The sequence below is a fragment of the Cydia splendana genome, chromosome 13 (assembly GCF_910591565.1).
Source record: "Cydia splendana chromosome 13, ilCydSple1.2, whole genome shotgun sequence".
Lineage (NCBI taxonomy): Eukaryota > Metazoa > Arthropoda > Insecta > Lepidoptera > Tortricidae > Cydia > Cydia splendana.
In genome coordinates this window covers 6368788-6945503 of record NC_085972.1, presented here as the reverse complement: position 1 = coordinate 6945503, position 576716 = coordinate 6368788, and the positions used below count along the sequence as shown (strand labels likewise).

Here is a 576716-nt window from a genome sequence, read left to right as displayed (position 1 = left end):
TCCAACTCCAAGAACCAGCAAAATAACGGCGAATGTACTGTTTTCAGTGAACGACACTGCCACAAGGCAGAGTGCTGGTCCAATTTGTGCTGTACAAGGAAAAATGCAATAAAATGGAAAAAATATATTCGGCAAGCGGGTGGGGGTACAGTAGGATTGTTAGGTCAATGTGGAGAAAACCATCATAGGGCAAGAACTCTCGTGTTTGTATATGTATGTCGCTCAGACATAGAAATGAAGAGCTTCACTCCTGCTCTACCTCTGTAAGGGGAGTATGTAACAGCTTGCTGTTCGCTTTGAACTCTTGAGTTCAAAGCGACCTAAGAGCTTATATACGATCTTCACCAATTGATCTTAGTTAGTAAGTAGTTAATACCTGATGTAGTGATCTAAAATTCTTTGTGGACCAGCTGACTGTCAATATGAAAATTGCTGCATATTTTGAAAAGGATTATTAATATTTTAGTGTGTTGAAAATTGTAAACCCGAAGGAGAAATATCACAAGGAGCCCTTAAAATTATCTCCTGTCTATTTTCTTGTTTTCAAAATGAGAAAAATAAGTTTTAATCTTAGACGTTCAGACTAATAATAAAATTATTTATGGGTTTATATGGGTTAAACATCTTACAACAACATACCAATACTGTTGGATGCGATCCTTGCTGTCTTTAAAGTGACGATTCCTCTGTTGGTACAATAGTCGGATACTATCCCGTAGACTACAGATAAGATAATACTTGCGATGTAGGGTAAGGAGGACAAAATGCCGCTCTGAAAAATAAATGTCACGGGTTGGTTTATTTAACTAGAGTTAGACCAAGATAACCTTTAATTTCTATGAATATATGACTTCTAAATAACACTCGCACTGCGTGTGCTATCAAGATCGTTGCAGGCTTATCTTGGTCTAACTCTACGATCAATATTAACAATGTGGAATTAATTTAATACATTTAAGTATGTATACGAGCAAAATAATGTGTAAAAATGTTGCAACTCATAAACTACTATACATACGTTTTTAATGTTAAAACCGAGTATGTAGAACATGTAAGTAGGTGTTTGAGTCATGAAAAAGACGAAACAGACTCCAGAAGCTACGTGTGCTGCAAATGTTCCCCAAACGTGCTTAGAAGTTAGAATTTGCTTCCATGGAGTTTTCATCCTCTGAAATAAAACGAGTATCATATAAATGAACAGCAAATTAATAAAAATAGTTTGATTTTATTCTACTGAAAAATATGTATTGACGTATAAAAAAGGACATTAAAATTGTATAATATCCAAAACTAAATACCTGTTTTACACCATCATCAATTCTTCCTAAAATGAAGGTTTTCTCTTCTTCACTTAAATTTTTGTGTTCGGTTGGTGAACTAGCGGCAAATATAGTCAGGAGTATAAAAGCCGCAATACACACGGATCCGAACAACCAAAATGTGGCAGGCCATCCCACCTTACTGGATGATAATGCTCCACTTGATTGGAATGCTATAACTGTGCCTATTGTCGAACCTGAAAGGCAATGACAAAAAAATTATACCGCTGTTAGTACAATTTCAACTAATAAACCATGCAAGGAATGTATTTGGTCAAGGATTTATTTCATAAAGCAAAAAAGTAGGTAATACTAACAAAAACAAATATAGCCTTAAAGTAAAAATTATAAACTAAAATTAAAAACTACATCATTATTTGGTATGCCTGCAGCTGAGATTATTGAAGAGCTAAGCTATGCTTACGTCCAATTTTCATAATATCTAGCAACAAAACAAAAAGAAATCTTGAGAACTTCCAGGTCATCTTATTTAATCATGTCATAATATCTTTTGCACCTGAATATATATAGCTGGCAAATCTGCCTCGTTCACTTGCTGGCGCCCATTTAGACAGTACAGTCTGTATGCTAGGGTACACTCCTGCTTGACTTAGTCCTTGTATCACCCGGCAGGAGCATACTGCTTTCCATCCTCCCTAGCATATTGAAACCGAGCTTATGTTACCTATATAGAATACGACTCTCTTAATATTTATTGTTGTTCAAATATCAATGATCTTCAATATAAAATTAAGGTACCTACTGGTAAACTTCTTATTTTATGTTTTTGTTCCCTTAGTTAAAGTATTTTAAAAAATATTAATAGCAAGTTTTAGGCCGGTAACAACGTTGACAATTAACAAAAAAAAATTATGATTATTATAATTAAACTAAACAAACATAACTATTGCAATGTTACAATAAAAATGTCTTACCCATGCAGCCACTGAGGGAGTGATAAGGGAAACTACTCCGTTAACTAGCATGCATACTTGCAGAGGTATCTTCCCTCCAAAACGTTGGGCAACCATTCCCATAGGAAACATCATCAAAAAGTAACCTAAGAAAAATGAGTCTAAAATCAACTCTTGAATTGATTTTGGCCAATCATAAGTCTGTAAGTAAATAATACAAGTATTTGAATAACAAGCGATCAACTGAATAAAGCGAAGCTGAGTGAAGTGTAAGAACTTTTTTTTTAGTTTTTGTTTTTAGACTTGGTTTTAAATCCAATTTGTATGATGAATAATAGATTTCAGAGTGAATAATAGAAAATACAACAAAATACCTAGTTGAAAGTTTAAAAACATAATTGTACCATATAAACATTCCAAATACTTTCAGATGTTTCATTCTCCTTGCTTAGTTTTGAAATAATTCCATTGACTTCAGATTCCATTGAGTTTCCATTATTGTTTTCTTTTTTTACGTCACTGGCATTAACTGTATTATTGTAGATGCTTTCATTTACGAAACCACTAGAATGACTAATAGTTATATTTACATTACGTGGTGTTTTAGACATGGCAACTACAGTTAGACCTATATGTGCGCGTGCCGAATATGCTACTGTCAAACTGAGCAGTAAGAGTGCAACTTGTACATGTCGAATTCCATAACCATAAGACACAGGTATCTCTGGAATATCTGCAAAAAAGGAAGTTTTATTTTTTACCTAGCGTATAATATGATGTATCCTTTTCCTAAAACCCAAAAAGGTGGTGGATTATAGCAATAGGAAGGGTCTGTCCCTGTGGGGCGAATTTGAATTTCGATCGCTCGATTTCGTCGCAATGCCAATTTTTGAAATACGAGCGATAGAAATTTGGAATCTAATGGTATTGACCACTCGTTTTCAATTCTATTAGTAGAATTTAAATGCCTAGTAGTGGAGATATTATTGAACGAGCGATCGAAATTCAAAAATCGGCCTCCAGTCCTTCGATTGGGTCTTTGTATGTACTTACTATCCTTAATAAGTTCTCTGGTCGGCACCTTTTGATATTCACTTTCCCGTTCACTTTCCTTCATTGTGTCACGTAATATCTAAATAATAACATTAATTTTATGACAATAATCCTGCCTGCTAGCCGCCCTCTATGTAACAAGTTATAATGAGGTGCAAAGATAAAAATATTATTTACATAATATCTGTGTCGTTAGTACAATGTGTTTAGAGTTATCTTATTTAACTTGTAATTAACTTGTTTGTAGTGTACATTAATAACTATAGACTTATTCTGCTTTGGCTTCCGATTATAGATATCACTTTTAGTTACCTACCTATTATAAATACTTCTTCTCAGCATATTTGCGTCCACTGCTGAACATATGCCTCTTTCATGGATTTCCATGTTGTTCTGTATGCGGCGGTTCTATGCCAGGTCGGCCCTGCCGTCTTTCTAATGTCGTCCGACCATCTGGCTCGTGGTTTTCCGTCCCTCCGGCTTCCCAGTCGAGGTCTCCAGAACAGTACTCGCTGGCCCCATCGGTCGTCATCCCTGCGGCAGATATGGCGGCAGATATGCGGCAGATATTATAAATACTTACGTGTTACAAAATGTTTTTGTTTTTACAAGCACATTATTTATCGTCGCTTTTATTAATTGTTAAACGTGGTGTTGTGCTTGCGTGTGGTATAAGTTATAGACCGACAAGAAATTGTAGAAATTAAAAAGTGGCAACATCGTACTGTCGTCCCTTTCAAATCAATCTAAGAAAACGGCACGACACTACGATGTTGCCACTTTTTAATTTCTACAATTTCTTGTCGGTCATTAGGCTTCGCCGTTGTATCCGTTCCATATCCGTTGTGTTTGAGTGGTTTAATAAACCTTTTTTTTTCATTCATTTTTATTTGATTTATGTTTATTGTGTATGTACAAAGATAGACTGACAACTATGGAACACATTTAATTATTTTATAAAATGTTTTTGAGTAGTCTCACTTCTGCTAAAGTGGAGGTGGCGGGATTGGCTTCGACTCCTGGTTGAGAGACTGTGCTGTGCACAATTAACACAAAAGCGGGATGAATGGAAAAACAATGGGTGTATGTTATATTTAAAACATTAAAGATCCATATTTATTAGGTACATTCCATCTGATTTCATTTTTTTTCCATTGACGTTATTTCGATAGATTTTTCGGCTTCAACGTTTTCTTCATCTGAAATAAACATCATTTTTTTTTTTAATTAAAATGACCTCTAATGTGCACAACAATACAAATGCACCGATAAAACATAGTTCAGTATTTGTCCAAAAACATGCAAACCATTAAATAGAAATGTAGTAAGTACTTAAAAAAAACCGGCCAAGTGCGAGTCGAACTCGCAAACGAAGGGTTCCGTACCATTATCTATAAAAACGGTCACCCATCCAAGTACTGACCCCGCCCGACGTTGCTTAACTTCGCTCAAAAATCACGTTTGTTGTATGGGAGCCCCACTTAAATCTTTATTTTATTCTGTTTTTAGTATTTGTTGTTATAGCGGCAACAGAAATACATCATCTGTGAAAATTTCAACTGTCTAGCTATCACGGTTCGTGAGATACAGCCTGGTGACAGACAGACGGACGGACGGACGGACAGCGGAGTCTTAGTAATATGGTCCCGTTTCACCCTTTGGGTACGGAACCCTAAAAACATTCTCACTGTATTTTATTATTCTTAACCACATTTGCTCTGAATATATAACGACATAAATTAAACGCTAGTGATTAGTAGTTTCATCATTTCCTTTTTTTAACAGACACAACAAAATCAAAATGTAATCTTTAAAGTTGCTACAACTCGAGCTAAAACAAAACATTGTAAATAAATAATTGTTGCTGAACCTACCATCGATCTGGTCCCAAGGTTGCTTATCAGCAGACATGAAGAGGACGAAAACTGCATTGCAGACGGATATAAGAGTAGCCATGATAAACAGGACAATGCGCCACTGATGCGGATCATACTGGAACAGAAGATTTGATAAAAAAGTTTCGATAACCACTGAAAAGATTAGGTACATTCTGATTGCGACTGCAGAAGTAGACTACATTTCAGCAAGAAGTCAAGAACTATCATTGATAGAGTTAGACCAAGAAAAGTCTGCAACGATTTTGATATAATACGCAGCGCAAGTGTTATTTATACGTCATAAGTTCATAGTTTGACTTTTAAAATACTATTTCCGCCTTGTCACGAGAAACTTACCACATCGATGACCACATTAGATACAAGAACGGGCAGTAACGTGATGCCAATGGTTGAAAAGGTATTGCCAGTGGCTATCAAAGAACCGCTGTAGTTAGGTGACAGGTCTATGTAGTTAACCTGGAAACATAATATAAATTATATTAAATTTAATATTAGAATTTTGATTTTGCTGATTCCTCAACTATCTGGCGAGTTATTCTCATGTTCAAAGTTAACAATGTCATTTAGGTGACAATTTTTTTGCCAAATTTAATGAAAATTGGTCAAGTAATACGTAAAATATAGCCCTTTACTCGATCGATAAAAGGCAGCTGTTCTTTAACTGCGAATAATGTTTGTCTTTTCACCATCCAAGGAAACTTTATTTTAGTTTAGGAAAAGGACAAGACAGATCACAAAGTATAGCAAAGAAAGAAAATGACAAGAAAGGAATAACATTGGATAAATCTTACCATCCATCCAGAGTGAATGCCTGCAGACAGTCCCACTGCCATGATTAACAGTAACACCGCTAGTCCACTATTGTGTGTGAAAGAAACTGACACCAAACACACTGCTGGACCCCATGCAGCTGCACAAAATAAGAAAAAATAAGGTCAAAATCATCTCTAAATTTGCAATTTTCGGTAATTGTACAAAATCTTATACTTCTTGTACTTTAAGTTTTTTCTTATTTACTCGTAATGCATGTTAATTATAAGATGTAATATTTTGAAAAGATGTGTCCCGCCTAGTTTGTTGCCTGTCCCATATTGGGGTGCCGGTCCCATACCCTCCTCCAATTGTGGAATTTAAATCTTCTCGAGGCAGAGGTGTAGGATTAGAGCCGCCTTTATTAGACGTTCATAAGCGCATTGTAATGTGTCTACTTAAATAATAGAACTATCTTTATCACGAGCAGTAGGAATACATGTCGAAGAAAACATGACGTACCAAGACTGTTGCACACCTTACGCGCATTTTTAGTTGAGAGATAGCCCCTGTTGATGCAGAAGTCGAAGAAGACTCCAAAGCCAATATTAGCGATGGAACTCGCTATGTAAGGCAGTGAGGAAAGAAGTCCACTCTGTTGTAGAAACATAAACGTTAAACACTATACTTAAACATAAGGGATTTTTTGTCAAAAATATAATATTGCGTTCATATTTAGTATAGTACCTTCGACCTACTGGCTTTCAATCTCCATATTAAGCATTACCAAGAGAAGCTAATTATCGCTTGAATAAAGTTAAATATAGGCCATATTCCAACAAAAAAAAAAACAAAAATATAAGACATTGTATGAACATAAAAGAAAAGCTGGCAGGGATTTGAAGAGATATACTTATTCACGATTCTCACTCCAAATGGTGAATAATAAGTGATAGTTTTTTGTATAATTACTTACATCTTTGACATTAAAGCCGAGTATATAATGCATATATGATGGTATTTGAGTAAAAAGAAAGACGAAACAGATCCCGGCCGCAGTGTGAGTAACGAATGTAGACCAGACGGGTATCGATGTGAAGATACGTTTCCAAGGTGCCTTGGCAGCCTAAAACAACAAAGGTCTCATGTTAATATCGGTATCGCGAGTGAATGAAAAATATAGAATGTCATGGACATAAGAAAAAGAAGGCATATATGCTTGTTTGCCAATGTAACGTATCAACTATTTTGAGGGTAAATATATAGTTACGGCCTTATTCAACTTATTTGATCATGGCTGGTATCTATTACAGAGAAGGTCGCAAAGTAATCCTCTGCAATTAAATACTAGATTATAAGTAGGTCTTAATCACCTTTTTCTTTACGCCATCATCAATCTTGCCCAAAATGTAGTTTTTCTCGTCGTCGCTGATAGTCTTGTGAAGATCAGGGCTGGCAGCGCCGAAGACGGTTAACATTAGACAAGTCGCTATACACAAGGCGCCTGTGATCCAGAAGGTACTAGGCCACCCTGCGGCAGTGCTGGCCAATAACCCTGCTATTTGAAAGGCAATCACTGTGCCTAGTAAGGTTCCTAAAAATAATAAGTACCTTTTGTTGAGTTCGTTCCAGGAGTGCATCTTCCAAATACCTACTGTATATCAGACAGCCCACTTTGAGAAAATAAATTATTAAGGAAATAACTAAATGCAAAGTGAAAAATAAATAGTTAAAATCGTATAAATAAATAAATGTATCTTACCAGTGTATACAAAACTGCTAATAGTGGCTTTTTCACTGACAGGGACCCATTTGGCTAGAAGGCAGTGAGCACTTGGGTATAGACCAGCTTGGCTTAATCCTTGGAGGACTCGACAACAGTACACGGCCTTCCAGCCACCCTGAATAAATAATTATTTTTAATACGTTAGCGCTGAGTGATTAGGTACTTTCCAGTAAGTCGTCACTAGTATGTTTTAAAATTTATTTTGGTAAATTTTCCTAATAAAATTATCTTACCCAAACAGCAACGGACGGAGTCGCTAAAGTTACGATTCCATTTATCAGTAGACTTATCTGAAGTGGCAGCTTCCCTCCGAAACGTTGACAGATCATGCCGGTGGGAAACATGGCGATGCAATACCCAACGAAGAAAGCACCCAGGATCAAATCATGTATAGGTTTTGACCAGTCGTACGTCTGGAAGGTGATGTCAAAAGTTGAAACTTTCCTTGAGCGGTCTTAAAACTATTACTTTAAATGTGAATCAAGTCCTTAGAAATTTAAAATATTAATTGGTAATGTTTGTCATCATCATCATCTTCCTCGCGTTGTCCTGGCCTTTTACCACTGCTCATGGGAGCCTGAGGTCCGCTTGACAACTAATCCCCAGAATTGGCGTAGGCACTAGTTTTTACGAAAGCGACTGCCATCTGAACTTCCAACCCAGAGGGTAAACTAGGCTTTATTGGGAATAGTCAGGTTTCCTCACGATGTTTTCCTTCACCGAAAAGCGACTAATTATAATATAGCGAAGCAATTATCAAATCAAATGATATTTCGTACATAAGTTCCGAAAAACTCATTGGTATGAGCCGGGGTTTGAACCCGCGATCTCCGGATTGAAAGTCGCACTCTCTTACCGCTATGCCACCAGCGCTTAATTGGTAATATTATTAATATTGGTAATATTTGTAAGATATTATAGGTACTTACCCGATAAACATTCCATATACTGCCTTCATTGCTACTGTTTAAAACATTTGTTTCATTACCAGCGTTAGTGATATTAAAATCTAAGGCATCAGTTATATTAAGTCCTGTTCCATTTGCTTCCATAACTGTCATATTCAATGTAGAATTTTCATGAGCAATGGCACTGGTCATCGCTACTATGGTGACTCCTAGGTGAGTTCTTGCTATATAACCAACCAACATGCAGATAAAGAGAATTACGGCTTGGACATGACGGACTCCATAGCCATATGAGGGTATATGGGTTTCTTCTGGAAAAAAAAAAAGGCATAGTTATACTTTGCAACACTTCCAGGAATACCAGCATATTGCAGATAATTTAATCAAACTGACCATTTTCACTTATCACATCATTAACTGGCACTTTCTCGTAAACTTGGTTCTTTTCCGTGATAGCCATTTTGAAAAAAAATCGTGTCGCAGTAGATCTTTGTTCACATACGTTGTAATATATTCTACACGAGGAAATAAATCTGAGGCAAAGAATGCCAAGATAGCAAACAGATACGGAAGTTTGCTTGAAAACAAAAATATGATTTTAAATATATTTAAAGATAAAATTTTACTGCAGATACAAAGTATAGTCTGTATCTTTAGGTATTTAAATAAAAGTAAACAAAATCTACCCTCAAATGGTCCCTTAAGCCAGTTGAGGGTACATGAAAACATTACATGATCAAATAATGTAGGTTAAAGTCAGGTCGCTCAATGACATATCCAGGCGGTTTTGTATTTGGTCGGTTAACGCATAAATGTTATAATTACCCAAAAATGTACAAATTGTTTGTTTACTTTTATTTAAATACTAAAAGATACAGACTATAAGTAAGTAATAAGTATATATACTATCAGGTATTGAATAAAAAAGTTATATTAATAACAATAACTATATTTATAGGTACTGAGTTCTGAAAAACTAGTTGCGATGGGTCGAGACGCCGACACAAGCGAGTGTAATTCATCCCAAAGCTGTATTTTCGAGTAATCTTCTCATTTCGGAAGCGTACTCACGATGCCGTACCAGTTGACCGTTCTATAGCCCAAGATGTGCTTGAAATGTAATAAAATAATCACTGTCTAAAAATGATTCAAAATCATTTGGTGGTAATCAAAATAAAAGGTTTTGATCGATATTACCTTAAACATCACGCGTTTATTTTGGTATCAGGTCTAACTGTAGTAACGCTTTGTCAGTCGTGACTGCTTCTCCGGGATCTATAGGTACTAATGGCCGACAATAAGTACGTAGGTATTAAATATCTACAGTTATCCATTTGCCATTAGCGTTAATAGCTTTTTGATATAGTTTAATCATTTGCATCAAGCGATAATACTGTTTTAATATGTTTGCTCGGATTATTCATTTATCGTTAGTTAAGTATGCTTAATATAAATCATGGTATAATAATATACTCCGCCTGGTACTCCATTCCGAGATTCGCGTATGACCTAACTGACACGCGCCTACGTCATCATGCTGTTTACAGGTTCTCAAACTTTGAAATGTGGGAGAATTTTAACCAACGGTGAAAATTATTTTAACGGCATTAATTTTAAGTTATTCATGTAGAAACATAGTAAAATAAAACAAATCTAATGTATTAAATTAAACTTTATTTATCTATACAAGACAAACGTTTAAAAAACTAATTCACAGTTACACATTAATTACCAAGCTTACGACGTGAAAAGTTTGGAAAACACTGCGACTGCTGACACTGAGCGAGAAGGAAATAACAATTAACACGCGTTCGACAAGGATGACGGTCAGGGCATGAAGTTATCTAGATCCGAATTGTCAAATGTGCACAGCGCTATCCTGTGTTGCCAGTAGTATAAACAGAATTACCCGAAAGTCTGAAATTTCTTTCGTGAATCGGAAGATATTGCTAACGAGTAATTAAAAATGACGTGTTATTGTAAAATTTAAGCTAAAATACATATAAATGAAAATTATAAAATTATAAAGAAATATTTTAACTTATTAACCATAGGTATAATGTACCCATGTAACATGTTATGTTGAAATAAAGTGGCAATGTTATTGTGACGTAGGCCCGTGTCACTCTGGGAATGGAAGACCATGTTTTATTAGACCATGATATAAATGTACTGTTTTAGTAATTTGGTATATTACGATCATTGCCGGGTATACGCAATGGATATGGGTAGTCAGTACAGCATAATACCTTATAAATAAAATAAAAAAAATGTTATCTAGATCTTTATACTTATTTAAAATATTTATAAACTGATTCTGGTTGCATGTTTGAGCCGTTTGGGGTGGAGACCCTCGGGCCTTGGGGACCCGGAGCACATTCCATATTTAGGGAGCTAGCGAAGCGTCTCAATGATGCTACGGGTGACCAGAGGGCTGGGTACGTCCTTGCCCAGAGAATTGGCATTGCCATTCAGCGCGGCAATGCCACCAGCCTTTTGGGCACCCTACCATCCGGCGCAGAGCTAGCTCCCATTTTTTATTTGTAAATATCTGTATATAGTTGTTAGAGTTTAATTTTAGTTTTAATTTTAATATTTAGTTTAATTATTTTGTTTTATTCTTAAATTTTTATATAAATAATAAATAAAAACTGAAGCGTTAAATTGTCAGTTTGTTTCCATAAAAAGAATTATTTAAAACAGGTTTAGTTAGTTGTATGCAGTCTGTTTCTCAGTTTACTGTTCTTTAGTTTCCGTTATCTAAATTAAATGTTACTATCATCATTTTGTTTACTATGTGCAAGTTGAAACTACTATAGATTTAGATAATAGGTAAAATATGACTACCAGCAGTAGGAACATTATCACATAATGATATTTCCACGCACTGCTAGGATATGCGGCAATAGATGGTCTAAATCCTTACTAGAAAGTAGCACTTACTCCAAGAACAACTTACATTACACTAAATTTAATTTTAATTAAAGTAGCACTTAGTTGTACACCTGAACCGACAATCCAGCTCATAATGTAAGGTGCTTTTAAGCGACAATAAAAACACGTTTCTTATTTATATTTTAATTAAAAACCTACCATTTTGAACATGGCATGCAAACAAATAAAAATAGAGCCTAATAAATACTTTTGACGAAAATTTTTATGAATATAATCGGTTCAGCCATTTTTTTCCATAAAACTTATTTTATTATTGAAATGACGTAAGTGTATGGTTTTTAGGGCTCCGTACCCAAAGTGTAAAAACGGGACCCTATTACTAAGACTCCACTGTCCGTCTGTCTGTCACCAGGCAGTTAGTATAGGACAGACAGTTGAAATTTTCATAGATGATGTATTTCTGTTGCCGCTATATAACAAGAAATACTAAAAAGTACGGAACCCTCGGTGGGCGAGTCCAACTCGCACTTGTCCGGTTTTTTGTATTGTATGAATGTATGGGACCCTCCATTATGCGTAGCCCGACACGCACATAACGGGATTTTTTAATATAGCGTTAGCAGTCTGAGGAAATAATCCCTACCTGATATCTTATCTTACCTTACCTTTAAACGAGCAATTCTTTTTTAATACAGTTGCTCAAAAAGTGCTACTTTACGTAGCTGTTTAGCGTGCGGAAAGTTGGTTATCTCGAACTAGTGCTTTTTACTTTTCCAATTTTTTTAAATTTATACTTGTTCCAATTCACGACTACTTATTGATGAGTGTTAATATTAGTTTCCTTTAAACGTCGTAATCAGCATAAAAACCTACCGTTAATGTAAGAATACGAAAAATATTACATATTTCATATTTAATTACTCATCATTATAACACGTTTATTTTTTAATATTCAATATTGAAAATTCCGTTCTTAATAAGTTGACTGAATGGAACGGAATAGCTGCCAAACGCCTATAGATATAATATACTTAAAGACGACGTCTAACCGAGCTGTCACTGTTACCACTTTTGTTTAGTGTACGATTAACAATGTTTTTCTTATTTTTTCGCAACTGTATTAAAAAACGTCGTTCGATACACGTGCGGAAATGTCATTACTTCACGAGTACCGAGTCTTGCCACTCGCCTGCGGCTCGTGGCAAGATATCTCGGTACTCGTGAAGTAATGACATACCTTCCGCACTAGCATCGAAATGTACTATTATATTTATATATTATTTCGGAGATCTCGGAAACGGCTCTAAGTTCGATGAAATTTGCTATATGGGGGATTTCGGGGGCGAAAAATCGTCTTATCGTCGTTTAGTTTTTGACGATTGTGATGTCAATTCTTATAATTTGGGCTTAGGCAAAGTTGTACTGTAATTTATTTCATGAAATAAATAATCTAATCTAATCTAATCTAATCTATCTCTGGGAAAACGCGCATTTTTAGTTTTTAACTTTTTATAATGTTCTTCGAGCAAAGCTCGGTCTCCTAGATATTTAAAATTAAAGGATCTCCTTATTTAAGGACCTACTTATTATAATTAAAAGATTTGTACGATGTTTATCAATTTTAATAAATAAAACATAACTATTATATTAAAATGTAAAGAATTATATACATTTTTTTTAGTTAATATTTACACTAATAACAGTTAATATCTACAATAAACAACAGTCGTGCCAAAATCACGTGAGACTTTATACAAATAATGTCGCTGGACAAAACTATGTATAAAACACAATAATGACATAAATAATAACAAGACAAAAAACTTAAAAAAAAATATCATACGTACTAGGTTTGAAAAACATATTCTTAATAATGTATATATAATTATTATTTTAATCTTAAGAATATATTTTTCTGTATGAGTTACCTACCATAAAGTAATTATTTATAATATCATTGTCATCATCAAAAATATGCGTAAATTAGCACTTAGGCATATTTAAAGACTAGGTTAGACACATAACATAATTTACTAGGTACATCAACTAACTAAAAACTAGCATAGCCAAAAGATGATATAGTATAAAGTTGTTGGAATGTTCATATTACTACACTACTAATGGTGCTCCTACGTTATATCGTGTGACAGGGACAACATAATAAAACACTATCAACTCATATCTGTTACTCCATATGTTACTGTTTGCATTTATAATACAAAATACTATATGTATGTACTAGTGAAATACATTACATACATGCATGCACTGGAAGCTGGAAGCTGGAGTATATCAGGAAATTTTATAGTTATTTTATATCTAAATTTACATCCGATCGATGCATGCATTTTCCACCCGGTTAACACATTCAGGGCTAAGAACCCGACAGTCGGGTACACTGTTCGTAGCGACTACGCGCTCCATACGGCGAAAACTTAGTGGCAATGAATGTGTAAACTATCCTCGTCTAAATATGCATGTGAATAGTAAAATTTATGGATTTCTACAATGACTAATGTAAGAAATGAAAATCTTCGTAGGATTATCTTCAGTCCTGAGGTTCTCGTCTAAGCCTTGATGACTGTGTTGTTCTTAATGAGATACATCTCTTTAGAATCGATGCCTTCTGAAAAATCAAACAAGTATGTAAATAAAATATTTTAATACGTATTAAAAAAATAAGAGTTAAAGGGGAAGCTAAATCGTGTAACTTGCATAAATATCAGTTTAATTTGACTATGCCCTAAAAATGGTTTATCACATGGAGTTTATCTGCGCGTAATTAGCTTAGTGACTTTTGTCGGTGTAATATTTATAGCATTTACATTAGGTAATATTCCTTCATTGTTAATCCTTTCTTTTCTGTTCTCATTAGTTTTTTTAATGACAATATTTTTCATATTTAATTCTAATTTGCCTTAGTTCTGAGTGCACCTGATTAGATTTCAAAGACTACGCTTGACTTGTTTGAGTATATACGATATATACTCGCTTAAAATAAAGTAGAATTATGTTATTTTCATACCATTTTCATCGTCGCCATAAAAATTCCACTGCTGAAGATCGGCCTTCGCAAAAATGACGAAGACCATATTTGTCACGACCTGCAGCACCACCATAACGATGAATGTGATCTGCCACTTATGATGATTTGTCTGAAAAATAAAGGTACATATATATAAATTAATTCTACTAAAACCGTCTGTAAACTAGACTGTCAACTAGAACAATTAGACGAAACTTGAGGTATTTAATCAAGATGTAACAACAAGTAGTGATAAATTCATCATCATCATTCGCTTGCCCTCAGATGTAACAACAAGTAGTAATAAATTCATCATCATCATTCGTTTGCCCTTCTCCTATTCACTTGGGGTCGGCGCAGCATGTCGTTTTCTTCCATAACTCTCTCTCTCGCCCGTTCGTTTCATATCATCTCTCACACAGTCCATCCACCTTTTCTTCGGTTTTCCTTTCCTCGTATGTACCTCCCTCGACATTTATTCGTAATACCTTTCTCGTCACATGACTTTCATCCCTCCGCATCACATGCCTGTACCACGCTAGGCGATTTGCCCTTACTTTTTTTGTTATAGGTGCCACTTTCAGGCTTCCTCTTATATACTCATTCCTTACATTACAAGTAGTAATAAATTAAACAGTTATATTGATTTGTGTAAGACAAGTTTTACCACATCATCTCCCACGATGCTGGAAACTAGGAATGGGATAGAGAGGCCTGACAGATTGGCGACCATGTTGCCCAGCCCCATCATTGGACCTGCGAAGTTGGGCGCTAAATCTATCTGGTTAATCTGAAAGCAATAAATAATGAATTTGTAAAATTCTAGGAATGGCATACGGCCCGATTCAAACTTTAAGATACGTCAAATATTACGACTAGATACGATATGAATATCTACGAGAAAGAGAGGCAAGACACGTGTCGAGTATTGTTCTTTTGGCGGTGGTTTGATATAATATATCAAACCACCGATTTATTTGCGTATTTATTTTAGCGGTGGGAACATTAATTGCATGTAAGCAAACGCAAGTACTTAAGTGTAACTTAAGTGTAAGGTTAGCACTGATTGAAGCACGTTATCTTTTCGCGGAATAGCAAAGTAATATTTTGGTTTTAATTAATATGAATTTTCAAAGAGACGCCTGATTCTATCATTATTTGAAACCATTAACATTAAATCCTAGATTAACCCAGTTCTTGCGAAGCTAATGGTAACAGGAAAACAATTGCATTGGCCCATTTGAGTTGGCGTTGCAGAATCGTTATTGTTATGTAAAGTATTTAAATGGTGATGAATACATTTTTAATAAACGTACCTAGTCCCCATTTAGATTTCATCACAATGATAACATAAATGATAGTCTAAGGTTTTAGACTGTCTATTGACTCCTGCTAAACGTTACGTGTTCAAATAATTACTTACCTGACTGATTCCTTACTGAATGAAAAAAGAGACGCATTCCAAGATTTTCGTTCATGAACCCGCCTTTGCTATCTCTATTGTACTCGTATAATTATATTTCTGTCGCGCAGTGACATTGACAGCCATGGGCGGGACATCAAATTCTAACAACTGGAGACCATGATGAGGATGATAAAGCTATCATCCTCATCAAGGTCTATCATTGTTAGAAAATTACAGGTTTCTGCGATAACAAATCCAACTAATTCGCCAACTCTTAAATCTATCTCGTTTTATTTATTACTAATTCACCCAGACTCTCTATGTGCGTCGTGGCAAAATACCTGGACATTACGCCTGGAAGAAATTATTAGACACACTAAGCCAAATATTTCTGTACTTACATGAAACCCGGTATGAACTCCAGAATGCAGCCCCATGCTGATAACCAATAAGGTGACGGCCAACCAAGTCGTATTAACATAGCACGTCCATAACAAAAATATGGAAGACAAGACCATACCTGGAAATAAAACAACCTATTAACCTGAACATGATGTACTAGAGTTAGACCAAGAAAAGACTAACGATTTTGATAGCATATGCAGTGCAAGTTTATTTATAAGTCATAATTTCATAGAAATGGGACTGGGCTGGCCACGTCTATCGTATGCATCCGGCTAGGTGGGCTAACATAGCCACCAAGTGGATGCCGACGAAGAAGCGTGGGCGGGGCAGGCCCAGGCGGAAATGGCGGGACGACTTTGACGCCTTCCTTAACAACTGGCCGGAGGAAGCGCTAAATCGGGAGTCATGGAGAACCAGGGGAGAGGCCTTTGCCCAGCAGTGGGACACACAAATAGTCTAAGAAAAATAAATCATAGAAGCTTGACGTTTAAAATAAAACTTGCACTGCGTGTCCTATCAAAATCGTTGCAGCTTTTCTTGGTCTAACTGTAAAAGAAGGGGTATACTCGAAAGCCGGATTGTAAAAATAAATATTTTGACTTTACTGTCAGGTCAGAGAGGTGTCAGATTAACGGAGATGGCGGGATGACCTGAACAGCTTCCTGAATAACTGGCCGGAGTAAACACCAAGTCGGGAGTCATGGAAATTAAGGGGAGAGGCCTTTGTGCAGCAGTGGGACACTCAAATAGGCTCAAATAGGCTAGGAAACTGTCAGGTGTTAAAAGCCGCACATACCTAACCGCCGACCGCCGTATAGTCAAAATATTTGCAAAGAAAATATAAGTTTTTTTTTTAACTTTTACTCGCTAAATACGTAAATGTTGCCAAGTTTCATGTAAGTAATTCAAGCCTGTGGTTTTAATGTCAGAGCATAAAGGATGATTCATATGATAGACCGGGCCGGGCCCGGACCGAGGCGTCCGTTATGTTATTTTCTATGACGGCTGATCATTTGCTTTCCATAGAAAACGAAGCGCCGGAAGTTCCGCCCCGGCCTCGGCCCGGTCTAGTGTTGAGTTATCCTTAACTTACTGTTTGGGAGCGTATTTTTGGCGGTGGGTTTGTGTGAATCTTAAGAGAATATTATTACTTATTATAGTAAAGTCATTAATGTTAGCTTCGACTAATGTAGGTAAGTAATTTCAAGTATTTTTATGGCTTTTAAATATTGCGATGACACATCAAATATGGGAGTGTAAGTAGGTACCTACACTAGATATATTGTATTTATACAAAAACACGGAATATTACAAAAAGTGTTTGACTACTTTTTTTTAACAGCTAATTTATTATAAGCAGGAATTTGAACATTTTTACTTACCAACTGTATTCGAAAATCTTCTAATATTGATAAGGCTCATATAGTTTCGATTCTTCAAGAAATCTGTGAGGTTTCCGAAGGCTATTGCCATAAAGTACATAGAAATATATGGTAAAGATGACAGCAACCCATTCTGAAACCAATTATAACATTTAAGGTGACAGTCCATTTCCAACGACAGCTGCACTACCATTCATTTTACTATGGAAATTGACAATAACACCAACGCGTTTCGTACTAGTAGTGCAGCTGCGGTCAGAAATGGAATGTTACCCTTAGTTAAAGGATTTAGTTTATAATGTAAATACCCAAATGAGCGTTTTTTTATTTTTTGCCATTTTTATATATTGTAAGCTTTTTTGCCACTTTTGGGTTATTTCTAGTCAGGATCGCGAGCCCTTTTCATCCTTATAGAAGAAAAAAAATGTCCTAAAATTTCCATACATTTTTCAAACTTTAAAAATAACACAAAAGTGGCATAAAAGGTCACAATATATAAAAATGCCAAAAAATAAAAGAAACGCTCAAATAACATATTTAGTTACCAAATTTTAAACGACTAAAAGAAAAAAAAATCTTGTACTTAGTGGATTTTGGTTAGAACTATTTTCGTCATTATTTTATTATTTCTTGATGAGTAAGTCATAATTTTAATCATCAGATCTTTCACAGAACCTAATTATTATTGCAATTTGTAAAGTTTATTTTGAATTATAGGTTACAATATTGCGTTCGTTCATAAGCCAATTAGTGATAAATTTTAATTATTTAAATCATTTGAGAGCAGCTTATGAGAGCAGAATTTAATATAATTTCACAATACGCGCTTACGCGATTTATAAGCCTCTAATAATACGAGTAATAACAGGGCTCATTTAAAAAGTATATTTTCACTTATAATAGAGCATTCAATAAAATTCTTCTTTATCAGAAAGAAAACACAATATTAATTTTAATTAAGTTATGAACGCGTAATCCTGACTGAATATGAAATATCCCAGACGGCGGCAAATATGACGTGTCTGCCGACTTATTAAAAAGTTAACATATACTTACGTTCTTGATGTCAACGCCAAGGACTTTGTTCATATAGAGAGGCAATTGGGTGAGGATGAACAGGTAACCAACAGCTGAACCTGCGTGAGCTGTTATGAGCGCCCATACCGCGGGGCTTGTGAGGATATGCTTCCAAGGAGTTGGCCGCTTCTGGTGAAAGAATTTTTATCAGTGTACTTTTTACCTTATCTCCTTTATTACCTTTTGTGCCTTTTACCTGTACAGCGCAAAACGGCTTTAATTTACCCGAGCCTGAATTATTCTGATGCAGAATATATAAAAAAACTACTATTAAGTAATAGTTTTCACATTTTTTGATTAAGGGAAACTTAGTTGATGAAATAATTTAATTTTAACCTTATTTAAAACTTACAGATTACTAGTTCGCCGGACTGCCTGTCGTTCGGAATTGTCACCTTTTGCGATTAACTGACAGGCTGATATTGTCCGGCGAACTGGTAATCTGTGGGCCCCTTTAGAGTTCGCATCACTTGAGCCACTAAATAATCTCGGCGATAAATTTAACTTAGTATTATTAAAATGGCATTGGCATAATTGTTAAAAGAGCCAACATATTTAGAGAAGACAATGATAGCAGAATGTGCATTAGACCAACGATCTGGTAAAGGTGCCGTCACCTCTCAACGGTATCAAGAGAATCGGGAAATATTAAAAAAATATAAGAGCAATCTTATGCATAGAGCTGTTGATATACAAGCAGCCTTATACGGCTCGGCCACGACATTGAGCGACTTGCGACGGCGGCAGCGATTTGGAGCGAGACACCGATCGGACCTTTCGTTCCCACCTATAGTTGACGCTGCCGTCGTCGCTAGTTGCGTAATGTCCTGGCCGAGCCGTTAACGTTTAAAATGATGTTTATACCTTTGGAACTGCATCAGCAGCACTATCTCCCATGATAAATGCCAGCTCCTCAGTACTGATAGTTGGGTGCTGCTGAGGGCTGGCGGAGCCAAACTGCGCTAGCATGCAGAAGCAAACTAAGGCCAGACCTCCCCAAAGCCAGAAGGAAGATGGCCAGCCAAAGATGGGGCTGCCGCAGAAGAAACCGGACACTTGGAAGGAAATTATAGTCCCGAATTGTGATCCTGGAAAGGCAAGATTTAATTTTAACGTTGGTATATAAAGTGTCATTAACAAGATGCCAAAATTATTTGGTTAAATTAAACAGTCTTTTTTTATTAATAAGACTCCACTGTCCGTCTGTCCGTCGGTTTGTCCGTCTATCTGTCACCAGGTTGCAGGCCGTCTGTATCTCATGAAGTGTGATAGCTAGTCAGTTGAAATTTTCACAGATGATGTATTCTGTTGCCGCTATAACAAAAATATTAAAAAGTACAGAACCCTCGCACTTGTCCGGTTTTTTAGCATTCGGCGACTCTGCCTTGAAGATTAAAGATCGTTAATTAGTCTTTCACCCTACTTATACTGCAAAACGTAATTCAAGACCAAAAAAAGTAAGAAATGTTGCCACTTTTTTACTAGCGCGTCTTGTATTTACGTACAAATAAGTAAATAAAAGTGCTTTTTTAAATAGTAGGAGTAAAATTACTAATGAATAAATTATCTTAGCGTGATTATTTATCAAAAGAAATTTACTATTTTACAAACAAATTATTGCAATGGCAACATTGTCCTACTTTTTTTGGTCTTGAATTACGTTTTGCACTATAGTATTTTGATCCTATTAAAGGTTTTAGCACACTAGGTTAACAAAGTGTTTTGTTTGCATTTTCTATGGCTGTTTAATTTTTAACACTGTGTTTCTATTTATAATAGTCATTTAACAAGTGCTGAAGGCTGTACGGTAAAATTTAATCGTCGTTTACTCAATAGAGCAAAATTAATGCCATACATCTCAGTCCATTAGCGTACTATATCGTATTTAACAATACAAATTACTTACTTATTATGGCCATTAAATTAATATGTATAAAATTTATCGAATACCTAACGGAATTTCCCTCTTGAAGTATGCTTCAAAATCGCCAGTTACGTGATTATTAAGTGAACACCGAATATTGTGCCGATAATTCCGTTAAAACTGTTTCATGTAAATTTTCAAGTTGAAATAATCTGATCTCTACGATACTTATGCCTAGAGTGAAAATTTCTTCGTAATTGAAGTTGCTGTTCGGACCTTACTCTCATTTCATAATGTTTTAATTCAGAGAGTTGTTGAGCGCTCTTCAGTTTGTAGTGAATCCTTTTCACCTGAATTTGGTAGCGTCAAGTGTTTGCAAGTCCTTTACGAAAAATATTTTTGAACCCTACTTTTTTGACATTATGTTTTACAATATTAACAAGCGTACGTTGTCAGGTTAGGTTAAAAAATACGAATCGCAATTTGATCGTTTTCTTTAGCTGTCCCTATCACAGTCACAGTCTCATTATAGCTTAATATGTTGCTTCATTTATTAGGCCATAAAATTGCTGTCAACACGAGTTGCAGGACATTTTGCCCCTTGTTAATTCGCAGTTTTATTAAAAATTATAGTAAACAATGCTTGTACCTGTGTATACGTAGGTACTGAGCCGTCCTCTTTCACTGAGCGGCGCCCATTTGCCTAACATCGCGTGAATGCTGGGATAGAAGGCAGCTTGCGTTGCTCCTTGTAAGAGACGGCATACACACACCCCTATCCATCCTGCCTGGAAAAAGTAAAATAAGTAGGTAGTTGTAAGTAGGTATTGTTTCTTCTTTTTTTGGTAGTTCTAAGTTAATAACATTACCGCCGATGTTTCCTGTCATATCAAAACAGTATAATATAATATCAAGAAAGCGTTTACCTCGCTCAGGGAAACACTAAAACGAATGGCGGCAAATATGTTGACGTCGCCTACTAAAGGGTCAGTTATCTCGTGTGTTGCCATATAGCTACTATAGTGGCATAGGTAAAAAGAATATAAAACAGTCGAAGTCAGTTAGGTATAAAGTCAAATCAAGTCGGTTTAAGTTTTTTTGTTTATGTAATAGTGTGATCGTGAGAAAAGTTGTCAAGTTTTTTAAAGAACTGTACTTACAAAATGGGGAATCCAGGGTGTGATTATGGAGGTGACACCATTCACAGCCAGGCCGACCATGATGGGAATCTTGCCGCCGAACTTCTGGGCCAAGATACCCATTGGCAACATCATTGTTGTGTAACCGACAAAGAATGCGAAGAGAGTCATTTCCTGCTGCTTTTTATTCCAATCGTAAGTCTAATAACAAAACAATATTTCAAGTATTTCAACCCAAACCAAACAAACAGGCTGTATATAATATAATAATTTACCTATTTTATGTTACTCTTTAAAGTTTTTATCTGATAAGCATGATTTTGTGGAATAAAATAACAAAAACGTAAGATTAATACGAAGAGGTACCTGACCCAGTTACCTACCCTATGCAGATATGTGTAAAATAAAAGGCGATGCACAATAAAGCTATCTTTTATATCGAGTACATTATACTCGAAATACGAGTAGATATCCCAATATCAAGCAAAAAAAAAAGACTTAAAACTTTAAAAAAATACCGGTAGATTTACCTGAAAAACACTCCAATTTTTCTCCCTGTCACATCCAACACTCGTTGCATTAAATCCGTTGGTCTCATTCCCACTACTTATATTTTTTATACAGGTATGTTCATGAGAAGTCATGGCAACCATCGCAACACTGAGATGCGACTTGATAGTAAAACCGACGGAGAGGCTGATGAAGAGGATGAGTACTTGCATGTGACGTGCCCCAAAGCCCCGTGGCGCTTCATATTCGGGGGGATCTGCGGAAATATTGATTGGTACCGTATTAGTATTGACAAGGTAAAATACGATAATAAACTCAATACAATAATGATAAATACATAAAATTAAGTGAAAACATTGTTATGGCAGGTGCGTCTTTGCAATAATCCAGTCTTATTGTCCACCCAAAGTTCAATCCATAAACTGTTATATTGTTCACTTTTTCTACAATAGTCCCAATGCCTGCTGCGACCGGTTCACGGGTGTATATTGTTGCGCCTGTGAAGGGGTTCCAGCAGGCGTGACATTCTACATGACATTAAAGCTCTTTAATGGGTTTCTGCGTGTTGGATCTATATCCCCACGCAAGCCTATCAAAAGACCGGGATGTATAGGCCCGTGAAATCGAAGGAGATAAAAATAAATAAAATAATTAATACCGTATTTTTTTTCCGATTTTGGCACATTTTTGTATACACCCTTACTATTAGACATTTTATTCGGCAATGCAGGTAATTTTATTGGTTTTATTCAAGAGAGGTGTTTGACTGTCTGTACCTTTTATCATAGTTACATGTAAAGATAATGTCGTTTAAGCAAACAAAACATAAATCATATCAGCATAAATGAATGGCGGTGACCTGTCAGACAAAACTGAGCGTTATGTAAACTATTTACTCAAGAGCGGAAAAGTTATACAAAATATTGCACAAGATTTAAAAAAATACTGTGGTCGCCGTTTTCTTTTTTATGTTTGTACTCCGGAAGGTAAACTGACTAATTGACATAAAATTAGACCTAAAAACAAATTAAAACTAACAATAATAAATTAAACTAAGAACGAAACAAACTAGATGGCGATACGTTTTGACATTTAACAAATTTAACAGTGAAAAAATAAGGATCCAAGTCAAATGGCATTCTAAAAGTGTTAATCTAAGGGACCATTCATTTGTGTCGAAAGATGGCAAATTCCTCTCGTCTAAATTATCTTTGCTTCTCGTAAAGCAGTCCTTATCACGCTTATCGTGAAAAGTTGGTAGTTATCAAATTTTTTTAGTTTCTCAGAAGTGCTCATGGCCCTAAGTCTGTACACGTGTACATACACGTGTACACACTTAGGGTCATGAGTACGTACCTACACCTAGCCACATAATTTCATGGCCACCTTATGAATTCATTTCATTCATAATGTGTCCCTGCACCTTTGCAGCTCGCTGTACATGAACATTAAATGAGTAGGTAAGGCAAGGCTTTACTTTACATTGTAATTAGCGACCCAAAGCACCAGCTCAATTACATTCTTAACCTAACCTACCATCTCATATACTTACTATACTTACAAGGCAATTAGACGCAGATGTCTCAGAGGTAGATGCAATGTATCTCAGAGGATCTAAGGAGGACCCCTCTGTTATAGCCCCAAGATTAGATAACCTAAAAACTTACCCATTACCATCAGAAGCAAAATATTTACTGTAACCTTAGAAGTGACAATAACAGGATCCTAATTAAGTCTAATTTCCCTAAAGTCCTAATGTGAGTCAGTGTATCCACGTCAAACAGCTTTATTAATAAGTAAGGCCAAGTATCGATCGTAGTGGATTATACAGGTCCTATAATTGTGTCACATAGTAACTCAGATTCTTTATGAGGGCGGAACAGGTCATCAAAACAAACAACAAATTAGAGTTTAAGCGTTTATCAACCGGTATAATTGAATTTTAATTTAATTTTATGTGTTTTTGTATTTTATTGTTGGGTGTTTATTTGTTTAGCCCTAGCCTGACCTACCTAGCATTTAAATTTATACGACGTGAATCTACTGAAACGTTCGTGACCTATTAGCTTGCAGAAAGAACGTTTCCAAGAAAACTCACAAGCTTAGGATATGGAAGAGCGAAGGTTTCTTTTACTTGGACTATAAATTATAAGTTATTATTTGCACTTGCTTGAAAATAGACTAAAACATGGAAATGCATATGCTAATCTCTATTCAATTCAACTAAATTGCAAAGCTAATAAACTGATTTCCATCTGGAGCGATCTTGGTCGAATTGAGGTAGACATGTTCTCGGAATTCGGTGTCCCTGAAAGTTATTGGAAACTACTTAGTTTACCGCTAAAACAATTTAAAGCAAATAATCCTAGCTGAACTACCACCTACTAGAGAGCTTCTAAAATAATTATGCTCTAATGACCTAGATTAAACTAGAATAAAGTCAAATATAATTAAATATATATATAAAGTAATTATTCCATTCAGACTCCAAAATTCTTTTATTACAGTATGATGCACCGATTATAGATGGTTTTTTCCATTCAATAATCATTCAGACTTGCTCTGCTAATCTGACGCACTGTAACTTGGAATATGAACAGAGTTCTGTCACATTATTTCATATCAGTAGGTACCTTTTATTTTAACCAAGGCTTTAGTCCAATTTTATTCATATTTTAAAAGTTACTCAAATTTTCTTGAGCAAAAGCATTTTATTCTCAAAAAATTCAAACTCAAATTTCTTTGAAACATGGCTTTCCCTCTATAAATATATTATGCATATGCGTTTATTTCTCATAAAGGCTGAGGCACTCTAAGCATTGCTCATTTGTTCAAAACTATCATACTGTCAATTATTCTTAGCTCACTGTTCCTTTAAAAACAAACCTATTTTAACCTTTTCGCAAAGCCAGATAAATACTTTGATACTTCTACAAATCTGCTGTTTGTAATCCATATTAACTATGAAAGTATTATAATACTATTTATTTCTAAGCAACTTTTATTTATTTAATTGTAGTAGAAATATCTAAGTTAATTATTATGAAAAGTATTTAAACACTCACAGAAGTTCTCGAGGCTAGACTGAAATTCAGGGCTCCGGATCTAGTAGCCGTCGCTCTGCGACTGAAGCCTCGTTGCTCAGTGGAGAGGCGACTGCCTACTACAGGCAGTTGAGTTCGGAGACTGCCCGCTGGGGGAAGTCTACTCACTGAACTCCGCTGTCCGGAGCCTATTCGAAGGGCTCCTCCGATGGTCCCTCCGTAGGGCTTCGCTGGCGTACTCGGCTCCGCTGTGGGGCTCCGTAGGGCTCACTGGCGTCCTCGGGCTCCGCTGTAGGGCTCCGTAGAGCTTCACTGGCGTCCTGGGCTTCGCTGTAGGACTTCTTGGGCTGCTTTTTCTTCTTTCTTATTGGGAGTTTTTTCCTGGTTCTCCGCTGTAGACTGAATGCCCCTTCTCAGGTTTTGCATTCCCTTTTATACCCTTCAAAATATGGTACTGGTCGTCTTGAACGTTTCGATCGTATTCATCGTCCCCTTTGTCGCCGAAAGTATCATTGTCTCCTTCTAATGTTCCTAATTCGAATTTTCGATACTAGGGTGCATGCAAATTAGAACCTTATTCGTTTTAGTTTGAGGTTCATTTTCCTTTGAATTTATATTATGGAAATTTTCCCTAGGGAAATGTTTTTCATCATTTTTAAGCAAAATACTTGTTTTTAGATGGAATTCAATACAAAATCGGATGTATTTATGCTTTATTTATATATTACAACAGTCTGCTATAGCCATATTTCTTTAGGTACTTTTAAAATTGTGAACAAAATAACCTAACATTTTATTTGTATCTTTCTTTGAATTTCCCAACGTTTTCACTATTAAATATGACTAAAATTATCTTTTAAACATATATTCTAATATTCTATAGTATCATTTAACATGTACATTATCAATTTTCCACGACTTTTCCTATTTGAATTTGTCATATACAATTTTCATCTAGCAAATTATTTACAAGTCTTTCCTCTAAGTTTCCTGATATTTCCACTGTTAATTATGGCTAAAACTATTTCTTAGGCATATGATCCTATTTCTTACAACAATATTTAATGACAATAATCCCAATTTACCACAAGTTTAACATTAAAACTTTTCTTTGTTTATTTCCTTTTCAGTAAGGAAATTGCTCGACTCCTGAAATAAATTACAGCTTTTTCATGCCATAATATATGCAAATCCACTGAAAAAGCTGTCTTTATTAATCTTCACTCTCTTGATCCAACTTTCATACATATCAAGCTTTGTATATATAAATGGTTCTTTAGTTTTAATGTCTTAACTAAACTGTCTACAAAGTAAATACACTTTATAATGTCTTAATGTAACAGTTTTAATTCCCAATTTTAGTTTTTTTTTGTATATAACTCGCTTATGAATAATAACAATATTTGAACAGCGATCCCCTGTTTATCAATTTCTTATGTAATGATTACATATATCATTTCATTTTACATCAAAGTCATATAAATTATTCCTTGAAAATTCTAATTAATTACAAAATCAAGTTTTTTCTTTTTACTAAGCAATTATTTATTTCTCTAAATAAAATCTTATATACAAAACTTACTACCCTTAAGCACAATAGCAACATGTTTTAATTTTACAGTATCATACAAAACAATCTCCAACTGCTCTAAAGGTCATACATATGACATCGACTTGATGTCATTCGTGCCTTAAGTGAAGTCATTTGTTTTCCTAACAAATGGTCTGTACTTTCAGTTCATGTAATACTACTCTATATGCAATTGTGCATCCAATTCTTTAATTAATGATGTTGAAGAACAAGTTTATGATTGTTTTGTTTCCTCAACTAATTCATCCATTCAAAGCCTTCCTTATATGTAATTAATTGCCCATAATTTTAATAAACGATGACAGAGGACATTCGTATCGTTTCAACATCTTTTTACACAGATTTATGCTGTCTTTTCTTTAATTTTTCTTTTATTTTGATTTGAAAGTCAGTGGTTCACGCGTTTACACTATAATCAGTTTTTTTGTGTTGCTAATAGTACAAAAAATCTCAATAAAGCCACATAAAATATAAAAAGTATACACTCGAGTCACATAATAAGCGAGTATTATGGTGCTTATTTTCGCTGTGACGGTTCGTGCTATCTTTACACCCCTATTTAGGCCACATAACATTTGCATGATAAGCGCAAAGTGCCAATTTCTACTTTTATCCTAACTCTGTTTTCGGTCTTTAAACCACACCATTTCATAATATCTCTTCTCATGCATTTGTTTTTCTGTTGATAACTATATACCTTTATACAGTATTAGGAAACATTATAAACATATGATTTCGTTCAGTCGTGCTTTGAAAATACAGCGTGATATGCTAATTAAACAGACGCCCGCAACGTTAGTTTATTCTATGTAATTCTATGTAAATTCTGAGTATCACTGTGAATTTCTATCTTGGTAAAGAGTATAAGGTATGGCAATAATCCAAACGATATTGAATAGAATATTTATTTTTGTTCTGAATTAATGATTGGCTGGTATATAAAATTAATTTAGAAATGCAGTGAGTGCATAGGCAAATAAAAACTGTTGCCTTTTTCGTATTTTCAGATAAAGTATTACTTTTGACATCTTAATGAAGGCAAGCCAAGCAAATGTGTATATAAATATGTGGTATTCAGATTATCTATTGAATTTCGTGTAGGTAAGTTGTCGAGTAACCTTACATTGCATTGCATTGTTACTTAGTTCGGAACTGAAACTGACATTGATTGACTTTCCTTTAGGGATATTCTGACAGATCATACGAATTTCAATTACTAGTGTACTACTTTACTAGGTAGTGGACCCCGCAGTAATTCCTCAGCCAGAAAAAACTTTACAGTATGATAAAGTATCAATAAATAAAAAGTATTGTATAAATTTCCAAAGAATTATAATAATAGGATTTAAGTAAATACTTATTAAAGGATTAAAGTCTCAAATCGTTAATATCTTTTTACGGAAAAATGCTCCGTTTAAACTTTCTTCTCCGGACATATTCATGTAACGTATTGCAACAATATATGAAATATCAAAAAAGAAATACCAATATTAACAAAATATAATTTTTTCGCGTGTCTTGGACCGGAAAATTGCTCAGTCTATTTTTTTCACTGGAATGCCATTTTATTGCCGATTTATACCTATAAATTGAAAATCTAAAAAAGTTACCATGTAACTATACTTTTTTCAGAAATTGCCTTTTTACTCGCTGTGGAAAATTTCTCTATCCATTTTATTTATTGAATTAAGTTCACAGTTTTCTTTCCATTCAACTATAAAAACATCCAAAAAAATAACGAGCGTATTAAAAACTAAGCATATCGGGAGCAGTGTATAGGGAGCGGGGTGTACAAGGGATGATATTTCTTTTGGATATTTTGGATTTAAGTATATACGTGACTACTTAGTATATATTTAAAAAGAAATCAGGCTGAGAAATTTTCCACTCTCAGTTTTTAATAGTTCTAAAATACATAAATGGGTATGCATTTTTTTTTCTTACACACTACGCCAAATTATATTCTAAGATCATATAAGAAGGAAAAAATGACAGAGCAATTTTCCGATGAAAATGAGCGTAAAAAAAATCATAAAAAAATATTCTCATGTTTGACAAAAGTTTTAGATTTTTTTATAGTATCACATACTGATACAAATAACTTATTTGGTAAAATTATTTTGGACGGAGGAATTACTCGGTTCAATATATAAACAGATTTATATTTTAAGAATAAATACCTAACTTAGGAGTGTTTTTTTTTTGGATATTTATAATGTTAGTTTCGGCTCATACTTTACAATAACCAAGCAAACTTTCATCGACTGAGAAATTAATGCATGGGTCTCCATACAACAACTTGCTTCATTTACTACACTATATTTCGCCCCAAGCCATGACCTTACGATATATGGAAAAAATACGTACAGTAAAACTTAGTCTGGGTATCATGATAAAAAACTACATTCAAAACGTTAGTTCCTCGCTAACCAAATTATATAGCGTAGGTATTTACTTTTAAAAATCAGCACTTTGCCTCACATACCGGGCACCTACTTGATAAATTGGGATTAAAGATCGTTTGAGGTATTAAACCTTTTTATAATAGATTTCCGCTACCACAGACATTTAGAACTAAACACACATGGAGCCTTGTTCATATCAAAATTGAGAGTGCGGAAAATTACGTTTTATTTCTACAGTGTGTTTTCGTTATTATTATTGTGTTTGTGTGTTTGTTCGCGGTGAACTCAAAAACTACTGAACGGATTTTTATGCGGTTTTCACCTATCAATAGAGTGATTTTTAAGGAAGGTTTTTAAGTGTATAATTTGTTAACCCGTGCGAAGCCGGGCGGGTCGCTTGTTATTTCTATAGAAAAATATTTACTTCTGAAATTGGTGAGATGAGTAATGTTCAAGAAACCTTGCTGTTTCTACACCCTACCTCTAACCTCATATCTGATTCGATCACACAAAGAATACGAGCATAGCAGACATAAAATCTAACGATGGAGCTACCCGAAGAGAAAAGGACTAAGTAACCACGCTCGCTCACTCAGATGCTGTTTTCTTTGTCAAGACGGTAGGCAGACGTTAAACACCTACATGGCGAATCAATACGTACGTAAGGGGTAATTTTGGATCATTTATTTTTATTACTTTGCGGATAAAGGCGCAATCATATGGGATAACAGTCTTTGTTTATTCTTAGAGCGCTGTCTATGAGGTCGTAACAGGGGTTAAAATATTTCGCTCGTATGTACTTTATTGCTTTTTCATCCCCGAATGATTTCAAAAATACTAAATCTTGAAGTTTGTGGAACTAAAACTAGATTCGAGATGATGTTTTTGGTGTGGGCCTAAAACTATACTATACGTGGGATCAAGCGTAGTGGTTTTTCATCTATCGGAAATGTAAGCTTCATAGAATTCAAATTCTCGCACAAAATCCCATGCGTCTAGATTTAATTCTTTACGACACGTGAGGTTCGGATGTCAACTGCAGTGCATTACTGTTGCAGCGTCGTTATTGCCGCCGCCGCACCTGTCAATTTATTGTAAAAGTGACGCTGGCCGCCGCATTACTGTCGTGATAATGAAGTACATTATGTCACTCTATTTATTTATTAAAGGGTCATAAAATTAAGATTATTTTACGCTTATATTGCCAATGTTTTCTAAATTATTGCAATATTTTGAATATGTAGGTACTTATACCATTCAAAACATAATTGCTCACTCTATACATTGTATACTTACAAAGTGAACCGATCGCATTCGCTAAAGCATTCTAAAAGGCATTTTTCCCGCATTTCCTCTTAAAGGAAGCAACACGGTTGCCCGAAGCATTCCCTTTATTTACATGAAGAAGTAAGTGACATTGAAAGCACTGGTTTATATGACATTTAGGTCTTGAACCGTCGACCAAAATTGTTCGATGCCATTAACAGCGAATGCTTTCATTGCCTCACTGAGGGCTTCATTATTTGCGCTACTAATGGACGGTGGGTGTAGTCGTACCTATATGCTGCCCTCACCCAGTTCCTAAACCAATTTTGGTGGATACTTACTCGTTTAATTTAATTGGAATCTCTGGTTTCGATATAACTTTTTGAAATCGGAGTTCAGTGATTACTGGATTCAAAGAATAGTGCGGCAAAGTTTACATTTTATTTTAATTACAGCCTTAGTTTGCGAAGTCGCTTATCTGAATTTACCTTACTTTCTATTCCGAAAAATATTGAGTCGTAATGGCTTTGATCTCTTCAACATAGCAAAAAGCTCCACTATTCCATGGACATTGTTTATTTTTATTCGACCTCTGTGGGAAAAGTACATCAAAAAACCTTTTATTTATTGTCGGGGCTTCGGACCCCGTGGTAACCTAACATTGATATCGACTGACGACAAACATTTTAATAAATTTTTTTTTTATTTTCGATGATATTTTGTAATAACGATATTATGTTTAATAAAACTTAATTTCGTTATTTTAATAACAAAACTTCCGTGAGGCACCGACACCGACATATTAAATAATAATATATTAAGAACGGGTCACTCACGTAATTAAATCAGTAATTTCGTTATTCAAAAAATGTATTACATAATTAGCCGTATATTTATATTAGACTTAGACTCTTTAAACAGGATATATTTTCCTCTCTGTTTCAATAATTACAAAAAATTTACATAATTGCATTTTTACTCCTTCGTTTCAGTATCTAATTTTAAAAGTTAAACGATTCTGATACCTTTTTGCAATTACCAAACATCCGATTCAATGCAATTTAACCCCTTACCGCATAGCAAGCCATATTTGTTCACCAAAGTTTGATATTTTTTTAAACATATTAAATTTAATTAAATATCGAAACTACAATACCATTTTTAGAAAGCTAGTTTTCGTGAATCGAAACGTGTTTTTTTTATTTCGGTGGGTAGTCAATTTATTGCAATAATGTTGTGGGTAAGTGACAGATGCTCGTTCAGTGCAGTGCGGAGTAAATAGATAAACTTTCCAGCTAAATAACAACGATACAAAGGTAAGTAATGACACCAAAAAAATATAAATACATAGTTTAAACATCCATTAATACAGGTGACATATGGATTTTGCGATATACGTTGTTTTTGTAATAGTTTTGACCTTGTTCTTGTAAAGGCCAAATTTGGCTTCGTATGCATTCGAGTCATGCAACATGTCCTGTCATATTTGGCTTCCTATGCATTAAAGTGTAATTTATGTTTTCAGATATGGATCCTTCGCGGTTTTATAGAACATCTAAATATGTAAATATTATACCTGGCGATGGTGACGTAAGTGACGATGACATTGCCTCTGAATCTGATAATGATTATGAACCGATATCTATGCGAACGAAAAAAAAAGACACGTAATTATACCGGATTCAGATTTTTCTGATGAAGACGATATCCCTTTAAAAAACTTTCAGACCTCATCTACATCTAAAGTTAAGCAACGCAAGTCCATAAAAGAGCAAATTGTCTGGAAAAATGAAAAAATGGAACCGTATGAAGAAAAAAAGTTTGAATTTAAAGGTAGCACTGAGTTACCAGCAATAATAGCAGAATTGGAAACACCAGCCGAAATTTTCAAGTTTTTGTTTACAGATGATCTAATTGACTTAATTGTTAACCAATCGAATCTAAAAGCTCTTCAAGATGATATTAATAAGCCAGCGAACATAACAAATGCTGAATTTAAAAAGTTCGTAGGCATAATCATATTTATGTCGTGTGTAAAGTTACCTGCAACCAGAATGTACTGGGCAATAGTACATTGTGTATTAAGGGCGGGAAATAAGAAATTACGAACGAGTGTCAATTTTAAGCCCGACGCGAAGCGAGGGCTTAAAATGTTCACGAGTTCGGAATTTCTTTACCGCCCGTGGCACACACAATGTTTTTCATCACACTTGTAAGGAAAAAAAGGAGAATTAATAAAAACAAACTTCTGTATAAAACACTTTTCCGCCCTAGGGCGAAAATTTCAATTTCCCGCCCGCAAGCCCTACGTGTAAATAAGTGTTTTTCATCACACTTGCTCGGAAAAGATTTTTTCCGCCCTAGGGCGAAAAATTCAATTTCCCGCCCGCAAGCCCTACGTGTAAATACATCTTTTCCGAGCAAGTGTGATGAAAAATATGTTGGCCAAGCCCAGGTTTACGAGGCCATGACATGTAACAGATTTGAAGCTATCAAAAGGTTCTTACACTTTAACAATAACTGCGACTACATCCGTCTAGGAGCAGATGGTCATGATAAGCTTTTTAAAATCAGGCCTGTTCTTGAACACATTCGCCAACGTTTGTTATTGGTCCCAAAGTAATTCCAAAGTCCAAAGTAATTCATACCCTGCTGATGCACCTGACCTTGGCGTCAGTTCAAATGTGGTTACTCGACTTACCTCAACGGTTCCTCGACATTTCAATTATAAGGTATGTTTTGACAATTGGTTTAACAGTCCAAAACTTCAAGTATATCTATTTAAAAATGGATTGTTGCCTTTGGGTACTGTACGGCTTAACCGTGTGCCAAACTCAAATATGCCTCCTGAAAAAGAGATGAAAAAACGAGGACGTGGAAGCATGGAGGAAAAGACGGCAATCGTGGATGATGTGAAGTTAAGCTTAGTTTCATGGTTTGACAATAAGACAGTGAATATGCTATCGGCGTATGTGGGAAGCGAACCGACAACAAAAAAAGAACGTTATGTTCGAAAGAAAAAGGAATACCAAGACATAACTTCTCCTCAAGCAGTTGATGTTTACAACCAACACATGGGAGGTGTCGACCTATTAGATTCAATGCTTGGATATTACCGAATTCATCTACGATCTCGTCAATGGTACAAACGGATTTTTTTTCATATGGTCGATATGTGTTTGGTTAATGCGTGGTTGTTATGGCGTCGAATCAATGAAGATCAGTATATGGCATTGTTTGATTTCAAACTTGCTGTTGCAGAGCATTTTCTGAAAGTAGGTCAACCTAGTGCAAGAAAAAGAGGCAGACCAGCTGGCATTAACGTAACACCGACATCAAGTCGTCCAGGTACTCCCTCCAGCCTACCTGCGTCTCCTGTTTCGACCAAAAAGTTTCGCAAGACTCCAATGAGATCTCAAGATTTACCCCTCAATGCTGTTAGATGCGATAATATTGACCATTTTCCTATTTGGACGAAAAACACCCGCCTGTTTTGTAAACATTGTGGGAAGTACCGTTCTTTCACAAAGTGCGAGAAATGCTTGGTATATTTATGTTTTAACGATAAACGTAACTGTTTTACCGATTTTCACAAAATATAGTTAACACGATACGATTAAACCTGGCTACATACGAAGCCAAATATGATTAACCAGTGAATTCACTATAATGCATAGGAAGCCATATATGGCGTTGCCTTGTAGTTTCTTTATTAATAAATAAAAAAAATCAAAAACTATGTCAAAGTGTTATATATATCCAATAAAGTTATATTTTGCAGAAAAATATTTTTTTATTCAAACCTTTAATAATTCATGCGGTAAGGGGTTAAAAAATGAGAAAAAAACAGCCATTGTCAAAGTATTTTTTTCCGACAAACTTTGGTTACATTGTAGAGTAAGGAACTTGACTTGATGAGAAGATTGGCCTTTTTACCCTTACCTATCACCCTTAGACATGGTAATTATGTAACTTCGTATAAGATGAATAAAGTCTAAGGAAAAAACGTGCCTCGGAAATCAAGAAAAAGTCATTCTCGGATAGATGGCGCACACACCTTTAGCCTATGCTCGGCTAGATGGCGTGACGACACCGTTTCATATTTAACAATTTTAACACATAGATATCAGTGAATGAACATGGGTCAAAATGATATAAAAATAATAAAATCATTTATATATAAAACCATATACATACATTTTTTTGATAATTTTATACGTTTTCATTTTGAGTTTTAGTCGTGTGTCGATAGATGGCAGTATATTTACTGTGACTACAAAATTTTCTATGACAGGACCCCTCTATACTATCTATTCTCTTTGCTATTACCCAAATCATTTTGTGATCTGTCATTTTCCTAATGCTTCAAAATGCAATGCTTGAAAAAATTTCATTGACAAGAACATTAAAAACATAACCATTTTAAACTGTGGGTTTGTAAATTAACCACATGAACAACGGTAACAATTCTCAATATCATACTTACTACCAGTTAAAAATGTTCGTCTTAGACTGGATTTAATTATACACTCATGGAGAAATTGAGAGGAACGCAATAAAAAGTTTAATTACTAATTTTGAAATTACACCAGTAATTAAACCTTTTTTGCGTTCCTCTAAATTTTTCCTGAGTATATTTGCTTCCTTTTTACGCTGTTTCAAACGAAGGAATGTATTTTCGTCTATTCCCTGTGATTTTTATTTAGATAGCGCTTTTTGTTTCGCAATTATTCCGCTATTCTTTAACAATAAACTGCTAAATTGCAGTACTTAATCGAGTTGTTTCCGCGTGTTGAACGTCGTGATTGTACAAAAGTTCATAAAGCCAACGTTGCGAGCTGTCGACACATAAACTCGTTACATAATCTACACGGTATTTTTCTCGCTGCTGCTCCTTTGCTGATATTTTTTAACAAATCTAAATTGTTCCCGCTTGTAAGAAGGGAACCTTGATTTTCTCTGCGAAGGAGTAAGTAAAACATAGGCAATTTTCAAAGTACGAGTATCATTATGTTACAAAAAAATCCCTAGTCCCACCCAATCTTCCTAACAATATAATATATTGGTTTGGGTTATGGTAGTTATCGATAATAGCATTTTTTTAAGAAGTAGCAATCAAAATATTGCTCTACAACATAACTTAATATGTGCCGTCGGCCGTTCGTAAAATCATGAAATTCCTAAGCCTGAAACGCCGCCATTTCGTGATTTGACCAACAACCACCAGCCATGTCGTTCAACAACAACCTCATCGTTTGGCGATTTACCTTAGGACGTATAGGCATATCCAAAGATATATGTAACTTCGTATAAAATGAATAAAGTCTAAGGAAAACACGTGCCTCGGAAATCAAGAAAAAGTCATTCTCGGATAGATGGCGCACACACCTTTAGCCTATGCTCGGCTAGATGGCATGACGACACCGTTTCATATTTAACAATTTTAACACGTAGATATCAGTGGATGAACATGGGTCAAAATGATATAAAAATAATAAAATCATTTATCCATATATATATACATTTTTTTGATAATTTAATACGTTTTCATTTTGAGTTTTAGTCGTGTGTCGATAGATGGCAGTAAATTTACTGTGACTACAAAACTTACTATGACAGGACCCCTCTATACTATCTATTCTCTTTGGCATATCGAATAAGCGAAAAAAGTATGGTTTCCAAAGCTACAGAAAATGAAAACAATTGATAAGAATTAAGTCAAATATAATTTAGCTAATTAAATTAACATAACTAAAAAAAATCTTATTGGTAACCTTGCAACAAAATTGTTTATTTAAACGACCCTTATCACTTATCACTATCACTACAAACGGCCCGATTCGAATTTCAAGATACGTCAGTTAATAGATCTAGAAACGATATGGATTAGATATGTCTGTGTCAAATGTGACGTTTCTTCAAACAAAAACATCACTTTTGACACTGACACATCAAATCCATATCTTTTCTAGATCTATTAATTGACGTTTCTTAAAGTTCGAATCGGGCAGAAAGTCCCCCGCTGCGTCTGACTGTTTGTATGTTTGTTTGCGATAAACTCAAAAACTACTGAACGGATTATCATGCAGTTTTCACCTATCAATAGAATGATTCTTGAGAAAGGTTTTGTATAATTTTTTAACCCGTGCGAAACTGGGGCGGGTCGCTAGTATTGCACAAGCACGGAATTATGTTGTCAATTATAGTTTAACGCAACTGTCCAACTGTCACCCTTTCTCCCACATGTTGTATTAAGTTTTGCTTTATTTTATATTATTTATGTGTTTTTAATTTAAAATGGTTGCCCTGAAAACCAGCGCCATGGGACATTAGTCATCGGCATTATGCTGAGTAGCATCCAGTTTGGTGTCTTGTATTAGAATAAGATATTTGTATTATAGGTTAAGCTTGTATTCAACACCAAATAAACTATTTCTATTTCATAAGAAATGCACTTATTTTTTTAAACATATTTTTGAGTGATTTCATTATATATTTTTCTTACTACGCCGACATGTTTCACGCAGAAAACAGAGCTAACAAGATCCTCATGCAACTATTTTACGATGTGCCTGGTATGTTGCTAGGAATATCGACAAATACGTTGCTCTCATCGGTGAGCCTTATTACTAAGGCACATCATGATATGCCTGGGTAAATCTTAGGTAAGTATATCATGAAATGGCAATGTTTCAGAATTTCATGATCTGGCGGATTTTACGACAGCGAGTACATTTATATTATGAATGAACAGCAACTAATCACCATTAATTAAAATTAAATTATAAAGTCATACCAAACAGGAATGGAAGTTCTATTTATGCACTTAGTTATTATTAACAATGTGCGCGGAAACGATTTGCCAAACTACTTAAACAATTTAAATGCACAACACTTTACGAAAATTTATTATTTTACCTAACTAATGGCCTCTTGGCATGTCTCCGTACAATTTCTTATGCAATTTAAATTAGATTCATGCGACATTAAGTTGAAATAATATGGTGCATAAATGCAAGGCTTACCGTGAAATTTGTGAAGGTAGGCTTTTAGTAGGTAATATTGTAGCACGTATTTTATTTCTTCCTAGTCGTCCGAATTTAAAAAGTGTGAACGGCCAAACAAAACTAAATGTCTGTAGGTGCTTTTCATTCACAGTTCACCCTTTTATACCTATCAATATCAAGCCGTGTAATAATGATGAACATATAGTTTTAAAAACGGCAGGCCATGTCAAACTTACATTGTGATATCAAAATAATAATACCTAATTATCTAAATGACGTCAGTCGCTCGCGCCAATACATTTACGGCAAGTACGGCCGAAATACACGCGCAATTAACATCATTTAGATTTATAATTAAATTTTCACAACGAAGGTAGAATCGAACTCTAAGATACGTCAGTTAATAGACCTAGAAACGATACCTATGCATTAGATATCTCAGTGTCAAATGTGACGTTTCTTCAAACAAAAACGACACTTTTCACACTGACACATCTAATCCATATCGTTTCTAGAGCTATTAATTGACGTATCTTAAAGTTCGAATCGGGCAGTTAATCGCTTATAAGTAAATTCATGTGAAAATTACTTCCGATATTATGAGCGAGGCACCACACGCGCACTCGCGGTCCTGGAGAAAAAACATTTTAGTTAGTAATTATTAGTAATATAGTAATTATGTGTAAAAATCGTGAAACTTTAAATTAACTCTAAATTCACGTCATTAAAAATATTTTTTGATAATAAGGGTCACCATGAAATGTGCGGCGCGGCGTTCGTGGAGTATAAATATTTCGAAACTCGGTTGAGGGTAAACAGGATTTTATTTTACAATCTTACAAACAAATATATTATTATAGTTACAATTTCTTTAATTTGGTCGTTAGGTACGTTGATTCGTTGATATTTTATTGTTTTATTTTTTAATCATTTATTTACATACAATATATTATTATATACAGTGGTACTACTAAACGAAATTAATAACTAGCTTAAATCTAAAATAGGCCCTTGAGGCATTGTACCAAGGATGCTGGCGGCATTTCCTCGCTGTATCGCAATGCTGATACGTTGTGCGAGGTAGCCGCCAGCTCTTCGGTCACCAGTTACGTCAACTCTACCGAGGCTCTTATATTTGTTACGTTTTAGAATTTCGGCGCTTTCCGCCGCTCCGCCCGCTTTTACAGTAGTCCGTTGGAGGTGGAACGGTGCCAGTGTGTCTACGCAGGTAGCATCCCACACCAACATCCGTCCCAAGCTCCATTGTTTTATTAATTAAATGTACCAATTTTTATTTTCTAACTGCCAGATGACCATACCTATGCTAACTCGGGGCACGAACACTAAGGTAATGGTAAGTAGGTATTAAAGTTTTTTTACCTCAAGAGGCTCGATATTAGACATGCTATTGGACCTGTTTACTACTACTATAAACTTTAATAATAAACATCAATTAGTACCGTGCTCCGAGTTATGCGGGCATGCGGGTGACTTGTGTACCACGTCATGTATAAATACACTAAGTACAGCGCAATAAAAAAAAAACCACCAACCGAAAGGTGACAGTAAGGGTAACATTCCATTTCTGACCGCAGCTGCACTACTAGTATGAACGCGTCGGTGTTATTGACAATTTCCATAGTAAAATGAATGGTGATGCTGCTGTCGTTGGAAATGGACTGTCAGCTTAAGTATCTTTCTCTCAAGGTATCAATATCTAATGCAAATTTCGGGTAACTCAACAGCTGTGAATTAAAGATATACTGCTAACCCTCAAACAGCCTTTTCTGAAAGCGAAAGGGCCTTTGACAAAAGGATTTGGATTACAAAGCAACCCCTTTACTTCCGTTTCAATTTAATACCAATTGCGTTGGTGGAATAAAAACTGAGTAAGTGAAAAGTATTTGCGAAACAGGATACTGAGAATATATACAGGGCTAAAAAATAACTGCATTCCCGTTGCCAGGGATGGTTTTGGGATTATACTGAGCAACTATAACTATGGAACCAACCCCGACGTCGCGAAAGAGTCGTGAGTTACAGCATGGTGACAGACAGACGTCGGACGGACAACGGAGTCTCAGTAATAGAGTCCCGTTTTTTTACACGACTGCCCAAACAAAAAGAGTGTAATGTTTTCAGGGTTCATGTTTGTATGTGAGTTTCTTTATTCCACCATAACTTCTTAATGCCTTAACCGATTTAGATAAATGATATATCATTAGAATCCTTACGTCATCCCGAGTAACATAGGCTATGTGACGTCATAATAAAATCAATATGGCGGACATAATACATAATATTGCGTGTTGTTTAGAAAAAAGAATCTTGCAAACCTATCGAGTGGGGCATCAAAATGAAGAGCTTTGAAAGACGATTTTAAATATATGTGCAACATATGCATTTAAGTCTTGTTTTGGAATAATAAGGATTCACAAAATGTGTTAAGAAAAATAAATCCTTCTAACTTATTTATCAAATGAAAGGGTTTTTACCGCTGGTCATAAAAATATATACAAATCATATGGTATAAGGTAAATATAGGAACTAAACAATGTTCTAAATCGCACTATTGAATTCTAACGTGTGAACTTCTATTTTAGCGATGGGATGCGAATAATTTCTGGCTTATTGGATTCTTATATTTCTTGTAAATAAAATTATTCTTGCCTACTAAACCTACTTAACCCGCTTGCAAAATAATACAGGTTTATACACGTGCGTAGGTACCTACCAACTTCGATCATTTCTTCTTAACTTTAGTAGATACCTACTAATAAACTAATTTTCATAATAGGGGGTAATGTTCTGCCGAATATGCAAGACTGATAAAGAGGTTAGTTACCGAAATTTCGATTTTCTTGTTTTGCGGTAGACCCCAGATTGTGATGGATTGTAGTAGTGGCGCCCCCTACGCAGAGTTTCGCGTAATATTCCCTATTGTAAGAAGTATCTATGTGACAATGTTTATATTATATGTCTCTCCTGTATGTTTAACAACATGTATCTTAGGTCGACTATATACAAGTGTCATTCTGAGTCTAAACACCAAATTAAAGGCCATCTCTCGAATCCTTCGAACCTTCCTCTAAATTACATTTGTCTAAATTCAAAAGCCGAAATGTGAGCTCCGCGTAGAGTCTAAGGGCCAGAGCCCGCGCTTTTCGCAACTTTCCCCTAAGTAATATCTTAATTGTGAAGGCCAAAGGCCGAGCTGCAAGAGTGTTGTGTTCAAACACAGAACAATAGAACAAGTGTCTAAATGCGCAGGCCAAAGTCCGAGCTGGGGTAAGGTCGAAGACCTGGATCGTCTGAGAGGTGGTACGCGCTTACTGCAATTTCCCCTAGTATTGATCTGCAATAAAAGCCGATGGCCCGAATCGTCCGAGAAAGGCGCGTCTTTACTATTCAAACAACAACAACATAACATAACATAGACAATAATACAAGTATCTAAATACGAAGGCCGAAGGCCGAATTTCGCGTAGGGCTGAAAGCCCGAAGCGTCTGAGAGAGGCGTAGGTACCTTTAGTATTTAAACACAGAACAATGCAATGTTACAAGTGTCTAAATGCGAAGCCCGTAGACCGAACTCCGCGTAACGCCGAAGGCCCGGAGCGTCCGACAGGTACGCGTTTTCTACAATTTACCCTATTATCTTGATTGGGAAGGCGCGATTCCACGCGAGGCCGAAAACCGAGCTGCGTGAGGTTAGTACTCGTGGAACTCGGTCAGACGTTTGAAGAAATTGCAGGAAATACTGGACCCCCGCTCTTCCGCCTTACGCGGAGCTCGGTATTCAGCCTACGTATTTTGACGCATGTACAATGGTTCTGCGTTTCACCACTAACGTCCCGCAGCATGGCCTGCAGCTTCGTGTAGAAGCGCGCTTCTCTTGAACGTTTTGAGCGTTCGGCCGGTACGCAGAGCTCGACCCTCAGCCATCTAGTCTGTCGGGGCTACCTACCTATATTCGCCAGTTCATCATTTGTAAGTAGGTAGTAAGTACTATCACTTAAAGATGTTAGCATCGCATAGACTGAATAATGAAATGCAATCTGACGCATATGATTGTTGTTTGATTTGTTGCTAGCAACGTGCTATTTTGCCGAAGGCCATGTGCGTCGTGCTAAAGTCGCGTCGAAGGTAATTGACGGCTCGATTCGGAAAATGAATTAGATTTCTACTAGACTTCAACAAGTTACGATATGGATAATTTAAAGATATTTGTAAGATAGATATGTCAAATTTGACGTTTCCGCGATTCTGGAGGTCCTCTTGAACGATTTCGACAAGATATGACTTAGATATCCAAGTCACATCTAGTCGATATCTAATGTAGATCTGGTTCATCTCTAAATCGTCTCTAGATCTTGTGATTATCTCGAAATCCGAATAGGCCTGTGGTGTAACTTTTTTGTGAGAGTTAAAGTTATGAGCCGTTATTGTGGACCTTCAACCCCTCATGGACATGTTAAAAACTTCTACTTCTTTTTAAGAAGTTTTAAGAAGCTGTAAAAATTTCAAATGTCCCATATCCTGAACACATCCACATACGAGTATTATCCACAGAAAAGACGCCCGTATTCCAAAACGGTGAGCTTAATTAAAAGGTCCCAGGACCAGGAGAACTTTGTGGACAAACTAAATGCCCGGGTAATCTTTATAAATCATAGTTTTAGTTCGTTTTGTCACTAAAATGTGTAAAATAAAATAAATTAACTAAAAAATTAAAAACACGACTGCCGAATTTTAAAGCGAACTGAAAAGCTAAAAATAATGTTGATATGTTAGTTACATAACTTTATTATGAATCTAAATTGGAATGTAAATATACACTCACGGTCATTCACAGTAAATATGTACAAGGGGTTATGCACATTTATGACCGTGACTGTAGGTACGTGTGCATTTAGTTTCGATTGCAGTCGGGGGACCTTTTGAATGAGAAAATGCAGTAGGTATAGAAAATGCAATAACAAGGTCGCCCGACTGTAATTGAAACTAAATGCATACGTACCTACGGTCATAAATGTGCATAACCCCTTGTATTTAGTGTGAATGACCGTGAGTGTACATTTACATTCCAATTTAGATTCATAATAAAGTTATGTAACTAACATATCAACATTATTTTTAGCTTTTCAGTTCGCTTTAAAATTCGGCAGTCGTGTTTTTAATTTTTTAATTAATTTATTTTATTACCATTTGGGTACGGAACCCTAATAAAAGGAAACCATGATTTATATAGCGACATAAATATTAAAATTGAAGTGGAATTATTTTTGTTTCCAGGAAATTTGAGTTTCTCAAACTTTGACGTGTCGTCGGGTAAAAGCTGAATGTGACAAATTATTCATAAATCCGTCAAGTTGCTGCCAGTGCCGTATCTCCATCTTACTCATCAAAACTTGAGAACAAATGTTTCTCCGGTTATAATGGGGTATGATTTTTATAAAAGTTATTTTAGTTAAGAAATTTAAAAACATGTATTCTAGATGAAGATAGATTGTAATTTTTAAAACTTCCGCGTTTTGAACACATTTTAACTCACATTTATAGACTGGTCTAACGCGAAATTTATTCAATTACCTTTATTTACCGACGTTTCGACACAGCTTTCACTGGTCGTGGTCCATTTTGCTGGGACATCAGTTAGCCGCGACCACGACCAGTGAAACCTGTGTCGAAACGTCGGTAAATAAAGGTAATTGAATAAATTTCGCGTTAGACCCGTCTATAAATGTGAGTTAATATGAAGATAGATTATTTTTCAAGTACCCGTAGGTTTAGGTACTTGAAAAATATTACAATATTACAATGCGTTTAAAACTAACGTCAAATAAAGCCACACCGGTTCTAACCCTGTCACTTCTGACCCGTGAAAATTTAATCAGTCCTCAATTGTCGAAACGTTTTATTAATCGTCGTAACATATCATTAGGTAGAGTCAGACCAAGAAAAGTCTGCAACGATTTGGATAGCGTCAAACTTCTATGTAATTATGACGTATTAGTAACACTTGTACACCGTGGGCTATCAAAATCGTTTGCAGACTTTTCTTGGTCAAACTCTAACTAAGACCTACATTTTGTTGCCTTACTTACTAGCTACTGTCCGCGAAATCGTCTGTCTGTCAAAATCTGTCTGTATTATTGAACAATAGGTACTTTAATACTGACCTCCTATTTCTACCCTTTAACAAATGGTTCTCAGAAAGAAATTATAGGTACGTTGTCTTAATCCAAAATATAGGTATTCCTGTATGTCAAATTTCACTAAAACCGGTTTTACAATCTCCTAACGTACCATCACGTTCCGAGATTGTGACGCCATTTAGGGTCCTAGCTAAATTGGTTGTTCCATACTTAGTCTATGGAATGTCCAATTTAGCTAGAATCCTAAATGGCGTAACAATCACGGAGCGTGACTGTACAATATTCATTAATATTAATAGCAGGTTTTAATTTAAATACCAACTGGGACTTGTTAAGTAGTGCAACAATTCCTTAACATAAATGAAAATCATTTCCGAGAAGCATTTCGCGGTTACGTTTAGTAAGTGAGTCTGTAGTTGTTAATACAAAAGCCGTTTGCAAGTTCGCAGTTGAACTCCAAGTTAGGAACTTACAGCGGCTATAAAACCACTCAGTCAACACTGACATAGGTATTCTTTATATACATCTCGTTCGCACTAATATGTCAGTATGAGCGAGATGCATAGAAAGTAAGTTACGTTCACGCTATCGTTTATGTCAGTGCCAAACTAGTTGTAGCCACACTGATCAAAAGGCAGTTAAAGTATTTTTCAAACTGGAAGAGTACGATGATAGATGTCATCTCCATACAATTTATAACCTAAAAATGCCAAATGTCGCAAAATTGTACTGAATTGACTCTATGATCGTACCCTTCCAGTTTGAAAAATACTTTAATAGTCCGGCAGCTTAGCACAAAGTATATTATTATATTAGTAATACGGCTCGGCCACGACATCGAGCGACTTGCGACGGCGGGAGCGATAACCATAGGTTGGAGCGAAAGGTCCGATCGCTGTGTCACGCTCCAACCTATGGTTATCGCTCCCGCCGTCGCAAGTGGCTCGATGTCGTGGCCGAGCCGATACAGTATTTTAAGCCAGCTTGCGAGGTCTACAGCTCACAGAGCCACCAGAGTTAGACCAAGAAAAGTCTGCAGTGATTTTGATAGCCCACGCAGTGCAAGTGTTATTTTAAACATCAAACTTCTATATAATTATGACGTATTAAATAACACTTGCACTGCGCGGGCTATCAAAATCGCTGCAGACTTTTCTTGATCCAACTCTAGTATATTTATTTTAATTTCGCTTGTACCACAAGCTATCGTCCAGGGTTCGCTATTACGGCATTATAACAAATGAGTGGACTGAATTTGCCACTCTACGTAGTTTGAAATTAAGACGAAACAGGAGCTGAGTTTTAAATATTTTAGGTAAATATACCCGTCTCGCTAACGGAAGCGGCACCTAAAAGTAGTGCGATAAGGACAAGGCGAAAAATCCTGCGTAAAAATCTCAAAAATCGAGGTTTCGTACTCCTCTGTTTCCTCCTCCAAAACTTAACCAATCGTAACCAAATTTGGAAATCTAAATGATTATGAAATTATCTGTGTCGGACCGTTTTGCTTTTTTGGCTAATTGATATCAGTTTTGAATGCCACGCCTCTCATTGCGGCATAGTCAATTAGGCCATTTTGGCCATTTTTGAAGGGCTCTAGCGCCTTAAAAAACAAAAATATCAAAAAAAGCAAAACGGTCCGACACAGATATTGACAATATTAACCTGTGTTGAAAAAATCATTGCTCTAGCTTCAAGAACCACGGAGGAAAACGAGGAGTACGTTTGTATGGAGAAATGACCACTCCCGTTGGCTCTTAAGCTCTGTGACTCAGAATACAGGAATATTTAACTAAACCGGTTTTCAATTGTACGATTAAGGAGAGCAAAAAAATATTTAAGCCACTGTTAGTAAGTTGCTCTGTAGTTTTAGTGCAAGTGTTTATTACATAGATTTGTAGTAGGGAGTGCTCCCGGTACCGGTTTTCTATACAAACACAGTACCGGAACCGGGAATTCCTGGTTCTCGCCATACAAACTCAGTACCGGGAGATTTCTCTAATTTGTAGGTGATCTTAGAGTATTGTCGACTTTTTAGTTTAAATAATGTGTAAGGGGTGCCGATCTCGTCGCATAATAATTGATTGTCCTAATGTTATGTTACGCATAAAATTCGTTTCGCATAATTTTTCTCCAGCTGAATCAAAGAGTATTTTTGAAAATATTTTGCATAGGTTGTGTAGAATAGGGTAGGTTAGGTTAGGGTTGTTTTATAATATTTCAGAAATGTTATTAGTTTCAGCACAATAACAATTATGCGAAATGAGTTTTATGCCTAACATTAAATTCGGCCAATCAATTATTATGCGACCCAATATAGACCCATGTGTAAGTACCAGATTCTTGTTAAATACACCAAAATATTTTTTTATAATAATTAGGTTATACGATTTATTTTACATGGCGTGTCGGTTTGTTGTATTTAAAACTAAGTACGCGCTATATATGTTGCAGTCAAAAGTGTGAACTGGTCAAAAGAACTTTTAACCGACAAAAACAAGCAAAACTGCTTTTGACTGAGCATATTGGTCAAAAGTAGTTTTACCTGAAAATCATACCTATTTCTGGCAGCAGTTTCGTTTTTAGGGCGTAGCAAAAAAAAATAACCCTAACCTACCTATCTCTGGGAACAGTTTCGTTTTTTGGGCGTAGCAAAAAAAAATAACCCTAACCTACCTATCTCTGCGAGTACTTTTGACTGATATTAACAGTCACAATTACTATTAGCCAATGATTTTCAGGTAAAACTACATTTGACCAACATGCTCAGTCAAAAGCAGTTTTGCCTGTTTTTGTCGGTTAAAAGTTCTTTTGACCAGTTTACATTTTGGACTGCGACATATATAAGAATCAGGGTGCCTATCCAAGGTGACAATCGCTTGTGCTACGAGCTACGACAACGGAACGCCGTGTGTATCTCTATCGCTCTTCCATATTACTGCGACGGACGAAATACATCCGGCCTAGCCAAGGTGACAATCGCTATCGCTTCGACAATGAAACGCTTTGTATCTCTCTATCACTCTTCCATATTAATGCGACAGTGTCAGTTGCGTTTCGATCGCTACGGAGCGTAAGCGATCGGCATGTTGGCTACGCGGCCAGTTAGGTTCCAATATTTCTTTCATAATGTGCTCTCTTTTCAATTATTCTAAAACATAACGCGACTACTTTTAGCATTATTATCTAAAAAAAAATAACTTAAAAAGAGGCTATTTTCACATCACACTGAGAGAAAAATCATCACCAGGAATTAATAAACAGTTCTGTACTCGGGGAAAAAATGAAGTTTTAGTAGTAATCATGGAAGTTTCACTATTTCTGTAAAATTTATTTATTTCTACAAACAGCTCAGTAATACTAAATCTAATTTCAGCAAACAGACTTTAGTAAATGGAGCATTAAACAAAGTTCAGTATTTGTTACAATCCATTTTTATTACTACTAAAATTCTCCGATTTTTACTAGTAAAGTTTGTGATTTTTGGAAAAAAGCATCTGTGATTTCAAGTTATGATTTTAGTAAATGTCTCACTTACATAGTTTTGTAATATCTAAAAAACGAGTTCGCGGGAATAACATTACCCCATTTAAAATAACAATTCAGTTGTTACTATAGCGACATTACAAAGTTTACTGGTATTTAGTAGATAGACTTGTTGTGTTTATGTTCATTGTTGTACCAATCACTAAACGAGTTTTGTAATACCAACACAGCGAAACGAATGTTAGTGATTTTAGTAAAATTTACTACTTGCTACGTTCATTTGGTTAGAGTTAGTATTGTGTCGGATGTCGGGCGGGCGTGTCTCGTGTCTTCTTTGTTTAAAACATACTTAAGTTAAATAATACATTTAGGATATATTGTGGGCCATGGACATATTAACCCGCGACCTACTGTGTAGTTGGTGTCTACAGGAATATATTGTTCTGCAACTTCGAGCTAGCTGTTGTTATTCTAGTGATAATGACATCATAGGTAAATCTAAACTGTTTGCAATTCCAACCTCCCTAGCACAGGTGCGCCGCGAGAGCATGTTGCGCGCGTAATAAATACTAGTCTCTTTCTGACTGTATGAATAAGAAAGGAATGGGTAGAATATCTCGACAGGCTTTTATAGTGCCTCTTTAGTACAGAGATATACTACCAAACGCTTTTTTATTCATACAGACAGAAATAGAGACGGGTAGCTACCACGCGCGCGACATGCTCTCGCGGCGCCCGTTTGCTAGGGGCGGAGGAATTGCAAACAGTTTAGTTTTTGCCTGTGACGTCATTATCTCTAGAATAACAACAGCTAGCTTGGAATCGCAGTACAGTTTAGTAAAACCTATGACGTTGTCGTCTCCGATATTGCTAAAGCACGCTTAGAATTACAAAACGGTTAGTTTTCACCCATGACGTCATCACCTCCGATATTGCTAAAGCACCTCTCGGAAAAACAAAACCAAATTTCTGAAATTACTCTAGCATACTTCAAATTACAAATATAGAAGTTGTATTTCCTACTAAATGGAAATTGCAAAACTCAATTTGTTCCTATTAGTTGACTCTCCTTGTCCCCGGATTAAGTTTTATTTTTGTAATTCTAAGTGTGTTTTTGTTAGTTTTTTTCTCAGTGCACCTTCAAAATAAAATTGGCTACAGATTTTTGGTTATCTATTCTTTTGTCTGTTAAATTTTAGATAGATCGCATTACCAACATGCATGAAAACATTTATTTCACTCAAACATTTCGTTTTGGTGGAACATCTTTCCCTTAAATTTTTTGGCACAAGGACTTGGGAAACGTGGCCTATTTTCTGCGTCAAAAACCCTCTTACGATATTGTAACGGTTTCGTTTGAAAGCACTGAACTGCAATGCGCAGTGCGTGAGTGGCTTACAAACGACCCAATCTCCAGAATAGGGGGTATTACTGCAATGCTCTGCCGCCAGAGTGCAGCACTACCGCCTATCGTTGTATCTCTTTTTTGTATTAGCTGTGTAAACCGTGTGTAATTTATTTTTCGACTTATTTTATGTTTCTTTCCTTTATGTTTCTTTTTTTTTGTCTGTTACCTTCCGTGATTATTTCTCACTTGATGGTCTCATCGGAAGATCAGCGCTGGAAGTCGCCAGCAATATGCTGAGATGGGGCCATTTCGTGACACTTTACCATTTTTTCGTGACCATTTTGCTGCATTTGTCACCCTCTTTTCACTTTCTCCTCTCATCTACTCAAAGGTTAACTGGAAGAGATCCCTCAAAGGGATAAGTTCGCCTTTGTACTTCTTACTAATTGTATGTTATTTTTAATATGTCTTTTTGTACAATAAAGAGTTTACTACTACTACTACTACTACTACTTTATTTTTCACTATGTTTTTTCTATGTATGTCTATTGTCTGTGTGTTTACGAATAAAAAACTATATTCTATTCTATTCTATTCTATCGTAAACTATAAAGTAACTTATACATACTGGGTCTTGAACTGTTTTTTGACAACTTTTCACAGACAGTAAAATATGAAAAACTTTTGAAAATACTCCTCAACTGTGATGACAGCAAGCAGACGCATAGAAGCAATTTGTTTTAGGTTTGTTTTGGACTCGAGTGCTAAGAGAGCGTCTTTTGAGCGCTATGGAAAATGGAGTAACTGTGCAGTTGCGCCAACGTTTGCGTCCTGCGTCCATTTCTTGAACGGTATTAGACTAATATTAACACATTTTTTAATTTCTACTCTTTTTTGCCAAGCTGTACTGCACTTTGTAATAGTGTTAATTATGTTTTATATTTTCCTATTAGATATAGGCAATAACTATGACTTGTAATTTTTGATGATTAATAAATTGATTATGATTCTCTTTATTTATTTTTCATCTCAAGTTAGGTTATTTATAATATGAATATAAAAGTAAAATATAAAAACACTTACAAAACGATAAAAAATACATTTAAACACATTATAAAAAACCTAACCTAGGGTGCCGCCAGCAGCGGGGCAAGGCCCAAGCTACCGGTGGTCAGGGCCGCAGAGAGAGGAACCGGCGGACTATCCGCACCGTGTCCAAGATCACCGCCTTCTGCATCTGACCCTTGATCCAACCACCTAGCGAGAGTCTCTCAAGATGTTGGTCGAGACTCTTCGCTATTAGACCGTTCACTGAAACGACTATCGGGACAATGATCGTCAAATCAACATCCCACATGGCGGTTATCTCGTGAGCCAAGTCTAGGTACTTACTGGACTTGTCCTTCTCGGCCTTCACGAGATTCTCATCATGGGGGATGGTGATGTCAACGAGCACAGCCCGACGTTGCGATCGATCTATTATCACTATGTCAGGCTTATTGGCTACAATAGTCCTGTCAGTGATAATAGATCGATCCCAATAGAGCGTGGCACGACCATTCTCGAGAACAGGCGCAGGTAAGTACTTGTAGTACGGTACTTCGCGGTCCACAAGGCCATATAGAAGAGCAAGTTGCTGGTGAATAATCCTGGCTACGAGATTATGTCTGTGCAAGTACTCGCCGTTAGCAAGATGAGAACACCCGGAAATGATATGCCCGAGTGACTCTCCGGGACGGCGGCATGCCCGACAAATGTCGACCGTACCGTCCTTCAGGATATATTTCCGATAGTTGTTCGTCATCATCACTTCGTCCGCAATTGCACAGGCAAAACCCTCGGTTTCTCCGAAGAGGTCCCCGAATCGTAACCAGTTCACCGATGCGAGCAGGTCCACGTCGGGTCCCGTGAGGGCCTTGTAGAACCGCCCGTGTAGCACCTTACTCTCCCATGCCGCCCTGCGATCCGCAGTACTTAGTACCACAGGTTTGCGCTAGTTCTCGTTTGCCAAGGAGAGCGGCGTGACGTTCCTGTCTACTGCCACTACATCACGATGCATCCCACACTCGTTGTTAAGGAAATAATTCCTGAGATTGTACACCTCGCGGTTATGGAGATCCTTGGCGTTTAGGAAGCCTCGGCCTCCACACTTCCGTGGGATGTACAATCTCATAACTGACGAGCGTGGGTGTAGCATGCGATGTGCGGTGAGCAGTGACCGGACCCTCCGATCCAGGGCGTCGAGCTCGGTCTGAGTCCACCTTAGTATGCCAAAGGAGTATGTGAGTATGGGCATTACCCAGGCGTTGAAGGCGCGCACTTTATTGCCTCCTGACAAAAGACTGTTAAGGACTTTTGTGAGCCGACTGAAAAAGTGCTCCTTCACCGACCGTCTAATACCCTCGTCCTCAATACCCAACGACTGTGACATACCAAGGTATTTATAGGTTTCTGATTCAGAGATAGATCTGAAAGACATTGTCTCAGAGACTTGTAAATTTGTTGAATTTACAACCCTCCCCCGCTGTACATACATAACCGCACATTTATCGACACCAAACTCCATGTTGATGGCACTACTGAAAACTTCGGTGATTTTCAGTAGTTCCAACAAGTCTTGGCTATTTGGTGCAAATAATTTGAGGTCATCCATGTACAGAAGGTGAGAGATGACTTCACCCTCTCTCCGAAGCCGGCAACCTAGTCCCAAATCCTTCAGCAGGGTGCTGAGGGGATTCAAAGCTAGGCAGAACCACAGGGGACTCAGACTGTCGCCCTGAAAGATTCCTCGCTCAATCCTTATAAATTCCTGCGGGCCAGGGCGGTTATTATTATTCTCTTTATTCATTTCTCATCTTAAGTTAGGTTATTTTATAATATGAATATAAAAGTAAAATATAAAAACACTTACAAAACCATAAAAATTAATATAAACACATTATAAAAAACCTAACCTAGGGTGCCGCCAGCAGCGGGGCAAGGCCCAAGCTACCGGTGGTCAGGGCTGCAGAGAGAGGAACCGGCGGACTATCCGCGCCGTGTCCAAGATCACCGCCTTCTGCATCTGACCCTTGATCCAACCACCTAGCGAGAGTCTCTCAAGATGTTGGTCGAGACTCTTCGCTATTAGACCGTTCACTGAAACGACTATCGGGACAATGATCGTCGAATCAACATCCCACATGGCGGTTATCTCGTGAGCCAAGTCTAGGTACTTACTGGACTTGTCCTTCTCGGCCTTCACGAGATTCTCATCATGGGGGATGGTGATGTCAACGAGCACGGCCCGACGTTGCGATCGATCTATTATCACAATGTCAGGCTTATTGGCTACAATAGTCCTGTCTGTGATGATAGATCGATCCCAATAGAGCGTGGCACGACCATTCTCGAGAACAGGCGCAGGTAAGTACTTGTAGTACGGTACTTCGCGGTCCACAAGGCCATATAGAAGAGCAAGTTGCTGGTGAATAATTCTGGCTACGAGATTATGTCTGTGCAAGTACTCGCCGTTAGCAAGATGAGAACAACCGGAAATGATATGCCTGAGTGACTCTCCGGGACGGCGGCATGCCCGACAGATGTCGACCGTACCGTCCTTCAGGATATATTTCCGATAGTTGTTCGTCATCATCACTTCGTCCGCAATTGCACAGGCAAAACCCTCGGTTTCTCCGAAGAGGTCCCCGAATCGTAACCAGTTCACCGACGCGAGCAGGTCCACATCGGGTCCCGTGAGGGCCTTGTAGAACCGCCCGTGTAGCACCTTACTCTCCCATGCCGCCTTGCGATCCGCAGTACTTAGTACCACAGGTTTGCGCCAGTTCTCGTTTGCCAAGGAGAGCGGCGTGAGGTTCCTGTCTACTGCCACCACATCACGATGCATCCCACACTCGTTGTTAAGGAAATAATTCCTGAGATTGTACACCTCGCGGTTGTGGAGATCCTTGGCGTTTAGGAAGCCTCGGCCTCCACACTTCCGTGGGATGTACAATCTCATAACTGACGAGCGTGGGTGTAGCATGCGATGTGTGGTGAGCAGTGACCGGACCCTCCGATCCAGGGCGTCCAGCTCGGTCTGAGTCCACCTTAGTATGCCAAAGGAGTATGTGAGTAGGGGCATTACCCAGGCGTTGAAGGCGCGCACTTTGTTGCCTCCTGACAAAAGACTGTTAAGGACTTTTGTGAGCCGACTGAAAAAGCGCTCCTTCACCGACCGTCTAATACCCTCGTCCTCAATACCCAACGACTGTGACATGCCAAGGTATTTATAGGTTTCTGATTCAGAGATAGATCTGAAAGACATTGTCTCAGAGAGTTGTAAATTTGTTGAATTTACAACCCTCCCCCGCTGTACATGCATAACCGCACATTTATCGACACCAAACTCCATGTTGATGGCACTACTGAAACCTTCGGTGGTTTTCAGTAGCTCCGACAAGTCTTGGCTATTTGGTGCAAATAATTTGAGGTCATCCATGTACAGAAGGTGAGAAATGATTTCACCCTCTCTCCGAAGCCGGCAACCTAGTCCCAAATCCTTCAGCAGGGTACTGAGGGGATTGAGAGCTAGGCAGAACCATAGGGGACTCAGACTGTCACCCTGAAATATTCCTCGCTCAATCCTTATGAAATCCTGCGGGTCAGGGGGGTCATCCCCGCCTCCTGGTTGACGAAGGACTGTGGTCCACTGCCTCATACACGCGCTTAGGAAGGCTCTCAAAGCTGCATCAACTTTATACAACTCTAAGACCCTCCCCAACCATGAATGAGGCACCGAATCATAGGCCTTCTTGTAGTCAATCCAAGCGGCTGAGAGGGCCCCCTTGTTCCGCCGGATTTGTTGGCAGATGGTCATGTCTATGAGGAGGAGCTCTTTAGTACCACGGGACCCAACCCTACATCCATTTTGAGCGGAAGCCAGAATATTGTTTGCGACAATGTGCGCGTTGATTTTTGCTCGCAAAATGGATGTAAGGAGCTTGTAGAGTGTAGGCAAGCATGTGATGGGTCTGTAGTTTTTCGCTTCCGTGGTACTACCGGACTTATAGAGCAGGTAGGTGACACCAGTTGTTAAGGAAGGTGGGAGAGAACCAAGCTCGAGGGCTTGTTGGAATTGTGCTGCCAAGCGCGAGTGCGAGCATCGGAACCACTTTAGCCAGAAGTTGTGCAATCCATCCGGTCCAGGACTTTTCCAATTCTGGGCCGTGCGGATGGCACAACTGACGTCATCCGGGCTGATGGTGACTGCCCCCATAGGTTCGATGAACTCGCACTCACGCTCGACAACACTCATCCAACCCCCCTCGGTATGTCCAACAGGCATCGACCAGATGCTACGCCAGAAGTCAGTCATGGCAGTAGCATCCGGCGGCTGCGTGTCGGGCGTACGAAGGTTGGTTTCCTCCCACTTTCGGTACACCTTCCTTTGGTCACTTTGAAAAAGGCGATTCTGCTGGAATCGATCCACACGCTCTCTGTAACGGCGAATACGGTTTGCCCATGCATAGACTTTCTGCTTTAGAAAGTCGATGCGCTCTGTGACATTGGCCATGTAGTCGCGGGGCCTGATATCCGTCCCCGCGAACGCCTGATTCACAAAGCGCATTACTCGGGGGCGATTGTTGCCCCCCCTGAAGCAGATTAGCTTTGCGATGAGAGTCCTAAACGAGCTGATACGTCGCTCGATCCGCGCTTGCCATGCAGGGACACCTGCGACGGTCCTAGGTGCACGTTCAGCGTCCGGGAACTTGACGCGAGCAACACGGCACGCCGCGATGGCTCCGCAGTACAAGATCGAGTGCGTATCATCTAAATCTTTACTAGTCCGTAAATGTGGCTCTAGTAAAGCGTTTAGGGCTCCCATTAGCGCTAGATTGCGTCTATTCATAGGCAGACGTGGTAATCGTGGCCTAGAGTTAGTTGTGGCGCGATATTGCGTAATCACCTCTTCCAAAGTCCTCCTCAGTTGCTCATTAGCAGTTGTACTCACATTCTGACTCACGAAGTCCCCCTCGTCGGTACAGAAATCAACCCGTGGCGCCCCCGGTGCCAGGTCGGGTGCGGGCACCGGATCCGGCGACGTGGCGGGCAGATCCCGCACCGAGATGGAGTCCGCGCGAGCAGAGAGAGCCTCCTGGCGAAGCCGATCAAGTGTCGCGTCATCCAAGCGCTTTAGCCGCTGAATAACGCGCACCTGATCCGATAATCGCTGCTCCGACACGGTGATGGTGGGTTCAAGAGTCTGAAACAGAGGCAGTATTCTCGAACGGTAGGCGGACAGCTGTGTTCCCCCCTCTGTAGCCCCATAATAGGCGCGCATGACATTCTCGTTCATGTCTCGAGTCCATCTCATGCGTCGCACTATACCACCGGTAGCGGGAGCCGTGGGCGGGGCAGGATGTCCCGCAGGCCCCAAGCGTGCCGGCAGCGGTGGCCGTCCTCGTCGCGCAGGTGGTCGTGGCGGCGGCGGCGGCGGCCCGCTCTCGTCACTGGACCCGTCTGTGTCAGGCGCCGTTGCGAACTCGTCGCCTGACGACGATGTGGACGAGGAAGTGGACGAGGCGGGCGGGGGTGGTGGGCGTGCGCTTGTCGTTACCGCTTTAGCTCGACTCCTTGTAATCATTTCTAATTTCGTTCGTGGTTTTGCCGGTGGTGTATGACAAATGTCAACATGGTATTAATGCGACTGCAACCCATGGTCGCGGTATTTATAGTCAATTATATCAATTGTCCGCATGATTCACTACTAACTGGGTTCACACATGAGTAAATTATCAGTCTTTTAGGGCAAAAACCACATGTAAAAATATATTATATGAAAAGAAAAGTAAAAGGACGTCTGTCAGTGTCAGCGGTTTCTTTTTTTATTATTATTCTCTTTATTCAATTAGGGTCTTAGGTTAGGGTTTTACAATGTGAGTATAAAAGTAAAATATAAAAACACTTACAAAACATAACAAAAATATATAAACACATTATAAAAAACCTAACCTAGGGTGCCGCCGGCAGCGGGGCAGGGTCCAAGCTGCCGGTGGTCAGGGCCGCAGAGTGAGGAATCGACGTACTATACGCGCCGTGTCCAAAATTACCGCCTTCTGCATCTGACCCTTGATCCAACCACCCAGCGAGAGTCTCTCTAGGTGTTGGTCGAGACTCTTCGCTATGAGACCGTTCGCTGACACGACTATAGGAACAATGATCGTCGAGTCAACATCCCACATAGCGGTTATCTCGTGGGCTAAGTCTAGGTACTTGCTGGACTTGTCCTTCTTGGCCTTCACGAGATTCTCATCATGGGGGATGGTGACGTCGACGAGCACGGTCCGGCGCTGCGATCGATCTATCAGCACGATGTCAGGCTTATTGGCTACAATAGTCCTGTCAGTGATGATAGATCGATCCCAATAGAGCGTGGCACGACCATTTTCGAGAACTGGCGCAGGTGAGTACTTGTAGTACGGCACTTCGCGGTCCACAAGGCCGTATAGGAGGGCAAGCTGCTGGTGAATAATTCTGGCTACGAGGTTATGTCTGTGCAAGTACTCGCCGTTAGCAAGATGAGAACAAACGGAGATAATATGCCTGAGTGACTCTCCGGGACGGCGGCATGCCCGACAAATGTCGACCGTACCGTCCTTCAGGATATATTTCCGATAGTTGTTCGTCATCATCACTTCGTCCGCAATTGCACAGGCAAAACCCTCGGTTTCTCCGAAGAGGTCCCCGAATCGTAACCAGTTCACCGACGCGAGCAGGTCCACATCGGGTCCCGTGAGGGCCTTGTAGAACCGCCCGTGTAGCTGCTTATCCTTCCATACCGCCTTGCGGTCCTCGGTGCTTAGTACTACAGGTTTGCGCCAGTTCTCGTTCGCCAAGGAGAGCGGCGTGAGGTTCCTGTCTACTGCCACCACATCACGATGCATCCCACACTCGTTATTAAGGAAATAATTCCTGAGATTGTACACCTCGCGGTTGTGGAGATCCTTGGCGTTTAGGAAGCCTCGGCCTCCACACTTCCGTGGGATGTACAATCTCATAACTGACGAGCGTGGGTGTAGCATGCGATGTGTGGTGAGCAGTGACCGGACCCTCCGATCCAGGGCATCCAGCTCGGTCTGAGTCCACCTTAGTATGCCAAAGGAGTATGTGAGTAGAGGCATTACCCAGGCGTTGAAGGCGCGCACTTTGTTGCCTCCTGACAAAAGACTGTTGAGTACTTTTGTGAGCCGACTGAAAAAGCGCTCCTTCACCGACCGTCTAATACCTTCTTCCTCAATACCCAACGACTGTGACATGCCAAGGTATTTATAGGTTTCTGATTCAGAGATGGATCTGAAAGACATTGTCTCAGAAAGTTGTAAATTTGTTGAATTTACAACTTTCCCCCGCTGTACATGCATAACCGCACATTTATCGACACCAAACTCCATGTTGATGGCATTACTGAAGACTTCGGTAGTTTTCAGTAGCTCCACCAAGTCTTGGCTATTTGGTGCAAATCATTTGAGATCATCCATGTACAGAAGGTGAGAAATGACTTCACCCCCTCTCCGAAGCCGGCAACCTAGTTCTAAATCCTTCAGCAAGGTACTGAGAGGATTCAAAGCTAGGCAGAACCACAGAGGACTCAGACTATCACCCTGAAATATTCCTCGCTCAATCCTTATAAAATCCTGCGGGCCAGGGCTCCCATCCCCGCCTCCTGGTTGACGAAGGACTGTGGTCCATTGCCTCATACACGCGCTTAGAAAGGCTCTTAAAGCTGTATCAACTTTATACAGCTCTAAGACCCTCTCCAGCCATGAGTGAGGCACCGAATCATAGGCCTTCTTGTAGTCAATCCAGGCTGCTGAGAGGGCCCCCCTGTTCCGCCGGATTTGTTGGCAGATGGTCATGTCTATGAGGAGGAGCTCTTTAGTACCACGGGACCCAACCCTACATCCATTTTGAACAGAGGCCAAAATATTGTTTGCGACAATGTGCGCGTTGATTTTTGCTCTCAAAATGGATGTAAGGAGCTTGTAGAGTGTAGGCAAGCATGTGATGGGTCTGAAGTTCTTCGCTTCCGTGGTACTACCGGACTTATAGAGCAGGAAGGTGACACCAGTTGTTAAGGAAGGTGGGGGAGAACCAAGCTCGAGGGCTTGTTGAAATTGTGCTGCCAAGCAGGAGTGTGAGCATCGGAACCATTTTAGCCAGAAGTTGTGCAATCCATCCGGCCCAGGACTTTTCCAGTTCTGGGCCGTGCGAATGGCACAACTTACGTCATCGGGGCTGATGGTGACTGCCCCCATAGGCTCGATGGACTCGCACTCACGCTCGACAACACTCATCCAACTCCCCTCGGTGTGTCCGACAGGCACTGACCAGATGCTACGCCAGAAGTCATTCATGACAGTAGCCTCCGGTGGCTGCGAGTCGGACGCACGAGGGTTGGTTTCCTCCCACTTTCGGTACATCTTCCTTTGGTCACTCTGGAAAAGACGGTTCTGCTGGAATCGGTCCACACGCTCTCTGTAGCGGCGAATACGGTTTGCCCATGCATAGACTTTTTGCTTTAGAAAGTCGATGCGCTCCGTAATGTTGGCCATGTAGTCGCGGGGCCTGATATCCGTCCCCGCGAATGCCTGGTTTACAAAGCGCATTACTCGGGGGCGATTGTTGCCCCCCCTGAAGCAGATCAGCTTTGCGATAAGAGTCCTAAAAGAGCTGATACGTCGCTCGATCCGTATTTGCCATGCGGGGGCACCCCCGGCGGTCCTAGGTGCACGTTCAGAGTCCGGAAACTTGACTCGTGCAACACGGCACGCCGCGATGGCTCCGCAATACATGATCGCGTGCGCATCATCTAAATCTTTACTAGTCCGCAAATATGGCTCTAGTAAAGCGTTTAGGGCTCCCATTAGCGCTAGATTGTGTCTATTCATAGGCAAACGTGGTAATCGTGGCCTAGTATTGGGTGTGGAGCGATACTGCGTAATCGCCTCATCCAAAGTCCTCCTCAGTTGCTCATTGGCTGTACTACTCACACTCTGCGCGAACTCCTCCTCGTCGGCACAGAGATCTACCCGCGGCGCCTCCGGTGCCTGGTCGGGTGCCGGCACCGGATCCGGCGATGTGGCGGGCGGGTCTCGCACCGAGGTGGAAGCTGCGCGAGTAGAGAGAGCCTCCAGGCGAAGCCGATCAAGTGTCGAGTCATCCAACCGCTTTAGCCGCTGGATGACTCGCACCTGATCCGATAGCCGTTGCGCAGTCACGTCGATGGTTGGTTCGAGGGCCTGAAACAGTGGAAGCATTCGGACACGGTACGCGCATAAGTCGGTTCCCCCCTCTGTAGCCCCATAGTAGGCGCGCATGACGTTCTCATTCATTGTTTGAGACCATCGCATGCGACGCACTACACCACCGGCAGCGGGAACCGTGGGCGGAGCATGATGTCCCGCAGGCCCCAAGCGTGCCGGCAGCGGTGGCCGCCCGCGTCGCGCTGGTGGTCGTGGCGGCGGCGGCGGCGGCCCGCACTCGTCGCTCGACTCGCTGGTATCGGGCGCAGTGGCAAATTCATCGCCCGATGACGCTTGTGAGGAGACGGACGAGACGGGCGAGGGTGGTGGGCGTGCGTTAGTTGTGATAGACGCTTGTGAGCGCGTTTTACTCCGTGTGATCATTTCCTTCTGTCATTCGATCATTCTTTGTTGGCTAGCTTTGTACATAGTTACATTTTCGCGGTCATGAATCCCTTTGCGAAGTGTCGCATTAATGTGTAGGTAACTTTTCCACAAAAAAATTCAATAAAAATGTAATAAAAGCCAGTAAAAAACATATTTGATCACATATATTATTATTATTATTATTTGTATGTCTGTTCCATATCTCGGGACCATGGGGTCCCGGACCTTTGGGAGGCGTACGTGGGGCCGAAGCCAACAGCGCAGAGGCCCTTTAAGACACTTTAATCTAAAAGCAAGGGATACACGTGGCGGATACCATCCCCGAACGCACAATGTGATACATCCGGAGATGGTCCCCGCCAGGTGCAAAGACTATTGCAGTGCAGCACTTTTGTGCTGCGATGGAAACTAAGGTCATAGGCTATTTGATTTGAATGTTGGATGGACTGGATATAGGGCTATGGGAGGAGACTAGCGGACACCTGCCGTGACAATCAGTCTCAAAATTGTATAAGACAGGTGGTGACTCGCCAACTCATTGAGTGGGCCCCGCAATGGCCGCACGCACAGTGCGACAACAGGGCAACACTTTAGAGTGGCTGTGAGGTTGTCGAGAGGTGAGTCTGCGGTAGCCAGATCCCGGTAATCCGTTCAGCAGGCCGCCGGCGTTATGACATTTTACACTTCCAACCTGGAGCATAGGTCCCGCTCTTGCGACTCCACTCTGGCCGGCCAATCAAGGCAAGCACAGAGGCGAGGGCCAGATGAAAGTGCCCTCTGGAATAGGGGTCCGCGGTGTCGCCACTCACCGTCAGCTCGCCACAAGCTGCCCCCGCGGGGTTATTATTATTATTATTCTCTTTATTCAATTAGGGTCTTAGGTTAGGGTTTTACAATGTGAGTATAAAAGTAAAATATAAAAACACTTACAAAACATAACAAAAATATATAAACACATTATAAAAAACCTAACCTAGGGTGCCGCCGGCAGCGGGGCAGGGTCCAAGCTGCCGGTGGTCAGGGCCGCAGAGTGAGGAATCGACGTACTATACGCGCCGTGTCCAAAATTACCGCCTTCTGCATCTGACCCTTGATCCAACCACCCAGCGAGAGTCTCTCTAGGTGTTGGTCGAGACTCTTCGCTATGAGACCGTTCGCTGACACGACTATAGGAACAATGATCGTCGAGTCAACATCCCACATAGCGGTTATCTCGTGGGCTAAGTCTAGGTACTTGCTGGACTTGTCCTTCTCGGCCTTCACGAGATTCTCATCATGGGGGATGGTGACGTCGACGAGCACGGTCCGGCGCTGCGATCGATCTATCAGCACGATGTCAGGCTTATTGGCTACAATAGTCCTGTCAGTGATGATAGATCGATCCCAATAGAGCGTGGCACGACCATTTTCGAGAACTGGCGCAGGTGAGTACTTGTAGTACGGCACTTCGCGGTCCACAAGGCCGTATAGGAGGGCAAGCTGCTGGTGAATAATTCTGGCTACGAGGTTATGTCTGTGCAAGTACTCGCCGTTAGCAAGATGAGAACAACCGGAGATAATATGCCTGAGTGACTCTCCGGGACGGCGGCATGCCCGACAAATGTCGACCGTACCGTCCTTCAGGATATATTTCCGATAGTTGTTCGTCATCATCACTTCGTCCGCAATTGCACAGGCAAAACCCTCGGTTTCTCCGAAGAGGTCCCCGAATCGTAACCAGTTCACCGACGCGAGCAGGTCCACATCGGGTCCCGTGAGGGCCTTGTAGAACCGCCCGTGTAGCTGCTTATCCTTCCATACCGCCTTGCGGTCCTCGGTGCTTAGTACTACAGGTTTGCGCCAGTTCTCGTTCGCCAAGGAGAGCGGCGTGAGGCCCTTGTCAGCTGCCACCACATCACGATGCATCCCACACTCGTTGTTGAGGAAATAATTCCTGAGATTGTACAACTCACGGTTGTGGAGATTTTTGGCGTTTAGAAAGCCGCGACCTCCACATTTCCGTGGGATGTACAATCTCATAACAGACGAGCGTGGGTGCAACATACGGTGAGTGGTGAGCAGCTGTCGGACCCTCCGATCCAGGGCATCCAGCTCGGTCTGAGTCCACCTTAGTATGCCAAAGGAGTATGTGAGTAGAGGCATTACCCAGGCGTTGAAGGCGCGCACTTTGTTGCCTCCTGACAAAAGACTGTTGAGTACTTTTGTGAGCCGACTGAAAAAGCGCTCCTTCACCGACCGTCTAATACCTTCTTCCTCAATACCCAACGACTGTGACATGCCAAGGTATTTATAGGTTTCTGATTCAGAGATGGATCTGAAAGACATTGTCTCAGAAAGTTGTAAATTTGTTGAATTTACAACTTTCCCCCGCTGTACATGCATAACCGCACATTTATCGACACCAAACTCCATATTGATGGCATTACTGAAGACTTCGGTAGTTTTCAGTAGCTCCACCAAGTCTTGGCTATTTGGTGCAAATAATTTGAGATCATCCATGTACAGAAGGTGAGAAATGACTTCACCCCCTCTCCGAAGCCGGCAACCTAGTTCTAAATCCTTCAGCAAGGTACTGAGAGGATTCAGAGCTAGGCAGAACCACAGAGGACTCAGACTATCACCCTGAAATATTCCTCGCTCAATCCTTATAAAATCCTGCGGGCCAGGGCTCCCATCCCCGCCTCCTGGTTGACGAAGGACTGTGGTCCATTGCCTCATACACGCGCTTAGAAAGGCTCTTAAAGCTGTATCAACTTTATACAGCTCTAAGACCCTCTCCAGCCATGAGTGAGGCACCGAATCATAGGCCTTCTTGTAGTCAATCCAGGCTGCTGAGAGGGCCCCCCTGTTCCGCCGGATTTGTTGGCAGATGGTCATGTCTATGAGGAGGAGCTCTTTAGTACCACGGGACCCAACCCTACATCCATTTTGAGCAGAGGCCAAAATATTGTTTGCGACAATGTGCGCGTTGATTTTTGCTCTCAAAATGGATGTAAGGAGCTTGTAGAGTGTAGGCAAGCATGTTATTATTATTATTATTATTAGTCCACGAGCTGTCAAATCGTATGGGGACACCATGGCAACACACTAATAATATTGGACTAATAACGTTCGAGAAATGGACCCCATCAGCCGCCATAAGAGTTGGCTTGACGCCTATATAATATAATTGTAAATATACCAATACTTATATGTATTTGTACCCACAAATTAAAAACATGAAAGCTCCAAGCGCGAAGATCAACGTCAGGTTGAAAAATTTATTGAAGCTTGTGAAAACGTTAGGAAAGAATGAGCAGAGTTAATTTAATACTTACTACCAATAAATTGTTATACAGATACGTGCGATTTAATTAAATTTTCTTAGGAAGATCGTAAAAGGGAACTAAGCTGTGTTTTAAAGTTCTTTGATGTTTCTTTTAGGATGCATAAACACTGCTGCAGTGTCACAGTCACATACTGGTGATGTGTCTCGGTAACAGAGTGCAAAATCCAATGCAATAAGAACAAACATTTTGGCTCTGCAGTGTTGACAAATGAAGTATACGGGTGGGTTTCTTTACATGGAAACCTTTTTCAAATGTTTTGATTTATGACATTTGATATTTACATTTTTTTTGCAAAATATACAGTCAGTGCTAATCGACTACAATTTACAATTATCGACGGTCTAAAGTCTCCTAGATACCAATCAGGTTAGAATGTAAAAAAAACCCACAAATTTTGTTTTTTAAATGCAAAATAGCTGGTGGTTCTCAGTTTATTCTTTAAATATACTTTAATACACCTTTTAGTTAATTACGATAAATTACGATTTTAAATTTAATATTATTCAAAAGAAAAAGATGTGTGTAGTGTGTGACCTATATGATTATTTGCTTTTTTAATAACGAGTTACTAGAATTCTTTCGGAAAAGGCGCTTCGTTGTAGACGGCGGTAACTTTACATCATAATAGCCTTACATCATATTTTATTTTAATAAAGAACGAAGATTTAGAGTAAAAAGCAAATTTCTCCAGGATGGTACACATTTTCCAAGATGGCTGCGTTTCCTCGAGGTCCCCAAATGTCAAATAGTGTGGACATGAAAAAGAGATCTTTAATTAACATACATACCAAATATCTCAAATATTCATGACTCTTCTAGAGATTTCGAGGTTAGTCCTAATCTGATTGTGCTATCAAGCGGAGTCGGTCAAACAGAAGGGCGCCGTAAGCCTCTATGAGATTAAATAAACTCGAGAAAATTCGACCCATACCGCCGTGACTCGGGCAGCCGAGTGGTTAACACATCTGCCACGAATGCACAGGACTCACGGCGCGATTCGGGAAATGAATTAGAGATTCACTAGATATGAAATCACATCATCTTCACAAGTCAAAAGCTCATTTAAGAATTTGGTCATTGGAGTGGAAACCGCATCTTGGCCAGGGGGGTGTCACCTCGCAGTTTAGGTACATTTGGCCGGCGCACCTCCCGGGCAGGGCAGGCGTAGGGCAGTGGGCTGCCGCTCGACCGCACGATAGTCGTGTCACGTGGCGCTCGCGCAAAGAAGATTCACGGTTCGTGCGCGGTTATAAGTTTCAATTTTGTTGCAGGCGGCGAGTATAGGTATAATTTTATATCTAAATCTGACTTTTGTGAAGGAGTGAATTTTCTGTACGGTAGTACTATTAGTTATTCTGTGTCTTGGCATACGATAATGCATCATATGGAAAGCCCAGTGATTACTTATTCAGACACAATAAATGATTCATTAAAATGATATAATATTATAGATGAATCAAGTATATTCTCGTTCGCTCTGCTATATCGCCCACATTACTTTAAGCTTGATTTTTGCGTGGTTAACATCCCGCAATCCTTTAAACCCACAATTTAATTAAAACCATCTTCACCAAAAACACTTTAATCCCGGCTCAGCAAAAATCCCGGCGAATCCTTCACCTTGGAAGATATAGGAAATTTTCCGGGGCATTACGTCCCCGGCTTGCGCTGTTTCACTATTTTAGTCTCCATTACAGTAGCGTCAACTGCTATTAAGTTATAAGCGGAAGCGTGTGCTCTAATATTACTACCGTGTAGGACCCAGAGACCAAAAATTACCTACAATGAACTGGAAGAGGAACCAAACCTTTAGGTTTGATTTGATTTGGTTAAAATGGAATCAGCTGCGATACTCACACCATATACACATATATTCCATTTACACATATATATATATTCCATTTTACACTTACACCACTTGAATCAAGGCAGCATATAGGTTATACTTTACAGATATAAGTTTACCTACAACTAGAATTCCTAGAATCCCTAGAATTGTGTCAAATTCTTGTTTCTTTTTTTAATTTTATGGCCTGGATGTTATGCCTTTTAAATCAAATCTCATAGAACAAAACTAGAGACAAGGGAAACCTATGCTAGCGCCATCTACGCAAACCTTTTATAAAGGGTTATAGGCGCCTTAGTACCTATATATACCTAAAAGGTACACTGCTGGATAATTTATCTAAAATTTCGTAAGTTTTGAGTTTAAAAATTACGGGGTAATTTATGGCAGATACTCAAATGGTTAGTAGCTAAATACAAATCTAGAAATCTGAAAATAATAAAAAAAAACCGAATTTATTGAAACCCGTCTTAATCTCGCATCTCAAAATATCGTTCTCTAAAATATTGAGAATTGCAACACAAGTTAAACTAGTAGACCTTTTTTTTTCGCTTCTTTACTTAACGCGTAAAACAATATCAGTTAATTCTTCTACACTCGCGTGCAAAAGTATTGCATCACTTTGCATTTTTTCGTCCGCACCTAATATCTTTGTAATTCTATACCCGATTCTGAAAATTTTGGTATCAACTGAAAGCTTATAATGTAACGCATTAGAAAAATGGTAAATTCAATGAAATTTCGAATCCGAAGACTAAAAAAATCAGAAAACTGAAAGTAGTCGCATAATGCTTCAAAAATAAATCAGGAAACTTATGAATAAAAGTCATTTTTTTAATACAATATCGATTATTATTATTAAATTTAAACTTGGTATTGCCACCCACAGTCCTCCTTTCACAAACCAAGTGGTTTTTCATAGACCTAATTAATGTTTTAATGTGATGATGAGGAATAGCGTCCCACTCCTCCAGCAAGGCTCCCTTCAGCTCCTCAACATTGACCAGGGCAGGATTCCGCTTCCGAACCCACCTTTTTAGGTAGTCCCACACGTGTTCTATGGAGTTAAGGTCCGGGCTCATTGCTGGCCAGTCTATGGTGTCGATGCCCACTTCGAGAAGGTAGGCTGCGGTGGCCCTAGCGGTATGACACGGGACATTATCCCGCATTAGGATGAACCCCTCATCAAAAATACCGACATAAGGAACAACATGTTCCTCCAGGATATCAGTGATGTACTAGGCAGCGGTCAATCCACTGTCACGGCCCCCGCCAGGCACGAAAATCAGCTCTGTCCGCCCGTCGTAGGAAATGCCGCCCCAGAGCATTACGGATCCACCGCCATAGGCGATCCTTTCGGAGATGTAACATTGAGCGAACTGTTCTTCTGGCCTTCTGTAGACTCTTCCTTTTCGGTCACATCCATTCAAGCACATTCTGCACTCTTTCTAGAAGAGAACTGGGGTTCATTGCTCAATGGTCCAGTCTTTGTGATTTTCAGCAAACTCTCTTTAGGCTGTACGGTGTCGCGCCAGCAATCTGGGCCCCGCTACGGGCCTCCTGGGTGTCAAGTTCGCTTTCTTAAGTCTTCTTCTTATTGTCCACTCACTGGCAGTCATTCCTCGTATCTCACGCAGATGCTGCTGGATGGCAATGCTTGTCTGGTGTCGATCTCGGAGAGATGTTGTGACAAAGAAGCGGTCGTCCCTCTCTGATGTACACTTTCTACGGCCGCTTCTTGGTATTGAAGTAAAGGATCTAGTCCCCTGGAACCTTTGGTAAACTCTGCAAACTGCAGATTGGCTTAAATTCAGCTCGGCAGCTACTGAACGTTGGCTACGCCCCGCTTGTAGGGGCTGGACGATTTAGCGGACTTCAGCTTCAGTGGTTTCCATTTTTCCAGGTCTTTTTCAAGGGAAAATACGCGAAAATATGTAACGATCGACTTCTGATAAGTGACTAATAACAACCCCTTCTCAACCCCCCGTTTTATAGGGGTCAAAGGTAGCGCAACTCGTGCGCGTGATAACGTGAAACCGCTCACAAATCGGGAAAATGCCGATAATTTGAAAAATACTGGGCCGGTTTCCATGTTTTTTTACTTTTCGTAAACCTAAAACTTCAAGGAACATGATTACATTAAAACAATTAAGCGAAATTAACCAGTTTACAAATATATTGGGTGCGGACGAAAAAATACAAAGTGATGCAATACTTTTGCACGCGAGTGTAATACTTGGACCACAAGGCTTTTAACGTTAATCGGGTAGGCTGAAGCCATTTGATAAACCTGTATTCAGTCTGCGCAATCTGTAAGCTATTTGTTCATTATGAATATTATAATTAATTCACCTTCCCGCCCTGAGATTGCATACTTAAGCGAAGATTTATTTATATCACCGAGTTCTACTATAAATGGCTTCTCGTTAGTTAGCATAGTGTAGTGTAATGATAATGAGTTCAGTGTAGTTGTGGAGGTTAGTTAGTTAGTCTTGCTAGGCATTTTCTGCAAATAGACATCCACTGTGCCTATTTTGGGTGAAACGAGGTAGCCCTACTTTAACCACTCCAGTTCCTCCAGGAAACCTAGCAAAGTCTTCAGGTTACTAACTGCCTCCTTCAGTGTGCACAGATTCCCTAGGTATTTGCTCCTGTATACTTCTGACTATTTACAGTCTAGGAGAATATGTTTTGTTGTTTCCTCTTCTTCCATGCACGCATTGCACGCTCTGCACATGGGGCTGTCAGTAGCTGTGGAGGTAGTATTTTCCTTAAACCTACTATTATTTATTTTTGCTTCGCTCACTTTTCTTTTACATATTGAAACAATATGGATAACAAACCGGAAAGGAACTAGCAAATACTAAAAATAATGATCACAAAAAGGAGCTCTTACAAAACATAAAGGTCGTTAACTTAAAATCGAGAGTGACGGGACAGTCTTAGAACAGTTTGTAAGGGGCCCACTGATTAACAGTCCGCCGGACGGTATCGGCCTGTCAGTTAGAACAACATTTTGACAGTTCCGAACAACTGACAGGCCGATATCGTCCGGCGGACTGTTAATCAGTGGGCCCCTAAGGTGGCATACTTAATAGCTCTTACAATAATCAACTTATATTGATGAACAAAATCCAAACATGGATGGAGCTATGCTGACATTAAACTATATGATTGAATTTTCAACATTAATGTAGTTAAATTGATGTCTAATAAAATAGAGTGCACAGGAATGGATTAAATCGATAAAGATATCAAGGAGGCACTATATATTAAAGCACTTAAAATGTGAATGACATTCATATTCATACGTTCATCTAAGAACGCCTTAAGACCACTTCACTATCTCAAGGGATACACTTCTCAGTATAGACCCAGTTACACAATGTTACAATGCAATATGAACGCAAGGAATTTGTAATAAGGATGCTTTTGCCTTGATATTAGGAGTGTAGATACGATATTATGAAAGTTGAAATACATATAAAGCTATGGCTTTGCAGTAACTAGTGGATGATAAATACGAAGAGTGCCATCTTGTGTCATTTAAAGTGCTACTTGGATGAAGCCAAATAGGATAAAGGGGTTCCAGATATAACTTCCGTATTATTTAAATTATTAAGTCAAGGATTCTTATACGACTCGCTACAAATTTCGATGACTTTTGTCAAGTTAAGTCTTTGACTCGAAGGTTTTCACATTTTATTTGGTAAGTAGGTACTTATTTAATAATCAGTCGATCACTCTTTTGAACGCCAATAACGCTCTAAAGTCGTCAAAACGCTGTGATGGTATGCTTTCAAGTAAAGTTTAAATTGGCACGCATTTGCCTGTGATTTTGGCGTGTGAGTGACGTTTTGTATATGATATTTATGTGTTCCAAAGGTTAAGTCTACTGTTACAAAAAAAATTACAAACTAAAAGTAGGTAAGTACCTACTATTTAAAAGACTAGTCATTTTCTTAATCCAGAAAGGTACTTATCATATCTCATGATCTTACTCCCAATCCAAGGATCTAACAAATTACGCAACTGGACCGTGACACTACAAACTATTTAGGCAGTATCTTATTCGGTATCTTATTTATGAAATCACAAAAAATATTACAGTTTTGAATGATTCACCGTTAGTTTCACTAGACTTATATCGACCGGACTGCGTCGAAATATCGGGAGCTCGAAAACAATACAAAAGGTAATCACGGTTCATATCCCGGTCGATATAAGTCCAGTGTCGCAAGAAATATTTTATATTTAAACTTAATATTACTAATACATAATTTAAGGTAATTACATAATTAATTCAGCCGCGTCAAATACAAAAATCAAACATTAGTACTCAAGTCTACTACAGTTCCTTTAAGTTGTGAAAAAATCAAACTTCCAAAGTTAACGTAAAAAAAAGATACGGCCGTTTATGCCGCAAATGACGTATATTTCGACGTATACTTCCCGTTGACCTATGAAATTAGGCAAGTAATATCGTCTTACATTGCAAGTTCAGGGAAAAATCTGAAAACAATTAAGTAAAAAATAAGTTAAATTTGTAAGGAACCCTCGGTGGGCGAGTCCGACTCGCACTTATCCGGTTTTTTTAATTGACCGAATACAGCACAAACTTATGCGTATTGCTTTAGTCAATATACTCATTTTATTCACTGTGACCCAGATTTCTAAATAGCCCTGCGAACTTCCACGATGGTCACCGATTAACCCCGAAGCGTCGCACGTGACTAATGTCTAGACCCTGACAAATACTTTCGGAAACTTTACCCGGATTAAGTGCGATTTTTGCCGGCAATGATTTAAATCCATAAATCCAAGAGCTAGATCAGATGAATGATCCGGATTTTTGGGAGCGAATAAAGTTGGGTAATCGAGAGCTTTGGGAAGTTTTGGATCCTCGAGTGCCCTTCAGCGGGCAGCGATAGAACTTTGAAGGACACCGGTATTTAGGTAACGGAACTTGCTTTTATCTCACCGTGTACAGAAGTACCGTAAAATGGGGTGAGTAGGGTCAAAACTGAAATTCAAACCTCGATAACATTTTATTTTTACATATGAAAACTGAATGGTGTATATAATAAGTGTTCCGGACGTTTGTATTTTAGTTTTTATTTTATTTTGGGTAGTTCCATTTCATAACTTTGACGATAAAGAGGAAAACCCACCTCACCCCGTAGTGCCTCGTATTTGGGGTGAGAGGGGTTTTCATACAAAGGTGATTTTGATAGATTGTAGCAGTAGCCTTAAAATCCCTTCTCACCCCCCTCTCAAACCTTCTCTCCCCGTTCATAACCCACCTCTCCCCGCGAAACCTACTCACCCCGTTTTACGGTAGACATTAATCACAGGCTAATTAGTAAAATGAGTAATGCACCGGTTGGTTATATATATTATAGGTATGTAGGTGCCTATATTAATGTTCAAAAGGACTAACAAGGCCAATTTGAACGTGACGTGCACTTGATATCAAACCGATGTTTTTTATTAGAAAAGTAAAGGTACATCACGAATGAAACTATAATTAAAAACTAAACTAAAATTAAAATAAGACTTAATAAATCTAAAATAAAACTATACTAAATCTAAAAAAATCGGAGAAGTGCGAGTCGGACTCGCCCGTCGACGGTTACGTATACTTTTTAGTTTTGATGTTATAGCGGCAACAGAAATACATCATCTGTGAAAATTTCAACTGACAGACAGACATGGACAGACAGACAGACGGACAGAGGAGTCTTAGTAATAGGGTCCCGTTTTTACCCTTTGGGTACGGAACGAAAACGCTGGCAGCATTTCCTCGCTGGATTGTTAAACTAATACCTACTTACGCTGAGCGAGGAAGCTGCCAGCTCTTCGGTCTCCGGTCAACCGATATTTGAACAATATTAGAATCATACTAGTTAGTTGCCATTAGCGCGTTTCAATATAAATTCTTTATTAACTGCATAATAAGGTATCGATTACAAAGGAATTATTCACGAGGCGTGACCACCAAGATGGCGCTCGAACCGGAAATCCCCTCTTCTACTTTTTGTTGGAATGAATCTTACGGCTATGACAAACGAACACGTTTCACCGCCATAAGTCATCGCAGTTCCAAAACCATTCTAGAATATTAATTTCAAAATTTTGATTTAAATCTCACAATCGCGATTTAACTCAAACCAAAAACAAGGATAAATCAGTTCCCGGCATCCTATCACAACTCGTAAATCGAGGAACAAATCCGTTGGTCAAACGCAAAAACGACAACAAATTATGCCCCTAAACTGATGTAAATCATATTAGAACCTATTTGTGCGTTTAATTTTGAATTTACTGTCGTATGAATTAGGTTTGAAGTCATATAGCTTTCTGTGGGAATTAAATGCTCTTATATCTGTGGTAATTTTCATTCACAGCCTCCCTGTACGGTTACCATCAGTTTGTCACTGACATAAACGCCGTCGAGAACGTAATTTACTTTCTATACATCTCGCTCGCACTCGCATATTAGTGCAAACGGGATGTATAGAAAGTAAATTACGTTCTCGACGGCGTTTATGTCAGTGACAAACTGATGGTAACCGTACTGGTGCCAAAGTGATGTTGTTGTTAAATAGAATTATTCCCTTGCGGAGTCAGTGACGAAGTTGTGCCTAAATTGAAATAACTGAAATTACAGCGTTGATTTTATTTATCAAACACGTTGATAGTAAGTATAAAAATAATTCTAAAATGCGTCTTTGTGTTTTAAAAATGGGTAACTCAACGTATATTATTTAATAATAAAGTTGCTGTATGCAGATTGTCCCTTATATTGTATAATTACATTTTTATAACTTGCTCTTGATTTTAGATTCAAGTAATTACTACCCGAAAATATACAAATTATTTGTTTAGGTACTTTTATTTAAATACCTAAAGATACAGAAGATAGTTACTGTGGAACTTAAAACGTCGCATTTCAAGTCGCAAAGTCATGTCCTTGTTTATTTTGCAGTAAATGCCCTTGAGCTATCTTTAGAAGCACATCTGTTGCTTTTGTTTTCTTTCTAATAAAATTAATAAACCAGTCTCATTAACCGACTTCAATTTCATAGAAGGAGGAGGTTCTGTATTCGGTTGTGGCTATTTTTTTTTCTATGTACGTTCACCGATTACTCCGACATCCGTAGTCCTATTTGAGTAATTCTTTTTTTGTTTGAAAGGAGCTACCTCCGAGTTGGTCCCATTTTAATTTGGTTCTGTTCTGATGATGGGATCCATGAGGAATTGAGGGAACTCCTCAATTTTTATAGGCACATGCATGGTGTTTTGGGCGTTTTCTTAAGCAACTCGAGCATTTTCTCCCGAAAACCACCAATTTGAAGTAGACCTGATGATGATAATGATGATGATTTTTTTAAATGTAAGTATGTTCAGCGATTACTCCGGCACCTGTGATCCGATTTGAGTAATTATTTTTTTGTTTGGAAGAAGTTACCTCCAAGATGTTTCCGTATTATTTTTGGTTCTGGTCTGATGATGGAATTCATGAGGAATTGAGGGAACTCCTCAATTTTTAAAGGCACGTGTTAAGTGATTTCGGGGTTTTCTAAAGTAACTCGAGCATTTGCTTCCGAAAACCACCAATTTGATGTACTGCAACTGTAGCCTTACCACGAGTTTGACATTGACATATCCGCTATAACGTCTTATGCATCTAAATGTAACTTTTTATGCATCTCGCTCACACTAAGGTTAGTACGAGCGAGAGGCATAGGAAGTAAGTTACACACATGCTAGCGAATATATCAATGTCAAACTCGTGGTAAGCTGGTAAGGCTACTGATCGGGGGTTAGGATAAGGAGTTAAGGGGTCAGGGATTAAGGGGTCGGGGAATGGCGGTTGAAGGGTTGCTGGTTCAGGATCGAGGGGTTCCTGGATCAGGGGTTGATGTGCTGTGAGGTTGAGTGATCGGGGTATACACCCACTTGCCAGAATTTCATTTGCCATAATTTCATTTGCCATAATAGCCAACAGCCATTATATTGTTTCCCATAATTACATATGCAATACTTATTGTTTACTATATTAGTCACGTGCCAGAAACTTTATTTCCCATAAAATCAATTTCAATAATATCATTTATCATCATCATTGTAAGTCATAATGATCACTAGCCATAATATAATTTTTTTACAGAAACCAAATGCTACTAGAAAAATGGGTTAGGTTAGGTTTGACCTGCGACCCTTACAGAAAAGTAATGCTACTGGAAAAGTGGGTTAGGTTAGGTTTGAACTGCGACCCTTACAGAAAAGAAATGCTACGGGAAAAGTGGGTTAGCTTAGGTTTGAACTGCGACACTTACAGAAAAGGAATGCTATCGGAAAAGTGAGTTAGGTTAGGTTTGAATTGCGACCCTTACAGAAATCAAATGCTACTAGAAAAATGGGTTAGGTTAGGTTTGAACTGCGACCCTTACAGAAAAGAAATACTACTGGAAAAGTGGGTTAGGTGAGGTTAAATATTCTATTAAATAATATTATTACAATTAATAATATGGACAACAACACGTACGGCACTCGTACGTTCTGGAATCTAATAATCGGGTAAACAAAGAGTATGTCACATCATTTTTATGGTAAACAAACAATTCGGACAAATGAAATTCGGGCAAATAAAATTCGGGCATATGAGTATTATTTTATATAATGTTGTGGGTGAAATTTGGCAAGAAGGTAAATTCCTTGAATTGTTTTATATTTTGAAATGTAGTCCTCTGATAAGGGACGGGAAATAACTCAGTCTCAATCCCACACCAGAGTACTATAGACCAGCGGTCGGCAACAAGCGGCCCGCGAACCTCTCGCTTGCGGCCCGCGAGCCTCCCTGGTTATTTTGTATGTAATATTAACAAACGACAGTCTACTAAAGTCACAAATAATACCAAAGTGCGGCCCACGATAACTTCGTTAACTACTATGTGGCCCTTGGCTGCTAAAAGGTTGCCGACCGCTGCTATAGACTGTTCGAGCATTAGTAAGAAATGCTCTTTAAAAAATACGACGGCAAAAAAATGCATTTATATTTACACTAATTACGACTAATTAATGACAAACATGGTACGGAAGGTTTGATCGTGTGTTCTGAGGTGTGTTCTTAGGTCCAGTCGACGTCAATGATATGTTTACACTTTTGCACCTTACTCCTTTGTAATAAGGCGAAAAGTGTAAACATATTTTTAACGTCGACTGTACCTACAGAAAGTACGTTCATTGTCGTCGTGTAAGGCAATCCAACGTAGGTAAATCCTTATCGAATCGCACCAAAGTCATGGTATGCTTCAAAATTTGGCTTGGCACCGACTTCAAACATATCAGTTGGTAACGCATAGACATAAAAAAGGATAATATTTTATTTCATCCTTTTTAAAGTCGGTTTCATTTTTTTTGTAAAAAGTTTTTATTTATTTCTTTTGCTTCATACCATTCTTTGGTAGTGTTCTTTAAAGTGTTATTCTTATTAGTTGGTACATTAAATCAACAAAACTTACAAACAACTGAATTTTTTTTGGAAATAAATTATTAGGATTCATTATTCAAAAAAGAAACAACTAAAAAGTATTAAATAACATTTAGACAACTTTAATATTAATGCGTCATCTAACTTAAGACAATAAATCTAATATTCTTGAGTTTCTGAATATTAAAAGTTTTCGGATAAATCGTCTATAATTGGGATATTTATAATGAGATACAATTAAACACATTCACTGCCAGAGACCCGTTAGGCGGATTCTCTGTGCCTAGGCGCTTTTCGCTACATACGGATTTTCCCGTGTTATCTGCTACGCTCGTAGTGCGTAGCTCGCACTCGCTGGCAGTGAATGTGTTAAAATGGGACGACAGGTCTTAGTTTCATCGTTCGCCCTCTTATATATTATTGGTGTGAGGCGGATAAAATGTGATTTAAATGGTACACCATTTTGTTTTTTATATACGCTACCAAAAAAAGGTAAGACTGATGTATTTAGGCTTGTGTGGTATTACTAGTTTGACTGGTAGCCTTACCACGACCCACAACTGTCTTACCAGTGTCAAACTGACATATTCGCTAACGTCTGCGTAACTTAAGTAACTTAATTTCTATAGGTACATCTCGCTCGCACTATGTTATATGCCAGTACGAGCGAGATGCATAGAAAGTAAGTTACGCAGACGTTAGCGAATATGTCAGTGTCAAACTGGTGGTAGCCGTACTTGAAGCTGACTCGTTCCCTTGCCTAGAAATTACTAATAACCAGTTTCATCCAGTATGGAAATTGAGATTGGCTGCAGCCAATCAGAATGTCAACATTCGTACCGTGCAACCTCTATTCGACGCAAAACAAAGTTATTTGATTACTGTATTTGCTTGGAAACACATTAAAAACAAAGCGAATGACGAGGCCGTCTACCGATGCCGTCTACGAGGCCGGCGCGATCTGTGGTATTTTCGATTACATTTTTAGTTCAGCGGTCTTTTTCACAACGTTCGCTTTTTTATAGGAACGAGACGTGGGAGGGTTTGCGCCGCTCCGTGTAGAGTTAGCATCTACTATAGATATATCTCTCTTCCTGGCTATCCATCCCACATGGTGGCGGGGTCAGCTTTCCTGCTTAACCTTCTCCACTTCGCCCTGTCCACGACATCGTCCTCGGATAACTTGCACTCACTCGTGTCCTTTAGCACTACATCCTTCCATCTTATTCTGGGTCTGCCCCTAGATCTTCGACCTGGGGTGGAAAGTTGAGTTTATAGATAGAGATATACTATATCTACTACAGATATAGCGGATAAAACAACGCAACAAAAGTATCTACCACCCTAGAATACTTTTCCAAATAGTCATTTAGGTACATCTGCAGTTCACATTCACTGTTTTGATGTTTGATTTATTCAGTAAGTTAGGTACAACAAATAAGAAATATTTTAAATAACACTTATAGGTACTTATATAAAAACTACATGTAAAATACCTCCCCAAAGCTACGCGCTTCTGAAATGGTGCCTAGGACGCTGGCGGCGTTGGCCCTTTGCACCGCCAGACTTAATCTAAGTACCTTATTTACATTCATAAGTATCGGTCATACTCCGATTGTTCTATATGTATATAGAGACGTATCGCTTTTTGTTAAATTATTAGATAATTTTGATGTTGACTGTACCAAACGCCGTGGACCAAATTGTTTTCCATCGTATTTTTTCGGAAACGTTCGTATTTATCATTCTTCTTCAGTCAAACTCAGTAGTTTTTGTACCGAGACTTACTGAAATAGCAAGACACGTTCCTACGTTTCCGTGAAAATACGATGGCAAAATTATTATGCACTACCTATATATGTATGTAATCGCTTATTTTTACTTCACTTGTCTGAATTCTAATCAAAATTAAAATGCAATTTAACTTTTTCAACCATTGAGATAAGAAGAATGTTAAGTATGTGTTGCCATACATTATATTGATTACGACTCAAGGGTTACAAAAAAAATCCATGTATGTATATTCAAATTTGATCGAACGTTTTGGTAAAAGAAATATAACTATGTAAATACAAACAGCGGGTCTCAGTAGGGCTTGTATACATTTTTATTCCCTCATACGATCTAGTTAAGCAAAGATCTCTGTTTTCGCATATTTATTATAGATCTGGAGGCCAGAGGACACTGGTTTGACTGAAGCAAGCATTTGCCCGAACTCATTAAGTGACACGAATAAGGGGCTTGTTCTCACCATGAGTCTTTACCCTAATTTCCCAAGAGAACTTTGAGATATACTGTAAATTATAAACTTGGTACGCTCATTATGGCAACTTACTGTAAAAATGTCACATGTTCGTAAAAAGTTGAAGAGCTTTTATGCCCTTTTTATTTTTGACAGTAACGCATCAAGAATTACACAATATTGAGTCTTACTCCTTTGAAATAAGTTTCAAAATTGGGAGTTTTGAGACGAGAGACGTGACTGTACAAAGTTCACGTTGGGTTCCATTTTCAAACTCTGGGTTTTAATTAGAACCTTTTTTGGTGTTAATAATTTATGCGAAACTTGTTAAACTGCGCTCGTCTTTGTTTCAAGTCAAAGTTGTTGAATCATTGTCAGTTTACAAAAGATAATGGTTTAATTTATTTATATTACTTTTTCAGGGAAATTATTAATAACAGTTTTTAGGCCATATATTCTTCACGACAAAATAATGCTGCTGTAATGTTGCAGTTAGTTACAAAATAACAAATGATTACCTAACAGCCCCTACTGTTATCTTTTGAGTGAATTGCACAAAAATTGGACAAAGCTAAGCACCTGTAATTACTCTAAAGTTAATTGATTCCATTGTGTTACGACAGTTAAGCCATTTCTATTTAAGTTAGATGCATGAAAGTGTGTTAGCGTATGCTATAGACTTATATGTGTACGAATTAAGTACAATAACTACAATACAATACAATTTACATAGTTAATTTTCCTAACACAAATGAATGAATTAAGTTAAGACTAATCACAGCTTCTTAACTGCGCTTTATACGTAATTTTTTTTGCAATTCACTCTTTTGCTGCATAATGTTCTATGCTCATGTTTACGGTAAAATACATTTCCTTAGTCTACATCTTCCGATAATAATTTTTCATCTCTTAAAGAAGAATCGGCACACCTGAGCACAAGATTATTCTAAAGTGTTTTTTTCTTGCCTTTTGTCGAGATATTTTATTAGTACAATTCTGAATTCCTCGAAATATAAAGAATAAAAATGTACGTTTAGTTCAGGTAACATGCCTTAGAAATGTCGCGAGCTATCAAAAATATTACATTAAGATACGTAACTCGAGATCGGAATATTTATTATAGTAAACAGTAATCAAACCACATTCCTATTTTTCCGTTAACTCGTATTTGATCATGAGTAAGTTTTTCAATGAGCAAGATTACGAACTAGCTAGGATGACTGCTATAGTTATTGGCCACTACATAGTAATTGGTCACTCTTAACAATAGGACTTCTATTTGCTTGTTTCTTTCTAATTTGTTAGGAGTGGCCAATTACTATGTAGTGGCCAATAACTATAGCAGTCGCCAGTAGCAGTGTAAAATGTTTACCTACACGATACACGCTTGATAGAGATTTGGATTGAAATATACCTACATTCAAATTCTTTTAAATAAAATTGGCCTTGAGATAAAAAAAAATCAAATGTCTGTGTGATATTTAAAATACACTTAATTGAATGGGCGACCGCAAACATTTTCATTTAAGTCTCTTTGCCAACGTTGAGAAAGATTCAAGCAATTAATTTACAAAAGGGGAGGCAGGTGTCACCGTTATTTCATTAAGATTAAAACAAAAGGATTTGTACTTTTGTTTGGTTAAATTATTAAAATGCGGTCACGGAAATTATTTTACCAAAAAAGTTCACCGCACGCACACGGAAGCCAACGACAGTACGCATAGAACACTTTTCATTGCGCAGTGACCAATGCTTTACCAGTATCATGCCTAGTAAAAGCAAGTAATGTAGAGCATAAATATCTAAAGATTATTTTCACTTAAAGACTTTTCGAAGTTTCTTGGCTACCGTTAGCTTTTATAAAACCACCGTTATTTTCTCTTCTTTCGTTACTTTGGTGGTCCTTAACTACCTTTAAGGAAATAAGTACTTAAGAAATTGGCGCTCTGGTAAGCATTGCACGCATTTCCTCATTAATTTTGCAATAGCTATATATAATATCAAACATTCCGTTGTACTTTCATTGTGGAAAAAAAAGTGTTGTTTATTTTTATCTTAAACTGAACTGCTTACTAACTGATCTTTTGAGAGACGTTAATGTTAACCAGTATTGGTATTTATTTTAGCCTGTTCACTACACCTTATAAATCAAAGTCCCCCGCCACGTCTGTCTGTTTGTGTGTTTGTTCACGATAAACTCAAAACTACTGAACAGATTTTCATGCGGTTTTTACCTATCAATAGAGCGATTATTGAGGAAGGTTTAGGTATAGTATAATTAGTTAACCCGTGCAAAGATGGGGCGGGTCGCTAGTATATCTATAAATGTGGTTAAGCAACCGGATGGGGGAATGCAGGATGCAGCGTTACAGTAGCGGGAAATGGGCGATGTAATTGTTAATTCCTTGATAAATTGGTGTTGCTTTCGTTGTCGCATTGCTGGCGAGATTAGAACGTTTAATCTGTCACTTGCATATCCAACGTCTCTCGGTTCCCATTGATGCGACCTTAATAGGACCATAGAGAACACAGCTTAGAAACGGATACACATATAATAAAGGACCTCATTTTATTATTCTAAGAATCATTCTCCACATTTTTTCTGTGTCTATCCTCCAAGGAATTCCCTGCTATATATTTCTCCCATGTTCCGGGGTGGGCGAAGCATTTAGGCATTGACAGATATCTAAGGACGGGCCTTACGGGCAATAAGAATGGGGCCAGTACAGCGCTGACACGCACACGTATTCGAGCCAATCGTGCAGTCTAACGCCACAACGCGATTGGTTGATGAGTTCGCATCACGCGCGCGATTGGTTGCCACTAGTTGCGTTATGCTGCACGATTGGATCAAATTCGTGAGTGACACCGCTGAACTAGTACCATTCTTAGTGCCCGTAAGGCCCGTCCTTAAATATATGTCAATGCATTTACGAGAATAAGTCAGCCGTTTATTTGTAGATGGTATTTATTTTATTGCCTCACTCTGGCCTTTTATATAAATTTGGAGTATTCGGTGTTGTTTTAGGAGACGTAATGCTTTGAAGTTTTATACGAGTATTTATAGTTTTATTTTGAGCGTTTGTATATTTTTATTGGAGCGTTGGCCGTCTTATCACTATCACTATGTATTATAAAACAAAGTCCCCCTCCGCGTCTGTCGGTCTGTATGTTCGCAATAAACTCAAAAACTACAGGACGGATTTTCAAGCGGTTTTACTTATCAATAGAGTGATTCTTAGGGAAGGTTTAGGTGTAGGTATAATTCGTTAAGGTTTTGTGTAACCCGTGCGGGGGCGCGTCTATATGATAAGCTTTTCTTTCTATTGCAGTTCCATACTGAGAAATTAATATAATATATTCAGACGCCGACCGCCGCCGACCCGCTCGCTGGGCGGTTTTCGATACACACAGTTTATCCCGTGTTTAGGCTACGTTCGTAGCGCGTAGCTCGCGCTGGCACTAAATGTGTTAAGTAAAATAATAATATGTGTATATAATAGTTTTAATACCATAACTCAGCTGGGTACTACAAGAAAATCACTTTACCAAGCGCCTGACAAGAGTGGTAGACATTAGGACGATGAAATATTAGGGTGACTTGTACCAGTTCATGTTATGATCTAACTAATATTTTCAACGAATCGTTTTAAATTATGTATTAATTTAGTATTAGTATTTATTAGTATATGTCAGGCACACATAACAAAAACGCCCCTCGATTTTGTGGGACAAAGGTTTTCTAAGTGTCCATACCTACTCTCTCATAGTTTTCTAAGTGTTCGCGCTCTAAAAGTAGGTCGCAATAAATGGCCCCTTTTTCTTTTAGTGTTAATAAGAAAGGGACATTGTGTTCAGTGACAGATTGCCGCGGGGTTCTTTATCATCCTCGACCTTTTCCAATAAAATACCATAAGGCATGTATGAAATGTTTTAATGAAAAAAGATATTGGTATTATGGATAAAGCGAGGAACTTTTTGACCAGAATTCACGAGAGCGAAAAATACAATACTTTTAAATACGATTGGATATGTCTATGACCTATTTACTATATGATACTTTATGTCCCAAGCTTCGTGTAATAATATCCAACCATTTAGGTAACTAACTACGTATTATTTCAACCACAAAAAAAATACCCAGTCATTATATTATGGTTAGGTGGGGTAAATATTAGAAGACACGGGTAAAAATAAGACTAAGGATTCCCACAAATTACCAGTTCACCGGACAATATCAGCCTGTCAGTTAAAAGCAAAAGGTGACAGTTCCGAACAACTGACAGGCTGATATCATCCGGCGAACTGGTAATTAGTGGGCCCCTTTAGTTTTTTACACTCAAAAATTCACAGATCTCGTGCCTCTCACGACCTTCGGGTACATTGAAAATGAATTAAAATAAATCAGTTTTTCACATTTTTATTTCTTAAAAATTCTTAACAATTAAAATTATACGATACTCGAAAAGAAAAATAGTAAAGAAGTAACTACCCCGCATGCGCTCCTAAATGACACAAGAAAAATAGTAAAGAAATGTACATTGCACTATAAGTGTACAAATTATTTTAGATAGTAGATTGTATAGATATAATAAATAAAAAAAAAACAGAGCCACACGGATGAAACAAAACTACCACACGTGGGCTCCTAAATGACACACTTAAACTTAGTTATATTTTTATTCGAAATCACTTTTTTATTTATCGAAAAATCTTTACAATTAAAATTATACTATACTCAAAAAAAGGAAAGAAATATACTATGCACTTAAAGTGTACAAATTATTTGAGTTTATTTAAACAATAGTTATTTGTACATACAACAAGAGATCAAAGTTTGATATTTGTTCGAGTTCTTATTTTGAGTACCGTGCAACCGAAAGATTCTATAGTGTAATTTAGAATCTTGAGCGTAGGAAAGGACTCAAAAGCACACGAGATGTAAATAACTTTGATCTCGTGTTGTACACACAAATTTTCACTTCAGAAGTGAGAACGTAAATATTAGACATCCTGAACCTGAAAAATTTAGGTAATCCTTCTTCATCACACAGTAGAACACGAGATCAAAGTTATTTACATCTCGTGCGCTTTTGAGTCCCTGACTACGCTCAAGATTCTATTGCTTTTGCTTGCACGGGACTCAAAATAACCACTCGAAGAAATATCTAACTTTGCTCTCTTGTTGTACAAATAACTATTTCACATTTTTATTGTGAGTGCAAAATAAGTCACGGACCACGTGACCTAGGTCCCTAGGACGCCACACGGGTTAAATCGAATATCGGTTTTTTTCATTAATGAAAGAAAAGATAGTTGTATTAGAAAGATATATCTTTCAACTACACAACTGTCTTTTCTTTCAATAATCCTGTAAAAATTAAATATGCAGGAATTGTTTATACTGAGTTTTACAGAGTAAAGTAACGCAAGTCTTAGCGTTTGTTTACATTAGGGAATATTTTGTTGTTATAATCGGGCAAGAATTCTTATCACTGGGGTGTCAAGTTGCAGTTATCAATGACTATTGTTGTATTTCGAGGTAACTTTAAGTGCTTCATTCATACCCACTTATAAGGGTAAGGTTAATACTAGGGCGGTGTGAATATGAAAAGTAATAACGCGGGTATTTTTTTTTTTATTTTGCTGAATGAGGTTGAATGTTGAATGTGACTTTAGATTTTAAACAAATTTTATCGGATTATATCGCGTATAGTATTTAGGTTGTCCACGTATGAATTTTGAGCTGTTGCAATTATTATTAGCGCGTTACCGATGCTCGTTTTATGTTGACGCAAATTGCAATGCACGACCACTAACGCATTTTGAGAGTGCATTGGAATCTAAGAATGACTGTCCTTTTTTGAGCGATCTGTCGAAGTGATTCGACGTAGTGTGGTCAAGTGGTTATGGCTTGCACGTTTAGGGGCGCCCGATCTGCGCTTTTTTTCCCTTGTCTGTCCTTTCTCGACGTAGTGTGGTCAAGTGGTTATGGCTTGCACGTGTAGGGGCGCTCGGTCTGCGCTTTTTTTCCCTTGTCTGCCCGACAACAAAAAATTAGTGTTCCTGTGTGTTACACCAACAATGCTGAGTCAAATAAACTTACAACTTAATTACAGAAGCTATCGTAGATTCGTAGATAATTGTTGTTAGTTATCTTTGTTTTCGAACATCACTACATTTTAATACTTCCATCAATTGCGAACGGGAAAGTTCCTTCCTTCTTTTCCAAGGCGAACCCTCTTGACGTCTGACGTCTATCCGAATTTTCTCGACGTATGTACCTATAAACTAAATTGTTTTAGACTCTAGTCCCACTAAACAGATCTCACACAGAATCGAATCACTCTCCAACACCACTAATCACTGATCACCAACACAGTAAACAAATGTTGAAATCACACTTACCTATAACAAACAATGTCAGTAATTATGTGCACTCACGAGCGCACTTAGGGGGAAGCGGGGCAGCTTGGTACACCTTTTTTTGAAATTAATTTTAGGCCCCAAAATGAACTCAAAATACATTATTTTTGTACTTAGTAGATGACAAATTTACTAAGGTATAGAAAGTATATCTTTTCTTGTAAAATTTATGGCCAGTAAAAGAGATATATGTATTTTAACAAAAACTGGGATTTGTTCAATTGTGCCCCACCTGCAGGGCACTTTGATACATTACATGGGACACTTTGATACTTCATTTTGGGGTACTTTGGCACTTGAATCAAAGTGCCCCGTGTTTCATACTGCCCCGCAGAGCACACGTTACAGATCAACTCAGTTAGCTGACCGGTAATGAACTTTTATAACATTATAAAACGTCTATTAAGTGCGGTGCTATTAGAACATACTACAGTTATTAAGCAGGTGCACTAAAACTACAAAGAAAAAGCTTTTAATGAAATCAGTGTCAGTTTTTGACAAAAAGCTACTTGAGTTGTTTTAACTTTTCGTTGTCAATTTTCTTTCTCTTTGTACGTTCGCACTATTTACTAAAAAAAAATGTTTTTAAATTTTCTTTACTTAAAAACTGGCAGGGGCACTTAGATATACTAGAGGGGCACTTTGATATGTTCAAAACTGCCCCAATCTTTATTGTACCACAGTACCCCAAAGGTCAAATAAATTAAAAATAATTTATTAAACATATACTATTAAGTATTACTTTAAAATAATAAGCTAACTTTATTACTGAATAAACGTACTTAGCGCTCATTATGATGTTCATCCGATAAAGTATAAAATTTCGCAACACAACTCGATAAAAAATCATAATTTATTTACTATGCGACTGCGGAAACACGTTTCCACGCACCAAGCGACAACGGCTGGCAGGAGAGATGTGTCGAAGCTGGTACCTCACTCACACATACAAAGCCACGTTTTAGCATTGTAGAAGGTACTATACCTAAGAACTTATGTAAAAAGTAATGAAATAAACGCATTTGTATTTGTATTTGTATTTTAAGGTGAACATAAGTTTTTAGTTAAGGAATTAGTGTGGGTGTTCAAAACTGCCCCTTGTGCCTATCTACCCCGCTTCCCCCTAGATATTAAACCATCTAAATAATTTTGGAAAGAAATAAAAGTTTTGGAAATTAGTAAAAAAAATCACCATTTATATTTATTTCAATAACATATCAAGCTTTGACTATACAATAATCAACAAACTTCAATCATACTACCTACTTGTATACTTGTATAGGTATCCCGCGCCGCGCACGCCTCCTGCGGTATCCTGACATTTCGCTACATAAAGGATAACTAGGATAAGCCACAGCCTAGGCCGTAAGAGATAGCAAGGTTCAGTTTTTTCAAAATGTAGCCTAACTCAATACCCCTAGGGCTTTTTTTATTTTTTCGATATCGCTTTTCTTTTTCGATAAATTGTCGATTAAGTGCGAAACGACACCGACAAATTGGGCCATTTTTCTACATTTTTGAGATTTCCGAAAAGAATTTTTGACTTTTTCAAAATAGTTTTTCACCACATTGTAGCCCTTATTAAGACGAATCTTTTGAGACCTAGACCATTCATGTAGCCCTAAAACTCACGAGACCAGGGCGATGTCTCACTCTGGCTGAAATTGGAGGGCTATACTGATGCGATCGAAAAAACATTTTCAATGTTAAAACTTGTTCTACTTCATTCCTATTCCATTTAAAAAGAAGCTTAGTGTGTAGACTTAGATGTCAGTAGAATTTACCTTACCTCTTACCTATAAGAATTATAAGAAGTGCTTACTTCACCTGTTTAATAATTTCTTATGTCCTGTTTATAAACATATATGTTTATAAACAGGACATCACTCTGAAGTTTGAATAAGTCTACCTGAAATCTTTATGAGGTAAAAATAAACAAAGTAACAAGTGAAACTCTCCAGCCTTCGCCGCAAAGTTATCTTTCATCATCAAAGTACCAACCGGTATTAAAAAACTTCTCAGATATTAACTTGATATAAAAGTACCTAGCAGTTGAGAGAAAAAGCAATTTCAGTGGCCACATAGGTAAAATAACTATTTTAAGTTTGCAAATTATACATAACTTGTACATTGAAATTTTTTAAAATACAACGTATAAGTTTTTCAATGTACAAATAGGTATGTATAATAAACCGAAAAAATACATTATAGGCCAAACAAATTACATCCAAAAAAAGCGTTTAGAGGAATTAATTCCCAACAAACTGGAAATACATGGTTTTAATACCGACGACGACGACAATAGTGGGTAGTGCCTGCCCTGCCCTGCCTATGAAGCCGATGGTCCCGGGTTCGAATCCTGGTAAAGGGCATTTATTTGTATGATGATACAGATGTCTGTTCCTGAGTCATGGTTGTTTTCTATGTATTTAAGTATTTATATACTATATATACATTGTTGTCTGAGTACCCACAACACAAGCCTTCTTGAGCTTACCGTGGGCCTTAGTCAATTTGTGTAAAAATGTCCTATAATATGTATTTATTTAATACCTTTATTTCGGTCCTAAATGCGTTTAATCCGAGTATGCGCAGTCCCTATCAAATGAACATTGCATAATCATTTTTGACGTAATAACGTCTTATAAATCGATGAACACCGGTAGCATGCACGAAAAAGTGTCACGTTGTGGATAGATCTTCATGGTAACGTTGTGGACAAATCTCCATGGTAACGTTAATTACATTCAATTAACTCCTTTGTATTATACAAAATAATGATAATTCAGTAATAATAATTCAATTCAATTCATAAATAAAAGTAAGCAATTTTTCATAAATGTTTTCTTATGACGTTATCACGCAAAATTATCGTCCGTAAACCGACTTTACAGACAACCATATTTATGACATCTTTAATTGCTAAATGCATGACCTACATTATCGATATAATGGCTTCATCTTTATTATAAACATTGCGGTGGCAATGTATTTAGGTAAAATTATAGGTACTTCAGCAACATCAAGGGACAAGGTTAATTAACAGCCATTCAAACGTAATTAACTGTAATTAATCATTTCAATTGAAATTATACTGTTTCCCTTAAAGGTTACATTTTGATCGCGAATGCAACAGAATTGCTGCTGCAGCGTAAACATTACCTACATTCGGATGTCTAATACAACCGCGTTAGTTAGCGTTAAGGATGACTCACGTTAAACCGGGCCATGTCCGGGCCGGAGCTTCCGGAGCTTACTTTTCTATGACATGACAGGCGATCACGTGATGCTTTCCATGGAAAACGATGCGCCGGAAGCTACGGCCGGGACACGGACCGGTCTAACGTGAGTCATCCTTTATGCCGGGGCCACACTAACGGGAAACGCCGTTGATTATCGCGATGATCCCAGAGCAAATCATCCATATAGAAATCTCGTATGATCTTCTGAGCTTCTGGATAGACAGATCATCTTTTACTGTACCTATGCATCAAAGTTTTTATTGCGAGATAAGACGCACAGGATGTTCCGAGCTTCCGAGTCCGAGTGTGGCCGTATGAAAAACGTCCATCATCGCAATAATCAACGGCGTTTCCCGTTAGTGTGGCCCCGGCATTACTGACAACACACAACGTTGACATTAGCCATGACACTGTCAATTTTTTATATATTACAACAGTAAAGTTGCAACAGTCACGCTGCTGCAGTCACCCGAATATAACCTTTGCTGCTGCAACGTTGACGCGGGTGACATCAGTATCAATCTCTTTGATACAATGAGTGACGGATTGAACGTTCTACTCATAATCGTCAGCAAAGCGGCAATAACAGCAATGCAATTTATCGAGGAAATACATCGGCATTGCCTGCGTCAATGCAGTAACGCTGCTGCGGTCGCAATCCGAATGCCCCTTTTACTCTACTACCAAACTGCTATCAAATTATCGTTGCTAATGACGATAATACATATATATATATTACGGGTACGACCTGCCGGCCTAGCCAAGATTACAATCGCTATCGCTTCGACAACGAAAAGCTTTATGTCTATCGCTATCACTCTTCCATATTAGTGCGACAGTGACAGTTGCGTTTCGATCGCTACGGAGCGTAAGCGATTGGCATCTTGACTACGCGGCCTGTTTAATGCTGCGTTTTTGAATATTCCACACTCATTTTTTCATTGGAAATTTAAACTTGAAACATTTTGCTAAAAGATTTTCCAGGATTCGATTCCCAGCTGGATATGTGGGTTTTTTAAAAATCATTATTAGGTAACTGTAGTTTTTTCCGCTAAATCGCGTATTCACGTCTTGTTGTACATATTAGCTTAATGTTAGTATGACCCACGACACAATAAGTTTTTAAAATGATTTATTGTAGTGTTTATTTCGTCTCACTAGTCTCGGCTTGGTACCTCGTTTGGAAACCATCTTTAGACAATATAGAACTAATGAAATGGACGCGATCTCGTAGTTAAATCAGTAAAAGCTCAGCTAAGCCAATACAGCAAGCAAATATCATGCATATTTTAGATGCTAAACTACGAATTCTCACCTGTACCATACTCTATAAACAGGGTAAACAGAGTTATATACGAAAACTTTAACTATAGACGATAAAAATAAAAATTAAAACTTAACATTAAATTAACTAGGCCTAGGGGCGTTTCACCACTTCATAATGGTGACAGGTTTGTGGCAGGTCCCCCAGCGCTCATGATGATTTGTGGCGGGTAGTTTATTTGATTCGAATCTATCAGGCGATCCTTACCGTAATGTATGATTAGGACTGTACCTACCTGTAATGAGGTACTTTACCTAGATAGTGAAATTTTCAAAATTATATGTTTCGCGTTATTAGAATCCACTTTCTGATTAGTTAAGATACAATAAAGATTATGAGTATGAGTAATACGTCGACTTCCTCTAAAGTAGGTAATATTCCATGGTAATATTCAGGCATATCACATCACTAGCTGCAAGCTCATTAGCACCTGAAACAACAAAGTATGAACAGTTTGAACAATGAACGCTTGAACAAGCAGACGAGTAAAACAACAGTGGGCTAGGTGCCAAAACTACTTAACCTTACCAGTTGTCCCGATTTAAACTTGTCTGTAGTGATCCTGCCTTTAACTTTTACTTACAGACTCAGCTTTATAAACGGATTATATTCCGGCCATACACTCGGCAAGTGGTATGGGTAGTAAAGAGGGAAGTATGCAGGGAAGTACGAGTATGGTGGCCGATGACGAGTAACATGGCTTCCCTCGCTATTTACCACGCCTCTCGTCGAGTGTGTGGCCTGGGGTATTATAAAGACTGCAATGTATAATTGGCAAATTTTTGGTTGAAGACTCCAGGTTGAAGACTGGCGAGAAGCGGCATAGGACTGGGATCAGTGGCGGGCAGTCGTATTGGAGGCCAAGTCACACTTTGGGTTTGTGATTTAAGTCCATTGTTACGGAATTGGCCTTTGATTTTAACATCCTGTCCTCCATAATCGCTGGCGCTTATATGCACTGAAAGAAAAGTCAAGTTAATATCCAATCTAGAATAGTCCTTTTTTATGCCAATTCGTGCCATCCAGTGCCCTTACCATATTTGCTACTAAGCGCGAAAACTCGCCCGGAATGCATCGCTCTCTTACTAATATTTTCTTCCGAGCGAGTTGACGTCGTCTCTAGAGGTTGGACTAAGCTAATAATAACTCTGCAAGGCATTTTCTGGGACAAAGCGTGAAGTTGTTACCATAAACATCCAATTTCTATAACAATATTACGTTTTCGACATTCCCGAACTTTCTTCAGTTTAAAGTCAGTGCACAGTTAGCTTAGACAGACTAGCTTTTAGATAGTTATGGTAAAAGTTCTCATCGTAAACGCAGTTGCATCCATAACTGCAACTGAAATTAGCGAGGTGCTTAGCCGATAAAATATGATTGTGGAGACTGCCTAGGAAACTTTCGGTCTGACTCAAATCCCAGTAGGAGTAAATTTTTGGAGTAATTACATATATTTTATGTTTCGGTACCTTCAATGTTATCTAAAGGATGACTCACGCTAGACCGGGCCGGGCGCGGGCCGGAGCTTCCGGCGCTTCGTTTTCTATGGAAAGCACCACGTGATCTCCGATCAGCCGTCATAGATACCTAATGACATGTCGGACGCCTCGGCCCGGGCACGGCCCGGTCTAGCGTGAGACATCCTTTATAGAAAAAGTTTTACTTTCTTGGGATACATTCTATTTAACTACTAGGAGTAGGTACGTTTCTCGTAACATGCATAAAATAAATTGCATCTTCCTAACATTGGAACATATATTACTTTTATGAAATGTAATTAATTTGAGACGAGTTTGATTCACTCGAAACCCCTTAAACCGCGTCAAAAGTGAAATTAAATGATCAGTGTGTAATGTTCACGAAATAAGGTGAGTGGCCGAGGTAAATTTAATTTTCTCCGGATATTACATTTTGCTGAATCCGATACAAGTGACATCATGTTTTGTCGGCGCCGACAATGTCGATTTTCGGCATTGTGTGTCGAATGAGGAAAAACGTTTTTATCAACTATGGTGTAAATCAAAGTCATTCGGGAAAGATGAAAAAAAAATGAAACATATTTCGGAGCTCCTTTGTCAACTTAACGTTGCAAAGGACACAAAATATTTCGTTTTCTTTTACAAAGATGATTTGTGCTAGTTTTTATTATAAGTCTGTTATCTAAGAGAGTCCTTTTAGATTTACTTATGCTTTGTACATAGAAAACACAGTTTCAATTACTCGAGTCGAAATGATAAATAAGTTGTTCGCGACTTCAAAGAAAGGCGAGTTAAATTTTCGAGTCAAAAAATCTTCTACTCTTTCCTAATCAGTACACGATACCTACCAAATATGCCCTTAAACGGATCCCCGCTACACCTTTTATCTTGTACATAACAAATTGTTTCAGAGCAGAACTACATAATGGAAGAAATTAAGCAATTATTAACATTTTACTATATCAAATTAGTAAGTGAATAAGTCAATAATCTGGTTCTGAAAAAAAGAAAAACGTAGCAGTCAGAAAATGTACAACTCTGTGATAAAATTTAAATTTCGAATTAAGTAATTGAAAAATCCTGTACTGTATTTTATTTTATGGGTATACCATCTCTTTCTGATATATGCAGGAAATAATGTTTTTAGCCACGCTGTTAAAAGTTTTCAATGCATTTGGCATGAGAATGTGATTCTCGTAACATAACTCTGAAATAATAGTGCGAAATGCTTTTCATTCATTTTTTTGCAAACCAGCTAAAATGATAGACGACCCTGCGTAAGACAGCTAGACATATTTTTTGTAGTCACGAGTTCAGAGTCACTATTAATAAAATAATAAATCAGAGCTCGTGGTGAGGTCTTGAATCACAGCTGGAATCCCGAACTCGTTTATGATGTGCGCAAGCAAATTCGCTTTTAGGGTCCAGTTTGGTTAGCCTGGCTAAATAACTAGCTAGCCTAGTGTAAATAAATTTGATTGCTGTGCCTCGAACAAAATTGATTAAGATGAATTCATTCATAATCTAGACATGCAATTTTGCAGCTGGGTGTACCTTATTACAGTTACAATAAATATAAAAGCCATTATGCAGAAACAGTATGTCGAAAGTTACGAAGGTTTTTAAGAAACAAAGAAATAAGTAATAAAAAACCGGGCAAGTGCGAGTCGGACTCGCGCACGAAGAGTTCCGTACCATAATGCAAAAAAAAAACGAAAAAAAAGCAAAAAAAAAAACGGTCACCCATCCAAGTACTGACCACTCCCGACGTTGCTTAACTTTGGTAAAAAATCACGTTCGTTGTATGGGAGCCCCATTTAAATCTTTATTTTATTCTGTTTTTAGTATTTGTTGTTATAGCGGCAACAGAAATACATCATCTGTGAAAATTTCAACTGTCTAGCTATCACGGTTCGTGAGATACAGCCTGGTGACAGACGGACGGACGGACGGACGGACAGCGAAGTCTTAGTAATAGGGTCCCGTTTTACCCTTTGGGTACGGAACCCTAAAAATGCTTGTCTTCTTGATGACCTTTAGCCACATACAACCAATGATGAATACATTTGCAAAATAAAAAATTTCATCTATAGTGGACATATATTATTTTAAAGGTACCTATCTGGGCTTGAGGTTAAAAATAGTTCTAATAAGGGAACACTGAACAGCCGGCCTAGCCAAGGTTACAATCGCTGTCGCTGCGACAAAGAAAAGCATTGTCTCTCTATCACTCTTCCATATTAGTGCGACAGTGACAGTTGCGTTTCGATCGCTACGGAGCGTAAGCGATCGGCATCTTGGCTACGTGGCCTGCGCCTACCGGCGCGATTCGGGAAATGAATTAGAGATTCACTAGATATGAAATAGTAAAGATATGTGACGTTCCACGGCAAAAGGTACCTTATGGCGGCTGGCTCTTACGCTATTATTAACGCCGCTCCAATATTCAGCCAGGGCAATGGTACCTTTTTCCGTGGAACGTCACATATCTTTACTATTTCATATCTAGTGAATCTCTAATTAATTTCCCGATGCGCCGGTGTGTCCGTGTCACACAATGTTATATTGTGTTATATAACTGCTACCCTACTGTAATATCATGCTTTCTTCAATATAAATAATATATGCGTACATGAGAGTGAAACGCGTGTATCGCATTTACAAATCTTACATATTTGCTCAGTAGTTTACTTACATACAACAAAGTACTAACACGATTTTGTAAAGTAGCGATTTGGCATATGGCGGTAATCCAGTGCAAGAATTAACTACTTACCTATATAATAAGAATTTAAGAATAATTTTAAAGTTTTTATTTCACCTGATTTATTAAAAATGTTGGCTTTGTGTTCATATAAAAAACACACAACGGCAGGAGACTCGCGTTGATTGAATATTTTAAATTAACAAAAAATCTGTTAATAGGTAAAATATCCTCTTTTAGTTAGCCCATGTTTCGATTAGCATTAAATTAATAATGTTGTTACAGCTATTTTAATTTAACTTTTTAAATATTCATCTTGTAGATCTGTTTATCTTACAAAATATTTTAATAAGTTATGACTCCGCCACCTTAGAGCAAATTTATTTAATTTGAGTTCGTGAGCTAAATTTATCCAACTAGATCTTAATAAAAATATAAAGTAGGTATCTTTAAAAATCACAAGTTTTAGAGTTATTAAAAGCTGTAACACGTTTTCTAGATCCACTATTATTATGATTCATTATAATTTAACGCCGACTGTCGAAAAAGCAATTTAATAACTTCTTATTATTCTTCATACTGACAAAAGGAGAATCATAAACTTTATTAAATCATGACTATAAAAACCTTATTTTTCTCTTTTTAATAATTTTTTACCGAACAAAAGCAAGCTCGAGCTCAAAGGCTGCGACAGATTTCGACGCAATATTATGCTAATAGATTCATTTTAGGCCCCTAAGCATAGCTCACCGCGCATCAACCCTGTGGCGCATAATAGACTAAACCCCAATTATTTTTTAGACAATAAATAAATACTTACTGAAGTGTATGTATTTATGTACTGCCTAAAACACAAACTACAACGTTACTGAAATGCCAACAGAAAAACTCCTAACAATGTACACGAAAATCACATATTTCACAACAAAACTTTTTACACCGCTTACACACCAACGCAACGGAAGCTTGCGCCCAAAATTTGCGGGCTGTTAAACAAAAAAATACGCAGAACCCGCACATAAATCTGTGAATTAATTCCCTTTTAAACGTCGGTTAAGAAGGACCGTGGCCGCGATTCTATGAGGGCCCAAGGGCTATAATACCCGTAATATAATATATGGGCAGCCACGTGCCCAGAATGGGCTAGAAAACGCGTCTGGCAAATGCTGAGTACGAAATTGTTTGAAGCTGTGAACAGAACTATGTAGGTACGTGTTATTGGATAGGGGCTTTATGTATTGCGTTGATTTAGTTTTGGAGAGCTGCTTATTGCAGGCTAATAATCGCATGGTGGTAACGCGATGCCATATTTTTTGTTGTGACGTGTGGCAGACATTAATTACTGGCACAATATTAATTGAGTGCATTACATTCCGCTGGAGATGGTGCTTATAACAGTGCCCGAAATACCGGAAAGTTAATTACTCTTACTATGATTATCCGATTAAGTATACCTAATTAAATCTTAACTGAATTTGCGAATATATTTCGAAGGATGCTCGTATTGCTCGTGGTCGTCAAAGTATTTGTAATACCCAAAGGGCTCTCAAACAGACCCACTATATTACGGAGAGACACCCACCCAATGGAATGCCAATTAACGTATATGACGTGGTTAGGGAACGAAGGTGGATATGTACCTTATTTATTTGATGTGTAAGGAAACAAATAATAAACTTATAACATAACCATCAATATGACTCGAAAAAGTGACACAAGATGAACTAGATCTTATGAAATAAGCAACTAGAAAATGGCGGCAACAAACCGGCCAAGTGCGAGTCGGACTCGCGCACGAAGGGTTTCGTACCATTACGCAAATCCGTGAAAATTTCAACTGCTAGACAGATGAAATTTTCACGGATTTGCGTAATGGTACGGAACTATCACGGGAGATACAGCCTGGTGACAGACAGACCGATGGACAGTGGAGTCTTGATTTGTACCCTTTGGGTACGGAACCCTAACGCGGTACGCGTACGCGTTGGGTACGCGTATTGATACTGCCATAAAAATAAAAGAATAATGATACTTGAACATTTTTTATTCTTTTAGTTACATATTCGATATGCAAAATTCACTCTTATTGTATCCATGGCTAGGCCGTTAAGAATCGCTTCAGAAACTTGCTCATTCGTGAGAAATATTCAAAACTGGTAAACATTATGTTTCGAGAAATAACTCACCGTTTGATATAACTACTTATAAGCCGGGGCTTTATACCTAAATAGAGCCGGGGTATAATCCATATCCCTTGCCGCTTGGCTTTCTTTTAAGTTCTATTTTTAAACTTCGGTATCATAACTGTTAAAGTCAACTTGTTATAATTGTATTTATTCTGCAGCCAAGCTCGCTATGTACATACAAAGTAGTCTTTATTGTTTACTAGTTCAACTTCTGTTTTGTACGAAAATATAAATATAGTAACTACTTTTCCTGGAACGTATAAGCACACATTGTGCTTTTATAAATTTTGCGAAAGACTGCGTTACTTTTTATTACTAACATATTTCGTGCATAACACAACATGCTGCGTTTATTAGATAAGAAACGACGTATATAAGCAAAATTATATCGTACCTACATAAATAAATACTTAAATATAGTTTTTGAGACTATGATTAGGATTAGGTCACATCATTTTTAATATTATAGCTATCTAGTAGATGGTTTTACTTTTGGAAGTTTAATAATTCTAGTTTTTAAAGTTTTTAGCCAATCGACAAAAAGGCCCTCCGTAGAATATTTGTCCCATAACTTATTTTCACAAGTCGCAAAAATTCTTTACCCTTACTTTCCTACTCATCCCCGCGGCCGTATCTCATAAAAATATTACCGGCCACCAAACAATTTTGTCAGCCCCGATAAGGCAGGTTTTCTCCCGCCAAAAAAACCACTGAAATTATGCAAATACCCTCGTTCAAGTTTACAACTGGCGTCACAGGCCTCTTTTGACCGAAATTATCGTGTGAGATAATGAACTTTTTTTTCTTTATCGTGTTACGCTGCTTTAGGTTGCATAAGATTTTAATTATAGCTTGTTTAATGTGGAAGGCGGTGTTGAAAACGATTTTTTTTTTTTTTGAGAAGTTCAACAGCGTTTACATTAAATAATATATAAAAAACATGAGAACTTATAGCATAGCCAATAACAGAACTTCCTGGAATTTATACATAATAAAAAATCATCTGTGGGTAGACTTGGAACTTGTGCTGTACAAGAATTGTAAATATAACTTAATTTGTAAGTCTTTAAGGTACAAGGAAAAAGAGAAAAATTTAATAATAACTGTAAACTGGAAAAAAAAACCTAAAATAGTAGGTATAGCTCTAATTTTGCGTAAACAATAAATAAAAAATAGTAAAATAAAAATACATACAGTACCTACATAAACGAGCGAATCTATTAGTTTGTATGCATTTATTGGAAATTATGTGTTCGTGTGTGTGTGTGTGTGTGTGTGTGTGTGTGTGTGTGTGTGTGTGTGTGTGTGTGTGTGTGTGTGTGTGTGTGTGTGTGTGTATGTGTGTAAGTGGGTGTGATAGTGCGTGACTACCAGGATTTAATACAATCCTCGTCGTGGTCGATTGTGTGCCACTCATTAATTCCATCGGGATTCATAAAGCCTGATAAATAAGTGAACAAGTATTTAACATTTGAATAGTACTTTTGTGACTGGTACATAATGAAAGGTATTAAAATATGAGTGTGGGATCACACGAGTGTATGCCTAATTATATACAATTACATTCACTGCTTTATCTACACACTATTATTAAGCTCTGATGAATTATTCGTTCATCGTTGTTCTATGGCAGATATCTGGTAGCGTCTCAAAATATCGCTCGCTTATTTAATTATAAACTGATCACAAACACACGAAAGTGGTGCGATAGCACAGAATAACTAATAGTACTACCGTACAGAAAATTCACTCCCTCACAAAAGTAGATTTAGGTATAAAATTATACCTATACTCGCCGCCTGCAACAAAATTGAAACTTATAACCGCGCACGAACGGTGAATCTTCATTGCGCGAGCGCCACGTGACACGACTATCGTGCGGTCGAGCGGCAGCCCACTGCCATACGCCTGCCCTGCCCGGGAGGGCGCCGGCCAAATGTACCTAAACTGCGTAGTGACACCCCCCTGGCGATAGTTAGTTTCTAAACAAGAAAAGAAAAATTGTGCGACAAGATTAAACTGAACGTCAAATGGCGGTAAATGAAAACTAACTTTTTTCACGCATGTCACGCAACCGTAGTTTTTTTTATACAGACGGCCTGATTCGAACTTTAAGATACGGCAAAAGTTTGCTAAAGATCGGATATGTCAACGTCAAAAGTGACGCTTCTTCAAACCTAAACGTCACTTTTGACACTGACATATCCGATCCATATCGTATCTTTAGCAAATTTTATGACGTATTATCTTAGTTTGAATCAGGACGAGAGAGAGTCGGGCTCAACTGCCTTATCGTTCAATATCAAGTAAAAGGCGAGATTTGTCAAAATTGTTTGCAGTTCTTTTCCAATAGATAGATAGATAACCATTTATTAGCTTGCCACAATACACACATTGACAGAAAAAACAGAAACAATAACAATATCAAACTAAAACTAAAATCAGGAACAAGATGTATCAATAAATGTGCTGTGTACGTTGCAGCAAAACAAAAGGGTTCTGGCTCAGTAATACGCTCCACTCTTTCGGATGAAGCACTGATAATTCTGCTAGAACCCAGATCACGGACAGATTATCGATGTAAAAATAATAATAATATAGGTGGTTGGATCAAGGGTCAGATGCAGAAGGCGGTGATCTTGGACACGGCGCGGATAGTCCGCCGGTTCCTCTCTCTGCAGCCCTGACCACCGGTAGCTTGGGCCTTGCCCCGCTGCTGGCGGCACCCTAGGTTAGGTTTTTTATAATGTGTTTATATGTATTTTTTATCGTTTTGTAAGTGTTTTTATATTTTACTTTTATATTCATATTATAAAAACCCTAACTTAAGGCGAAAAATAAATAGAATTATAATAATAATATAAAAATACAAAAATATTTAGTATCTTGCCTATAAATCGTCATATTGACGGATACCTATTTAAATACAGGTCAAATCCAATTCATTTGTTAGAGATGTTCTAAATTTGAATCTCATTATAAAATAGGATTCGATGTAACATAATTATGTAATAACATTTTGCAGGTAACATAATTATTTTTTGTTCTAATTCTAATAAAACAGGCTATTTTTATGCTAACCGTAATCTACTGTATTTGATCGCATCATAGCGGGCTTATTGCATGTTTGTAGGTAGATAAAAATGTTAATCAGAAGAAATAAAACCATGAAAATAAATGTAATTAATTATATTCATACTTTTACGTGGTAACCTCAATTAATATACGCCCGCAAACCGCAAACGTCAAATTACCAAATCATGTGGGTGTTCAGACGAGTCCGCACGAAGCGCCATTTTGGAATTTCATATGGATGATTATTGTTATGATTTCATCCTTAAGACGAAAGTGGAGGACTCGCGCCTAATCGCCTTTTCATACACACGTAGTCCTCATTTTCCTGTCTTTGAAATATATATATTTTGATACAATATTATGTTGTATAAGATATTAACCACAGCTATTCCTAGGGGCGTTTGATTTTATTCGAATTTTTAATTATTACAAAAGTTAGGAGCATATTGAAAATTGTATGAATATGGTTCAAAAAATGTAAAAAAGTCAAATGTAGGGGCATAGCTATGGTTAATATACATCAAATTATGTAAAAATACATTCCAAAATGTCAATATCCAGAGAGGGAAATGGGGACTACGTTTGTATAGAGAAGCGGCCTTCCCCTTTGCAGCAGCATTACTGTAGCGACACAGACAAAACATCCTCCAGACTTAGCATAGTCGCACTACTCCCTCTGCCACGCATACGGTAATTTTACTCCATGTTCGAGTCGAAAGTGTTTTTGTGTGACGTCCGTGTCTTTGAACGGACCAATCACGGCACGGGACTTCGCTCACCTCGTCCCGCGCACCCCCGCATTTTTGGCATCATCGGTTGCATGAAATAATTGCTCTAAACTCGGTCTAGAGGATTCCTAGTCTCTGTGTTGCGACATTACTGCTGCGGTCTTGACCCGGCCACTGTATCTGTCAATTTGCCTGTTAAAATGAGTGACGCTTGCCGCCCGCTGCCTTGATTATGAGTATGAGGTTCAATCCGTCACACATATGCCTATCCTGTGCCATAAACTTGTGTTTTGTACAATAAAGAGTTTATACATACATACATACACACATATTATCAAGGGAATTGACACCTATAGCGGCGGCATCAACGCAACAAATCGTAATGGTAACATTCCATTTCTAACCGCAGCTGCATTACTGTCAATCTTACTATGGAAATTGACAATGACAGCGACGCGTTCAGTACCGGTAGTGCAGCTGCGGTTAGAAATGGAATGTTACCATAATGTCGCAACAGTAATGCAGCTGCGCTGTTGACACTCGAATATCACCTTTATACAACATTTTTTTAGCTTTGGATGACGTCTGGTACAAGCTTTTATCGCTGACTGTACTTTTCTTTCCACAGGCAACTAATACTTATCGAGATAATTCTAAAAACCTTAAATGTTTTTTTTTTTAATTTTGTTACTCATAAATATAAATCATTAAATTAACGGTACAATAAGAATTACAAATACAATTGGTTGCCCGGTACCCTGTCGGGCACCGTTTTCCTAATTAACTGATTTTCTTCCAAATAAAAATCAAATTACCATTTTTTATTAAAGTCAAGCAATTGAGAAAGTCTTTAATAACGTCTCAAATAAGTATCTACATTTACGAGAGCATTAAGTGTTGAAAGTATCTACGTTAAAGTATAAATAAGATTTTTTTATCGTTTCAAGAATATTCAAATAGTTTTTACAATTTGCTGCAGCGCCCGGCCCTCTAGGGTCCTATAACGTTAAAATTAACGGAAACTAGAGCCAGTGAGGCTAATACTAACAATGGGTTCATTTAAGGTTTACTAACATTTACAGCATGACCGATCATCATAATAGCAAAATTAAAACCATACTTTACAAATTTTAGAATTAGATTACCGCTCGTAATCCTGCCCGTAGTGTGAACTAAAATAGAGGAAAAGAGACGAAGATGACCGAGAATAAATTATTTCAACCAAATAAAAGAAAAGGTTCAGGTCGTGTCGTACCAGAAGGTTAAGGAGTTGGCAGTGGACCGGACGAGCTGGAGATTGCTCCGCCGATAAGAGCACAGCTCTTAAATATAAAGAAGAGAAGAAGAAGTATGAACTATACATGCAAATATATGGAGTTTGGAAGTTTGGGTTATGCAAGATGTTTCTCGCTTTTTCAACTCTACTTTGTTAAGTGTAAACGACTTCCGTCCAAAGTTTGTATGCTTTATTTATTACTCGCTATTAAGCTACGCTCGTACTGCCATCTTACGGCAAAACAGCGTATCTAGATAGGGCATATGTAATAAGATACGCTGTTTTGCCGTAACAGTGCAGCCGTAGCGCTACGCTCGTAGCATGTAGCATTATAGTGTGCACGAAGCCCTAACGTCCCGATTCAAACTTTAAGATATGTCAAATATTACGTCTAGATACGATATGGATTGGATATGTCAGTGTCAAATGTGACGTTTCTTCAAACAAAAACGTTACTTTTGTCACTGACATGTCTAATCCGTATCGTATCTAGCCGTAATATTTGACGTATCTTAATGTTCGAATCGGGCAGTCAGGTTTTTTCTTTAGCTGTCCATCAAACGAATATAATATATCAACAGAATTATAAATAAAAAATTAAGAATTCACACCATTCTGTACTTCAGACCGCATTTAACAATATTAAGTTGTTATAGCGGCAACAGAAATACATCATCTGTGAAAATTTCAACTTTCTCTATCACGGATAATGAGATGTATAGGCTGTAGCCTGATGACAGCCAGACAGGCTGACAGACGGACAGTGGAGTCATAGTGATAGGGTCCCGTTATTACCCTTTGGGTACGGAACCCAAAAATGTATCGGTAAATTGAAAGCAACTTTTTGACGGCTCGTACAAAGTCCATTCCGCCTCAAACAAGTCAAACGCAGCGTGTTTGGTCTCTTCTCCCGCGGAACACATCTTGACATTTGACACGTACCTACAAACTGTGGTATAAATTACACTTCGATAACAAAAAAGTAGTTCAGAATGTTTTAACAATGTCGATTTTTCTCTAGAGACCCTTAAGCCAGTAAAGCTAGGCTTTACATCGGCACGGTGCCCTATTACATGCTACCCATCAGTAGCTCCGCGTTCCTCGGGCAGACAGGCCGCGTCGCTCGCCCTCGGGAACATCGCGACTTACACCAGTTCTCGCCCTTCGAGTTTCCCTACGCGTGTGTTTTGTTTTTTTTTGTGATTCGATTGACGGTTAGTGTTGGGGTTATGTTTATTTGGCGCAATTAAAAAAGGTACGTGGGTTTTGGTATTTTTTTAATTATTTATTTTTTTAATAACGGATGTTTGGTGAATTGGTTCTTAGGTTAGCCTTAGTCTAAATGACAAATACATTTAATGTTGGCAATTTTTATTTACGTTTATACACTTATTTATAGGTTTTTATTACATTGAACGAATTCCAAGACTACATACACTACACTTATTATATATTAGATAGACATTTAATATACATATATAGATAACATATTAATGTTTATAGTGTGTATAAGTATTATATATAAGTAAGAAAATATATTATACAAAAAATATAATATACTAAAGTTTTACTTGTCATTTATAAAAGATGCTTTAATAGAAACATTATCCACATAAAATATACCTACCTATAATTAATTTAGGGTAACAGAAACTTTTGAATTAATATAGGTATGTTGTATTCCATTTATTTCTAAAAAAAACCTGCTAGCTGTCGCGCCTATCGTATGTAAATGCGTAATCCAACAAAATGAAAAAAGTTTTTTTTTTGTTAATTATCCATTAAGCATGATAATGTAATTCTTAATTTTTATTAAAATCAATGTAAATTTTTTTAAATAATATTTTAACACAAGTTATTTTTGTGAAAAAGATAGTACTACTCTTTCACCAAACCATTTAATATTAACGCAAAGTAACTATTCTGATTTCGTTTCTACTTACACCAAAAATAATAGGTACTTTCACTGTCTGTCGATCTCTCGGGTACTGAGTTGACTTTGAACACCATTGGAATATAAAACCTAAATCTAACAACTAAAACTATATATAAAATATATCTCCAAAGCTACCCGCTTCTGGAATGGAACCTAGAATGCTGGCTGCGTTGCCCCTTTGAAGCGCCATTGGAATATTAATTATCTGACATAGTCATCTATGGCTTTTTGGGAGTTTTGAGCTTTTTGGTTTCATGTTGATGGTTCCCTCTTTATTAAAAACGTCGATCCACACATTTGCCATTTCTTTAACCTTTTAACCGCCGTAGACTGATATATAAGACATACGAAATCGAGCTCATTTCACCGCGGTCTGACAAATAAGACAAAACTTCGTGTGCCGTCGGCAGCGGCACGAGCACGCTTGATGAAAAATTTTATGGCGGTTAAAAGGTTAATAAGTATAAAAAACATTGAACAGAACAAACATTTGAAAGAAAAGGTAAAACCCGCGCGGTGGCCATGTCTTGCGTCGCAAGTTTCGTGTGGCGTGCCATATCTTTTGTTTCCTTCTAATTTCCTGGCTTTTCGGGAAACCCTCTCTTAACGGGAAAATATGTTTTTTTGTGAATACTGCAATATGATTTCTACACATCGCTTTACGTTAAGCGATTATCCCGAATGCGGAAATCCGAAGAGATTGCTATTGGGGAAAGTAAACAGCTAAATCGAAAGAGAACCGGAAATTTTGTCGAGATGAGTAGTAGATTAAATACAAATATTATAGTAAACAGATTGATAAAAAGCACATTGGAACTAACCCGTTTATATATAGTATATACTTACACTACTTTGGTACCATAGTCTGTAAAAAATACTTGTAATTAAACCTTACAAGTATTTTTTACAGACTATGGTATCAACTAATAAAACGATAAATGATCTGAAAAGTCTGATAACTGATGGGGTTATAGTGAAAAAAAAGGATCAATATTGTCCGTCAATAAATAATAGAAAGTAATTTAGAGCACTACTTAGGGCCTCTTGCTGGTTCCAGAGTTAGCCAACTAATTCGGCCAATTAACCGTTTAAATACAGAGTTAAACTGTACCTTATAAACGGTTACCTCCGAGTTAGTTGGCTAAAACTGAAACGCATAAGTGGCCCTTAGCTTAATAACAAACAAGTGAGACCCTCGCCCCGGCAGCTTCCTCGCGCAGACTCACTATCGCGATACAGCGCGGGAATTCTGCCTGCGTGATGGGCACCTTGTTGAGAGTCCAAGGGTTGGAGGGTAGTTTTTAGTCATTTTTATTTTTTTTAATTAGGTATAGTTATATTTTTTTTATAGTTATATTTAGTAGTTTTAATTATTTAATGTAATTGTCTTTTTATGTTTATTTGAAATACAATTCCTTTACAATAAGCAAGTGCCTAATTGTTATATTTTGCGATATAAATGACAGGCATTTATATTGTTAACAGATCTACTCCAAAGTTAAATTTATATCATTACTGTTTAATATTTATATTCAAATTATAATATTTTAATAATGAAAATCGACGTTTGAGATAGACCGTTTCATGAATAATTTAATTGAATCTTCACTTGATTTTCTCTCCTCTGCTCAGAAATTATAAATCGACGTTAAAAAACATTATTAAGCGGACAAAGTAATTAAAATTCTGTTTAGTTTTTTGGTGTTATTAAAACATGGAAGTGCTGAAAGTTAAGTTATACTTTGAATTTGAATATTATTTTTCATATTTTCTGTTAATTACCTGTTACCTTGATGTTGTGGAGGGGAGAAGGCTATGGGACCAAACCTGGTTTAATGCTTTTGATAGCAGAAGGTGTCGCAGAAAGCAAACCGGGACTGGAACCACAGGTGCCATGAGCTTTCTCTGCCAAAAATGTGGGAGGTCGTGCCGTTCACGCATCCGCCTCCACAGTCACCAAACCCGTTGTCTAAAGCAATGCATAAATCGTCTGCAATAGACGGAAAGGCCTGTGATGATGATGATTACCTGGCAGTAAAACTATCTAAAAACCGGACAAGTGCGAGTCGGACTCGCCCTCCGAGGGTTCCGTACTTTTTAGTATTTGTTGTTATAGCGGAAACAGAAATACATCATCTGTGAAAATTTCAACTGCCTAGCTATCACGGTTCGTGAGATACAGCCTGGTGACAGACGGACAGACCGACGGACGGACGGACGGACGGACAGCGGAGTCTTAGTAATAGGGTCCCGTTTTTACCCATTATAGGTGCGGAACCCTAAAAAGGACAAGTCATATGTTAAAATCCGGAAATAGATAACAGAATTTTATACCAATTGTGGAAGGTATGTTGTACCATAAATATTCATGAAAGTAACGTAATATATTCAGAAATGCCAACCGAAACTTGGCCAGCAACGCCAGTAGAAGTTCGTAATGCTAGTTACCCTCGGAGTATTCATTTTAATTTCGCATATGCATCGCGTTTTTACTAACGAATATTTTTTTAGGATTGTAGACAAAAATGTTTGATAAAATGGCTGATTTGGGATATTAAAGATTCTATTATAGGTAACCAAACGGAGCGAGCACCAATAAATTATCAGTTGTTATATTAACTACGCCCACGGAAAATTCACAAAATAAGGATACCTTAAATAAAACGAGAGTTAATAATCCAGTTTAGATTCACCATGAAGACATGATTTTTCTGAAGTAAAAGCCATCAAAATAATAAATACATTTATCTTTTTAAGTAAGTACTATATTGTAATGTAATATCGCGTTCTTGACAGTTAAAAAACAGGTGCTTTATGAATTTATTTTGAGATTACCTATAACCTCCTAGAATACCCTGGAATTCCTGGAGAACCTTTTCATTAACTTTTAGAGAATAAATCTCAATTTTTCAGTGATGCTCAGAACGGCAAAAAAAAACATAAATTTTAAATGGTAGGTAGGTATTTTGACTCCATTTTTTATCACGAAGCGATGGCAGACAAGCGTATCAGGGACGGTCGGTCGATGGTTAATGAGACCTAAACACGAAATCAATTCTATCATACATACATGTTGATATGTAAATGATATTAACTCACATTAATAGACGAGTCTATCGCGAATTTATTTTATTACCTACCGACCCTGCGTATAATTTACCGACGCGACGTTTCGACACAGGTTTCACTTATAGTGGTCGCGGCTAACAAGAATTTCCGTCTATAAATGTAAGTTAATATGTGTTCAAAACGCAAAAGCTTTATGGCTTCTCTACACGATGGCCCAACCTATTGGACCAATATGTTGGGCCAACATGTAGAGGGGGTAGTGGTGTCGGTTGGCTTATAGCGCGCGGGATGGCGATGGGTTGCCCGGGGACCGGGGTGTCGGTTTTTCGGCCGCACAAAGGCATTGGGCAAGCGATGGCGATACGCATCTACACGTGGCCCAATCCACAGTGCGTACCTACTCGAACGCGGTCGAGTGCGGACGTTTGTGCTTAGTATCAATTTACGTTTTTTTTTTAATTAAAATGACGAGTACGTGGCCTCGTTATGGAAGTTATGAAGGAATAGGAAATTTACGCAGACAGTACATTTACAATTTAAACAAATAAATATAACAATACATACTTATATTTAAATAAATAAATATTAAATACATATCTAACTATATATAGTAAGTACCTACATTGGATAATTTGCACAGCTATGTTGGTAAGCTAGTAACAAAATTAAATAAAAATTATAATATGCTCTAAAATAATTTAAGTAAATTATAAGGTAACATGAAATGAGTGCCTGCTATGGCTCCTCTTCACGTTGGGCCAACGCCAACGCCAACGAGGGACGCATTTATGCGTTAGAGGGAGCAAGTGATATTGCTATCTCATTCTACCACATGGCTGCGTCCCTCGTTGGCGTTGGAGTTGGCCCAACGTGAAGAGGAGCCTTTAGCACTTTCGCGGCCTCACACCTCGGCCGAACTGTGCGGGCAGCTGGTGCCGCCGCAGATTTTGCCGCGGCCAAGAAGCTGGAGAAATATGCGAACCTGGCCGGAAATTATTATTTTGTGCCCCTTGCGTTTGAGACTACCGGGTGCTTGGGGTCGGAGGCTATTGCCTTTATTAGGGAAGTGGGACGTCGAATGAGGGAGAGGGGATCTGACGCCCGCGCGGGTTCGTACCTGGTGCAAAGGTTTTCCATCGCCATTCAAAGCGGTAACGCGGCTAGTGTGATGGGTACCTTTGCGCCAGGGACAACTCGGGGAGGACTGTTTGACTAGGCTTAAGCTAGTCTTAAGTTGTTGTTGATTTTTTTTATTTATATTTTTGTATTGACGTTTATTGAATAAATAAATATACATGAAATTAAAAAAGATATTTAATTAATTTAATTATTTAAAAAAATCTAACATTCATTTATTTTCGGGAAGTAGGTATCATCAAATAACTCTTGCAGCTTCTACGACATTTTTTTGAATTACTTAATAATAATAATGTTACGTGGCGTATCATAGATAAATTGCTGCAACGGCTAATGCTTCCAAGTCCATCATGGAAACCGGTTAGATCATAACTGAATGTCGCCATCGTGTGGATGCGTTCCAACCACCACAAGGTCATCTCGCTGGCGCAGCGCTGGGCCATCGTGTAGAGGAGCCATTAAATATTATAAATGATATTATCTAGTTATCAATCACCCGGTGCGAATCGGCCGCGCCAATAGATCGATGATCAAGTAGGTACCAGCGAAATGCGCTACCCGGTTGATTAAACATTTTAATTTCAAAATGATGTCATTTTGTTATCTAAAGCACGTGCATACTCACTCGTTTTTGTACACGTAGATACAGTCGACGTCAAAGATATGTTTACACTTTTGCACCTTACTCCTTTGTAATAAGGCGAAAAGCGTAAACATATCTTTGACGTCGACTGTACCTATTAGCACGAGCGAGACGCACGGCTAAATGAGTGTTCGGTATTAAAACCTTCTGCAATATAGTTTATTGTTTTTCTAGATTTAAACATTGACATGTAAAATAATGTGACATTTATATTTAGATTTGTACCAAAATCATGTATTTAATATAAATAATAAACAACCAGTGAGAAATATGAGTTTAATTAAATATACATACACGGTGTAACATGAGGAAACCGAATAATTTTAACAGCGTATTCCCGATCATATATAAAGACAAAAATGTGCTATAAACTTTTTTTAAATTCGCCTAGTTTCAGAGTAAAAACCAACTAAAAAAATCAAGTTTTTATTGTTACATAGTGCACTACGCCTTTTTGATGGCGATGTTGCTACTATGGGACGTAATCTAAATATCCTTATTGATAGATGTCAAAAAGTGACAAGTAACACTTTGCAAAAACTAAGTTTTACAAAAAAAAAGTTAAAGTCCATTTTAACTGACATGTTTACCAATAACATTTACTTTTTAAGTACTAAATACATTCAAAAAAATTAAAAAAACCAAACAAAAAAAATTTTTTTTTCGGCGAAAGTGACCTAATCTCATATTACATTTTCTCCTTCTTTTGACCTCAGAAATGCGTGGTTAAATTCTTTCGCATTCCTCGTGAACACCATGTATACATAATCCACTTCATTTTTGGTCCTTCGAGCCGGATGAGTAAAAGACAACATAATTTATTGGCATCAAAATCTAATTTCAAATTGCCTTTCAGAGCTCGACTGTGCCAGGATGCGTGACGGAGAAAAACTTCACGTCAGAAGTTTCTTACAAAATATCTTGACCAATATAAGGCTGGGTCGCCAGCCTAAATAATCGAATACGTGGGACCCATAAAATAACAACTTGTTATACTCGAAAGCTTCTTTGTCAAGTCATTTTATTAGAAAAAAATAAGCGCTTTTATTAGGACTTAGTTACTGAATTGTTTATTTATTTATTTTGTTAGTTGATGACTTTAAATTGATTACTAGTTTCCAGCAATAGGTCATTTGTGATTGGCAGTTTATATAAGATTCCATAAGTACCTAAACTAATAAAATAAATAAAGCTTTTATTTACCTTGCCCCGTTAGTATGTATGTAATTGTATACCTACCTTTGTTTTGGTTTGTTACAATGTGGGTCAAATCGTGGAAGCTAAATATGACCCAATTCCCGATATGTAAGTCGAGTGACAATGCAATATTATGATATCATCGAGCTGATCTGATGATGTAGACAGGAGATGGCCATAGGAACTCTGTGATGAAACAACGCAACCTAATTGTGATTGGAATTGGAATTGAAAGAATTTTCTCGATGAGTATTAGTTGCCTGTGGTAAAAAAGTACAGTTAGCGATAAAAACTTGTACCAAAAATTATAAATAATTTGACAATACAAACTTGCCTATATCTTTGTTGCATTTCCGTAAGTGTCAGCAGCATAATATATTTCATCCACTTTTATCCGCATTGCAAGTAATCCGCAAAAGTGAAGTAACTTTGTAAGCCACTGCCTGGTACAAGGGCCCCGCGGGACCCCTAAACCGTACTGTCTTCGCAAAAAATATTTTTCCCAGTTTCTTTATCTTCACCGTTTTGAGAGTTCTTATCTCATGAAGTTGCGTACAGTGATTTTATTTTTGTTGTGAGACTTGTGTTAAAGTTGTATATGTATGTACATACCAAATAAACCCAAATAACAAATTATATCATTTTGTAACTACTGTTTATCTATGTAGATAAACAGTAGTTACAACAGTATCTATGTAGATAAACAGTAGTTACAAAATTATATCATTTGTCACTAGTAGTTTTTGAAGTGAAAACTTCTTTAGCGGCGCTGTGCACTTTTTGTGATGGGGAAAAAATGCTAAACTCGCGACGGGTCACGTGACCGACAGATTCGACAGATTAAAAATTCGTAAGACGGACCCGTGACCTGATCGAAAAACTGTTACAATGTCATTGAGTTTTCACTTCTGCCGGCACTCCCGGAGTGCAACCCTTTGTTTTTTTTTATTAAAGATGAGTTTCAAACAAGTATAAAATCGGTTTGTCGTTTGAATTTATTACATCTTTCTTTATACCATAAAATAACTATCGTGTTGAGCAACTGACCAGATAGGCGCTTGACAAAAAAAATGTTGATAAACTGCCTGCCAACCTACAATTGTTTATAACTTTATAAAAAGATTTTATGAGTCCGTCTTTGTTACTTTTTATTTTATGTACCTATAACATTAACATAACTATTCATAAGCTATTTTATATCTCAGTACAGTTTAATTACCGATACGAAAGGCGTAAGGACTAAAGTCTTCTTATCTTAGTTGATCGTTTGAAACTTTTAGGCAAGCGCGTATTAAATATGTACGACCGACGTCAGGACTGGCTGTCAGAAGTACACTTACCCAACCGTAGTATTCCATGAACATGTCGAAACAAATACTTACCAAATTATGTATTCACAAACTAAACTATACCGTATTACGCTACGTCTTACGTAGGCGAACAACGCGCGAACGCGGCGCGGCGCGGCGCGGCGAAAGCGGCCGCCGCCGCGCCGCGCCGCGCCGCGCCGCCTGACATTCGCGTGCAAATCGCGCCGCACCGCGTTCGCAACGAGATCGCTTACGTAGGACACTTCTATGGGCATCAAAGGATTGATTTCGCCGCGCCGCGCCGCGCCGCGTTCGCGCGTTGTTCGCCTACGTAAGACGTAGCGTTACGTATACCGCCACGGCTCGTGAATTACGAAGTAGGAATACGTGTCTCCCCAAACTAATAGCAGATCACTAGATGTCGAAGGCTTAAACTCAAAGTAGATTGTTCTGAACTTGCGCTTACAAGCGCAGGGCAGTATCGTAGTGTAAGATGCTAGGTTTAGTTGGGGCAACAACACCCGTTCAGAACTTTGTGTTGGGGTGGCGGCAAACCGAACGCGGTAACGACTTATTGCAACTTGGTTGAATTTGATCATAACATCTTTGTAAGCTTCCTTGATGTCAGAGAACAAGTTTATGGTTTGGAGTTTTAATTATTTTTGTTGTTTCCGACTTTCAATTCGGGAGCCCGATTTTTGGTTTAAGTTTCTTGTTCTGAAACTGTTATTGATTTGATCTGTCAGGTGGTAATTAAATAGTGCCATTTCTGCCAGCCTAGCCAAGGTGACAATCGCTATCGATACGACAACGAAACGCTTTCTGTATGTCTATCACTCTGCCATATTAGTGCAACAGTGACAGTTGCGTTTCGATCGCTACGGAGCGTAAATGATTGGCATGTTGGCTACGCGCCCTGGTCTAGAATGAATCGGGCTCCAGAGGTCGCGGGTTGAAATCTTGCCTCGTACCAATGAGTTTTTCGCAACTTGTGTACGGAATTGCATTTGATATTTCCTAGCTACTTTCCTTTTCAGTAATACGTATATAGTTTGAATTTTATTATGATGAATATGATTATATTAGTAGATAACAAAAACTAAAACCAACATAATTTAAATCCATCATGTGTTTGTTTGATTCCAATATGGAATGTTGTGAATTTAATCTTTATTATTAAATGGCATTCACATTTCAATAGCTGCTCAATAAACGATTACTCATTCACGAAGTAATTAAGTACGGAGTACTATTAAATTTACTTTAGGGTTAACGTCCACATGCAGTATTCTGAAAGGTCAGACTGCAATGAACATTAATTCGTACCCTTTAGTACGCTCAATAGAAGTTTGACAGACACTGAGTGGCATTGGAACTAATTGGTGCGCGCGAAATGCACAATATTGCTTACGGGTAGTAAAAATCTTCGTTAGTTTCCAAATATTTTATTACACAAAAACTGTTTCTAATAAAAAATAAATTAGTGACTGGGCAAAATTTTTACCTTTCTTCTATCACAGCACCGGTTGCTTTCGGCAGAGTATGCCGCCGCCCCCTAATTTCCTCCCGCAACACTTCGGCTGTCGAATAAACAGGCCTCACTGCCAAGGATTTCTCAAGAATTTTCAGCAATATGTACATAATTATGGCAAAGTGTGCCCTCTTACTGCTTGCCAAACGTTTGTTTGCTACCATCATGCTGTACCCACTTATAAAATAAACTAATTGCCAGTTATTGGGTTTGAATTGAGGAATGTTTTAAAAAAACAATAGGTACACGTCTATGTGACATGTTGAACTCAACGAAAGTGCCCTCGCCCCAATTGGACACGATCCAGGGTCAAGTTCGTTGCTCCACCATAGCCTCCCAAGGGACTGGTTTGTCACGTAACTCTCGTAATGTTCCATGAACTTTAAACAGCGTGCTTTGACAATACCTACAACATAATTGAGTTCGAAATTTAATAGATTCCAATGTTTTTTTTTTTTTTTTTCACCGGTTTGTACTTTTTTTGTACTATAATATAAGAAACTAGCGTGGACGTTCCACGTTCATTGTTTCTTTTTTATTTTTCTTAGTCACAGTTGGTGCTGTTAAATGAATAATATACGTAAATACATAAAAACAATGAAAATGAGGCACGTTTTATATACATTTTTTTTAATCTTTGAAAAACCTCAACAGTCATAATATTTATACAGGTTGATTGCGGTAGACAATGCAAACGCACGGACGAATAAGTGTGCAATGGCATTTAAATAATTTAAATATTTCATTGTTTTCGTGCAATTGATTGCACAATGTACTTCAATTGCTGCAATTTCCAATGATTGTATATCCTGCAAACATAATTTAACGAAACATAAACAAATTTTATTCAGCCTTCCTACATATTCATTATTCATTGCACTTGTTTTAATTGTAAACAGGTTTAAATTTAATGGCGACCATTAAGTGTTTTTGATTTATATTAATAATACAATGGAAAGCGTTGAAAACGGAATATTTTGAATTATAAACTGAAATTTGCGCTAATGAAATAGTGATATAGTCAAAAGTTATTGTCTGAATTTAATTTTCGATACAAGCCATATGTTATCATTATCATTTAATTTACTTTTCTGGTATTATTCACCAACAACTCATCGAGACGATTTCAATGAGCCTAAACTTAATAAGATTTGATATGTTGTTAAGATAAGTACCTACCTGTACAGTTTCCATGAAGACATGGAAACAAATTTTAATCTTATAATAATCAAGCAATGCCTTTGGCCTTTAATTCATTTTAATGGTTGTAACTGTCAGGCCTATGAGAGCAGTCAATATTGGAAGCGTAGCCAAGGTGACAATTGTTATTGGTTTACGCCAATCAAAAATCACATGGCTCGTTGATTTTTCGATTGGCGTTGGCGATTGACGATTGTCACCTAGACTGACCACTGATTAGGAGACTTATTACCGCTTGGCATTTACCTACCACCACATCTCTTCCACCAAACTTCTTTAAACTGTCTAGTTAACTTGAACCAGACAACTTACAGAAGCTGGTCGAAGAAAAAGTAAATGATTTCAATTATTTATGGTTGTAGATATGTATAAGTAGTGTGTCTATAAATACCTACCTAATCGTAATATCAATACAATAATTATGATTTTGCACCGCCTACAACTTATCTGCTTTGCCCAAGGGTTGTCTGGTAGATAATGCTTATGCTTAATTTCGTCGTTTTAACGATATATTTTCTTTTGTTCAGTAAAGTTAAAATAAACAATTAAATGCTAAATAACTAAAGCATTGCGGTAAGTATCTTTCGTAATCGGTAGACCACCTACCCAATGCATTTTTCTGATGATAATTATCTTTGAAAACAAGTGGAGTATTATGAATCCACGGGTCTATTTAAAGAGGTAACATCAAAGTCGAGTACAAAATGTATTGTAAACAGAAGGACTGACAACTCCCCCAGGCATGTGCTAAAAGTTCGCAGGGCCCTTCCATGCCGTGCCTGTTGCCGAAAACTTTGGAACGAAAAAACTTTTGCAACAGAATTTTCTTTGTAAAAAAGTTGTTTGACAAGTTATCTTGTATGAAATGTGAAATAAGTAGGTACCTAGGTATATTACTGTTAAACACGTTGAGTAGGCAAATATTACGAAAATATCGGCCCACGTGTTAACTGTAACAAACTCTTTTGAATTTTGTCTTTTTTAACATTTTATGTATTACCAAGACTGAAGGACGCCTTCACTCTCTCAGGAAAAGTTCTTGCTTAACATATCAGTTTATTTGTTATGTTTAAATTGTATAGGATAAATATGTACTATGTTTTATTAACTCGATTAATTGACATTTTAATAAGAGGTAATAAGATTTTGATGTCTATTTTTGTTAATTAATAATAATTGTGGTGGAGAAGTGGAGAAGACTGAGCAGGAAAGCGGACCCTGGCGCTAGGCCGGGAAAACGCTAGGTTGAAGAAGAAGAATTATTATTATTATTGATTTAAACTTTCACGATTATTAAACATTATCAAACTACACAACGGGACTTAATCGCGTATTTAAGTTCTAAGATTTACCTCCGACGTTTCGAGGACGGCGTTGTCCCCGTGGTCTCCCAGAAGACTGGCTCAAGTTGACATCAACATCTTCTAGCCGCGCGAGTTTTTCGAACTACCCGCACTTGGTCTTGTTTATCAGTTTGAACGTTTTGCGCACTAGGGATGTCACTCTGTCGACACACAACAAAATTGCAATGTTTTTTTATTTCAATGGCCTCCCGCACTTTTCTACTGTAGAAATGGCGATCCGTGGAAAGGATTTTAGGGTTATGCAGTTAAAAGGGGTAACGGATAAAGTTGGCACAGTACTTGGAAAGTACTCTATAAAGACGGTGTACACTCCTTTATCCAAAGTTTGCAGTTGTGGTAGTTCCTATATCGGAGAAACTAAGCGCACCATAGCAGAAAGAGTTAAGGAACATATCGCAGCTGTCAAAAATTATAATAGTCAGGTGAACAAGTCTGCCGTGGCTGAGCTTTTGCTGGAGTCAGGACCAAACCACTGGATTGAGCTGCATAACCCTAAAATCCTTTCCACGGATCGCCATGTCTACAGTAGAAAAGTGCGGGAAGCCATTGAAATCAAAAAACATTGCAATTTTAATCGGGACGAGGGTTTTAAGATCTCATCCACATGGAATCCAGTCATTAGTAAATGTAAGCGGAAACGAATATCGACAGTCGATAAATCGCATATCGTTAGTGTTGTGTGTCGACAGAGTAACATCCCTAGTGCGCAAAACGTTCTAACTGATAAACAAGACCAAGTGCGGGTAGTTCGAAAAACTCGCGCGGCTAGAAGATGTTGATGTCAACTTGAGCCAGTCTTCTCCGAGACCACGGGGACAACGCCGTCCTCGAAACGTCGGAGGTAAATCTTAGAACTTAAATACGCGATTAAGTCCCGTTGTGTAGTTTGATAATTATTATAATTTTTCCTAACAAGTACCAATACAATGCTTCTAGTAGCTAAATACGGCCTCGTTTCTGTAACGTGCGCGAACCAAAAACGGTAGATTATAAGATTACTAAGTTTAATTATATTCAAGTGATTTGAATTAAAAAAAAACCGGTATTGTAATGTTTACTCTCTCATTTTCTCCCTCTCACTATCCATCTCTCTGTCTATAACTTGGTCCGCAATTGCACAGGTACAACCCTATAGGTAATATAAATGAAAAACTCCACATTGTCTTCTTTAGGTTATGATCCATACAACATTTATATGCTTGTTTATATGCATATTTTTATAGCCCAAACCAAGCGGATAAAAATATATCTAATGCTTTTGACAAAGATAAACAACTGTCGAAACATCGAACAAACACGAACTGAAACCATAAAACACTAAGTCGTAAATTGTCTCTAGAAACAACTAAATTGATCACCAACAGCCATAAATTTGGATTCTAAATACCGAGGTGTATCGATTTATCACTCGATATTTCAGTGAGACCCGCTTGGTGAAATTAGCATTCTCGACTGAACCTACAGAGGTCACTTATCAATAGATACGACAAATAAGATGACTCGTGCTGACCAGATTGATTGGCGTTTAGATGCTAATGGGGTGCGAGAATTCTAAATATATTGAAATTTTTTCAAAGAGCTTCATCAATTATTAATAAATATTTACGAATAGGACTAGAGTAGCAAACGTTCAGGCGACGGTAATCAGGTGGGCCTTAATACGTATTAAGTACAGCGAGCTGCAAATGTGCATACATCACGAGGATTTTGAATTTTATCTCAACTTAATGTAACAAAACCGGCCAAGTGCGAGTCGGACTCGCGCACGAAGGGATCCGTACCATTACGTAAAAAACGGCAAAAAAAAAATCACGTTTGTTGTATGGCAGCCCCACTTAAATATTTATTTTATTCTGCTTTTATTATTTTTTATTTTACTTTATTAGGTACACTAAACGGGTGTGTAATGTTTAATATAATTATAAAAAAACTATCATACATTTGTTATAACGCCATTTGTTATATAATTGTATGTTATAATGTAATTTTTATTATACGTTTCCTTTATTATATAGTGATTTCATCTAAACTGACATTGATATAATGCATAAATGTAATATAATTTTCAAATAGTATATAGACATGTTTTATAATGACATTTGTTATATTATATTTTTGTATAACGTAATACTTCATACAATTATATCAAGTATAAATACATTTATCGTATAATATTTTTTGTCATATTTCATTTACTGATAACGTAAAGTTTAACATACTTTTTATAACTAGTACGCAGGCCTACTGCTTTTGCTAGCTATTTTATTCTCGGAGGTCGCAGTTCTAACCTAACCTAACCTATTTTTTCACGGTTTTCGTTCTGCGGGGGCCGCAGTTCAAACCTAACCTAAACCACTTTTTGATAGAATATTTTATTCTACGGAGGGTCAAAGTTCTAATCTAACCTAAACCTCCTTTTTTAGGTAGTTATTCGTTTGTGCGGAGCCGCAGTTCCAACCTAACCTAACCCATTTATGTCATGCAACTATTATGCTACATAAATAATTATGTGATGTAACTTGTTATAACAAATAATATGCTTTAGAGTATGTAATAATTATGGCAATGTATATTAGACGAAGTGTAAATATACCTTATGACCATTATACCAATGATAACATTATGTATACTGTTAATTAGGTATTACGGTAGTATGCCATTTATTACGTTATTCAAAATAACGATATATCAAACTATAATATATGAAAAGTAATTATAACAAATGTAATGCACCCACACTAAACAGACATCGTACAATATCATGGGTAAGTAATACATTTGCACATTATGGCTTAAATCTAGCACGAGATCCAAAACAAGTGTACACAGCATATTTTACAATTGATAGTGAATTGATTGTTTTAGGTACCTAGTATTTGTTGCTATCGCGGCAACAGAACAGTATCACGGTCTGGTGACAGACAGACGGACAAACAGACGGACAGACGACTCTTAGTAATAGGGTCCCGTTTTTACCCTTCGGGTACGGAACCCTAAAAAGCATCAAATTTAATATAAATACTGTCAGTAAAAGTGTGCACTTAACTTTCAGCCCCTTTTGAATTCATTTTCATTATTTAGCAGGCAATTTACTACAATGACACATATTGTGTGAATATTTCAAATGGCTACCTATTAGACTTTAAAAACTGGAGTCGTTTAAAGGTCGGTCATACAGACGCACTATACGGGCTTAATAATACTAAAACAACTACAGTAAACGATATCGATTATATTATTATAGAGAAAATTGATAGACAAGTTATTTTGTCTCAACCTTTGTATTTTAAAGGCCCTATTACCACAAAACAAGTCCCTATTACAACGTAGGGCAAACCTTGACTTATCGGTGATACTTGGTAATTCGGTGATACTCCGTTATAATCTTACACAGTTCTCACCATGAGGAAATGCGAGCTATAAAATCATTGGCAGCTGTCAGTTTTGATGCTTGCAATTGGGTTGGCAGCGATTTAATTGCTTACATTTCAGCATTGTAAGCTCTGCGAAAGATAACAACCCATTATCACCGAATTACCAAGTATCACCGATAAGGCAAGGTTTGCCCTACCTACGAGTACATCGGTACAGATAATTATTATGTTCCACAATTATTGTCGAATTATTGTCGACATTGTTGTTGACGACCGGTCTGGCCTAGTGGATAGTGACCCTGTCTGCTAAGCCGATGGTCCTGGGTTCGAATCCCAGTAAGGGCATTTATTTGTGTGATGAACACTAATATTTGTTCCTGAGTCATGGTTGTTTTCTATGTATATAAGTATGTATTTATCTATACAAGTATGTATATCGTCGCCTAGTACCCATAGTACAAGCTTTGCTTAGTTTGGGGCTAGGTTTGATCTGTGTAAGATGTCCCCTAATATTTATTTATTTATTTATTTATTTATTTTTTTATTTATTTATTTATTTATTTATTTATTTATTTATTTATTTATTTATTTATTTATTTATTTATTTATTGTTTTCCATCGTATTTTCTAGGAAACGTTCGTATTTGTCATGCTACTTCATCCAACTTCAGTACTTTTTTTTTATTTATTGTTCAGAACACATACAGTCATATATAAAAATATAGATATAACTTACAAAAATATATAAAAACAAACCTCATATTGTAATGTTCATAATGTAAACATGTAAACATCAAAAGATACAAAAGCGTTTTGTGAAGAGAAAATAAGTAAAACATAACTGATACCTAATACTACTACTAATTATGGTGATAATTTATTTTATCAACAGCAGTTTGGATCTCGTATGTTCTTTTAAAGCTGCAAGAGAGTGCGTAAATGTACCGAGTATTAAATGAATGTTTATGTACCGAGACTGACTGAAATAGCAAGACACGTTCGTACGTTTCCGTGAAAATACGAAAGAAAATAATTATGCAATAAGGCCGTTCCATAAGTCATGAAAATAAGATAGGGTAGGTACTAATATTTTTTTTAGAAGGTCGATTTTTGTTTTTTTTTTCTTTACTAGAAGAATTAAACTTATTTACTAGAAGAATTTAGAAAAAGTGGCTGGTTTTGATTGATATGTGTAACTTGCTAAGTAACGGTCCCATCGGGGTTGGCAATCATGAAGTTCCAAACAGCTGGATGGATTAAGATGATAATTTGTGTGTGTTAGCGACGGTTCCTGAATGACTCACCATTCATGATCCACCATTTTACAGAAGTGCTTAAAATTGGAGTCAATTATAATGTGTTTCCCAGAGACAGATTTTCTTTTAAAAGTAAATATAAAATTCGAATCTCTGAGGTATTAATGAACGGACCAAACTTAAACGCTAATAAGCGAACGAGCCCTTTTATGAAGTTCTTCTTCAAATACGGGCCACGCACATGTAACGTACTTTAACACAAACATTTGTTTACAGAGCTCAACAAACTCGACAAACCACCGGAAACAAACATACAGAAGTTCTTTAATTGGCGGCGTCACTTCGAGAAGGCCGGGAAAAAAATTCTAAAAAGGCTCAATTTCCCGTTTCCGTAAAGTTGTGGATTTTCAATCGACTTTTAAAAGAGGAAGTCCTGAATTGTATGTTTTCTTTTGATCACCCATTTTAGGATAAATAGGATGCCTATAATTATCGCATTTACTTGTCGGTGTAGGGTGTCATAAAATTTAATCGCTAAGTGAAAAACAAACGTTTATAATTTTTTTGATAGCCCGGCCTACGCAAACTGACAAAGACCAGGCCGCATAGCCAACGTGCCAATCGTTAACGCTCTGTAGCGTATCGTAGTCATCTCTCTCTATCACTTTTCCACACTAATGCGACAGTGACTGCGTTTCGTTCGCTACGGAGCGATAACGATTGCACTTTGGTTACGCACTCAGGCCGGTTAGAATGAAAGTCATTCGTTCATATGATTTGCCATTTGCTTCGTTTAAAACTTTAAAGCGGTTACAGTGACATCGTTAAAATGTACTTAACATGGCAAACTTGCATAAAGGGGCCCACTGATTAACAGTCCGCCGGACGGTATCGGCCTGTCAGTTGTTCGGAACTGTCAACATTTTGTTCTAACTGACAGGCCGATACCGTCCGGCGGACTGTTAATCAATGGGCCCCTTAATGCAGCCATCGCGCCTACCGGTAGGTGATAAGAAAAAATACTTTTTTTTTCCTTTTCATCTGTGATTTTTTTTTTCATTTTGCTGCCGCTACGTGATTATTGTTGCACCCTTTTTGCATTTAAATAAGTTACTACGCGAGCAGTAGGTACATATTTGCTTTTCATCGATATCAAAAGTTTCCACGAACCACTAGCAAAAACCGGCCAAGTGCGAGTCCGGCCTGCGCATGAAGGGTTCCGTACCATTACGCAAAAAACGCAAACGTTACACTATTTTTGCAGTCTTTAAAGTTTTATTCGACTGTTCGTTGTACATTGATCGACACACTGATTGACACATGTATCGCAGGAAAATTGATTGTCAATGACGATAGGAATCCGACGCCCAATGCCGCTCTCCGCAGTACTGTGGCATTGTATCGACAATACAAATTATCAAAGACATTGACATTTCGAGCGGCAATATGTCAAGTAGTCATTTGCGTGGTCCTGTACGGATAATAATATGATGGTCGTTTCTACGTGACAGCATGACAAAACGGTGTCCGTCACTTTCTATCCCGCGGTGTTAAAAATTTCTGTGACAGTTATTTTATCACGTGGATAAAACCATCCATAATACGCCGGCAGCAATACATCAAGCAGCGATAAATTTGCGTGGAGTGTTGCGCTGTAGGTACATGTGTGTCAAATGTTTCACGGGCTTTAAGAATCAGTACCTACTGAAATTGAGTCAGTTGCATTTAGGCACGAAGTCTGTATATAGGTTTGGATTTATATTCAACTAGCGACCCGCCCGCCCCGACAGGCCGACACGGGTTAGCAAATTATACACCTAAACCTTTCTCAAGAATCACTCTATTGATACGTGAAAACCGCATGAAAATCCGTTCAGTAGTTTTTGAGTTTATCGCGAACAAACATACAAACACACAAACAGACAGACGCGGCGGGGGACTTTGTTTTATATGGTGTAGTAAATCAAATACACCACACTTGCACTGATCTCACCTAGACTTAAGCAAGCATACACCCCTGAGATTCGAACGGGAGCAGGGACACAAATTGTAACCGATAGCTATGAAAATAAACCAACTCTGATTCTGATTCTGTTGTGAGGATCATCATTCTTCTCCGATACACCCACACCTCAGAAACCAAGTAGCCAGAGACCGTCCCATGGGCCCCGATAACTGAGATCGATGTTCCGATTCATCTTGATCAGGACAGTTGTATTCCCAGTTTTATTCCTCTGTATGTCTTTTTTATTTCCGTAGATTGCGAGGATTTATTTATATCGTTCGACTATTCTTTTTCAATGGGGCTTGAAATCTAGGTCTTGATTTAATGCATATAATTGGCAAACAGTGAAAAAAAATCCGATATTGGACTTTATTCATTGGACTATATACAAAAAGTACTGAGGTTGACTGAAGCAGCATGGCAAATACGAACGTTTCCGAGAAAATACGATGGAAAACAATTATGCATTACATCTGTAACGCCGCCAGGTTTCACTTACAGGGTCGGTGCCGCAGGCCGACTTGTTGGACGGGAAGTTCTTTTGTATTTGGATTTTTTGTAAATAGATATAGTTATTTATTTTTATATTCTTCTTGTTTCTTCACATTTTATAAACTACTATTCATTTATTTATATTTCATTATGCAATTACATAGTTTTAAACCTATATGGAAATTTATGTTTTCTGAAACGAATTCATTTTATTCAAAGAGTTATACAGGGTGGAAAGGCACGACGATCCTTCCCGGAAGTATTAGGTCGTTTAAGTGATACAGAGACTATTGGTAATGGTAAGAATCGTTAATTGAGTAAAAAATAAAAATTGCAAAAATACTACTTTTTAACTGTGGTGATAACCCTATAGCATGTGCACATGACGGCTAGATTAAGGATCTCCGTCGGGAAAGCTCGGGACTTTACACTTTTTTCCGATCGTTGACAGTATCGCAATGATGTATGAATGACGCATAAATGTCAAATAAATCAAATGCATGCAAAAATATTACAAACAATTTTATTACTTTCTTAGATAATTACTTTTTTCCAATATTTAATACTATCTTCTTTTCACATACGGTGTTCAAATGTACCTCCGTGTATTACAACGCCGCCGCAGCCCGTACCCGAGTATGTCGATGCACATGCGATATAGTGTATGCTCTTCGTCATTTATCCTCCGCAGAAAGCACCAATTAGCCTTTGTCTCATTTCGTCCGCAGTTTCACATTCCGTTTGGTTTGGTACACCATATCTTTTACACAGCCCCACAAATTTAAATAGCCACGAGCATCTAACATTTTTATTTGAAGAATATGACATTCAATAAGTATAGTTCAATGAAAATTTAATTTCAAACATCAGACGTCTTGTCTATTTCCTACCACGCAAGAAGGTTTGTTAGTTTGGTATTGAAGAAGTATTTATTCTTGATTTATTCTTAGTATTTAATTTTTGCAAGTTCATTTGGTGCAACTAACACAACCTACTTGTTATTTTTAATTATTTTAGATAGTTTCCAATTATTCGAAAATAATTTTGTGAAACGTGTTAAGAAACTAAAACCTTTTTATCAGTCAAGGAAACCAGAGATATTTATAAGACGATTGCGTACTTTTGAGTGGTTGTCAATGTCACCATTTGAACTGTCGTTGTAAACAATGTTGTGGTTAGTATTATTAATATTAAGGAATAACATAACTATTTCATTCAAGTATTGAACAAGTGGAACCACTAAGAAAGCGAAAATCCTGCAATGATTCTTACCGTGCTGTAAGCAGACCTAAAAATGGTTAGATGGCAACAAATTAGCATAATTTCCTGTCGAATACTGATTGTTTACAAGTAAGTTCATTGACCCTGTCACCTGTTAGGGTTAGAACAAAGTAGTTTTTTGCGTGGATGTTTAAAAGGTCATAATTTAGAAACGGTTGCCCATATTAACATAGTTTCTATGGAGAAAATATAGAGCTTAGGCTAAACTATCTCCCATTTCCGGAAAGGATCGTCGTGCCTTTCCACCCTGTATAGTGTAAAAATTGCTAACTAATTATCTTAACAATGCACTGAACTGAAACGTTTCAAGTAGGGCAGGCCGCAGGCATGTCAAGATTGCTGAAAATATGTTTATGTTAATGATATATAATTAAAATGTAAGTCGAGGTGACGGTTTACCAGGCGGTAATTGTAGGCTTTGAAACATTAAATAGTTTAGCTGAAGTTTGAATAACTAAACTAATATGATTTAATGTTCTTCTTGTCGTCTTAAACAAAACGCGGTTTTTCGTCTTGAAAATAAATTAATAATTAGGGTAGAAAAGGGCTAAAGAGAGAGAGAGAGGATAACTTTAGTTTGAATTATACGAGAATACAATCCAGTCCAATTCTATTGGTTCTTAAAACACATCCCTCGCACATCTTTGGTGGAAAGTGGAAACGCAGACTTCACCTTCAGAGAAAATTTACGACCATGACAATGGAAATGTTTATTATAGATAGTGTGTAAAATCTGTTTCGACTTCACGTCATCAATCTTTAAAGCCACAGTCATATCTCAGGCCAGACCATCATTCTTTTTTATCGTCTGCCACATTCGACAACGTTTTACCGCCCAATCAAGGAATATTCTACCTTAAAACTTTGCATTTTAAGGCGTTTAGTTCGCATAACCGTGAATACTGGATTGAAATTACCTTCGTACTTGGTACCGACATCATGAAGTGTAATGGCAGATTGTGTTTTACCATATCTAGTCTGATCGCAAAGAGAATTCTGACTAACGACTTAGGACATAGGGTTGAAAAACGTTTGTATAGCGCCAGGTTTTGGCCGTGAAACGGTGCTATAAAGCGTGAACGTGTTTTATTCTTAACCATATAAATATAGGATACGTACCATATTCGTGGCTTTTCATAATAATCTCTGCTCTGCTTTTTTTATTTTGTTACACGAGAGGTAAATTTTTGATAGAATATTTTAAATATTCATATATTCAGGGTTGGGCAGTATTTCAATTACATGTATTTGAAATACGTATTTGAAATACATTTTAGTATTTTGTACTTGTATTTCAAATACTACCTGGAAAAGTATTTTGTATTTGGTATTTCAAATATTGCACTCACATGTATTTTGTATTTTGTATTTCAAATACTTTAACCTTCAAAATACATTTCTACAAAATACATTTTTTTATTAAATTCTATGATCCTAAAATGAAACGTTTTTTTAAATATAATGCACGACTTGTACGAGGGCAAATATGTAGGTACAATGCGCGAGCTATTCTGCGCGGAACTTTTCGTCAACAGCCAGGGGATAGGGTCATTGCAGTAGTTTCCGTCCATGCTCTAGTTTTCGACCACTTGATAGATTGGCAAATAATATATTTCATTTTTAATTTACTATTTGCGAAATATAATTTTTATATGTAGACAGATAGGTATATTGTTTAGCTAAGGGTTGAAATCAGTCCAAATATGTGCAGCAATGTAGGTTTATATTCAAATTTCGTCAAGTGGACGAAAACTAGAGCAGGGGGCCGATTTTTGAATTTCGACCACTCGATTTCGTGTATTTCGTTCAATAATATCTCCAGTACCCGGCATTTAAATTCTAGTAATAGAATAACGAGTGGTCAATACCACTCGATTCCCAATTCTATAGCTCGTATTTCAAAAATTAGCATTTCGCTGTTTTCCACCGACTTTCGAGTGACGAAATCGAGCGCCCGAATTTCAAAAATCGGCCCCCTGGACTAAACAAGCGCAATGACCGTATAAGTTTTTAGGAAAGGATATTCGTTAAAACAACTAAATGATTAAACAAAAAAAAATTAAAAGTATTTTGTATTTGAAATACATTATTTAAAAAAATTAAAAGTATTTTGTATTTTGTATTTCAAATACCAGTCACCAAAGTAGTTTGTATTTGGTATTTCAAATACTTTTAAAAATGTATTTTGTAATTTGTATTTGAAATACGTGGAAGCCAGTATTTTGCCCAACCCTGCATATATTATGGTAGGGAGCCCTAGTGGAGATTTTATTGTAGTTTATTGAGCGTGTCAGATTAAGATATGAGTGATATCTTGCTAGTCGTGGGGTCTACGATAACCACTTTTAGTCGTATATGTTGACAACGTCCATCATAGGTCGCACACACATACACACAAATACACAATTATTTCCATGAGATTGTTTTTTATCATGAAATAAATGTATTTAAAAAATAATAATGACTATTTTATCTGTTACAGGCACATACTGCAATAAATATTTAGCACCAGTAACAGTAGCGGATCGTCAACTAAGATAAGGTGTTCATTTATTTTAAATTAAACTTAATTACATATAACAGAAGACTAAAAAATCACAGTAAGTACTAGATATTCTAAATCTTTTATGTGAAGTTGTACCTACATCAAAAAACTTCGATTTGCCTCCTGTCACACTTACGTACGAATTTACAAGTGCGACTGAGAGGCAATACGTCTAACGTGGTTCGCGGTAGGCCCTTAGATCATTGGTTTTACATTATTGAGATAATATGTAGGTAACTTATTGAACGACATCCTAAAAATTGCACTATGAAGAACCATATTTCTCTCTGTCTAATCCTAGAATGGATTAAAGGCAAAATTATGATTATCAAGTTCTATGGATGCCTTGGCTACCTGCCTCTTATACCTTTAAACAAGCAATTCTTACTACATATTTATATATACATAGGTATATTTCGGGGATCTCGGAAACGGCTCTAACGATTTCTATGAAATTTGCTATATGGGGATCTTCGGGGGCTTCAAATCGATCTAGCTAGGTCTTATTTCTGGGAAAACGTGCGTTTTGAAGTTTTTATGATGTATTCCTAGCAAAGCTCGGTCTCCCAGATGTTATCTATTTATTTGAACATTTGTGATCAAAGGGCTTAAAGGAGTTTGAGCCTTTGAGATGTTGTTATATTGGTCTCAGTTTAGGGTGTTTATTTGAATGTATAAACAGTCAATTTAGTGAACAATTGGGTCCTTCCCATAAAGGTCGTCGTTGATTACAAAACGGGACACTTGGGGATAGACAAATTAATTATTAACTCGATTCTCTGAAAACTCAGTCATGCGGATTCACAGGTAGATAAACTAAACAACAACTAAGATCATGAAAGTACATCTATAATTCAAATGTAGGCTAAATGTTAGATCTGAGGGTTCAAAGACTTAAGAGGCTAAGAGAGAAGGAATTGTGTTTTCTAATAAATTATTTTAATGCATCTTTCGGGTAGATTTACCTTAGAGCATTTAGTAAATGAAGACACCTTGGCTGTCGTTTTCTTACAAAACAGTCTGCCGATTTTTGCGGGGGAGGGGCACGTCAAATGAATGTCTATTTCTACATGACTTGTACGTAACGTACAAATAGCCATGTCAGATAATCGTCAGTCCATACAAAAGTTTGCACAAATTATGCAAGGTTTTCGGCAGAGGGGTAAGCTAAGTAGTTATAAAATGCTGTAAGAGATTTACAGGTTGTTTGTATGATAATACTCTTTCATATAGCGCTGCCCTCTGCATTCATACTCTGGACTACCGGAAGAACTCCTTCATCTCACAACCCATGCAGCCGCATGGCTGAACACACTGAATGTTGACATCTGACTTAATAATATGTTTTGTTGTAATTTTAATTGTTAATTTATTGCCTATATTATGTACTTGTGCCATACGACTAAATAAATATAGGCAAACAAGTATGTTTTACTCAAAGTTTAACTACAGTTCAATCAAACGCGTAGATTAAATGGAGTCAAAGGAAGCTGTATAAAGTCAATGTGGCTAATTCCGTCGTAGGGACTATTCCGCCCCTAACGTTTTTCTCGAACAACGAACATCATTGATAATTTTGTCGACGAAGCAGCGATTGCTTTTAATTTCAGCAATCAAAAGCAAATGGTTTTTTTTTCTACGATTGAAAATCAAAGAAATATACGCTCGTGGACGGAATAGACTCTATGACGGAATTAGCCTCATTGACCTTACGCGGTCGTTTACACTTACAACATGCAATTAAGGATGACTCACGTTAGAACGGGCCGTGTTCGGGCCGGGGCTTCCGTGGCTTATTTGTCTATGATATGACAGGTGATCACGTGATGCTTTCCATAGAAAACGATGCGCCGGAAGCTCCGGCCCGGCCACGGCCCGGTCTAACGCGAGTCATCCTTTAGCCTCTATGGCTCTGTGAATACATCTAGCCCGCAAACGATGTAGATTACTTAGTGCGTTATTGGCCATATTATAGTGATTCATGAGTCTCAAGCGAGCCACGAAATTGCACCGCTAGTGTTAGAGATAATCGGGTGCGAAACGAGATTCAAAAGCCACTGTAGCTTGGATCCCGCTGGATAATAAAATAAAACCGGCCAAAAGCGAGTCGGACTCGCGTTCCAAGGGTTCCATACATTACCCAAATTTTAACAATGTATTTTTATATGTAAAACGCGAATGAATTGCCTTTAAAAAACCCGTAGGGGTCGGATCAAAAACAAAGTAATTAGTCCCACTCACGCTTGACTGCACATTTTTAATATGTTTTCCTATTATCTATAGGCATCTATAGGTAAATAACTATTTTGTATATATTTTTTTTTTTCAAAATTTTAGACCCATAAGTTTCGGACATAAAGGGGCGGATGGTAATTTTTTGGCTGTTTTCTTAAATAACTTATAAACCATTTATTTTAAAATTACAAAAATATATATATTTGATATTCTCAAAATGAGATCTTTCATTCGATATGTGACACGATATATAGTTTAAAAACCATTATTTCTTAATTTTCTCATTTACTCCCCAAAAGTGGCCTCCGTGTTTAAAATTCATTTGTTTACGTAAGATGTCCGTTTTTGGGTCACGAATTTACATATGTGTACCAAATTTTAATTTAATTGGTCCAGTAGTTTTGGAGAAAATGGGCTGTGTTAGACGGACAGACAGACAGACAGACGCACGAGTGATCCTATAAGGGTTCCGTTTTTTTCCTTTTGAGGTACGGAACCCTAAAAAAGACTGCATCATGCTTATAAAATATCATAACTACTTACATTACACACCATTATTTTGAAACAAAGATCCTTCATGTACGTTTCGTGCATGAGAAATAACTCTTTTGTATTTATGGTTTAAATGGAAATATAACGTTTTTATGGTTATTTATTTATTAGTATGGCAAAAATACAATCGTTCATATGAAATATAGTTAACAAGTAGGTATATAGGTAGCAATACGTCCAATGGCTGGATCCAATGGGTGACATTGTTGTCTTGGGTGAACAAGTCCACCCTGGTATTTGGTGAGTGCTGGGCATTCGCGGATAATATGGTCCACGCTCTGGTGACGTTTGACGTGTAGCTTCTCTGTCGCACTTGTAAATTCGTACGTAAATGTGACAGGGAGGCAACACGTCGAACGTGGTTCGCGGTAGACCTCTGCACCGAAGCTCCGCATTCGCATGCTGACGATTCTCTCGAGCCACATCTGTATAGAAACTCTCGACTTACCCAAACCGGTTCGTAGTCGATTTAACTGGCACCAACTTCGTCTTTTATGCTAGGACAGTGACAAACAAGCTTACGTCCGCATCCTGTAGACACTTCGAAGTAGAACAGACGTTTACAGATATATAGGTACTTACAAGAATAAAAAAGATGGCCCCTCACCGCCAATTTTTTTTTAATGCATGCATTTACAATGCATTTTTAGGAACAAAAACTCTACTCTAGTTACCGAGTAATATAACTAAGATTCATAATTTAAGGTAACATTGATTACTTACAAACACACTAGTTCACACTCCTCTTTCTTTCCTAATTCCTATTCTTATGTTTAATATATTTATATTTTTTCATGACCCCCGCGATACAGGCCATGCCTAGTGCGGGGTTCACTGTAACGTGCTTGTTAAACTTTTACTGTCAATAAAAATATTGTTATTGTTACTGACGAAGATGAGACAGTGGTTATAAGCAAGGAAAAATAGGTATGACTGACAGACGGAAAAATAATACCGTACAAAAACCCGCAGCCTATTTGTATCTTTGTTTTAAAAAACGTAAAATAATGGATCTCTAATTACTTTTTTATATTTAAAACTGGAAGGTTAAAAAGTATGGAACAATAATTGTTAGCAATCAGCGCGTATTGTTCGGATCACGGCAGGCATGCTATCGTTTTTTAGCGTTCCCTTGGAATCGCGAAACGTTGAAAATAAATGATGTTAAAAAATAATTATTGATGAATTTAGTATTGCTCGCCGGAGTTCTAGAGTAATTGCTTTCTCTTCCGCTATTTGGTATAGATCACATTGCACTTAAAACCGATGGTTGCTCGGGAAGAAATGTTGGGAGAAAATGCCCAACAAGTTTAACCGACCTCATCAAGATTACACGGAAGATATAGTTCTGGACAGTCGATTTGGAGCTACAATTTAAGAGTATTATCGGATAATTTGAGCCTTGATCAATGTTTTATATTTTCTAAAACACAACCCTAGTCTCTTCGTTTAATCTGTTCTTGACCAATTTTTCCAATTCTGCACGGATTTACATAATGCCATGGCGAGCATGGAATAAATTTTGTTCCGAAAATTGAACGTTCCATGGGCACAGTCAGGATTAAACTCGAAGATTCCGCGTGGATAAAGTTGGATGAACATTATTATGTTGTTTTCTTTGCTCCTCACTTTTTAGCTGATAACGTATCTTAGATGAGATGAGACCTTACGATTTCTTTTTATTTTTAGGGTTTCTGTACTCGACATTACAGATGGAAACCAGTTACTAAGCTTTCCCTTCCCGTCCTTTCGCCTATATATTAGCTAGCTGTAGGTAGGTATGTCATAAACTGTATCTTATCCAGATCAATCTCATAACCTGTTATTACAATAAGAAATAACCTCCAATTCCTTGAAATGCTAGTTAGTAAGTTAATTTCTTGGTACAAAAAATAATACTTTTATGTGTAATCACAGAACGTTTTTAATGTTCTTAGATTCTTTAGCTCAAAAATCAACTCGCCCAACCTTAGCCAGCGGTTAAAATGATACCCGAAGACAGAAGGGTTACCTCAGTTACGTGGGCCGTGTGTTTGCAATTCATGCACAATCATTACAACCAATTCATTCGAAAAAGACGTATTTCCCTACTAACGCTAGGCTTTTACAGCCTTCTTCACTTCATTCTACACACCCTTGGTTTTTATTCTTAATGCTTCCCAAACTCGTAAAAACGAACCAGTATAAGGTGCTATACAGTGTGGATATAATTATTACTCTTTTCAGGGTCTCAATTCAACTGGTTATCTTAAAGCGATAGCTCTGGAAGAGTTCTGAATGGCTTCTGTCGTTACAGTGATATCAGATTAGCTGTTTTACCGTGAGTTATAAAGAGTATTTTTACTGGGTAAAAAATCTATAAACATCCTGATGAATACATTTTAGAAATAAAATATCTATACGGTTATTAACTCACATTAAAAATACTTCTGGCATATTTACAAATACTCAGTTCGAAATAAATTTTGTAACGATAAATAAATGCCTACTTAAACACTGTATCTGTGGTCGCATTTACATCTGTGAACAGAATTTCAACAAGGGCATTGATGCCCAAGCTGAAACATTAATTATAAACGAAAGTATTTATGCTCTCACGCGGGCAATCATTCGGTTAATAATTAAAACTATCTGTAAACATTAACAAATACTTAAGTATTAACTATTAAACATGTCGTTAATTTTAACTTCACAAGCTACTCTGGCAAACTTATACCAGAGAAGAATATTTTGTGGCGTAACGCAAGGGCATGTTTGCCGTTCAGCCCTTTATACGTACCTATTTGGCCTATTTGGATTTCGAGATAATCACAAGATCTTGAGACGATTTAGAGATCAACTAGATCTACATTAGATATCGACTAGATGTAACTTGGATATCTAAGTCATAACTTGTCGAAATCGTTCAAGAGGACCTCCAGAATCGCAGAAACGTCAAATTTGACATATCTATCTTACAAATATCTTTAAATTATCCGTATCGTAACTTGTTGAAGTCTAGTAGAAATCTAATTCATTTTCCGAATCGAGCCGAAAATGATGATAAACACAATGGATAAGAGCCCACTGTGTGTCAGCACCTTTACTGAAGCAATTACAGGGAATTACGTAGCATTATATAAATAAAGAAAGTTAAGATTAATGATTAGGCTTTTTCTTTCGGATTAGATTCTTTCAGGACGGGTTACAGCGAAAATAATTGGCTTTTCGAAACACACTTATACCTGATTGTGAGAATTTCAATTATGTATTGGAAATCAGTGGATACAAAGGGAAAGTGATATGAAAAGGTTAGTAGGTATAATACATTTTCCAGCTTCTATTGCCCGTTCGGCGTTTAACGTGATAAGTAGGCTACAATATTTTAGCGCTTAAAAGGATTAATTCTCTCTACTAAGACGTTTTTAGCTCCCTCAGTTTAAGCCTTAAGAACTGAGCTAGAGTGAATCGATTTTGTAATATGTACTTAAATATAATGCGTTTAATAAAATACATTGTTACCTATAGTTACTAATATGTATTATATTGTGTGAATAGCATAAACGCATATAATTAATTCATGTTTTATTGCATAAGACACATTTATTGTTATAGCCTGTCAGATTGCTAAGACCATGTGCGCCATACATTCACTGTGGCGTACTTGATCTTAGAAAAACGGACAAACTATACACACTGTTTATCAGTAGACTTCCAAACTTAGCTATAATAAAGTTTAGTTTGAATCAAATATTTTAGCTGTTCTGTGATTGGACACGTGTGAGTCAAATCACAAAATCGCGTAAACAATCTGATTCATATTTTTTTTTCAAACTTACTACTACCACTAGGTACTTACTTACTTTTGATTGATGTGTCACGTATTAACTTGAATTTTCAGAGGTTTTCATTCATATTAATGTACATATATTACGTTTTCAAACGCGCGAATATTCATTGTCAAGTTAAAACAAAGCTCAAGTATTCCAATCACGTTCTGTAATGTTCACACGCTAGAAACAAGTTTTTCAATTACAATCCCATTGACGAAGACAACAATGCCATTGTATAAGTAGGTACATGTCTCATCCCGTGGCGCATCTGCGAAGTTTCCCAATTTCCAATATGGATCGAACTTAATCTGTGACAGCCAGGCGCTCCGCATCTGCGGTTCATGAAATTAAGATGTTTTAAAAATTGTCTTTTGTTTGGACCTATATTATTATTTTCATAAAATCGAGGAAACGAAACGGATAGTATTGCTAAAGTTGTGAAAGTTTAAACTTGTTTTTCACGTTTCGGGGAAGGCCACCCGCCTCCTTACTTACCAAGTTGACAGGTCGTTATTAAAAATTTCGATTCAGCAATGAAAGTGAAATATTTTTTTAACAGAACTAAATTCGTAAAATACAGATTAGTCTAGATCAAAAATAGTTTTCGTTGTATTGATAAATCATTATCATTTAAGGACTACCATACCTATTACCTTCGATGTACGTACCTACCATAAATTTGCGATGATCAGTCGTGTGATTTGTACACAGAAATCCTGTCGAAGCTTTCATGTTAGGTTTTTTATTCTATATTCTGCAGTCGCCAGCCAGACATAGCGAATGAAAATGCTTAGATCTAGAAATTGTGGGCCATCCTTTGGGAACGTTACGAATTTCTTCGAATTTTGAAGTCGTCGCTACTTCATTTTGTAGGTATAAATATTTTGTTAAATTTCCAGTTTGGACGATACAATTATTTAGACATACGAGAAAATAGTTGTCCTGTTTTAAGATAATTGCCATTTTATTCACAGCATAGAACTACTTAAATAAGATTGATGTACCGTAACTAATCTAAAATTCCGAAGTCAAACACTAGTTTTCTTTATAGTTTAGGTCGAAAGGTTGGCGACACCTGTGTTCGGCTATTGTTTGTGAAAGTTATTAAAGGTCTTTGAGCAAAGTGGTTTATGTTTGCAGAGATCGTAAACAATTGAGAAATATTTTGACGATAAATAAAATAAGTAAGTACTCGAGACGTCTCAAAATTTAGATGGCGTTCATGCGTAAGTAGGGCTTGTTTATCGAACTATTTCAATATTAATCGTTTATTTTAACTGTGGAATAGATCATTTCTTTGTTCTTGTTCGTTGTAGGTATTACCATTATAAAACTACGAGTAACTTTTATTCAGTTTTTATACTGTAATCGAACTAGTATAAGTTTTTTTATTATATAGCAGTTTATTTCACGTTTTAATAAATAATATAGCGGATATCACGCGATTGCGAAGCGACATCTAACTTTGTTTGTACGTCTTGTTTCACCAAATGAAGTTTTTTTTTATTAGCAGAACAACTCATAATACCTAACAATTTTCCTTAAGAGGTAAATACTTATACAGCTACTGACAAAAGGTACTTTTTTTATACAGCTTCCATGTCGGGAGAAAACGTTTTCCACTAACTAAATCTTAACTTAACATATCACTTTGATTTTGATATCGATCGCTTCAGCATAATAATTAAATTCTAGATTTATAGGTTACGCTTTTAAAAAAACATATTTTTTTTGTATTGGAGTTTTTGAAAAAAGGAAAACCTATAAACCTAGTTTTTCATTGTATCAATAACATAAAAAAAATCATGGAGAATGCAAAATATTTAGAAGTGAAAAAACGTGTTCTCTGTTTGTATGGATGATCACGTGCTATATAGGTATTTCCCTCTTAAGTAAAATGTTTCAGATTTTTCCCTAAAACTCGGTACGAATGTATTTAGACACATAAAAGCCAATTACTTTAGGTACCTACCTACTTTTTTATTTCGCCTTAATGTTGATAGAGGTTAAGATCAAAATAGAGGATAAGCCATCAAATCCGTCCTATGTAAATATGTACATTATGATTTTCTTTTGTGCAAAAAATATAAACCACGTTTAATAATCGGATTGAACGTCACAACCTTAAAAATCTGCCAAGTGCGAGTAGGACTCGCGCACGATGGGCTCCGTACCATTACGCAAAAAACGGCAAAATCACGCTTGTTGTATGGGGGCCCCACTTAAATATTTATTTTATTCCGTTTTTAATATTTGTTGTTATAGCGGCTACAGAAATACATCATCTGTGAAAATTTCAACTGTCTAGCTGCCATGGTTCATGAGATACAGCCTGGTGACAGACAGACAAACGGACAATGGAGTCCCAATGGAGTAATAGGGTACCGATTTTACCTTTTGGGTACGGAACCCTAATAAAAACAGGTTTCTTAATATAATGAAACCAACGAAGCAAAATCGCAACATTACGAGATTGAGAAAAAATGGCTATATTGTTGATTGTCAATATTGGCATAGCGGATACTGTTTCATGTTTGCTTGTCATAGACTATATATACACAGATTCCGCATTAAAAAGAGAAGAATCCTTGCGTCATTTACAGGTAAGTCTCAGTTGTATTCTACACTATTTTGTAACAACTACCCACAACGGACCCTATAAGTACATAAATAAAGAACATTTCTAGAGGGATCCTAGAAACGATTTGTTAAGTTGATTTCTGTAATTTACCTGCGGTTGCGCTCAAATAATTATGTAATGGCTCCTGTACACTATGGCCCAGCACTGGACCAGCGAGATGGCCATGCGATGGTTATGGCTCCTCTACACGATGGTCCAGCACTGGACCAGGGAGAGCACCATGCGATGGTTGAGAGCAAGCACTATGGAATGGGCCATGTGTAGATGGTACGCACCATCACTGGCCCACTACCTTTGATGTAGGGACGAAAGTCCGACACCGTGGTCATCCCGCCGCTCCAGAAGCCATCCAACACCACTACCCTCTCTTCACGCTGTGTGGGCCAGTATGATGGCCCAACGTGTGGACGAGCCGTGTTAAATTACCGTATTTCTTGTGGTTGGTGAGTGATCTGTTGTATTTGTACAACGTTATAGTATGCCTGCGGTTTTCGTGCTTCGTTTAGTAATCAGACCGAAAGCGAGTGCAATAATACGACTAAAGCCTGCGATGATAAAAGACCTATCTTTTATCATAAACGGCTTAGGTTTTTTTATAGTAGTAAGCTCTTTATTGTACACAAACGCACAATAAAAGTAACTTACAACTTCTTCAGTTTCCGGCTTCCTCATAGTCTTACACTATTGACCTTTTTTTTTTTTTTTTTTTTTTTAACATAGAAATCTGAGTGGGCCGGAAAGATCCGGCCCTATTTCTCATTACCCTAAAGGCAAAAGTTTTTATAGCTAGTACAACCTAATACTAACTATTTATACAATACAATAACCTAACACTAAGCTAATACCTAACTTACACTTTTGACCAAGTGGCCAAGGCTTCGAGCAACACCGGCTTCCGACACATCGGAAGGGAGGGGCCCAAGCGATATCTCACCGTACAAATCTTTCTGCCATTTTTCGCGGGGGGAAAGGTGCACACAGTCGCACTTCTCACACACTTACATACAAAATCCAATCTGTAATGACGACACAAATACATAGAAAATGACACACGTCAAAGACAAATCTTGCAAACCTCGATCTCTTTTTGTGTACGGACGAGTGACAAGTGTCACAACACGCACACTAACACATTTTCGTTGAAGTATGTTATTGTATTCTGAGAGATGAGAAGTCGGATTTGTCGCTCGACCGATCCGCAATTTGTACTGAGCGAGCAAAATCGATAAATCCAACAATTACATGAGACTAAAATATAATAATTGTGTTTGAATGTAATTAAACGTATGATATGTAAAAAAAAATATTACATGTGAAATGTAACACTTTCTTTTTGTAAATTTGATGTCCCCGACCTCTTTTTATAACAAAAAACCGAGCAAACAGGCATTTTTGTGCAGCAGTGTTCACGCGCGCGTCTGGACTCGGTCTAGTGAAAAATCCAAGTGCAACTAGTTTTATTACCCGCGCTAGATTAGATTGACGCGCTAATCTTGTACCTCGGCAGAGGGGAAATAGTGCGAATGCCGCCTCCCTTCCGTGTTGCTCGAAGGGCCAAGGCCATTATGTTGTAAATAGCTTGACTTGAATTATACGGCGACTATACAGGGTGGCTAAAAAATAACTGCATTCCCGTTGCCATGGATGTTTTGGCATTATACTGTGCAACTTTTACTATGGGACCAAACCCGAAATCGCGAAAAAATATTTTGGCTGTTTCATACATTTTGGCTGGTCCATTTTTTTTGGGCGGGTAAATTTTTTTTTTTCGCGATTTGGGGCAGGCCCCATAGTAAAAGTTGATCAGTATAATCCCAAAACCTCCCTGGCAACAGGAATGCAGGGTTTTTTAGCCACCGTGTATAACCCACACTCTTCGTAGATATTTGAAATGATAGCGGCCGTCACTTAATACCCTGAGGCCCTACGGCTGTTTGATTATTACGGCTAATAATATACCCTAACGAATAATACAAACATGGGACCTTCCATGCGTCCCTGGTCCTAATGAACACAAGGTTAATATTAGGTAGGTATATCTCTTGTAATAAGGATAAAAATACTTTTTACATGGTTAACAATAATAGCTACTGTTATCCCGTACGGGAAAAACATATTATTGTCTCAAGTTCAAGGCAATTACTTACAACTTACTGGTGTTTTTCTCCCTTTGAAGCAAGAAAAATTAATTCGAAATACGAAATAAATAAATAAAACCGTTTTGGGGCTACATATATTTCATTTCTCCAACCCGCGTAAAAATATTGTCATTACGTTTGTAATAGTAGGAGATTAATGTTCTTCGCAAATATATGACCATCATATAGGGACTTTGATTTTTCAGTAGAAATTATGCCACATGAAATAGCAAACGTATATTTATATGTACATGATTATTCCTTATTGGTCTGGTTTGGCTTTTACGTTTTGCCCTCACCAATCCAATATTGGTTTTTTGAAAGAAATATTCTGATATAAGCATCTGACTGGGCTATTACGAATAATACATCAAACGTCAGCCCCAAATATATTTCTTCGTCTAACGTCAATTACGTTTGAAACGCTTTGTGCCGAAAAGACGTATACTCCTATACAAAAAGTGCCACATCAATCTTTTTAAAAGTTATTATGGAAAAATACGTTACGATTATATCGGCGGTTGATGGTTTCTTTGACTTGAGGGATCGGAAGGAAATTAGTTAGGTAACAAGATTTTGTCAATTGCCTGAGAAGCGCTTTCCGACTACCCATTTTCCGGTTTTATGACCATTACGTCGTACACGTGTGGATACACTAGATATACTATTTGTAACACTCTACATATACGTGACACGCGCTTATTCCAACTTATAAGTACATAAAACCCCGTTTTATCCTGATGTAATTGTCGCTGAACACAAAGGGGGATAAATTCTGGAAGTGTATTCTATGTACGTACATTGTACAGTCAGCAATAATATTTCCTTTTCTCTGCAGCTGATTGTACTTATATCCCAAAAGATTTTGATCCCCTGAAAATGCCTTGTACCAAAAATAAACCCGCAGAACTCTATAAATAACTATTCGATAGAAAACAAAACACACTCAACATACAGACTTACCGAAGCTTCGATTTTATTTGCACAAACGACAGACGACACACGACAGTGACATATCAGTACCTACTAGTGTAAATTTCATTCGATAGCGTTACGTGACGTACAGTACGTTTGCGTTAAGTTAGGTGTCATTTTGTATGGGATTTTGAGTTTCCAAAACGTCCCACTTTGCGCGCTGTTCAAAATTCCATCCAAAAATAGACATACCGCAAACGCCAACGCTCGTCATGCTATCGAATGAAATTTACACAAGGGGTTCTGTTCGTTTATATTAACACTGCTTTCCAAGCAAGTGTTCTCGTTTTTATTAGGAAAATGTTGGAGGCTCTCTGTAAATAGGTTGCACTGTTATTGTTAATTTTGCCATCCGGATTACGCACTTACTTTCTAGAACGACTCGAAATTTGTACAATAATCCGTTATATCGAAGATTCAAAATATTTACAACAATTTTCAGAACGGATTGTCTTCGCATACAATTTAGGAGTCCACTTGTAAATATTACGCTTCAAACATAATCGAATAAAAGTATTGCCTGCCGATTTAAGTCTTTTTTAGATTTTGTTTTTTCAAACAGAGCCAAGTTCTTCAAATCGAAGTTAAGACCTGAGATCCCAGTAACACTCGAATGCTAGCGGAATAAGGCGCGTTGCACGAGAACAAAATCCTGTCGTTATCATCCACCCTCGTATAAATCAATTGCACGCACACATCGATTGGAGCGTTCCATGCTGCGCGACAATTTGCAAAACAAATGAGTGTACATAAATAAAAAGCTCTTATATATTCCTTTCTTACTTGAGTTTTTGCGTGAATGTTTCTTTCAGAAAAAGATACTAAAACGTACTGACATATTAGAGCGAGCGAGATGTTAGAGAGTAAATTACGTAGACGTTAGCGTATATGTCAGTCACTGTCAGTCCCTCATGGTAAGGGTATTTGTCGCAACTAAAACTTTTACGTTTCCAATTCATAAATGAAGTGCATGAGCCGTGGCAAAATGCCAGGACAACGCAAGGAAGATGATGAAATGAAGTAAATACAGAGTCGTTATAAAAAAAATCACAGATTTCGTGCCTCACACGACTATCGAATTGGAAATTTGAAATGAATCTACGGACATTGGAAATGAATCTACGGAATTCGAAAAAATATTGTCGCTGAGCGACGAGAAAGTCTGGATAAGGAAAAAGTTACAAAATAAAACTACAACGTTGAATGATAATTATTTTATTCTTAGATTAACACAAGTATCCTGGACATAACGCATGTGAACAAACAAATTGCAAAATTTCCACACGCGTATCGAAGTTTGAATAATTGTCGCCGTGGCGCATAAGTATAGGTACATATTTCATTTTTCGATTAATAAGCATGCAGGATATATTAATGTTCAAAGTACAAGAAAATTATTACACGGCAAATCCGTAGTCAACTCGAGAGAAGTGGTAGCCACATCGCCGTTATCGTCACTCGAGTCTTGATCGGCAGCGGCCCATTTGCTGCAAGATATGAAATTTTCTTGACAGCAGTTTGACGCGACGAGAGATGACCATAACAGCGTTTGTCTATGTTGCACCAAACCTGAGTTCCAATAGGTACTACCAGGGTTCAGCATCAGCTTTCTTGGGTAACGCTCTACCATGTGATCATCATGACGAATCGGATGTCCAAAACAGCGCGTGCCTACGTTGCACCAAACCTGAGTTCCGCTAGGTACAACCAGGGTTCAGCATCAGCTCTATCTTGGGTACTACTCTCCTAAGTGCTCATCAAGACGAGTCGGATGACCAAAACAGCGTGTGCCTATGTTGCAACAAACCTGAGTTCCTTTAGGTACAGCCAGGGTTCAGCATCAGCTCTATCTTGGGTACTACTCACCTAAGTGCTCATCGAGACGAGTCCGATGACCAAAACAGCGTGTGCTTATGTTGTATTAAACCCGAGCTCCACTAGGTACTGCCAGGGATCAGCATATCTGCTAGCAGCCGCCAGCAACATGCTGAGGTGAGACCATTTCGTGGCACTTTTTCTTTTTTATGTTTCTGTATAAGTTTTTATTTTGTGTTTGTGCTCACGAATAAAATTATTTCTATTTCTATTTCTATATCTACCTCTACCTCTACCTCTACCTCTACCTCTACCTCTACCTCTACCTTTACCTTTACCTCTACATCTACCTCTACCTCTACCTCTACCTCTACCTCTACCTCTACCTCTACCTTTACCTTTACCTCTACATCTACCTCTACCTCTACCTCTACCTCTACCTCTACCTCTACCTCTACCTCTACCTCTACCTTTACCTCTACCTCTACCTCTACCTCTACCTCTACCTCTACCTCTACCTCTACCTCTACCTCTACCTCTACCTCTACCTCTACCTCTACCTCTACCTCTACCTCTACCTCTACCTCTACCTCTACCTCTACCTCTACCTCTACCTCTACCTCTACCTCTACCTCTACCTCTACCTCTACCTCTACCTCTACCTCTACCTCTACCTCTACCTCTACCTCTACCTCTACCTCTACCTCTACCTCTAACTCTACCTCTATTTCTACCTCTACCTCTATCTCTATTTCTATTTCCACCACCACAAGAATGCATAGATTGTCGAATAGTGCGTTCTGACTTTTTGACTATTTTAAGGTTAGGCTACAGGGCAAACCCTTAACCCGATCGTCTTTGTTTTAGGCTCAAATTGTAGCTGACTAAATTGTCCAGAGCCATTTTTCTCAAATTTTTGATATCATTCTTCGTTTTCAAATTATCGAGCACCAAAATCAAAAATTCGGAAAAAATTGAATTTTATTTTCACTATTTCGACCATAACTTTTTTCGTTTTTGACTTTCTCGAATAATTATTTTTGCACCTTACAGCTCTCGTGATTGTACGTCTTTTGAGCCTATTTTTTTATATCATATCTTCACAACTTTCCGAGATATAAGGGGATCGCACTTTTTCGTGAAATCGGACCCTATACTGGAGCGAACGAAAAGACATTTCCAATGTCAAAAATGCATTTCGTACCCGTGGGGCTTAAAGCATTTAGTAACTGGAGATGTCAGCGCTGTCATTTTCTTTACGAAACAGTCTTTTGCGGGGTAGTGGACGTCAAAATGTACCTATTGCTATTTCTAGATGATTTGTACGTAACGTACAAATAGCCATGTCAGTCCATACAAAAGTTTGCACAATTATGCAAGTTTTTCAGCAGAGGGGTAAGATCTTAATGGCCACTCCAGTTAGCTCGAAGCCTTGGGGTAACAATTCTTGCAACCTTTAATACTATAACCACCGTGATATGTCTCTATGTCTGTAAGTGTAAGTCAGTTAAAATTTTCATAAAGTGTCGTATTTTTTTATAGAGGCCGCTGAAATAAAATCCGTTTAGGGTTTTATGCATTTGCTGTTTCCTTAGTACGGTTCAGTAAAAAAAACTGCATTAAGTTAGACCAAGATAAGTCTTCAGCGGTTTTGATAGCCCACGCAGTGCAAGTGTTATTTTAAACGTCAAATTTCTATCAAATTTTGATGTACCTACCTATAAATAACATTTGCACTGAGTGGGCTATCAAATCGCTGCAGACTTTTCTAGGCCTGACTCTATCAACAAATGGTAAAAGTGAAGCCTAAATGATTATGACTCCACCACACAAATACGATTGTGTTGTTATTGTTGTGAAACCGTCACAATATCACCCGACTCGCACTTGGCAGCTTCTTTCACAAATCCATCAGCACTAGTAAAAAAATATAAGGAAATTTAATAAAAAAAGTAACTTTCTTATAAAAATGAGGAAAAAATTTCTAACGCTAAGTAAACAGAAATGAGTTTTTACCCTTTCGGTCGGTAAAAAGGGTTGTTATAAAAAGTTTATTTATGTAATAACACGCGAGGGTGCGGGGTGGCAGAGAAGAAATAATTAGGAGTTTGCTTTGATGAAAATTAACACAAAGCTAACCTTTACAGGTAAACAAACCTTCAATACCTACGCGTCTGTGAGATTTAAAGTCGGTCAAAGACTTTTACTGGATGAACTTTGTAACACGAATATAAAATAAAAACCCTTTTAGTTTTTATTAAAAACGAGAATATGTTAACCCAAAAAAGGTGTTTTTTTTTCAAAGTGTCAAGTCTTTTCACTAATCTATGGTTGCTCGAAATCATAAGACTAGACGAAGGTTAAATGTCACGAAACCAACACGACTACTTGAGTCGCTTAACTTCAAACTCGGGTAAATCCATCTGTCAGATTATGCGATTTCGGTATTAATGGTATTAAGAAAAGGTAATATTTAGGGTAGGTATTTGCTGAGAGCTTCGAGCAACACGGAAGGGAGACGGCATTCGCACTATTTCCCCTCTGCCGAGGTACAAGATTAGCGCGTCAATCTAATCTAGCGCGGGTAATAAAACTAGTTGCACTTGGATTTTTCACTAGACCGAGTCCAGACGCGCGCGTGAACACTGCTGCACAAAAATGCCTGTTTGCTCGGTTTTTTGTTATAAAAAGAGGTCGGGGACATCAAATTTACAAAAAGAAAGTGTTACATTTCACATGTAATATTTTTTTTTACATATCATACGTTTAATTACATTCAAACACAATTATTATATTTTAGTCTCATGTAATTGTTGGATTTATCGATTTTGCTCGCTCAGTACAAATTGCGGATCGGTCGAGCGACAAATCCGACTTCTCATCTCTCAGAATACAATAACATACTTCAACGAAAATGTGTTAGTGTGCGTGTTGTGACACTTGTCACTCGTCCGTACACAAAAAGAGATCGAGGTTTGCAAGATTTGTCTTTGACGTGTGTCATTTTCTATGTATTTGTGTCGTCATTACAGATTGGATTTTGTATGTAAGTGTGTGAGAAGTGCGACTGTGTGCACCTTTCCCCCCGCGAAAAATGGCAGAAAGATTTGTACGGTGAGATATCGCTTGGGCCCCTCCCTTCCGATGTGTCGGAAGCCGGTGTTGCTCGAAGGCTGAGAGGGTCGAATTTTTTTACCCGAGTTTGAAGTTAAGCGACACACTTCAACACACGAATATAAAAACATTTGCATAAGTAACTATTTTCGGATGTAGTTCTACGCATGTGTTTTCGCGCATATGTACCAATTTAAGTTCGTACATTAGAGATATTCCAGTATATTTAGACGTTGAATTACAAATAGGTTGTGGAGATTTCCCCAGGATATTCCCCATGCTACTATCCTAAAATTTCGCCATGTAAGGTGGACTGTGTTTAAAATTGTATAACTCATAACGACTACAACGATCACACCAGTGATATAAATCATTAATTATGTAGAATTACGTCTTTTTTTAGCACTGTACTACGTTAAAAATTGAAATCCAAAAGCAAATGATTAGATGAAAAATACGGAAGTTGATTTTGGTCACTGTTTAAGCATCTAACGTATAATCTCTCTTGACGTAGCTGATACAAAGTCCGATCCCTCTAAAACTCTTCTCAGTAATAATAAAGACCGAGGCAGGTTCCAAAAAAAATTATCTCTCCTTGTTCTGTTCAGACTTTTTCTGCAATGCACTGCATAGCGCCGGTGAGGCGTGTTGAATGCTCAAATGAGCTAATAATATAAGACGTGCGCGTTTCGATATGAATCCCAAGCTTGCGGTTATTACGTAATAGGACTGAATCATGTATTTAGATAACAGCTTCGTATTATTAGATTGTCCCATTAAGGATGACTCACGCTATACCGGGCCGTGCCCGCGCCGAGGCGTCCGACATGTCATTTTCTATGACGACTGATCAGTGGTCACGTGGTGCTTTCCATAGAAAACGAAGCTCCGGAAGCTCCGGCTCGGCCCCGGCCCGGTCTAGCGTGAGTCATCCTTTAACCGACAGGTAGAAATCGTCCGGCGAACTGGTAATCAGTGGGCCCCTTAACGCACGCTCTTATGAGAACCATTGATTACCGTTAGTCCATTTACCCCTTTCTTCTCTATCGAGACATTCGAGGCAATAATCTCAAGTAAACCAGTGTATGTGATTCGAATATCGTATCAGTTGTCATTGATTTCAAGGTTTTAATTACCTGGTCGGTCGGCAGTCGGCACTCCCATCACTTCTGCAACTGGCGTGGATCCAACTTCAAACGACCAGCACGGGCTTCAATGAAAGCTTACAATGGAAACGGTTAGAGATGTGACGTTGCCAATATTTAGGGAAAATTCCGGAAAATATGTTGTGTTAACGGAAACGGAACCATTTAGGAACACGATATTTGAATATTTTAGCTACACGATATCTCAATTGGGTACTGCTACATAGAGTTTTCACTAAAAGTAGATAAGATCTACCAATTATAGGTACTAGTACTCTTTGGCATGAGATTGATAAAATGAGAATAAAATTTTCCCATAATATAACTGACGTGTGTCAAATTTCAAACTCCCTTGACTTACAACTGACGTTACTCAGTTAAATTTAATAAGTAATGTAGATAATTTAAAATTTTAAACAATACCTATTACTCATCCAATCGGTGTCAAAGCTTAATATCATTTTATAATATCTATACAGGTGATTGGACAATACCAGAAAAAAAAATAAGTAGAGTTTTGAGGCTTATCGATTGCGTATTTACTTTGACAGACTTGCAATGAAAACATGGTAGCATGATAACTTGAATGGATATAGCTTGTGAACTTGATAGCTCACATCGTAGAACCGACTGCCGTTCGGTCAAAATTGTACAGTCTTATCACTGTACATGCATTTTGGGCTTTAGTTAGTTGCACGTACATGTCGTACATGTCAGACGTGATTATAATCCGCATTAGAGTCGCATTGTTCTTCACGTCTTGTCGAACAGCAACTCTAACGGCGGAAGCAAGATAATCAGCAATATAAAACTACCATGCAGACAAGAGAGCGATATAGACGCATCTAGATTCTTGAGAACGAGGGTCACCTTATTAACTTGTACTTTCATTTACAATATACCTATATCTTTACTGCAACTGCTGTTTACCGTGCTGCTCACCACCAGACCACCTGAAGCTACTAATGTAACGGCTAACTGGCTGCTACAAGAATAAATAATACCCAAAGTTCCCGTCAATGCCACATCACTATTCTGATGCTTTTGTGCCACAATGCCGAAAAATATCCAAACTTCAAATCCGTATTCATTTGTCTACGGAAATGCATCTGGGTTTTTCACGACGTAAATAATGAAAAGTGGAGAAGACATGCATGCCTAGCAAAACAGAAACTGTATTTTTTTTATTTGTACTGCAAATTACTTTTTACTTGGGAACATTTTAAAATGTGTTAATGATTTGATATTGTTCACCCGCGCTTATCAAACGTGGCACTGCAAGTCATGCCGTGTATGATACGAACTATTTATCAAAACTTTATGATTTAAAATGGAAATGAAAATTAAACCATTGCAAGACTTGTTTATCTCGAGGGGCTCATACATTTGGACACATCTCGAGATTAAAATCATTTTCTAAAAAACCGGCCAAGTGCGAGTCGGGAGGGTTCCGTACAAACTTGATTTATTTTTTTGTTATAGCGGCAACAGAAATACATCATCTGTGAAAATTTCAACTGTCTAGCTATCACGGTTCATGAGATACAGCGTGGTGATAGACGGACAGTGGAGTCTTAGTAATCCCATTTTTACCCTTTGGGAAAGTGTCAAAAATGTATAAACTCAGTAAAAATATCAAATTATAAAAAGCATTTTCAAAAAAGAAGCAAGCGGAGAAACCGCAGAAATTCGAGAAGCATTTTTCTCACAGTAGTTTTACTGAGTGCAATATATCTGGATTCTGTCATGCTATGCCGTCCGGTTCAACACCAGTAGAGTGCAATGTGTATTTTATTCACTTTTTTTCAAACATACCTACCCGACGTCTTTCGGTATGTTTGAAATGAGAAATTGAAACACAATTTCCTTTTTTATTTCAGATATAAAAAATATACACCTTATTTTAGGGTTCCGTACCCAAAGGGTAAAAACAGGACCTTATTACTAAGACTCCACTGTCCGTCTGTCCATCTGTCTGTCTGTCTGTCCCCAGGCTGTATTTCATGAACCGTGATAGCTAGACAGTTGAAATTTTCACAGATGATGTATTTCAGTTGCAGCTATAACAACAAATACTAAAAAGTACGGAATCCTCGGTGGATGACTCCGACTCGCACTTGTCCGGTTTTTTTTTGTTATTATTTATGCGTAGCTAAGTACGAATATAGTAATAATAGTTAGGTAATATAAGTCATTGAAAATATTGAAGTCTAAAATTTATTACAAACCTACTTATATGCCGTAATTTCCGCACAACAGTTTTACACCGTTTTCATATGTATACTGTTTTATTTTATTTAAAGTAATTCATATTTGTAGATATAATTTAGACCCCATAGGTAAGATAGGTTTAGGTGTGTGTTTATTGAGATTTTACATTTCTGAATAAAGATTATTACCTACTGACAAAAAAAAGGAATTCACCATCTAAACGTACTTTTAGGTACTAACTAAACTTATTCTAAATAATAACGTCCGGCGAGTCGGCATCAGAAAATTAATCTTTGCGTTGCCCCAATTAAGTAAGTTCATGAAATATTTGCAGATGTGTTTTTAATGGGTCGCATCTTTAGTGTCTGCATGTTCAAATGTTCAGTTCTGGTCTTGATTTAATTATATCAGTAGGCAAAGACAAAGCTTACTTAACAGTACGCTCAGCACAGCAGCGCCGCGACAGTATCTCGCCCGCTTGAGAGACTGCCGGTTTTTTTCATCATCATCATCAGATTCTTCAGACGATTCTTCCTCGCGTTATCCCGGCATTTTGCCACGGCTCACGAGAGCCTGGGGTCCGCTTGACAACTAATTCCCAGAATTGACGTAGGCACTAGCTTTTACGAAAGCGACTGCCATCTGACCTTCCAACCCAGAGGATAAACTAGGCCTTATTGAGATTAGTCCGATTTCCTCACGATGCTTTCCTTCACCGAAATGCGACTGGTAAATATCAAATGATATTTCGTACAAAAGTTCCGAAAAACTCATTGGTACGAGCCGGGGTTTGAAACCGCGACCTCCGGATTGAAAGTCGAAAGCTCTTATCGCTAGGCCACCAGCCCATTTTTAATTATATTAATTAGAGAAAAGGAGATGGCGGGACGACTTGGACGCATTCTACCCCAAACGGTGGGAAAATGCCGATGACAGGGTCGAGTGGAGAAAACGAGGGGAGGCCTTTGCCCAGCAGTGGGACACCAAAATAGGCTAAGAAAAACAAAATTAGAGAGGAACAGTGGGCCTAGCCAAGATGATACGGCCCGCTACGAACTTTAAGATACGTCAATTAATAGACCGAGAAACGATATGGATTATCTAATCCAATGTCAGTGTCAAATGTGACGTTTCTTCAATCAAAAACGTCATTTTTGACACTGACACATCTAATCCATATCGTTTCTAGATCTATTAAGTGACGTATCTTAAAGTTCGAATCGGGCAGATATAGCGGGGATATATTTCGTTGTCGTAGCGCAAACGATTATCATCTTGGCTAGTTCCCCTGATGGTCTATCTTGCAGCCGAGATACACAAGCTAATTCAAACGTACACTGATATCAGAATGACAAACAACTGATGTTATTCAAATATCGTGCATTTCGCTTGTACTTGTCCGTACATGTATTGGCACGGGCGAGACGCACGATAACTAAATAATAATATATGATTCATTCATTCATTAGAATGAATTCAGTCAGACAGTCAGGCCTTACATTAGTAAGGCCTGACTGTCGCGGCGCTCCTTTGCTAAGCCCTTTGAATCACCTGAATAACGCGACCATACATTTTAACATCTTTGGTAGGCGATAGCAACAAAAAATTTCGAAATGGGAATCTACAGAATACATTTTAATGAGCTACCTATTCATTAATGACTCAATAAGGACAACTGCAAATAATTTTCATGTTTTTTTGTTGCAAAAATTAAATCTTATTTCTGTCAATGCTTCTCAGTTTTACCTTAAACATAGTGTTCACGGTTCGGCATGTTTCTTTTCTAGAGTGAGAAAGTAATACAGGTTGATAAATCACCTGTCCCGTTTTAGCCAATTGCCTGCCTCCAACTTATTCGAGACTTTACGTAGGACCGTGACAACGCACGTTATTTTCAGTAAAAGGGCCGTGTGAATATTGTGATGTCAAAAAAGCCAGGGGTTATGTGGCACGCAGAGCCCACACTCGCCTTTCTTTCGTATATAATGCGTCAGATAACGAGAGGCTGACAAATGCGATACCACAGCTTTGTAAACAGATAAACCAAATCCCTTTCATTTTTGACGGCTTAAACTTTTTAATGCTAGAGGCAAAATTAATTATTTACTTGCACTTGAAACTTTCATCTGGCTGATCTTACATTTGGGCTTCACTGCAAATGTTTTTTTTTTTAGTTTTTATGTCTGTCTATTTTGTTTGAAACGCCTGGTACAATAATTTTATTAGAACGACATTGTTGGCGTATTAAGTAGAACGAAAACAGTTTGCATAGAATTACCAGGTATCTGTAAAATAACCTAAAATTACATTTATAATAATTTTATACATAGAAGGTGGATCAAATAAAATCGAAGAGTCTTTTTATTTGCACTTTTTATATATCTATATTAATACAAGCGTCCTGGGAACGATGCTCCAGGCAACTTTAGGTTTTTAATGTTTTTGCTTGTCATCTTGTAAATTTACTTTTGTACGTAATAAAATGCTTATTTATAATAAGAACTCCATACAGTCAAGTTCTTTCTCTTGTTGTTAAGTCACCCCCTACACTACACTTTACAAACTAAATTGCCGTGTCTGTTTCTACGCAACTGTGCCCCATTCCTCTTGATATGCGTAAGTTGCTGGCGAGAGAGACGTGGTAAGCCATTTTTTACGTTTTTCGCATCAAGCCCTTTAACGATAAGGATGATTGAGAATTCGCGCCTTTTTATATTTGCATATATTGGTGTTGCGTGTCTCGGAAGCGATAAAAAGTTAATTTACATAATGATTAAATAATAATATTTTTACGAATTTCGCAATGGATTTATCGTTTTTTGTAAAATTGCATGTATGACAAAACTAAGACGGTAATGACGTTTAAGGTGAGAGTTTTTGTTTTTCTATAAAAATATTTATATTGGTAAACTTCTGTATCTACTTGGTATATTATAAGTTACGCTCGTTGCCGCATTAAGGATGACTCACGCTATACCGGGCCGTGCCCGGGCCGAGGCGTGCGACACGTCATTTTCTATGACTGCTGATCGGTGATCACGTGGTGCTTTCCATAGAAAACGAAGCGCTGGAAGTTCCGCCCCGGTCTAGCGTGAAGCATCCTTTACTAGTACGATTAGAATTTTCAATCCATCACTCATTTAACTCGTTTTATCAAGGAAATTTCACTAACATTGCCCAAGTCTACGTCGTAGCAGTAATGCCGCAACAGTAAAGCAGTTGCAGTCACAGTTATAATCAAATGTATCATTAAGTTGCCATCCGTATATTACCTTAAAATCACCATACCCACATTCAAAAGTTTAATTAAAATGTAAAATAAACTCGTCAGGGACCGTTGAACAGGTCTTAAAATAACTTAATTAAGTTCAAGTGCATTTTTATTCACAACTAGGTAACTGAAGACTGTTTAAGTAAGTGTAGTTCTTTCAAAGGTCGATAAAATAAAAGAACTGGATAAAGTCACGGAGAAAAGAAAAATGTCGTTTCTTGAGAGAGAGCACTTAATTTCCTTGAGCAAAGTCTGTGCTTTAAACATAAAATTCTGAACGGGAGTAGATTTTTACGAAGAAAGTCTGCTATAAATGTTACCCCATTTGGATAGCTACAAAATAATAGCTAAAGGCTAAATTATGTCCTCAGACCAAGATCAGAGCTGAAGAGACACTAAGAAAACACGTCCGTTTATCGTAAGATTTTATTAGAAATATGCCTGTATGAAGTACGTATTAGGTTACTTCACAGAGCCTTGAAAGATGAAGGCTGTTTTCAAAACATTCTCTCATAATCCGTATTTCGCAGTTACCTCCTTTTGTTGTTCGAGTTTTCATTTTACGTGAGACAAAAGGGTGTATCATTACGAGACTACTAACAATGGAAAGCATCTTAACGAGCTTTAGCTGCTTATTAGCCCGAAAATCTGAGCGACGATCGAAAACGTATGACTTTACATAACCACTTTGTTCCAAAACCCCAAATCTGGAACTTAGGGAACAATAGAACATGTATCATATGCTTTTAAATTTAAAGTTGAACTTCGCTTGTTGTGGAGCAAATAAGAGGATAATATATTTCCAAACATCATCATTGATAAGTCGATTACACAAAAAGCATTTACGTTTTACGTTTTACATATTACATATTTTACGTTTTGGTCTCAGAATTATATGTTTTGTTCCCTATTAAGCTAATGAACAGAGAATGATGGGAAATAAGCTCATAATAACGTTACATAGATGTAAGATGTTTTGTAAAGTGATATTTTGTTGATGCCTTCGTTTGACATTTACAAACGACTTTGATGTTTGAATACTAAAATACTAATAAGTATTTATTAGGTTTGTATTTAGGGCATGACTTAATTATGCTAATTGTTGGCGGCATACAGTGAGCTTAGGTAAATCTGTACTGTATTTTATTATAAAATAACAATGAGACTAAATTGGATCTTAAATTTTGATTATATCTTATCTAAATAATGTCATTTTGTTATTATTATTTCCGCAAGCGAGCAGGCCAATTCGAACGTACACTGATTGATATTAGAATGGTATCTAAATAATGTCATTCGGTATCATGCGTTTCGCGATAACTTCATTCAGATATTATTCTGATGTCAGTATACCTACGTTCGAATTGGCCTGGAGGACGGACCGCGACTGATCCGAAATACTAGTAATAACTACCATGTCCCCTTGCATAACGCCTCCATTTCTTTGAAGCCACGGAAATAATTGCCTATTTCCCTCCTTGAGTGCGCCTACTGCTAACTAATTTGATAGAACTTTCCGTACCTCCGGGAAAAAACTTCCCTAACGAAGTTAGCCCTTGATATACAGTTTAGCCGGCAAGTTTTCCGAAGAATTAATTATTTAATTAAAGAACTTGTACTTGCCACTCTTGCTAGTTTTTGTACGCAACGGTACACTCTCTAATAACAAAATTGTTTAAATAACTGCTCCCAGATGGCAGAAATTGTGCTGAATAGTTTGCAAAAGTTTGCTGATTAGGTTAGGTTAGGTTAGGTACTTATTAAATGATTTATTGCTAGTAGTTTCATTTACATCATACTTATACTTCATCATCATCATCATCATCACGTATACAAAGATTAAATAAAACGTAACTATCTTAGTCGACTGCGCTTTAGAATAGAGAAAAAATACATAGATAGCTCACTCCATACATCAGTTTTAGTACCAAAACGACTATTATTTTCGTAGTCGACATCTAGCATCGAGTAGCGGAATTATCAGATCTGCTGCAACTTCTGCTGCTGACTGTACACAGTTGGCACCCAATAAGTAATATCTTGTTCTGTTTATCGCTGACACGTCAACCTCGCCTGACCCACGGACCCCCACTTTGTCTAGAAGTCGGAGCTTTATTGCCCCCTCTATACATTCGCTTGATTAAATTTGTTTGGGTCGAAACTAACTGGGGAAAATTGTGGAGATGCTTGGGTACTTTGGTCTATGTTCTCTAAATACTAGTGGCTATGTGGTCTGTAGACCTCGCAAGCACAACTTAAAACTGAATAAATGTATAACTAAATGTAAATGTGAAAATTTCCAAAACTGAATCTACAAAAAAAACTATTTGATCATCGAACCTGCTCACAAAATTTCACGAAAATTTGTTGAGATTTGCGACCTGTAGAGGAGAATATCCGGACATACAAAAAGCATTTTTGCCCAAGCTAAAACATAGACCTTCGCTAACGCTAGGTCAAAAATTATGTTTTGCTGGCTTATTTTTTTTCATCTTTTTACACAGATTTTACGGCGCATTATATTTGAGATTGAAGAACTTGGAGCCATGACATTATATCTGTCATCTTCTCTTTTCCATCCCGTTGGTCACGTTTTTTTTTTACATTTTTTACACAGATTTTACGGCGCATTATATTTGAGATTGAAGAACTTGGAGCCATGACAAATCTGTCATCTTCTCTTTTCCATCCCCTTGGTTACGTTTTTTTTTACATATTTTTACACAGATTTTACGGCGCATTATATTTGAGATTGAAGAACTTGGAGCCATGACATTATATCTGTCATCTTCTCTTTTCCATCCCCTTGGTCATGTTAGACTCGCCTCGCAACCTTCATCGACTAATAGCTCTAATACCTCGATAAAACAACTCGAAAGAAAATCTTAATTGAACTTGTAAAATTAGTTCAAGAGGATCTTGCGGCTATTTTGATAGATTTTAGGCCTCAGATTTCAGGTATTTTAGATTAAATTTTCTGAACTTTTACGTCATTGTGTAACCATTTCATTAGGTAGAGGTTTGTTACTATTTATTTAGTTCAAAACTGAAACTAGTGATATTTTCTACGTGTATTTAGGACATGATTAATGATTAAGTACGTTAAAGTTCACTCAATAATGGAAGTGAAAGTGAAAGTCTTTATTCTTCAATTTAGGCATTTTACAATGCATATGCACTTATGAGTATTAAAAACTACCACCGGTTCTAACCCTACACCGCATCCCTGAGAGAAGTTACCGGTGCTAGAAACTCTGCAGACTCGGCCGCATTTATTCAAAAAAATATTTAAGTACATCAAATATTCGAAACACAAATTGAAAATACGAAATCTGCCTATTAATAAATAATTAAATTGACCTACCCTTAATACGGAGATTATTTGATTAAACACTTTTGAGGAAATGTTGTAGGAAGTTAAGAAGTTGGTTAATTGATTCTAAAATTGTTTAATTATGATGGATGGTTTAGGATTTTGTGGAAAATGCTACAATTTTTGGTCGCGTGCAGACCTTTGTTCAGTGACGGAGTAAAATAAAGATTAACTGTGAACTTTGTAAGTTAATTTAAGTAACTTTTTACAGGTTTTTTACAGTCACCAGTCGACAGTCTCTGGCTTTTGTAGAAATAAGTTAAAAGAAACATAAAAATTTCAATTATCTTGACGAATCGAGTTTTTGTGACAGTAATGTACCCGATTCCCACCGACCGGCTGGAGTCGGACCGCGCCGGAATTTTCAATGTGCCTATACATTATGTATGGCAGAAGCGATGGAGTCCATCCGGAGCCGGTCGCGTCCGCGAAGAGCCGACCGGCTTGCGGCCGTACAAGATGAAATGCGCGCCGGCTCCTCCCGTTTGGTGGGAATCGTAGTTAATAGCACAAAGTTTTAGAATAGGTAGTTAAGTAGGTAAATAGGGAGTCGAATGAAAAACATTTAAGATATTCTTGAATATTTTCCTTAAAAATTTAAATACGTTCAAAAATTTAAATTCTTCGCATTTCCTATCGAAGAAAAATTTTATCCGCGTCCCACATATTTCTCACGCCATCAATTCTCAATTCCTCTTAAAATTTAAATTAATTCCGTGGTGTCACCGGAGAGCAAGTCAGGAGTTTCGGTAAAATGGCGAGACTTAATACGTTTTAGATTTAAAGCGATCAAGCGAGTACTTAACGTCACGGACATCATCACTTCAACTTCAATTTACATCAACTTGTTAGAATTCTATGGGCTGGCTCTATTACAGCGATATTACGGTGGTGTAAGACCTATCGATTGCAATCCCAGCTTTCATCCTCCGCGGATGCCAATCAGACGAGCAATATTAAGGATGCTCGGAATGCATTTCATTGGAATGGCTTCAATAAAACTGAGCTTTTTGCGGCGCGGAGTGGGCAAATTGTAAGAGCTGTGGGCAGTTGAGAGCCGGTGCTGACGCGGAGTTTTTTTAGATATGCAAGGCTGCAAAATCTTTGTTTTTAGCCAGTGCCAAGTTATCGTAGACATGAACGTTGAAAAATTGAATACCTGGACTTAACAAAGTTTTTTTTGTTGGTACGAAATGACAAATAACTGAAACAGAAGTTAAAATACTCCTACTGTATAATAATATGAAGACTGTAGAGTTGAAAAAAAGCCTACGCATTATTCCATAAAACTTCCTATAACAAAACCATACCCTATAACAAAATATTCATCAAATTGAAAGACTAAGAGATAAATTTAGAAACCCCGCTTTTCGAGGCTCAATAATAATGCCGGTCACGAATGCCATCCTTAAAAAACGAAATTCTTTTAAAAACAGCAGTAAAAATTACGACCCTCATAACGATTCTCCTCAAGACACAAAAACCTTATTTCGTGGATAAAGAAAACTAAATAACCCATTTCTACTCGTTGCTAACGAGTCTTGAAGCATTCGCTTAGATTTATTTATTAGTACAGATTACTGGAATGTGGCAACGTACGCAATTTCGGGCGAAAACCTTCGTAATCCAGTATTATTTACGTAAGCATTAGCGAGGTTGATCGTTGTGTACCAGTTTTTGGGTACCGTAAAATCAGGTAACTATCAAACATCAAACATCAATGGTCCAGTTTCGTAGATTCTTAACGAGCCTTTATGATTTGTACTCGTTACATTTATTTTGAAGCTTAGATACACTAATGCTCTTTCTATATTATATACTCAACATAATTTGTAAAATACTTATATATTATTTACCGGAACTTGAATTTGGACCATAGTTGTAAGTTGTGGACAAAAGTTACCTGATTTTACGGTACTTTGGTTCGGTTAACGCAGTTTTAGTTTAGGTATTTTACATATAAATGTTGAGTGAAATGTTGCAAGATATGGCTTGTACCTAAAATTCGGTGGCTACAAAATAACTGCATTTGAGTAACTTTACAATCAAATGGGACCAACCATGAAATCGCAAAAAAAAGTTTGGCTCCCATAGAAAATAACCAGCCAAAATGTATGAAACAGCCAAATTTTTTTTCGTGAATTCGAGGTTGGTCCCATAGTAAAAGTTGCTCAGTATAATCCCAAAACCTTCCTGGCAACGGGAATACAGTTATTTTTAGCCATCCTGTATATAAGTTTTTTGAGGTTTGCTCAGAAGACTATTTTAATTTAGTACCTACCTACATTCAATTGTTTTCTTCACAATCAAACCAGATTAACCCTTAAATGCATGATTTTTTCTTTTTGCCCGAAATTAATATAGGGTATGTATTACGTAATTGTTTGCGGATTGTGGGAAAAATGGTAAAAAAATTATAACATCGATTTTTACTGCGAAATCGATGTTAGAAGTTGAATAGGCTAAAGCATACTTATGTAAATACTTATGTAATTTTCAGTAATAGATATATGAATTTTTTTACTACCATTAGAAAGGTACCTACACTATTTGTCATATACCTATTATAAAGTTTTTAAATATAAAATAATTACAAACCCCGAAAACATCGCTCAAAATCACATACTAAAAATCATCAACTTCTGGATTTTTCCAAGTTTTCCAACTTTTCGTCTTAAAACGTATGTAATTTTTATAAATTAAAAATACTGCGTAAATTTAACCCTTAAATGCATGATTTAAAAAAAAAACAATAATAAAAAGTAATAAATGTCATTTTGGATACCTGCATAGTTGCATACCTAACTATTGAGCCACGGGCCATCAAAATATACGATGTAGATCTACATCATCATGCATAAGGAAAACTTAGCCCAAATACTGTTCTGAATCCGTGAATAAAATGAATGAATTCCCAAAATCGTTATTACTTGAATAATATTGGTGTAAAATACCGTATTACTCAAGTTACGTAAATTGTGTAACGTTGACAAATGGGGGATTTTGTCTAACGGCTCAATCTTTCACCCCGTGCGGTGATGTATGCGGCCAATCTGGCCCATTTCAATCTATATAGATTGAAATGGCCACCTAGCCTTGGGCGGTATTGAGAATGGAAAATGAAAAACAAATATATGTAATTTCAATTCAACATTTAAAAAATAACTCTATTGAGTTTATATTTTTTATACCAAGTCAGTGGCAAACAGGCATGCGGCCCGCATGATGGCAAGCGATCACCGTAGACTATGGATACCTGCTATTAATAGCTGAATATTTGAAAGCTGTTAATATTTATTGAGATAATTGTATTTCTAATACTCAACAATTTGTGTAAGAATTTAAGAATTGGGACTTGCTATACTTACCAAATGTATGCTTTAGAACACACATTATCTACTTCAAAGATAAATTGGCACGTGCGAGAATGAGGCGCCTTAGTGCGGTGCGGTGCCGAATAACATCCCTTTCACGCAAATTGTCGCGAATAAAAGCTGCGCCTTAAAATACATAAGTTATAGGTATTTGATTGTTTTAACCTCGTATGTAAGACTCAATATATGTACATTACAATGTACACCCAAATGCAATTAAGTAGTTAGAACCCTTCATAAACTAAATAAATTTGCATCTCTTTGTTTCATAACTTTCTCAAACAAACCAAACTCATTCCAATTTACTATACAACAAGGTATATACATTAATAAGTTTTTGGCAAAAATTTCATTTGCTTTTATCGCTGACTGTACTTTTCTTACGACAGACAACTAATACTCATCGAGACAATTCTAAAAACCCCTAACACAATTTGATTGCGTTGTTTCATCACAGAGTTCCTATGGCCACCTCCTGTCTCCATCATCAGATCAGCTCGATGTACCATTGCATTGTCATCCGATTTATACATGGATGCAAAATTTCAGCTCAATCGGAAACCGGGAAGTGGTTCAAATTTAACTTGCAAGATTCCAATTACATAGTTACATACAGGTCGACCTAATAAAAGCTTGCTCCTGTCTCCACCACCAGATCAGCTCGATGGTACCATAATATTGCATTGTCATCCGATTTATACATGGATGCAAAATTTCAGCTCAATCGGAAACCGGGAAATGGATCAAATTTAACATGCAAGATTCCATTACATAGTTACAATAGAGGTCGACCTAATAAAAGCATGTTAAAAATTGGAATTTTTATGTTAATTACATATGAGCTTTTACAAGAGCATGCCATATTAGTTAATTATTTCAAGTGGTGACAATGGTCTAAAGACCAAGGCCACATGCACAACCACCATGCACGTCTTAAAAAATAGAAATCCATTAATTACAGGCAAGTTTTCATAATATGCATAAAGGTGACATTCGGATATCAATGACAGCTGCTTTACTGTTGCGACACTACTGTAATCTGTCAATTTCCTTGATAAAATGAGTGACGGTTACCGCCATATTACTGCCGTAATTATGACGTTCAATCCGTCACTCATTTTATTAAGGAAATAGCCGCACTGCCCGATTCAAACTTTAAGATACATCAAATATTACTTCTAGATACGATATGGATTAGATTTGTCAGTATGATAAGTGACGTTTTTGTTTGAAGAAACGTCACTATTGACACTGACATAATTATCTAATTCATATCGTATATAGACGTATCTTAAAGTTCGAATCCGGCCAGCAGTATCAACACCGCCGCAGGTAATGTCGCAACAGTAATATAGCTTCAGATAAAAAGTATGACAAATAAATATATGACAACAATCAATAATATCATGAGTTCTTTTGATCAAAGCTGATACCTATAAACAATATTCCTCTCAAAATGTAATGCTTATCTTAGATTTAATCACGAAATAGTCGTAATATTTTATCTTTATGCCGTTTAGTACAGCTTTTATGTCTACCGTTCTCCATTTCTCCCTCAATTGCTCAAGGGTTAACTGGAAGAGATCCCTAAAAGGGATAAGTGCGCCTTTGTACTAATGATGTTCTTTCATGTTTTATGTTTCTTTTTGTAAAATAAAGTATTTTACTACTACTACTACTACTACTAAAATTCAATAACGACATACATCAATTAAATTGCTGCTTTTTAAATATTTATCTAATGCGTCATTGGATATACTTAATGTTTCATTAATCAGAAATATAAATACGATTATAGATAATCCGCGGCGCATTAGGCTTTATTGGGTGAACGCAAATATAGATCAGCTAATATAAGCTTCGTCACATACCAACCACCGATAAGCTGGTATTTGCAAATTTGGGTGTTAAGTATACAAATTAAGTTAAGTATTTTAGTCCTGCTTTTTTCCCTAACTACTTAATTTGAAAAATATAGTTCCATTTAGAAGAATACGGTTTGCACGTAGCTTATGTCAGAAATTATCAATTTATTTAAACTGGCAGACAATAAAAACTTATTGTATAAAAGGCGAACTCAATTCCACAAGGCATTCTGTACCAGTCAATCAAAGGGCAAAGCAGAAAAGATTGTACTTACATAAGCTATGTCCATGCCAATTTCATGGTTTCCTCCGGATGGGACTGTACTTGGAGCTAAGAAGTCGTTCTATGAAATAATACTGCCGCCGAGTCACTAGCCTATCGTTTTATCGGACCATACATCTTGGAGAGTGTGCACACTGCAAAAGAATAAAATTTCGCGATTTATTCCCCCTGCTCCGTTCCATCACCGGACGTCCACGCGAGAGGAGCGAATGCATTCTTGCGTTGTCGACATACCATTTATTCGCACGAATCGATTGCCTCATCATTATTCATGCAGACTTCTAAGGATAAAATTTGCTTCGTTGTTAGTAATTCTTGTAAATAAAATTTTTGGTGTCTTTAAAGCGAGAGTGAATAAGTAACTGTAGTTGGTTAAGTTTTAATGTGAATTAACTTTAAACGTTGTTAGATATTTTTAACCGCGTCTCTTTCATGGGCATTTCTTGGCAACGGACGTCTAAGGTTATGACAGTAGGTATTTCATAGATGATACAGCCAGCTGACGATTTTTTTAATTCACAGTCACATATAAACTATCATCTGACAAAGTTTAAATCAGGATGCGAAGAATAAATGTAAGTATTTATTTATTTTACGCGTTTGGGTGGCTGCTGTTCCTCAACCTACCATCGGAGCGGCAGCTGATGTTCACAAAGGTTCTTAATGCCCTTAATCAATTACGAGTTTATCCGGAATGCGACGGCCGATGTGCGCCTGGCCCGCGGTCTACAAATAATCATAACGTTGTCAAGGAAATTTTGATACCTAGCACGATTAAGAATGTCACCATACAACGCCATCTGATTTGCAATATTATAAACTAAGGCCTGAGTTACACTTGTAAGTTTTACTTACGTAAGTAGGGACACGGCTATACTACAGAATGAGAGATGAATATCGTTATCTCATTCTAACAAATAGCTTTGTCCCTACTTACGTAAGTAAAACTTACAAGTGTAACTCAGGCCTAAGTGTAAGCGCCATCATTCTTGTAATGCACGGCAGTGCACGGTTTAATGCAGCCGGCCCGATTCGAACTTTAAAATACGTCTTATCTAATCCATATCGTATCTAGACGTAATATTTAACGTATCTTAAAGCTCGAATCGGACCGAGTGTATAATATTCTTATGAGTCACTCTGTTAAATTATTCGCGGTTGTTTAAAGGCTTCGGCTTATAGAGCTCTCAAATAACATTGTGCTCATATTTCAACTACTCATTATATTTAATCATTTTATCAAAACCTATAAGCTCGGGACCATTAAACTTAATAGGCACTATCTTAAGCGCTGGACTAACAGCAGGACGTTAACGCAACATTATTATTGCAATTAACGGTTATGACGTCATGGTAAGTTGCTATAGGTTTATATTGCTGGGTCTGGGTAAATTTGTATAATTACCCTTCTGGCTATAGTCGATAAGCATTTGCTTGTGGGTTAGTATGTTAGTTTCGAGCTTTATTATGTATAATATTGTCCAGGCAAAGTTCTGCGCTGTGTATACTGTCCCACCCACGCATAGGAGCCACAACAGCCATTGAAAAACAAGTTTGCATTTGAAATTAGTTGAGCTTGAATATGGTAAAAAATGTATTAAGTTTTCCAATCGATTAAGAATAAGTAAACAACTTCGTATTACAACTGGGGAGCTGAAAGGAATCTTGGAACAGGCATCTTTAGGAATTTCGTACATTAGACATTTTGATTTTCGATGTTCTGTCTTCAGGAATTTTGTACTTCTAAAATCAAATATCCTAAAATTATGCTACATAACCATTTTTAAACAGTACATCCAAGAGGCATACTTACTGATTTAGATTTTATTTAACTTAAATACGTATCAACCCTACCAAGTTTACTATTCTCATTGCATCCTTCTAACAAATCATGGGTGTATTGATCAGCGGCGCGGCCTCCAAAATACTTACCGTCTAGGAAACTCGTTAAATCGTTAGTGCATGGCATTCATGTTTTTGAATGAATGACAGCCATAGAAACATTTTAAAACCTTTCATGCGAGCTTAATCCAAATATCTGAAAATATTCGCCGCATCATCAGATTCACTAACGATGTCTCTTCAAGCACAGGGTCATAGTACTTACTGAATACAGTAACCTATCTCATAAATTCTCGCTAGCTATTAAAATCACGGGCGAAACAACTACTCGGCTTTCGGTATTTAACAACAACGCTCCAGGCGATTAGTTCGATGAGGGCGCCAGCTGGATTTATGTACCTACCTTCGAACGGTAAGCGAAGCCAGCGTCAGTGTAAAACAAACTGGCGCGAAGCGTTTTATAACGTTCAGGCATAGACTACGAAAAGAGCGAAGTGCACATCGGTGCAATATTATACTCGTGAAAAGTTCGCTACGGTCAGCGTTACTGAGAGGCATAGGTATGTACAATCGGGGACATTCGCGGTGAACCACCTTAAGGGCAAAAATCGTTTAAACGTCTAGCAGACGGTCAGGCGATATCATAAAAGTGATGACCAATAGCATGGCACTTAAAAATGTGGGTGTTGAAAAAAAACCGGGCAAGTGCGAGTCGGACTCGCGCACGAAGGGTTCCGTACCATAATGAAAAAAAAAACGGAAACAAAATGCAAAAAAAAAACGGTGACCCATCCAAGTACTGACCACGCCCGACGTTGCTTAACTTTGGTTAAAAATCACGTTTGTTGTATGGGAGCCCCATTTAAATCTTTATTTTATTCTGTTTTTAGTATTTGTTGTTATAGCGGCAACAGAAATACATGATCTGTGAAAATTTCAACTGTCTAGCTATCACGGTTCGTGAGATACAGCCTGGTGACAGACAGGCGGACGGACGGACGGACAGCGAAGTTTTTGTAATAGGGTCCCGTTTTACCTTTTGGGTACGGAACCCTAAAAAGGTTAAAACAAGTTAAGTTTATTGCCGTCCATTAGCTTTGTGACGGCCGGCATTGTACTGTTATCATTAGTAATACGGCTCATGTTGATCTCTTAATTATATATCTATTTCTATTTTACATAGTAAGAAAATTATGTATGTACTATCTAACATGATAAAAATAGCTTCACTGTTTGACGAAAGGAGATGTCACGTGACCGCTTCTCCATAAAAACGTAGCCCCATTTTCCTCTCTGAAAGGTAAATGATCAGACGAATTGCCCGATGGTAAGCGATAACCGTCGGCTGTCCATAATTTTAATATCCAGGAAGGTAAATGAGGACTATGTTTGTATGGAGAAGCGCACGTCAGTGTCAGTATCACGCTGTCACGTAGACAACCAATCACTTTTTTACCCTTTGATGATGGAGTACTTAATATAAGTTCACTCTGGCAGTGTGATCATTAGCGACCAAAATGTGTTTGCGGTAACAACTTTAATTGATTACATTTCATGCTGCTTTCCTGTTGTTAATTACTGTTGAAAAATTACCCGGTTCTCACGGAGTCGAGAACAGGACAGTTGTAACAGCATAGTTAATAAAATAAATTATAAAGCCTTATATTTCTTACAAATAATAATTACACACATTTAACTAAACTTATTTCTACAAAATAGTCCTACATTCTAACATTGCTTTAAAATTTAATATCTAAATAATAATTGTAAGAAATCCTCGCTACTCGAAGGTGAAGGCCTCCTCTAGTGATTTACAAGCGTCTCTATTACTAGCTGTTTGCATCCATTGATCACCAGCTAGTCTCACTATTTCGTCAGTCCATCGCGCTTTGGGTCTGCCTTGTTTTGTTTTAACAGCATAGTTATAATCACTTAACAACTTGCTGCATTGCCGCGCTATATTAACACCATTTTCAATTCGAAGTACTTGATAAATAGAGCAATGTTGATAGTTAGCTTGTTATCGAGCGGAACCATGTCTCACTCCAAGTTTTTGCTAACCTACTCGTAAGCCCGAAGTCCTAAGCCGAAAGTTTTCAATTGTCAACTGATGCAACACATCAGTTAATTTATATGTATTCTTAAGTCATATTCAGTACTAAACTTTCTATATAATTTTAGTACCTAAGTTACCTAAGTATAAGAATAGACGTTCAGACGTTGTGATAGCTCCTATTATGTCTGTCGTTGCAAGCAAGTGTGAAGTCAAACCAATAAATTTCATCGACGCCGAGCCCAATGCACTTTACCCGCACCACACAATTAAGGTTAACGTACACATATAGGTACCACTATACAGATGTAGTGCATAATTGTTTTCCATCGTATTTTCTCGGAAACGTTCGTACTTGTCATGCTAGTTCAGTCATTTTCAGTGCTTTTTGTACCGAGACTGACTGAAATAGCAAAACACGTTCGTAAGTTTCAGTGAAAAGATGATGGAAAATAATTATGAACTACATCTGCAACTACACGCGGGGTGTGTTTCAACCCTTAGCCAAATTTGGCGAGGCGAATATATATGCTATACATATAAACCTACTAAAGTACTACGTATTTTATAAGCCGTCATCAATCAGGCTTTAAACCAACGCGAGCTCGTACCGTTTCTTTCATTTGTTTTAAAAACATGGTAGTACTGTAAACCTACACAGCAGTACGGGGCTCAAAAGATTGCTATCTGCTTTAGGCTTACATGTAGACTCAAATCTACATAATCTACAAACAATTTTCATTTTGGACTCACAAAATACTGAAATCACAACTCCCTGCACGCCTGAAGAAAACAGTGATGGATTCAGCTTTTATCTCAAAGCTAGACCTTCAATTAATCAACCAAAAATTAAATACAAACCACCCAAAGGAGAGAAGCTCTTGAGGCATCAGATGCTACCCTATATATCTACACGGAAAAAGTCATTCACATTGCGTATTGGTTGATTTACAAGAGCTGGCATATAGAGCTGTATTCGTACTGAACTGTAAAAAGTATCGTAATAAATCCGTTCTAGCTTTTGTGCAGTATAATAAAAGCCGAAACAAAGCGTATTACTTTCGGATTCTTGTAATGCCCAACATAAAACGAAGTCGCTTTTTTACTGTTCTCTCCGACTGTTTTAGGAGCTTGTGCACTATTTGCGCTATCAGCCGCCAAGTTAACATGCAAGCTTTAACCTTTAAGTTAAGCTTCTGCAGTGCACCCTGTTAGACGTGGCAGTGGCACCTATATGTACTACACCTAAAGCCAATTTCGGCGACACTGTTCAGAAAATTGGAATGGAAAGGCAATTTACAGCTAGCTTTCAGAACTGCTTGAATTCAGCCTTTCGGGGATATCTTTCTAAACCTAAAATAGGCAGGAGGTTTATTCTATTTGTAATAACTGGTTATGAATTTCTGGATGTTTTTCTGATCTTACAATCTAGCAGCTGTCATCAGTGATAGGTCTGGTTAAACCTCTACTGAAGACCGAAGGCGGAATACGCCATTTTTCGGACTTCTATTTAAGATTGAATTTATTAAATAGCAAAATTTAGAGCGATTTGCCGTATTTTCGATTCGATGTTCTATTAATATTGTACTTTATTTTTTAAGTAATGTCATTAAATGAATATCAATACCAAAAATCGATATCCAATACCTACCACCAATCTTCCTCGGCATATTTCACCCTAACTACAATCAAACTATTACGCAAGAAATGACGACACCGCAAACAAGTATATCACGCAAATCTTTGACACTTCAGATGTTTCAAACCTCAGGACAACTACTTAATTGATTACAATTGCCAAGTTTCCAACTTGAACACTATTTCCATCATTACGTAAAGACGAGCACGCTTTCAAACCTTTTTGGCAAGATCCCTGATATCACAGAGTTATTACAAAACCCAAGATCAAAATATACTGGTTTATTAAAACTATAGGCTTGTAGTCCGATCGTCACTACGATTAATCATGACTACGAATTCGTTAGCGTTATTAGATTTATAATTGTTTTTGCAACTCTAATTTGTATTAACATGCGACGCGATGTTGACGAGTTTGGGAGCAAGGCTGTGAAATACTGCTAAGAGCGATAACAATTCCTTATAAAGTGTAACAACTGTTATTTATTACCAATTACTTATAACAAACGCAACATTGAAATAATAAGTATAGTAACCTACGTGTTGACAAATCTAATCCAAATGGTGCTGTGAATGCCACCGCAATAGGATAGACAATAGGTCGTCACAATTCGAATTTTAATTCGTTTGTGTTAAGCGTTCCGACTGAACATCTAGCGTCCTTCACCAAGGAGGAGTTTTCGCCGAAAGGTGGCAAGTTTCGGCGGTTCCGCGGCCGGCTCCCTGACACTGCGGGGTTGCGTAATGTATTGCAACCATAATATGATTTTTAGTGTTTAGTTTAAAAATATATTCATATAATATGTATGCTTTAAGTATTTATGTATAGGCCACTAGTTGCCTGAAATAAAGATTTTCATTAATTCATTCAATGCAACGGTGCTGAACGTCGAACAATAAATTCTGGTCTTATGTTTAACGAATCGAAAAGCAATACAATCAAAGGTATTGGAACCGGATACCTTACATATTCAATGATGCAGTTCCTTTCGAAAGAATTTATTGCATGGACAGAAAATGCAGCGAAGTATCCGCGAGGTACCGAGGATGTACTCGTATGTTCTCAAGTAACATCGTATATTATTAGATTATTACAGTTGCCTACTATTATGCATGTATGTATAAACTCTTTATAGTACAAAACACAAAACACAAATTTATGGCACAGGATAGTCAGTACAAAGGTGAACTTATCCCTTATTAAGAATTAGAGTTAGTCGTAGTCGTTATATAGCGATGGAAGAACCAGAAATAAAGAATATTTAATGTTTAGGTCTATTAGGTCAAATGACTCCTCTTTTAAACATCGAAATTATTTTTCAACAAAATAATAATTAAACGCCAAGGATCTCCATAACCGCGAGGTGTACAATCTCAGGAATTATTTCCTTAACAACGAGTGTGGGATGCATCGTGATGTAGTGGCAGTAGACAGGAACCTCACGTCGCTCTCCTTGGCAAACGAGAACTGGCGCAAACCTGTGGTACTAAGTACTGCGGATCGCAAGGCGGCATAGGAGAGTAAGGTGCTACACGGGCGGTTCTACAAGGCCCTCACGGGACCCGATGTGGACCTGCTCGCGTCGGTGAACTGGTTACGATTCGGGGACCTCTTCGGAGAAACCGAGGGTTTTGCCTGTGCAATTGCGGACGAAGTGATGATGACGAACAACTATCGGAAATATATCCTGAAGGACGGTACGGTCGACATTTGTCGAGCATGCCGCCGTCCCGGAGAGTCACTCAGGCATATCATTTCCGGGTGTTCTCATCTTACTAACGGCGAGTACTTGCACAGACATAATCTCGTAGCCAGGATTATTCACCAGCAACTTGCTCTTCTGTATGGCCTTGTGGACCGCGAAGTACCGTACTACAAGTACTTACCTGCGCCTGTTCTCGAGAATGGTCGTGCCACGCTCTATTGGGATCGATCTATCATCACTGACAGGACTATTGTAGCCAATAAGCCTGACATAGTGATAATAGATCGATCGCAACGTCGGGCTATGCTCGTTGACATCACCATCCCCCATGGTGAGAATCTCGTGAAGGCCGAGAAGGACAAGTCCAGTAAGTACCTAGACTTGGCTCACGAGATAACCGCCATGTGGGATGTTGATTTGACGATCATTGTCCCGATAGTCGTTTCAGTGAACGGTCTAATAGCGAAGAGTCTCGACCAACATCTTGAGAGACTCTCGCTAGGTGGTTGGATCAAGGGTCAGATGCAGAAGGCGGTGATCTTGGACACGGCGCGGATAGTCCGCCGGTTCCTCTCTCTGCGGCCCTGACCACCGGTAGCTTGGGCCTTGTGCCCCGCTGCTGGCGGCACCCTAGGTTAGGTTTTTTATAATGTGTTTATATGTATTTTTTATCGTTTTGTAAGTGTTTTTATATTTTACTTTTATATTCATATTATAAATAACCTAACTTGAGATGAAAAATAAATAAAGAAAATTATTAATTAAATTTGTGTTCATGACAGGCCAATGTCACTTTTCTAATTAAGTATTGTGTGTGTAAAGTATCAAAGCTTGCCGCTTTCGATAAATGCGGGGTGAAATTAAATCGTGATTGAATTATAATACCGTTTAATGCGCAATTTATTACACACTTGAAACTACGGTGTTTATTCAAAACTTTTTACTAAAGAAATGCATTTAATTGTTTTATGCACTCAGAACGGCATAATCATTCTTCTAAGCTATGAAAATAAATGCAAGGACCCACCACACACAAAATAAAGAAATAGCGACACGCTATGTACCTAAGTGCTTTTTAATAGTTTACACCAATAATTATATGCACCTACTCGTATACAAAATACAAATAAAATAAGTACCGTAAAATAGGCGCAAAACTGACATTCAAATTTCGATAACATTTTATTTTTGAAGTGTAAACTTTGTTAGCGGCGCTGTGCACTACTTGTGATGGGTAAAAAATGTTAAACTCGCGACAGCGTAAGACGTAAGACGCTTCGTAAGACGGACACGTGACCTGATCGAAAAACTGTTACAATGTCATTGAGTTTTCACTACTGCCGGCACTCCCGAAGTGCAACCCGTTGTTTTTTACATACATGCAAACTGAATGTTGCAGTCAAAAGTGTGAACTGGTCAAAAGAACTTTTAACCGACAAAAACAGGCAAAACTGCTTTTGACTGAGCATGTTGGTCAAAAGTAGTTTTACCTGAAAATCATACCTATTTCTGGCAGCAGTTTCGTTTTTAGGGCGTAGCAAAAAAAAATAACCCTACCCTACCTATCTCTAGGAACGGTTTCGTTTTTTGGGCGTAGCAAAAAAAAATAACCCTAACCTACCTATCTCTGGGAACAGTTTTGACTGATAGTAACAGTCACAATTACTATTAACCAATGATTTTCAGGTAAAACTACTTTTGACCAACATGCTCAGTCAAAAGCAGTTTTGCCTGTTTTTGTCGGTTAAAAGTTCTTTTGACCAGTTCACACTTTTGACTGCGACATATATATAATAAGTTCCGGACGTTTGTATTTTAGTTTTTATTTTATTTTGGGTAGTTCCATTTCATAACTTTGACGATAAACAGGAAAACCCACCTAACCCCGTAGTCCCTCGTATTTGGGGTGAGTTGGGTTTTCATACAAAGGTGATTTTGGAAGATTGTTGGATCGATTATTTTTTATTATGAGTATTACTATAGCTCCATTTTAAATTGGAATACATTATTTTTGTAGCAGTAGCCTTAAAAACCCATCTCACCCCCCTTTCAACCCTTCTCTCCGCATTCATAACCCAACTCTCCCCGCGAAACCTACTCACCCCATTTTACGGTAAGTAATAAGTAGGTAAGTTTTCATTTAAGTATCACAAACAAAGCGGCATATCAACGCAAAATTGTGCCTAATGACAATATTTATCATCCTGTATAAACAAAAACACATCAACTCAATTAATTTAATAAGTCCATCAAATTCATCACCAAAGTTTGAAATGAAATTTCGAACGCCCCCAAATTCGCTTCCATTCTTCGGCCTCCGACTTTCCTTCTGTATTATTAAAGTCTTTGAATGTTTGATCATGTCACTTTACACTTTGCCGTATTTTTGAAAGGCTATGGCTGTCGACGCGGGTCTCTAAACACTTAATTAAGTGGTGCGATGTGCACACAATAGAGCATTGTGCTAACTCAAGCCACGTTCAACGAAACACGACAACGAGAATGCACAACAATTGGACAGAAATATGTAATTTGTTTTATGAAAATTTTAACTGTGTACCGCATACGAAAAGAGTTCGTACATTTAGAGCCAAAGGGCTCCACATGAAGGTGCGTGATTTGAAGCCAGGTGACATACAGAACACAGAACTTTCTTCTTCTTTATCGTTATACTCTTTGCAGAGTGTCGTGGTCAACTGCTGACTTCAGTCACAGATGCTTGCCGTACGATTTTTCGCCGCTCACACACACAACTCACATAACTTTACGCTTTCAAAAATTAAAAAAATAATAGTGTTCGCTGAGCGCAACGAGCCAAAAGGGTCAGAACACCTGTGTTCATAAATAACACTTATGTTGGAGTGTCGCTGACTTGCAACGCGTTCAGTGCATATTAGCTTTTTTAGGATTCTGCAGCCAAAATGGCAGAAACTGAACACCAACTTATAGTTCGGTTGTGTCCGTCTGTCCGTACGTCCGTCCGTCCGTCCATCGACCAGTGTGTTAAGTTTATCTTTTATCTCAAAAACTTTGAAGAATATTTGACTGAAATTTGAAGTTACAATTGGAACTAAAAATTAAAAAAGTAAACAGTAAGTACTTAGATCAACTACTACGTACAACTTGTGACAGAGAACTCATTAAAGATATTTAGGTAAAATAAGGAGGTACTAAAAAAGTTTTTTGATGAAGTCACTTTTTACTCCTATTATTAATAACGTTGAACATGATCGGTTGTCCCATTAAATCGGTTTTATTTTTTAAACATCTTCTCTAATAACTTGGCTGACAGAAATAAAACTGATTTTTAAGTTTATTTAGTATTTTTACTAACATTTAAACTCACATTAATAAAATCTCTAGGTATGATCAGTTTAAATTTGTATTAACTATATTTTCTTGTTTCAGGTAATAACATGATACTTTCAAACAATAACATGTACCTACACCAGCGGGCTCAGCACGGTTCCATTTTTATCGACTATCACTATGCGCGTCCCTTTCGCACTTACATACTTGTTAGAACGTGACAGGCATGGTGACAAGGGATAAAAACGCGACCGTGCTAAGCCGCCAGGAACTAGAATAACAAAAGAATGAGTGAGTGAGTTTATCATCCTTAGGTAAGTTTTAACTGGGTTAGCGGGAGGACTGGGCGTAACTATATTTTCATTAAAATCCCCAGTTACGAGCCGAGTGTCAGACCAATTCGAATGTACACTGACTCAGAATGATATTTGAATCATATTATTTAGGTACCGTGCATTTTACTCTTACTTGTCCGTACATGTATTGACGCGAGCGAACAGGCGAATGATAATAAAATGACATCGTTTAGATATAAAAATAATAATCCAAAAAAAAAGGAGTATAAAAATGAAATGAAAACTTACATTATCAGAACGGAATCCTCCACTCCATGTTACAAAACATTTCTGGGAATTAGTGGCAATGGCAACTATTGCAAATGTTAACTCGGAACAACATACATTAGGGAAATAATATTCTCTCAATGCTCGTTGGTATTCAATTTACAATTATCGCTTTGAATTTGTAGCGCTTTAATTTAATACCTTTGATAGTAGGTATTTTATTTGCTTGTTAAACTTATTAACATCAACATCAAGAGTCCATTACCTACTCAAACAGTAATTATGTTATGTCATTAAAGGAATAATGTTATAGTACACTGTGCAACGTGGGGCGTAAGTGGAATATTGTACGAGATATAGGTAGATATTACCTATAAATTATTATTATATATATAGATATTATAGGCTGGAGTGAATTAAAGATTCGAGTAACTAAGAATATATTGTGTGTAACTCCGGGGGGAGTTACACACAATGTTTTTCATCACACTTGCGAAGAAAAAAAAAATTAAGCGGAGTCATTCTTAAATACGGTGACAATTCAAACAAGTAGGCATCGTAGGCACAGACCCATCGACATTCAGCCACAATTGAAAATTGTGTAAAAATATTGTAAACGGGTATTAAATTAATGAAATTAAATATTATTAAGCATAAACAAAAATATTAAATAGTAAACGTCGGTATTTTAAAAATAAAACTCTTTTTTCCGTGACTTTAAACAAAGTATTTTACTTATAACCTAAACCTACATGGTTCGTATGAATTAGTGACATAATTTAAAAAAAGCTATAACTGCCTAGGGAGTTAAAGCTTTTTTTCACAATCCATAACTCCCGCGGGAACAGTATACGCCTTTATCCTTCAGTACACCTGCATGAAATAAGGTATTTTTCGAGCAAGTGTGATGAAAAATAAGATTTTTATTTAAATTAGGTATTCTCTTTGACGCCAAAGTATAGATTATATTTGTATTTATATAGGTACGTTTTCGTTCCAATCAACCTTTACAAATTATGATTAAGGTTGCATTCCATTTACTATAGCATTACAGTGCAGCATCACAGCACTGCAATGCTATCGTAATTAGGATGAACCCTTTCTTTCACTCTAATTCGCTCTGCCGCAATTATGGTTTAACTAGACAGTGGCAATAAAGAGACTGCATTAAATTTGCTACTCTCGCGTTAGGTTAGGTTAGTTTATTTTAGTCATTCCTGATTACCTAAACCCACTTTAAATAGTGTTATACATATGACTACATAAACTGAGACCCAAATCTGTTGATTCGTAGTGTTATATGACTAGACTGAGACCCAAAGCAGTCAATGTGTCAGTTTATGTATCTGTACTCGGAGAAAACTAATAGTTCTCTGGAGATTTACGACTAACGATTTGTAGTTTCGGACTTCGAAGGACAACCTTGTCGCACTTGGCATATCCGTATCCGCGTATGTGCGTTGGAACATTTATTCGATTGTGTACTTTATTTCCAACTAATAATGTTCAATTTCGTGTTATTTTTCTAATGTTTATAGTGAGAAAGAATTTCAACGTTTGTAACTCGTGTTATGACTCGATGACAGGAACATATTATTATTAATTCTGAAACCAGCGTTAGGAGGGTTATTATTACATTTGACCGTGCGCCATCGCCATAAGAAGATAGTAAACGTAAAAGCTTGGCATCATGTGGTGAAGGAAGGTAGTTTTAACCCGTCGAACGCCCACCATACAATCAATTAAAACAAAGTAAATTTTTGTAAATGAATATAACGTTAAAATTTAAAATAGGTACCTACAGGTTAAATATTATTTTAGTCCCAGCCGTTTAGTAAAATAATTTGATATTTGAGATAAACTACTCTCATTTGTTTCGCTTTAATGTTTCGCTGTAAGCTTTTTCGGTAAAAAAAAACCTTTGGTCATGTTAGACTCGCTTCAAAAGCCCTCGCAACCTTCATCGACTAATAGCTCTAATACCTCGATAAAACAAGAAAACTCGAAAGAAAATCTTAATTGAACTTGTAAAATTAGTTCAAGAGGATCTTGCGGCTATTTTGATAGATTTTAGGCCTCAGATTTCAGGTATTTTAGATTCAATTTTCTGAACTTTTACGTCATTGTGTAACCATTTCATTAGGTAGAGGTTTGTTACTATTTATTTAGTTCAGAACTGAAACTAGTGATATTTTCTACGTGTATTTAGGAAATGATTAATGATTAAGTACGTAAAGTTCACTCAATAATGGAAGTGAAAGTGAAAGTCTTTATTCTTTAATTTAGGCATTTTACAATGCATATGCACTTATGAGTATTAAAAACTACCACCGGTTCTAACCCTACACCGCATCCCTGAGAGAAGTTACCGGTGCTAGAAACTCTGCAGACTCGGCCGCATAATATTCGAAACACAAATTGAAAATACGAAATCTGCCCATTAATAAATAATTAAATTGACCTACCCTTAATAAGGAGATTATTTGATTAAACACTTTTGAGGAAATGTTGTAAGAAGTTAAGAAGTTGGTTAATTGATTCTAAAATTGTTTAATTATGATGGATGGTTTAGGATTTTGTGGAAAATGCTACAATTTTTGGTCGCGTGCAGACCTTTGTTCAGTGACGGAGTAAAATAAAGATTAACTGTGAACTTTGTAAGTTAATTTAAATAACTTTTTATTGTTTTTTACAATCACCAGTCGACAGTCTCTGGCTTTTGTAGAAATAAGTTAAAAGAAACATAAAAATTTCAATTATCTTGACGAATCGAGTTTTCGTGACAGTAATGTACCCGATTCCCACCGACCGGCTGGAGTCGGACCGCGCCGGAATTTTCAATGTGCCTATACATTATGTATGGCAGAAGCGATGGAGTCCATCCGGAGCCGGTCGCGTCCGCGAAGAGCCGACCGGCTTGCGGCCGTAAGTACAAGATGAAATGCGCGCCGGCTCCGGTACCGGCACCGGTTTGGTGGGAATCGTACTTAATAGCACAAAGTTTTAGAATAGGTAAGTTAAGTACGTAAATAGGGAGTCTAGTGAAAAACATTTAAGATATTCTTGAAAATTTTCCTTAAAAAATTAAATACGTTCGAAAATTTAAATTCTTCGCATTTCCTATCGAAGTAAAATTTTATCCGCGTTCACATATTTCTCACGCCATCAATTCTCAATTCCTCTTAAAATTTAAATTAATTCCGTGGTGTCACCGGAGAGCGTGTCAGGAATTTCGGTAAAATGGCGAGACTTAATACGTTTTAGATTTAAAGCGATCAAGCGAGTACTTAACGTCACGGACATCATCACTTCAACTTCAATTTACATCAACTTGTTAGAATTCTATGGGCTGGCTCTATTACAGCGATATTACGGTGGTGTAAGAGCTATCGATTGCAATCCCAGCTTTCATCCTCCGCGGATGCCAATCAGACGAGCAATATTAAGGATGCTCGGAATGCATTTCATTGGAATGGCTTCAATAAAACTGAGCTTTTTGCGGCGCGGAGTGGGCAAATTGTAAGAGCTGTGGGCAGTTGAGAGCCGGTGCTGACGCGGAGTTTTTTTAGATATGCAAGGCTGCAAAATCTTTGTTTTTAGCCAGTGCCAAGTTATCGTAGACATGAACGTTGAAAAATTGAATACCTGGACTTAACAAAGTTTTTTTTGTTGGTACGAAATGACAAATAACTGAAACAGAAGTTAAAATACTCCTACTGTATAATAATATGAAGACTGTAGAGTTGAAAAAAAAGCCTACGCATTATTCCATAAAACTTCCTATAACAAAACCATACCTTATAACAAAATATTCATCAAATTGAAAGACTAAGAGATAAATTTAGAAACCCCGCTTTTCGAGGCTCAATAATAATGCCGGTCACGAATGCCATCCTTAAAAAACGAAATTCTTTTAAAAACAGCAGCAAAAATTTCGACCCTCATAACGATTCTCCTCAAAACACAAAAACCTTATTTCGTGGATAAAGAAAACTAAATAACCCATTTCTACTCGTTGCTAACGAGTCTTGAAGCATTCGCTTAGATTTATTTATTAGTACAGATTACTGGAATGAGGCAACGTACGCAATTTCGGGCGAAAACCTTCGTAATCCAGTATTATTTACGTAAGCATTAGCGAGGTTGATCGTTGTGTACCAGTTTTTGGGTACCGTAAAATCAGCTAGGTAACTATCAAACATCAAACATCAATGGTCCAGTTTTTAACGTAGATTCTTAACGAGCCTTTATGATTTGTACTCGTTACATTTATTTTGAAGCTTAGATACACTAATGCTCTTTCTATATTATATACTCAACATAATTTGTAAAATACTTATATATTATTTACCGGAACTTGAATTTGGACCATAGTTGTAAGTTGTGGACAAAAGTTACCTGATTTTACGGTACTTTGGTTCGGTTAACGCAGTTTTAGTTTAGGTATTTTACATATAAATGTTGAGTGAAATGTTGCAAGATATGGCTTGTACCTAAAATTCGGTGGCTACAAAATAACTGCATTTGAGTAACTTTACAATCAAATGGGACCAACCATGAAATCGCAAAAAAAAGTTTGGCTCCCATAGAAAATAACCAGCCAAAATGTATGAAACAGCCAAATTTTTTTTCGTGAATTCGAGGTTGGTCCCATAGTAAAAGTTGCTCAGTATAATCCCAAAACCTTCCTGGCAACGGGAATACAGTTATTTTTTAGCCATTCTGTATATAAGTTTTTTGAGGTTTGCTCAGAAGACTATTTTAATTTAGTACCTACCTACATTCAATTGTTTTCTTCACAATCAAACCAGATTAACCTTTAAATGCATGATTTTTTCTTTTTGCCCGAAATTAATATAGGGTATGTATTACGTAATTGTTTGCGGATTGTGGGAAAAATGGTAAAAAAATTATAACATCGATTTTTACTGCGAAATCGGTGTTAGAAGTTGAATAGGCTAAAGCATACTTATGTAAATACTTATGTAATTTTCAGTAATAGATATATGATTTTTTTTACTACCATTAGAAAGGTACCTACACTATTTGTCATATGCCTATTATAAAGTTTTTAAATATAAAATAATTACAAACCCCGAAAACATCGCTCAAAATCACATACTAAAAATCATCAACTTCTGGATTTTTCCAAGTTTTCCAACTTTTCGTCTTAAAACGTATGTAATTTTATAAATTAAAAATACTGCGTAAATTTAACCCTTAAATGCATGATTTAAAAAAAAAACAATAATAAAAAGTAATAAATGTCATTTTGGATACCTGCATAGTTGCATACCTAACTATTGAGCCACGGGCCATCAAAATATACGATGTAGATCTACATCATCATGCATAAGGAAAACTTAGCCCAAATACTGTTCTGAATCCGTGAATAAAATGAATGAATTCCCAAAATCGTTATTACTTGAATAATATTGGTGTAAAATACCGTATTACTCAAGTTACGTAAATTGTGTAACGTTGACAAATGGGGGATTTTGTCTAACGGCTCAATCTTTCACCCCGTGCGGTGATGTATGCGGCCAATCTGGCCCATTTCAATCTATATAGATTGAAATGGCCACCTAGCCTTGGGCGGTATTGAGAATGGAAAATGAAAAACAAATATATGTAATTTCAATTCAACATTTAAAAAATAACTCTATTGAGTTTATATTTTTTATACCAAGTCAGTGACAAACAGGCATGCGGCCCGCATGATGGCAAGCGATCACCGTAGACTATGGATACCTGCTATTAATAGCTGAATATTTGAAAGCTGTTAATATTTATTGAGATAATTGTATTTCTAATACTCAACAATTTGTGTAAGAATTTAAGAATTGGGACTTGCTATACTTACCAAATGTATGCTTTAGAACACACATTATCTACTTCAAAGATAAATTGGCACGTGCGAGAATGAGGCGCCTTAGTGCGGTGCGGTGCCGAATAACATCCCTTTCACGCAAATTGTCGCGAATAAAAGCTGCGCCTTAAAATACATAAGTTATAGGTATTTGATTGTTTTAACCTCGTATGTAAGACTCAATATATGTACATTACAATGTACACCCCAATGCAATTAAGTAGTTAGAACCCTTCATAAACTAAATAAATTTGCATCTCTTTGTTTCATAACTTTCTCAAACAAACCAAACTCATTCCAATTTACTATACAACAAGGTATATACATTAATAAGTTTTTGGCAAAAATTTCATTTGCTTTTATCGCTGACTGTACTTTTCTTACGACAGACAACTAATACTCATCGAGACAATTCTAAAAACCCCTAACACAATTTGATTGCGTTGTTTCATCACAGAGTTCCTATGGCCACCTCCTGTCTCCATCATCAGATCAGCTCGATGTACCATTGCATTGTCCTCCGATTTATACATGGATGCAAAATTTCAGCTCAATCGGAAACCGGGAAGTGGTTCAAATTTAACTTGCAAGATTCCAATTACATAGTTACATACAGGTCGACCTAATAAAAGCTTGCTCCTGTCTCCACCACCAGATCAGCTCGATGGTACCATAATATTGCATTGTCATCCGATTTATACATGGATGCAAAATTTCAGCTCAATCGGAAACCGGGAAATGGATCAAATTTAACATGCAAGATTCCATTACATAGTTACAATAGAGGTCGACCTAATAAAAGCATGTTAAAAATTGGAATTTTTATGTTAATTACATATGAGCTTTTACAAGAGCATGCCATATTAGTTAATTATTTCAAGTGGTGACAATGGTCTAAAGACCAAGGCCACATGCACAACCACCATGCACGTCTTAAAAAATAGAAATCCATTAATTACAGGCAAGTTTTCATAATATGCATAAAGGTGACATTCGGATATCAATGACAGCTGCTTTACTGTTGCGACACCACTGTAATCTGTCAATTTCCTTGATAAAATGAGTGACGTTTACTGCCGTGATTATGACGTTCAATCCGTCACTCATTTTATTAAGGAAATAGCCGCACTGCCCGATTCAAACTTTAAGATACATCAAATATTACTTCTAGATACGATATGGATTAGATTTGTCAGTATGATAAGTGACGTTTTTGTTTGAAGAAACGTCACTATTGACACTGACATAATTATCTCATTCATATCGTATATAGACGTATCTTAAAGTTCGAATCCGGCCAGCAGTATCAACACCGCCGCAGGTAATGTCGCAACAGTAATAATTATAGCTTCAGATAAAAAGTATGAAAACAACCAATAATATCATGAGTTCTTTTGATCAAAGCTGATACCTATAAACAATATTCCTCTCAAAATTTAATGTTTATCTTAGATTTAATCACGAAATATTTTATCTTTATGCCGTTTAGTACAGCTTTTATGTCTACCGTTCTCCATTTCTCCCTCAATTGCTCAAGGGTTAACTGGAAGAGATCCCTAAAAGGGATAAGTGCGCCTTTGTACTAATGATGTTCTTTCATGTTTTATGTTTCTTTTTGTAAAATAAAGTATTTTACTACTACTACTACTACTACTAAAATTCAATAACGACATACATCAATTAAATTGCTGCTTTTTAAATATTTATCTAATGCGTCATTGGATATACTTAATGTTTCATTAATCAGAAATATAAATACGATTATAGATAATCCGCGACGCATTAGGCTTTATTGGGTGAACGCAAATATAGATCAGCTAATATAAGCTTCGTCACATACCAACCACCGATAAGCTGGTATTTGCAAATTTGGGTGTTAAGTATACAAATTAAGTTAAGTATTTTAGTCCTGCTTTTTTCCCTAACTACTTAATTTGAAAAATATAGTTCCATTTAGAAGAATACGGTTTGCACGTAGCTTATGTCAGAAATTATTAATTTATTTAAACTTTATGGCAGACAATAAAAACTTATTGTATAAAAGGGAACTCAATTCCACAAGGCATTCTGTACCAGTCAATCAAAGGGCAAACCAGAAAAGATTGTACTTACATAAGCTACGTCCATGCCAATTTCATGGTTTCCTCCGGATGGGACTGTACTTTGAGCTAAGAAGTCGTTCTATGAAATAATACTGCCGTCGAGTCACTAGCCTGTCGTTTTATCGGACCATACATCTTGGAGAGTGTGCACACTGCACAAGAATAAAATTTCACGATTTATTCCCCCTGCTCCGTTCCATCACCGGACGTCCACGCGAGAGGAGCGAATGCATTCTTGCGTTGTCGACATACCATTTATTCGCACGAATCGATTGCCTCATCATTATTCATGCAGACTTCTAAGGATAAAATTTGCTTCGTTGTTAGTAATTCTTGTAAATAAAATTTTTGGTGTCTTTAAAGCGAGAGTGAATAAGTAACTGTAGTTGGTTAAGTTTTAATGTGAATTAACTTTAAACGTTGTTAGATATTTTAAACCGCGTCTCTTTCATGGGCATTTCTTGGCAACGGACGTCTAAGGTTATGACAGTAGGTATTTCATAGATGATACAGCCAGCTGACGATTTTTTTAATTCACAGTCACATATAAACTATCATCTGACAAAGTTTAAATCAGGATGCGAAGAATAAATGTAAGTATTTATTTATTTTACGCGTTTGGGTGGCTGCTGTTCCTCAACCTACCATCGGAGCGGCAGCTGATGTTCACGAAGGTTCATCGCCCTTAATCAATTACGAGTGTATCTGGGATGCGATGGCCGATGTGCACCTGGCCCGCGGTCTGCAAATAATCATAACGCTTTCAAGGAAATTTTGATAGAGTCTGTGCGGAAAGAGAAGAGTCGTGGAATGTATTAGGCCCCATACATTCCACGACTCTTCTCTTTCCGCACAGCCTCTACCTAGGACGATTAAGAATGTAACCGTACAACGCCATCTGATTTGCAATATTATAAACTTACTTAATAATATACTGTGCAAGCGCCATCATTCTTGTAATAGGCAGTGCACGGTTTAATGCAGCCGGCCCGATTCAAACTTTAAATACGTCTTATCTAATCCATATCGTATCTAGACGTAATATTTAACGTACCTATCTTAAAGCTCGAATCGGACCGAGTGTGTAAAATTCTTATGAGTCACTCTGTTAAATTATTCGCGGTTGTTTAAAGGCTTCGGCTTATAGAGCTCTCAAATAACAATGTGCTCATATTTCAACTACTCATTATATTTAATCATTTTATCAAAACCTATAAGCTCGGGACCATTAAACTTAATAGGCACTATCTTAAGCGCTGGACTAACAGCAGGACGTTAACGCAACATTATTATTGCAATTAACGGTTATGACGTCATGGTAAGTTGCTATAGGTTTATATTGCTGGGTCTGGGTAAATTTGTATAATTACCCTTCTGGCTATAGTCGATAAGCATTTGCTTGTGGGTTAGTATGTTAGTTTCGAGCTTTATTATGTACTAGCTGTTGCCCGCGACTTCGTCCGCGTGGACTACTTTTCCGCGTTACTTTTCTTGCATTCTAATAATATGCTCTTATACAACGATTCAAGTCCCGCACTTAAAAAAATGTTTGACGTTCATACAAACTTTCATCCCCTTTTTCACCACCTTAAGGGATGAATTTAGACAAACGCTGAAATTAGTTATCTTCTCTTTTAATGAAATAAGTTTATACGAAATTAAATATTCCTAGCTTAAAATAAAACTTGACCCAATACAAATTTTCAACCCCCTTTTAACCCTTTTAAGGAATGAATTTTTAAAAACCCTGAAATTACTTTTTTTGTATTCTAATAATATGCCCTTATACAAAGATTGAAGTTCCGCACTCACAAAATATTTGATCTCCATACAAACTTTCAACCCCTTTCTCACGACCTTGGGGGATGAATTTTAATAAATGCTTAAATTCGTTTTCTTGTTTTTTAATTTAATACCTTTTTGCATAGTTTCAAGTTCCTAGCTTAAAATTAAATTTGCATCCCAAGACGAACTTTTATCCCCTTTTTAACCCCCTTAGGGGTTGAATTTCCAAAAACCTTGCAATTACTTTTTTCGTAATCGGCTATTATGCCTTTCTAAGAAGTTTCAAAGCATTTGTAATGGATTCAAACTTTAAACCCCCTTTTAACCCTTTTAGGCGATACATTTTACAAAACGCTGAAATTACTTTTCTTGCCTTCTAATAATATCCCCAAATACAAAGATTCAAGTCCCGCGTTCGAAAAAATGTTTGAAATCCATACAAACTTTCAACCCCCTTTTCACCACCTTAGGGGATGAATTTTCAAAAACGCTGGAATTAGTTTTCTTGTATTTTAATTTAATACCTTATTGCAAAGTTTCAAGTTCCTAGCTTAAAATAAAATTTGCACCCCAAGACGAACTTTCATCCCATTTGTAACCCCCCTTAGGGGTTGAATTTCCAAAAACGTTGCAATTACTTTTTTTTGTAATCGGCTGTTATGCCTTTCTAAGAAGTTTCAAAGCATTTGTAATGGATTCAAACTTTCAACCCCTTTTTATCCCTGTTAGAGGATGAATTTTACAAAACGCTGAAATTACTTTTCTTGTCTTCTAATAATATCCCCAAATACAAAGATTCAAGTCCCGCGCTCGAAAAAATGTTTGATATCCATACAAACTTTCAACCCCTTTTTCACCACCTTAGGGGATGAATTTTCAAAAACGCTGAAATTAGTTTTCTTATATTTTAATTTAATACCTTTTTACAAAGTTTCAAGTTCCTAGCTTAAAATAAAATTTGCACCCTATGTCGAAATTTCATCCCCTTTTTAACCCCCTTAGGGGTTAAATTTTCAAAAACCTGGCAATTACTTTTTTTTGTAATCGGCTATTATGCCTTTCTAAGAAGTTTCAAAGCATTTGTAATGGATTCAAACTTTCAACCCCTTTTTAACCCTGTTAGGGGATGAATTTTACAAAACGCTGTTATTACTTTTCTTGTCTTCTAATAATATCCCCAAATACAAAGATTCAAGTCCCGCGCTCGAAATAATTTTTGATATCCATACAAACTTTCAACCCCTTTTTCACCACCTTAAGGGATGAATTTTCAAAAACGCTGAAATTAGTTTTCGTGTATTTTAATAATATATCTTTTTACGAAGTTTCAAATTCCTAGCTTAAAATAAAACTTGAACCCCATACAAACTTTCATCCCCTTTTTAACCCCCTTAGGGGTTGAATTTCTCAAAATCGCTTCTTATCTCTTGTACACTTTATAAATGTAATCTGGTGTGAAAATTTCAACTTTCTATCTTTTGTAGTTTCGGCTCTGCGTTGATGAATCAGTCAGTCAGTCAGTCAGTCAGTCAGGACACTTGCATTTATATATATAGAAGATAATATTGTCCAGGCAAAGTTCTGCGCTGTGTATACTGTCCCACCCACGCATAGGAGCCACAACAGCCATTGAAAAACAAGTTTGCATTTGAAATTAGTTGAGCTTGAATATGGTAAAAAATGTATTAAGTTTTCCAATCGATTAAGAATAAGTAAACAACTTCGTATTACAACTGGGGAGCTGAAAGGAATCTTGGAACAGGCATCTTTAGGAATTTCGTACATTAGACATTTTGATTTTCGATGTTCTGTCTTCAGGAATTTTGTACTTCTTAAATCAAATATCCTAAAATTATGCTACATAACCATTTTTAAACAGTACTATCCAAGAGGCATACTTACTGATTTAGATTTTATTTAACTTAAATACCTATCAACCCTACCAAGTTTACTATTCTCATTGCATCCTTCTAACAAATCATGGGTGTATTGATCAGCGGCGCGGCCTCCAAAATACTTACCGTCTAGGAAACTCGTTAAATCGTTAGTGCATGGCATTCATGTTTTTGAATGAATGACAGCCATAGAAACATTTTAAAACCTTTCATGCGAGCTTAATCCAAATATCTGAAAATATTCGCCGCATCATCAGATTCACTAACGATGTCTCTTCAAGCACAGGGTCATAGTACTTACTGAATACAGTAACCTATCTCGTAAATTCTCGCTAGATATTAAAATCACGGGCGAAACAACTACTCGGCTTTCGGTATTTAACAACAACGCTCCAGGCGATTAGTTCGATGAGGGCGCCAGCTGGATTTTTGTACCTACCTACGAACGGTAAGCGAAGCCAGCGTCAGTGTAAAACAAAATCGCTCGAAGCGTTTTATAATGTTCAGGCATAGACTACGAAAAGAGCGAAGTGCACATCGGTGCAATATTATACTCGTGAAAAGTTCGCTCCGGTCAGCGTTACTGAGAGGCATAGGTACAATGGGGTCATTCGTGGTGAACTACCTTAAGGGCAAAAATCGTTTAAACGTCTAGCACACGGTCAGACGATATCATAAAAGTGATGACCAATAGCATGGCACTTAAAAATGTGGGTGTTGAAAAAAAAAAGGTTAAAACAGGTTAAGTTTATTGCCGTCCATTATCTTTGTGACGGCCGGCATTGTACTGTTATCATTAGTAATACGGCTCATGTCGATCTCTTAATTTATATATCTACATATTTCTATTTTACATAGTATGAAAATTATGTATGTACTAGAGTCGGACCAAGAATAGTCTGCAGCGGATTTGATAGCCCACGCAGTGCTAGTGTCATTTATACGTAATAATTTCATAGAAGTTTGACGTTTAAAATAATACTTCCACTGCGTAGGCTATCAAATCCGCTGCAGACTATTCTTGGTCTGACTCTATCTAACATGATAAAAATAGCTTCACTGTTTGACGAAAGGAGACTCTGAAAGGTAAATGAACAGACGAATTGCCTGATGGTAAGCCATAACCGTCGGCTTTCCATAATGAACGGCTTTTATCCAGGGAGGTAAATGAGGACTATGTTTGTATATAGAAGATCACGTCAGTGTCATTATCACGCTGTCACGTGGACAACCAATCACTTTTTTTTCCTTTGATGATGGAGTACTTAATATAAGTTCACTCTGGGAGTGTGATCATTAGCGACCAAAATGTCTTTGCGGTACCAACTTTAATTGATTACATTTCATGCTGCTTTCCTGTTGTTAATTACTGTTGAAAAATGACCCGGTTTTCATAGATTGAGTCGAGAGTAGGAATGTTGTAACAGCATAGTTAATAAAATAAATTATAAAGTCTTATATTTCTTACAAAAAATAATTACACACATTTAACTAAACTTATTTCTACAAAATAGTCCTACATTCTAACATTGCTCTAAAATTTAATATCTAAATAATAATTGTAAGAACTCCTCGCTACTCGAAGGTGAAGGCCTCCTGTAGTGATTTACAAGCGTCTCTATTACTAGCTGTTTGCATCCATTGATCACCAGCTAGTCTCACTATTTCGTCAGTCCATCGCGCTTTGGGTTTGCCTTGTTTTGTTTTAACAGCATAGTTATAATCACTTAACAACTTGCTGCATTGCCGCGCTATATTAACACCATTTTCAATTCGAAGTACCTACTTGATAAATAGAGCAATGTTGATAGTTAGCTTGTTATTGAGCGGAACCATGTCTCACTCCTCCAAGTTTTTGCTAACCTACTCGTAAGCCCGAAGTCCTAAGCCGAAAGTTTTCAATTGTCAACTGATGCAACACATCAGTTAATTTATATGTATTCTTAAGTCATATTCAGTACTAAACTTTCTATATAATTTTAGTACCTAAGTTACCTAAGTATTAGAATAGACGTTCAGACGTTGTGATAGCTCCTATTATGTCTGTCGTTGCAAGCAAGTGTGAAGTCAAACCAATAAATTTCATCGACGCCGAGCCCAATGCACTTTACCCGCACCACACAATTAAGGTTAACGTACACATATAGGTACCACTATACAGATGTAGTGCATAATTGTTTTCCATCGTATTTTCTCGGAAACGTTCATACTTGTCATGCTAGTTCAGTCATTTTCAGTGCTTTTTGTACCGAGACTGACTGAAATAGCAAAACACGTTCGTAAGTTTTAGTGAAAAGATGATGGAAAATAATTATGCACTACATCTGCAACTACACGCGGGGTGTGTTTCAACCCTTAGCCAAATTTGGCGAGGCGAATATATATGCTATACATATAAGCCTACTAAAGTACTACGTATTTTATAAGCCGTCATCAATCAGGCTTTAAACCAACGCGAGCTCGTACCGTTTCTTTCATTTGTTTTAAAAACATGGTAGTACTGTAAACCTATACAGCAGTACGGGGCTCAAAAGATTGCTATCTGCTTTAGGCTTACATGTAGACTCAAATCTACATAATCTACAAACAATTTTCATTTTGGACTCACAAAATACTGAAATCACAACTCCCTGCACGCCTGAAGAAAACAGTGATGGATTCAGCTTTTATCTCAAAGCTAGACCTTCAATTAATCAACCAAAAATTAAATACAAACCACCCAAAGGAGAGAAGCTCTTGAGGCATCAGATGCTACCCTATATATCTACACGGAAAAAGTCATTCACATTGCGTATTGGTTGATTTACAAGAGCTGGCATATAGAGCTGTATTCGTACTGAACTGTAAAAAGTATCGTAATAAATCCGTTCTAGCTTTTGTGCAGTATAATAAAAGCCGAAACAAAGCGTATTACTTTCGGATTCTTGTAATGCCCAACATAAAACGAAGTCGCTTTTTTACTGTTCTCTCCGACTGTTTTAGGAGCTTGTGCACTATTTGCGCTATCAGCCGCCAAGTTAACATGCAAGCTTTAACCTTTAAGTTAAGCTTCTGCAGTGCACCCTGTTAGACGTGGCAGTGGCACCTATATGTACTACACCTAAAGCCAATTTCGGCGACACTGTTCAGAAAATTGGAATGGAAAGGCAATTTACAGCTAGCTTTCAGAACTGCTTGAATTCAGCCTTTCGGGGATATCTTTCTAAACCTAAAATAGGCAGGAGGTTTATTCTATTTGTAATAACTGGTTATGAATTTCTGGATGTTTTTCTGATCTTACAATCTAGCAGCTGTCATCAGTGATAGGTCTGGTTAAACCTCTACTGAAGACCGAAGGCGGAATACGCCATTTTTCGGACTTCTATTTAAGATTGAATTTATTAAATAGCAAAATTCAGAGCGATTTGCCGTATTTTCGATTCGATGTTCTATTAATATTGTACTTTATTTTTTAAGTAATGTCATTAAATGAATATCAATACCAAAAATCGATATCCAATACCTACCACCAATCTTCCTCGGCATATTTCACCCTAACTACAATCAAACTATTACGCAAGAAATGACGACACCGCAAACAAGTATATCACGCAAATCTTTGACACTTCAGATGTTTCAAACCTCAGGACAACTACTTAATTGATTACAATTGCCAAGTTTCCAACTTGAACACTATTTCCATCATTACGTAAAGACGAGCACGCTTTCAAACCTTTTTGGCAAGATCCCTGATATCACAGAGTTATTACAAATCCCAAGATCAAAATATACTGGTTTATTAAAACTATAGGCTTGTAGTCCGATCGTCACTACGATTAATCATGACTACGAATTCGTTAGCGTTATTATTAGATTTATAATTGTTTTTGCAACTCTAATTTGTATTAACATGCGACGCGATGTTGACGAGTTTGGGAGCAAGGCTGTGAAATACTGCTAAGAGCGATAACAATTCCTTATAAAGTGTAACAACTGTTATTTATTACCAATTACTTATAACAAACGCAACATTGAAATAATAAGTATAGTAACCTACGTGTTGACAAATCTAATCCAAATGGTGCTGTGAATGCCACCGCAATAGGATAGACAATAGGTCGTCACAATTCGAATTTTAATTCGTTTGTGTTAAGCGTTCCGACTGAACATCTAGCGTCTTCACCAAGGAGGAGTTTTGGCCGAAGGGTGTCAAGTTTCGGCGGTGCCGCGGCCGGCTCCCTGACACTGCGGGGTTGCGTAATGTATTGCAACCATAATATGATTTTTAGTGTTTAGTTTAAAAATATATTCATATAATATGTATGCTTTAAGTATTTATGTATAGGCCACTAGTTGCCTGAAATAAAGATTTTCATTCATTCATTCAATGCAACGGTGCTGAACGTCGAACAATAAATTCTGGTCTTATGTTTAACGAATCGAAAAGCAATACAATCAAAGGTATTGGAACCGGATACCTTACATATTCAATGATGCAGTTCCTTTCGAAAGAATTTATTGCATGGACAGAAAATGCAGCGAAGTATCCGCGAGGTACCGAGGATGTACTCGTATGTTCTCAAGTAACATCGTATATTATTAGATTATTACAGTTGCCTACTATTATGCATGTATGTATAAACTCTTTATAGTACAAAACACAAAACACAAATTTATGGCACAGGATAGTCAGTACAAAGGTGAACTTATCCCTTATTAAGAATGAGAGTTAGTCGTAGTCGTTATATAGTGATGGAAGAACCAGAAATAAAGAATATTTAATGTTTAGGTCTATTAGGTCAAATGACTCCTCTTTTAAACATCGAAATTTAATTTTCAACAAAATAATAATTAAACGCCAAGGATCTCCATAACCGCGAGGTGTACAATCTCAGGAATTATTTCCTTAACAACGAGTGTGGGATGCATCGTGATGTAGTGGCAGTAGACAGGAACCTCACGTCGCTCTCCTTGGCAAACGAGAACTGGCGCAAACCTGTGGTACTAAGTACTGCGGATCGCAAGGCGGCATGGGAGAGTAAGGTGCTACACGGGCGGTTCTACAAGGCCCTCACGGGACCCGATGTGGACCTGCTCGCGTCGGTGAACTGGTTACGATTCGGGGACCTCTTCGGAGAAACCGAGGGTTTTGCCTGTGCAATTGCGGACGAAGTGATGATGACGAACAACTATCGGAAATATATCCTGAAGGACGGTACGGTCGACATTTGTCGGGCATGCCGCCGTCCCGGAGAGTCACTCAGGCATATCATTTCCGGGTGTTCTCATCTTACTAACGGCGAGTACTTGCACAGACATAATCTCGTAGCCAGGATTATTCACCAGCAACTTGCTCTTCTATATGGCCTTGTGGACCGCGAAGTACCGTACTACAAGTACTTACCTGCGCCTGTTCTCGAGAATGGTCGTGCCACGCTCTATTGGGATCGATCTATCATCACTGACAGGACTATTGTAGCCAATAAGCCTGACATAGTGATAATAGATCGATCGCAACGTCGGGCTATGCTCGTTGACATCACCATCCCCCATGGTGAGAATCTCGTGAAGGCCGAGAAGGACAAGTCCAGTAAGTACCTAGACTTGGCTCACGAGATAACCGCCATGTGGGATGTTGATTTGACGATCATTGTCCCGATAGTCGTTTCAGTAAACGGTCTAATAGCGAAGAGTCTCGACCAACATCTTGAGAGACTCTCGCTAGGTGGTTGGATCAAGGGTCAGATGCAGAAGGCGGTGATCTTGGACACGGCGCGGATAGTCCGCCGGTTCCTCTCTCTGCGGCCCTGACCACCGGTAGCTTGGGCCTTGTGCCCCGCTGCTGGCGGCACCCTAGGTTAGGTTTTTTATAATGTGTTTATATGTATTTTTTATCGTTTTGTAAGTGTTTTTATATTTTACTTTTATATTCATATTATAAATAACCTAACTTGAGATGAAAAATAAATAAAGAAAATTATTAATTAAATTTGTGTTCATGACAGGCCAATGTCACTTTTCTAATTAAGTATTGTGTGTGTAAAGTATCAAAGCTTGCCGCTTTCGATAAATGCGGGGTGAAATTAAATCGTGATTGAATTATAATACCGTTTAATGCGCAATTTATTACACACTTGAAACTACGGTGTTTATTCAAAACTTTTTACTAAAGAAATGCATTTAATTGTTTTATGCACTCAGAACGGCATAATCATTCTTCTAAGCTATGAAAATAAATGCAAGGACCCACCACACACAAAATAAAGAAATAGCGACACGCTATGTACCTAAGTGCTTTTTAATAGTTTACACCAATAATTATATGCACCTACTCGTATGTGTACAAATAAAATAAGTACCGTAAAATAGGCGCAAAACTGACATTCAAATTTCGATAACATTTTATTTTTGAAGTGTAAACTTTGTTAGCGGCGCTGTGCACTACTTGTGATGGGTAAAAAATGTTAAACTCGCGACAGCGTAAGACGTAAGACGCTTCGTAAGACGGACACGTGACCTGATCGAAAAACTGTTACAATGTCATTGAGTTTTCACTACTGCCGGCACTCCCGAAGTGCAACCCGTTGTTTTTTACATACATGCAAACTGAATGTTGCAGTCAAAAGTGTGAACTGGTCAAAAGAACTTTTAACCGACAAAAACAGGCAAAACTGCTTTTGACTGAGCATGTTGGTCAAAAGTAGTTTTACCTGAAAATCATACCTATTTCTGGCAGCAGTTTCGTTTTTAGGGCGTAGCAAAAAAAAATAACCCTAACCTACCTATCTCTAGGAACAGTTTCGTTTTTTGGGCGTAGCAAAAAAAAATAACCCTAACCTACCTATCTCTGGGAACAGTTTTGACTGATAATAACAGTCACAATTACTATTAACCAATGATTTTCAGGTAAAACTACTTTTGACCAACATGCTCAGTCAAAAGCAGTTTTGCCTGTTTTTGTCGGTTAAAAATTCTTTTGACCAGTTCACACTTTTGACTGCGACATATATATAATAAGTTCCGGACGTTTGTATTTTAGTTTTTATTTTATTTTGGGTAGTTCCATTTCATAACTTTGACGATAAACAGGAAAACCCACCTAACCCCGTAGTCCCTCGTATTTGGGGTGAGTTGGGTTTTCATACAAAGGTGATTTTGGAAGATTGTTGGATCGATTATTTTTTATTATGAGTATTACTATAGCTCCATTTTAAATTGGAATACATTATTTTTGTAGCAGTAGCCTTAAAAACCCATCTCACCCCCCTTTCAACCCTTCTCTCCGCATTCATAACCCAACTCTCCCCGCGAAACCTACTCACCCCATTTTACGGTAAGTAATAAGTAGGTAAGTTTTCATTTAAGTATCACAAACAAAGCGGCATATCAACGCAAAATTGTGCCTAATGACAATATTTATCATCCTGTATAAACAAAAACACATCAACTCAATTAATTTAATAAGTCCATCAAATTCATCACCAAAGTTTGAAATGAAATTTCGAACGCCCCCAAATTCGCTTCCATTCTTCGGCCTCCGACTTTCCTTCTGTATTATTAAAGTCTTTGAATGTTTGATTATGTCACTTTACACTTTGCCGTATTTTTGAAAGGCTATGGCTGTCGACGCGGGTCTCTAAACACTTAATTAAGTGGTGCGATGTGCACACAATAGAGCATTGTGCTAACTCAAGCCACGTTCAACGAAACACGACAACGAGAATGCACAACAATTGGACAGAAATATGTAATTTGTTTTATGAAAATTTTAACTGTGTACCGCATACGAAAAGAGTTCGTACATTTAGAGCCAAAGGGCTCCACATGAAGGTGCGTGATTTGAAGCCAGGTGACATACAGAACACAGAACTTTCTTCTTCTTTATCGTTATACTCTTTGCAGAGTGTCGTGGTCAACTGCTGACTTCGGTCACAGATGCTTGCCGTACGATTTTTCGCCGCTCACACACACAACTCACATAACTTTACGCTTTCAAAAATTAAAAAAATAATAGTGTTCGCTGAGCGCAACGAGCCAAAAGGGTCAGAACACCTGTGTTCATAAATAACACTTATGTTGGAGTGTCGCTGACTTGCAACGCGTTCAGTGCATATTAGCTTTTTTAGGATTCTGCAGCCAAAATGGCAGAAACTGAACACCAACTTATAGTTCGGTTGTGTCCGTCTGTCCGTACGTCCGTCCGTCCGTCCATCGACCAGTGTGTTAAGTTTATCTTTTATCTCAAAAACTTTGAAGAATATTTGACTGAAATTTGAAGTTACAATTGGAACTAAAAATTAAAAAAGTAAACAGTAAGTACTTAGATATCAACTTGTGACAGAGAACTCATTAAAGATATTTAGGTAAAATAAGGAGGTAATAAAAAAGTTTTTTGATGAAGTCACTTTTTACTCCTATTATTAATAACGTTGAACATGATCGGTTGTCCCATTAAATCGGTTTTATTTTTTAAACATCTTCTCTAATAACTTGGCTGACAGATATAAAAATGATTTTTAAGTTTATTTAGTATTTTTACTAACATTTAAACTCACATTAATAAAATCTCTAGGTATGATCAGTTTAAATTTGTATTAACTATATTTTCTTGTTTCAGGTAATAACATGATACTTTCAAACAATAACATGAATAACAAAAGAATGAGTGAGTGAGTTTATCATCCTTAGGTAAGTTTTAACTGGGTTAGCGGGAGGACTGGGCGTAACTATATTTTCATTAAAATCCCCAGTTACGAGCCGAGTGTCAGACCAATTCGAATGTACACTGACTCAGAATGATATTTGAATCATATTATTTAGGTACCGTGCATTTTACTCGTACTTGTCCGTACATGTATTGACGCGAGCGAACAGGCGAATGATAATAAAATGACATCGTTTAGATATAAAAATAATAATTCAAAAAAAAGTCGTATAAAAATTAAATGAAAACTATATTAAATTATCAGAACAGAATCGTCCACTCCATGTTACAAAACATTTCTGGGAATTAGTGGCAATGGCAACTATTGCAAATGTTAACTCGGAACAACATACATTAGGGAAATAATATTCCCTCAATGCTCGTTGGTATTCAATTTACAATTATCGCTTTGAATTTGTAGGGCTTTAATTTAATACCTTTGATAGTAGGTATTTTATTTGTTTGTTAAACTTATTAACATCAACATCATGAGTCCATTACCTACGCAAACAATAATTATGTTACATCATTAAAGGAATAATGTTATAGTACATTGTGCAACGTGGGGCGTAAGTGGAATATTGTACGAGATATAGGTAGATATTACCTATATATTATTATTATATATATATAGATATTATAGGCTGGAGTGAATTAAAGATTCGAGTAACTAAGAATATATTGTGTGTAACTCCGGGGGGAGTTACACACAATGTTTTTCATCACACTTGCGAAGAAAAAAAAAATTAAGCGGAGTCATTCTTAAATACTGTGACAATTCAAACATGTAGGCATCGAAGGCACAGACCCATCGACATTCAGCCACATTTGTAAATTGTGTAAAAATATTTTAAACGGGTATTAAATTAATGAAATTAAATATTTTTAAGCATAAACAAAAATATTAAATAATAAACTTCGGTTTTTTAAGAATAAAACTCATTTTTCCTTGACTTTAAACAAAGTATTTTACTTATATAACCTACATGGTTCGTATGAATTAGTGACATAATTAAAAAAAAGCTATAACTGCCTAGGGAGTTAAAGCTTTTTTTCACAATCCATAACTCCCGCGGGAACAGTATACGCCTTTATCCTTCAGTACACCTGCATGAAATAAGGTATTTTTCGAGCAAGTGTGATGAAAAATAAGATTTTTATTTAAATTAGGTATTCTCTTTGACGCCAAAGTATAGATTAAGGTCAATGAGGCGAAGTCCGGCATACTTTATTTTTTTTTGACTTTGGAGTGATCTAGTCAGTGTTGGCCGAAAGTTAATGCGAATTGAAAAAGTTGGCCATTAACCATTGTAAATTGAACCTTAAACCGTAACGGACGATTACAGTTTACGATTCAATTTATAATGGTTAATGGCCAGCATTTTCAATTTGCATTAACTTTCGGCCAACACTGGATCTAGTTCCGTTAATTATTCACCTATGTTACTGATTGTAATCGCATACGATGAAGAATTTAATAATTAATAGTTTAGCCTTAGTGACAGATCATTTCAAGCACAATTTAAGCAAAAACAATGGCATTTTTTAAAATTCGGCGAGTAGACGGACTTCCCGTGCAGTTTAAGGGAAGTCCGTCTAGGTATGATATCAGCCAATCTATGGGTGCGTATATGTTCGTAGTCAAATTCCTAAAAAGAACGGATCAAGACAATGAAAAGTGTATTTTAAACTTGTTAATATACGGTTCAGATTCGAAATAAACACCATTTTTCTAAAACAAAGGCAAGTCCGGCACATACTACCAAAATGGGGTGGTAAACCTTTTTTGGCAAATAATTACACATAATTATTTTTTTGATTTCCGAAATAAAAGATCAACAGTAATTTTAAAATGAATATAAATCGTTTCTTTTAATTTACTGAGATCAAAATTTAATAAAGTAACATCATGCGCAAAGTCAGGAGGATTTTTTGATACCTTATCAAATCGTTATAATATTAAAGTCGCAAAAACAGTTGGTAATCTCTGATTTAACGAAAGTCCGGCATATGACGGACTTGCCTTGAACATAATAGACGGACTTTCCAACTTAGTCAAATTTTAATATGATAAATTGTGGAACGTATAATTACAAAACTAAGCTAATTTCTGATATTTTAAAAATAGAATAAAGACAACTGGTTCTTATGCTACCTACGTAGTTACTTTCTGATGCACAATCTTTTCAAAAACTATTTTTAACAATTTTTTTTCGAACGGCTGTCGCACTATGACTTCGAGTTCAAAACACGAAATGACTTGTTGAGGCGGATTGGTCTGAAGTTGGTTGTCACAGCGCCATCTGTTTTACAGTGACGGAACTAGCGCGAAAAACTGGTTAATCGACTGGACTCCAAAGTCGCATACGCCTTCAAATTCAAAAGTTATAACGTGTTGACGGACTTGCCTTGTAGACGGACTTGCCCACAGTGACCTTATATTTGTATTTATATTTTTATTTATACGTTTTCGTTCCAATCAACCTTTACAAATTATGATTAAGGTTGCATTCCGTTTACTATATATAGCATTACAGTGCAGCATCACAGCACTGCAATGCTATCGTAATTAGGATGAAACCTTTCTTTCACTCTAATTCGCTCTGCCGCAATTATGGTTTAACTAGACAGTGGCAATAAAGAGACTGCATTAAATTAAATTTGCTACTCTCGCGTTAGGTTAGGTTAGTTTATTTTAGTCATTCCTGATTACCTAAACCCACTTTAAATAATAACACTTTAATTAATATAAATATGTACATTGGATGCAAATAAAGATCTTTAAATAGTGTTATATATATGACTACATAAACTGAGACCCAAATCTGTTGATTCGTAGTGTTATATGACTAGACTGAGACCCAAAGCAGTCAATGTGTCAGTTTATGTATCTGTACTCGGAGAAAACTAATAGTTCTCTGGAGATTTACGACTAACGATTTGTAGTTTCGGACTTCGAAGGACAACCTTGTCGCACTTGGCATATCCGTATCCGCGTATGTGCGTTGGAACATTTATTCGATTGTGTACTTTATTTCCAACTAATAATGTTCAATTTCGTGTTATTTTTCTAATGTTTATAGTGAGAAAGAATTTCAACGTTTGTAACTCGTGTTATGACTCGATGACAGGAATATATTATTATTAATTCTGAAACCAGCGTTAGGAGGGTTATTATTACATTTGACCGTGCGCCATCGCCATAAGAAGATAGTAAACGTAAAAGCTTGGCATCATGTGGTGAAGGAAGGTAGTTTTAACCCGTCGAACGCCCACCATACAATCAATTAAAACAAAGTAAATATTTGTAAATGAATATAACGTTAAAATTTAAAATAGGTACAGGTTAAATATTATTTTAGTACCAACCGTTTAGTAAAATAATTTAATATTTGAGATAAACTACTCTCATTTGTTTCGCTTTAATGTTTCGCTGTAAGCTTTTTCGGTAAAAAAAAAGAACGCTTGTTATATTAACTATACATTTATTATAGTTATAAGACGTTTCTTTTAACTATTTCTTACTTTCCAAATATGCTGTTCCATTGTTCTATATAAGAATATAAATTTTCACTATCAGATTGCAAATAGGCACAGAAAGAATACAATGATATGAATGTCATTACTTACCACAATCTGTTTGCATAAAAATACTAGGTACTTTTAGATCTTGAACCAACTAAAGACGAAAAGTGAACTTTAAAAGTCGAGAGAAACAAGAATAACAAAGTAAAATCCACAATGAAACCGGTCTCGATTCCACTTAAGATAAACGTTGTTACAGAATTTAAATTAAACTAGGTGAGAGAACAAGTTAAATCCACAATTCAGGCTTAAACTTGTGTGATGTGAATGAGCAAAAGCTTTTATTCGTGAATCTGACTTACCGAGTGTTAATGGATCCAGTTGGGGGAGGCCTACGCTGGAAAGCAAGACAATCTTGACTCCGATGTCTGACAGCGAAAATATAGTATTAGTTTTATTTTTTAAGTTAAGAGAGAAATAATGTTTCTATTATATTTTGTGAAGCTAGTTGATAAGATTGTTAAATAAAGGCTTATTGAATTGAATTGAATGGATCCAGTGATATGTGACGACGTGACCTTTAACAATTTTCTATTATCAGAGAGCGCAACTAAAGTGGTAAGTATTTTTGTTTCTGTATTCAAATCGTTCGGCAAGGTTAAAACAACAGCGGCAATTTCACAAATAAACAAGATGTTAAGTAAGTTGTTAGGTTTTTGTTAAACCTTTTTCATTAATCTTTTAATACTTAATTTAGTTTAACGTTAAGAGGTGAGCGTGAAGTGAGTGAAGATGTGAAGGATGTAGTGCTAAAAGATATGACTGAGTGCAAAATATCCGAAAACGACGTTGAGGATAGGGCGAAGTGGAAGCGAGAGACGCGGTAAGCTGACCCCATCACTATCTGGAATATATAGCTTGGAAGAGAGAGAGTTAAGAGGTGAGCGTGAAACTGCATTGATCAGGCTTAGTTTTTCTACTACCCCACTCACATATCTGCCCCAGCGCAATGGCCATTAGGTTTTACGAGCAATATGTCCAACTATTGCCACTTAAATCTGCCAACTCCGTGAGTTGTGTCAACGACTTAGCTAACATTGCCAAAACGTTAAACATTTTGATTCACGGAACTTTTACTTTTGAATGAAGGAATAATTTAATTTTCCTCTTTTAAAAAATATTTTAAACTACTACGGACAATTTCGAAATTAAACTTTCCAGGGGCCTTATCCTGACAGATTTAAAACACATTTTAGTAATATAATCTTGGATAACTAATTTGTATGGCAACAATTCGAACCACGATGGCCGCCGAGGAAAAAAAACCCTCGGATTGGTATTGATACTCTTGTGTAAATTACAACAAAGAATTTAAAACTATTTCAGTTGAAACTTCGCATCCTTTGAAATGTAAATCCTTAAAACAACCGATATGCAATCTTGATTGCACTTCAAACTACGATGCAAAATAATACGAGAAAAATTCCTTGCACAATTTGCTTTAAAATAGGGGTTTCTTTTGAAGATACGCCGGAAAATATAGCTTACAATGTTCTCGACTACAAAGATAAAGAACAATTTCTGTACCACCTAACCTTTGACCTGAGAACATTAGAGGAGAAAGTAAATAAATAAATATTAAGAGCCAATCTTGGACAACCCACCCACCCGTGACCCATTCCCTCAGTACGTTCAATAAGATTTAGTATCCCAGCGGTAGTATCGTGCGAGTATCAAGCCAGAGATCGTGGGTTTGGACCTCAAATAATTCGAGAATTGGGTACAAAATTCTTTGAATAATTAGTAGTGACTCTCCCAGCGACACATTAAATTATTTATATCTCTGGACACTTACTCTGAATTCTTATACAATTGTAGTCATCTACCATTCTGCATCCGCCCTGTAAGACAAACAAGCAGTTCAAATTAATAGTTTATTTACCAGAAAGAATACATATGGTTTACTTAACCTATGACCGCCACACTAGGCTTGGCCTGTCTCGTGGAGCCAGTTTAAACAATTCCAATTTTCAATAGCTTAAATATCTTCCTACGCTGAAGTTTTGGATTTGTACTAAGTGATACATATAGCTTAAAGTATTAAATAAAAATAAAAAGGCTTAATCTATACAAGAGAAAAAAGAACATAGTTTAGGTCTAGTAAAAATTTACACCTATGCTTATTATTACCATATTACTAATTGTAGACGGCAGGTGTGCGTGTGTTGTGTGTAAGGTGGTGTTTGTGTGTTTAAGTGTGTGTTGTAAGACAATAATTATCTAGAACATTAACATTGATATCCTTGTCGCAATGCAGCACGGCAGTGTTGCCGCAATTGGAATATAGCTCTAAAAGTTACGTAAGTCCCGGGCTCTAATCAATCATACAACGTCGTTGTCCCAACGTTGATTGATTCATCGATTTGTCATCAATTTCGACATCTCCCGCAATATTGGATTTTTAATGATTAGAAATCCTTAATTTGATGATTTTTTTGTGTTATTTTTTAGTGTTTTTAATAATTCAACGATTTGCCTACCGGTAGAATCCTCTACTTTCTTCATCTTTTTAACTCTGGAATGTGTAACACTTTTTTAAATAATAATTGTTTAGTGGGTCGTTTCTCAAAAAGTTGGCACCGCCAGGTTAAAATTTATGTTTTTCAATAATTTTGCATTTTCGCATTTTTTTTTATTGGGATCGTTAAAAGGCAACTTAAACTATTAGAAAATGTGGAAGGGAAGTTATTCCTTCAATTAGTTTAGAAGATATAGGCGTTTGAAATTCAGGTGAATGATATCAAGGACAGGTGAAAGATATTTTGTCTCCAGGTTATCGATAGTAGAAGCAGGTTATCGAGAAATAAGTACAAATTCCAATGAAAATATTGACAGGTTATCGAGAGGCGTCATTAACCTGTGTCCGTTGCCATTAACCTGGTTTCTTGTCATCATTCACCTGAAATGAGTGTCATCCACCTGTCCACCACATCATTTTCAATGCCTTCTAAATATGTGTCATTAATATAATCGAAAAATGTGTCATTTTCTATAAAAAGGGACCTTATTGTCCACTACGATGATTAAAATTTTGGATTCTGACCCACCTCACCTTCGATTCGATTCCCAATTTAACAACAAGTTCCTGTGAATAAGTAAACATTACCTAGTGAAACTCAGGTTTGGTGCAACATACGCACATGCAGTTATGGTCATCCAACTCGTCTTGGTGAGCACTTGGGAGAGCAGAACTCAAGTTAGAGCTGATGCTGGACCATCGCAGTACCTAGTGGAACTCTGGTTTGTTGCAACATAGGCACACGCTGTTTTGGTCATCCAACACGTCTTGATGATCACTTGGAAGAGCAGTACCCAAGATAGAGCTGATGCTGAATCCTCGCAGTACCTAGTGGAACTCAGGTTTGGGGCAACACAGACACACGCTGTTTTGGTCATCCAACACGTCTTGATGAGCACTTAGAAGAGCAGTACCCAAGATAGAGCTGATGCTGAACCCTCGCAGTACCTACTGGAACTCAGGTTTGATGCAACATAGACACACGCTGTTTTGGTTATTCGACACGTCTTGATGAGTTAAACTTTCACGATTATTAAACATTATCAAACTGCACAACGGGACTTAATCGCGTATTTAAGTTTTAAGATTTACCTCCGACGTTTCGAGGACGGCGTTGTCCCCGTGGTCTCGGAGAAGACTGGCTCAAGTTGACATCAACATCTTCTAGCCGCGCGAGTTTTTCGAACTACCCGCACTTGGTCTTGTTTATCAGTTTGAACGTTTTGCGCACTAGGGATGTCACTCTGTCGACACACAACACTAACGATATTCGATTTATCGACTGTCGATATTCGTTTCCGCTTACATTTACTAATGACTGGATTCCATGTGGATGAGATCTTAAAACCCTCGTCCCGATTAAAATTGCAATGTTTTTTGATTTCAATGGCTTCCCGCACTTTTCTACTGTAGAAATGGCGATCCGTGGAGAGGATTTTAGGGTTATGCAGCTCAATCCAGTGGTTTGGTCCTGACTCCAGCAAATGCTCAGCCACCGCAGACTTGTTGACCTGACGATTTTTGACAGCTGCGATATGTTCCTTAACTCTTTCTGCTATGGTGCGCTTAGTTTCTCCGATATAGGAACTACCACAACTGCAATCTATTTTATAAACGCCAGGTGACTGGAACGGAATAACGTCCTTCGGTGACCTTAGGCTCCCTGCTACTTTGGATAAAGGTGTGTACACCGTCTTTATAGAGTACTTTCCAAGTACTGTGCCAACTTTATCCGTTACCCCTTTTACATACGGCAAAAATGCCGGCTGTCTGGAGACATCAGGACGTTTCCGCGTTGCCTTTCGTCTACAACGGGAACAAGGAACGGGTACAAGGTAAAAAAGTGGCAACCCAGACGAAAGGCAACGCGGAAACGTCCTGATGTCTCCAGACAGCCGGCATTTTTGCCGTATGTAAAAGGGGTAACGGATAAAGTTGGCACAGTACTTGGAAAGTACTCTATAAAGACGGTGTACACACCTTTATCCAAAGTAGCAGGGAGCCTAAGGTCACCGAAGGACGTTATTCCGTTCCAGTCACCTGGCGTTTATAAAATAGATTGCAGTTGTGGTAGTTCCTATATCGGAGAAACTAAGCGCACCATAGCAGAAAGAGTTAAGGAACATATCGCAGCTGTCAAAAATCGTCAGGTCAACAAGTCTGCGGTGGCTGAGCATTTGCTGGAGTCAGGACCAAACCACTGGATTGAGCTGCATAACCCTAAAATCCTCTCCACGGATCGCCATTTCTACAGTAGAAAAGTGCGGGAAGCCATTGAAATCAAAAAACATTGCAATTTTAATCGGGACGAGGGTTTTAAGATCTCATCCACATGGAATCCAGTCATTAGTAAATGTAAGCGGAAACGAATATCGACAGTCGATAAATCGAATATCGTTAGTGTTGTGTGTCGACAGAGTGACATCCCTAGTGCGCAAAACGTTCAAACTGATAAACAAGACCAAGTGCGGGTAGTTCGAAAAACTCGCGCGGCTAGAAGATGTTGATGTCAACTTGAGCCAGTCTTCTCCGAGACCACGGGGACAACGCCGTCCTCGAAACGTCGGAGGTAAATCTTAAAACTTAAATACGCGATTAAGTCCCGTTGTGCAGTTTGATAATGTCTTGATGAGTACTTGGAAAAGTGGTACCCAAGATAGAGCTGATGCTGAACCCTCGCAGTACCTAGTGGAACTCAGGTTTGGTGCAACATAGTCACACGCTGTTTTGGTCATTCGACACGTCTTGATGAGCACTTGGGAGAGCAGTACCCAAGATAGAGCTGATGATGAACCCTCGCAGTACTTACTGGAACTCAGGTTTGATGCAACATAGACACATGCTGTTTTGGTCATTCGACACGTCTTGATGAGCACTTGGGCGAGCAGTACCCAAGATAGAGGTGATGCTGAACCCTCGCAGTACCTACTGGAACTCAGGTTTGATGCAACATAGACACACGCTGTTTTGGTCATTCGAATCTTTAATAGAAAAAAAAAACGATTTCTCAACCGAACCGGGTCAAGGTCTCGGTCCGGGTCCGAGTCCGGGTCCGAGTCCCGAGTCCGGGTCCGGGTCCAACACCAGGTCCAGGATCAGGTCCAGATCTAGGTCCTGGTCCAAGTCCAGGTCCGGGTTCAGGTTCAGATAAGAGCCGGGATCCAGGTCCAGGTCCGACTCCGGGTTTGAGTCTAGGTCCGGGTCCGAGTCACAGTCCGGGTCCGAGTCCGGGCCCGAGTCTGGGTCCGGGTTGGGACCCGGAAGTGTCAAGGCTGGGGCCTTAGTCCCAATCCAAGTAGAAATCTAAATCGCCAAACGTGTACTATGCGTCGTTGAAGAGTTCTGTTCTGATCATCATCAGCAGTTCCACTCCAGCAAATGTCACTTTTGTGAATGTATACGCTTGATTTGTAAATAAAAACACAAAAATCACTATATGTATGCCTTTAAGATTTGAGGAGTTCCCTCGATTCTTCATGGATCCCATCATCAGAACTGGGTTTTGACAAAAACGGGACCAATTTGTACGCATATACATACAATCAAAAAAAGAATTTTCAAAATCGGTCAGGTCAACAAACGTTAAGCATTGAGGTTTCAGATTATCATCATCATTCGCTTGCCCTTGCCCCATTCATTTGGGGTCGACGCAGCATGTCTTTTTCTTTTCATCCATATCTCTCTCTCTCGCCCGTCATCTCATCACACAATAAACAAAATGAGCATGTTTTCACCTTTTTACGAAACATTTTAATAAATGTCTAAAACTAAAAACCCTCATAAGGTACCTTTTCCCGTGGGACGTCACAAATCTACTTACGACATTAGTGTAACAATTTTTTTTTTTTCATAAAATAACCCAGGGAGGTAAATGGGGTCTACGTTTGTATGCAGAAACAGTTGTCCACTAACGACTTAATAAACATAATCACTGGTTGAGTATATGTAACGTGGATTTTAAATAGTTATCGTTCACCTGTCATATGGCAGGTGAATGACGCTTCATTCACCTGCCAGTGCATCATTCACCTGACTTTTTTGGACAGGTTAACGAGACTTAAGACAAAAGTACACAAATTTGAATAATATGCAGTTTTAGCCAGGTGGACGATATGCAGGTGATGGGGAAAATGGCAGTTATATCGTGAATACACAAAATGTATTAGCTTGATGAACTCCATACTTAGGAATATAAAATTAAACTATTGATTACGTTACATATCTTAATAGTAATGCGATAGGTTACACAATTAGCAAGATATCGACACCAGGATTAAGAGTACTTACCCATTACAAACTCCAATTTCCGATACTTTGTCGTTTGTGTTTTATTTGCGAAGCACAATAACCACGTCTTCGTCCTACCAGGTGATAGCTGATGAGTCACGGCTTCGGCTCGTGCCGAGTGAGACGGGATAGGTGCGGTGGGGGTTATACAATCGTGGTGAACGTGACGCGCCAGGTGAATGTTAAGAATTGCCTTGGACAAACTTTGAAGCCGAATAACTTAAAATATAAGTATAATATAGTTATGCGATAGTAATACTTTAAAAGTTAAGGATATATGTTAATAAAATACGGTAATGACGTTAAATTAATTTAATAATTTGTGTGGTTTTCATAGCTCGGAACATCAGTACCTCTCGTTGGGACACGGCAGGTTAACGGATAAACGTAGTTACAATAAATTTTTTTTGTAATCAATTTTTATTAAATCTTTTTTAAAGTATTAGGCCTCTGTGTAAAAAGTCTCTCTAAATATGTGTTAAAATTTTATATATAAAAATTATACATAATGAAAAAAAAGTTCTAACATAAACCTATTTACAGGTGGCGGTGCCAACTTTTTGAGAAATTACCAGTGCTGTGTTTCATTTACGAGTATTCTATCAAAATACCTAATAAACAGATTTGTCTCGGTTGACCAAGCCAGGTCCCCCAAAATTATGTTCAATAATAACAAAATCTTTAAAGATTAATCGGGTGTAGGCTTCCGAATTTATCTTATCCCCACTCCTGCAACTCTTACAGTAGGTACCTATAGGTACCTATGAATAAATAATTTCTCAAAAATGAGGCTGTTTGTCAACAAATTCTTCAAAATAACATAAATGTTTCCTAGTGACCTTTTTGATAAACAAAAAATATTCCCGAAAATAATCGTTCTGAGAGCAGATACAAATCAGCAACATTTATGTTCCCGCCTTTTTAACGTTGCAAAAACGAAGAAAAAATGTAGTAACATAAATCATAACAAAAACTTTTCATGAATGTTACATACCTACTCCTTGCTTTTCATTGAGACCGCTACATCAGAATGAACACGCGGCAATCTGTTTTACGATTAATATACCCCGCCCACTGCCACTTAAGTCTGCCAACTCTCAGATATAAATGTGAACTAATTGTTTTCTCTAGTCTGTTCTTATTGTTCTAATTCGATCTCGTAGTCAAATTTAAAGTAAAACACCCTTTTTTAGCTCAAGTGAAGAAAAATGTTTTTAGTAGAAAAAACTCCCGAGTAAGTAAGGAGGCACAAAACGGATCTAAATGTGTCAGACATATCTTAATATTGATTTATATTTATATAGCATGTATATCTATTTTACACTTCCAAAACACATGTGCTTGCACAGTATATAAGCCAAATTATTCTTTGCTCTGCTAAAGAGCAACAACCTAGTAACTAAATAAGTACGTAAGCCTCTTGTCCTTAATTAAAAAGAGCACTCACATTGCAAGAAAACAAAAGAATATTACGGACTTATTTAATAACGAAATGTACAGGGAAAAAAATTTTTTTTAGACCTTTCGCTTTTTTTGAGTATTTTCCTTGTGTTGGTGTGGTGAAAAATTTTGTGTTTCACTCGGTGGCAAAATTTGTTTAACCCTCGTGCCTTGAAGTCGCAACGCACAAGATTCCATTTTTCGACGAACCAGTCGCTACGCTCGCGGTGCAATTTTGGAATCTTTCGCTTGCTGGGGGATCAATATTAGCACGCCCTGCAGCTCAAACAGATTGATGGATGGTGACATATTTCGTTGTTAGATTTATCTGACTCGTGTCTAACACTGGGCGAGTCCAATTACGTTGAGCGGTCGAGATACCTACCTATAGGAATCAATTTCAAAAATTTAATTAAAAATTGCGCGAGTATAAGGATTATGTTCGTCGGGAAAAGATGGCCCTAATGAGTGATTAATGGCGGAATTACTGATTGAATTATGAAAAATGGCTCAATTTATCATCCTGCCAAATGTTTATATACATACTGTTATTATTTATTATACTGTTTATTTCGGCTTGCAGTAATCTAACGTTTGGGAAACCTTTGATTGTGTTCAGCAATGTCTTTCGGCAAATATGATAACCATGATAATAAGACGCGAGTTGGCACAGTGGCTGTTAACAGCCACTGGGTAGAAAGTGACAACTCGACACCCGTGAGCCGCTCAAACCGGTGTTACCCTTGAGCCATCCTAGATGTCGCTTTTTGTTGGGGCCCATCTTGTGAGGGCGAGTCACCGTCTGCCGGAAATAAAATTGCATACCGTTTTATTAGGCAGGCGTCCGGTTTTTTTACCTCATAGCTCAATACATGGTCCATCGCTTTCACCCAATAACCTGGTTCATTTTAGATTCCATCAACTCTCAATAGTCCTTGCACCCTGCCGGGTACTGCCTCTGCGTGCGTCCCATGACACGGGCAAGGGCAGCATCCGCTCGGTGTACCCCTTACATTTCATTAAAGTGTCAAAAGGGACTCTAGGTGTTGGCTTCGGCTCCGCGCACGCCTACCAAAGGTCCGGAACACCATTGTTCCGTGATGGGAAATACATAATTATAAATATAATAATAATGAAATCACCAGAGACTCTCGCTGGGTAAGATCAGGGTTTAGATGCAGAAGGCGGTAATTTTGGACACTGCGCGTATAGTAAATACGTCGGATCCTCACTCTATGGCCCTGACCACCGGCAGCTTAGGCCCTGCCTCGCTGCTGGCGGCACCCTAGGTTAGGTGTATTATGATGTGTTTATATATTTTACTTTTATATTCATATTATAAATGACCTAGTCTAAGAAGAAAAATAAGCAAAGAGATTAAATCTTACGATATATTGACCGAACATCAAATTAATATTCCTTGGACTAAATTACATGATTTTGATCTCAGAAGTCCCAATGGGGCTCAAATTTAATGTCAATAAATTCGATAACTGACCCTCAGGGATATTAATCACTGTTCTGCGAATACACCGAACCTTAAGTGACTAGGCTTATATAACATTGGTTCAAATTCAAAGCTAATGTAAATAGTATAAGCCACAGACATTTATCTGATTAGATATCGCAGGGCATTTGTTGAAACCCAAAAGATCAAAGCGAAATATATAAAAACGTCACACAAAATCATATGGACATATTTAAAAAAATCGCTATGGTTTCGAATTTCATAATATCAATTAAATTGTTTTTACGAACGATAAGCAGCTACATTATAGATATAAAAAATGACTCTTTCTTCATTAAGCTTTAGTTAATCAAAAATATTATTTGACTTGATGAATATACACAAAATATGTGGTGTGTAAACCGCATGATCATTGGTAGTTAAGGTGCAGTGGATTCAGTCGCAGAGCTTTTTTATTAATTGTAGCGCTTGTTTAGATCATAATACGGTTACCAAAAAATATTAATAGCAATCTTGAGGCCTTTCTCTAGTAATTTAATTGATTCGAAACCTGAATAAAACAATTTTCCCGGATAGAATTTTTTTTTCTTACTATTTTTGCACAAAAGCTATTTTTTATCGAACTCATCGATTAATTTATTTGTTAAAACCAACTAAAAATAACAATTCAGTAACAATAATATCCGCGATCTCAGGACAACATGGCCATCCGCTCTGTGCCTAGATAGCTGCGTTCGGACAAGGACCTGAATTCTCCGTGCCTTAAGCGATTTTCAGCTACCTATTTAAAGTCTGACCAGGCGGCTTAGCACGGTCGCGTTTTTATCCCTTGTCACCATGCCTGTCACGTTCTAACAAGTATGTAAGTGCGAAAGGGACGCGCATAGTGATAGTCGATAAAAATGGAACCGTGCTGAGCCCGCAGGAATATATCACACTAATAGATCACGCGTCATATTGCGGAATTTCACTGGAACTAATTTTTCCATACCATACTGAACTGTCATCCTATACATGAGAATAACAGCACCCTCTTGACAATGATCATTTACTGGTCAGGCTAGCTTATTAGATAGGTAGTGTGTTTACTATTTCTACACTTTGCTTGTCTACGAAGACTGTGTCTATGGTATAAGCTGATTACAGAGGCAAAGATCACTGGCTGGAAACGGGCCTTAGATAAAGGCGGAAACTTGAAATAGTTCGAGAACTTACGATAAAGGGTCGGTTGGGTGGAATTTGACTTGACTTAAATTAATTAGACGACAATAAATATTCGATTGTAAGAATTAGTTTTCCAAACACTCCAAACAGTTAATGTACGAATTTACCCATATACTTACCTTATTACCACCAATGAATTCCGGTTGGGTCTTACCAGTGGGGCGACACTCCTCCTTTCGGGCATCTCGGCTCCGTTCGGCTCAGCATTGCTCCGAGCAATTATAAGGGTTGGCGCAACTTGACGTCTTTTTGCGTGAACGAACACAGATAAGATAATGACTTGAATTTTGACAACCCTAAAAAGCCGAAAGGGATAGTGCATTACATTAGAAAGGGACAGCATGATTCGTCTCTGAATCGCTGTCAAACTTCGGTTTTGTAGGAAGTGTCCTTTCTGTACTGGTAGTACTATTATTTATTCTGTGGCCTTACAACGAGCCGCCACGCTATCGCTTTGAGCATTCAACGCCCCCACCCACCTAATTACCTAGCTTAGTTGGGATTAGTTTTATTTGCGTCATATTCAATTAACCGCCATACAAAACAGCGTTCCTTGAAAATTTCCAATTATAGTGGTGTTCCACACCACTTCCAATACGGAAAGTTTACCCAATTGATCGCTAGATGGCGCTAGCGTCGAGATAGATCGCGCAAGCGTTAATCTTTCACAGTTTCTTGGCATGGATTAGACATTAGTATGCAAACCGTTCGCTAGATGGCGGTGGCGTCGAAATAGAACGCGCAAGCGTTTGTCTTATATGTAGAATTAGTTAAGTTCTAAGTTTGATTTTATAGATTCTATACCTAGGTGATACGGTTTATATTACCTATATGCGAAGTATCAGCTATTTATTCTGTGTACTTTCTGTATAGAGATACTCGGAAACTGATTGTGATTACTAAGTATTTAAAACCAGTGATTAACTCCGTGCTGAGGATGTTTGCTCCTGCTTACTCTTGTGGGTCTACACTTTTACACTGACTGTTACTTTTTTTGTGCACTCTTACCAAAGGGGCTATCACGAAAACCGAAATTCGCAATTGCAGGGATCTTTCTCTTTTACTCCAATGAAGGCGTAATTAGAGTGACAGAGAAAGATGCCCGCAGTTTGCGAACTTCGATTTTCGCGGTTATACTATACCTCAAGTCTGTAAAAATCCGATTTGAAAATAAACTACGTGTCGTCAAGTACTGTATTTCGCTGATTGGAACGCCCCATCGATCCCGCCACTTGCACCATCCCAATAACCCCGGGTTAATCGATAAAACCTGGAATTACCAGTACAATGGGGTAGTGCGGTCGAAATATGTAGGAGATGGCGCCAGCATAGCTTGCCCTGTCAATCCCTATAAATGTGTCAAATTTTTGTTTTTTTAATGGAAATTTATGCCCTGGATGCCAGCCCTTTAAGCCAAATCAAAAAGAGGCAAGCTATGATGGCGCCGTCTATGCAAGCCTTTGACAGTTGCCAACCCCATTCGACACTGGATTAACGGTTTAACCGGTTAAGGGTTAACGGTTTAACCGGTTAACTCCGGGTTAGTGGGATGGTGCATGTAGCGCTTAGTGTATTATACAGCTAGATGGTGATTTCTGAGGACAGAACACGCAAGAAACGAATCCCATACTTGCTTAATAGTTTGCCAAAAACTGTTATCTTGAAGTAACACTATTTAGTATTGAAGTATTTAAATTGAAATGATAAATAATTTAAAATGAGACTTCGAACTTCAGAGACAAACTGTATACAGTAGAGTGTAGTTACATACATACAATTTACGGGGCAATGTAATAATCAAAAGTTTGTAATAATGTAGGTACATACAAATAAAAATGTCTGACTTACTTAAGTACTTTATGAAGCTAAATGAAATAAGGCATGAGACCCCGAAATGTATATAAATATTAAATGATATTTTGTATTCGCTTTTATCATAAATCTTTATAAATATGTTATTACACAAACTATGAAATATATGTAAATGTGACTTTGAAGTAAGTAAGACTAGCGCGATATAATTTCATTGTTTTTACCTTAACCTTTTGGACGCCAATGACCGATATATCCGCACCGCAGGTCCAACGCCAAAGACAGATTAATCGGTCACAGACCACGGAGCAACATAGAGCTACGTGCATATGCATAAAGTTAAATTTCAGTTTTGACACTTCGGTGACGTGGCGTCTGAGTGACAGCTTTTGTGTTTGACACGGCGCCGAAAAGGTTAAATTCCGACGTATCAGCTGAGTTTTGTGTAATTAAATATGTGTACAAAACGCGAGAGTTTAAAGTGTTATAAGTAAAACTAGTACTAAATGGAACTTTAGCTTTGTGTAGATTTTAAATGTGCTGAATTTATAATATAATGGGAATCAACTGCGAAACAATACCCTTTCACACAGAAAACAGGCACGAAAAACAAAGTTGCCTTTTATTTAAGTATCTCCTCCTTCAGAATCTTGAAGTAGGTTAACAAAGTCGCCTTAAAGGCTTGGCTTAGTTGCTAACCTTTGTGAATTTGAACCCTGGCTAGTATGAGTTAATATCTCTATAACATTCCATTTCTGACCGCAGCTGTACTACTAGTACGAACGCGTCGGTGTTATTGTCAATTTCCATAGTAAAATGAATGGTAGTGCTGGTGTCGTTGGAAATGGACTGTCACCTTAAGGGTAACATTCCATTTCTGACCACAGCTGCACTACTAATACGAATTGCGTCGGTGTTATTGTCAATTTCCATAGTAAAATGAATGGTAGTGCTGCTGTCGTTGGAAATGGACTGTCACCTTAAGGGTAACATTCCATTTCTGACCACAGCTGCACTACTAATACGAATTGAGTCGGTGTTATTGTCAATTTCCATAGTAAAATGAATGGTAGTGCTGCTGTCGTTGGAAATGGACTGTCACCTTAAGGGTAACATTCCATTTCTGACCACAGCTGCACTACTAATACGAATTGCGTCGGTGTTATTGTCAATTTCCATAGTAAAATGAATGGTAGTGCTGTTGTCGTTGGAAATGGACTGTCACCTTTAAAATGGGTTCAAGGTCCGCTCGGCTGTCAACATACATTTTGTGGTTGACCATGCATACATAATGTAAGTACGATTAATGACACTTGTCTGAACTTTTTAATTACTACACGCAGGTCGAGAAAGTCAGGACGTGCCACGGGTAGTAAAAAATGTCATGCGATAGTATGCGGCCATGAGAAATGACCCAATTATAGAAATTGAGGACACGCAAGTTGCAGGGGACTTTTTATTGACTGACCTTAGAAATAAATCTTACTTTGTTAAATTGATGACCACTATGTCCAATTTACACTAGATAAAACTACGGTGAGGTTTGAATCTCGCTAAGGGAACATTTTTATTTGTGTAGGGGAAAGGTGGCGCAAAGCATCTAACTTAAGACCTAACTTGATAGTAAAAGAACAATTTATTTGTCAGGACATTTATCACCGCCGTATCTGGTACCTAAACCTAACAACGCCGCAGCATTTTGTTATTTATGTTGAATGTAGCCTATTTTTTCCAGTGATGAACGATGTCGCTGACACTGTAAAATGTGATTAATTGAAATATACCCGGGCGTCGCAAATGTCACAAAATATTTGCTGAAGCTTAGGGGTCGGTCTCACTGGCGGCGCGTATCGATAAAGTCGGCAAGAAAATGAGGGAAAATGGAAAATTACTACCTCTAATAAATTATTCACAGATACAACGCTCGCTTCAAGGCCGCAACAGTAATTTCACAAATTCACAACAGTAATGCAGCCACAGTTGCCATCCGAACGTCACCTTAATAATGTAGGTCTTACCATTACCAGTCACGAAGTGCATAAAGTGCTTGGCTTTGAAACGAACGGACTTTGCAAGATTGATTATTCTCCAAGTGCATGCAGTTGAAAGTTGAATTTTAATTAATAGCTCTTGGACAATAAGAATAAACTCGTAAGTGCCGGAAAAGTTTGTAATTGTTGGCTTAGTTATAGAAACGTGACGGTGGCCGTAATTAGCTCTTTTATCGTTCGCAAACACGCATCAGTCTATGCTTAGGCGCTTAGGTGCTTACTTTTTCTATAGAATTTGTAATGCACAACCGACATTGGCTGACCATCGGGAGTAGACATCCCAGCATCATGGACGCCAAACTACGAGACTAGACTAAAACAAATAGAGTTTTATTTTGTTGTCACACATCATTTAAAAATAAATACATAAATGAACATGAATACAATGTCGTCATGTGACAAAAGGAACCACATGGAGTAGCATTTAGGAGAGAACAAAGTAGAATAAAGATAATTAAAAAAAAAAAATACTTGATATTTTACTAAAATGAGAAATTACTCAGTATACAGTACATGACAATCGAAAAAATGCACGGGTTCTATGTTTTTATCGAACTGAAATTTGAACATTGTCATAGTGACATTAAGTCGAATTTCAACTATCTTGAAAATGTAACATAGAACCCTGTAATATTGGGCCAGCGATATTATATTTCTAATTGGAAATTAAGTAAACTGTCACAGGAGTTTATCAGACCTTGTTATTATTATTATGAGCCTATATTGTCCCACTGCTGGGCAAAGACCTCCCTCTTATTTCTCCACGTATCCCTATCGTCTGAAGTCTCCCACCAGTCTCGGTCAAAGGCGTCAAGCTCGTCCCGCCATCTCCAACGAGGTCTGCCGTGACGCTTGTAGCGCCTAAAAAGTCTAAAAACCTAATCGACGAAAATAATCTTTAACGTTTACTTGAATACGCACCGCAGGTAAATACCGTTTCTTTTGCTCGCGAAATGCGAGCAAATCTGCCCAAAGCTGGTTTTGTTCACGGATGATTTCCATCGCCATGTCTGCGCGCTTCGATGAACACGGATTTTGAAATAATTTTATATACATACATACTTGTTTTATAATATATTATAATGCCGTTATATATTTACGATCATTCGTTCTGCGAAGCCGATGTATTACTAAGGGCCATTCATATTTGTGTTAAGGAGGATCATTAAATTATTCAGCTTGAATTTCAGTTGAAGACAGAAGAAGATAGTGTTAAAAGAGTTGAAGCATATGTAGATGATATGAACACCTCACTTGCTCAGCTATTCCTGCTGCCGATTCTATTCGACTACATATCTGTGTATGCTGTTTGATTTGATATCTAATAAACAACTTTTATACTATAAGTGTTCTCTTAGGAAAGATTCGCGGTCAAAACTAGTTTAGTATAATCTCGGTCAACATTGTGCTTTAAGGTTCATTTCCCATCCTAAACTTTTGTAATAAACGAGAGATTTCTTTAGGTTCCTGATGATATAGCTATCGGCGCCGTCACTACCGATCGTTCCGCAATTTGTCCAATATGAAATGAAGCGTTTAGCTCTCAGCCCAGAAATAAAAGAAGACGAAATGCGAGTTGAATTCACACATTAAGGGTTTTCGCACCGGCGTACACGATAATCTCTCGGCACGTTACAAAAAACGAAGATTTTACAGCGCGTGTAGGTATATAGAAATGCATAGGTATATGGTTTTTCGACTAAATAGTGTTTAGTTTTAAATTTATAAAATACTTATGTATGTGAGTCTGTAAGGTATTTGTAATATGGGCCTTGTTGCCTGATTTAAATTTCTAAATAAATAAATATGTACTCAGTACATTTTACCTACTGTGAAAAATCTCAACGAGTAGGTGGGTAGGTCAACAATCAGTGCCTTAGTAATATCATAGTAATACCTCACATAAGATGAAATGGGACTGGGCTGGCCTTGCCGCATACACCCACAGGGGTGGGCAAAAATAGCCACGGTGTGGGTACCACAAGATGGGCGAGGATGTTGCAGGCCCAGGCGGAGATGGCGGGATGACCTGGACGCATATCTTAACGGCTGGCCGGATATTGCTCAAAACCGAGACGAGCCTTAGCCCAGCAGTGGGACACCATAATTATAGACTAGTAATAATAAAATAATATAATATACCATCGTTTATTTAGTTTCAACGCTACGGTGGAACCCACGAAATAACCTAGTTAATTATTAATCATTCCATTTTCTTTTCTCGTGGACGCGTTAAAATTAGTCTCCCATATCCTGAACTGTCGGAAGCCGGAGAGACAACACAGTACCCATAGAATTTTATGACCCGTGAACGCTGTTCGCCCACTCAGCTTATGTTCGAAATAGATGGATTTTTTCCTTTCAACTAAGCAGTACAACATTTATTAATTGGATTACTTTTATCCTGTTACTCTTATTATGGTAAAGGTTTTTCGTAGGTATATTTATTAATAATGTTGTAGTTACAAACTTTTTTATTTTATGTTCTAATACCTGCTTATTTTCCTCAAGCATGCTCAGACTTGGCCGCGTCCTATTGGTGTATGCTTAAATTTAATAGTTAAATCACTTTGTTTTACCTATCGAATAATGTTATTATTTCACTACTAACCTTAGAAGTAAAATAATCTTATGAAAATCCTGGGACTATAATAATAAGGCGAAGAAGACGACTTAGGTTCTAAGACGTGATTTAACCTAAATTATTCGGTATGTTTTAATTAGTTACTGTTATTGAGTAAACCTTTTCATTAATTATAGGTACATTTAGATTTATTCATGTTAATAAATTAACTTTTAATAATAAATTACCTATATTTTAATTACAACATTTATGTTAAGATTTTTTTTATTTAAAAAGAGGCAGAGGTAGTGTCTTTCTGTCAGGAGAAATAATAACATAATAAGCTTAAGAGAACGGGAGGGCGATTAGAACTTTAAATTAATACAAAAATATTACTGTGCAAATCCCCGAGAACTTTATACTTAATCTTGTTTTAAGGGCAGGGTAAGTAAAATTCCCGTTTGTTGAACTTACATGGACTAGCTTATTTAGTAGCCTAAATAGCCTAGTAGATGAATAATACTAGTAGTAGTAGTATTATTCATCAAAATCCGTTGCATTCGCTGAATTGGCGCAAACACAACACTTAGGGACTTATAACAAAATCTTTTGCTCAAATTTGTTAGTAGACTACAGTAACGATTATTATTTTAGCTGTACATAATAATATTATGTGATATAGGTACGCGGGTACGTTCTTCTTAAGGGTAACATTCCATTTCTGACCGCAGCTGCACTTCTGGTACTGAACGCGTCGCTGTTACTGTCAATTTCCATAGTAAAATTGACAGTAGTGCAGCTGCGGTTGGAAATGGACTGTCACAGTCTTTCTTTATTTAATGACGTTTGCTAGGTTTTGGCGTCAGACAGCCGGGTGAAAAAGTTAGAGCCAACCTTTTTTGTGTCGCATAATAGACAGAAAGGATCGAGGAATCGGGAACGCCTACTTCGTTTTTTCTTCCAAAAACGGTGAGAGTTTTGTCGAACTGTCCTTTACTGCCTAGAATGATTTCTTTACTGGGACATCTGGCACGCCTAATGGAAGGTGATTTGTGCTTTTATTGCGATTTTATTGGTGCTAGATTTTTTTTGGAGTAGGCAGCGTGATTCAAAAAATAGGACATTATGGATAGCATGAAAATAGCACTGATAACAGTGATAACTTGACGGTAAGGCGTGCGCCTTCCATACTGGAGGTCGTGGGTTCGGACCATGTCTTGTAATGATAAGTTAATCGGCACTTAAATAATAAACTTACTGATGAATTCTTGGACAGATGCTACTTTAGCTTTAGTTTGAAAGAAACATATTTTGCAACATACTATTTTTTATGCTCATTCACTTATAATATATTATGACCTACTTCGAGTTGTCTTTGCAAGCGTTTCATATTAAGTTGCGTGCGAGCATCAGATAACAAAGCTCGTATTTATAAAACACAGTCAGCAGAAAAAATATTAGCTACACGAATAAAGTTTTTAATTAAAACTGCGTTTTATTCCGTCTGTTAGTCACGTTTCATAGAATGAAAAGGCAAAGTTTATGGTGGAGCCAATCATTAACATCGTCATCATTTTTAATAGCCAATTTCTATATTTGGGGCTAATGACTTATTATTTTTAATAGGCAATAATAATAATAAATAATAATAGATAATAGCCATCCGGGTATTTGGGTCTAACAACACATGAATCAAATTTTAGAGCTACAAGCTTCTATAGGCTACGGTGACTGGTATCCAACAGGCGTTAATGCTTATCATCCGTTCGCTAGTTTCCAACTATCAGGTTATACCTAGTTAAATAAATAACTCTTCTTCTTCTTTTTATGGTGCCGTCTCCTGCCGGAGGTTGGCTATCATTAGGACTATTTTGATTTTTGACGCTACAGCTCGAAACAGCGATCTTGTGCTCATCTTGAACCAGCACCTGAGCTTTTTGAGCCACGAGGTACGTCTTCTTCCACGTTTTCGTTTGGATTTTCTCCTGTATTTTCAGCTGGAGGAGGTGGTATTTGTCATTTCGTAATACATGACCTAAGTACTGCAGTTTCCGAATCTTTATAGTATTTAAAATGTCTCTATAAATAACTATCTTACAAGATTAAAAGCCAGACTACTAGCAAAAGCCAGTTGTAAATTCCTCAAAGCAATTTGTTCGTAAGTTAATAATGTAAAGAAACAAAGAACATTAAATTCAGTTAGTAGAATGGAGTGGTGCATTGTTTCAACATTCGCCTGCACTACCTTTGTTTAATGTTAAACCACATACAAATAAACCGAGAGAATGCTCACCAGGCGTGAATAAAAGCGTGTTGAAACGTCTAACTGTCGAAAATCGGACTATAATTCGTTCGTTCTATTTGTTTCTCTATCGCTCGAATATGCAAGATACTTATAGGTAATGATATTTCGATATTTGGTACTCGTCGTAGTCTTCCAACGATATTCGAAGGGTCTACCCTGAGCAGAATTTAAATAGATAGGTACCAGAAGCAAACACGCCACAATGGTTATGAAGTGTTCGATCTAAACATGAGCTTCATGGAATTATATGAGAGCCCTGCTTGCACTTAAGGTGCGTAATGTAAAAGGGGGACGGTCTAACCTGTAGGACGTCGTCGACAATTAAACGCAAATTAGTTATACTTTAATATATTTTTACACAATATTTTAGCTACGTACATACAACACATACTTCATCCGGCCCGGGCCCGCACATCCTTTTCGTCTGACAGCGGCTGCTAGTTCTAAATTCAAAATGAATCTATTGCCAGTCACTGTCCAACGTCAAGGAAGGCTGTACCTAGAGATTCCGCTGCGCACCTAATTAGCGTAACTCGTGGAAGGTTCGCTTTACGAGCGCAATCTAAAACGGTGCATTAGCGTCATATTCTCTAGACCTGGACTTATTTACATTCTCATGCACACATGATGCACAATGCAGTGCACAGTATCCCGCTTCTTCAGCTCGAAAATCGTTTGTGTACTAGGTATATTATATAGTCCTCCATGTCGTGTCCGACAACGGCGACCTTTACAAATTCCTCTGATGAGCACTCGCAAAACCGAACTTAGTTTTAAATGTCCGATCGCACCGTGCACAATACAGCTGCCCTTGGTCGTTATACACTAAAAAAAAAACCTGGTACTGGTAACCAGAATCTGGTTAGCTGTACTATATTGTCTTGTTGTATATGTGACGACAGGACACTTTGTAAACATAACCAGACCATTCTTGTTAAATGTATAAGACTTTTAGTAAACCCAACTAGCCGGTCTGTTAATGGTTACTAAATAATACAGTAACATATACGTTCCTGTCCTGTTGTTATAACAAGGTATTCAGTATATGTAACTGAACGATTTGTGCGGTGTACTGGTTTTATATTGTTCACGTTACCATAACGCACTGTGCTAATGGGGCTTCTAAACGAGCCATATGTTCACTGCAATATGTGGCCGGCAACTATTGGTGTCCTCTTACTCACATGTTAGAGAGGGACACTAATAGTTGCCGGTCACATATTGCAGTGAACATATGGCCCGTTTAGAAGTCCCTTCAGCACAGTGGGTTCTGGTTACGTGAACAATATATAACCAGTACACTGCTCTTCTAGTAAATACAGACAAGTTTTTAAGCACACTTATTTTTTTTTATTTTATTGATCAAATAAGTAGGTAACACAGCATTACAGTAAAACCAAGGCACTGTGACACTACAAATGAAAAAAACATTTTGTCTCCACAAAGAAAACAATAGACACAAAAATGACATACAAATTAAACATTGAATTTGGGCGACGACGTAACAGCGTGGCTCCGTAGCGTCGTCTGACTCGGCGTAGGATTCGGCAGGTTGCCCCGGAACCGCCGAAATACCACACCCTTCGGCCTTCTGTCCGCGCTTGCGATGGTGTCCTGCAGAAACTGAAGTGCACATAGTGACGCGACTGTAGCTGGTGCACCCTCAGCGTGTAGCCAGTCTTCCGGCGGACGTACTCCACCACCTCGTCGGCCGGAGTAATGCAGGCGAGACACGTAGAGCGCCTTACTCGGTGTCGCAACTCGTAGGCCAGAATTAACCGGCTCCGCAGTGCCACACAGAGTTTTACGAGGCGCCCTGCGCGCCTTGCGTTTCCTTTCCACCAGTGTGAATCCCTCCTTATCCACATCAGTGCGGGAGGACTTTTCCTTAATCGGAGCCCGCACATTTCACTGTGTCAGCAACACGCAAACAACACGCACTTATACTATACACTTGTACTAGTTTTTTACAATAAAATTATGGACAGGATCTACGTAAATAAAAACATCGACCGGCCGCAACGTAAGACGCTGGCGTAATGGCTGCTGTTCTGTGACTTGCGCAATTCCTTTCTCCGTCCCCCGCCACCCGCGCATACACCGTGGTGTTGGCACAACTGTTTGATTCGTTCAGAATACAATGCATTATAGTAACCACAACATAATAACTTGTAACGTGTACACTCGTATCTTTATTTTTACATATCAATAGTTAGTGTTACGATGCATATATTAAACGAGACAAACGTTTAATATGTACAACACTTGCATCTTTACATAGTTTAGTTTAGTTTAGTTTAGTTTATTGATCTCTCAATACAATTTTCATAGTTAATGTAAAAGAATACAGAAGCAATTACTTATCGTATAGCGATCGTCAGGATACAAAACAAAGCAAATAATTAAATTACAATTGATATTATAGTTGAAAAGTAGTTATATACAATGGTATATAAATATATCACAAAATATTAGTAATGTCAAAATATTCAAATAGCAAATTATACAATGTCAAAGATAATAAATGATAATAGAAAAATAAAAAACAATTTTAATATAGTACTACAGAGTACCTATCAATAAATATATATATATATTTTTTTTTTATACAATGTCAAGCATGTCAAATGAGAAATAAAAAAAGAATAAAATAATAATTGAAATAAACAACTTAAAAATAAGATAACAAAATAACAATTTACATTAGATACACAATTATAATTGGTCAATTCAATTTGATAAATATTCCTTTACAGAGTATAGGGATTTCTTAAGTAAAAAGATTTTTAGTTTGCGTCTGAACGTCATATCACTTGTCTCATTTTTTATTTCATTTGGTAGGTGCTCATAGAAAGTCGGACCTATCACACGTGGGTTTCTAGCATGCAATGCTGTGCGACGCAGAACAGTCCGAAGTTTTCCCGTGCTCCGGAGGCATTTGCCCACAACTTCCACTCGCTTAAATTGAGACAGCTGTATACGCGTGAACATAATGACCTCAAAGATACATCTTTGAGGTCATTATGTTCACGCGTACACTGCGAATAATGAGTCATAATCTGATGTTCCGCAAACAATGCTTTACAGGACTGCCTCTGTTTTAGCCCGAGTATAGTCCTCAGCGCCCTTTTTTGCATGAGCAACACCCTGTCCGCGTCGGTCGAGTTACCCCACAAGATCACGCCGTATATCATAAGCGAGTGGAAGTATGCATAGTATGCCTGCCTTAGCGCAGCACTTGAAACCAATGGTTTCACCTTGCGCAGTGCAAAGATCGCACCACCCAGTCTACCACACAGCATGTTTATGTGTTGCTTCCAGCTCACGGTGGGATCCAATGTAAATCCTAGAAACCTACACGTATCGGTTGTCGGGATAGGACATTGGATATTCGCGTTAGGGACGCACCTACCCGAGAATAGCATGACGTTCGATTTGTTGACGTTAAGAATCAATCCGTTTGCCGAAAACCATCTGTTAAGCTGGTCGCATACAGTCGTGACCTTGTAATTAAGTTGCTCATAAGTTGGAGCGCTGACAATTACAGTTGTGTCATCGGCAAACAAAATGATTTGGTCGTCTTCGATAACAGATGGCAGGTCATTTATGAATGCGAGAAATAGGGTATTTCCCAGGGCGGAACCTTGAGGGATTCCCACCGTCACGTTGCCAGTCCCTGATCGCATTCTTTTCCCTCCTGCCATCACTTCTACTGTCTGTGTTCGGTTTTCTAAAAAAGATTTTAGGAGATTACCTTGCAACCCATAACATGAAAGCTTTTTAATAAGTAGGTCGTGACTTATGACATCGAAAGCTTTGGACAGGTCACAAAAAATGCCAGCTACTTTGTGCCTGTCATCGATAGCGGTAGTGATGCTATCAATCATGTTATACGCTGCAGTAGTAGTAGACATGTTTTTTCGGTAAGCAAATCGTCTGTCGGTCAGTAAGTCGTTCTCGAAATGTTTCATTAATTGTTGGGATAGGATGGACTCGATGATTTTAGATATGTTGGGTACTATTGAGATCGGTCTATAGCTATCAACGGATGTTTTATCACCTTTACTTTTGTAGACGGGGCACACTCGTGTGCTCTTGAGTATGTCGGGGTAGACGCCTTCCTTTAACATCTCGTTGATGAGGGCAACTAGGGTATCCGAAAGTAATGGCCAAATCGACAGCAGGATGTTGACTGATATGTCGTATATGTCAAGAGTGTTACGATAACGTATATAACGAAACGTATATAACGAACGTATATAACATATATAACGAAATTGTAAGCAGTACTAAATTGCATTTAACTAGAATTAAACAGTGATGTTTAAAAAACAAGTTTTACACGATACAACATTTTTTGTTATTACTACCGGATTTTAGTAGGTATAACTATATTTTTAATTACTATAGGTTCTGGTAGTATTGTAGAAAATTATTTTTTTCGGTGTAAGTGTATGCGTAGGGTCGAGACTTCCGTTGAAGGCGCTTTTGGTCCAGGTGTTCAAGTCGAGCATCTTCCAATATAGCTACACCTTCCCTTGCCTTATTGCGCCATTCCGATCTCTTAACTCGCAAGTTCCTCCCAAAGAGAAGAGTAGAAAAGGTAATCCTTTTCTATACTAAGCAGCTCAGTGTGACTAAAAGAATAAACGTGCCAAGTTTCATCGAGATAAAATTGCAAGGCCTTCAAACAATGCGGCCACTGCAAGCCCTAAGTAATACCCGTTATTGAGGATCTCAAGGTCATAGTATACTGTTGTTAAATCGGGGTATAGTGGGCGGGTAAAGTGCAGATAATTGACCTGTAATTTGCTCGACTATATTTACTTTATTCGCGGATTCTGATTTTACAATTTATTATGATCAATGATAGGTAACTCGTTTCATTTAGGTAGCACTTAAAAGATTAGTTTAATTAATTTCCTTTTTTTAGTGGTTTCTTTTTCTCGACTCGTATAGAAAGAACATTGTCACATCACTAGTCTGTGCCTGCTACCTAAATGCCACGAGTTACCGATGTGTGCTCATCACTAATCTTTTAAGTGCTACCTAAATGCCACGAGTTACCGATGTATAATTATGATACGACCTTGACCACCGTCTTGGTGATTGGTGCGCTTCAAATACACGAGTTACACGATTCTCACGCACTAATCAGCGTGAGTAGTCTCCGAGGTCGTATCAAAACAAGATCTAAACCGTAACAAAGTGTTACGGTTCGCTTTCGGCGGTTTTATATTTTTCATCAATGTAACACTAAAATAAAGTTTTTAGCGTGATTTCTGTTTTAATATCAATTTAGCGCAAACGAATATTCGAAAGTAGATATATATATATATATTATGTAGTAATAAATAGTGTGTAATGTAAAATGACTTAATAAAATGCAATTGTTTTTTGTATGGAAAGCGAATCACGTTAAATGACGATTAACGAAAATTCATAAAAATGATGGGATGATAGGATTAAAACTCGAAACAACTGTGCCAAATTATCGGGAACTTACAAAAACAATAAACATGATGAAACGCCCATTTATAGCAATTATAATAAAAATGACCGTGTTAGTTTGAAATCGTGCACAATATACCTACAGATTTAGCGTTCTATTCATGCCTGATGCCTTTATACGGATAAAGGATGGGAATTGTCCCCGCGGGTATTCAGATGTTTGGGTCACGCGGTGACGGAGTGCATTCCAATTTCCAATGTCCAACCATAGTGTTCAGTCAACGGTAAAAATATGGGTGTAGACAACTTACTCAAAAATATGTCCCATAGTTCTTAATTCACTGACATAAGAGTTATGGGACATATTTTTGAGATGATTTGTAGGTACACCCATATTTTTACCGTTGACTGTTCCAACATTGTGTATGATTTACCTACAAATAACAAAACCTCTCGGCAAATTTGTGCAAATTGATCTGGTTAAAGGCACTTAAGTACATAATACAATCTTAGGGGATAAAAGGTACATAAATAAACTTTACTGCACAACATATGAATAACCTACAATGATTATTGAAAATAAGAAAAAAATCGATGTATTGATAGCGATATAAAAGTAAGGCGCAGAACTATTTAAAAGTAACCTCGTAGAAAGTATGTACTTACAAAATATAATATACCATAACGCGGTTATGGAGCGTATGAGCGTGGCGTATGGAGGTCCAAGGGGGAGGCCTATGTTCAGCAGTGGACGTCTTATGGCTGAGATGATGATGATGATGATGAACGCGGTTATATCATCAAATACTCAAATTTCTCTTTCTTATTCTGAAAAACAGTATAGTTATAGTGTAGGTAATGGGGCATTTCACGTCAAGCGGGCAGCGAAAAAAGGGTAACGATCCGGATTTTGTTTATAACTGGGTTAATTGAACATGTATGTGATCTAAAAAAAATGGCATCTTTACTTTTTTTATTTATTGCTTGGTTACGATTATATACGACTTTAAAAAAAATACAAAATCTGAGTAATGGATTTTTCAAATGTCGTGGATGCAAATCATCAAATGCATTTTAAAATAACTTAATGGTGTTTTATATAGAATAATAATGGTATTTCTTGAAAATGAAAAAAAAAGTTAATTTTTTTTTTTTTTCATATAGTAAACTGGAAGTTTATATTTAAAAAATTTTTTTTTCTAACTTCGCATTTTTTCATTTTTTTATTTTAGTATAAAAATGTAGTTTATAACCTGGAAATGTTATGTAAAAAAAATTATAGTTGTATCTTGAAATTCGTAGAAGACATGTGATCAAAGTATGAAGGTACTGCGCTAGGTTACGCGTCTCTCCGTACGGAAATGTTGCTTAATATGGCAGTCTAAATGGCAAACATAGGCAAACACTGCAATATGTTATAAGTATTTTAATGAAAAACACTTCTTGGTTACTTTTGTGATACGAAAATAAAATGAGAAGCAATATTTTATCTCCATGTACATGCTGACTGTACATAATTAAATAAACAAATCTCTTATTAAATAATTGGTACCAGTAAGTTATCACCTCATATCGACGTTATATGCTAGAAAGAGATAGATAGTGACGCTATGCAAGCGTCATTCGATATTTGAATTTCCGTTACCTCTTAGTGTCACTTAGGCCGCTACCGCGTTGTGTTCTGTTTTCTGCAATTAGTCGTATTATTAGTCGCAATAATATTCAATATTTGAATACTATGAATTATTACGGTGATCGATGTTATAATCCTTTTAAATTAACATCTCACCCGAGAACTAAAATTGTGAGAAAAATTTCTACAAGTTTAGCTGAGAAGTGGGGATTGTCAGCATTTGTTTACGTGTGCACGTCCTGCAGAATACGACTTTCTAAGGAAATATCGCCGGAAAACAATCCCGATATTGTGCAGTCGCAGTCGTCTCAAGGTAGCCAGATATCAACTGATTGTTCACAGCACCAAGAAAGTGATTCATTTGTTCCGGAAGACGAATGTCGTAAAACTGTTTCTACTCAAACAGACATAGCTATAGCAGATGAGGAAATTCTGTGTCAGCTGAAACAGAAATACAATGAGCCGTCTACATCTGCGTCTAAAAAAATGCTAATACTTACTATTGCTCCAAAGTCTTGGAGTGAAAGCAAACTCGCAGAAGAATTTGGGACATCGCGACGACAAGCTAAAAAGGCTAAGGAACTTGTGGATCAATTTGGCGTTTTGGCATCACCCAATTCCCGTAGTGGCCGTAAGCTACCGGTCGAAACAGAAGAGTTAGTCAGAGCATTTTATCTTCGTGAAGATATTAGCAGAGTTATGCCTGGAAAAAAAGATTTTGTATCTGTCAAAACGCACGACGGCAGAACACACTTGCAGAAACAACTTTTGATGTGCAACATTAATGAGTTGTATCAACAGTTTAAAAATGAGTATCCTGACATTAAGGTAGGCTTAACTAAGTTTTACACACTCAGGCCGAAACAGTGTGTCCTTGCTGGCGATTCCGGAACCCACGTTGTGTGTGTGTGTACATATCACCAGAATGTTAAACTTATGCTCAATGGAGGAAATATAGATTCACTTACTGCAGAAACCAACATCCACCTTGCTTGTTATAAAGAGTGCCTGCGAAGAATGATGTGCCCTAACCCTACGTCTAAATGTCACTTGATGACATCTAAATCATCCCCAACCGAACGTTGTAACGATTGTCCTGGATTGGATGCGATTCGGGATCACTTAAAAAATGTTTTTGATGACAATAACATCACAAACGTTCAGTATGAACAATGGATGGGAACGGACCGCTTTTCGATAGTCATCCAAGTGCTTCCCGCAGATGACTTTGTGGATAGCTTTTGTAATGCTTTAGATATCCTAAAACCACTAGCAGGAGATCTAAGGTCCCGTTTTCTAAGGGGACCTTGCATTTTGGAGACAAAGCAAACCGCTTGGAACAGGTGTTCCTGGGGGTGACCTGAGCTGATTAAGCCCGGTTGCCAAGAGGTTCCCCCCAGTAGGTGGGCAGGGGAGGGGGGGTAAAAGTGCCTCCGGCGCGCCTCACTCTAAGCTTTATATCTGCATACATCTCGCAACTATATCAAGTTTGGTATCATTTTCGTATAATTCAAGGATGAAGAATTCATTTCTGTGACTAAATTTTCACTCACCCATACAAAAAAATTGAAAAATTCAAAATTCAAAAAAAAACCTTTAGATTTTTTTTTCGAAAATCCTCTACATAATGTATACTATGAGGATTTGCTCTAGAAAAAAAATACCTGTGAATAGCCCAGTTCTCCTACTATACAGAATAGTAAACTTGTCAAACATTTTTTTTCATAACTCTGTTAAAAAAAAAGTTTTGTGTCGCGCGGCGTATCTGCATTGTAAGAGTGGTATGCAACGTTTAGGATTTTAAGTATGTTTAGATGATTTCTGATAAGTTGTTATTCTTCTGGTGGTAGATTACATTAATAAATTACTTCTGGACGTATACAATATAGTATATATATACAAATATAAATTAAATATATAAATAAAGATGTTGGGAAAACTTTTGCTAATAGAGTTAAGTATTATAAATGTGATAAAATTAACATAGGAGATGTTTGACAAAAAATGCGGGTTAAAATAATATATATATTGATCGTAATTGCCATTACATGCCCATGGGACTGTGCATTTAGGTTTTTTTTAACGTAGTTGCACCTCCCTGCGCATTTTGTTTTGCAGCGGCAACGAATAAGCTCTAAACAAGCAACAGCCGCCGCAGGTAGGCTTGTCCATATGGGCTCCCAATAACCATGTTGTTTGGACCAGCCCCAGTCAGCAGGGCATGGTGGCTGTTGCTGAGGGGCTATAATCTGTCCCCAAACATAGACCAAATCCTACACCGGAACATGCGACACAACTGAAAACCGCCGTGTCGCCGAAATAATTTTCAACCAGGTTGACAAGGTGCAGAAAACCCTAGAGGGAAAGCAAACCGCTCTATGTGCGTTCCTTGATGTAGAAGGTGCTTTCGACAATACACCCACAGAGACCATACTCAATGGTATGAAATCAAAGGGAGTAGACGAAACCACCAGATGGGTACATAGCACTCTCGAACAGAGTAGCCACTCTGACCATCAATACTATATATATAGAGCATGAATTTTATACCACTAAAGAGTGCCTGCAAGGAGGCGTTTTATCCTCACTATTATGGACCCTAGCAGTGGACCAACTTCTTGCAATCATGTCAGGCCAAGACTTTGATACACAAGGATATGCCGACGACCTTGTAGTCATCGTCAAATGCCCTCGCCTCAACACAATATCCAACCTAATGCATGGAGCTCTAAACACAATATTCAAATGGTGTAGAGAAAATGACTTGTCCATTAATCCGATCAAGACTGTAATAGCCATTTAACCATTCACAAGGAAACGGAAGCCCGATAAACTCACAAAACCAAGACTTAATGGACAAATAATACCGTTCTCGGCAGAGGTCAAGTATCTAGGGGTCAGCTTTGACCAAAAGTTAACTTGGAACCCTCACCTGAGAAACATTATACAAAAAGCGAAAATGGCCATGTGGTCATGCTGTCGAATGGCAGGAGCAAGATGGGGCTTAAGATCCAAATTGCTATATGTGGTATACACAGCGGTAGTGAGGCCAATTGTCACCTACGCCTCCGCAGTCTGGTGTAACAAAACCAGCCAAAAGACAGCAATAAACACTCTAAACAGCCTGCAACGCACAGCTTGTTTAACAGTAACAGGCGCCTACTCCTCGACACCGGGAGCGGCCCTAGATGCATTGCTGGACATCATACCACTCCACTTGCAGGTGCAAAAGGAGGCCAAGCAGTGCGTCTACAGAATATGCACGCTAAACAGGCCAAAATGGCGCTCTCAGGCATTAACCAATCTAAAGGCCTGGGTTTTTGCGAATAGAGCCCTTAGCATGCCCACTGATGACACGCACACCGAATGTCATCTCACCAAACTGTACACAGTAGAAATACCTCCTAGAGACAAATGGATCAACAACCAAATGTACGTCGAAGAGGGAAGCCACATCTGGTATACAGATGCTTCCAAGAAAGGCAATGATGTAGGATGTGGGATCTATGGTGAGAGATCTAAGCTCAGAGCTAGCGTCAGCATGGGCACACTGGCCTCAATCTTCCAGGCAGAAGTCGTCGCCATCAACAAATGTGCGGAGATCAACCTGGATAGAAACCTAAGACACCAGCTTATCTACATCAACTCAGACAGCCAGGCTGCTCCGCTGGCACTAGAATCCCTTGAGTCAAACTTAAAACTAGTCCAGAACTGTAAAACAAACCTAAATGCACTGGCTTACTCCAACAAAGTTACACTTAGATGGGTACCAGGGCACTCCGACATTAACGGAAACGAAGAAGCGGACGAACTTGCTAGAAAGGGCGCAGACACACCCCTGATCGGCCCAGAACCCTTCTGTGGAAGCACAAAACGAGATGCATATTCTCTGCTCAGCAAGTTAGAAAAAACGAGAGTAATCGATTGGTGAAAGTTCGTTAAAGGACAAGAACACTCGAAAGCTCTGATCAAAGGGTTCAACAGCAAAACTGCTAAGGAGCTTTTAAGACTCAAAAGGCACAAAACTTGCGCGGTGACCAGAATACTGACTGGACACTGCAAGTTGAACAAACATATGTTTCAAATTGGCAAGAAACAAGATGCGACATGCAAATTCTGTCAGGAGTCAGAGGAGACTGCAATGCACATTCTCTGTTCTTGTGGACTACTAATGTCAAAAAAAAGTACCTACCTAGGGCGACACGTAGTGCAACCCTATGAGGTACAAAACATTACGGCCCAAAGAATCTGGAACTTTCTGGATGCAACGGGTATTAGTAATGAACTTAAAGGGCCGTCACAATAGATCAATGCTGGTCAATGCGACACTCAAAGGCCCACAACACCACAATATAAATAATAATGTCCCGCGGGGGCAGCTTGTGGCGAGCTGACGGTGAGTGACGACACCGCGGACCCCTATTCCAGAGGGCCCTGTCATCTGGCCCTCGCCTCTGTGCTTGCCTTGATTGGCCGGCCAAAATGGAGTCGCAAGAGCGAGACCTATGCTCCAGGTTGGAAGTGTAAAATGTCATAACGCCGGCGGCCTGCTGAACGGATTACCGGGATCTGGCTACCGCAGACTCACTTCTCAACAACCTCACAGCCACTCCAAAGTGTTGCCCTGTTGTCGCACTGTGCGTGCGGCCATTGCGGGGCCCACTCAATGAGTTGGCGAGTCACCACCTGTCATTTAAAATTTTGAGACTGATTGTCACGGCAGGTGTCCGCTAGTCTCTCCCATAGCCCATTATTCAGTCCATCCAACTTTCAAATCTATAGCCCATGACCTTAGTTCCCATCGCAGCACAAAAGTGCTGCACTGCCATAGTCTTTGCACCTGGCGGGGACCATCTCCGGATGTATCACATTGTGCGTTCGGGGATAGTATCCACCACATATATCCCTTGCTTTTAGATTAGCGTGCCTTACAGGGCCTCTGCGCTGTTGGCTTCGTCCCCACGTACGCCTCCCAAAGGTCCGGGACCCCATGGTCCTGAGATATGGAAAAGACATACAAATAATAATGTTAATTTTATCACATTTATAATACTTAACTCTTTTGGCTAAAGTTTTCCGAACATCTTTATTTATATATTTAATTTGTCAGAAATCATCTAAACATACTTAAAAATCCTAAACGCTGCATACCGCTCTTACAATGCAGGTACGCCGCGCGACACAAAACATTTTTTTTAACAGAGTTATAAAAAAAAATGTTTGACAAGTTGACTATTATATATAGTAGGATAACTGGGCTATTCACAGCTATTTTTTTTCTAGAGCAAATCCTTATAGTTTACATTTTTTAGAGGATTTACGAAAAAAAAAATTAAAAGATTTTTTTTGAATTTTGAATTTCTCGAATTTTTTGTATGGGTGAGTGAAAATTTAGTCACAGAAATGAATTCTTCATCCGCGAATTACACGAAAAAGACACCAAACTTGATATAGTTGCGAGATGTATGCAGATATAAAGCTTAGAGTGAGGCGCGCCGGAGGCACATTTACCCCCCCTCCCCTGCTCACCTGCTGGGGGGAACCTCTTGGCAACCGGGCTTAATCAGCTCAGATCACCCCCAGGAACCCCTGTTCCAAGCGGTTTGCTTTGTCTCCAAAATGCAAGGTGGTGGACCTTAGATCTCCTGCTACACATGCATATATCGCTGAACAACAAGCACTCTTTTTTAAACAGCTAAAAGAGACAATATCTGAAGGTGAAATCTTAGTCCAATGCGATTTTGCCGAAAATTACAGTTTCGTTATACAAGATTCCGCACAGTCCTTTCATTGGAATAATGATCAGTCAACGCTGCTAACATCGGTATTTTACTACAAAGACCAGAATAAATTACAACACGGAAGCATTGTAATGATATCCGATGATCTAAAGCACGATACAGCTTCATTTTACGCATTTCAGAAAATATTTCACACACATCTCTCAGAAAAAAATATTGCAGTGACAAAAATTATGTATAGCACCGATGGAGCCTCACAACATTTTAAAAACAGATTTAACTTTGTTAATATACATTGTTATAAAGATGACTTTGGCATTGAAGCAGAAATTCATTTTCATGCAACTTCACATGGAAAGGGGCCTTGCGATGGTCTTGGCGGGAACCTGAAAAGACTAGCAACTCGTGCAAGCCTTCAAATGCCAACAAACAGAGCAATAACTACACCTTTGCGTTTATATGAATGGGCGAGAACATCGTTAAAGGAAACAGCAGTATATTATTGTGCCAAGGAAGATATACAGCAACACAGACTGTTCTTGCAACCACGATTTGAGAGGGCTATCACCATTCCTGGAACGAAAAAATACCACGCTTTTCTACCGACACCTGAGGGTATAACTATAAAACGGACCAGTTTTACCACAGACTCTAAAGTAGTTAAAATAACCAAATAAATAAAAGATTTTATTACATGCTACTCTCTTGTTTTACTTATTCCAAGTGCCCAATGAAAAAACATAAAAAATATAGAAGTATTATACTTAATTTTAATAATATCGTAATAGTAATAGCCGTTTTGCATACTTATAAACCATATGTTACACTTGATATCACCGCACTACGAAACAACTCAGGAAAACGTGCCGTGACTACCGTGCAGCACCATAGTTTTTTGATCAGTTTCTTTTACGAATTTCAAGATACAACTATAATTTTTTTTACATAACATTTCCAGGTTATAAACTACATTTTTATGCTAAAATAAAAAAAATAAAAAAATGCGAAGTTAGAAAAAAAAATTTTTTTTATATATACTTCCAGTTTACTATATGAAAAAAAAATTAAATTTAACTTTTTTTTTCATTTCCAAGAAATAACATTATTATTCTATATAAAACACCATTAAGTTATTTTAAAATGCATTTGATGATTTGCATCCACGACATTTGAAAAATCCATTACTCAGATTTTGTATTTTTTTTAAAGTCGTATATAATCGTAACCAAGCAATAAATAAAAAAAGTAAAGATGCCATTTTTTTTAGATCACATACATGTTCAATTAACCCAGTTATAAACAAAATCCGGATCGTTACCCTTTTTTCGCTGCCCGCTTGACGTGAAATGCCCCTAATGTCATCTTCTGGTAGAAAAAGGTTCCAAAGACCAGTCGTTCCTGTCAGTCCTACCTTATTGGGGCCTTTCAGCGCTGTATTTTCAGCCCCTAAGTTTTTGCCACTAACATACGTATGTAGGTAAATACAATTAAAATAAAGCTTGTCATAAAAGTCGACTCTGATATTAACATTTGAACAATGGAAACGTCTGAGTGAAGTCATAAATTTTAATGAGACCCAGGAAAGTTAGTTGATGGTAATGGTAATGCAATGTGCATGAAACACGCTATGTAACCACTTCATCTGCTCTCAAATAGTTTATAGAAATTGTGAGTATTCAGTTACCTACAATTTTAGTTTAACTAGGTTCCATTCAGTTAACTAACACAATGAAAAAAAAACAGCCGAAAGTACTACGAACCATAAATTACATCGCCTCCCGATTCAATTATCACTATAAGGATTCCGCAAAAGAATAAATCAAAATTTCCCCGGAAAAGTAGCTTTTCGTCCAATAAAGTTCCTTTTATTTTGACTGATTCACTTGTTACAATCATTTCTCAAACCAAAATCGAAGTCAATTTGTAAGGTTATTGTTACCGAGAAAAATTAACGGTGTCAGTTGAGAAAAATGTCTGCCCTCTGCCCGGTGAAATAAGAGCAATATTTTTTGGGAAAAGCTTTTGTCCCTAATCGTATAGAATTATCTTGAAATATTGCACAGAGACATGATTATAATTAAAATACATCTACTCGTATATCCTCAAGGAAAAGCAAAATTATTTTTGGTGACTTAGTCAACTTAGCGTGACAGGCGTCTTAATCGAAAACATGTACATGGACAGAAGCCTTTTCGGAATTCCTACCACAGTTTATTTATAACCCAATGGTCGACTGGTAGACAATGCCCTAAGGCATTAAATCCGCCATTGTACTTTCTTGTGTGCATTAAACGTTAAATAAATAAATAAGAAAAAAACACGGTCGTGCGATGCCGTCATCCAATAAGCCACGATTACTATTTAATTAAAAATAAATTAAAAACATAAAACTACTTACAAACACCCAGAATTTTAGACCACTAAGTAGTCCCTCCTTATAGAAATAGAAATAGAAATAGAAATATTTATTTGCTTAAACATGGTAAATGCGTACAGATGTCAAAAGTAAATTAATTTAGTATCACATGTTTAGCCAAATCTGGCATGCAAACTTAAACAGTATAGGTATTGTGACATCAACCCAATATTTAATTAGCGGGTAGTCAAGACGCTCGGCCATACACCTCAGCATACTGTTGCCACTGCCGCGTATTCTTTTCAGCAGTAAGGCTATTCTGGCAAAACAGTCGTCCGCCCTCGCCTCGGGCAAGCATGCCAGATGCACTGCAGTGCTTCGGCAGCCAGCTTTGCTTCAACCGATTTAATTACAAAGTCTGTATTTAAATTAGTTGAAGCAAATCTATGCATGGATAGCAAACATGTTCCCTACGTTACTGTACCTTTTGTTAATCATTAACCTTGCCCTGAAAGACGTTATTAGTAATACTAAATCGCTCTTTTCATGACCCTATTCTCACGAAATCGTCAAGAAATATGCCTTTTCATCTCCCACTTCTCACAAAAAAAAATATTGTACCGCCAGTACAGACAAGTTATACGTGAGTAGTTACCTGAAAGTTATTAAAAGGCTTCAGGGGGCGTAACATAAAAATATCCAAGAATATGTGTACAATTTTCGACCGTGTTTTGGTGGGGTAAGGTTGAGTGTAAGAATATCCTTAATATGCGAAGATTGAAATGTGGAGTAATTCCATTGTAGGGTGACGTAAATAAAAGTGAATGGTGGAAGCCATTTTGTAGGAATGTAAGCTTATTTAAGTAGTTTTTTGATATCGTTTGTATTGTGGTTTGTATCAAAGCTAAAGGGGTAATGTAAAAAGTAAAATTAAAATAAATAAATAATATCTGGATGACCGAGCTTTGCTCGGAAAACATATAAAAACTCAAAAATGCGCGATTTCCCAGAGATAAGAGTCCTAGCTAGATCGATTTTACGCCCCCGAAAACCCCCATAATAGCAAAGATCGAAATCGTTAGAGCCGTGTCCGAGATTCCCGAAATATATATACATAGATATAAATAAACAAGAATTGCTCGTTTAAATGTATAATTATTTGAGGACAATCGTACACAGATAGACCTAACCCCAAAAGAAGCAAAGCTTGTATTACTAGGGGTACCTAAAATAAAACTATGGGTATGGGTTGGTATGGGTATAGCAAGTTAATATTTCCAAACTCAAATTTACCTTACTCTAAACCTACTTCACCTTCAGGCAAATTATATTAATAAAGTCTGTACTGTTGGCAGTGTTATATAATAACCGTAATAGAAAAAAATCTGACATGGGAAGAAGCATTCCGAATTGGGAATTTCTTTATTCCGGTACTGATTAAGTATGAGAAACTAATACCAAGAGCATATTCATACTCCACATATTTATTATGTACGGCCTACATAGAAAAGCCCTATAAATAGACCTGCTCTTACGTTGTATTAGCCCTTGAAGTCACCCTATTGGCATCTTACAAAGCGACGTATGTCAATGGTATTCCTTTTAGTACCCCATAATATTGACAAGGCTATTTCTAAACATGATCTCAAAGGACTGGTTGCCGTAGAGATTCTATTCATTATTATAGTCATTAGCGCGCCTAACAATACAATAAGTTAGATTGAACTTGATTCATGCTGGCTTTACTTGAGCTTAGTTACTTGAAAATACTAGTTCAAGTAACTAGAAGCGTATACGTTTAAACAAAGCTACAAGCAACAATCTGTTACCTTAGGCCCGATTTATGTGTATAAAGATTAGTTTTTTGATTAGTGTTAAGTGCGAATGAGCCTTAACTCTAGGTAAATCATAGTATCCAAACCAATTTCAGTCATGGCGACTGAACAAAAACCTTGTTAGGGAAAGCGTTACCTATTTGTGAGTTTTCTGGTAAACGTAGGCGTACACTCAGTTGTCAAATGGCGAAGTTACGTTTAAAACCTGTCGTAATAGATCAAGAGGTAGTACCGATGGTAGCTGGCTCTCACTTGTGAGTGCGGCAGACACCGCAGGACGGATGACGTCTGTCGACAGGGAGGTCTAAACTCGATACCGGGCACAAGATTCAAAATTACTACAAACCTATAGTTACTATAATTTTGATGATGCATACTCGTATATCTCGTAGGTACTAATAGCATTTACCAACGGCATCGTTACACCATTTTATTGCATGTCTGTCTAAATATATTCAAAAAAACTACTTTTAACTAGGGAAAACGCGTTTTCATTAAGGATGACATACGTTAGACCGGGCCGTATCCGGGCCGGAGCTTTCGGCGCTTCATTTTCTATGGAAAGCACCACGTGATCACCTGTCATCTGTCATGGAAAAATAAGTGTCGGAAGCTCGAACACAGTCCGGTCGGCCCGGTCTAACGTGAGTCATCCTTTAAAAACGGGTTCTACGATACATGTATAGATTACATAAGTGGACATTTGACTAAGCATAAGTGCTTAATGGCCGGCGAGCTCACTCTTTCTTCCGTGTTAATGGCTATTACTAACATCGAGTAAACACAGCATCAGAAGTTTCACTTGTATAGCGACCTAATTACGATGAGTTACGGGTCTAATTCGAGTGGAACAGTACGAGTTTCGTGGATATGTTATTAAGGTTTGTCAATAACATGCAGCTCTTGTGTCACGTTGTTGTCGGAAATAGGAAACTCTGTTTGACGGGTTGTGTTGGAAACTCGCGCTGTCATAGTTTTACTTTCATACGGAAAAGTTGATGTAGTTAGGTATTCACAATGTTGACTAATTTACGGTAATTTATCATGGTAGATATGTATAGGTATATATCTGTCAGTGAGGGTTTATTCGACTACAAATTTTAGTGAAAGTTACCTATATTCGGATTGCGACTGACTGGGCGACGTCACAGTCAATTTCGCTGATGAATTATATAATTAATTTTTATTAAATTTAAAAGTGGAAAAATTACTGTCTTGGGTGAGACTTAAACTCACGGCCTCTGGATCGATACTCCAGCGCCCTGCCATCTGAGCCACCAAGACCTCATCCATATAGCCAGCAAATCTTTACACAATATTACGGGTCAAGGGGACCCTAGCGACATCTGCCTTAAGAGTGTTACACTTAAGCTACATCGTTAGCAGACGTTTCTGCTTGTTAAAAATTATTTTTTTTATTAAGTCCTACTTTCGTATTTTTATGAACCCACAGTCATAAATTGGGATATCTCTTCCAAAATAACCTAAAGACAAACGGACAAGCAGCCAGACGAACACCTTAAAATTACCTATAAGATTTCTTAGTTGAATACGAAATCCTAACAAAAAATTCTAAATATTAGAAAAGCGGCCCCCAGGGCGTATTACATGGAAGGGGATGTTAATGTAATCGAGCTTATTGGTTTTTACCAACCTATACCAAAAATCTACTGGATATTCAATTAACATGATTCAATATGGAGTAGTATTAAGGGGAAACGCTTAGGCTATTTGTAATACAAACAATGATGAGACTTACCGTCGTTGGCGTCGTTTTAAAAAAGGACTCATTTTGTGATATAAAGTTAAGATTAAATAAATTCTAGAATTCTTAAGTAGCTTTACTTAATATTAATTTAACACTCAGGTGATTCTTAGCTTAGACCGGATTAAAATTTTGTTCGAAAAATAGAACAGTACCTATCGATCCTTCAAAAATGAATTAAAGGTTCACTAATCTTTTTTAAGCAGTAATCCAAAGCTCTGAAAAATCCGCACGTCCCGGCTGGACATTTAATTAATATCTTAATGGGATTTTTTGTGAAGTTTAAGAGAGATAGGTATGATTAAATACGATCGAGATAAAAACTTGAGATGCCTCCGCGTGCTGTTTTTCCCATGTACATTACGCTTAAGTTAAGCTCGGTTTTTACTAAGAAAGTTTGGGTTAAAATGAGGGTTTTGCAACAATTTGTTTTCAAGTGGAGATATGATCTTATATATTATTCAACGCACGTACGCATGCGAAATTAGGGTATAATGGTTTAGATATACACGCAGCGAGAAACTTGCGACACGCATATCGCGCAGAATAAAAAGGATTTAAACGTTGTGCTAAACTTCTTACTCTGCATAATTACCTAGGTTCCCACCTAGGCTACTAGGTACTAGGTTCCTAGGTTAGGTATTACCCACTTCTAATTTTTCTCGTTATGTCGTTGGGGTATATCATTAGCTATTTAATACTAAAATTATACTACTATGGTATTCAGGGTAATGATTTACCTAGATACAGTTGAAATTAATTAAAAATTAGACATGTTTAGGTACATGTTTCTTTTCTACCAAACCAACTTTAACCTAGTGAGTATAATCTGCCCTGAACCACAGAATAAATAATAGTACTAGGTACAGAAGACTCACTCTCTAACAAAGCGCGTCTGTTACGATCAGGACAGATATGTCCGCTAGGTGGCGACAGCGCCACGCGCGCTACGTGGCTAGCCACCAAAATTGGTGTGGAACGGATGTACTTTTAGCTACCTGTAGCAAAGCGACGAAATCGCGGAGTGAGCCACGCCTGCCTGAACGCAATGTCGAAGTCGAAGTTCTAAACTAGCAATATTTTGTTTGACAGTTTGTTCGACAGAAAATTGAATTGGAAAAACCAAAACATACAACAATACATCCAGCTCTTACATTAGAAAACCCGCAGTATTCCGACAGGTCCTAACCGCCTAAACGGTTGTTACGAATGGGGGTCAAACTATAACTGCCCGTCTGAGTTCCGCGTCGAAGTTGGATGTTTACAGAACTGCATAGTTAGCTGGATCACAGTGAATGGTTGGAGAGCTACGAGATTTCATATTATTAGCAGCGCGGAAGAGTTTTGCAGGTTTGCGAAATCTTTACCTACCTATATGTAAATAAAGACCTCTACCTATGTACTCAACGGGATGATTTTTTAAATGATTATGCAGGGAGCTACTAGACCAAGTGACACTATGTGCTTATAATATTAGGTAAATTAAAAACTTTTCTATCTTATTTTTTTTAATATGATAAACAGCATGTGATAATATTTATAAAAATAAATTAAAAAGAAAATAATTGCCTATATCACTATAAGGTACCTATATAGCCCCTGCCAAACCATTTGCTCAGCGTTGCCTATCTCACTGGCATGGTCGCCTTTCTCTCACTATTAATAATTAGATAAACAGCTGTTTCGTGTAAAACCCCCTTTTTTTAAGCCTTGCCTGACTTTTTTATTTGGCAAAGTAAAAAAGTTAGCGATAGGTATTCCTTTTTTTCATCATCGTGCTCACGGTCTTAAATCTGTCTTGAACACAAATTTACGCACACAAGTTTTTTTCCCGGATTTCGCAATTTACTATGTTCCTCAAGAAATCTTCCATCACGTCCAGTGAGCCACGTAGATACGTGGCTGCCTTCATCTCAGTTTACACCGTTTTTACAGGGTATACAAAATAACAAAACAAGTATACATGTATGTACTTAGGTATGCATATTTTGGGCTTAGGGTTATGGGTTATTTAGTCCAAGTAATAAACTGCGTCTTGTGATTCCATTGGTTGGGCGAGTTTATACGAACCAGTTTTATTGATCGTGAGACTAGTAAAAATCACTGGACATGCATAGGATTCCAAAGCATTTACGATGGCTCATTGTCTTGCATACAACATGCGTTTTGTTAAGTACTTGTATAATAAATAATTTATAATTTATAATAATTTTGACGACCGGTCTGGCCTAGTGGATAGTGACCCTGCCTGCGAAGCCGATGGTCCTGGGTTCGAATCCCAGTAAGGGCATTTATTTGTGTGATGAACACTAATATTTGTTCCTGAGTCATGGCTGTTTTCTATGTATATAAGTATGTATTTATCTATATAAGTATGTATATCGTCGCTTAGCACCCATAGTACAAGCTTTGCTTAGTTTGGAGCTAGGTTGATCTGTGTAAGATGTCCCCTAATATTTATTTTATTTATTTAATATTAGCATACTGCAAGCCGCACTACCTACTCTGTTGTTTCCTACTAGACCTTTTAAAGTATTTACTTGTTTTAACAACCTATAAACATAAACATAATTTATTCAAAAACACGTATTTCATGGTTACATTCATATAAAACAAAGGCTTAAAAATAGTGATAGTTTACATGTGCCTGACCTAGGATTCCCTGTGTTTCAGGCGTGAAATATGTTTAGCATCAGGGTACAAACTTGTTAATGTTTGCGAATGTGGAGCCCTGGCACTCAGAGACCCTTCGAAAAGACTCAGAGACATAACCGGGGACCGGAGAGCTGGCAGTTACCACGCTGAACGCATCAGAACTCACGCAGCCAGCATCTTCGGAAGCTTGCCACATGGGCCTTTTGTAGATTTAGTGTAGTTATGATTTTGTATATTTGTATATTATATTGATGGTAGTTTTAAGTTGTTTTTATGTATTTGCGTGTAACTTTATCGTACCTTCTACTAAATTAATATGGCAGACTCAAACATGCGAGTATTCCACAAGTGTAAGAAAACCTAAGAAGTCGCTATTCACTAGCACGCTTTTGCTTCCCATCCTGAAAAATTAGCCTTGCGTCACCAATGTCAACATGTATCTGGGGGCACGGGAGTGCCCCCGCCAAGGCGAGCAAAGCGAAGCGCAAGGGCACTACCTATCTTTTCTCAAAGTGCTTCGGCCAAACCACCAAGCCACATATTTTGACTAAGGTGTAGATTTTGTGAAGTGAGGGCTTGTAGCTTGTAGAGTTAGAAGCTTGTCTCTACAAGAGATCTGATAATTTTTTGACAGTGCGAGCCTTATGGTTTCGTCTAGGCATCATTTTACATGAAAATGTTTTTGGTGGGATTAATTATACTAATTTACGCTCGCTCGGGCAGCAATTGGAATGATGCCCCAGAACCACAGCTAAGTGCGAACCTTTTTATGCAAAGGAGCTCGTAAAACTCCGACAGAACGTATTTTCATGATTGAGGATTGGGGAGGAAAGTTATGGTTGAAAATGTCTAGCCTAGACAAAGTGGGCATAAATATACAAATGAACGTATTTTTCTGCATAAATCGTTTATAATATATTGATGATGGTAGGTATTTATTTTAAAGTTTGAACGCAAATATATCCTTGGGTTAAAGATCAGTAAAAAACTACTAACCTTACCTAATCAAAAAACTAAATGCACAGAAAAAAAAACTAATTGCACAGCAAAACAGCATTTTGCGATTCAAATCAGAATTTTTATGGAGGTTTTTTTGAGAGACGATTAAAAATATCTTCTCCCTCGCGTTATCCCGGCATTTTGCCACGGCTCATGGGAGCCAGGGGTCCGCTTGACAACTAATCCCATGATTTGACGTAGGCACTAGTTTTTACGAAAGCGACCGCCATCTGACCTTCCAACCCAAGAGACGATTAAAAATATTTCGATGTAAAAGTGATGTCATAAATTTTTGATGGGCGATTTTGTGAATAACGATTAAAAATATTTCGATGTACAATAAATTTAGATCATTTTGTACCCGAGTTTTGTACCAATGGTTTTACATATTTATCATTGTATATGGTAGCAGGATGCTAAATGTCTCGCTTTGTTAAGTAATCTCAACGTGTCTGAAGGTCAACCCAAACTCATATTTTTTACAATTTTCAGCTTTTTACCCACAAAAAAGTTTTAATAGCATTTTATGATTAACGGGTGGATTGTGCTAATCCCATTCACTACATAAGTGTACCTATGCGCCAAATTCGTAATAAAGGAAAGGAATTTACGACTGTACACGGTTTTTCTGAGCCCCAGATTACTTTTACACATTAGATGTAGCATAAACTATAATTCGCGCTCCAACGAATCCTAGATAGCTGGTGTTTCTGGCTGGTTCCTTTCGGCCACTTTCTTCTATAGAGATTTTCCTACGGGAGTAATCTTAGAAAATTCATTCCAGTTCCTATTTGTAAACCGACAGAAATTCGGTTCCAAGTAATCTTTACCGACACACCCTAGGAACATACAAAATGTATTGTGTACGTACCTATGCATAGAAAATAACGAAAAGCAATATCATACAGGTTCTATTCCCACATAAAATTTGGCTACATATCCAAGAATGTAAATTTTATTGCAAACGGGACGAAAAGAATCGCTTGCTTCAAACAAGTATACCTACGGTCTCCAGTGACTCATAGTCGTTACACTTTACAGGGGGTTCTTATACTGGTTACTTTGTGTCGAAAGCTCGATAAGTTACGGGGATCTAGTTCGAGCTTTCTGTCTACATGCAAATTTGGATTTGTTCAATCAACAGTTCTGATACTTGGATAGTAAATATATTTTTCTGACCTTATTACTATGAATACTGGGTGGAGCGGAACAACAACAAGGCGAGAGATTTGTAGGCAAATGGGGAATGTTTAGCCTTCTTTACTTTATTTTTTTAACTATGTTAACATTTGAATCTGATTTAAAAATGCAGCATGTTAAAGTTTTGTTACATGTTTTAACCCAACTAAATAAAAAAGTGTAACGCTCTTACGTTAGATGTCGCTAGGGTCCCCTAGACCCATATGGTGGAAAGATTGGCTGGCTATGTGTAACCGGCTAGCTAGAGCGGTAAATGAAAACTAGGTTCTTTATAGTAAACAATGTAATATAAAAATTTGTACTATAAAATAAACTAATTTCTGTCAGTAAGTACTTGAATCTAAAACAATAAAATATCGTCACTGGCCTTAACGTTCTTGAATCCCATTCTTAGTCGAACCGTACGATCAACTTAGGCCGCGGGTGCGGGAATCAGCTTTGGCAACGCAGGCTCAGCGAGGTCCGTGGGTAGAGAAAAGCTTCAGCAGCAAACGTCCAAATAATAAGCAGCAACAGTAATGAGTAGCTCTTCAATTTAAAGGTAGAAGGAACGGCTGCAACAATCGTACGTTCTTAGGCTTGTCGAAACCTAACCCAAGCCTCATTCCGTTACGAGAACCAGTGACGTATATTACGTACAAATAAGACTTGGATTAGGTTTGATTTCAACATACTCGTAAACCTAAACTTAATGTTATATATACAATTATACAAACTTTACCTGCATTAGTGGCAGCCCTAGTATTAAACTTCATCACTAATTATAACCATAGAGTGGCATAAAAATAATAATTACAGAATTGTGCTACGTTCAACAACATTTCCAAAGGAAAAATTTATGAATAAAAAACAAAAGACGGGCGAATCCCTTATATTTTTATTTACAACCGGCCAGTGCGCGCGGTGGCTGTACATGCAGGTTTGCCATGTTACATATGGATGAGGTGGATCAGATGGCAGGGCGCTGGAGTATCGATCCAGAGGCTGTGAGTTCAAGTCTCACCCAAGACAGTATTTTTCTACTTTTAAAATTATTCTAAGCTTAATAGCATCGTTCGCAGACGTTTCTGCTTGTTAAAAATTACATTAAATAAAAAAGTCACATACATATAGGTAACTCAATATTGCTAAGGTATGAATTCTTTGTAGCAACAATATATGTATCTACGTATTATATTTCAGCCTCAGACGCCCACGTCTGAATATAAGCGTGGGATGCCTAAGCTACCGATCGCCGTCAGGTATTTTTTGAATATTTTATTCTAGAGGTATTATAATATTGTACACGCATGTACGCTGGCGGGCAGCCGATGGTGATCGCGCAATCGTTTCGGGCGCCGAGCTTGTGAATATAGGTCGGACAGGTGATATTGGAACATTATTGTACCTAGTTAGGTACCGTAAAATCAGGTAACTTTAGTCCACAATTTACAACTATGGTTTAAATTCAAGTTCCAGTAAAATATGTAGGTATAAGTATTTTTCAAATTATGTTGAGTTATAGAAAGAGCATTAGTGTATCTAATAAGCTCCAAAATAAATGTAACAAGTACAAATCATAAAGGCTCGTTAAGAATCAACGTTAAAAACTGAACCATAATTGTATTTAAGGACTACAGTTAGGTAGGTACCTGATTTTACGGTACATACCCCATCCTCCCTCCCTCCTCCACACACCCTCCCTCCCTCCTCCACACACCCTCCCTCCTACACATACACCCGCAACTCGACTGGACAACATCATTGCGCATCGTGTGACCGCATCTTCAAGACAAAGTTTGGTTTTGCGAGCCACATAAGGGAATTTCATAATCCGGATAAGAATTGTTGATGGAGTCGCCATTGCCGGATATGGCAAGGAAGGAAGATGAGATGATGATGATGTTGCGGTACATATTTTCTGATCGCCAATGAAATTAGATATTACTCGTAGTTGTAAGGATTCAGTAAGAATATGCTACGATCACGAACAAAGCCAGCCGGATCTGGTTAAATCCGTATAATACCGACGATATTGGAATATTTATGAATAGGAAACCTGAAAATGATAGGTAGGTATTGTTACGTGTAAGCAGGCGAGACAACTTGCTTTATTATTCTGAACGCTGGATTTTATTTACGTGGTTATCCGTGATCCATTTATTGGTTAATATCGCCTTGTTTCAACATAAAAAAATAGTTTTAATATGCTCATAGTGATGGAATGCTAATGTTAAACTTAATTGCTTGACCTTAGAAGCCATTCATCATTATAAAGTTATAAAATATTATTGAATCAGCTTTCATATAATACCCCACACAAGTCAATGCACAGTTTGGGCGCGACTGCGGATCGCACTCTTCGTTTCAATTAAGCAGAAGTAATTTTGATGACACAATGAAGCGGATTCTGCTTGTAATACAGGTCATGTATTTGATCTGGATTCGTTATGATCACTCTAATTCATATCAAGGAATTACGCTAAAGTTTCTTCTACGACATAGTGGCGGACATGAAGAAACTACAAGCATTGCATTTTGCCTCTTAAAGTGACAGTCCATTTCCAACGACAGCTGCACTACGATTCATTTTACTATGGAAATTGATAATAACAACGACGCGTTCGGACCAGTAGTGCAGCTGCGGTCAGAATGGAATGTTACCATTACGTAACTCTTAAAAACGGACGGCCTCACATATTTGAGATAAGTAAATATCGCCGGTATCAAGTTTGTTTAAATCTGTCCCTCCGGGAGCGATTAATTTCTCGTCAGCCCAAGCTCTAGAGCTATTGAGATTCAAACTTTCCCAAAACTTGGAGTCCTGCTTCATCCCTTTTTCGTATCATTTGTCGATAAACCGATTGAGCGTTCAAAGGCTTCCTTGTTTGGCCTAATGTTCGCTATACGAGTGCTTTCAATCGTAAATTATGCTCCACAGTTTAATGCGATAGAAACACTTCGTTTCACATTGAAAATAACGCGAGGGAGTAACGTGAAGCGCTAAGGAAAACTGTTTGAATCATTTCAAAGGCTCTTACAGTTACAAATGTTGACAGTCGTGTGAGGAACTTTTTAACCTAGTTCCAAAACGTTCATACAAACATTTTTTTAAGAAGACGTTCAGAAGACTGTATTCTAATATCGCTCTAGACGGTGAACTTTTCAAATTCTAGTAGGTATGTTTTAATAAAATATTACTTACCAATCGCTATTCCGTCCAATAAAACGAGCACATACAAAAATTCCTTTACTGTCCACAGTGTCCACGCCGCTAAGTTATGGAACGAGATTCCGGTGTCCGTGAGGCAATCCCAATCTGTAGCGTCACTCAAGGAAAGCTTAGATACTTATTTAGCTTAGATTGTTGTTTTCCGATAGGTACTTAGATAATTCTGTTTTTCTCGATTAAGTACCTACTTCTTTAATTTCCGTTACTTTTCTGGTTCGAATTCATATCTATTTATTTACCTATATTATATATTGAGTCTTTATTTATTTTTATTTACTTATGTTATATTATATATATGTATACATTCTTGTAAAATTATATTTCTATTTGTGTATATTTGTAGTAATGTGTATTCACAACTTACATTTCAATCATTTTAGTGATTGTGCACTTTTGCTTTTGTTTGTCATTCATCGTTACTTAAATGGAACAGATCCCATACAGGGATAAGTTCGCCTTTGTTGTATTTAATTCACTCTGTAACTGTGTTTCTAGTGTTTTAATTTCTATGTACAATAAAGTATATACATACATACATACATACGTACTTAGGTAATATAAATTCACTCGTAAACCCAATGAATTAGCAGATTAGAATGGGTACCTATTGTAAAGAAACTCTTGACTAGAATCATTTATTACGAACCCAATGTAATGTAACGTAATTAATTAAGTAAAGTTAGGCAAAGATTAAACAAACAACAAAGGCAGGCATGCGTAACGGCCAATTTTAGAACAAAGTTTGCTTATGTATCTGTCAGTACTGGAAGAAAGGGATCAGAGCCGCAGTCCCGATACAGTATTTTACTTAAAATTTATAAAGGTATTCGTAATGAAAAGATCCGCAATACAAGCAGGCTCTTTAACTTTGGAAATTTGTAAGATTCTCTTTACGGTGGTTGCGGGAAGGACGATGAGAGGAGGATATAGTGTTGTGTTCCTGCATGATGATTAAGGTTTCCAGTACTCCAAAGAAGAAAACCTTGTAAGCTTGTTTGCCACGGTAGTGGTAAAAAAGGCTGTTTATGCCGACCGCAAGCCTGAGAACGCAGCAAGAACGAAGCATCGATAGTTCAGTTTATCGATATAGGAACTCCTTACCTATCATTAAATGCGTCACGTTCCGCTTTAAAGCCTTTCATCTTTTGCGGTTACCAAAGGCCGCTGTTAACGTTGCGGTATAGTATCCGACCTAGTATAGAACCCTAAAAATTAATTCCAGTTTGGAACTTCGCAGCTGGAAGTAAATAACTGAACTTACATATTCCGCAACCAAATTGGTCTGTTTTTCTCCACAGTTACCAGCGGACCGAGGAGCCATTTCCACATGCAAAAATTCAAGCACTAAATTAAAGTTTTCCTCTCAGAGTACCTAGTCAGAGTCCTAGAGAAAGAAAAATACAATTTTGACGTACAAGCTCCAAAATAAGCTGATAAAAACGAAGGTTGGTCTACATTTTAAGTAAGTTTTGCAGCGGAGGGTATGGATTTAATAAAGTCGAGCTCAATCCAGATATTCGAGTGGCTTTTAATAAGGCGCCGGTGTCCCGCGCTTTAACTGCTGAGAGCCGAGCTTACCGCGAGCGTCGAAAATGGGAATTTCGTATAAGTATAGGTATGTATTGTATGTAAACAGTTTATTATAGGTACCTATATAATACAGTTTAAGAGACAATTAAATTAAATAATACAATATACAAAGGCGAACTTATACATATAAGGGATCTTGTCCAGTCAACCTTTGAGCAATTGAGAGTAAAAAATAAAATTTCGTTATCTGCTTTTCTATTTACTTACATAGTGTTTTTAGGGTTCCGTACCTCAAAAGGAAAAAACCTTTCTTCAAACAAAAACGTCACTTTTGACACTGACACATCTACTCCATATCGTTTCTAGATCTATTGATTGACGTATCTAAAATTTCGAATCGGGTAGTACAACAACAAACAACAACAACAATACAAAAGGTAATCACGGTTCATATCCCGGTCGTATCTATCTGGTCCATATCATATCTAGTCATACATTTCATTTTAATTCAACCAACTGGCCGCGATTGAAATTCATCTGGATCGCGCAAATTTAATAAGAGGATTAAATTTATTAAGCCGTTTTGTGCTCCCACTAGTTTACCGCGCACTATATTGTCTATTGAGCGGATTGCTTATTGGAATCGAACCAACAATTATGGTTATGCACGCGCTCGCTTACTTATCGCAGTCCAATTGAATGCTCTGCATAATTTCACAATTTTAAGCAATTAGGTAAGTTTAAAAAAACTAACTTTAACTATGCCATTTAGTTATCTTAAACGTACTTAACCATACCCTGAAGTTAACGGAATTCAATAAAAACACGGTGTATATGTAGGTAGATATATTAGTAGTAGGTAAGTATCTCGGAGTAATTAACAATGGAGCCGCCATTAACAGGCGTTCCCCTCTGTCGAAAATAGGCGGCCAATGGTCAACCACATGTCAACCATATGTATGGACTGACGTTTATCTGACATGACGTACCTATACATTTGACGTGCCCCTCCCCCGCAAAAAACGGCAGACTATTTTGTACCGAAAATTTTAGACATGGCGTCTGCGTTGGTTATATCATGTATGTATGTATGTATGTATAAACTCTTTATTGTACAAAACACAAAACACAAATTTATGGCACAGGATAGGCAGTACAAAGGCGAACTTATCCCTTTAAGGGATTTCTTCCAGTTAACCTTTGAGTAGATGAGAATTGAAGAAGAACGGTAGACAAAACGGTAAACAAAGACAAAAAACGGCCCGCGGGCCGCATGCGGCTCGTGAAACTGTCACTTGCGGCCTGCGAGCCTCTCTGGCTATGTAATATTGAGAAACTACAATGTCTGATAAAGCCATAAATATTAACAAAGTGCGGCCCGCGTCAACTTACTCATCGTTAGCTACGCTACTAAAACTACGCAAAAAAAGGTTGCCGACCGCTGCTCTAAGGTAAGTATATTACAGATACCTACATCGTTTGAGTATGGTAGTAAGTATGGCGTCTCCGCCCGTAACAGAACTATGTATTACTTTTCATACCATGATTAGAATATATTAGCATACGTTCCGACTGGTTCTAACCATAACTATGAACCTGGCCTACAAACCTTTTTTTAGTTCCTGAAGCGGCACATGCGGGTTGACCTTACAAATGCAAATGTTAAAACATTAGTGTATTGTATATACTTTAAAGGGAAAAGGCTAAAATATGGACGATAAAACATTTAATATTGCCCAGTATGGAAATAAAGAACGTAGCGCTGGTGGCCTAGCGGTAAGAGCGTGCGACTTTCAATCCAGAGGTCGTTCAAACCCCGACTCGTACGAATGAGTTTTTCGGAACTTATGTACGAAATATCATTTGATAACAGTAAAGTGGCTTTTCGGTGAAGGAAAACATCGTGAGGAAACCGGACTAATCCTAATAAGGCCTAGTTTCCCCTCTGGGTTGAAGGGTCAGATAGCACTCGCTTTTGTAAAAACTAGTGCCTACGTCAATTCTTGGGATTAGTTGTCAAGCGGACCCCAGGCTCCATGAGCCGTGGCAAATTGGCGGGATAAAGGATTACTCACGTTAGACCGGGCCGTGTCCGGGCCGGAGCTTCCCGCGCTTACTGTTCTATGTCATGAAAGGCGACCACGTGATGCCTTCCATAGAAAACGATGCGCCGGAAGCTCAAGCCCGGACACGGCCCGGTTCAACGAGAGTCATCCTTAACGGGAGGAAGAAGGAGTATCGAAATAAGGAACGTCGTTAGCAATGCGACGCTAAGGCGAATTTTATTAACCGCCTGGTAAGCTACTTTCCTTACAGCGCACAGACTGTCTCCCGTAGATTAATCATTTTGAAGCATATACGTAAACTTTCGAGCTCGGTGAAGCTCATAACTTTGCACTTGTAAAGTCGCGCCAACCTCACGCGTTTAACCCTTAAGCGAATTTTATACTAAAATAACCCAAGTTTTTGAAATTTGAAATTAAATTAAATGTTAGAGCTAGAGAAGTAGTGCATAATTGTTTTCCCATCGTATTTTATTTATTTAAACTTTATTGCACATAAAATTATAAGTACAACTGGCAATTTCAAATGGTAATGGATATTTTCTCGGAAACGTTCGTGTTTGCCATGCTACTTCAGTCAACCTCAGTACTTTTTGTACAGAGACTGACTGAAATAGCAAGACACGTACGTACGTGTCCGTCCGTACGATGGAAAATAATTATGCACTACATTTACGGTCCCTGAGAATACACGATTTAGTAAATGGTTTTATTTTAAGATTTTGTTATTTTTGGTACCCTATACTTGTGATTTTCATGTGCTACATCGGATACCCATAATAAAGTGGCTGTGCGCTCTCATACTTTAGCCACGTCATCGTCACGCGTATATTTTTAATTTTCAATCTTCATTTATTTAAGGACCAACTGAGATCATTTTTGTTAGTACTTACGACTTTTAAGTCTCATAAAATATTGTTAGGATTATACTCTATATACTACAATGTCATATAGTATGTATAGTAATAAGCGAGAGTAGTCTTATATGTGCTATCTAGTGCATAAGTGATCTCTTCATTGGCATAACGAAATTGTAACGTTGCCTGAATCGCAATAAGGAATGTGACATGAATATTCAAAAAGGCAACGTGGACACGGCCTCAAGAAAAGTCTGCAATACTGGATTAAACCAAGCTACATTCTATATTGTTCAAACGTATGCATTTGAGGAATCAGCTTGACGCCCACCGCGGGCGCTCAAGCGTTGCACAGACTGTTAAACAATACGGGGCAGTCACTTGCTTTTGGTTTAACCAACAACCATCCTTATCACTTATGCAATAGAGTTCAAAGTAAAAACGACTATTGTGTTTCTGAAATATGATTCCTGTAAAGACTTGGACAGTAAATAAATAGATGTAGGTATAAGTTTAATTTTAAATATTAACGTATATACCTAAATATACAGTGCAGGTATGTGTTCTTTTCAAACTGGCGCGTGGCGTTATTTATTTAACAAATTAAATATATTAAATGATAGAAGACTATGAATAAAAACTAAAGGTATTGTTAATTTACTTTTATCTAGTGTATTTTTATGGAATAAGGCAAATTGAATGGATTATAATCGCTATAGGCTATAGTAATTTGAATTTCATCCCGACGTTTGCAACCCTTTGCAAACGTAGAACCTACACGACTACGAGTATAACGACTATAGCCCAACTCCTCCCACGCATGTGAGGAGTCATGTGCCCACCAGTGAGACGTATATGGGCTGAATTATAAATTAAATTAAATAACATTTATTATCAGGCAACTAAGGCCCATAGATACATACCTTACAAACTAACATACATACAATAGTAAAAATCTTACAAAAATTATTTCGGCGACACGGTGGTTTTATGTTGTGTCGCATGTTCCGGTGTAGGATTTGGCAGATTCCCACGGAACCGCCGAAACACCACACCCTTCGGCCAGAATTCCGCGCTCGCGATGGTTTCCAGCAGCGGCCGCGGCACGCGCACCACGAAAGAGCTGAAGTGCACGTAATGGCGCGATCGCAGCTGGAACACTTTCAGCTCGTAACGGATCTTCTTGCGAACATATTCCACCACGTCGTCAGCCGTGGCGGAAACGTGCAGGCGCGATACATATAGCGCCGTATTCGGCGTGGCAACTCTCAGGCCAGAAGCAACTAGATATTGCTTCTGGCCTGAGAGTTGCCACGCCGAATATAATATAATAATTATATATATAGAATTATATTATTATAGATAAAAGAAAACCCGAAGGTGACTAGTTGACCTTTGTCTTAAATCCCCGCAAATATCAGATAAATAAAGAAGCAATAAATCTCATTTACTGTCATTAGTATTAATGGGAGGGCGCGGAGCGAGGCGGGGCCTAATGAGGTCATTGGAGTCCGGTTACTTCATAAACGGGATTCAATAGTATAAAATTGATAAATTAAAATGTAGTAGCGTGACAAGGGATTATTAAATACAGGATTGCGTTGTCATTAGTGCCTAGGATATTAAAACAAGATTTACCAAGGTAAGGTTACAAGGTGAGTTTGCGCGCTTCACGCAAGCGAAGTCGCGGGCAGACGCTAGTTCATAATATAGGTAAAGGTAGGGTTTGAATCCCGGTAAGGGCGTTTATTTGTGTGATAAGCACAGATATTTGTTCCCGAGTCATGGGTTTTTTTCAATGTAGGTATTTAAGTATTTGTATATTATACAGGCTATCCAAAAAATAAATGCATTCTCGTTACCAGGAAGGTTTTGGGATTATACTGAGCTACTTTTACTATGGGTCTAACCTCGAAATCGCGAAAAAAAGATTTACCCTTCCATAGAAAATGGACCAGACAAGATGTATGAAACAGCCTAATTTTTTTTTCACGTTTTCGGGATTGGTCCCATAGTAAAAGTTGTTCAGTATAATCCCAAAACCTCCCTGGAAACGGGAGAGCACTTATTTTTTGGCCATCCTGTATATATCGTTATCTAAGTACCCACAGAACTTAGGTCACAGCTTAGTCAAATTGTGTAAAAAAAACTTATTTGCGTAAATATAAAATGTAAGCAACAATGACAATGTTAGGATATATCTTGTTTTATCTCCATCTCCTTGGTTCTTTTTTTATAAACAAGGCCACCGCTAGACTTTGTCTGACAAACTAGCAAATCGACCATAAAAAGAGTGTAAAAGCTTGAACTGTGCTAAGCAGCAACAATGTCCGCAGGACATAAAGTTCCGACCCGTCATTTGTAGGACTTGTTATAAAATTACGTCGTAAAAACTTAGAATTAGCAGCAAGTTCATATGATTTTGCGTCTAGTTGCTTTATAACATACGTGTAATTTTACCGTAAAAACCCGTTCCGCCTCGCGTTCCGTTCGCGTTCGTTCGTTAGTTTTCCGTAAGGTCTCAGTGAAAACTAATTTTGACTTGGATTTTTAGTCAAAACTAGTTTTCACTAAGGCACTTTGCGACAGTGGCGGATTAGCCAAGTGACAAAAGTAGCAAATGACACGGGCCCCGTGCACGTACGCATTGTGGCCGTAAAACCCTAAGTTTCACATCGTACAGTTCGTCCGACAAAACAAAATTAAAACAAGGTATGATAGAATTTGCTACAGGCCCCGCGCTGGCTTAATCCGGCACAGCTTTGCAACTAAAGATCCGTCCGTTATTGTTATAAAACAGCCAGTGGTTCGAAAATCGCTTGAATAAAACGGAATATTTTATGTTTACACAGGCTTATTGCATTCATTTACCCGATATCAATGTTGCAATTATTTGAAAATCAGAGTTGGCAATAGTATTATACGGAACTCTAACTTCGCCGTTGTTTCCTAACTTCGCCCAAGTTAAATATTTTAATAATAATTTTACCAGGAATTAGCCATTAAATTTGCAATAAAATGATCTACTTACGTAAAATTAGTATTAAAAATCTAAAATAACTTGTCTTCGTCATCCGTCCCCAACTTTGCCTTTTTTATTATGAAAATTATCATGAATGTTATGATACAATTTATAGAGGAATTATGATTTCATGCCAGTTAAGGCGAAGTTATGTAGGTTCTAAAGGCTAACTTAGTTTTGTATTTTTGCCAACCCTTACTGAAATGAACTGCAACATTGAAAGTGGGGTTTGATTTTCTCGATTGTCACAGTTTCTACTAACTGCTATTGGCACTAAGCCTGAACACACTATTGCTGGCAATTGGGGCTAAAGGTTACAGCTTCTCAAAAAGAGGCAATATTGCCAATCGATTGTAAGAGCTTAGAATAGATTAGCTCTTACTAGATCCAGCATTATTAAATAAATATCTAGATGTCATGATCGAGATCGGTCGTCGAAATCGAACGTGAATTTGATTTTCAATATTGACGGCCTCCTAGCCTCGTCGCCTGTCCCTGCTTAGATGCCTACAAAGCAGGAGGTTCAAGGTCACAAATATTTGTTCCTGAGTTATGGATGTTTTCTAGTTTTTAGTTATTTGTAAAGATAGCTCTATGTACTGAATTGAATTGAATAAAAATATTGTGTTTTCTTATGTATATAAATATTGATATATATTATGTGACTACATATATATTATATTATATCGTCGTCTAGTACCCACAACACAAGCTTTATTGAGCTTGTTATGTGACTAGATCGATTTGTGTAAGATTGTCCCATAATATTGATTATTATTCTTCTATGCATGCATCCAAAAGGGTGGGCCAAAATGGTTACCGAGTGGGACTCACGGAACACCATCGATGGTGCAGGCCGGGGTTCAGGCAGACCGACAAGGAGATGGCGGCACGACTTAGATGCATTTTATCCGGATTGGCTGGACAGCACAAACGTCAGAGTTGAGTGGCGGAAAGGAGGGGAGGCCTTTGCCCAGCAGTGAGACACTAAAATAGACTAATTAAAAAAAAAACTATGTATGCTGTATCTAGTGGTCAGTGGCGACCTGCGATGCGACTGGAATTGCGGCGACGCCAATTGCCTCCACGCCACTTCGCATTTAAAATGCAATCAGGTCTTCCAATTCTCATAGGGATGAGATTTTTCCTGTAAAGCCTTAAAAAGTTAAACACGATTGCACCGAGGAAGTATTTGAAAAAGGCTATGAAAGGAAAAGGTTTGAAATATTTAAGTGTCACCACTCGCAGTGTACTTATACTGAAAAGCAAGAAAAGTAATTTGGAGTCGCAGAGAAAATTACCCCGTTTTGCATAGAAGTTATTGAGCTAATTACTTCTATACAGTTTCAAAAGGCATTAAGCGTCTTGTGTATCGTATCACAATAAGTTTTTTAGTACAAACGTTTGAGTATTAAATTGTAGTTAAAATTAACATAAACGGATCATTCAGGGCTTAAATTCGATAGGTCTTAGACTTATCGGGCACTTACACTCGATTTATATTCAGTGTAAAAATAGGCCATTATTTTCTGGCTATACATGCAGACCATATGGAATAATAACGACTAACCTCTGCACGCGACTCCCACCATTTAGGCTCAGTAAAAAGGTCAATCCTTCCTTACAGACCCCTAAAAAGGTTCTCACCACACCAGCTCGTAAAGTATATACAATGTTGTATTTTATCCACTAGAGAGGCAAAAGTAATATGATGCAAATTTTGAGTTGTTTCCTCATGTTGACTGGTAGAATTGAATTTTCAGTGATGACTCTGAATGATAAATATTTAATAACTTTCATTTCAATTTGAATTGTAATTTTAAAAAGTTAGTATTTCCCTTGCATTCGTGTGGTGTTAAATTATGTGTTACACTCAGGAGCAAAGTTTATTTATCCTCCTGCCTTCAAACCCTCTAAACGCTCCGAATTCCACTTTTCGAGCTACTACTCATCACGCTCGCTGTTCAATTTTTGGAATCTTTTGCTTAGGTAGGTATCAATACTCGTATTAGCAAGAAGGGTTAAACAACAAATTTGCCCTCATGTAAAACAAATAACTACAGTATTTCCATTCAGGTTCTCTCTCTGCACTTGTTAGGGGCAACTGTGTAATGCTACAATTCGCTCTTTTCCTCTGGGACCCTAACGAGCACTGCATATTGGATGCGTCGCGTACAACACAGAGTTAAAGGCTTTGATCTGAAGCGACCATGCAGCGCAAATAAAAACAGAAAAGGTATTGGCCTATTGTGTATTGGCCTATTGTGTGTCGGCACAGAGCGTGCACCGCGAACGTTCGATGTGTTGCCTGTCTGTCGCACTTGTAAATTCGTACGTAATAGTGACAGGGAGGCAACACGTCGAACGTAGTTCGCGGTAGGCCTCCAGTGTAGCCAACATATCGTTACGCTCCGTAGCGAACGAAACGCAACTGTCACTGTCGCACTAATATGGAAGAGTGATAGAGAGAAGAGCGTTTCGTTATCGTAGCGCAAGCGATTGTCACCTTGACTAGGTACTCAGTTCGCATTGCAATACATCGCTTGCTTTGCGTAGGTACTCGTGAATATGGCATGTAACGCAAGCGAAGTACTAAGCAGCGGCGGTAGCACGATCGCATGTTTATTGCTTGTCACCATGCCTGTCACGTTCTAACAAGTATGTAAGTGCGAAAGTGACGGGCATAGTGACAGGCGATAAAAATGGAACCATGCTGCGCCCGCAGAGCAGCTGTAGATGCGCGTAGTAGGTAGGTACTTCGCTCGCAGGCAACTGAACACCAGAATAGATGCGTAGGCGTTCTGCGTTCGATATGCCGTGTGCGATTGAAAAGTTATTAATATTATTATAATAATATTTGTTTAAAAAAATCTAATTTTGATGCGGTCACTATTAATAGGTAGGTAACTAATAAGTAATAATGTATTATATACGATAAATATATGAACTAACTTTGCTCTACCTTACATACATCTCAAAAGTTTTTTACAGTAGAATAAGTTCGTTGCAAGACTGGCATATTTTCACATGTAATGTTTTTGATGATCATAATTCAATCATGCATCAATGTAATCATGATTGTTTGCAATAAAGTGATATTTATTTTATCAATCTGGTCATAGAAAATACACAATAGATATTAATAGTTATGTAAAACGGGAATTATCGCGTATACTTGAGTTTCAAGATTTACTTACGACGTTTCGAGGACGGCGTTGTCCCCGTGGTCTCGGAGAAGACTGGCTGAAGTTGACATCAACATCTTCTAGCCGCGCGAGTTTTTCGAACTACCCGCACTTGGTCTTGTTTATCAACTTGAACATTATGCGCACTATCTAGGTACCCAAGTATACGCGATTAAGTCCCGTTTCACAATTTAATAATGAAAGTGCATTTCTTTGATAAATTATTAATTAAACACGCCTTTAAGTAAGTACCTATGATTGTAATTCAGAGGAAAACGCAGAGAATTTATTTAAATTCAAGAGACAACGTAGGTCTAATCTAACTTTCTGTGTAATGAACATTCTTGAGGAAATATTGGTATTGCAAATTGGATAGGAGGATTGACAAAGGAAATACAAACAATAGCTCAAATCAATTTAATTTTCATTTTCATTTTGCAAGCTACCTACTTAATATTTCAATATTTTCCTGTCTACATCATACGAACCAATCTCTTTGTTTAATATTAAAGGTATTTTGAATAAATCATTTGAGATGTCTCCTATAATGATTTCATCACTGAACAAATTTGGGTGTTAAGGCCCAGGGGGCCGATTTTCGAATTTAGATCACTCGATTTCGTGTTCTTCCTTTAACAATATCTCCACTAAGGTATTTAAATTCTACTAAGAGAATTGAAAACGAGTGGCCAATACTACTACATTCCCAATTTCTATCGCTCGTATTTCGAAAATAGCATTTCGCCGTTTCACACCGATTTTCGAGCGACGAAATCGAGCGCTCGAAATTCAAAAATCGCCCCCCAGTACGTTCGTGTTATTCTCTCAATCTCACTGAGCGTAAGAGTGAGCGAAATAAATATGCGTGGATATCGTGTGTGTTTTTTTGGATTTAAATTTTTCTGTTTTAATAATAAAAAAAAAAAAACCAATCGCTAAGTGGGCACGCCATAAATAAGTACAAAATAATTTAACCTTTTTACCGCCATAGACATATATAAGACATAAAAATTCGGACTCATTTCACCGCGGTCTGATAATAAATATGACCAAATGTTGGTACCGCACACTCGAAGAAAAATTATATAGGGGTTAAAAAAAGTACAGTCATTTAGTCATCTATATGTAGAAAGTTTACCATGTTAGTGCATTTGATAATAAGTGTGATATATAAATACGAAAGCCAAATCACGAAATATCAAGGCGGGATTCCACCAGTGTGCGGCACAAGCATTTTTGTAATGAATATGCTAGTGCCGCACCGTGCCGCACACTGGTGGAATCCCGCCTTAATATAATATTATGTCATTTCATTTTCCGGACCGTAAAAGAGCAGGTTAAAAACAACTAAACAACCGTATAAAACTTTTAGCAATTCAATCGCCGTAAACACAGAATTCCAATCTAGTTGTATGTCCTCATAAAATAGTTCGACTTCAATTGAATAATAAATAGAACTCAATTTCAGTTGTTCACGTAGTTCAATTGAATCATAAATATAAATTCCATTCCAATTGTTTACGTTGATGGCTATCGCTTAGCAATGACCACGGCCTTAATACCGTAAAATGGGGTGAGTGACAGAGTAGGGTTCGCGGGGAGAATTGGGTTATGAATGGGGAGAGAAGGGATGAAAGGCGGGGTGGGATGGGATTTTAAGGCTACTGCTACAAAAATAATGTATTCCAATTTAAAATGGAGCTATAGTAATACTCATAATAAAAAAAAAACGATCCAACAATCTTCCAAAATCACCTTTGTATGAAAACCCAACTCACCCCAAATACGAGTGACTACGAGGTGAGATGAAATAAAAGCAAAATAAAATAAAATAAAAACTAAAATACAAACGTCCGGAACACTTATTATATACACCATTCAGTTTGCATATGTAAAAATAAAATGTTATCGAGGTTTAAATCTCACTTTTGCACCCCATTTTACGGTACCCAAGATTATCAGTTTAGCTTTATTGAAAGCATTATAGCTTTTTCATGGGTAGTTATTTACTCATAAATAAGTTATTTTCGGATCCGCCGCTCTGTATAGTGCCTTTTTTACTGAGCTTAGGGTATCTATGTGGGATTTTCCGAGTATTTATTACATTTTTAAAGCGAGTTTTATAGTGGTAATATTTCTTTTAGTATTTGTGGTTTTAGTTTTCTGAATTTCCCCCGAGGTACCTTTTAGGATAGCCTACGAAATTATATTGTGTTTTTTTTAACGAGCCTATAAAGTGTCCCACTGCTGGGCAAAGCCCCCCTAGGCTTCCAATCTTCCCGATTAGCTGCAGCATCCGTCCAGATGCTGAGAAGTGCGTCCAGGTCGTCCCGCCGTCTCCTTTTAGGCTGACCATGCTTGCATGCATGCATGGATATTATTTTTAGAAAGACAAATGTAGGTACATACGTGTAGGTCGTGCTCCTGGACAGTAGTTTTAAAATTAATATTCTGATCCTTCTTTTTAAATTTTGTTTGTAAAAATGTTTACCCATTATTTATATCTGCAGTATATATTTTTTAATAAATAACTTTTTTTAGATCTTTAAAATCTCTTATTGATTTCATGTTGATATGACATTACATTTCAGTGCATTGCTTTCTCATTTTCATTGCTGCAAGCGTGCTTAATAGACAGGCCTATTCGGATTTCGAGATAATCACAAGATCTTGAGACGATTTAGAGATCAACTAGATCTACATTAGATATCGACTAGATGTGACGTGGATATCTAAGTCATAACTTGTCGAAATCGTTCAAGAGGACCTCCAGAATCGCGGAAACGTCAAATTTGACATATCTATCTTACAAATATATTTAAATTATCCGTATCGTAACTTGTTGAAATCTAGTAGAAATCTAATTCATTTTCCGAATCGAGCCGATAGATTACACATTAAATAGTAATCGTATCGATACCCAAATATCAAATATCTTTATTTTGCATAAAATATGCTACAAAAGATGGACTTGGCAATTAAGAAGCACATGCATACTAATTAAAAGACGCCCACTAAATTATTATTATTCTCTTAATCTGAATGCAGCTTCTCTAGCAATCAATCCAATGCAAATGGTGTCGTAGCCGTGCTGCGTGCTACGCATCTTAACTACGAGTATACTCCTGTGCTACGGTCATTCCGTGGTACAGCTACGTGGCTTCGTCGATGAATATTTATATAAGATTTTTTAGATAGTGCTAATTTTATGGGTTAAGAAAATGACAGTTTCAAGTTTTCAATAAGTAGGTATGATTCAAAAAATTACAAAGGTTTATTTCAACCCTTAGACATCAATAAGTAGATCATACTGAATAACTTTTGGAACTTCGAAATCGGGAAAAATAGAGATGTTTCATACATGAAGAGATGTGGATGAATTATGGGACAACCAATTTCTCTTCATGATTTCGGAGTGACTCTAGTCTGTAACAAAAGTTGTTCAGTATGATTTACTTTTGCTTAGTTCCAATAAGGCGAAGGCTTAAATAAGACGTCCTGTATGTACGATTTGCCTTTTTAAGGAACTTCGGAACAGTGATAGAACTTAATGTCCCAGTTAGCAAACTCGTTCACCTTGTCTTTAGATAATCTCCCTTTTTATAGCCGTGCATAGATTGAAATCCACTTAAGATTGGACCTGACCTGAATCTGAAAAGTGCTTGTCAGACGACATTTTTGTGGTGGACAGGGTTGTCAATAACAAGTTACCTGTTTGTAAAAATTGTAGAAAACAATCAGTCTTCTTTTCTCATTGTATAGCTTGATATTATTACTAGCTTTTGCCTGCGTCTTCGTCTGCGTGGACTTAGTAACAGCAGCTAGAGTTAGAGGCGCCTGGATAAAATCTAATGGCAGTCATTCAATCTGATCATATGCTTCATTGCTTATACTATACAAATTATCAGGGAATTCATAGATTATCTCAATTCCACCCCCCTTTTTAACGTCTTTAGGGATGATTTTCGACATAAGAACTATTATATGTCTTTTCCCGGAACTCAAACGATCTCTATGCCAAATTTCAACTAAATCGGTTCAGCGGTTTAAGCGGGAAAAGGTAACATACAGACAGACATCAGACAGACACACTTTCGCATTAATAATATTAGTATGGATGGATATTATTATGGATTATAATATAGGTAGAAACAGAGCCCATACGTATCTATACAACTCAAAAAGTTAACGATCTGTAGGTAAGTATAAAAATATCTACTTATACTTTACGTTGGACCTAAAACCAATCCCAGTGGCGTACTATGATAAAACGGTGAGGTAAAAAAACACATTTTCTGTTGCCTGTCAAGAATTACACAATTTTCTTGTAGAAAATGGCTGGTAGATTCAAGAAGCATCACCAGACGCTCAATGAAAACTACCCTGTGGGGAGAATCATACATATTTATTGTCTCATCATCATTACGTCATGATGAAACCAATCTAAAACGTAATCGAATGACACTCTGACGTGGACAACCCTGGTCGCCATTTGCATTTAAAACAGATTAAAGAGCCTTCCACGGGGTAATTGAGTTTTTCCCGGCCTAGGCCCTTTGCGGGTCGATGTGCCGATCGCCGGCCTCTGTCATTAGGAGAGGCTTTCAATACGTAAATGCCTCGATTTATGTCTAGAATTAAAGTGATAACGAAAACATTTGCACATTGGATGTAGACATCGCGTGCGCGTTCATTTCAATAATTAGAATTAAATAATTAGTAAATGTAGTACCGTAGAATGGGGTGAGTAGGGATTGCGAGGAGAGTCGGTTTATGAATGGGGAGAGAAGGCATGACACGGGTGAGATGGTTTTTAAAGGCTACTGCTACCTATATAATGTATTCCTATTACAAATGGAGCTATAGTAATATTCATAATAAAAAAATCGATTCAAAAAAGTTTCAAAATCACCTTTTGTATGAAATCCCATCTCACCTACGAGGGACTACGGGGTGAGGAGGAATTTTGTGTTTATCGTTATAGTTATGAAATGGAACTGCCTAATATCATAAAAATACTAAAATACAAACGGCCGGAACATTTATTAATAAAATTAAGTTTGATTAAAATGTAAAAATAAAATGTTATCGAGGTTTGAATGTCAGTTTTGTCCCTACTCACCCCATTTTACGGTATTTTAAGTTTAAATAATTTTCTTATCAGTTAATAAATCTAATAAAGCACTTTAATTGCAGACCGCTTTTTCATTAAACCTAATCTAAAGTTTAAGCACATAAAGACTTAAGTTAATACAATTTCCTCCTCAAACGCGCCATAGCGACACTAATGCGCAAATGCCAAATAAATTATAATTAATGACTCTTCTCAACTCGTGTTTAGAGTTTGACAGTTCCCGATTTCTCTTATTAATGTTAAAACGGGCTGGTAGGGTTTTGGGCACGTACCTAACTAAAGGTAAACTGAACAGTGAAACAACTAAGTAAACCACATGAAGGGTTAAACTTTAGGAACATTTTGAGTAATCGCGTTTTTAAAGTTTGGAACAATGTCAAAATATATAGTCTGTAATACAGACTCTATATCTTTAGGTATTTCAAAAAGAGTAAACAAAATCTACCCTCAAATGGCTTCTTAAGACAGTTGAGGGTAGATGAAAACATTACATGATCAAATAATGTGGGTTAAAGTCAGGTCGTTCAGTGACAGATGCAGGTGGTTTTGTATTTGGTTGGTTAATCAATAAATGTTAAAACTACCCGAAAATTTACAAATTATTTGTTAACTTTTATTTAAGTAAGTACCTAAAGATACAGAGTATAGGTATGTTAATTCCGTGACTAGGCTTTTTTAATAAAAGTTGTGTTAAATATATTATACGGTGGTAACAAAACATATAAGTAATAGTTCAGTGCTCTACATTTTGAGACGATAATCTCATTTTCCCAAAAAAGTGACTAAAGTGTCATTCTATGGAACTTGCTAACTATGTAAACAAAAGTCACTAGTAAATTCATCATTCTTTGACAATTTCAATATAGCGGTTTGTTTACATAGCAAGTTCCATAGAATGACACTTTAGAGTTTTTTTCCGTGTACCCTTCACATGTTGGCAAAGGAATACATCTTATAGCATCGGGTACATTTAGCTACCGCTCAGTTTTCGGGCTGATTTAAGCTTTTCAGTGACTCCCGCTTCTATTTGTAAGTAATCATCACATAGTCATAGGTCACTTTTTAAGGATTTTTTGTTCATCAACATGGAAGGCCAAAAATGAGATGGCGAGACAACCTAGACTCATTTTGTGGCGACTGGCGGGAACATGCACATTTGCACAAAGCTGTGACGAGTGGCGGAAGACAGGAAAGGCCTTTGCCCATCAGTGGGACACAATATACACTATTTAAAAAAAACATGGAAGTTTATTTTTATGAAAGGCAGTAAAATGGTCCTCCGATGTTAAGTTAAGTAAATGAATATCGATAAGACTCCAAGCCACCTAAAGTATTTATAGGCCTTTGTAATTTCACTCGAGTAGTCAAAGGGAGATTATTGTATTGTCGTCTGCTCTTTGAATCTGCGTTGACGACGCCTCTGTCACTCTAGCGCCTGCCACTTGCAGCATTTTGCTACCTATCTCCATAACTTGGGTTTAACGGTTTTATTAAGATTTTTTTTGGTCAAGTTATTGAAATTTTACTCCATTGTACAGAAATGGAGTATTTGGACATAATTTATTGATCTGATATTTGATATCTACACGCCATGAGTTTTGATGACAATACAATTGAATATTCCTATTAAAAATTAAGTTTTAACTATTTTTAAATTAAACGGTTTTATTAAAAATAAATTATTGTATTAAAAACTAAACAAGTTACTGTCCAAAAAATGTTTATCACACACTTTTATTGCTGACTGTACTTCTTCTCATTTGCTTGCATATAAGTACTTCTCGAGACCTTTCTCGAGAGCCTAAACTCGATGTGTTTGTTTCTCCACCGAGGAGTCCCTTTGGTTGCCTTCCGACTGCATCATCAGATCAGCTCCATGTTAGCATATTATTGCATTGTTATCGTAATTACGGTAGTACTCCACATTCTATCCAAATATAGTTAGGTATATACCTACGCAGAAGCGCTGTTGGCCTAGCGGTGAGAGCGTGCGACTTTCAATGCGGAGGTCGCATTAATTCCAATAAGGTCTAGTTTACCCTCTGAGTTAGAAGGTCAGATGGCAATCGCTTTCGTAAAAACTAGAGCCTATGCCAATTCTCGGGATTAAGTGCCAAGCGGACCCCACAGGCTCTCATAAGTCGCGGCAAAATGCCGGGATAACGCGAGGAAGATGATGATGATATACCTACGCAGTAAAATTAAATAAAAGTACATACATACATCACTGGCTCAGTGACCCAAAGAGGATCTTGGCCTCTGACACAAGAGAGCGCCACTCTGCCCTATTCTGCGCCACTTCACGCCAGTTGGGTATTCCGAGGGCGGACAGGTCTTTTTGGGCTTCGTCACTCCAGCGGTATCTGGGACGCCCCGACGGACGTTTTCCGCCCGGGTGCCCCACATACGCTCTTCTCACAGCACGATCCTCCCCCATCCTCTCCAGGTGACCGAGCCAGCGGAGTCGTGTGGCTTTGATCTCGCCAATTATATTGGGCATCGCAACAAGCTCCTCTAGCTCCCTATTTTTCCTTCGCCTCCAAGTCCCAACTTCCTCTCTGATAGGCCCCAGAATCTTCCGCCAGATTTTCCTCTCCGCCACTAAGAGCTTGCTTGCTTTAAATAAAAGTACATAATAAAAATAATTAATTCGGTCCTTTGTGTCATCAGTGCCATCACAATACTCTATTCACCAATCTACGGCTTTGATCAGTCTAAAAAATAAAATCGTGTTAAGCTTGAAAAACCCGCAGACCAGATGCGTACTTGAATTATGAATATTAAAATGTTAAATTAATAAAGTCTAACAGACGTGTCAGACCCAAAAAGGTTTATTAACTAAATAAATTAGTAAAATTTAAATTACTTGCCTTTTGAATAATGGAATACAAGAACCTTAAAACCACTTCATAAATCGGACGACCGAGTTTTAATTGCATGCGTGTGGCCGGATTAACTTTTTTTTTTATGGCGACCCTCTCCGGCTTTGCACAGGTTACACGAAACCTTAACAAAATTATACACCAAAACCTTCCTCAAGAATCATTCTATTGATAAGTGAAAAATGCATGAAAATCCGTTTAGCAGTTTTCGAGTTTATCGCGAACATACATACACATAAACAGACAGACGCGGCGGGAAACTTTGTTTCATAAGGTGTAGTGATCCCTAATTTAACCTGAACAATTTTTTGTTTTTTCTATTTGTTTAAAACATGTGTTTATTTGACTTTAATCTTTTTTCTGACAAATTAAGGTTGACATTAGGATGGCACGACATCAAAATATTGTAATTTGATTTTAAATGGGTTACGAAAGTCTGACAAAGGGTAATTCCAATTAATTCTGGTTTTTCTCGTAATTCTTAGATTACCGGTTGTCGGCGGCTGTTTCGTGCAAATTAGTTTGGGAAATGTTTTCCTTTTCTGTGAACAAGGCTTTCACGGATTTCCTTTTGACATTGGAAATGTCTTTTCGTTCGCTCCAGTATAGGCTCCGATTTCACGAAAAAGTGCGATCCCCTTGTATCTCGGAAAGTTGTGAAGATATGATATTAAAAAATAGGCTCAAAAGACGCATAATCACGAGAGCTGTAAGGTGCAAAAATAATTATTCGAGAAAGTCAAAAACAAAAAAAGTTATGGTCGTAATAGTGAAAATAATATTAATTTTTTTCCGAATTTTTGATTTTGGTGCTCGATAATTTGGAAACGAAGAATGATATCAAAAATTTGAGAAAAACGGCTCTGGACAATTTAGTCAGCTACAATTTGAGCCTAAAACAAAGACGATCGGGTTAAGGGTTTGCCCTGTAGCCTAACCTTTAAATAGTCAAAAAGTCAGAACGACATTTTTCACATCACATTTATGACCATGTTTCGCAGAGTTCGTTATCGGTGTTTGTTGTGAATTATTGATAGGGAGAGGGAGAGGGAGAGGGAGAGGGAGAGGGAGAGGGAGAGGGAGAGGGAGAGGGAGAGGGAGAGGGAGAGGGAGAGGGAGAGGGAGAGGGAGAGGGAGAGGGAGAGGGAGAGGGAGAGGGAGAGGGAGAGGGAGAGGGAGAGGGAGAGGGAGAGGGAGAGGGAGAGGGAGAGGGAGAGGGAGAGGGAGAGGGAGAGGGAGAGGGAGAGGGAGAGGGAGAGGGAGAGGGAGAGGGAGAGGGAGAGGGAGAGGGAGAGGGAGAGGGAGAGGGAGAGGGAGAGGGAGAGGGAGAGGGAGAGGGAGAGGGAGAGGGAGAGGGAGAGGGAGAGGGAGAGGGAGAGGGAGAGGGAGAGGGAGAGGGAGAGGGAGAGGGAGAGGGAGAGGGAGAGGGAGAGGGAGAGGGAGAGGGAGAGGGAGAGGGAGAGGGAGAGGGAGAGGGAGAGGGAGAGGGAGAGGGAGAGGGAGAGGGAGAGGGAGAGGGAGAGGGAGAGGGAGAGGGAGAGGGAGAGGGAGAGGGAGAGGGAGAGGGAGAGGGAGAGGGAGAGGGAGAGGGAGAGGGAGAGGGAGAGGGAGAGGGAGAGGGAGAGGGAGAGGGAGAGGGAGAGGGAGAGGGAGAGGGAGAGGGAGAGGGAGAGGGAGAGGGAGAGGGAGAGGGAGAGGGAGAGGGAGAGGGAGAGGGAGAGGGAGAGGGAGAGGGAGAGGGAGAGGGAGAGGGAGAGGGAGAGGGAGAGGGAGAGGGAGAGGGAGAGGGAGAGGGAGAGGGAGAGGGAGAGGGAGAGGGAGAGGGAGAGGGAGAGGGAGAGGGAGAGGGAGAGGGAGAGGGAGAGGGAGAGGGAGAGGGAGAGGGAGAGGGAGAGGGAGAGGGAGAGGGAGAGGGAGAGGGAGAGGGAGAGGGAGAGGGAGAGGGAGAGGGAGAGGGAGAGGGAGAGGCTGCTAGCAGATAGCTGATGCTGAACCCTGGCAGTACCTAGTGGAACTCGGGTTTAAAACAACATGTTGACTACACGCTGTTTTGGTCATCGGACTCATCTCGATGAGCACTTAGGAGAGTAGTAGTACCCAAGATAGAGCTGATGCTGAACCCTGGCTGTACCTAAAGGAACTCAGGTTTGTTGCAACATAGGCACACGCTGTTTTGGTCATCCGACTCGTCTTGATGAGCACTTAGGAGAGTAGTACCCAAGATAGCTGATGCTGAACCCTGGTAGTACCTATTGGAACTCAGGTTTGGTACAACATAGACAAACGCTGTTATGGTCATCTCTCGTCGCGTCAAACTGCTGTCAAGAAAAATACATATCTTGCAGCAAATGGGCCGCTGCCGATCAAGACTCGAGTGACGATAACGGCGATGTGGCTACCACTTCTCGAGTTGACTACGGATTTGCCGTGTAATAATTTTCTTGTACTTTGAACATTAATATATCCTGCTTATTAATCGAAAAATGAAATATGTACCTATACTTATGCGCCACGGCGACAATTATTCAAACTTCGATCCGCGTGTGGAAATTTTGCAATTTGTTTGTTCACATGCGTTATGTCCAGGATACTTGTGTTAGTCTAAGAATAAAATAATTATCATTCAACGTTGTAGTTTTATTTTGTAACTTTTTCCTTATCCAGACTTTCTCGTCGCTCAGCGACAATATTTTTTCGAATTCCGTAGATTCATTTCCAATGTGCTCGATAGTCGTGTGAGGCACGAAATCTGTGAATTTTTAACCAGATGCTTCCCACCTCATTTACTTTACCGTCAAGATATTCACCATAAATTTCGTAAACGCTTCGGAATGTAAAATTATTTTGAAGACATCGTTTTAAACCTTTATTTATTAAAAAAAAAACAAAAATACAAAAAAGTTATTTTCATATTTAGGTAACATACAAAAAATATAACTATATCCGTCAGAGACCAAACTAGGCTGAGCCTGTATCTTGGCCATCTGATCTGCGAGTGAGAGTGATCAATGAGCAATTTTAAGATAGGTGACTTGATAGTTAAATGTTGAAACTAAAACAAAAACAACCTTACATCTACTCGTGTATAATTTATTTTGTATGACTATGTTACCCATTACGGAACACTTAGGAGGCGTAATATCGCCGGTTGAAAAACCAAACATCGCGAGTTTGTGTCGACCGGGTGACATCCCTAGTGTGCGAAACAATATAGTTGCTAGACAAAACCAATTGCGGGTAGTTCTAAAAACTCGAGTAGCTAGAAGATGTTGATGTCAACTATAGTCAGTCTTTCTCCGAGACAACGACGTCCTTGAAACGTCGGAGGTAAATTTAAAAACTTAATTATACGCGATTTTAGTAAATTATTTATAATGAGTAACGTTGACAATGACGATTTATGTACTTAGGTACATCACATACAAACAGGATGTTACTCAGACAGATATTGTATTTAACTTATTATTGTTTTCCGATATAATTGTCCTCTAACAAAACGCATTAACAGAAATAAAATACTTTATATATAATATATCGGGGGGCACGGCAGTGCCCCCGCCAAGTCGAGCGCGAAGCAAACACTGCCGTACCATCCTTTACTGGAACCATTTCGCCGCATTTTCAGGTCCCTATTTGAGAACCTCTGGATAAGACCAGAACGCAGAAATTTTCGTCATCCAGTAAGCTATAATCACATACTTAAAATCTTAAATTTCAAGTCTGTAGGTCATTTAGTTCCGAAGTTAAGCGAAAGCAAAGTTTCGCATTTATGACACACACTCACTCACTTATGATCATCAGAATAGAACTAGTACTTCCCATAAACTCAGAGAGCTGAAATTTGGTACAGAGTTAGGGTTTAATGGCCACATAAAGGGAAAACCATAAAAACTAGGATAATCAAAGATCTGGAGTACCTGGTGACCCTGATTAGAAAACACAAGAGCCCAACCAAACTATTGGAGATCGACATACCGCCTTTATAAAAAATATTCAAATTGGTGGGCCGCTTCATTTGATGTCAAAAATCGAAGGTCTGAAGTATCTGATGAAGAACCCTCAGCTGGTCTCAGCTGTATTAAGGCTCCGTCAGACATAGGCGTTTTGCTTGGTGCAACATATGTACACACTGTTTTGGTCATCCGACACGCCTTGATGAGCCTTTGGGAAAGTAGTACCCAAGATGGAGCTGATGCTGAACCCTGGCTGTACCTAGTGGAACTCAGGCTTGGTGCAACATATGCACATACTGTTTTGGTCATCCGACACGCCTTGATGAGCCTTTGGTAGAGTAGTACCCAAGATGGAGCTGATGCTGAACCCTGGCTGTACCTAGTGGAACTCAGGTTTGGTGCAACATACGCCCACGCTATTTTGGTTATCCGTCACATCTTGATGAGCACTTGGGAGAGCAGTACCCAAGATAGAGCTGATGCTGAACCCTGGCTGTACCTAGTGGAACTCAGGTTTGGTGCAACATAGGCCCACGCTATTTTGGTCATCCGTTACATCTTGATGAGCACTTGGGAACGCAGTGCCCAAGATAGAGCTGATGCTGAACCCTGGCTGTACCTACTGGAACTCAGGTTTGGTGCAACATAGGCCCACGCTATTTTGGTCATCCGTCACATCTTGATGAGCACTTGGGAGAGCAGTACCTGAAATAGAGCTGATGCTGAACGCTAGCTGTACCTAGTGGAACTCAGGTTTGGTGCAACATAGGCCAACGCTATTTTGGTCATCCGTCACATCTTGATGAGCACTTGGGAGAGCAGTACCCAAGATAGAGCTAATGCTGGACCCTGGCTGTACCTACTGGAACTTAGGTTTGGTGCAACATAGCCCCACGCTATTTTGGTCATCCGTTAGGGGTCATCCATTAATTACGTCACACGAATTTCTAGGTTTTTTTACCCCTCCCCCCCTCCTTGTCACACTTGGTCACATTTGGCAAACCCCTCCCCCCTGGTGTGACGTCACATTTCTTCAACTAAATCGGCAAATATTTATTTAATATTTTATCAAAATATTTTTGACAAAATAAATATTAGTAATTTTATAACCCAAAACTGATTAAGAAATAAAATTAAACGAATAAAAACGATTATCGTTTCAAAACCTTGTTATTTAAATGATAATTAGCGTATAAAATAATTTAAATACATTTTCGGTTACTGATGAAGTTAAAGTGACGTCACAAAGTTTATGACTCCCCCCTCCCCCTTGTCACAACATGTCACATTTTCTTGACCCCCTCCCTCCCCCTAAACGTGTGATGTAATTAATGGATGACCCCTTACATCTTGATGACCGCCTAGTGGAACTCTGCAACAGGCACACGACGACAAGTCGGTTAACCAAAACAAAGTGTGCCTATGTTGCACCAAACCTGAGTTCCACTAGGTACAGCCAGGGTTCAGCATCAGCTCTATCTTGGGTACTGCTCTCCCAAGTGCTCATCAAGATGTGACGGATGACCAAAATAGCGTGGGCTTATGTTGTACCAAACCTGAGTTCCACTAGGTACAGCCAGGGTTCAGCATCAGCTCTGTCTAAGGTACTGCTCTCCCAAGTGCTCATCAAGATGTGACGGATGACCAAAATAGCGTGGGCTTAAGATGCACCAACCCTGAGTTCCACTAGGTACAACCAGGGTTCAGCATCAGCTCAGATCTATGTATACTAAAACCTTTACCAGAATGTAACAAACACTTTTCTGAAAACCGCATCAAAATCGGTTCAGCCAAACGCGAGATAATCGCGAACAAACATACATACGGGTCAAACTGAGAACCTTTATTTTAAGGCGGTTAAAAATACATCAACTTTGACATTTTTGGCAGTAATGCAGTCGGCAGCTATACTGCAGCAGGATTGCAGCATGCACTACTGCCGACTGAATTACTGAGGTAAATATCAAAAATTCGGTCAGCATCATCGTATTTGACATTTGCTGCAGTAATGCAGTCGGCAGTATTGTCGCAATATACTGCTGCAGGCTACAAAACGCTCGTGAAACTATTCAACGTTTGATTACTAAACTATTCAATGATCATGCTTTCCAACGTCCAACGTTCAGTAATCGAGTGACCGCCCGCAACACGCGCTGTGTTGTGTGTGACTGCGGGGGCGTGATCAAAGCGGGTCGCGCGCGCAGCGCGCCGGCGGGCCGCTGCGTCCAAGCGCAGATCGCGAGCGCCACGCGCTCGCGTCACGCTCGCATCGTGCCCCGCTCACGCCGCGCTTTGAAAACGCTCATGTGTAACGGAGCCTTTAGAGATATGGTAATAAAAAAACTACTCCTAAAAAGAAAAAAAATGTGTCAAATAAGAAAATCTAATAAAATAAATCAATATGCCCACGTTTCTACAAAAAGAAGTGAAATCCCACCAAAAACATTCTGTAAAAAACTAGCCAAGTCTCGATGGAACTGCTTGTTTATCTCTAAAAAGTAATGAAATCTATACAAAGTCGTGCCAAGTCTAAGGTTCCTTACTGCGATTTCTTTATTATTATAGTTAATGTTGTGTGACTTGGCCGTTGAAGGGTACACAAGGGTACAAAACCAGGTGCTCCATGACACCAAACATACAGTATAAAAAATTATTTCCAGTACAGACGGACTTCTAATCATCGATAGAAGTCCGTCTGTACGTCTATTTTATGTTAGATCGATGGTCGATTTGACGCTTCAAAAAGAAGTGTTTGTTTCAGGCTCGCCTATACATAAGTATTATTGAAATACGCAGCTTTATCAAGCCTACAATTGACTGGTTATTGAATCAACGTTTTCCAAGTGGCAATTTTCCATCGTCAATGGGTAGCGGTTCTGGCGACAGATTGGTGCAATGGTGTCATGGAGCACCTGGTTTTGTACCCTTGTGTACCCTTCAACGGCCAAGTCACACAACATTAACTATAATAATAAAGAAATCGCAGTAAGGAACCTTAGACTTGGCACGACTTTGTCTAGATTTCATTACTTTTTAGAGATAAACAAGCAGCTCCATCGAGACTTGGCTAGTTTTTTACAGAATGTTTTTGGTGGGATATATAGTACTGTGTTAGTTTCGGTAGTAGCAGTTTTCACGAGCGTAATGAGAAAAGTGAATCGTAAATTTCCATTCATGAAATCAACGTGATGTTATGGTGTTTATATTCGTGTAGATGTTTAGTAAGTAGACCAAATTTATATTGTAGAAATTAGTGATGAAAAAAATACCGATATTATCTACTCATGAGATGAAAAATAATTTGATGTTTAATAAAAATGGTTGCGGCCTCCCCAAAATAAAAAAAACAAAACAAAATAAAAATCTAAACTTTTGCAAACACAACCGTCTACCTTTGTCAATATACTTACTTTATTACCGTCGTTACAGGAAACACACCCAAACAATCCCCCTTAACTGCTTGAATGGGAGGATAGGTACGATTTTAGCCGTTTTCTATTGAAAATGCCCCAAGACGATATTGAAACAAGATTTTGCGATCGGATACTTACATTACTTACAGTGAAACATGAAACCTGCGTGCCAAAGCGTTTAGTTAAATTTGCAGTTTTGCCATCTGGAGTGAATGATAGTGTTTCAGCTCGGTGGTTTTGGCAGTTTTACAAGTGCATGGAAAAGTCCGCAAACGGGCCATTTTTCTTTTATATAGCCAATAAACAGCTTTGTTACTTTTAGTTTATGAGTTCTGATTTAAAAAGCTTTTCATACATATTATTTTTAGGCTTTAGCACATGTATTGTTCGTAGTTCTGTATACGGTAGCCTGTACATTCAAAAAAAAAACCCTCGGTTTTAATTACCACCACTACCTTTTTTTGTAACCTTAGGGAAATAATAATAATAAGCCCGCAGGGCAGCCTTGTGGCGAGCTGTTGGGAAGTAATGACCCCACGGACCCGAGTTGCTCCCGAGAGTCGGTCAGGGTCCCCGTCTCCGGTCTGTCTTCGTCGGTCGGAGTGGACCCCAAGGGGACCCGCGGGACTCTCAACTCTGGCTTACCTTTATTGGCCGTCCAGAGAGAAGTCGTTAGAGCTATTATGCTCCAGGGGTGGAAGTGAAAGATGCATAAGACGCGAGTTGGCGACTTGGCAAAAACGCCCTTTCATTATACCTATTTAATGAAATATTTTCAAAATCAAAATTCAATAACGTTTTATTCTTTACAAAAATTAAACTACATAATATATTAAATTATTGAACAGTAAAAACATTAATAATTCTTATCGCTCAATTAGTAAGCAAAATAAACGATTTTGAACATAGAAATTTCGTAACAAGGCTGACTACTGGTGCCTTTACCCTATTCCCAAACAACTATCTAATTGTTCTGAACAAGGTTCGTTATATATTACTAGCTTCATGTCTCTAAATCTTGTCAATTCACACTGTCAAACGGTTTCGTTGACGAAAATTTATACGGGTTTGTTGCGGTACCCTAAGACCACTCTGCTTACCAAAATGACTCATGTTATCCTCAAGAATTAGTGTAGCTACGCCCTTTTGCCACTGCAGTTTTAACCGCAGGCGTGACGAGGGAATGAAGCGGCTTGGTTATAAATGAAGACATGAGACACAAGTCGGGAAACCACTCCAATTCGTACCTAATATCTACTGACATAAAAGAGCTTTTATATTGTCTGCAAATGCAGATTAGCTAGTACAGTTGAATTTGACAGTTAAATCCTTTTTATTAGAGTTGAATTTAGAAGTTTCGGAATGGTGTTAATATTTGTTTATACTTTATGTCATTTAACGAAGTGGATTCTGGTGAATTTATTTGCTGTCTGTGTGGTAATCCAGATTGGTTGCAGTTTAGTTGTTTAGGACGCAGGAGCCATTGAATATAGGTATTAAGTAATTTAATATGGATGTATTCCAAGTGGTTAATGTACGTATCTGAAGGTGAGTATTCATGTTACGGGTAGAATAGATAGTATCTGTCAATGTTAATTAACTACGTAAAATGTACCTATAACTATAACACTTAACTAAAGAAAGTAAAAAAATAGCCATACATAACGACAAGTAATTTTGATTAGTCTCCATGTCTCCAATAAAAAATAAATTATAAGTGGACCAGGCGGCGTAGCACGGTTGCGTTTTTATCCCTTGTCGCCATGCCTGTCACGTTCTAACAAGTATGTAAGTGCGAAAGGGACGCGCATAGTGATAGTCGATAAAAATGGAACCGTGCTGCGCCCGCAGGTTAATCAAACCATGGTATAATAATATACTCCGCCTGGTACTCCATTCCCGTCTTTTCTAGGTCACCTAACTGACACGGGCTTACGTCATCATGCGACAGCGCTATATGATAATATGCGATAGCGCTATATATAGCGGCCATGTTGTTGTGACGTAGCCCCGTGTCACTCTGGGAATGGAAGACCATGTTTTATTAGACTATGAATCAAACTACCTAGGTAAAGCAAGATTCTATTTGGCCCTGAGTTAGGGCCAGTTATACCATCCATAAATTGATGGACTTATTTAACGTCAGTCAGCAGTGAAATATGAAACTTCCCGTATAAAAATATTTAGCGCACGTGTTAGAATATTGAAATAGAAGACAGTGGACACTGTGGACCCAAAGGTAGACGGTTTGGCGCAACTGACCCTTAGTGCAGCTACAACCAGCCTACATATGGCAATAATGTATGTACGTATTGTACGTAATTTATAGTTAAATAAAATTATTAAAAAAAAATTAACACCACTGTAGGAATTCAAAATTTCATTCACAATACACTAGATTAGGTTCAAACAACGCGGTTTCGTCCGGAGGTTAATTTCATATTCATCTGGCGACAAAAACTGAACAACTCCCAAGTAATTTCACAAGTTTGAATGGTATTATAATCTCTTTGAGAAATTGTTAATAATTTATGGAAAAGGACTCGGGACTGCTAATCGACTGAGCAAAACTTTGCGCGATTGTGTAGATGTTTTTAGCAATGAAATTTAATTCGGTTATAAATAGTCTTTCAAAGTGAAACTTAATAGCAGTCAGAAGTTGTTTTAACGACATTTTAATTGGACTAATTGAGCAGAAAACACTCAACGCGTTTAGACGTTTGGGAATGAGACTTAATATACATTAGGTGAGAAAATATGAAATTCGAATTAAGAAATTAAAGTTTATAATATAAATTAAATCCAATAAGGTATACTTACTCAAATAGATTTGAAGACATTGAGAAATAGTATGACTATTTATTTTCTTTAATGTAGCCTCGACTAATGTCTATCTATTTGTTATCTCCGTAAATATCACTGCAGAATGAACATTAAACGTGTGTCAGTGATTCAGGACGTCGATATTGATTTTTTGACGTTAATTCAGCCACGCAGTCGACAGCAATGTTGTTCAGCAATACAGACTGACATATACCTACGTACAGACTGCATGACTGCATGTATCTATAAACCTCTCGATAAAATACCTTTTTGATGTTTTGTGCAGAAATGCTACAGCAGCATTTACAGCGCTGTTGCATTCCAACCCGAATGTAATATTAATTACTAGCAACCGGCCCCGGCTTCGCACGGGTTAACAAATTATACATCTATACCTTCCTCAAGAATCACTATTGATAGGTGGTAACCGCATGAAAATCCTTTCAGTCGTTTTGGAGTTTATCGCGAACAAACAAACACACAAACAGACAGACGCGGCGGAGGACTTTGTTTTATAAGGTGTAGTGATAAAACCCATGAGACTCGAACATATTAAAATTAATAATTATTGTAGTACATGTGTATGTTCTATTACCAAGACCGTGCATGTGAGGAGGCCTGTGCTAAATTATTAAAATACTGAAACGATTTCCTATCACAATTTTCTCACTCAAAATTTGCTTCTGACATCCTTGGACGGGACGGCGAGAAAATGTGTGTTTCGCATACAGATCATATCCATAACAAATCCAGATCGAATTCATGACCTGTTTTAACATTCAGTATACGCCTCCATGTTACGTAAATTTCAGGCAAGACGACGATGAAAGGCGATTAAGTTATATCCTGAAAAGCCGTCCTCCATTAGAACCTGTACGAAAATGCTTGTCACGTACGGGTATAAAGCCATAAAAACATTCGGAAGAAATTCTACTTTTTTTTTATCACTTAAGAGGAGACTCATGGACATGTGCATACTTCCAATTCTCACCTACGGTGCACAAACTTGGTCTTTGACAGCGTCTCAGAAGTCCAAACTCGGGGTTTGCCAGCGAGCCATGGAGCGCAGCATATTAGGTGTAAAATTAATGGATCGTATCCGGAACACCACGCTGCGCTCCAGAACACAAGTCATCGATGTAACTCGGAAAGCGGCTAAGCTGAAGTGGGACTGAGCTGGCCATGTCTGTCGTATGCCGAGTGAGCTGTGGGCCAAGATTACCACAGAGTGGCACCCCAGCTCAAAACGGGGATTTGGCAGACCACGTCGGCGATGGCGAGATGAGCTAGACTCCTTTTTAAAAGAATGACCGAAGACTGCTCAAAACCGGGAAGAATGTAAAAACCGGGGGGAGGAAGAATGTAAAAACCTTTGCCCAGCAGTGGGACACAACAGGCTCTCAATAATAATAATAATTATTTTTTTCTGAAAAGTTTTGCCGAGTTTATTGTGGAGTACCTAAGTAACATTCGCGCACCTTAAAGTCCTAATATATGTTAAGTTTCTGCCCATTCTTTTAAATTGATTTTAAAAAAGATGTGTGGTTATTTGACACAAAAGCGTACAGTCACCTGCACTAATATGTTTTTTATGTCAGATATTTTTGCGGCATTGGTTGAGTAACATATTATTTCAGGTGAATGTACTGTACCCACTAAAAACGGTTGACAATTTTTTGATTTAGGTAAACAAAAAATATGGTTGTCTGTAAAGTCGGTTTACGGACCATAATTTTGCGTGATAACGTCATAAGAAAACGTGGCCGTAACGTTACCATGGAGATCCGTCCACGACGTTACCATGGAGATAATTATGTCCACAACGTGACACTTTTTCGTGCATGCTGCCGGTGTTCATCGATTTATAAGACGTTATCATGTCAAAAATAATTTACCTCGACTTAAGTACATAATACCTTTAGTTTCCTTTTTTTAGTGGTTTCGTTTTCTCGACTCGTATAGGAAGAACATTGTCACATCACTAGTCTGTTAGAAACTGTCAAGTGCCACGAGTTACCGATGTGTGCTCATCACTAATCTTTTAAGTGCTACCTAAATGCCACGAGTTACCGATGTGTAATCATAACACAATTTGTAGTAGGACTGCTTTAATCGTAAGAGAAAAAACAGTTTAAACTGGTCATTTGTGGTACAATACGGAGAATCATTGAGGTATATAACTAGAGTCGGCATCTCGAACAAATTGTGTCCGCTATGTGTCCGCCATTTTCGGCGTTTGACGTCTGTCACTAAGGTGAAGAATAAGCGTATCTAGGCCAGAGGCGAAACTGTTATGACAACTGCTCATATTCTGCCTACGTACAGGGTTATTTTTAAATGACCTGCAATATTATACGACGTGAATATATAGGTGATACCTAGCAACTTTTCTAATGGGAACAACTACTAAAATGCAAACTTGAATATCATTTACCTTTTTTATAACTTTTATTATATATCGCACGGGTGAAAACGAGGAATCTTTCCTAAAATATTATTTCTATACAATATTCTAAGTACATACTTGTATCACGGACTATATTCAATTTTTTAACGATTCATCACATTTTCTATTTGATTCTCGGCAACAATTTTGCACTTACCACCCTTAATGTAACATAAATATATTACTAGCAAAAAGCAGAGCTTTGTAAGGGCTCGCGGAGTTTTTCTACCGAAACGTACCGGACCGCGACTTTGATCCAATCCGAGCCTTGTTTCATGTTCGATCGAGTGGGTACGTAATAAGTCCGTTAAGAAAGAAATATACTAACCGGACCCCGGTTGCTATCCGGTACGCCTGTCTGTTACAGCTTTTACTTTGTCCATTAAAAGCGTGGCCAGACGACAAAATCAAAATGCCAATATCATCCATCCACACGTATACAATTTCAAAAGCGCTTATTACATCCTATACGGTCGCCCAGTACTTTAATAAGGAAGCCAACTGGCTTTCCTACAGAATGTTGGGTCAGCGAGCTAATGTCCTTGAATTTATTTTTGCGTCCACACCACACATTTGAGCGAAAAACTATCCCGTCTGGACACCTACTGGCGGTAATCACGCTGCTTCACACATAAACACACACACACACACACACACACACACACACACACACACACACACACACACACACACACAGTTCTATTAGGTACAGCCAGGGTTCAGCATCAGCTCTATCTTGGGTACTGCTCTTCTAAGTGCTCATTAAGACGTGCCAGATGACCAAAACAGCGTGTGCCTATGTTGCACCAAACCTGAGTTCCACTAGGTACAGCCAGGGTTCAGCATCAGGTCTATCTTGGGTACTGCTCTCCCAAGTGCTCATCATGACGAGTCGGATGCCCAAAACAGCGTGTGTCTATGTTCCATCAAACCTGAGTTCCACTAGGTACAGCCAAGGTTCAGCATCAGCTCTATCTTGGGTACTGCTCTTCCAAGTGCTCATCAAGACTTGTCGAGTGACTAAAACAGTGTGTGCCTGTGTTGCACCAAACCTGTGTTCCACTAGGTACAGCCAGGGTTCAGCATCAGCTCTATTTTGGGTACTACTTTCCTAAGTACTCATCAAGATGAGTTGCATGACCAAAACAGCGTGTGCCTATGATGTATAAAGCCCGAGCTCCACTAGGTACCTACTGTCAGGGTTCAGCATCAGCTATCTTGGGTACTGGTCTACGCAGTGGTCATCATGACGAGTGGGATATCCAAAACAGCGTGTGTCTATATATGTTGCACCAAACCCGAGCTCCACTATGTACTACCAGAGTTCAGCATCAGCTCTATCTTGGGTACTACTCTCCTAAGTGCTCATCAAGATGAGCCGGATGACCAAAACACAATGTGCCTTTGTTGCACCAAACCTGAGTTCCACTAGGTACTGCCAGGGTTCTGGGTCATTTTGTTGAACTTCACGCCGACGTTGCAATTGTCGTGCAGTCGGCGAGCAGTTCCTATACAAGTTGCAGTCGGGTTGTATCGGCCCTAAGCCCTAAGTCACTAAGTTTGTATTAATAATAATATGCTTATCTTTATGTATAACTTTAGCAGTTCCAAGCAATAGTAACACTAAAACTGTTTCTGGAACTGAAAATACCCGATTTAAGTTTGCTAACACAACATGACTGATTAGTTCATAAGCGTCACAAAACATACGAGTAAATTGACCTCCGCAGTGAATATACAGCAAGATTGATTGTTCTAGTAGGTATTTACAGAAACTTAATTGCTAAATTGGGAATCAAACCAAGCGAAGCGAAGTGGGTCTGAATCCAAAATTTTAATCCACTTTTGTATTCATCGTTGATAATGGCGTAAACGCCATCTGTCAGAAAAACAAATAATTACTTAACATTAGCACGAATGTTAATTTCATCACTTCTCCAACAGATGGCGCTAGTAGTAATACAAAGTGTTATTCCTTTATTTTATTTTTTTAGGTTTATAAAATGATATTTTTATGTTTGATAACACATCTAGACATGAATTTGAATTACTATGTTAAATCTCAAACCTAACAGTGCAGTAGTTTTTCCGTAAAGTGTACCACAAGAATGCATAGATTGTCGAATAGTGATAGGGCTCGCTTCGCTCGCCCTAATAAAATACGTTATTATGACTAAAACATTCAATAAATAACGAGAAAAATATATATTATATATATTTCGTAACTTTTGTGCAATTAACCAACAACGTAATACAACCATTACGTAGGTAGGTACCAATGTGTCACGTCTGAGAAAATTAATCTTTGCGCCGAAGAAAATGGCTTCCAGCCGCGAATGTTCGAAAGTGACGTTTCGTGATAAACTAAATTATCGTAAATCAACAGTTATTCGATTGCTTACCGGTGAAATGTTATTCCATCGCTTTTATTATATTTTCTTGTCCTATTGTTGCAACTTTTCAACATGTACGAAGACATTTATTTAATTTTTTTTTTTTTTTAATTTTCTGTACATCTGTGGCATCTCGTCAGTGGTCGATGACGTACTAAAAGCAGAGAAGTGCATGCACTTCTATGAAGTGCGGAAACATTTTGTTCGAGATGTCGTCTCTAGTTTACATAATACCTCAGTGGTGAAAATTGACTGACGTGACGGCAATTCGAACAATGCTTATAAGATATCACAGCGATACGATACCGATCTGTCAGTATCTGAAACTGAAATCATTGTCAATACAGGTGATGTCAGGGCGTTATCTTTAGCATGTCGAGCACTAGGACGTTTATATATTAGATGAACGATAGGATCTACGATATACGGTTATTGCACCACTATAACTGTCCATTATTCTGGGACGATAATACTAGCAATGCATCACTGCAATTACTGGGCGTATACAGACTGAAAATGTAATGTCAATCAAAGAAAATAGATAGTATAGAGGGGCCCTGTCATAGTAAATTTACTGTCATGTAGTGACAGTAAATTTACTGCCATCTATCGACACACGACTAAAACTCAAAATAAAAACGTATAAAATTATCAAAAAAATGTATACCTATATGGATAAATGATTTTATCATTTTTTTATCATTTTGACCCATGTTCATTCACTGATATCTATGTGTTAAAATTGTTAAATATGAAACGTCACGCCATCTAGCCGAGCTTAGGCCAAAGGTGTGTGCGCCATCTATCCGAGAATGACTTTTTCTTGATATATTAGATTTTTCCTTAGACTTTATTCATCTTATACGAAGTTACATATGTCTTTGTGTCAATACCATGGTATGACCAGACCAAGTGGATGTTCGATTGAGTAGCGCTTTCTATAAAACCATCATAGGGTTCCGTACCTCAAAAGGAAAAAACGGAACCCTTATTAGGATCACTCGTGCGTCTGTCTGTCAGTCTGTCCGACCATTCCCTTCCCCTTTATCTTTGAAACTACTGGGTCTAAATTTTTCAAAAAAATACACATTATAGTTCTTTACCTATAGATGACAGGAAAACCTATTAGAAATGTGCAGTCAAGCGTCAGTCGGACTTAATTACTTAGTTTTTGATACGACCCCTACGGGTTTTTGAAGACATTTAAAAAAATACATTGTTAAAATTTGAGTAGTGTACGGAACCCTTGGAACGCGAGTTCGACTCGCACTTGACCGGTTTTTAAAATACGATATCAATATCAGCTAGCACAACGTGCTGATATTGATATCGAATTTTAGAAATTAAATTCTTAAGAGGCCAATCAAATCACGGGTCTCTATAGGATTAAGAACTGAAAACTGGCAATTAAAAGGCCAATCAATTTGATTTGAATTTAAAAGAGGAAAACATTTCAGAACTAATCAAATTATTGAAGCAGGGGTGCCTGTCGAAAGGAATCTTTTGGAATTACGGAATCGTGCATTTCTTATAGAAAATGTAATAAATTAAAGGAAGCTTTTATTCAAAGACCGTTTACGATGCTCAATCAAATAAAAAAATATATTTTATAAGTACTTAGGTCAGTAATATAAATAAATGAATGCGTAACGGTAAAAATTTTGTGCAAGTATTTAAGAGCCAACGGGAGTGGTAATTTCTCCATACAAACGTACTCCTCATTTTCCTCCGTGGTTTTTGAAGCTAGAACAATGATATATTCAACACAGATTAATATTGTCAATATCTGTGTCGGACCGTTTTGTTTTTTTTGATATTTTTGTTTTTTAAAGCGCTAGAGCCCTTCAAAAATGGCCAAAATGGCCTAATTGACTATGCCGCAATGAGAGGCGTGGCATTCAAAACTGATATCAATTAGCCAAAAAAGCAAAACGGTCCGACACAGATAATTTCATAATCATTTAGATTTCCAAATTTGGTTACGATTGGTTAAGTTTTGGAGGAGGAAACAGAGGAGTACGAAACCTCGATTTTTGAGATTTTTACGCAGGATTTTTCGCCTTGTCCTTATCGCACTACTTTTAGGTGCCGCTTCCGTTAGCGAGACGGGTATATTTACCTAAAATATTTAAAACTCAGCTCCTGTTTCGTCTTAATGTATTTTGTCTCTACTTAAGAGTAGGACATGTTAATTCCTAGAATTTCGTTTTAGACATTTAATTACATAATCTACTATTCATGTTAGAAAACGTAAAAATGTATTAAGTGGAGAGAATAATATACTTGTTATGACCTTCTGTGTTAGCGTGGCTTACTGGCTGCATTCCAAGTTTCAATGTAGCTAGTATTTTCGAAAGGCCGTTAACGGTTTTCATTTTAAATAAAATTGAAATTCTACGTCTACCGCTTAAGTTTTATTTTACAACGACGGTTCAAGATGTAGTACTGACTTGGAAACATTACTTTTCTTATCATTATTTGGAAGATGACAGTAAAAGCGAGGAAGAATTTAATGAAATTTTAATTGTAAGAATGAAATTTTTTGCCGTGTTGGAAACGAGCGCAGATGGTGGTTAAAATTTGATAAAATTACGAGTTAAGTAGTAATAAAAAACTTTTTAAACCATTTTTTAAGTTGAAAAGAGAGATTAATGTACGTTTTGTGGACATAACTGCAATAAACAGGGGCATAGCATTTAAATGTATCTAAAGTAAAGAACAAACTGCCGTATTCGAACTTCAAGATATTCACAAGAGACGACACGTACTAGATCCATTCTAGATACGTTATAGTTTAGATATCAACTAGTACTCTTTTGCAGCGCAATTCGGGCAACCAATGTCACTTTTACGTTAGATAGAGTACGATATATATTAGATGTGAATTGGATCTCTAAGTCATATCCTGTGGAAATCGTTCAACAGTATCTCCAGAATCGCGCAAATGTCAAATTTACAGGTTAGATCTTAAACATATCGTTATCGTATCTTGGTGATGTCTAAAAGATGTCTAATAGATGTCTATTTCAAAATCCGAATCGGCCCCAAAGTGTATTGGCCTTCAGATATATCACAGCGGTCAGGGTGCTTACAAATTAATATATATGAACAATCTCGTATGTATGCAGTTTATGTACGAGTAACTCCAAAATCGGGCACGTTTCAGATTTTCCCTCCCCTCCCCCCATTTCTATCCCATTTTTACAATACATTACGTTATGTAAATATCAGTTAAAATAATAATTACGTAATGCAAACTTTGCTCACAGTATTAGTATAATATTTAAACTGTATATTTATACCAAACGTAATTAATTAATTAATTATACAAGTGAAACTGCGTTATTCCGTATATAGTCTCACTCAATTAAGTAATATGAAATAGCGAGATAATTAAAATGCCAGGGACAATTAAATAATAGCGACTTAAAATCTTTCAAAATCTTTGTTGTAGATAGCTCCACCGCGCGCTATATAGCGATTTCATAGAATCGTATATTTTACTATAACGTGATAACCCCCGTTTTACCCGTTGGAATCCTCCAACAGAACACAAAAAACAGATCAATACCGTTTCAGCCATTTTTGTTTATTTAGGGTACAAAGATCAAAGCATGTAAAGCCAAATTTAAATTTATCATAATATGATCTGAAAAAGCTAAATTAAATAGGGTTTACATGTTAGGTAGAGTTCAAAGCACCCAAAATGCACCAGGTGGTTTCTAACGTTAGGCCATACTTTGCGAGATAATTTAGTTTAGGTTAGGTCAGGCATAACTTTTACATGGGGAGCAATCCCAAAATGAGCTTTATTTGAAGTGGTACTCTATGATTAAAATATTAATAGTCTCTAGTACTTTCTTGTCTCTGACAACATGAAATAGCGAGTTAGTTATGAGTGAGTTATAGCAAAATTACCTGAAATCAAGCTTATTTAACTTGAATATGTGTCCGATTCGAACTTTAAGATACGTCAATTCATAGATCTTAGAAACGATATGGATTAGACGTGTCAGTGTCAAAAGTGACGTTTTTGTTTGAAGAAACGTCACATTTGACACTGACATATCTAATCCATATCGTTTCTATATCTATTAACTGACGTAACTTAAAGTTCGAATCGGGCCGTATGGTAGACTGCCAGGAGAACTAGGTATATTACAGAAGGATAGATTAGATTAGATTAGATTAGATTAATTTATTTCTTATTGAAAATTACATGATATTTAACAATGTCATAAATGTCATAATGTTTCCAAATAACATGAATTCACAAAAAAATCGATAACGCGGAATAGTGTTTACAAATTATTATGTACAAGGATATTTACATGGTATTATGTTACAATACAATATACAATAACTAACAATAACTATACAATAACTAACTTTAGTGAACGAAACGAATAATATGAAACACACGAACGAAAGAACATTATGAATCGAGTTTGTAATAGTTTATTATTCCTTGAAAAATATAGAGTTAGGCCAAGAAAAATCTTCAGCGATTTTGATAGCATACCCAGTGTTAGTGTTATTTCTTACGTTAACACTTGCACTGCGTGTGCTATCAAAATAGTTGCAGACTCATTTTGGTCAAATTCTAGTTTAATGTACAATATTTACCTATATTTAGCCAGGTTAGCCGTGGATTAAGCTTAAAGGATGACTTGCGTTAGAACAGTCTGGGTCAGGCCGAGGCGATTCACACTTAGGTTTTCTATAAAAAGCATAATTATATATAAGCAAATCCCCTCATCAAATGGCTTTTGGCCCTTCTATTTAATTAGCTTCAACCACTTGATAGATGTTAGTAGTTTTAAAAAATAACACCCTCAACTACGCTTTTACGTAATTTTATTTCGATTAGAACCAATTTTAGTAAAGTTATCGCGGAACAAACTATCAAATAAGTTCTTGGCAAAAATTTCATTTTTGGTACAAGCTTTTATCGCCGACTGTACTTTTTTCCACAGGCAACTAATACTCATCGAGACAATTCTAAGAACCCCAAACACAATTAGGTTTCGTTGTTTTATCACAGAGTTCCTATGGCCACCTCCGGTTTCCATCATCAGATCAGCTCGATGACACCATAATATTGCATTGTCACCCGAGTTACATATGTATGCAAAATTTCAGCTCAATCGGAAACCGGGAAGCGGATCAAATTTAACTTGCAAGATTTGATTACACACAGACAACGGTCAGATGAAACTAAATAAAAGCTTGTAAAATAGAATAAAAAACTTTGAAATTCCGGGATGTGTCCCTAGCGAGCCATGTGTTCCAAATTGAATATAAGAACTGGTCCAATAAAAACTTCGCTTCGCTTACAATTCCATAAAATAGATAAAAAACTGAAGTAGAGACAAAATACATTAAGACGAAACAGGAGCTGAGTTTTAAATATTTTAGGTAAATATACCCGTCTCGCTAACGGAAGCGGCACCTAAAAGTAGTGCGATAAGGACAAGGCGAAAAATCCTGCGTAAAAATCTCAAAAATCGAGGTTTCGTACTCCTCTGTTTCCTCCTCCAAAACTTAACCAATCGTAACCAAATTTGGAAATCTAAATGATTATGAAATTATCTGTGTCGGACCGTTTTGCTTTTTTGGCTAATTGATATCAGTTTTGAATGCCACGCCTCTCATTGCGGCATAGTCAATTAGGCCATTTTGGCCATTTTTGAAGGGCTCTAGCGCCTTAAAAAACAAAAATATCAAAAAAAACAAAACGGTCCGACACAGATAATTTCATAATCATTTAGATTTCCAAATTTGGTTACGATTGGTTAAGTTTTAGAGGAGGAAACAGAGGAGTACGAAACCTCGATTTTTGATATTTTTACGCAGGATTTTTCGCCTTGTCCTTATCGCACTACTTTTAGGTGCCGCTTCCGTTAGCGAGACGGGTATATTTACCTAAAATATTTAAAACTCAGCTCCTGTTTCGTCTTAATGTATTTTGTCTCTACTTCAGTTTTTTATCTATTTTATGGAATTGTAAGCGAAGCGAAGTTTTTATTGGACCAGTTCTTATATTCAATTTGGAACACATGGCTCGCTAGGGACACATCCCGGAATTTCAAAGTTTTTTATTCTATTTTACAAGCTTTTATTTAGTTTCATCTGACCGTTGTCTGTGTGTAATCAAATCTTGCAAGTTAAATTTGATCCGCTTCCCGGTTTCCGATTGAGCTGAAATTTTGCATACATATGTAACTCGGGTGACAATGCAATATTATGGTGTCATCGAGCTGATCTGATGATGGAAACCGGAGGTGGCCATAGGAACTCTGTGATAAAACAACGAAACCTAATTGTGTTTGGGGTTCTTAGAATTGTCTCGATGAGTATTAGTTGCCTGTGGAAAAAAGTACAGTCGGCGATAAAAGCTTGTACCAAAAATGAAATTTTTGCCAAGAACTTATTTGATAGTTTGTTCCGCGATAACTTTACTAAAATTGGTTCTAATCGAAATAAAATTACGTAAAAGCGTAGTTGAGGGTGTTATTTTTTAAAACTACTAACATCTATCAAGTGGTTGAAGCTAATTAAATAGAAGGGCCAAAAGCCATTTGATGAGGGGATTTGCTTATATATAATTATGCTTTTTATAGAAAACCTAAGTGTGAATCGCCTCGGCCTGACCCAGACTGTTCTAACGCAAGTCATCCTTTAAGCTTAATCCACGGCTAACCTGGCTAAATATAGGTAAATATTGTACATTAAACTAGAATTTGACCAAAATGAGTCTGCAACTATTTTGATAGCACACGCAGTGCAAGTGTTAACGTAAGAAATAACACTTACACTGGGTATGCTATCAAAATCGCTGAAGACTTTTCTTGGCCTAACTCTATATTTTTCAAGGAATAATAAACTATTACAAACTCGATTCATAATGTTCTTTCGTTCGTGTGTTTCATATTATTCGTTTCGTTCACTAAAGTTAGTTATTGTATAGTTATTGTTAGTTATTGTATATTGTATTGTAACATAATACCATGTAAATATCCTTGTACATAATAATTTGTAAACACTATTCCGCGTTATCGATTTTTTTGTGAATTCATGTTATTTGGAAACATTATGACATTTATGACATTGTTAAATATCATGTAATTTTCAATAAGAAATAAATTAATCTAATCTAATCTAATCTAATCTATCCTTCTGTAATATACCTAGTTCTCCTGGCAGTCTACCATACGGCCCGATTCGAACTTTAAGTTACGTCAGTTAATAGATATAGAAACGATATGGATTAGATATGTCAGTGTCAAATGTGACGTTTCTTCAAACAAAAACGTCACTTTTGACACTGACACGTCTAATCCATATCGTTTCTAAGATCTATGAATTGACGTATCTTAAAGTTCGAATCGGACACATATTCAAGTTAAATAAGCTTGATTTCAGATAATTTTGCTATAACTCACTCATAACTAACTCGCTATTTCATGTTGTCAGAGACAAGAAAGTACTAGAGACTATTAATATTTTAATCATAGAGTACCACTTCAAATAAAGCTCATTTTGGGATTGCTCCCCATGTAAAAGTTATGCCTGACCTAACCTAAACTAAATTATCTCGCAAAGTATGGCCTAACGTTAGAAACCACCTGGTGCATTTTGGGTGCTTTGAACTCTACCTAACATGTAAACCCTATTTAATTTAGCTTTTTCAGATCATATTATGATAAATTTAAATTTGGCTTTACATGCTTTGATCTTTGTACCCTAAATAAACAAAAATGGCTGAAACGGTATTGATCTGTTTTTTGTGTTCTGTTGGAGGATTCCAACGGGTAAAACGGGGGTTATCACGTTATAGTAAAATATACGATTCTATGAAATCGCTATATAGCGCGCGGTGGAGCTATCTACAACAAAGATTTTGAAAGATTTTAAGTCGCTATTATTTAATTGTCCCTGGCATTTTAATTATCTCGCTATTTCATATTACTTAATTGAGTGAGACTATATACGGAATAACGCAGTTTCACTTGTATAATTAATTAATTACGTTTGGTATAAATATACAGTTTAAATATTATACTAATACTGTGAGCAAAGTTTGCATTACGTAATTATTATTTTAACTGATATTTACATAACGTAATGTATTGTAAAAATGGGATAGAAATGGGGGGAGGGGAGGGAAAATCTGAAACGTGCCCGATTTTGGAGTTACTCGTACATAAACTGCATACATACGAGATTGTTCATATATATTAATTTGTAAGCACCCTGACCGCTGTGATATATCTGAAGGCCAATACACTTTGGGGCCGATTCGGATTTTGAAATAGACATCTATTAGACATCTTTTAGACATCACCAAGATACGATAACGATATGTTTAAGATCTAACCTGTAAATTTGACATTTGCGCGATTCTGGAGATACTGTTGAACGATTTCCACAGGATATGACTTAGAGATCCAATTCACATCTAATATATATCGTACTCTATCTAACGTAAAAGTGACATTGGTTGCCCGAATTGCGCTGCAAAAGAGTACTAGTTGATATCTAAACTATAACGTATCTAGAATGGATCTAGTACGTGTCGTCTCTTGTGAATATCTTGAAGTTCGAATACGGCAGTTTGTTCTTTACTTTAGATACATTTAAATGCTATGCTCCTGTTTATTGCAGTTATGTCCACAAAACGTACATTAATCTCTCTTTTCAACTTAAAAAATGGTTTAAAAAGTTTTTTATTACTACTTAACTCGTAATTTTATCAAATTTTAACCACCATCTGCGCTCGTTTCCAACACGGCAAAAAATTTCATTCTTACAATTAAAATTTCATTAAATTCTTCCTCGCTTTTACTGTCATCTTCCAAATAATGATAAGAAAAGTAATGTTTCCAAGTCAGTACTACATCTTGAACCGTCGTTGTAAAATAAAACTTAAGCGGTAGACGTAGAATTTCAATTTTATTTAAAATGAAAACCGTTAACGGCCTTTCGAAAATACTAGCTACATTGAAACTTGGAATGCAGCCAGCAAGCCACGCTAACACAGAAGGTCATAACAAGTATATTATTCTCTCCACTTAATACATTTTTACATTATCTAACATGAATAATAGATTATGTAATTAAATGTCTAAAACTAAATTCTAGGAATTAACATGTCCTAGTCTTATTTAGTACTGTTAGACCGTTGGCAGCGAAGATTTTACTTAAATTTATGGATAATGTTAAATTTGAACGAATAAATTGCATGCTCTAACTTTTCAAATAATTATCCTTAAAAATAGTAGTACTTAAGTTTACTAAAAGCAGATTTATGTTGTTGCTTTGACTGGTGGATTATATACTTAATTACTACGTGTTTTTTCTTCCATTGATTGATACAATGTACCACCACTAAAAATAACACGCTATACCGGGCCGTGCCCGGGCCGAGGCGTCCCACATGTCATTTTCTATGACGGCTGATCGGTGATCACGTGGTGCTTTCCATAGAAAACGAAACTCCGGAAGCTCTGGCCAGGCCCCGGCCCGGTCTGGCGTGTGTCATCCTTTAATTGTACTAATTATATTACCTCCCTAGGTAGGTTATAAGTACGCCCGGCTGTACCTAACTGTGTTTCCTGTGCTCCCTGCCTGTACCGCAATATCTCGGACGCTCAATTTGGTTTCACTCGCGGCCGGTCGACAGTGTCAGCGCTGCGCCGGGTTAACGACATCGCTTCCGCCAGTTCAGCTCCGTATGTACAACTGATCCTTTTGGACATCTCAGGTGCTTTTGACAACGCGTGGTGGCCAATGATTTTGTTGAAGGTAAAGCAAGGTGGAGCCCCACCGAACCTTTACCGCATCTTGGTCAGCTACTTCACGAACCGTAGAGTCAGTCTTTATGTGGGCGATCAGACATGCTCGAAGACTAGCACCATGGGATGTCCACAGGGGTCGGTATTGGGCCCTACGCTATGGAATATCCTCCTGAACGATCTCCTGCTGTTGCCGCGACCCGGAGGAGTGCATTTGATCGCGTATGCTGACGACGTGACGATATTGATAGAGGCGTCTTCTCGCGCGGACATCGAACGCAAGGCCAACGTCATGCTGAAGGAAGTATCCGGGTGGGGGTCACGGAATCGCTTGCGATTCTCGCCCGCGAAGTCCTTGACCATGACGTACAAAGGTAAGTTTAAGCGAGCGCCAGTCATTCGACTGGAAGGCGACTCAATCAAAGGAGCCTCGGAGGTTACGTTGCTCGGTGTCACTCTGGACGAGGCTAGGTCCTACCTGCCGCATGCGAGACTCATAGGGGAAAAGGCCTCCAATTGCTTCGGCAAAATGTCGCGGATTTCCGCCACCAGATGGGGTGTCAAGTACCGATCTCTTCGCGTCCTGTACGCGGGGACATACGTGGCGACGGTCACGTACGCTGCTGCAGTATGGTGCCGATGCTCGTCTAACTTCGTGGTCAAACGAGCGCTGATTAAGACGCAAAGACCGGCACTAATTTTACTTACGAAGGCTTACAGGTCGTGTAGCTCCGCGGCGTTACCTGTGCTGGCGGGGGTTCTACCTGCCGACCTGGAAGTCTGTCGTGCAGGAAGGATCGCTCAGGAGGGAGACCAGCTGGACCCCAGGGAGCACCGGAAACTCAAGTCGACGGTTAGGACGGAGATCGTGGCTCAGTGGCAGGACAGGTGGCAGACCAGCGAAGACGGACGCGAGCTGTACAGCTTCTTCCCAGACGTGGGCGTGAGGCTAAGTTCCGACTGGATAGAACCGGACTACGTGGTTTCCCAGATCCTCACCGGGCACGGCTGCTTCAGGCTGCGCCTACACCAGCTAGGCCAGTGCGAGTCTGCAGAGTGCCCATGCGGTGAGCACAACGAGAGCCGGGATCACGCCCTCTGGGAATGTGTGCTGTACGCGGACGAACGGTCGGAGATGCTGACATCGCTGAAGAGGACAACGGTTGGCCCAGTGTTCCACGAGGAGTTGGTTTCGTGCGAAGAGAACTTCGAAGCGCTGCGCAAGTTTGCGCACTCCTGGCACACCAAGCGAAGACACTTTGAAGAGTGAGGACAGCTGCTCAACGGTGGAGACGACGTCGAGCGCCGTGATTGTCGTCAAGCCCAAATTTGGGGCAGAAGAGATGCTAAGATAGTGGCCTGCCCAATTGCGGGAGAAAGGCCAGGGACATTATCAGATTTGTAGGGAGTCCAGAAGCAACGTGTAGCGGGGCACGGAAAGCCGGACCGTTACACGGCTCCCACGATTCGGTCTGTACGGCGAGAGCCAGGAAAGACCATGAGGAGGTGGTGGGAAATGTACCTAACTGTGTTTTACGCTGCAAGAATAATGTATGCTTTATCAAATATACATATGTATTAAACGGTTCGGTATGTTAGATGATAAAAAAATGTACATAACATTTTTTTTATAGTGGAATAAATTATGGTCAGATTTAAAACTATCAACGCCAGAGTATTTACCTAAATATCTTTCAACTTTACCGCCGACACATTAATGTCACAGGCAGGCCCATAAATTAATATCGACGTACGGTTAGCTGGACCGTGAGGTCAATTCGAACTATATTCCGATGTAAAAGTTTGTTATCTTTAGAGGAACATGGTTGAGTGAGTAAAAGACACCGTTGACTGGTAGACTTAGACTAATTTATTCCATTATTACTAAGCGTTTTATACGTCATTGTTATCTTGACATCACATCTCTAATCTGCGGCGATACATACATTATCTCAACTGGTTCAACGCGTGCTCCAACCTATACTAAGTTATCGACACGCGCTGATTATATTTTGCTGACCGCCATATTATCATTCGCCCGTCCATCTCGCGTACGCCAATACATGTACAAACAAATACGTGCGAAATGCATGCACAAATAATAAGAAAATGATATCATTTTGGTATCAAAATATAAGTTCAAATAGGCCTCCATAAATTGATATCGGCGCACGGTCGGCTGGACCGTATTTTACGCAGATTCGCTCACACCACGCTGCACGGTGCGTCAATATGCACCGTTCACTGAATTGCTGGAAGCTTAGTGTTTTAAGGATGACTCACTTTCGGAGCTTACTTTTCTATGACATGACAGATGATCACGTGATGCTTTCCATAGAAAACGATGCGCCGGAAGCTCCGGCGCGGACACGGCTTGGTCTAACGTGAGTCATCCTTTAATCGGTGCCTGCGAGCTCTCTCTCGCCTATGAGCCCAAATAAACAATTATTTAGCAAATAGACCACAAGGGCACTTTTTTACGTTAAATAAATTGTAAGCTGTAAAAATAACTCATTAATTAAAACCAATATTAAGACACAATTTTAAATATTAAATCAATAAAATATTATAGGTAATTATTTAGAGATGTATACTTCTTACTGTCTCTAAAGCAGGCCACTGACGAGCCTTCCAAATGGATGCCGTTATAATGGATTCATCCAAATGGACGGCATCCTAATATTAAACATTGTACGTTTTTGACATTCACGGACCGATTTTGGATTGCAGCCACGCTATTTGGACTGTTGGAAGGCTCGTCAGTGGCCACCTTTAAAGTAAGTTATTTTAGTAGGTAAGTACTGAAAATTTATAAAATGTTTAATACACTTTCGGCCTGATTCGATCGAACTTTAAGATACGTCAAAAATTTACTAAAGACACGATATGTCAGCGTCAACTTAACTTAATATCATATGTCCCCTAGATGGGGCAGAGGGCATCCACAGTGCTACGCCATCCCGTTCGGTCTTGAGCTACGCGCTTCATTTCGCTCCACGTCCTGCCAATGTCAGCGTCAAAAGTGACGTTTTTGTTTTTGTTTGTCGTATCTTTAGCAAATTTTAGACGTATCTTAAAGTTCGAAACAGGCCGATATCCTACTCCACCAAAATTAAATCTCTAAAAGAAACGAATTAGGTCAAACTCATTTTAAAGAAAGGACAATTCTGTGGACGATACAATAAAAGTTAACGACTCTGTTACATTTTAACGAGTATACCATCTACTGGAAGGGAAAAATTAAGTCAAGTAAGAAAAGTAAAAAAAAATCGTTTTTTAAATTTAACCATAGATCTTAAACTGAATTAGTAGCTTGCTTTTATACTAAACTAGCGACCCGCCCGGGCTTAAACTTAAACCTTCTTCAAGAATCACTATTGAAATCTCTGACTATCTAATCTATTTATCGACTCTATAGGTGAAAACCGCATGAAATTCCGTTCAGTACTTAGTTTTTGAGTTTATCGCGAACGTACAAACACACAAACAGACGGACGCGGCGGGGGACTTTGTTTTATAAGGTGTAGTGATGATTGGCCACAAATCATAATTCTAGAAAAGAGATTGCTAGAGCGGATACCCAAATTCTAGTTACTTAACTAAAAAATAATTAGTCACAAGTATCTGTGTCGTGTGTACTTGTGGCAGGTTAAAGGCATTTAATCATCAAAAATGTAAAATTATATAAAAACAGAATAAGCAACAACAAAAACATGGCGCTAGTGCAGAGTGGAGGTAGACGGGTTAGGTAGGGCTGCACCGTCATTGAGACCGAAGTAATGTTGGATGGTTTTGAATTTGTGCCGTGTCCCACGGATACACATGCTGGTGGCTCGGATTATCGAAATTATATTTTGGATCTTAGCCAGCCCATGACTACACTAAGGGAACTGTCCTAATGGTCAGCGATGGCTTCACCGAGATGTTTAATGAAGGTGGACATTTGCGGAGCGAAGACTCCATCTACGGACGTGTACTTGTGGCTCATTATTTTTTACTTACCTTTGTGATAGGAACTTATAGCTCAAATAAGTTCCCTCTTCAAAGAAATTTATTTTCAATGATATAATATTTCTTTAAATATATTGCCAATGCTTTCGGGGAGCCTCTTAAGAAAATAACAACTTTGTTCGTTATAAGTTATTGCTTTAAAAATTTATAACCGAAACTTTATAACAATTATATTAGGATTTCTCTTGGTAGTAAAACAAAATTTATAGTTATTTTTTCATAGTAGGGTAGGTAACATGCGTTTTATACGAGTACGATTTTTTTTTATATTACAATCACTATTAACGACAGTTTTTTTTTTCAATCCTGACCGATTAATTACCTATTACTGTTTAAATAGTTTACCATTTTACACACAATTTACAAAAACGTCAGATTACTTATGCTGCTGAAAACAGGAGATCACCTGAGCTATGTCTGTCTCTGGCTCTCACGTTAGACCTGGCCGGAGCTTCCGTGTTCCGGCGCATCGTTTTCTATGGAAATCATCACGCGATCTCCTGTCATGTCATAGAAAAGTCAGCTCCGGCCAGCTCCGGCCCGGACACGGCCCGGACACGGCCCGGTCTAACGTGAGTCATCATTTAATATCATACACACATTTCTCGAAAAATTGAAGGCCGCTGCATTCTATTTGTAATGGGATAATATAAGATCAACTATGCAGCTACCAAGTATCCAAAGATTTCTAAAACGCAGCATTGGAAATCCGCCAACACCACTGTCGAACGACGGCAGTGCTCGACCTGTCATTATAAAGATTTTCGGGAAAGACTCATGTTCAATGCAGCCTGCCGATACGGTTGATATTGACTTAAACATACGTATTTATAGGGTTCCGTACCCAAAGGGTAAAAACGGGACTCTATTACTAAGACTCCGCTGTCCGTCCGTCCGTCCGTCTGTCTGTCTGTCACCAGGCTGTAACTCAAGAACCGTGATAGTTGAAATTTTCACAGATTATGTATTTTTTTTTGCCGCTATAACATCAAGTACAAAAAAAATATTTAAGTTGGGCTCCAATACAACAAACGTGATTTTTTTGCCGTTTTCTGCGTAATGGTACGGAACCCTTCGTGCGCGAGTCCGACTCGCACTTAGCCGGTTTTTTAGGACACGCGTGTTCAATCGAGTCGCTTAACTTCAAACTTGGGTAAATCCATTCTGTTAGATAATTCGATATTGCTATTAAGAAAAGGTAATAGGGTAGATATATTTTCTGAGAGGGTCGAATGGATATACCCGAGTTTGAAGTTAAGCGACACGATTGTGACCTAGTATAATTGTAATATTCGGATTTCGAGATAATCGCAAGATCTAGAGACGATTTAGAGATCAACTAGATCTACATTAGATATCGACTAGATGTGACTTGGATAACTAAGTCATAACTTGTCGAAATCGTTCAAGAGGACCTCCAGAATCGCGGAAACGTCAAATTTGACATACCTATCTATCTTACAAATATCTTTAAATTATTCATATCGTAACTTGTTGAAGTCTAGTAGAAATCTAATTCATTATCCGAATCGAGCCGTAATTTCTGTTTACTACGTCGTGATGTGTTGTCGACACTAATGTACTATAGTATCCGGCCGCCGTATCAATTAGCGACCATCGAGCGCACGCGGCTGCCGGCTCGCGCTATAATGGCCGAATAACGTGCGCAAATAGCTGTTTAAAGGCGCCCTAATAAACTTGTTGACGGTCGGAAATGGCTTTTAATTTCGTTATTTAGTTGTTGTTATGAATGATAAAGCAGTTTCGTGACAAAAAATAAATCACAAAAATAAGGTAACCTAAGTACATATTAAAAATTCGATAAAACCATTAAGTACATAAGTAAGTACTTAATTGATAATTAAGTATGTACCTATTGGTATCTTGATATTTTCAAAGTAAACACCGTCTTATTGATCATCATCTTCCTCGCGTTGTCGCGGCATTTTGCCACGGCTCATGGGAGCCTGGGTCCGGTAGGCAACTAATCCCAAGAATTGGCGTAGGCAATAGTTTTTACGAAAGCGACTGCCATCTGACCTTCCAACCCAGAGGGTAAACTAGGCCTTATTGGGATTAGGCCGGTTTACTCACGATGTTTTCCTTCACGGAAAAGCGACCGGTAAATATCAAATGTTATTTCGTACATAAGTCCGAAAAACTCATTGGTACAAGCCGGGGTTTGAACCTGCGACCTCCGGGTTGCAAGCCGCACGCTCTTACCGCGTCTTATTAATATAGTAATGTTATTTAACTTTTTTAATTAGTGTAGGCTTCATATTATTAGGATTGCATTTAAGAGTGTTTAGGTATTTTTAGAATGGACGTTGAAATTGTGTATTAGGTAGAAGTATGTATGTAGCCACAACACCGCAAAAAATTAAGAAATCTGTGCTTTGATCCATCACACAAGTCACACAGCCTGCTCATGTTATAGGTGCCTACACCCATACCCTTTACCTTTATCCCAATAGAAAATACTAGCGCTCAAACCCTTTTCATAACAAGGTGTCAGTTTTCACAGAAATCGTCCCAAAACGTTCAGACACGGCACGAAAAACCCGACGCCCTTCTGACCCCATTTATATGAAAGGGGTACTACGAAAATATTAATACGACCTGTCAGAGTACAGTTGACACCGCATTGTTAGAGCGGGGCTTTGGGCCAGTATATTATTAAACGGGGGAAGAACAAAGGAAAAGCGAAAGATTGTTACTTACTGATGTGTGAACGGATGACGGTTAGTTATGGAATTACTTAGTTAGTTCTTGGTTAGTAATAATTAAGAAATTAATACACATATTGCTGATGTCGATAATTTATTTGAGGGTACAAGCTACCTTTTCTGTAGCTATTACATATTTAAGTATTACCTATACAGCTACGATTTATGTTTTTAAGCTTGTTTTAGTTTTCCCCTGGCGAAAACCTATCTCTCTAACGAAGTAGGTAACCCAATGTTTTTTTTCGAAATTTAATGATTTCTGAGTGAATTCATAGTTAGCCTATAGTTGTAGTTGTTGCATAGCCTGTAGTTGCCGGCGTCCATGGGCTATGGTAACTATACTTACCTCAGGCGAACCGTATGCTTGTTTGCCACCGACGTGGTATCAAACTAAGAATGATAAGTATTAGGTACATGAAACCTACAACAGATGTTTTGCCTATTCAAGAAAGGCATCAGTTATAAGGGTGACGTTACGCTAGAACGGAAAACATCACCAATCACCCATCATAGAAAATGGAGTGTAAAATACCTCTAGTTGTGAACTTGTGAGTCATCCTTTAGTGTTTCTCGTATTAGTGGGTAGAGTTAGACCAAGAAAAGTCTGCAGCGATTCTGACACCCCACATAGTGCAAGTGTTATTTATACGTCATAATTTCATAGTTTCACGTTTAAAATAACACTTGCACTGCGTGTGCTATCAAAATCGCCGCATACTTTTCGTGGTCCAACTCTAAGTAGATTCCCTTTTTAGGGCAGTAGGTACTGCATTTTGCTACTAAATATTAGTACCTAGTAGCAAAATTAGTCCTAAATTCAAATTTCATTCCATTCAAATCAGTTTAGGTTTAATGCAAATTCAACCTGTTTATTGATGCATGACGCTACGCACTAAAGCACGTATTCTATATTCTGTGACACGATTACAACAGAACTAATCTCGGTGCCACATTAATGCATGCCATATTGCCAGAATTATAGTCGACATAATCTTGTTATTAATTTACTGCAGTCAAGTGATATTAGAGATTGATCAGAATTGTGACGTTTTCAGCCAAAATGATTTTGATCTCAATTTAATCTATATGGAAATAGCTCCTTATTGAAGACCGACATTAAGTGCACTTTTGATTGAAAACGGCAAGGCGCGTAAGTTGATCTTGTGTTGAGTAGAATTTTGTCTATATTGCTCTGTGATCAGTGACGGATTAATCCGTCGTTGGCGTTGGACCTACGGATCGGATATATCCGCCGTTGGCGTTGAAAAGGTTAAAGTAGTAGTGTAAAAACATGTTATTCAAGCCACTGCCCGGAAAAGTCGCAATAAACCATGGTTTTTAATATGAATAATTAATTAATACTTACATAACGCAGGCGACTGTACCTACTTACCTAAACGTGACCGTTCGTTGTCGTGCTAGTTAAAATTACATTTGATTTATTATCTTTCAGCTCATGTAGCGTGTTGGGTTTGACAAATCCTCCGTTTTCCTCTACGACAAGTTCATTTAATTACCTTAGGGTCCCCCCCACACATGTCGACGCGGAATCGGCAAAATCCGATAGGAAAAAGCTTTATGTGCGCGCAATAGGAGCGACGCGTCGACGACTTTTTCGCTCTTATTGCGCGGACATAAAGCTTTTTAATAACAAAACTTCCGTGAGACACAGACATATACCTATTTAATACATAAAGCTTTTTCCTATCGGCTTTTGCCGAACGCGCGTCGATATATCTGGGGAGACTCTTATTCTTATTTCACGATTTCCACGTGAGAGCCTCGAGAGATTTTTCTCGATTGAAGTATTTATGGAAGGAACCGTGACAAATTTGAAAGTTAGGTACTTTTAGTAGGGAATGTGACGCTTGACGAATTGGGACAAAAAGCGAAATCGAATGTATATTTTAAATCAATTGAAGCCGTCGTATTGGAATGAGCGCCTTAAATATTTCAAACTGCTTTCATCTGTTTCGTACAAAACAAAAAAGAGTAGATTGTAATTAATATATTCCTTATATCTTACTACTGACAAACGTTAAAATTTTCTGAAAGTTTTTCCTGCATCAAAACATCTAAAATAAAATAAACTCAACTTTAAAAATTAAACTACAATAAATTAAATTACTTTATAAATATAGGTATCTCTAGCTAGGTAATCACCCCAGTGTACATCGCCTGAAGTCTATCCAATCTGGTTAAATTGGGCCTATTTACGTACATAAATGTTAATGATGTTTGCCTATCTACGATAAAATTCCAGGAACCTTCTTACAATACAATATTTGATTCCTTGTTAACTTTGCCTTATCGGAAGAATCCATTGCCTGACTTGGCTTGAGAGTTAAATTTTATCGAACTATAGGTATCAATAAATTATCATGATCAATTTATCCAATCAAACATTCCCTTGTTCCAGATTAAAATGAACACGCTTCGCCAAACATCATGGACCAAGCATTTGATATCGGTGGCATGAGAAAAGCACCATGGTGGGCCACTGGCTGGCTGCCTTCCCGCTCCTGCTGCTCCTACACCACACCGAAATGAGACCGGAGGATGACCACCGCTCGAAGCACCACCATCGCCACAGACACAAATCCGACCAAACCCAGGACTTTGCCATCTTTCCCATCTTCAACGATGACCTGGCATACCAGAGCTTAGTTTTAGAGGAGCGAAAACCTGATTGGATGAATATGTCCAATGACCAAGTTGGAGAAATGAACAAGAAACATCCCCATTGGCCGATAAAAAGAGAGGCTGTCATCGAAGGCGATCTGGTACTAGGGGGTCTGATGATGGTTCATGAAAGATCTGATAACATGACATGTGGGCCAGTGATGCCGCAGGGAGGTATCCAAGCTTTGGAGACGATGTTGTATACCCTGGATTATATCAATGACCTGAAGTTGATCCCTGGTGTGACCTTAGGCACTCATATTTTGGATGACTGCGATAAAGATACGTATGGGCTGGAGATGGCAGTGGATTTTATTAAAGGTAATAAGATACTTTTTTTATTTTATTATATGCAGTCAGTGTCAAACATAATTCTTGTTACTCTGCAGCTGTAAGTAAGACTTATCTTGTCAATATGCGGGTAGAAGTTTGACCGACGAAAGTCTGCAGCGATTTTGATAGCCCACGCAGTGCAAGTGTTATTTTAAACGTCAAACTTCTATTAAATTATGACGTACAAATAACACTTGCGCCGCGTGGGCTATCAAATCGCTGCAAACTTTTTTTGGTCTAACTTTACCTATTTCCAACTTTACGATTGGAGTATAGATCGTATAATATGAGTCAATACATATATCAAACGTGACATCTGTCAAATGCTATTTTAAAACTCCTGACTACCGGCTCGATTCGGAAAATGAATTACATTTCTACTAGACTTCAACAAGTTACGATATTGATAATTTAAAGATATTTGTAAGATAGATATGTCAAATTTGACGATTCCGCGATTCTGGAGGTCCTCTTGAACCATTTCGACAAGTTATGACTTAAGGGGCCCACTGATTACCAGTCCGCCTGCAGTCTCTGGCCTTATCGGGCGGCCTGCCGTCCTAGACCAATAACGTCCACAAACATAAGCGATTATTGCCGGCCGGCAATGGTCTACTGCCACCTCTGCGACTACAGACGAGTCGTCAGTTTCCCACCGTACGGCCGCCCGCCGGCAATAGTCTGATATAATTTTGACAGGTCCCTACAAATTGACAGTTCGCCGGACGATATCAGCCTGTCAGTTGATCGCAAAAGGCCACACATTAACAGTTCTACTTCAGATTTTGGACTGACGGCTATTCGAACTACGGCTCGTCGATTCCGGTCAGCGTCGACAGATATCTGCCGGACAGTCCGTGGCCTGCAGGCCAATTTACACACACATTATCAGATAGCCGGCCGGTGGCCTGTTGGCCGTCATCTGCTGTCAGTCGAGAGCCTTCAGTTTCATGTTTTTCAACTAGTTTAATTTTTTCATCAAAATGGACAGTCGACGTCAAAGATAATGTTTACACTTTTGGACCTTATTCCTTTGTAATAAGGCAAAAAATGTAAACATATTTATGACTACTATAGTGAAACCTGGTTAAAAGGGGATATTACTGCAATGTTCTGCCGCCAGAGTGCAGCACTACCGACTCAGTAAATTCATAGACTAACTTATACATACTGTGCCTTAAACTGTTTTTTGACAAGTTTTCACAGACAATAAAATATGACATTGATGCATCAAGGTGGTTTGTTAACAAGGGCCTACCGGTAAACGCGAAAATCGAAATTTAGTTATCTGCCTCTTTATCGCTCGAATATGCAAGAGTGATAGAGAGATTAGATAACGAAATTTCGATTTTCTTGTTTCGCGGTAGGCCATGTGATTGACGTGACGTGTGATGTGTCAATGTGGTTTGTTTACTGTATGTGCCACAAAGGTGCCACCTACGCACTAGGTTGTTGTCGAATACAATGGCTCGCTTTTCGTATATACTTGCGAATGATTACATCGAGGATGAATGTGTGTGTCACTGAGTTTCATAGGATACTTTCCCAAAACACAAATTACCGTCCCCGCGACGTACTTTTGATGCAGGCTATGCATCTAATCGAGTCCGTTCCCGCCGAAGAAGAATTAATGATATATTAAATATGTAGTAAAAACTACAAGGGTTGCGAAACTATAAGGGTTCCTATAGGGTAGTTGAATACGGAATCCTAAAAACAGGCAAACAACCTCTGTAAAATATAACGATGCGAGCGGAACACTAAATGCCTCGAGCTATCTCGGGCTTGGCCAAATTATTTATTACAAGGTATCAAACAAAAAAATCACTCGGGTAACGGCCAAGTAGACCTAATATTATGTAGAAAAGGTTTAAAAGAGTAGAATGAATATAACAAAAACATAACAGTAAAGTATTTTCATTTCTTTCAATTTGGTATACATAAATAGTACCTAAATAAGAGCCGGTGTAAGTAAAAGTATGTTGAATCCACCGCTTGCAGCTTGTGCCTCCATATCCTTTTTTTGTAATAATTGTCATATATTACGAGAATTTCGGGTAGGTAATATCGCCACGCTACGCTCTGTAACTCCGAACACAGTTTGCTCCAGATATTCTCTTAACTTAAAACGGAATGAATTAATGATGTCATAATTCGGATCCCACTTGTAGCTGAAGAATTTCAAGCGTAGGTCTTATCTCTTGTCTAAGCAGGTACCTCCATACTTGCGCTAGTGTTTCTACCACGTGTCTTTATAGCGGAATCAAATCGCACAATAGCTAGTCTTTTCATTGCTAGCTGCCGTGAACGCCATCGAAGGTATACCTCCCGGCGTTGTCTTGAGAACTATTAAAATTTTAACCAGTGTTGTTATATTGGGACGCTAATTTCCCTATTTGAATCTTTCAATGTTTGCTCCTTTTTTACTCGGTTACTTACTCTTCCAGCAATCAATTATCAAGTCTGTATTTTCAAATATATAAGCCATGCATCACATTTAAAATGAATAGAGAAAAAAATAAGGTTTATGTTATAATTCTCTCTATGACATTTATTTTTGACTGACAGTAAACAACAGTTGCGAGGTAACAACATGATAAATAAAGAAAAGTCTTGACAAACTAGATACTATGCAACCTTCGCATTGTTGTATTCATGCCTTAAAATTAAAATGATGCCTATGAACCAACTATGAACTCTAACTATACTAGAATTAAAGTTGAATTTTACTAACGTACATATCTGTTTTTTTTACTGATTCTATTTCAATTTGACAGAAGCCCTACCGTATTTAAGGTTAATAAGGTCTACTGGCCTTAAAATTGTGTATGAAATTACAAGCAAATATCAGCGTCATAAATTAAGTATTGGATCCGTGATGTTCGAAGACAAAAAGTCGTATGCTTATTTTAGGGACTATGAACTCTTAAGTACTAGGAATAAAGTAGAATTTACTAATGCTGTAACGTGTGTCGATCGCCGGCCGGCTACCTCATGATGTGTGTTAGACTGGACTCGAGGCCACGGACTGTCCGGCGGATATCTGTCGGCGCTGACTGGAATCGTCAGGCGGCCACACACTATCGGTTCGTGTAAGTCGTCAGGCCGAAAACTGACAGAGAACTGTTTAGTGTGTGGCCTTTTGCGGTCAACTGACAGGCTGATATCGTCCGGCGGACTGGTAATCAGTGGGCCCCTTTAGATATCCAAGTCACATCTAGTCTATATCTAATGTAGATCTAGTTGATCTCTAAATCGTCTCTAAATCTTGTGATTATCTCGAAATCCGAATAGGCCTGTACGACGGAAACTAAAAAGTTTCATTCCGTTCGCAATAAAACTCTTTCAAGTTTGCTCACTGTTTGATCGATGTATAAAAGATACAATGCTGGCTGCGTTCCAACCCCTGATTTCGCTTAGCATCGACTGCCGTATTCGAACTTCAAGATATTCACAAGAGACGACACGTACTAGATCCATTCTAGATCCGTTATAGTTTAGATATCAACTAGTTCTCTTTTGCAGCGCAATTCGGGCAACCAATGTCACTTTTACGTTAGATATCTATTAGATGTGAATTGGATCTCTAAGTCATATCCTGAGGAAATCGTTCAAGAGTATCTCCAGAATCGTGCAAATGTCAAATTTGACAGGTTAGATCTTAAACATATCGTTATCGTATCTTGGTGATGTCTAAAAGATATCTAATAGATGTCTATTTCAAAATCCGAATCGGGCCCCGAGCCTTTCTATTTTCAAGTCTCGAAATTTATAGACCTGTTAGACTCTGGCTAACGAAAAATGAGACTAACACTTCGCTGAGCCTATATTTTGAGTTGCATTGTTCCAGTGAACGAGTACTGTTAGTAAACAACAATAGTCTTTAAATTTAATTTGGTAAATCACCAATATTGAAACCGTATAATTTCTGTATGCAGCGTACAGTACCCGGCGATTAATATTTCATAGCGGTCTTTGGAAAGAGAATTGGCTGTTTGTTTTAAGTGTCGTTTAATATTATCTTAATAAATACTGTACTTGTATTAGTTAATGTGACATCACTGTCATGTAATATCTCCCTCTCTCTCTTCAGTCGTTCCCTCTTCCTGAGGATCGTGATCACTAATATATGAATACAAAATCATGTAATATATGAATACAAAATTAGCCGAATCTCTTTCCAAAGACCGATGCTAACCAACATACACACACCACACATCACATACATTACACACACACACGTATACATTACAGACACACATTACACAGTTACATTTACGTTTTAGTAGAAATCCCAATTGATTGTGGAGGTGAAAACTTCCACAATGAAGAATAAAGGCGGCCAATCAAAAGCTAATTTATGCAATGCAATCGACTGATAAATTTCGGCTAGCAAAATATGTCAGTCAAATTACTCGCCTAGCAAAATATGTCAGTCAAATTGCTCGCTTAGCAAAATATGCGCTTCAGTAACAAACGCTTCAGCGGCAGAATGTGTAACACAGCTGCCCGTCACTGTCATGTTGTGTAAATCTACAAGCGCTGGTGCCGCCCGGATGCTAGCGGGCATTTTTAATATCGTGTTGTTTGAAGTACACATTGTGCATAAAACGAGATACAGCCAAAATTGTTTAGTAAAATCAAAAGGGGTGTGTGATTTGAATTTATAATTGAATCCCGTGTTTCACACAATGCCAAAAAATAAATACTATACTGTAAGTATTTAAGTCAAAACATATTTAAACTAGGTACAGTCAAGTGTAAAAATATGGGTGTAGACAACTTATTCAAAAGTAATATTTTGACCACACCAGCTCGGAAAGGCTTACTTTGCACTTCAAAAACTGATAGCAAAGTTGCATTTTATTGACATGTGAGGCAAAGTAATCATATTAAATTTTTTAGTTGTTTTCTTATGTTTGCTGGTAGAATTGACTTTTAAATGATGATTTTGGATGATAAATATTTAATAACATTCATTTAGATTTGATTTGGTTTGATTTTGTTTGATATTTTACATTCAATATTTGCTTCGGGTTGGTGTGGTGAAAAATTTTGTTGCACTCGGGGGCAATTTTGTTTAACCCTCGTGCTTTGAAACCCTCGCAACGCTCAAGATTCCATTTTTCGAACCACTCGCTGCGCTCGTGGTTCAATTTCGGAATCTTTCGCTTGCTCGGGTATCAATATTAGCACGAGCGGTTAAACAACAACTTTGCCCCCTTGTAAAACAAATAACTATTACACATGACTGTACAAAAAAGACAAATATTGATGGGCGCCATATTGTGAAGACACATGCCTAATCATACAGCCCCAATAAAAAAAAAAGATTAAAAAATATTACGATTATTTGCTTAAATTCCATCCGTTGCTGTTCACATGACAATTAATGTATAAAACGCCTAATTAGATATGTTTACTAAATTTCCCGGTAGATGTCGCTTTTTATTTCTAGAACTAGCGAACGGTGGTCAATCGTAAGATACATAAGGTATTTAACTTTGTATAATGAGATAATTTGTTGTGTAGTTTTAGTTCAGCCAGATTAAACATACTTCTGTGTATACGAGTTGATACGAGTAAGTAAACAAGTTAGAGTACAACAAGCCAAAATTATACATGGTCCTTCGAACCGGATAAGGCAGCGGCTTTTTGAGAGTTCAGTGCGGACTACACTTCGTTCCGTGCTTAGCAGGTGGTTCGCTGCTTCAAAGGCCGGGTAGAGTTTCCAGCTAGCTGGGGTTGCTAGCGCCATCTAGCGACGAGTAGTCGAAGCTAAAGAATGTGTTCTACCATACATTTAGTACATTAAATCAGTTACCACTGCCCTGTTACATCTTTTACGAGCAAGTGTAAAAAAAAATCTTTTAGGTTACATAAATATTGTTTTCAACAGGGTCGATAAGCAACATCGATGACGCTGAGTACGCCTGCAACGCTACTGCAGTGAGGAAGGTGATATCCGGCGTGGTCGGAGCGGCGTCCAGCGTCACTTCGGTCCAAGTCGCTAACTTACTCAGGCTGTTCAAGATACCACAGGTTTGTTAAATTCCAACTTAACGCCTCGGCCACGAAACCCACGCTCGACGCTTCCGCTGACCGCCGTACATTTGTTTTATTTAACCAATGCTCGGCGTGAGCTCCGTGGTCCGGTAAGACATTATCAACCAGACGATTGACGACCGTGTGGCATGTGTTAACGTCCGTGCGCAGCGGACGTGTGTTCGTATCGTGCGCGTTGTAATATACAGATCATTATGAGAGACGGCACATCGTTTGCGTGACATGTGCGTGTACGGCAACATTTTAGCGCATACGCACGTGCACGTCTACGCGCACGCAGCCCATGTGCTTTGGCTTTTATCATGCCCCGCAAGCCTAGGTACAATATTCCGAAGAAGAACTGCGAAATGTGACAGATAGGACGTCAAGTGTTGCCATCCGAGAAACGATACGATACGAGAAAAAAAATACAGGCCAATTCGAGCGCACACTTATATCAAAATGACATCTAACTGATGCCTTTCAATTATCCATGCTTTTCGCTCGAACTTGTCCGTACATGTATTGGCGCGAGCGAAACAAGCAATAACTAAATAATATGATTCAAATATCATTCTGATGGCATAGACGTTTGAATTGGCCTGTTAAACTTTCATTCTTTTCTGCCTCTCATATTGTTCGACACTGAGGATAATATGCGCTGGATAGTTTTCCAGCTCTTTCCGAAGTTTCCATAATTGTTATCTTACCAGATAATTTTTATATTAACTTAATTTCTATTCAAGGCACGTGGGAATTAGTTTTTGGGGCAGATATTACATGACCTAATCCGGGCACGTCCATTAAAACTTGTTAAACTAGTTAGGTAATAGGCTATTTTGATGACTAAGCTGACGTTTTCCCCTCTCAACTATTTCCTGCATAAAAATGAAAGTAATATATTATTATGAATAGTTTTATTATAATACACATACATCCACGCTTATAAGTATAGTTAGAGATATACTCGTGTTCTAGATACAGTCAGAAAACATGAGGAAAAGGGTGGCATATTCATCATTCAATCAAAGTTAAAAGCTAAGCATAAAACACAACAAAATTCGTCAGTCACACGTCACGCAGAAAGCACTGCTAACAACGGACGAGTTAGATCTAAAAACTCGTTAGATTTTAGCTATAAAACTAAGGGCCCATAAATGTTTATTTATCACAACGTTTTTACGAACGCGTACCGACGTCAAAAACGGATTTGGCCGAGCGCCAAATTCTATCTCGCTAACGACATCTAAATAACTTAACCCGATCCGGCCAAAAGATGTGCCTAAGATATCATTTTTGAAGTTGAGGGTTTGGCTTGAGTACATAGGATGTTTGGGTATCCTACTAAGTTAAACTAGCGCTACTGTTTAAAGGATGACTCACGCTAGACCGGGCCGAGGCTGAGCCGGAGCTTCCAGCGCTTCGTTTTCTATGGAAAGCACCAAGTGATCACCGATCAGCCGTCATAGAAAATTACGTGTCGGACGCCTCCACCCAGGCCCAGCCCGGTCTAGCGTGAGTCATCCTTAAAAGCGGACTCCGTTTAAAAAATGCTTATACTTTGCGATATTTACAAACAAATATCTATAAATGAATATGTTTGTGTGACGTAAACCAAGATTAGTCCTGACCGAGATGTTATAGTGCTGTTATAATGCAATTTGTAGACAGCGGGGGTTTTATAGCGCACAGCTGTCTGTTGCATATGAAACGGTAAACTACCGGAGACATCTGTTACATACAGTCTGTCTATAACTTTGCACTAGAGATGCGCAAAACGCTTCACCGAGTTGAAAAGATTAATTCATATCTTTCGCTCGCGGTGATATATATCACTCATTTCGCTCACTTCGCTCAGTGGATCTGTAGATTATATTGTTCAAGAGTGAGTGGAGGGAAATGTAGCCATAACTGCGACCAAGATGGCGAATCACGCGATACGATGCCGCCATGTTTTCCCGACACCCCCCAGGAATTCTTCCGAACAGAATATCACCTTTAGTGTCGTACTATAATTATACGTGACAGTGTTGTCAGCATAACAAAAACCATAAAATAGTACTGTCACGTCCTCAAATCCTACGATTATTCACTTTCCGCACAGACTACGTAAGCGAACAACTCGCGAACGCGACGCAGCGCGGCGCGGCGGGCCCAAGGCGTTCGCGTTCGCAACGAGATCGCCCACGTAGGACACTTCTATAGGTATCAATCGCCGCATCGCTTCGCTTCGCGTTCGCGTGTTGTTCGCCTACGTAGTACGCTGCGGAACCGCTACCACAGCCACTAATATTGATGCTGACTGTAGGAGAGCTAGCGAAGTTTTAGAGAGTACCAATGATACGTAACCCTGCTTGTAATATTTATTTTTCACATTAATACGGTATTTCTTTTTCGCCAAGGTATAACCTATCAAACTTCGTAGCCCCATGAGTCCATGTTGACAAAATGAACAATCATGGAGTAAAATACGAATTATCCTGAAGAGAATTACGGACCGTGAAACGTTACCGCAAACGACCGTGGTTCCATTTCAACCAGAACGTAATTAGTAACGTTATAAGCAGCGACGAGTGAATAATATGGACTGACGACTTACATGTATTATTCCCGAGAACACGTCGCGCGAATCACTAGAGACGGTGCAGTAACTATTAGGTTCTCCTGACGATGATACTCAAAGGATCGATTATTCGACTTAACACACCTTGAAATAATTTTAATATGCTCGAGTCTCACTGGTGTATTATAGTGAAAACCACATGCATTGTTCAGGCATTCCATAATTATGTTATTTCGGAAGGATTATATTTACATTGTTAAGATTCGATTCGAATTAATATTCTAGTGCCCGAAAGAAGTTTCCGGCAGATGTGGCATAAATAGTTTTCCTATCTGCTGCGAAAATAAGATAGGTAAACTTGTATTATAAAACGTTAAGTAAAAATAATAAAACCTCACGCAATAACAAAAATAAATAAGACACAACACTATATTAAAAATCCAAACGACGAAAATTATAACTGTATATAACTAAAGTTGAAAACTAGAACTTCGAAAATTAATAGTATTTTTACTCACCTGTCTCTGGGCTATAACCGCGAAAATCGAAGTTCGCAAATTGCGGGCATTTTTCTCTGTCAATCTTATTAAGCCTTCATTGGAGTAAAAGAGAAAGATCCCCGCAATTTGCGAATTTCGGTTTTCGCGGTAGCCCCTCTGGTATCTTAACGCTGTAGGAGTGTTGTAGGTGCCTGTTATATTCCATGTTCGACTTGGGAGTACATGAGTAAATATCGCAGCGGTGAGTAAGTATCGATTGGATCGAATTAATGGCTGACATCGTAAACGTGACTGTTGACAATCGTATTTGAAAATAAATTGAAATCAAATTGAGTTCCTTTATGTTTTCAAGTGTATCGGTAAGAGCTTCGGTTTACACAACGGCGTGGGATCCTACTTGGGTTTCATGGAAACGAGCGGTTTCCAAAGGCTACAAATATAATGACCACCAAAAAATACTTTGGTACCCTAAATAAAAAAATCATGCTTACCAAAAAAAATTACTGAACACCAAAAAAATAAGGCCTAAAAATACAAAAGTACCACCGTTTTAATTACGACTGCCCTTCAAATTGTATTCAAATACCAAATATATTGAATGACCACCAAAAATCATTAATGATCACCAAATCTTGAAGACCAAATTAATGCGATATTTTCACCTAAATAAACCACTATGATTACCAAAAAATGTATACATATTACCAAATAAAGTCAACTGATGCCAAAATTACTAGCCCCTCCCGCTCAACCCCCCGTACCACGTACCACATATCTACCTAACCTAACCTACTTTTCTAGTAGCATTTCGTTATGCTACTAGAAAAGTAAGTTAAACTGCTATGCTATCAGTTAAGTGGGTTAGGTTAGGTTAGCACTGTGACCCTTACAGATACGAAGTGGTACTATAAAAGTAGGTTAGGTTAGGTTTGAACTGCGACCTTTACAGAAACGAAATGCTACTATAAAATTGGGTTAGGTTAGGTTAGAACTGCGATCCTCACAGAACCGAAATGCTACTAGAAAAGTGGGTTAGGTTAGGTTTCAACTGCGACCCATACAGAAACGAAATACTACTAGAAAAGTGGGTTAGGTTAGATTTGAACTGCGACCCATACAGAAACGAAATGCTACTAGAAAAGTGGGTTAGGTTAGGTTTGAACTGCGACCCTTACAGAACCAAACTGCTATCAGAAAAGTGGGTTAGGTTAGGTTTGAATTGCGACCCTTACAGAAACCAAATGCTACTAGAAAAATGGGTTAGGTTAGGTTTGAACTGCGACCCTTACAGAAAAGAAATGCTACTGGAATAGTGGGTTAGGTTAGGTTTCAACTGCGACCCATACAGAAAATAAAAGCTACTAGAAAAGTAGGTTAGGTTAGATTTGAACTGCGGCCCTTACAGAAAAGAAATGCTATCAGAAAAGCGGGTTAGGTTAGGTTTGAATTGCGACCCTTACAGAAACCAAATGCTACTAGAAAAATGGGTTAGGTTAGGTTTGAACTGCGACCCTTACAGAAAAGAAATGCTACTGGAAAAGTGGGTTAGGTTAGGTTTGAACTGCGACTCTTACAGAAAAGATATGCTACTACAAAAGTGGGTTAGGTTAGGTTTGAACTGCGACCCTTACAGAAAGAAATGCTACTAGAAAAGTGGGTTAGGTTAGGTTTTAACTGCGACCCATAAAGTAACGAAATGCTACTAGAAAAGTGGGTTAGGTTAGGTTTGAACTGCGACCCTTGCAGAAAAGAAATGCTACTAGAAAAATGGGTTAGATTAGGTTTGAACAGCGACCCTTACAGAAACGAAATGCTACTAGAAAAGTGGGTTAGGTTAGGTTAGAACTGCGACTGTTACAGAAATAAAATGCTACTAGAAAAAGGTGACGAAGTGGATTAATTAATTTAATAGGATAACGATACTTATATTAAATATTTGCACATTTTTAATTAAAATGTGGTTACAATTTTGTTGGTCATTTACTATTTTTGGGTTTACAATGATTATTTTGGAGTAATTTGCTTTAATAGGATTGCAAGATTTAAAAATTTGGTTATAATTTTACATTAAAATGGAGTTCTAATTTCGGTGGTCATTTACTATTTTTGGGTTTAGAATGATTATTTTTGTGTCATTTTCTTTAATAGGATAGCAAGATTAAAAAATTTGGTTATCATTTCACATTAAAATGGGGTTTGAAATTTAGTAATCATTTACTATTTTTGGGTTAATAATGATTAGTTTGGTGTCATTTCCATTAAAAGGATAGTAAAATGTAATAAAATTGGTAATCATTTCACATTAAAATGGTGTTATAATTTTGGTGATCGTTTATTATTTTAGGGTGGTAAAATATATTTTTTTGGTATTAAATTTTACTAAATCTGGTGATCAGTTAAATAGCAGCCGTTTCCAAATCCCTCACAGAACACTATATCTCAGAATTTACTCTTTTGTTTTTTTTTTACTTAGAATCGTAAACACTTTCGCTCCGGACCCGGACAGTCAAAGATGCCTCAATCGTCAAGTATGAATTTAATTTCATCATTTTTTAATATTTATTTTCTGGATTTCATAATCAACTAACTGAATGTCCGTCTGTACGTTAAGCCGTTAATCAGTTTTCGCAAACATTGCCTAGTTTATGGAGTAAGAGACTAATATGACGGACGAGCATCTACGGAAGCCGAAATTCCTATAAATTTTCCTAGTCGTTAAAAAAAGCTGTTTTGAATTACTGAGGTTATTATTTTTTATTACGTTTAACTTTTAAGGATGACTCACGCTAGACCGGGCCGGGGCCAGGCCGAAGCTTCCGGAGCTTCATTTTCTATGGAAAGCACCCCGTGATCACCGATCAGCCGTCATAGAAAATGACGACATGTCGGACGCCTCGGCCTGGGCACGGCCCGGTCTAGCGTGAGTCATGCTTTATTCGTCATCACGTCTTGTTACTTGAGCCCGTGCCATATATCACCCTGCACGAAGAAATTGCCGCACGACGTGGAAGTTGGCTGTATTTTTATTGATATTGGCCATTAGAACTTTGTTAGAACAAATGTGGCTTAGAGCTGCAGTGACGGATAGCCATGCCTTATGAGAAAACTCGAAGTTCTCTTAAGGCAACATTATGGGAGACGTGGATCGATCGACCGGGCCGGGGCCGAGACGGAGCGTCCGGCGCTTCGTTTTTTATGGAAAGCTCCGCGTTATCACCGATCAGCCATCATAAAAGTGACATGTCGGATGCCTCGGCCCGGGCACGGCTCGGTCTAGCGTGAGTCATCCATAATACGACTCACAGTGCATCTCGCGTGTACCAATAAACGCGAACGATCGTTTTATTTACATATACCAATAACAAATCAAGTGCATGCATTAAAAATCGCAATACCGTTTCTAACGTTTGCAATATTATAACGAAACATAATGCAAAAACTAGATCACCTAATGTGACATGAGTTTGATTGGAAAATACCTATTGTTTTGTTTGAAAAACGGTTTCGAATATCGTTGTAGTTATGTCATTTTTGTTCGTGGTTATTTTCATTGCCCTTCACATGGATTGAAACATTAAACAATATTTTGATTTATTAGCGGGAGTAAAATACGTACTAATGCGTATTAAATTTAATTCGGGTACCAGCTGTGCCCGTGGGTCTAACCGCGTGAAATTCATCCTATTTCACGCAGCTTCCTCATTGGTCATTAATTGGGGTACCAAAATGGAACACGGTTACATATCCTATCGTTGAGCGGCAAGGAAATACATTAAACATATACATATTAGGGTAGATTGGCAACCTTCGGACACGGGGTAGCTTCATACAGTCACTGTTACAGCAGTACTTAAATATTCGGACCATATTCTCAGATGTTTCGCGCTGAAGTAGAGTGTTAAATTATATGTAACTATTGCTCAATGGTAAGTAACTACGATCACATAGGTTTTTCTACATGATGGACACCAGTACAAATCTTTAATTTTATAATGTAATAAAAGTATGTTTTTGTAGACAAAAGGTTTTAACGTTAAATTTATTACATCATGGCCAATCAAAACCATATTGCGAATGCGGAAGCGAAATGTACGCAGAATGTTATAATAACTAATTGAGGAATCTTTAAATATTTTTTGAAAAATCTAAATCGAAAAAGTGTCCTCCGAATGGTGCCTATCTTCCCGTGTTATGTTGTATAACCATGCCCCCTTTTAGCGTTATCAGTTTCGATTCCTGCCCTATCGGAGCTGACATCTTCCCTAAGTAATTACCTGCGTAAGGTGATGTATGGTGCCCTCATCTTAAATTCCAAATGCTTACATAGCGCAGGGGGTCAAAAGTTTATATATATAAATAATAATATAATTCAGCCTATATGTATACGTCCCACTGCTGGGCACAGCCCTCCTCTCCTGCGCGAGAGGCCTTGGGCTATAGTGCCCACGCTAGCCCAATGCGGATTGGGGACTTCACATACCTTCACCTTTGAATTTCTGAACTGAGAAAAATTTATACAATAGTGATTATTGTAATAAGATCAACAAAAAAAAGTGATGCTTTTTATAATATTACCAAAGTATTCTGTTCATTCATTTTAACTTAATCTATTTTGTTTGCTACCGCAAATAAAATACTATTGTAATGAATTGTTGTTTTGCATGTTTGATGGCAGAAAATCGTTATTTCATTACTTAAACATAAAAATGGAAGCTTAAGATTGACGTACGCCTATTACATTATACCCCGAGAATCAGACCTCCGAGCTAGCCAAACGACAATAGAAAACGCATATTGTAGGACGGGGATGTGAGGGCGAAGACGAAAAGCCGACGTTAGGTACTTAGCGCGTGTATTATACAAACTTAGAGCTATTACAATGCTGTTAAGTCTTTACTTGCCGAGCAAGACCTAACTAGGTAGGCGCGAGCTAGGCTAGTAAATTTTACTACGGCACAGACACTAAGATACTTCAGCAGAGGTGAAGGTATATAGCGTGCGGTACCGAAGTCCCTACTTGCATTTCTCAAATAATCCTCGGTCGATGTTGGAGGGTCATGTTTCTACGTCGTACAACCGTTAGCGAGATCTATCTCGATCGCGTCGCCATCTATTGGTAGCCGTGAAATAGCATCGTGCAGCGGCTGCGCTGCACCGCGAGATATGTGCATCGCGATACTAGTAGCGCCATCCGTTGGTGGGTAGTGGTAGTACTGTTACAACTCTCCCCCTATGTCCACGCAGTCGACCCGACAAGTGTGACATTAATTAAATTTAGTGCGCGGTCTACCGCGGGGTCTAGCCACTGCCGCAGTGGCATCTTTCTTGTCAGAAGATGGTTTCCTTGGCCTTCCCCTTTTTCTGATCGGTAGTGACGGCTCGGGAACCGTTGTGTCTTCAGATCGGTATCTAGTTAAGGCTGATGCATGATATACACCAACAGGTATCTTCGAATCCGTGCTTGCGACCTCAAATGAACTAGCACCGTGTCGTCGTACTATAACATACGGTCCATCACGACGTGGGGCAAGTTTAGAGCTAAATCCTTGACTAGATTTACTCAATACGTGAGTAGCGACCAACACCAAATCGCCAGGTTTGTAATCAGGACATGCTTGTCGTTTCTGATCCACATACTCCTTTCTCTTCTCTTCCTTCTCTTCTTGTACTTCTCGAGCTCTGGCTAAGGTATCAGCCATCAAGAGTAAACGGGGGGTCAGCTCTTTGACGAAATTATCATTCCTCACTATCTCTCTGAGATCATGTTGCACGTCATCTGGTGTCCTAAGTTCGCGTCCGAATGTCAGATACGCTGGAGTCTGACCGGTTGAGCATGACGTTGCCGTATTCATTGCGAGCCGAATGCTGGGCAATTTATCTGCCCACGTCGCATGATTGTCCTCTACCAGAATAGCCAACTGTGTCTTTAGGTCTCTGTTCCTTCTTTCGACCGGGTTGGTTTCAGGATGGTTAACCGGCGTGAAACCATGTTGAATGTTAAGACAGTAGGTTAATTGCTGCATAACACTGCTCACGAACTGTGTGCCGTTATCGCTGATGAACCGGCGAGGGGTACCGTATCTCAATATGATCTCTTCAAGCGGTAGCCTGGCACACTCTTCTGCTGTGGCTCGCTCAAGTGCAAATAATTCAACCCAACGCGTGGCCATATCCTCGATTATAAAGATCCAGTTGTGATTGCCAGCAGTTCGGGGTAGGGGTCCGAACAAGTCAAATGCTACTACTTCAAAGCGTTGGTTCTGCGGGTATACACCCACTTGCCAGAATTTCATTTGCCATAATTTCATTTGCCATAATAGTCAACAGCCATTATATTGTTTCCCATAATATACATATGCAATACTTATTGTTTACTATATTAGTCACGTGCCAGAAACATTGTTGTATGTATTTTATATTGAGGTCCTTCATGTGGTCGTCGAAAGTGGACGACATAACAATCAAGTCATCTAGATATACCATGAGCTTGATATGGCTAAGCGATATGCGGAATCGACCCATCATTCGTTGGAACGTGGCCGGAGCGTTGCGTAACCCAAAGGGCATTCTCCGGAAGCGGTACATTCCGAATGGGCACACAAAACTTGTTTTGTCCCGGTGGTCCTCCTTAACACTTATCTGCCAGTATCCGGCGCGGAGATCTATGGTACTCATATAAGGCGTCGGCTTAGCATTATGAAGCAAGTCGTCAATTCTTGGCATAGGGTATGCATCAGGCGTCGTGATCGCGTTGAGCTGACGATAATCCACGCATACCCTTGTGCTTCCGTCTTTTTTGGGTACCAATACTACGGGAGCGGCCCATGGGGATGAGCACGGTTCGATCACCTTCTCTGCTAGCATCTTAGATACTTCCTTTTTGAGGATCTCAGTCTTCATTGGTGATAGACGGTACGGTGGCACAGAAATGGGCTTGTGCACACCGGTCTCGATCACATGTTCGAAGCCTTTTACCGGTTCTCCATTAGGTGTGAAAACGTCTTGATTTCTATCCATTAAGTCACCCAGTACCGTGACATCGATCGATGAGATCGATGTTGATGGAAAAAGTGTGTCAGCAATACCATCTAGGTCACATTCTTCATCGTAGTTCAGAAGGTTAATTCTCGCATCTTCATATAGGGCGTCCAGTATAGGGGAGTGATTCTCAGGATATACAAGATGAGGCCTCTTCTTGGGAGGTGACGGGGCATCTATCCTGACGAGTGGACCGTATGAGCGAGCCGTCGTGTTGCTTTCTTCTGGTAGTGACGGTGACAGAGAAAGGTCAGGGGTTATGGCAGCGACCGCAGTTTTATTGCCATATTCAGCAAAACTTTCTGGGTAGAGCTCGAACACCTGGGTAGGATCATCAAGGAAGTGCCAAGTGCTTTGTGCCAAGCTAATTTCGATTCGAGCATCTTGAATAAATCCCACTCCTAGTAGAGTTTTGTTTCGCCGAGACTCAGGGAAAACCAGGAGAGTCGTAACCACTGTACGGCCATTAATTGTGACTGGCGCTTGGGTGACCAGTATCATCTTAGGCTTGGGATCACCGTCAGCTAACGTCAGCCCGATCCCATATTCTCGGAATGTGAATCCCTTTTTCTTCAGCTCACAGTACAGAGAGTAAGAGGCGACGCTTGATTTGGCGCAGGTGTCCAAAAATACTGTACCAACAATTACAACAGTTACAATATCATAATTATTATTTTTGATCAGATCTGTCACCATGACATATATTTATTTTTCGATTGGCAGTTATCGTCATCTTGGCTAAGGTCCCAGGGTTTGTATGAAAACGGAGACATGATGATGATAATGATGATGATGAGCAGAGAGATGATCTTAATTTCCTTAATTTCGGAAAGTGCACTATTAAGGATGACGTCTCGGCCCGGTTCCGAACCGTTCTATCGTCATTCTTTATACTGGTTTCCCCTCAGTCCGACAGTTGACTGCGATCGAAATGCAATAACGGCAAAGTACTATGTTTGTATTTTGCACCCTTTGAAGTTAAATTACCTACGTATTCATCAATCACTGTTTTGACAAAGTTTAAGTCACGTTTACAAAGTAAAATTAGTTCAGGTGCGACTCTCAAATTATGCGGCCTGAATATTGTAAATATTAAAGTTGTATAAAATAATTTGTAGATGTTGAGATATTCGTTATTCAATTAAAAATCAATGTTTTTAAAAACGACTTAACGGATACGAAACAGGCATTCTGTACTTTTTATCTACTTATTTAATACAATTTTAAGTCAACGAAGTCCTATTAATATTAAACACACCATTATTGTTAAATACTCATTATTATTTAAGTAATACTCATAGTCTCATGTTATACGCTGCTAACCAAACCTTGATGGCATTTAATTACACTGGCTGTCGATGTAATGAATGAATTAATATACATGATCATTTGATCGACGTTACTACTCATTTCTATAACGGCTTAAATGTTTGATGTTACCAACCCATTTTAGTCCTTAATTAGCCGACTTTACGGAAATTTGTGAGCAAATAGATATACGCTAACATTAGGCATCAGATCAGAGTTCAGTAACTATACTGGGACTCCTATTACTATTAAGTAATATATAATTGACATCTTACGCAACCTAACAATACAATACTTACTCTTTATGGCACACCTCACAAAGTTTACAATACATGTACAGAAGCAAACAAAGACAATTGAATAGACGTAACAACAGATGGTCTTATCGCTTAAGAGCGATCTCTTCCGGACATTTAAATAGTTCACTGATATAATTAATAATAATAGTAATCTTGAGAGACTCTCGCTAGGTGGTTGGATCAAGGGTCAGATGCAGAAGGCGGTGATCTTGGACACGGCGCGGATAGTCCGCCGGTTCCTCTCTCTGCGGCCCTGACCACCGGTAGCTTAGGGCCCTGCCCCGCTGCTGGCGGCACCCTAGGTTAGGTTTTTAACATTGAAAATGTTTTTTCGATCGCATCAGTATAGAGCCCTCCAATTTCAGCCAGAGTGAGACAACGCCCTGGTCTTGTGAGTTTTAGGGCTACATGAATGGTCTAGGTCTCAAAAGATTCGTCTTAACAAGGGCTATAATATGGTGTGAAAAATATTTTGAAAAAGTCAAAAACTCTTTTCGGAAATCTCAAAAATATAGAAAAATGACGCATTTTTTCGGTGTCTTTTCGCACTAAATGGACAATTTATCGAAAAAGAAAAGCGATTAAGGTATTGAGTTAGGCTACATTTACAAAAAAAACGGACCTCTCTATCTCTTACGGCCTAGGCTGTGGCTTATCCTTTATGTAGCGAAATGTCAGGATACCGCAGGAGGCGTGCGCGGCGCGGGATACCTATACAAGTATACAAGTAGGTAGTATGATTGAAGTTTGTTGATTATTGTATAGTTAAAGCTTGATATGTTATTGAAATAAATATAAATGGTGATTTGTTTTTATGATTTCCAAAACTTTTATTTCTTTCCAAAATTATTTAGATGGTTTAATATCTAAGTGTGCTCGTGAGTGCAGATAATTACTGACATTGTTTGTTATAGGTAAGTGTGATTTCAACATTTGTTTACTGTGTTGGTGATCTGTGATTAGTGGTGTTGGAGAGTGATTCGATTCTGTGTGAGATCTGTTTAGTGGGACTAGAGTCTAAAACAATTTAGTTTATAGGACATACGTCGAGAAAATTCGGATAGACGTCAGACGTCAAAAGGGTTCGCCTTGGAAAAGAAGGAAGGTACATTCACGTTCGCAATTGATGGAAGCTTCGAGCAACACGGAAGGGAGGCGGCATTCGCACTATTTCCTCTCTGCCTAGGTACAAGATCAACTGTGATCTAGCGCGGATAATAAAACTAATTGCGCTCGGATTTTTCACTAGACCGAGTCCAGACGCGCGCGTGAACACAGCAGCAGAAAAAATGCCTAATTGCTCGGTTTTATGTCGTAAAAAGAGATCGGGGACATCAAATTTACAAAAATAAGGTGTTACAATTCACATGTAATATTTTTTTTACATATCATACGTTTAATTACATTTAAACACAATTTTTATATTTTAGGCTCATCTAATTGTTGGATTTATTGATTTTGCTCGCCCAGTACAAATTGCGGATCGGTCGAGCGACAAATCCGACTTCTCATCTCTCAGCATACAATAAAATTCTTTGACGTAAATGTGTTAGTGTGCGTGTTGTGACACTTGTGACTCGTCCGTACACAAAAAGAGATCGAGGTTTGCAAGATTTGTCTTTGACGTGTGTCATTTTCTATGTATTTGTGTCGTCATTACAGATTGGATTTTGTATGTAAGTGTGTGAGAAGTGTGACTGTATGCACCTTTCCCCCCGCAAAAAATGGCAGAAAGATTTGTACGGTAAGATATCGCTTGGGCCCCTCCCTTCCGATGTGTCGGAAGCCGGTGTTGCTCGAAGGATGGAAGTATTAAAATGTAGTGATGTTCGAAATCAACAATTATCTACGAATCTACGATAGGTTCTGTAATTAAGTTGTAAGTTTACTTTGGCTCAGCATTGTTGGTGTAACACACAGGACCACTGATTTATTGTTGTCGGGCAGGCAAGGGAAAAAAAGCGCAGACCGAGCGCCCCTACACGTGCAAGCCATAACCACTTGATCACACTACGTCGAATCACTTCGAAAGATCGCTCAAAAAAGGACAGTCATTCTAAGATTCCAATGCACTCTTAAAATGCGTTAGTGGTGTGCATTGCAATTTGCGTTAACATAAAACGAGCATCGGTAACGCGCTAATAATAATTGCAACAGCTCAGAATTCATACGTGGACAACCTAAATACTTAGACGCGACATAATCCGGTAAAATTTGTTTCAAATCTAAAGTCATTCAACATTCAACCTTATTCAGCCAAATAAAAAAAAATTACTCGCGTTATTACTTTTCATATTCACACCGCCCACGCCCTTATAAGTGGGTATGAATGAAGCACTTAAAGTTACCTTGAAATACAACAACAGTCATTGATAACTGCAACTTGAAACCCCAGTGATAAGAATTCTTGCCCGACTATAACAATAAAATATTCCCTAATGTAAACAAACGGTAAGACTTGCGATACTTTACTCTGTAAAACTCAGTAGAAACAATTCCTGCATATTTAATTTTTACAGGATTATTGAACGAAAAGATAGTTGTGTAGTTGAAAGATATATCTTTCTAATACAACTATCTTTTCTTTCATTAATGAAAAAAACCGATATTCGATTTAACCCGTGTGGCGTCCTAGGGACCTACGTGGTCCGTAACTTATATTGCACTCACAATAAAAATGTGGAATAGTTATTTGTACAACAAGAGAGCAAAGTTAGATTTTTCTTCGAGTGCTTATTTTGAGTCCCGTGCAAGCAAAAGATTCCATAATAGATTCACGAGCGTAGCGAGTGAACCTATTATAGAATCTTGAGCGTAGTTAGGGACTCAAAAGCGCACGAGATGTAAATGACTTTGATCTCGTGTTCTACTGTGTGATGAAGAAGGATTACCTAAATTTTTCAGGTTCAGGATGTCTAATATTTACGTTCTCACTTCTGAAGTGAAAATTTGTGTGTACAACACGAGATCAAAGTTATTTACATCTCGTGTGCTTTTGAGTCCCTTCCTACACTCAAGATTCTAAATTACACTATAGAATCTTTCGGTTGCACGGGACTCAAAATAAGAACTCGAACAAATATCAAACTTTGATCTCTTATAACACTTTAATCTCTTTGATCTCTTGTTGTACAAATAACTATTGTTTAAACTCAAATAATTTGTACACTTTAAGTGCATAGTATATTTCTTTCCTTTTTTTTGAGTATCGTATAATTTTATTTGTCAAGATTTTTCGATAAATATAAAAGTGATTTCGAATAAAAAGATAACTAAGTTTAAGTGTGTCATTTAGGAGCCCACGTGTCAGTGTTGGCCGAAAGTTAATGCGAATTGAAAATGTTGGCCATTAACCATTATAAATTGAACCTTAAACCTTAACGGACGATTACGGTTTAAGGGTCAATTTATAATGGTTAATGGCTAACATTTTCAATTCGCATTAACTTTCGGCCAACACTGCCACGTGTGGTAGTTTTATTTCATCCGTGTGGCTCTGTTTTTGTGTTTTTTATTATATCTACACAATCTACTATCTAAAATAATTTGTACACTTATAGTGCAACGTATATTTCTTTACTATTTTTCTTGTGTCCTTTAGGAGCGCATGCGGGGTAGTTATTTCTTTACTATTTTTCTTTTCGAGTATCGTATAATTTTAATTGTTAAGAATTTTTAAGAAAAAAAAATTTGAAAAACTGATTTTCTTTCATTCATTTTCAATGTACCCGAAGGTCGTGAGAGGCACGAGATCTGTGAATTTTTATAATGTGTTTGTTTATATGTATTTTTTATTGTTTTTTATGTGTTTTTGTATTTAACTTTTATATTCATGTTATAAAGAACCTAACTTATGAAGAAAAATAAATACAGTAAATAGTAATAACTCCACGGCCGATTCGGCCACGGCGTCTGCTATCAACTCCTTTGTTGTCTCTGGTGTGCTCGCAAGTGGCTGACGTAGCCTATCTTGTTGCTTAAGAGCCAACGGGAGTGGTCATTTCTCCATACAAACGTACTCCTCGTTTTCCTCCGTGGTTTTTGAAGCTAGAGCAATGATTTTTTCAACACAGATTAATATTGTCAATATCTGTGTCAGACCGTTTTGCTTTTTTTGATATTTTTGTTTTTGAAGGCGCTAGAGCCCTTCAAAATGGCCTAATTGACTATGCCGCAATGAGAGGCGTGGCATTCAAAACTGATATCAATTAGCCAAAAAAGCAAAACGGTCCGACACAGATAATTTCATAATCATTTAGATTTCCAAATTTGGTTACGATTGGTTAAGTTTTGGAGGAGAAAACAGAGGAGTACGAAACCTCGATTTTTGAGATTTTTACGCAGGATTTTTCGCCTTGTCCTTATCGCACTACTTTTAGGTGCCGCTTCCGTTAGCGAGACGGGTATATTTACCTAAAATATTTAAAACTCAGCTCCTGTTTCGTCTTAAAGTTCGCGAACATAGCGGGCATGTGAGCACACCATTTGTGTAATAATAATGTATTGCCGCAGGTGGTCTGGCTTTTACTTCGTCGCACTTGGCATCCAGCTCTAAGCGCCGTCGCGATTCAGATTCCTCCCATCCCTCCCATCGCGAGGGTTTCCGCTTGCCCTCCTCAAGCTAGGAATAAAAGATGCGCTTAGCCACACGCTGGTCGTTCATCCGAGAAACGTGACCGCACCACCGAAGCTGACGTCGCATGAGGTATACCTCGATCAAAAAATCAAAATCAAAAATCAAAATTATTTATTCAATCAAGAGTAAATTACAGATAACATTATAGTATTTGGTACCTCTTTTTAAGTAAATTATTACCTGTGTTAAGAGGTACTCGATACCACCCACATTTGCTCTACGCAGCACTTCGGTATTCCGAACACGATCAGACCATCGGATCTTCAGTATCTTGCGTAGGCATCTGAGGTGGAATCGATCCAGCATGCGAATATGGCGGCGATAAACGGTCCACGTTTCAGCGGAGTATAGAAGGTTGGGCAGCACGACTGCCATATAACGGATATTTTAGTATTAATTTTTAATATTATATTTTAGTTGATATAATTATTATACTGTAGAACGAAAGTGTTATTTTAGACAAAATCTTATTTAAATTTGCCGTATTGCTATCCTAGTCGGTAGTGATCCTGCCTACGAAGCAGGGTTCGAATCCTGGTAACGGCATTTATTAATGTGTTTATCACAAATATTTGTTCTTATTTAAGGATATTTTCTATGTATTTATAAATTATATATATCGTTGCCAGAGTCCCACAACACACGCCTTTTTGAGTTTACTGTGGTATTTAGTCAATCTTTGTTAGAATGACCTGTAATATTTATTTATTTATTATTGTTTATTTATTTATATATATATCGTCGTCTATTATTACTCACAACAAAAGCCTAATTGAGTTTACTATGCATCTAGGGCGATTTGTGTAACATTGTCCTAATTTCCATGTGTTTGTTGTTTGACAGGTGTCATTCTTCTCTACCTCCCCTGAGCTGTCGAACAAGGCTCGCTTCGAGTACTTCACACGGACCATACCCTCAGACCTGTTCCAAGTGCGGGCCATGGTGGAGATCGTCAAGAAGCTGAACTGGAGCTACGTGTCCATCATCTATGAAGAGTCCAGCTACGGCATCAAGGTTGGTATTATGTACAATTTTTATTTACAATAAGACTTAACTTCGCTTTTCGGTGAAGGAAAACATCGTGAGGAAACCGGACTAATCCAAATAAGGCCTAGTTTCCCCTCTGGGTTGGACGGTCAGATGGCAGTCGCTTTCGTAAAAACTGGTGCCTACGTCAATTCTTGGGTTTAGCTGTCAAGCGGACCCCAGGTTCCCATGAACCGTGGCAGAATGCCGGGATACGCGAGGAAGAAGAAGACTTAAATTCGTTTATTTCAAGCTACAAGCCTCATAATCACTAAGCGGCACTTGCACCATTCCACTAACCCGCCGGGGTTAACCGCGCGGTTAAACCTGGAGTTACCTTGGTTACCAGTACAATTTGACATTGGGTTAACGGTTTAATCGGTTAACCCAGGGTTAGTGGGATGGTGTAAGTGGAGTATTTAATAATCATTTAAGGGATCATGTACTTATCCATTAAGTACCTACCTAATTATAGGAAATTGAAGAATAATAAGTCGCAGTGGAATATCGAGGAATATATTTGATACATAAAATCAGATGACTGACGGTTGATTGTACAGACATTACAACAACAACGGTTTCATAGCAACCTACCAACACTTCCTCTCAAGCAACCATCCATCATCATGTGAACACTCACAGCATCATCAAGCACTCAAGTCTAAACCTAAACCAGTCACACACCTTTCAAACTTAACGCGGGGCAATGGCTTAGTTAAGACATCGGCCAAGTTATCTTCAGTCGGGATGTACTCCAACTGAATCAACTTCTCATTGACGCAATGACGAACGAAATTGTACCTAATGTCGATATGCTTCGTCCGCCGGTGAGAAACAGGATTGTTCGCCAACGCCATGGCGCTCTGGTTGTCTACAAACAACTTGACGTCCTTAGAGTTCCCCTTTTTGAATACGTGACTCACTAACCTCTGGAGGTATACAGCTTCCTTGGATGCTTCAGACAATGCGACAAATTCTGATTCACTTGAAGAAAGTGACACGCAGCTCTGCTTTCTGCACTCCCAGGATATCATATTCGGTCCAACTTTGAACATGTACCCCGAATAAGACTTTCTGTCTCTAATGTCGCCTCCCCAGTCAGCATCAACGTAACCTGTAATTAAATGATCGTTACGTTCACCTTTTGACTTCTGAAATAGAAGGCCTAAGTCACACGTTCCCTTTATGTAACGTAGAACACGCCTAGCCGCCTTCATGTGTACAGATCGGCAACATGAATTATATTGAGCCAAGAAGCTCACAGCCGCCGAGATATCGGGCCTCGTGTTACAGGCTAGGTAATTCAATGCACCAACCAAAGACTGGTATCGTAATTGTTCTTGACGATTCATCTCCTCACCACCCCCATCTGCCAAAACCTTATGCAGATCCAGTTCTAGCGGAGTTTTCGCTGGTTTGCATTGATCCATACCATGATCCTTTAGAACGGTTTCAATAAACATCCTCTGATGTAGGAAAAACGTACCTTCTTTTCCTCGTTCTAAATTCATGCCTAAACATTGGCGCGCTTGTTCCAAATCCTTAACTTTGAAGAATTTTCGCAACCCATTCAACAATGCCACTTTGCTTTTCATATTTTTAAAAAATATTATGAAATCATCTACATACAAGCATATGAAAATATCATCTTTGAAATATAGACAATTATCATATTCAGAACGTTGAAATGACATTGTTGACAGCAAAACATCATTGACTTTTTCATACCACGAACGACTTGCTTGTTTGAGACCATATATTGCCTTTTTCAATAGACAAACCTTTTTATACTGACCTTCGCTGTCAAATCCTTCCGGTAGTCGCATATAAACTATTTCTTGTAAATCCCCATTCAGAAATGCGGTATTTACATCAAAATGATGTACCTGTAAATCATTTTCTGCAGCCAACGCTAGCAATAACCTTAGAGTTGATCTTCTTACGACGGGTGAAAACGTTTCAAAATAATCCACACCGTATGACTGCGTGAAGCCTTTTGCGACAAGTCTGGCTTTGTATGTCAGGTTTCCATCGGCGTCATACTTGTACTTGTAGACCCACTTGTTTCCCACTACTCTGGCTTCTGACGGTTTATCAACAACCTTCCAAACGTCGTGCTCCTTCATGGACTCCAACTCACGTTCCATTGCTGCTTGCCACTCATGACTGTCAGGTCTCTGTAATGCTTCCTTGTATGACCGGGGCTCTTCCTCTATATTGCAGGTACTATTATAGAAATACAGACCGCTATGTGCACTACGTAACCTATTCCGTAGAGGATACCTAGGTTCTGCCTCATTATGCACATCAGCCACTCTTGGTTCTTCGTTACGATCTTCAATGGTGGGTTCTTGTCTAGAAACTTCATTGAGTACATCGGGCTCAGTTGTACGAGTAGTGTCCGCGCAAGCTTCTACGGGTACATCGACTGCGTCCGAGCTCTCTACCGCATCTTCATAGAACTCTTCTGCCATTGACATATTCGGAACCGTCTTTGAGGAATGACCGATTTCCCATACAACAGCATTGTCTTCATCTTGAACAGTCGTCTGAGACGATAACAACTCTACATTTGAACCAGTTTCTGACGCCTTTAAATCAGAACCTTCAATAAATGTAACGTCTCGACCTGTTATAATCTGTCTAGGATTGCTAAGATCCGCAAAGCGATAACCTTTAGTATCTTCGCAATAGCCGACGAAAATATATTGCTTTGCCTTAGCGTCCCATTTCTTTCTCTTATCCTTCGGAATATGCACATAGGCCGTTGAACCAAATACTCTCAAATGATCCAACTTCTGCACTTTCCCTGTCCACAGTTCTTCCGGAATCTTCCCATTGTTAGCGCTATGAGGCAGTCTATTTTTGACGTATACCGCTGTGTTACAAGCTTCCGTCCAAAACTTCTTATTTAAGCCTTTGTCCATAAGCATGGTCCGTGCCATCTCCGTAATCGAACGCAGGGACCTTTCCGCGACTCCGTTCTGTTCTGCCGTATAGGGAACTGTCAACTGGTGCCTTATTCCCTTGCTGGAAAGAAATGCATTAAAATCTTTATTAACGAATTCGGTACCATTGTCCGTTCTCAGTTGTTTAACTGTCAAACCTGTCTCATTCTCCACATGCGTCACAAAATCCTTAAAGAAGCTTAAAGTTTGCGACTTTTCCTTAAGAAAATAAGCAAACATTTTCCTAGTGAAATCATCCACAATGACAAACATGTAATGAGCACCCCCGTAAGAACGTTCCGACATTGGTCCACACAAATCGGCGTGTAATAAGTCGAGTTTGTCATCAGCTCGTCCTGCTTCACCCTTTGGAAAAGGTAATCTATGTGCCTTACCTCTTATACAAGCGACACAAGGTTCCATTACGCTTTTACCTCCAAGCTCGATCTGTGGAAGCTTCCGTAAATCGCTCAGATTCACGTGCCCAAGCCTCCGATGCCAAAGCGCCAACGAGTCCTCAACTTGAACTGTAGCCAAAGCCCCTTCTACAACAGGAAAACAATCATCCAACTTATAGATACCTGAGACTTCACTAGCAGTCACCACATGTTTACTCGTAATTTGGCCTATCGACTGGTGAATCATCCTACAACCATTATAATCAAATATAACATTCCACCCATTCTTTACCAACTTCGATATCGATAAAAGATTAACTTTCAAGTCGGGTACATAGTAACAATCTTTTACGGGAAACAATACTCCTTTTAGACTTACCATAATGTCACCCTTACCCTCACTTGACATTTTGTCATCATTCGCACATGTCACAACATTCTTATCAGTTATCATAAAGTCTCTAAACCAGTGCTTCTTAAAACTCATGTGGTTCGACGCACCGCTGTCCAGATAAAATGCCGAGGGGCTGAAGGAATCGTGTACCGACAGTGAACAGTGTAAAGCAACTTTCTTCGACTTTGAAGAAACCGTTGATACGCCTTCGCCATCCATTTCCTTTACCAGCTTCGGGCAATCTGACTTCTTATGACCTTTCTTGCCACATCTGAAGCATTTGAGCTTTAATACTGAATGTTGACCTTGTTTCTTTGCTACTAACGCCGAATTCGCATCTGAGGAATCATTCGAAGAACTCTGGCCGGAATCCTCTTGTAACAGCTTCTGACGGACATTTTCAGAGGTAAGCTTCATACCTGAGTGTTCTAATGCCATTCGCAATGGTCTATACTCATCAGGTAGACCTCTCAATAACACTACGGCTATCAGATCGTCATCAAAGCTCTGATTAATCTCTTTCAGCTTTTGAGCGTGGCTCATCACGGATGCAACATATTCATGCATAGACTTGTGATTTTCTAGCTTTTCATCTAAGAGATTATTCATCAAAGATATCCGCCGGTTAATACCTTTATCTTCGAATATAGCTGCCAACGCGTCCCACACCTCCTTAGCGTAAGACAGATTTTGCACATACGGGTACAGATGCGGCTCCAGGTGTAGACATATTAACGTGAAAGCCTCCTGATCCTTTTCTATTTCAGCAGTATCTAGTTGCTTCGGTAGCGTTGACGTGTACTTGAAACATTTTTCGCGAACGAGTAGCATTTTAATTGCGAACTTCCATGACGTATAATCTTCTAATCCGTTTAATTTGGTAACAGAAAATTTTGTAAACTGGGACATGACCTGAAGAATAATAAGTCGCAGTGGAATATCGAGGAATATATTTGATACATAAAATCAGATGACTGACGGTTGATTGTACAGACATTACAACAACAACGGTTTCATAGCAACCTACCAACAGAAATAGAAATGTTTCTGGCATCTCTTCGATTTATTTTCTTTTCACTATAATTTGGACAATAGGTATGTTGTCTTGGGCATAATATTTAGGTACTCAAATTACTGATATTTAATACAGAGTTGAAAGATCGATAGAAGTAATATCATTAAACTCGTTTTGCAGTTTTTTGAAGCTAATCTTATCTACGTTGTTCTCGAAATTTAGTTTTAAGAAAATCGTTTATTGTTTAGGAAAATAATACTCGGCTAATTAAAACTTATATAAATTACTCACTGTACTTAGATCAGACAAAAGCGCAATACAATGGCGCGACGAACAAAACATACAAAAGCTAACTTTTTTAACATTTTGCAAAACAGTAACAACAATATTTTTTAATTTTGTTTGTATACGGTGAAAAATGAGCATTATTTTCTGGGCTTGGACAAACTTCGTTTATGTTAAGGCGTGCTTTTCCCGTACGAGCTAAGCGAACCAGTTTTTTGAATCCATCGGAAATATAAGAGACAATGTTTTAAAATTGTGAAAAAAATATATCTTATACTTAAGGATCTGGCAGATATGTTTTGGATCTCAAAAACATGATTAGATAAACTTTGCTCGATAGAAAAAAATTCTAAAGTTACGCCTTTTATTAACAATAAATCAATCTCAGAGCTACAATACAAACTTTTTTGACTTGTTTTTTACATAAATGTATAGGTAATAAGATAATCTAGATGATTTGGATCACTTTGTCTCGGTAACATCATTAAAATAATTTCTATGTGTCAATACCTACTAAATCCGCAACCGCCATCACTCGCGAACGCACTTACGCCCTCTTCAGTCGCGCGGCAGCGCTTGTAGAGGACGGACCTGCGTCAGTATGTTCCGCGCGGTCACGTGATTTTACCATTTACAAACAATGGGAAACAAAGCATATGAAACGTAAGAAAAAGTCACTAAGTGCTATAAAAACACACTTTCTGATAACAGAAGCATCTAATACTTTACGAGGTGCTTGAAAGCGCCTAGCTTTCCTACATCAACAGTTAAAATATTTCAGTATTTTCACTAGGTTAGCAACCAATTTCAATGTAGGTAAATAATATTATATTCCTAGATAATATAATTGTGAGTATGTAAGTATGATATATTTACAGTATTTCACCTTTACTGATATACCTACGTCCGATCTGCAAAATGATTATATTCCTTCGTGCTCTTTGACTCCTTTGAAAATCAGAAATTATTTATTTGGATTGATACAGTATGGGGATGTTACAATATATGTATAGTGTTACGCTTTTAGTATGAGGGTGCCGAAGGCGCCCGGCTTTAGATCGCATGCAACGCGCCACGCCCGTCAAGCGTGCAAATTCATCATCATAATCATAAATTTAAATAAATATAAAATGTCAAATTGAAATAATTGAAAAAAATTACCCTAATAGGCATATCGCAATACAATTATTTAAGAACTAAATACATATCACTAATTTTAATATTTGACCACGGTCGACATGAATTAAATATAATTGAGAGTTCAAGGTGCCTACAGGCAGTTCATCTTGCGCTTGGTTGTATTAGTCTTGTTCGAGAAACTGAACACGGTGAAAAATAGAGATAATACTCCTAAAAATACGTGTGATACCTCATTAGATTCGTCATAATGCCTAGAAAAATGCATTCGAAGCGTGTAGTAGCACACACAAAAGTTATAAGCAAAAACCGGCCAAGTGCGAGTCGGACTCGCGTTCCAAGGGTTCCGTATATTACACAATTTTTAACAATCAGTGCCGGATTAAGATATTTTGATGCCCTAAGCATTTCTAGGTGCCCCCTCTCCCTAGGGTCATCAAGATTACATTGATTTTTTGGTAAATTGAGAGAAGTTCATTGCCGCATTACAGCTGAGAATGGAAATCAGTCACATCATTTTATCACGAAAATTGACAGTGCCGCAGCAGTAATGTTGCAACAGAGTACCTAATGCTGTTGTAGTCGCCACCCGAATGTCACCTTTATCATAGCGTAGAAAGTAATAGAAACGCGAGTAGGGTTTGCAATATCCGCCCAGTTTTTTAATATTCGGATAATTGAATACTTCAATATTTATTATCCGAATATTCGGATATTTGAATAAATTCGGATAATTTTGGTATTTTATAAAATAAAACAAAATTAGCGTATTTAAAGCTGTGTAATGCATAAAATCAACAAGTCAAGTAACAAACAACCTGAAAAATATTGTCATTGTCATTATCGCACCACGTAATTTGTAATTTTCATAATAAAAATTAACACTGAGAAAATGTTTTAATAATTGGAAATTGGAAACTAGGAAACTTAGCTCAATATAATTACATACTAATAAATCACATACAATTTAGAGATAAAACTAATCAACTTTAAGTATAACAATTGTAAATCAATGTTTGTTTTTTTAACATTCTTGTATAATCTGAGATCGTTATATTCTTTAATAATATCATAAATCACATCATATATCAATATTTACATATAAGATTTGTCCTATAGTTTTTTCTTTTCGCTGTCAAATAATATAAAAAAGTATGCATCTCAGTGTCTTAACTTAACTTAATTAAAAATAAATGAGATTAAGTAACGAGTTTAAACAAAAAATCAACTTTAAAAAAACGAGTGTAAAACTAGATTTATTTCTAGTTTTAAATAAATTTCAATGTTATATTATATTAATGGTAACACACATAATATGTAAGTAGGGTAAATAGCTAGTAACTGGCACTAAAAATAATTATATTTACTTATAGGTACATGGTTTAAATAAATAATCAACTAAATATACAAAATAACGATTGGTTTAGTAACATTAATAACAATACAAATTACACAAGTAATCAATTAAGTATTATTTTTTAATCAGAGATCATAGTTGCATTTTTGGTAGTGATTACATCGATAAAATATAGATTTTACTATCACATTATTTTTGAGCCTGGTAGTGTGATCTGAGAAAACTCAACCGCTTCAACACTTGTCGGTGGTATTGTACGCAGTGAATTGTACGCACGTTCGAGACTATCTGATCTTTGGCCACCACTGTCATATAAGGCCATTTCCACGTTTATTTTAGTGTTTAAATCTAAATCACTTGTTTCTTGAGAACTTGTGGAAGCACCTGCGGACAATGCTCGGTTTATTTCAGCTTGTAGCTGATCCTTTATTGTATAATTCGATGGCATCGTAGTAGAACCTGTACTGGTACCAGGAATAGGCTCAGTTTCGGTATTGTCAGGCTCAGGACTCTGTAATTCTGTAATCTCTTGATGTTGTGTTTGGCGACTGTTTAATTTTATTATAATTTCTTTTACGCGGTCGTTCATCGGGTTTTCAAAAGGATATTCGCCTAAACCTTCTCTGTAAAAATTTGTGGGATTATGTAAGTACTTAAGTGTGCCACTTACGTCTGATAGTCTCCGCTCAGCGATCCTTTCCTTTAGTGCCTTTACTAGTTTCATCGAAAGCTGATTATGATTTTCGGATAGTTTTTGAATCATGAACTTCATTGCAATTTCAGCCGTTAATAAATTAGCATCTCTCTGGCATATTGACTCAACCGTGGTTTTAATCATATTAAGCGAATCTGCAATCTCATTCAGTTGCTGAAACTCGTCTTCAGAAAAAGTTATTTGAGACTTTATATCAATCAGTGATTTAAGTATTGATTGTTTTAATAAGATAAACCTTGTTACCATATCCGCAAGGCTACTCCACCTTGTTTTACAGTCCAGAATCAAATGCACATTCTTTTTTTCATCTTCGGCATTCCTATAAAGAATATCTGATTTCGTCGGAGATTTTTTAAAAAGTTTAACAACGGACCTCACCTTGTTTATAAGAGTTTTATAATTATCAACCAGTTGCATTGGTGATGGCCTTGTTTGCTCAATGCACAGGCCTTCTTCTTCTTCTATTTCTATACTGTATTCACGGTCAAAGTCGCTATCACCTTCTGAATCGTCGATTGTCGTTGAAGCTTCTACGTCAGAGCCGGAATAAGTTTCTGCTACTGGGGTTGCAGTGGTATTTTTTTTGTATAACACGTCGAAAATTGCCAGCTGAATACCGTGTGCCAAACATAGTTGGTGAAAACCAGTAGTACGTCGTCCCAGTGCACACATAACCTTAGCCCCATCAGATATTATGCATACCAGTGTGGGCCGAAAGTTAATTCAAATTGAAAATGCTGGCCATTAACCATTATAAATTGAATCGTAAACTGTAATCGTCCGTTACGGTGTAAGGTTCAATTTATAATGGTTAATGGCCAACATTTTCAATTCGCATTAACTTTCGGCCAACACTGATGCATACTATGTCACTGAGCTGCAAATCGAAATCGTTTAACTGCTTCTCAAGCATATTATACAAGTTTTCAGCAGTTCCTTTGTTTTTGATTTGTAACAATCCAAGGTTTTTGTAACCTTCGGATGGCAGTTTTGGAGAATGTAAGTTCAAGTTCATGTACCTGGTATTTTGTGACGATGAAGTCCACTCATCCAAGCTTACTGAAAAGCTGCTGCCTTCTATCTTCATCTTATTGAGTTGCTGTTTCAAAGCCAGTTTTAATTCGGCACTTTGTGATACTATAATTCGTTTTATAGTGTGGGGCGACTTTGGCAAACTATATCCACTTTTTAAGAAAAGTTTTCTTATAGTAATGGACGTGCAAATAACGTTAAACGAAAGCCCATCCAAAGCTGCTAATTTGGATACGTGTACTTCCATGCAGTCTTCAGTTTTGAAGAAATGGGTTAATTTTGTTTTTTTCTTAGGTGGTTCTGCAGCTTCACTTTCACTTGTTTCGCCTGTGCTGATAGTCCTTTGAGATTGAGACGTGGTCGACGTGGAAGCAGTAGCATTTTCAGAGCTTTTTTTCAGATTAACTCCGTGTAGTTTTAAATGATTATGGAGCGGTGTTGTTGATCGTGAATTTTTCAATATCTTAGCACACATCTTGCACTTTGCTTTGAGTCCATCCACGCTTCTTAAAAAATGTTTCCAAGCTGAGTTATCACTTTCATTAGGAAGTTTATACTCCGTAAACTCGCTGGTTTTATCCATTGTTTTGTTGTATAATATTTATTTTGGCTGTCCATTTAATTCAAGGATGTCGATCTGAAATAAAAACGTTGATTTATTACTTAATTTAATCTAAAAGAAACCGTGTTGTACCTAAGTTGGCTGAGAGAATGTGTATCATACATACATTTAACATGCATTTATTATTTTATTGATTATTTACTTCATTACTTGTATTTACATTGCATAAATTTACGAGAATATTTTAACATTAGCCTACAGATAAATAATGTCTAAAAAATAGCGTAAAATGTTTAATACATTTATTACGATTACGAATATTACAATTATTTCAATTTCGTATCTATGACAAAAGATTTCATTAATCACTTTTTGTTATCAACTCTATACTAATTTATAAAAACAATATAGTTGTACAATTTAAAGTTATCTAGCTTAAAATTGTACTGTTATTTTATTAGTTAAATAAAGCTTTAAAATGCAATCGAAATATAGTCTGGCTAAAATACCTTTGCCCCAGCAATTTTTAAGCTTTTATCTGCGAATCCTTACATGACAATTGACAACGCCGAAGATAGGGCACTAATTAGCCTTGATACCTGTGCATTATCCTTATCCTTACTCTTTCGACGACTCGTGCAAATAAAAAGTTTATTTAAAATTGTAAAACACTGGCAACACTGCCAATGAAATAAAAAATATCCTATTCAATTTGATTACATATCGAAAGAACTTTAGAATGTGCTAAAAATAAAACTACACATTATTTTCAAAAGTTGCTGAGCAAATGATGTTTTCTGTTGCTTAATACTATTAAGTTAATAGCTTTAAAATTATTAATCATGGGGAATAACAATTCTTGCTCGCCTCTGTTACGGGCTCTTGAGATAAGAAAGACGACCAACTATCACGTTTGTATAAATTTAATTAAAAACTAGTGTTATACTGAGTAAGATACAAATTAGCAGATGAAAAACTTAAGTCTAATTATCTTAATCTAAGTTTTGTTAGGCGCCAGGAGGGATTTTCTACGATATCTGGAACCCTGCCTATCCAGTTGCCACCGGCTAGCGACGTAAAATGTACTCGAAATGGTCCTCGATCCAATCGCTATTCGATATCAAATTGTAACCCGGAACTCGAAGGGCATGTCCAGAGGCTAAAACAATTGCACTAATTTAATTCTACTGTAATGCCTATAGTGCTTCATTACAGATTCTGTTTTTAGCTTAATCTTAGCACTTACCCCTTCGCCGTATAAAACACTAACAATTGCAAAAATGTCTAATAATTACACAGGTAAAACACAGGTTTTACATTTCACTTATGCTCGAATTTGCATGTCATTTATACCATTGTAATTTCATCTCCATTTTGGAGGGTAAACTTAACACATGACATCGCCGTCTTTACATCGGTGTGAACACAACCAAGAGATGAGCGGGAATGTCTCTGCGACCCGAGATGGTTGTTATTTTAAACTCATTAATCTAAACTGCAGTATAGAATACTAACTTCAAAACAAATAAATAGAAAAAGATACTACGCGAGCCGGGGATCGAACGCTCGACCTCATGCACGCAAGTCTCGTCGTCGTACCGCTGGTCCAGCGAGTCATTAAGATAACCGCTGAATAATGCCATGGCATTCGACTAGCAATATAGATATACTTAAGCCATTGAAAACTCGACCTTATATCGATTAGTTAAAGTCCAAAGTCCCAAAGCTAATAAATTAACCATTATATATGCCCTCTCCCTCTTTTAAAAAAAAAATTTTTTTTTTTATATCTTTAAATCTTTTGCATGCCACACTCCAATATCTTTGCCATATGCATTATTAAGACGATAAACGTTCTCTGATAATTTTGCTGTAATAACGGCCTTTTCAAATTTAGGAGCTAACTTCGCCTTGAACTTTTTTTGAGCGTTTGACAAAAATTTTGTCCTACGTAATACCACATCTCCCACCTGAAACTCACACTGCCTTCTAGTTTTGTTGTAATATTCTGTACTGCTTTCATGTGCCTTTGTTAAGCGTTCCCGCACCACGGCGAATACCTTGCGCCTGTGTTCTAGTTCATTTATGTAATTCGTTACATCTGGATGTGGCGGCATATTCTCTGCATCTGATTCATTTCCAAAGTCGACCGTGTGTGGGTTAGGAACTGCCGTTTCGCGGCCATAGAATAGGTAAGAGGGTGTATATGTCGTAGTTTCATGCCTAGCCGTCCTAATGGCATTACCAAATTCCTGCAAATGTACATCCCACTCGTTGTGCTTTTTTGCCGTAGTATATGATGCTATCATAGTCCCTATGACTCTATTCACGCGTTCTGTTGGATTCGCTTGGGGATGGTAGTTCGGGGTATACCATATCTTCGAATTATATTTAACCGCCAGATCCTTAAATAAATGAGCAACAAATTGCTTACCATTATCACAGATTAAGGCTTGGGGTGCTCCAAATAACAGAAACTGTTCCTCGAGGATTTCACATATTTTTTCAACCTTTCCGGTTCTCAAAGGGAAAAGTAGTGTAAATTTACTGAACCAACACGTAATAACCAATAGCATCGTGTTACATTTCTTACTTTTTGGAAATGGTCCCATCAGATCTAATGACACTATTTGCCAAGGACCTGTAGCGTCTCTGTGCTGGCCCATTAGACCATAGGGTACCTGTTGAGACACTTTATATTTTGCGCAAGTCTCACAGTTACTTACATATGTTTTAACGTCTTGTAACATATTCGGCCAGAAATATTTCTGTTTAATTTTAAAATATGTTTTACGAACCCCCAGATGACCTGCAGTGGGCTTGTCGTGACATTCGTTAAATACTTCTTTCCGTAAGACTTCCGGTACCACTAATTTCCAAGCACTTGACTTTGGGTACAACTTCAAACTCATCTTCTTAAATAATCGCCCCCCAGACACTTTCCAATCTGATGCTTCCGTATTGTCACTAACCTGTTTCACCTTATCTCTATACCATTGATCTTTATGACGATCTAGTATTTCTATATTATTTATTTCGGAAATTACCTTGGATCTTGATAACGCGTCTGGGACTGTGTGACTTTTACCTGGCTTGTGAATGATGTCGAAACTAAACTGTTGAAGCTTCATCGCCCATCTGGCCAGTCTACCATGAGGGTCCTTCATTTTGTGCAACCACTGCAATGCACTATGATCTGTTATGACCGTAAAATGTGTACCGTCGATATATGGCCTAAATTTGTCGACCGCATACACCACACTCAGCAACTCCCTTTCAGACGTAGAATACCGACATTCTTGGTCCGTAAGTTTCCTGCTCAAATACGCCACTGGTTGCTCCACATCGCCCTCCTTTTGACACAATACCGCTCCTACGCCCGTGTTTGAGGCGTCACACTGTATAATAAATGGTTTAGAATAGTCTGGGCATGTCATTACTGGCGTTGTCGTAAGTAAGGTTTTCAACCTGATAAATGCTGCTTCGGCCTCTTTATTCCAGTCTAGGAGCTTTTTCTTATTGCCTTTTGTTAAGTCGTGAAGTGGCGCTGCTATCGTTGAAAAATCTTGTACAAAGCGCCTGTACCAACTCGCTAGCCCAATAAAACGCTTTAGTTCTCTAAAGGTCTTAGGTCTTTGGAAGTTCAATATTGCCGATACCTTCTCAGGGTCTGTCCTTAACCCATCCTTGTCTATGACATAGCCTAGAAATCGTAAACTAGACCGAGCAAATTGACATTTTTCAACATTAATTGTTAACTTGGCCCTTTGTAAAGTGTTCATAACCTTCCTCAACAGCGTCAAATGTTCCTCAAAATCTGCTGAGCATATCACTATGTCGTCCAAGTAAGACCACACCTTATCTTCATTAGAGCAAAAAAGAATATCCATTAGTCGTTGCTGGGTTTGAGAAGCATTCACCAGGCCAAATGGCATCACTTTGAATTGAAACAGGCCTCTGCCAGCTATCGCAAACGCAGTTTTCTCTTTACTTCCTTCTGACAGGGGTATTTGCCAGAAAGCTGACTTCAAATCAATAGTGCTTAGATATTTCGCATTTCGAAGGCTATCTAGGATATTAGTCACTCGTGGCAGTGGATATGTGTCCCTCTTTGTTACCTTATTTAATTGCCTGCTATCTAAGCACAACCTGTTCTCGCCGTTGGGTTTTTTAACTATAAGTACAGGCGAGCACCATGCACTCACCGAGGGCTCAACTACATCTTTAGAAAGCATGTCATCCAATTCCCTCTCGATTTCTTTTTTTATCACTGGAGAAAAATTGTACTGCTTTTGGTGGATTGGCTTTACCTCCCCTGTATCTATTGTGTGATTTAACATATCCGTTCTTCCAAGATTACCTGTCCCAATTGTTCGTTTCATCTCGTCTATAATATCCGCCAACTGTGCTTGCTGATGTGCTTCTAAGCATTCTCTGGAAATCACCGCACTATTCCTTAGTGTCAAAGAATCTATTGCAGTTTGATCTAACATAAGTTCACTTCTAAACTTTATTGCAATTCCAAATTGAATAAAAAAATCTCTACCTAATATCAGATTTTGTTTCAAAGTTGGCATAACTAAAATCGGGATGACTTTGTATTGGTTATCAAACTTGCATGGAACATGGAATATCTGAGTGATATCGTGATTTTCTCCTCCCGCTGTGGAAGCCTGCACACTGTTAACTTTAACGGGCCTCAATCCTAGGGAACTTAAAATTTCTGCATATGTCCCATTAACTACTGTCCGACTTGCCCCGCAATCTAGCATGCCAATCAACTGCACCTGCATAATATCTACGTATACATACGTCCTATTATCATTTTCCTTGTTGACTAACACCGGACACAGTTCCCTATCTCCCTGCGAAAAAAAATGTCTTATCACCAACAACCATTCCTGCCACTCTGTATCTTTATCATGGGGTAAGTTTACTGGGCAGGTTTTGAAACTTCCCCCGGAGCGTTTCCCTTTGTGCATTTACAATCTTTTGAGGAGATACCAAAACGCCCGCAACGATAACAAAACAAGCGTTGTCTTGGTATAGTGCAATCTCTGAACAAATGTCCAGCCTCACGGCAGTTCCAGCACCTCCTTTGAGCCACCGGTTCCACCTTTGTTTTTGACATATGAATCAGCTCACTGACCTCCGTGGCCCCAGAAGCGACCTGTGGTAGTTTATAAGCCAAGTCTGGTTCAAGCAAGTTTTTAGGTGCCTGAGGTTCCTTAAAATTGTCGCAATGTATCTTGGTTCGCTCTACCATCCGCAACACATTGAATAAATCCATAAGCGAAGAAAAATCATCTCTACAAACCGCTCGCTGGTAGTAGGGTTGAATGTTACGTAGTATTATCATGATTTTTTCTTTTTCCGTGATCTTTGTAGGTAGTCTGTTAAACATATTTTGCATAATTGAAATGTAAATCACCACCGATTCATCCCTACCCTGAGTTCTCGCTTTAATTTCCGTCAGCAACTCCTCTTGATAAAACGGCGGCTGAAATGTGCGTTTGAGAAGGATCACTAACTCCTCCCAACTAGTGGCATACTCCTTGTTGGCCCTATACCATATCAACGCGTCACCCTCAAAGAAATCTATCGCACACCTCCACAAATCCTCATCAGACGCATTTCTTGCTTCCTTAAGTTCACTGACCCGCTCAATAAAGGCGTTTACACTAGAGGTATTGCTCCCTGAAAACTTTATTCCCCATTTTGCGATTGGCACAAGCTTACGTGTGGAAAAGTCTTCATCGAGGGTAGATGTTCGTATGAGTCTATCTCTGCTACTCCCCGCCTTCCCCAACTGAGCTACTCTAATGTCTACACTTCTATTAACCCGTGCCTCCTCTTCCGCCTGTTTAGCTGGGCCTACCTCCTTTGGCTTAGATGTACCTTCTCTTTCGCTGTCTAACTTTACTATAATCTGCCGCCCTACGTCTCCTAATGTCTCCTGCAGCACTTTCTTGTCCTCTTCCGTTAAGTCTTCATTTTCTGACAAATCATCCTGTTCCTCCAACTTACTTACGAGGGAGTATGCTTTTTGTGTTAATTCTGCCTGCCGCGCATTTTCAGCTTCTGAACCAGACGATACGAGACTTAACCTGTTAATGACATGATATAATCTGGACACCAACCTTTTAAATAAATTTCGGTCAGGCTTCCCTACGACTTCTGTTATATAATCGCTCAAAACTGTTAATTTCATAGCACATGTCTGTAATTCGGCGGTTACTTTGTCACTAACCCCTAATACCGTCTTATTACCTGACCCGGAAGCCCCCGACGTATCACCTAACATGAGTTCTTTCAGAAGCTTCTTTAATACCGGTACAGAACTTTTAATGGTAACCCCACGGCACGCAAGTTCAAATTCCAGCTCATCTTTTAGTAAAAAGTTCGGATCCATATTAACTAAATATCTTAAAATTATTTATTTCCACAAACTACAACTCGTCCTTATTGTCTAATCAGGAACCCAAGAAAAAAAAATACCGATAAAAAACAACATAAGCGTTACCGCACTACGAGTTTTACAACACTACGCACTATGCTCTTATAATTTACAATAATATACATATAAACGTTCAATTACTTACAAAGCTATTTTCATGTTAATCTTATTCACATATGTTATTTGCAACCAAAACAAAATATCTAAAAAAAACAACAATAATTAACCTTTTAAGCACTATGATAAGAACACAATATCTAACAATAACGTAACCTCAACCCGTATCTTGTTTTTACGTTGGGCGCTATTTGTTACGGGCTCTTGAGATAAGAAAGACGACCAACTATCACGTTTGTATAAATTTAATTAAAAACTAGTGTTATACTGAGTAAGATACAAATTAGCAGATGAAAAACTTAAGTCTAATTATCTTAATCTAAGTTTTGTTAGGCGCCAGGAGGGATTTTCTACGATATCTGGAACCCTGCCTATCCAGTTGCCACCGGCTAGCGACGTAAAATGTACTCGAAATGGTCCTCGATCCAATCGCTATTCGATATCAAATTGTAACCCGGAACTCGAAGGGCATGTCCAGAGGCTAAAACAATTGCACTAATTTAATTCTACTGTAATGCCTATAGTGCTTCATTACAGATTCTGTTTTTAGCTTAATCTTAGCACTTACCCCTTCGCCGTATAAAACACTAACAATTGCAAAAATGTCTAATAATTACACAGGTAAAACACAGGTTTTACATTTCACTTATGCTCGAATTTGCATGTCATTTATACCATTGTAATTTCATCTCCATTTTGGAGGGTAAACTTAACACATGACATCGCCGTCTTTACATCGGTGTGAACACAACCAAGAGATGAGCGGGAATGTCTCTGCGACCCGAGATGGTTGTTATTTTAAACTCTTTAATCTAAACTGCAGTATAGAATACTAACTTCAAAACAAATAAATAGAAAAAGATACTACGCGAGCCGGGGATCGAACGCTCGACCTCATGCACGCAAGTCTCGTCGTCGTACCGCTGGTCCAGCGAGTCATTAAGATAACCGCTGAATAATGCCATGGCATTCGACTAGCAATATAGATATACTTAAGCCATTGAAAACTCGACCTTATATCGATTAGTTAAAGTCCAAAGTCCCAAAGCTAATAAATTAACCATTATACCTCTTTTGTATTACTCACGAATCCCACGATTAACAGATTAATTTTATAAAACCAATGGACACAAATGTAATAATGACTTTTCGCACATAAATTACATAATAGCTTAAAGTTAGTATAGAAATTTAACCGTACTTACTTTTTTCCTGGTAAGGAGGCATATCTTTCGTCACACAAAAACTCACTTGCAAATCACATTTTTTTAAATACCACCCGTGACGCGACGTGAAACAATAACAGACAAGACAACCTACCTTTGTACGTAATTGATACAGACTGACTGACTGAGCGAATGGGTTCGGTGTCGGCCGGTTCAGACTTTCAGAGTAGGTAGGTAATACCAATAATTATTTTAGTGGCAGGTAGAAAATCCGCCTTATCTGCAAGTGTTTTCGTTGCTCATTTAAATACCTAATAATAGTAACATTAGTAACATAACAATTCGTGTCTGCTAGATTAATAAATAAATAAATATTATAGGACAAGCTTACACAAATCAACCTAGTCCCACAGTAAGCTCAAGAAGGCTTGTGTTGTGGGTACCAGGCGACGATTAAATCAATATATTATGTAATTTATGTATGTGAAAGTTGGTATTCGGGTACTTATTTAATAAAATATAATACTTAATATGGAACATTTGTCTAAACACCTTATTTGGTCAATACAGATGGACATAAAACGCCATTAGTGTTTTTTCTCGTATTTTTTTTGAATTTTTCCTGCTTATAAATGATTTTATTAATGTTTTCAAAATATCCGTTTATTCGGATAATTCGCGGTTTAGTATTCGGATAATTTTGAATATTATTTTCGGCGGATATTCGGATAATTGAATATTCGGATTGCAAACCCTAAACGCGAGCGAAGCGAGCGCGGAAATTTTTCGATATAAAAACGCAATATGATAGACAGTTGTACATTTTTACTTTTAGTATGGAAATCAGTCACATCATTTTATCACGGAAGTTGACAGTACTGCAGCAGTAACGTTGCAACAGAGTAATGTTGCTGCAGTCGCCACCCGAATGTCACCTTTATCATACCTTATAAAGTAATTGAAAACGCGAGCGAAGCGAGCGCGAAAATTTTTCGATATAAAAACGCAATTTTAGTTTTAGTCCCAACCAGGCGCGAATCCAAGATTTCATACAGAGAAGGGATGGGACAGTTTTCTATCAGCCTAGCTTCGCATAGGGCTCGATATTTAAGGGTCTCAGCGAGGTTGTTTTCATGCATAAAATATGCAAGAAAGCAGAGAGCTTGGAATTGAATTGGCGAAGTGTGAGAAAGGCAGTAGGCCCAGCTGCGAAAGAGGAAAGCTTGGATTTGGATCCACGCCCAAGTGTAATTAAGGCAGAAGATCAACTTTGCCGTAAGGCAGAAGGCCTCGCATAAGACCTAACGCCGAACAGCAAAAGAGTGGGTTGAAATCGAATCTATGCATGTAATCACGACTCTTCTACTGCGACCGATTGTTTCCCAAAGAATTACGCGCCATTATTTTTGCAAATTAGCTTTTGGACAGCTAAAAAAATCGTGTGGTAAAAACGATGTGTCTGTCCCTAATTTTAAAATTTGTTCACCTTTTTCAACCTGGCATTTTGGTGCCCTCCCTGAACGTGGTGCCGTAAGCACGTGCTTGTTTTGCTTATTGGTTACAAAGTCTTTATTAATTCAACCATTAAAGTCGACGAGTACAAAAAACTTTAAGCTAGCTCTCAATTTAACATTTTTTTTAAACATTATTTTTAATTTGACCTTACAATTACTCGTAAGTAGGTAAGACCGTTAAATATTTAAAATGATTATCTTATCAGAAAATTATCACCAATTACTCTAAGAAAACTACTACTCTAAGTAATCCGGCACTGTTAACAATGTATTTTTTATGTGAAACGTGAGTGAAATCTCTTTAAAAAATCCGTAGGGGTCGGATTAAAAACTGTAATTAAGTCCGACTCACGCTTGACTGTACATTTCTAATAGGTTTTCCTGTCATCTATAGGTATAGACCTATTTTATGTATTTTTTTCAAAATTTTAGACCTAGTAGTTTCGGAGATAAGGGGGGGGGGAATGGTCATTTTTTGCCTATTTTCTTGAATAACTTCTAAACTGTTGATTCGAAAATTATAAAAAAAAATATTTGAAATCCTTACAATAAGCTCTTTCATTTGATATGTAACATGATATAGTTTGAAAAATTTTTTTTTTCATTTTTTCATTTACCCCCCAAAAGTGGCCCCCATGTTTAAAATTCATTTGTTTACGTTACATGTCCGTATTCGGGTCACAAACTTACATATGTGTACCAAATTTCAACTTGATTGGTCCAGTAGTTCCGGAGAAAATCGGCTGTGACAGACGGACAGACAGACAGACAGACAGACAGACAGACAGACAGACGCACGAGTGATCCTATAAGGGTTCCGTTTTTTCCTTTTGAGGTACGGAACCCTAAAAAAGGGGGAAAAAGTAGAGATCTTTAATTTCCCCAATATCTCAAAAAGTATTCATATTACGGTGCGAGATGGGTGGGGGGTCCTCGACCAAATGTCATAGAGGGCCCCAAGACAAAACAAACTGCATTTAAAAAATTTCAAAATGGCCGACTTTATTTTTTTTTTTTTCAAGTTGGTCCGAGCGCGCTGAGATTTGGCATGGCGAAAGATAGAGGCCTCTAGATTCCTATGAAAAAAAAAAATTTAGGAAAAATTCTAAGATGGCGGAAATAATGGTCATTTTAATTTTGTATGGCAACTTTTAAACGGTGCGAGATGGGTGGGGGGGGGGGGTACTCGACCAAATGTCATAGAGGGCCCCAAGACAAAACAAACTGCATGTAAAAATTTTCAAAATGGCCGACTTTATTCTTTATTTTTTTCAAGTTGGTCCGAGCGCGCTGAGATTTGGCATGGCGAAAGATAGAGGCCTCTAGATTCCTATGAAAAAAAAATTTTTTGGAAAAAATCTAAGATGGCGGAAATAATGGTCATTTTAATTTTGTATGGCAACTTTTAAACGGTGCGAGATGGGTGGGGGGTACTCGACCAAATGTCATAGAGGGCCCCAAGACAAAACAAACTGCATTTAAAAATTTTCAAACAGGCCGACTTTTTTTTTAATTTTTTTCAAGTTGGTCCGAGCGCGCTGAGATTTGACATGCGGCGAGCTTGGGGGCCCAAAATTACCATGTGAAAAAATTTTTTTGGAAAAATACAAAATGGCGGCGGACACGGGCCAAATTCAAATTTCCAAGTAGGTTAGGCGAGCCCGAAGGGCGAGCTTCAGGCTGGGAGGCCGAAGGCCGACCCCGCGGAGGGCCGTCAGGCCCGGAGCTTTATCTCGAATGTCCAAGCATCCTCCCCCCCCAGTAATTTTGGGCGAGGCCGAAGGCCGAGCTGCGGGAATGACGAACAAAGCAAAATCCTATACAAAAAGTGTGTTAAGCGAGCCCGAAGGGCGAGCTTCAGGCAGGGAGGCCAAAGGCCGACCCCAGTGGATGGCCGAAGGCCCGGAGCCTCCACCCCGACTCCCAAAACGCGAGGCCGAAGGCCGAGCTGCGTGAATGCAGTTCCTCCAAACGTCCTACAAAGTCAACTTTTTTGATAAGCGGAGCCGGCGGGCCGAAGGCCCGACGGCGAAGCGTCAAGGCTAGCGAAGGCCGAAGGCCGAGCTCCGCGTTGGGCCGAAGGCCCGAAGCGTCACACGTGAGGAGGAAGTTGGAGCTGAAACACGACCCAATAGGAAAAGTTACGATTTCCCAAGCACGCGAGGCCGAAGGCCGAGCTGCGGGAATGAAGTTCTCGCATGCGGATCTTTTCTTTCTATCAAAAGTACAACTTTATTTATTTCTCCCTTTGGAAAATAAACTACTACACAACAATAACAACAGCAGGAATGGACTGCTACCAACAATGTGGGTTAGGTTAGGTTAGAACTGCGACCCTCACAGGAACAGACTGCTACCAGAAAAGTGGGTTAGGTTAGGTTAGAAATGCGACCCTCACAGAAACGGACTGCTACCAGAAAAGTGGGTTAGGTTAGGTTAGAACTGCGACCCTCACAGGAACGGACTGCTACCAGAAAAGTGGGTTAGGTTAGGTTAGAACTGAGAACCCTACAGAAACGGACTGCTACCAGAAAAGTGGGTTAGGTTAATAGTTACAACAGCACAAACAACAGCAACAACAACACGTCAACAACAGCACCAACAGCAAACAACACGCGTACCGCGGGGCCCTCGGGCCCCGCGCACAGGGCAAAATCTAGTTAATATTATTAAAGAGGAGGATATTTCCAATACAACATTATATACTTGCAGGACTGTATCTCCATTATTTATACTTTTTATTCAACGCTGAACAGTCCTCCACGCCTCATTTTCGGCGTGAAAAAGCGATTACGTAACATTCAATATAATTTTAAAGGTATTAAATATTCATTGAAAATTAAAAAAAAAATTATGGTGTATTTAAAACATGTCAACAAATGTACTACTTGTAGAAATTTATCTTAAAGTTATTTAGGCAATTGTTAATTAACAAAATTTTCTCAAACTTCCTTCTTTATTGAAAACGAAAAATAATTTATAAATAACTATCGTAAAATTTTGTCGCTCTTCTCATATAAATGCTTAATAAGATCACATTATAAAAAATTTAATACGTTTTAAGACGCTATTTTGGGTTTTACACATTATTACGCGATCAAGATCATAAAAAAAAACATTTAGTAAACTTTACTAAATCAGATTATTTGTGAAGGGTGCGGAATACGGGGTGTGATTACAGGGGGTTCAAAATAAGGCGGGTATAAGACATTTTTTTTTAATATTTTGTGTTATTCAGTCAGTTACGTGGTCTTTCACTATCGGCCTCATCTGAGAATTCAAAGTCGCTCAACGAGCTATGGAGAGGGCTATGCTCGGAGTTTCTCTGCGTGATCAAATCAGAAATGAGGAGATCCGTAGACGAACTAAAGTCACCGACATATACTGTGTGCATATTTATTTGCGTTATTTGACATCTGTCACTCACAACAGCAATACAACGTAAAATGTCTCGCACATCGAAATCACAAAGGAAAACAATTGCACTACGAACGTTTACGTTCTACGTCTTTTTTTTAATTTTAGGGCTAGCCGGACACCACCTTTATGAATCGGTAGTCGTCTAAGTAAATCGATATGAATTTTTCATTTTTCTTTTAATAAAAATAAGGAAAAGGTGGATAATCAACTGTAAATATGGATATATTTATCGTCACCTAACAGACAACAAATTTGACACAGAAATAACATAAATAAACTTTAAAATAGATCCCCAGTTAGTTTAGATTTTGACGATGGGTGCGACCTACCCGGTCGGTGTATTAAATGCCTTGCGCGAAAACCATATAATTCTAGCTTTATTTAAATCGCAAATAAAAATTCATTATACGTCACAATTCGATACCTCAGTCTACGTGCCATCCAATCGTAATCGCTTGCTGTGACTATCGATTTGGGTTAGTTACATCTCTATACAGGATGTCCAGTAATTAATGGACAACCTTCTAACCATCGACAGGGCAGCTTAGGCTGGTCCAGAAAATGCACTTATAGGTCTAGTAAAAGTTTCGTGGTTTTCGAGATAATCGCACTTTTGTCTTTTTTACTAGTTAGCACCATACTTCACTTTAAACACCATCTAGGCCATATCTTTATTTGTAGAAATGTAAATAGCATGTGTGATACCATTTTAGAATCAGTATTAGATAAAATATTTTTAAGAAAGTTGGCCACTCTGTTCTCCATACATTTTTTTTTCACCACAAGCGACCAGACTTCTTGAAAATGTTATATATATATATATATGGGCAGGCCACATTGCGCGCAGAGAAGATGGCCGATGGTGTCGAAAAGTGGTCGAGTGGAGACCACGGACTAGCAAGCGCAGCGTAGGACGTCCACCCACAAGATGGACAGACGACCTTGTTAAGGCCGTCGGAAGACGCTGGATGCGGGTCGCTTCCGACCGGAATGGAGGTCCAAGGGGAAGGCCTATGTTCAGCAGTGGACGTCTTATGGCTGAGATGATGATGATGAGTCAGTTACAACTTAATTAAAAAAATATATATATATTCGCTCTTTGAGAAACATAACGTCATTATCCAAAAAATGGGGTTTTTGAGTTAATAACGCCATCTAGCTCGTATGATCGTAACGCACGCAATACGAAGACACCTATCGCCCTAGCTCTATTAGAACCGCCAGAGGGCGCTAATGTCGTTATGGCGAATAGAGGGAATAGGTGCCTGTCTCATAGGAACAATGTCATTAAAGGGAAGTAAATTGTATTTTTTTGCTTAGTGACGGTTTTCTATGAGATTCAATGGTAAGTACGTCAATTTATATAAGAAATAGTGTATCTATACGTACTATGTCACTTTAAACTTATAATATGGTATCAAAATCAAAACTCAATTTAAAGCAATATCGTACTTTTCCCTTTAAGGACACTTGTACTTTTGAATTTAATAGAATATTATAACGTTTTGAAATAAGTAAAGTGACATTATACCTGTAATGACGGTTTTGCTTAAAACTTAAAGCCATAATGCTGACTAAAAATAAAAACGTACTGTTCTTTTACTTTAAGTGACATTGTGATTTTAAGAAGCTGACAGAAGTTTTAGCAGGTCGATCGTCATTATCTGTGTAGTGTCAATATGCTAGCTTAGTTTACCATAGCAACAGTTGGCATGCTTAAGTGAAAAATGTCGTTTTAAGCTTAAAGCCACTACAACTGGTACAGAACGCTTATAACGGTGTGGTGAAGGAATGTCACTCGTTGTTTAATGTCACTGTGTTGTATTTTTTCTATAAGGTTCATAATAGAGTTGTATTATGGGTACCTACTAGACGACTATTTATAATTAGATAGATATAGCCACATTACGAGCCCTATTGATCTAACTGTGGAACTAGGTTGGTATGTGTAAGATTCCCATATTTATTAATTATAATATAACATTATTTATGTGTTGTGTGATACTTTTTCATTCATCAAAATTAGCAAGTTATTTTTGTGATGTCTGTTATGTTCCAATTTTATTTCTGACAAGGTGACACAAAACACACATTAATTATTATTATCACTAGGCAGGTACTTACCTATTAATTACCCATAAAACTATTGTTCTCTTACAGTAGAAAATGTCTCAATGTGTCTTGAATGACAAAAAAGTTTAAAGCTATTTTATTTTAATAAAGTTAATACTACTGTTTTAGTTGAAACTGTTAATAAAGTTAATACTTATGATGATGGAGAATTCGTACCTCCTTCAGAAGAGCTAGTTCTAATAACGTAATGTGTCGCTTGTGAGTTTTTTTTTGTTTTTCCGGGTTGGTTTAATTTTGCTACTGACTGTTTCTAAAGTATTTATAATGTTGTTATTTTGAATTTGAACTTCTGAATATGTATTTGTGGTATCTCTTCTTGTAAGGTGTCAAAATTACTTTCTAAGTTAAACTGATCGTGGTTACAAATAAGAGTGTGTTTCTGTTTAGGTATTTTGCCTATTTATGAATTAATTGCTTACGGTGGATTGAAGTCTTAAACTTTATTTTTGCTCTCACGGGTCTGTGATCGGAACTAAATTTAAACCTATTGATGTACCTAATACCTACATAAATAAATATAATTAAACTTTTGTCAGATGAAAATATTATTATATAAGTAGTCAATTTCGTGTGTGATATTCCGCCAGGCGAAGTCCAGGTCCAGCGACTTTGAAGTTTTTTTGAGAAAGGAGGAATTACTTATCTACGTTCATGTTTCGACCAAAGGCAAATGGAATACACCTAGAACTACGGTCGTTTCTGCTGCCAAGGCCATATGTGGTCCAAGTATGTATGTGTGCTTGATCTGACTTCACCAAGGACAATAGTCCATGTTTTCTGCTTTTCATCAGTAGATTTATTTAGAGGGTCATAATCTCGTAATACTCTTCAATCTTATCATCGCAATGTGTAGATGGGTGGATTTCAGCACAAAAAATTTCACCATACAAAAAATTATTTTTTTTAAATGTTTAATTTAACACGATTCTAGCTGGGTAAAGTAATGGGGGGCTGTATATTGAGGATATGTATGGTATTTATACAATCATTTGTGGCTTATATTTGAAGTTATCGCTTTCGGAAAATAAAAACGCAAGATGGTGATGACAACCATGGTATGGTAATGACTCTTTTATAGACGGTAATGACACTGCATGTACGGTAATGACGATTTGGGAACTAATTTATATATGTATTAAAAACGTATTAATAAAACAAAAACTTTTTTTAATTGTAAGGCTTTAGAACTTTAATAAACATTACAAATAACATGTTTTTGAACATAAGACTAGCTACATAAATTATTTTTAGAAAATTATAAAAAATACATTTTATTCATATAAATAAATATATAACAAGTATTTTTATTGTATAATTTTAAATAATTTATGTTCCGAAATAGGCAATTTATGTATTCATTAATTTTTTTGGGTTTTTTCAATGTTAAATCATAAGAACAATATTGTACTCTTATTATCAGTTTAAACCCGCATCTTCTTTTATCTACTGCATAACTTGGTATTTATGTCATATTATAAAATTACTGGCTTACCAATGAGCTTAATTTTTATGACATATTACTTTTTTTTTATAGTTTGATTCATTGCACAAGTTTGTATTTTTGTTGTTTTATTAATTAACTTTAAAAATAGCTATAATGATTTAAATCCATATATATGTTGTTTAATAGCTAAACATTAATATATAATCAGTGTTTTATAAGTTGCAAAACCCCTACTTGTAATGCATGTCATAAGTTACAAAATGTTAGGTATTGGGTCCGGTGACTACCCAATGGTATAATTATTAATTGCTGTAATTATATACATCAATTAATATAATATTATCAAAAAACATAAAGCCATCACGATAGTGAGCCAGTACCGTAGCCTATGGTCGCTTAAAACTTAATATATGTTGCTTGTTTAAATACTTTGTTTTAACACGACTAACATGCAATTACAGACTCGAAGTTGCACGATTTACATTATTAGATTATAAAAAAAAACATTTGTATGTTCTAAGTTCTAAATGACCTAAATTTTGCCTACTTCAGTCAAAATGTTAATTAAAAACTAAGCATCCTCTAGTGTGAAAGAAATAGTTATATCTTCTTCTACATTTATTCTACATTTATAAGGTAGACATTATATAGTGTTAGAAGACATAGAGAACGTTTTTCAAACATACAGCTTAATTTCATAATGAATTATAGCAAAATAACTAGAAAAGTTTCTGAGAACCGTCATCACCATACACATGAAATCATCACCGGTCGTCATTTTTTCCCGGTGATGATGGGTATGGTGATGACGATTTGAGAGTTTCTTGTTTTTATTTCTAGAATACGAATAATAGTAGTTAATGTCTATGCTACACAATAAACTTCATGTAGTTTGCCATTCATTTTAGTAATTATTTCTAATATATCATTTGTAACTTTTTTAGACCAAAGCATAACGGTGATGATGCTCTGTTGTGACAAACTACGTTTTACAAATTTGTTCGTAATATTTCTCACGATTCAGTGATGTGACTTTATAGTGAAATCATTTTTGGCATTCTATACTAAAGTGAAAAATAGGGCAAGAACCTTTAGCGGTATTTCGTTGTTCATACACTGAGATAAGCTCACATTGACATTACCATGACGGTGTTGACGAATATTCGTGACAAAATTTTAAATATTTTTAAATGTACTTTCTCGGTGAAGGAATTATTGCATATTTTTTCATGTGTTAAACAACAACATGGAAAAGATATAAGTAAAAGAAAAATCGCAATCGTACGATAGGTATGCTATAATTTTCACTGCAAACAAAAAGGTTCAGATTTTTCCGGTCGACGGTGATGATTTTAGACACATAAAACATTTTATATAAAAAAAACTATTAAGTTATTGGAGATGATAATTGAAGGAACATGAAGATAATAGTTCTTAAAAACATATAAAAAAGTTGCAACTCGCACAACCTACTAGTTTTTTTTATAAAGCCCGAACCATAAGTTTTCGCTGGATTTTGAAATCCACCCAGATGTTGATGCGTAGGCTTTGATTGCGGTTAAGGTAGGTATATAGCTTTGGGATTTGGGATATGCTTAACGTCAACAGAGCCACCTTGTCGGAGTAATTTGATAATCCGACAATGTTGTCCTGCCACTTCTTTTTGACGACAAAGCGTGTGGGTATCTTCCGCCGGGTAGTTTCAAAGTAGCGCCAATAACAGAAAAGCTAACGGAAAAACGTCTGAGGTGGTACGGTCATGTACAAAGGCGTCCTGTAGACTACATGGTTAAGGTAGCGCTCGATATTTCAACGACGAAGCGAGGACGTCGAAGACCACCTGCCACCTGGCTGACGACGGTTCAGCGAAACCTGAAAGACCTCAATATAGACGCCGACGTTGCACTCAATCGTGCAGAATGGAGGAAAAGAACAGGGAAGGCCGACCCCAAGTAAATGAGAACAAGGCCTAGCAGGATGATGATGACGTGGGTATCTTCCGCCCGGGGATTCTTAGCACCACTTTTACAGGGTACTTAGCGCCGTAACGAGGAGTCGTACATGTCAAATGAGATTGGGCCATAAGCCCACCATGCTGGTTCAGTGCGGGTTGGTGGATCGCCAGAGGCTTGTTTGGTATTCCACAGGGTGTCCACGAGGCTGGTCTGGGGTCCGTTACATGACATTCGGGCCCCTTACATCGCATCCCGCAATTATTATCCTCCCCTTTGTTTATTTACTTTGGTAATTTTTGATCGTAAAAATATAGCCAAACAAAACAAGCTAAGAATACTCTAGTTTTAAAGAAAAACTAGTCTTATTTGCTAATTTTTTAAGACTGAAAGTCGCTTACTTTAGTAAATATTAATTAACATCCATGTAAAATGATTCTATTTGCGCTTTTTCTTTGAAATAAACGTTAAGTTATATCAAATAACTGGATATAGTGTCACTGTTCCATAAATTGAATCAATATTGCGAAGTCGTCATGTGACATTAAGCAAAACTAAACGGAATAGTGACAATACAATTTTCTTTTAATTGAATTATCTTAGAAATTAAACAAAAAAAACACAGTTTACTCAAATCACTCACAAGATTAGTTTAAAATCTAACAAAATATAGCAAAAAAACTCTTTCTTTTATCTCTTGTACGGCAGTTTTAGACGTTTGAAGATTTAGAAAATTTTAAAGCTCTGTACCCAAAAAACACGTTTTTCGCTTAATGACACTGTGTTTCTCAAGGAGCGATATAATGTACTTAATAAAATGTAGGTACCATCGGTGCGCGAGTTTGACTCGCACTTAATTGAATTATTTTCTTGAAAACATTGTTTCGTTAAAATTGTGTGATCATTAAAATAGGTATAAAGTCGATAGGTATTGTAAACAATAATTTATTAAGTTAGGCAACAAAAGTATTGGAAATTGTGATAATGAGACCCACCAAAAACATTTTCATGTAAAATGTTGCCAAGAAGAAACCATAAGGCTTGCACTGACAAAAAGTTATCAGAAATTTACTTTTAAACTGTATTTTTTTTGTTTTTAGAGCTTATAAATAAGTACTACTGATCAGTAACGACGTTTTAATTTCACGGCAGCGTTATTGAGTTAAAGGAATCTGTAAAGTAAAATTATTGATTAAGGTTAATAACCTTTATAAATAGAACCCTTAATTGACCGTCTCCTTTAAAATTGTTACTTTCCTTTAGGTACTTTAACTCGAACACGCTGCCATGAAATTAAAACGTTCTTTACTGATCAATAATAAGTACACATGTCTATATAAAAATAATAATTCTACATGAAATGATCAGAAATACGTAATGCAAAAAATACATACGTACATATACAATAAAAACTCTAAAACGTGACCATTTCCCGGTCTAGTTAAAATACTGCCATCATAAGATCATTATACTGTGACCCGTCTGCTATGTTTACCGTGCGCGACGCGCGCTCAAGATCTCGGCGAGCGGGTCGCGGGACCCGCGGGCGGGGCTCCACGGTTTGCCGCGCACCTCACCCCCTCAGATTCGTTGATGAGTCGAATCATATCGCCTTAATACCTGTGCTAACTCGGGGCACGAATACTAATTGATGTTTATCGAACGAGCGAGCGAAGCTAACGAAGTTCTTACATTCGACTTGGAACACGCGGCTGGGTAGGGGCACGTCCCGGCATTTCGATGTTTTTAAGCTGAACTATCAGAGGATAGTTTGATACTCAAGAACTTAAGTAAATTTGTTCTAATTTAAATGAAATTGGGTAAACGTGTAGTTGAGGGCATTATATTTTAGTCATTAAATTATGAGCAGGCTCGATCAAGGGGTTATTGAGCTAGAAGAGCTTAGAAGGCTAAAAAGCTAATTAAGAGGGGTCTAGCTATTCTGGTCATCTTTTTGCAAGAAAATGGTCGAGTTTGGTATCAAATGAACGTGCTCGGCTTGCACTTTTATAATAGCGTTTTTAAATTTACCATTTTGAAATAACTAGTAGTTCGCCCCGAACTGAGAACTCGCAGTTAACCAAAAATTATTATAGAGCGATTGACTTTGTTGCACCTACTTAGGTATCGTATAGTGGGTCATAAAATAGTAGAAAATAAATGAGAGCACCACTTTCTACGTAACTGTCACATTTTTGACGTAAAATGCTTACACATGGCAACAATTTAGTATGGACATTTTTGAGTTCCATTTTATTCAATTTCTACTATTTCATGTCGCACTATAGGCTGCAATGGATCAAAAATCGCCTGGATTTATTGCAACGTCTGTGGAGCCCTTGACTGTTAGATTTAAGCAAAGAGTAGTATGTATAATATATAGGACAAAGAGAGCCCTCTCGTGGAACTTTGCATCCATTTTGAAGTGCCATCTGTAATTATTAACCAGAAATATCAACGTCAATATCAGGGGGGGGAGGCATAAATAGCGTCTAAGTATGTTGCGAACGTAAAAACTTTGACTTTAAAGAAAGGCTTCAGGATATTTATTAATATACGAAAACAGATTAGATACTTTTAACTTGACTGTTGATGTAAATAAATTACCTATCATACACGGCTGGAATAACACACAATTACACGCAGCAGGTTGTGAATCTACCCGCCATAATTTTTCTAACTTTTTTGGTAATAAAGTTCTCAGCAACTGTGATGGCGTATAAAAACTTTTGTTTCTTTAACATTGTAAAACTGAAAGTATTTTTATTTATCTGAATTATGTCGTAGTACAGACAATAAATGGGGTGTTTTAATAACAAAACTTCCGTGAGTGACCCGTATTAATATATTTAATAAATGGGGTGTTATAATATTTTGAGTTTTATTTGACAAAGTTATTTTTTGTGACAATCGCCTCCATGGCAACGATGTCCATAAATAATCTGTTCTAACAGATGTTTTTTTGTTTGATCCATGCCTTAGATACAAGATTTTTAAGACGTTCTGACAAATTAAGTGAAGCCATATTAAAAAAAAGTTTAGCGTTAAGTAATATAGATGTCGCTATTTTTTCGAATAAAGTGCTTTATATACGACTGTCCCTCCCCTGGATTTAAGTCATCATAGAAATCATAGAGATTAAAATAAACTGTATCTGTGCTAAGCCGAAATATTTTCTGTCAAATGTCAAATACCTATATTATGTTTATATTATTTTATTTTTATCTTGCTAATTATTTCAAAAAGGTAAATTTAAAAACGATATTACAGTGCAAACCGAGCACTTTCATTTGATACTAAATTCGACCATGTTTTTTGCAAATAAAATGACCAGAATAGCTAGGCCTCTCACAAACAGCTTTTTGGCCTTCTAAGCTCTTCTACCTCAATAATCCCTTAATCGAGCCTGCTCATAATTTAATCACTAAAATATAATGCCCTCAACTACACGTTTACCAAATTTCATTTAAATTAGAACAAATTTACTTAAGTTCTTGAGTATCAAACCATCTTCTGACAGTTCAGCTTAAAAACATCGAAATGCCGGGACGTGCCGCTAGCCAGCCGCGTGATCCAAGTCGAATGTAAGAACTTCGCTTCGCTTCGCTCGCTCGTTCGATTAGCAAGATAAAAATAAACATAATATATATAGGTATTTGACATTTCACAGGAAATATTTCGGCTTACCACAGATATAGTATCAGTTAAGGGCTCCACAGACCTTGTAATATATCTACGCGATTTTTGATCCATTGCCGCCTATAGTGGGACATAAAATAGTAGAAATGAAATAAAATGCATTATATTTTAGTCATTAAATTATGAGCAGGCTCGATCAAGGGGTTATTGAGCCAGAAGAGCTTAGAAGGCTAAAAAGCTATTTGTGAGGGGTCTTGCTATTCTGGTCATCTTTTTGCAAGAAAGTATGGTCGAGTTTGGTATCAAATGAAAGTGCTCGGCTTGCACTTTTATAATATCGTTTTTAAATTTACCATTTTGAAATAATTAGCAAGATAAAAATAAACATAATATAGGTAGGTTTGTGACATTTGACAGGAAATATTTCGGCTTACCACAGATACAGTATCAGTTAAGGGCTCCACAGACCTTGTAATATATCCACGCGATTTTTGATCCATTGCCGGACATAAAATAGTAGAAATAAAATAAAATGAAACTCAAAAAATTCCATACTATAGTCGGTCAAACAAGTTTGTCAGTAGAAAAAGGCGCGATATTCAAATTTTCTATGGGACGATAACCCTATATTTTTAGCCGCTTTTTTCTACTGACGGAAATGGCTTGACAGACTATAAATTGTTGCCATGTGTAAGCATTTTACGTCAAAAATGTGACAGCTACGTAAAAAGTGGCGCCCTCAGTTATTAACCGACTTCCAAATCTCAAAAGGAGGAGATTCGATTGTGATTTTTTTTGTTTGTTACTCCATATCTCCGTCATTACTGGACCGATTTTGAAAATTATTTTTTTGATTGTGTGTTTTGTTGTAGATTGGTTCCGTTTTTGTCAAAACCCAGTTCTGATGATGGGATCCATGAGGAATCGAGGGAACTCCTCAAATCTTAAAGGCATACATATAGTGATTTATGTGTTTTATCAACAAATCAAGCATATACATTCAAAAAAGTGACATTTGATAAAGTGGAACTGCTGATGATGATCAGAACGGAACTCTTCAACGAAGCATAGTTCACGTTTGGCGATTTGTACTCTTCGTTATGTTTGTTAAGCAAGTTAAGTTTTTAAGCCACATTTTTGTCAAGCTCGAGTTCTGATGATGGGATCCACGAGGAATCGAGGGAACTCCTCAAATCTTAAAGGCATGCGTATAGAGATTTTTGTATTTTTATCAGAAAATTAAGCATTTTCATTAAAAACTGTCGCATTTGATGAAGTGGTACTGCTGATGATGATCAGAACGGAACTCTTCAACGACGCATAGTTCACGTTTGGTGATTTGTCCTCTTCGTTATGTTTGTTAAGCTAGTTAAGTTTTTAAGCCACACTTTGTCAAGCTCGAGGTCTGATGATGGTATCCATGATGTGTATTTTATCAGAAAATCAAGAATTTACATTAAAAACTGTCGCATTTGATGAAGTGGAACTGCTGATGATGATCAGAACAGAACTCTTCAATGACTACACGTTTATTGGCGATTCAGAATTTCGATTTTGACGGAGCTGGCCTTGGAGCCAGACCTGACCCGGATCCGGGCTCTTATCTGGACCTGAACCCGGACCTGGACCCGGACTTGGACCCGGACCCGGACTCGGACCTTGACCCGGAAAACCACTGATACCTAAGCTACATAAACCACTATGATTACTTACCATAAAATGTAGATATAAAGTATAATGATGGCATATATACTAGCCCCTCCCGCTCAAACCCCCGTACACCGCACCGCACGCGCCGTTAAGTGGGTTAGGTTAGGTTTGAAATGCGATCCTCACAGAACCGAAAAAAGTGGGTTAGGTTAGGTTAGAACTGCGAGCCTTACAGAAACGAAATGCTACTAGAAAAGTGGTTTTGGTTAGGTTCGAACTGCAATCCTCACAGAACCGAACTGCTATCAGAGAAGTGGGTTCGTGAGGCTAAAACGCGTAGTACAGAAACGAAATGCTACCTACTAGAAAAGTGGGTGGTTTTACCTCCTTTTCTACATAGTGCACCATCTACAATAGTCTTTGACCATGAACAATAATCCTTCACCGGCCTCCATAGAAGTCGGTTTTTTTCTTGAAAATTATTTTCTACTATTTTACGTCGAACTATACGAGTAAGTAGGTGCAACAAAGTCAATCGCTCTAATTTTCACGGTATAATTTTTGGCAAACCGCGAGTTCTCAGTTCGGGGCGAACTACTAGTTATTAAAGTTTATTGACGTATATTTATGCATGTGCTTATTGGAAATCCTGTATTACTGTAAACAGGTTCAATATCATGTCTAATATCGAGCCTCTTACGGTAAACATTTTAATACTTACCACCACTTTAGTGTTCGTGCCCCGAGTTAGCACAGTTATTGCTATGATGTTCATGTAACATAAGGCCAAGTAAATTAAATATCTACATGTAACTTAAATCTAGTTTTTCATGTCTAGGAGCGAAGTGCGTGAAATCAGTCTCGTTAGTTACTACCGAGGATATTATTTTTCATGGTAACTAAATGGTAATAATAAGCATAAATTTATAAAAGTACATGACATAACGAAGTAAATCTTTGTTCAAAGAGTAACATACCCCGGAACTCAAAAATATAATGGTGATCGACTTGGCGAAAATATAAACTACTTATAATGGACTCATAGTGTTGAACAAAGATAACTCTGCAACTCTGCATGTCATTTCCAATGACAAAGTAAAGGTGGCCACTGGCCTTCCAACAGTCCAAATAGCGTGGCTGCAATCCAAAATCGGTCCGTGAATGTCAAAAACGTACAATGTTTAATATTAGGATGCCGTCCATTTGGATGAATCCATTGTAACGGCATCCATTTGGAAGACTCGTCAGTGGCCTGCTTAAGTTGTATATTTGTCCAACTAACTGCCAAATAAGTTTTGTAGTCCATAGCCGCCGCATCGTGTACACAATAGAACTTCTGCAGTAAGTGTTATTTATCATCTGCTCTAAGTGCAATTATGCCTTTTGAACTAAATCCAGCGCTAATTTCTAACACTAACTCATGCTAAACTTGTGTACCTACCTACATAACGTGTCTTTAACTGTACAGCGAGCTTTACCAAGTTAAGCTAGTTTAATGCCGTATCTGTAAATTAAATTCAAGCTCTCAAAGGAAAATAAACTAGTTGTCGACTTAGCTCACGACTATAACATTCTCGTTAACACGCTCAGTAATATAATCCGCACGTTGAAATACTGGGTAATTTTTCTATTCCGTGTGTAATATAAGTAAGGCAATTTCTCTGCTTCCCGTGCATAACGAAGTTACGTATAACATAACGAGGGTTGAGAGAAGACAAATAAATGTTATTTGCTCCAGAACTAAACTTACATTCTCATTCCTGGAGACACTACGCTTGAAATAAAAGATCTTCGAAATATTACCTTTTGTTAACGTTTCAATTCGTTAGTAATTTGATTTATGCTAAGCTCCAGACTCTTAGTCCATGACAGTTCTATGCAACAAGTAGGGCAAAACCATTAGACTCGCTAAATGTAAGTTAAAAATTATGTATTATAACAGAATACGTTTACAGATTTTTTAATATACAAGTACCTATTTATACTAAACATGTAATACTGCGTATAATTATTATGTCAACAAAATTTTAACATGTATCTTATCTTCAACGTGCAGAGTAAGAAACACATAATTATTTCTGATCACGACTTATGAATCACCCTGTATAATAGTCGCTCACAAAATAGCTCATTTATTTATTTAGTTTTTCACACCCATGTTTTAAAGCCAACATTATTTTTAAGCAGTGCTGAACGAGACGGGCCGCTCCGCTATAATCCTGCAATGGTGTTATTAAAACAGCTCTGCGAGTGAATCGCTCCGGCGATCCAGTTTTAAAGTTTGACAAGAGTCACTGGAGCTTAGGCAAAGGGAAACGTACGGTCCTTTTTACACAAGTACCCCAAAAAAAGGGAAGTTTTTTTTTTATTCTACTGCTACTGACAAATCTGAGAATGATGTGAATTAGATTATAGACTTGGATTATTCACCCAACATCATAAACAAGTCTGCAAAAAATCAGAACTACCAGATTTGACGCAAACACTAAATGATAAAATTACTGTATTACTACTTATCTACGAGTATCTATTTCAGGTTACATTTACAAAAAATTTGAAAATTAGGGCGATATACCAACATTATAAACAAACGTACGTCATATAAAAACACGACACCGAATGTGAAGGGTTTTACTTTATTATTGACCATAGCTCGATTCAACTCAAGCAATGAGAATACATAGTCAGAAAGGGTTACTAAAGCCGGCTCAGCCGACACAATCCCCAATTTATATACTTTAGCCCTTAATCGGGCAACACACTTGTAAGCGAATTTTAAAACAGAGGGCCTACCGCGAACCACGTTCGACGTGTTGCCTCTCTGTCGCACTTGTAAATTCGTACTTAAGTGTGACAGGAAGGCAACACGCCGAACGTGGTTCGCGGTAGGCCCTCAGCCTCCGACAACAAAAATGCCATAGCCTGAATTTAAATCACACAGTAAACGGGAAGTCAAATAGCTTCATTCGTCCTCAAAGTCCCACATTCTTTAACTATTTATTAATTAGCATAACTGTGCTAACTCGGGGCACGAAAATTAATTGATGTTTATTATTAAATATTATTGACGCATATTTATGCATTTGCTTATTGGAAATCCTGTATTACTGTAAGTAAACAGGTTTAATATCATGGCTAATATCGAGCCTCTTAAGCTAAAGAACTTTAATGGTAACATTCCATTTCTAACCGCAGCTGCACTACCAGTACTGAACGCGTCGCTGTCATTGTCAATTTCCATAGTAAAATGAACAGTATTGCAGCTGCAGTTGGAAATAAAAAAAAAATCGCCCCAGTAATTTACGTACCTTAGACTATCTACCCTCATATACAACACCAAAAAGTAACAATGTATACGGTAAAAGAGTAATTGAATTTCTACTCCCATATATATTAAACACCTTACCTAAGAATTTACAGTATGATCTCATTAACATTGTTGAAAATCACGGCAAATGTATGCCAATCCTAAAAAAATACTACCTAAGTCTAGACTAATGTATAAAATAGAAGCAGAGATTTTGATATTCATAGATTAATTTAAGTTTACCGAAACACAACTAAGCATGTAATAAATAATAATAGTATTAAGTATTAATTAATAATAGTATTAAGCAAACGCGGATTGGACCGCGCGATCTCGCCAACTATTACATAAACCCTAGAGGTTTCCAATAGTGGCATGCATGTAAAAAATTGTATTAAAATTTAAAGTGAATAAATAAACTTAAAAAAAAAAAAAATGGAATGTCACCTTTATGCTTACCATCACTTTAGTGTTCGTGCCCCGAGTTAGCACAGGTATGCTAATTAGCTGAATTTAAGGACCCGTGGAAAACTAAGACGTTTTTAGGAGACCGAAGAGCTGGCAGCTTCCTCACTTTCAACACTTTCTTGTGTTACGAATTCTTGTAGAAAACTAAATGTAATTAAAATACATAAGTTAAGATACTCGCAACTGAAATTAACTCGTATTTTAATCTATGCTAATTGAGATTAAGTACCAGAAGAATTTGTAATAGGAACTTTGCATAGCCTTATCTGCCTCAGGCAAACTCCTTAGAGCAGCAATTTGTATTACATACTTTTTAGTTTTACTGAAACTTCGTAAATAGCATCATCTCAAGCTAGAAGTTAAAATGGTACAGTTAAGCCAAAGATAATTTGAAATAGAGGAATATTGTCAAAGTAAATTATGTATCAGTAGGTACATTTACTGCCATCTTTCGACACAAATGATTAACACTTTTAGAACGCCATTTGACTATGATCCTTATTTTTTGGCCTTAGCCTATCGTCGAGTAGATGGCGATACTTTTTGACATTTAACAAGTTTAACTCATATCAGTGAAAAAATAAGGATCAAAGTCAAATGGCGTTCTAAAAGTGTCGCAAGATGGCAGTAAATGTACTGACTACATAATTTACTTTGACAATATTCCTCTGGTCTAAATTCTCTTTTAATTACTGTAGAAATACCTACTTTCTTAGCAGTCTTAGCACAATTTAAGGCGACGTTCGGATGGCATCAGCAGCTGGGCCATTTTACGAGTATTTAAAATTGTCCCCTTCACTTTTTTTCAAAATTGGGATTTTTTATGTTATTTCTACTCAGAATCACGAGCTCTTTCTATCCTAATAGGAGAAAAAAGTCTCCCAAGGTTTTTTTCCCATTTCGTTACCATTTTGTCATAGACTTTGTATGGCGGTTTCGGAATGGAAAGATCGAAAAATGTATGGAAATCTTGGGTCACTTTTTTTCTCCTATTAGCTCATGATTCTGAGTAGAAATAACATAAAAAATCCCAATTTGGAAAAAAAAGTGTAGGGGACAACTTTAAATAAAATGGCCCAGCTGCATTTCCCATTACATAATGGGAAGTGGGTCTAATTTAGCTTGCAAGATTTGACCCACGCCCATGGACGCATTTCTACGTGAGCTGGCAAATTCAGATTGTGAGGGTAGACAAAAGTAGATTGTTAACTAAGGGATGAAAGGCACCCACTTCTGTCGAGGTACAAGTTTAATAGTCCGAGGCTGAAATGATGCGTTTCACCCGAGTTAAACACTCTACTTTTCATTTCGAAACGAGGAAAGTAAAATACATGTGCATTTAAATAAACACGGTTAAGTATAAACTTCAGTAGTATTTCTTGAGAGTACTTTCAATTAACAATTTAGGTAAAAATATCGTTATTTATGGAATGGGGAGTTAATTGTCATAATGAAAATTGTACAACAAATCCATTTAAGTACTTAAAACCAAAATCTTAATTGCTAATCGTAAAAAAAAACAAAGAAAAACGTACCTACTTAGAAAATACAGTGCTTGGCTTAAGAGCAAAAACGTATCATTTTCTGCACACTTTTTAGAACAACAAAGACCCACTTTCAGAGCATATTATGAGAAATGAAAATTTGTTATCAACTCGAATTATGCTCATCATATTCCTGCTCAGTCCTGAGACTCGTCCCGAGGCACCACTAAAGCAATTATAATAATTATTCTCGCTGATGTCTAATCTTATCATATTACCATTTGTCATTTTATCGTACGTGAGCGAATATTTTGAATTGAATTTTGTTTATTGAATATACACGTGGGTGGAGATAATCTTACGTTCTAATTACGCCTAAAGACAATAACAATTACTAATTGTCTACCAAAATATGTTGCGCGAAATATCTCAATAAAACCCACGTACGTACGTAGGTTTAGAGGGCCTACCGCGAACCACGTTCGACGTGTTGGCTCTCTGTTGCACTTGTAAATTCGTACGTAAGTGTAACAGGGAGGCAACACGTCGAACGTGGTTCGCGGTAGGCCCTTAGATAATTCGCGCAACATACACGTTTATGTGCGTGTGTATAACACGGACCCCTCATTGATCAACACACTTTTATCATAAATCAAAAGTAACATTATAAGGTTTAAAACATACATAATTAATTAATTACACATTGTTTACCACGAAATGGGCTCGCCTCAGCATAATGCTGACCCGAGAGTCGGCGCTGGTCTTCCGGCGAGTCCATTTTGGTGGGCCACGATCGCAGCTGTACGGCACGGTCTCGTAGAACGGAACGCATCCACTTGCGGCGGCTGCCATCCGGCCCAAGACCCGAACGTTTTCTGTTCTCTTTGACGGCGCAGCAACTAGTATCATTTCTCTCTCCTCGCTCTTTTAAAAATGCCGTTTGTCAAAAAAGGACAACCATACTGTTGACAAGATGGACTTCAAATCAAAGTGTTGCCTTTTTTGGTAGAAACAGGTTGTGTATGTGTGCGTAAAAGCGTATATGTGTGCTCTTTTAGGGATGTGAAAAGTCGATTTTAATCATGTTATATATCGATAAACGCTACAAAGCGGAACGAAATAGCGATTAATTGAAGCTTCATTATCTTCGTTAAACATAAACATAATTGAAATGCTAATGGATAATTAATATATTATAATGTAATAAAATAATTCAATTATTGCGGAACACATATTTTAGTAGGTATTTACGTATTTTAATTAAATATCTGAACTTTCCCTTGGTTCCCTGCTGGGGCGTGACGATAAAATTGTGATCTGATAACCACAATAAAGAATAAAAGCGTTTTTGTTCATTTTAGGTATCGTTAAACCTTTGAAGTAAAATTAAAATTGCAAGAAATGTCGATAGTTTATCGATATGACTTTATCGACATGGCTACAGCAAGGTGGGCCACATTGTTAATCGTACACTAAACAAAAGTGGCAACAGTGACAGCTCGCTGAGGCGTCATCTAAGTATATTATTATATCTATGATCCGGCCTACGGGTATGACAGATAACCTAAAAGGCAATGCCGTACAGGGCTATAACCGCGAAAATCGAAGTTCGCAAATTGCGGGCATCTTTCTCTGTCACTCTTATTACGCCTTCCTTGGAGTAAAAGAGAAAGATCCCCGCAATTTGCGAATTTCGGTTTTCGCGGTAGCCCCTCTGGGTTTAACTACTCGTCTGTGATGACGCCTATCCATTGACCTAATACATCTAGCTTAATATTTTCCGATATGGATCAAAGTTTGTCACATCAATTATGTTTATTGGAACTTGTTCGCGTGAGTGGATGTAATTATGACCATTGTCGGCAAGTGTGACAATGACAGTTAAAAATAACTTATTTTGCCTTGGGGTTTACATACATGCAACAAATACCTTGAAAAGTTTTAATTATCAGTTTTGTAGTATGTTACAATAGTAGATAAGAAAATTATAAATGTTTTCTGATTAATGTCGCCACTTTTAGGAACATTTTAATTCCAACTAGTTAAAGATATATGCATTATTGAAGTAGTTATTAGGAGCAAATTATAAATGATTGTATAAATTAAACTAGTTTCTGAGAAAATCTGCTCATTTACTAGAAACACGAATTGTAGCATAAAGTTGCTAGGCAATTAATAATTATGATTTAGTAATTACATTGTTTTCTAATTAAGAGAAACAATGCGAGTTTAGAACGTTTTGGGCATACTCAGTATAACGACCCTTATCTGTATTGTTTAAACTTAAGCACTAGTTCTGTAAATTCTATAGGTAGGTACACCAAAGTTAAGAATTCAATGCACGTTATTGATCATAAGTTTCAGAAACATAATAACTTGTAATTACTGTACGTCTTTCCCTCTATAGGAAGTTAGCTACAAGTTAAAGTTACCCGTAGAATGTCAAACAAAAGCTCTAGAACTTCGATAATAAGTTAACAAAAAGCCAACAGCTTCCGTATAGAGATTATAAGTTTAATTTGTTGTTCATTTTGTTAAAACAAAGATATTTTATTATAGGCCAATCAAATTAGATCCATAAAAAGTGTTTTTGAGGAATTAATTCTCAACAAACTGAAATTATATTACCTTCATTGGCTTCATTTGGTCCTAAATGCGGGTAATGTGAGGTTTCGCAATCCCAGGTGTGCATAAATTTTGGGAGCATTAGGAGATTTTTTTTCCTTGTATTGCTAAAGCACTCGATGTAAAAATACCAGCAGGGTTTGGTGGATCAGACTCTGGTGAAAAGGCGTTACCAAAAATAAAGAAATAAAAAATGGTGACCATTTTTTACCACTTTGGCTACGAATTCATGTTAAGGTAATTTTCTGATCCTCAGATATCAATTTTCATCATGATTGGAACAAATTTTCCTTCAGACATATCGTTTTCGATTTAAGTACCTCCTTTGGCCTCGATATGGTTTTATGGTTAACTGTAGGCCTAGCCAATGATTGGCGCGACAGTACCTAGGTATCTCGCGGCGAAATAGACTACCCGTGTTGTTTAGGGTTCCGCACCCAAACGGTAAAACGGGACCCTATTACTAAGACTCCGCTGTCCGTCCGTCCGTCCGTCTGTCTCCAGGCTGTATCTCATGATCTGTGATAGCTAGACAGTTGAAATTTTCACAGATGATGTATTTCTGTTGCCGCTATAACAACAACTACTACTTAAAAACAGAATAAAATAAAGATTTAAGTGGGGCTCCCATACAACAAACGTGATTTTTGACCGAAGTTAAGCAACGTCGGGCGGGGTCAGTACTTGGATGGGTGACCGTTTTTATAGATAATGGCACGGAACCCTTCGTGTGCGAGTCCGACTCGCACTTGGCCGGTTTTCTTTTTTTATAACTATGTTAGTTAAAGAGGTACGGGTAGTCTATCTCGCCGCGAGATACTGTCGCGCCAATCATGTGCTAGCCTTAATCATAGTATAACAATGCATTTTATCACGAATCAAATCAAACATTAAATACAGGAGTAAACAAATAAAAGCTGAATCATGTTGTTACTAATTTCATTAATAGTTTTTCCTGCGACACGGTCTGATAGTGACGCTAATTGCTTTCCCTAATGATCGTTTTACATGCCACACGTGGGTCTAACCTTCACTAATGATTTTAGTTTACTTTAAGTACTTGAAAAAAGTAATTATTGAATAGTTTTGAGTATGTATTCATCATCATTCTCTTGCCCTTTTCTCATTCACTTGGGGTCGGCGCAGCATGTCTTTCTCTTCCACACCTCTCTGTCACCCTTCATCTCATCATTCACTTGCGTTCGTTTAATATCATCTCTCACACAGTCCATCCACCTTTTCCTCGGTTTTCCTTTCCTCGTACTTTCCTCCACATTCATTCGTAATACCTTTCTCGTCACATGACTTTCATCCCTCCGCATCACATGCCCGTACCACGCTAGGCGATTTTTGAGTATGTATTCTTATATCTTATTAACAGTAGGAGGCACAACGGGTTATGTGGCAAACTTAAAGACATGCTCTATCCTCCTATTATTCCTCCTAAGCCCCAAGGTCCTACCTGTAGTACCTCTTCAGTACTATTAAATTTAAATCCAATTCAATTGGAACAGAGTCGCCTTTCCTTTGTTTCCTGAAATTTTCCAACGACGCAAAATGAACTCTATTTCCTACACTATAGGATAGGATTCTATTTATATCAATAAAGAATTGAAATTGAAATTGAAATAGGTTCAAATTTCAGTGGCAAATCTTGGATTTTTCATTTGTATGGCTTAGGAGGCTATAGTGGCTCGGCCAACGAAAGAAAAGTCTTCTAGAAATCGATTTTCGCTCATGCCATCTCGGATATGGATGAATATGGTATTGACGCATTCAGTGTAATGCCCTGAATACAAATATATGAGATGGCAAGCGCGAAAGTGGTGGGGGTAGTTGCTGTGACGTCATAAAGTCGGCAGTACAAACTTTTTTTATTTTCTTTTAAACATACCATGTGGGGTACCCAATGAAAGGGCTTTGTGAGTAGATCACAAATAAATAACATACTGTAACATTTTCAATACTTGGTCTAACAAATTATTAGAAAACGTTCAAAAATTTCACAATCCACTGTTGACTTTCAAGTGCTCTAAATTGAAAATGGCTGAATGGATCAGTCCAAAATACATACCAAGTGACTGTGAATATCCTCTATATCATGATAAAAAATAATTAACCAGATATATCAACAAATAAGAAAAGCACATCAAGTTGAAAAAAGTATAATTTTCTGTTACATGAAACTACAACTATTATTAAAACAAACAAAAATCCCGACTGTTGACATATGTTTTGTTGTGGTCTTTTTACTAGCTTTCATTTGATATTTGATACCCATAATTTGTACTGCAGACTTTATGACGCCACAGCAACTACCCCCACCACTTTCGCGCTTGTCATCTCATATATTTGTGTTCAGGGCATTACACTGAATGCATCGATACCCTGTCGATACCATATTCACCCATATCCGAGACGACATGAATGAAACCTAACCTAAAGCCTGAAAATACGGCCCTCTACTATGCTCATTGCTCAGCACTGCAGTTGTCAATAAAAAACCTGAAATATATAATACCTAAATAAATATTATTACACAAATCGACCTAACCCTACAGTAAATTCATAAGGGCTTGTGTTGTGGGTACTATATAGACGACATCTATAATACATAGATACGGATAAATAAATACTTAAATACACAGAAAACATCCATAACTCGGGAACAAATATTTGTGGAATGAATTAATTTTCCTCTTTATTTATTACATGATCGCGAAATCCACGACAACGCATGGTTCCAAGACCTTGCCCGAAAACGCGCAAAGAGGCACAATCCACCTGATGGTGCCGACATGGCTCCCTGCTTCAGCTGCCATAAATGCGGTCGCAAATGCCGGTCCCGCATTGGCTTATACAGCCACGAGAGACGTTGTTCCTCGCTTACAGACGCTGCATAAATCATCTGTCAAGATGTTAAAGGCCTGAATGAATGACATACATAACATAGTATAAACATTAATTTCACTTTAAGAACTAAGAATTCTAAAACTATAAATTACAACTAAAGTGTATTTACTTACTAAACCTAAACTAACCTATAAAACTAATCAAATAACCCCCCCCCCCCCCCCCGGTGCAAAGGTGCCCATCACACTTGCTGCGTTACCGCATTGAACCGCGATGGACAACCTCTGCGCTAGGAACGACCCGGAGCGGGGGTCGAGACCCCTCTGCTGCAGGCGACGCCCCAGCTCCACGAGAAAAGTTTTCGCCACCGCGCACCAACACCCCGATGTCTCCACAGCCAAGGGAACGAACAAGTAGTTCGTTAGCCCGGAGGGACGCCGCCTGCTCAGCGGCTGCACCTGCCGACCTCACAGTGCGGCCAAGGTGCGTGGCGGCAAATGTGCTGACGCAGGTGGCGTCCCACAAAAGGCACTTTCCTTTCTCCCACGGCACCAGAGTCAAACCATCCGGCCTTGCCATCTGACCGACTGAGGCCCGGCAGCTCCAGCACACACGCGACATTGGCTGACACCAGCGCCCTTCGAACAATGTCGTTCAACGCGTGGTGGCGTGGGAACCTCCCCGCGCACCGGCAACAGCTCAAAGCGTGGTGCCCGTTGCTCTCCACCATGGACCCGCAGATGCATAGATGTGGTTGACAAATATCGCAGCCCAGACGAAGAGCAACGGCCACCCGCAACGAGTCATTGTCGAGCAGGGTGCCTAAGTTCGGGGAGGGAAGGGCGTGCAACCAAGCCGCAGATTCTGGCGCCGAAGCCGCGTTCAGTCTTTCTGAACCAGAAGCTTTGCCTAAAAGACAGTCAAACAAACGCTTAATCCCGACCTCGAATTAATTTGTGAATATTTGGGAATTTATGACGAATTTGTATTGAAATTTCTGAACAAAGTCAGCAATTCTTAAGTGTATACAAGTGGTCATACAGCTCCCACTTCCTAACTCAAACATACAATTCAACAAAAAAGCAGCAGAGAGCAAGTCATAAAAGAACTCGCTGCTTTTCTAAACCATTCAAACCACAGAAGGGCCATAAACACTTCTTATGAAATGCATACTTGCATTTGAGAATCATGGCTACTTAAATATACGAGAATCGCCCTAAATACCCATGCTACGTCAGCGTCTTTTTATATCTAGCGGGATTTGAAAGAGTTATTATTTACTCAGAAAGAATTTTTGCCTCGACTGCACGTGAGAATAACGTGTCATTAATATACAACAATCATATAGCGATTATCGCCTAAGAGAGTGTCATACGAGAAATTTGTACCATATAAATAAATAACAGTTTATTTAAAACAAACATGTATGTTAACATAACAACAAACCGGTGTGGCCTGTAACATGAGCAAATAATTAAAACATAATGTACTTCCCAAATGATAAAACTAATGATTAACATCTTTTAAAAATTATGAATATTTTAGACTTCCTGTTTTTCATACTACTTAAATATATTGTCTTCAATGTACGCTAACATCATTGTAATTGACGTTGCTTGTTAAAGTTGACATGCTTTAAACATAACAAAATTCGCAATACTACGCAATTAGAATAAACTTTAAAGTGTACTAATAATCTAAACACAAGTTACTATTTTTAAAAGGTGCTGTACAAATTTTAATGTTGGTCAGTTTGAGGAGTACAACCTACAGTTTTATTTATTGCTCCTGATACTACAGGCCACACTCGGTATAGTGAAGCTAAGTCGAATAAAGGTCTGTTATTAAGAGTTTTATACTGTAGAAACCGTCGCCCCGAGCCAGCCGTAAAGTCGCGTCTATCACCATCGGGCGGAAAAACCCGGCTTCCGGCCCAGGAGAGGATGAAAATTTATGTACGCAACTAAACACCGCGGGTGGCTTAAAAATAAAGGAAAACTCGGCACGTTTTGGCTGCGGATTTATATTTAGTACGCTATGTGTGGAAAATGTTTGTTTTGATTCTGGAGCGCGGTACATTATATAATGCCAAAATCGCTAGTCGTATATCTAGAAAGAGTCAGATAACACAAGTTTAAGGTAAAATGATTTAGTGATATTGAAATTATAGGTGACAATAGGATTAAAAAGATGAATTCGTCGATCTATGAACTCAAAACAAAAACGGGCGTTTTAAATTTGGACGCATATAGATTGACGAATCCAGCAACATAAAAACTAGTAGGTATTCAAAAGGTACTTAAATACAAAAAACAGTACGTAGCGGCCCCCTTTTTTAAATACATATATCGTTAAAGTAAGCTGCCTAAGATAACCCGACCAAACAAGAAGTCGAGATTTATAAATTATACAATTTACACCGTTTGAATCGCACAACATCAGCACAATGCAACCGCAGCACATTGCTATTTCGTATTGAACACCTTAACAAGGTGAATTACACTAGTTTCCTTGTAGTTTACCTCAGCATCAAAAAGTTTAAAATACAGCTATTAGTCTCAAGCTAAAGCTTAGAAACTTTAATCGAGCTGCGAGACCAGCGTTCAACTATTAAATGGCTTGTAGATGGTTTAAAAGCTTTAAGCTTTAGCGGTAGATTTAAATAAACAATGTTTACAGCTATCTTGTAGCAGAGTTTTCTGTGTATTGTTTAATCGAGAAAAAGTGACACTCGGATGGCGACCGTCACAGCGTTACTGCTACAGCGGATTGAACCTTCTACCAGTGTTGTCTGGAATAGATCGCTTTTTAGCAATAAGACCGTCTATTGTTTACCTCTGCCTGTGTTTCTGTTTTTCTTTTGTATCGTTTTCTTATATTGTGTATGTTCTGAGAAGGGTAAGCAGTACGAATAGGATAGTCGTGCTTGTCTACGTGACAGCGTGATAAAACGGTGTCCGTCACTTTCTATCCCGCGGTATTAAAAAGTGACGGTTATTTTATGACGCGGATAAAACCATCCATAATATACGCCGGCAGTGTGGTTAATAAGCAGCGTCCGGTGATAAAACTGTATTTTTGTTACAGGCATTTGAAGAGCTAGAAGCACTGCTGGGAAGAAGTGGAATCTGCATCGCTGTGAAAGAGAAACTGGTGAAAGACTCTGGTGTCGCTGCAGAGACGGTATACGACGGCATCGTTCAGAAGCTGCTTACCAAGCCTAGGGCAAGAGGTGAGACATTCCACGGCATCTTCATTGAGGGTTTTGAGGTATAGAAGCTGGTGGAAACTGGGTTGCACGTTGGTGTAGGTATAGACGTTGTTTGCCAAGCCTATAGACAAGATATAATAGTCCACCACTTCTTTGCTGAAATACTGGCGTATAAAGATAGTTATGCAGTATAGATCAGATGGTATAGAGCAGATAGTTATTCTGATGTAGTACAGTCAAAGAATTTAATTTCGAACCCATTTTGTACCTTGTCAGTGTCAATAGTTGATGTCTCTTGATGTCTCTACGAAATGCGTTGGAAATTAAATTCTTTGACAGTACAAAACACAATACAGAAAACGGTTCTCTTTGGGAGTTTTGCGAATATGTATATCCCTTTAGCGCATTTTGGGAAAAGTTACCATCGTGACAACGACATCTATGACGTAAACCTGTAATTTGGACGCACCCCGCTAACAAACCAACCTAATTCCCACCGATTATCGTAAATTAGCCCAATCGATCAATCTCCGCCGAAACAAGGCCCAAATGTATAAAAACCAGCCAACCAAATGCACAACTCGTGATCGCCAGGCTTCCAATAGATTCAATTTCTGTAACCATTTCAGCGAAAAATTGTCTTCGTCGCGCAGCTGGTATCGCCACAGGCAAGTCAGCCGCAATTTATCTAAAATGCAGTGACCCGGCGCCTCGTGATACACGAGATAAACCTTTATTCGGCAATTTTCTTAAACGGATGTTTGGTTTCGGAACGTGACGCGGCGGCGGCTAGATAAAGCCTGTTCGACGCTATTGACGTCTTAATGAAATTTTCTATAAAGTTAAAGGTTTAAAAATAGTCAGCGGTACGATACCGATCTGTCAGTATCAAAACTGTCAAAAGTGACATTTCATCAACCAAAAAACGTCACTTACAGAAAAATTGACAGATCGGTATCGCCGCTGTGACTTCTTATTATAAGCATCGTTAGAAACTTAGAATCGGCCCGTTAGTTATCGAGCGCCTCGCCCGCGCCAATAGGGGATATTACTGCAATGTTCTGCCGCCAGAGCGCAGCACTACCGACTCTAGTAAATTCATAGACACACTGTAACTTATACATACTGTGCCTTAAACTGTTTTTTGACAAGTTTTCACAGACAATAAAATATGACATTGATGCATCAAGGCGGTTTGTTAACAAGGGCCTACCGGTAAACGCGAAAATCGAAATTTAGATATCTGCCTCTTTATCGCTCGAATATGCAAGAGTGATAGAGAGATTAGATAACGAAAATTCGATTTTCTTGTTTCGCGGTAGGCCATGTGATTGACGTGACGTGTGATGTGTCAATGTGGTTTGTTTACTGTATGTGCCACAAAGGTGCCACCTACGCAGAGCTTTGCCTAATATTCCCTATACATGTACAGAAGAGTACGAGCGAAATGCACAATAACTGAATTACATCAGACAATCGGCCCAATTCGAACTTTAAGATACGTCAGTTAATTGATCTAGAAACGATATGGATTAGATATGTCAGTGTCAAATGTGACGTTTCTTCAAATAAAAACGTCACTTTTGACACTGACACATCTAATCCATATGGATTAAACGATATGACTTCCGGTTCGAGCGCCATCTTGATGGCACGCGGCGAGATTAATTGATTCGTTTTTTGCTCATTAATATTGTTTAAAGTGTAATATCGATAGCCTATTAATATTATACAGTAAACTAATGTGGTAGTGTGCAGTGAATGGAGAATTTATCTTGAAGCACGTTTAACCATCATTTTGGAGTCTACGGCCGGTTGTCCACGTGTTTCTTGTAAAGCCCGCTATCGCTTTACAAGAGCTAAATCACCGTACACTGTCTTGTACTAACCGTACAATTTCAATCGTTTTACCCTGCTACTACGACCTTGACACTGGCGAAATAGCCCCAATGGGCTGAAGCCATAATTTTAAAAGAATGAATGAATTAAACGATATGGATTAGATATGTCAGTGTCAAATGTGACGTTTCTTCAAATAAAAACGTCACTTTTGACACTGACACATCTAATCCATATCGTTTCTAGATCTATTAGTCTACGTAACTTAAAGTTCGTACGTTCGAATTGGCCTGTTAGACTGAATTACAATCACAATTTGAAGTTGGCGAAAATATTAATCGCGCGGATTAACTAGACCTTATTGGGATTAGTCCGGTTTCCTCACGATGTTTTCAATATACCTACGTTATATAATATATACATTATAAATATTATAATAGACTCCTGACACGTGGGACACATTACACGTGTCAATTCAATATCCATTTCGAATAATACTTGTACCAATAAATACGTTCACGTCAATACTGCTACGTTTTCTGAAGAGCCAATATTTTCCTTACGCCGCCTCCTTTTACCGCCGTAAGCAATACCGACTTTCCTACTTTCCTACTTAACTGATTTAATCCGCAGATATATATTGTCTACTATAATTACTTGTTATTTTCGAATTCTGTAGGATATAAGGAGATCCTAGGATATAAGGAGAGACTTCTCCAGTATTATTATATCGTTAAAAACAGTTTGTGGTCTGTAATACGCGCGAACAATATAATTTTAAAGTGTCAATCAGAAAAGAAAAAATAAAAAGAATTTAGAAGTAGCTACTCCTTAATACCTTCAAAAATTATGAGCTCAAAGGTTAGCTCTATCTGATATCTTCATTTTTGCGAGTTAATGAGTACCTATACAATAACTGTTATTAAATAATGAAATACTTTCTTGTGTAGGATGTCAGCAAGGAGACCCACTAGGGCCCGCAATTTTCAGCCTAGCCATCCACCCCGTCATCACTCAGCTCACATCGGACCTAAATCTCTGGTATTTAGACGACGGCACCATCGGTGGCAGTAAGTCATCTGTGTTGGCAGACCTTAAAACTTCAATCGACCGCTTCGCAGAAATCGGTCTTTCAATCAATTTTAATAAGTGTGAAATGTTCATTTCAGAAGCCATTCCGCCCAATACCCGATCCTCTATTATCAACGAGATTAACCAGCTCACACCAAATATTTCCATTTTAACCCGCGAAACCCTCACACTTTTAGGAGCCCCCATTTTAGACGAATCCATCCCGTTATGCATAAATTCCAAAATAGAAAAATTCTTGAAGTGTTCCAACCTTTTTTATGAAATCAACCCACACATGGCCCTCTACATCTTACGACTATGCCTTTTCTCGCCCAAATTTTTGTACATCCTCCGCTGCGCCCCACTTTGGAAATTCCCCATAATTACTGCAAACATCGACCAAATTTTAAAGGACACCGTTAGTAAAATTCTGAACGTAACCTTCACATCCCCCAGTTGGATCCAAGCTACCCTCCCGATCAAATACGGCGGTCTTGGTATCCGTTTGACGGGCAGTTTAGCTCTCCCGGCCTTTTTGTCGTCTGCCTATAGCACGCTCACCCTCATTGGTGGTATATTACGTACCCCTTCAACCGCTAATGTGTCGGTGTCGTGCTTGGCGGACGCTGAATCGGCTTGGAGTGCAGACCATCCCGTCGAACGGGTACCAGAGGAAAAATCTAGCCAAGCAACATGGGACGTCATAAATATAAAATCGCAACACCAACTCCTACTACAAAACTGCCATAACGACTACGAACGGGCGAGGCTATTAGCCGTTTCCGAAAAGGAATCGGGACATTGGCTGCACGCGCTTCCATCGCGAAACCTTGGCTCCACTCTAGATCCTTCAGCCCTACGCATCGCTGTCTGCCTCCGCCTGGGCTTAAAAATATGCGAGCCCCACGCCTGTAGTCGATGCGCTCAAGCTGTTGATGATTTAGGACGGCACGGCTTACACTGCCAAATGAGCGCAGGCCGACTATATAGACACGCCACATTGAACGACCTGATCCGCCGCGCCCTTTGCACCGCCTCTTTACCCGCAACTCTGGAGCCGTCAGGCCTCTCTGCCACAGATGGCAAGAGACCTGACGGCTGCACTCTTGTGCCCTGGAGCCTTGGCCGCCCTTTAGCGTGGGACGCTACCTGCGTCGATACGCTAGCACCGTCCCACGTTGAGGGATCGGCCCGGAAGCCCGGGACTGCCGCGGACCAGGCCCAGACACTAAAGCGCCGCAAATATGCGTTCCTAACGGACACATACGATTTTGCGGCGCTCGCCATTGAAACACTGGGCCCATGGTCGACCGACACCAAACAGTTAATAAAGGAAGTGTCGGTCAGGCTAATAGGCGTCTCGGGCGACCACAGGGCGGGCTCCTTCTTGGCTCAAAGATTAAGTCTGGCGGTTCAAAGGGGCAACGCCGCCAGCATTCTAGGGTCCATTCCAGAAGCGGGTAGCTTGGGAGAGATATTTTATATTTAGTATTTAGTTTTAGTTGTTAGTTTAAGGTTTTGTGTAAGTAAGTATTATTTTAACATTGTTGACATTATATTTTTTAAATAATAAATGAAGTAATAAATATTGTATTTATTATTAAATAAAGAAATAAAATACGATTTAAGACGCCTTTCATTTAGAAAGCAAATACTTTTGTCTAACTCGCACCATAACATAAATGATTCCCCAGTCACAATTTACAACCTGTGTAACAATACCTACATCAGTCAAGCAAGCGGCTAATAAAAATCATCCACTTTTTTGTCAATGTATTTTTATTTTATTTCCTCACATTGTTGGAGAAAAGCTCTAACCTCGGCGGAAACAGGTATTTTCTGGCTTTGATCCTGTCCCTATTATCGCCCTGGCAACTAAGTAACTACCTCGTCAGAAAATCCTGTATTTTCAAACCTTGTCTTGACTTCTCCATAGTACCTAGAGGTAAAAAAAAAACTGATTATTCCGAATCATATTATTGTTCCAATTTCTATTTTGGATCTATTTTATAAAGTTACGAGTTACAATTTTAACTACAAGTCGCAATATTACAAGTTCTATGTTTCACTTTTATCAAACTGAAATTTGAACATTGTCATAGTGAAGACGAATTTAAACTATCTTGAAAATGTTACTTAAGAACTTTGTAATATTGAGCCAGCGGAGTCTTCATAAGTCAAATATCAAACGCATCGATGATGCTAGTAACTTATAGGTACTTTAATAAAATGGTACCGTAAAATGGGGTGAGTAGGTGCAAAACTGACATTCAAACCTCGATAACATCATGGTATAATAATATACTCCGCCTGGTACTCCATTCCCGTCTTTTCTAGGTCACCTAACTGACACGCGCCTACGTCATCATGCGACAGCGCTATATGATAATATGCGATAGCGCTATATATAGCGGCCATGTTGTTGTGACGTAGGCCCGTGTCACTCTGGGAATGGAAGACCATGTTTTATTAGACTATGGATAACATTTTATTTTTACATATGCAAACTAAATGGTGTAGGGGAGAAGGGGGCAGCTATCACTGGAGGCAGCTTAGAACAAATGCGTTTAAAAATGTATTTTTGATGCGATAATGATCCAAATCCATATTTTGGGCTTGCAACATCGACCCACACAACTGTCACCTGGCATATTTGAAGTTTGACAGAACATGAACGAACCAGTAGCTTAGTTTGTTTTCGATGCTACCCGCTAGCGGTATTTGTGCAGATTTGTAAGGTTTCTCAGGCTGTATTTGAAGGAAGTGGTTAGTGGAACTTAATTTATTAGATAGAACAATCTATTATGTTTAGTGACGAAGGATGAATAATCAAAATTTGCAATGTTTCTACAAAATAACGACGTTTATTTTTTTAAGTAGGTGTTGGGGTAGTTATGAAAGATAATTAGGAGGCAGTTTTGATTAGCAGTCTGTTCAAAACTACCCCGGCCATAAGAAATGTTCATATCTGCCCCGATATTGACTAGCATTTAGGTATGTAAATTAAAACCGTAATAATATTTTAGTTATTTTAGTAAATGTTAATAATGCATTTACCTAAATTCCATGAACTAAGTGGTTCAGTACTTATTAGGTACCTACGTTTAGTCATGTTTAATACTCGTATAATATTTATTCGAATTTTGCATTTAAGTACAATATTACAAAATATTAAAATTATATTCTATAAATAATTAAAACATTGCAGTTTATTGATTTATTTGTTAACAGGTAAAAATGGTAAGGAATTATAAAAATAAAGAGAATCACAGAGAACCAAAATATAATAAATACTCATACAATCCACTGTTAAAACATTATTGGGGTAGTTTTGATAAATGGTATGTGCAAAACTGCCTCAAGGGGGTAGCTTTAGTAAGATTTCAATACTTTTCAAAGGTACCCCCACTGAGGCACCTTTGAACACTCAAAAAAACATGAATGTACAAAACTACCCCATCTTTGTTGTAACTGCAAATTATACGAGTAAACTGTTAACACGATTATTTCTAGTGACAAATTGTACCAAGTACAGATAAAAAAAACGCGTATATCTCTAAATTATTGCCATTACAGCCCATTTTTCAAATCTGCCCCATGTAAGTTCAAAGCTACCCACTCTTGGGGCAGTATCGAACATTATTCCTTGAGTTGCAAAAATCTAATTTTTACTATTATCTTTAGCTTTATATATGTGCAAATGCAGTAATTACATAGGTTAATAACGTAAGTTATTGTGTAAAGGGTTAAAATAAAACTGGTTTCAATAGGTAATATTTTGAACTATGACAATTAATGTAAAAAGTGTACCAGGCTTCCCCCTCTCCCCTATATAATATATGTTCCAGACGTTTGTATTTTAGTTTTTATTTTATTTTGGGTAGTTCTATTTCATAACTTTGACGATAAACAGGAAATCCCACCTCACCCCGTAGTCCCTCGTATTTGGGGTGAGTTGGGTTTTCATACGAAGGTGATTTTGGAAGATTGTTGGATCGATATTTTTTATTATGATTATTACTATAGCTCCATTTTAAATTGGAATACATTATTTTTGTAGCAGTAGCCTTAAAATGCCATCTCACCCCATTCAACCCTTCTCTCCCCATTCATAACCCAACTCTCCCCGCGAACCCTACTCACCCCATTTTACGGTACTCCTGAGCACATTTCTAAACTAGAAACCCACTGGGGATATAGGTTAGGTACCTTCCTATTAGGTAAGTAGGTAGCCAGGGGGCTTGGCGTAATTCACATGACGTGGGCAAAAGGGTTATTGCTTTGAGCTGTGTAAGCTTTGGATGTTTGCCCTGTAGTGAATAATCCCGTATTTTGAACGTAGCCCTCGTAGCTTGAAAAGCAGACGGTGTACATAATTGCAGAGCAGTCCGTTTGTAGGGTTCGTAAATGAAGACGTTCCGCTTTGAACAGCAAACAGCATACAAACAAAACTTTACTGTAATTAGAATTAACTATTGTAAATCAGTGGAATAACTCTTAAAAGCAATGAATTCCTGAACATCTTTATAGATAGGTAATCAATTTTTTTTAAGCAAGAACAAGTTTATTTAAACTGAAATAAGGTCATTCGATCACAGTTTTCACAATTAAATATTTTACAATCGGGGACCAAACAATAATTACTGAATTATTTAAGGGTTTTGATAGGCCACTCATAAAGCATTAAAAAAAGTTCAAAATGTAAAAGTGCATCTTAGGAACTTTAGCATTTTCATACAATACACTAATTTTATTCTAACGTTTACCTAACATAAGATCATAAAGATATTTCCATTACGTTGCGATACCCATCTATCGTACATTATGTATAAAAAAACCGGGCAAGTGCGAGTCGGACTCGCGCACGAAGGGTTCCGTACCATAATGAAAAAAAAAACGGAAAAAAATGCAAAAAACAAACGGTCACCCATCCAAGTACTGACCACGCCCGACGTTGCTTAACTTTGGTCAAAAATCACGTTTGTTGTATGGGAGCCCCATTTAAATCTTTATTTTATTCTGTTTTTAGTATTTGTTGTAATAGCGGCAACAGAAATGCATCATCTGTGAAAATTTCAACTGTCTAGCTATCACGGTTCGTGAGATACAGCCTGGTGACAGACAGACGGACGGACGGACGGACAGCGAAGTCTTAGTAATAGGGTCCCGTGTTACCTTTTGGGTACGGAACCCTAAAAAAACATCCTTATAACCATTTAATCATAAAACCAATTTATACATCAATTTATTAAAATATTTAATACCCGCTCTCACCTGCCACACCCTCATTCACCTGCACAAGTCTGATTGGCACTTGACATATTTAATATTTTGCGCGTTATTCATGAAAAATATATTATTTTTTAGAGTTCTCTACCTGAAAACGATAAAACCTTATAGGCTTTTTCAGTCTATCGAGGCACTTTTAAAAGTTTCCTCCATAATTCGATAAAATTAAATATACAATGATGAAGTGCGCAAAGTAATAGTAAATAAAATAATAGTACTAGGTACCTGTACAGAAGGTTCACTCTCTAACAAAACGTGTCTATTACGAGAGATATAAGCGCAAGCGCGAGCTGGCGTCCATTAAACTACTACTGATAGACACCAAAACTGGTGTGGCCGCATGTACTTGTAGCGACGCGACGAAATCGCGGAGTGAGCCACGCCTGGCAGTTTTATGGAGACTGGCTTTTTCTCCTAGAGTTAGACCAAGAAAAGTCTGCAGCGATTTTGATAGCCCACGCAGTGCAAGTGTTATTTTAAACGTCAAACGTCTATGAAATTATGACATATAAATAACACTAGCACTGCGTGGGCTATCAAAATCGGAGCAGACTTTTCTTGGTCTAACTCTATTCATGCTTTAATTTTCTTATTCTCTTCCCAGGTGCCATAATATTCGGTTCGGACCAAGAAGTGGCCGGCGTGATGCGGGCTGTGGAGCGCATCAACGCTACTGGCTCATTCTCCTGGGTGGGCTCCGACGGGTGGAGCGCGCGCTCGCTGGTCTCCGACGGGAACGAGCGCGCGGTGGAAGGCACCATCAGCGTGCAGCCGCAGGCGAACGACGTCAGCGGCTTCAAGGAGTATTTCCTGAGTCTTAATGCGAGGGATAATAGGAGGAATCCGTGGTTTGTAGGTAGGTAACTTCTCATAGCAATCCTAATGTGCCCGTGTTTCATAGAGCTCCATGTCATTATAGCTCCATAGTGTCATAATCTCTAGCTTAAACGAAAATAAAGTGGAAGGCTGGTGGTCCAGACGATCATTGTCAGAGGCTTCAAGGAGTATACTTCCTGAGTCTTAATGCGAGGGGTAATAGGCGTGACGGAGACAGGTGGAATCCGCGGTTTGTAGGTAGGTAACTTTTCAAAAAGGTTCAAATGCGCTCAATTTTCATAAAACTCTCCATCACATCGATTTGATAGTAATCTTAAGCTCGGTCCAAGAAGTCACCAAAGTAATGCGGCTGTTGATTTGCCAAGCTTTCAGCCTGTGTAAATTTTCCTTTCATATAGCGATTCAAACGTGCCCGAGCTTGATAAAGCAAATTTTTGAGGTGTATTGATTTAAAGTAACACGATTTTCACACGCCAAATTTTAAACTGAAACGCAATTTAATCACGTAAACTTACGGTTGCAGCGAATAAATGATTTTGGTTTGTGATTTGGCCTGTCGTTTCGAATTTCGTGGTCACAGGCAAAGTAAATGCACGCGATAAAGTCTCGTTTTAGTTTTGATGGTTGCATAATATTTAGTTCGGGCGAAAAAGCTACCGAAGTATTGCGCTCCGTCTAACGCATCAAGGTAACTCCATCGAATTGTTTACAAAAGCTACTTTTTTATTTCTACGAGAATTGTAACAACAACTTTCCCGAACGAACACTAAACCATAAAGACGGGATTCCAACAGTGTGAGGCACTCTGCGGCACAGGCATTTTTGTACTGAATATGCTTGTGCCGCACAGTGCCGCACACTGGTGGAATCCCACCTTTACAAGCGGAACAGATCAAAATATGGTTGCGATTTCTCAAACAGTCGACTTACTTACAAACCTACCTAGTAAGTTGATTATATCGGGCTTGTAATAACAACAAACTGGGTTCTAGTCTGAAATGACATCAGCAGTTTCAAAGTGTATTTTGTATGTTGAACGCGTGTTTTTTCGGTAAGTTTCATATTAGATTAAACACAAACTCACATAACAATGTTTCCGAAAGTTTGAGGCATTAGTGCCTAATGACTATGAAGGTATATTCGTAAGCTAATTACGTATCTTGTTGTGGATCCAAATTGATACTAATTTTGCAGGCTAATGGAAAAATACGTTCATAAATATACTGACTGAAATCATATGCAAATAGTATAGCTTAGTATTAGTTAGTTTTCAATAATCCGCCTAATCACGGAAGAGCGGTGCCTCCCAACACAGGCAAATAGACACCATCCCTCAAATTATATGCAGGTACCTACAGTTTTTTATGAAATAGGTAAAGAATATTGTATTTTTTTGTATGCATTGTAAAAAAAATATTATTATTATTTCCTTCCCATGAAATTTATTTTTGTCTGATACACGTGGATAAAATGTAAGCGCTAGGTACACCTATATTTAGAGCAAACAAAAAGAAAGTTTTCTGCCCAAGATTATTAGATTTATTAGGTAGTGCGAACTTGCGAAGTGCCAATAATGTCACGATACTCACGATAAAGGTATCCTTTTCTGTGTAATATCATGCATGATTGCACCGTAAAGAGAAGCCTCTTTTACGGCCAATATCCATTAAGCCATATAAGGTAAACGTACTAGTGCTCGACATGCTAATACCCAATAGATGACACCTTGCTGTCACCTCTATTGACAATGACTTAAGTTTCAAGATGACATGTACTGGGACCGCGTCGAGCACCAGTACGTTTACCTTATGGCCATTTTAATAGCCGTTTTAGCACATAAAAACACACAGGTACACATCTAAATGAAACTGTCTTCCGCCTTGTAAAAACAAATAAATAAATAAATAAAATAAATATTAGGGGACATCTTACACAGATCAACCTAGCCCCAAACTAAGCAAAGCTTGTACTATGGGTTATATAAATAGTTCAGTTATGCACTCTGAACCTTGTTGACGTTACTATTAGAAGTTTATTTTTATTATATATTTTCAGAAAATATTTTAATTTGTTTTTATTTCAAGTAGAAACACTACTATATAAATTATAACCTGAAATATAGGTCATATACTAAGAAAAAGTGACCAAGGCCTCCAGAGCCCCAGGCTGGAATAGACCTAGCGTCCTCTGCTATCGCGGCAGGTCTTGATTGGAGCACAGAATAAATAATAGTACTAGGTACAGAAGACTCTCTAACAAAACGCGTCTGTTACGATCAGGACAGACATGGCCGCTAGGTGGCGACAGCGCCACGCGCGACTTATGGCTAGCCACCAAAATTGGTGTGGAACAGATCTTTTACCTGATGAACAGATGTACCTGTAGCAAAGCGACGAAATCGCGGAGTGAGCCACGCCTGACTGGAGGCCTTGGTCACTTTTTCTTAGTACATATATGACATTTATTGCTTGTTGACATTGTTTCAGAATTCTGGGAAGACCACTTCCAATGCCGGTACCCGGGCAGTCCGCGGACGCCGTACAACGTGAAGTACACGAAGCAATGCTCCGGGCTGGAGCGGCTGGCGGTGGACAACACCGAGTTTGAGGGGCAGCTGCAGTTCGTCTCCGATGCTGTCATGGCCTTCGCTTATGCTATCAGGTGAGGGTGAGGATACTAAAGTATCAAAACGGCTGGAAGGCTTTACCGGCCAATAAAAAAAAGTGTTATCTTAAAACCGTAGAATTTACATTTGTGAACATTTGAATTTTTCAGCCAAGCCGTGGAATATCATCAAATAAATGAAATATCATCAAAATTTTGACGAAAAAAATCCTGCCATTTTAAGAAGTATTAAACTTGTAGCTTTAGGTAAGCGAGAGCGTTTAGAAATACTCTTTTATCGAATAAAGGCACGTGAATTTAAAAAGGTATGAAAATTATAAACTGAAATAAATGTCATATACTAAGAAAAACTTTCTTAGTACATATATGACATTTATTTCAGTTTATAATTTATATAGTAGTGTTTCTACTTGAAATAAATACAAATTAAAATATTTTCTGAAAATAATTTAATTTGTTCTAATACTTCTAATAGGTTTGAAAATGGTGAAATGGAGCTTAAACTTTCGTACGTGTGTTAATAAAATCGTGGGATCAAATATCGACCGTGCCATTAAGCAAAAAATGCGAAAAGGTGACTGAAAAATGTACCTAATCATGATCCAAACAGATGAGAAGTTAATAAAGCATGTTAATATTAAGCATATAGTAATCATACATTATATGTGTATATGTGTTCGCGTGGTTTTTGGGTGACTATTATTATTCGACGCAAGGAAGCCGCAATAAAATACAGCATTTTTAACGTGTCTTTCAAAATGTCATTCTGTAATCCGTAAGAGAGCTATAAAACGTCCCACACAACACGAAAGCAATTTAATCAAAGTTAATTTTCAAAGGACCAACGATTCTCTTCTCGATTGAGTGTAAGTACCTAAGTATAATGAATTTGTACGGAAGTGCCCGAGGATCTTGTGAATTGGGTCGTTACATATTTTGTAAACAACCGTGCCCTATTTGCATATGATTTAACGGTACCGCGATAAAGCTGGACGATGTCGCGAATTATAAATCTTATAGATAAGTATCTGACATTTAATGTGAGTATTTTGGGCTCCTTAGATTTAAAGAGGGTCGGCATGGTCGCCCTGGCTGTTAAAGCAATAATTTGTTTTCGAAGTGAAACTTCTCAGCAATTCGATATGTAAATGACAATCGAGAAATTATTTTGATCCGTCACGTTTTTTGGGAACGTTTTGGTAGAAAATAAGGAAATAACATGATTGAGAAAAGTAGAACAAGAGAGGTATATATGTAAGTACCTACATTTTAAGAAGTTTTTCAATTCGCCAATGATGTTTGTGGAGCGATTGTCTAATGCGGCATAAAACGTTCAGCACATAACGTTTTTAAGTCCGCATTGATCGTGTAGTGTTTAATTTCGTCGCGTATTCTCCGCATTAATATTTAGGCACGCGGCGGGACTGCCCACTAACCCGCATAACAAGACTATAGAAATAAACAGAATAACAGCATTTATACGACCTATTCAAAAATAACTAACTGCCCGATTCGAACTTTAAGATACGTTAAGAAATAGATCTAGAAACGATATGGATTAGATGTGTCAGTGTCAAAAGTGACGTTTTTGTTTGAAAAAACGACACAATTGACACTGACATATCTAATCCATATCGTTTCTAGATGTATTAACTGACGTATCTTAAAGTTCGAATCGGGCCGTAACTCTCAATTAGAGAAATGCTTGTTCCTATATCCTCCATGCCATAATAATAACAGAGAGCTGAGCGCTCGTGTAAATACGACACGAAGACGAAAATGGAACGAAAAATCGAAAATTCACTCGACACCGAGGCTGGAGTTGCAGGACGCGTCGACCGCCATACATTGTGGAATATAAATAGCACCAACATCGAGCAAAAATAAGTCAATTAGAGCGTTTTTTTTTCGATACGTTCGGGTTAAACTGCAGTGTGTTTGACCCACCGACTGTGAGCGACGACCGGTGCCAAATGTGTAAAATGCAGTGTTTCTAACCTGCGTTCCTTCATAAGTTGCGAACGAAGAGTAAATTAATAGCGCTTAACAATTTTGAATAGAAACTCTTTAAAGGCAGACACGATTCACGTGATCTTAAATAACCTAACCTTACCCCATACCCGGATGCCTTATTACACGACAGTATGCAAATAAATATAGTACATATTTATTAACTAAGCAAGCTACTAGGCTAGGCATTCAATGAATGATATGATATGATACTTGTATAAGTTGTCAATTTTCTAACGGCATCGGCATAGGCACCTAACACTTGCAGACGTAACTAGACGTTATGTTTATGTAGGCACTTTTATAGTGAGATTTACCAAGCCGTTACTCTGTTACATTTTAATACTCGCATGCTCGCATCCAGCGACCATGCGATGTAATGCATTATTTATCTCTACACGCCGCATACATTCCGGAAAAGAGTATCTGCAACTCTGCTTTATTCTGGTAAATATACCTTGAAATGGGTCAAATTCAGCACCATGGAATTACGAGTATGGTACATGACATCTTCATCTTGTGTCTTGTATTTTCTCATAACGATAAAAATGTAGGTATAGTACTTGTGGTATAAACTAAGACTTAAAATCGTTACCACCGAGATTCGTGGTCTTTTTCAGACCCTACAAATGCATAGTACCAGAGAAAATAAAAAAAGAGTCTCCTAAAAAGTATTGAATAAGCTATCTTTAGAATTGAGGCATATCCTTCATGACCCTTATATTTTTCCTGTATGTATCTTAACTGAATCTTGCTATGTTGACTGAAAATAAAACATTGTTACCATAGATTTGCGGAACATATACGATACTTCAGTAACGGAGGGAGGGTAGTCCCTCTACTTCCAATATAATTAGCTTTAAGGATGACTCACGCTAGATCGGGCCGGGGCCGGCTGCTCGTTTTCTATGGAAAGCACAACGTGATCACCGATCAGCCGTCATGTCGGACGCCTCGGCCCGGGCACGGACCGGTCTAGCGTGAGTCATCCTTTAAACTGAAACTTTGCATTAAGATGGATTTATTTGAAATATACGGTGCACCTACTTACGTTCAACATGAAAAGCACTTTTTATGCAAACGAAGTTTTGAAAAGTTAGTCATATTTAACATACCTAATGCCCAAACCAATAATATTACACGACTGGTTTACTCCAAAGTATATATTCAAAGTGGTTAGAAATATTGCATTAACAAGCTCCAAAAGAAAATAGTATATAATTTTGAGCTAGAAAACTTTATAGTTTATCGAGTTTCATTGTGCATAAATTGGCAAAAGGACAAGTAGAGGTGATTTATTGTCTAATATTATTGAGTTTGAAGAGCTCTTGATTGGAGCTTCGATAAATAACTAACTGCCCGATTCTAACTTTAAGATACGTCAATTAATAGATCTAAAAACGATATAGATTATGTCAGTGTCAAAAGTGACGTTTTTGTTTGAAGAAACGTCACATTTGACACTGACATATCTAATCCATATCGTTTCTAGATCTATTAACTGACGTATCTTAAAGTTAGAATCGGGCCGCAAGACGACTCGACATTAAGGACAATTTAAGGTCTTTCTAAAAATTTAAATGTTGAATAAAATAAATTGACTTAGTAAATTGGTTTGAATCAAGATTGCTTGCCTTGCAAATGATCCAATATCTAAATTGAATCAATGATTGATTGAAGCTTTTTTACCGGTTGCGTTGTATTTTTATTCTCTTTGACCACATTATTTATTTATTATTAACTAGCTTAATATTTTTTTACAACAGTCAGTATCATTTTAGTCTACGCGTATGTAACATACGTAAAACAATTAGAGATTGAGGTATTATACTTTTGGAAGCGAATTGTAGAGATAGATAGATATATTATCTATTTGTAACACTAATCACTAATCTCGCTTCTAAAATTTGATCTAAACAAACAAGCAACAACATTATAGTCAAATAAAAGCTCGTAAAAGCTTTGTGTTTTACAAAAGCAAAAGCTGAAGGGATCTCAAAAGCCTTGGCCTCAGCTGAAAGCGCGTTTTAAAAAGTGCATTTAGCTGACTGAACCAAAGCAACCCACTCGGAGTATAATGATAAGTGTTCTCCACTGCTCCTGCGCCGTAACAACGTAATGACAATGGAAGTAGGAATTTTACAAGCTTTTATTTAGTTTCACTGTGTCCCGTTGTCAAGTTAGTCTGTAATCAAATCTTACAACCTGAATTAGACCCCTGAATTCTTCTTCTTCCTCGCGTTATCCCGGCATTTTGCCACGTCTGATGGGAGCCTGGGGTCCGCTTGACAACTAATCCCATGATTTGACGTAGGCACTAGTTTTTACGAAAGCGACTGCCATCTGACTTTCCAACCCAGAGGGGAAACTAGGTCTTATTGGGATTAGTCCGGTTTCCTCATGTTTTCCTTCACCGAAGAGCGACTGGCAAATATCAAATGATATTTCGTACATAAGTTCCGAAAAACTCATTGGTACGAGCCGGGGTTTGAACCCACGACCTCCGGTTTGAAAGTCGCACGCTCTTACCGCTAGGCGACCAGCGCTCTTCTCATTATTCTATTAAGCTAAAACCTAAAACTTCACATACTTAAGTAAGTTGGGTGACAATGCAACATTATGTTACCATCGAGCTAATTTGATTTTGGAGACCGGAGGTGGATAGGAAATCTATGATAGAACAAATTCAAGTGATTATCTTATCTGTGGTCGTGCACGCAAAGGGACGACAATTTGTGTCAACCCTTATCAATCTTATCAACCTCGGAGCAATGCTGAGCCGAACGGAGCCGAGAATGCCCGAAAGGCGGAGTGTCGCCCCACTGGTACAAGTGCTTGTCAAGCATGTTTGATCGTCTGCGCACCACTTCACACATTACCCTCCATTTTACCCATCAGACACGCTACATTCTTACGTAAATATTTTTGCACTTTGTAAAACGAGTTTTTTTCATCGCATTGTTTCTTTTCTACGGTATGTAATATCACTTTAGGGAAGTGGTTGCGCCTCTCCTCGGGGAACAATTTTTAACGACAGTTGGTTGGAACTTGTAAAGCTGCCGACTTAGAAAAGTTCGATATTGAATTGCAATACCACACATAGGGGTAGCTGGGTACGGTTGTGCTAGTTTGTACATACATCAGTGGCGGTGCGTCCATAAAAGCCGATTCCCACCGGCTTGCCTGTTTTTGAACGTTTGAGCAGAGTTGTAAAGGAAATATGTAAGCCAAATTAGCCCCGGCTTGCCTGGACATGTTTGACGCGCCCCCACTGACATACATACATACATACATACATATAATCACGCCTATTTCCCGCTAGTTTGTGTGTAGTTGAAAGTATAGGTTTTGATTTCCTACGCTACATTTTGGCTGCGTAAGAATTCCGGAATCTAAATTACAGAAAACCGACAGCTTCCCAAAGTTGAGTGATTCGCGAACAACTGCCATGTTCCAAGTTTTTTAGTGTGTTTTATTCTTATTTAAATTCCTTTGAAATCACTCCGACCTTTCCGTGGTTTTCGCAAACGTATTCTGGACGACTATGTAAGAACAAAACAACAACTTATGGCACAATATTATGCAGAAAAAATTGCACAATGCACTCAATTGCAAAAGTATATTTTACTTAAACATCATTGTATGAAAAAAATATTACATGAAAGAACAAGAAGAACTTTTACACTGTAAATATGATAACACCAACCCATACAAAAAATGAATAAACTAAAAGTTTTATACTTACTTTTTACTTTTAAACTAATCACCTAGCGTTTACTTACGCTGCCCGATTTCTAAAGCAATCTAGGTTACAGGTTTAGACGCGCATTCCGCTAATTCCGCTCCTTTCTCTCTGCATCGCCCACATTTTCCACATAGTTTCGTGAATGTGAAGACATGCACAACTGGCCCCAGCTTACCCTACACAACATATTTATATACCTACCGCGGTTGCAGTATGGATCATCGGTTGCAGTATAGATATTTCTTTTATATCTTTCGTCTGTATTGATATGATTGTGCATCATGCAACTAATTTCTAGATACTATTATTTTTTATATACAAAATAGTTCGTTTCATGAATGGCTGATATATTTGTGAGACCTTAAAAAGTCTAATTAATTGTACCTACATCTAAGGTTTTGCCGTAAACTATGTAGGTTTTGTCTATAAATGTCTATTTATCATTAATAAGATAAAATAAGCCATTACCTATTATAAACTAGATAAATACCATAACAACTTCTACTTTCTGACAATAATCTAGGAGAACAACCGTGGCCCAAAGGTTAAATAATATATTTTATAGTACATATATATAGCTACCATGCCGTGATCGGCAACGGCGACCCTAGCTAGTTACGAGCGTGAGCAGTACATATAGTGCTACTTTCTCGCACTGGTGAGGAAAAGATCACTTTCCGTGCGTATGTCGAAAGTTTAAAGGGCATCACTGCAAATGTAAAAATTCCGGGCAGCAGTCGATTTTGACATTTGCGGCAGTGACGCAGTCGGCAGTAATGTCTGGCTGCAATACTCATTTGAACATTTTTTATAAAAATTGCCAAAGATTTTTATTCAAAGCAGTACATCTTTATTGTTTAACCTTTGAGTTGATTAAATTACCGTTCCCAACACTAATACTAAAGAAATGTCAAGACAAGTCTATTAAGATCCCGTTTTACACTTTTAATCTTCGTTGAGGTCCATAATCATAATTGATCTCCGGAATCTTTGAGCCCGTAATCATTTCACGGCCTTTGATAGATAACTGGGTCATTCTACTTTCGACAGTCATTTACCGGCCCTCATTTATAGCCCGCTACTTTTAGAAGCTGATAAAAACAGAGGATCTTTGAGTACTTTGAAGGTTTTCTTGGTACTGGTTTTTAGGGCTCCGTACCCAAAGGGTATAAAAGTACCCTATTAAAGACTCCACTATCCGCCTGTCTGTCACCAGGCTGTATTCCATGAACCGTGATAGCTAGTCAGTTGAATTTGCACAGATGATGTATTTCTGTTGCCGCTATAACAACAAATATTATAAGGTACGGAACCCTCGGTGGGCGAGTCAAACTCTTACTTGTAGGTTTTACATTTTAGATAAAGATCGATTACACCAATAGGCTAGATTACAGGTTTTTGTTAATGGTACGAGTATCAGTCGATCAGGTTTGTTTTGAGGATCATGTCTATAAGCAATATAAGGGATCCATTGAATTAACAATTAAAGCAATAAAAAAGTCAATTACTGTCAAAGTCTGACTTACTTGTACTTGATCGTGACGTCACAATCATGTTGAAGCCCGTCATGAAGTATAGAAAACAAAAATAAACCCCTGAGTTACAACTGTGTACAGTACGTAATTTACTTATTTTCTAGTCGTAAAAATGTTTTCGCTGTTATAAGCTGGCCAAGCCCGACACTTTCAATATTGGAAGGCTTCACGTAGCCACCGAACCGGGAAATGAAAGCGGCGACCGACGTCACAGCGATTGGTATCACATTTATAATCCAAGTATCCGTTCTTTAACGCGCTTTAATGCACTCCAAAACAAGGCAGGTATACTTGTACTCGTATAATTTTGTGTAGGTAAAGGTACACACGTACTTTTTTTATTCAGTTCTTATCAAGCCGCGTTTTCGTTTATTTCACTGAGTAAACATTTTGTTTTGATCAAATGTTTGCTCTTCCCAGTTACGTACATACTATTGGTGCCAGTGCTTCCATTAACAGAACGAACCATCGATTGCTCGCTCAGACCTGGCGGCCTAGCCAAGGTGAAATCGCTTGCGCTTCGCCGTCGAATAGCTTTGTGTCTCTCTATCACTCTTCCATATTACTGTGACAGTGACAGTTGCGTATCGTTGGCATGTTGTCTAGAGCCAGCACCAGAACCAGCCAGCCAGAACTGTTCAACATTCGAATTGTAGCAGCGTTGCTGCGCCGCAATAAGGCTGACACTCTGACAGAATCACGCCGCGTCAGTCAACGTCAATTTCAGTGTAATTAATTTTGTGATTCACGTATCTTCCATAACTAATGTGATTGTAAATTGAAATACTGATTTATTAATCTTCTTCAGGCAAAAACTCACTAATTTTTACGATTTTTTTATGATATTCTTAATTTCTTATATTTCGTGAAACGGAAAACAATCCTTGCAAGAGTCATCCGGCCCGAGATCGCTTCCGATCGCAAGCCGTCCGGCGACAGGATAGATGTAATAAGCCCTTTATTTTTGGAGTTGCTCGGACGGGTATTTATCAGCCTGGTTATTCCGAAATTAAACACTTCAAAGCATGTTGTTTTGACAAGGAATTATTATACAATTTATTTAAACCGAACATAGTCTTTTAGTTCCCCTAATCTCTGTTATTATTTAAATAATTGCATACATGTACCTAACTGGTGCACCAACACGTCGCATAAATCTTCTAAGCCAGTGTCTCGAGGGCTTACAGCAAAAGCTATTTGAGCATTAGGTACAGCCGCGCTTTACGGATCTTACTTAATCATCATCATCATCATCATCATCTCAGCCATAAGACGTCCACTGCTGAACATAGGCCTCCCCCTTGGACCTCCATACGTGCCGGTTGGAAGCGACCCGCATCCAGCGTCTTCCGGCGACCTTAACAAGATCGTCTGTCCATCTTGTGGGTGGACGTCCTACGCTGCGCTTGCTAGTCCGTGGTCTCCACTCGAGCACTTTTCGACCCCATCGGCCATCTTCTCTGCGTGCAATGTGGCCTGCCCATTGCCACTTCAGCTTGCTAATCCGGTGGGCTATGTCGGTGACTTTAGTTCGTCTACGGATCTCCTCATTTCTGATTCGATCACGTAGAGAAACTCCGAGCATAGCCCTCTCCATAGCTCGTTGAGCGACTTTGAGTTTTGAGATGAGGCCGATAGTGAAAGACCACGTTTCGGAGCCGTAAGTCATCACTGGTAACACACATTGATTAAAGACTTTCGTCTTGAGGCACTGAGGTATGTCGGACGAAAAGACATTACGTAGTTTCCCGAACGCTGCCCAACCGAGTTGGATTCGGCGGTTGACCTCTTTCTCGAAGTTGGACCTACCTAATTGGACTACTTGTCCTAGGTAGATGTACGAGTCAACAACTTCGAGTACCGAGTTCCCAACAGAGACTGGGATGGGCACAACATTGGCATTTGACATAAGTTTCGTCTTGTCCATGTTCATTTTCAAGCCCACCCGTTGTGAAACTCGGTTGAGGTCATCGACCATCATGCTGAGTTCCTCCATCGACTTTGCCATGACTACGATATCGTCGGCAAACCGAAGGTGAGTGATGTATTCGCCGTTGATGTTGATGCCAAGTCCTTCCCATTCCAGGAGCTTGAAGGCGTCTTCCATTACGGCAGTAAACAGTTTCGGAGAGATAACGTCTCCCTGCCTTACGCCTCTTCGCAATGGAATCGCCCTCGTGCTCTGCTCCTGTACTCGGACCGACATGGTGGCGTTACTATACAAACACTTCAACACTTCGATGTACCGATAGTCAATATGGCATCGCTGAAGAGACTCAAGCACCGCCCATGTTGCCACCGAATCGAAGGCTTTCTCATAGTCCACAAACGCTAAGCATAATGGCAAGTTATACTCTTCGGTCTTCTGTATAACTTGCCGCAGCGTATGGATGTGGTCTATGGTACTATAGCCTTTTCGGAAACCGGCTTGTTCGGGAGGCTGGAAGTCATCAAGTCTGTGTTCGAGACGGTTCGTGATGACCCTTGAAAACAGCTTATAGACATGGCTCAGAAGCGTGATGGGTCTGTAGTTCTTCAATAGGTTGTTATCACCTTTTTTGAAGAACAGCACCACCTCGCCTCTACTCCATGTTTCAGGCGTTATGCCCTCGGACAAGACGGAATTAAAGAGCTTCTGGAGGACTTTAAGTACCGGTGTTCCACCCGCTCTCAGAAGCTCTGAAGTGATTCCGTCTTTGCCCGGCGCCTTGTTGTTCTTAAGCTGCTTCAGGGCCATCCTAATCTCGTACAGACTGATGTCCGGGAAATCTTCGGTATAATGTCGGGACAGCTTGGCTCTTGGATCTCCTACCAAGCTGTCAACGGGCTTTGCGATCGAAGTGTATAACTGTCCATAGAACCTCTCGATCTCACCTAAAACCTCCGCTTTGCTCGACGCTATGCTGCCATCTTCCCGTTTCAGCTTTGTCAGCTGGCTTTGCCCAATAGACTTGTCCTTTGCGAACACTTTGGAGCCTTGGTTTCGCTCAATAGTCTCTTTAATACGGTTAGTATTAAAGAGACGCAGATCATGTCGCAGGGACTTAGATATACGTCTATTGAGCTGCCTATATGACTCCGCGTCATCGGGAGACTGCAACTGTAGCGAGCGTCGTTCAGCCATGAGGTTCAAGGTTTGCTCGGTCAATTTCTGAGGTCTATCTTTACGGCGGGATCTAAAAAACTTAGACCCTACTGTGTGGACAGTTTCCACTAGCCCGTCGTTGATTTCGTCCACTGAAGCCAAGTTCTCTAGGCAAGCAAAGCGGTTAGAGAGCTCGAGTTGAAAGCTTTCGGGGTTTTGAACATAGGCTCGAGTAGGTCGGAGCGTAGACTTCATCAGGCTGGACCTTTCAAGTTTAATATTGATATTCAGTGTGCCTCTTACGATTCGGTGATCACTACCGGTCTTTACCCTGTTGATCACAGAGACATCACTGAATATCCGTTTCTTGTCGGTCATGATGAAGTCTATCTCGTTTCTCGTGGAACCGTCAGGACTCATCCAGGTCCATTTCCTGTGAGGCGGCTTCTGGAAGAAAGAGTTCATCATGAAGAGTTCCTCTCTCTCCAGAAAGTCGGCCAGCCTCTGACCCCTAGGGTTCCGTTGCCCATACCCAAATTGCCCCACTCTCAACTCATCCCCGCTTCTCTTGCCCAACTTTGCGTTGAAGTCCCCCATAACAACAGTAAAGTAGGTTTTAGAAGTATGTATGGCCCTACTTACGTCCTCATACATAGCTTCTACTTCATCATCGGAGTGTGACGAGGTCGGTGCGTATACCTGAATGACCTTCAGCGAATATCTTTTGGATATTCTGAGTATTAGGTATACCACCCTGCTCGACACACTGTCGATGGTTATTATGTTGTTTACGAGGGACTTGTGAACGAGAAACCCGACACCACCTTGGGACTGTTGGTCGCCCTCCCGGTGGTAGAGCAAGTTACCAGACTTCAGGGTTGTCGTGTCCTCCCCCTCTCTACGGACTTCGCATAACCCTACAATGTCCCAGTGTAACCTGCTCAGTTCCTCTTCCAGCTCGCAGATCTTTTCGTCAGTCCTCATAGTGCGTATGTTGTGTGTTACCAGGTGTTGTGCGTTATCTTACTTAATGCACACTGTTAATTAACTATGTATATGGCTCACTCGTATAAATATAGAAAGAAATACCTAAAGTTATACCGTTGTTACGTTGATACCGATACCGTTGTTCAACGTGTTAACTAGAGTTTAAAAAACTGAATAGACCATTAAACATGAGCACTTCCTATAGACTCAAATATTTGCTAATTGGTACTAGTAACTGATCACAGGGCCATATCACGCTGGTACCTACAGAAAACTTGACTCGCTCGGCAAGCAATTTAGAAATAAATAGGTACAGCTATGTGGTTGTGGCAACCCTTTTTTCAGAAAGTGGAGCGTCGTGAATACGGGATCTTGTATAATGCTCCCTTTCAATTGAGTGTGACGCCGGGGAGGTCGGTCTTTCCATTCAACTTAAAAGACGAGCGCTTTACGTTAAAAAAAAAAATATTTAAAATTTAAACTGTTTATTATAAATAAATTTTTACAATATTTTTTATGTACTTAACCTAATCTACACTATAATAGATTATTAGCTAAGTGAGAGGTTTTCTTTTAGTTACATTATTGACGTTATTATTACTATATTTTAATCTAATTTATATAACATAATGTGTATCTATTTTATATTTACTTTTGACTTAACTACTTTATCAGTTCATGCAGTACTTTTTTAACATTAGTTTCAGCTTATGAGGCTTATCTTCTAGGTTATCTATTATATGTCTAGGAAGACTATTTAGGATGTGTGGCAAATAACTCGACCAGACTCTTTGCCCATAAAAGTTGTTACTACTTGGTATATTGAAATGTTTTTTATTTATCAGTACTCTAAGGTTATTTGGCCTATCATACCTATTCAGACTTCCCAGTTTATGTCTATATTCTAATATTATCGCTAGCTTCACTTTATCATATACATTCATTATTTTACAATGCTGAAATAACTTTTCATAATTATGTTTATATTTATATTTGATTTTTAGCGGTACAATAGATTTAAGGATTCTTACCTGTAGGTTATATATTCTTTGTAGGTGAGTTTTGTGGGTTCTACCATAGATATCCCATAATTTATTACAGAGTCAGCCATAGCCATGTATATTAGGCGGAGTGTATTATACGGCATTTTGTTTTTAAGTATTGTTAGATTACTGAATACGGCTCTTAGTCTCTTACATACATGGTCAATGTGCGGACTCCAGTTAAATTTATTATCTATAATTAATCCAAGGTATGTATGCTGTTCTACTATGTCTAGGGGCTCACAGTTGCAACTCGAACCTGATCCATGCAAACAAGAGTGTTTGTGTGCTATGATTTTGGGTACTATGTCAGTTTTGATGTAGGGTGACCTTATATGTAGTATTTTGGTTTTTTGGTAATTGATGGTTAATCCGTAATCCGTAAGTTGAGATATATGTTGTAATTTTGACAAAAGAAGGTAAAGAAATGTTAGGGCTAGTTAACTATTTAGTATTTTAAAGGCTACTTAATTTGAATAGGTATTATATCGTTGATTGTTAATAATCAATGGCTTGGCTTAAATGTTGTGTTCTGCGTTATCGTATGTACAATAAGCTGTAGAAATAACTGCCCCCCCCCCCCCCCCCCCCCCTACAAACAAGTTTACATTCAGGGGAGGTCAGGTATCTCTGCAACTTACTGCACCAATCAGACAGTAGCGTTAAGCGCCACTCTGGATGGATTAAATATATTATATACCTATCACAAATGCTGTACAGATGTACATAGTGCATAATTGTATACCATAGTATTTGTCATGCTACGTCAGTCAACTTCAGTTTAGTTTATCTGACTGAAATTATGAGGTAGTGCATAATTATTTTCCATCCTATTATAGCAAGACACGGCGTACGTTTCCGTGCAAATATGATGGAAAATAATTATGCACTATCTCTGTAATGATGAGGCTGGTATATCTGACTAAGCAGAGAGCTCGGTGAAATGTAACGTCGGCACCTACAATTCATATCAGTCGGAAACTTGAAAGCTGGCCAGCTAATGTGTGCTTTGTGCAGTAAGGATACTATATTATTTCTCCACAGCTTTGCCTTTGTTATCTGTGACAAAACAATGAATCTGTGTCAAATGAATTACGTATGGTTTTGTTTTAAAGTTATTAACGACGCCTGTTTGTTACATATTACTTTTGTAAAATATTGTGGACGTTTGGACGGCACTTTGGACGAAGCCTGCATTTTGGGTTTGATAAATGATTAAATGAGTTAGCGATTTTAAAGTTAAAGTTATAACAGATTACTTGATCACTTTACGTCGATAAGAGTATGTATATCTAATAGTGTTATTAAGGGCGGGTCGTACCAATCCGCCAAACTAGATATGGTATACATCTGGCAATTCTGGCATCAATAAAACTCAGCCAATCTTCCAAAATAATCGGATATCAGAAAGTATTAGGCTGGGGTCCGGCCGACCGGTAAAAATAAGTCAGTGTATTTGTTTGATCCCATATGAGGATGTTGAAAAATATCGGATTTTAATTATTTTATCTTTTAGGATTTTTTACTTACCTAAATATTGACCTTAAAATAATTATATGCTGTATTTCAAAACGATATAGGTAGGTACTTCTAATTTCCTTGATATCTTTATATCTTGATATCTTTTATTCCTGTTTATGTCTTTTAGTAATTTATATTAATAAATCCACTCTTTATATGGCGTAAACATGCCTCAGGTACATATGAATTTGTAACACCTGCGGAAGAGTCTTTAAGACCAAGTTCGGCCTGGCCAGCCACATTCGGGCCCATAATAGGCGTAGGTAATTGCTGAGGTCGCCGTCATCGAAATCGACGAAGAGGACTATATATGTATGTATATATTAACTCTGTGGTCGGAGATATAAATTCCCAATTGTTTGCCTTTCCATTCCCTTTGGTCTTTGGATATAATGTACATTGAATATGTACACCGACGTTTAGTCGGTCCAGCAGTACTTTCTGGAACTACTTATACCCAAAATCTATAATTTCCAAGACACAAATTGGCCAAGTTCCAACCAAATTCCAACTACAATTACCAACTAACTTGTACTATGTGGAACATTCTATTATAATCACAACGACGTAATTTACAACAATTATTTACTCTCCAGCGCTTTAACTACATATACAATGTAGGCACCATGGTATAATAATATACTCCGCCTGGTACTCTATTCCCGTCTTTTCTAGGTCACCTAACTGACACAAGCCTACGTCATCATGCGACAGCGCTATATGATAATATGCGATAGCGCTATATACCTATAGCGGCCATGTTATTGTGACGTAGGCCTGTGTCACTCTGGGAATAGAAGACCATGTTTTATTAGACCATGGCAGGCACGACTTGTTTGCGACAACGTTAGAACTGTACATTCAAATTAATTATACTAACACTACGTACTGCCGTTGTGGGAAATGACGCGACTGCGAAGGTTTTTCCAAAATAATATTTACCATCAATAAATGTATACTGCCAAACTTACAGAAGTATACTTACATCCAAAAAACTACAAGCGATGGCATATCCAGAAACTTTTTATATATTTTTTGTTTTTTACATGTTTTTTTTTACTTTTATATTCTCCAAAATGATATATAGGATCGAGTGGAGAAAAAGAGTGGAGGCCTTTGTCCAACAGGGGGACACCAAAGTAGGCTAAAGTAAAAAAATAAACTTTTATACTAAATATTGAAAAATGTCTAATTTGAGACCGAAAATAAACAAAGATAATATGTTGTTTAATCAAATCTTACTACATTATAAACAACCTTCACACTCTACCTGGCCGAAGCATAACGCTATCATAACCCTTCATCCAAAATAGGTACAATTTGCTAAGAGGCGAATGGTCTTGAAACGGTCAGGTACCTATTACAAAATCAACAACCTTTTACACATCTAATTGCTTTAAAATACCCTCATTTAAATGATTTACTAATTCAATTTCTAAAACCCCTTTTATCCTTTCATTACGAAAGGACTAAAGTTTCAAGAAGTTTCAATAACACGATCCCTTTTTAATAGCGATGTAGAATTGTAGATCGGGCCCTAGCGAGTAGTAATCCTTGTTGAAGTGGGATTCGAATTTACATTTTATAATTTAAACTATTGTGACCTGAGGGGCGAAGTGCCGCGAATCCGTTTTATTGCTCATGGGATTTTGTTGTTAATTCCTAGATGGGTAATCTCTATAATGGCTTGGCCAATTGTGTGAGATGGTCGCTCTGTCCCTTGTCCCTTGGCTATGGATGTGAGAACTTCCGGGTATAATTCGCGGATATTTAAATGAATGACTGTCCAATTTGTCTGAATTGATAATTCGACTATTTAAGGGCTCGTTGAGGGTTTACCTATATGGTTTTCACTCGCCTCTTGTTAATCACAGGAAAATTATATAAACTATAAGTATACATTATATGCGTGGGTAAACGATATTTTTGCGAGCGAAAGTGTCGAACAAAAATCTATTTTATTTCCACTTTGGCTACGTAGCCCTTAACGAATTCAATTACACCACATGACTTTATTTGATTGCCCGACTAAAGTTCCTTTTTGCTTGTTCCAGAGACATGCACGCCGAAGTGTGCGGCAGACCAGGCCTATGCGAGGCCATGAGGCCTGCCAGCGGTTCGGAACTCTTGCGCTTCCTAAGAAAAGTGGAGTTTACTGGCAAGTATTAAAGGCATTTTAGTATTAAGTAGGCAAATTTTTCAAATTCTTTCCACAAGTCGCTGCCCCTATATTACAGGGTTCTATGTTTCACTTTTCATTCATTCATTCTTTTAAAATTATGGCTTCAGCCCATTGGGGCTATTTCGCCAGTGTCAAGGTCGTAGTAGCAGGGTAAAACGATTGAAATTCTACGGTTAGTACAAGACAGTGTACGGTGATTTAGCTCTTGTAAAGCGATAGCGGGCTTTACAAGAAACACGTGGACAACCGGCCGTTGACTCCAAAATGATGGTTAAACGTGCTTCAAGATAAATTCTCCATTCACTGCACACTACCACATTAGTTTACTGTATAATAGGCTATCGATATTACACTTTAAACAATATTAATGAGCAAAAAACAAAGCAATTGATCCCGACGCGGGCCATCAAGATGGCGCTCGAACCGGAAGACCATGTTTCACTTTTATCGAACTGAAATTTGAACATTGTCATAGTGACATTAAGTCGAATTTCAACTATCTTGAAAATGTTACATAGGGGTCATCCATTAATTACGTCACACGTTTAGGGGGAGGGAGGGCAAGAAAATGTGACATGTTGTGACAAGGGGAAGGGGGGCGTCATAAACTTTGTGACGTCACTTTAACTTCATCAGTAACCGAAAATGTATTTAAATTATTTTATTCACTATACAGTTAAATAACAAGTTTTTGAAACGATAATCGTTTTTCGTTTAATTTTATTTCTTAATCAGTTTTGGGTTATAAAATTACTAATATTTCTTTTGTCAATAATATTTGGCTAAAATATTTAATAAATATTTGCCGATTTCGTTGAAGAAATGTGACGTCACACCAGGGGGGAGGGGTTTGCCAAATGTGACCAAGTGTGACAAGGAGGGGTGGAGGGGTAAAAAAACCTAGAAATTCGTGTGACGTAATTAATGGATGACCCCATAGAACCCTATAATATTGGGGCAGCGAAGTGTAGGTACAAGATGGACCACTATAAGTGTTTCCTGATAAACTTCTCGCGCCTTTCACCAACATGACTATTTGACACCTGAGGGCCTGCCGCGAACCACGTTCGACGTGTTGCCTCCCTATCACACTTACGTACGAATTTACAAGTGCGACAGAGAGACAACACACTGACAATTTCATGTAGGTACAACACTTCTGGGTCGATAGGTAACAAAAGCATATAGCGTAATTTTCTTTACCAGCAATGTACGGTGAACTGTGAATGGTAGACGACAATTGGACGTAGTTTAGGGTAAAGGATCCATCCTCTAAAATTTGTCATTTAAATCAGCGGTTGGCAACTCGCGGCCCGCGGGCCGCATGCGGCCCGCGAACCTCTCACTTGCGGCCCGCGAGCCTCCCTGGCTACTTTGTATGTAATATTGACAAATGAGAATGTCTGATAAAGTCATAAATATTAACAAAGTGCGGCCCGCGTCCACGTCGTTAAGTGCTATGTGGCCCTTGGCTGCTAAAAGGTTGCCGACCGCTGATTTAAATGAATGACTTTTCCGTTTGACAGAAAGTTCAAATTTTACTACCAGATTTTTGTGGATTGGATCTTTTACCCTAAACTACGTCCAATTATCAGCGACGTAAAACAGGGGCCTAGTAAATGTTCAAGATTTGACCCAATGGAATTACGAAATGAACCGTGAACATGATGTGGATTTTTCTAATCTATAAGTTCTCCGTTGGTCTAATTGGCACTTAGAAGATCGATGGATTGATTGTGGTTAATCCAGATTAAAATAAAACCCGCTCGAGAAAAGCCGACTCAATTTAAAAGCTTTTAGGTTTATTTTTTTAATTGTTAAGTTTGCGTTGAATTTTTATAAAAAAATCCAACACAAATGTACCGACCAGGCGAGAGATTTCTATGAAACTATGAATACGAAAAAAAATTGTATCCAAATCGGGGCCTATACATATATAAATGACAAGGGAATCCTCATACTGTTACTCTTGATGTCCCGAGTAAAATAAACTATGTTTGTCTTAAGGGGCCCACTAATTAACAGTCCGCCGGACGGTCTCGGCCTGTCAGTTAGAACTAAATTTTGACAGTTCCGAACAACTGACAGGCCGATATCGTCCGGCGGACTGTTAATCAACGCCACCGTTCCACCGAGACCACCGCCACCGTTCCGTACTTTTTAGTATTTGTTGTTATAGCGGCAACAGAAATACATCATCTGTGAAAATTTTAACTGTACTGTAGCTATCACGGTTCGTGAGACCTAGTGACAGACGGACGGACGGACGGACGGACAGCGGAGTCTTAGTAATAGGGTCCCGTTTTACCCTTTGGGTACGGAACCCTAAAAATGTATGTATGGGACAGACAGACGCTATAGTCTGTATCTTTAGGTATTTAAATAAAAGTAAACAAACAATTCGTAAATTTTCGGGTAGTTATAACATTTATTGATTAACCAACCAAATACAAAATCGTCTGGATCAGTCACTGAACGACCTGACTTTAACCTACATTATTTGATCATGTGATGTTGTTATCTACGCTCAACTGGCTTAAGGAGCCGTTTGAGGGTAAATTTTGTTTACTTTTATTTAAATACCTAAAGATACAGACTATAGAGGTACACCAAGATATGTATTATATGTATAACAGATGTATGTAAGTGCATGTTATTTTAAACGTCAAACATATATGAAATTATGAGGTAAGTATAAACAACACTTGCACTGCGTGTGCTATCAAAATCGTTGGAGACTTATCATCACTTTACCAAAATGTATTCACATTAAATACATATCACTACTTTAGTGAATAATGAAGACGAAATTAAAAACGACTCGTATGTTCGTTTGTATCTTTAGAATGTAAGTTTTCTTTAAAATCTGCAAACCATATTTCTTGGAGTGCCAAAGTGGCTAAGGTTGATCAATGATGAAAGTGATGAAACAACGCATCGAGTTTGGGGTCGTTCTAGTTATGTATCTCCATGAGTCGTCATTATAAATAAGTAGACGACGATAAAAGCTTGCACCCAATTTTTTTTTATACAAAGACATCATTATATTTTACCATCGTTATTTAGTTGTTTGGAATATGTCTTAAATTTAGACTTGTGTGCAGGTCTAAGCGGCGACGAGTTCCGCTTTGACGGCAACGGGGACGGCCCGGCGCGCTACAACATTCTACACTTCAAGCAGGTCTCCAGGGGCAACTACCGCTGGCTCAAGGTCGGAGAGTACCTGGACGGGGAGCTACAGCTGGACCTGGACGGTAAGAGCTGGAGCTACAACATACTCTTCAAGCAGGTCTCCAAGGGCAACTACCGCTGGCTCAAGGTCGAAGAGTACCTGGACGGGGAGCTACAGCTGGACCTGGACGGTAAGAGCTGGAGATACAACATACTCTTCAAGCAGCTCTCCAGGGGCAACTATCGCTGGCTCAAGGTCGGAGAGTACCTGGACGGGGAGCTACAGCTGGACCTGGACGGTAAGAGCTGGAGATACAACATACTCTTCAAGCAGCTCTCCAGGGGCAACTACCGCTGGCTCAAGTTCGGAGACTACCTGGACGGGGAGCTACAGTTGGACCTGGATGGTAAGAGCAGGAGCAACAACATACTCTTCAAGCAGGTCTCCAGGGGCAACTATCGCTGGCTCAAGGTCGGAGAGTACCTGGACGGGGAGCTACAGCTGGACCTGGACGGTAAGAGCTGGCGCTACAACATACTCTTCAAGCAAGTCTCCAGGGGCAACTATCGCTGGCTCAAGGTCGGAGAGTACCTGGACGGGGAGCTACAGCTGGACCTGGACGGTAAGAGCTGGAGCTACAACATACTACACTTCAAGCAAGTCTCCAGGGGCAACTACCGCTGGCTCAAGGTCGGAGAGTACCTGGACGGGGAGCTACAGCTGGACCTGGACGGTAAGAGCTGGAGCTACAACATACTCTTCAAGCAAGTCTCCAGGAGCAACTATCGCTGGCTCAAGGTCGGATAGTACCTGGACGGGGAGCTACAGCTGGACCTGGACGGTAAGAGCTGGAGCTACAACATACTTTTCAAGCAGGTCTTCAGGGGCAACTATCGCTGGGTCAAGGTCGGAGAGTACCTGGACGGGGAGCTACAGCTGGACCTGGACGGTAAGAGCTGGAGCTACAACATACTCTTCAAGCAGGTCTCCAGAGGCAACTGTCGCTTGCTCAAGGTCGGAGAGTATCTGGACGGGGAGCTAAAGCTGGACCTGGATGGTAAGAGCTGGAGCTACAACATACTCTTCAAGCAGATCTCCAGGGGCAACTACCGCTGGCTCAAGGTCGGAGAGTACCTGGACGGAGAGCTAAAGCTGGACCTGGACAGTAAGAGCTGGAGATACAACATTCTCTTCAAGCAGGTCTCCAGGGGCAAAATTATTTTTTTACAAATGTTATTAATGACATAGTTTTTCACTACCAACTCTTATTATGCAGTCGAATTAGGAATCTCCACTTTTCTAAATGACATAGAAAATGCTATTTACGATAATTACCTATGCTTGTTAAAACTCGTACGTACTCATACTGGGTTGTCCATACATTAACCCGTGGACAACGGAGACATATTTAAAGCAAAAAGCGCATCTAAATTGAAAGCATTAGGGTTCAAAATCGAATGTGCTTCTATAAACGCCAAACAATTAAAAAGTAAGACCCCTCTCTCATTAACAACGTTGCATCGTTAAGAAGAAAAATTGCTATCGCTTTTGAACGTCGCGCCGTTACGAGTAAAACAAAAAGTCACATTTCGTTATTTGGAACGGGAAAATGGTAAAATACGCGTGTATTTCTTGCATGTTAATGAAGCCAATTGGACTGTTATTAAAACAGGTTGGACATTATTTTTGGCACTGTACCGTAAAATGGGGTGAGTAGGGACGAAATTGAAGTTCAAACCTGGATAATAGTTTATTTTTATATGTGGCACATTGTTTATATACAAAAAAAGTGTTCCGGATGTATGAATTTTAGTTTGTCAATGATAATTTGTAGTTTCATTTCGTCGGGTGACAAGCAAAAGTCACTAACTAACATCATTGAAATTATTGTACAATAAACCGGGTTACAAGTGTAATAAAGTGCATTGTTACTTTAATATTTTGATAGTACTTAGTCAGTTTTGCTTGTCACACGACGATTTCATAGTTTCAACGATAAACACATAATAGTAGGCAATCCCAGCTCACCTCATAGTTTGGGGTGAGGAGGGATTTCCTACTAAGGTTTTGAAAATTGTTGTATCGACACTCTGGGATTATGAACATTATAATTTAGCTTGCTTTGTTATTAGAATATATAATTTACTTACGTAGCAGTAGCCCATAAAAACCAACTCACCCCTCTGTCATCCCTCCTCACCCCATTCATAAACTGCCCTCGTCATCCCTACTCACCCCATTTTACGATAACTAAAGTTAGGGTTGCCATACGTTAGGATTTCCCTTTTTTGGTCCTTTGTCATTGCGAGGGGATTTTTTTATGATATAGGAGCGAAACGAGCACGAATCGCTTGATGGTAAGCGATTACCGACACCCATGGACACACGCAACACCTTTGAGATCGGATGGGAGTACGCTCTTTTCTTGATGGTTTGAGGACCTTTAAAGGTCCGAAAATACCGCAGGCGTCGACATTTGATTCCACAGCGAGTGTCAAGGTTTTTTAGAAACCTCAACTAACCATTTTAAAGGCTAGCTAAGGTCAGAAGTGGGCAGAGGATAGGGAAGGTTATGCTGTAGTATTGTAAACCAGAGAGAGAGAGCACGAATGGAACAACTGCCTATTGGGCCAATTTTAGGTTCAAAAAACACCTCAAAGTTTTCTTGGCAAAAAAAAGTGTTTCATAAAGTTAAAAGATAAAAAAATCTTCGACAGAGTTGGGAATATGATTCATATGATCGTCTAGGAAAATGTCAAGATATTCCATTTTTAGGGTTCCGTACCAAAAAGGTACAAAAGTAACCCTTATGCACTGCGACTCTGTCCGTCTGTCCGTCCGTCTGTCAAATCGCTAAATATTTCGAGAACTACTGAAGCTATCGATTTGAAATTTGGAATGGTTAAGAATAACGCTAATCCAAACACATTGGAAGTGTATTTTTTTTTCATATGGTAACCCTACCTAGGCTAGTTGTAAGAATTCAATATACATAACAAAATAACTTTTGCGAAAAATGAAATCAAATTAATTATGTTCTATTCTCTTCTACGGTGTACGAATATGGCGGACAGATATACGACGTCACTGAAGATAATTCAAAAGCTTTCCTCTATCCTCTTAATATTTGCTCTACAAATTAAATTGCCGTCCTACTCCTGTTTGCACACACTCTAGAGAATCTAGATTTATCCATGCTCTGCAGAAATGTAGCTCGGGTGCACTAACGTTAACAGAATCTGTAGAAAAGTGTGAACACGTCCTATTCGATAAATGGGAACCAGATAGTACATAATTACCATAGTATAAGGACTGAAAACAGTAATCTAACTACTAATACTTCGGCATAATTCCCGTTCCCGAAATGTCGGACGTAAATGACTGCTCGCCCTTGCTAATTCAAAATAGTTGTGCTTTTGTAGTAAGTATCGTCACATATTGTTGCAGCTCCCTGCGCTATTGAGATCGCGTGATTAACACGGAAGGTTATAGATACTATCCCGTCGAGCTTGGGCTCTTTAGAAATGTTACTGGGCATAGAAAGCCAGCTATAATAGTTATTTGGTTAACAATGGGGCAAAGTTGTTGTGTAACCCCTTGTGCTAACCCAGGCAAGAAGAAGAAAAACCAAGAGCGTAGCACGTGATTCGGAAAGTGGAATCTTTAGCGCTGCGAAAAGGATTTCAAGGCACGACGGTTAAGCTTAATTTGGTACCGAGTGAGACATATTTTATTTTACCACACCCACGCAAGGAAAATACTATCTGCAAAACATGATCCGAATGACGAAATCAAATCCAAATGAACGCTGGTTAATATTTATAATTCATCCCTTAAAAGTCGAATCCATCTTCAAAATATGCTTCATTTTACTTTGCCACTCTAGTGAATAAATAGCAAACTTCCTCATCAGTTTTTGAAAAATAAAGAGATTCTTTAAGAGCTGGTTTGGTGAAAAAGTTTCCTAGAGAAAAAGAACCTATAATTTATTCGACAAAATCTTTATTTTTTGTCTGAAGTTATACTACTCTTTTTATTTCTATTCTGCGATTACTTGCACTGTGTAAAATTGTAAATGGATAGTACGTTCCACTTCATAGAATCGAAGTGGTTCAGGCACAATCTTGGGGAGTAAAAGCCGTATGTTTTTACACTTTCTATTTTATTAGAAAATGGTTTCCTGTATGCTCTAGGTTTCTTTCAGGAACGTGTAAGACAGATAAAGTACCTACTAGAGTTAGACCAAGAAACGTCTGAAAAGATTTTGATAGCATACGCAGTGCAAGTGTTATTTATACGTCATATTTTCATAGAAGTTTGACGTTTAAAATAGCACTTGCACTGCGTGTGCTATCAGTATCGTTGCAGACTTATCTTGGTCTAACTTTATTGTAACACGGTTGCAGCTACAATCTACTCACTGTGGTTTTATTGTCAGTGAATGTTCAGCGTTGTTGCGTCTTTTTAACCGACTTCCATTTCATAGAAGGAGGAGGTTCTGTATTCGGTTGTGGCTGTTTTTTTTTTTTTTATGTATGTTCATCGATTACTCCGAGACCCGTGGGCCGATTTGAGTAATTCTTTTTTTGTTCGTAAGGAGGTACTTCCAAGGTGGTCCCACATTAATCTGGTGCTGATAATGGGATCCATGAGGAATTGAGGGAACTCCTCCATTTTTAAATGCACATGTAGGGTGATTTGGGTGTTTTCTTAAGCAACTCGAGCATTTTCTCTCGAAAACCACCAATTTGATGAAGTGGACCTGATGATGATGATTGTTTTGATGATAATCATGACGATTTCTTAAAATGTACGACGTTCAGTCAGTTACAGTAAACATATCAGTTAGTAACGCATATACTTAAAAACGGATTATATTTTATTTGAAGTCGGTTTTCTTTTTTTTGTAAAAGTTTTCAATACTTTTCTTTCATCATTAATACTCGTTAGATATAGCAAAGAGGTTTTGAAATAGAGAGTTACTGTCATGGTAATTGGATAGTAAGGGGGGCGAATATCACCAAATAACGCGTGGGGTAGATGGGTTTTACCAAATATCACGTAATTTATTTTTAGCAAAAATAGTGTAAATTGCGTCAAAATAATATATTAAATTACAATATGTTTCTAGACTAAAATATGACAAATCTGATACAACCCTTCAAATACTACATGTACCGTAAAATGGGGTGAGTAGGGACAAAACTGACATTCAAATCTCGATAACATTTTATGCAAACTTGATTTTATTAATAAATGTTCCGGCCGTTTGTATTTTAGTTTTTTTATGATTTTAGGTAGTTCCATTTCATAACTTTAACGATAAACACAAAATCCCTCCTCACCCCATAGTCCCTCGTAGTTGGGGTGAGATGGGATTTCATACAAATGGTGATTTTGAAACGTTGTTGAATCGATTTTTTTTATTATAAATATTACTATAGCTCCATTTGTAATAGGAATACATTATTTAGGTAGCAGTAGCCTTTAAAAACCATCTCACCCCCCTGTCAGCCCTTCTCTCCCCATTCGTAACCCGACTCTCCTCGCAATCCCTACTCACCCCATTTTACGGTACCTAAATTGTGTTTTATCAACGCATTTATACTCAACACACAAATTTTGGAACCAAGGCTACTTTCACGACATTTCACCAAAGAAGAAACATCGCACACTATTAATGGACGCCCCCTAAAAAAAGAAATTAATTTAAACTTTTTTTTTCGTTCCAACAGAAATCCAATTCAAGTTGGACTCCCGTCGGCCCCCCGAGTCCGTGTGCAGCGCTGAGTGCGAGCTAGGACAGGCCAAGCAGTACGTAGAGGGAGAGAGCTGCTGCTGGCACTGCTTCAACTGCACGCAGTATGAGGTAAACATTCCGTAACACCATTGTAACATGTCAGAGGCTCCTTCCCATGTTAACATTATATGTGAACATAGTATTGTTCTATTTTTAAGACGGTTAAATTCCAAAATTGTGTCTCACGGTTATTGAATACTTCTCATATCTCAAGTAGGCCATATCGTCTGAAATTCTAGAAACAAAATTTGGAGAGCCTAGTCATTTATAGTCATTGATATAGAATAAGAACTGGATACCCAATCAGCCGCATAAAATGGCCCCGCAAAAGTAACGTTAAAACAGATCACGCGTTACTTTTTCGTTTAGTCTTGTATGGACCGCTCAAATGTGAAGTTGTCAACAATGTCGTAAAATGGTCGTAAAAATATGCAAAAATAACAATGATAAAACAAGGAAAAAGCATGGAATGTATTTCTTTTGGTTAGTTCTTTGGATAGCATTACATAATTTATGTAATCTGGTGGTAATTTCATGGTTTTGAATAAATTATTTTGTTAGTACCAAAGAAGGGATGTGAAGGAACAAAAATCTAATGAGTCGATGTGAGGTCAATATATTTTTATTTTTATATGGAATTCGTAAGATATAATATTATGTTTAAATTCAAGATTTCCAAGAAAACCTATGCGACGTGCAGAGTGGACTGCTATTATAGCAAGAGATAGGGGTGATGCAGTTTTAAACAAGGCAAAACGGCACTTGTGCGTTCGGCCCATTTCCCTGTTTCCGACATATACACGACCAATAAGGGCTTACATCGACTAACTGTAAATGCTAAACCTGTCTGAACACAGTGACAACCACAGGATTTTTTTGATAAAGACCATAACCAATCAGTACCAGTAGCGACCTAAATGTCCCCATGCACTATATTGCAAAGAACGAAAGTGCAAAGAGTATTATGTAGATCTAAAATACACATTTATTTCAAGGAAAATAGTATTTTAAGACGTATACTTACTTATTAAAAAATAAATTTGTTTTATGATAACTTACACGGGTTGTTACCATGAATAAATTTTATTTGAACTCCCGATCAAATTAAATTTGTTTCATTTATTACTTTGGTTTTTCTGTACAGTAATACCTATTAAAATGTACCAAAGGGACTCCATTCGTTCATTATTCTCGTTTGACGTTGTTTGACGTAAATACAATGGTGACGTTACATTTAGTGCCATCGGACTTAAAGTTTTAACAGTGTTGGTACTAATGTTTACAAATTTGACACTTAATGCTTACGACAGTAAGTTCTTTTCTGTACAAAACATTTATCTTGACTCAAAATTTACGTAAGCGTTTTTATCATCAATGCAAATTTGCCGCTAATGTCATTCTGACCCACATTTTGTTGACGTTTTTGTTCCGCTCTGTGTGTCTATTTCTAATATTAAGTCAGTGTTTATAGTAAACCAATACATTAAGATACTTACTCATAACATAATTTGAACTTTATTTCGATGTCATAAAGCTTTATAGTTTAAAAATCTGTTAAAAATCAGTTTGGTTTCTTATGTTTCAAGTGCGTAGACTCGTATTTCGCACGTCATCGTAAAATGGATGAATAATGTTTGTTTTGGTTAAAATATTCTATGCAAAATTGAACCATATTATAAGGAATTAAGAAAGGGCGGGGCTCTACAATATGTGCTCATATATAAAAACAAAGGCGGTTAGAATAAAAAACTGAAGTGTCAATTCCATAGGCGTAGAGAAATAGTTTAGACCACACCCAAAAGTAGGTCAAAATGGACCTTATTTTAATTAGGAAATAAGGTGTAATTAGTGACAGGACTGTACGAAATTATGAAATTCAGTATTGGTTATTAGGAAACCAATGACGTACAAGGAAGTGGGAAATAGCTGGGATTTTGGGATTATGGTAGGGATCGATGGAGTCCCTTACGAGATCATTCTTCGTCGCCTTCCGCAAACCGTCGGACGTCGGTTCTCTAGCTAGGTCTATCTAGGTTACCTATATTGTGTCCTGACCTGGACTTTGCTAGTTTCTCATGATGCTGGTAGAGTTTGGATTGGAGCATAATGTTGTGTAATTTGTTGTGGGGTTTTACTTGAATAATTTTAGAGAAGTACATTTAAATGTGTTAATTTTAGTGGGTTTAATCATTTTAGTGCTGTTTATTGATTTATGGTTCAGACAAGTGCTAGTATTTAATATTGTACTAGTAAAGTTTAAATTATAAATCAATAGACTTATTAATATTGTAAAGTTAGTATTGTTCATAGTGGTTTTGTAATTTTTAGTGAATTTTAATTATTTATTGATTTGTGGTCAGACAAGCGCTAGTGTGTGAGAACATACTAAGTGAAGTTTAAGTTATAAATCAATAGAGTCTTAAAGATTGTAAAGTCTTGAGTTGTTTCCAGTGAAAATTAATTAGTTTGTGATTTAATTGTGTTTAATATATGTAGTGTTTTGGCCTGGTTTATTTTAGTGATATTAAGCACTGAAATGAACTTGGTTGGAATACTCTATATATTAATTTTAATTTAGTTTAGTGAGTTGTTTCGTTCATACTTATGGGTTAGAGAGAACTAGTTCCGATCCAACATAGTGTTGGGGGGTTAGTAAGTTGTGCAGGTAACCTAACGGTGGCAACTACAGCGCAGATTACTAACTTGCGGTGTTTTTGATAATATCAGGTGGGGACCTGACAGTTCCTGCATTTATTAAGACAGGGTTACCCCTTAGGATCTGGAAGATTTGGGTTGTCATCTAGACTTCTTAAAAAAGCCAGATTCTAGACCAATTATCCCGTATCTATATACTTATATATTCACTTTTATATTACCCTTTCCGGCTATATGTCTTCTGTCCCAATCCACTGTGTGGACATATAGCTAGCACACGAGGAATAGGGTCTAGACTAAATCGAGCTTCCTCACTCGTCTTAGTTAGCTATATCATAGAAATTACTCATTGCACATCGAGTAATTACGCGAGTAAATTAAATGTGCATCCCAGGATGCTAGTTTTCAAATATATCGGTAGAATAGTTGGATAGATTAGCTGTTAGGATAGGTTTTTTATTTATCAGGTCTAGGGCTTTTGTAGGATTGATCTAGATTTATAATTTTAATATATCAAAGCCATTAGATATTTACAGTAGGTAGCTAGGTTCCTTTTCGATACATTTATGGCTATTTTACTGTATTTGTTGTTCATTATTATGGGTTTATGGGTTAACTTCAGTTTAGCGTTAGCTAGGATGTAGTGTGGGATTAGGGATTGTTAGGATTTTATTACATATATTTATTTATGACTAATTGACAAACTTGACATATTGACTTATGACATGACTGTATATATTTTGTCCCTTGTAACGCTACTGGTAGAAATATATTGTGGGAAAAACTAAAGTTAATAACCACAATATAATGTAGTATTGTAGAATCAGTTTGCTTACAAAGAAATATTTGTTTTGCCTGTCCCTTAGCAGTTTGTATGACGATTACATTCTGTTTTCTACAGATTATCTGTGATTTTAACACTTGACCTTTAAAAATATAAGGTCATATATTATCATAAAACCTTATTTCAATGAGTGATTTATCCGGGCTCAGATCAAGCCAGATGCACGATCGTAGAATATTATGGTCCGAAAGTGTGATTCAAGTGACTACAGCTAAAGTTTGGATAATATCATTTCATTGTATATTAAAATACGTATACTACAAAATTACAGTATTCTGGAGAATTTGAGTGGATCAAATACAGCTGCTCTACTACCAGTATTTTGTTATGTTAAATTGTCCCTTTGAATGTCCTCTCATTATTGACGAAAAATGTCACAAAATAATGACAGGGTCGAATGATGGAATAGGCCTGTCATTATTAAAAGATGTCCCTTCTGGACCACAATATAGTTCCTTCAGAACTGGGGCGGGGATTCTGACCTGCAACTGGATGATGATCACGGGTGTCGCGGAGGCGGGGCGACATCTATACCCCAAAAACAAAATATTGTGACATTTATTAGTAATTGTACTTTGACCAACTGACTATTACATTTGACAGACTTTACTTACATTTGACATACTTTACTGACAATTTAACTATGACATTCTACAGACTTATTTGATTTTGACATACTTACTATTGACTTATTGATTACATCTTATTACAGACTTAATCTGATTAAGTCAAAGATTACTATAACCTGCAATGATATTTCTTATTACTCTGACATAATTCACGGTTTAATAATTATTTAACTTTATTAGCATAACTCTTTCCTATTATGCGAAAAGGATTTCGGTTACTATTAGCGGTTACGACGAAGGGTCCTACATAAACACTAAACGATCATTTGGCCAATTTACTGATCCAATTCAAGATATTAACTTATTTAATTAGAATTTATTTAGGTTATTTGCATTATTTTATGATAACTAGTAAAGGTAATTACGGATTGCGGTATTTTAAAGGGTTTTTAGGATTTTAGATTTTCTTATTGGAATTTTTAGTATTTTAGGCAAGCCTAGGTCTAGCTAAGTAGGGGTAAGTTAGGGTTATTTGAGGAGAGAGGTGGGAGATGTTACACCACCCCAGAGTGCTTTAAACCTTGGGGCCCGATTCGGATTTTGAAATAGACATCTATTAGATATCTTTTAGACATCACCAAGATACGATAACGATATGTATAAGATCTAACCTGCCAAATTTGTCATTTGCACGATTTTGGAGATAATCTTGAACGATTTCCACAGGATATGACTTAGAGATCCAATTCACATCTAATAGATATCTTACTCTATCTAACGTAAAAGTGACATTGGTTGCCCGAATTGCGCTGCAAAAGAGAACTAGTTGATAAGTATCTAAACTATAACGTATCTAGAATGGATCTAGTACGTGTCGTCTCTTGTGAATATCTTGAAGTTCGAATACGGCAGTTGGTGTCCTTGGTCAGTGGCGTAGCTAGGCGTGGGCGAAGCGGCGCCTAGCCCACGGCCTCACACTCAAGGAGTCAACCCTTTTTAGGGTTCCGTACCCGAAGGGTAAAAACGGGACCCTATTACTAAAACTCCACTGTCCGTCTGTCTGTCTGTCTGTCGGTTTGTCACCAGGCCCATGCTCAGGCTCATGAACCGTGAAAGCTAGACAGTTGAAATTTTCACAGATGATGTATGTCGTATACGGCTATAACAGCAAATACTAAAAAGTACGGAACCCTCGGTGGGCGAGGCGGTGGGTGGGTCAGTTGGGGTAAGACAAACATAGTTTATTTTACTCGGGGCAAGAGTAACAGTATAAGGATTCCCTACAAGTGTTACTCTTGTCCCAGTGTTTCGTCGGTTGAGAATACGTTTGTGTCATATCCATTTTTGGGTAAAATATTTTTGTTTAATAACAATAAATTCCTAAAATAACAAAAAATATGCTATAATAGGGAATATTAGGCAAAGCTCTGCGTAGGTGGCACCTTTGTGGCACATACAGTAAACAAACCACATTGACACATGGCCTACCGCGAAACAAGAAAATCGAAATTTCGTTATCTAATCTCTCTATCACCCTTGCATATTCAAAGAGGCAGATAACTAAATTTCGATTTTCGCGTTTACCGGTAGGCCCTTGTTAACAAACCGCCTTGATGCATCAATGTTATATTTTATTGTCTGTGAAAACTTGTCAAAAAACAGTTTAAGGCACAGTATGTATAAGTTAGTCTATGAATTTACTGAGTCGGTAGTGCTGCACTCTGGCGGCAGAACATTGCAGTAATATCCCCTATTGACATTAATCGGTTTTTGAAAAATATTATTTTTCGAATACGTTGTGGCTTATCCGCATTTTACTATAGGATAATTATGGGTCTCTATTGTTTCCCAAATAGTTTTAAGTCATAATGTATTGTTTGTTCGAATCTTCGTTAGTCATACATAATTGGTTTTTCTCAGAAACGCGTAACTTTTCAGGATTACCATAAAACAAACCTAACCTAACCTAACCTATCTATAGAATAACCTTACGAAAATCCTGAAAAATTAACGGTTTCAGTTTTATGACTAACGATAATATGACAAACAATATATTATGACTTATAACTTTATGGGAAACAAAGGGACCCCGATAATTACACCATATTAACATAAAATTATCACAAAAGTGTGACATATCCAACACTTTTGTGTCATATCATACATTGTACGTTTAACATTTACTCATCAAAAACGGATATGGCAATAAAAAAATGCATGTATTTCATGATTACCACTATATTCAAAATATTTGTATGGTACTATAAATAGTAAACATATGTGCCTAAATGATAAATAAGTTCAATAGGTATTACCTAAATGTAAAACTTTTCGAAAAATATTTTTTTTGCTTCTTTTCGCTCTCGTGTAAACCAATGTAAGTGGCGTATGGCACAAACGTATTCTCACCCGACGGTATGTCTTACCCCAACCTGCAAGCCTATTATAAATCGCTTTATCCACATTTATCCACGTGATAAAACAACTGTCACTTTTTAACTCTGCGGGATAGAAAGAGACGGACACCGTTTTATCACGCTGTCACGTAGACAAATACGACCATCATATCCGTATACTGACCTTACAAACTTCCGCTCGTCTAAGTTAGCAAGTTATTCTATGGTCCCTTAGCGACTTTTTATACGTGCATAGAATATTTCCGCCTTGCTCGTAGTTTACGGTAAATGAAGACTTAACGACCAACACAGCACTACTCCCTGTGGAGGCAAGCTCATTTAACAAGTTGTCTCTAAGTTCTTATAAAAACTTTAAAAAAATACCACGTTCCACTCTCACAATAGTTTTCCATGTTTTTACGGCATGCAATGTTGTTACATATTTGTGTTTAATCTTTGTTTTAATAACTTTAATTTGGGATCGCCATTTGACATATTCAAAATGCCACGCACACAACATCATTGATTCATTATTACTAATATAAGCGATCAAATATAAAACGTACTTCAAAATATAAAACGACCTACCTTTAATAGCGTAACATATATAACACTAAGGCCCACTTGCACCATTCCACTAACCCGGGGTTAACCGGTTGAACATGGAGTTACCATGGTTACCAGTACAATTTGACACTGGGTTGACGGTTAAACCGCTTAACCCCGGGTTAGTGGGATGGTGCAAGTGGGCGTAATAAGCGTTATAAAGTGCTTTACACGACACGACTCACGACTCCTACAAGCTGAGGGCTTTTGGTAGTTTTGGTTGTAACAAATTTAAGTAGTTAAAAAATTCACACATACCTAACCTTTTCTAATTTTCCATCAGATACGTTCACCAGAGGTCGAGACGGCGTGCGTCGTATGCAGTCGAGGCACACTACCCGACCCTACTAGGACGCACTGTATGCCAATACCTGAGGCATATCTGCGGCCCGATTCTGCCTGGGCTATTGGCGCTATGTCGTTCTCTTCTGTTGGCATCTTGGTCACAGCGTACGTATTGTATTCGCGGGGTTATCCTATCTCACCCTTTATGCACACTGCATGATACCCTAAGCATATCTGCGACCTGACTCCGCCTGGGCTATGTTGGAGCTATGTCATCCTCTTTTGTTGATGGTATCTTAGTCAGCGTAAGTACGTAACACACATATAATCACGCCTATTTCCCGGAGGGGTAGGCAGAGACCACGGATTTTCACTTGCTTCGATCCTGACATACCTCTTTCGCTTCCTTCACTTTCATAACATTCATCATACACGCTTACCGGTTTAGGGTGCTCTTAACTTGGCCTTTCTACAGGATTTCCCCGATCTGATCAGTGATCAGAGAAAGACCGCCGAGGTCTACCCCTTCCAACTCCCGTACGTACCCGCTCCAAGGTACATTTCGCAGGTTTGTATGTTATGTTACACACACCACCTGTATGCCTACTTATATACCACATACCAGAAGTATATCTGCGACCATTTTCTTGTGTGCGTCTTGGTAGGTAATTAGGTATACAACATTTAGTTCAAACACCGAAACTAGTTATAACTTGAAATCGCGTCGAATGTCTGAGCTTAAGCGGGGTAAGTTTAGACGTTTGTGGCTAGGCTATGCTGTTCGTATCTCTTTCAAAATTCAGGATGCATTTTGGTGTTGGTCTGTGGGTTATTTAAACTACCAAACAATTCACCTAGGGACTAGGAAAGATGACAATCGTCCATAGTTAGAAAACGACGTGACGTGACTTTTAGTAGCATCTGTCATCCCGATACCTTTATCTATTCACTAGCGACCTGCCCCGGCTTCGCACGGGTTAACAAATTATACACTTAAACCTTCCTCAAGAATCACTCTATTGATAGGTGAAAACCGCAGGAAAATCCGCTCCGTAGTTTTTGAGTTTATCGCGAACATACAAACACACAAACAGACAGACGCGGCGGGGGACTTGGGGGGGAAGGTGTAGTGATTTGGCGTTTGTCGATGTGCGATTGTCATCTGGCTAGGTCCTCAGGCATTCGATCTTTACGGATTGATCTCATTTTTACACGACTGCCCAAACAAAAAGAGTGTAATGTTTTCAGGGTTCATGTTTGTATGTGATTTTCTTTATTCCACCATAACTTCTTAATGCCTTAACCGATTTAGATAAATGATATATCATTAGAATCCTTACGTCATCCCGAGTAACATAGAGTAGTTTGGGATGCCACATGCGTGGACACCCTTGCGCCGTCCCATCTTCAAGGAACATCTAACAGAGCTGGTGCGGCCGCCAACGCGGCTGAACACCTCAAGCGGCGCAAATATGCAGCCATTGATTCTGGCTGCATGTTTGAGCCGTTTGGGGTGGAAACCCTTGGGCCGTGGGGTCCTGGCGCCCACGGCATATTCGCCGAACTGGCGAAGCGCCTCGTGGAGGCGACGGGTGACAAGAAGGCTGGCTCCTACCTTGCGCAACGCATTAGTATTGCCGTCCAGCGCGGCAATGCCGCCAGCCTTCTTGGCACCCTGCCCAAAGGCACGGAACTGGAGCCAGTTTTTTATTTATAGGTTATTTTAGTTTATAGGTTATTTTAGTTGTAGTTGTAGCTTTATGTAGTTTTTAATTTTAGTATATATTTTTTTATTTGTTTATATTACATGTATTTCTTGATATACCTAATTAGTAACATAGGCTATGTGACGTCATAATAAAATCAATATGGCGGACATAATACATAATATTGCGTGTTGTTTAGAAAAAAAAAACTTGCAAACCTATCGAGTGGGGCATCAAAATGAAGAGCTTTGAAAGACGATTTTAAATATATGTGCAACATACGCGTTTAAGTCTTATTTTGGAATAATAAGGATTCACAAAATGTGTTAAGAAAAATAAATCCTTCTAACTTATTTAGTGAGCTATCAAATGAAAGGGTTTTTACCGCTGATCATAAAAATATATACAAATCATATCCCTTCAAGTGGCGGTCAACCCGTGAATGGTCGATGCGAAAACCAGTAAACTGTCATCCACCATTTATTTTTAGCTTTTCAGTTCGCTTTAAAATTCGGCAGTCGTGTTTATAATTTTTTAATTAATTTATTTTTTTCATAGGTAAGTACTCATAACTCGTGCGGCATCTCGCTTACTTACATTTGGTGAGAGCGAGTAAAAGAAGAAAGACAGTTGCAGCAGTCTCTCATAATTGAACCTTCACTTTCAGTTTTGTGTGTGGTGTGTGGGTGCGACACAGCTCGACGCCTGTCGTCCGCGCGAGCGGGAGGGAACTATCTTACGTCCTGCTCGCCGGCATACTGATGTGCTACCTCGTCACCTTCGCGCTGGTCTTCCGTCCCACGGACATCCTGTGCTCCATTCAAAGGTAAACTAGTTGATATTATACCTGATCGACTCTTAAAGTATTATTGCTCCAAACTAGGGGTTTACAAACTACTGCCTGAGGGATGAGTCCTGCTCGCGAGCCCTTACTTTTGCCCCGAGAAAACCCTCCGCGTAAAACTATTTTACACTGAAAGCAAAGTTTTAAGATATATTTAATGGAAACTTGAAAAAACATCAAAGTAATATTGAAGTAATTTTTTTAGAAAAATGCTCGTCTATGGACTACGGAGCCTGTCTCTACTAATATCATAAATGCGAAACTCACTCTGTCTGTCTGTATATCTGTTACCTCTTCACGCTTAATTTGTGGCGCGAGGAAGAACATAGGATAATTTTTATCAACCGTCATCATCATAATCATCATCATTATCCCACGCAGACGAAGTCGCATGCAAAACTTAGTACCTAGGCCTATTAATGGAATATCGGTCATTGATAATAATACGATTTTTACGTCTTACTGATTTTCACCTTAGCAAAAATGTATTTATGAAACAATCTATTACCTAAGCTTAATTACTTAGTTAATCGTTAGATAAATACAAATAGCAGTTTCGATATAACTACCCAATCCGCCATCCCCAATCTCGTTGAACCAAACCAACGCCGCAGTAAAGATACTAAGTCCGCCGGACGGGACAGAAACCACTTTAAACTTTCCCTCGCCATCTTCAAGTTTAAATCGAATTATGAATTGGTTATTTACTTAATTTCTCGTGTAATAAAGTTGGAATAAACATGGGCTTTACTGGGATACTAAGGGACTTTAAAATAAAATGTTCCCCTAGGGTAAAAAGATAGTTTAAGTGTGAAATGTCACCTAACGTACGTACCTAACGTAAAATGTTTAAAAGAAATGGTGTCATACTGTGCATGATTGGAGAAACATGGTCTTAATTTGTTAATTAGGTATTTCATTAAACATAGGTATCAAAAACATAAAAGACGAATATGACATTCAAGTTTTAACGCGCAAAGCGGTAGAAATTTTACAGGTGTCAGTGAATATCAAAAATACTCCAAATATGCTCTTAAATGTCTCATTTCATGATTAGTGCCGTTACTTTATTAGCTTTGGTTTCTAAACTCTTGGTGAGTCTGATAGTCAAGATTACCCACCCAGTAGTTCTAAAAGCAATTCCCGCTACTAATACATACATATGAAGGCATTAGCACGTATGCTTTAGAATGCGAATAGGTAATATGCTAATATACTCCGACTCTGTGCTTGAATACGTAAATAATGTGACATTACAAAAGGAAAACCGGGATTAGCTTAATAAACAGGTTGACTTCATAGTGATAATACAGTTTGACACATATTCAATTTTTAAAATTCCTTGAGTTTCTTTTTCATTATTTGACGCTTAAATACCAGTAGGTATGTATAGCTTGTATACCAGTAGCTGTTTTTTATATGATTACATTTGTTTTCAAGCTTAGATATATCACATACTCAACATTTTTCAAAAATATTGCTTGTGAATAGGTAGGTATATACGAGTATTTCACTACACCTTATAAAACAACACCTCATGACAGTCTAAATTCGACAAATAATAGTTGTATGTTGTGGACCGATATAACGAGCTTACAGTACCGCTTTGTCATATTCAGAAGCCAAAACGATCGAGTTTATTATACGTTTCCTGTCACTGGCATATTGATGAATACACCCTGTATCTCTCCATAATTTTGGCTATACATCTTCGTAATAGAAAAAAGTTATAATGCCTGTCAACCGAATATAACATATTTTAGGCCTTCGGCTATAAATTCACCGCTGTCATGTAAGCAATATATTTTATATGAAAGAAATAATGATATATGAACTAGCTACCCTTTTTAACGCAGCTTAACGAAGTGACAGAACAAGGAAAGTTAACTTCGGTTAACTTAGACTTTCGTAGACTTTCTTTATTGCTACACTATCTAAGTAGGTACTTATATTTATATGGATTAATGACGGCTATAAATACTAGGCAATACAGTAGATAGAGTCTGGCTACTGAAATATTACACAAATGTTTGGCGGGAAATTCAAAAAATCTTGGGCTGGTCACACTTTGTGTAGTAGGAGTTATAGTTTTGATACTAGAAAATATTTTAGATTTTCTGTGCACACGTAAGGTACCTAAGGATATAAGTTAAATATACGTTGACGTGCACTCAAAGTCAACTCACATAATTTCTACCACTATGTAAAGTACAGTCAACGATAAACACATATGTTAACACTTTCTCACCATATACCATTGTAACAAGGCGAAAAATGAAATGTAGTGTAAATAAGACCTAGCTCGATAATACCGTAATATTAATCCATCACCAAAAACAATACATAAGTACTACGTCAAATATCTAAATGCTAAGTATCAAAATATTCATAGAGCACCAACCTCCTAATTTGTTTACATTTGTGTAGGAGTTGTAAACATTGCAGTTTTTTTGTTATACAACGCTACACGTCGACTTCGCACATTGTCGTAATTATTCAAGAGCTTAAATAATAGTTTGCGAACCTCACTCACTATAGACATTATTAATTTTATTTAAAATAAACCCCTTATAAACCGCAAACAATTTGAATGAATGACATAAATTGACAACTGACTTTTAGCTTTTTTTTTAATCATAGACAATTGGTGATACAACAACGAAATATCTGTCAACAATTTTTGGCTAGCCAGACTCTAGTCATCACGATTTTCGATACTTCCAGCCACTAGCCTCTGCCTATGACTTCCTCCGCGTTGAAATCGTGTGAATTATAAATATTAATGAAGTGTTATCATTATCAATTTACCATTATTTATAGGCCAAATGCCAATTCGAGCTTTAGTTATTCGATCTGTTTCCGATACGATGATCTGTCAGTGTCAAAAGGCCAGAGTTGGGCAAAAATTAACTTGAATAAGAATAAGAATAAAAACAGAAATTATATTCTTATTCAAATTGATTTGAATTAGAATAATTCTTACACTAGTTATTTTAGAATAAAATTAAGGTGAATAAATTATGTGACTTTTATTTTAAATGCCGAGTAAAAAACAGAATAATTATTCTAGAAGTGGGACTATTCTAAATAAGGTTTTATTCAATTAAAATGTTATTTAGAATTAAGTTAATTTTTGTAGTACAATTGGTTATATTTTGTAAGTTGATTTTCACCCTTCTATATAAAAGTCGGATTGATTTGATATTTGTTACTTTAGGTATAGTACCCATTGAAAACTTGCGCTATACACTATCTAGTTCTATCATCCGATCAGGGTGCTTAGCCAACATGTCAAACGTTGACGCTCCGTAGTGTTGCGCATAGTCTCTCTCTATCACTCTTACGTATTAGTGCGATAGAAAGACAGAGATAGCGTTTCGTTGTCGTAGCGCAAACGATTGGCATGTTGGCTGTGCACCCAAGGTGCCTAGCCAAGATGACAATTTTCGTTTTTAATTTAATAAACAAAATCTTGGGGTACAATTTAGCTGTTCAGGGGGCCTAGCCAATATGCCAATCGCTTGCGCTCCGACAACGAAGCGCTTTCTGTCTCTATCACTCTTACATATTAGTGCGATAGAGAGACAAAAATAACGTTTTGTTGTCGTGGTGCAAACGTTTGGCATGTTGGTTACGCTCTCAAGGTGCCAAGCCAAGATGCAAATTTTTGTTTTTAATTTAATAACCAAATCATTAGGTAAATTTAGCTGTTCTGGGGGCCTAGCTAACCACCGCATAAGGCATAAGGTCCACCGATAGTGCGTTAGAGAGACAAAGATAGCGTTTCGTTGTCGTAGAGCAAACGATAGACATGTTGGCTATGCACCCAAGGTGCCTAGTCAAGATGACAATTTTTGTTTTTAATTTCATAACCAAATCTTTGGGTACAATTTAGCTATTCTGGGGGCCTAGCCATTATGCCAATCGCTTGCGCTTCAACAACGAAGCGCTTTCTGTCTCTATCACTCTTACATATTAGTGCGATAGAGAGGCAGAGAGAGCTCTTCGTTGTCGGAGCGCAAACGATTGGCATAATGGCTAGGCCCCCAGAATAGCTAAATTGAACACAAAGATTTGGTTATGAAATTAAAAACAAAAATTGTCATCTTGACTAGGCACCTTGGGTGCATAGCCAACATGTCTATCGTTTGCGCTACGACAACGAAACGCTATCTTTGTCTCTCTAACGCACTATCGGTGGACCTTATGCCTTATGCGGTGGATGTACAGTTAACATTGTGGGTGATGGTACTAATTATTAGTACCTATGTCCAAATTAGTGTTAATGAACTGGAGTATATAAGAAATGAATTGTTTCACCATGTTTATTATCAGGAAGAAATTTATATAACAGAGTGATAGAGACAGAAAGCGCTTCGTTGTTGGAGCGCAAGGGATTGGCATGTTGGCTAGGCCTATAGAACAGCTAAATTTACCTAATGATTTGGTTATTAAATTAAAAACAAAAATTGTCATCTTGGCTAGGCACCTTGAGTGCGTAGCCAACATGCCAATGGTTTGCGCTACGACAACGAAACGCTACCTCCGTCTCTCTATCGCACTAATATGTAAGAGTGATAGAGACAAAGCGCTTCGTTGTCGGAGCGCAAACGATTGGTATCTTGGCTAGGCTCCTAGACCAGCTAAATTGAACCTAATGATTTGGTTAGTAAATTAAAAATAATACGGTTACTGAAACTATGCGATATGCGACAGTCAATTTGTAAGATTTTATTCCATAAAATATGTATAAATTAGACAAGAGACTAACTACTATTACACCTACCTAGCTATACGCAGGGCCGGATTAACCCTAAGTCAAAGTAGGCAACTGCCTAGGGGCCCCGTCTCGGCTAGGGGGCCCCGGCGGCTCAGCACGCACCAAATTAAATTTTGTTTCATAGGGTCAAAATTAATGAGTAATTTTTTTTCTTTTAATAATGAGTATGCTTTGTTATTGTTCTTTTTCGATCCATTCTTTAAATTAATGAAATACTGTAATAAAATTGAAGCATTACGTTACAGTTTACGGGGCGTATTCTGCGTACCTGTTGTAAAAGTTGTAATAATAGGGGTTTTCAGGAAAAATGGTTCACTTTTTTTCGAACAACCAACAACTTTTGGGTTATTTCGACTCACGAGGACTATTGATTAGAATCACGAGGACTATTGATTAAAACAAAGAAAAAGAAAGAAGACGAACGTGTCCCCAGTTTTTCATTTTCATAGGAATGCTCGACCTTCAAGGCTCACTTTTTACCTCAATTTACCATTGGTTTGTGTTTTTTTATGTTTTATTTATTATTGGGTGTTCCACATCTCCTCTACTTCAGCTTAGCCTTTGGCCTCGCTGCGCCAAGCTCGGCCTGCGGTCTCGTTTTTTAATACAATGGACATTGGTTCGTGTCTGTGCTCAGCTATTCATCCTGAAGCCTGATGAATCATGGCTTTGACTTCGCATGAAAGCTCGCCTCACTGGGGCACTTCGGACTTTTAGGCCCAGATGAAGATCGATACCCGGCCTTTTAACACGCTTTCACAATTTGCGATATTGTTATCAAAAAATTTCGCGTTCGCTGCGCTCGCGTTTATTTTTGCTTTTTTAGTTGACCCCGTATCATCTACATGTTAGCTTGACTGGTAAATGAATAGAGTTAGACCAAGTCTGCAATGATTTTGGTAGCATACGCAGTGCAAGTGTTATTTATACGTCATAATTTCATAGAAGTTTAATATAACACTTGCACTGCGAGTGCTATCAAAATTGTTGCAGGCTTATCATGGTCTAACTCGAGTAATTTAAGTAATTTTAACATATGGAAATTCTTTATTATTAGGTTGATTCTAATCATGTGGCTCGGCGTATGGTCTTATGGTCGGACAATCGCTTTTCAGCCTCGCAAAATATTAACTATTGAGAAAATCAACTTTGGGGCACTAAGTAGTTGAGCTTAGCCTTTAGCCTCGCTTAAAATTTGCCATTAGAGGTATGATAGAAAGTGACGCTGAAGCTCACATCTTTGGTATTCCACTGGGAATGGCCTTAAGCCTAAAGGGCTCTCCCCACACTTGACGCGACGCGGGATCGGCAAAAACCGATACAATAAAGCTTTATGTCCACGCAATAAGAGCGAAAAAGACATCGTTCGATTTGGATCGGCTCGGCCGACGCTTGAAGATTGAAATTAAAAACGCAAACTTATTTCCCTGTTCTGAATATGCTGTGTGCAGAATTGATTGTATTAGGGGGCCCCGAGCCTCGCACTGCCTAGGGGCCCCGACATGCTTAATCCGGCCCTGACTATACGTAATTAGTATCTATACGGTACCCGGACTACATTTTTATTCGTGGAATATTCTTTCGAATAAAAATCATGATTATATTTATTCGATTAAGACGACGACGAAGAAGATTCTCATTCAATTTTTTCTCATACGAATTATTCCCGACCAAAATTATTTGAATATTTTTGACGGGAATAAAATCGAGATGATTTTATTCCTACGAATTCTTATTCAAATAATGATTTTATTCTTGAATGCCCAACACTGGTAAGGGCCCTTACGCACTTGCGGTTGGCCGCCTAGGCGGTTCGTTTGAGCGGCCAGCCGCCTGACGCGGTTGATATAGCGGCTGGCCGCTATGGCGGCCAGCCGCGATGGAACCGCGATGCTACCGCGTTAAGCGGCTGGACCGCTCGGCATTTTGGGTCCATTAACAAAATGGACGCCGTTGAGGTAGCTTGTGTTATATATTTGTACTACCTAAAAAAACTAAAGAAACATAAAAAAAGATACTGGATTAATCCTTTACTAGAAACACGCAACGAATTTGGCCAGTTCGCAAGCTGTTTTCAAGAAATGAAGAAGCACGAAGATAAATTTATTATCTCTATATCTACATGCTAAATAATATTGTAGTGGACGGATACGACGGCTACAAACTCATCGGCGGCTCGCCGCACCCTGAACCGCCAGTGCGTATAGGCAAGTTGGCGGCCAGCCGCGAAGCGGGCCGCAGCTCTTCATTCAACCGCCGCGGTTGAAATTTTGTGGCGGTTAAGTGCGTACGATCACAAGCGGTTGCATATTAAATTGGAAAAGCGGCTGGCCGCGCGGCCAGCCGCCCCCGCGGTTAACCGCTAGTGCGTAAGGGCCCTAAGGGCTAATATAGACGGCGCGCGAACTCGCATACGATTTTAGTTACATTGAGGACTATTAGTTACATCCAATTTAGCCGAGCAATCAAATATCACAATGTAATGAAACTCGCATGCGAGTTCTCGCACCGTCTAAATGAGCCTTAGGGCTGATTTAGACGGCGCGCGAACTCACATGCTCAAGGGCGAACTGAGCCCTACGAGTAATTCTTGTTTTTTGCTAAACTTCTTAGTTCATTTCCAGGTTCGGCACCGGTTTCTGCTTCACTGTGGTATACGCTGCTCTGCTGACGAAGACGAACCGCATCTCCCGCATCTTCAACGCCAGCAAGCATTCGGCCAAGCGGCCTATCCTCATATCGCCTAGCTCGCAGCTCGCGATATGTACGGGCTTGGTGTCTATACAGGTATGGTGCTCGGGTTTACAAGGCCGTTTAGGACCACCCCACACTAGCATCTTTTGAGCGTCAGCCGTGCGTGCCCGGGAGCGCAGATAGGTATATCGTGGTTATTGAATATTTTTAACAGAAAAAAAGTCATCGATGAGTTAGAATAGTTAGATCATAAATAACATAAACGCATTTTCAGAAGCGATTTTCATGTTAATAGCTTTTCTGCAAAAATTGTACCAGTTTTTAATGGTGCGTTTTATTTAGACCTACGCCTATTCGTGTTTTTTTCGATCAAGCTAAGGTTGTTAAATCAGATTTCAAATCGATGAATTTACTAGAGAATGGCCTCAAGATTGCTATTCATCTTTTTGGCATCAGTATATTGATCTAAAAAGCGCTACGATTTTACAAAAACTCTGCTGGCCGAACCTACATATATGGCCGAACGTACCTTAAATCAAACCTGACATTTGTAACGACTTGTTAATAGCCCATGTCTACTGCAGCGCTGGCAATGCACAAGTGCGATACTTGCCCATAAAACTAGGGAACTGCTATAGAAATAAGCCTCATAAAAGGCTCACTTCTATATAGGACTACTAAAAATTCTCATTCCTTTTTCTTTGTTTGAATTTCATAATTTCATTAACCACCTATTAGATTACTTTTAGTTTTTCTTAACCTTAGCCTACGAACTACGAAGTCGGCTGCCACGTCACAGGCTTAGCCTAGTGTGGGGCCACAGGATACCTAAACAATTTGTAAACAAGGTTCTTTTCAAATAAATATATTCTTATTCTTATTCTTATAAAATACGAGTCACTTTTGAATCCGAGTCACTAGTGAACTTGCACGTAGCGTACGTCGCGAAAAGTGTCCAATATTCTTTCTGGAGTATAAATCGTATTATACGAAGAGGCGAGTGAAACGAATGATGAATGGAAGGTATTACACATTCACACTTTCCTCAAGTATGGAGATAAGAATTTAAAATTTAAAATTTCTCTTGTAACTGAAACTGCTCGATTATACGTTATACGATGTGTTGTTGTATGTATGTGTGTCCCCTTGCTGCAAGATGTTAAAAAGTTAGACCTTTTGTTTGGCTTTCTCAAATTTTAATAGTTCAATTTTTACTTAAAGAGTGCGCTATTCATACTTTTAAGTATACAAATACCAAGACCATTCCACAAAAAAATAAAACCTGAAAATTTGCGAAGGTGGCGCCATCTAGCGCGGTATAAGCTTTGAGTTACCTAGTCGAAGCACCTTAAAAACTTCACGGTCCACTTGTCAAGGAAAGTTCCTATATCACGAATATAATTTTGTGTTACTTTTATTTCCGAAGTTTCGATGCAGGTCAATCAAAACTGATTCGCGAATCGCGATAGACCCGAAAAAAATATGTTTAAATATGTGTTCAAAACGCGAAATTATTAAACTTATTCGCTTTTCCAGGTGCTAATAGTAGTGGTATGGATGATAGTGGCCCCGGCCCGGGCCATGTTCCACTACCCGACCCGAGAAGACAACATGCTGGTGTGCGACTCGTACGTGGACGCGTCGTATATGATCGCGTTCTTCTACCCCATCGTGCTGATCCTCGTCTGCACGGTGTACGCCGTGCTCACGCGCAAGATACCTGAGGCTTTTAATGAGAGCAAGCATATCGGTAAGAATTCTTCGCGAATATACAGGCTGCCTAGCCAAGGTGACGATCGCTTGCGCTTCGCCATCGAATCGCTTTGTGTCTTTCTATCACTCTTCTCTGTGACAGTGACAGTTTCGTTCGCTACGTAGCGTTAGTGATCGGCATGTTGTGTACGGGGCCAGTTACGCTCCGTGATTGTTGAGCCATTTAGGTTTCCAGCTAAATTGGACATGCCATAGCGTAAGTATTGAACAAACAATTTAGCTGGGACTCTATGTGGCTGATTGATTGTGTGTGATTGATTGTGCGCTATTCACACACAGCAACAAGTTGCATATATCACGCACACACATGTTCTTTACTTAGTGTAAAAAAATATATGTCATTAGAATGGAAAGGCAAAACCACCTCCTAAATTTCCCAACTATGGCACAAACCTATAGGTCTGCTGTTAAACAAAATATTGGCCAGGAGATCAGACATCTATTTAGGTACTACCTTTTGGCCAGATTTGACAGACATCTGTTCTTATGGTTATCCATGTATGGAGCCGTCCCTAAATAAATAAATGATTGAAAAAAAATGTATGGGCCAAATGACAATATTTCTCCAAAACCGTTAATTTTCAGTGATTTTCATACTATATTAGGTACATGTAGATAAAATCGGTAGCTTTTAAAAGCCTCTATCAATGGCCTTCGTTTGCATACTGTACAACAATTTTAATGTACCTAAATAATGACTAGCAAACAAAACACGCTTCACGTTGCATGTTGTTGACTGTTTGAACAATATTTACAAATAATTTTCCCACTTTACGTATGGACACAATAATTGTCCAACCAAACCTAGGTACAATTTATGAACAGAATGTTCCCGAGAGTTCTGAATGGGTTTCCCAATTACTCGTATTTCAGCTGACTATTGATTGTTGGTTTCAACATAGACTAAAGAAAAACAAGACGAACAAAATTGAATAATTTATTCTATGTCAGTTTTTGACAGCAGTACCAGATGGCGCTGTACGGCGCAAAACTTATCGTAGTAACTAGATTGGCAAACGCTTTGATAAATTTCCTATGGGAGACGTTGGCGTGCAGCGGCAGTGCAGTTTTTCGTAGGAAATAACTCCACTTTGAAAGTCTTTATATTCCTTTTTCTATGATTCAGCGAAACCTAGGTGGTTAAAATATAACTATTTGTGTCAATTTCACAAATTGGGATGCGAAATATTGATTTAGTCAGCGGTTATTGGAACAACAAAGGCGCGACCGAACATTATTGTTTACTTTTAGTTAAAGCGAAATAATTGGAGCATGTAGGTACCTGCTATAGCGGTCTGTGGTCGAATCAAACAAAGCTACTATTCGTTTACTCTTTATTTTTCATAGAAAGTGGCCCCACCAGACCGTCCAGACCACTAATTATTGGGATAGGTACTCGTTAGTAATAAATAATAAGACAATACTAAGATGAATCTAAATATAGTATTTTTATAGGACATTCTTACACGGAGTGACTAAGTCCCACAGTAAGCTCAAGAAGGCTTGTGTTGTGGGTACTCAGACAACGATAATTATATGTATGTACATAATATATAAATACTTAAATACATAGAAAACAACCATGACTCAGGAACAAATATCTGTGTCATCAGACAATAAATGCCCTTACTGGGATTCGAACCCAGGACCATCGGCTTCACAGCCAGGGTCACTACCCACTAGGCCAGACCGGTCGTCTATAGTATAATAGGCTAAATAATAAGAATATGGTAACTACAGGATTCGCGCCCCCTGCCTACTTACCTAACACGCAAAAACAGATATTGCTATATATGTCGTTTTATGATGTTACAATTTCCATACCCCAATCTTGTCCTCTTAGGCCTCGACTGATTCTAAAAGCTTAAGCTGAGCTTAAGGCGAATGCCTTAAGCTTAAAATTGTTTATTTCTTGCTATTGCCACCGACTCTAGTTTAATCGAGTTAGCTTGTTTTTGTTTTTAGTTTGTTAAGCGCTCTTTGATAAACTAACCGGTCTGATAGGTGACGTTGTAATTTCGTTTACGTAGTATAGTCTAAGCAATAAAGAAATTGGTCCCAGCATTAGTTGCTTAGTGAAATAACTTAAAATACGATAGTGTAAGGCCAAGAAATGTTGCATGATTTGTTGAAAGTATATCATATTTATCTTCGTTCGGAAAATTGCTCGGCAATATTTACTTATTTGACCTGAAATATTAGCGTAGGAAAAGTAGACGTATTTAAAAAAATTTTACTTCTGTTGTTCTCTCTTCAAACCGTATTTTAACATAGTATCATTAAATTTCCATTACGAGTTGCTCAGGAAAAAATATGGAAATTAAATAACTCGCTCTAGACGACATACCTATACTCGTATGTAACATGATGTAGGTAGGCAGGTATTGTAAAGGACCACCTTTACAGTCAAATACTTTGACTTTCACATTACTTTGAACTCGCCCCATCCCAATCAAAGCAAATATCATTTTTTGATTCATTATAGAAGTGGAAACCAATACATAAGCATGTTGTAATAGATTTGTATGAATATAAGCGAAAGTTCAAAGAAAGTTCTCCCGACCTAGGTGGCCTATCCTTACCTCCAAATTAATTTCGGTCACCCAGACATATTATATCGTAAATACAAAGGCTCTACAATAAGTCTCAAAATCAGAATCCTCAGCTCCTCAAGCCTTATTCCCAACAGTCCCAACTCAATCAGACCCCGCATGTCAACACCTCGCATTGTCTCAATCACATCAGTGCGACGACCCACCCCCGTGTCAACAACGCATTGTCCCACACAATGCTGTCGAACAATGGGCACGACTGGGTCGTCGCTTATCGACTTCATTATGCTTTAGAATCTATAGACAGATTAGAGACTAGGCTCTGATAAAGCATTAGGTTTCGACATTTACTTGTCAAAATCATTTTAGTAGGTAAATTCTCGTAATGTTAAACATTATATGACGTTTAATTATTAATAAAACCGGCCAAGTGCGAGTCGGACTCGCGCACGCGCACGTTTGTTGTATGGGAACCCCACTTATACAGGGTGTCCCTAGCCATTGGACAAAGCCGAAATGTACATATGCATTAGGGTATTTAGAACCAGTATACAAAGTATCATAACAATCGGTGTAGCGGTTACGAAGAAATTAACAAATTACGATTTTTTTACTTTGGAGCGTTAGTTGTATGTGTTAGCTAGCTAGCTAGTAGCTCCTGAGCCTTCCTGAGGTAATAAATAGTATGAAACCTTCTTCGACCGTTTTGATTATCTTTTTATTTATGACATTAATAAAATTCTGACTTTTGACAAATGTCATCATTGCCGCACATTTTCATACAAATTGTCAAAAGCACTGCCAATGATTAATACACTTTTTGTTGTCGATTATTGGAAATAACTTTTGTTTGATAATTTATTTTTTTATCTTCTAATTAAAAATATATTACCGTTAGAGCATTTCTGAGAAGTAACCCTACGTGGGATTTCAGGGTTTGTCCAATGGCTAAGGCCATCCTGTATATTTATTTTATTCTGTTTTTAGTACCTATTTGTTAATGTTATAGCGGCAACAAAAATACATTAATATTCGAAATGTGACCGAAACGATTAAGAAAATTTCAACTGTCAAGCTATCACAGTTCATGAGAAAACAGACAGACGGACAGAGGTGTCTTAGTAATAGGGTCCCGGTTTTACCTTCCTGGTACGGAACCCTAAAAAGGTACCCGTTTGTGAAGTACCTTGTACGCACAACATAATATATTACATAGTGAGTATATATGTACATACATAGACAATCAAATAGCTAGTCGAAGCAAAAGCCACGAAGAACAAAGCTATTCAGCTCGCCGGGCGACCCACAGTGTTCGATTTCCCTCAAAAAATTTCCCTATGCTGTTAATTGCATAAATCAATCAAGGAATGCATTTGAAATGCAAGACTAGAACACCAAGAAGTCTATTTCAAATACTTTTTTTTATAAAAAATAAATTATATTTCATGACCTTGACATCGAAAAATTACTAAATAAATTCTACAACAGTATCTGATGAAGAAGTCGCTTTTTAATCAATGTAGTACGATAAAGAAGCCTTTGGCGCATATTTTCTAGTTCTTAGTTTTGGAATTTACCCTCTGCTTACCGAGTTATTCATATAAATACAGATTTTATATTTCATTTTTTTTCTCCTGAAAAACTCAAAAGTGCGACTTGTAACTAGCACTGAAAGATGGCTCTTAACTAGGTCTATCACTGGTAAAAAAATCACGTTCCACTATCGCGGTGTTTGGGAGTTACGTATAAAGGTCAAATTATACTTTTTAGGGTTGTTACTTAAAGGTCAAACAAATATGAAAGGTCGGAGTAATTAAAAAATCTGATTAAATTAAATTAAGGAACAACATAAGAAACTTTATTTATATTTATTTATTTAACCTTTATTGCACAATACAAGAAATTACAAATGGCAGACCTGCCAAAAGGCATTCTCTACCAGTCAACCATTGGGCCACGCAGAAACTTTTAAGTGCAGTGCACTTTGTTAAACAATAAAGTCATTAAATTCAGAAAAGAAAGAAAGAAATTCAGAAGTCAAGTTATAGTTTCTTTTCGCAAGTTGGTCTCAGATTTTATGTATTTTGTGGCTCATACAAATCATTTTCATTTTCGAGAACTAACGTGCAGTCGTCAACATGGGATGGATTTTCATCACCGTCTATTAACGAAGATCCATCATTAGCTAGATCTTCATCATCGACTTCAGCCTCTTGTAAGTTTTCTTCATGAATCGGCTTCAGAAGTTCACGAACTGCTTCTGGTAGACTAATCCTACTGGACGATTTTTGGCGTTGTCTGTAGTGTGCCATAGACACGAACGGATCTGATGATTCTAGTGCACGGTGAAAGAGATCTATCATAGTTTTTCTCCTGTTCATTTTCCGGCAATGGTGTTCCCTATCTGACCGCCAAAATTTATTGCGCGATTCGGCCGCTTGCTCTGAGAGCATACCAACAGGAAGAGAACATGAATCTATGATCTCTTCGCCGTGTACTAGAATTTTGTGTACCGTTACAGTCATCGGATGCCATTTATATGACGACTTCTTCACATACCTTTCCGCGAGCGTACGGCAAAAAGTACCGAACTTTTTTGCATCGATAGGATACTCGCAAGATATGGCGACAAGTATAATATGTAATCCGTCGATTAACCACGCATCAAGACCTAATATCTCAGTAAATATGGCACGATATTTATCGGATAGTGCTGTCCGGGCTGAATTGCCATCATTAGTTGTACCTGAATTAGGTTTTACTACGTCCACCAATAATCCTATCTTTTTTCTTATTTCAGATTGAATAAGTTTTTTTCGTTCTTCAACAATTTGGCCTTCCCTGCTACTCTTCTTGATTCGCCATTTTCGAACTGAAGGGTCGTTTTTATAACTCAGATGTAATAGAAACTCTAAAATTCGAATCCACGCATGAAGTGGATTGATACCGTGTCGCATATTTTCTTTTATAGTTTCTTTTGTGTATGACATTTTCAAATCATTAAACTGACTCGCAGTAAGCTTGCAAAAGGGACATCTTAACTGTGAAAGCGTTCTAGTAATAGCGTTGAGAACTTTGCCATCAATTATACTTAAAGTTAACTCACAAACAAATATGATATGGTGCCCTTCTGAAGTTTCTACAGTAATTGGAGGTAAACTTTTAATTTGCTCTTCTACAGACGCTTTTTCCTCAAGAATAAGATTAGTAGTTTCTTTTCTGTATTGGATGTGGAGAGGCCGACAAAATCTATACGACTGGGGTGTCGGGTTGAGCCAGGCAATAAAATGTTTGTCGATTACCATACGTAAAGGCAGGAAAGTTGTGGCAAAAAGACTACTTTCGTTTTTGGAAATATCTTCGCTTGATCCTGGGAAATGTTGCTTATACAATGATTGGCCTGTGCTTCCGTCGAAACCCCAGGACCCTTCAAATAGGCACGAGACTTCTTGATTGCCTTTCCTATTACAGTATTCGACAAAACTAGCATCACAACTTCGAACAAGTCGTTGAATAGTATGCGCAAGTAAACCATGCAACGAAACTGATGCTTCTATTTCCGACACATATATTTCTTCTGCTGGATAACATGATTTTCTTGCATTTAATAAATCCTGGTAAGGTGGGTAAGCAGGATAACCCCGACTCTTTAAATCTTGTCTCAAAAGTTTATAAGTCTCCACACTCAGTTTTCTGTCTATAATGAAACCTAATGCTTCTTCTGGCGAATAAGGTTTTGTTATCGTAGAAATTTTTTTCAAAACTACAGATGGTTCTTTTGGTGATTTCAGACAAAGTTTTATAACATTTTCTAAATCTTTTGAAGCTTTTGGAGTGATTTTGCTTCCATTGTCTGAAGTAATCGTCGACGCAAAAGATTTTATCACTTTAGCTTGAGGTTCACCTTCCAGGGACTTCATGATCTGTTTTCTAATTTTAAGGTCTTGTTTATAACTTACACTAGGATCATTGGTTGATTTAGAAGATCCCAATGATGACATGCCAGTTGAATTCATGAGCGTTACGTCGGACTGTGTGACGTCCAATGCTGTGGATTCCGGGGGTACTTCAGTACTGCATCCTTCACCGGGTGTATCATTGTTCATGGCAACCGTTTCCAATGGTTGTGAAGTACTGCACATCTCACTGAATGTCGGAAAGCGTGCAGTAACCCTCTTAAATTCGAGCGGTATGTCGTCAATGAATTGTTTGTTCAAGAAAACGCCATGCTTGTCTTTGAACCTCTTTTTGTTCCTGTTGCATTTTTTGTAAAAACTCATGGCTTTCCTAAGAAATGGGTGAACAACTAAGCGTAAAAGTGTATCTTCTTCGCTGGGAGAGAGATCTTTAAGGTCTTGACCCATTTCTCTGAAAAGTACGGTAGTCAAATCTGATGATGATAGGTCGTCAGGTGCTCCGTTTTTTTTTTATTTTTTACTTTCTGCGTAAAAGCACTCAAAAATATGATATCGCGTACAACCTCCTTGCATATTTGCGGTTACTTCCGGAGTTTGAGAAGTACCGGCTGTGGTGCAGTCCACAGCATCGTTAACCACTCGTCTAACAACAAATAATTTTATTTTCAAACGTATCTAACGTAATCGTGCTAACTAATATTGTTGTACTGAATTAATTATTCAATATAATTTCAATACTTGTCACAAGTGACTCGACACCGTCAATGTCAGATATCGGTTGTTTATACTTGTGATAAGTATAAATGAAAGAGGTTTGCACACAATTAAATGTATTCAAACTTAGCCATTTTGATAATGATGGATAAAATTGTTTTTTACGATTAGTCGATTTTTAATTAATCACTAGCACTGGTGCACTTTTGCCCCCGTCAATCCAGTGTTCCTGTATTTTTATTTATGTACCTGGAGTATGTCTAAACAATATACAGTTTTGTAATAGAGGAAAATTTTGAATTAATTCTTACTAAAAATTAAAGGTCAAGTTGAGGGTCAACCCTAACACTGTATTTTTAAATTCGATAACTCTCAAACGCCGCGATAGTGGAACTTGATTTTTTTACCAGTGGTAGACCTAGTTAAGAGCAATCTTTCAGTGCTAGTCACAAGTCGCAATTTTGAATTATTTAGGAGTTAAAAAATGAAATAAAAAATCTCTATTTATATGAATTACTCGGTAACCAGAGGGTAAATTCCAAAACTAAGAACTAGAAAATATGCGCCAAAGGCTTCTTTATCGTACTACATTGATTAAAAAGCGACTTCTTCATCAGATACTTTTGTAGAATTTATTTAGTAATTTTTCGATGTCAAGGTCATGAAATATAATTTATTTTTTATAAAAAAAAGTATTTGAAATAGACTTCTGGGTGTTCTAGTCTTGCATTTCAAATGCATTCCTTGATTGATTTATGCAATTAACAGCATAGGGAAATTTTTTGAGGGAAATCGAACACTGTGACCGTTCTAATTGGGCCCGCATTCTGCGATCAATATTCAACACCAATACAATATCAATTCAATATAAGATCTACGCCGACCGGAATCCCATCCATCGTCTATGATTAATCCGGTTTGACGACCGGTCTGGCCTAGTGGGAAGTGACCCTGCTTGCGAAGCCGATGGGTCTAAGTATATGAGTATGTATTTATCTATATAAGTATGTTTATATCGTCGCCTATAGTACCCATAGTACGTATACAAGCTATGTACGTATACAAACTAATCGAAATATCTCCCATGTTTTACATTATTAACTAGAGTCACACACAACACCTCTTTTTCGCTATCTGGACATATATGGCACTCTAGTTAATAATGTAAAACATGGAAGATATTTCGATTAGTTTAAATTATCCCGCAGTCTAAATTGGCCTCCTGTACCTTTTATAAATATGAATCTTAGTCCCCAAATAGGTATTTATTTATTTGAAACACTTGCACATGCACATGACACACACCACTCATAGCATTCCATTTTTACCGTCACGATACATAAGTCTCTGTAGATTTAAGTAGTGACTACTACGGATGATACAGTTTTAGCAGTTACCTACTCTTCCGTAGGAGCACTACTCACACATTTTACCAGCGCCGACATCTCAAATCACAATAAGAAATTATCGCCATCAACGTAGAATAACGGTTGTCTAGCACAGAACAGAACGTAGAATGAAGCAAGTGATAGAAAAATTCTTCTCACTGATCAGATGACGGGAATTCTCAGTTGTTTAGACTTCAGAGAGACTGAAATTTATAATTTAGTAATCTAACGAATTTTAGCGAATGAAAGTTGCGGCCATTAGATATTTTTTTTCGCCATTATAATAAAAACCATTTCGTTCCAGGGTTCACCATGTACACGACATGCGTGATCTGGCTAGCCTTCGTGCCTCTCTACTTCGGTACCGCGAGCCACGTGCCCCTGCGTGTCACAAGCATGGCTGTCACCATATCGCTTAGTGCCAGTGTCACCCTTGTCTGCCTGTTTTCACCTAAGGTACGACTACAGCACATTACGGTGTACGGCCAGGCCACATTATATTCATTTGCTTATCAAATTTGTCATAAGAATTCTTTCATTCATTGTCATAGACATCCAAGAACAATTTATAATTGTTTATTACAAAGGATTCCCAATAATAATAAGCTCAGCCCTTTTATACGTTCTACCTACTACTCTTGCACGAAATGAATTAGCCTATAGTCCCCAATATTGCATTCGAACTAAATACAGAATTAGCCATAATCAGGGGTCGGAAACCGGTATTTTCTTCATACAAAAATACCGGTATTATTACGTTCTTTTTCGTTCTTTGGTTTATTATTTCATTTTAATTGGACAATCTTATAATACAAAGTCTTTACCCACATACATGATTCAGTCCTACGTAAAGAGCATAAAATAATTCAAAATATTGGTATATTTCGGGGTTTTTTTAAAATACCGGTTCTGAGCCCTGGCCATAATACCCAGAGCTTCATAAAATTGCACATCTTTAATTAATTTTACAACCCGTTTGCTTGTCTGCAACTCTTCGCTGGAGGCACCCGGATCCAATAATAAAGACATTATAGATAGCATAACAGAACAGTTATTTAGCTCTTTTTTTTCAAGCTAGTTCTCCGTCATTATGTCGTTGTAGCCTACACTTTGAGGCTTGAACAACGCATAACACTTGCTAAGATTTAATGACTCACTAACTTGATATTGTGTGTTCCAGTTGTACATAATCCTGATCCGGCCTGAGCGCAACGTGCGCCAGAGCATCATGCCGGTGCGCTACAGCAGAAAACCGGCGCCCGCGCACGCCGTGCCCCGCTCGGCGAGCAAGCGTAAGTGTGACCTCTGTTTTCAGAAATAACGAAGTCGAATTCCAATAACCAACTTCCATGAGACACAGACATATTAAATATATTAAGAACGGATCACGTATTGTGAGTCGAAAAACGCTAGATTAGCCCGCGCCGAGTCATCGGCGGGCGCGGAGGGCTTGCGGCCCGCAGTCTACGCCGGTCCGTTACCGTCAACGCAAGATCCTAATGACACTCTTCGGTACGGAGTGCACATGTCGAGCGTTTTTCGGCTTAAAATACGTGAGTGACCCGTTCTCAATATATTTAACGACGTTGAATGTTTGAAGGACCACAACTGTTACTGAACGCTCAATGATAGGTACTAAACGTTCAGCTACTGAGCGATGAGCAAAAATCCTTCCGTCGCCAATAATCTACCGGCTGCGCCATTTAGTTTTTGATGTTTTAATGAAATTCCGAACGTATCCACCTGTGGATACTGACCAATAATTATTAGACCACGCCCGTTTTACCTTAAGCCAGCAACACGAAATGAACTCGCTGTAAACTTTTTATTAGGTATAATATTTAATAATATATTAGTTATATTACACTCAATACAGGACAACATAGGGTAATTCGTCAATTACTGGCCACTGTTTAATAACTGGCCACCTTATACTAAAAATGAATTCTATTCACCTTTAAACAGAATTGTTAAGTATAAAGTGGCTAGTTACTGCAGGGTGGCCAGCTATTGAAACCTTATACTAAAATGAATTCTGTTTATAGGTGAATAGAATTCATTTTTAGTTTAGGGTGGCCGTTTGGCGATTTACCCTATTATCATTAAAAATACATTTCAAAACAGTGAGGTAAAAAAAGTACCTAAGTATTAATTTTTCACATTGCAGGAGCAATATGTGCCGACAAAGAAACCCAGACGGAACCAGCAGACTTCACCAAGCTAGCCAACGGTCAAACGTGCCAACTAGTAGACAAAGAACAGAAAGAGAAAGAAGATAAAATTAGCAACGTCAAGATAATCAATAACAAGCCAGAGGCATTATAGCAACGAGAATCCACGAAATCATTGAACGAGTACCCTAGAGTAAATAATAACGATGTTTTAAAGAGGAGATCTTGCTCTTGTAAGGGCAGGACACGGAAACCGGTTGTTGTATAAATTGTTTTCTTTACACCTTACAAACTACTTCAGCTAAATTATACATTGTAAACTGAAATACATCGATGTCATATACTAAAGAAAAGCGCAAGCAATCCAGTGCCGGAGGCTGGATTCGAACCGGCGTCTTCACTAACGAACGCCCTGGACAGCTATAGAACCCATCACGGCCCCCGGGCCTTAATTGTAAAATATACTTACATTGTTTAAAGGAAAGTCAGATCATTAACAATCGCATAGGAGATAATTAACAAACTTGTCTCAGATTTTAATTATGATTGATTTTGAGTGTAGCATCAATTCTGAGAGCTTCACCATGATTTCCTCCATTACTTGACCGAGTCTTTTTTATTGATATGTACTTACTTTATTTTTATATACTCAAATATGGCAAGGATTTAGCTGACGCAAAGTCCATGATTAAAAATGAAAACAAAATGTAATTACTGACCACACATGGACCACCTATACCCAATTGTCATAATTATAACAGTGTTGTCGATGCTGATACATATTAGGTAACTTTTAAAGAATTTCGGACCATTCCATCTTATATGTATAATTATTAATTTTAACAGTCTATCTACCTACATAATAGGCAAATTGAGATTTTAAACTAATATTGTCTTTCGATTCCTTAAAAACTTGTTCATTGCAGGGACCGTTACCGGTATAACTAAAAATCAAAATATCTCATAGCTTTCACATTATTTCTTTGATATTATAGAATAGTAGTTAGGTAAGGATAATGATTGATCAGATTAGCTAAATTAAGTGCTAAAATATACATAAACAACTAAGATACCGAAATTGAATACCGGTTAATTTGTATGAAAAATATACCGGTATTCGGACCCTGGTTTATTGACAGAAATTCGACAGGTATGTTGTTATTGAAATACCTACAAAGGTAAAAAAGATGTCACTAAACAAAAAACATGGTCTAGATTTTTTTTAAGATAGTCAATTGGAAGAAAGCAATTTTTATTTTGTTTAATTACTTATTACTTTGCAAAAAATATTTAAAAAATTGTTTTTATGTACGTTTTATTCAAAATCCCTGAAATTATAGGCTCGATTATTAAAATAACAGGCCATTGGTGAGGCCCGCGATCTATATTAACAGTTATCCATATTAAAAGTCGAACCTATACATATAATCACAATACATAAATCGAAAAAATTCAAATGAAGCCTTTCATATAGCTGTGGTTCATCTACGTCAAATTGTATGAAAATCGGGACTAAACTACGTTTGTATTGTATTGCGAAACGGTCGCCCACTTTATTCCTCTTAATCGTGAACGCTAATAAAAAAAATTTAAAAATGTGTGTTGTCTGATTGAGAGTTGTGAACACAAATATAATATTTTATTTTCGCAAAATGTTACAATTTATTTAATCTGTATTTTTCACATAGCTTGGGTACGGTGACAGCTGTCAACTCAATATTTTTTTGCGTTTTAAAGTTAGAAATTGTATGGAGATGACAGCTGACACCGTACCCAAGCTATGTAAAAAATACTATATGTAGTTTGAAACTTATCTATAGATCGACCTATAAATCTATAAGTATTACCAAAAAGAATAAAGTTACATATGTAGTACCTACCATCTTTCCCTTCGTAGTTTAAACTTCGAATCCTTCGAATTTTCGTACGTTTCTTATCCCTACTACATTAAAACTTATAAATTCGAAAGTAACTCTCTCTGTGTCTGTTACCTCTTAACGCTGAAACTGCTGAACCAATTTAGATGATGTTTGGTATGGAAATAGTTAAGCCTGGGGAAGAACATAGGATAGTTTTTATCAATCATCATCATCATTCCACGCACGAAGTCGCGGGCAGAAACTAGTTATTAAATAAATTCCTAACGAATCTTCCTACAGTTTATAATAAAATAAGAATAAGTAATACCTACCTATGGGATTTTAGAAAAACTGGTACCATTTACTTTTTTTTTTAACCATCAACTTTTGGGTTATTTAGACTCAGAATCACGAGTACTATTGAATGAGACAAAGAAAAAAAGTGTCCACAGTTTTTATTAAAATTTTGGGTGTTACAGAACTGACATTTTTTTGGGACACATTTTTTTTCTTTTTAAATCGCTAATCCTCGTGATTCTGAGTAGAAATAACCCAAAAGTTGATGAATTTTGGAAAAAAGTTAATGGTACACTTTTAAGTGAAAATGCCCATATACGAAATATATTAATAATGTAATTTTTATCGTGTATTATATAAAAGAAACGCTTCCATATTTAAATCATTCAAATATTTAACGAATATTATTATAAATGTACAGTTTTTATATCATATCACATTTATTAAGTGTAAAAATCTTGTAAATACTATATTTATTACATAAACTAATTGTAAATATACTTGTATTTCGAAGACAAATAGTGATAATTGTATATAATTGTCTATAAGCTACCGTTTACCAAAATTAAGTGTATTCAAAACCTATGTTAGGTAAGTATGTTCGTATTACAAATAAATAATAGATAAATTTAAAGGATAGTGTATACGAGTTGAGCTCTGAGCCAGGACAGTAGCGCTAAGTGTATTTTTAACCGACTTCCTTTCCCGGGAGGAGGTTCTGTATTCGGTTGTAGGTTTTTTAATGTATGTTCGCCGATTGGACCATCATTTTAAGTATAAAAAAAATTAACTTAGGTTATCATCAGTGTGTTAAATATATAAAAGCCATAAAAATGCAGAGTTTTACTCGCTCAACTTTCTTTGTACCTACATACTTAATACAATTCCTAAGCAACGAAAACTAAGTACCACACATAAGGTAGGTACATAGATATATGTTACTTAAATATCCTTGCCAAGTTACATGTCATTTCAGCAAGTCATTATGTTACTTGAAAATCCATGGACAGTTTCATGTCATTTAGAGCATTCAGATATTTATATCGAAGCGACCGAGGTGCTCAAAGATAGGTATCTAAACACGCACTCTAACGCCTTGACCATAGAGGCGTGTTCAGATTTTTGTGACCACCTTGGCCGCTCTGTTACATCTGATGGCGACTGTAAAGTGTTGTCATAAAGTTAAATTTAACGCCATCTGTCTGACTCGAGGTGCACTTCCAAAAATCTGGGCTCCTGGGACGGTAGCAAAAACTTTTTCACCACACCAGCTCGGAAATTAAGGCTTACTTTGCACTTCAAAAACTGATAGCAGAGTTGCATTTTATTCACATGTGAGGCAAAATAATCAAATGCAATTTTTGAGTAGTTTTCTTATGTTTGCTGGTAGAATTGACTTTTAAATGATGATTTTGGATGATAAATATGTAATAACATTCATTTGGGTTTGATTTTGTTTGATAATTGACATTTAATATTTGCTTTGTGTTGGTGTGGTGAAAAATTTTGTGTTTTACTCGGGGGCAAATTTTGTTTAACCCTCGTGCTTTAAAACCTTCGCAACGCTCAAGATTCCATTTTTCAAACCACTCGCTACGCTCGTGGTTCAATTTTAGAATCTTTCGCTTGCTCGGGTATCAATATTAACACGAGCGGTTAAACAACAACTTTGCCCCCTTGTAAAACAAATAACTATTAAACCTAAACTATATAGCTACGAGTATATATTGACTTCACATTACTCGCGATGCATTTCACGGCTAAATGTCTATAGCCCCCTCCAGACTAAGCGCGTGAATCGCGGGCGAACCCGCGAACGCAAGTGTGGAGTCGATTTTCGCAGACAGCGAAATCGACTCCACACTCGCGTTCGCGGCTTCGCCCGCGATTCACGCGCATAGTCTGGAGGGGGCTTATGAATTTTACATATCATACATATTTAAATTGGTTCTCTTAAAAAGCTCTAATGATTTCAATAAAACTCACAAGACGTAAAATTCATTTTCCAGTGTTTTCGCGTACTTGGAGAAAACACTTCTGCAAGTAGGTACTGTAGGTACCTAATTATTTAATTCGCCCATGGAAATTGCTCAACCTGTACCTACATCCCTTAAACAGCACTATATTTAAGATGTTCCCTAGTTATTTGTTATATAACTTAGTTACTACTGTCTTTAGCTCAACTTGTATATGCAAGATATGGAATACGATAATTTAAGAAAATAAAGGGCGTTGATGTTTTCAAGTTTGTTTTCATTACCGAACCACAGTATAATAAAGAGTACTAACGTACAGTATGGACACTCCCTGCCTCCCGTTGAAAGTGCCGCCCACCCGCTCTCGGTTACCTCACAGTTACCGGCTGGAAAGAACGCGACGACGCGGTGCGCAGAGCGGAGGCCACGTAAAATATTCAAATATTAAACAAATATTTACAAAACCTATCAGATCACACTGAAAACAGCACAATAATCTATATGAACAAAAAAAACATGTTTTCAACTTACGTAATATTTTGGTGGCCTGAATTTCCTTACAAAAAGTTTGTTACTTCGTTTATAGTGTTTATACTGATTCAAAATAGGAAACTATCGTATAAATCGAGCTTAGATACCCAACTTACAGCATAATACGATTCTTATTTCTTCCTAATTCGCGCAATGAGTTTTGAGTCATTGAGGTCATCGAACCTGACAACAAAATGGCGCAACCCTAGCACATCTTATCTCACTCACACAAGCATGGTACGCGTTCACCTACAGGAGCTTAGACTGTGTGCGTAGGAACGCGTTTGTTTCATACATTTGATCGCCAGTGTCCGGGGTGTGACCGAACTGTCCCTTAAAGGCTTTACAGACGTCACCGATAATTGCATGCGATTTTCAATTCTTTAGGGTGTTATTCCCTCTTTTCAATATCTTGGTCCAATGTGCATTGCGTCTCTCTCTCTCATTAAGCAAAATGTGAGACGCTAATACACATTGGACCAAGATATTGGACAAATGGAATACCACCCATACCAACTACTGAGGTGCCTAATACAATCTATCGGCCAAATGCCGCAATGTTGACAAGTCGCATGCGACGTCGGTGAGGTTTGTAAAGCCCATTACACAAACCCTCCTTTTTGCTTTTCCTTATATGATATGAACTTATAAATGTTTTATAAACCAAGTTTTATACGGAACACTAAAATTAGGTAATTTAAGTTGTTCAATTCCACTACAATTTCATTGATTCTATTATTTCAATTTAGTAAGGAAAATTCTTTTATAAATTTTGGCGTATTTTCAGTTGCCAGTAAAATTGTAGACGAATTTAATAAAACGAAGACACAATCGTGCCGTATCAAAACGTTTCAATCCGTGCAGTGAGTAGGTAGTGAATTTTAATTAGTTAATTTAAATTTTCAATACCTACTGATGCTGACTGTCGTTCAAGCATAACAAAGATTAATTGTGTACCTACTTAAAATGTCATATCACAGGGCAATCATTATTAGAGTCCCATACCCTTCTTCTTCCTCAGTCCCTCATTGCTCCTCAGCATCGCAACCATGTATGCTCCATCTCCATAGTGAGCGGTCTCTCCATGTATGCTCCATCTCCATAGTGCCAAGAAAAATATCCGCGCAAAGCAGCTCGATCAGTAGAGACGTGCCTCGCCCAAGGCAATGCGGCCGAGGCACATCTACACAGACTGAGCTGGTACATGCAGCAATTTCCTCGCAAGGCGGCTCGTTTTGTGTAGACCATAGACTAGGAATCCTCTAGACCGAGTTTAGAGCAATTATTTCATGCAACCGATGATGCCAAAAATGCGGGGGTGCGCGGGACGAGGTGAGCGAAGTCCCGTGCCGTGATTGGTCCGTTCGAAGACACGGACGTCACACAAAGACACTTTCGGCTCGAACATGGAGTAAAATTATCGTATGCGTGGCAGAGGGGCTAGCGCGACTATGCTCAGTCTGGAGGATGTTTTGTCTGTGGTGTAGACCTATAATTACTTTCATCAGCAAAAGAATTGAAATGATTATCAGCCTATACTAACATTCTTTTCATATTAGGCAGGCCCAAACAGAATAAGCTGCCTTGCAAGGAAGTTGCCGTGGAAAACAGCTCAGCCTGTGTACTTAACCGAGGCATTGGGGCCATGCATGTAGTCTTGGGTGGGGCATGTCTACTCAGTCTGAGCTGCATAACACTCACAAGGCGGCTTATTCAGTATGGACCTGCCTATTGGAATGATACTGGTAACTTTAACTCAATGGATTCCATATTTAATTGACTTCATTAACAATTGTCTGTCCTGGCCATCTGGTTGCTGAGTAGCAACTCATGAGGATGTATAAGCTACCTACACTTTTCAAAGTTATTACCAGTGATTGGGGATTTGGTTGCCACTAGGGGTAAATAATGTTTTTATTACCTTAGGAAATGTTTTTAGTAGGTAATTGTATTTCATAAATATTAATATAGTGTTTAATATAAAAATTGTACTAGATCCCACGGCGTTGCAACCAAATCCCCGATCACAGGTTATTACACCTTTCTTACGAAGTTGGTGTCATAAGAGGTGGTGAAGAGATTTTCCTGATGACAACACATTGTAGAATTATCTTTATTATGTAAGAAAAATAAATGCTTACTTACACGATAAAGTTTAGTTTTAAAGATAGAAATAGAAACACATCTAACAGCAATGAGTTAAAAATATAATTAATGCAACCAACAATCGGATTACAGTCTTCGCCTCCCAGGGAATCCTTATTTCTTTCCAGGAGGCTGCAGGGGCTGGCCGCGTTCCTTTCCACGAAGTTTTATTCCAATTGCCCTTTCAATCTTCCCAAGAACCAAGTTGTTGGGGATACCGCGACCGGCTTCGTAGTCGTTTACAATCTGTGGTTTCTCGCAGATCTTCGTGGCTAAGTCTTTCTGGCTCATGCCCTTTGCCTGTCTTCCCTGCATGATAAGCTTTCCAAGGTCCAGTGAAACCTTCTCGTGTTTTAACTCTTCCGTTTCTCTATCGAGTTTCGCCGTATTTTTCGTGGTGCCATGCTGCTTGTTAGTTCCTGCTCCGTATTTTTGTTGGGTGTCGACGGGTACACCTTGACGGCGTGCGGCATTCACAGCCTGCTCGGTTTTCAATGCAGATGCCTTCAGAGGCTTCTTGCGAAGAATAGTAACTGTATCCCAGTCAGACTCAGACATGTTTACCCGATTTTGGTAAATATCAGTATGCAAGAACTTATGAAACTGTTGTCACGTTGAGATCTAATTTTAATCCGAAAATGCCGAAATCGTGAGACGTAATAAACTTCACATGTGATGACACCGACGGCTGTCAGATCTAGAATGACATGTAAGACTGTAAGTATGAGACAGGTGCGCTCAGAAGCTATCAAATTAAACCATAAAACGCAAAGTATCGCACAGTAGAATGTGTTTTATTTATATTCATTCAACGAAATTTATTAACTAATGAAAATTATTTACATTAAGTTGATTATAATAGAAACAACCCAATGGAAAAAATCGCTACATGCGACGTAAAAAGAAATCAGATATTAAACTTTTTAAGTTACAGAACGGCTGCTATGTATTAGCTGTCAACGTCACACTGAATGAATGTCAGTTGGATTGGATTGGACCTGTGTATCTGTGTGTATAGTGTGAATCCTGTGATAAACATTAAAAGTAAAATAATAAGTTTATTTATTATGGAGGAGCCGGTAGACGTGATACGAGAATGCTCACGTGCAGCGTTAACAGTGAGCAGAAGAACCCAAAGAGATGATGAAACCGATAGCCGTCGGCACATCATCAGTGAAAAGTAAGTTTTACTCAAGTTATAGCAGCCATACTCAACCTGCGGCCTGTTGGGCTTTTTTAAGTAACCCGTAGCCCGCCAGGTGCCATCCGAATGTCAAGTGAGCAAACAACTAATCTCGCGCCACTGGAGCTAAAACGCAAAACCCTCATAAAAATAAGGTTAGGTTATGACTGAGTTATAGTCAGTGTTTTTTTATTTGAAACTTTATTTATTAGTTTCTCTAGTAGAGTTTGTGCAGAAAGAGAAGAGTCGTGGACTGTATGGGGCCCAATATATGGGGTTTCTGAACAGACTAGTAGATAAAATATATTTTTATTGCTTTATTATTTTTCTTTAATTTTAATACTAGAGAGTACCTAAATTAGAGAAGTTAAATCAAATCAGAATCAGAATTTCTTGAGAGTCATATTTAACTTTAAAAACTAGATTGACCTACTCATAGGCTAACTATGGCAAAAATTACTAATATTAGGGTTGCTTTTGAATACCACACTGACTCACCACACCACATACTTAATTGGACGTTATCTCCAAATTAGAAGAATGTCTATTTGTTAATATTATTGGAAAATATTTTTTTACTGTGAGTATGTCAAGTACTTATTTATAATGTTATCCATAAATTTTATAGCTTGATAAGTGATATCACGCAAAATAATTGCACCTACATAATTATATTTGAAAAAAGATTATTAAACCATTTAATTGAAAATTGTTATTACTCTGTACATAAATATTTATAATCAATTGTAAATTATAATTCAATTCTAACTATTCATAAATTTTATCTCAAATCTGATTGAAAATTAATTATGTACAGCAAGCACACTCGGTAATTTGGTATCTGAAATTTTCACCCTATTGTTGGAACTGCCGCATAAGTAATTGGATTTCTATACAAATTAGCTTAATACAATAAACAAATTCTACATACTAAATGCAACCACTCTTTAATCCGGCGTTTGGCTGTTGTTCACCCACTTTATAAAACAAGAATCATTCATCACCTATAAATTTCACAAAATTTTACCGACATTTTAATTCACCATACTAAATAACAAGTTTAAATATATACACTATGTGCTGTTTTAGCTTATTCCCGATTAAATCCCATCGCCATCGTATTTTCTCGGAGACGTTCGTATTTGTCATGCATGCTACTTCAGTCAACCACAGTGCTTTTTGTACCAAGACTGACTGAAACAACAATACCCATTTGTATGTTTCTGTGTAAATATTGGAAATAGTTATTTGTACAACAAGAGATCAAAGTTTGATATTTCTTCGAGTGCTTATTTTGAGTCCCGTGCAAGCGTAAGATTTTTTTTTTGTAAAAAAAAACTATAAAAAAACATTGTAAGATACGGTCCGAATTGCGGATACGTACTATTTGTCAACTATCTGTGTATTTTTTGAGTTTATTATTTTAATTGTACGATGAAATCATCATCATCAGGCTATATTAGTCCACTGCTGGACATAGCCCTCCCTTAAAGAGCGCCAAAGCGCCCTGTCTTCAGCTTGCCGCATCGAGCATCTGCCTGCAGTCTTTCGCAGATCGTCATCCCACCTGGTCGGAGGGCGTCCTACACTATGTTTGCCGGTCTCCACTCAAGAACACGTTTACTCCAGCGGTTGTCGGTTCTTCTTGAGATATGGCCAGCCCACTGCCACTTCAGCTTGCTAATTCTTTGAGCTATGTCGGTAACTTAGGTTCTCTGTCTGTTTGGTTTGGTTGTCTGTTTGGTACAATGAAATACCTAAAATATAATATTTTATCAGTTTTTATCAAATCTTAAACTTCATTTTAATTAATTAATTATTAAGAATTCATACTCGTACGTGGTTTGGAACGAAGCGGTCTGAAATTTTCGGGGGTATATTTATAAACCCTCAATATACCGTTGAATGTCGTTTTAACTTTTTTTTATCTGTTTCTTTTTGCTAACAGTGTGAAAGGGACAGAGATAATAGAACCCAAGTATTTCGAACTTGTATTAGACCCCGCATGTTGAAATGACATTTGACTATAAAGGTCACTTGAATGTAATTTTGTCTCACTCAGTGAGCAAAATGCGCTTTTGCTCACTGTTTTTAAGAAGCAAAGCAAAAGGATACTTGTTCGAGCTGCTGAGGTGAAATAGTAGATTGTACAACAAGGGCATAAAGTGACCCATTTTTACCCGAGGCAATTTTTTGGTCTGAGCGAAGCGAAGACCAAAATAGTAGACGAGGGTAAAAATGGACATTTATGCCCTTGTTGTACACTCTGCTTTTCACTTCGATTGCGAGGAAAATATACAAAAAATCAAATATTTTAGGTTATTTTAACGTATTTATTCAAGACTAAAGAAAATTGTTCTTGGGCCAGTCGGAGGCGCGGGGCACGCCGATCGGGAGAGCGCCGGTCGGGGGCGCGCCGGCAGGGCTGGCAGTTTGTATGGCAGAATTTGGACTTTATTGCTAAGTCAATGAGGGTCGTATTAGATGATTTTACTTTATGCTCTAGAGCATGAAATGCGATTTTATGTCGTCTACGCACGACATAAAGGTGCCCTTTTTGAGCATGAGAAGTGAAACATTATTTTCACTTCTCGCCGGTCGGGAGAGCGCCGGTCGGGGGCGCGCCGGCAGGGCTGGCAGTTTGTATGGCAGAATTTGGACTTTATTGCTAAGTCAATAAGGGTCGTAATAGATGATTTTACTTTATGCTCTAGAGCATAAAATGCGATTTTATGTCGTCTACGCACGACATAAAGGTCCACTTTTTGAGCATGAGAAGTGAAAAGCAGAGTGTACAACAAGGGCATAAATGTCCATTTTTACCCGAGGCTACTATTTTGCCTCGGGTAAAAATGGGTCACTTTATGCCCTTGTTGTACAATCTACTATTATTATGCACTACATCTGTACGTACGTTGGTTGGTTATATAAGTTGATGCAGACTTTCAATTCTACCCACATTTCAATGTGTATAACATATTTTTGAAGTGAAAACTTCTTTAGCGGCGCTGTGCACTTTTTGAGGTGGGGAAAAAATGTTAAACTCGAGACAGCGTAAGACGTAAGGCGTAACCCTCTCTTTCTACCGCGCGGCGAAAATGTATGCCTGAGCCTGCTGTTTCGTTTAGGCGGCGCAGGGCGCTTGCGTGACGTCACGTGTGATTGTGTTTTTCATTTTTGATTTAAATGACATCTAGTGAGTTTCCCTCAAACTGGTATTAATATAACTGTAGAACTCACAATGATGTGAGGGGTTTCAAGTAATGCGACGAAATAACGCTAGATGGCGTTAACCTCAATTATACATAGTGCTGGAGACATTTTGCACTAGATGACGCTGTTATTAATATTTTGAGTTACAATGTCGTTGAGTTTTCACTTCTGCCGGCACTCCCGGTGTGCAACTCGTTGTTTTTTTTTTTTATTCTTTTACTTTCATCTGCCATCGGCTTTCTTAGCCATAATCAGATTGTATGTATCTATACCAAGGCCTGTTCACTTCCTAAGAAAGTTATGTCCCCAAATAATTGCGCATGTGTGCGCCTTAATCTTCTATGTGTGCGTTGGCCTCCGGGAAAAAGTTGCGAGTAATAAAAATAAAAACATTTTTCTACAGCAACATTGCTCCCAACTCTGATTTAAATTATCACGAATTTTATACAATATTAATCATAAAACGGGACTTAAAACGCTTAAAACTTAATTACATACGATTAAGTTTTATAATGAATATTTGCTTCCAACTGTCTTTATCAATGTTCATAAAATATATGGAGGGTAGGTACGTCTACCCACCATAATAAAAAATATATTTGTCAATGACTCTGTCCAACTGCTGTGGTTAAAGTTCATAACGAAAATTTTATTTATTAACTCTTTAAATAATACATACAACGTGTACCGCTACGTACCACTTAAGACTGTAAGTCTGTACCTACATGGATTACAGCAATGCACATAGAAAATGTGCTAAATGCGGAGCAACGGCTGTTGAAGCAGCCAGAGTGAAATTTACAACTTTAGTGGGTTCAGAAGGAACCGAGTCATAACGCATCTGGAAAGCGTATTAATTAACCGTGAAGAAATGTATGAATACAAGTTGGAAATCTGTGTAAAATGCCGTATGTAAAGTGTAGTGTATCTGTGTGTAAAGTGTAATAGGTAGGCATGCCTAATGTTATTTGTATAAAAGGTACTGAAAACTTTGTGAATGCGCTTTATTAATGTCTATTTTTTTATTAAGTTGCCAGTTGCCAGTTTTCAGTGTATATTTTTATATGTAAAACATTTTTTAATAAATAATATATATAATGTTATAAACATAAACATGCCTTTTATTTAAATCAATTGATAATACCACAAACAAGGGGTAATATTTGCATCTTGCATATATTTCGTGATATGAAGATAACAAATATGTTTATCAACAGAATTACTACCTACCAATACCCGCCAGGCTAAACCGGTTGTCAACTTTAGTTCCATTGGTACACAAAGACGGCGCCACTAGTATAAACGTATAAACGGTTGGGGACATTTTTTTGTATGGAGTTACCGTTCTTCTCCTAGTGGGTATTATATTCTTTGATCTATACATTTCTTTTTCAAGGTGGTGGTCCATTAACCACCATTCCTTTTATGTGAAGAGAGAGGGTGGGTTATTCTCTCTGGTCTAGTTCCAAGATCTGCCACCTTTTGAGTCTTGTGATGTTATTGGTGTCATTTAATAGGTCTCTGGCAAGTTCGTTCTCATGGTTTGTTAGCCTTTCTTTATGTGTATAACATATAAAATTATTTTTGTAGCATTACATTTTATGAACAAAATGTTACATTTTCAGCACAACACCAACAGTTGTTGCTGACATAGCGACAAGGCTGAAGTGCAAGACTGCTGTGAGCGCAGCAGACCTCAGAACACTAAAGAACAGTCTTCTGGACGACCTGAAGCATGTTGAGGTGGTTCTGAATACACAGGGGGCTCTTCGGGGCCTGGTGAGGGAACTGACTGGTAACTCTTCCAATTTTTTAATTTTGGTTTAACTATGTAACAATGACAGATCGTCACTACTTTGAAAAAATCTTGTATCTCACACTTCTACTTAAAGTTGAAACTCAGTGACTCTGTATGCGTCCCATACACAGTTACCACGTTTTTCTTTTGATCGACAGAACAAGATACGAGTTTTCTCAAAGTAGTAACGAGAAGTGTATGTTGCGGAAAATTTGCTAAAAGTGAGAATTTTTTTTAGAATATCCAGTAAAATTTATTGGAAATATTTTGGAAACGGAAAGTATCAATCTCCAAAAGTATTATCGAAAGTTAAGACTATAGTCTGTATCTTAAGGTATTTAAAAAAGAGTAAACAAAATCTACCCTCAAATGGCTCCTTAAGCCAGTTGAGGGTAGATGAAAACATTACATGATCAAAATAATGTAGCTTAAAGTCAGGTCGTTCAGTGATAGATCCAGGCGCTTTTGTATTTGGTTGGTTAACCAATAAATTTATACATACCCGAAAATGTACAAATTGTTTGTGTACTTTTATTTAAATACCGAAAGATACAGAGTATAATTATAGTATTTTTTATATGTCCAGGTCACGATGCTCAGCGCGCACTCCATGCAGCAGGCTGCATATGTAACTTATCGCTGGGAGACGCCCGCGCATGCACCACAGTGGCACGAGCTGCAGGAACTTACCTGATTGCTGCACTTCCCAGCTTGCATAGTGAAATGGCGGTAATCATTTAGGCAAATCATTAAGTAATTATTACAAGCAGACACATCTCTATGTATTTATTTGTAGTATGTATTTGTAGTATCGCAGACGCGAGCGATACTACAAATTTTTATATTAATTGAAAAGTTCACCGCTTCAGGCAACTTGCAACTAGGGATGTACCGACTAGTCGCCGACTAGTCGGGAAAGCCGACTATCCGGCCACATTTGTAGTCGGCACTTTATTAGTGAAAGAAAAACAGAAAAAAAAAGAAATCAACAGTAAATATTTACCATATGTTTTATGTCTATTTTACTAAAATACCTATTCAGGGTGCATACGAAAACTTTTGTTCATAAAATTGACCGTTTGATCATTATCATGTTGGTGGGCTGGTGTTTTCCTCTACAGGTCGATCTCAGCTGATTCTCGTTTAATTTCATGGGTAAGTTCGATAGTAAAATAATTTTATTATTATTCATTTTTTTTATGGTGGGGTGGAGCCATGGGGAACCATTAATGTTATTGCAAAATTTAGACAGGGCACGTTGCTCGTAAATACGCTAATCACAGGGGATAGGTTCTTAACTACGTACGGGAAATAGAGCCTTGGAAATACCTCCTTCAAGCTGTACTGACGCTCTGCTCAGGATCGCAAAAAATAAAAGAAAGACAGAAATTGAACGAGGATTCATGTGATAGGATAGGTCTTTGAACCTGTAGAGAACACCTTTTAGCCAAGCTAATATGATGTATAGCGCAATCAAAGGAGCAAAACTATTGTTTTTCATCAGAACTTATACGAAACTAATGATCTGGCCGACTAGCCGACTAATCGGCCATTCGAGCGCCGATTAGTCGGCTAGTCGGCTAGTCGGCCAAATCAATACTCGGTACATCACTACTTACAACCCTTTGGTACACTTGTCCGATCGCTCTTAACCAACTGAGCTACCGAAGCTTACTATTAGAAGCGTGCGAAACTTTCCCTTCCTTCCTTTTTGTTCACACGCCTTAGGGAGACGCATAGCGACGCATAGCTATAGTTCGTTTTTTTAGCTTTTAAAAAAAGGTATTTAAACAATCTTGACGTGTTACTTAAAGGTAGGTACTTAAACAATCTTGACGAGATAGACTACCCGTCTTTTACTATGTTAATTAAAGAGGTACGGGTAGGGTAGTCTATCTCGCTGCAAGATACTGTCGCGCCAATCATATGCTAGCCCGACTGCGGTGACATTTTCCAGTTTTCCTCATTAAGTGTTTTAACCACTCAAAAATATAAGGAAAATTCCAATAGGGGGTATTACTGCAATGTTCTGCCGCCAGAGTGCAGCACTAGCGCCTATAGTAAACCTTAGAGTAACTTATACATGCGCCCTGAACTGTTTTTTGACAAGTTTTCGTAGACAATAAAATATGACATTGATGATGATGTATCAAGGGAAACGCGAAAATCTAAATTTAGTTATCTGCCTCTTTATCGGTCAAATATTCAAGAGTGATAGAGAGGTTAGATAACGAAATTTAGATTTTCTTGTTTCGCGATAGACCCTCAAATCTTGATGGATTGTGGTAGTGGCGTCCCCTACGCCTAGTTTCGCGTAATATTCCCTATTGAAATATGTTTTCAACTTAGTGTTATTTGGTTCACAGGCGACCTGCGCACGGGCACTGGGTAACTGCGCCGGCGGGGGGGCGGGCGCGGCGGCGGCGCTCGTGTCGCAGGGCGCGGCGGCGGCGCTGGCGGCGCGCGCGCGCGTGACGTCACTAGACAGCCACGTCAGCGCCGCCGCGGCCACGGCACTCGCGCATCTCGCCTACCAGGCGGCCGACAATTTCAGGTAATTTGGTCGTGCCTAGGGATTGCAATCCGGTCCGGTGGATCCGGTAATCCGGCCGGATCCGGCACTTTTTAGGAGCTACCGGATCCGGTTGAAATCACCGGATCCGGACCGGATCCGGGAAAATAGAAAAAAAGACCGCACGCAGCACCCACTGCGCGTTTTAAGTGAAAAAAAGGCAACGGATAGAAGAAAGAAGTTAAACAGAATAAAGAACGAATGAAAAAATCCTAATTTAGTAAAATAAGAAGATATTTAATATGACGATGATTGAGAACAGAAGAGGATTTCCTCTTCTTTCATGTTAGTGGCACGAATCGGCACGATACGACGATTACTTAAATAATTAGAAGTAAACATTATTAAAGGATGGAGATGCCATGGAAGGCATTTGTAACGACCGGTCTGGCCTAGTGAGTAGTGACCATTCAGTGACCCTGCCTATGAACTATGAAGCCAATGGTCCTGGGTTTGAATACCGGGAAGGGCATTTATTTGTGTGATGAACACAGATATTTGTTCCTGAGTTATGAGTGTTTTCCACGTATATAAGCATGTATTTATCAATATACTATACGTATATATATCGTCGCCAAGTAGTACTACCTAGAGCTAGCTAGTACCCATATTACAAGCTTTGCTTGGTTTGGGGCTACGAGTAGGTCGATCTATATAAAATTGTCCCCAAATATTTATTCATGAATTATTTATTTATTTGTGATTTAGGCTATAAAACTATTTTCACGGATAAAAAATGAAAGCAAGATAATATTGGACCGCATTTCATACAATTTTGGTTAAAAGTAAAATATCTTGTTACTAGAATGGATGTCGGCGTTACAAATAATTCCATCAAAGAACAGTTAAGTACAAAAACTTGTCGTTTCAAGGAGTTCCATCCCATAATTATCCCATTAACAGGCTTTGGAATGTAATCAAATTTATATTTTTATTGTAAACGTATAAATTTGAGCAGAATGTGAATGATTAAATATAATAAAATTAATAAATGACTTAGATTTCATATTTTATTTTTAAATTGAGATTGAGTATGTGACATTTTTTAATACTTAGTTTTTTTTTATTGTTAAAAAGTTATTTCTTATTAACTTCAAATTGTTGTTTTATGAATACATTTGTTGTAAAAATACCCATTGTTTCTCATATAACGCATAAAACTTGAAAAATATGCCATTTAATTAACTTTAATATCCTTATACCTAACCGGATCCGGTCCGGCCGGATCCGGCCGGATTGAGGCCAAAATCCGGCCGGATCCGGCCGGATTGAAAATCAATCCGGTTTGCAATCCCTAGTCGTGCCTATTTAAAAAAATATTTCTGTTTCCGAAAGTTGAAGATATTATATCAGATTTATGACTTCTTTTAATAAAAACCCCAGTTTTGAGTTATATCGAAATGGGGATTTATTTGTTGTTTTTCAACTTTCAAAAAAATAATAATAACGACTCATATCGGCGTGTCGTGTATGATCGAATTCTTTTCAAGTTTTCATTGTTTAATTATTGACCAGATGGTCAAAAATAGTCAAAATGAGCTTATATTTTATATGATAACTTCGGACTTACCCTCATAGTTATGGCAACCATTATACGTGAATAATTTGCTTATGCTGCTAGGGTGTTAAAACTTGTTCTGCTTTCTTATTGCAGATGTAGTGCATAATTATTTTCCATCGTATTTTCACGGAAACTTACGAACGTGTCTTGCTATTTCAGTCATTCTCGGTACAAAAAATACTGAACTAACATGACAAATACGAACGTTTCAGAGAAAATACGATGGAAAATAATTAGGTACTATAATTAGGTATGCACTACATCTGTAGCACGTAAGGAATCTTCTATCACTTTCTGTATATAAATGTTTCAGATTACTCCATCTCGATTGTAATTTTTAGCATTTTACATGATGTAATGTAACAGACATTTCAGTGAAATCTACAGTTTTAAAAACTAAGTATTGAAATCAAAATTCTAATAATATTGCAGGAAAGAGCACGCGCTACCCATAGTCCAGGCCCTCTCTCACACCCGCTTCACACATTCATCGCTTCAACTACTCTTCATACTATCGTGCCGCGATGATTTCAACGAAATCATCAACGAACAATTACTATTGAACGTTCTAGAACACACTACTTCGATGGAAACAGATTCATTTCTATACGCAGTTCGGACGTTAGCTAATATCACCCTTAATGATCATATTTATAGTGTAATTACAAGTCATTTTGCTATGAGAGTAGATGTTTTAAAGAAAGCGTTAACGATGAGTGACGATATTGTGAAGTCTGTGCTCTGGTTGTTGGGTAATTTGTTTAATTTTAAGTGTGATAATGAATTATTTAACGAGTTATTATGTTGATGTTAATATAGGTACCTATAAGCTCTTTTTACGGTAACAAAATAAATGTACAAATAATAATATTATTTTTTAAACTTGTAACAAGCAAGCCCTGTTGTTTAATTTAAAACTGCTTGACAGATGGTTTTAATCCATTTGATTTTCTATCTTAAATTTAAGCAAATAAAGTTGATAAGTATTTAAGATACGCCACCCAATAGCTTGATTGCTTGTAATATTGACTTTATGATTATTGCAAAAAGTTGAAAAATTTAATTTTAATTAAATCTAAAGGTACCTAAACTGTTGTAATGTTGCTATTCAATTGGCAGATACGTTTGTAAACAAATATTTCAATAAAACACAAACAATAAGTCGCAATAAATATAATATCATATCAATTGTTATTAATATTTCAATAATTGTAATAGTATTTAGGTTAATATCGATAAGGCTACAATCATATTGTTTAAAAGTTGCAGTCCTCACAAATGTACCGGAATGTTTACGCTAAAGCCTTTATTTGGACTGGTTTATATGGTTAATGCTGATTTACAAGTATACTTGTAGTGGACATCATCAGTGCTAGAGGCCCTAGGGGAACATGTTTCAATCTATTGCATCTGAAAGGTATGAAAAGAAGATATCTAGAAGATACAAAAAGCCCAAAACCAAAAAGAATAGATAGTATAGAGGGGTCCTGTCATTGTAAATTTTGTAGTCACTGTAAATTTACTGCCATCTATCGACACACGACTAAAACTCAAAATGAAAACGTATAAAGTTATCAAAAAATGAATATATGTGACGTCCCACGGTCAAAGGTACCTTATGGCGGGTATGGAGTTATGCATACCCCAGTAATCTACACTAAATAAGCTATCGATAACACAAAAGATCAACCTTCTAGGTTGCGTAGTTACAGAGATATGTTTTTTTGAAAACAATGTTGTGAAATGAGCAACTATACGATAGAGAAGTTTTAAGTTTAGCCGCCTAAAAAACTATGTTCCTGAAGTAAGTTACATAGTTGACTACAAATAATAATACCTTATATATCTGAGATTAAAAAAATATTGCGACTTGTTCTGTAATGCAAATATAAACTTTTGATATCGACTGATTTATGTGTATACTAACCAATCTCTTGAAATTAAAGTTTTATTTAATTTTCACGATTGATTGCAATGAGCTCTCAAGATTTAAATTTTATCTATTAGAAAACGACACTGACAGACAGTTTAAGCAAAAAACAATACCGATTTAGAGGTGAAAATGTATTTTCTGACTTTTTCATATAAAATCACAAAATTGAATATTTTTACTTTTAATGTGACACACAATCAATTTTTCTGAGCACATATGAAAGAAATTCTGTCATTCAAATGAAATAAATCCTAAAACCCCAACTAAATACTATATTTAACCCCTTATGCCACTTTAAACTTACATAACAATAACAGTATTTGCTCCATACATTTACGAAAAGGTACCTTATGGAAATAAATCTAATAATACATCACTACAAAATATCAATCATATTACAGTTTATGTTTTATGAATAGAAAATATTAATTTACATTAAACTGCCCCAAATTTAATTAGTTCTTCGTCATAATAATCTTAAAAAAGACCAATAATTTGTATGTAATGAAAAGGTACCTTGTGATCAAGTTACATGATGAGGCATGATGATGATGGAACAGTTAGGATAAACTAATAATATTTTGGGGTTAAGATGGTATAAATCGTCTATTTCTTATCAATAATATATTTCGGTTGCTATTGAAGATAAGCGGCATTGAGGTTCAATGACCTCAGATATTCCATAAGGTAATGCGTCGGGTATTGGCATTTTTCAGCAAACCAATGGCTGATTTATTGCATGCGACCAAACCAAATGAAGATTACTCTAGTTAAGAAAGACTTGACGAGAGTAACTTTGGTATAATAGCAGGCTACTTGGATTTGTGATGTCGGTCTATGTACGGTTATAATATTTGCTAGGCCCCCCGACTAGAACTGAAATTATCAAATTAGTTTTGCAGAATGCTAATACAGTTCACTACCAAACTTCTTTTCCCGTATTGACTAGTTTTTTTGGGAATTTTCAATCTTTTTTCCATAAGGTACCTTTTCTACTAAACTCTGAGACGACATTACTAGGCTTATAACTAACTTATAACAAAAATAAAAACAGGTAAACAAACGTTACGCATTAAGGTTTCAGATCACACAATAAAAAAAAATTGAGCATTTTTTCACCTCTTTACAAAACATTTCATATCTCCGAAACTAGAAACCCTCATAAGGTACCTTTTCCCGTGGAACGTCACATATATGGATAAAATGATTTTGTTATTTTTATATCATTTTGATCCATGTTCATTCACTGATATCTATGTGTTAAAATTGTTAAATATGAAACGGTGTCGTCACGCCATCTAGCCGAGGATAGGCTAAAGGTGTGTGCGCCATCTATTCGAGAATGACTTTTACTTGAAATCTGAGGCACGTTTTTTCCTTAGACTTTATTCGTCTTATACGAAGTTACATATGTCTTTGCCAAAACGAAAGGCTTAATTTGCTTTGTACTCCACTATGATTGGTTTTATGTGCCTATTAGCACACAGCCAAAAATGTTGACATATTATATCTAAAGACGCTTACGGGCAATCAGAATGGGGCCAGTAAAGCGGTGTCACGCACACGAATTCGATCCAATCGTGCAGTCTAACACCACAACGCGATTGGTTGATAAGTTCGCAACACGCGCGCGATTGGTCGCAATTAGTTCCGTTAGACTGCACGATTGGCTCGAATTCGTGAGTGACACCGCTGAACTAGCACCATTCTTAGCGCCCGTAAGGCCGTCCCTAGATATATGTCAATGAATCTAGCACTGGAATTAATGATACTGGATACAATTGGACTCAATAGACCATCTATAAGAATTCGTTACCATTTCTTCAATTGACCTTGAAACATTTTAAACGACCACGGCTACAAATATTATTTTTAATGTATGTAGGTAGGGTACATTTACACAAAACAATATAAACTTATACAATACCTACTTGCTAATATTAATGGCAGTTATATTATTATATTTGTGGACCGTGTATTGTTCACTCTTATAAGATTTACATACTTATAAGTAGTATAAATAAAACTATTGAAACAAATGTTTTACAATAACCATTTCAATGGTTTTATTTAAGTAGACATCTTATAGGGAGAAGAATCATTTGGTATTGAAAAAATAACTTGCGGAAGAAAGGACTCTCAATAAAATGGGGTGACTTTGGAAAATGAGGGGCTACTTTGATCGACTCGTATAAAGGCGTCATTTTGCGTTTTGAGAGGGATACAATCTGGTAAATAGTAGAAAATTGGCGAACAACCAACAAAACGGGACTTACAATAAGTATAAATAAATCAGAGTGACGTCATTTATCGACGCCCAAATGTCTTGTGTCTTAAAAAGTTAACAAAATGCAATCAGGAATGGTTTTTGGTACATAGTTTAGTTAATATAACAGCGATATGAACACTCCGATTCTATATAACAAAGTAAACATGAGCGCTACACATATACAATAATAATTAACATTGATTGAAATTATTGCATTATCTAATTATAGATCGACACACTTGTGAGGGCTGCAACCTAGGGCTATGGCACACGGACGACTGCGATTCACTGAATGCGACCAAATCCGTTTGAACAACGACTAGTTTCTAAACGAATTATCTTCAATTATTTGGTCATGGCAACCTTGAGATCTAAACACGCTAAGATTTTAATATCCCTATAAGATGACGCTACGCTGGCCAATTCAAGCTTTTACAGTACCCGTAAGCCCTATCTGTTATTGACCTTGTTGCATTAGGTACCTATACTTATGTCTATAATCTTGGCACCTCAGTAAATAAGGATAATAGGCAATTGACGTATTGCAGACGGTGTTGAATCTGTTAAATCCTATAATGACTTTTATGGTTCAAAATGAAAACAAGATCAGACAGGGCAATCCGGGTGAGGGGTAAAGGGTAGCTATAATTTACTTTTAAGTGCAACTAGCGTATATTTGTGAGAAACAATACTGTAAACACGCATATAAAACGTGCTTAAGTCCTCGTAAAATCGTAACGGAACTAAGTTACTTCAAGACTTCAAAAATACTATGCACAAGGACTGAGGACTTCAGCAATTTCGATATGCGTCGACTCTTGTTTAGCCTAAATTAGCCCCTATTTACTGCCACAAATAAGATCTTTTTTAAATAGATTATTATCATTAAACTTACAAAATACGCTTTTCAGCTTAGCGCGCTATAGTTCTCTATATCCATTAAGTAATAACTTTCTAGTTCAGAGTTTTCCACCTAGATGCCATTGTCCGTCATTCCTGGCTAGTCGTCGGTGCGCGGCCAATAATGCGTACGAGTAGGTATTAATGAAGCCCGTAGAAAAACAAAGTTTATCGCGCAATCCACCCATTTCACTTATATATTCTAATACATAGAATGTAATGGGTATTTTATATTGCGGAATAAACTAATTTCTCGTCGGGGCCTTAGTCACATCAGGTTAAGGTTCGCCTTTGATAATTTACAGTCTTTGGGCAGCTTGGTGGATAAATAATGTCACTAGACACAATAAATCCTTAAATGTGAATATGCACAGAATACATAACACACGTTCATGTAACGAAGTTTCACTACCTCACATAGCCGAAGTTTGACAGAAAATTACCTGGACTTTATGTGAATACCGAATGTAGGAAAACAAAATCGGCAGGAGATCACACATCAGCTCTCGAAATTATGAAACCGGTGCTAGCTAGGCTCTACTTCACATTATCAATCCACTCGGCGAGCCGTTCACTTGAAACATCGAAGGATCCTATATAGTGTCCTTGTGTTTGGTTGTGCGCATTACGTGTGGTCGGTTTGTGCGTGCTTGCGGTGCGCGCGCCGCTGCCGCGGGCGCTGCGCGGGCGCGGGCGCGCCGGGCGGCGCGGCGGGGGCGGAGACCGCTGGAACAATACAAATGAAGGTAAGGTAAATATTACAATAGTATTTTTCTCAAAAATGGACGGCAAAGTCGACTTTGCCGTTTAAAAAATAGGTCGCGAAGCGCGTAGTTTATGGTCAGTCAAAAATTAAAAAGTTAAAAACATTGCAGTCTCGATTTTGGGACTGCAATGTTGCATACAAATTCCATTATTTGTCGAGTTCTAAACTTTTTAAAAGTTGAAATGGCCATATCAAATGAAGGCACAGGCCCATTAAACAACCAAACAGATGATTAGTACCGCGACTATTTAGCTGTCTCAAATAGGTTGGCGTATTTTCGGCAGAAAAATACACTTCTATTCTTTTATTAAAAAAATAAAAAGGCGGCAAAGCTAATTTTTTCAATTGTTTCTACTTATTTCTGTGAAAATATATACGTAAGAAAGTTGCTTTTGTAAAATATTTCTATGATATTTATATTTCTTGCACCATTTTTGAGAAAAGCACTATATATGACTCGGCTGGAAGGCTACTTGCTGGCTTCGGATTCAATTAAACGGACTCCCAAGGTCGTCCGTTTAAAACGAATCCTCAGCCTGCAAGTAGCTACTTCCGAGCCTCGACAATAATGTACTATTATGCAACCGTTGTTTAAGAGAGGTCAAAAAAGGCGAGTGGCGTGAGTAACAATTTGAGGCAAAGCCGAAAATTGTTAATAAAGACGCCACGAGTATTTTTTGACTCAGTTAAACAACGTTGCATACAATACTTTTTCTACGACCAAGCACTTTGAAATAAAATTGTAAATTTAACAAATATTTTTAATTCAAGAAGTAGCAAAAATGGAGGGTTCGGGCGGGAAAAGAATGAATGAACGAATGAAATTAAAAAAAAATGTCTATGGTTCACTTATTTGTTACAGATGACATTTAAAATACGGTTGGCAACACTGTATTTCATTAAATATTTTTAAGAGGTCATTACACGAAGTATCGTAAAATCGCCAAAAAGATACTGCGTGTATGCACAAATTCTTTTTTGGGGAATAGACTAAAGACTTGTCTTGTCAACTATAAGGTAGGGTTTTAAAGGTGTGTGCACGACCCTTTAAATGACAAATAAAAGTACGGGAGTAGAAAAAATACTTAACATATTGGGTTGGAAAACCAATAGCTGGAATGAATGAAAACAATTGGTAGTAATTACAGTACCTAATCGTAACCGTAAATAAAGGATTATACATCCTTCCACTATATCCCTTTCTTTATAAGAAAAAAATTGGTCACGACGGAAGGACCTCTGACTAAACCATTATTTATAAGACCCCCTTACTCGGCTAACGTTATCGTTATTCATTTCAAAAGTCTGCTGCCGAATATCACCCCAACATTTCAAAGTCACCCCGGTTTAGTTTTCTAGTAATCTTGGCGATTCACATGCACAACAAGACGGTAAATCAATTAAAAAATTATATAAGCGACGTTTTACATGCTAATAAATAACGGCGTAAAGTTAAAAAGATTGTTAGAGAAACAAAAACAAACAAAACAAAACTCCTCACCAAGTACTTGTGGCATCATTTTTGTAACAACGATTTTCAACTCTGGATAACTATTGCTAGAGTCCAATTTCGGTAAACAGGGTTTCGTATCGTTCGTGCGTATCGGAACTAAACGGTGCTTGTCTGAAATATAACCAAAATAAAAACAACAAATAAACAAAATAAAAATCCTGGCCTGTTGTGCTAAAAGTAGGTACCTAGTTACAAAACCTACCTAATACCTAGTACCTAATTACTAATTACACTTTTACTGCATATATTTTTTATGTAGGTATCTATATGGGTATGTCAAGCCCGCTCCACACTCGTGCGCGAATCGCGATGCGGAGCCGCGAGTCGATTTCACATATCTGCGCTCTCGACTCCACACTCGCGTTCGCGGCTTCGCGTCGCGATTCGCGCACGAGTGTGGAGCGGGCTTTACGTGTAGGTAGGTTGAGGTAGGTACAGGTTGATTCCTGGCGAGGTTGCGGAAGAGTACTTCGGCGTTCCTGGGACCTCGCCATATAGCAGCGAGGCGGCAACAGAGGGGTTTTAGTGGGTAAACCTGGGGTCTCATTAGCCCACAACAGGGAGTCCCACATAACCATCCCGGCCCGTCCCCGCGCCGGGTGGTATGCGTAAAGCATTTCCCCTCTTAAAAAAAAAAAAAAAAAAAAAAAAAGGTACAGGTTGATTCACGAAAGCTGGCACGAATGGAATGAACGAAACTTTCATTGTATGGGTGACACACAGTCAGTCGATATACAGTCAGAGCCACCATTTTATTGGTTAATATTTACACACATATTTAGATAATTTTATTTACTCATTCATTCCATTCGTGCCAGCTTTCGTGAATCGACCTGTACCGTATACCTATATAGATAGGTAGATAAAAGAAACTGGAAGCCTATTTTGATTATCCCAAACCCGACATTGATTATTATATTTAGGTACCTGGAGGTTCTTCTGGTGTGTTGCAGGCGGCGTCCCCGTTGACTGCCTGTTTCTTCTTCTCGTACCCATTCCGAGGCCGTGTGTGTTCTGCAACCATCGCTATTATATGCGGTTAATATGCCTACACTTCTGGAGTTAAGAGTAAAAATATTGGAAATGCTGAATATTTTGTGCATTCAGTCACCATTCACTAAAAAAAATTGCACTTGACAATAATGAGACATGAATGGGATAATTTCCCACCCTGAAAACCATAGAGTAATATAAGTAAAGAAAGAGTGGTAACTCTATACATCAGTTTTCTTACCAAAACGCGCGTTATTTCGTAGTCGACATCTAACGTCAAGTAGTGAAACTATCAGTACCCCTACTTGACACGAGATGTCACAAGTGTAGCTACTGACGAAAAATGTACTACTAAAACAATTTACAACTAATATTATAAGCAGAAGGGGTTGAAAATAGACTTCCAATTAATCCGGTTATAATATTAGCTGAAACTTGTTGAGCATTAGAGTTTTGGTTCGCCGAGACATCTATTGTCAACTAGCAGTACTGATAAATTCCGCTACTTGACGCTAGATGTCGACTGCGAAATAACGCGCGTTTTGGTAAGAAAACTGATTTATGGAGTTACCACTCTTTCTTTACTTATATTACTTGTCACGGTGGTTTTCCTTGCCCGGCTGGGGCTTTGCCCAGGGGAAACTCACGGACAATTAAGGTTACTAAATTAACCAATCTAAATCTTAACCAAAAACTCAAGCAGGTGCTTACACTTATTTCCATCAACTATTCAGGGGTTTCTAAAGGATGTCAAAATGAAATGTTAGTTTTGTGACACATAATTTATTTCTATTCTCACACTGAGGAAGTTGTTCTACAAGTAAATCATTTATTAAGCTAGCATTAAGCACCTTATTCTATAATGTCAGACGATAGAGCCGGGTCGTGCCAAAAATGGTTCTACAATGATTTACAAGCAGACCTATCTAAATTTGTTAGTACCTAATTTATCATTTGCCATCACATATGATTCTACTAAATTCTTTAACTTTAAATTTGGAAATGCTTCTAGGACGGAAGGAAAGCGTACACCAACCTCATAACAATGTTCCACCAGTTCAAGCCCGACGTGTGATCCTCCGCTGTGCCGGAGCTGATTTGCTGCAACGGGAATCTGACCCGACACCGCAGAGCAACACCGAAGGACTAAGGTCTCAGTTTGAAGGTGACGTCACCTCCATCCAGCAGAAGAGCGAAATTCTTATGGCGAACTGCTCACCAGACACACTTGAAGTTTTAGGAATATGGACAGACTTCCATACTCTGATATGCGAACTGATTTCACATACGTAGTAACATAAAAACGAAAACCCCAGTCAGCAGCTGGAAATTCCTAGAGTGGACTCATCTCGCAGCTCTGATACTCCCTCCCACCACATTGTTTTACCAGCAGATGTTTGTGGCAAAATAACCTCGGCATGAGCTTCCTAGCTCATGGATGCAGCGGCTGCTGCCTAACCAAGACTCGGATCGATGCTACCAGAGCATGATGTATTTAGCTTCACTTTCTAAATTAAAAGATGCCCATCCAGGGCAAAAGCCAACCAGGAAAATCTCAACCTAACTGTCCCTGGGATAACACAATCAAAATAACAGTAACTAATGAAATTCTTGGAATAATTTTTGTATGTAAGTCCAACATATAGAAATAAATCATATTTAATTATCTAAACATATTTCCACCTTTTTTTGTATTTAAAAATTAAGTTTTGATTTAAATATTTAATAAATACTATTCCATCAATTTAGGATTTAATTTGAAGTAGCAACACCATCAGATTTAATTAGTTTCTAATTGGCCAAATGGTTGTCATTTGTTTTGTTGCTACATCAATGACTTCCTTGCCATAAAACAAAACTATACTATATTCGAGACAATCCTAAAAACGTTAAACTGAATCATACATGCAAAGTGCCGTGTCACAATACCCCTCTCCCCGCTGTTGCGTTTTACCAAGGGTAAAACGCTCGCTGTCCTCAGCGACTATCCTAAATCCAAAACATGTGTCACAAAGAAAGGTAAACAAAACAATACTAAACTACCTCGACCATACCTAGTATGGGAGCACCTAAAAAAAACACAACCAAAATGATTGCCGCAGGTTTCGAGATCCCTATCCAGAAAAGAAAAGCCAAGGTAAACCAACCAAACTATCACTACATGCCAAAACCGCTAAACCATAAATTTTAAATTCACGAATTCTCGAACCCACGCAACACTAAATACTAAAAACCTAACGTGTGTGGTATCCGAGCCCATCAGAAAAATCCACCACCTTATTCCTAACTAACCAGTGAACATTCCTTGGTTTTACCAGCACAACATTGCGTCGTTGCGCTGGAAAAACCAAACCAACTGCCAGGACTGATGATCAGCATTCCCAAACTTATCTCTACTAGACCGGGCAGAATAAAAGTCCGAAATAATTCCTACTTCGAAGTTTACTTTATAAACTTGAGAAGCTAAATAAAATCCAATCCAAAATATAATTAGTAATTCCGAAATTTCCATTCTAATCCTAAAATTGTCGCCACCCTACGGGTTGAGGACACCAATAATTGTCTCAACCCTTCAGGTTGACAACCACAGCAAACCCAAACCAACAAAATACCAATCCTAAAAAAAAACCAACAACAAACGGTTGAATTGGACACATCTTAACTGTGCCAACTCTTCCATTAAACCAAACTAACCAAACCATACCAAAACATCTGGGCCCTTCGAGTTGGTGAGAGTAACCTATCCCCCAACTCTCCGGATCACAAAACAAACCGACCAAAACCTTACACAACTCTGAGGTTGCAACATGCCCAAAATCTCAACCATTGAGGTAGAGTACTGAAACAGTATCGCACGCCAGGCATGATTGGCGGCGATACCGCGTGTCGCATCTTCGCCTACAAAATATTTTTCGTTGTATCGGCAGCGCGAACACAAAAAAATCGTGTGCCTCACCAACGCCTCTATGGCTTGGACTTATGGGCAACACGTACACAAAAAGATACCCACCAGCGAGTACCAAGTCGACGCCTGAAAAGAGCAAGAACCCATCGGAGTACACAAAAAGAACGCAAAACGTCCGAGGTATGCAGTGCGCGCCCCGCCATACCTCATAAAATCTCCTGGGTGTGGACCCCTGTCGACCTAAAACACAAAACGCACCAAACACGGCGCTCGGGTGTGGTAAGCACCCGATAACTACTCACAAAAAACCTACTGGCCGTATCAAGGATCGCTCAAAACTTGCAAAAGTGAGCCAGATTGTGTCGCTCCTTTCATACCTCACGCTTTTCAGAGAACTGTTCCAGGAACCCTTTCATTCATCACACAAAACAAAAATAGTAGTGAAAACAGACATTGCTGCTCACCACGTTCCGTACATACAGTCGTGATTGAATATTTTTACCACAATATCCAACACTCCAAACGAAACAACCGTAGAACGAAACGTTATGGCGTAAGTGAGGGCGTTTACTCTGGCGGCAAGGTGAAAGCTAAAAAACCGGGACCTTGCGTCCAGAGAAAACCACCACCTCCAAAACCTACCAAAAACCTTGTGTCCGAATCCTTAATACGCCACGATCCAAACTCCATGTCCAAAATCCAAAACGAAACTTTACCTAGCACCATACAAAAAACTTCAATTGAATTTAAACTTGGTGCTAAAAAAACATTATCGTAACGTTACATCATTAAATGGAATGTTTTGAAACACCCCGTAATGATAAACCAAGTTACTCAATAACTTCAAAAAAACGAGCGTTTATTAAACGCTGACACGTTACGACTTAAGTTTGGACCCTAAAAATATCATGTTTCTGAACGCACCCTTTGTTGAACTTCTTTATTTACTCTATGGTATAGCGTCTATGCTTTTAAAAAGTTAAATGTCACTGAGATATTTTGCGAATTATAACCTTACCTACACAAACTTTCGCCGCATTTAGATTAGATTTATCTATATTTTAGCCATTTTAAAGTACAACAAATTGGAAAACTAAATACGAGTGTGATCAAACTTCGAACAATACTTAAAGAACTTCAATATCTAGTTTGTCAAAATGCGAACTTGGAATGGAATTAAATCTACTAATAAACACAGGTAATCTACCAAATAATGAGAAAATTAGTCAACTTTCGTTCTCATACTCTAAACTGAACGCAAAACCTCTGTAAAGTTCCCTGTATTTTATAAACTAATCAAACTAGTATGTATATTCAACTCTAATTTTAATGATATTGTTACAGATTACTATAAAACTGTGCTAAATTTGAACAACAGACCACCATAAAAGCAATAGATATCCAGCTATGCCTATAACTGGACACCGGACTACAGGAATTTGCAACTTTGAAAATCAAACAATGTTAAATCATGAGAACATAGGCACTGGCAGTGCGCTGAAGAAGTATATCTTCATAAATCAAAATCATTTCCTAATCAGGAACACAACAGAAGTCACTTGCCAGCGACTATCAACCTTGCTGCTGCCGGACACTCAAACATTTCCACTTCTCCGCCGTTCCTGCAAACTTCCAACTACTGCCAGCGACGCCTCAGATTTGATCCACCTTCATAAATAAGTTCAACGGGCATTAAACATTAAAAGTGTACTGAAACCGCCGTTGTATAATAAGTTTAACTCAAAATATTGAAATATGATGGCAAAAGACTTACAAATTGATGTGGCACTATTGTATCATTACTATTTATAATAAACAATGCTAAATTTAATGTGTTTTTTACTACAATGAACCCTTTTTAGCTCTGTGTAAGTATCTTACATATTTCATATAAACAAAATTTGTATCAAAGCTATTGATAACAGTGAAAGCAAGCCACTAACTAAAATAAATTACTACACAAAATTGTCCTAAAATTGCAAGCTTTCAAATTGAAGTCTATCTAGAAAAAAAAACGTTCCAAAATCAAGTATGTACACACTGTATGTTCATACATTTTACCAAAAACAATTTCCTTTGTTCTTAAAGCCCAAAATAACGTTGGATTGTAACTTAAGCTTTCCATCTGTGGCTAAATATCTAATGTTAAAAGGTATTTTGAGTTAAAATTTTACACTTAAACAATACTTCTCAAATTTCTTAACAGTTTCTGCACAAGCTCAATAGCTTTTCGAACTTGACCTAAAAGATCATTGATTTGACCTTAACGAAATGACATACAACTCAATTGCAGTACTTATAAAAGCTCTGCCCAAATATTTGTCTATACCTAACCAAGTTATACAACAAAATTAAAAAAAAATGCTTTTTAAATCCTCAAAAATGCAAAATATCTAGGTCTCACTCTTTAGAGACAAGCTCACAAGCAAAAAAGGTAGCAAAATGTACTAAAAGTTTGACACTTTCAACTTCCTGACAAAATGTCAGCACAAATTTTATTAACTGAAAATCAAAGCATTTCATTTACGGATTTCACCAGAAATTCTGAATTTCGTGCAGCAAATTGGACAAAACTAACTGTAAAACAGCTAAAGCTTAACCTGGATGGTATCAAAGTGTGCAAAGCCAAAGCACAAGCTCAAAATTAATACTTAACCGTAAGTATTTCAAAACTTTTATCATCTATATGTGATGGCAGTGATACAAACTGATTTATGATGGAAATAGAGCTTTAAGACGGAATCTGTGGGCGCCAAATTGTCACGGTGGTTTTCCTTGCCCGGCTGGGGCTTTGCCCAGGGGAAACTCACGGACAATTAAGGTTACTAAATTAACCAATCTAAATCTTAACCAAAAACTCAAGCAGGTGCTTACACTTATTTCCATCAACTATTCAGGGGTTTCTAAAGGATGTCAAAATGAAATGTTAGTTTTGTGACACATAATTTATTTCTATTCTCACACTGAGGAAGTTGTTCTACAAGTAAATCATTTATTAAGCTAGCATTAAGCACCTTATTCTATAATGTCAGACGATAGAGCCGGGTCGTGCCAAAAATGGTTCTACAATGATTTACAAGCAGACCTATCTAAATTTGTTAGTACCTAATTTATCATTTGCCATCACATATGATTCTACTAAATTCTTTAACTTTAAATTTGGAAATGCTTCTAGGACGGAAGGAAAGCGTACACCAACCTCATAACAATGTTCCACCAGTTCAAGCCCGACGTGTGATCCTCCGCTGTGCCGGAGCTGATTTGCTGCAACGGGAATCTGACCCGACACCGCAGAGCAACACCGAAGGACTAAGGTCTCAGTTTGAAGGTGACGTCACCTCCATCCAGCAGAAGAGCGAAATTCTTATGGCGAACTGCTCACCAGACACACTTGAAGTTTTAGGAATATGGACAGACTTCCATACTCTGATATGCGAACTGATTTCACATACGTAGTAACATAAAAACGAAAACCCCAGTCAGCAGCTGGAAATTCCTAGAGTGGACTCATCTCGCAGCTCTGATACTCCCTCCCACCACATTGTTTTACCAGCAGATGTTTGTGGCAAAATAACCTCGGCATGAGCTTCCTAGCTCATGGATGCAGCGGCTGCTGCCTAACCAAGACTCGGATCGATGCTACCAGAGCATGATGTATTTAGCTTCACTTTCTAAATTAAAAGATGCCCATCCAGGGCAAAAGCCAACCAGGAAAATCTCAACCTAACTGTCCCTGGGATAACACAATCAAAATAACAGTAACTAATGAAATTCTTGGAATAATTTTTGTATGTAAGTCCAACATATAGAAATAAATCATATTTAATTATCTAAACATATTTCCACCTTTTTTTGTATTTAAAAATTAAGTTTTGATTTAAATATTTAATAAATACTATTCCATCAATTTAGGATTTAATTTGAAGTAGCAACACCATCAGATTTAATTAGTTTCTAATTGGCCAAATGGTTGTCATTTGTTTTGTTGCTACATCAATGACTTCCTTGCCATAAAACAAAACTATACTATATTCGAGACAATCCTAAAAACGTTAAACTGAATCATACATGCAAAGTGCCGTGTCACATACTCTATGTTGAAAACACACTGCTGCGCAATAAAGGGAACCTATAGAAGAATGCGAGTTGCTGTTTAGAAGTGAAGTGAAGTAAACAAGAAAGAACAGTAAAGCAGTAAGTAGAATGAGCAGCACTATGATTGAACGTGAACCGAACCTCGAGGTTGCTGTCAAAACATATATAAAGCTGACTGACACCTGGGGGATTTACCCAGTGGCGGACTTCCCTTCCCGGACAGTAGGCCCGGGCCTAGGGCGGCCAGATATTAGGGGGCGCCAGTCTATAAAACGGTAGTAGTGGTGGGTGCTGAGAAAGGGGGGCCTAGTACTTACTGCATGGCCTGGGTCCTAGGGCGGCAAAGACTGGTAATCCGCCACTGGGTCTACCGGGAAAATCGAAAATCGAAATTTCGTTACCTACCTCTCTATTACTCTTGCTTGTCGAGCGATAGAGGGGCAGATATGGTCGATGTGGGGAAGGCCGTCAACAAGATCGTACGTCGCTTTCAACTCTTGAGTTTGTACACATAATCCACTAACAGAAGGTCGGTAGAGCTGAAGGAGTGAAGCTCTTCCTTTCTGACCATGACTGCGCGACGTACGTATAAAAATACGAGAATTATTGCCCTGTAACGGTCTTCCCATCAATGAATTTTATATGACAGCATAATTTTTCGCGGTAGACCCTCTGGCCTACTTCTCCTTCCAAAGATAGGTCCCAATAGCCAAGCAATGGACAATTTAACACTATATTGATGATACTTACGATTAGCATAAACAGTTGAACGATGTATTTGCTGGCCGGAGAGCTCGGGTAAAGTCAGGGGGCGCCGCGAGTTGCGTTGCTGTTGTTGGCGTGCTATCATCGAGTTGGCGTACTCTCTGAAACGTAAAATCTCTGTGAACGCTTGCACAATTTTACTCGGGTAAATGGATGCCATACGTCAGGATTTCCCCTTGACATGTGGCCCGGAGAAGACCATAGGATAGTTTTTATCAATTATCTGAAGCCCCCTCCACCCTCGCGTTCGCGGCTTCGCGCCGCGATTCGCGCACGAGTGTGGAGCGGGCTTGAAGTCGCTGATGGGTTAGCGTGGTATGGGCATGTAAATGAGGAGGGGTGAATGCCATGTTAGGCAAAATAATGTTAGGGATGAATGTTGATGGACGAAGAGCGGATGGTAGACCCAAAAAAGGATGGCTGGATTGTGCGAAAGAGGATATGAGAAAGAAAGGAGTGAGTGCTGAGATGGTGCTGAGGTGACGAAAGGTAGAGGAGAATGGAAGAGAAAAAATATTGTGCCGATCCCACATAACGGGATAAGGGCAGTAAGAAGAAGATCTGAAGTCGCGGGCGGAAGTTATAGTTACCAATAATTAGATTAAAAACGCGATACTCACTCTCTGCTGGGTTCCCTCCAGAAATCCGGTGCGTTCACAGGCGGGAAGTAGCTGTTGTGGAAACCGTAGGTGCCGTCGAGACCCGACGCTCGGAGAGACGCATGCAGTGAATTCTTCATACATTGCAGCTGTATAAATTTCAGAACGGTTAAGGATGTTAAGAGAGTGTACGTGAGGCAACTGGTGGCCCAGGCACAGAATAAATAATAGTACTACCGTACAGAATGGAAACTTCCTACAAAACGGAAGTTTGACAGCGGTTCAGGGTCGAATCATGCTGCCCCTGTCTAATATATGGCACTATCCCATTCGGCTATTTAGGGTTGTCAAAATTAAAGCTATTATCTTATCTGTGGTCTTGCACGCAATGGGACGTCAAGTTGTGTCAACCCTAATTTGCTCGGAGCAATGCTGAGCTGAACGGAGCCGAGTTTGTCCGAAGGGAGGAGTTTCGCACCCCTGGCCGGGGACCTAGCCAAGCTGACAATCGTACATCGATAAAACGAAAAAAATACTGTATCGGTAATATGCTGCAAAATGTCGCGTGACTATTTCCATACATTATTTAAGTTTCGATTGGCATTTTCTATCAAATATTGTTATCTTGGCTAGGCCCCCAGGTATTGCTGAGGAGACATTGCGGATCTGCGTGATCTCCAAGCCAATAACTAGCAGGAAGATGCGCAGGATCGGGACAAATATGGCCTAAGAGGCACTTTGGTTACGGTTGATTATGGACAACATCGCTCTTAAGTTCATAATTATAAAGAAAAAAAGTAGGTAGCGTACGAGTACCTAGGTAAGTACTTATTTTCGGATGCCCAGCGAGGGTGTCATCTTTGAATCGCTGAGCCACAGTTATAACTACAAGATTTACAGCGAAAAATAACCTACATGCGATTAGGTACTCAAGGTGACTTGACAACATGACTTCATCGACACTTTTTTGCGAGAAGTCATTTCGTTATAACCCCCCAGCATGGTTGTGACGTACGTGCTGCGCTCCGTCGAACAGTAGGTTAGTGACGGAGCCGCCCGTGTGTACCTCTCTCCGCTGGCGCTCGGCGTCGCCCCGCAGCCGGCGCACGAGCCGCTCGGCGTCGCTGAGCCGCGCGCGCAGCTCCGCGCGCGATTCTGACGCCTCGCAAGCGCACGGGCCGAGGGAGAGCGACTTGAGTTTCCTGAAATATACATAAAGTCCGTCTAAGAGAGTCCCCATACTAGCGTCTCCGAAATCGACTGCTGCCAGTGGCGGATTTGCCCTAAGGCCCAGTATATAGGCCCGGGCCTAGAGCGGCAAGATATTAGGGGCAGCAGCAAGGCGGTAGCCTATGGGGGGTGCTGAGAAAGGGACAGCTAGTAGTTACTACAGGGCCTGGGGCCTAGGGCGGCCAACACTGCAAATCCGCCATTGACTGCTGCAGTGCTGCTAGACGCAACGTTGGTGCAACTGAGGAGCGACACCATATTCCATAAGACACTAGCGTGGTCTCTCTACATAAGTTAATTTCACAATCAAAATATCTAAGTCAATTTTCGGCACGAGCCGGCGTACAGCGGCGCAAGCGACGTGCGTCGATAGGTAACTTTGCAGGCCTAGGCCGCCAATGTTGCATGATAATCCGTTGCCGGCTCGTTTTATTAAAGCGCTTACATAATTACGATGTTTCACGAATAAAAAGACAATATTTCCGCACATGTCTGAGAATATTGTGCAAACTTACTCAGTCTGAGCATCAACCAGCCTCTGCAACTGCAATGCGCGCGCCTCGGCAGCCCGCGCCTCGCCCCGCGCTGCCGCCGCCTCGCGCTCGAGACGGGACACCTCGGTCTTTAGTTTTGCCTCCTATAACAGATTTAAAAGATTAGGTTGTAGCAACAATCTTCATTGAACATGATGATAAATACCTAGGTGTAAAAAATTAAAGGCAAGGTATGCATGAGAAGTTTCGAACTTCTGAGTTACGAAAACGCATATTACCTATTTTCGTAACTCAAGGGAAAATTACATAGGTACATTCAAATTGCGAGTTGGTATTCATTCCACCCAAGGGCCCTTCAAATTTACCAACCAAATGTTATCAACAAAATCTTAGAAAAAAAAACGACAACAAAATAAAAAAGTTGCCCATCTCTTGAGCGAAGTTTGTGTCAGTCAATATTGTTAATTATATTTATCATAAACCGTACTTTTATTGTATGGTACAAAAAATGTATACTGAAAATAATGATTTACTGTATGAGACAAAATATCTCGGGATTCAGTTAAATATTATAGGTTTTAAACGTGCGTAACAAGAAACGTAATACTATGATGCGTTTGCGTAATTGATGTGCGCTTTATTTAAAAATTGTTTTTTTTTTAACATGTTTAAATTGTTTTTTTTTTTCATTTAATTATATAATGCCAAAAACACTGAACAGGTAGTCCCTGTCCTGCATGTTGTAAAAATTGTTTTTTTTTACACGACTAAATTGCTTTTTTTTACCTAAGAGAATATATTTAATGCCGAAAACACTGAACAGGGATTACCGATAATGCTGACACTTTCATAAGTAGCTAAAAAGATGAAGACTTTTCCTACCTCAGCGTTCTCGCCATTTTCAGCCGCAGCGGGCGGTGTTGCCTTCAAAGAGGATTCCTTGTTGAAGATCAATTGGAATTGGAGATCTGTGAAAAAAAGAAAGTTTATTTAATTTAAACATAACATGATTTAGGTATTATTTAAATAAGTACGTAAAAATATTTTTTATTAATAACGAACAACATAAATAAAAAACATTAAAATTAAAACAAAACAAAACTATAACAAAAAAATAATAATATAACATTTAAAGAGAAAAAGGAGGAGTTTTGGTTACCTACTACGATTTTATTGAGGTTAAAAGAGATATATTATTGTCTGCTGAGATTTGGATTAGATATTCTCGACACGCTTGGTTTTCGTAATCTCGAAACATTGCTTATCTCGACTCCACTAGCTTTTCCTTATTGAATCCCAAAATTCAGATACAAACGCATTTCGTCTCCGGCAATAAAAATCGTTTGACGAAACCCACCGAGGATAATTATTTGAGCAGGATAGGAGTTCAAAGACACGGATCGATATCTACTCAAATGTGAATGTACGAGGCTAATCAGCCATGACATGACACACGCCATTATATTGAACTGGGTTAGATTTTTCTGGGAGATATAGTTAAAGCGTTGTCATACATATTTTTAAACAGGTAGGTAGACAATAATTGAATTGTATTAAGCCACTCTACTGCTAATTAACTACCACTCATTAATACACTTGCAGCAAATAAAATCAGAAAATGATTCAGCGAAATGGCCAAACTTCCTTAGTCTCATTTCTGAATAAACAAGATATGCACAACACAGACACAACATACCATACTACCTACTAGTTTCATTTCGTTTATTGTTAGATCGATGTTGTGCTGTTCTTGTAAGTAATCCGATAATATAGCAACATGAGGCCATTTGTTTGTTCCTCGATTAGATTAAAATGACTCACTACTTAGTAGGTATTCTATGTGAAACTAAAATAGTGTTTAGTTGTAGGGTTATAGAACGTATAGAGTAACTTATAGGGTAAAATAAATCACTCTAATAATACATTACTCGTAGTAGTTGTACGTAGCTCGTAGCAGTTGCTTACCTTCTAAAAAATAAAAATAAAAAGTGCTGACAACACTCATAGACATAGATCAAATGGACTCAAGATGACAGAGCAAGGCACTTTAAAAATATTTTTTACCTCTACTAATGCCCTTGGCAGTTGAATCATGCACTGGTGTATCTTTCGTTTTTTTCTCAGATATATCCAGCGTTGGTTTTTCAATGGAACTGACGTAATCACAACAATAGATCATATATAAAAGCAAGTTTGAGTCATTAAAACTAATTGTCTAGCCTTGAGCCCTGTTACAGCGTATTACTATGCAATGCAGTTATAATTGTCAATGATCTTATATTTACATAATCCTTAACTGTATTAACAATGATGCTGTTAAGAATTATTAATGTAAATGGTTGGTCCTACTTGATCATCATACACTTTGTTTTTTAAGACTGATTAATAAAAGGACTAAGGACAATGACAGTGATTGAATACTTTTTACATCGTCTTAAGAATCACCTGCATATTATATTTTCATTGTGTGATCCATTACATCGTTGACACGTTGTTCCAATCATGAAGCAACATTCATGACATGAACTCTTAAGTGATGAACTGATGATTCAGATCAATTTACAATCAGATGGGTTAGCTAGATACCTATTTGTAGATAGGGTTGCCAGATGGTCGGGATTTGGCGGGATTCTCCCGATTTTTAGCATGTGTTCCCGATTCCCGACAAAGCGAACATTGTCCCGAAAAACAGCTTCACGTTATAAAACAATAATTTCAAGTTCCGAACTGGGCGCCGGCCGCTGTCAGTTCGTAGTTCCAATAATGTAAAATATAGTTGTTTTTAATACAATTAGGTACTTTAATTTGAATGTTTTTTTTTCCGACTTAAGTCCCAAAATCCCGAAAAATTTATATTTTTTCCCGATAATAGCGCTTTTCGATCTGGCAACCCTATTTGTAGACCTTATTTCGCTGCAATAAATTCCTCTAATCACTCGTATGTTCCTTTGTTTGTTTGTATAAAGAACAAAGGCTATTGTATAAATTGTGGTTAACCCGTATAAGGCAATTATGATGTTTGTGTGTTAGTAGTAATAGATATCACTATCTCTAACGCAACGCAATATCAATAAGTTGATTTGTGAAGTGCATTTTGTTAATTATTATCCATCTGTATTAAGATTCAATGTAATCATAATAGCAATTACTACACTATTCTATCAATAGTAGGTAGGTAGTTATATTTATGCTCTGCCTAATGAATTCTCGTTTTATTTCATTTTACCTTACTAAATGCAATCTTAAAGAGAGATCATACTAGAACAGCCGACATACTAGTTTTTTTGGAGAGGGCAAATTGCGTTCCAATCGAACTCCCACTACCCACCACAATACTATTAGATATTCCAAAAATATACACACCCCTGTTCCTCTCTCTGAGTGCTTCAATCTCCGTATGGAGTCCACTAAGCATCAGCCTATGCTGTTCCTGAAGAAAGCGCACGCTGTGTTCCAAATGCGCGACCCTGGCGGCGGCATCACCGGCCAATACGAAACCACTGCTGCTCGGCTCAGCTGGCGATTTTTTCACCTGAAGACAACAATCAATGCATTAAAAAAATAATTGTGCAACTGGTGGAAGGAACTAATGAGGATGCATCGCGTGCATCGTGATGACCTGACCTAAGTACTTCGTTAAAGTTTTTTACGGAAAAAAGCGCGCTTAAACCGAATGGCGTATTATAAAAACGCTGATGGTGGAAACCAGAATTAGATAGAGCCAAAGTTAGACTCAATTTGATTTGTAAAAAAAGGTTCGGGCGTTTTAGATACTATACGATGTTACTCTTAAGTCTTATCTAGTATTGAATATGCAAAAAGTTGAAACTTTTATGCAAATTCTATAACTAATTTCTAAATTGCCACATAAATGACATAATCCCTAAATTGCAACCACTCCTTCAATATTGCCAATGCCAAGCACTAGAAGACTTGCTATTCAAATTACTACTAGGTCCAATTATGACCTAATGCCTGAGTAACAAACCGCTATAAGTATGTAATTAAAATTAAGTAGAGTATAGGATTATGCAAATGTTTGCTAAAAGGCGGTACAAACACTGAGGTCGTAAACGCGATGTAGCATGAATTAATTGCATTGCATGTTAAATTACGTTTAATACGATATTGTAATAATATTCTCATGAATTTCTCTAGATTTTATTTACAAGATTACCAGAAAATTTACTGTTTACGGAGTACATAATTACCTATACAATAAATAGGATTAATCACAAAAAGCCATGACAATCAATGATCTTTTATAAAAGATCATTGATGACAATGGAATTAATGATATGCTGACCAATTGTAATCCAATTTTTTCTGCATATATTATGCAGAAAAGCTTTTGATGAGAAAAAAATCGAGCTATTCCAATGTAAGTAATTGAAAGAGCGCATGCATCTCTCGGAAAACTCAGACATAATCGCTTTTCCGATACCTAATGTCATCGTCCGGTGTTCCTTTGTGTTACACCTCGACCCATTTAACAGACGCTATTACCTTTTCACTTATATCACTTCTTTTATCATTTTACATATAAATATCAGTTTATTCTTACTCGTGTGTATGCATACAGTACGTAGGAGGAGGTACATGTAGATGTAATAGACGTACCTCCTACGTTCCTACGAACGTGATAAACTGATAAATAATGCGTACCTATTTAGTTATTACATTTATTATTTGGATTTCGAATTATTGAACCTTTTATGTACCTACTCGTAAATATTTAAATTAAATTAGCGTCATATTTAATTGTATTAGGTACGAGGGGCACACCGAAATGATCGGGAATAGAGTACTTTAAACTGAGCTACATTAAATCTTTTTTTATCACACGCGTACTGGCAACTGACAGTCACGATGCCGTTTTCACAATTTAAAAAAATAGCGTCATATTTTTTAAATTCCATTTTCAAATTGACAAGTCGCTGGACGAAATGGAGCTCACCCGTGAAAATTTTCGTGCCATTATTTATCACAACTTTCGCCGAGGGTTATCTCCAGATAACTGTCTTAATGAGCTTGTTTCTATATATGAAATGGAAGCACCGAGTCAAACGACTATATATCGTTGGTATGCAGAGTTTCGACGGGGTCGTGCCTCTCTCAGCACCGTGCCTTCAACAGGTCGGCCGAAAACAGCGGTGTCGCCCGAAAACGTCGCGGCTGTAGAAAAAATACTGAAAGAAGATAGACATGTGACATACGAGCAGATTCGGGCATCCATAGGCATTGGAATGACTGCAATCCACACGATTTTGCATGGTGAGTTGGGTGTCAGAAAATTGATTTCCCGGTGGGTACCCCATAATTTGTCAGAAGAGCAAAAGGCGGCTCGTGTCGATTGGTGCCGATCTACTCTAAAACGCTACAATGGAGGAAGGTCAAAAGCCGTTTATAACATTGTCTCGGGTGACGAATCCTGGATTTATTCCTATGAGCCTGAAAGAAAGCACCAGTCGGCAGTTTGGGTCTTCGAAGACGAGGTCAAACCAACGAAAGTTGTGCGTTCCCGCAGCGTGTCGAAGAAAATGGTGGCTTCGTTCGTCTCAAAAAAAGGACATATTGCCACAATTCCTTTACAAGAACAAAGAACGGTTACCGCTGATTGGTATATTACAGTTTGTTTGCCTGAGATGCTGGCCGAACTTCGCCGAGGGAACCCCACACGACGTGTCATCTTACATCACGATAATGCGAGCTCCCACACCGCCCGTAAAACAAATCAATTTTTGAACGAGGAAAACATTGAGTTGATGTCCCATCCTCCATACAGCCCTGACCTGAGTCCAAACGATTTTTTTACATTCCCTAGAATTAAAGATTTATTGCGTGGTCAACGGTTTGAGAACCCAGAAGCCGCCGTCGAAGCCTATAAATCGGCCATTTTGGCAATGTCGAGTTCAAACTGGAATTACTGTTTCAATGACTGGTTTAAAAGAATGCAAAAGTGCATTGATTGTAACGGAGAGTACTTCGAAAAACAATAAAATATAATTTATATATCTAGTGTACTTAGTTTTTTAAATTTCCGAGCATTTCGGTTTACCCCTCGTATTCATAAAACACTACTACAATATAACATTGCGGCTTAAGTACCTATCACCTTAATAAAAACTGTCTAAACGCTAATTGTAGGTACATAGGTACCTATAAATAGTGCTGATATTTATTTTTCACGTATAAGTGCCGATTATACTTCTAAAATCCAGGTACTTACTTGCAGTTTAGTGAACGGCCCAGTCGGCACCAGGACTTTGGAAGCCATCGCTGCGGTATCGAGGTGTACCTTTGTTGTCTACCTCGGGGCACGGACGCGTATGCACTGAACCGACATTGGCGACTGCCTTGCACACTTTAATTCGCAATAAGCTATTCCGACCGGCCTTGAACTGGGTTGATTATTTTCAGTTGTTATCCGGGTTTTTCGTTTCCAATGCCCGGGTTGCAAGGGGCGGGGTGCAACGTATCGATCGCGCCGCCGCACTCGGCGTACACAACAACAAGGACAAAAAGAGAGATAGCGGAGCTTCTATATCTGTGGCGGAAAGGACGATTATCCTTTGACACAGGTGATTTGCCCGGGTGGTTCCGTCGCACTATCGCTGACTCACTGTCACTGCCGTGGCGCGCTGCCAACTGTGCTGATGGCTCTGCGAGTCATCTTCGACGATAATAGCTTTTGGAAATTCTTACTTTGTAAAACAAACTTAGGTAATAATGTATGTAGGTACATTGAAAATGTTCGCTCCAGACATATTGTTAACAAAAAATACCATGCAAAGAGCTAAATTATAGGTAGTTAATACTTTATACCGGCTTACCCAATCCTTATTTACTTACCTGTATCTTTTAAAACTATGATATATTATGATTAAATTAAATTAAGACGTACACAAACACAACAATTAATTATAAGGATCTGAGTCTCTATGAAACTATGAGAGAGAATATCATTAGAATAGATTTATTTCATTGTTTTTCTGTCATTAGCCTAATGAAACTTAAGGCTGGACGGATATTATTGGACTGATATGAACTTAGAATTAGACGAGTAATATGCATAACTTAACTAATCCGGTCATGGAGTTTGAACTGCCATGAAATTTTCGGGTGCATAACACAATCATAAGACAATCAATTTACGCTTAAAGGTATAGTTTATCAAGTAAACCTTTAAGCTTGGACCGGTGGAAAGAATAAAGTTCACCCAAATCACCCAATGTTTGCTGAACTATAATTAAATAGGTACATACATACTTAATATTTTTACCACCTACACAAAACATTTAACACCTACCATACCACCTCTGACCTTTTCCCTGCCACAGAAAATTTAAATAAATATCTTCTATCGAATGTAGAGGAAAATAGAAATGTAGTTAATGGAGGCAAGTACTTGTATGTAACGTAATAATACCCCAGAGACAACTAAAACGTAAAATGTATGACCGCAGAGACTATGACAAGCAATACCACTTACCTTATTGGCTTATATTTTCAATAAAGTAGGTAGGAAGATTACTTAATTAATTAAAGCATTACGGAAGTGTTTAATAATTAGTTCGTTCGTTGTAATAAACCTACAATTCAATTGGCAGACGCCGCCGGTCTATTAGGTATCAAACCACCTGAGTATGTTCTAGTTTTATATTACTTATTAACTTTATAATTAATTGTGCATTTTTGTAGTGCACTTACGGTAAGTAGACATAACTTGATTTCACTGATTGACTAGCACCTTGCTACAATGTATAAACGATTTATTGTAGGTAGGTAAGGTAGGTCTACCTACTTGTCGAAGACAAAAATAATTTTTTGATATTTTTTCATATACGAGTACCTACCTACTTATTTAATTCTATCGTATGGTTTTGCGGTTGTAAGTTAGGTCGAATAACTGTAAAAGTATCTCAAACCCACTGGTAATATCAAATTAGATTTAAATAAAACAAATGAATGCGGGTTGCGTCAAATGCATTTATAAATTTACCTATAGCTTCTCAGTCTACCTATCATTCACATCAAAGGAACTTAATGGTTACAATAACGTAACCATTAACAGAAAGTGCGACAAGTACAGTCACCTGCAATAATATGTTACTTTTCGAACGCCGCATAAATATGTGACACGCTCTTATGGCTCTACAAATAAGATCTTGTCAGATATGTTTGCAGCCTTCGCTTCGTTGTGTAACATATCATTGCAGGTGACTGTACCTACCTATCCTTCACTGGGTATAAAAGCCTCCACCTTAACATCTTAGTATACGTGTCTTTATTACAGACTGGCGATTACATCGAATAACTAGAAGTTCATAAAAATTTCCCAGGTTATAATTACCTACCTGTAACTCCTGTAAGTAACAATATTTTTTCATGTATGGCATTACCTATTTGAACTTATGTAAAATTTTAGCTCATCGATGCCTTGGATGCATTTAACTTTCTAATCATAGATTACTAGTAAATAAAAGGAAAAAAAAAAAAACGCGTACCAAAATTTATGACCTCAGATTAGAATCAAAGATAATACTCACCGGAATTACTTCATCTTCTCCTCCTCCGTAAGTTAAAATAGCGGTTCTGCTCCACTGCGGGAAAAGCCTTGATATAGGCTGCATAGGCATAGACGATGTCGCCATACCGTCTAAAGGCCGGGCGGTGAATAACATGGTTCCGACACTGCGGTGAATTGATGATACAAATGATAATTAATATTACACGAGCTAGAACAAAATCTATATGATTTAAAACTTGCGCTCTTGTTATGTGAATGTATTGTAGCAATTCGTTTGGTTACCGATGTTTAGGATTTTAAGTAATTTACTATTAATTTGCTTATATTAAAGACACGTTTACTTTCTAAGTAAAGGAAAACATTTTAAAAGCGAGACTCATGGAACTAAAAATCAATTTCTTTGAAATCAAGTTGCGCATTTGATAGCCATTTGTTGACAGTAAACAAATGCGTTGCTTAGCAACATCAAGCAACATGACGGATTTTAGTCAAGACGATGACTTTTTTTATAAAATATTCAGAAATTAATCAAGAATTAAAAATAACAAATAAAGTAATAATACTTCGCGCTACAAAACTATTTTTCAAACATTACAACGTATTTAAATATTGTTGTTTATAGAATTATCATAATTGAGTACCTAATACAATTTCCGTTAGACCATACAAACGTCAGAAATGACATAGGATTTCAAATTTTGTTTTGACTATTGTTTGGCGACTGCTAATTTGTGAATTTTGTGGAAAGTTTTAAGAAAATATCATTCTAAAAGTGATTTAAATATAGTATAGCTAAACTGAGCCTGTAAAAAACTTCGTAAAGATGGCCCAGGGAGTCTCAGAGCACGTGAGGGGTTTTTCCTTCATGCCCGAAAATAAAGTCGATGTCATTGATTTGCAGGTTAGTTTGTCGTTTCTTATTAGTTATTACACCACTTTTTTATTGTAGAAACAAGTTATTAACTGTTTTCTTTCAGTTAGAATTGAGAATAAATGGTTGCCGTATAAATATTCTTAAGTAGGTACTTGTTTTTGTCCTACTTTCTTTCATATAAATATGAGCATGTTTATTCATCAAATAGTACAAACAGCAACACTCCTAACTGTACATCGGTGGGCCTTATTACAAAAGGCATAAGGTCCACCGTTGTACAGTTAACAGTGTGGGCGATGGTACCATGAAATCAAAATCTCAGGAATCAATCAAATCTGATGATCCGGGAGAGATGGTTAGAAACACTCAGGGTATCAAACTGGTTAATCTAGGTCTAGTTCAGATTTAGTTATTGGCTCCATTGAATCATCTGTAGTCAAGTGTAAAAATAAGGGTACATACAACTTACTCAAAAATATGTCCCATAGTTCTTAATTCACTGACATAAGAGCATGGGACATGGGACATATTAACTATATATTATTATGTCTTTCCATGGCCACAGCTGGTGCAACTCAGCTGAAACGTCGGAATTAAAGGTCAAAACAAGACCGAAGATGTGGTTTCTGCACAAAATGTGAACCAATTTAAAAATAAATTAGACAAGCACATCTATACATCTACTTGACAACGATAACTATTAATGATTACTGGATACAGGCAATATCAGTTGACACAACTGCCAGCCTGCTTAAAGAATAATAATGATATTTGCAGAGAGGGTCGAATGGATTTACCCGAGTTTGAAGTTAAGCGACACAGGCTTTGAAATGATGACATAAATTTTAAATTTAATGTAAATTTGGTTGTTTTAGTATGAGTATGGATACCTCATGCATCTAGGGGCTAATATTACTTTTCTACTCTCATGAAGGCTTGCAAGCAGGACTGTGCTTTTGGAGTTTAAACTAATATTTGTATTAAATTGCAGTACATAGAGGGTGGTGAGTTATCCAGAGCATGGAAGATGTCCCGGCGGGAGCGGCTTAAAAACATAGAAGCGAAGATTTGGGATGAATTCATTAATGAACGGGATGTGGTTGAATCTGTTAAGAGTGGTATGAATTCATAGTTAACATTTATAGGTACTGATCTATGCTCGCTATCCTCATGGTTCAATTTTGGAATTTTCCATTTGCTCGGGTATCAACATTAGCATGAGCGGTTAAACAACAACTATGCCCCTGTGTAAAAGAAATAATTATGTCATTACAATCGTTTACAATTTGATTATTACAAACTTTTGAATAGTGTGGGGTGGCTTACAGTTAATGACATAATTTTAGAATTGTATTTTCAGAAGACCCATACCAGTTCTTGGAGGAGCTTCCTGAAGGCTGCGTGAGAGAGATCCTTGACGCTGAGCTCACGAAGATGAAGGAAGAAATAGCTGAGGAAGTTCCTGTTGTATGTATACTTTAAACATGTGATCTAAATCTAGTTAGCTACGTGACATAGGGTGCGATCCCCGTTCAGGCTCCTACCTAGTCCAACAGATATCGCTTGCCATCCAGCGCGGTAATGCCGCTAGTATCTTCGGCACTTTTGGGCTGGTTGGGGGTCGGAATTGTATATTAGTAATGTGTTTAGATTTTAAGTTAGGACATTTATTTTAGTGTGTATGTAAACTGGTAAGTAGGGTACATGGATGGTTTTTCTGGTAAGATTATTTCATAATGTTATTTATTTATCATTATTTCGTTTCCTATATGGAGTAAAAGGGCCATCCAACTCTAATAACCCGAGCGTCGCCGTCTAGTCAACTCTGTGGCTGCTGCTCGACGCAACGTTGACGCATCTGCGCCGCAACGCCAATTTCCATAGCGCTGACTAGACGCCGACGCTCAAAAGACGCTAGTTGGGGTGGTCTAGAGAGTTAAGGGGTCCACTGATTAACAGTCCGCCGGATGGCATCTGCCTGTCAGTTGTTCGGAACTGTCAACTTTTTGTTCTAACTGACAGGCCGATTCCGTCCGGCGGACTTACTCAGTGGGCCCCTTTAGAAAACTCCGAAAAGGTTTTGGTTGCGAAATCAACTGCTGGAATAGATGGTCCTGTACATTAGGTACGCGTTAACCAATTAAGGGCTAACATTTAAGTAGGCCTAGCCCAGGAGCGGCGCGACAGTATCTCGCCCGCGAGATATACTACCCGTCCCCCTCTGATTAATACAGTTAGAAAGATGGGTACTCTATCTCAGGGGCATATGCTAGGTCTAGAGATGCCACAAAACGTATGAAGCCATACTGTACTGTGCCAACCACAGCTGTTATTTTCAAAGAATTATTTCAATTCATAGCTCAGAAATTTGACCTTTCAGGAGCAGCCGAAGGAACAGACATATAAAGAGGACCTCCAGGACCCGCGGGAGACCATGGTGACCTTCGCCGAGTCGATGGAGGACGAACAGTGCGAAATTATCACCATTTTGGACGAGGGCGAAGTTGAGGAAGATGGCTCAGGTAAGTCTTATGGTCGGTTGCACCAAACTGTTCGTATCGTTAAAGAGTTCGCTAAATTTTTATGTATTGAAAGTTTCATAGTAAAGCGCCGGGGCGCGCCGGCTGACGTTGATCAGTCTGTCAAATGTGGTTGGTGCAACTTAGAGATGGGTAACTCAGGAGTGATAGATAAAAAAGATATAATTATATCTTTCTCGTTTGATGAATCACTCTTCTTGTCTTTACGAATCCGAATGTATCAGTATATCCGTACCGCTCACTCCCTCGGCAACGATTTACTAAAGCGAAAGCGATGACTCGGTCGCGCGTCGACCGAAGTAACACGAACGAGCGACAGCGGTCCTTCAGGCGGATTCGGACGCGTCATTCGCTATTCCGCGGGAACGAGAAGTAGATACGAGGGGCGTTCAAAATATTCTCGGTATTGATATCTTACAACCTCTTCTAAAATTTATTTCGTTACTGGCTGCTAAGGTTTATTCATTGACATTAAAAAAAAGTATGATTCGAACCGAGATGTTCTTTTGTTTTTCTGCAATTGCTGAACAAACATGAACATCATGTGCGAATTGACAATGTTAACTAAATTAGAACATCAATGCTTCATAAGATTCTCGACAAAACAGGGTAAAAATAAAAAAAACCATAAAAGAGGAAATGGATTGTGTTTACCGTGAGTCTGCTCCTTTTTTATCTACCATTCAAAAGTGGTCAAGCGAATTTAAACGTGGAAGGGAGAGTATTGAAGATGACCCTAGACCTGGTCGGCCTGTAGTAGCTACTTCACAACAAAATATTGATAAAGTGGAAAAACTTACATTGGAAGATGGTCGAGTGAAGGTAAAATCTATAGCTCAAGTAACCAATCTTTCTATTGGTATCATACATGATATTATCCATGACCATCTTAATATGTCAAAAGTAAGTGCAAGATGGGTTCCGCGAATGCTGACTCGGCTTCAAAAAGACATGCGTGTAGCGTGTTGTTCCGATGTTATTGACCTGTGCGGTGAAAATCCTGATGAGGTGCTGCAAAGAATAGTTACTGGAGATGAAACCTGGGTTCATCATTATGACCCAGAGAGTAAACAAGAGTCCATGCAGTGGCACATTAAGGGTTCAGCTCATCCCAAGAAGTTCAAGGTCGTCCCTTCAGCTGGCAAGGTCATAGCCACGATATTTTGGGATTGTGAAGGAATATTACTAATCGATTATAAAGAAAAAGGTTTAAATATCACAGGACAGTACTACGCTAACATTCTACGTCAATTAAAGGATGCAATCAAAGAAAAGAGGCGAGGAAAGTTAACCAAAGGTGTTCTGCTTCTGCGTGACAACGCCCCCGTCCATACTGCTCATATTGCCAAGGCAGCTATTGTTGAATGTGGGTTTAAAACTGTTACTCAGCCACCGTATAATCCGGACTTAGCCCCCAGCGATTTCTTTTTGTTCCCCAATCTTAAAAAAAATCTGCGTGGATTTTTTTTTCTGAGGATGAAGCATTGAAGGCGGCAGTGGAGGAGCATTTTTACACCAAATATAAAAAATATTTTTATGAGGGATTAAAAAAAATAATTGATCGATCTTTTAAGTGGATGAACATAGGGGGGGAGTATATTGAAAAATAAAAATATAAAACTTTTCGTACTTGTTTGTTTTCATTCTCATACCGAGAATATTTTGAACACCCCTCGTAGTATAGTATTTCTCGCTCGCGCAGGATGCAATGCAAATTGCAATGATGAGTTATTAATTCGGTTAATGAGTTAAATTGCATTGCATTTAATAAAATGTAAAGAAAAAGCAATAAGGTATTTTAGTAGGCAAATATATTCTTGCGCATGACAATACGAACCAAATCAAGCTTCCTTGTGAATGTACCAATCTATATCCATCATGATACAAAATGAAAATGAAAATGTCGCCACGTTATAATAACAATTCTGTCTCTCTCTCATTCATAAGATGACACAAAGTCAGTAAGTGTCGATACAGTTACGAGCGGGACAACTGATACACACGGATATAAAGATATAAAAAACTTTTTACAAAAAAAATTAAACCGACTTCAAAAAGGATGAAATAAAATATTATCCTTTTTTATGTCTATGCGTTACCAACTGATATGTTTGAAGTCGGTGTCAAGCCAAATTTTGAAGCATACCATAACTTTGGTGCGATATGCTTATCGAAATAAGGATTTACCTACGTTGGATTGCCTTACACGACGACAATGAACGTACTTTCTGTAGGTACAGTCGATGTTAAAAATATGTTTAAGTACACTTTTCGCCTTATTACAAAGGAGTAAGGAGCAAAAGTGTAAACATATCATTGACGTCGACTGGACCTAAGAAAACACCTCAGAACACACGATCAAACCTTCTTGGCGCAGTTTAGTTTTTTTGCCGTCGTATTTTTTAAAGAGCATTTCTTACTAATGCTCGAACAGTCTATAGCACGCAAGTGTGGGATTGGGACTGAGTTATTTCCCGTCCCTTATCCAGAGGACTACATTTCAAAATATAAAACAATTCAAGGAATTTACCTTCTTGCCAAATTTCACCTAAAGCGGTTCAGTTGTTTAGCCATGAAAAGGCGACAAAGAGGCAGAATTCTTTACACATTTTTGACTGGTATTGTTACTACTTGGCTTGGCACCGACTTCAAACATATCAGTTGGTAACGCATAGACATAAAAAAGGATAATATTTTATTTCATCCTTTTTGAAGTCGGTTTAATTTTTATTTGTGAAAAGTTTTTATTTTACCATTTTTAGTTTTAACGCATTGTTAAGAGCGCGACGCATGAATGAAAAACAAGATCATGTTTAACACTAAATTCGTGTACCTATTACTTTAGTAAATATGTAATCAGGAATTTTCTCGAGTCCGTCTGGGAAATTATAATTCCTGTCAACTAAATCCATCCGCCCGCCCCGCCACTGACCCAATCCCTCAGCCCCCCGATCACTCAACCTCACAGCACATCAACCCCTGATCAAGGAACCCCTCGATTCTGAACCAGCAACCCTTCAACCGCCATTCCCCGACCCCTTAACTCCTAACCCTAACCCCCGATCAGTAGCCTTACCAGCTAACCACGAGTTTGACATTGATATATGTATTCGCTAGCATGTGTGTAACTTACTTCCTATGCATCTCGCTCGTACTAACCTTAGTGTGAGCGAGATGCATAAAAAGTTACATTTAGATGCATAAGACGTTAGCGAATGTGTCAATGTCAAACTCGTGGTAAGGCTACAGTTGCAGTACATCAAATTGGTGGTTTTCGGAAGCAAATGCTCGAGTTAATTTATTAGAAAACCCCGAAATCACTTAACACGTGCCTTTAAAAATTGAGGAGTTCCCTCAATTCCTCATGGATTCCATCATCAGACCAGAACCAAAAATAATACGGAAACACCTTGGAGGTAACTTCTTCCACACAAAAAAAGAATTACTCAAATCGGATCACAGGTGCCGGAGTAATCGCTGAACATACTTCCATTTAAAGAAATCATCATCATTATCATCAAAATAATCATCATCATCAGGTCTACTTCATCAAATTGGTGGTTTCCGGGAGAAAATGCTCGAGTTGCTTAAGAAAACGCCCAAAACACCATGCATGTGCCTTTAAAAATTGAGGAGTTCCCTCAATTCCTCATGGATCCCATCATCAGAACAGAACCAAATTAAAATGGGACCAACTCGGAGGTAGCTCCTTTCAAACAAAAAAAGAATTACTCAAATCGGACTACGGATGTCGGAGTAATCGGTGAACGTACATAGAAAAAAAAAAAAAAAAAAGATAGCCACAACCGAATACAGAACCTCCTCCTTCTATGAAATTGAAGTCGGTTAAAAAGAGTGATACATATCCCAGTGGTAAAAAGATATATATCAATCTTTTCCCTCTACTGACACATTTCGCCCATCTCTAGTGCAACTGGCCCTTAATAGCCGGGTACACACAGAACGAGCACACGCGCGAGGCAATTTCCTCGCGCATATAACGGCCAGTGTAGACGTCCCTCGCGCGCTCGGCCTCGGCCGAGGCACGTCTACACTGGCCGTTTTGTGCGCGAGGAAATTGCCTCGCGCGTATGCTCGCTCTGTGTGGACCCGGCTAATGGTCATTGGCGCATACTGAAATCTATGATTTCAAATCAAACCAAAGAACAATAAGACCCGTATTCCTTTGCCTATGATTTCGGCTACAAGCAAATGCTTGTACTATTTAAATAAGGTAAGTAGGCTTACTAATGACTGTTCCTTCAAGTCTATTTTGGTTGGGCTTAAGTACTTAAAACAGGTCTACAAACATTTTACGTGACAGGTTACTCCATATAAATATGAACTGTCTTATTAGGGACCATCATGCGACGCGAGAGCAGGGGTAAGAAACTATAGCGTTCGGGCATTCTCGGCTACTTCGGCTCAGCATTGCTCCGCGCAATTATTAGATTTATTAGGTTTGGCACAACTTGACGTCCCTTTGCGTGCACGACCACAGATAAGATAATTACTTGAATTTTTACAACCCTAATTAGCCGAAAGGGATATTGCCATACATTAGAAAGGGACAGTACGATTCGTCCCTGAACCGCTGTCAAACTTCGGTTTTGTTGGAAGTTTCCTTTCTGTACGGTAGTACTATTATTTATTCTGTGGCGAGAGGTATAACAGTGTCCACGCTTGTTTCAGAGCCATGCGAGCGGGAAGAGTTGAACGAGACAATGGACAGCCAGTGTACCGTACGAGAGAAACCGAGCACCCCTGAACTGTCAGTGAAGGCGTCCGAAAAGAGTAAGCAACTGCTTTATATATAACATGCCGTATTGAACCTTATTTCAAAACGTTAAGGTTCATTTTAAATTGTAACGGCGCGCGGATGTGGTTGTCAAAAATGTTGAACGAATTTCGAACGCCTCGAAATTTATACATACCATCACGCTCCACGATTGTTGCGCCATTTAGGGTCCTAACTAAATTGGTTGTTCAATACTTACGCTATAGAATTTCCAATTTAGCAAGAACCCTACATGTCATAACAATCCCGTGAGGTGACTACATATGTACCCCATTTTGACGGGGGCTAAAATGCGCCAATGCTCTCAACTCAAGTGTTTTCGATATCGATATGAAGCAATTTCTAAATCACAATAAGAAGTATGGCTTCTCCTTTCAGTATTGGCTAGAATTTTGTTATTCATTCAACCGGCCGGAAACTGACCGCTGTCTTACTATATTTAATTGAATTTGAACTTTATACAAAATGGTTAGGTACAGGTGATATTCAAATGGCAACAATTAATAACTTTGTATTTTTACAGGCCGTGAGAAGTCGCCTGATAACGTCACAAATATAATCGAAAACGGCATATACAGCGCTAAAGTAAAAGAGCTTCAGTCTAAGGTTAACCTGGAACTGTTATCTGTTATGTAAGTTTCTTAGCATTTCCAGGGGTGCGAAACTCCTCCTTTCGGGCAAACTCGGCTCCGCTCGGCTCAGCATTATTATGGTTGACACAACTTGACGTCCCTTTGCGTGCACGACCACAGATAAGATAATGACCTGAATTTTGAGAACGTTAAATAGCCGAAAGGGATAGTGCCATATGTTAGAAAGGGACAGCATGATTCGACCCTGAACGCCTGAACCGCTGTCAAACTTCGGATTACCCTATCTAGATGGCTTCGTCGAATGACTGTATGGTTTTATAGACTGGTTGTAGGTATTATCCAAAATATACGATGTTTTTATCAAACTTAACTAAGCCATGCGCCGTGCGCGATTAATCGTTTATCATACAATATTGTCCTGTGTTCAACCATGAAATCGCGCAAAAAAATCGCGGTCAGCCGAAATATAGGGGGTATTACTGCAATGTTCTGCCGCCAGAGTGCAGCACTAGCGCCTGTAGTAAACCATAGAGTAATTTATACATACTGTGCCTGAAACTGTTTTTTGACAAGTTTTCACAGGCATTAAAACATGACATTGATGCATCAAGGGCCTACCGGGAGACGCGAAAATCGAAATTTAGTTATCTGCCTCTTTGTCGCTTGAATATGCAAGAGTGATAGCGAGGTTAGATAAATAAATTTCGATTTTCTTGTTTCGCGGTAGACCCTTAGATTGTGATGGATTGTGGTAGTGGCGCCCCCTACGCAGAGTTTCGCGTAATATTCCCTATTACAAGTTTCCACAGGTCCATATTTATAGTCCTCTATATGAGATGAGAATCTAATGGTTAACAATTAGATTCTCATCAGATATGTTGATTGTGTTTTTAACCTAATCTCTTTCTAACGCCTCACAGCACGACCCTGGAAGCTCATAATGTGTATCAACTGGATCCGAACACACTCCTGAAGCTAAAGCGACAGTGCAGCGAGTTCTGTGCTCGCTACTGCCGCATATACTTGTATCCAATATCGCGACAGGTGAGTTTGCCGCCTTACAGCACGACCCTGGAAGCTCATAATGTGTATCAACTGGATCCGAACACACTCCTGAAGCTAAAGCGACAGTGCAGCGAGTTCGGTGCTCGCTGCTGCCGCATATACTTCTATCCGATATCGCGACAGGTGAGTTTGCCGCCTTACAGCATGACCCTGGAAGCTCATAATGTGTATCAACTGGATCCGAACACACTCCTGAAGCTAAAGCGACAGTGTAGCGAGTTCTGTGCTCGCTACTGCCGCATATACTTCTATCCGATATCGCGACAGGTGAGTTTGCCGCCTTACAGCATGACCCTGGAAGCTCATAATGTGTATCAACTGGATCCGAACACACTCCTGAAGCTAAAGCGACAGTGTAGCGAGTTCTGTGCTCGCTACTGCCGCATATACTTGTATCCAATATCGCGACAGGTGAGTTTGCCGCCTTACAGCATGACCCTGGAAGCTCATAATGTGTATCAACTGGATCCGAACACTCTCCTGAAGCTAAAGCGACAGTGTAGCGAGTTCTGTGCTCGCTACTGCCGCATATTCTTGTATCCGATATCGCGACAGGTGAGTTTGCCGCCTTACAGCATGACCCTGGAAGCTCATAATGTGTATCAACTGGATCCGAACACTCTCCTGAAGCTAAAGCGACAGTGTAGCGAGTTCTGTGCTCGCTACTGCCGCATATACTTGTATCCAATATCGCGACAGGTGAGTTTGCCGCCATATAGAAACGAATTAAAACTTCGATTTTAAAATATTTATTGTACAACAAGAATAGACACATTTATATCTCGTCTGCTCTGCCAACAAATCGCTCTGTGGTTTGGCAGAAGAATTCATGTATAAGTATGTATGCGTGTATGTGTGTATGTGTTCTTAGATACATGGCACACCAAGAATAAGCTGGCATCTCGCTCTCCCCAGAACGTGCAGAATGTGGAATGACTTGCCTCCTGAGGTGTTTCCTTTGCGCTACGACATGGGATTCTTCAAGAAGCGGGTATTTAGGGTTCTCAAGGGTCGGCAACGCTTAAGTGGCTCCTGTGATGTTTCTTATGTCCATGGGCGACGATGACCGCTTCCCACCAGGTGGCTCGTCTGCTCGTTTGCTGACTATCACATAAAAAAAGTAAGATCGAGAATAAAGGTTCTTTTTTATAATATTTTTGTTAAAAAAATAAGACGGGCATGTTATGGAAAGTGTAATTTTTAAACACCGAAATAAATATCCCATGGTAATTATAACGAATATAATTAATTGGTTAACCCCGAGTTAGTAAGATGGTGCAAGTGGCGTTTAGGTGAGTTGTAGTATAGTGTAATTTTGAAACTCCTGTTCTATGTAATTTTCAGATCCACGACGTGACGCGACACAACAACACGGCAACGCCGTACGCGCGACACACGCACACACGCTCGCAACTCATCCGATCTGTGTCGCTTCAACAGAACATGTTGCAAGCCCTTCAGGTAATATCTGCGTATCGTGTGTGTTTGGTACAGTCAAAGAGAATAGATAGTATAGAGGGGTCCTGTCATAGTAAATTTTGTAGTCAGAGTAAATTTACTGCCATCTATCAACACACGACTAAAATTCAAAATGAAAACGTATAAAATTATCAAAAAAAAATATATATATGGATAAATGATTTTATTATTTTTAAATCATTTTGACCCATGTTCATTCACTGATATCTATGTGTTAAAATTGTTAAATATGAAACAGTGTCGTCACGCCATCGAGCCGAGCATAGGCTAAAGGTGTGTGCGCCATCTATCCGAGAATGACTTTTTCTTGATTTCCGAGGCACGTTTTTGCCTTAGACTTTATTCATCTTATACGAAGTTACATATGTCTTTGGTACAGTCAAGGTATCCTCCTAAGGCCCAAGGTCCTACCTATAATACCACTTCAGTTCGATGAAATGGGAATAATTGAATAAATCCTGTATAATTGGAACGGGGTCGCTTTTGCTTTGTTTCGTTAAATTTTCCGACAACGCAAAATCAACTCTATTTCCTACACTATAGGTTCAAATTTCAGTGGCAAATTTAGGATTTATTATTTGTATGGCTGGGCCTAAGGAGGGTATAAAATATGGACACGAAGAAGGTACCAAAATGCGTGCACCTTACCTTAATCATAGAAAGAAAAATACATAGATTGCTCAATCCATACATCAGTTTTGGTACCAAAAAGACTATTATTTTCAAAGTCGACATCTAGCATCGAGTAGCGGCATTATCAGTACTGCTACAATACTTGACAATAGATGTAGCACCGACCGGGAAGTCTAATGCTCAACTGATGTATGGAGTGAGCACTCTTGTCTTACTATATTTCTCTATGCCTTAATGTATGGGCAATAAGATCGTGTATGCATATTTTTGGCACGTGTCGATATAATGTCGACTTTAATTAGATCAGCATAGTTACTATTATTAATTAATTATGTCCGCCCATCGACGAGAAAGCGACTAGCGATGTACTAATTACCCGCGCTAGACAGTTTGTGAAATGTAAAATCAGAGTGATTAGGTACGTGATCCGTGAAACGTTTACGGTAATATGTTCCTAATCGGATCTCTCGATTTACTGTAGTTTCTTGCGGTATTCTGAAAGAATTTGTGCTACAGCAATGGTTCACCAGATGGTGATATTATATAAGTATTTGTCAATGCTTTTTAATTTTAGTCATCTAATTATCATGTCGAAATTGTTTCCAGATGATCCACAAATGGTTTACCCAAAAGACGCCGCTGCGGGAATGCGTGTACACAATCAAGAACTTCATGCAATTGGTGCGAGAAGCGGACTCCGTCTGTCCCGCCGAGGTCCATAACGAGGTGAGATATTTCTTTATACATCACCAATTCGAAAAAGGGCTTTTTCTACCCTGCTCGGAGGGATCAAAGTGGCACTTTTCTTCCCTGCTAGGAGGGATCAAAGTGGCACTTTTCTTCCCTGCTAGGAGGGATCAAACTGGCACTTTTCTTCCCTGCTAGGAGGGATCAAAGTAACACTTTTCTGTTCTAGCACAATATTTTTACATTTTTTTGCACATAATTTTTAGAGCACCGTACAAAACTTTGTTCACGGTGCTCTTATGGGATCACTTCGGTCTTGCAAATCGGTTAAATGCGTTTTTCTCAAAGACCGTTTGATGTAGGTACCTAAAATTTGGAATAGTTATGGCAAGTACCATCACTAACACTGTGAATAAGTCAAAACTGCTTATTTCTGATTTTAGGGGGAAATTTAGGGGGTTGAGAGGGGTAGCCTGAATTTTTATTTGTAAGAATCGTGTGGGGTACCATTAGAAAGCTTGCAAAAAATTGAGTCGATGGACTGATTTTGACTTCATTTTAGAGTGCAATAGTTTCGATAAAAAATGCATTTAAAGTTGCAAGTTTTCATACAAAAATTTTCACCTCTGTCCTGGCGATTTTCGCGAAAACTATAGCTAACAGGCAGCTGACCAGTCAATACCCAACTTAAAGAAGCATGGAGACGGCGGGAAAATTATCAGCTTAACTTTATCTTTATTCGTTTTTCAACTGCAGCCTGATCTTTGGTTGCTTAGGGCTAGCTAACTGATGCTTACACTGGTCATTAAAATTTCATATTAGGAAGTAGTTTTAGCGAGAAAGATCCTTAGTTAAAACTTTGGCATTGAAATTTATGACTTATGTCTTTGATACAAAGTTTAATTCTGCTTGCTTATTTTTGTGGGATATTTTTTTTTTTCTGAATAGCCTACTATAAGTATGAGAGAGATCTACAAAATACAACCTTATTATATTGCAAATAAGTTTAAATTTCGAACGGGCTTTCCAACCAATTGACCATCTCAATGTGCTCAGTAAGAATCATATTTATGATTGCAGTTTATCTGAAAAAATTCAAATTAAGAATTCCGTTTTTCACTGTCGTTATGTTTTTTTTTCACAATAGAGCACATAGAGTTAGTAAGGCGTATAGAGAAAGGGAACGGTGCTCTGAACACCGTAGTCTTGACTTCGTGCTTGGCCAATTATTTTAGCTTAAATAATCTGTTTAAGCATCAGATTGTGTCAACACTAAGATTTTTTTATTTTCCTCATAGTTGATGTGAAAAGCAGTATGTGTCACACGGTATCAAAATTATTTCGTCTTGGGCGTTAACACTAGAATCCCTCATTACGCTCAGGATTCTACTTTAGAATCCATTGCTTCATTCAGGATTCAATGTACGCCCTTGACGAAAATATATCATTTTGATCCCTTGTAACACAAACTACTATTTTCTTTCACGCATCGCTGATAGTTCGCGGCGCCGATTTTAATACAAGTTGGAACCTGGGGGCTTACCGCGAATACCGAAATTCGCAAATTGTAGAGATCTTTCTCTTTTACACAAATGAAGGCGTAATAAGAGTGACAGAGAAAGATGCCCGCAATTTGCGAACTTCGATTTCCGCGGTTATAGCCCTGGCGTTGTGTCGCGACTGAAGACATCGGAGCGACACGATTGGTTTCTATTAGTGATGTACCGACTATTGATTAGGCCGACTAGCCGACTAATCGGCGCTCGAATGGCCGATTAGTCGGCCGACTAGTCGGCTAGTCGGCCAGATCATTAATTTCGTATAAGTTCAGGTGAAAACCAATAGTTTTGCTCCTTTGGTTGCGCCATTCATCATATTAGCTTGGCTAAAAGGTGTTCTCTACAGGTTCAAAGACCTATCACAAGAATCCTCGTTCAATTTCTGTCTTTAGTTATTTTATTTTACGATCCTGAGCAGACCGTCAGTACAGCTTGTAGGAGGTTTCCAAGGCTCTATTTCCCGTACGTAGTCGCCAGTTAAGAACCTACACCCTGTGGTCGGCGTCTTTACGAGCAACGTGCCCTGTCTAAGTCTCTAAATTTTGCAATAACATTAATAGTTCCTCATCGTGGCTCCACCATTAAAAAAAAAACAAAAACTGAATAATAATTATAAAAATTAACTATCGAACTTGCACATGAAATTACACGAGAATCAGTTGAGATCGACCTGTAGAGGAAAACACCAGCCCACCAACATATGATAACGATCAAACGGTCAATTATTTATATGAACAAAAGTTTTCGTATGCATCCAGAATACGTATTTTAGTAAAATAAACATAAAACATATGGTATTCTTTCACTAATAAAGTGCCGACTAATCGGCCATTTTTGCCGACTAGTCGCCGACTAATCGCCGACTACAAATGTGGCCGGATAGTCGGCTTTCCCGACTAGTCGGCGACTAGTCGGTACATCCCTAGTTTCTATGCATTTCTATGAAATACCAGTCGAAGTCAGCGTCACGAAGTCAGTGACGTGTCGCCGGGTTCCAACTTGTTGCCTGTATCAATCTAATTTGAACCTTTCTAAAACGAAATAAAGTAGCATTTCTTTTGTTTCATTGTTTTCTAAAATAAACGAAAGTTACCGTAAGGAATTCGTATAGAAGGTGCAAGCGCATATTGCTTGCCCTTAGAGTTGGTCAAAGACGCCTAGTTTTAGTAAGCTGGCATATAGTCGAGAAATTGAGACGGGTTCCGCCGTGGCGGGGTGGCCCAGGGGTTCAAGGCGTTAGCCCGGATTGCTAAAGACCGGCGTTCGAATCCGGCCTTCACCACTGGAGGGCTTCGTCACTTTTTCTTTAATATATGACATCTATTTCAGTTTATAAACGAAAGTCACCCTATTCTACTATACAAGTTTAAAATAAGGAAACTTTGTATATATACTTCATTAATTCCAGGAGCTGCTGCAAACTTGCGAGAGCTTGGACAAAGCTCTGGGCCTATACCTAGTGAGACTTAACAATTTCGTGGGGGATGACAGCGAAACTGTTGCCGTGAGTATTGCTAATTACCATTAAGGTAACCCAGCGACGCGTCGCGACGTGTCGCGACTGCAGACTACACGTCGCGGCGGCACGACTGGTTTGTATGTATCTCTATGAAATACCATTCGAAGCCAGCGATACAGATCAGTATATGGACCGTGCGCGTTGGAGGGGTTCTGCCATCTTGTAGCCTGAATCGGAAACATATGTGCACATGTACATTGCCAAAACAAAGAGAATAAAGTCTATAGAGAAGGATTGTCAAAGTAAATTATGTAGCCACTGTAAATTTACTGCCATATTTCGACAGAACATAAAACTGTTAGAACGCTATTTGACTTTGATCCTTATTCGTTCAGTGATACGTGTTAACTTATTAAAAATTAATATTCACGCCATCTACACAACTATATGCCAAAGGTATGGTTCCATGTTTTCGAGCGATTGCGCCACAACCTTCAGCCTATGCTCGAGTAGATGGCGTGAATATTAATATTTAAAAAGTTAACACATATCAGTTAAAGAATAAGGATCAAAATCAAATGGCGTTCAAACAGGTTTATTCTTCTGTCGAAAGATGGCAGTAAATGAACTGTAGCTACATAATTTACCATGACAGTAACTCTCTTCTTCAAATCCTCTTTGGCCAAAACAAGTGCTACCATCTACCGTTCTCGTCGGTACGTTTCCTTGTGCATAGTAGGGTCTGCCATCTTGTGGGCTACATTGGAAGCATAAACGTCACATTTACGCCTCGCGCCAAAAATCTGACGGGTCCTATGATGCACCCTATAGTTCATGCACGGGGCCAATTGCCTGTCTCACTTTCACTCGGAACCAACTGCATATGACCCTACCGTTATGCAGTCGGAGTCGGAATTATATAACACAGCGACATGACGCGGCAACGTGTGATCGCAACACGTCGTCGCGTCCCAACCTTGGTTCCAACCTGTATAGCCGCCATCGGATATATCGGAGCTGCCAAGGTGCTCATAAATATCTGAACACACTCTCGCCTTGACAATAGAGATGGTTATGCTGTAGAGTGGTTAGAGTGCGTGTTCAGATATTTGTGAGCGCTACGGCCGTTCCGATATATTTGATGGCGACTGTACCTTTAATGTAGCCCCGTCTATGATAACATATAGACGTGTGTGGTATCTGTAGCTCCCTTTGAGCATTTAATAACTGGAGTCGCCTTTAAGAGCTTACCCCTCTGCCGAAAACCTTGCACAATTGTGCAAACTTTTGTATGGACTGTCATGGCTATTTGTACGTTACCAAAGATAATTTGAAGTAGAGAGTTACTTTCATGGTAAATTATGTAGCTACAGTTCATTTACTGCCATGTTTCGACAGACGATTAACACTGATTAAACGCCATTTGACTTTGATACTTATTCTTTCACTGATATGTGTTAACTTGTTAAATATTAATATTAACGCCATCTACTCGAGCATAGGCTGAAGGTTATGGCGCCATCGCTCGAAAACATTGCACCATACCTTTGGCCTATAGGCGAGTTTTATGTTCTGTCGAAAGACGGCAGTAAATTTACAGTGGCTACATAATTTACTTTGACAATCCGTCTCTATAGACTCTATTCTCTTTGACGTTACGTAGAAATCATGTAGAAATAGCAATACATTTGAGGTCCCCTCCCCCGTAAAAATCGGCAGACTGTTTTGTACAGAAAATGACAGCCATGACGTCTCCGGTTAATAAATGCTCTAAGGCAGCTCCCAATCGGTTATCTATCTACTTGGTTCCAGTCGGTGCCTCGTTCCGGAAAGTCTCATAAGTCTTCGAAGTGCAATAAACATGGCAAAGCAAGTAAGCATTAAATATTACCTACTTACCTACCTACATTTTCAAACAATTATTGCAATCAATGATGCCTTGAATAGAATTCTCAATAGAAGAGGTGTAAAAAATCGTGCCCCCATGTTTCATATCCGAACTGGATGACAGACGCTATACAGTCAGGGGTGCGAAACTCCTCGCTTCGGGCAAACTCGGCTCCGTTCGGCTCAGCATTGCTCCGAGCAATTATTAGGTTTGGCACAACTTGACGTCCTTTTGCACGACCACAGACAAGATAATGAGTTGGATTTTGACAACCCTAAATAGCCGAAAGGGATAGCATATATTAGAAAGGGACAGCATGATTCGACCCTGAACCGCTGTCAAACTTCGGTTTTGTAGGAAGTTTCCTTTCTGTACGGTAGTACTATTATTTATTCTGTGATACAGTGTCATACCATATGTTTTGTGATAACTGATTAGTAGTGATAGTCAAGATTCAGCTACATCAAGCGATATTTTTTTATAAGACTACACCTCTTCTACTGTTAATAACTTGTAGGGACTCATGGCGTTATTCATAAACGCGTTACTGGCCTGTACGGTTACCATCAGTTTGTCACTGACATAAACACCGTCGAGAACGTAATTTACTTTCTATACATCCCGTTTGCACTAATATGCGAGTGCGAGCGAGATGTATAGAAAGTAAATTACGTTCTCGACGGCGTTTATGTCAGTGACAAACTTATGGTAACCGTACTGAACTAGCTATGAATAGTTTGTCTTTAACTGTCATTTTGACTTAAGTATTTGTAAGAAAGGGGTAAAACATAAAGTAACTAAATCGGGCCCGTAAAGTTTTATGAATAAGGGAGTTATGATATAATGTGTGTTTGACAGAAACGGTCGCAGACGCCAAGCTCTCGATGTACTCCCTCGATAGGTTCCCGCGTAGCTCCAAGGCTTCTATCGCCCGATCGAGGTAAATTTGTACTCTTCCCCACAATAAACAGATAGACACAATATTAGGATAATAAAGTAGGTAATGCACAAGAAGACTTTAATGCAAACATTCGATGTTTAAATATTACCGATCTAATTTTTTAATTATTTAAGTTGTAGTCATAGAGTTAGACCAAGAAAAGTCTGTAGCAATTTTGACAGCCCACGCAATGCAAGTGTTATTTATATGTCATAATTTCATAGTGGTTTGACGTTTAAAATAACACGTGCACTGCGTGGGCTATCAAAATCGCTGCAGACTTTTTTTGGTCTAACTCTAGTTACTTGTAGTTTATAATTTTCACCTTACGGGTTAATTATTTTTGTTTATATTACTTGTTATTGCTTTATGAAATAAATTTCAGTATTTGAGACTCTTACCATCGCCAACACTGTTAACTGTACAACGGTTGACCTTATGCCTTATGTAATAAAGTCCACCAATGTACAGTTAGGAGTGTACATGCATGCCATGTGTAAATAGTTTAAAATAAACGTCTCAAATTTTCAACCAAAGTTAAAATAGCTCAAAAATATGACGGAGTTAGCCACATTGACCTTATGAGTGAATTGCAAAATTTTTTTACATAGTTAAGCACCTGTAATTAGTCTAAAGTTAACTGATTCCATTGTGTTTCGACAGTTAAGCCATTTTTATTTAAGTTGATGCATGAAAGTGTGTTAGCGTATGCTATAGACTTATATGTGTACGAATTAAGTACAATAAATACAATACAATACAATTCACATGGTTAATTTTAGTAACACAAATGAATCAATTAAGTTAAGACTAATCACAGCTTCTTAACTGCGCTTAATTACGTACAATTTTTTTGCAATTCACTCTTATGTGTGTTTGTCCCATAGCGCTGGCACGTCTAAAGCTCGCGTGGGAGAACCACCGACCGCCCGCCCGAAGAACCCTAATCCATTGGAAAACCAAAATGCAGCAGCCAATAAGAAAACACGGTACAACTTTATCTCTCTTCTTCCACGCGTTATCCCGGCATTTTTCCACGGCTGCCGTGGACGCCGGGGGTCCGATTGATAACTAATCCCGAGAACGTAGGCTCTAGTTTTTACGAAAGGGACTGCCATCTGACCTTTCAACCCAGAGAAACAAGGCCTTATTGGGATTAGTCCGGTTTCCTCACGATGTTTTCCTTCACCGAAAAGCAACTGGTAAATATCAAATGGCAGGCGTGGCTCATTCCGCGATTTCGTCGCGTCGCTACAAGTACATGGTGCCCGCACCAATCTTGGTATCTAGCAGTAGCAGTTGCCGCGCACCGCTACGGAACGGACGCCTGCTCGCGCTTGCGCCACCTTGCGGTCGTATCTGTCGTAATAGACGCGTTTTGTTAGAGAGAATTTTCTGTACCCAATAAGGTCAGGGAGAGAACAATGACTTGGTAGAAAAAGGCTGAGTACAGTGGCTCACGCAACCTAATTTCAACACGAGAGAGGCGATATTTGGGCGATTGAGCCACTGTTAGAGCTGAGCCACTGTTTCCGCATTGACCCTACTATTATTTATTCTGTGGCACAGGTCCCGGAGACCGCTGATGCGCGCGCCGGGCGGCGGCCACCGCCGCGACACGCGCGACCCGCACGAGCACGACAACATCACCACGCTCGTCGAGACCGTCGACTTCGTATGTAACCATTGATATATGTAACCAAACACCTTAACACTCTTCACAATGTAACGTAATGTTTTGAAAAGATGTGTCCCGCCGAGTTTGTTGCCGGTCCCATATTGGGATACCCTCCTCCAATTGAGGGGGGACTTAAATCTTCTCGAGGCAGAGGTGTAGGGTTGGAGCCGGTGTAGCTTTATTTGACGTTCATAAGCGCATTGTAATATGCCTACTTGAATAATAAACTATATTTATCAATAAGGCTTCACTTGGCTTGTTTCTCTTTGATTTGTTAGGAGTGGCCATTTACTATGTAGCGGCATATAACTATAGCAGTCACCCTACTGGCCTGTACACATTTGGGACAGCGTATGTATAGGTCAATCCAAAGGACGCAGCTATGCGGTGGGAAAAAGAACGGCGTCCGTTATATTGGTTTTGGGCCCGTATTAATATAGAACAAAAGCAACCGACCCTAACACTGTTAGAACGCCATTTGACTTTGATCCTTATTCTTGTTAATATAATTGTAATATTAACGCCATCTACTCGACACTAGGCCAAAGGTATGGTACAATGTTTTCGAGCGATGGCGCCATAACCTTCAGCCTACGCTCGAAAGGTATGGTGCAATGAATTATATCGCGGTAGACCCGTTTGTGTAATTAATAGCACATTATTGCAGAGGCCGGGAAAGGTCAATTCGTGGATGAGTTTCGATTTTGTCGGACGACGCGAAGCGGAGTCCGACAAAGAAGACGAATCCACGAATTGCTATTCCTGCCGAGGCATATATAGTGCTTTTCTCCAAACATGCGAGGAAATAAGGTAAAATAACAATTATTTAAGCATCAAGTATCACTAAAATCGAACCTTCACATCCAAAATGTCAAAAACAATTTCCCTCTTTAATTATTTTTTAAAAGTTAAAGGCATAAACTTATTCTACCATTCAGTACCATTCAATATTCGTTCATTCAATATAATTGTGCAATATAGTTGGTCAAACCAATTTGTCAGTCAGTAAGAACCAGGAAAACTATACCAATCCTTTTCTTTTGGGTGCTAGTACTAGTGTAAGACAAAGATAGTATGATTCTCTCTGTCTACGTTTGAAATGAGAAAGTCCTTTGACAAACTATATAAGCTTTATGTAACTTTATGAACACGGATGAGATCCTTAAAAAAATATAAAAATAATCTTTGATTTTATTAAGCAGTATTCGCACGATCATACACGTGCACAACGGTCTTGTAAGAACGAGATAAGTAAGGTCGTTTATCTTACTATCTCACTCTATCCTATAGCTTGAAATGATACGTTCTTTCACTCGATTCTTAGTGTTTAAGACAAAGACCGAGGGAGTTCGTAAAAACCTAACATATGAAGAGAGACTCCAACGGTTTAAAATGTCTTCTTTACAGCTCAGGCGGTCTTTCCTTGACATGGCTTTGTTACACAAGTTGTTAAACGGTAAAATCGCGGAACCTTACCTGCTGGGCGGTTTAAACTTTACAGTACCAAAAGCTAGCACACGGTCTTGTCGTCGCACTATTTTTCGCCCCAGTTCTACCAGGACTAAACTGGGCAAGTCACTTCCGGTCCATAGAATGCAAGTAACATGGAACAATCTGTCTCTTGAACAAAACTTTGAAATAGACATATTTAGTGATTCTATACAAAATTTAAAGCGCAGAATGCTCAAACAAACTTTTAACATGTTTATAGTAGTTATAGTCTTTCATGCATGTCTTAATTACTTAACCTATTAATGTATAGTTATAGTTTGTAAAGTAGTGTAATTAAAACCCTCGAACTGTTTGAATGTTGTTGCACACCTGTTATTGGTGCATAAATATTATACGTGTCTACTGTACTTATGTAACTTTACTTGCTTTGTTTATGCACTGCTGGTGTGTCTTATAAAAAAAATAAAAATAAAAAAAATTGCTGATCGGGTCGTGTAGACGCGGCTCGCGGCAATAATAATTGGCTGTTTGCGTTTTTTATTTTTAAAAAGTAAAAAACACTACAGTATTAAGTTATTACTGTAGTGTTTTTTTACTTCCCGTCCGCTAGAACAGGACAGCGATAGTTTGATTTTTTTAAATTAGAGTTTGACAATAACGAAGAACTTCCCGTACTGTTTTTGCTACAATAAGGTGAACATTTCCGAGCATATTGGAGAAAATAAATATAGCATGATATGACAGATGGCGACTCCCCACGCGTCGGCGGCGAACTCGGTCCACGGCGTCCCGCGCTCCACCTCCCCGCGCTCCCCGCGCCGCTCGAAGACATCGCACGTCTCGAGATCAGCGCGAGGTAATTATAATACTTCTACTGTAGGCCAAGCACATGATTGGCGCGACAGTATCTCGCGGTGAGATGACTACCCGTCTTTTTCTAACTATGTTAACAAAAGAGGGACAGGTGACTCCCCAGCCAACAGGGTCCATGGCGCCGCGCGCCCGCCATGAGGGCCTACCGCGAACCACGTTCGACGTGTCGCCTCCCTGTCACACTTACGTACGAATGTACAAGTGTGACAGGGAGGCAACACGTCGAACGTGGTTCGCGGTAGGCCCTCTGTACAGTGGCGTTCAAAAATGCATGGATAGATGTCGACCGTAATGCCTTAACATTACGATTGAAACACGTCCATGCACTTTTGAACGCCAGTGTACCTCGCCGCACTCCATGCGCCGCCCGAAATCATCGCGCGTCTCCAGGACACCATGATTCTGTAGTTTTCCTCCACCTCTGAGGTACCTAACGCTTGAGACATAGGAGTCTGGTCTAAAATCGAGAAGTGCGACATTTTGTACGGATTCTTAGCTCAAGCAGTCCCAACCGGAAGTAAGCAGGAAACTTGGCATGCATGTAGCTTATGCAGGTAAGAAATTTTTTATTGGAAACAACTTTGTTAAGTGTCTTTTCGGCTTTCCCGTCTAAAGAAGAGCTGAAGAGCAAATAAAAAATATGAAATAATATTATACATAGTATACTTCATCGTCTCAGACTTGTTTATTAACATATTAGTGCATAATTTCATGTTTATCCTTTCAATATATTCAATACATATCTACATAAATAACAACAGGAACATTTGTATTCCCAGGCATCCGCAAGAGCAAAGAAACATCTCCCAGATCGCCAAGATTAAACCCAAAACGTAAGAAGGACACTTTAGAGAAAGATCTAAAGCTAGCTCTGGACGCTATACACGCATCAGATGATACTCTACCGTCGGTTATCAAGGTGCAATGCGCGAAGAAAGACGTGGTGAAGACACCTAGTGAAGCGACTCCAAGGACTCCAAGGACTGACAGGGTAGCTGAAGAAAAAAAAGAGCTAAAGGTAAGTGTGTCTGCTTTATACAATTACTTTAAACAATGCGTACGGCTGCGTACCGGAAGACGCAGCGTGGGAAGGCCCCAGACTAGATGGAGCGACGATCTGGTTAAAGTCGCGGGAAACCGTTGGTTGAGGGCAGCGAATGACCGTTCGCTGTGGAGATCTTTGGGGCAGGCCTTTGTCCAGCAGTGGACGTCTTTCGGTTGAGATGATGATGATGATGCGTACGGCTAGTAGTAACGACTAATTACCATAAAAAATCAGATAAAATGTGCACATGTGTTAATTATGGCACTAGAAACTTCATAACTCCCTAGGGAGAACGATTTTTCTATAACTCCCGCTAAACCTGCGTGCAATTCCTCATTTACTGAGCGAGTGTGATGAAAAGTATATTACTTTAAAGTTGAAACGATGTCCACGTTTCGAGTGATAGTTTACCGTGGGTTATCAATGCACAAAGTTCTAAGAAAGATAGTCCCATGGTAAAAATACTTCGAGCAACACCGGGAAGGGAGACGGCATTCGTACTATTTCCCCTCTGTCGAAGCATAGGTACAACTGTACCTATGGCGATGCGTGTAGTGACTCATCCGTACACAAAAAGAGATCGAGGTTTGCAAGATTTGTCTTTGACGTGTGTCATTTTCTATGTATTTGTGTCGTCATTACAAATTGGATTTTGTATGTAGTGAGTGAAAAGTGTGACTGTGTGCACGTTCCCCTCCCCCGCAAAAAATGGCAGAATGATTTGTACGGTAAGATATCGCTTGGGCACCTCCTTTCCGACATGTCGGAAGTCGGCGTTGCTCGAAGTAAAGATATCTAGTGAAACGAATCCAAGGACCGACGAGAAATCGGGTGAAAAGAAGGAGCAAAAGGTATGTGTATACTGCAAGAGTATGACCTATGTTAAGGTCCATGTAACTACTTTAAAAACTATACACGGCTAGCAGGTACTTAACATATATTACCATAAAAAATAAGACAAAATATGCGAAAAAAGACCGATTCTGTCTTATGAAGTAATGTGAAGAAATTTAGCGAGGCCACCCCAAAAATTGAAGGAAAATACGAAAGGAAATAAATAAGGGTACCTACCTAAGTTGTATTCTACACCTTAGTGTGTTAAACTTAATATAATTTATATTAAAGCCATGCTGCTCTTTAACTCTCTACATACCAGTGTTGTTTGCTAGTAAAACAAATTAATAAACAAAAATAGTTTATTGAAAATGAAGAATAGCTTATTGAATATAGCTCTCGCTGGATATAAAAATACATACGAAATAAATAAACACCTTACAGGTAGCCCTTTTAGGTTGACTATTATTAAATCACTTAATACGTTCAATGTAGAAGCATAACTTTGACAAGCTATACACAATTGAATTTTATATTTAGCATATGTACTTTGGTTTATAGTTATTCATTATTATTTTTATGTAAAAAAGATACCAGCTTGTCAAAATTACACTACAATATCTTACTACGAATTGTCTTTATTTATTTTAATAATAGTTTTAAATATTTGTGCTTTATCAAATTACAATAATTTAAAGTTAAATAATTAATAAGTAAAGTTTGCTTTAAGCGAATCTCATTGGAAATTTCTTTTTTCAAAATAAGACTTGATGATACAAGCCTTGTTTGAATTTAATTGGTACCCCTAACCAATACAATGGTAACATTTCTCTTAGTGTAAAAGAGACACCATGACATCTATAAAAGTGCCTTGCAATGTGATTTTCCTATTCCCAGCGTGTCTTTGTAAAACACTCGCATTCGCATTTTACAATATTGCCTCTCGCCTGGAATTGCCTACTTTCCACACTTGTATCATAAATATTTTAGTCACATAGAATTGCCACGTGTCATGGAATAGGCACTATATCCTAACATTGACATTTAAAGAAGTTTAAGCTTCATTATTTCTAATTTAAAATTATATGTCTGTTTTTTGTATTTTCAACTTTATTACCAAGGCTTAAAGTAGGGACTTGAATTACAGCAAAATTGTGATAAAATATGGCTTCTAAAGAGCATTCTGACTTTGTATGTATTTGGTGGGCAGTATAAATTAGACCTTAACATTAGTACAGTTAAGTGCACTTTAGCTTGTGTTCGGCATGGCGTTTAGGCGCATTTGCCGCAGAGGGGCTTGTTGTCCATCACGGAGAATGTGGAGTCGGTCACGGGGTTCCTGCATTTCTGGAAAATAGAGTAAGAAGAATTCAGAGCATATACAAAAACCGGCCAAGTGTGGACTCGCGCACGAAGGGTTCTGTACCATTACGCAAAAAACGGCAAAACAATCACGTTTGTTGCATGGGAGCCCCACTTAAATATTTATTATATTCTGTTTTTAGTATTTGTTGTTATAGCGGCAACAGAAATACATCATCTGTGAAAATTTCAACTGTCTAGCCATCACGGTTCATGAGATACAGCCTGGTGACAGACAGACGGAAAGAAGAGTCTTAGTAATACAGTCCCGTTTTTACCCTTGGAGTACGGAACCCTAAAAAGCAGAGAGGGTGAATCAACTAACAATGTTTTGTACTATGAAGCGCACAGAAATGCGCAGAGCGGTGATCGCCTTGCCCGTGATGGGCTTGGAGCAGCCTGCACAACACGCCGCGAACATATCGACATGACAACATGCTAATCGCTAACGCTCTATAGGGAACGAAACGCAACTGCCACTGTCACACCCAGTGTTGGCCGTAAACGTTAAATGCAATTGAAAGTATTTGACCATCAACCAGTACAAGTTGAACCGTCAACTGTAACCGTCCGTTAACGTTTACGGTTCAATTTGTAATGGTTAATTGTCAATTGCAATTAACGATCGGCCAACACTGATGGTCACACTATATCACGATATATGGAAGAGTGATAGAGAAACACAAAGCAATTCGATGGCAAAGCGCAAGCGATTGTCAACTTGGCTAGGCCGCTCGCGGTGCGGCGGTGCCATTTGGCGTCCAGGGCGATGATCGCCTTGTCCGTGATGGGCTTGCTTGGAGCAGCCCGCACAACGCCGCGTGCTTGTTAACATAAGAACTTGAACAGTAACTTACGTTGCAAGTGAAGCACTCGCGGTGCCACTTGGCGTCCAGAGCGTTGATCGCCTTGTCCGTGATGGGCTCAGAGCAGCCGGCACAGCGCCGCGAATATGTCAATACAGATAGCAACTTGAAGAGTAACTTACTTTGCAAGTGAAGCACTCGCGGTGCCACTTGGCGTCCAGAGCGATGATCGCCTTGTCCGTGATCGGCTTGGAGCAGCCTGCACAACGCGCCGCGAACTTGTGAGCGTAGCACTCAGAGCAGTAGGGACGACCGCCCTGGAATTGAGAAAGAGTTATTGTTTAAAAAGCTAGTTTTTAAACGATATTAGACAAGGTACCTAAAGTAAGGATAAGCTCAAATAATTTCGTACCTGACACGTGGCAATTTCTGTGTATATGTTTTATTGTATCCAAAATTTCTTTATTCTTTGTTTATTATTAAGGGCTCCATTTTTACCATTTTAGCTAGTCTTGTATTATTATATTCCAAACACTAAATAGACAGTTACAATGACGATTTTAGTACCAGTTATGTAAATAAATATCAGATCAGTCGGATACTTAGAGCATTTAGCAACTGGAGACGTCATGGCTGTAATTTTCTGTACGAAAGTCTGCCGATTTTTGCGGGAGAGGGGACGTCAAATGTATTGCTATTTCGACATGATTTGTACGTAACGTACAAATAGCCTTGTCAGTCCATACAAAAGTTTGCACAATTGTGCAAGTTTTTCGGCAGATGGGTAAGCTCTTAAAGGCGACTCCAGTTGTTAAATGCTCTAAGGTCGGATATATTGAATGTTAGAAACGTTACCTGCTCCATGAAACCGCCACCTCCGAGTTCCTTCTTGCAGCCGCCGCACACGAAGTGGTTGGCGTGCCACGACACGCCCAGGGCTTGGATCACACGCTGAAATAGAAAAAATAATAGTTATTAAAAAAATATTATCCCTCATGGGACTTTCCCTTTCTTGACATTACAGTAAGGAATCAGCGCGAAGTTTTTATCAGATCGGTGGGAATTCCGGGGTGTGCCTCTCTGACGTACAAACAGCAACAGTCCTAACTGTACATGGGTGGAGCTTATGCCTTTTGTAATAAGGTTTACCGATGGACAGTTAACAGTGTGGGCGATGGACCGATGGTACAACAATTAGACTGTAATACAAGTTTAGTGCCCTTGCCAAGAGCGATATTTTTGTAAGAAATAATACGCGGAGATAGAGATGATGAATATTTACATATAATGAGAGAATATTTACAATGATTAATTTACAATTGGATTTGCAAATAGACTTCCGGATCGCAGAAGGAAAATTTAGCTGTGTCGGAATGACATTGACGTAGATACGTAGACGTAGACATGTAGCCGGGTTGTGGGCAGCCAGCATTGCGGTGCGCCACAGAGGCTTTGGGACGGGGACTGTAAAGATTCCTATATACTTTTGACGCGTTGTTTTATCCGCTACTGTTGATGCTGAGTGTACCCGCGCCAATCAGGAACAAATACTGTGTAGGTACTGTACCGATTCTACTTCGCCAAGTCACAATAGAGTTTGTATGGAACACGAAACGAGAAAACATCCAAGATCTTGAAATAAATTTCATTTGGTATACAATTTTGAGATCTAAGCATAATCCAACCTATGAACCTAGAGATTACTGGCGACATTTTATTCTCTTTTATCTCAAGTATTCTTATTTATCAGAACACAAATTAGTTGCATTCATACTACTAAGTAGGTTTAAGACTGCAATGTAAGCGGGTTTAGTCAAGGGCTCTGTTTGCCCTTACCAAGCCTCTCGTCTTCCTCGCATATTATGCCCTTTTTCTAACGCATCATTTGCATTAGGACTATGTGTCCTACAAAAAAACTGTCAAGATCAAGATATTTAGGTCTCACTGTTTCCATAGGTACCTATTAGGCTTTAATAGTTGTGTAACAGAAAAAATTTCATGGGTGTGCTAGATGTTTAATCAGTTAAATGGGAGTGATTAAAATCTAATACAGATGTTAAATTAATTTATATCTGACAGAGACTGTAGTTTTATTGCCATTACTACACAGTCATAAATCATTTGCTATTATATAGACACTATAAATCAGTCATACGTCGTCGTAACAAAAAAGGGATCGCGCTCGCATATCGGAAGTTCCATATAACATAAGTATTTCAAGGGGAATTTGAGAAAAGTGAAAGTAAGTATACATTTACTAATCTATATTAATTTTAATTACAATCAATATTTATTAATAAAATATGATAAGTTTAGCCTTCATATATCTTTTTAAAAAAGCTGTTTATATGGCCATCTTCATTACCGGTATTAATTCCAGTATTCCGGTATTGGGAGCCAATATCGTATTTCAATACCGGCCATAAAAGAACCCCTAGTGTAAATTTCATTCGATAGCGTGACGGTCTCATTTTTTATGTAATTTTGAACAGCGCCTCAAGCGGGACGTTTTGGATACTCAAAATCCCGGGTTATCCGCAGATGGTCTAAAACGCAAAATGACGTGTGTTATTTTGCCTATAGCGCAATTAGTCTACATCGCAAACGGTCTAGACCGCAAAATGCCCGAATTATTCTTTTCCGTTTTATCTTAACCTTATAGCGATGTGGACGGAGCCCCGCTTCCGCGGGGCTCCTATTCTTTGCTGTTTGGCCTTCGGCCATTTGAAGATACCTAACGAACCTAACCTACCTATGTAAAATGTGGTGATATAAATATTGGGCATTTTGCGTTCTAGACCGTTTGCGATGTAGACTAACTGCGATTTAGGCAAAATAACACACTAGTCATTTTGCGTTTTAGACCATCTGCGGATAACCCAAAATCCCATACAAAATGAGACTTAACTCAAACGCGTACGTCACGTCACGTTATCGAATGAAATTTACACTAGGGGTACATAACAGTATTGAGAATTGTTTCCTCAATAGCTGATGTCATCAGATGTTTCGACTGTAGGCTGTGCAATCATTATGTTGTGACTAACAATGTTTACGAGTACGGTCCATTGTTTTTGTTACTGTCATGTAAAAGGGAATACCAGCATGATAGAAATATCAAGACAGGTTGTGAACTGGCCGTTGGTACAATAGTTACAATACTTAAGTATGTTTCAGTTTAATTAGCTTGCATTCCTTACGAAGCCAATAGTTCTGGGTTCAAATCCCAGTAACGGCATTTATTTGTGTAATGAGCACGGATATATGTTCCTGAGTCTTGAGTGTTTTCTATGTACCTGTCTGTCTTAGTATTTATATATTATGTATATATATATCGTCGTATTTATTAAATAAAACAGTTTTATTGGTTTATTTATTAGTTTTATAGGCCGATACTTGCTTTGTACCTAGAAACCATAAACATACTTCGTGACCGAGAATATTCATTTCCGATTACTAGTTAACTTAACTCCCAAATATTTATGTCAAACAGCGTTAGTGTAAATATCTAGTTGTTAGGAATTTCAAGCCGTTAAAGGGTTAACGATTATACGTTATTGATACAATAATCGTGTTATTACGATACCATTGCAGGACCATATGAGACACAGGAGGTAATTACGTTACAGCTAAGGCGCGTTTTCGGTATGTGGCCAAATGAGTTTAAAATAGTTTGTGAAAAACGACGTATGCGCCATTGATGTTCGAATGTAGTTAAGGCGTTGTGTGAAAACACGGTTAAATGGAGTTGACAGATGGTCGACATCGATTAGTTGTTGGGGAATCTTTAGATGTATTTGTAGCGTAAAGTTACACTCAGTAACTTGTAATATTTACATTTATTCCATATACAATATACTTACCTTCATAATTATACACAGGACAGGATGAAAGAAATAAGATAAAAAGAAAAGGACAGCATAACAAAAAAAGATAACATTATTGTAACTGCTACCTGTTCAATGTGATAACTTGACAAGATGTTGACAAGTCTCTGTCTGATGTCATTTGGCTTTCTTGTAGTGTGCAATATGGCTAGAATAAATGTACAAATAAGAATAATAAGGCAAATATTTCACACGGGACGCAATGTAGTTAGGTACTTGATAAAAGCTTTGAACATAATTGCAGGACTAAAAGATGCTTTGGTCGTCACTTAGCTCACCGCAGCAGAGCACGATGTCAGTGTGTAAATTGCCTAACACATGAATGGCGCGCACCGGCGATCGGCGACCCAAGCCCAAAGAAGCGATGACCGCATTGCAAGGCCGCACCGCGGTCACGGATTGCACTACTTAACACCTATCTATTATGGGAATATTAGGAATCCTTAAGCATCTTTATGTGCAAGTTTTTAACTAAATTTTTGTAGGTACCAGGATAGAGGCAGCAATCAAGGGTACCAGTGCACGCTTGCAAATACAGTAATGCCAAGTGTTATCTTGACTAGAGATGGAAAGATTCACCGCAGGTCAGATTTGATAACGCACTTTGTGACTGAAGGTGGTGGCCTAGACTAGATGGTATTTTTTTATTTTACAGACGGTTTTCCTGACTATAAAAATTGGGACCTTAAACGTTACAACTTACAACTATTTATTTACTTATACGTTCATAACTTCATACGGATTTATACTCGTACCTCTAGAGTTCGGACGACGGTAATGTCTTCATGCCACGTGCTAACGTCAATTTTGGTGCGTCTGTAGGATGTAGAGGTAATATTATTGTCACTGCCAACTTAGTGCAAACTACGCGTGGTCGGAATCTATGATACATTTTAACAATTATTTATAGAAATATTCGACCACGGAAGCCACTTATGAGTAATACATTTCTCTGCCCTTATAAGGCCCGGTGTGACTCACGAGGCCTTAAACTATGCTTTTAAGGTCCCGTCGCACATTATTTGACACGTCGATTAAAAACGAGCCGAACTTTTGAGAATTGCCATTAACATTGACATTTCATTATTGGTATCATATGATATGACCGTTATATTGGACAAATTATTGCACTTTATTATTATATTGATAAATATGTACTAAACATTGAATTCAATGCACTCGAGGTGCACCGTATCGACCTTGACATAATACAATGCATTTTGGCTCACTGAATGTTTTGCAAACGGCATGAACACATTACTTTTATATTAAATATTTTCATTATAGTTGAAAAAGGATTCATAGTTTGGTTTTTAATGTTTGATTTTATCTTTTTTTGTTTATGCAATTAACTAAAAAGGATGGGATAAGCATCTTTGACCATAATTATGTCTATCATTGCCCAGTTCAAACCATAAACAATTTGAAGGCCATGCTATATTTAAGCCTGTTGAAAATTTTGATAAATATGTCACACCGATTCACACCATAAAATGAGTCATCATCATTAAACTACCTACAGTAATAAAGTATTATGACAACTTTATACGGACACCTCTCTTTAAGTTTTGTCATAATGTCACACGCACGCCTAGCTATTCAGAAACATTTATATTTGTTAAATAACTGATTCCTAGTATTATCCTCTTGCCACCCATAAGCCTATAAAATGCTTCTGGACAAGTAGCGCTAACAGTGTTGGTTTGTGTTATTTGCATTACTTCCCAAAAACTTGTTAATATTTTAAGTTCCATTTGATGTGGTCGGATATAGATCTATCGTGTGGATTTTTTCAACCACATTCCATATTCTAACCAGTTTCTCGAACCCAGGCGGGAATCTTTATGAACACCTATACACCTACCTATATACTGGTCCGAATACAATGGAGCGCTAGATATAGTTTTGTCAATTCGTCTGTCTGTAGGTGGTAATCGATGACGAATAGATATCGCTTTATAAGGTCTCAAATGAGGTACATTTGGCTGTAGGATTGTCAGTAAGTGTCAAATAGATAGCGACCAGCCAAAGTGGCTAAATACAGGGTGATTTTGATATGTCTGACCAAACTCTGAGGGGTGGATGGATATGTAGGTCATACTGAACAACCCCAAAATCGCGAAAAAAAATCTGCTTTTCCATAGAAAACATTGACATGTGATTCACCGAAATGACAGCAATCAAAAAATGCCCCAATCGAATTACTATGAAATGAAATGACAGCTCGAAACTAATAGCATAATTTTTTTCTAATAATATAATTTTTTCGGGATTTCGGGGTTGGTGCCATAGTAAAAGTAGCTCAATTTACCGAGTAGAATCGAGCCCTGGATTTAAAGCCCCATGGTCAGTAACACACAGTACTGTCACATGATGAGCTGTCGACTGCTAACGAACTTAATTTAAATAGCACACGACAAATAAATCGACAAGTAATGTTTTCCTTGTTGCTCCTTTATTGGATTGTTTTTCTTTCTATAAACAAACTATAGTAGTCATGCATCTGTTTTATGAAGCAAAGCCCCATTTAGACTAATCAAGAACGTGCATGCAATACAGAGTACGATGAATTTAGTCGATGTACCAAATACCGCAAACCGCAATGTAACAAAAATCGCATGCAATTTCTTGGTCCGTCTAAGTAGGGCTTAACATGTTAAAAGGTTCCGCTCTCTCGCCTATCTCAGACTGCTCGACCTTACAATTTATTGTTATTAAATATTTTTGTAATCGTTATAATAAGTAATCGCATAACAATAAATTACGTGCTATTAATAATAGCCATAACACTTTATTATGGTTATTTGTACTCCACGGGTAATTAATAACACTTAGTTGACCACACATAGACATAGTGTCAACTTAGTACCTAACCTATCTACATAATGACCTTACTTAACAAGTAAGTACTTGTTTACTTCAGCGTGGTGACACATGCTTCTAATTATGGGTCATATGATGGTTCAACCTTGGCCCTTAGCGCAGATTGTTTTAACTTAAGAACACTGTTGAAAATGCTTTAGAATTAGGAAATGCAAACAGGTTTCAAATTGTATGGAAAAACCGGTTAATAACCGAAATTCTATGCAAATAAAAAACCGGCTTGCATTCCCTATTTAGAATTAAATTGAAATTACTATTGTCCGTCGGAAATTTTCAAAAATTACGATTTCGAAATCGAAAAATCTTCATGTAGGTATAGGTTTCATCAACATTTCCATTTCCAAAATGAAAGTTTCCTTTGTTTCGAGAAGTTTCGCGGTTGATGCGGTTGAAGCGGACTTGCGCGATCTCCATGCCGATAACTGGCGGGAGATGGCACAGAATCGAGACAATTGGCGTGTACTCGTGTCGGAGGCCAAGACTCATTTTGGGTCGCTGCGCCATTAAGTAAAAGTAAGGCTTATTATTAACCGGGCAACTAAAATATTAAACAGGAACTTTCATTGGGCATATAATAATATAATTTGGCTGTGCATTAATATTTGAGCGCCAAAAAAAATATTTTAGCCTCAAATATAAGCATCATATTATTAAAAAAACTGGCAGCAAAATCAAGCCACCTAAAAAAATTATAGGGAACTTAAAGTGATAAGTTGGCGTCTAAAATAATAAATTGGCAACTAATATTGTAAAGCGATCATAAAATTTAGTTGTCATCTAGTTGTTCACACCTCAGTAATCAACTAATCATAACTGAGCATATCGTTTCAGCTAGGTAGTATTTTAACACGAAAGCAGTTAAATTTAATGAATATTGGTCACTTTTTACACAAAACACCTCAAATTAATTTACCAATACGCAATGGTCAGTATATTTATAGTCGAAATTTCTAATCATGAAACGCCTAATGGCCATTATACCATTAGATCTTTAAATTTAATTACTAATTTCATAGTTACCACCGTGTTCTGCTAGAGTCAACAGATAGGTGCGACGACGAGCGAAGCGAGGAGGAGCGTGTTTGGTTGACCGTGTAATGACCAAACAAAATATTTTAAAAGAACTTCATTTTTTAATTAATAGATAGCCGTTTTCTTTTTAAAATGTGCTTCATATATGGTCTCCAATATATTAATTCAGTTGCCAAATAAATACTTGGTACCTGCCTAAAAATAATCAAAAGCTGTAACGGCATTAAAATACAACTCATATTGATATATTTTAAGGCTCCGTTTTAGTTGCCAAACTATTAATTTTAGTAGCCATTTCTATTTTTTTAAACTACCCAAATTCGATTAATTAGTTGACCGGTTAAATACGTGCCTAAAAGTAATAGTAAGTTAAGTAAAGTATCTATATGTGTGTAGGTACTATGTGTGAATAGGCATTTTATTAATAGGTGGTACTTATAACTAGTTATTTCCTAGATATGTTATGCCCAAAAAAACCTATCTAATAATTTGAATTAAACTGATTGTAATTCCCACGAATTGTATCAAACATTTGTAATCGGTGGGAGGTCAATGCTATTTTGGGAAATACCCAAGAAGCCTTATATAAATTATTTATCGCGTTTTTACTGTCGCAGATTGAGTCGTAGCAGTATATTAGGTATAAGTTGTGTGTTGCTGTCGCACATTTTGTAACATTGGAGCAACGTCCGTAGAATTTTGAAGTTAGAGTCTGTGCTGAAAGAGAAGAGTCGTGGAATGTATGGGAACCAATACAAACTACGGCTCTTCTCTTTCCGCACAAACTCTATACTTTTGTTACACTTCAGTGCATTGTTTGCACTACTCGATTTGAACCAAAATGACATATGATGTGATGTGTAAATGCAAACAGCATTCAATTAGACTGATATAAGAACAATATTAAAATAAATACGCTTATAATTTGTGCCCAAATCCAGGCTTATACGATGATATAAAACAAAATATAAGAGCGAAAAAATTTTAGTCTGGAGACTGTTGTTAGCGTGTTTTTGCTAGTTGGATAAGCGATGTCGTGAGCCGTTTTTAAAGTGTCTCGAATAGAACCCAGGGTCGCGGCCGGTCAGGTCATCATTTCGAATGACAGGCAGATTCATTGTCTTGTAGTAATTACTGGGGCAAAAACCACCTGCCAGAATTGAATTATTATTTGTGAATCATACTAATATGCTTTGCAATTTTAATATCGGTTTTCAGGTAAATTATTTTGATTTTTTCTTCTTCCTTATCTCGAGTTTACTGCACGGGGCTCTATAGAATGAGGTTTTTAGAGTGCCGACATTTCATCAGTATGACATTCTTGGGCGTATAGCAAACGCTAGGCTACCACCGCCTACCACCAGGCGGGCGTATACTTGTTTGCAACAGACATTGTATCAAAACGGCCAAGGTCACATTTTACATGTGTCAGCCGCAAAGGGCCACCGTTTGTGGATCAAAGGCGTGCGCGTGATTCATTTATTGTTGTTTTTTTTTTCGTATCAGCGTTAAGCGTGTTGGCTAATAGAATTCGAGGCCATAGATTAAAAAGTATATCATAGATTAATAGGTTTTATCTATTGGGATTACGGATCGTTGCGTTGTTTTTAAATGTCTTGTGAAACCGATTACTTGGCTCATTAGCTATTTGGCTATGTACATTTATGTGGCGCTGTCCTGGCGGCTATGGGACACATTAGTTATCATTTTTCCCCGCCGTGCGTTGTCGTTGATTTTAGATCCCCCATAAAGCTCTACATACATAGCCAATAGCTATAAACAGCGTACATAACTATGGCAATAATGTGCACGTCATATAATGGCTCCTCTTCACGTTGGGCCAACGCCAACGCCAACGAGGGACGCAGCCATGCGGTAGAATGAGATAGCAATATCACTTGCTCCCTCTAACGCATAAATGCGTCCCTCGTTGGCGTTGGCGTTGGCCCAACGTGAAGAGGACCCTTAAAGTCTGGACCCCCGATGGGCCCACAACATTGCGCCAATATCAATAGCGACAATTCATGTTTGATTGTAAAATATGATCTAAATATTTTACAATCATGGACGTCGTTTTCTTAGCTTAGGTACTAATACTTAATTTCCTTAATTGTCTATTTATCAAAAGTCGATAATATTCCAAATTGTAGGTTAGATTGCTGTTATCTATTTTTTTTTGTTTTTTATTGGCTTAACGTACTCTTTAACGACAATTTCTATAAAATTATCATGCTTTATCTGAGTAGTGAGTATGTGGTTTATGAGTTGTTTTTTAAGAGGATTAAGATAAATCATTCAACTGCGTCAAATTCAAAATACGTAGTAAGCTATCTATAGTTGTGTCGTTGTTCATATTTGTGTTAGGTAGGTTCTAGCAGTAAGTAGGTACCGGATGTATTATTTTAGATTAACACCGAATAAAAATTAATAAAGGCTTATTTAGACGGCACGCGAACTCGAATGTGTTTTTAGTTACATTGCAGACTATTAAGGCTACATCCAATTCAGCCGACCGAATAAATACCGCAATGTACTGAAACCCGCATGCGAGTTCTCGCACCGACCGTCTTTAGGAGCTCTAAGTGTGGAATTCAATTGTGCTATTGCTTATGACCGACCACTTATCTTCAAAATACTATCCTAGTGGATTAGCGTAAGTTGTGTTCTCGCGCGCGAGTCCATATACTTGAAGTCGCGCTTGATGTATGTAGTCGCGCGCGAGAACACAACTCATGCTAGACCGCCAGCTGACGTCCAATGCCATGCCTTAACAAGCGCCAATAAAAAACGGGAATGTTCGAAAACCAATTATCGAACAATTCCACACCTAATACAAAGTAAAAGCAATATCCCAGCCTATTACAGCTAGTCGTTAACGTGTGTAATCCCTGCTTAATAAAAGGACGTAGGCACCACTAGATTTCTATTAAGTAAAGCTATTTCTAAAACAGCTTCAGGTTTACGAGCTCCCTGTTGACATTGAATCATGCGCATATGACGTCACGTTCGGCGAAAACTTTAGTCAGCATGGCTGTCCGTGACCTTGAATACGTGAATTTAACGACGGGACAGGAGAAATGCCTTCAACAAATAACAAGAAAAAGGGTTATAAGTATTGCCATTGTATTGGGTTATATAGATACTTAGATAAGGGACAGAAAAAAAACCTTCGGAAAATCTAAGAGAATAAGTGCAACCACGCAAGCGTTTTATTATCATTGGTTGGATTACAAGAAAGAATGAAGATACTTGGTTAAATTGACACTCATTGAGATGAGCTGAAGCAGTTTAACCTAATCTGAAATGTGAATCTGGCTAGTGGGCGTTTAAAATGAGCCAGCCTTGCTGAGTAAGTAATTCAGCTGCTTGAAGAAGTGCACATATTGAACATATTCCTAAGCATAAATAAATAGAATAACTGGATAACTATACTAACTGGATTGTAACTACATCGTCTAAACAGTGGTAGCCCTAAGATTTTAAAAATGGTGCGGGTTCCAATTCCAATCTTTGTACTGGAGGTGAAGTCCCCAGGGAGTAGACCTCCACTGACATGCCTAGAGTAAGCTGCCGCCAACCATCGCAGTTGTGGGCTATTTGCTTTGAGAATTTCACGTAGCAAGTCTATTTTCGCACGGAATGAAAAAAATGGTGGAGATGCTGGGATTGTAACTTGGGTTGTATACTCGTAGGTACCTAGGTAAATAATCCAGTGATGGGCTTGCGGCATGTCTGGCACTGGAGGTTGAATATGCACATGTACGTAGGTATACCAACAATGTTTGAGATTTCGGGCTGGGATGTTTATGAAGCTTTAAGAAGTTGACGCAGTAAGACTATATTCGCACACACAAAAAAATTGGTGGAGATGCTGGGATTATGACTTGGGTTATGTACCTACGCACGCCAGTGCGGGGTTTGCAGGGAAGGTTTGCAAACGCATGCCATCAATTGTCGCAGTTTCGGATTGTAATATCGCTTTTTAAGAAGTTGACACAGTAAGTCTATTTTCGCACGCAAAGAAGAAAATGGTGGAGATGCTGGGATTTGTAACTTGAACTGGGATACTTACTAAGATTGACAATCGTTGATAGAAGACGCCAATTTGGCGTTTGACGATGTACGATTATCATCTTAGTTATACCTAGGCTAGCACATGATTGGCGCGACAGTATCTCGCGGCGAGTTAAGACTACCCGTCCCTCTTTAATTGACACAGAAAAAGACGGGTAGTCTATCGCGCCGCGAGATACTGTCGCGCCAATCATGTGCTAGACCTATGTAGGTCTGATACATACGTCAGTGATGGGATCCCCGCAGCCGTGGCAGCGCGGGCTGTGGTGCTGCGTGAAGCACGGCACGCAGTGCACAGCGCCGTCGTGCTGGTGGAACTTGGCGCTGTCGATCGGCTTGCGGCACGAGTGGCACTGGAAGTGCTCGGGGTGCCATTTCTTGTTCAGCGCCGTTACGATCTGTAGTGACAAATGTGATTAGAATGAGCCATGAGACGAATATCATAATAAGCCCTCTCCAGACTATGTGCGTGAATCGCGGTCGAAGCTGCGAACGCGAGTATGGAGTCGATTTCGCTGTCTGCGAAAATCGACTCCACACTCACGTTCGCGGCTTCGCGCCGCGATTCGCGCACGAGTGTGGAGGGGGCTTTAGGTTAATATAAAAAGTATGTAGGTATAAGCAGTAGATACAACGATTGGCGCAATATTAAAACGTTAACCGGCTCGTTAAATGTAGTGTTTTACCTACCGTTAATTAGTGGTTATTGAGGATTGAATTGAATTGTTAAAGATTGAATTGCTTGCTGCCTAGCAATTGCTTCAGTTATTTAGGAACGAATACTGCGGCTATTTAGTGTTAATTTTACTCTATAGCGTGAATGAAGTGTAAAAGATTGGAATGACTAAAGTATTACGTGTTGAAAAAAAAAACACCCAAAAATCGGCTAACTATCGGTATTAATATCAAAAATAATATGTTTATTATAGCCAAAACTAAACCTATGCGTTAACCAACCAAACTGAACCTATTCTACATTATTTCCGATCTAACATGACCTAGCGTAACCTAGTTATGCTCAGTCTGACCTATCGCAATGTTACATACCAATGTAAATCCATTCAATTTTAAATAAAACATAGGTAACAATAATTAGCTTCGCAAACGCAAACAATAGAGGACATACATAGGTAATATAGGTAAATAGTTTTAGTTTTTAAGTTTATAATATATATATATATATGTATGTTAGTCTGTAAGGTATTTGTAATATGGGCCTTGTTGCCTGATTTAAATTTTAAATAAATAAATAGGTACATGTGTTTTACCAACTTTAGTTCATAGCGGTCAAGGTGTTTTAATTTTAACATTTACTCACACTCATTAGTTGTTTGGAAGTCAAGGAAAAACTCTTGAACCAATTTATAAATAACGGCGAAAATTGGAACTAAAATTGTTGTATGACATGTGGGCGAGTTTCTGGAGAAAGTGGCGCCCTCATTGCGACGCAAATTTAAAGCTGTTGTCTATACTGCAAACTTATCTTTCCTGATATAAATAGCGCTTTTAGAGCAGGTAAAGAGGGATTTGTAAGACTTGATTTTAGTTCGCGTTTTGCCCGCCCGCAAACGTAAGTTTGTTTCTGCAACTATTTGGACATCGCTGAAAATAAACTAGTGAACACTTCTGTTCTTCAAGTATTTTAGGATTGTATTGTTTTAATTAAAAGTGAGAATTTTGAAGGAAAACTCGCTTGATTATGCGGTCATGCTCTGTATATTACGAAATGGAATTTGCGCGGATTGATTCATCATTAGGACATCCTTATTTGTATTAATTACATAATATAACATTACGTTACATTATGCTTGTAGTGTATACGTGACATTAAATTTCGTTTAATTTTTCCTGAAATCCTATGATATTTTACCTTCTAAAGTGGACAAAAATATACCTTATAATGCTATAATACTCCTCACCTTTTACGTCTTTCCTTTTATGACTTGAGCCGTATTTAAATTAGTTACCTATTCATGAATGTTGGTATTATTCGAGATATTTGATAAAGTTTATCGTCGTCATATTTCCAATAAATTCTAGCAGTTTCAATGCCAACTACCTAAACTACATAATCTTATCAATATAATATTTATAGCATTGTGTACAATCAACCGCTTTCCTCATTGTACAGAACAATTACATTTACGCGTCATTTTCTTTATAATAATTATAATCATTGATGAAAACGTACACTAGAATCGTCGGTCCCCTGTACATATTTATCGGTAGATAGGCGGTATTAAGATTAGAACTATCTTTGGAATTTGGTATTTTTGTATGACACCTAACTGTCACGTAAGCCTTGCATAGTTTATTGACCCGGTTTTGTTTGTAATTGACAATGTTGTTTTGCAGTATCTTCCAGTAATGACCAAATTTAAATCGCGGCAATCAAGGAAGTTATTATACTTACCTATAATATGAGGTTATGTCAGGAAAAAACTTGGTTAGGTATAAGTATATGTTTTTGTGGTAGTTATAATAAGTAAAGTGTCATTCTATGGAACTTGCTAACTATGTAAACAAACCGTCATATTGAAATTGTCTCTGAATGATAAATTTACTAGTGACTTTTGTTTACATAGTTAGCAAGTTCCATAGAATGACATTTTACAAATGTAGTGCATAATTGTTTTCCATCGAATTTTCTCGGAAACGTTCGTATTTGTCATGCTACTTCAGTCAAACTCAGTACTTTTTGTACCGAGACTGATTGAAATAGCAAGAAACGTTCGTGCGTTTCCGTGAAAATACGTAGGAAAAAATGGGCCATCTACCTAGCACAAGAGTTATTCTAACAATCTGTGCTACTATTGTCCTTGGCTGACGGGACAGAATAACAACGAGAAATAGTTGATTCAACCATAATAGTTGTCAAGTCCACTACAGTAAGAAACTTTATTTTCCTGGGAGTTCTATTTAATTACTAAATATTTATGCTCACCCTTCCATTGATGGTAGCATTGCAACTAGCGCAAACCGCGGGTCCGTCGGACTGAAACAAAAAAAGATATTTAAAAACAAACCATAACAAAACAATATAACATAACACATTCTTGACTCTTTACAACATTCATCATACTACTTTATTAAGTCAAAGATAAATAAGTTGACATTGTCTATGATTATACTCGTATAGGTATACCTTAGAAAGAATCTCCTACGGCTCCTACGCTATGCTAGACCCATAGCCGATTCAATAACATTGTTACCAAAGAATGCCATCGAAAATAATCACTAACATATTCCATCAATTCGACCTTGAGATGCACCACGCATACGAATGACGGTGATAAGGATCGTTTTCGTGGGTCCCATGACATCATCGTGTTCAGACAGGAAGATGTGGGCTTGTAAGCGTGGTGCCGGTTTGTTATCCTATTGTATCATTTGTAAACTGAATTTTGGGACTTCGAGAAATAACAAAGAGTACTTAAAACGGTACGGTTATGAAATATCTCTATAGAGAAGTAAAAGAAGAACTTTTCTGCCTTATGGAAGCTCAAGAATTATATGATATAAATAAATCTTGAAATAAGTTTTTTTTATATTTCTTGTTTCTTATGCCGCACTTTCGCTGTAGTTATATATTTCAACGACTACTGATTGAGACGAATTAATTCCTCAATTAGATTGCGTTGTTTTATCATTATCACCTAGTTATCTCTTCTCCAGGTCTTCTTCATCAGAATTTTCAATAGTATAAGAAGAGTCTTGAAGAGATATCAAAGAATTTTAACATGCACAAGTGGTTCTGAACCCATCGTACCATATAAAGACACTACGTGTCCAACTTTCTCCATATGGGTCACGGCTTCGCTTCCTCATGGCATTGCATCTAACTAATAGCATTAGGTCAAGAACGATGCATTCATAACTCATAATGCATTGTTCTTGATATTAAATATGCCGCATATTTGCATCTTTGTTCGACTAATGATCCGAACGTATAAAGGTAACGTAGCGGAACAATACCTTTATATCTTTATTCACGTATTTGGAATTGAGTCTGATCTGACTGATCTCCTAATCGTATTGAGTTAAAATCGTTCAAATCGTTTGCCTTATAGATTGTGTAAATAAAATCAAAGAAATTAATAAAGTTGGCAATAGATTTATACTTAATGTAGGTGTCTTGTGTTTTTATATAGTTTTCAAGTTAAGGATTAGCTTAGTTAGATACTATTATACTCGTATCATTATTATTAGCGGGTCTATCGCGAATTTATTTTGTTTACTTTAATTCGTTTCGACCCAGGTTACACTGGTTATGATTTAATAATGTGTTCAAAACGCGAAAGTTTGAAATGTTTTGGTTGGAAAATAATGCCGTAAGCCTATGCATAAAATATCTTTCGGAATTGTCTAAGCCTTTGATATTATGAATCATAACCAATTACAGGAAAACGAACATACCTATACCAAAACATACAACATACACTGGTCGTATAGACATACATGACATTATAATCAATAAGTAATTGGCTGGTGCCAACTGATAACATAACATTTGCATAATATCTTGACTTGTATTCACAATGGGACGTGACAGGCGACATGTTGACTGTTTACTGTGAGCAATTAATTAAAATATCGTAAAATGTATGAAATATGGGTATTAAAACTGTTTGTCTGTATTTGTGCGAAGATGGCACAATTGTTAGGGGTTAGGGGTTACTGATGTTGTAGTGTCCCAGTCAATAATGGCGGAACCCCTGTCAAGGGCTGCAATAGTCGTATTTATATATAGATTATTTAGCAAAGAAACACATTGAGCCGGTGATATCTACCACCATTACATTGTATCTTCTAAAGACTGGAGACAACCTGGAAAATAAGCTAATGGTCACAGGTTCGGTGGAAGGAAAGAGAAGGGGCCGCAGTCCAACGCGATGGTCCGACCAGGTTAGCAAATCGCTATCCATGAAGGTCCATGATGCCTTAGAAGTCGCAAAGGATCGGATAGGCTGGAAATCTGCAATCCGGAATCATGTGCTCCACTAGGACGTCACGACCCTCAGCACTGAGGAGAACGAAGCAAGGAGGAGGACATTGTATCTTTAGGTAATCTAATCCATGACCCTTTAACAATGGCTGTGGGTCTACCACGTTTACCGTCATAAGGTGCGTCCAGATCTAGCAAATGTGCCGCGATAGCGCATTCATTTTGCTGTAATATACGGGCTTTATGCGAGCCTTGTATGAGTTGTACAGGCGCCCAATCTTCAGTAAACTTGACTGCGCATTCGCTAGATCTGGACGCACCTATATTAGACCCGACTATTGTATGTCACGTAAAACAGGTACAGTAACGATAATGAAGCTATCTCGCGGCGTACCTATATCAGCCTTAAGTGGCTTGTCAATTGCTGTTGTTTACCGTCCACTTGACGGCTATTGGCAGTGCAATGGAATAATACACTAGGACAACAGAATAAGGATCATCCATTATGAAACGTTGCAACAAAACACTTACATTTGCTATGGAATTGATCATCTCATTTTGCAACTTTTGACCGGCCCAATAAAGATCCTCCGAAAGGAATAGCATAGGAAGTTTTGTTGTGTATACTGGATACCTACTGAGTTCCTACTAAGGTCCCCTATTTTCTCAAGTCGAGCCAGTAAGATACCCTGGTAGCGATCATATCTTCAAGTCATCAGATATCTTAGTGAATAAGGAGATCAGGAGTCCGAAATGTCCATAAAAGATCACTCTTTCCTTAAGACTGAATAAACCATATTTATGTCTGATAATGTTTAGGTATATGCAGTTCAGCACACACACTTGTGTTCTCCGATAATAAAACTTTTAACACTGTTCCATGCGAAATATTCAGACGGCCTTGCAACTCCGCTAATTGGTTGTATGAAAACACCCGACACACAACGGCGCTTTGTGCTCTCACTGGAATCCTATAATCAGATCAACCTTACGAATAAAGCCGGATACACACGGATCGTACCCATTAATCGTATCGATTACGAAATCATTTTCAACGATTGGCCTTAAAAAAGCGTTGGGTTTAACAGACAACCTTTTCCCGAATGCGCTTTTGACGGGCGATTTTCAACGATTTCTCGTGTTTTTATGACACAGTAACATTACGTAGTTTTCTACTTACAGTCAGGGTTGGGCAGTATTTCAATTACATGTATTTGAAATACGTATTTGAAATACATTTTAGTATTTTGTATTTGTATTTCAAATACTACCTGGAAAAGTATTTTGTATTTGGTATTTCAAATACTGCACTCACATGTATTTTGTATTTCAAATACTTCAAGCTTCAAAATACATTTCTACAAAATACATTTTATTAATTTCTATGATCCTAAAATGGAACATTTTTTTTAAATATAATGTACGACTTGTACGAGCGCAAATAGGTACATTGCGCGAGCTATTCTGCGCAGAACTTTTCGTCAACAGCCAGGGGATAGAGTCATTGTAGTAGTTTCCGTCCATGCTCTAGTTTTCGAGCACTTGACAAATTAGCATATAATATATTTCATTTTTAATTTACTATTTGCGAAATATATGTTTTATATCCCTTCGGGTGGCAGCACCTCCGGTTGAACGGTAGGACAAATGGCGCGGCCATTTTTTAAAATATGCCTCGGCGTGGCAGAGGCCGCGAGAAGGTTCGGTCATAACAAGCCCGTAATTGGCAGAGACCGTCTCGCGGCCTCTGTGCGACGCTGCATTTCGCGCCTAAAATAAAACCGTTAAAACTATGCCTTACTTGCTCACTCTTGCAAGATGCATTCGTCAATAGGCAAGGATGGTATTCCCTAACGGTCGAATTCCCGCGTAAAACAAAGTTTGTTAGAAATGACGTGATGTTCCTGCCCCACCTCGCCCATTACGCGCCGACCGTCGTCGAGCCGCGAACATTCAAACGGAATACGCACTGATAAAAAGTGAAATAAACTGTGTGAATCGTGTTAAATGTATTGTTTTGTCATAAAGTCTGCTTTTTCTACAATCAATTGTTTTATTTCTTAATTATACGTATTTTTACATGAAAGTAAAAAAAAATTGGTAATATGAGATTAGAACAAGTCTAGCATAATTCACATAAATAGAATAGAATTCATTGGTATACAATCAAATAACCCATTTTATGCTGAATTCAGTGATATATCATTCATAGTTTTTTTTTTGGGAAACGGTCATATTTCTAACACGCGCCAAATTCGCGATGATCACCCGTTGAGGCCCCGCCACTTGACGTATATTTTTCCAAAATGGCTGCGCCACTCAACCGGCTTGTTATGTCTGTCCGTCTCGCGGCCACCGCCACTTACCGTAGAGACCTCGAGGAGGACAATGCCACTCGAAGGGATATGTAGACAGATATATTGTTTAGCTAAGGATTGAAATCAGTCCAAATTTGTGCAGCAATGTAGGTTTATATTCAAATTTCGTCAAGTGGACGAAAACTAGAGAAGGACGAAAACAAGCGCAATGACCCTATAAGTTTTTAGGAAAGGATATTCGTTAAAAAAAAAAATGATTAAACAAAAAAAAAAGAAAAGTATTTTGTATTTTGTATTTGAAATACATTATTTTAAACACTGTAATTTGTATTGTGTATTTCAAATACCAGTCACCAAAGTAGTTGGTATTTGGTATTTCAAATACTTTTAAAAATGTATTTTGTAATTTGTATTTGAAATACGTGGAAGCCAGTATTTTGCCCAACCCTGCTTACAGTTAAGTACATTACACCCCTATTCGATCACATGTGAACCTAAATACAGTTCACTGCTGAGCATAATGCCTCCTGCCAGTCCTGCCCCTCCTGATCTTACAATCCTGGGCTTTTACTAAAACGCAAAGGAGAGACATTTTCTGATTACCCACGAGTGAACAGGGACGATATTAATTAACGTATTTAGAGTTTTTGTGAACACGAATGTTGCCATTAATTTTCAAATCAAATCTGAATTATTTGCTGTTTTATGTAACGGGTTTATTTATTTAATCTTTATTGCACAATACAAGAAAGTACAAATAGCGGACCTTATGTCTTAAGGTCAACCATTGGGCCAAACAGAAACTTAAAGATATAGGTAGCCTTCTTCGATTATGATACTATAATCTAGGTATGTGGGAAAAATACTGTTGGAAATTTAACCTTCAAAGTTCAAAGTCAAACAAATGTGACATATAAATTAGTCCTTTATAATCTTGATTAAAATTATTACATCCGCGATAACTGAGTGAAAATAATATAGGTTGTCGATAATGGTTATCAGTAGTAGTACAGTCATTATATCCAAAAAACCGACCCTACCCGTGAATAATTAGTTCTTGGATTTTTTTTTCGTAGGTCCCTCGGGGGGGTCACTGGGAGTGTAAATTCAAAAAGTAGGCTTTATCAGGCTCCTGCGTATATTCGAAAAATGATTTTTTTCCAAAAAAACGGGTTTTCTTCAATAACTCGGCTATTTTTGATTTTACAGTAAAACCGTAAGGACAAAAATTGTAGGAAATTTGATTCTCTACAAGTTAGTCCAGTCATTATATCCAAAAAACCGACCCTTCCCGTGAATAATCAGTTCTTGGATTTTTTTTTCGTACGTCCCTCGGGGGAATCACTGGGAGTGTAAATTCAAAAAGTAGACTGAATCAGAGTCCTGTGTATATTCGAAAAACGGTTTTTCTTGAATAACTCGGTCATTTTTGATTTTACAGTAAAACCGTGAGGACAAAAATTTTAGAAAATTTGATTCTCTACAAGTTTGGTCCTCACAATTTTTCTTCTAGGATCGATAGTTTGGAAATAAAATTTGAAAAAAGCAACTAATTCAAAATATTTTCAACATCTCGTTTATTTTCAACTTTACGACATAAATGAAGAGGACTAAACTTGTAGAGACTCAAATTCTGAACAATTTTGGTTCTCACCTTTTTTCCCCCAAAATCGATATTTTAGAAATTAAACCTGAAAAACGCGACAAATTCAAAATATTATCACTATCTCCTATGTTCCACGCTTTACGGCATAAATGAAGGGAAACAAAGTTGTAGAGAATCAAATTCTGAACAATTTTTGTTCGAACTTTTTTTGCACCAAAACGATATTTTTTGAATAGGACCTAAAAAAGCGACAAATTCGAAATATTATCATTATCTCGTTTATTTTCAACTTTACGGCATACATGAAGAGAAACAAACTTGTAGAGAATCAAATTTTCTAAAATCTTTGTCCTCACGGTTTTACTGTAAAATCAAAAATGACCGAGTTATTCAAGAAAAACCGTTTTTCGAATATACACAGGACCCTGATTCAGTCTACTTTTTGAATTTATACTCCCAGTGATTCCCCCGAGGGACGTACGAAAAAAAAATCCAAGAACTGATTATTCACGGGAAGGGTCGGTTTTTTGGATATAATGACTGGACTAACTTGTAGAGAATCAAATTTCCTACAATTTTTGTCCTTACGGTTTTACTGTAAAATCAAAAATGGCCGAGTTGTTGAAGAAAAACCGCTTTTTAAAAAAAAAACCGTTTTTCGAATATACGCAGGAGCCTGATTCAGCCTACTTTTTGAATTTACACTCCCAGTGACCCCCCCGAGGGACCTACGAAAAAAAAATCCAAGAACTAATTATTCACGGGTCAAAATCTATAATGACTGTACTATAGGTACTTGTGACGGTATCTTATATGTTCATTGATTATATTTATCAATATTTTTCCAAAGCAGGAAAATTGAATAACGTTTTGTAACTATGAGTCACAACAATGTAGTGTTACTAGTGTTACTTATAGAAAAAAAAGCAACATTAAAACACTACTTACCAGTGACAAATGGGGCCTAGCCAAGATAACAAATCTGAACTTTAGCTATTACCTATAGGTTATAAATCTTTCCGGCTGTCACATCTGCCAGGCAGAAATTTGACGAACACATCCGTAGTACCTACCACTAATATCCCCTGTACACCGGAATTAAACTTTCGTACGACATATTTTAAAATATTACGATGACAACGCTTACACTCACTTGTTTTTTTTTGTCTTACCCGGAGTGCAGCCGCCGCGAGCATTCGAGCCTGAAGAAGGACCCCCGACGGGCCCTAAACATGTGGCCAATAGTGACTAACAATACGCGTGAGTGTAACCGTTGTGATCTAAATATTTTAATGTAAACCGGCTATTATAATCACGATTTTTATAATAATCACGATGCCTGTGAACTCTGGGCCAACGCCGAAAAACCAGAATAGGCACCACGTGGGCGTCATTGTCGACCTCACTCCAGCCCAATTCGCGCGGATTGATGTAAATGATCGCAACGGGATTAGGTCAAAGTCGGCAGAATCTGATGCATTAACATAATGTTGGATAATTCGCACGTTAATAGGTACGTATTTGTATGAGTGCGACTCAACTGCTAATAAAAATAACTGAGGGGGTTCCAAACAAAAGACAGGCGATTTGGTCTCAGAAAACGATTTTCTCTGAGACCAAATTCAAGAGAGTGAGGGGTATAACGATATGAGGAGGAGGGGCGTTAATTTTCTATTGAACCCAGTGTTTTAGGCCCAATTTCGGTTGGTGTAAGGTGTAAGTAAACCATATTTATCAGCTAATATTGTTTTAGATTAATATGGCATGAGTTTTATGAATGATGGTTTTTGTTTTGTGCATGGCAGTGGCAGTCCAGTGTTGTTGTACTTGTTGTAATGTCAGGGCAACCAAGCCCTTGACACTCTCACTGGGCAATTCATTTATCCACAGACTTGAATATACCCTAGATGAAGCAAATATCACGATTTGTATTGAAACCAAGCGTGCCGACTTTTTACCACCTACTGTGACGTCACAGTCGCAATTTAGTGATGGGAAATCCTAACCGATTCAAAGACACCGATGCCCCTCTGCCCCGCTGCGATTCAACTGTCTTGCTCATACTCATATATTTTATATCTGCGGTCCTGCTCGCTCACTTCCCGCTCCCCCGCGAACCACGCGAAAAATCGAATAGTACGCCGAGTAGTTTTAATGTGAGAGGACGCGCTTTTGAGCGGTTTCATTCTGTCGACGCTGGTGGATACCTTCGCGTAATCTCAAGTAACTTTGTTAAAATATTAAGTATATTTGTTGATATTTTATTAAAACAGGAGAGATTAGTATAGAAATGCAAGGAACATAAATTTAGATAACTTAAATATCACAAATCGTTTAACGTGAATGTCATCGATTTTCTGACGGACGAATGATAAAGACAGACGAATGATACAGACAGACAATGATATTTAACGGAATCATTAGATTCCTAAATAATATTTGAATTGAATTATAAAAGTAAAACTATTATTATTTAAAAAAATATACTTTTTTATATGTACATGTATAGGTATAAAATTTAAACGTTATGAAGGTTGTTGTGGTGTATCTTTATTCTGTAAAGCACGAATGAGAGTATATCCGATATTTTATATGCTAATAATTATATAAAATACACTGTAGCACTGTGTTTAGTCGGGAATCAGTCTTTCCGTCCCGTGGCTACAATCCACTTTTGTTTTACGACTGGATCATGTGGAAAACTAAAATAATGTTTTTTTTTTAAACACGGTAATAATTTATAAACATAGGTACTAAACGTATAAACATATATTCGTATATGTTCAAATTACCCTCCTTTTTTAATAATAACGATTTATTTATTTTTTTTATACAAGATAACATCATTCGTCTGTTCGAAATCGAGTAATCGATTAGAATCGATTATTGATATTGTAGAACGAACAACACTAGTCGCTAAATTTGACAGACGAATGATAAATGGGCTGTACCACGAAGTCGTAGCTATGCGCGACAGTATCGCTGTTCCGATATTCATCGACTCTTTAATACACAACGTCAGATCAAACGCTCAAAGCAAACGCGCAATGTAATGTAAATATAGTTTTGTAACGTTAATCTATAGTTACTTAGGTACATTATTGGAAACACAACCTGGAATACTTAAAAAATTGTTTAAAATGAATTCACGCATAATATCATTTTAAAATTACTTACCTGTGATAGGAAATATGTCCTTGCCCTTGGGTGCTTGCAAGTTTTGGGCTGTTGCAGTTAATTATCACGCAACGAGGCATTTTTTAATTTTTTACGGACTATCGGCTGCAACAACTGACGTGCGTGGCCTGTCAATAGCGACGGCCAACCTCGACGCTTGGTCAGAGTTCGGACACGCGAAGTAGATGCATTTGCGTCATCTAGGGTATATTCAAGTCTGTGCATTTATCTGTACGAAATTACATTAAATGACTAGTTTTTGTTAGAAAGCACACACGCATTACAGCTAAATGTTGTATTTTATTGTACTTTACTGTCAAACTTTCTAATTTTACAATGTTTCAATAATTTACTTTATTATCTACGAGAATAAGCTTGTACACATTGTAATGCAATTTTGGACGGGTATTACCTACTGAAGTTTTGTTGCAGAAACATAGATGTCTAACATGGCGTAAAATCCTTAGATATTATTCTCTTTGTCGCAATAAGGGGTCATCCATTAATTACATGGGGGGTCAAGAAAATGTGACATGTTGTGACAAGGGGGAGGGGAGAGTCATAACTTTGTGACGTCACTTTAACTTCATCAGTAACCGAAAATGTATTTAAATTATTTTATACGCTAATTATCATTTAAATAACAAGGTTTTGAAACGATAATCGTTTTCATACGTTTAATTTTATTTCTTAATCAGTTTTGGGTTATAAAATTACTAATATTTCTTTTGTCAAAAATATTTTGATAAAAAATTTAATAAATATTTGCCGATTTCGTTGAAGAAATGTGACGTCACACCAGGGGGGAGGGGTTTGCCAAATGTGACCAAGTGTGACAAGGAGGGGGGGAGGGGTAAAAAAACCTAGAAATTCGTGTGACGTAATTAATGGATGACCCCTAACAGCGCACCAAATAAAACAGCATGAAATACCTACTCTATGGTAGTCGCCTCACCGTCCACCAATGGTTGGCACCTTCAACGACATAAGGCAGCCATGAAAGGTCCATGATCCATGACTGTTACTTTTTAAGATCAATGAGTTGTAATAGGCCATTCTTTTCCGTTGTTTTAAAGAACTTTGGTTTCTAAATGCAACATTACGATTATATCGGAATGTTAACCTTTAAACACATGGCTACATGGCTCTTTCATTTCTCCGGACAGCCCCCAGTAAAATGTTACAATGAATGTATTTATTACCTACAGTGACAAATCGACCTGCGCGAGTGCCAACGATATTTAGCGGCGAAACCGTTTAGTTTAGGATTCCAGTGTTTCCTCACGGGCCGTGGCGAAAATAGCTTTACAACTCAATACTGAGCAAAAAGATGTAGCTAATAATAATAATGAAAAAGACTATGCCGTTAAAAGAATAAAATAGACTGCGGCTTTCAAATAGGAAGGAGAGTATAAGAAGGGTGAGAGTTAATATTGGAAAAAGGTGGTCACATAGTATGAAGGAAGGCAAAGGACTGGCGTATGCTAGAGAATATTGAGAGATACTACCGTCCATCGAATTGCTGTGAATCAGTTAGCGGTAGACTCTGCACGTCTGCAGCGGTCTCACAGCTACGTTCGGCCCGCGAGCCCTTACTTTTTGACCCACGGAAAGGAAGCGTTAGACTATAGCTCTGGCCTGGCCGTGGTCCTTTTGTCAAAAACCCCTGCTGTAATGGGACGGAAAAAAAACAAAATATATTCCGCAAGTGATATCTGGCCTGGCTCCTTAGTGCATTTTTGTAATCATCTCATCTACTCATTCACGAAGCTGAATATTAAGCTTTAGTGCCCATAATAAGCTGACAATAAGGATGATTGCAGCACATGAGGCATGAAAGAGGACGCTTAATGCTGATCATGCACAGGGTACAAGAAAGAATAACCCTAATTCGTGTTAAAAATGTGCTTCATGGGAACCAGGGTCGATGACATAGCTCAAAGAATTGTCACGTCACAGTTAAGAGGCAGTGGGCGGAGCGCATTGCCGTAAAATTTGGCCACTTAGGCAGAAAGTTTCTTAAACGCAGCTTCGTGGGACGTCCATCCAAAAGTGGAACCAAAATTCTGGTGAAGATCGCGTAGAACCAAAAAGATGAAAAATGGTATTTCAAGATGCATGCATTCTAAACGGGCCCACTGATTAACAGTCCGCCGGACGGTATCGGCCAAACTTTTGACAGTTCCGAACAATTGACAGGCCGATACCGTCCGGCGGACTGTTAATCAGTGGGCCCCGTAAGAGAAGCAATACCACCAGGCTCAGCCTGTACCTATCGTAGAAATCTAGAACCGTTTGGATAATATGGGCTCAAGATATGTATGACTAGCAATGGTAATTTATCTACTGATATCATGAATCATGCAGATGTCTGTGACACATACCCTCTTGCGGCAACTCACACTCAAATTCCAAAGTGAATTTTCTCCAGGTGTGGGCGGGACACGTAACGTGTTCACGAAATTGTATTTATAATACAGATCCTCCGACGAAGAAGGGCCCTAAGTGACTTTATCCCAATGTAGTTTAAGACGTTATTATTTGTGGTGGGTACCTGGATTGTTTTGGCCAGGCGCTGTTTTCCGAATATTCCCACTGTACTGAACACAAGCGAGCATTTGTCTCAAGCACACCAGTTTATGGCAACTGCGAGCTTGCAGTAGTAGCTGAATGGATTAAAAATATACGTGTTAATGTGGATCACTATTGAGTAAGCTCAATAGAGATTTATAAATAATTCGTTGATCGTTGACAGTGGTAAGGTGCTAAAAGAAAACACTCGCCTGCTAGTCGCTCGTTGGTCGTTAGCGGTCGGACAGATGCCTTAGTTGGTCTTAGTCCGAGTCGAACGCTCGTCTAGTAATTTGAACAACCATCAGTGGTGCCGCGCGCATTGTGGATACACTGATTTATTATGCTTTAATATTAGCTTACGAAATACTGGTATAGACGCTTTATTTTCTAAGCAGCAGCGTTTATTTTAGCACAACTCGTAAAAACACAGGTATCCGTAAATATCGTAGTTCTTATTGTCTGCGTGCTTAAGGCGATTATACAATAGTACGGTATCAGTTTATTTTTACATTTAATAGAGTATGTTGCGATGGATGGGTGAGAGTGGAGACGTGATTTTTGATTGTATTAGAATTAGCTCTGCCTAAATTCTATAAAAATAAATGTAGCTATCTTAAGTGTAAACAATAGTTTACACTTAAGATAGCTACATTTATTTTTATAGAATTTAGAATTAGAAATTCAGACTAATAAGTCTGAATTTCTGTAATTACAAAGTAAGAGGTTCCTTCGATCATAAGATGAAGAGTTCTTCGAGTGAAATAATTTGGTAGAGCTTTTCGTGGAAATTGACTAAGTACTACTGGTACTACTTTATTTTTAAATGTAATTTTATTATTTAATATACTCAGACTCATCATAAATAAGATAGGCTTCTAAGAATCTGACACCTGGCGTTTTGGCACAAGTCAATGAATCAGTAAAATATCATGTTTGCAACATATGTATTTGCACGTGCCTTTACTTGATAATATTTCTTTTTTGTTTGATAATTTTGTAAATGTTACACCTGTGCTTTTCAAGAGCGTCACAACTCATAAGATTTTTCGCGTTTTAAGAGCAATTCTCAAAAAGTTTGTACTTTTGTATCACATTTTAGATTTTTATAAAAACTGGTATGCTGGTAGAGTATACGAAGCTGAACCACTTCCATCACATTTTCCAAAATGTCCCAGAAAGTTTCTAAGAAACATTCCTTTTTTGTTACCAAATGTGTAAGGAAATCTGATAACAAAACAGGAACTTTCTGGGACATTTTGGGAAATATGGTGGAAGTTGTTCAGCTTCATGTACTACCAGCATACCAATTTTTATAGAAATCTTAAGATGTGATCGAAATGTACAAACTTTTTGAGAATTGCTCTAAACATCTATCGTAAACTTGCTCAAAATGGAGCCAAACATTGCCCGGCTTGAAAAAACAGTGAACCACAAAAAGCTGTCTATGTCTAATTATAATTACTAATAATGGGAGACTGACGATTGACGACCCTTCTAACTCTCTGACGAGTCTGTATCTTTAGGTATTTAAATAAAAGTAAATAAACAATTTGTACGTTTTCGGGTAGTTTAACATTTATTGGTTAACCGACCAATTACAAAACCGCCTAGATCAGTCACTGAACGATCTGACTTTAACCTACATTATTTGATCGTGTAATGTTTTCTTATACCCTCACCTGGCTTAAGGAGCCATTTGAGGTTAGATTTTGTTTACTTTTATTTAAATACCTAAAGATACAGAGTAAAACTACTGTTACAATTACGCTACTGGCTGTTGCCAGTCCGAGACAGCATTCTTGGTAATGGCACTTCCATAAAAACGTTTAACTCCATTTCACCCCCTTTGGTTGGGAAAAAGTTCAGCCAATCATACAAACGTCCACATTTATAATATTAGACGTATTCTCAAACACACCAACGTGGTTACACAATACCTACAAGCGATTATGTTTCACCACATGTTTTTATAAGACAAGTGTAAGACCGCAACGCCGTCAGGACTCTACGGAACACTGATTATCGACCGTAGAATTATATTAGAACTCATTGTTTGTTGATGAGAATCGAGGAAATTATATACAGAGTGGCTAAAAAGTAACTGAATTCCCGTTGCCAGGGAGGTTTTGGGATTATCGCAATCTATGGGACCAACCCCGAAATCGCGAAAAAAAATGTACCCTCCCATAGAAAATGCACCAGCCAAAATGTATAAAACAGCCAAATGTTTTTGTTGATTTTGGGGTTGGTCCTATAGTAAAAGTTGCTCAGTATAATTCCAAAACCTCCTTGGCAACGGGAATGCAGTTATTTTTTAGCCACCCTCTATAAAATATACAAGTACTTATTGTCAAAAAAACTATTAATAAAATGTACTTTGAAATGTAGGTTGGGGTACTAAGGTGATTTTGGGGCCGTACTCTAAATCTGATACATATTTCCTAAATATATGATGACTTGACGAGATTCATTAAAAACCTATCAAACTAAATGGACTGATGATTCAGCTTACTAATGTTTAGCCACTTTAGCCTTGACATTAGCGTTCTAGATGAGAACTATACGTATGTAGTTCGAGCGCTAAAAATAACAAGATAATGGTAAAATCGAAGTTTTAAACTCCTTGACATTGGGCAGTCTGGAAGGCCACTGTGGCGTACGCTACGCACATACCATCGCCCACTAGTTAACTGTACATCGGTGGACCTTACGCCTTTTGTAATGAGGTCCACTGATGTACAGTAAGGAGTGTTGCTGTTTGTACACTACAACTACACACACAGTGTTCGAACCATTCTCAATTCAATCACTTTCTTTTTATATTGAAGTGCAATAATTGAACTACGGTTATTTTCCTTCTTTTAAACACCAATAACATCAAACGAATTTGGTCTATAAAAACAATGATATTAGATAAATGAAAAGATAAGTTTTTGTGCTTGTTAATCATCCCATTTGTAGTTGTTAAACTATTGTGTAGGCGTCCGTCTGTCAAATGTTAAGATCGCCAATCAGATAGCCTTAAATCACTAGTAAAATTTAATTTTACTTACCACTTAGTTCACTAAATTATTACAGCAAAGCAAAAAACTTATTTAATTATTTTAATCGATGAAGAGTGCAAATGGCAAACATGCAATATGTTGGGTATATCTCAAAGAATGTAACGACATTGAACTTCAGAAGTAGTCATTCCAGTAGTGCCCGTCTACGTCTGTTATGTCTGTTAGTTATACTTAGCTAATTTAGTTACAAAAATGTATTATGTAAATAAATACGCCTGATACAAAACTACAGCTTTTAATCAAAGAAAGGTAAATTTAATATAATATGCCCCGTGTAGGAATTGAACCCATAACCTTGGATTCGTGAACTAATGCTTCTAACCAATTGAGCTATCGGGTGCCCTGCCACGGTCAACTCAATGTGTTGGCTCCGGTAGAGCTAAGCTTGAGTGTTCAAGTGAAGATTGGGCCATATCCATTACGATTTATTTACTTTAATTTAAAAAAATTGTCTACATCTAGGTTAATAGTCAGTCACGTTTTCATTTGTAGGCATCTACACTCATTAAGTCATTAAGGTTCCATAAAATTGCGGATAGGTAGGTATTTTTTTCTTTTCACTGTAACTGTATCATTTTTCTGAGAGTTTGCATGTTTGTTTACGTACACGAGACGACATGAAGCCGGATTATTAATAATAACTTGTCATAAAAGTCGACATTCGCATGATAAATCTTTATGGCTTTGTGGCTGTCATAAGAAAGTAGGTACTACCTTAATCTTCCTAATGTTTACGAGTCAAGGTCAAAGCCATGCCTAACTTTAATCGATCTAAAACTAACCTATGCCGTCGGAGTCGGAAGTAACTTTATGGGGTATTTATGATAGATGAAGAAAAATGGTTTCGCAATATGACGCAGAATAACGAAAACTTGTGGCACTGTGAAACCTATGTTGTTCGGTGACAATGCAATATAGGTACCATCAAGCTGTGTAGGTACTATCAGAGATGCGACCTAAATTATTAATTAAAATAAACATATTACTCAAAATAGACTCTAGAGCGTCATGATTCAGACGCGGCTACTCGAGTACGTAGGTAGGACTGGTGGAGGTCCTACAAAATCGAAATTGTATTACCTGATGGTCTATAGCTTTTACATAATGGTGTGGAGTGGCAGATAACGAAATATTAATTTTTAATGATCGCGGTAGCCCCCCTTCAAATAAACTTTTTACAACATTACTTTTAGATAGAAAACCGCTTTACACAAGCTGGTTCGGTATTGTATTACCAGCCTCGATTTACTAAACGGTCTCACTTCGTACGCCTGTCTACCTGCTTATTTATATAGCATTTGGTCCGCAATTCTCTATTTCCCGACCATTATAATAAGCGAAGTATATAGAACGTTGTTTCAATGAAATATAAAATGATGTTTTAAGCTTTTATTTTAATTGGGCCGCGAGCGCGTCAACCCAGATTCCGGTATGTTTTATTTCGCACTAAAACGCCTATTCTCGTATCTGGCGTGCACACGGCGTTCAGGACAAAACATATTTATCACTAAAATGTTGCCGAGGTGAGATGGCCTTATGCGCAATGCTTTACATACTAGAGCAAAAATAAAGGTAGCTTGGAGCATAAAATTAAAAAAATAGCAATCAGATTCGATTGGAACATAATGATTCTGCAGAGATCGTCCAATAATAAATGAAATCGTGTACACCGTGCGTACCAAATATCTTCTGCTGCTGACTGTATGTATGCGCGTGTACGCTAATAAAATAACGGATTATCAAGGGTCAGCTGTGACATATTGAAACATCCAGGGGCTGTCTAGGAGAAAACTATTTTATTAATCGGTTAATAAATCGAAACGGAATGAATAAGACTCAAATAAAAAACTGTATTTGTTTTGATACCTTCCAAGGTAACTAACAATTACGAATAGCAAAAGAACGAATCCTGAAAATTCATAGGTACGGACAAGATATTAAGTGGCCTGTCCAACTCATCACAGTGTCAAATCTTATGATTAATAATAAAATTATTTATCCACTCCACTTTTCCCGTGAATTTATAAAAAAATGGTCAGGTCAGGTGCCCACACATCAAAGTGGCATCATGAAGAGTCGGCGATGCCCCTGCATCTACACCTAACTTATCCAATATTGTCATACACCTTTCTATAGTTGTATCCCCCTTATTCATAAACGTTTACTAAAGTTGGCAAGCCGATAATAATCGTTTGTCCCTTTCCATCATACCAATACGTCGGAAAGGGACAAACGATTATTATCGGCTTGTCAACTTTAGTAAACGTTTATGAATAAGGGGGATAATATTTATAATAACAAGTTTGGTCTTGGGGGGTATCATTAACTGAGCATGTCAGTTGATTTATTATAGCTGTTTTTAGACTGTATGCAAATCCTTAGTTATGAATTTGTTTTTTGTTAATCGTATTACAAGCCGGGTAGCAACTATTAATCGAAATATATGTTAATCATACTACTGGGATGGACTGAAAGTAGGATGCGAAAAAAAAATAAAGGCTCTCCCACAGAAAACATCGACATTTCATCGTGATGATTGGTCCCATGGTGAAAGCATAATGTTCCGATTACCCGTTTTAAGGGTTACTGTGAAATGGTCCTACTTTGCTCCCCTGTGGATATTTATGCTCCAATTCTGTAAAACTATTTAACGGCTTATTAATATTTTATTCAAATATAATATTTCTATGTTATTATGTTATATCCTCAGGTAAGCGAAAATGAATTCATCTGAAGATATAATATTATTATTATAATAGTCATTATTTGGAGCAAAGTAGGACCATTTTAGGGTGCTTACATTTTCGTAGAAATACAACCGACGAAAGGTTTCCAAAACAGTTTTCTCATGAAATCATGAAACTAGTTAGTGATTTGCTACGTGTGAATTGTGACGTGAAGTTATTTGCCGTTACGGTGATTCAATTATTACTCTGTTTAATTTGAATTACTAGCTGTGAGCGTGTGATTTTTTGTTTTTTTTTGGGCGATATGGACAGTTGAAACATAAAGAGCTGGAAGAAGGCGAAGCCGCTCAAGATCGTGACAAATGGGGGATTCTTCTGCGAGCCCTTTGTAAGGGATAACAGGAATGCATCATCATCATCATCATAGACAGTTCTATTCAATATTCGTTATTTTATTTTGATTCCCGATACCTAAAGTTTATTTCTAATTGAAACTTTATGGCGTTCGCTTGGATTATTATCAGATATAATTCCCATCGCAATAAAACACACACACACAAACACACACACACACACTCAATAGTACAAATAAAAAAAACTAACACAAACACATTTTAGAAGATAAGTTTAGGAGCTTTTTTAAGGAGTTACTATTATTTGCAAATAAAAATAACTAACGTCCCGACACTCCCGACCAATTACAGATTTTAAACTTAGGTAAGTACTTAAATCACAAACCGCGGTAGGCACCATTTTTTTTAAACTTCATAAATAATACAAACGCGTAAAAAATGGTACATCTGTAAATACTCTCTTAAAACTTTTCTTAAAATTCACTTTCATTCATTCCATATCTCGCGCCAAAGTTTATAAACACTCACCATGGTATGTAACTGTCAAACTGGCCGGTATAGGTACTGTATGCGCGTGCGATTCGCGTGATGTCGCGTTGTGGACTGCCGGCGCCGCGCGATCGCCTGCCTGAGCAGGTACAGTCATCGCCTTTACCGCAGTAAGATAACTCTAGGAAGCACAGGATATTATCACAGTACAACTTAGCAAATAATAATATTCTTATTTAATATTTTGACTTCTATATGGTTTTGTTAGCACTTAAGAGCTTGATCACTTTTTCTTTGGCACCTATACCTATACATGGCGTCTCCCATCATGGGGCTTTAAATTCAGGGCTCGATTCTACTCGCTACACTGAGCTACTTTTATTATGCCTTATAAACAAAATGCCTTTAACAATGAATAAAAGCGTCACTGAAATTGTCTACAGTATCTCAGTGTGTATTATACCGGGTGTGGCCTGTAACATGAGCAAAAAATTAAACTGTAGGCTGTACTCCTCATACTGACCAACATTTGTTCAGCGACTTTTAAAAATAACTTGTGGTTTGTTTTTTAATACACTTTAAAGCTTATTCTAAGACGCAATGTATTGCGAATTTTGTTATGTTTAAGGCGTGACAAGCAACGTCAATCACAATGATATGGCGTGGCGATGGCGTCCATTGAATATAATATTTATTTTGTATGAAAATAGGGAGTCTAAATACTTCATAATTTTTAAAAGTTGTTGAACTAAAGTGTCACCGTTTGAGGAGTACAATCTATGTTTTAATTATTTGCTCGTGTTATAGGCCACACCCGGTATAATAAATAAATTAAATAAAAGTATAGTCAATTTGCATGGAGTCATTGTAAATACGTACATAGTTGCCTTCAGCTTAGAGTTAACTTCGTTTAGATAACCTACCATCAACAAGCTCAGTGACATAACTCGTATCGTAGGTATCGCAATACGTTGGCAATGACAACATGGTTAGCGAGTTGCGTTACTGTTTTAAATATGTAGTCTATATTTTTATCGCGACATGACGTAATAGTTGCATTTACGAGGCACGGGAGCTGTTTAGGTACGTCTGCGAGGAGGACGGGGTTCGATCCCGGCGTGACATCACCGGGACAAGGCCTCAGCAGTGGGGAGACACTCCTCACCTCGGTCGAACTCGGCTCCGTTCGGCTCAGCATTGTTCCGAGCAATTATTAGGGTTGGCACCACTTGACTTCCTTTTGCGTGCACGACCAAAGATAAGATAATCACTTGAATTTTGACAACCCTAAAAAAGCCGAAAGGGATGGTGCCATATATTAGAAAGGGACAGCATGATTCGACCCTGAACCGCTGTCAAACTTCTGGTTTGTAGGAAGGGTCCTTTCTGTACGGTAGTAGGTACTATTATTTATTCTGTGGCCTCAGCGGCGTTCGAGTAACCTGACTTTAAATCCTGTGGTGGCTATCCGTATCCGCACTGGCGCCGCATCAGTGTGCTATCCCCCCATCTGCAAATGGGACTTTCCTTGCTATATTTTTCAAACTCGAAGGATGACACCTGCCATTTCAATACAATTTTGCGACATTTGGCGTTTTTATTAGGTTATAAATATTTATTAGTGCATACAAACTTAATATAGGTACATAACTAGGAAAAAAAACATAATTAAATAACTAACCTACAAAACTTAAAAACTAAATCTAAAAATAAATAAAACTAAACTTAAAATAAATAATTACGAAATATCCCCCTGCGGAATGGTGCCGTAGATACTGGCAGCATTTCCTCGCTGTATCGCAATACTTATTCTTTGTGCGAGGAAGCTGCCAGATCTACGGTCACCAGTGGCGTCAGCTATCCTTTTTGAAAGATCCTTAAAAAGGGTAGACGCGTTCGGACCCCACGGGCCAAGGGTCTCGACACCAAAAGGTACGAAATCGTATTCGGGGCCGAGACCCCTATATTTGGACTTTTTTAATTTTTCGGCTGCCTCTGCTGCCGCGCCGGCTTATAAATTATATGGAGTTATAAGTGTTATCCTACTCTTCGAGTTTGAAAAATATTATAATCAGTTTGAGCTTCATGCTCAATAATTATTATGAACATAAGTATGTATCATTACATATTTTGTCACCGGATGTCACTAGCAATTTGATGCTGACTGAACCACAGAATAAATAATAGTACTATCGTACAGTAAGGAAACTTCCTACAAAACCGAAGTTTGACAGCGATTCAGGATCGAATCATGATATCCCTTTCTAACTTATGGCACTATCTCTTTCGACTATTTAGGGTTGTCAAAATTCAAGTAATTATCTTATCTGTGGTCGTGCACGCAAAGGGACGTCAAGTTGTGTCAACTCTAATAATTGCTCGGAGCAATGCTGAGCCGAACGGAGCCGAGTTTGCCCGAAGTCAGGAGTGTCCCCACTGACTGTACTTACCTATGTCTGGCCCTTTATAATACCAACGTGGGCGCGTCGTCGTATATTAAAATTGATGATACCCAATTACCCACTAGCTTCCATTAATCGAATGTCGTGAGACATACTAACATGAAACTAATTTTACGGTTTAAAGTTTTAAACTCACGTGTTTTTAGTCACTCGCGCGACTTGTTTTAGAGAGCCTAGGTCTCCTTCCTCAAGCACTAACAGTGCGAGCAGCGTTCACGGCGGCCGTGCTTCGCTTACTGCGTAGGAGACCTAGGCTCCCCGAAACATGTCGCGCGAGTGACTAAAACGTGAGTAACCGTAAAATTAGTTTAAAACCTTAAATTAATTTAACATGTCCAAATGTATGGACATGTTAGACATGGGTCTGATGCTGGTATCCTGTTATCCCTCATCAGGGACATAGGCACAGAATAAATAATAGTACTACTGTACAGAAAGACACTTGCTACAAAACCGAAGTTTGACAGCGATTCAGGGTCGAATCATGCTGTCCCTTTCTAATGTATGGCACTATCCCTTTGGGCTATTTAGGGTTGTCAAAATTCAAGTGATTATCTTATCTGTGGACGTGCACGCAAAAGGACGTCAAGTGGTGCCAACCCTAATAATTGCTCGGAGCAATACTGAGCCGAACGGAGCCGTTTGCCCGAAGTCAGGAGTGTCTCCCCACTGACATAGAGCCCTCATTAGGGATTTCCATTTTTCGCAGCCCAGTGCGGCCTCCTCCGCCCAGCTGAGACCAACCGGTGCAGCCTCCTTTTTTTGCAGACATGGGTCTAATAGAAACAAATTTGTTTCAGGATGACAAGGAAGTGAGCTCCACGAGCGACGTGTCCGTGCTCCTGAGACAGCTCTGTGCGGGGCGGTCTAATAGCAAATTAAGGTATTTACATATAGGTACATCTTGTCTTTAGGCAGGAGGCCGATTCAAACTTATAAATTGGTATGATTTTGATCCCATCACATACTGCTTATAAATTAGTGCGGTCGAGATATATACGCTGCTAGTAATAAGTATCAACATCCAATTAATAGAATCTTTTGAAAGTTCGATGGCCGCTCCATGCGTCCCACCACTCACGATTAGCAGGAAACTATAGTGCGACATAAAATAATAGAAAATTATTGAGGGCGCCACTTCCTACGTAACTGTCACATTTTTGACGTAAAATGTTTATTCATTAAATAAATATAAATGTTGTATAAAAACTTATAAACTAAGATTATACTAAATTAATAAAAATAAAACCTAAACTACGTGGCAACAATTTAGAATGGAATTTTTTTAGTTCCATTTTATTGAATTACTACTATTTTATGTCGCACTACAGAAACTTATTTAAAGCGCATAGAATGCGTGACATAAATTCTACGCGTACATTATAAAAAAATATTAATAATTATTATGCATTGTCTGTTTGTTGTTGTGTGTTGTCACAAACAACCCTACTTACTCGCTTTCTCGTTGCCGGTCGGACAAATCATTTAACTAGATTTTGACGTAATCCCTTGGGCCTACAATGCACTCCTTTTTTTGGGCAGTCGTGTAAAAACTATGGCAAATCTACAATAATCGAAGAATGTATAGAAAAGCGATTTTATAATGTGAATTAGATGACACTGCAGTGCCTGGAACCACATCCACAAAATCTGCATAAGGTTTCAACTAAGTAATCGATATATCTTCCATGTTTTACAAAAATATGTTTTTCGCTAGTTTCGTCTAGTTAATAATAATAATAAAGTATGAGAATCTCGTGATTCGAGAAGGCCGAGAAGGACAAGTCCAGCAAGTACCTAGACTTAGCTCACGAGATTACCGCCATGTGGGATGTTGACTCGACGATCATTGTTCCGATAGTTGTGTCAGCGAACGGTCTCATAGCGAAGAGTCTCGACCAACACCTAGAGAGACTCTCGCTGGGTGGTTGGATCAAGGGTCAGATGCAGAAGGCGGTAATTTTGGACACTTAATCACAATTAATCATTAGGGTTGAAATTATTTATATCAATTCCGTTAACAGTTAACACCACTCCGCTGCATCAATAATGCTGGAAAATGTACGATCACTGGTCATAAAACAACGCACCCTAATTGAGTTTGGGTTGAAATGTTTGACAAAAAATGTATTTAATATTTGATTGTCGATGTACGATTGTCTGATCGATGATAGATTCCTTTTTAATTTACGGGATTCGAGTAATTTGTGGATGATTGAATGAGTACGCGTGTGTGTGGCTTCTTCTAAGTCTAACTAAACACATAAGTCTCTGCATTTAAGACAAAGTGTTGTAATATAAAAGTGTTGTAAATAAATATTTTAATGGATTTTTTTTTCTTTGATTGTTGCATAAGTATTAATAAATACAAAATGATGTAATTATTTTGATTTAAAAAAATATTAAAATTGGCAGTTCGTTTAGTACGCCGTCCGGTTAGTACGACCTAATATCACCGGTCCCTTGGGCGTCGTTATAACCGGACTCTACTGTATTTTTTTATTGTTTTGTAAGTATTTTTATATTTTACTTTTACATTCATATTATAAATAACCTAACTTAAGAGGAGAAATAAATAAGGAGAATAATAAAGTAATACTACCTGCGCCTGTTCTCGAGAATGGTCGTGCCACGCTCTATTGGGATCGATCTATCATCACTGACAGGACTATTGTAGCCAATAAGCCTGATATTGTGATAATAGATCGATCGCAACGTCGGGCCGTGCTCGTTGACATCACCATCCCCCATGATGAGAATCTCGTAAAGGCCGAGAAGGACAAGTCCAGTAAGTACCTAGACTTGGCTCACGAGATAACCGCTATGTGGGATGTTGACTCGACGACCATTGTCCCGATAGTCGTTTCAGTGAACGGTCTAATAGCGAAGAGTCTCGACCAACATCTTGAGAGACCAAATTTTATATTAAAGGAAAAAATTGAAAAATTACGCTTCCGGCAGGACTTGAACCCGCAACCTCCGCAATCCGTGCGTTAGCTCTGCCAATTGACAGATTTTTCCATTTTTTCCTCTAATATAAAATGGCTACAAATATAATGACCACCAAAAAATACTTTGGTACCCTAAATAAAAAAATCATGCTTACCAAAAAAAATTACTGAACACCAAAAAAATAAGGCCTAAAAATACAAAAGTACCACCACTTTAATTACGACTGCACTTCAAATTGTATTCAAATACCAAATATATTGAATGATCACCAAAAATCATTAATGATCACCAAATCTTGAAGACCAAATTAATGCGATATTTTCACCTAAATAAACCACTATGATTACCAAAAAATGTATACATATTACCAAATAAAGTAAACTGATGCCAAAATTACTAGCCCCTCCCGCTCAACCCCCCGTAGCCCGCACCGCATACCTACGTAACCTAATTTACTTTTCTAGTAGCATTTCGTTATGCTACTAGAAAAGTAAGTTAAACTGTTTTAAACAGTTACGTGGGTTAGGTTAGGTTAGCACTGCGACCCTTACAGAAACGAAATGGTACTAGAAAAGTAGGTTAGGTTAAGTTTCAACTGCTACCCATACAGATACGAAACGCTACTAGAAAAGTGAGTTAGGTTAGGTTTGAACTGCGACCCTTACAGAAAAGAAATGCTACTAGAAAAGTAGGTTAGGTTAAGTTTCAACTGCTACCCATACAGATACGAAACGCTACTAGAAAAGTGAGTTAGGTTAGGTTTGAACTGCGACCCTTACAGAAAAGAAATGCTACTAGAAAAGTGGGTTAGGTTAGGTTTGAACTGCGACCCATACAGAAACGAAATGCTACTAGAAAAGTGGGTTAGGTTAGGTTTGAACTGCGACCCTTGCCGAAAAGAAATGCTACTAGAAAAGTGGGTTAGGTTAGGTTTGAACTGCGACCCTTACAGAAACAAAATGCTACTAGAAAAGTGGGTTAGGTTAGGTTAGAACTGCGACTGTTACAGAAATAAAATGCTACTAGAAAAAGGTGACGAAGTGGATTAATTAATTTAATAGGATAACGATATATTAAATGTTTGCACATTTTTAATTAAAATGTGGTTACAATTTTTGTGATCATTTACTATTTTTGCGTTTACAATAATTATTTTGGAGCCATTTGCTTTAATAGGATAGCAAGAATTAAAAATTTGGTTATCATTTTACATTAAAATGGAGTTCTAATTTTGGTGGTCATTTACTATTTTTGGGTTTACAATGATTATTTTGGTGTCATTTTCTTTAATAGGATAGCAAGATGTAAACATTTGGTTATCATTTCACATTAAAATGGGGTTTGAAATTTGGTAATCATTGACTATTTTTGGGTTAATAATGATTAGTTTGGTGTCATTTCCTTTAAAAGGATAGTAAAATGTAATAAAATTGGTAATCATTTCACATTAAAATGGTGTTATAATTTTGGTGATCATTCATGATTTTAGGGTGGTAAAATAGATTTTTTTGGTATTAAATTTTACTAAATCTGGTGATCAGTTAAATAGCAGCCATATAAAATTTGGAATATCGCTCGCAGACGTATCTGCATGTTTAAAAATTGATCTTGAGAGACTCTCGCTAGGTGGTTGGATCAAGGGTCAGATGCAGAAGGCGGTGATCTTGGACACGGCGCGGATAGTCCGCGCGCCGGTTCCTCTCTCTGCAGCCCTGACCACCGGTAGCTTGGGCCTTGCCCCGCTGCTGGCGGCACCCTAGGTTAGGTTTTTTATAATGTGTTTAATATGTACGTTTTATTGTTTTGTAAGTGTTTTTATATTTTACTTTTATATTCATATTATAAATAACCTAACCCAAGATATTAAATGAATAAAAAGAATAAAGTAAACGATGGAATATATTTCGATTAGTTGAAATTTCCCGCAGTCAAAATTGCCCCCCGGCACCTTACGCAATTTTTTACTCCTATATAATTAAACCTACCGCTATATAATTAGCTTAACTCATCAAACGTAATCTTCCGCCTTTACAAGGACCTCAACATTCACACCGATTACCGGACCTCTCTCTCACACAATACCAAAAAAAACAGAGACGTCATATTATGTAGTCACACCCACGTTACGCCTTATTAGTTTGGTGAGTAATTACTAATTAGTGTCGCCAGGTGCTATATTTGGCTAAAGGATTAAGCGTTAGTCATATACAGTTAGTATGGAAAATAACAATGTATAATCAAGTGATAACTGTTGTTTTCTGTACCAAACCTCACGTATCAATCGAATAAAAATTTAAAATGCCATATTTATGGCCATTTTCCTCGATTAGGTACTTTATTATTTATACGCAAATACCGGGTATTGTTATTTGTGATATAATTTATTCATATTATTTAAGCGGATCAGCTTGCTGCTATCAAGTTTATCATTCGGTAATCCGATTGATATCGGTTTTTAGGAATTACGGATAAGATTTACCCGTCCTTTTATTATTAGTGCTTAAATGGGCAAGATTAAAGGTTCTTGACAATCGGTCTGACCTAGTCGGCAGTGACCCTGGCCACAAAGTCTATGGTCCTGGGCTCAAATCTCAAGGGCATTTGTTCGTGTGATAAATAATGAACTAGGTATTTAATTCATTGTATGATTTAGATTTAGATATTTATTCTCATAATATGAAATTACGTTATAAGTTATGCTAGACTAATGTAGGTATGTGTGTTATGTAGGTACTTAATCAATAATTTTCAAAGTCATGAATGACATTGTTTCTCAGAAACAATTGTGCCTTTTATCGACAATTCCGTCATATATGAGATATGATTCCAACTATAGGTACTAATGATAAAATTTGCGATGAAGTACCTATATTACAACAAAGCATGTTACACCCGGTAGTTTCTAGAAAATACATAGACTAGGTACTTTAAATTGTATTAAACCCCTTTCACCGCCGTAAGTCCCATACGTACAGAAATATCGCTTATTTTATACCCATAGTCTAATAAAACATGGTCTTCTCCCATAGTGACACAAGCCTACGTCACAATAACATTGCCACTTTGTATAGCGCTATCGCATATTATCATATGGCGCTGTCGCATGATGACGTAGGCTTGTGTCAGTCAGGTGACCTAGAAAAGACGGGAAGAGAGTACCAGGCGGAGTATATTATTATACCATGTTTTATACCCATGTTATACCTATAATATATAATATGAATATGAACTTGACAAACACGAATTGAAAATTGTCTGCTTTTACAAGTACAACGGTCAAGGAATTTAATTTCAGTAACGTTTCGTTCCTTGTCACAGTGACAATAGTATGAGTTTCCAAGTGACTTTCATATAGATTGTCACTGTGACAATGTACGAAATAGTACCGAAATTTAATTCTTTGACTCTAAATAGTCGTTTATGATGTAGTAAACACAACAACTCGCGAATACTATTTTCTTCTATTTTAATTATATTATCTTCTTGATTTCTGAGACCTACGTTAAGATATGGGTACTCTAGCTGGACCTAATATTTTAGGGTTAGGTAGGTACAAATAGCTAGTCAAGTGTAAAAATATGGATGTAGACAACTTACTCAAAAATATGTCCATAGTTCTTAATTCGCTGACATACGAGCCCAATTTTTATTACGTATGATTTTGTGCACCCATATTTTTACACTTGACTAAGGGGCTATTCATAAATTACGTCATTTCAAATTAGGGGGGGGGTCTGGACATCGGATGACGGTAGCATGAAGTAGGAGGAAATGGGGTCATTTGAAGCATGATTTTTGGATGATTATAGGGGGGTGGGGGGGTCAAAAATCGTCAAAAATCGATGACGTAATTTATGGACAGCCCCTAAGGCCCAGTTGCACCAACCACATTTAACAGACTGATTAACGTCAAACAGCAGTGAAGTATCAAATTTCCCATATAAAAAGATTTATCGGTGACAGACGATTTGGTGCAACCGACCCTTTACAATCTATCTATAAGTACGATCATAAAACTTTTATTTCGCTACTTAATAAAACCAATGGGCATCCTATGAGGACCTAAATTAGGGCATCATAAACGACCTAGGTCACGCGTATTGTTAGGTCATGGAGACTTATTGGTTCAGCGGCTCCTTTCATAATGCGCCATTTGCATTCAAATTAACTACGTGTTTGTGGTGAGCTGGTTATCAATTAACTTTTGTCATTTCATGTACTCATTTTGACATATATTGACAATAACGGCTCTGGGTAGTTCTCGTTGGGGCACTTGGTGAACGACGCCACACACATACACACACTTCCGTTTGAAGACTCACAATAACTGGCCGCCAAAAAGCCGCTTCCATACATTTAAAGTTACACTATCAATTTGACTGAGTCATGGGTGTTTCTATGGACATAAGCATTTATTAATCTATATAAGTATGTATATCGTCGCCTAGCAGCCATAGTAGGTACAAGATTTGCTTAGTTTGGGGCTAGGTTGATCTGAAGATGTCCCCAGATATTTATTTACCCCCCTATCATAAACGCGCTACAAACCTCAATTAGCTAATAATCGTTTGTCGTTATCTGTCATTTTGACTTATGTATTTGTAAGAAAGGGATAAAACATAATTTTACTAAATCAGGCCCGTAAAGCTTTATGAATAAGGGGGCTATTATTTACTTCGATTGTATGGTGCGGCTACGTTCTTGTCTTGTCACTCTTATGCTCTAAAATTATCGAAACTGGTGCTTAAGGGGCCCACAAATTACCAGTTCGCCGGACGATATCAGCCTGTCCACTTAAACGCAAAAGGTGACAGTTTCGAACAACTGACAGGCTGATATCGTCCGGCGAACTGGTAATCTGTGGGCCCCTTTAGATTGGGCACATGCCGTGATCGTCGCATTTCAGAGTCTTTTTGTATCTCGCATCACTGAATATAATATAATCGTGATACACATCAAATGTTGAATTTCGACGTTCGCGCATTCCAATGTACAATCCTTTTAAGGCCGGATCAACTTTTTTGTTGTTATTCTGTCTTGTCAGCCAGGCGACGATAGTAGCATCGTTCGAAGAAATGTTCGTTATAATAATTACTACATTCTAATATGCTAAATAGTTAGACGAACCATTACACTTAGAACGGGCTTATACTTAACTGCCGTAAAAATGTAATGTTTGGTTATATTGCATACCATAACACAAGGATTTAAGAGTGACCCCGGCGACCGTAACCAATGGGAACGAGTGACAAGAAAATGTTGATTCACCCATTTATAGGTTTTGTCAATAAATGTTACAATAAATTTTAGTTGTCTATTTTTACTGATTACGCAGTATTAATAACATTGACATTGCGACGACATTCTCGAAACGCTGAAAGTGGCGTTACTTATAAGATAATCTCGTCACATCGCAAAGAATTTTAGATTGAGACGACCTTGCCCGCCATTGCCACATGTCATTCTTTCAGAAAAGGAGCTTTGTTTTGTGATTTTGATTCGATTCGCAGCTGTCGTTAAATAGGTATTTGTTTAATAATACATCGTGTTTTTTTTCTGTTAATTTCAAGGGTGCATTCCTGAGCTTAAATCACGTAGCTTTCTCAAAAACACCGGTATTCTAATTAACTCCTCTTTATCTATTTTCGTGGGGAGGCAGTTTTGTTGTTAAATTCGTCTGAAATGCGGCTCTTTCACTTTTCTTTTCCTCTACCAGTATAAGGCTAGATTGTAAGGTGCCGTAGGTACTCGCAAAGGCAAGACAAATTGAGGCCAATTTTGATATAACATTTGCTGGTTTTGACACGACGACGGTCGTATCAAAACAGTATGCAACCTATGAATTAATTTGTTAGTACAGAATCGGCCTCGATTGTTTAACCATAATTAAATTGTGTAATTCAAATGAATTATTACTTACATGTTATTTATTCATTAGCAATTTAACGATTGCGTGTATATAACAAATATCAGGAAAATAAGTGAAATATTTAATCCATAAAAGTCAAAGTAACAGGTAATCTGCGGTCACTTATCCAGTGTAGATCTACATGTACCTTTCCGGGAAACACACGTAATTAAGTATGTATGATTATTATTAAACGTGCGTCACAAAAGTGCGTCGCGAATTAATAATTCCGAAACAAATACTTTCCTGTACCCTATGTATTTCAAGATCGTTTTGAACATCAAGGACGCATGACCAGTCACGAGACTATCGACTGTTTCACCCTTTTTCCAGAAAAAAGTGGTATATGACTATGAAGGAGTAAAGCATTTGTTACCTTTTTAAAGTTCGATTGTGTGGAACCTTCGGAACGAGGGAGATTCTTACTTTAGACAAGCTCGTGTGACAGTGCAAATATTACAACCAGTATAAGATCTCAAGGTTCTCCAAGTCTAAAGGGGCCCACAGATTACTAGTTCGCCGGACGTTATCAGCCTGTCATTTGTTCGGAACTGTCACCTTTTGGGTTTAACTGACAGGCTGATATCGTCCGGCGAACTGGTAATCTGTACCCCTTAATAGAATCTAAAGTTAGAACACAAAAGCCAAGGAGTTCAGATTCTGAGGAAACGGGGGAAGTGTGGGGGTGGAAGGATCTGGATAGGCGTAGGGACTGGGCAAACGGGACAAGCATTTCCTCGGAGCTCGTGTTCGAACTGTACACTTCCCTTAACTTCTCTCACGTTTAATTATGCTGACTAGTCCTGTGCCTTATTTATTTATTTATCGTATGGCTTCGTTACATGTCACTGCCTTATTATATGTGTTGGTCAACTCAGTATATAGTAGGTCCCTATTTTACTGTCCATCGGCCGAAACCTAAAGGGGTCCACTGATTAACAGTCCGCCGGAAGGTATCGGCCTGTCAGTTGTTCGGAAATGTCAAAATTTTGTTCTAACTGATAGGCCGATACAGTGGGCCCCTTAACGCTTTTTCAGAATATCACTGATTCGATCGACGAATGTTTTTCGGCGTGATGTTCTAAAAACAAAATAATATCTATACTGTATCCGTGCCCGGATATAAAGCAGGGGTGGTACTGTCTGGTACGATAGAAATAGACTGAACTGAACTAACTGCAGATTTGTTTCAAAAGTATTAAATAAACTACTACTATATCTACCATCATTAGATATCTTCCGGTTCAAATTAGAAATATTTATTTATTAGTAATAAAATGAGGTATGAGTAGCTCCTGCTTCAAACGAACTTATTAATGTGGGATACATTTTTATATGAAATCCAAGTAGTAGTACCTACTTAGCAGTAAAAGTGTACGTATAACTTTCCTACTCCATTTCCAACAAGGGATCCTATAGTTAGACCAAGAAAAGCCTGATAACTATAGTCTATAGAAGCTTGACGTTTAAAATAACACTTGCACTGCGTGGACTATCAAAATCGCTGCAGACTTTTCTTGGTCTAATTCTAGTAACAGTAAATTAGTAAAATTTTACAAACGGAAATAGGTAAATTTACAGTCTTATCGATCAATCATGTTATGAATCGATAATATGTAAACGTGTTTGGTTTATTTAAAAAACTACTTCTTGGAGTTCTTGGTTTATTTCCTAAAAATAATATCTTTTCAGGTTCAAGACTTGTGCAAAATATCCAAACAAATTAATAAGGTCAAACGTTTTTGAGTAAAAATAATTCATTAAGTAGTGTTGTAGGTAAACCAAACATGTTTATCGTGGATATTTCTGAAAATATAAATTTTCACGGAAATAACGGATTAGTTAAGAACTGACAAAATTGATAGGTAGGTACTCGTACTAATTCTATTCCAGCAGGGATAGTCAGACCAAGTTAGGTACAAAAACTACGAAGTAAACCTGTATCTATGACACTTTCCTACTTGGAAGCAATAACCTAATGTGAGATTGATTCATCCTTATCTAAGTGTGTGAGTGTGTCAATAGCGACACCCTGCTCCGAAAACCTATTCTTTTTACTATTAACTACTTAAGCAGCATTACACATTTGTTTACCCATAAAGTTTTCTAATGCGAAACAATTTTAAAGTTTTTGGAACTGCTCATCTTAAAACAGAGACATTCTTATACGATGAGCGGCATAATTTCGAAATCTAGACACGCGGTAGCGTGTCCAGCCAAGTTCAAAGAAAAAGGAACTGGCGACGCAGCAACCGTGTGTAATATTACACGAACCATTTCGAGCTACTTTTGACCCCTTCACAACTTGAAACCTACTTAACCTACACTAATGAAATTTGGCACATGTATTCAAGCCCCTTAGCTTGTCCAAAATACAAAATTTCATAAACGTAGCTCAAACAGTTACTGATAAATTAACGTTTAAAAACCGGCATTTTTGTGACTGACTGACATATAGATCATAAACCTAACCCACTTCCAGATGACCTAGAAACTTGAAATTTGGCATCAAGGTAGACTATTAGGTGTATATAGAGGGAAAAATCTGAAAAGTGGAAATTATTGATATTTCGATGGAAAAAAAATAATTAATACTTATAGACCAAAAACCTAACCCACTTCTAGATCACTTAGAAACTTGATATTTGGCACCAAGGTGGACTATTAGGTGTATATAGGGGAAAAAATCGGAAAACTGGAAATTATTGATATTTCGAGGGAAAAAAAATAATTAATAGTTTTAGACCAAAAACCTAACCCACTTCTAGATCACTTAGAAACTTGATATTTGGCATCAAGGTAGACTATTAGGTGTATATAGAGGGAAAAATCTGAAAACTGAAAATTATTGAGATTTAGATGGAAAAAATAATAATTAATACTTATAGACCAAAAATCTAACCCACTTCTAGATCACTTAGAAACTTGATATTTGGCATCAAGGTAGACTATTAGGTGTATATAGAGGGAAAAATCTGAAAACTGGAAATTATTGATATTTCGATGGAAAAAAAAGAACTAATACTTATAGACCAAAAACCTAACCCACTTCTAGATGACTTAGAAACTTGATATTTGGCATCAAGGTAGACTATTAGGTGTATATAGAGGGAAAAATCTGAAAACTGGAAATTATTGAGATTTAGATGGAAAAAATAATAATTAATACTTATAGACCAAAAATCTAACCCCTCTTCTAGATCACTTAAAAACTTGATATTTGGCATCAAGGTAGACTATTAGGTGTATATAGGGGAAAAAATCGGAAAACTGGAAATTATTGATATTTCGAGGGAAAAAAAATAATTAATAGTTTTAGACCAAAAACCTAACCCACTTCTAGATCACTTAGAAACTTGATATTTGGCATCAAGGTAGACTATTAGGTGTATATAGAGGGAAAAATCTGAAAACTGAAAATTATTGAGATTTAGATGGAAAAAATAATAATTAATACTTATAGACCAAAAATCTAACCCACTTCTAGATCACTTAGAAACTTGATATTTGGCATCAAGGTAGACTATTAGGTGTATATAGAGGGAAAAATCTGAAAACTGGAAATTATTGATATTTCGATGGAAAAAAAAGAACTAATACTTATAGACCAAAAACCTAACCCACTTCTAGATGACTTAGAAACTTGATATTTGGCATCAAGGTAGACTATTAGGTTTATATAGAGGGAAAAATCTGAAAACGGGAAATTATTTATATTTAGATGTAAAAAAAAAATTAGGTAATACTTATAAACCAAAAACCTAACCCACTTCTAGATCACTTAGAAACTTGATATTTGGCATGAAGCTAGACTATTAGGCGTATAAAAAAGAAAAAAATCTGAAAACTGAAACTTTTTAACAATTGACCGCGCGTTAGCTAGGGTCTCCTTTTCAGCTTAGGCAAACTGCTTTTATGATGAATACCTACTATAGTAATTTCTGTACAAAAAGTAATGATATCCCAACAAAAACATAAATGTGAAATGAGAGCCAAGTTCAATATTAAGAATATGTGTCGTTGTTGACTCGCTGACAAAAGAATTGAGATCTATATGGGTGCCAAGTTCTGTGTTGTGTAGAAAATCCTGAAATTATAAAGGAGTTGTCTTGGCTAGTTTTTACGTATAGGCTACTTTTCTAAAATTTGGTTTGTTGGTAAAAACTAGCCAAGTCAAATCCTTTATAATTTCAGGATTTTCTACACAACACAGAACTTGGCACCCATATAGATCTCAATTCTTTTGTCAGCGAGTCAACAACGACACATATTCTTAATATTGAACTTGGCTCTCATTTCACATTTATGTTTTTGTTGGGATAATTATTTATCCAAAATAATGACTCTACTCTACATTTGTTTTGGACTTGAACATTTGCCGTAACCAAACCGGGCCGCTTGCACCAAACCGTCACTCAACGTCATCGTAGTTCATTACAATTTCCTTTTATCAAAAGTTCTATAGAGATGTCAGCCGTGGCCATAATTACACCAGTAGGTACGTTTATCGGTGCGTTATTCGCGCATGGTGCAACTAAAGTTCGCTTTAACTAAAGTCTAAATAACAGTGCGTCAACGATAGGTTTTAGTGACATCACCTCCTATAATCATTATCTGGTTGGCTATTAAGTGAGCAAATAAAAATAATTGTGAAACGACTACGTGAGGTGTGTGCAGTATCAAATCGGCTGAGACGACTCATCACTACACCTTATAAAACAAAGTTCCCCGCCTCGTCTGTCTGTTTGTGTGTATGTATGTTCGCGATAAACTCAAATACTACTGAAGGGATTTTCATGCGGGTTTCACCTATCAGTAAGTGATTCTTGAGGATGGTTTAGGTGTATAATTTGTTAAGGTTTTTTAACCCGTGCGAAGTTTTATTGAAATTGAAGTAGGTACCTACTTAAAGAGTGTCCCGGATATAAAGTGGCCATGGATGATGTTAATGACTGTGAATGTGTTTTACTGTGATGAATGTGTTTTACTTAGTAAACAACTGCAAATTTGAAGTATCACTTATTTTAAACATCCATATATAGTACTATAAAATCTATATTCTAATGTAAGCTGCAAAGATAGTTGACCCCCCCTGCAAACTAATTTCTATGCAGGGGGGCAGATATCTCTGCAGCTGACTGTACTTATAACTTTTTATTGACAGTGACTCATATTTACCAGTTGTTCTTTAGTAAAACAAAACATCGCGAGGAAACCGAACTAATCCCAATTATCTACGGCATAAATTAGATTCTAGGTTGAAAAAAAAACAGACCCTCGGCTCGGAGGACAGTAAATGTGACAACATTTAAACATAAGATAAAAATATCAAAACCCAATAGCACAGTAGGTATATTAGTGTTAGGTAGGTAAGTATCTACATGTATAATAGCAATGTCAAAACATGGCTCTTTATGGGATCGTCTAGACTCGTGACATTGAGGGTGGCGCGACGCCCTCCGCACCCTTCTGATATATTGCCAAGTTAGCCTTTTACTGCAGCACCCGACCGAGTAAACTGACTTACGCACCAAAGGTCACTTATTAAGAGATGAGTCGTATTTTCGACGTCCGAAAAAAAAACTAAACAAACAAAAAGAAACAGTATATTCTCATTAAACTTTTCATGCCCCTTCTACCTTTTCAATTTTGTACGAGAACGCAACCGCTTAACCCTTTACCAGGCTAACATTTCATAAATGACAATCGAATGTCAGTCTTACTGATCGAAAACAGAACACATGTTTGAAGTGCCGTATGTGGGAAATATATATCCCTTAGCCTGGTAAAGGGTTAATCCAGTTGTGTTTATATCAACAGCAGAATTCGTCTCCATTTTTCTTTATTTTAATAGTACATTACTACAGAGGCCGGGACGAAAGGGGTTGCCGGCCGAAGACATATAGACGGCCGAGCGAAGCGAGGCCGGATAGGTCTGAGCGCGGGCAACCCCATTTCCCGCCGAGGTATGTATAGTGCTTTTCTCAAACATGCAATGAAATAAAAAATCCACGAAACCCAACTTTTATTTATAGAAAAAACTAAAAGTAAAGTATGTACACCCAAAATATAACCAACACGTACCTATATCATTATCACGCGTATGTTTTACACGAGTCGTTTATTTTTACTATATACCCGTATATTTTCATGTATCTTTGATTTTTTCGCCTTGTATCCGTCTGACTGTCGTTTTCGTCACATAAGTTTACATAGTCTTTCATGTTGATATCATGTTTCACATACATCGTTGCTTTATGCACTGAGTAAATAAGTATAATTTCCACAGTGTTGACGAATTTGTAGTTACATTCATTTAAAATATGCCACAAAACTGTTTCTAATAAACTGTAAGCCATTTTTCTTAGTTTCTGAAATAATAAAATTGCCATAAGCAACCATATACATACTTCGTCTTTGACTTGGCGGCAGAGGCAGCAAGTTATTAAAATCAATTCTGCTTACGCTGCCAATTCCAACGCCTACGATTACAATTAATATTAATTTCATTATTTCGTCGGAACTCATATTAAAGTCAAAAAATTTACAACGCACCATAAATCCAATAAAACAGAATGAATATTTTTCAACTTTACCTCCATAACAATTTAAAAAATATAACTACGCGTGTTTGAGTAGACCTTTTTACCGCTAACGTTTAGATGAAATATTTTAAATGTTTTTATTTGTGTAGTTAAATTTATAATATAAAATTATAAAATGTATTATTTATTAAGTTATTATATACAAATAAAACTGCAAATTATAGCAAACATTGTTTTTTATTTTTTTTTATAGGCGTAGTGGCAGAGTGTCATTACGAACCATAAAGCAGATACTGCCTCTAGTTTTTTTTTAATGGATGAATGCCACGATGCTGTGTCACAAATATATGTGAAATGAAAATTAAAAAAGAGGACTTTGCCGGCCTAGGCCTGCAAGATGTGTATGAAATTCCATTAACGACCTTTTGTCCTAGCCGCACCTGAAACGTCATACTTCGCAGCCTAATATAAGGAACATAACATCAATATTTCATTGCATGTTTGAGAAAAGATATTTAATTCGTGAGTAGGCGGATCTGCTACCTAATCCATCCGATACACGTTATAATACTCTATTTAAATGGTTTTATTGAGTTAATTAGTTAACGTTTTAACAGAACAAGGGTGATAATCTAGTTAGTTAAATTAAACTGTATAGTGGAAAACACATTAATTAATTCATTAGAGACATTAGTCTAGGGTGGGGTTAAATGAAATTAGTTTTTTAAGTTAATTACTAATTTATTTAATACCTAATTTGACAGAATTTTCCTTGCACGTTCCCATTAATATGCTAAGTGTAGGTTGATTAATTACAAATGTACCTACATGATAGAATTTTTGATAAAATGTCTCCACTGGGTTAATAATTATCATGGTTTGAAGTAGGTAATTTAATAAACCTAATGAAATCCGATTTTAGCGTTTACGCTTCGCAAGCTGTTGTGTTGTGTACTCCTCTATGACCGCGTTCTAATGGGGCCCACAGATTACCAGTTCGCCAAACGATGTCAGCCTGTCAGTTAAACGCAAAAGGTGACAGTTCCGAACAACTGACAGGCTGATATCGTCCGGCGAACTGGTAATCTGTGGGTTCCTTAAACGACGAAATAGTTGGAAAAGGACTTTCAAGTATAATGTACCTTTCCTTCCACCAGAAGCCCAAGGGAGCGAGCATTTGGATCCAAGAACGCCCAGCTGCTATGTGTCAACGGTGGCAGCCCACGTTCGCCTTCCCTCGGCACACCTCAACTGTTGCGGGTACTGAATTATGCTAAACATGTTTGAGTATAATAGATCAATTTTCAATTTCAAAATATACAATATAAAATTAAATTAAAATTAAAAATACGTAACATAACTTGCACTAAATTAAAAACAATATATACAAATCTTCTTCTTCTCTTCCTGTCCTGGTCCTATTATTTGGGGTCGGGTCTCCTCACTGTCCTGCGCCAAGTCCTACGATCTTGGGTTATATGTGCTTTCTTTCTTTGTTCGAGTATAATAGATGATGCAAAAAACAATTTGCACTGATATCCCAAACTTTTTATATGGCGTGAATGAGTGCAAATTTAATTATTATAAACCTCGATCGTCAGCTTTATTTCAAAGACAACAATGGCCGAAGATATGTACCTACTCCAATTCTTGCGTTTCGAACTCACGGGAAATTGTGCTCACTTGAGGCAACCGTTCTGCAGAGGTAATGTATCTGAGTTTATAATGTAGCTGACACAAAAGAATATACATACTTACGGTTAGCAATATGGTGGCAATAAAAAACAGTTAAATTAAGGGTTTCACCTCGCAATGAGAGATAATAAGCTGGAAATTCGTATACAACTTCGGTATGACGTATTAAAAAAGGTTCTCTTAAAAGTCAACGCATATATCGTGTGCGCGTCAGAAGTTATTCAAGGTCTAAAAATTGGTTTTTCGCGGATGTCAACATTTCTATAGCTCCAATGTTGTTTACATGTAGGTAAAAAATATAGAGCATAAAATTTGCGACAAGTTAGGTGTTAAACATTTTTTCATGGGAGCAGCCGTTTTCAAGATATAGGGAACAGAAAGGGCAGTGATCAGACATAGGTACTATTAGCTGGTTTGATAGTGCATGACACCTTGCATTTTGTGACTATGCGCTGAAACTTAGCACAGTTGATTCTTAGCTGGTCTTGAGTAGATTCAGACCGGGATCCATCGACAACCACGGCACATTTAGTGGGGGGGGGGGGGAACTTGGACGCTGCCGCGCTTCAATTGAAGCATCATTTCTCTAAAGCTTTACATATTAGGGCATGTGATACATCATTTTCGGATAAATTAAGGATGGGGAATCTATTTTTAGAATAAAAACAATGCACTTTCTAACAAATAAAAAATGATAAAGTAGAAAAGATTAAAAAACGTATTTTAGTTTCTTTTATAATTACCAATTTTTTTTTTAATATAACAGAAATCACAAAAAAAACAGTCGTAAAGCTACATTTAATTACTTTAAAAAATATATATATTTAATTTCATAAATCTGTTGATACATGGGAGATAAAAAATAATATTAAGCGTGGGTCAGGTAATCTCAATGCACGGTCGTCCGTGAAGTGGGGTTCCATCGAAAAATACGTCGGTAGGTACTGTTTTAAACTGTTTTTATTGTTTTAGGTCTCCGCCACTTGCACCATCCCACTAACCCAGGGTTAACCGGCTAAACCTGGAGTTACCTACCATGGTTACCAGTACAATTTTACACTGGGTTAACGGTTTAACCGCTTAACCCCGGGTCAGTGGGATGTACATGGAAACAACGCAATGTACATTTCTTTTATATATTACAAGATCTCCTGCATAGACAGAGGTATTAAAAACCGCCTGCCTGTTTTTACGATTGCACCAGCCGCGGCACTGTTCTTTGCATTTGCACCTGACATTTTCTAGACCTGCTTTTGCAGCAACAGGCAAATCCGTCCATGTAGGCTCCCAGTTGTTGTTGACCTTCGTGCAACCCCAAGTAGACGGTCGGTAGATTTTGAGCTTGTGCTAACTGACCCCAAACATGCACCCCTTGATTATATGGCTCTTAAAAATGCTGATATGAAACAGCTTTGGTCGGTGGGATGTGTTCTATCTGCCGGTCTCTCTTGGTAAACAGATATTTACGGCACTCATTTACTTAAGTACACGAAGCTGATCTGAAATAATTATTATGACACACAATATTCTGGTGTAAGCTTTGAGATCCTATTATATCTATCCTGTTATTATAGCAATAGGCTACATGACAAATTTTCATTGATGGTATCAATCAATCAGGTTTGTTTTTAGGATCAAATGTCTATATGGGACCCATTGCATTAAAGCAATACAAAAGTCAGAAATGATAGTCAAAGTCCGACAGTCGTACTTCACTCGCGAAACGCCCCTAACAAAACGATAAGTGACCGTGACGTCAAGGTCACTGAGAGCCCATCTTGAAGTATGAACAGAACACTATGAACAAAACAAGAAAATTGCGGTTTTGTCTGTGAAATATTGCGTTTATGTATATAGTTGCCATACAATCTTTTTTTGGATAAAATGTGAGGAATCGAATGGTATCCTTACTTATTTCGTTTTTAGAAGTTAAAAAAAAACTTAAATTTTGAAACTTTCAGATGCTGTATTTTTGTATTATTTCCATATTTTTTTTTAATATCCACAATATGTGATAAATTGCTAATTTGCTATCTATTTTACTAGATTTTGTTATAAAATTCAACATGTGTCATCATCCCTATTAAGGGGCATTGAGGAGGCAATGGCTTCCATCGAAAAATACGTCGTTACATTTTATATGATAGGTCAGATTTGCTTTTTGAAACAGATAAACAGATTAATAGGATCTCAAAACTTACACCAGAATATTGTGTGTCATAATTATTATTTCAGATCCGCTTCGTGTACTTCAGTTAATGAGTTTTTATTTTACCAAGACAGACCGGCAAATAGACCACATCCCACCGGCCAAAACTGCTTTATACCAGCATTTAAACCGTTAACCCAGTGTGAAATTGTACTGGTAACCATGGTAGGTAACTCCAGGTTTAGCCAGTTAACCCCGGGTTAGAGAGATGGTGCAGATGCATTTTGTTTTATAAAAAAATTGGTATAAATTAGAAAAGAAACAAAAATACGTTTTTTAGTCTTTTCTACTTTATTCGTTTTTTGTTAGAAAGTGCATTGTATTTGTTCTAAAACTAGATTCCCCATCCATAATTTATCCGAAAATTATGTATCACATGCCCTAATATGTATAGCTTTAAAGAAATGATGCTTCCATTGAAGCGCGGCAGCGTCGAACTTCCCCCCCTGGGGGGTCCCACTAAATGTGCCGTGGCTCTTGATGGCTCCCGGTCTGAATCTACTCAAGACCAGCTAAGAATCAACTGTGCTAAGTTTCAGCGCATAGTCACATAAATGCAAGGTGTCGTGCACTATAAAACCAGCTAATAGTACGGTGTGTGCGCTGATCACTGCGCTTTCTGTGCCCTATATCTTGAAAACGGCTGATCCCATGAAAAAATGTTTGATACCTAACTTGTGTCAAATTTTATGATCTACAACTCTTACTTAAATGTAAACAGATTTTCGCGAAAAACCGATTTTCATGATCTTTGAATAACCTCCGACCTTGAATAACTTCCGACGCGCACACGATATATGCGTTGACTTTTAGGAGTACCTTTAATACCTCATTACGAAGGTGTGTATACGAGTTTCCAGCTTATTATCTCTCATTCCGAGGTTGATCCCCTTTTTAGGCTTAAAATAACTGGCCTAATATGGAAAAAGTGACAATGAAAGGTGATGCAAAGACGTTACGCGGTTGATTCTCATACCAACTAAATACTACTTACAGCAACTACCTATGTCTACTACTGATACAAAATTTACACGTGCTTACTTACGGGGGTTTTATTTACTCAATTCAATAATGGAAATATTCAATAAAAACTCTTGGGAGATCCGGTACTGAATAGGGTAGACCGAGTCGATTAATTCAAATACCAACATATTTTTATTTTAATCCTATTCGCCGCGCTTTACCGTAGCTTTGAAGCCATTTAACCATTATTTCCCTACAATCAGATACTAGAAGAAACAATCCAAAAGCAAGCTCCAAAGCCACAATTCTCCACCAAAGCTCCAGTTAAAGACCTCGACCGCTATCGGCTCAGCTTCAACTGGAGCAGCTCGGCCACGGACGCGCTCTTCCAGTACCGCACCAAGTTCGTGCAGCACATGCTGTCCAGCCCCATGTACGCTAACAGCAGGGTCGGAAAGCCCTGGGAGATGATCGGCAAGTAAGTGTGGGAACACCGGATGTCGAAAGTCACATCATTATCATCAACTGCTTGTTGGAACCATAGACCAGAGCGAAGATTGCACATCTTCTTCTTCTTTCCATCCTGTTAACCCCTGCTCCCCAGCAAAACTCGAATTTTTTTCTTCCACTGACTTCGGTCCTGGGCAGCTTGGGTGCCCTCCTCCCACCCCATCCCCAATACACCCAGCTCTTGCTCCACAGAACCAGTGCAATAGCTGTCTAAAATAAACGGTTACTAACTCGTTGCTTAGCCGCTACTGCTTGCACACTCGGAGCAGACAAAGTAGATAACTGCCTCCTTAGGGCAGGGGGCATATAATTTTGTACATTTTAGTTGAAGAATAAATACATATTCAAATAAAAATTATTCCATTGTTTCCAGAATATCAGAACAAATCATGGATGAGATCCTTATGTCCTGTGCAAAAGAGATGCAGTTAGAGGATATAATTGAAGAACTATACAAAAACGAGACACAGTGATTTTTATGCACTTATTATATATTTTTTGATGTTTGAAATAAATGTATTTTGATTTCGATTTGTTTTGTTACAGTTTTAAGTAGGTACTCCAAACGACACCTTAAAGCAAAAGGGATCATTGCAGAATAGGATAAATACTGTTTTTAGCACTTTCAGCTTGACTCGAAAGAAAAATAATAATACATTTATTCTTTCTAAATTCGTATTTTTTAATATAACACTTATTGAAATATACATAAATAAGGCACTTAAACATACGACTAGGTTTATAATACCCAAATGCAGTAATAAACCACTTAAAAGCACATTTAACGGAGTCATTCTGATAATTTCATCAAGAAAATAGTACACTCACACTTCATCGTCTTTGTTCAAACTTAACCGAAAAGAGTTGAGCACTTCACCAAACCTGGCCTTCTGCCTTCCTATGGTATCATTTTTGTCCATTTTGGGAGTTTTGGCTATACTCTCCGTACTTGAGGCATCTGTTTGGTACGACTCTTCTGGAGTGGGTGGATTTGACTTCATCAACCTTGGCTTTAGAAGCATCGGACCACCAGTGGCAAATATGTTCTCCAATTTGCTCTTCAAATCTGCTCTAGTCATGCTCGTTTCTTCTTCACTCTCAGGCTCTTCGGTCTCTTGTTCTTCTTTATTTACTGGTCGTAAACTTGACGCGTCCCTCGCCAGTAGTTCCTTTTTCATATCTAGGAAAATCTGCGGACGTTCCCGATTGTTCATATTGTATTCAGTATTCTCTATCACATTGCCAGTAGAATGTGACCGTCTGCCTGGCTTTATAGTCTGTTCTTCTTCTTGGTCTGCTATTTTAGTTTGATATATTTGCGACAGCTTGGACATGAAATTTACCTGTCGGTCACTACCGAAAGTAATTGTCGTGTCATCCTGTGAGCTGTTAGATTTTATGCTTTCTCTATGCTTCTCCTCTTCTTGATCTGATAGTTTCGGTTTATTAGGTCTAGATGAAATCGTATAAGCTTTCTTAAAATTAGGGCTCATGAAATAATTTTCATCAAAAGGTGGTGGCTCCGGGATGTTTGGAATATGTTCTTTGATTTCCTCGACAGACTCCGTTAAAGCCGTTCTATCGATAGTGTCTGAATACCCAGACTCATCAGTCTGAGAGTTAGTATCGCTGTCATTGAAAGCGGTAACTTGTTCGTGTTCATTTTCTTCGTTTAGAACTTGATCGTTGTTATCATCTTCTTCACTTAATTTTGGTAGGTCCTCTCTATGGACTTGCGCTATTACATCATATTTAGATAACACTTGATTACCCAACGATGCGTCTGACCCGGCATCCGACAACTCACTTAAACTCTTTCTATGCGGAATGCATTCGGGTGACGTTGAAACTATTATTACATCATCTTCCTTTTCCGTAATTTCTCCATAATTATCTATTCCTTTTACACTGTACGTGTCTTCTTCTGCTTGTAGTACTTGATCTAACAAATCGATTATATTAGCTTCTTTTTCCTCGTTATTTTCTATAATAGCCGCTTGTTGAACTATCACCTCCTCTTGGATGACATTTCTTACAACTTTCTCTTTAAATTCAATAGGGCTAGCAGGCCTTATTTCGCTCATTTCTTGTTCACTGTGATGGCCCTCGCCTCTTTTGGTACTACTTGCAGCGATAGTATCAGGAGGGGTTGGGGACTCTATGATGATCTGAACAGGAGGTTTCCCGTTCTTGTGTGTGTGCGTGTCGTTGTACTCGTGGCGCTTATAGCAACACACGCAGATAAAATATACTATTATACCTGTAAATAAAATAAATAAATTTGTCAATAGTTTTGATGTCTTTTTGCTATCTTTAATCTGCTCTGCTTCCTAATTTGAAATTTTAGATTTACTTATAGTGATAATTTTTATTGTTGATGTTACTAATAATTCTATAAAAGTAATATTATACCTAAAACAACCCAGACGGCGACGCGAATCCAGGTTTGCACGTTGATCAACACCATGAGGCAGATGTTGATGTAGATGCTGAAGCACGGGATCACTGGAACTAGAGGAGTCTGAAAAGATAATTGAATTACCTACTGAAATATGTCAAGGATTATACCTAATATAGGCCAATCAAATTAGATCCAAAAAAAAAGCGTTTTGAGGAATTAATTCCCAGCAAGCCGGAAATCATTTTACATAATACCTTCATTTGGTCCTAAATGCGTACCTATAATCCGAGTTTGCTCCACCCCAGGAGGTTTGGATAAATTTTGGGAGCCTTGGGAGATACATTGTACCTTGGATTGACAAAACCACTCGATGTAGAAGGAACTCACCATCAATTACAATCTCACTACCAGCAAGTTTGTGGTGGATTAGACACTGGTGAAAAAAAAAATACACGATTATACCACAAAAATTCAATATGGCGGCCATTTTTTACAATCTTTGACTACGAATTCATATAAAGGTATCTTTCGGATCCTCAGATGTCAATTTTTGTCATGATCAAATTTTCCGTCAGTCTTATCGTTTTTGAACTACTTACAAGCAAAAAACTGAAAAAGAGCAAATATTTTTCCACGACTCCTGGAATGGAGCAAACTCGGATTACACTAATTTAGAACCAAATGAAGGTACCTATTAAGACGATTTCCAGCTTGCTGGGAATTAATTCCTGGAAAAAATCTAATTTGATTAGCCTGATATATAAATGTCTTTATTTAAAAAAGGAGTTAAAATTCTGAAACAAAAACTAGAATTTATGGAGCGCCATTAGCGTACGATAGAGCGCCATTAGCGCGCGATAGAGCGCTATTAGCGCGCTGTATCTTATAATTATATTTTAGTTATTTTAATGATATTTCCTATCTCTATCGCAGCCGACGGTTAATGCCACTGTGCGAGCGGGACAGCAATATAACAATGCACGTGCAATAGAGATAAGACATTGCTGGCAGTACCTTAGCATGCTGAATGGCTCACCATAAAAGACACTTTCTCCTTGGCCTGCGGTTGCATCATCATCACAATCAGCAACATCAAGACGACTACGTGCAGCAGGATATACCAGACTATACTGGTGTCGATGTGCACTGTTACCAGTACGGCGATCACGCACATGAATACTGGAAACATGGTTATACAATATTTTATTAAACTTACAATGTTTCTTAGTTTTGGTAAAATTTTTCAAGGCAGAGATTTCAAGGACCTCGGTAAAGTTGTAACGTTGTGGTACCACCTGTCTGGTTTCATGATGGAAACCGAAGGTAAGTATACCTACATATAAAGTGTTATTAAACAACACAACCTCCTTGAGTTTGGGCTATTATAATTCATTAAAATAATACTTGAACTTGAAATTAAAAACATTATCCGTACTTCCGTACCTACACGAATACAACTATTTTTCAGTGCCTCAACCAAGAATTTTCAAGAGTGAAAAAAAAACCTATTACAGATAAGCTAGTTACGATCTGATTGACCTATTTTACGGCTAAATCGAATGTAAATAATTTAGTATAACTTACTGTATAAACACAGCACAATGTTAACCAACCGCGAGCTGCTTTCCGTGGCTTCTCGACTCCCACAGTAGAATATCTGCTTTACAATGCCTTTCGATCCAGTAGCGATCTTTTGTGAACGGTACCTGGAATATAGATTTAATGATCTTGATATTGAAACATTATGTTGATCCGATTACAATTTAGAGACCCTCTAAAATTACGTCGTGGCTATTTAGACCTATAGCCATAGTACTTGCTTCGATCTAGCTAGATCTTATCTCTGGGAAAACGCGCATTTTTGAGTATTTCTATGTTTTCCGAGCAAAGCTCGGTCGCCCAGATATTTATAGTTAAGGGCTAAAGAAAAACTTGCCGTATTTACCTGAGTATTACTATACATGCAGCGACAATGGTGTATGACAGTAAGGTGCCCACACACATCATCATGACCAGCGCATGCAGTCCTAACAGGCCGGCCAATAAAGCTGGAAGCAAATAAACAAACAAAATTAGTCCAGAGCTGATAACGGTACAGTACAACTTAACCCTTAAATTGGGCACGGGATAAAGGAGACACATTACATTACCTTTGACAGTCTTTATGCATTTTTTTTTCCGAAATAGTATCATCAACTGTTACCAACCATTTCCGTCTTATAATTTCGAGAGCCCTTACTGATACTCTTCGACCCATTTGTTCCAGTTAGCCTTGCTCCAAATTTCTTCATTATTTATCTGGGGCGTGACATTTGACACATTAGGTGTACTGTACTGTCTCTTCCTAATCGCTAATAGGGATAAGAGTGTTTTTGCTTCTTGCTAAACGAGGGTAGTTGGACTGAGCCCTTACGTAAATATAGATATTAAATACGAAACAAGAGGAACTGTTTATATATTACCTATGACAACAGACGGTACAAGTGTTCCAATGACCGGTGATTTCTTGTTCTTGCTGATCCTCGCGAACCAGTGGAAGAACAACCCATCAGACGCCATTGCGTACAGCAGTCGCGGCAGAGGGAATATCGACCCGTACAAACTGGGAAGTCAAAGAGTAAAGGTATTAAAATGGTAATTTTATAAATAGCCACATTTACTAACCACACAGCCACATTTATAGCATTTTATAGGCACATGGCTAGCATACACTGGACCCAAGATAGAGCTGCTTGGAAAGCCCTGGTGAAGAGTGTCAACAGTCGTCATGTCCCTTAGCCATGATGTGTAGCCTTAGTGGATATGACAAAGAAGAGAAGAGAGATTTACTAACCGGTCTATCTGGTTTTGTATACCTACTAAAGACGGTTACACTGGGTGGCAGATTGGGAAATGTACCTAACTGTAATTTTAATATCTGGAATTTTTTAGAAAACTCTACGTCGAGTTACAGGATATTTAAACCACCTGAAGCAAATTTTGTATAAATAATTTGATTTTAAAGTCGAATTTATTATTTCTGATTATACCTATAGGTCTATCGTCAAAAATGCATTTATAATTTTTGCAATTTTAGAAACATTCCGTAGGCACATCGGTACACGGAAGCCCACACACCAACCCACCAAGTTATTTTTACTCTGCACGTGGGACTTACCTGGCCGAAATACCAAAGATGGCGCCGACCAGCACCACCCACCGCCCCCAATCCCAGCCCACGTAAGTAAACGCCGTCGCCACTGACGCCAATGAGTCCTGAACACAAATTTTTCATAAGATAATGGCCAAAACGAGTACAGATTGCATATATTTTTTATGCTCCGTATGGGATCACTTTGGTACTGTAAATCAAATCAACTGCAGGTTTTCAATCAACCAATAGGTGGTTTACCAGCACTAACAATCTGCAACTACATAATATATTATACGGAAAAAAATACCATAACTTCATATTTTTGTAATATCTTTCTTATTAAGCAGATTTTTTAGGACTAATAACGAGGCTTGAATTGAAGTTTTCTTATAATCTAATTAGATTCTAATCCATTAATGGGTTAAACAACGAGTAATCTTTGGATTTTAAAAGACTCACGTGTAAGTAGTAGGGCACCATCATTGTGACCACAATGGCTACGCTGGCATAGCACAGGAACACCACCAACAGCGTGAGGAGGATGGCATGCGGGATCGATCGACGAGGATTCTCCACCTGGAAATATGAAGTGGATAGTATCATAGATTATCATCAATAAATAAGCCGATAAGTAATTCATCCACGGCTGGATATTGGCCTTCCCCTTCCCGGGATCTCCACTAATATGGTTCCCTGTCGATAACCCACCTTCTGCCCCAAGGACCATCGGTTGACGAGCGATGTGCCCTGCCCTACTTACTCGTAATTCTAGAAACTCTTTGGTATATGTCAACTTATCCTTATCACTTAACACTCTCAGCAAAAATCTCAGACAATTCAAATTAACAAATAGTACCTAAAGATTTATAATCATTTGATTTATATGGGTTATATTATATAGTACATGTAGTTCGTTGAAAAGGTATCATGTTTAGCGTACCTACATTGTGAAATGGTTTAGGCAGAATAGCATTTCATTGTTAATAAGCTGCTTAAGTCCACTGCGCCGCGATTGTTCGCATTTTAGAGCACCAAAAGCGGAAGCGTTAAGGACAAACTGGGCTCCCATAAAATTTCTCTACGTGTGTACATATGTGTACGTTTGTCTGCCTATTAAAACCAACCTCTTCACTAGTAGCATTAATGCTGTCAAACCCCACGAAGCCGTAGAAGCAGACAGCGGCGCCCCGCAGCGTGCCCCACACGCCGAAGGGGAAGAAACCCCCCGTGCCAAACGAGGGTGGGACAGAAGACTCGGGGATGAACCAGTTGTTTGCATCGGCTGAAACATACAACAATATAGGTTTAGTTAGAGTAGAGCTTTTTGTCAAAAACAAAAGCCACTTAAATGACAACTTTTAGAGGTGGATCCTTTTTGCTAAACTACGAATTTCACCCACATATCCAAAGTGGCTCAGACCTGAAAGTGCCCGGCAAACGGAAACATGGTCGCCCTAAATCTACTTGGCGCCGTTCTGTGGAGCAAGAGCTGGGTGTATTGGGGATGGGGTGGAGGAGGCTACCCAAGCTGCCCAGGAACTGAGTCAGTGGAAGAAAAAGGTTCGAGCCCTACACCCCAGCAGGGGGTAACAGGATGGAAAGAAGAAAGAAGTCTTCTTCTTTCTTCTTTCGTAAATTTTTTTAGCTTTAGTTATTTTCAACCGACGAAAAAAACGGAGGAGGTTCTCAAGTCGACGCGTATATATTTTTTTTTTTATGTATGACCACGCATAACTTTTTACAGAGATGTTCGATTTTGATAATTATTTTTCTATTGGAAAGGGTATACCCCGAAAATCCAACCTTAAGGGTAGGAAAATAGGGGATGATTGATTTTTTCACTCACCGATTGTAACGTATGACCACGCATAACCTTTTACAGAGTAGTCGTAATAATAATGAAAATTTGGAAAAAAATCCTACCCTAAGGGTGCGTTATTGAAGACAAAATAATTATTTTTTTCTTTTCAGTGTGCTATTGTTTTTGTTGGTCGACTCGTTTCGTGTTAGTGCCGGTTTTTTTATTTCCTTTTAGTTTTTTTTCGGCGGTTATTTTTTTTGTTAAAAAGTTTTAGATTAGACACTTACCAGTGAAAGAGCCGGCTATGACGATGAAAACGATGACGATCATGTTAAGTATGGTGAACACGTTGTTCACTGTGGCCGACTCGCGGACCCCGAATGCCAGAAGCACTGAAACACAAATTTCATTCTGATATTATACAAAACTGTTTTTACTTGGTAGCTGAAGTAAATAGCGCACTATTCTATTGTCAAATTACTGGCTACAATAATTTACACTACTTTATGCTGATATATAGGTATCTTTATCTATAGTTTAGGTCACATGGCTAACCGAGCTCCTATTCTCGGTCCTATTCCCCGATCCAACGCGGTCACTCGTGAAGTTTTACGGTGACATCTTTCATCATCTCCGTTCAATTCTCTCTGCTCTCAGCATTGTATTATGTATTACTATTAAGTTTTATGGAAATTTGATGTACCCTTCAGGCCATGTTATTAACACAAACCTTGGAGACGAATACATAGGGAATGATTAGCCTGTAAGCTAGAGGCAATGCTGATTTTTCTAAAGACACTGAAGATTAAGTACCTCCAAAAGCGATGACAATCCCAAACGCAAAGAAGTCAAAGTACGTTGCCAACAGATCCCAGTGTAATGGCGCGACCGCCGTGAACCACTCCGACATGGCTTTGCCTGCCATAATGTCTACGTAGAGGCTGAGACCGCGTGCCACGCTCGCTGCACCTACGAAAAAATGTAACTGTATTAGATATACTTGGGTTAAGATAAAAAAAACGTTCAAATTAAAATTGTTAAACGTTCAACAGAGGTAAATATATTTAGTAGGTATATTCAGGTAGCTAATTAAATGGTACTGGTCTTCTCGTAAAATTCATGTTACATCACCATGATTGGCCGTCAGACGTACACATTTTGAAATCAATGAACAAAAGTAAGGACGTTAAGCATGAAGAATTTAGTATTTAACCGCCTGTTCCTATCTCTATCGCATGTGCATAATTATATTGTCGCGGTCGCACAGTGGCATTAACATCCGCCATCATGAGCGGAACAGCAATATAATTACGCGCGTGTGGTAGAGATAGGAACAGGCGGGTTAATGTACTAAATTCTTTGTGCTTAGTGTCCTTACAATACAGTCAGCATTCTTTGCAGTTGGCCGAAACTATATGCAACAGAGAAATATTCCCGTTGATTCTACAGCCATTTCTTAATGTTAAATCAAATGGGTTAGGAAAATGAAAAGCATTAAAAAATATCCCGTAGAGCTCAGCTTCCAAAATTCTACGTCATAAAAAAAGGACTCACCGAACAAGGCTTCAAGTATCATGTTCCATCCTATGATGAAGGCGATCAGTTCCCCTGTGGTCACGTACGTGTAGATGTAGGCTGAGCCCACGCGCGGTAGGCGCGCTCCGAACTCCGCGTAGCATAGTCCTGAAATTCAAGAGAGATTTTTTTTATAACCACTGTTTTTCCAGAGCCATCTCATTGGGCCTTTGGGCGCTTGGGATTTCTTTTCATTTTTAACTTGGTCCATGTCTTCAACCAGAAACGTCACCTTTGAAACTTACAGATACCACTGTAACCAATCCAGATCAAATGCATGACTGCATATATCTAAGCCTGTTGTAGGTGTCTAACGCCCAGCATGTTGCCTTGCCTTAGCCCATAGTTGTCAGATCTCTGAGGCCCAAACATCTAACAGTGTCACTCTCAAAGGAAAACTCAACACACCTGCAAATAGAGACGCAACGGCAGCGATGAAAAACGAGAGCACGACCGATGGTCCAGCTATGTCCAGCGCCACAGAGCCCACCAGGTAGTAGATGCCCACTCCCAACGTGCTGCTTACGCCAAGCGACGTTAGGTCCCAGACACTCAAGCATCTGTAACAGACCACAACACACTCTTTAAAATCGTTTATTCAAGATCGTTTTGCTTACTTTTATCGCTTATTCGTGGCCATCGTCGTTCATCGCCAACTATATGGGTATATCATAAGACTGGTTATAAACAAGTTGACCCTTTACCAGGCTAAGGCATATATATTTCCCACATACGGGACTTCAAACATGTGTTCTATTTTCGATGAGTAGGTAAGTCAGATGACTAACTCGATTGTCATTTTTGAAATGTCAGTCTGGTAAAGGGTTAAGCGGTCGCCGTAGATGTAGAACTTGACAAACCAGTAAAGTAGACGTCATTTGGGTAAAATGTGAGGCGATGACAATAAAATTGAACTTGATTTCGAAATTATTGTCAACATTTTCACGTCGATTGACTGCTGCTATCGATAGCTGTACCAAGAATCCTAATCGATCAACCGCACCGGTTATACCTACATCTTTGTGATCAATGAAAAAGAGTCATAGTCGATCAATAATGTTGGTAGCCTAGCGGTAAGAACGTGCCACTTTCAATCCGGAACTTACCTATGTAAGAAATGTACGATACCTATATCATTTGATATTTACCAATCGCTTTTCGGTGAAGGAAAACATCGTGACGAAAACCGGACTAATCCCAATAAGGCCTAGATTCCCCTCTGGGTTGAAAAGTCAGATGGCAGTCGCTTTCGTAAAAACTAGTGCCTACGCCAATTCTCGGGATTAGTTGCTAAGCGAGGCTCCCATGAGGGCTTGCGGTCGCGTCCGGGTTTCGTGTACCTGTAATTAGGGTCCGTGTAATTAAGGTCCGTGTACCCGTGTGTCCGGATCCACGGATATTAATTACACAAGGGTCCGGCCCGTTCACGACGTATAGTGACAATCGGACACGTTCTTTGTAAGAGGGAAGAATGTAAAATTTATAGCGAACTATAATACATTACCAATAACAAGCAAACGGAAAAAAACAGAACAACAACAACTAGGTATGACCGCGGCTCCGGAGCCGAACGCACTACAACACGGGCACAGTATAATAAATAGCACGGACTTTGACGGGTTCGTGTAGTTCGGACGCTTAGCACCGCCGAGACTAAGAACACGGACGCACGGGTTGGCGTGTAGCATGGATATCGAGAGCCCTAGTGGCAATAAGCCGAGACAAACGCTAGAAAAAGAATGTTTTACATTGTCAAGTTGCCAGCTTCGAGGAGCTTTACCATACCTTTCGCATTGTGATGGCTCGCAAACGATTGTTCAACCAGGCTGCCCTATTAGATCAGTTTCCAGACCACCTGCAACTTGTTTAACTCCTTACCTCCTTAAGTTGCCAGCCTCGAGTTGCTCTGGCTGGAACACCTTCCGCCTTGTGATGGCCCGCAGCACCTTGCCCGCCATTGGTCAGCCAGGCTGCAGCCACATTTGTCACGGCTACCACGCCACCTGCATCCAATACTTTATTGTCATCTACTATTTCCCAACTGCTATTTATTATATTATATTACAAAGGGTTCTTAAGGTTCAAGTATTAACTAATAACTAGGCCACAGACTTCATGAAACAAGTCACAGTACATAAATCTAGAGAATCTATAATACTCTAGTGTTTTGCCTACATCTTCAGAGATTTGTTTAAAACAGGTACACAAAGAAACCTATAAAAACTTACAGCTAACTATTAACTCGATGTTTTCATTTACGATAATGATGAAATCGGAATCTAAATCATTTTAATACTGATAAATGCGTATAACTTTGAATATTGAGATCGTAAAAATACTGATAACTTGAATCACAGTTTCAGCTGGTTATGATTATGAATAGGTATGGTCCGTCAACGTCATATTTATGTGTCATAGCGTCAGACAGAAGGATTGTAAACTTCTTAGAAGTATAGGAAAGTTTAAGTTTAGTCAGGAAGTAAACGAAAGAAAAGTATAATACCTACAGGCAAAAAGAATAGGTAAGCTGGAAGTATGGAGGGTAGAGGTGAAAGGTTAAATCCAAAGTATTAGTTAAAAATGTATAGGTAAGTACATATTCACTATGATTTTGTGATGAACTTAATTATAGGATATTAGCTGTCGCCGTAACCTAGCGATGTGAAAAAATATTTTACTTTTGAGTTAGATACACCTAATAAAATAAATCATAATAATATACATATCAACCGACCGCGACCAGAGGCCCCAATTTCACCACGGTGACAGGTGCGACAATTGTAAAATCACTGTTGCTGACGTCACAGGCATCCATGGGCTACGGTTACCACTTACCATCGGGCGGGCCGTATTCCTGTTTGCCACCATCATTGTATTATTTAAAAAAACTTTATTATATCGGAAAAAAACAGATATTTCTTTTGCGAAGTTTCTGACAATTGTCAAGATTTAGAAGAATTGTAGGTAATTCTTGACAGGTAATGAGTTATATGTCGGAATTTCGTGACAATTGTAGTGTTTCTTGTGACAATTGTCATAAATATATAGAAATATCTGTTTTTTTCCGATATAATAAAGTTTTTTTTAATAAAACAATGATGGTGGCAAACAGGATAACGGCCCGCCCGATGGTAAGCGGTAACCGTAGCCCATGGATGCCTGTGACGTCAGCAACAGTGATGTTTTACAATTGTCGCACCTGTCACCGTGGTGAAATTGGAGCCTGGGCGCCCACCACTACTAGTATCTCAATAGGCTAATACCTAGGTATTTTGGTTGAATAATTTTTGGTCATTTATCTTTCTACCAGCGACCCGCCCCGGCTTCGCACGGGTTACACAAAACCTTAACAAATTATACCTACACTTAAACCTTCCTCTAGAATTGCTCTAATGATAGGTGAAAAACACGCATGAAAATCCGTTCAGTAGTTTCTGAGTTTATCGCGAACATACACACACACAAACAGACAGATGCGGTAAGGGACTTTGTTTTATAAGGTGTATGTGATAGTGATTACTTGTTGGTACTTATTAAGACTATGTGCGGAGAGAAAAGAGTCGTGAAATACATCACTAGATAACCTACCCTAGCTCTTTTTAATTAAGTTACAGCTAACCTAAACCTCTTGGTTTGAAAAAAGAAAAACTTACAGGAATTGTCTCCATTACCCAGTTTACCCACATCTCACGAATGCCGAGTGGCTCGCACGCCGAGATACTACAGATAACAGCTGATAAGAGATGTTTCAGGAGATATTAACACCCTGACTCGACGTGTGATTGCAAAACCATGCTCCTTTGAAAAAAGATCGCTCTTTGGCGATAAGACCGCGGGTAGTATATATATAAATAGTACCTATTAAATAATTGAAGTGTGCAAGAGTAGTTTTTTGCAGAGACAGGATGGTTTGGTTTATGTTGCGAAGGCTGATTTTGAATCCTGAGCAGGTAAAAGACTAAAAAAATAACGAGTGTAGCTAGTAATTGTAACTTTAAATCTGGAGATCTTTAAGTAATGTAATAAGGAGGCTCAAAAACTATAAGGTGCAAGTAACTTTGATCTCGTATGGGACGTTCAATTAGGTACCTACCTATAGTCACTCAGCAACATGATCAATATCGAAAATAGGTAAGTATACAACAAGAATGAACATTTAAATTTTTTTTATTAGGTACATATATTAGGTATTACCATAATATATTTATCATAAAGAAAAATTAGGAACAAGAAAAAGAATAAACAATTTAAAAAAACTGAATCAACGTTGTTAGGTACAACTAGTTAATTAATTAGCACCAATTAGGGTTCATCCACATAAGAAGTGTGACATGTGACAGTTAGGGAATGCAAATCGGTTGTAACCGTAACCGAATATTTTGACAAAATTTCATAACCGAATATTGGAAACTCGAATAACCGGTAACGGTTATTTATTTATAACTTAAATAGTATGTTTTTATCATCTAATGAGTCAAAAAATCATCAAAATCCTGCCTTTTTTGGCTATGGCGCCTGTAACTATAATTTTTGTCATTCGTGGACTTTAATAACTAAAATATATCAAATTTACTTCCCTTATTTATGAAATATTTTTATTGAATATTGTATCACGTCCAAGGTCATATTTTACTTTTACTGTATTTGATGTGTTTTATTAAAAAACGAAGACTTTTATTCATATTCCCTAATACTGTAGGTACTTACTAAAATAAAGATTTTTGCATTTTTTAATTACTTCATTGTAAATTTATAATTTTTCGTCGAAAATAATCGTAACCGATTATAACCGATATTCGGTTATTTTTCGGGCATAACCGTAATCGAAATCAGTTATGAAGTTTGGCCGGTTATTGCATTCCCTAGTGACAGTACGTATTAACGACTTATCTTTTTCTTATGAAAAAGCGTAGGTAACAAGGGAGACGGGAGTATAAAAAAATCAAAATTGTGTGTGATACTGATTTGTAATTAATGGACGACCCCTAACTAGGTTCATTATTAGAAAAATCATGTTCTAAGCACATTCGACATTTACAGGGTTAAAATCTTGTTAGTGATGGTAACACTAACAACTACACTGATAGCAGCTATACAACAACTTTACAGATAAGTCTGCTAGTGCTATCTCGTAGTAGCGAAGCCTACCGTTATACTTCCACTGAAGATTGGGAATTAGTGAGTCAGAGTCAGGGACCAATTTGAAAAGGTGGATCATAGGTAGAGTCCGTCTAAGTTAACTCTGAACGATATTAAAGTTATGAAGTGTGAAAGTGCCACTATACACGTCATCATTTTCATTGCAAATTGACGATTATTGTGACACTTCCACATTTGGCACAACATAGGGTAATTGCGTCAGTGTACCGTCCGGTGTCAGTTTCCGTCCACTTGACGGATTAGCAAATAATACGTTTCATTTATAATTTGCTACTAGCGAAATATATTTTTTATGTAGATAGATAAATTGTTTAGATAGCATGAACGTTTATAAGTATTCAAATTTCGTCCAGTGGACGAAAACTAGAGCCGGACGAACACTAGCACAATGACCCTACAATGCTACCGCAGTTGCAATGTTTGTTGAAGCCTTTAGGCGGAAATCCGGCATGATTCTTAGGGGTCATCCATTAATTACGTCACACGAATTTCTAGGTTTTTTGACCCCTCCCCCCCCCTTGTCACATTTGGTCACATTTGGCAAACCCCTCCCCCCTAGTGTGACGTCACATTTTTTCTACGAAATCGCCAAATCGAATTAAGTAAGTACCTAAGTATTATTAATATTTTATCAAAATATTTTTGACGATATAAACATTAGTAATTTTATAACCCAAAAGTCCCAAAACTGCTTAGGAAAGAAAATTAAATAAATAAAAACGATTATCGTTTTAAAAACTTGTTATTTAAATGTACAGCGAATAAAATAATTAAAAAAAAAAATTCGGTTACTGATGAAGTTAAAGTGACGTCACAAAGTTTGTGTCTCCCCCCTCCCCCATGTCACAATATGTCACATTTTCTTGACCCCCTCCCTCCCCCTAAACGTGTGACGTAATTAATGGATGACCCCTTATTCGGAACTTTTATATGTGTAATACATAGCTGGGTAGTTAACCGACCTAATACAAGTATTGTAAGCCTTTGCAAGGGAATGGGGAAGATAATAAAGTACACAATTTGAGAGTGAGACCATTAAAAACCCATAACCTTGAAAAAAAATGCTACGATGTGAGGAAATAGGTATGTTGCTAGAAAATATAATACCTATTGGTCCTATCTCCTAACCGATTGCACCTTTTAGTTACCTAGTGGTTACCTAAATTAGTTAAATTACCTTAATGTTTCCTGATCCAATGTCACGGAGTTAATCACACTTTTAATACAACCTTATTAGCGCAAAGATAAACTAGCACTAAGTTAATGAACCGATTGAAAACATTTTATTTTCACTTTCATAACTACAACTGAAAAAAATGGTTACATAAATGTGTACGCTAATCACTTTAGCACTTTAGAATTGGAGATTTCGTTTTTTGTTTTGATATTAGGTAAATTCTAGGTTAATTTTGTTATTTTTGCATAACCTATTGTTTTTAAATATCATTACCACCGCGTGAGCACGTACCACACTGAATTGTTATCACTTATCAGATAGCGAATACAGTTTACTTATCTTCAACTATTGTAGGTATCTTTTTGTACTTAACGTTGCAACAGCTAGTATCGAAATGATAACGAATCGTATTGAGCTCTGTCTCAGTGGTATAGAGTCTAATTTTGTATTGACAAGGTGAAAAGGGATTTGTAATGGAATGGAATTTGTAAATTGATAACTCTTTGAGATTAGGGATGAAATGAAATAAGATCAACTATACATTTATTAGATTCGACACCTACAGATTACTATGGTGGTAGCCACCATCAATCATCATCAGACATCGTAAATTTTATAGCATTTTTGGTGCAGCGGAGTGGTGTTAAGGGGCCGGTATATGACGTTTTCGATTTAGACCTCACTTTGTAACCATAATTTGTTCAATAAATGTTTAATAATTGCATTAAATTACACGTAAATTTGTTCACGAAGAAACCGTGTACCGACTCTTCATGCCATTGTATTTTTAATTTGCTGTTATTCTCTACAAATCGACACTAAAAGTATCAAAAAATCAAAATATGGAGTTCCGTTTGAGACAGAAGCAAAACAATTTTGTCTTTGACAGTAATTGAATTATTGTATGATTCTGAAAGCTAGATAATTCAGCTACCAATTTATTATCGATTTATATTTTTACTCACAAAGACAACACAGAAATTCAATCTCAAATGTAAACTTTCGAACAATTTCCATACATTGACGACATCACTCAAAATTCTTCTTCAAGTCAGATGCCCGTTGGGGCTACACCGGAGCACACGTGTACTTCTTGAAATGAAAATGACAGCTTGATTTTCTTGCTTTTGACAATTATATTGACATTAAATCATATACGCACACGAGAAAGTATACCAGTAGATAAATTGTATTTCAAAAAATAGGGTACATAAATATCAGCTCGCGTCTTATTTAAATTTGATTTGCTGTTATAATGGTTGAAAACCGCAGTAAACTATCTTAAAACAATACGATTACAGTCGAATTTAAGTATTATGTTCCTTCAAAACTCGCTTAAAATGAAAAAAGTTTAAAGACTCATCTTTACTGATTGGGATCAATTTTTATTATGCTGGTATCATTTTGCGTCAGTTTAAAAACGTATTTGACTTCTGTACGTCAATGAATTTTGATGACAATTGTAATCTTGTATTATATTATAGAACTTTTATCTTAAAATAATGCCTATTAACAGGAAGAGTTATGTAATTCGTATAAGTAATACCTGAAAGTCTTGTACCTAGATCTGTAATACCATGGATTGCGACGAATAAAGGATTATGATTATGCGGTTCGTTCCGTCTATATGTATAATGCGTGTACGTGCTGTTCTCTGAAAATCTTCAAGAAAAAATAACGGCTAGACCAGCACTAAGTACTAGCGAGTTTTTGCGGCTTTGGAGACCGAGGTGAAGCTTACAGGCCAATAGCGCTCTAGTTATTGTTATGTATACCTATCACGGCTGTTAATCTACGTACAACGGAATGTGTACGATAGCGCCATGTTGCTTTTAGATGATACGGACAACTTGCCGCGCTCTGATTGGCCGATCGTCGCCTAAACGTCAGTTGTCAGTGGTTGTCGCCCATGTTTGTTGAAAACTTTGAACAGTTTAAATTATTTTCAATTGCAATAAAGTGTTGATCGAGTGAAGTTCTTGTACTTATCCTCTCCGCTTTATTTGTGATTCATCCATCACCCAGTTCTGCAAGCATTTATGCATTGTGCAAAATGTATTATCAGTGCTGTGTGTGTAAAACTCTGCGAAAGGACGCTTTTACTTTGTACCGTTTTCCTAGTACTGAGAAAAGACTCATTATGTGGTTGAAGTGTTTGGAAACAAATGGTTTTGGAAATATGTCGCCGGAGCAAGTTCGAAAAGCTTTTATTTGTGAGAAACACTTCGAACAGCGGTTTGTTTCGGCATCGACACGGCGTCTCAACGCGAAGGCTTAAGCCCCTGCTACACGGCAGCCGACAAGCCTACTAACCGTCTGACCTTGGTCTGTCCTTGGTGTGTGGGTCCGTTTGAGTTGTCTGGCTAGACGGTGGCAAACCACAGTGTGTTCAGAACTCGCGGACGGACAACACGTATTGCAAGCGCACAAAATGGCCCCTAACCCAGTGGCGTATGGCCCTAAGGGCGGCGTATGCCACCCCTGGCGGATTGCATTTTGTTTTTCTTCCTTCACTTCTGGGGCAGCAAAACTTATTGGTCGCGGCGCCAAATTTCATAACCTACCTACTCATACTAGTGCAATGACAAAAAAATAAGTTTATGGCAAAAAAATAATTTTTGGTACAAGCTTTTATCGCTGACTGTACTTTTCCTTCCAGAGGCAACTAATATTCGTCGAGACAATTCTAAAAACCCCAAACACAATTAGGTCGCGTTGTTCTATCACAGGGTTCCTATGGCCACCTCCTGTCTCCATCATCAGATCAGCTCTATGGTACCATAATAATGCATTGTCACCCGACTTATATATGTATGCAAATTTTCAGCTCCATCGGAAACTAGAAAGTGGGTCTAATTTAACTTGCAATATTTGACCCGTACAAACATATTTACATACTTACGATTAGGTATATTGCAAGTTAATAAAAAGTTTGTAAAAAAAAAAAGAAAAGGGTATATGAATGAAACGCTGACTCAAAAAACGGCATTTGTTGAGTCATTTCAACTTAATGAATTCGCTGGACTACGCTACGGGGACATATATAACTTTCTGAGAATGAAGAGGAAAGTATTTGATAAATTATTAGAAATGCTACTGAGTACCCATGGCATGTCTATTAACCACACGAGCGCACACGGCGCGTCCTTCAAGCGAAATGGCCTAGTGCGGTCGGCGTCGGGCGGCTACACGGTTCCGGACCGACCGCTCAGACCGCGGTCGCTGGCGCGCGCTCGCATGCCAAGGGCGTCCGGAGGTCAAACGAAATTTTGTTGGTAACAACTGTCTACACGGTCCGGGACAGACCAAGGCCACGCGGTTTGGGGGCTTGTCGGCTGCCGTGTAGCAGGGGCTTTATCCTTCGTTATTCAGTCAAGATGAGATTAACAGTGGGATCCCATCTCATGAAAATGCCGGTAAGTGTAGAAAATGATAAGAAGTGATATAATAAATCAGTCTAATCTAATTCGTATCATTTACGACCATAAAAGATAATGTCATAAACTTCTATGCAATTGATGACTCATGAATCACGGCATGGTGATTTTATTATGTGTAGGTAATACAAAGTGTTTGTTTATTCCTGTAATAAGAGCATATGTTTCTAGTAAGATAATTATTTCATGCGATCGATATTAATATCTTAACACTTGTGTGTTAATTTTAGCTTAGCATTTTTGTACTTCTTTGGGTAAAGATATCATTGGCAAGTGTTGCAGTCTTTTATTAATTATTTTATTTATATAGAAATTTCCCAATCCTAAAAAAACACCATGCAGAATTTGTAGATAAATAATACCACATTTCACTTTAGTTATTTAAAAATAATATTTTGTTATCAATTTTAGAAAACATGGATCCGCTGAAAGAACATGCATATCCCTAGTAGCATTTTCGTTGGGGCCTACGGTGCCAACGGTAGGGAAAACGTTGGGATGAGGTTCGTTCCGTAGCCCACATTAATTTTGTATTGGCCCACCATCGCATTTACCAACATTCGCTGTGGCACAGATGCCCAACAATGGGCCTTTGTGTATTTTGGTACCGTTGGCTAAACAACGATAATATTCGTTGGCCCAATGATGACATATATCGCATTTACCAACATTGGCAGTGGCAGTGATGCCCAACAATGGGCCTTTGTGTATTTTGCTACCGTTCGCTAAACAACGATAACATTCGTTGGCCCAATGGTGACGAATACCGCATTTACCAACATTGGCTGTGGCACTGATACCCAACAATGGGCCTTTGTTTATTTTGGTAACGTTGGCTAATCGACGATATCATCCGATGGCCAAATGACGACAAATATCGCATTTACCAACATTGGCTGTAGCATTGATGCCCAACAATGGGCCTTTGTGTATTTTGGTAACGTTGGCTAATCAACGATATCATCCGATGGCCCAATGATGACAAAAATCGCATTTACCAACATTGGCTGTGGCACTGATGCCCAACAATGGGCCTTTGTTTATTTTGGTAACGTTGGCTAATCAACGATATCATCCGATGGCCCAATGACGACAAATATCACATTTACCAACATTCGCTGTAGCATTGATGCCCAACAACGGGCCTTTGTTTATTTTGGTAACGTTGGCTAATCAACGATATCATCCGATGGCCCAATGACGACAAATATCGCATTTACCAACATTGACTGTAGCATTGATGCCCAACAATGGGCCTTTGTGTATTTTGGTAACGTTGGCTAATCAACGATATCATCCGATGGCCCAATGATGACAAATACCGCATTTACCAACATTGACTGTGGCACTGATGCCCAACAATGGGCCTTTGTTTATTTTGGTAACGTTGGCTAATCAACGATATCATACGATGGCCCAATGACGACAAATATCGCATTTACCAACATTGGCTGTAGCATTGAGGCCCAACAATGGGCCTTTGTGTATTTTGCTACCGTTCGCTAAACAACGATAACATTCGTTGGCCCAATGGTGACGAATACCGCATTTACCAACATTGGCTGTGGCAGGGATGCCCAACAATGGGCCTTTGTGTATTTTGGTAACGTTGGCTAGTCAAAGATATCATCCGATGGCCCAATGATGACAAATATCGTAATTATCAATATTGGCTGTGGCACTGACGCCTAACAATGGGCCTTTGTGTATTTTGGTACCGGTGGCTAAACAACAATAACATTCGTTGGCCCAGTGAGCACAAATATCGTATTTACCAACATTGGCTGTGGTACTGATGCCCAACAATACCAGTTGAGTTTGCTTGTGGCGTCACTAGATGGCGTTACTGTCTCCAAACATCGAAGTTATAGTTATTTTCTCGATTATTCCGGATATGATCATAATATTTTTTAAAAGTAACTTATAAATCTAATAGCTATAACTATAAAATTTATACATAAATTTAAAAAATTGTATTTTACCAACTTTTTCTCAATTTAAATCTCAAAAAACATAAATCTCGCTTACGAAGTTTCGAAGTGCGGTTAGTATATATACAAATTAGAGTGTATAGTAAGTGTACTTGCTTCGGCAGTACATATACTAAAATTGGAACGATACAGAGAAGATTAACAACAACTGCTGCCTAGCCTAGGGCCTTCATGTGGATACAACCAATGCCTACCGTAGTGTAATTGTAATATTTATCAGCAAAGGCCCAACGTCGTATTACACAACCACTTACTTAACGTAGGGTAACTGTAGGACTCGTAAACAAAAGCCCATTACATAATTAGACTGTAGGCATACTATAAATTACACAACTATTTACCTACGGTAGTATTGTAAGAATCCTATACAAGGCCCAACGTTAAAGTTACAATGTTGGCCCTTTGTGGGACAAGCTGTGTTGGGCCTTCAACCTGGTGCACGACTACCTACCGAACTACCTGACTTGCCGTTGGGTAATTGTTGAATTTGCAAACAGAAGCACAACGAAAAAATTGCCCTTTTTGATTTTTTTGCAGTTGGCCCTACAGCAAGCCATACGGCCAAATGTAACAATTAACCAACCATCAAACAAATGTGTATAGGCCCAACCACGGCCCAACCAAAACCACCACCGTTGAATAATTGTATGATTTATTTAAATAGGCCCAACGAAAAAAATACTCTTATGGCCCTCTGTTGGGAATCTTCGGGAGGGCCTTTGTCGAGGGCCCTCCAGCAAATCGTACGGCCAAATGTAACAATTAACCAACCATCAAACAAATGTGTATAGGCCCAACCACGGCCCAACCAAAACCACCACCGTTGAATAATTGTATGATTTATTTAAATAGGCCCAACGAAAAAATTACTCTTATGGCCCTCTGTTGGGAATCTTCGGGAGGGCCTTTGTCGAGGGCCCTCCAGCAAATCGTACGGCCAAATATAACGGTTGCCCAACTAATACGTAAACAAAGGCCCAACAAAATCCCTACAAGAAAATGCTATTAGGGTATGTTCGTAAATCACATGACGACCACACATACTGTCAACAAGTGCCTCAAAAAGGTTTGTTTAATTTTTCTGAAA

General features: G+C 38.0%; 11 protein-coding genes and 2 long non-coding RNA genes across 21 annotated transcripts in view; 6 read left to right on the top strand and 7 right to left on the bottom strand.

Annotated features, from left to right (window-relative positions):
* The window catches only part of LOC134796453 (uncharacterized), an 11731-nt gene extending 2580 nt beyond the window's left edge, over positions 1-9151 (bottom strand). The window contains exons 1-18 of the mRNA XM_063768646.1: positions 9022-9151; positions 8650-8939; positions 7954-8133; positions 7697-7835; positions 7308-7528; positions 6911-7060; positions 6457-6589; positions 5976-6094; positions 5521-5640; positions 5161-5278; positions 4435-4485; positions 2638-2966; positions 2255-2434; positions 1837-1975; positions 1299-1516; positions 1019-1168; positions 640-772; positions 1-89 (exon numbers count right to left, since the gene is read on the bottom strand). The exon at positions 1-89 is cut by the window's left edge and continues 30 nt beyond it. Coding sequence (XP_063624716.1) covers positions 1-89; positions 640-772; positions 1019-1168; positions 1299-1516; positions 1837-1975; positions 2255-2434; positions 2638-2966; positions 4435-4485; positions 5161-5278; positions 5521-5640; positions 5976-6094; positions 6457-6589; positions 6911-7060; positions 7308-7528; positions 7697-7835; positions 7954-8133; positions 8650-8939; positions 9022-9088 — 2826 coding nt within the window. The 5' untranslated portion in view covers positions 9089-9151. The remainder of the gene's footprint in view (positions 90-639; positions 773-1018; positions 1169-1298; positions 1517-1836; positions 1976-2254; positions 2435-2637; positions 2967-4434; positions 4486-5160; positions 5279-5520; positions 5641-5975; positions 6095-6456; positions 6590-6910; positions 7061-7307; positions 7529-7696; positions 7836-7953; positions 8134-8649; positions 8940-9021) is intronic.
* A 4096-nt stretch (positions 9152-13247) lies between these two features.
* LOC134796550 (putative inorganic phosphate cotransporter) lies at positions 13248-23049 on the bottom strand. Its single transcript, XM_063768733.1, has 11 exons — positions 22989-23049; positions 22351-22586; positions 21842-22021; positions 21331-21469; positions 19682-19905; positions 18797-18946; positions 17741-17873; positions 16355-16473; positions 15216-15338; positions 14549-14678; positions 13248-14149 (listed from the first exon to the last, which is right to left on the bottom strand). Exons 1-11 carry the CDS (start codon positions 23041-23043, stop codon positions 14091-14093), a joined length of 1548 nt encoding a protein of 515 aa, XP_063624803.1. The 5' UTR covers positions 23044-23049; the 3' UTR covers positions 13248-14090.
* Positions 23050-99829: 76780 nt separating this feature from the next.
* LOC134796418 (metabotropic glutamate receptor 2-like) lies at positions 99830-428552 on the top strand. Its single transcript, XM_063768622.1, has 17 exons — positions 99830-99912; positions 290000-290583; positions 296495-296637; positions 313828-313998; positions 361170-361314; positions 370097-370348; positions 372816-372990; positions 388935-389038; positions 392167-392316; positions 397970-398103; positions 405388-405554; positions 407763-407921; positions 415344-415506; positions 416950-417163; positions 426062-426213; positions 426938-427049; positions 427925-428552. Exons 2-17 carry the CDS (start codon positions 290070-290072, stop codon positions 428080-428082), a joined length of 2913 nt encoding a protein of 970 aa, XP_063624692.1. The 5' UTR covers positions 99830-99912; positions 290000-290069; the 3' UTR covers positions 428083-428552.
* LOC134796379 (uncharacterized) lies at positions 364062-365716 on the top strand. Its single transcript, XM_063768566.1, has 2 exons — positions 364062-364202; positions 364660-365716. Exons 1-2 carry the CDS (start codon positions 364084-364086, stop codon positions 365690-365692), a joined length of 1152 nt encoding a protein of 383 aa, XP_063624636.1. The 5' UTR covers positions 364062-364083; the 3' UTR covers positions 365693-365716.
* A 6233-nt stretch (positions 428553-434785) lies between the features above and the next one.
* Positions 434786-435433, bottom strand: LOC134796411 (endothelial differentiation-related factor 1 homolog). Its single transcript, XM_063768613.1, has one exon. It carries the CDS (start codon positions 435292-435294, stop codon positions 434851-434853), a length of 444 nt encoding a protein of 147 aa, XP_063624683.1. The 5' UTR covers positions 435295-435433; the 3' UTR covers positions 434786-434850.
* A 302-nt stretch (positions 435434-435735) lies between these two features.
* On the top strand, positions 435736-445925 carry LOC134796384 (uncharacterized). Its single transcript, XM_063768572.1, has 5 exons — positions 435736-435916; positions 440758-440927; positions 441517-441659; positions 443297-443484; positions 445496-445925. The coding sequence occupies exons 1-5, from the start codon at positions 435804-435806 to the stop codon at positions 445869-445871; spliced, it is 990 nt and encodes a 329-aa protein (XP_063624642.1). The 5' UTR covers positions 435736-435803; the 3' UTR covers positions 445872-445925.
* Positions 439328-440687, bottom strand: LOC134796431 (uncharacterized). The gene is made up of 2 exons (XR_010144930.1): positions 440515-440687; positions 439328-439410 (listed from the first exon to the last, which is right to left on the bottom strand). It is a non-coding gene; the product is annotated as an uncharacterized LOC134796431 (long non-coding RNA).
* A 2659-nt stretch (positions 445926-448584) lies between the features above and the next one.
* On the bottom strand, positions 448585-472413 carry LOC134796373 (coiled-coil domain-containing protein 74B-like). Of its 8 annotated transcripts, none has more exons than XM_063768548.1 (10): positions 472075-472413; positions 466889-467057; positions 464408-464493; positions 463547-463668; positions 462817-463003; positions 461823-461950; positions 461188-461303; positions 453372-453458; positions 452421-452555; positions 448585-450891 (listed from the first exon to the last, which is right to left on the bottom strand). In XM_063768548.1, exons 1-10 carry the CDS (start codon positions 472207-472209, stop codon positions 450791-450793), a joined length of 1266 nt encoding a protein of 421 aa, XP_063624618.1. In that variant the 5' UTR covers positions 472210-472413; the 3' UTR covers positions 448585-450790. The 8 variants fall into 8 exon arrangements, with proteins under 8 accessions (XP_063624618.1, XP_063624616.1, XP_063624617.1 ...); XM_063768546.1 differs by having other exon boundaries at positions 453372-453470; positions 472075-472397; XM_063768547.1 differs by having other exon boundaries at positions 452433-452555; positions 453372-453470; positions 472075-472395.
* A 355-nt stretch (positions 472414-472768) lies between these two features.
* Positions 472769-555485, top strand: LOC134796346 (uncharacterized). Its single transcript, XM_063768499.1, has 20 exons — positions 472769-472956; positions 473921-474047; positions 474290-474396; positions 475310-475451; positions 480162-480263; positions 480791-480899; positions 481781-481904; positions 483270-483386; positions 484644-484763; positions 487692-487787; positions 489555-489615; positions 490489-490570; positions 491458-491559; positions 492140-492245; positions 494445-494556; positions 495353-495591; positions 534973-535055; positions 550735-550837; positions 554708-554922; positions 555328-555485. Exons 1-20 carry the CDS (start codon positions 472879-472881, stop codon positions 555425-555427), a joined length of 2325 nt encoding a protein of 774 aa, XP_063624569.1. The 5' UTR covers positions 472769-472878; the 3' UTR covers positions 555428-555485.
* On the top strand, positions 492904-493147 carry LOC134796429 (uncharacterized). Its single transcript, XR_010144928.1, has 2 exons — positions 492904-492943; positions 492976-493147. It is a non-coding gene; the product is annotated as an uncharacterized LOC134796429 (long non-coding RNA).
* LOC134796408 (transforming growth factor beta-1-induced transcript 1 protein) lies at positions 496801-531862 on the bottom strand. 2 transcript variants are annotated; one of them, XM_063768607.1, is made up of 6 exons: positions 531744-531862; positions 513441-513491; positions 510721-510894; positions 499476-499571; positions 498803-498937; positions 496801-497799 (listed from the first exon to the last, which is right to left on the bottom strand). In XM_063768607.1, the coding sequence occupies exons 1-6, from the start codon at positions 531750-531752 to the stop codon at positions 497725-497727; spliced, it is 540 nt and encodes a 179-aa protein (XP_063624677.1). In that variant the 5' UTR covers positions 531753-531862; the 3' UTR covers positions 496801-497724. The 2 variants fall into 2 exon arrangements, with proteins under 2 accessions (XP_063624677.1, XP_063624679.1); XM_063768609.1 differs by having other exon boundaries at positions 531750-531839.
* Positions 555486-555578: 93 nt separating the features above from the next.
* Positions 555579-570436, bottom strand: LOC134796341 (cationic amino acid transporter 2-like). Its single transcript, XM_063768492.1, has 15 exons — positions 570202-570436; positions 565743-565867; positions 564273-564424; positions 563844-563972; positions 563103-563258; positions 562577-562681; positions 561613-561770; positions 560948-561064; positions 560513-560610; positions 559818-559957; positions 559301-559403; positions 558940-559061; positions 558392-558534; positions 557367-557475; positions 555579-557214 (listed from the first exon to the last, which is right to left on the bottom strand). The coding sequence occupies exons 2-15, from the start codon at positions 565820-565822 to the stop codon at positions 555779-555781; spliced, it is 3048 nt and encodes a 1015-aa protein (XP_063624562.1). The 5' UTR covers positions 565823-565867; positions 570202-570436; the 3' UTR covers positions 555579-555778.
* A 6210-nt stretch (positions 570437-576646) lies between these two features.
* The window catches only part of LOC134796548 (uncharacterized), a 12459-nt gene continuing 12389 nt past the window's right edge, over positions 576647-576716 (top strand). The window contains exon 1 of the mRNA XM_063768732.1: positions 576647-576695. The gene's annotated coding sequence lies outside the window, so the exon portion shown is untranslated. The remainder of the gene's footprint in view (positions 576696-576716) is intronic.

Excerpts from the sequence above, each read along its gene's own strand:
- LOC134796418 (XM_063768622.1), top strand. The coding sequence starts at position 290,070 with ATGGTGGGCCACTGGCTGGCTGCCTTCCCGCTCCTGCTGCTCCTACAC. Across the intron at positions 417,164-426,061 it reads TAATGAGAGCAAGCATATCG|GGTTCACCATGTACACGACA; the intron begins GTAAGAATTCTT and ends ATTTCGTTCCAG. Across the intron at positions 427,050-427,924 it reads GCCCCGCTCGGCGAGCAAGC|GAGCAATATGTGCCGACAAA; the intron begins GTAAGTGTGACC and ends TTCACATTGCAG.
- LOC134796341 (XM_063768492.1), bottom strand. The coding sequence starts at position 565,822 with ATGGCGGGCAAGGTGCTGCGGGCCATCACAAGGCGGAAGGTGTTCCAG. Across the intron at positions 563,259-563,843 it reads GATACTTGAAGCCTTGTTCG|GTGCAGCGAGCGTGGCACGC; the intron begins GTGAGTCCTTTT and ends ATTTTTTCGTAG. Across the intron at positions 561,065-561,612 it reads TTAATGCTACTAGTGAAGAG|GTGGAGAATCCTCGTCGATC; the intron begins GTTGGTTTTAAT and ends TCATATTTCCAG.
- LOC134796384 (XM_063768572.1), top strand. The coding sequence starts at position 435,804 with ATGGAGGAGCCGGTAGACGTGATACGAGAATGCTCACGTGCAGCGTTA. Across the intron at positions 440,928-441,516 it reads CCTGGTGAGGGAACTGACTG|GTCACGATGCTCAGCGCGCA; the intron begins GTAACTCTTCCA and ends TTATATGTCCAG. Across the intron at positions 441,660-443,296 it reads GCTTGCATAGTGAAATGGCG|GCGACCTGCGCACGGGCACT; the intron begins GTAATCATTTAG and ends TTTGGTTCACAG.
- LOC134796550 (XM_063768733.1), bottom strand. The coding sequence starts at position 23,043 with ATGTCTAATAGTAAGGGTGTATACAAAAATGTGCCAAAATCGGAAAAA. Across the intron at positions 16,474-17,740 it reads AAGATTTTCGAATACAGTTG|GTATGGTCTTGTCTTCCATA; the intron begins GTAAGTAAAAAT and ends TTTTATTTCCAG. Across the intron at positions 14,150-14,548 it reads TTATGGCGACGATGAAAATG|AAGGCATCGATTCTAAAGAG; the intron begins GTATGAAAATAA and ends TTGATTTTTCAG.
- LOC134796408 (XM_063768607.1), bottom strand. Across the intron at positions 499,572-510,720 it reads GCGGGGATCCCATCACTGAC|CGTGTGATCCAAGCCCTGGG; the intron begins GTATGTATCAGA and ends TTTCTATTTCAG. Across the intron at positions 498,938-499,475 it reads GTGGCGGTTTCATGGAGCAG|GGCGGTCGTCCCTACTGCTC; the intron begins GTAACGTTTCTA and ends TCTCAATTCCAG.
- LOC134796346 (XM_063768499.1), top strand. The coding sequence starts at position 472,879 with ATGGCCCAGGGAGTCTCAGAGCACGTGAGGGGTTTTTCCTTCATGCCC. Across the intron at positions 480,264-480,790 it reads AGTGAAGGCGTCCGAAAAGA|GCCGTGAGAAGTCGCCTGAT; the intron begins GTAAGCAACTGC and ends GTATTTTTACAG. Across the intron at positions 489,616-490,488 it reads CAATAAACATGGCAAAGCAA|AAACGGTCGCAGACGCCAAG; the intron begins GTAAGCATTAAA and ends TGTGTTTGACAG.
- LOC134796373 (XM_063768546.1), bottom strand. The coding sequence starts at position 472,209 with ATGTTATTCACCGCCCGGCCTTTAGACGGTATGGCGACATCGTCTATG. Across the intron at positions 464,494-466,888 it reads ACTCAGAGAGAGGAACAGGG|ATCTCCAATTCCAATTGATC; the intron begins GTGTGTATATTT and ends TTTTTTTCACAG. Across the intron at positions 461,951-462,816 it reads TGTTCGACGGAGCGCAGCAC|CTGCAATGTATGAAGAATTC; the intron begins GTACGTCACAAC and ends AAATTTATACAG.
- LOC134796411 (XM_063768613.1), bottom strand. The coding sequence starts at position 435,294 with ATGTCTGAGTCTGACTGGGATACAGTTACTATTCTTCGCAAGAAGCCT.
- LOC134796379 (XM_063768566.1), top strand. The coding sequence starts at position 364,084 with ATGTCAGCAAGGAGACCCACTAGGGCCCGCAATTTTCAGCCTAGCCAT. Across the intron at positions 364,203-364,659 it reads CGACGGCACCATCGGTGGCA|TTGGATCCAAGCTACCCTCC; the intron begins GTAAGTCATCTG and ends CACATCCCCCAG.